We start from the raw sequence: 576,716 nt of genomic DNA on the forward strand, positions 1-576,716 counted from the left end.
ACAAAAAAAAGACTTATTTTCCCATTGACCTTCCACACCTCTTCAGTGTACCCATTGCACACTAGGTACAAATGCTAGTTTACCTATGTTCACATTTGCCATTACCATTACAAATTACTTAAATTTACATAATTATTTACACACTTTCAATATTCATAACTCTGTTAATAGATTATTAAAGACTTCTTATTACCTAATTACATGTTTTATGTTCAACATTCTCTTAAAACACAATCTATTATGTCCACTCAGCATCTATTTCACTATTATTTCACATAAGACACATACATTTTTCACCATTAAACCTCATCAATTTTAACTCTTCATTTTTCACCATTAAACCTCATCAATTTTAACTCTTCATTTTCATCGTTACTATCATTGTGACATACAATTCCCCATCATAACTCAAATAATAAAAAACAAAAACTCCAACATCCTTTCCCATACATTGCCTTAAAATTGTCTACTTAAAAATACCCTGTAAGATTTCGAAGGATCACTGTGTATTTTTTACGCGGAAGAATGGCTTCATTAATTAGATCTGCCATGAAAGCGATCAAGGAGAAGGGCATTTCGAACCTGTGGAAAGAAGCCAAGCATGAAGGATTTCTGTAAGACCATTTCTTTATCTGACTATTTTTCACCAAATTCTTTTCAGTACAAAATCGCAATGCTAAACAATACAGCTACTGAAATCGGATTCTAGGTTTTTCGAATCAAAACTAAATTTGTAATGCTTGGTTTGTATGGATTGAAAATATAATAGCCAATCCCAGGCTTTTTAAACCAAAAATATAATTATAATGCTAACTTGTATGAACCGGAATTGTAAGAATCAATCCTATGGGTTTTTATATCAAAGTCAAAATTGAATTGCTGGCTACAACGGGCTGAAACTATAGTATCAATCCTAGGGTTTTCTAATGAACACTAGAATTATAACGGTAGCTTTTTATGAACTGAAATTAGAAGAATCGATATCGGGGTTTTTTAATCAAGAATAAATTACAATGCTTGTTTTGCATGGACTGAAATTCGAAGTAGCAATCCTGGGATTTATTGATCAAATTTGGAATTTCAATGTTAACTTGCTACGGGCTGAAATTAGAGGAATGGATCTAGGGTTTTATTGTCAATATTAAAGCTATAACCGTAGGTTTGTATGTACTGGAATTAGAAGAATCAATGCTGGGATATTTTTTAAACATTAAAATTATAAATTTATAATGCTTGCTCTGTACTGAAATTAGAAGGATCAATCTTCAGAGGTTTTTTTCCATCAAAATTAAAATTATAATTGCTCTTTTTATTCTTCAAAATTCGATTTATAACGCTAGCTTTACAGAAGAATGAAGGTCAGTTTTTTCTTGCCAACATTAAAATTATAACTCCAGGATGGTCGGAAATTAGAAGAATCAATACTAAGTTTTGTTTTAATTAACTAAAAAAATAATTACGCTAGCTCTGTTTGGATTGAAACTACAAGGATCAATCGCAAGGTTTTAAATTGAAATCAAAACTATAATGGTAGCTTTAAACAAATTGAAACTAGCTCATATATTTTAAATACATCTATCTCAAATGCCTTGAGAATGACATCTTTCTGCATCTTGCTCTTGAGATATCTATGCTAGTTTATATAAGAATTTTCATGATGCTAATAATGAGTTTTAATATATTATAATTAAATTCATTTGTAGTTTTTTAAAAATGCACTAGGTTTATTACAAGTAAGTTTGTTGTCATGACATATATTTTTCAAAACATATTAATACTGTATTAGTATACTATTTGTTTTTTACCGATTCAATATTTTAATTATTCATATAAAATTCATGGTTATAGCCTATAGGATAGCTTAACTTATAAGAGATAAAAATATCACCAAAATGTGGATAGGTAAAATATCTCATGATTTATTAAAAACTATCAATATCAAAATATAAAAAACTAAAAACTAAAAATGAAAATATTGTTTTGTTTCCACAAAAAAATATAATATGAATTTATTTAGTAATACTTATGCCAATGTGTAATATAATGAACGGATACAAATCAATTGAAATTTTGATGTAATTGTATTTCATGGTCCACATTTATGGGAAAGAGAGATCCTTTGATAATACTAATTACTCTCCTAAGTGTTTTTCTTCATAACACAAACTAGTGCACTACTTTTATGTAAGTTTTGTCATCTCCTTGTCTCTGCCATTGCTTGTTGGCCACGTGTAGTTCCTTCTACCTTGGTTGCTAACCTTTCTTGACTCATTTTTATGCTCCCCCATGTTTTTGAGATTAGGATGGGGGGGAATGTGTTTCTAATATGAGTTTTTTTTTGGTCCATTTTTTACGGGATGATAGGGAATGACTATTAAAAACCTAAAGAATTTTTAAAAATATAATGAAGTTTCAAATATTCATATGATAAAAATGATAACGCATTCATTAGAGACATTAGAGAACCTCAACACATAACATTAAACTTGGATTGAGATTTTACATGAGAATTAACAAACAAATTAACGAAATTTAGGTGCTTTTATTGTCAATGTGCACATATATTCTATAAGAATTACAACAAAAACCCAAAGGTTGCAAGTTTCAACTACAAAATAAAAAAACATAGAAAATATATAGGTGTCCTTAATCAGCCTTTGCTTTTGGTAGGTTTGCATCAAAATCAAAGTTTCAGTTTGAGTCACTGCCACTATGTGGGTCTGCCTCAAGCAATGGAATCCCAACCAATCCCTGTTGTGTCTTATCCTCATCAATTTGTATAGCATCCTTGGAATCAACATCCCAATGTGAGGATGAAGTTTGGCAATACTAAGGGGTTTGTCGATCTTGTAGTTGCAAGGCACTATGTATGGCTACCAACTTCCTTGATCATCTAGAGGTAAGGTTGTTCCTCTTGACTAATTGGATGAAGCTATACATGGACTGATTCCTCTTTGCAATATAGGAACAAAGGAATTGACAACTTATGAAAGGAGGCGAGTGGCAAGTATCCTCAACTTTGGTGCATCCTTATCATGCAACATCCGCCATCCAATAGAGTCGGTTTGAGCTAATGTAGCTCTATCCATCCTCGCCTTTGGTTTGCTTAAGGTTGGACCATGGATACTGACAAAGGCAAGCTAGCGTGTGCAAAGTAAGAGGGCTCCTCAGTATACAATTTTTGAAGGGCCTTTCTTCCACCTCTTCATCATGAGATGGAAGCACTTTTAAGCCTAGCTGCATACCATTCGGAATTTAGAGAATGGGCTGCCATACTAAGTGGGGTTTTCAAAGTGTTCCATCGTTGTGTCACAATGGGCCTAAGATGCGCCTCATAAAATCCCAAAATAGAATCCTTTCTATAAATGGTTCGCTTCATTTGCCCAAACATGTTATCAAAGGTCTCATAAATCTGTCCAAGGCCAGGGTAGTTTGTATCAACAAGGCTAAGAGAGTGTGTAACATCATATCTTATGACTTCAACAAGAGGCTTGATGTAAAAGCAATCGTATCTGCAAGTGCAAACAAGTTACAGAAATTAAAATTTCAAAAATGATTTAAGAATTTAAGAGACTCAAATGATAGAGAGAATGCTATTACAAAGAATGAAAATAATTACAAGTTAGAAACGTTAATAAATTAACTTGAATTTTTTATAATAAAACCAGCAATTTGTTACCTCATTTTGGACCACCAATCATTTTCGAGGATCTTTTTGTCGTGCCCTGCGTGAAACTAGGGCAAAAATCATTATCAAGGATCTTTTTGTCATGCCCTGCCTGAAACTAGGGCAAAAGTCAATATCAAGCATCTTTTTGTCATGCCCCGCTTGAAACTAGGGCAAAATACATATAAATCGCAGCCTTCTCAAAACTAAACTGCAGCCTTAAATAGTGATTAAAGCTTGGGTGATGGCAAATAAATGAAGAGGACCGACCTAGGGTTTTGTCAAAACAAATGCAAGGGTGATCACAATACAATTAAGGGCTGACCTAGCCTAGGAAGATAAAATTATTGGTGGATTATTCTAAGGGGCTCACCTGGCTAGGAAGAAACTAATTAAACTTTTTAGACTTGGTTGACTTGCATTGAAGCAAGGCAACCATTAGGTGAAAGTGCACTTGAAGGGTAGGAGAGGTTTTGAGGAGCATCAAGGACATCAGAAAATAGGAAAAGAAAATATAAGAAGGTAGATCAGGTCAGACATTAACAGCCAGGTTCGACATACAAAAAGAGTAATAATATTACTGCGATTTGGTATGAATATGATAATAGTTGACAATATTGTTGGAAATTAGTGTTCACATAGGTAATAGTTTAGTAGGTTTGTTATAAGTATTGAGAATAGGTGGCAGCGGTGAGAGTCTCATATCGTTTATGATTAGAGTGGCAATGATCATTAATGGTGGCTGGATACGCAACAATGAGGACTTGGTTCTCAAACTTTTCATATTAGTGAATGGATGTGTATGTCCCCATTCACAAGATGATGTAAGTGATTGTATGTGTTTGTCCCAATCACTATTGTCGGTTGTTTGTGAGTGGACGTGTTAGTCCCCATCCACAAATTGATGTATGTGATTGGAAGTGTTTGTCCCCAGTCACATTTGTTGGGTTGTTATGATTGGATCTGTTTGTCCCCAATCATAATTGTTGTGAGCAGATGTGTGTGTCCCTGTTCATAAGCTTGTTTTGAGATAGACATGTTTTTCCCTATCCAAAATTGATGTAAGACCTTGGATAGATGTGTTAGTTCCTATCATAGGATCCATTGATAGATGTGTTAGTCCCTATCCTTGGATAAAAGTACACTAAGCATAGTGAGGCTAGTTCCACTACTGCTTCTCATGAGTAGATGTGCATGTCCCTACTCTTATCATATAGGGTTTGGTGAGCTACTGTATGGTCATAAAGTATTGTGATGTACTTTCACCCCATGTTCAGACTAAGGGGGGGGTGTTGGGAATTAGTGTTCACATAGGTAATAGTTCTAGTAGGTTTGTTATAAGTATTGAGAATATCACAACATTCCCATAAGAGATTCCCATTATTGATTTGTTTGTTTGTATGGTTTTTGAGTTGTTAAAACAACTCATATTTTTTGAAAGTTGTTATGGGTAGTTTCCTAAAAGATAGGAAACTTAAATCCTATAAATATGTAGTGTTATGGAACAAAAATATGACGAAGCACGTATTATTTTTGAATTGAATCTTTTACAGCGTTTATTCTGCCTAAAATCTGATAAATATGATGAATCTATTCTTAATTACTTACTTTAAACAATATATAATATTTTATATAGTCTCTTATATATTAAATGAAAGCAATAATGTGTAATCTATATGTGTTTGGTTAATGCTATCAATTATGATTAGGGAATAAGGGAACACAAGGAGGGGAAATAGCAATGAGGTCCTCTCTTAAGTAGACCACCTCATGGTGGAAGACCGGTGGTCCCATGAGGCCAAGGGGGCACAACGAGTGTTACCTTAGGCTTAGGAGGGAAGGATTCTCGAGACACCCTATTGTAGTCTTCCTAACCCCTCTATCATGATTGACCATGGGTATAGGGCAAAAGATAAAGGTAGGATGGTAAGGGGAATGACTATGGGATTCCTCACGAGGTACACCACCTCATATTGATGGCAAGGGCCACATGAGGCCAAGAGGGATAGGATATCCGCTCTTGGGCCTAGGGTAGAGGAACATTCAGGCACCCAAACATGCTTCTTTATCCTAGCCTTGCTATGGTTGAACTCCATCAATGAGCTATATTTGTCTTATGATCAAGTTAATGCTCCTAAAACCCTAGTAACAAAGTTCTATGTTTTGCTTAGTATTTCTAATAAGAAAGAATTATTTTATTATTCTTTCAGTGATTATCTAACATGTTTGTAGGGGGTCTCAACTAGGGCTCATTTTGATTCAAATAATCTAAGTTGGTATGTGGTATCACTAACTCTATTTTACTCCTTGTTACCTTGGAATTTTGAGTTTAGGGCAAAAACTAGGGTATTTAATAAAGGGGACATTATACTTTTGTTTCACATTTCTTCCTTTAGGTGTTCTTGTTTGTAACCATCTACCCCACTCTGAATTAACCCCCATCAATTGTAAAACCTTTGACACCTCAACCATCCTCTCTAACAAAATGAAGTAGTTGACATATCTAGTATCAATAGGCTTGAGGAATTCCTTCCTTGAAAAATTGCTAAACAAAGCTAGTGAAGTTTCATAGATGGGAATGCGTCGCGAAATTTACAATATCTATCCAATGAATTTGTTGGAAGTGGAAAACACTCTGAGAGGGGGGGGTGAATCAGAGTGTGACAAATTTTAATGAGTTATACTTTTATGGACCTTGATAATTTTAATTCACTGTGTGCACAGATGGCTGAGACTTAACACATTGTTGAAACACATTAATGCAGTATGAAATATACCATTGAACCAACTAAAACATTTGATTCAGACCTTGTTTTAAAACAATGGTATTAAAATATTACACAAACTTGAAACATTAAAACAGTACTTTCAATATTGCATTACATAAATCCAACTAAACAGAGTATGAGATAAAGAGGACTAAAAATATGATGTATCAGAGCATACACTAGTAAAACAGAATGAAACACGACAATGCACATAACACAATATTTTTCATGAGTGGAAAACCCTCTTGGGGTAGAAAAACCACTCGAAAGATCCCTTATATTGATTCAAAAAAGAGCACCAACTCAGTTCACATGTTTTAGAAACCACAAGGCCTCAAGGAGCACCAACCCCTCTTCTTATCAATGAATATTTCAACTCGAGCTTACAACCACTGGTGATTTTATGCATGCATTTTATTCTTGCAGTCACAAAACCATCAGGGATTGAAGGGAGAATATTTTACCAGTCTGTACATATGAATAATTTTGCAACAATATTCTTCAAGGATAAAATTAACACTATCCAATCTCTGACAAAAAATCTAGTTTCAAATCATTAAAGCCTCATATGCTCTGAACAATATGGTTTCGAAAAACCCTGAACAATATGGTTTCACATCAACAAAGTTTCATATACTCTGTAACAAAAACAGAGTATTGATTCTTAAGAAACCCCTCGGCTGTGACTGGTAATCTACTGCACTGTTTAAAATGTTATTACTTTCTTCACACTTGTCTCACTGTATCTCACTGTTTTTCACACATGATCTGTTCTGAGAATCAAACGTTTTATATATGCCAAAAACAACAGACAAGTCTTCATAAGAAACTCACGAAGTAGTTTGCAAAACCCACGTTAGGGTTGAGAGAAAGAAACTGTTTTACGGTACACAGTTACAGCAACTGTTTTCCTTTCATTTTAAATAAACAGCTCTTCTTCAACTAACAGAAGATAAACAACAATAACTCTTTCATTCTTTTTCATTTCCAAAATAAAAACGGAATGAACAAAACATTTACCATAACTGATTCGAAAAATCACCAGAGAGTAACAATTTTTCTCCATTTCGTCCATTAATTTGCTCTTGTACAAAATAAAGATATAGAGAATACCTGTCATTGAAGACCATAAAAAAACTGTAGAAAAGCGACGGCCGAATCCACATAATCTTCATTTTATGCCAACGAACAGAGTCAAAAATACTATCAATCGAAAGCTTGCACTGGACTGGTAAACATATCAAAAACCCATATGCAGATTTCAAGGAAACGTTCCACATTTTCCGCATAATATACAATGATAGCTAGGGTTTGAAAAATGTAGAGATGAAATGCGAACAATCAAACTTCTTTTCCAAGCTTAACCAAGACTGAGCATCCGTAACAAATGAAAAAGAAACTTATTTGAAGTCCACATTACGTTGCCCACCACGTGGATCATTATTTCCAAGACATAAGTGCTTAGTCAAATAACATGTGCATTTATCCTTTACTGCCACGCAACCATCCATATTGCCCGATGGGAGTCAAAAACTTAACCATGATTAGGAATTAGCCACTACGTATACTTTTTGGCATCAAGGTCAAATCAGGGTCAACAGAATTAACTTGATAGCTTTGTTCTCATGTTAGGACATCAATTGGTGAGATACCTAGCTTGGATTGATACAATATGAAAATCTGAAATTTTTATGCAAATCTGGAATTAACCTTAATGCGGAATTTACATGATTAGATCCATCTTCTTTATGGTCCTAAAAATTAGCCAACATAACATGCTTAACAAAACTAACAGCAATACATAAAAGATAACATTAACATAAGATAGCAACAAAGAGGCACAAATCAACAAAAATCATCACATGACACAAGATTATGTGGAGAAAACCCTTGCGGGGAAAAAATCCACCAAGAAGAGAGGCCAAGTATGCATTATCTTTAAAACAAGATTACAATTTGTCACACACTTTCATACTCCTCTTTGGCTCCAACATGGCAGCACCTGTGTACCTGTGAACAAGCTCTTCATGCTCCAACATGTTCTTTCTTAGGTTTTTGTGCCTGTAGTTTAACTCTACATTCTATTGTTCCACATTTTTTTCACATTCAAGGAGCTCAATTTATAGAGTTGTAAAGAGGTATCATGCACCAAACTTGGCGCCCCAAGATGACTCTTCATTCCAAATGTCCCACCTTTGATTTTCCTCTTAAGAATGTGTAAGGAAATAGGTTTTGGCTCTAAAAACTTTCCCTCCAACACCCAAACTTGGAAATGGAACATCACATGGAAAATGCCACAAATGAAGGAATATCAAGAGACACTTGTTGCCTCTTTCCAAATGCCAACTTGGAGAAGCCCAAGAGTTACTTTTTTGACCTCTTCACTTGTCTTTTACCATCCTATTCTATGCGTCCACATTTGGGAAAATATCAATTAAATATTTATTTGTTCAAGTCACACAGCTAGTGGAATGCTTCATTCCTTATGAATCATATTATAAACAATGGTGAGAATAAAATATTACAAATTATTTTCCCAATACACCCTAAGTGCTTGGGGAAACTTTCCAAGGTTCTTGGAACCATGCAATATGACATAGGATCTACAAGGTAGATTGCAACTTAATCCTAACATTCTCCCACTTGACACCATACATTATACATACACCTGTAAGAATCATAGACAAGGGAAAAACATCCCTTAACCCATAGTTGGACTACTCGCGACTCGGCTCGACTCGCCAAGCCCTTGAGAAAAAAACTCGGGAAAAACTCGGCAACGTAAAAACACGCTTAATTTTAATAAAAAAATGCATTTTTTTGCAAAATTTAATGAGAAGATGCATCCAATGAGTCAATAATGATAACACAAAAGAAACAAGCCGATTCTAGATATATTTAAATGCAAAGTGTCTACAAAATCGCATCCTCATGAGGAATGTTGATGGCTGGAAGCAAAATAGTAAATAGTTTTTGTAAAACCAAAAGTAAATACATCTTTACAAATTACAATTACAACTTCCTCTTCCCAACTCTAGCTAAAACTAGAGGAGAGGTAAAACTAGAGGGTCTAGTCCTAGAAGTCTGCAGTGCGCGTGACTGTGCCTCCTCGCTCGGTATGGCTGGCTCATCCTCCATCCTGGATGAAGCTATGTCTCCACCTGCTTGTGGCACTGGCAATGACTCCTCATCCTCATCCTCTTCCTCCTCAATGTCATCCAGCATGAAACCAAATCCACCCCCTCCTCCTCCATAGTTTGCCTCTCCAGTGTTGGCATCCTCAGAAAACAATGGAGGCTGCTCCTGTGATGTCCAATCATTGTAAGGATCTATATCATCCAAGTCAAGTGGACCACTTGCTACTTCCTTTACCTTCCTTACGCGCAATCGAAGATTATATTGCACAAAGACAAGGTCATTGAGGTGTTTTTGAGCTAGCTTGCTCCTCTTCTTCGTGTCGATGGCTTCAAGCAAGCTCTAATTGTGGCCACAACTGGATGAACTACAAGGTTGACATAAGGTTCTGAGGGCAAATTTTTTGAGATTTGGGAATTTCCACCCCAACTTTGCCACCAAGCATTTGTAAATTAAAATTAGGTTGAAAGTAGCACCCCTCGCCGGGGTCTGAGGGTGAGAAAAAGAGGGGTAGAGAGATAGGTCTAGATCTTGGTGGAGATCTACAAACGCGCAATATTTGAAATTTCATCATTCATACTCATAGTTTCAAACTTTCAACTTTAAAATGTATAATACCAAGATTTCTTCAATGATAATTATGTTGTTATATGGAGCCTAATCAGACTCGGAGGTTAAATTTTCCCTACTTCTATCAGCGCTGTTTCCCCTTATATTTTTCGATGGGGGTTTGGGGGCAGCGCCCCTTGCGCGCTCCCGCGAGGCCAAAAATACTTTTATTATTTTATAAAGGAGTCGGGTGTTATAAAGTATAAGAAAGGAAAAAGACATATTGAAATGCCACTCATACATAAATGTTATATTTCATGTGTATATTCTGATGAAGAGAATGAAACTGACCTGAAAAAACAAAAATTGATAATTTTTTGACATGTTTGGGCCTCTTTTTTTAGTCTAGCCGAGTTTTTTAAAGAAACTTAGCGAGTTTTTGCTGCGAGTTAAAGTCATAAAAACTCGGCAAGTTTTTGAAACTCGCCGAGTACTATGTGAGTGTTCCATCTATGCCTTAACCAATCAATGCACCATCTGCATCTTCACCATTCTCTTATGCTGCAACAAGATACTTGCAAAAGCAACAATGATAACCACCATCAAGCAAAAAACTCGTCACATCATGTCACCCACTATTAAACAAGGAACATGCCAAGTTGTAACATATTAACTGTCATAGAAACCTGTGCCAATCTTTACATGAACACAAGCATTAAATTCAAATGATAACAAATGGCTCTGACTAGCTGCCTCATTTATGCCAATATGGAATAGGAACTACAACAAGTTGCTATCTTAACCATACCTAAAAAAGGGTAAACAAACCATCATAGATATAACTTCACGTCATCAACATAGCAACCCAAAACTGCAATCGAGTTATAGCCATCCTTCAATCTCAAATGCAACATACCAATGCACAAATTTTCATAGACAAGGCCAACTCACAAAGTCTACATCAATATTGAGTCGATCTTATGGATATAGACAGTTCACATCCGAGTCATCCCACTGCAATCAAATGGGTGATCAGCCCACACAACTGCATAACTCGTAGATCCTAAACAATGAAACATGCAAAATCATCATCACATCAGTAATCTGCAAACCTAGATATCAAAGAGGATAACCTGATACATATTCAAAATCTCCCAATACACAAATAATGTCAAATATGAAAATATATCAAGGCATACCAAGTCTATCTATAGTACTTCGCATAGAGGATGTGATTAACTCCTCTATTACTTAGTGTTAAGTAAACATACAATGATATGTAAAACCTGCAAACCAGTGTTACTTGAGGACACGTCCCCGACCCTTTTGATGCGTCCTTGTTTTCAGGACTTCTTGTGGACATGGGGATGCATCTGGGATGTCCTTGAGCCATCCCCAAACTTTTCCAAGATGTTGGAAACGTCTTGAAATCTTGGGGACAACGGTGAGCTGCAAAGGACGGTCAATCGTCCCAGGGATGGCTGACCAACCCCCTTTTTCCAATGCGATGTATGAAAAAAACGCTCAAATCACTTTAAAAAAATTGTGAAGGAGATCTTTTGTTTTATTTCTACAGAATTATATTGCATTTGTTGGTTAATAAAATAGATCAATCTCTATTTGGAACTCTACATTATTTTGAGAGTATACTTTTCATTTTATTGCACTGTGCTGGGAGAGAAAACTCTTATCTCTATTTCTCTAAATAGTTTTATTTCATTTACTATGACTTCATGTGGAAATTTTTTAAGAATAATCTTTGTAATTGTATGTATGTAAATATTCTTGTATATATCACTGTTTGTGAGATTTTTATAGGTAATCAATAGAGGGAAACCTCCTCAGATAATAGATGAAAGATTTAGTCCCTTAATTTGTCCGTCATCAAATTATGCATACAAATTTTAGGGTTAACAGGTGGCATGCTAAATTTGTGCATTTAGAGCCTTACTTGTCAAAATTAGAGCAAGGCAGTTAGTAAATTCAGCTCACCAAGGCACTACTCTCAATCCTCTACTCAAATTGAGTAAGAAACTTGAAGACGCTCTTACACAACATTGCAAGGCAATTCAATGGACAATAGAGATCCTAGAATACAACGAAAACAAGACACAAGTGCATGGTTTAGGGATGGTTTGGAAATCCAGGAGTAAAAGGAAGTTTCTGAAAGAACACTCAACAAGTTGAGCTAACATAATACAACAAACCCAAGTAATGCATGACAATAAATTTTACTTGAGTTTGTGGCTGGCAATGCAACTTTGGCAATTGAAAAGTCAAACTGCTTTATTTATTTGAAATTATTTCACCCACCTATGGAGTTCTCTTTATCATATAAATAGTATAGGTTGTTTGTTTTGGCTTGGAAGCTTTTGTTGAGACATGGACCAGCTAGGACTCGAACCCAGGACCTTCCATACACTGCTGGAGTGCTCTACCACTGAGCTACTGGCCCCTCTTGGACCAGTCCATCGTCGGTCCGGGTGTGGCTTATTTCCAACACCAACACCTCCCCTTAAGCGACACCTCTCGTGTGCTTGGGGCTCCTAGCTTGGACCTGGCTCTGATACCATGTTAATTTTAAGCAATCAGATGTTAATCTAACCAATTAAATTATAATCAGACTGTGAATAAACAGTAACAGTAATAAAACACAAGACACAAGACACCAATACCCTGGGAAAACCTCCCTCTTGGAGGTGAAAAACCCAGCCTTAAATATGATATGTATTATCTCAATTGTAGGCAATTACAATATAGCAAACTTATGTCAGATTGCTGTTCAAACAGCAAGTTGGTGAGGTAATGAAGGATGCAGCCCTAATCAACAGAGATGACCAAAAGAGAAGATCAGCAGCAGATGTCTAAGATAGGTTGGAGCAGAATTGCTGAAGATCTTGACAACTTCGCCTAACAATATCCTTGACTGAATTCGCACAAGTGAAGAGTTCGCTAATGTAGGAGAGCAGATTGCATTTGCTAAGAATGATTGTGTGTAAATGACTTCATCTTGAAGTGGTTTATATATCATCCTTTTGGCGCTAATCATCCTCAAGTCAGCTTGCATAATAATTAATTAATGTTGTATTATCCTTATACATTTCCCATGTTAGATATTTGGGTCCAGCCCAATAGTCATTGAATTGCCTTTCCACGTTACATTTGGGCCTAGCCCAATAACATAATTAATTGCTTCCCACGTTACATTTGGGTCCAGCCCAATAACAAATTAATTGAGATAATACAAATGAATTTTAATTGTCATTTGACAACATTAAAATTCGATAATCAGGTATCCGAACTAGCTAACTTTTTCAACAGCTTTATGGGACCCTTTTGGCTGCCTTCAATTTGTGATTCTCACCATTGTTGATTTCTTTTTGCCAAGTTTGTAAGGCTATATTTTAACATCACATGTATATTAACGATGAATTCTGAAAGTATTTTGAATTAAGTTTTGAGTTTGACATCTGCTAATTTGTTCGACTTTGACTCGTGAACTCTTAGTTTAACACAAATGTTATGTATTAAGGTTCTATAATGTATATATGAATGCTTTATCAATGCCAACATATGAATATTTAAATTTCCTATATAATTTAAATTTTCCCTATTTTTTATATAGCCGTCCCCAGTTGTCCTAAAAAATGGTCCAAAAATCAGGGACCCGAAACACATCCCCCCCCTCCCCCTCCCGGAAACTTGGGATAACATAGCTACAGACAATTATGCTGCAATACATCTCTCACCACTAGTCTCCATAGCTCTCCCAAGTTCTCCACGCTCAACAAAAGAAAGAGATCAAGGAACCTCAACGTTGTCACCAAAGAATAATGAACAACACATAATTACAAACATAGTGATCATCATGGCTCCACTTAAATCTCAAATCCAATATAATGTGAATACAAACATCCAGGAATAAGAGCAAGACCACAAAGAGAACTTGCAAATCAAACCATGTTGTTCCACAACACTAACATGTGTTTAGGAAAATGAACTGGTAAAAACTTAGTTGCTATTAACTATTTAACTGAGAAAAGGTTACAATATATAGAGATTACAAAATGCTGTAGATATTAATGAAGACACCTACTTCTAACTACCTGTTACTGTAGACATTTAAGATGTCTAACAACCAACTACATTATTGACCATTAATAGTAATAATATTAAATATTATTCTAACACCCTCCCTTAATGGTCAATCTATCAAAAACACCAAGTTGCCCCCTAAATTTTACAAACTTATCCGGGCTCAGAGACTTGGTGAGAATATCCGCAGTCTGATCTGGTTTTGGAACATACTGCAATTGAACTGATCCGTCTTCTACTAGCTTGCAGATGTAGTGACAATGAAGCTTGACATGCTTGGTACGTTCATGGAAGATTGGATTTTTGGCTAGTTTGAGCACCCCTTGATTATCAGTATACAAGAGAGAAGGACCTGCTTGCGGCATCTGCATGTCAGAAAGCATCCTTCGGAGCCAAACTGCCTCACATGTGGCCTTGACTATTCCCCGGTATTCAACGTCGGTCGAGGAAAGAGCCACAACCTATTGCTTCTTGCTGCTTTAAGTGACGACACCAGTTCCCAAACTGAATATGTACCCAAAAGTAGATTTTCAGTCATCCACTGATCCTGCCCAATCTGAGTCAGTATAACCAATCAGCTTTGGATCGTTGCATCTGCCATACATAATGCCATAGTTTGAAGTGCTTTTCACATATCACAACACTCGCTTCACTACAATCCAATGATCAACTTTTGGGGTTGTCATGATGCAAGAGATGTAGTTGACAGCAAAACAAATGTCAGTTCTAGTGGCAGTGAGGTAGATGAGGCTGCCTACTAGTTGCTTGACTTTGGTTTCATGTACTACAGGTGAATCAGACTTGGCTGATAACTTCAGCCCTTTCTCCATAGGTGTGGAAGCAGGTTTACAATCTTGAATTTGAAACTTGTCAAGCAAACTGCGGGCATACTTGGACTATGAAATAAAGATACTGTCATCAGTCTGCCACACTTCGACACCTAAGCAATAATGGAGAAGCCCCAAATCTGTAATGTCAAAAGCTTGGCACAAGTCTAGTTTGATGGCTGTGATCAAATGTGCTAAATTGCTAATAATGATCAAGTCATCCACGTAGACAACAAGAAAAAGGATATCATTACCAGAGAGTTTGACATACAGATTAGTGTTAGAAGGACTGCGTTGAAAACCATGTTCAACCAAATACTGATCAATCTTGAAGTACCAAGCCTGAGGGGCTTGCTTCAGGCCATAGAGGGCTTTTACCATTCCACAAACACGATGTTCCTTACTAGGAACCTTGAAGCCAGGAGGTTGAGTCGTATAAACTTCTTCTTGCAACTCACCATTGAGAAATGCACTCTTAACGTCCATCTGGTGAAGTTTCCATCCAAACTGAGCTGCAATGGCAAGAAGACGAATAGTTCTCATCTTGGCAGTAGGAGCAAAAGTCTCGTAGTCAATGCCCTCCTGCTGTGTAAAACCCCAAGTAGCCAATCTGGCCTTGTACTTATCCAAAGTGTTGGTGTTGGAAATAAGCCACACCCAGACCGACGATGGACTGGTCCAAGAGGGGCCAGTAGCTCAGTGGTAGAGCACTCCAGCAGTGTATGGAAGGTCCTAGGTTCGAGTAGCTGGTCCATGTCTCAACATGGTATTAGAGCCAGGTCCAGGGTAGGAGCCCCGAGCACACGAGAGGTGTGGCTTAAGGGGGGGTGTTGGTGTTGGAAATAAGCCACACCCGGACCGACGATGGACTGGTCCAAGAGGGGCTAGTAGCTCAGTGGTAGAGCACTACCATAATATCAACACAAAGTACCATCTGCATGATACTTGACTTCGTAAACCCATTTATAGTTGATAGGTTTATTCCCAGGAGGTAGATCAGAAAGAACCCAAGTGTTATTCTTTAGAAGACTATGGTATTCTGTCTCCATAGCCTTTTCCCACTCAGGAATGCCTTTAGCCTCAGAATATGTTTGGGGCTCAGGGATGCTGTGGATGTTGGCCATAAGTGCAAAGTTGACTCTATTTTGCTGCTTTCTCTTTCAGCGAATTGATCTATCCTCAAGAAGCTCATCATCACGAAGATCTCCTATTATCTTGGCCCACCATTTAGGCCCGAGGGTAGAAGTACCAACATCTGGCATTGGAGGGACAACATCCCTTGGAGTTGTCGGAACAAAGTCATCTGGATGCAAATTTTGTGGAAAATTAGGTGGTGCTGGATCGGTAGATTCCTGATCTTTAGAGTCAGAATGCTTCAGAGCCCTCCCATCATGGGAAGTAAGAGGAAGACGAACACCAACATCAGAAGTCTTCATAGACGGAGTCGCAGGACTAGGAGTAGTAGAAAGCATAAATGGACCAGTAGTCTCATCAACCACAACATCATGACTGAAAATGAGACGATCTGTCTCCACATCAATCAACCTAGAGGCCTTGTGGTTGTTGCTGTAACCAGTAAACATAAGTGTTTGGCTCTTTGAATTTAGCTTAGCACGCTTAGCGTCTGGAATCCATACATGAGCGGTAGAACTGAAGACTTTCAAATGGCTCACTTTAGGCTTGCGTCCTGACTAGGCTTCTTTAGGAGTCATCTTCTTAACGACATGTGTAGGTGACTGATTCAGGAGATAGACTGCAGTGTAAACTGCTTCAGCCCAGTATTTCTTAGGAACGTTGCGATGCTCTATCATAGAACGATCCATTTCAGTAATTGGGCGATTCCTATGTTCAACAAAACCATTTTGCTAAGGGGTGTATGGTGTGGTGAGTTGGCGCTTAATGCCATGTGTAGCATAAAATGTAGAGAAGTCATTGGAACAAAACTCCCCCTCATTATTTGACCTTAGAGTGACAATCTGAGAACAAGGTTCTTTTTCAACTAAGGCCTTATATTTCTAAAAGGTATTGAACACATTTGATTTATTCTTCAAAAAATACACCCACATTTTACGACTGAAATCATCAACAAATAACAAGAAGTATTTGCAACCAGTAACAGATTGAGTGTTCATTGGCCCACATACATCAACGTGAACCAAGTGAAGAACCTTGGAGGCTCGCCAAGAATCACCATCTGAGAATGGTGTCCGATGCTGTTTTCCAGCTTGACAGGCTACACAAACTCCATGATTTTGAGGTTGAATCTCAGGTAGACCAGTAACCATACCCTCCTGATATAACTGAGATTGATAGTGCACGTTTAAGTGCCCATAACGCTGATGCCCATAACGCTGATGCCAAAGTGTTCTAATGGATGTACTCCTAGCAACCAGAGCGTGCTCCTGAGAATCACCAGAATTAGCAAGACTATACAGACCATGATCCTCAAGTCCCATAGCGATTGTTGTACGAGTCTCCTTATCAACAATGATGCAGATGGACGAACTTAATACAACATCTAATTGGGGAGAATGCCTCATGATTTGACTGATGAAGAGGAGATTATGTTCCATGCTTGGAACATAGTAGACATCAAGAAAAATTAAATTTCTACCTCCTGAGTGAATCTGGACAGTGCCCTTACCAGCGATTGTGTACTTTTCTCCTCCTTCGAAGATGACTAAATCTGAGAATGGTTCAAATTTCGTGAACCAATCCCGACGATGAGTAAAATGCCGCGAAGCTCCTGAATCAATATACCAGGCAAAAGAGTGTACTGGATTTGCTATTCTCTTAGCCATAAAAGAATAGAAAGAATCTTCTTTCTGCTTAGAGTGTTCGGCAACATTTTCTTTTTGTTGAGACCCTCCCTGCTTCTTTTGTTCAGAAACCAAACGAATTCGACACTGGGCCTTCATGTGACCAAACTTATGATGATAATTGCACTGAACGTTCTTCTTCTTCTTGCTGTCCTGAGAGGAACCAGAGCCTTTCAACTGAGAAGATTGAGCCTTCCCTTTGTTCTTAGCAGAAGATTTGGCGGAGAACGCTTGCTCGGTGCAGGTGGAATTGGTATTGCTTCCAAACTGTTGGCGCCATCGATCTTGTTGTAAAAGCTTGTTACAAAGATCGAAAAATTTCAAATCGACATCAGTGGAAGTGATATTCAGTGTTTCGATGAAATGCTCATAAGATTTGGGCAAACTATTTAGTGTGATGACGACCATGTCCTTTTCCTCCATTGTGCGACCAATCGCCTCAAGTTGGTCATGGATGTCCATGATCTTGGTCAAGTGATCCTGCAGAGGTGTCCTCTCGTCCATCATAATCGAAAAGAGAATGTTCTTCAGAAAGAATGCTCGGCTCTTGTCAGAGGTTTCATGAAGACTCTTCAGATGATCCCATATCTCCTTTGCTTTTTCGCCGAATGGTACCTGAGGTAGCTGCTCATTGATGATAGAGAGTTTAATGAGCATGGCAGCTTTGCGGTTGTGCTCATCCAATTTGTCCTGATCTTTTCCGGCAGTGGTTAGATGTTGAGAGGTGCCTAGAACAACTGCATCAAGACATCGGTACTCAAAAATTGTTAACATACGCTGCTTCCAGGTGATGTAGTTGCGGCCGTTGAATTTTTGGTTGCTTTTGAGTATTATATTCGTCAGAGATGCCATCATGTACCGTAAGGTTGAATTGGTGAAGGCACAAATTCCATGGCATGAAAACCAGCAGATGAAAATAGAGGGTTTTTAAAAATTCTGCAAGTCGGTTTCGAAGGTAGAAATTGAAACCCTAGTATGGTTTTTGAGGCAAATTTTTTTCGAAAGACTTAGAAAAATCTGACAAAGAACCAGCAAAGCTCTCAAAAAACCCACAAGGAATTTATAATCAAAATAATTTTTTGATTGAAGGGTCAAATCTGCAAGTTCAAAAACCAAGGCATGAAAAATGATGTACCCAGAAAAATCTGAATGCAACCCAGTTTAGATCTTGAAAAACCCACAACGATTTTGCAACCGGAAAAAAGTATGCCTTGAAACAGAGGGTCAAAATCCTAGGCGAAAAAAATCTACAGACCCCAAAAAAATCTTATAGTGACCCAATTGATGTTTCGAAAAACCCATCAAGAATCTGCAATCAGAATAAAATTTTGACTTGAACTGAAGGGCCATAACCCTAGTCGAATGTGTAGAAACCCTAGGCGAAAAAAATCTGCAGATCCAAAAAAATCCAACGGTGACCCTATTGAGGTTTCGAAAAACCGACCAAGAATTTGCGTTCAAAAAAAATTTCGCCTTGAAATAGAGGGTCAAAACCCTAGGTGGCCAAAAAATTGCCCAGGTCGCAGGAAAAAAATTATTGAGAGTTTAAAAGAAAACCCTAGCACGGGAGCCAGGCACAGAAAATCCTAGACGGGTTTTTGAGAAATTTGGAAAATATTATATAAGTTATAACACAATTTTCGAAAAAATTCCTTTACCCTAGCTCTGATACCATGTTTAGGAAAATGAACTGGTAAAAACTTAGATACAACTGAGAAAAGGTTACAATATATAGAGATTACAAAATGCTGTAGATATTAATGAAGACACCTACTTCTAACTACCTGTTATTGTAGACATTTAAGATGTCTAACAGCTAGTTACATTATTGACCATTAACAGTAATAATACTTAAAGTAAGATCTCCTTCACCATTCCCAAAATTGAAAGGATATCAACATCTAACATTTAAATTATGATTGCTGGGTTAGATATCTTATTCACTGCATGTTAATATGTTGTTTGAAATGATTAAACTTCATGGACATTGTAATCATGTATTGCATGAATGGTGAAAGATTTAAATCAGTTTTCTTATCAGCAAGAAACTCTTATTTTGCATTGTCAAGTTGTTATTCATTTGGAAAATTCATAAACAAAAGCAGCTGCATCACCTTATGGAAAGATGAGGGAGATCTTTTGCAAGATTTTGATTCTTGTGGAAGGAAAAAGTCAGGCTCTGCAAGGAAAATTCCTTCATATTTTATTCCCAAAGCAAATAAAAATACGGCTGGCATTTTAAGGAAAATGCCATAATAAAATAAGGTCTTTACATTTTTAAGACTTCTATAATATTTTACTTTCTTCTATTTCATCCACAGGTTGTACAGATACCCTTTAACCTTAATAAAAATAATAGGAATTATATAAGTGAGTTAAGGGATCAGGGAATCCTTTCAGTTGGTCTTTTGACTATTAATCAAATCTAGCCACATTTTATTTCTCTTTTACTTTCATGATCTGCGTTTTATATGTTTTGTACGTATTTTTGGATTTATCATCATTAGTTCTAGTTGATTATTTGCTAATTGACTGTTGGATAAAGTTTATATTCAGTTTCGACTAATCTGCATTTGTTGTATTGCAGGGATGCTATTGTTGATGGCAACCTTATGTGAGTACAACTTCATGTTGTATGGTACCACTTGCCAACGAAGATTTATGATCAATTTCTGGTCTTCAAACAATTCAAGATGTTGAATTTTGTCAAAAATAGTAGACTTTTGTACTGAATGCTTTAACATGTTTAATCAAAAAGCTAAAATGAGTTTTCTTTTCAATAAAAAAAGAAAGAAATCAATATGTATTTGTCAGCCAACACCCTTTTCAGTTTCTATTTAGCAAAAAACTTAGAGCCCAATCTTTTTTGCAATATGCTACAACCCTTAGTCATAGAAGTGATGTTTTTACAGTTTATTAAATTAAGTGATAATTTATTTGGGATTTGACCATGTAGTTTCAAGCCAATCATTATTGTTCCATAAACTGCAATCCCCAATTATCATCTTCATTCTCTTTAACAAGGAGCCTTTAGTCATCACCTTCTTCATCGCCCAATTTGTGAAAATCAGAGATGATTCACTGGTAAAAACTTCTTATTTATATTAGCTGAGAACAAATTACAATATATAGGCATATAAAATACTGTAGATATTTAATATGCCGACTAACCCAGCTAACTACCTACACACTGCAAAAGGCAATTAAGATATCACCTAACTAAATACATTATTGACCATTAACAAAGTAAATAAATATTATTCTAACACCCTCCCTTAATGGTCAATCTGTCAAAAACACCAAGTTGCCCCCTAAATTTTACAAGTTTACCCGGGCTCAAAGACTTGTTGAGAATATCCACAATCTGATCTGCTGTCAGAACATACTGCAACTGAACTGATCCGTCTTCTACTATCTGGTGGATGTAGTGATAATGAAGTTCAACATGCTTGGTACGTTCATGGAAGATTGGATTTTTTGCCAGTTTGAGCACCCCTTGATTATCAGTAGTGACAATGAAGTTTGACATGCTTGGTACATTCATGGAAGATTGGATTTTTGGCCAGTTTGAGCACCCCTTGATTATCGGTATACAAGGGAGAAGGACTTCCTTGCGGCATCTACATGTTAGAAAGCATCCTTCGGAGCCAAACTGCCTCACATGCAGCCTTGACTGTTCCTCGGTATTCAGCTTCAGTCAAGGAAAGAGCCACAACCTGTTGCTTCTTGCTGCTCCAAGTGACGGCACCAGTACCCAAACTTAATATATACCCATAAGTGGATTTTCTGTCATCCACTGATCTTGCCCAATCTAAGTCAATATAACCAATCAGCTTTGGATCGTTGCACCTGCTATACATAATGCTATAGTCGGAAGTGCCTTTCACATATCGTAGCACTCGCTTCGCTTCAATCCAATGATCAGCTTTTGGGGCTGTCATGAAGTGAGAGATGTAGCTGACAGCAAAACTGATGTCAAGTCTAGTGGTAGTGAGATAGATGAGGCTGCCTACTAGTTACCTGAATTCGGTCTCATCTACGACAAGTGAATCAGACTTGGCTAATAACTTCAGCCCTTTCTCCATAGGTGTGGAAGCAGGTTTATCCTGCATTCGAAACTTGTCAAGCAAATTGCAGGCATACTTGGAGTGTGAAATAAAGATACCATCACCAGTCTGCCACACTTCGACACCTAAGCAATAATGGAGAAGCCCCAAATCTGTCATGTCAAAAGCTTGGCACAAGTCCTGTTTGATTGTAGCAATCAAATGTGCTGAATTTTCAAAAATGATCAAGTCATCCACGTAGACAACAAGAAAAAGGATCTCATCATCAAAAAGTTTGACGTACAGATTAGTGTCAGAGGGATTGCGTTGAAAACCATGTTCAACCAAATATTGATCAATCTTGAAGTACGAAGCCCAAGGGGCTTGCTTCAGGCCATAGAGGGCTTTTACCAATCTGCCAACCTGATGTTCTTTACCAGGAACCTTGAAGCCAAGGGGTTGAGTCATATAAACATCTTCCTGCTACTCACCATTGAGAAATGCACTCTTAACGTCCATTTGGTGAAGTTTCCATCCAAACTGAGCTGCAATGGTGAGAAGAAGACGAATAGTGCTCATCTTGGCAGTAGGAGCAAAAGTCTCCTTGTAGTCAATGCCCTCCTGTTGTGTAAAACCTCGAGCAACCAATTTGGCCTTGTACTTATCCAAAGTATCATGAAGACAAATAGTGCTCATCTTGGCAGTAGGAGCAAAAGTCTCCTCGTAGTCAATGCCCTCCCGCTGTGTAAAACCTCGAGCAACCAATCTAGCCTTGTACTTATCCAAAGTATCATTTGCATGATACTTGACTTCGTAAACCCATTTACAGTTGATAGGTTTCTTCCTAGGAAGTAGATCAGAAAGAACCCAAGTGTTATTCTTTAGAAGACTATGGTATTCTATCTCCATAGCCTTTTCCCATTCAGGAATGCCTTTAGCCTCGAAATATGTTTGGGGCTCAGGGATGTTGTGATGTTGGGCATAAGTGCAAAGTTGATTGTATTCTGCTGCTTTCTCTTTGGCAAACTGATCTATTGTCAAGAAGCTCATCACCACGAAGATCTCCTATTGTCTTGGCCCACCATTTAGGCCTGAGGGTAGAAGTACCAACATCTGGCATTGGAGGAACAACATCCCTTGGAGTTGCTGAAACAAAGTCATCTGTATGCGAATTCTGTGGAAAATTAGGTGGTGCTGGATCGGTAGATTCCTGATCTTCAGAGTCAGAATTCTTTGAAACCCTCCCATCATGGGAACCAAGAGGAAGACGAACACCAACATCAGAAGTCTTCATAGACGGAGTCGTAGGACTAGGAGTAGTAGAAGGCATAAATGGACCAGTAGTCTCATCAACCACAACATCATGACTGAAAATGAGACGATATGTCTCCACATCAATCAACCTATAGGCCTTGTGGTTGTCGCTGTAACCAGTAAACATAAGTGTTCTTTGAATTTAGCTTAGCATGCTTAGCGTTTGGAATCCATACATGAGTGGTAGAATTGAAGACTTTGAAGTGGTCCACTTTAGGCTTGCATCCTGACTAGGCTTCTTCAGGAGTCGAACTGGTGAAGGCACGAATGCTCGAAAACTAGAAGATGAAAACAAATGGTTTTTATCCAAAAATTCTGCAAGTCAGATTTTTAAGGTAGAAACAAACCTTGGCATGATTTTCGATGCTGGAATTTTCGAGGGACCCAAAAAAATTTGACAACCCAGTTCAGATCTCGAAAAACCCTCAAAGATTCTGCAATTTTTTTTTCTGACTTGAAACGAAGGATATAATCTCAAAACCCTAGCACAATTTTTGAGGTAACATTTTTGATTGACCCAGAAAAATCCGACAAAACCCATAAATCCTTGCGAAAAACCCAAAATGAATCTGCAATTAGAATATTTTGTCTGAAAAAAACGCAAGGAATGTGGGGAGAAAAACGTGAAAAATGAAAAACGCGACTCTGCCGAAAAAAATGGCCCAGCAAACTCGTGAATTCAGAAAACCCTTGACGAAAACAGACGTGGGTAGGAAAATTTTTCCAAGGCAGACCCACGATGCAGGAAAAATATTCAAATTTTTTTAGGATGCAATCTTCACTAAAAATTTTAGAATTATAAAATTGCTCCAAATTTTTTTAGACCTGCTCTGATACCATTTGAAAATCATAGATGATTCATTGGTAAAAACTTCTTGTTAATATTAACTGAGAACAAATTACAATATATAGGCATATAAAATACTGTAGATATTTAATATGCCAACTAACCCAGCTAACTACCTACACACTGCAAAAGGCAATTAAGATATCAGCTAACTAAATACATTATTGACCATTAACAAAGTAAATAAATATTATTCTAACACAGTTCATCAAACATCCTAGTGAAAGGATCAAAGATTAGCTTTCTTTTGAAGTTCTGGTTCATTCGACCAGGTTCCTTATTGTCTCTTTGAGATTCTTGCAGTCTTTGCAGAGCTTGCTGAAATTTGCGTTGTTTGCCATTCACTATTTTCTCTTTTATTTCTACAAATGAGTTCATGATCTTATGTAAGATTTCCATCTATTGATATATCGGAGCTACTACTTCTCTATGTGGCTTTTTGAGAAGATGTAGAAGTCATTTGAGCAGACAACACTCCTCACAGAAGGTAAGTCACTTCTGTACCTTAAATGTGCTTAGTTTATGCATCCACCATTGTGGTGCTGTCCTAAACTTCTAAAGACTTGTTTTGACTAACGCTCCTTTGCATTATTCTTCCTCTCCTTGTTAAAACTATTTCATGACCTTGTAATATCCTCAAAGTGTGTCTTTGCCCCTAAGTTTTACAACACATTGTGCCTTGCTGTCTCATTTGTCAGCTGTACTGTCCTTTTTGATTCTTAGGTGGTTAACCTCATTTCTTTTGATATTTGCATGCACATTTCTATAACTAGTGAGTCTTAAGCCATGTTTCTTCCCATCCTCTTTCTATTTCCATGGTGGACTTGTTGTATCCCCTTGTAGTAGATGCCTAAAAGTATGTATGTTATTGAAGGCTTGGAACTAAACCTACGCATAAACCTTGATCCTCACTTCTTACCCTCAAGGCATTATAATGGTATTGAGATTCCCCTAAAGACTGAATGCTTTCAACAAAGGCTACTTTTTATGACAAATCCATTCCCACTGCGGCTGTTTTGTGCTATAGTCAGCAGGTGCATAGATATTGACCTCTGTAAAGGCTGTAAAGGAGAAATATGACATACATTTTTTATCCTTCCCCTCTTCCTCTATGGTGGAGGAATTTCTACCTAACTTTGCATCCAAATGTTTGCCCATGGAGGAACACAAACTTTGACTTCTCAATTTCTCATCTGGAACACAACATTTCTTGAAATAAATTCCATCTTCCTAAGGAATAAGCGACTCAGGTGGTAGGTCAAGACAAGAGTCAATTGTTTGTGTGGAGGCTGCAATTGTGTTACAGTCCGCTTCCTTGTGTTCTCAGTTGTGGGTTTGGGTATGGAGGTTCAGGTATGTCAATATGGTATTTCTCCTGCCCCTGTTTGGTACAGCTGGGTATTGCTGTAATAATTTCCATATTAAAGATTTATTTAAGTAACTTGCATAGTCCATTTACCAAGTATTGTTGTTTCAAACCTTACCCTAATGAATTTTCCAGATTCTATGATTCTTCAGCTATAGTCTTTATTGGCATAGCCTTTATCTTATGCTTGTGATTCATTCAATATTTGGGTGTCAGTATGCCACTTTGTAAGTTATTTTGTAAGGGCGGTTCTCACCTTCCACAGCATATTTTTCTATCATCTTGTAATTGGTCAAAGCATTTGATGGCATAAGTTTGTGCCATTCTTGGAAAGTACAAGAAGCAGGTTTTTCCTATGCTAATTTTGTTTCGCTTTCCAGTGGCACTTCAATTTCAGAAAATGCATTGCCGGATCCTAACCCAGTTCACCATCAGACCTTTCTTTGACAACATTCCATCTTTTAAAATGTCTTGTACTGAACTCTCTTATGTTTTGCCATTGTGAAAATGTGTTTGCCAAGCCTTCTTTGCTTGTTCTTTTAGCAGGTATAAACTAACAGATGCAAATCGTTCTTGGCAATTAATGTCTCGTCTACCTCATCTTCAAATTTTCCTTGTGTCGCTTTAAGATGTTCTATCTATGAAGATAGCATATCTATGTCAGTTTCTGAAACAGGGATTTGGCTGATATCAATTGGATGTTTTTTTTCATCCACAACCAAGCATGTATCTTTATCTCTCTTTCTGATTGGTTCTTTGCTTGTTTATGGTGAATTATCATTTCTTCTATACACGAAACTGCCGATCCACAGACAATGAGATAAGCTTCCCTTACACTACCATATTGGCTTCGCCAATGATAACACACAATCAGCCTCCCTTGTTCTTTAATGGCTATGCAAAGAAGCAGCAGCATATTTACATTAGCATATATCAGCAATAACTTTTTAGGTTGTTTTAGGATCAGCAAATGCATTTCTTAACATTTTACATAACTTTTTTAGTGCCTCTGGACATGGGTTCTCTTGGGAGTGGCTGAGCATGGCCTAGGTTCAGCCAGGGTATGGCCCTGCCTCCCTTGGTGCCCTGTGGGTATGTCCTGTACAGTCCCACTCCCATTACCATTTGGTCCTGCAATGGGACACAAAGGACAAGAACATTTGTATCATAGCCTATGATAGGGCCAACAAACCTGTTGTTCTTTAGTCTGTTATGACTTGGATAACAGTTTGAAACCTCATTGTCTCTATTGACTCTATAAGGATTTTGGCAATGAAGTTTACATCCTTCACTTGTCTTTCACAGTTAATTGCCTTAAAAAAATATTGCCCTTGTAGAGCACATTGCAATGACATTAATTAGGTGTCTATTTTTGCAGTCTTTCTACCCCAAAGAATTGATGGACAGTGTTGCTTTGGCCCATGAATCCCTAATTTGTTGTAGTGATGTCTTCAGAAAATATTTTCACTTTGACAATAAAATGGCAGACATCTTTTCATAACTACAACTTGTATAACCTGTAGGTGTTTGACTAATTGCTTGCGCCCTAGTATGGTGATTTGAATAGTTTGAAAGGAAGCCTAATGGTGAAAATGATAAATGCAACATACATTGGGTTCATCTGCTATGTACCTACCCTCAATTTGAAATTCTCTTTCTAATGGGCCTACATTTTGAGTTATGTTTTGGTGGAGAAGATAGGGCTAATGTCTTCTTGGGAAGATCATGTCAGACAACTATTGGAGAAGTGGATTGTGCAATCCTTTGGCCAAATAATGAGATCTTGATCTCGCTCTCTCAATTTCACTATCAATTTCATTTTTCTCTTTGATATAAGGAAGACATGCTTGTTTGGAAGCCCATGTTTGTTTGCTTTAACACAAACTTTGATTCCTTGGCTAGTGGTTGCACACTAGTGAATTTTCACTTGATTTTAAAAGCTCTTATACTTGTACTAGGATTCACCACCTATACCAAAGATAACCCTCCTTTGTAGTCAGTGTATAATGTCTATCATTAAGTTTCAATAAGATTGGTTATCTGACTATGTATTAATTGTTCATATTAAGTGTTTGTAAGCATTGGCTTGTTGACGATTGTGTTTCTCTTGGCAACCGTTGGGTCCTTTAAATAGATTGTTTCAAGGAAAGTAGTCTGATCTAGTCTGATCAACTCCAATCTCTGGCTGACCATTTTTGGTCTTCTTCTGTAATAATTTTATGTGTGATTAAAGATATATTTTACTCCTGTATTTGCTATGCATTGTCATCTTTATTATTAATTCATGTATTCAATTTATCAGATATGTAGTAAACATTTGGTGCCATTGCCTTAAAAAGAAATCGGGTTAGATTTTAGCAATTCATGCCCTTAGATCCCAAGAAAGATGAGAAGAGGCCACAAGGTGGTCAAGACCATCAAGCAACTGAAATGAAGGAGAAGATTATGAGAAACACTCGAGGAAAATACATTTGGACAATTCGCAGGTCAAATCCCTTCCCAAGAATGTAGTCTAGTTGAAAAGTCAAGACAACCTTCTCTAGATGAGAGAAGTTGGGAGACAAAGTCTCATTGCCTCACAAAATTGTATGAGAGTAGCCTTCAAGGCATTGAAAGGTTGTCAATTGACAGAGAAGTCAAGCCACGGGTGTATAAGTGAAAATTTGAAGGCAAAACAAGTGTGCGGAAGGCTAAAGCTGTGGGAAGAGTTAAGGATTCCGACGTGGCTAGGAGTGTGAGAGAAGCATCAGAACCTTTGAATCTGAACTCCCGAGCAAGCAGATTCTAGATGCTAGGTCTGCATCATAATAAAATCATGACAAATCCTAGTGGAGTAAAGCAAAAGTTGCCTAAGTTTAAAGGAAATGGATTAGAGAATCCCGTTAGGCACTATAAATTTGTGGAACAATTTGGACAACAAATGGGTAAGATGATAAAACAATTTGGCTATGAACTTTTCCAACCACCTTGCAAGGTGTAGCTATCGGCCGGCATAAAAAACTTGACCAAGCCTCCATAGATACACATGAGAGATTAAAGAAGGCCTTTGTAGAAAAGTTTAAATTGCTTCATGATCATAATGAAATAGTAGCAGAAATTTACATTACAAAACAAGATAAGCATGAAAATGTACAAACTTATAATTGTAGACTCAAAGAATTGTTAGTGAAATTGGAAACAGTACCAACTAACGATCTAAAAAGTGGTAGTTCATTGAAGGTTTACTTTTGCTGTTAAGGTAAAAAATGTAGTACCACCTTCGTCATATTTTGGAAGTTAAAAAGTGAAGATAAAATGTCCTCACATGGTAAAAGAAAAATAGAGGAAGATGGAAGTTTGGATGACAGTAGTGACATTGAATCGTGAATAGTACAAGCACTCCAAAGGGACATGCTTTGAATGGTGAATGTATTGAAGACGGAGAAAGAAACCAACAAACTGTGGTGTTTGGAGTGCAAATCTCCAGGACACACAAAAGTTAATTGTCCTAGAAAGTTGTTTATTGGGATTTGCTAGGTTATGGGTCATTCAATAAAGGAGTGCCTGTACGCTTTGAAAACTAGGAGTACACAAATACTCTTTATGTAGGGAGAGCGGTCCACTCTAGTGAAGCCACATAATGCATCTCCAAGTGGTTGAAATCAAAGAGGAGGGTAAACTCAATTTCAGTATGACCCCAAAGGATGCCCTATATACAATTTTGACAATGTAGCGAATGGGGACACTTTGCCAGAACAAGCAAGATAAAGTACGATTGTTGTGCAAATGGTGTGGGCTTGGAGACAATGGAGACACTGAATGTCCAAAGCAAAAGGCTAGCATCAACCTAATTGATGTTGATAGAAAAAATGAAGTATTGGCCATTACTTGTGCCCAAGAAAAGAAGGTTCTATACTCAGATCTACATACTAGAAAAAGATAGGATTCGTGAAGGAAGAGTTGAAGTGGAGAATGATATGGCTAAGAAGTGTTGCCACTCAAATGCAAACACAAGTACGATAGCAAATCAATTACATTCCCCAAAAAATAGTACAAGGCAAGTGCTTCAAACCAGTGTACCAACATAGCATTCTTGAACTTCAAAATGCTATTGTATTGGGAGAGGACGAGGTTGTGCATCCTACGATCCAACTAGAATATGTTGAGAATGAAGATCCAATAATCGAACCTCCACTACTGGGCGACCAAGTGATTGATCCGATGTTATTGATAGTTGACACCTTAAAGAAACCAGTGGTGATGAATATGGACATCCTTGGAAGGAATGTGAATTTGGGGGGTCTCGTGTGATTGCGCCTCTCTTTATCTTGTGCTCTTTCATTTCGTTGCTATGGGTTCTCCTAAATTTTCACTTGTAACTCTACATGACTATGCTTCGTGGAAAATTGATGCTTGGAGTAAGTTAATGGAAAAGGATTCACTCATTATATTGATGGAAATTTGATGGCACTACCTGATCCTAATGCTCAAATGGATTGGCTCACTAAAAATACTATGGCTCTTGGAACTTTGAGGAAATATGTATCAAAGGATCTCATCTTTCACATTGAAAAGTGTAAAATAGTTAAAGATGCTTGGGATATCTTGGGTAAATTGTATGGCCAAATTGATGAGATTAGGGTTGTCAGCTTGACAATGATCTCACTATGTTGGATCCGAAGAATTTTGATACAATCCAAGACTATGCCACTAAGGCAAATGAGCTAAAAGCACAACTCAAGGATTGTGGCATTGACAAGAAGGATGCATAGTTGGTCTAGAATTTGTTGGGAAAGCTTCCATTTGAATATGCAACATTTGTTTCTATCTTCCAAACCCATCGCTTGACAATGGGTAGTTCTTTCACTCTGCCATCATTTGATGCATTCATAGAAATGTTGATGTTAGAGCAATCAAAGTTGATAAGCATGGGGATTCTCAAGTCTTCAAAGTCCAAAGCTTTAGTGGCCAATCAAGGGAATCAAGGAAAGGGTTCCAACAAGAAGCAGTTGAAGCTCGAGACACAATAGGGAAAAGCACAATCATTCTCTCCACGACAAGGAAATACACCTAAGAAGGAGAGACCAACTTGTTCATATTGCAAGAAATCTGGTCATTATGAGCATCATTGCCACTCAAAATAAATTGATTAGTTGACAAACATCATTAAGAAGAACAACACCAATTTGCCATCTGCCTACAAGAAGGGTTCATCTCCTTCCAGTTCCTCACATTCAAAAGCAAAAGGGCAAGCATTTGTGGCTAAAACAGGTGTTTCACAGTAGTGGATACTTGACTTGGGTGCCTCTCATCACATGGGTTCTACAAGGGAGCAATTTTCCTCAGTGGAGCCATCTAAGGTACCTCACATTTTCATTGGTGATGATACACAAGTGAAAGTTGAAGGGAAGGGTTTGGTTGCCACGGTTAATGGAACATTTGAGAATGTTCTTTATGTTCCTAACTTGAGCACCAACATTCTTTCTATCTACCAAAACACCCACTATGGAAATGGAAAGAAATTTGGGTTTACACCTAATTTAGTTGTGGTAAAAGAACTTGAGAATGATGTCTTGGTAGTAGTGGGACAAGCCAATTACAACTCATAGCTTTATTCATTCTCCCATTTTGTGCCTTGATCTCCTTCTATCACCTTGGTCACTCATTCAAATTCGGAAAGTAAGCTTTGGCATGAGTGGTGTGCACACCTCAACTACCACTATCTTCAACAACTAAGCTCTAAGGACATGGTCACATGTCTACCTCAAATCAGCTTTTTTCAATGGTGTATGTTCAGGGTGTTCCATGGGCAAACATCTCGAAGAGAAGTTTGATAAGGGAAATCTTGGAGAGTTTTGAAAGTTCTTCAATTGATTCACAGCGATGTAGCAAGCCCATTTCCATTGCCATCATTTAGCAAGGCTTGTTATGTCCTAACCTTCATTGATGACTACTCCCACTTCACTTGGGTCTACTTTCTTGTTCACAAGAGTAAATTGTTGATAGATTTCTAGCCTTCAAGGCTCATGTTGAGATTCTTCGCATAGACAATGGAAGGGAATATGCGAACTATAGACTTGAGGAATTTTGTACTCTTGAGGGGATTGATCTTCCAAACTCAGTTGCCTACACTTCACTACAGAAAGGAAGAATAGAACCCTTATGGAGATGGCTAGCTGCATGATTCATGCTTGTTTTCTTGGTCCAACTTTTTGGGTAGAAGCTATTAGTTGTGGATAGTGATGATAGTGACTCAGAGGATGATTCTCCCTCAACTCCGACTCGCAAGCTCACACCTCTGTAGATTCCACTTGCAGTTGAGGAAGCTCGTCTTTCATCTCCTCCAAGACCTCATTGGGCTCGACAGAGTCGAGTCAGCGGGTTCTTATGTTGGGGATCCTTCAGACACTCAAAGGACTCGGTCACAACAACAGGAGCTTCCACATGCTTACATTGCTATAGCTTTCGATCCACAATCCTTTAGGAAGCATCAATTTTTCTTGAGTGGGACTTAGCCATGGAGGAAGAGTATAGTTCGATGAGGAACAACACTTGGGAGTTAGCCCCTCTCCCTAAGGGGAGGAAGATGGTTTGATGTAAGTGGATCTATCAGACTAAGTTTGCAATGGATGGTAGTGTGGATAAGTACAAAGCTTGGCTTGTTGCGAAAGGTTTCTCATAGGTTCTCGGTGTTGATTATATTGAGATGTTTGCACCTGTAGCTAAGATGAACCCCATTTGCTTGACACTTGCTATTGCTGCAGCTCATGGTTGGGTTGTACATCAGATGGATGTGAAGAGTGCATTTCTTCACGGGGATTTCGAAGAGGAGATTTACATGGAGCAGGCGTAGGGATTCATTTAAGATTCTTCTTTGGTTTACAAATTGAGGAAGTTTATCTATGGCCTCAAGTAGGCCCCTAGGGCTTGATATGCCAAGATGGATTCTTTTCTTCTCTTTGTAGGATTTACCAGGTGTCATTCCGATTCGAATGTCTACATTTTGTGATAGGATGACTCTCATTTGATACTTGTGCTCTATATTGATGACTTGATCATTACAGGGAGTACCTCATCCATCATTGGCAGTGTCAAATTTGCTTTGCATGAGAGTTGCTATGACTGAATCGGCCTTTTGCATTACTTTCTCGGGATTGACATATTTCTGCCTTCTTTCGAGATTACACTTGTTCAGCCTAAGTATGCTCTTGATCTTCATGCACAGTTCCACATGGTTGATTGTAAGCCTGCGTCGACTCCCTTTCTTTTAGGAGTCAAGCTTGAGGCCAAGTGTACCGCTTTGCTTGTTGATGCCACATTGTATCATCAGCTTGATGGAATACTCACAAAGTACTTGACAAGTTTTATAAACCTCGCGAGTTTTTTTGCTCAACAAGTCTTTACATCATTGAGTTGTAGAAGAAACTCGTCGAGATTTTGGGAAAACTCGGCGAGTTTCTGACAAAAATTCGGCTACATAGAAAAAGGAGAGGCCCAAACATGTCAAAAAATTATCTAATTTTTTTTTGTTCAAGTCAATCTCATTCTTTTCATCAAAATATATACATGAAATATAACATTTAAGTATAAGAAACTTGTACTTTAAGTTACATTTCATGTATATATTGGCAGGATGTTTGAGAGTGGTTTCGGATCTCTAGGAGTTATAATGCAAATTCTAGGTTTTAGAAGATTTTTAAATTCAGACTTTGTCAAATTTCAGTAATCAGTAGGCTCCTATTAGCATTCTCTCACTCTCTCTATCTCACTTACTTTATCTGCCTTGAATTTTAGACCTATCTATCTCCCTATCACTCTTCTTTTATCCCGTCTCTCTACCATTCTTTATCTCACTCTATCCTTTCTCCCCCAAGATTTAGAACCTAATTTTGGTGAGGTGAAGCCACATCGGACTCCTAGGAGCAGACCCTCTAGTTCTATCTCTCCCCTAGTTTTCACTAGAACTAGGAAGGGGAAGATGTAAAATGTTTTGATGTAGTATTTACTTTTAGTTTTACAAGAACAATTTGCTATTTCATTTTGTTTTAGTCTGTCAAACATCGACATTCCACAAGAGGATGCCATTTTGTACCCAATTTTCATTTAAATCAATCAAATATATCTAAACTCAACTTGTTTCATTTGTGGACTCATTGGATGCATCTCATTAAATTTTGTTAAAAACATGCATTTCTAATTAAACTTAATCAATTTTTTAAGTTCCCGAGATTTTGCTGAGTTTTTGACTGGGCCTTGGTGAGTTTTTGCTTTTGGCGAGTAGCTCAACTACGGTCTCATCTACTTGACTCACACACGCCCTGATATTTCCTTTGCGGTTGGCCTGGTTTCACGCTTTATGCAGGAAGCACATGAGCTTCATTGGAAAGCTAACAAATGAATCTTGCACTACATACAGGGTACACATCACTTTGGGATCAACTATGCATCAGCCACAGGACTTACCTTGGTTGGTTACATGGACTTCGATTGCCTTGGCAATCTTGATGATCGTAAGTCCACTTCAAGTTACAACTTTCATCTTGGTTCAGCCCCATTTGTTGGCAGAGCAAGAAGTAGCATGCTATTGCTGTTTCTTCGACTGAGGCTAAGTATCAAGGGGCTGTTAATGTAGCCACTGAGGCTATTTGGCTCTAGAATATTCTCATAGAGTTTGGCTTCACCACTCCATGGCCTACAACCCTTCATTGTGACAATCAAAGTACCATTTAGATCTTGAAGAACACGGTTCACCATCAGTAGACCAAACACATCGAGATCCACATGCACTACATCAGGGAGTTGATATAGGAGCAGGTCATTGATTTGCACACTCCACGATCTACAACCCTTCATTGTGACAATCAGAGTACCTTTTAGATCTCAAAGAACCCGGTTCACCATCAGTAGATCAAAAACATCGAGATCCACATGCACTACATCAGGGAGTTGATACAAGAGCAGGTCATTGATTTGCAGTATTGTCCTACAATAGAGCAAGATGCAAACATGTTCACCAAACCCTTCAGTGAGAGTAAGTTTCATTAGTTGTGAGCTCTCTTGGGGGTGTGGGATATTTCATCAAGGGGTCAGTTGACTTCCCCATCTTCTCTTATGGGGGGGAGTTTTTCCTCTCTCAAGGTTTTGTCCTTCTTTGAGTTTTGTGTGTTCATCTCTCTTTTGGGAGGAGTTTTTTCCCATTGGGTTTTCTCCCTTTTTCAGTTTGTGAGAGATGCATTGCATTTGTACATGAGTACCTAACATGGCCTTGTAGCCAAGACCCATTTTGCATTGTTAGCTTGAGTCTACATTCCTCTAAGTTGCACTTAAGGGGGGGTGTTGGTGTAAATTATGTCCCATAATTACACTTTACTTAGTTGACTTAGGATAATGCATTCATTGTAGTTTGCATATGAGACACTTAGGGAATTGTGCATCTAGGGAAGATGGTTGTAGGAGTAATTCCACCCTTTGTGGTGTTATCTTGTTATCACATTCCACCTTTGGTGGGTGATCCACCTTTAGTGGAATATTCTATTATTTCTCTTACCTACCCTTACCTACCCTTGTATCTCATTTGGCCACATGTCATGATTGTGTGCTCTCATATCCCTATGGCCTTGCCTTTATAAGCAGGCTCATGTTCATTGGATAGTTGATCAATTTTGCATCTTGATAAGAATATAATTTGTTCTTGTCTATCTTTGTATCTCGTGTTGTGCTATTCATTGGCTTCTAGATCTTGGTTATTATTGGCAAATTTTTACAAAGAGCAACCTATGAAAGCACACAAAGTTATGGACGATACATCTAATAGTACGAAGAGCAAAATATTTAACGTGGAGCGTGCAAATAATGGTCAAGTCAAATCAACCTCATAGAAAATTATAGAGAAAGGAAAAGAAAATAAAAAAATAAAAAAACAATGGAAAGAAAAAGGCAAAAATATAATATCAAAAAATCAAAGTTGAGAAGTAAAAGTTTCAAAGGGGCCGATTATAAAGTTGGTTAGCTGTAGGGTCGGAGGAATTACTTACTCATCACACTATATGACCTTGGCATGTATTCATTTTCTTCATCATACAATGAGCCTCTTTTAAAGTATGACACTATCAAATAGATAGGGCATTGACAGTATTGTTCTTTCTTTCCATCATATGACTTGTATTTTTTTAAACTTGTGACACTTAGACAAAAGCATTCAAACCTAATGTGATGGCTTCTCTATGGCACTTGATGGTACATAGTCTCTATCGTACAACAATCTGCAGAGTTTAACATCCAGCTAACTCCATTTCCACTTCCAGTTGTTAGATGACACTTTGATCACATAGCACGATAGTAGCATCCTCATACCACATGACAATCCCTTCTTGCCTCCATCGTATGATGTGTTGCAGTTTAATCTCACAACCTCAATTCTATTGGGGTCCATACAATAGGTTACTTTTAGCACTATATGACGTATTGCCTTCATCCATATATGACGTCGATCCAAGAGTTGAGTATGACATCGGTCGAAGCGTTGCATACAACGGCTTGCTAATTCCAACATTTGGCGAACATAAGTTGTGTTTAGGTGTTAGGGTGTGTAGCAGACACAAGAATATCACGTCCAAATTGCACGGTGTTGATTGGATACAATACAACATCATGGGAAAATTTTGTTGTAACGTCCTTTCGTCATAGTACATCATTCAATATAATCTCATTGCACAACAACTCACACATGGTACAACAACGTTCATAGGTGGTCGATCGCTCGGTGCATCATCTTGGGGTGTGAAATGATAATTTGATGTTGTATTAAATGTTAAAATATTCGATATTATTAAAAAATAGAGCAAAAACTCTATATAAGGAATTTACAATAGACGATGTTTAAGATGACTAAGATGACCATTAAAGAAACATTACAATATTCTAATACCCTCCCTTAATGGTCATCATTCTAACTACCCAAAGAAAAACAAAGAAGGCTGCCACCTTCATCTCAAAACATTCTGCGATATGAGCCTGCCACTGACCCTATCATTGAGATGAGCCTACCACTGACCTTCCTAGTTTTTGGAGAACTTTTGGATAACACAAATTGTCCACAAACTTTTGCAGATGAGCATGACGCCCCAAAATAGAAAAAAATCGCCAAACCCAGAAATTGAAGTTTACAAAGCGTCGCTTTTTCGGAAAAAAATGGTAAAACCCTAAGACAGGAACACTTGTACTCATGATTTTTGAGGAAAAAATAATGCAAAACCCAAAATCCCACACGAACATCGTAAATTACAGATGACTAGACACAATTTTTGAGGTGAAAAATCTATTAAAACCGGACACAATCTTTGAGGTGAAAAATTGGTCAAAACCCAACAGAATTTAAGGATAAAAATTATTAAAACCCTCCCATATTTTTTTAAGGGAAAAAATTATTTAAACCCATCAAAAAATTTATTTAAACCCATCGGGTTTTTTTTAAGGGAAAAAATTTATGAAAACCTATTAGAACATCTCTAGGCGACCAAACAAAGAGGCTAATTGCATGCCCTAGTCACAATGTTGTAGGGAGATGAAGACATCAAACAAGGCTCTACTCCATGGAACCCTAAATTGCAGGTACAAAGGATCTGAAACCCTAGGTCGCTGGATGCAGAATACAAATGCAGGTTGTAGATCTGAAACACCACAATCGTGAACGGAAACCAAAAATCCGTTGGCATGAAAGAATAGAATAAAACCTCCTCAATCTTCAAACACAACACCCAAACTACCCATGAACCCACAAAAATTTCAAATTATAGCTCCAAAAGAGGCCACAAAATTTTGCAAAGAATTCAACAAATCTCCAACGATTTATTAAAAATTGAAAAAACAAATTTCTGGAAAAAAATTCCAGATAAGAAGAGGTTACGAATTTTTTCTCAAAAAACTCGCCAAATGTTATGAAATCTCATTGGCTTGCTCTGATACCATGTTAAAATATTCGATGTTATTAAACAATAGAGCAAAAGCTCTATATAAAGAATTTACAAGAGACGATGTTTCAAAAAAAGAAACAATCGTAAACAGAAGCTAAAAAATAGAAACCAACTAAAGACAACTAAGATGACATGACCATTAAAGAAACATTACAATATTCTAATATTAAACAAAGGTGAGGAATACTTCTTTTAAAGAACATTACAAGAAGATCTTTCCATAACGGAAACAATCAAGAATAGAAACATGAAAGACAGAAAGGAAACTTTCTAAAACTAACTAAAGACGAAAGACATAAATGGAAATTTGTAAATACTAACTAAATGACTAAGATGACCATTATAAAAATATTACATTAATATTTTAATAGCCTCCCTTAATGGTCATCCTACTAACTACCCTACAAAGGACTTGACATAATCTGTAGGTCTTTTGGCCATGAATGCATAGAAGGCTGCCCCCTTCTCTTTAGAACACTCTGTGACATGAGCTTGTTGTTGAGATTATCCTTGGTTCTGCAAAACTTTTGGATATGACCAAGTTTACCATAATCCTTACAACATGATGTTGGGTAAGAAAGCTATCCCTCCTATTTAGAGATACAAAAATCAAGATCAACTGCTCAAAAACTTCATAGGTTTGAAAGAACACGATTTTGCCAAAAATCGTCAAAAGAAGCAATACCCACGATTTGTAGAAAAACCGTGCAAAAAACAAATAAAGGAATCACAATTTTTGAAGAGCAAATCGTGCAAAACCCTCCATGATTTTTTGTGGAGAAAAATAAAAAAATCCATAATTATTTTTTTTGGAAAAAAAATCAAAAAACCTTTCATGATTTTTTTTGTGGAGAAAAATAAAAAAACCCGCTAGTATGTTCAAAAAGTTTACTCGTGGCCATCATGATTAGTAAACAGAAATAAAAACTCTCTGATTTTAATGGAAAAAATAAGCAAAACCTTTCAATGATTTTTTGTGAAAAAAATCAGAAAACCCATGGTTTTTTTACTAAAAAATTCACCAAAAAGAACCTAAGCTTTGATACCATGAAATGATACTTTGATGTTGTGTTAAACAAAGGCGAGGAATACTCCTTATATAGAATATTACAAGAAGATTTTTACATAACGGAAACGATCCAGAATAGAAACATGAAAGACAAAAAGGAAACTTACTAAAATCAACTAAAGACGAAAGACATAAATGAAAGTTTCTAAATACTAACTAAATGACTAAGATGATCATTATAGAAACATTGCATTATTATTTTAACAGGGAGAGTGTACGACAAGCAATTCAATTGTTGATTGATGTCATATGTTGGCTAAACACTCCAAAATCTCTATTTTTTTTGGCTTTGTCAACATTACTTTTTGCCTCTTTAAAAATCACGAAAATGGTGTCTATTGCCCCTTGACCTTGTTGGGGGCGCTGCCCTCAACCTTATTGGAGGTGCTGCCCCCCGACCCTCACAAGGGGTGCAACCCTATGAGCTTGTTGGGGGTGTTGCCTCTGTTGGTGTTGGAAATAAGCCACACCCGGATTGACGATGGACTGGTCCAAGAGGGGCCAGTAGCTCAGTGGTAGAGCACTCCAGCAGCCTATGGAAGGTCCTAGGTTCGAGTCCTAGCTGGTCCATGTCTCAACATGGTATCAGAGCCAGGTCCAGGCTAGGAGCCCCAAGCACACGAGAGGTGTGGCTTAAGGGGGGGTGTTGGTGTTGGAAATAAGCCACACCCGGATTGACGATGGATTGACGATGGACTGGTCCAAGAGGGGCCAGTAGCTCAGTGGTGGAGCACTCCAGCAGTGTATGGAAGGTCCTAGGTTCGAGTCCTAGCTGGTCCATGTCTCAACAGCCTCCATACCCCCATTACACTCATTTGATTTGTCAAGTAGAGGCTCGTCTCTAATATTGTCATCAATTTGGAAAGTCTTCCCTTGATGTTTACTTATGTCTAGAAGATGACTTTTTCTTTTTTTGGGGGGATTTTGTAGTCAGTGTACAATACATTTATTATGTTTTGATAAATTGGTTATTTGACTATATACTAATTGTTTGAATTAAGTATTTGTAAGCGTCATGTAGTTATAAGTGTTGGTTGGTTGACGGTTGTGTTCCTCTTGGCAATCATTGGGTCCTTTAAATAGACTGCGTTTTGTCAAATGGTACGAAGTAAGCAGATCAACTCCGATCTCTGATTGACCATCTCTAGTCTTCTTTTGTAATAATTTCATGTGCGGATACATATATACTTCACTTTTATCTGGTATGCATTGTCATCTCTATTATCAACTTATGTATTCATTTTTACAGATAGAGTAGTAAATATCCTTTGCACTGAGTTGCTTAATTTGTGACATATTGCCAAAGAGGTGATGTTTGGTGAAATTTGATATGCCTATTTGTTCCTTCATCTATTGAACTATAATCAACAAACATCATGAACTATACCTGTACCTACATGTTTTAAAATTAACAAATATTATGATAATTAAAAGAATTATATTGTAACCTATCTTATGTAAAAAAAATGAATAACAATCTAGAAAATAACAATTCAACATGTAGAAAACAACGCAATCTGGGAAATAAATTTTTAGAAAAATACAAAACTATTTTTTTAATGCATGGAATGATGTATCTCCTTTATACAAGCTATTTTATCATCGCTGAAGCTATACAATATACTTTTTCAATTCTTCAAGCACAATAGCATTATAATTACGTCGAAACGACACAACAATTTGAAAGTATAAATGGAAATCAATTACCTAGATGTAAATGGAATTCAATTACCTAGATGTAAGATGGAAAAACTTGGGAAATTAAAAACACTATAATACTCGTAAAAGAATGGGAAAAAAATCTGCAGTTATTTCATGCCAAATAAAGTGCATAGGAAGAGAAAGAAAGTACAATTTCAGTTATAAACCGTAGATAAAGATTTAATGTTACTAATTACTGTTGTATTCTCCCTAAGTATCAAATTTTCAGTCTTAGTATATATTGTCATATACAAAACAAAACTTGAACTTACAAATAGCCTCTAAGACAGCCATGCCTAGAAATGCGAAGCAAAAGTGAATGCCTTTCCACCCATGTTCTCCACTTGACTATAGTCACAATCATCCAAAGCCTCATTCAAGATAGCCAAGTCCTCATCAATAAGTGAGGACTTCTGTTACCTGCAAGGGGAAGGCTGCCTTGTCCACTAATTTGCCAAACAAGCCCCATAAACCAGCTGCGATGCAGCCGCAACCATCGCTGCCAGTTTCAAACCCTTCTAAGAAGTGGAAGGATGTTGCTACTCCTGTTGCCATTAAGGCTTTTTTCATCCGTCTTTTGTGTGAACACTTCAGCCAACATTGGTGCTCTCTGCTCAGCCACATAGTTTGCATTCTTGTAGCCCTTCAGGGTGTGTAGAGGAAGGCGAGATTTGCTCTAGAAAAAGCAAAGGAATGGTTTACTTGGTTTTCAGAAAGCTTTTGATTTCTTGCAAAATTGTTTCTTCTCACTTGAGGATGAAGATGGTATGCAAGATTTTGAATCATGTGTTTCCTGTCTTGAAATGTTCAAGGTCTCACTGATCTCGCTAGGAAGTATTTTGTGTGGGGTACTCAACAGTTTCTTTCTAGTATTGATGTGTTAATCATGCTCTTTGCAACATGCTAAGTTATTTGGCTAGCATGCCTGGTGTTTGCCTCCAATCATGAGGTGGGTCATGGAGGGGTGGTTACCCTTCTTGCGCCACAGTGGCAATTTTGTGTGATTGATCATGGGCCTGATCCCACTCAGTGCCTTGTTTGGATCCTCATGTCGTTCGATAATCATTCCTTTAGGATCATTAATGTTTATAGTCCCAATTACGTTGTTGAGAGGTTTGCACTCTAGCAATGGATTGCCGATTCAATTGCTCTTGCCACTTGGGTTCTTTGTGGCGACTTTTATATGGTTGAGGTGGCTTCTGATAAGGAGGGGTTATTGCCTTTTCCCTGGATAGTTGACGAATGGGAGGTGTGGGTCCATATGCACAATAAATTGGGTCTTTATGATCCCAATACCTTCCATTGCTACTTGGAAGTTGTTTGGCATACCTGGAGTAACCTTTGAGCGGGGGAAATGACAGTCCTTAAATGGCTTGATCGTGCTACGATAATGACGCAATCTTTTTTTTTTCATTTTGCTCTTGTCAAGCTTTTCCAGTTATGCCTCTCCCCAAGATTACTTTGTCAAACCACTTTCCCATCAAGTTCAACATTAATTGGCAAGTGGGCTTGGAGCGGCTTTCCAAAACCCTATTCTTTTTGATTACCTCATTGTTGAGTCATAAACCCACACCAGCCCACATCCAAAGGGTTTGGAATCTTGAGTGTCGTCCTACACAACATTTCGAGTGGATTGCGTAGTGGAATCGTGCTATCCAATGCACATCCTACTTCCTCCACATTTATGGTCGCCGACTTGATATTTTTCCTTGGTGATCCTATGAGGCTACCAACTTGGATCTTCACCGTGCCATGGAGGTGTTCACTTCTATCCTCTCTCCTAGCTTGCAAGCTAGGGTGGCTTAGCTCCGCCACCAAAAGCAGAATGCGGACAACCATACTGCTAGAGGGGCTCAAATCAAAGCCAAACTTCACTGCTTGAAGGTGGGCGATTGAGCTACCAAAGAGTTTTTTCTGGCTCTTCGACTTCGTCATTCCTCACTAGACATCAAAATAATTAAGGAAGGTCAAATGGTTCTCTTAGAGCTACCAGACATTCTGTACGTGTTTGTCTGGCATTATGAGAAGGTTTTTCATTGTTAGACGATTTGTCATTGATGTCAAGGTGATCTGCAGACAAAAAACAATAGCACAAGATCACACAAGATTATCATTATGAAAGTGCATTTTGTTATGTTGTGTCTGTATGTGAATAAAAGTTATGCTATCTGTCATTGGTAATAACATCTGTATAACATTGGCTTCCCAGGTGAAGAATATTGCTTGCAAATGTCTAAACATGTGAGATGTAATATGCTTTTCTTATTCTTGATCGATGCTGTTATCAAACTGATTTGGTTGAAGTCAGTTATACCTGTCATGAGCAGTTAGGTGTTTGGTTTTAGTTTATAACTGCATGAGGCAGTTTACCAATTGTTTTAACCATTCTTCAAATGTGATTCAAAAGTATAATTAAGAAGTCGATGGAGATGTCCTTTGTAAGTTTGCATAACAAAAGGATTGGTTGAAAGCAGTTATAACTTCCTTGCAACCATTTATACCAGATTGATAGTTTATAAATAATTGGGTGTTTGGTGTGGAAAAAAAATGCTCACAAAGTTATAGAGAAATCTGTACGTAGAAGCTCTGAAAATTGTGTATTTTTTTAGAATATCACAACTAATAGATATGAAGTGTTGATCAAGTTAACCACTGACACATTATGTGAGGGTTAGAATAAGAATTCCGAAAAGACTTTGTTGATCAAAGTAGTCTTTGAAAGTCCGATCTTTACCTGTGAAAGAACAGTGCCAAGCTGCGGTGAACCAGACTTCAATTCGTGAGATATCAGACTATAATGAATTGGGTGCTTGCTATTATACTTCAGGTATAAACAAAATGTGTTTTAACAGTGTGGCATATCATCTGTAGTAAATTCATTTTCATGATAACAGTGATCATATTATTAATAGTCTGTTATCAGATTAATGAATTATCTCAGAATGTTGATCAGAGATTCATATTAAAGACATTGGCTTTCAGTCCTTAACAGCATGTATACAGGTCATCAGTATTGACAAGTTGAAGTTTATATATCAAAATCTGAAGAATAATTCGTTTATGAACATCAAAAGTTGTCATTTGTAATATTTCAATCTTGAAGTAAAAATAAGTTAATCTTTGTAATGTTTGTGGTTGGTGCCCATTAAGACATTGAGTTGGTGCTCAGACTAACAAGGTTGTGCTTGAAAGAGTTGATGCTCTTAGAATAGGGGATTGGTGTCTCCTTAGGGTTGGTGCCCTTAAACATTGTAATTGGATTCATTGTGAAGCTGGATTAGGACAGTTGATCCTAGCAGCATTTCTCACCGTGGTTTTCTCATCCTGGGTTTCCACGTAAAATATCGTGTATTGTGTCTTGTGTGGTTGCTTTGTTTTCATGTTCTTGTTAAATTCTCTTTCAGTTTTCAGTTTGAAGATTATACAGCTCTAGTTGCATACAAGTTAAGCATAAAAGTTAAGAAGTTGTGAAAGTTTTATTTACTACTGAGTCACCCCCCCCTCAGTAGTAAAACTATGTTCTACATTCATTGCTTAGGATGCTTCTCTTGAGCAAGATAGAGCTCTTGAGGATTGCCTCAAGGTTCCGATGTTGGCATTCTGAAACCCAAAATGCCTTCTGTGAGCAATTGCTCTCTCTTGAAGATCTTAAAGAAGCTGTCAGTTCCATGGTGGATGACAAGGCTCTTGGTTGTGATGGCTTGCCTTGTGAGTTCTACAAAGCCCTTTGGCCTTGTGCAGGTCCAGATTTACACAAAGTTTACCTTGAGGCTTTTCACAATCAATCTCTGGGACAATTGATTAACAAAGGAAACATAAAATTCATACCTAAGCCTAGCGATCTAGAGGACATTTGCAACTAGCGGTAGATCACGTTGTTCAATGTTTCGTACAAAATCATTGCTAAGGCCTCGACTTTGAAAAATTGACATTTGCTCACACAAATTATTCATCCTACCAGTTTATCCTAGATAATATTATTGCTTTTTGGGAAGATATGCAATGGGTCTATTTCTTCTAGGCGAGTTTGATGGATTGCCTTGCACGAGTCACCTAACCGGCTGGTTGATGGCCATTTTGTAGATGGCTCTTTCCTCACACTTTTTGAAGAGGAGCAAAACATCAAAGAGGCCCTTCAATGCCTTGACACCTTTTGTTTCGCTTTTGGTTTTGCCATTCAGTGGCATAAAACTCAGTGTTAGTGACAATCCTTTCTCTCAGTTCCATTATGATTGCTTTTAGTATGGGTGGAAGTGGATTGGGCATGGCGAGATTTTTTGGTTTCTAGGCATTCGCTTTCCCTTCTAAGCTTCATCGATGGACCTTTGCAATGCCGTCCTTGCCAAAATAAAGAAGAAACTTTCTTATCGGGTTGCCAAACTGCTTTTGATGGCTGGTAAGTTTCAGATGTGCCCTAAAATTCTCGCAAACACCCACATTTATTTTTCTTCTTGTTGGGCTCCTTCTAAGCCCTCTTATTTGAAAATAGAAAAGCTTTTGTGAGATTTTTGGTGGGCATCTTTGGAAGTCCACAACGATTTTTATCGAGTTGCTTGGGAGTTTCGTTGTCTCCTGTGTGACATTGGTAGTCTTGGGCTCCTCTCAACTTAGCATCAAGGATTAGCCCTTTGCGCCAAATGGGATTGTTCGTGCCATTTTTTGAGATGAAGCTTGGAAAGTTATCCCCGGGCATTGTATCTCTTTCAGATACCCAGTTAATCAGCCTGCTTGGAAGTAGATTGGTTTTCAAACCCCTCTAGTTATGAAATATTCTATTCACATCGAAGTCGCTTTTGTGGCAAAAAGTATCTGACATATGCCTGGGAAGTCGTAAGCCCTATCTTTGGTGTGCAAGCTCAATTTTTCAAGATGGTATTTCTTTCAATCAACATAATCTTTGGTGGTAACTTATTTAGATTCAAGGGCTTCCCCTTGCCTATCTGCATTGGGTTTGTGCCTTGTGGTTTCACAAACAAGGCATTTGCACACATTGTGATTTGTTTTGTAGAGCTTCAATTAGTCTCCGCTCTTGGGAAGATATGAAAGCCCAGTTCTGGCTCTCTCAGCCAAATCAAGAGGCATTTGACATTGTCATGTTAGATCTGCCTTTGAATATGCTACACAAGTTTGGCATTCACTCTTTGAAGCCATGGTGGAAAGACTTGCGTTGGTCTCACAACAACGCTTTTTGCAATTACAAGCCATGTTTGGGCTACTCCTAGCTTTCTCCTCACCTTCCGATGGTGCTTGCTTTGAATCTTAGGTGGCACTTGTAGTCACCTTTGTTTGTTTGGCAATGATGGTTTCACAACATTTGGTTTGCCATCATTGAGCCTAAGCTTGCCTATTTCGCTTGGTGTATTCTTTTCCAAGGCTTGCCTGTGGGCTCTTGCTTTCGGCATATGGGCATCATGGACCCTCATTGTCCATTCAATGGCCAACCAGAGTCTTTCGAATAGCTCTTTTGGTTTTGTCGTCGTGCTCAAAATTTGTGGAGTTGGATTCATGACTTTTTTCGCCCCTTCCCACCATAACCGTTTTCTTGGCATATGGTTCTTTTGGGGGATTGGCCTCGCATCTCTTTCAAGAATACCCAAATTTGGCATGATTTTAGAGTGAAGATTCTTTTTTCCTTATGGAAAGATATGAATGTTGTTTTATTTTCTCACAACTATATTGACATTGGTGTCTCGCGTTTTACTAAATCATGTATTTGTAACAATGTGATGCTTCAAATTCAAGTGCAAGCCATCAAGGTGGCGCTAGAGGTTGCCTACCTCTAGGAGCTTCTTCATCATTGGGGCAATGCCTGTTGTACTGTGGCTAGGGTCCCCTTGGACGATTTTGCCTCCCATAGTCGATCCCTACCTCGTGGCTAAAGTTCTTTAGCTTGATGTTCTTAGACCCCAATGTCCTAGGCTCCTCATTGCCAATCTGGTGGTGGGAATGGCTTGGCTAGGTGGCGCTTTGCTTCTCCTCCACACAGAGGTTTTGCCTCTAGGAGCGATTCTAGGGATTCAAGGCCATCTTTTGGTGGTGGCAATGGCTGAGTGGCTTTGGTGGTGGTGGTGGTTGGCCAGACTCTTCTAAATGGCTTCCTAGGTTGGCTCTGGTTATTGCGCTAGTTAATGCCGAAGAATAAGGAGGGTGAAGGTATTGCTCACAAGGGGTAGTCCATTCTTGATGTCACCTTGGACCTTGTTGATATATGGGGAAAATTGAATGACAGGGATCCCCCTCTGCCACCATTTGATGTTTCTCTTGCTGCTTAAGCAACTTATTGTTAATTCTTTTTGTTAGCTTTCCAGGCTTTGGTCACGTGTTTGTTTTTATGCTTTTCGGGCATTGCTCAAGTGACTTCAGGAGTGACCTTGTGTCCTATTTTTTGTGAATGTGTAATTATATTTAATTAATAGGTATTGATGTACTTATTCATAAAAAAAAAAGTTCAATCTCATTGAGATTAGTTGGTTGCTTATTTTCACCACTATGTGAGATTATCAATGATGAATCTATAAGTTCTTGACCTACTGCTAGAAAACTATCAAAAGTCATAATTGGAAATTTTCTAACCTTAAATTGTCTTCAAGCGAAGTAAATATTCTATGTTACCCCAAGTTTTTGGGATGAGGATGATGGGGTATGGGGAAATGCCTTTTGGGTTCCCTGATTTTTTGAGCCATTTTTGGGGACGATAGGTGATGACAATATAAAAAAAAGGGAAAATTTGAAATATTTAGGGAAATTTTAAATATTCATATGATAACATTGTAAAGCATTCATGTTTACATTCTAGAACCTTAATACATAACATTTGTGTTAAATTGAGATTTTACATGAGAGTCAAAGTCAAACAAATTAGCAAATGATACAATGTCAAAACCTAATTCAAATTGCTTTCCTTGTGGCAATATCACTACTACCACTACCAACAATGGATGCAATAGGCATAGATGCTTATTCGCTTGTAGAAAAATGTGTCAGCATTGTCACACCTTTAGACCTCATTTTTGCAGCCATGTACAATCAAGGAGCCTCTACCTTTTCATCCTCCTTTATGTTTGGACAAACTTTAACTCCATGGCATTACAACCAAAAAATGAGACCGTAGTGTTGTGTAGCTCCCTCTAAAACCTACGTTGCAAATGTGACAACCACAGCCTACTCCCCCTTGAATTTTTATTTTTGGTATCTAAGGCTATAACAAGTTAGAGAAGAGGTTTTTTTGTTGGAAGGGCCCTTTGCATAAGGTTTCAAGACAACTGAAAGGCATTCAAATGGATTTGGTGGCTGTTCACCTCCACCCTCAATACTTCAACACTCTAATGAGGCTGCAACTCTTACATTTATACGAGTTTCTTCCACTTCATTGTCACTACAGTCATTCTCACTGCTACTCATGTTGTTTTCTTGGAATTCAATGCAACTTTAAACCATAATTCCATAGAGTTTCCTGGCAGGGGATGTGGAGACGGGTTCTGGGGATGAGGAACAAGGGTCCTAAGTTTGGGGATGGTGGCAAAGCAGCGGTGGGTAGGGGGTGCTGATATACAAACTGAGTTGAATTGAAGTCTTCAAGGCAAAATCTGCAATATAACATCTCCATGAATGCCCTATGAAAGTCAATATAGTTTTCAAGAAGTTGAATGTTACAATTAGTATGTAATGGCATGTGCCATATAGCAAGAGACCTATTGACGACCTGGTGGAGGTGGCAAAGGTGGTGGTGCTGTGGGGGGGATGTGTCCTCCAAATCCTCAGCTCTCGGAAATGTCCCCCTACCGGAGATGTGGGTTTTTTTGGGGGGGATGCGTCCTTGTGGAACACTGAAATAAAAATTAAAAATTAGACAGTTCTTATTTTAAACTTTGAAAAAAGATTGCAAAAAAAATAAAAATAGAATGACTTACCTCGTTGAAGAAATTGCAATCTCACTACGAATGATGCCCTAGATTCAACCATTTTTGCGGCTGGCCCTTCAATCTCTGCTAAAATGAATTTCTCTTCCTTCAACCCCCTGCTAAAATGAATTGCTCTTATTTCAAACCCTGGTGCAATATTTTGTACAAACAAAAACTGCGTATGAAATGAATTCTCTTTTCTCACGTAGGGTGAGTTGAGGTGTGGGGGCCAACAAAGAAAGGATATTAAAATGTTTTTAAAAAACTTTTGATTGGTTTTTTATTTTAAAAAATGTTACTTTTTGAAGGGGGTGACCAGTCATTCCCTCCAGTCTCTTGCCACACCCCCCTATTTCGGGGATGTTTCTAACTTTCTTGCCATTTTTCAAAAAAGCGGTTAGACATACCAAAAGACACCATGAAATCTGCAATAATGATGATTAAGAAATTTGAAACTCTTTGGCATTTCTTCTTTATGATTAGGTTGCTGGATTGTTAGAAGGACTAATTACCATAGGATTTTTTTAAATGAGGCTTATTCACATCAAGGTTTTGTCAACTCCTATTGTTTATCCTATAGCATTGCTGGCATAAAAAAATCAAAGTCATTCAATCTAGATTTCTTTTGTTCCTTTTTTCCATCTCACATAGGTGGTTAGTATTGATTCTCTGCTTTTATAATTTTATTGAATAAAATGCTTTTTATTGCTTATACTTCTATAATGTTATCTGCCACTTAATTATGAAGTTTGATTTTCAACACTTTGTCAGATAATGTGTTTTAATGACACGTTGTGTTTGCAAGCTGTGTGTATCTTGGGCCCTGTTAGTCAACAACTTAAGATTCTTCAATTTCTAACATTTGGCATGTAAATTGAAATGTTAATGGACAGGGCAACAAAAATACATAATATAGGTGCTACTCTTGTTGGTGTTGATAGTTTTGGAAACAAATATTATGAGAAGCTGGAAAACGTTCAATTTGGTAAGCCTAAGATAAATCTTCTTCTTTGATTAAATTGTACTGAAATTTGTATCCATTTTTGGTTTAACTTCGTATAGGTATTATTATAGATGTCCATCACGTTTTCCCTTTTTGGCATTCCTTAGAATTTTGCTAGACGTTGATTCACCTCCTTTAAATCAACTTAAAGATGAATTTGCTTCAGAGTCACATACGATCTAAACTTGGTGATTAAATTTTTACCAGTGTTTCTCCTTGGTTTGGGGACAGGAGTAAGCTCGTTTTTTAATATTTTGGTGATAGTAAGGGAATGCTTTTTTTTGTTTTGATAAAATTTAACAACTTTATTAAATTATTTGAAACATAATGACAAGATTACAAGAGGAAATGGTCTGATTATTTAGAGGTATAGACCCTCCAACCCTAAAGCAGAAAGAGCAAATTGCAACCAGTGGAATTAGGATCTATTGTTGTCCTCCAAATCCATATAGATATCATGATGACCCGAATTGTGATTGTTCCCTGATTCAGAATATAGAACCTGTGGTGTAGATATTCAATGCTGCGGGTATCATTGAGGAGAAAATGCATGGGCTCCCATATTACTTTAAGCTCATTAGTATTCACATTTATGGCTATTTAAATATCCATGATATCTCACATGTATGGTTTGTCAGATCTAGCAGAAGAAGGAATAAAAATGGACACAGCCACAGAGAATTTCTATTCTAGCATCCATACCTAAAGTCTTTAAACATTCCGTTAATGGGAACCTTCCAAAACGGAGAAAGGCTGATGCATAAAGCATTAACAAAGTCTTCTATTATTTCCCACAATCTTGTGGTGAGGAGCTGGATCTGAGTAAGACTCTAGAGATTTAATGTCACCTTGGAAATTGCTATAATTTGGTTCCAAGCTTAGGTTAGCCAACCAATCTGCGGGTTTGTTTCCCTTTCCTTTAGCATGCATAACACTCACATCCTCAAGTTTCTGGATTAGAGACATTGCCTTTTACCTTAGTCTTTGTAACTTACTCGTTTTCATACATTCTACCACAATTTGTGAATCACCTCCAATCTTAAGGTAAAGACTTGAAGCCATTGCCAATTCAGTGCCGAGACTCGTCATTCTATTTCTGTGAGGCTCTTAGAATTGGAGCCCAAACATTTAGAACAAAAAATAATGGTTAAACCTCTCTCATTGCAATGATTGCTTCACCTCCAGAAAACCCCGGGTCCTTTTTGGTGGCTTCATTGAAATTCAGTTTAGCCCAACCTACATGTAGTTTAGAAAAGTCAGTTCCTTAGGATACTAAGATCATTTGGACTAATTTCTTTTTTGTTAGATAGTTTTGAGAAACAAAATTTGACAACGATTGGATGAAACTATACACAAATCTGATCTAGAGATTCTGCCTTTGAATTGAATTTTTTGTCGTTTCTCTCTTATTAGCTTCTCTAGGAGGGTATGCTTGCAGCAAGTTTGCAGAGCCCCCTTAAGAATTCATAAAGAGGAGGGACACATTCTATTAGAATAATAATTTGTTATTATATCTTTAATGGTCAATATTGTAATATTAGCATAATCTTAGTTTGTATTGTTTCTAAATTCATTTTCAGTTCACGATTGTTTCATTTAGAAACATCGTCTTTCTAAATCTATTTAAGGAGCTTTCATCTTCTTTGTTTAATACAATTCATTATTTGAACATGGTATTAGAGTCGGAAATACAAAATTTTTGGGAAAAAATTTTAATTTTTCATCAAAATTTTTAGTAAGGTTTTTCAAAAGATTTTTGGTTCGATTTTTTAGTTCCTGTGGTTGTGCTTGCATGCTTGTGGGTCCGTGTTCGTTTTTTTTTGTGATCACGGATTTGTTAACAAGGCTTTGTTCGCTGGTTTTCTGGCTGCTACTGTTTGTGTTGTCTTTGTTTTGAAAATAGTGGCCGCTTTGCATTGATTTCAACTGTGTTTTTCGAAGACTGTGTGCAAAGGTTTTTGCTGCGTTATTTTTTTCTCCCATTTCTTGTTCATGACCCAACATGTTTGGCTCGACCTTTGTTTTGGTTCATGTTTGAGGGCACTTGCGTTTTTCGTTCTTTGCAAAGTTTGAAGGTAACTATGACGAGAATTCGTTTTCTCTGCTTCTTCCAGTCGGTGTTTTTCTTCCTACTTCTGATCCGTGATTTACTTCACAGCCCACAGTCTGGATGTCTCTACGACTTATGTGGCAAGGACTTCCATTTGCTTCTGCATGATTTGTCTATAAATCGTGACTGCCAATCTTGGTTGAGTCTTGGTGCAGTTGGAGGTTCCTAGGAACTAGGGTTTGCAGATCGATTCTAGGGTTTAATAATTTTGTCCTTCAGAATTATATTTAGGTTTTAATAATTTTGTGCTTAAAAATTATGTTCGGGTTTTAATAATTTGGTTATTAAAAATTATATTTGGGTTTTAATAATTTTCTCCTTAAAAATCCTTGGAGGGTTTTATAATTTGTCCCTTAAAAATTATATTTGGATTTTAATAATTTTCTCCATAAAAATTCTAGGAGGGTTTAATAATTTTTGTCCCTTAAAAACAAAAAATAAAAAAAAATATTGTGGGTTTTGCATGATTTTTTCCACAAAAATAGTTTTGTTCAAGGGTTTTACCTTTTTTTTTTCTTAAATACAAGGTTTTGTATGCTTATCCAACACTTGGTTCCTCTATGATCTTCCACCTAGGAAGAAGCCCATTGGTTGCAAATGGGTGTATAACCCTTGATAAGGACAAGGCATAGTTAGTTGCTCGAGGGTTCTCACTGAAAGCGGGCATTGTCTATGACGATACTTTTGCTCTTGCAGCCAAAATGAGTATAATTTGGCTCGTCCTTGCTATGTGTTGACGTGTATTTTGCACACTATCAAACACAGAATAAAATACCCAAGGGTACCTTATCCTCTCTTGAGTAAAGCCTCTGAATGCTGAAGATATCGCGAAAAGGATCAATCAGGGTGACTTCAAGGTTCTTCGCTGTAGGATCTCTACGTGTGGATAAGCACCAGTGGTCGTTGTGAATGCTGTTTCTTCAAGGGGGTCTTACGCACTTTGAAAGCTGGTCCGTGTTGTTCTCACTCGATTGCAGGAACAAGATTTTTCCTAATACTAACAAATTCTCAAAAAAGATCAAAAGATAGGGTTTTCAAGAGATGAATTCTAATCTAATCCTAAGAATGACTCAATGTAAGCTAGACCTGGTAAGATTCTACCAATTTCAGTATTGCCAATGAATTACAACTCTACTGGAATTGATGCGATCTTCTAAGGTGATTAGTGATTTTCAAATCATCAAGGATTATAGATACTATCATAAAGATACATATCAATATTTCAATAATGATTGAATGTTCAAGCAATCTCAATATCTCCAGTTGACCACACAAGGCGTCCTTACAATCAGTAAGGAGCTAGTGGTTTGGATACGAATCTCACCAAAGATCAAGCACAACACTTAGTCCTTCAAACTTAAATACTACTTCGACTGAGAATGATTCAAGAAGATAAACAACCATGAAGATAGCAACAAGTATTGCAATAAAACACCATAACTTCAATATTTTATTGATCTCAAAGCCAATTTGGACAACAATTGTTCATTATTCTTTCTTCACTACTCAGTCTTGCTACACAATAACTTTCTCTCTAAGCTCTTCTAATTTCTAATATCTTCTTCTAATTTCTCATCTAATCTAATGACAAAATGAAAATGAGTGAGGGTATATATAGCATCCTCAATTACAATGAACGGCCCAGATCGAAAGAAGATCAATGGTTGAGATTCTGACACCTAAACCCTAATTAGGGTTTGTTACAAAAAGTTCCCTTTTTAGATGAACATTATTAAATGCATAGCCAAATATTTAATTGGGACAAAAGTCGAGGAAACATAGACCAATGATAATTAAGATGCCACATCATCCTATAACAACCTTTCTTCTAGAACCTTGTTCCCTTTCCTATGCTCTTTCTTAGCATATCCAACGAATCTGGACACAATTCCTTCAATCTCAGCAATAGGAATCTCAAGAAGATTCTTCATTTGTTCCTCCAAGTGAATGACCTGATCGAAAGCAGTGAGAAGAGTTGCTTCCCACCCAGGTTCGAGTTCTTTGATCTTCTCAATTAGGAGCATAGTAGTGAACATCAGGTCTCGTTGCTCATCTGTTATGACATTTTCCTCTTTGCAAAAGATGACCTTGATTCTTTCTTCCAACTCTTGGATGTCCACATTTGTCTCAATCTCAATCCGTCGGCCAAGGATGGTACACAATACTTCAAACACTTTATCTTGAATTGGATGGATGACACCTTCAACTTGATTGCATTTGGTGCTGATGTCTTAAAAAAGGACCTCTTTCATCTGGAGTAGAGCTGACCACTGTAGTAGGTTATGAGTTCATCCATAATCTTTTCTTGTGCTAAGATCCTCCTCGGTGTTTGTCTGATTACTTGCAGGACAGGAATGATAACATCTCTGGTGTGAGTGAAGGCGGCTACAGTTGTCAACAGATTATGGATAATCTCGAGGACCTGGATAGCTCGATGAATTGTCTTCATCATTCTTGTTGCAAATTCAACGGCTACCGTGTGGGATTTATCAATCCAAGAACTCATAAGCTGAACCAAGCTTTTGACCCTTTCTGCTTCGCCAACTGATTCAAGAGGAAGTGCTTGCACAGGAGATACTGTTGGATCCTGATGTCTCAAGGGCTGATTGAGATGACTAAAGTAGCCTCTCCAAGCACCAACCTCTCTCTCAAGCCTCTTATTCTTTTCCACTTCTTCCTTGAGTTTGTCCTTAAGTGCTTCAAACGAATCGGTTGCTTCATCCATTGCCTGTTCAGTAGTGAGTGGACCAAGCTCAAATGTTTCTAAGTCATACTCATCTGCGAGAATCTCACCTTCATACTTGTCCACTACTGGCGTAGCAATTTCCTCGATCCTGTTTCATCCCTTATCACCTTGGACATCTTGGTGGCCTTCTTCTCCATTACCTCTTGAGAATTTCCTATAAGGCTCTCCAAATCAATTACATCTTCTTCATCCTCAATCACAATCACCCTAGTCAGTCTCTCCTTCAACCAATCTGGAATGGCAGATCTTGTCTCTCTCACTTGTATTTCTTTAGGTAGTGGTTCATCTTCTCGAAGAGGAGAGGTTGCTTCATTATCATTTCCCTGATCTTCCTGTAGCTCATCAATTCGGGGAGACCGACTTGATGAATGCGGAGGTGTTTGTCCTTTCTCTAGCCTATCATTTTGCACCATGGATTCCATAGATTCATCAACCTCAGGTACCATCTTCTCTTTACCTTCAACTTGACTTGCCTTCTTTTCATGTCGAGAAGATGTGCTTGATGGGCGATCTCGATTGGCTTCTTGCTTCTTCTTGGAAGATTCTCTTTTCTCAGGTCTTTCTTTCCTCTTTGCGCCTCTAGGATGAGAAGTGTTCTCACTCACGCTAGCTTCTCCTTCATCTGTCCTTGCTTCCAAAGTAAAAGTCATTGATATGTTTTGCTCTCTCAACTTCTGATGTTGTACATCCACCCATCTGCGAGTACATGATAATACTGGAGCCATAAAAGCTCTCAAGTCGAAAACCTCGGGCTCATTCCAATCTATCTTCACTGCTTTGTCTTCTTTGTCATAGGATAACTGGAGGTATCTGCCATTGTCCTGGGCCTGATCGGCTACTCCGTAAACTTTGCATTTCCTGATGAAATCTAAAGGCAATCTAGAATGCATCTTTCTTTTAACTTCTAAATCACTTGAGAGATTCATCCAAAAGTCTTCTACCTGAAACTCATGTCCATACTTCGTAGCAACTGTTTCTTCCACATAACCATAAGGATCAAAATTCTCCCATGGAGCAAAGAAGGTGAATGAATACAAGGCTAATTCCTTCTCTGCATCCTCCGAAGCTTGAGTATTAGGACATACCTCAACTGAATTCCCCAATATGATAAGCACGGGAACTCCATTTCCATGCTTGTGTCTGGATACCTTTGCACAAGCTGCCAACTGTCTGGTTACCTCAAGTAGTACTATCCTGTCTGTCGGATATCTCGGCAACATGTATGGAGGTGAAGGACACCCATGAATTCTGATATAAGTAAACTTTTGAAACTGGATGAACCATGCACCATACTTCTTCACAAGCTCTTGTGCATCTAGAGATAGTCGATTGTGAATCCCGCCTTGCAATATCCTAGTGATGTTCATCGTGAAGGTATCATTGACTAACTTGTAGTCACTTCTCGGTGGATGATGCAAATGAACATAAGAGTCGCAAACTCTCACTTCTCCGGGTCCTCTTCCGATCACCCCTCTGTGAGGTAGCCCTGCATAATCGAAACTCCTGATCAAGGCATATATAACATATGAGCTCATATGGAATGATTTGGCAGGCCTTAGTCTTCTCAACTGCACATCCAGGCTATTGCTAATAATTCTGGCCCAATGAATCATTCCTTTCCCTTGGACTATCACTTGAATGAAGAAGAACATCCACTTTTCGAAGTAGAAGGCTTGAGAAGCTCTTGTAACTCGATTGAGCAAAGTTATCAAATCTCTGTACTCCTCCTGGAAATCGATCCTATGCGGTGTGTTGGGAATCTTGTTCAGGCGAGGACGACTTTTGAGCAACCAATTCTTGTTGATGAGGTTCAAACAAGTGTCGGGATCATCTTCATACATCGACCTGGCTCCTTCTAAGCTTTTGTAAATCATATCTTTATGCTCTGGGAGATGAAGAGCCTCACTTATGGCTTCCTCTGAAAGGTAGGCTAAGGTGTTCCCTTCCTTGGATATGATCGACCTTGATTGTGAGTCATAATGGCAGGCACACTCGATCATCAGCTCATGGCACTTGACTGCTGGAGGGAAACCTGCCGCCTTGATGATGCCACTTTCAATTATCTTCTTCGCAACAGGTGATGGCTTGCCAATGTAGGGGACCTCTCGAAACTTCTTCACACTGAAGTTTCCCAAGTTGGTATCTCCGATATTACTCCATTTGGACACGATCCTGGTCTCCAGTTCGTCACTCTTCTGATCTTCCTTCATGAGAGCCGGGCGACTAGTGGATGCTCCTGCCTTTGGAGTCGCCATCTTGACACCTACACAACATTTCACAATAAGCAATATATCTTGAAGTGTAGAAATATAGACTAAAAAAAAGATTTAAGATTTTAATTAGGAAACTTCATGATAAGTCTTGAGTTATCATTTCCTAATTAACTATGCAATACTTAGATTTTCCAAAGCAAATGTCCAAAAATCACATCTTCAACAAGGGTGTCGAGATGATTTCGCCATACCTCATCTTGAGTATTAAACTCTAAGAAATGATGCAAAAATAGATGAATTTCGCTAGGCCAAGTGTAGATCAAAGCCTTCTCTTGAACAAATTGCGCCTCCTTTAGCTTGGAAAAGGATAAACTCCACCTCCTTCTGGTCTTCAACACTTGAAAGAAATTCGCTCCAAGCAAACCAGATTTCGCACCTCCAATTAGCTCTCCAAATTCGCACTTAAGGCAATGATTGAATGATTTGAAATGTGAAAAAACACCTCCAATATATAGAGCGCTCACCCCTTTGCTCCCTCTAGGCCGACTTGGCAAAATGGAGGTTAAAAATAAATAAACTTCCAAAAAAAGGGGGGCCGACTTGGCAAAATAAATCAAAATAGTGCCTTGAGCGCTTTATATTTTAATTTTAATTTAATAAAAATTAATTTTAAATGCCTCCAAAATAAAAGTTCAATTTTCTAAGGCTTAAAATCAATTTATTAAATGCCAAAATGTTTTAAATTTAATGCTAATTCAATTTTAATTTTCCAAATGCCTCAATGTTAGCAATTTTGGCGATCTAATGCAAAACTAGAGAATATTAATTTTTTAAAACAAGGCTTAATGAGACTTCATGAGGATTTCCCCCTGGACCCTCTCTGAGGGTCAAGAGTGATTTTTGAATTTTAGCCTTGAATATTTCACATTTTGACTTGAAAATCTCCTGGAGGGTAAATTGATATCCAGTTAACGCGTTGCACTTCAAATTTGACATTTTTTATGAGGAAAAATAGGTGAAAATGTAAATTTCGCCTTGGGCCCTCAGCAAGGGTTAGGAGCGATTTTTCAGTTTCTAGCTGGAATCCACCTCAACTTGTTTGTTAAACTCACAATGTCACTTCCAAAATCCATTTCCTTGCACTATAAAGTTAATTCATCAATAATTTTGAAGGAAATGATTCCTTTAAGGCAATTTCGCTCTGGGCCCTCTCTGAGGGTCAGGAGCGATTTTTCATTTTTAGCTCACATTTAGCATTTTTGAACCTCCAAAATCTCTTCAAGACATTTCAACTAGGCCTTCTCACTGACTTGCAAACTTAGCTTTATCAAATTTTGGAGAAAAGGTATGATTTTGAGGTTTTTTGCCCTGGACCCTCAGCAAGGGTTAGGAGCGATTTTTGCAAACTAGGCTTGATTCTTCGCCATTTTTCATTGAAATTTTATTCATCACTTGGCAATGTTCTTCCTTTATCCATCTCATCCAAACTCGCTTTGTTGTTGCAAGGTAAAATGAGGATTTTCAATAATTTCGCTCTGGGCCCTCAACAAGGGTCAGGAGCGATTTTTTGGTTTCAGACACATTTCTCCATCCTTTGGACTCCAAATTGCTTCCAAGGCATAAACCATCATCTCCTCTTCCTATCCACACAAGATTTTGTCTCAATTTCTCAAACAAAGGAGAGAATCCTGGAAAATCGCAATGGGCCCTCCCTGAGGGTCAGGAGCGATTTTTTTAATTGCTTTCAAAATAATGACTCTCAGCAATCTCCTTTCACTTCAAGGCATTTTAAACATTATTTCAAACCCATGCCTTGGCTTAGATTTGCCCAAACTTGGAGAGAAAGACTCAATATTAGGTTTTTCGCCCTGGGCCCTCTCTGAGGGTCAGGAGCGATTTTTTGATTTTGGGTTGATTTCCTCTCTTGTTGATCATCCAAATTATATTCAACGGGTAGAACATGCTTTCTTTCCTCCCTTCCAATCATAAAAATCATTTTGATCTTGCAAGAATAGTGCACTTTTGAAAATCTCGCTCTAGACCCTCTCTGAGGGTCAGGAGCGATTTTTGCTACTTGGACCAAAATGCTTCACTTTTCATCTCGAAATTTCTTTGCCAAGGAAGATGTCGCCTTGCTTCATGCTATGAATAAGTTCTCATGTCCAAGAAAGGTCAAAAAATGTGCACACAAAGAAAATCGCTTTGGACCCTCCCTGAGGGACAGGAGCGATTTTACCTTTCCTGGGCAAAACTCCTTCAATTCATTATCTTCAATCAAGTTTGGACACCTTATCGTGCTCACTTCATCCCTTACCATGCCTTTGACATCTCAAATCGACCAAATAAAGCTAAAAATGACCTTTATAAGATTTTTCGCCTTGGGCCCTCTTTGAGGGTCAGGAGCGATTTTTCTGTTTTCAACAAGGTCTTTCGTTATTTCAAGTTAAAACTTCCTCAGGTGGGTGGATAAAGTCATTTATCTTCCATTCATGATCAAAACTTGGTCTCTTTCCATTGCAAAATGAAGAAAATCAAAATCTCGCCCTGGGCCCTCTCTGAGGGTCAGGAGCGATTTTTGCATCTTAGGCCAAAAATCCTCACTTTTCCTGCCTTCAAAACTTCAATCGCCTTGAGAGACGTTCAATCATCCTTCCGGGAGACCCTGCACAAAACCAATTAGAAAAGTCAGTTACAAATATGACTTAAACAATATTTTCGCCCTGGACCCTCAGCAAGGGTCAGGAGCGATTTTACCCTTTTAGGCCAAACTGCTTCAAATTTAAGTCCCAAATCACTTCACGAGGCAAAGTCAGGTCATTTTCAAGGCCAGGAACCAGTTAGCAAGTCTATCAAAAACAAGAAATTGCACTCAGGATAAAATTCGCCCTGGGCTCTCAGCAAGGGTCAGGAGCGATTTCTCTGTTTCAGGCATCATCTCACTTCAAAAAATGGATCAAAACTTACCCAGGCAAGAACACACAATTTCTCCTTCAAAGATGCTAACACTTAGTCAAAATTGGATTTTACCCTAAAAAGCTTGATTAGATCTAACCTAAGACCTATTTGACTCCCCTGAAAGGCTTATCTTATTTCAATCATCTCAATTCTTCGGGAGGACACTTAACAACTTTCCAAAATTTGACTGGACTCAGCTTGAATGATGTCAAAAGGAACCCTTAAGGTTTTAGCCCTTAGCCCAGACAGACCACTCACTCACTCAAAACCCTAAAAACAGAGAGATGAACAGGCAAAACAAAAGCAAAAAGCGAAGCAAAAAAGAGGGGGTCCCCACTCTAATGGGGCGATGTGTGAAATGGTCACAACACTATGTCGGCCCAATTTATTTGGAAAGTCCATCAAATAGACATCAAGGGTGCATTCCTCAATGGTGAGTTGTAGGAAGAATTCTATATGACACAACCTCCGAGATTCTAGGTTGTCGGTAAAGAACACCAGGTATGCAGATTAGTGAAAGCACTCTATGGCTTGAAACAGGCTCCTCGGACTTGGTACATAAAAATTGATAAGTACCTTAGTGATCAAGGCTTTCAGAGGAGTCCTTCCAATTCCAATCTGTATGACAAAACTACCGGTGGTGATATTCTTTTGCGTGTCATCTATGTTGATGATTTGATCATCATTGGTAGTTCAACACTTTTGATCGAGCCAATCAAACAAAGTTTGTGCCAGTCCTTTGACATGATAGACTTGGGACTTCTGCATTACTGCTTAGGTGTTGAGGTTTGGCAGATTGATGAGAGTATCTTTATCTCTCAGTTGAAGTAGTCTGCTTGATAAGTTTTAGATGTAGGATTGCAAACCTACCTCTACACCTATTGAAAAAGGGCTAAAGTTGTCAGCCAATTCAGATTCACCTGTGGTGGACGAATCAACATCCAAGCAACTAGTGGGTAGTCTCATCTATATCACTGCTAGTAGACTTGACATCAATTATGAAGTGAGCTACATCTCTCGCTTCCTGACAGCTCCTAAAGCTGAACACTACGTTGCAGCGAAGCGTGTGTTGAGATATGTGAAGGGCATTTTTTACTTTGGCATGCAAAAGTTAAGATCCTCAACAACCATATTCATCCTCATTTGGCCAAGGGGAAACCTCAAGCCAAGGGGAAACCTCAAGCCATGTGGTCAATGATGTTGGAGATAATGAGGACGACATAAAATACCATCCCTCTTTTGTAAAATATGGTTAGTGTGGAAAACAAGCTTTAGGCCGAATGGCATTGGAGGGGAGGTTTAGGTGACTTGGACGTATTGCTTGTGGATGTCTCTTTGAGTAGTTTTGGTAATGATCTCTTTTGAAGCAAGTGGCCAAGGACAACCATCCAAGAAATACATGAAATGAGGTAGTATATAAATGGCCAATGGAAAGGAACGAGCTAGTAGTGTCAACAATGGCGGTGTTGAACTAGGCTGAATGAAGCAATCCTTTCTAAAAAAGAAGAGCTAATTTGGATATTTGTCATAACAAGAAGTGAAATCTCTCATAGATCAAAGTTTGTGTATACATAAAATAAGCTAGAATATAGTTTTGAGACATAGTGGCTAGGAAGCAAATTCGATTCGGATAATATTTTCAGCAATAATTCTCTTTTATCAAATGATGCTTTGCAACATGAGAGTTTGGGTGCTCTCAATATGGGATCGACCAATGGATCCCAAGCTAGGCGCCCAATCCACAGAGCCATAGAAAATGGTAGGTTTGACAATGATATAAAAAATAAGCATCTTTGAGGGGATATCATGGACGTGGATGTGGAAATATTGACGTTCCAAGATAAATAGAGGCATATTCTTTGCAAAGATGCGAATGTGACGTTGGCTTTGTGTTTAAGGAGATATTGGAAAGTTGGACCCCTAAGTATGTGTAAGTGGAAGCGACCTCCAAAGATGTCCCTTGTAAAAGAACTGGAATTTGGAAAGAAGGTATTTGGAGATGTTGGAAATTATGACCTTAGTTTCATTAAGGTTGGCCACAATCTAGCAAAGTTCACAAAAGTAAGCACAGGTGTCAAGTTACTAGTGTAACCCTTCGGTAGAATAAGAGGGGAGAACATCAACAACAAAAATTGAAATGGTGATGACCATCTCATGTGAATGCAAGCATCATCAACATGAGTGTAGTAGAAGAAACTTCATTGACTTGTCAATGTACATGCTAAAGAGGGTTGGGGAGAGAGTACACCCTTGTTTGATCCCAATGGTACTCCTCTTCAAGATAGAGAGATCGTGAGAAGTGCAAAGCTGCCCAATAGTTGTCTCATAAAGCTTCGAAACGACGGTAAGGAGAGAATTAGAATTGCTGACATTGCGCATCTACTCGAAAAATAAGTGTCTTTGAATTGATTCAAGGGCTTTCTTGAAGTTTATGAAACATCTAAGGACCATGGAAGAGCATTGGTGAGCCTTCTCAATAACAGCTCAGTGTGTAAAGATGTGGTCAATGGTTTGATAATCTCCCTTGAATCTACTTTGCTCATGTGTTTGAAGATTACCTTTCTCTAGGTACCCAAATAATTGTGCGTCTAACTTTGTGGCATAAAGTTTGGCAAAAGTATGCTCGATCATTATAGTCCTGTAGTTGCCAAGATTGGAGAGGTCCCTAGTCTTATGAATAGGATGAATTATATGTCGAGACCAAGACTAAGGAAATCCCGAATAAACAATTGCATTGACAAGCTTTGCCAAAGGGTGTTTGCCCTCTTGGGTGAATAGCTTAAAACATAACGCACGTGATGTAGAAATATGCCATAGATATCAGACAAGTAAAAGAGTTGTTATTCTATTCATCATAAGTGTGTGTTACAAGTTACATTCCGAAGTATATAAGGGTACCGAGGGGGTGCGAGCGCCAACCGTCGCACCGCAACTACCACCCCTCGGTTGCCAACTAACCAAGACAATTACACATAATTAACTAGCCTTATTCCCGTGTACAATAATGCCACCAACATCATCCCCCCCAAAAGAAAAGTCGTCTCTAGGCGACTAACAACAAAATGAAGATAATGCAACCTATACAATATATACAGCAGAAAAACTAAGGAGGGGGCTGGGGAAGCGTCCTTGAAGTAGAAGGCTGAGACACCGGTGTCTGGGCCGCCAAGCGGGCGCGGAGCTCATACACCTGTTGAGTACAGGTAGTCACATCCCGCTCCGCCACCAAGACCTTCTCCAAAGCCGTCTTCACCATGTGCGCGGCTTCCAGCAGCTCCTCCTCTTTGGTATCCGCTGTCGCTGTCATATTGACCAACTGAGTCTGCAACAAGCTCCTCTCGGTAGTGACTGCCGCTAACTCCTGCTGCGCGAGGCTCCTCGCACTCTGCTCTGCCGACAGGCGAGTCTCTACCTCCGCCTTCTCTGCACGGGTCATCTCTACCTGAGCCAACAACTGGGCCCTCTCTGCGGCCCAGGAGGCCTGCTGAGTGGCCACATCCCTCTCCAACGCGACTCTAGCAACCTCACGGATCTTCGACTCATGCTGGGCACGCTTTAAGGCATAGTAGGCATCCCGGTAGACCTGCTCCATCTCGCGGACAACTGCCGTCACTCGACTCTCCACAATGGGCTGACGCACACGCCAAGCTTGGAGCATCTCCTCTGTCTCAGTAGTCGGCCAACCCTGAGACTCAAAGCATGTAGTAAAGGCTGCGGAACAGCCCACCTGCATAAACCGTAGGGCTCTCTCCAACACCACAACCTGCTGCAATGCGTGCGACTGGGCAGTGGCCACTACCCGCCTACCCCTCGTCACCATGTCTGCTAGATAGGCTTCAATATCCTCCCCCTCCTGCTCCGAAGGTTGTGAAGTCTCTGGCGAAGCTGACACAACCGCATCCTGCTGTGAAGGTACCTCCGCCGCCACCAATGGTGTACCCTCCCCTATCGTCTAGATGGCAGAGACGACCTCTCCTGCCGCGTGCCCAACTGTCGGCACATGTGTCTCGCCAAAGGAATCATCCAAGTCGACTACCTTTGCTCTAGTCTCTCGATACGGTGAGAATACAACAACTCCCTCCGGCTGTGCCAATGTCACCTGAAACCGCTGTGTGAGCCAGCTCTCCATAGCCACGACCGACGGATCGACACGCATCTCTACGACCGGGGAATGGGCCCCTATCATCGGCTCCTCCAACAAAGATGCCGAAACAGTCACCACGGCCTTAGTCCCCACAACGTCCAACCGCACCTGAGGCTCCGTATCCACTACCTCCCTCAGTCCCTGCTCCTCGGCGACTACTACCAGATGCGGTGACTCCTCCGTCCTGACTATGCCATGTCCTCCGTAAGTGCTGCCATGGTTGGGCCCGGTGATGCTACCTGGTGTTGTAGGGGGCCAAGTGTAATTGGCGTGCGGCTCTGTCCGAAGGCCGGAATAAAGGTGCTGCTCACTCCAGATGATGGCATCGGCGTGCTCATCGGTAGCAGGGGTGGGGCAAATAGGACCCGCTCCTCCGTTGCCCTGCTGCTATCATCCTCCTCTTCTGCTTCTGATTCCTCTGTGCTACTGGAATCCCTCCTGCTGTCAGACTCCCTTGAAGCCGAGGTCGTATCTACCGCACTCTTCCGCTGCCTCCAATACATTATTGGAGGCTCTCCTGCTGCCAATGGTCCCTATGGCCGTACCTCCAGCTCTGCCTCCGACACTGCTTCCCGCGTGGCCTCCAGGAACAACCCTATAACATAGTGCAGCATATAGAATGTGCGATGCTGCATCATCAAAAGCTCATACATGCGCTCTGACCCTGTCAATCTGCTCTTAATGACATCCATAATGCACCGCCAGTGGCCCTCTGCAACAAAGGTCTTACAGATTCCTCGACCCTTCGTGGCATTAGCCACGCTATCTGGCTTTGCTGTCATCAAGTTCCTGGAGATTAGTTTAATCCACTGCTCCTCTTCCTCCCGCTTCATCTTTTTAGCCTTCAATTCGATTTTCTTGCCCTGTCTGCCAGGAATGCCAAATACCCTCGTGAAGTCCCTTGCTTTGAAGGATATGGTAACATCCCTCCTGAGGTATTCAAAAGTGCTGGTGCATGTGTGCCTGTCGAAGGTGTCCACCATGAACTGTAGGGCACCCTCATACTCGTGGATAGGAAATACGGGCATTCGAATAGCCCACTCCTCTTGTGCCTTTCGGAGGTTTTGCTTCACCAGATCATCGTCGGGAGTGTCCTGCCACCATTTCCGACATTCCAACCCATTCAAGCCTTCAAAGGTGATGTTCTGGGGTGTTAATGTATTTTTCGCACTTATGGCAGCCTGTGGTGCTTTTTGCTTTTGCTTCTGTCGAGCGCTGGCATCCATGGTGCTTCCTGCAACACGTACGCCTGATGATAAAACCTTGGTATTGCTACCCCTTTGGCTGCTACTGGAGGAAGCCTGTAGCTGTTTTTTCCAACTTCGTTTCCCTGCTAAATCCATTAATCTCTGGTATAACTGAATTCCCATTAAAAATCGTACGGTCGTTGGACACCTTCGTAACGACCTCCTTCTTTTTCCCTTGCGTTCCTTCTCCTTGTTTTTTTTTCCTTGCGTGGGCTACGTGGTCTACTTGTGTGCGTGGCGGTCCCCTTTTTTTCCTTGCGTGGCTGTGTTGCGAGGGTTTCCTTTCTTGTTTGCGTTTTTATTTTTATTTTTTTTTGCGGGCTTTTTGGTTTAGTGCGAGTGTCCACCGCACGGTGGCATTCACCGCCGGTGGCACCATCGCTGGTGGGCCCACCGTCGGTGTAACCACTGCACGATGGTTCCACCTTCGGTGGTCCCACCGTCGGTGTTACCACCGCACGGTGGTTCCACCTTCGGTGTGGTCACCGTACAGTGGCCCCACGTCTTTTTTTTTTTTTTTTTTTTTTCGTACGGTACGGTTGTCGTACGGACCGTATTATTATTATTATTATTTTTGTATTTGGTTCCTTTTCGTTATCTTTTAATAGACTGACAAACATCCAGACTAGAGGGTCCAGGTTCCCTTCGTTTGTGATAAACCTTTAATTCCGACCCATTGACGGCATCTGGTATCTCCTTCCCGTCGAGTGTCCACAACTTGATCGCCCCGTTGGTATTGACCTCGTGCACCTTGAAGGGCCCTAGCCATCACACTTTAAATTTTCATGGTTTGATTTCGTTCTTCCCGTTGAATTTCAACACTAGCTGTCCAGGAGTAAACTTCATTCGCCGAAGGTGCTTGTCGTGCCAGACCTTTCGTCTTTGCTGGGCTGTCTCTGTGGCCCATTGTGCTAGCATTCTTTTTTCGTCCAACTTACTTAAGGCATAGAGTCTCTCCCTCAGGCTCTCCATGTCCCCGAGTCTGTTCTCTATTGCAATGCGAAGGCTTGGTACCATGAATTCTGCTGGCACCACAGCTTTTTGCCCATACATGAGTTGGAACGGAGTCTAGCCTATGGTCACTTTGTAGGTTGTACGGTAGGCCCAGAAGACCGAAGGTAACTTTTCTTCCCAGTCTTCTCCCTTGACACTGCATGACTTGTATATCACGCTTACAATAATTTTGTTGGTAGCCTCGGCTTGCCCATTGGCTCGTGGGTAATAGGGACTAGATAGAGAATGGAAAATCTTGAATTCTGTAGTAAGGAGTTTAATTACGTGGTTTACAAAATGTCCGCCTTTGTCGCTTGTTAGCTGCATAGGGATCCCATACCTCGTGATAATTTGTTCGTAGATGAATCTTGCGGTACTTACGGTCGAGTTGTCCGGTAGGGCTCGCGCTTCAACCCACTTGGTTAAATACTCAGTAGCTACCACAATGTAGCGACATCTCCTAGCGCGGCTCACCTTGAGCGGGCCGATAAAATCCAGCCCCCAACATTCGAATAATTCTTGAGCATGCGAAGGGTTGAGGGGCATGAAATCCCTTTTCAGCGGCCTTCCCGCTCTCTGGCAGGTATCACAACCTACTACCATTCCCTCGCATCATTATACAATGTGGGCCACTAGAGGCCTGCTAGCAATACCTTCCTTGCCGTAGTGTCCGGTCCCATATGGCCTCTTGCGGGTCCCTCATGTGCTTCCCTCAAGATGCTGGGCACCTCTTCCTCCATCACACATCGACGTAACACCTCATCAGGCCCCATTTTATACAATAAACCATTAATCAGCTGGAATGTGCGGCTTCTCAACCCCAGTTTTCTTCGCTCTCCTGGCGGCATGCCTTGGGGGAACACAAAGGTGGAGAGATATTCTCCGATGGCAGTATACCATGGTGGGAGTACTGCGATCTTGAATAGGTGGGCGTTTGGAAAGTCATCATTTACCCGTTCTTGTGGCTCTCCAGACCTGATCCGGGACAATTGGTCAGCAATGACGTGGCTTTTGCCTGGCCGTACAATTATTGTGAATGTAAACTCTTGCAGCAAGAGTAGCCATCGACTAATCCTTCCCTGAATTATCGGCTTGTTGACCAAGTACATGAGGGCTTGATGGTCCACATAGAATGTGAACGGTGTCGCCAACAGATAGTTTCTAAATTTTTGTACCGCATAGATCATCCCCAATGCCTCCCGTTCTGTTGTGTTGTAATTCTTCTCCGCTTTAGATAACAGCCTACCGGCAAAATAGACAGGATGATCCAACCCATGATCTCCCACTTGGGCCAGTGTGGCACCGATCGCAAAGTTTGAGGCATCCACACGGACATGGAACTCCCTGTCCCAGTTAGGGTAGGCGAGGATGGGAGTAGCTACCAGCCTTGTCTTCAATTCCTCAAATGCTTCACTCTCCGGGGTCCCCCAGGTGTACGGGTCACCCTTGCGAGTAAGCTTGTCCAAGGGGTGGGATATTTGTGCAAAGTTTTTTATGAACCTCCTGTAATAGCCGATATGGCCCAGGAAGGACTTTACGCCGGTGACATCCATAGGAGGCTCCATCTCCACTATTACCTGTATTTTGTCTGGGTCCGTCTTCAGACCTGCTTTGCATACAATGTGCCCAAGCAATTTGCCTTGTGGTACCATAAATCGACATTTTTTTGGATTAAGGGCCAGGCTTGCCCTTCGACATCTCTCCAGGCACTCTCTGAGGGCTACCAAATGCGTATCCTGCCTGCTATAGATGGACCAGTCGTCGAGGAAGGCTTTAAAATTCCCAACCGACATCTTGTCGAATATGTGTAGTATAATTTGTTGGAATGTTGCAGGTGCATTGCATAGGCCGATTGGCATCCGGTTGTATGCATAGACACCATCTTGGACCACGAAGGTGGTCTTCAGTTTATCTTCCTCGGCGATTTGAGATCTGGTTATATTCGGAGAATCCATCCAAAAACGAGTACATCTCATGGCCGGCCACCTCTTTGAGTATGCTGTCCGTAAACGGGATTGGGAAGGGGTCTTTAATCGTAACTGCATTGAGACACCGGAAGTCCACACAAATCCTTGTTTGGTTAGCCTCCTTCTTTAGTGAAATGACTATGGGCGACACCCATTCGCTTGTCTGTACTTTAAAAATGATACCAGCCTCTAGCATCTTTTCTATCTCATCGTTCACCCGTGCTGCATAGTTGCGGTTCATCCTATACGGTCTCTTCCGTACAGGGCGGGCTCCGGGTACCAACGGGATGCGGTGCACACACAGTTCGGGAGGTACCCCCTTCAAGTCTTTATATGTCCATGCGAAGACGTCTTTAAACTCCAGGAATATTTTGAAGGCAACTGTCTTCAGCACGGGATCCCAGTCATCCCCGACTAATATATTCCGTGGGTCCTCCTCCTTTCCCAAATTTGTTGCCTTTAGCTTGGACTCTTCAAATTGAATTGGCTTGTCTTTCCCGAACTGATGTGCGGGTGCCTCGTCCACTCGGGCTTCCCCCTCCTTATATTCTCTGGGAAGACCTCCAGATTGGCGGGCTCCTCTATCTGCAACATGTTGCAGTGAAAAAGTTCGTAATTTTCCATTTGCCAATGGAAGAGCCCGTTGAGTGAGCATACCTCATCTTCAGAACATCCCTCCAATTCGAGCACCCCTTCACTGTTCGGCTCCATCGCGTTCTTGCCCTTGCTTTCGTCGGGACCCCCTTCCCCTTTATTAGAGTCCTCTAAGTCCGAGTCGGAAGAGGCGAGCTCTTCGTCGACATCTTGGGTGTGTAGGTCAATGGTATATTTCCGCCCTCCCTTCTCCATGGAAAGTGTATTTTTCTTCCAGTTGTGGTTTACCCTCGCAGTGATCAACCACTCTCCCTAGGATGGCGTCATAGCCCTTCTTTTTCAAGGGAATAACTACAAAATCTAACGGGAAAGGTTGCATACCAATTGTCACTTGCTGAGCCATCAATATGACAAGTGGCTTGATGCCGTTTTGGTCTACTACCAGATTAAATGTGGATGGCCACAGGGTGGGTTTCCCCAACCTCTTCCATGTCTCTTCTGGTAGTACATTCACCCCAGCACCTCCGTCCACAATGGTGTCCTTTAGGATGGTTCCCAGGATGCCTATTTCCACCACAGCTGGGTTTCTACCACTATTCAAGGTTAGTAACATCGGGTCAGTCGAAGGGCTGGCGGGAACCTCCACCTGTGGTGCACTCGAAGGTGCGTGTGCGGTGCTTAGCACATTGCTGAGGATGGCAGTCCTCAGATGTGGCATGGAATCTAGAAGGTCTTTTACCTTTATCGGTACCTCCATCTGCAAGACTTGCCCAATAATATTCTTCTCCGCTTTCAGACGGGTTGAGGGACTCATCGGCTCCGTGTTCTTCTGTCCCTCTGCCGCCATCCCTCGTTCAATGTCCGCCTTCGCCTCCCGTAGTCTCTCCTTCTCTGTGCGGGGGTCGGAATACGTTGCCTTCTTCGCCTGCGCGCGAGTGATTGCCAACACTTCGCCCGTCTTCTCAATATCGAGGAGATTCACCCCCTGTTTTGGGCATTTTGTGTCATCGTGATCACCAGGGCCGCACCATCTACAGAGGCTCTGGGGGGTTTCAGTATTCTGACACTCCCGAGCGAAGTGCCCCCATTGGTTGCAGGCCCGACATTGGATTATTGGCTGCCCTTTACCGTCATATTGCATTTTGCTCCGATTATTGTTGTTGTTATTGTTGCCTCTCCCTCCTCTTCGGTTACCTCTGTAACCACCGGATGATGCAGTGGCATCGGCTTGCGGCTGGGCAGGGCCCGTTGACGGTGAGGGTTGCTTTTGGGCAAAGAATACCTGGTTCCCTTTTGCTTTCATGTTGTAAGGGTATTCTTTGACGGCGTGCTCCAACATCTGGCAAATTTCACAGAATGCCCTCTTCGGGCAGATGCCCTTAGTGTGACCTTCTTCCTTACAATCGGTGCACCACACGTCTTCGTTTTTGCTCGTGCTTCCTTTCATGTTCTTAAATTCCTTCAACATACGGTGCATATCCTTTTGAAGCGCTTGCACCTTCTTACTTGATGCTTCGTCACTACTGCTTTCTCCCGAGGACTTGTCCTTTTTCTTTCGCGATGTTTTGTCTTCACTTTCCAAATCCATCACTCGGTTGTATGCGTCATTGTATGAAGTGGGCGATACAATTTTCATCTTCCTCCGTAGGGATGACCGCAACCCTTCCACGAACCATCTCTTCTTTAGTCCATTAGCCGGCTGGTTCTCCATCTTCCCCAGTAATTCTTTTAATCGTCGGCTATATGTTCGCACTGTTTCGTGCTTTCCCTGCTTTGTGCTTAGTATCTCCGCCACGATCTCATTATCATCTCGAAGGAGTCGAAACTCCTTCTCAAAAGCTTTCTGTAGGTCATCCCATGTTCCCACCTTTGTTTTGTCCACATCAGAGTACCAATCAATGGCTACTCCTCTCAGGGTGGCATGGAATTGCACCACCCAGTCTGCTTTGTCAACTACCCCATTGGCTGACCATATTGTCTCACATGTACGACAGTGTCGTACGGGGTCATCGTTGCCATCTCCATTGAATTTAGGCAACTTCTGTTTGCCTGCCATCAAGGGGGGTTGTCTTCCTGGAGGTGGCTGTGCGCCTGCGCCTCTCCCTCCAGCGCTCGTGGTGTGTCCTGCGTGGGTGACTGGGGGTACGGTGTTCTGCCTGGCGTGCGTCGCACCTACAGCCGTACGGTTGCCCTCCCCCTCGTTCTCTCCCGCGCCCAATCCTTGCTCTCCTTGGTGATCCTCACTCCGTGGTGTAAGGGATAAGTTTCTAAACTGATCCCGAGTCTCCTCGACTAGATTTTGCCGTAACCTTGTTTCCTCCAGAAACTCTTCGTGGCTCTGCGCCCTACAGTGTTCTAGCGACGCGTAGAAATTTCCCTCAGCTTCTGCACCCTCCGTGACACCTCCGTGGTTCCCTTAGGGCCACCCTTCGGCAGGTCGTTCTTCGGCAAGTTGCCTTAGCCTCCGTCTCCGTTCTACTCGCTGCTCCAGAATCAGGGCCCTCTGCGTGGCCTCCCACTCGTCCGTTTCTGCTTTTTTATTTCTATCTTTATTCAATAGGTTGGGCATTAATTGCTGCACATTTCCATAACTCACAATACATAAATCAAAACACGTCTTTATTAATTCATTTCGTCAGATACAACTCGTGTCAATGACACTTTTATTTGAATATAGAAAGTTCAAGTTTCAATTCCCTCCTGGCCTGGCGCCATCCCGTTTCGCTGCCCGTCGGCTGCTGTCTTCGTACTGTTGAAGGATTTGTTGGCGTCGCTCTTCCTGGGCAATCTCCTCCAGGCGAGCTTGTTGTGCCAGCGATGCCTGTGCAAGTAACCGGGGGAGATGGTTCATCAACCGATTTACTGCCAGGCTCACTTCCAACGCTGTCCACACGGCACTTGGTGGGATTTCCGCCTTCGTCGCCTCTCGTTGGATGTAGGTCTGGATGGCTACCTGGAGCAGAATTGAGAATTCTCTCGTTGCGCAGTCTTCTCCTGTGTATAGTTCTGTTCGCACGTCGTCGGCCTCTGGGTTTACCTCACCAACGGGTAGGCCCATCGTGTCCGTGCGCCATCTGCGTCTTCCGTTCTCGAGTACGTCTAGGCAACGACGCCAAATGTTTGTCCTCTTGGGTGAATAGCTTAAAACATAACGCACGTGATGCAGAAATACGCCATAGATATCAGACAAGTAAAAGAGTTGTTATTCTATTCATCATAAGTGTGTGTTACAAGTTACATTCCGAAGTATATAAGGGTACCGAGGGGGTGCGAGCGCCAACCGTCGCACCGCAACTACCACCCCTCGGTTGCCAACTAACCAAGACAATTACACATAATTAACTAGCCTTATTCCCGTGTACAATAATGCCGCCAACAAAGGGATCCACACCTTTTTTAATAAATTTAGCTTGGAGGCCTTCACTTGCTCTATTGGTACATAACTTCATAATGGCCTCCTGACATTTCTTGTGGAGAGATTGGTAGAAGTTGGTGGTGAAGTGGGGATTATGATAGTAGGTTGGTTACACACATTGTAAAATGATGCTGGAGCATTCAAGATCTTAGGCAATCTTGGATTGCCCAAAATCATGCTCATTTCAATTTTGGTTTTGTTTTGATTTTTGGTGTGGTTCTTTAGGTCAGCTTGTCTTGTCAGGCTTCTTGGGTTGTGATAGTTCATTGATAGGACCCAAAAGCTTAGTTAGTTTATCCTCTAGATTGGGATCCGTGTGTCTATTATTTCATGCTGTTTTTGGTTGTTTATTCTTATTATGTGGCTGTGATGGCAAATCCCTTGTGATGACAAAATAAAATTTACATGTAGCCTTGGCTGATTGACATGTATATTAGGGTCCACAAATTTGTGTCTTATCAGACAGGCATCCCAATTTCACAATGGGTCATGGGTATTCCTTCATCTATTCGATAGCTGCTGAAAGTTACATCGGCTGAACACCTTAATTTTATTCGCCAGTGGAACTTGTTAAAGACTGGACAGTTAAAAATGATAGGCAATATTTGTCTCTTATAATGATTCAATCATCTTGGGCCTTCATTCTAAATTTGGGCAATCCAAGGTAGGATTGTGGGTATTTATCACCTAACCACAACTGCCAAATACTAATGTAATAGTTTTTTGTTAGGCTTTTCTACCTCCACACCAATTATGGATCATGGACCAGATTATTTTATTTTAGCACTTGCTTTATGTATGGTAGGTAGCTGCTGTTTCCTATAAAGAATAGTGGTGAGAAGCATATAAAAAGCTAGTAGTGTAGCAAAAAAAATTGACAAAATATCTTTCTAGCTGGAGACTGTTATAGAGGTATTTTATTTGGAAGGTGTCAAACCCAAGACAAGACTGAGAGAGGGAGATGAATCAGTCCAAAATAAAATTAAATGCAACACATAAACTTCAACACATCCAACACATGAACACCAAGATTCATACATGGAAAACCCAAACAGGGAAAAACCACAATGAGAAACTGCCCACAAGAATATATCCACTAGGAATATAAATGATTACAAATGGGAGCTCACTGCTCTGGACTTGCACGTCAAATCTAACAGTTCATGGGGCAAGATACAAGAGGACTTGCAAAAATTGAAGCTAACTACACTTAGGGCAAGATACAAAAAAATGATTTGAAAAAAAAGATCTCCCGATCATGAAGCTGTCCTTGAACTTTGCATCAAGCGACCAACATCAACACACACAACTTTGATCTCAACTGCCAACACTTTGTCTCAAATCTCTATCACAATCTCAACACAGCTTGCATATCATTCGAACACAACTCTTCCTCTACTCTTCATCGAATCTCTGCTCTTCGCTATTCACCACTTCTACTTACTCACATCCCATGCTTATGCATTCAACTCAATCACACTCATCCTTACATACAAGATAGATCATCAAAGCTTAAACCAAGTCGGCTTGAATCAAGATACACTTTCTAAACCAAAAACACACACGTTGATTCACTCCAGGAGAAAGTGAGGACCAAAACACATCTTCCAAAGATTAACTCACCTATCCGCAATCACCATAACCTAACGAACAACATATCCACACGCTATGCAACCATATAAGCAATTATCGATCAAAACATACACTCCAATGCAAACAACTCAAATTCGGATCTCCACACGCTACAACGAGACCCATAACATATCAACCACACATCCGCAAATCATATCCGAACCTAAGGTTAGGTCAAATATAAAATCTCACAACCAACAACGATCAATGCTACAACACCTAGAGAACACAAGGATGTTTCCGAACCACAAAACCATCATAACCATGATACCAAAACTATATCCAACGATGATAACAATAATACTCAACATTAGCAATAGATTCCAGACCCAAGCACTTTTGGAACAACAGCACCAATAACACAACGAGATAACTTTGCAAGATAACTCTGCACCATAGACATTCCGGACCATTTGCACCATTAAGACAATAAGATAACTTTGCACCATAGACATTCTAGACCCTTCCGGAACAAGTTTGACAACAATGACAACCATAGCAACACATCAATAAAAACATGCAACAATTTCCCCTTTTGTCATTGATGGCAACACTCGATAACACTTGATAATACCTACACCTTAACCAAAACTCAAAGAAAAATAATACTGCTCAATTTCTCTGCTAGAGCTAACAACTCACTCTCAATTCAAACTACAACCCAATCGTACAATTAACAACTCAATCTCAAAACTAACAACTCAATCTCTCCCCCTTTGCCATCATGGACAAAGGTCACAACAACACTGCACACACCATTGCACACCACTACTCCCCTTGAGAGTAGTGACAAAATCAATCCAGGAAAAAGAAATAGGCATGAAAACTCCTCCTGGAAAGACGCATCCCCAAAATGCACCTAGCTAGAAGGAGGGGCAATGACCTCAAGCTTCTCCTGAAGAAACTCAAATCTATCCTTTGCCAATGCTTTAGTGAAAATATTTGCAACTTGCTCTTTTGTAGAAATGTATTTCAAACGAACTTCCTTCTTAGCAACTTTCTTTCTTAAATAATGATATCTGATTGAAATATGCTTCGTTCTCGAATGCATAACATGATTCTTTGAAATGTTTATTGCACTTGTATTATTACACATAATAGGAATTTCTTCATCATATGTTACCTTGATATCCTTAAGAGTCAGTCTCATCGACATCACTTGAGTACAATAAGAAGCTGCTGCAATATATTCTATTTCAGCAGTATATAAGGAAACTGAATCTTGTTTCTTACTGAACCAGGAGAGCAATCTGCCCTTTAAAAGGAATGCACTTCCACTAGTACTCTTCAAGGCATCAACACTTCTAGCCCAATCTGCATCAGTATAGGCTTTCAACATAATTCTCCACCCTTTTTGTACCAAAGTCCAAAGTCCACTGTACCTTTCAAGAAATTCTGTTGAAACAAATAGCTGTCTAGTCTTGCATACCAGGCTCTAGGTGCCTGTTTGAGTCCATACAAAGCCTTATTCGATTTGCACACCATATTCGGATCTTCTGTCAATCTGAATCCATCTGGTTGCTCAATGTAAACTTCTTCTAGATCTCCATTCAAAAATGTTGATTTGACATCCATTTGATAAATTTTAAAGAACTTTAAATAGAAAATTCAAGAAACATATGAATAGCTTCCATCCTTGCTACCGGAGCAAAAGTTTCTTCAAAATCTATACCTTCCAGTTGAGAATATCCTTTACATACCAGTCTTGCTTTATTACTTGTCTCTTGTCCTTGCTCATTCAACTTATTCCTGGATACCCACTTAGTTCCTATTACATTCTTGTCATCGGTCCAGATACTAGCTCCCAAGTCTTGTTTTTTTGAATTTGATTTAGTTCTTCTTCCATTGCTTTTACCCAACTCTCATCTTTGCTTGCTTCCTCATAAGTTTTCGACTTAGTTACTGATAGAAAACAATTCTCAGCTTGATCGTGAGCTTTTGCACTCTTCCTTCTTGTTTGAACACCTTTTGTCTTATCTCCAATTATCCGATTCTCTAAATGATGCTTCTAAACATGCTTAGTAGGAACTGTCTCTAAATTCTCCTCCTCTTCTTATTCTTATTCATTTGTTCCCTTCTCTTTGTTTTCTTCCAGATTACTTGTCTTCTGTGGAACTGCAGGAACAATCTTAATATTCTGTGTTAGCAAACACTTGCTAGCCTTTCTATCCTTGATATAATATACATTTCCACCTGTTCTAACTCCTGCAACTCTTTTACCAATCTTCTCCTTTCTAATCACACATCCGATGGTACTAAAGAAAATTTCATATGCCAAACACAACTTCTTCCATACAGCTTTAGCTTCCTCCTGTAATTTTATACACTAGGTTCATTAATCAGACTTATATCCTTTTATTTATGCCCTGGATTGTAATCAGATTTGTGACAAAGAAGTTAACACTCAGTAAAATCAGAAAGTAAGTACTCAGTAGACAAACACACATACCCTGGGAAAACCTCCAAGGAGGAAAAACCCAGCATTAAAGATCCATAGGTCAGATTATATATTCTTCTCTTAAATGCACAAATACAATACTTAGCTTCTCTGTCAGATCTAGTCCTTTTGTATAGCAGATCTGCACTTTCTAAGTTCTCCAAGTTTGTATAACACAGCCTATGTCCTCTTGGGCAAATTCGCACAATTCTGAATGAATTCGCTTTCTCCCTTGTAAATTCGCCCTTTATTAGCAGAGCTGTTTTCGCCTTTGCTTGTTGAATGAGTGAGTGAATATTGACTTGCAAATGTCTCTTATTTATACACATTTTAATCCTTGATTGCAAGTTGGCCTCCTTTGGGTTTTGGCGCCAAATTAATTAGGTGGCGTGTATTTAGGATTGGGCTGGGCATATATTAGAGTCATGTTACCCTAGGATAGGGCCCGGACCTAAAAGGGGTTCGGATGTTGCCTTAAGGCAATCCAAACCCATACATAACCCTAGTTACAAACAACACCTCCCTTTTACCCTTCCAAAAACATATCATTTATACAACTTAGAATTATAGCTCTAGCCTTCGCATTAGCTTCTTTTGGCTTTATCTCATTCGTAGTCTTAGCACCACCCTGCGGCTCTTTATATCCGTTCTTAATCATTTCCCAAATTTCATTATGTAATGTCTCTAAATGCGACTCCATTCTCTTCTTCCAGTATGGTAAATTTGTACCATCAAAGATAGGAACTTTGTAATGCGCGTCTTGCTCCATATCGGATCTATCTCAAGCGGTTAAGCTTACTCAAGAGGAACCACGCTCTAATACCAATTGTTGAACCCAAGGCAGGTCTGAGAGGGGGGGTGAATCAGTCCAAAACAAAAATTAAATGCAACACATAAACTATTAAACGTCAACTCATATCCAACACATGAACACCAAGATTTATACATGGAAAACCCAAACAGGGGAAAACCACGGTGAGCACTTGCCCATAAGAATATATCCATTATGAATAGAAATGATTACAAATGGGAGCTCACTGCTCCGAACTTGCACACCAAGGCTAAATGCTCATGGGGAAAGACACAAAGAGGACTTGCAAAACCGTAAGCTAATTGGGCAAGATACAGAAAAATGATTTGAAAAGAAGGTTCTCTCGATCATGAAGCTGTCCTTGAACTCTGCATCAAGTGACCAACATCAACACACAACTCTGATCTCAACTACCAACACTCTATCTCAAATCTCCATCACAGCCCCAAAATAGCTTGCATAACATTCAAACACAACTCTTCGTTTGCTCTTCACCGGACCTTTGATCTTCGCTATTCACCATTTCTACTCTCACTCACATCCCATGCTCATGCACTCAACTTAATCACACTCATCCTTATAAACAAGATAGATCATCAAATCTTAAACCAAGTCGACTTGAAACAAGATACACTTTTCTAACTAAAAACACACACGTTGATCCACTCCAGGAGAAAGAGAGCACCAAAACACATCTTCCAAATATTAATTCACCGATACGCAATCAACGAAACCTAACCAACAACATATCCACACGCTGCGCAACCATATAAGCAATTATCGATCAAAACACACTCCATTGCAAACAACTCAAATTAGGATCTCCACACGCTACGGTGAGACCCATAACATATCAACCACGCATCTGCAAATCATATCCGGACCTAAGGATAGGGCAAACATAGAATCTCACAACCAGCAACGATCAATGCCACAACACCCGGAGAACATAAGGATGTTTTTGGACCACAAAACCATCATAACCATGATACTGGAACTATATCCAATGAGGATAACGATAATACTCATCATTAGCAACAGATTCCGGACCCAAGCACTTTCGGAACAACAAATGGAACAATTGAACCAATAACGCAGCAAGATAACTCTGCACTATAGACATTTTGGACCATTTGTACCATAACACAACAAGATAACTCTACAAGGTAAACTTTGCACCATAGACATTCCGGACCATTCCAGACCCCTTAAATATTTTAATTTTGGTCAGCTTCTTTGTTTAATTGCTATCCTTTTTTCCCTATGTTCGCTCTATCATTCCTTTTATTTTATTGCCTAATTTTATTATATATAGTTGTTGGTGATCTGCCTATATAGATGCTGTAACATGCTTTTGTTTGGTAAGGCATGACAAAAAGGGAGTTACATGTGTTGGTGTGTGTTTTGACACATCATAGTGCATCTTGGATTGGAGATAAGTTGGTCACTACTTTTTGGGTGGTTTTTGCTCATGGTTTTGTAATACCGTTTGGCGTTTTATGTATTGCATCTCCTATATATTAGGTGCATGAGATGGAGGTTGTAAGAGTCTTAGAGCTGATGAGTTACCTCTAGATCTTTGGTTGGTGGTACTCCCGTGAGAAGCTGCTTGTATGTATATTGTATTTCGTTGTTGATTTATAAATAGTATATTGGGCGTCTTTTGGAGTTTGGGGTTTTTCTTCCGAAAGGGTTTTGCCCATGTAAATCATTGTTGTGGTATGCATCTTATTTAGAAGGATTGGTGAGTCTTTCCACATATTAAGATGAGGATTAGAAGCGTGACACACATCTATGACCTTAAATTGTTCTTTTCTAAAAAAATTCATATCTTTTGGTACACTCTTAGTTATTCTCATATTTGAGATAAACTGAAAGTGGAAATTTCATGATGATAAGAATATGTTTACAATAATCATTGGGGTAATCACATTGGAGACACATCAGGTATGAACTAAACACGGAGCATACACATAAAAACCTAAAGCATACACATGAATATATGTAGACACAGAGCATACACGCAAATACATGTATTGTTAGATCTCTTCTCATTGACTAGAATGCATCTATTTATTTAATTTTACCTTGCAGGCTGGTAGGAAAAGAAGAAGTATTTGGATCTGCAAAAGGCAAGTGCATCAAAGGGTTTGTTAGGAGCTAGGAACACCTTGCTATTCATAAGCTACGTAGGGCCAAAAAGAGGGCCTGAGCCCACCTTTATGCTCCCATGAGCCAGGATGGGGGCCTAACTTTAAGGACCCGGAATTTCTATAAATAACAGTTACATAATTACTCATTGATTACCAAGAAAACACATATATCAAGATAAGATCCAAAATAAACATAATACAAAATTTCTCTTTCAAATTCCAAGAAACTACATTATGAAGTGATAATATACATTAGTCATTACTCATTGAAAGAAAGTACAAATGTGACCATAAGGTCAATTTTACATATACAATGTTCAACAACCAATGGTTGATTTTAATGGCATAACATCAATAAACATAAGGTACATGTTTAATTGTCTCCAGTAAGCTTCGGACTACCCTCCACCTGCACTTGTGAGATGAACATGTGGCTCGGGCGCTTTAATCCACCCAACCACGAAGCGTTTACGCTTCCCTGGAGTTCAATGAACGTTCGAACCTTGCACGAGGCTCCTAGCAAACTAGAACCGGCAGGTCGGATGGGATCTGGTGCAGCATGATTACATCTAACTACATATCTCCTGAGACTAAGTAGTTCTATATCATTCTATGGCAGGAGGTGAAAGAAACAACAATATAAATGCTGTTATTACTTTGGCCAAAGTTTTAGCCGACTACCGGCAGGTAAACCAGGTTTCGAGGTTTACCCTCCCCTGTGATTCCATATTCGATGCTTGCCCACTTAACTCATAAATTAATTGAGCACACATAAAAAAATAATCTTATATGTTTCTTATTTTTAATTTTTCCATTTAAATTCTACATTTTTAAAATAAAAATAAATAAATAATAGTAAATAAAATAAATGAAAAGAATTTAATATTATAACATTAAATGTGGGTTAAGACAAAGCTCACATGATTATTAAAATAAAGGAAAAAGAGAATGCCCTATTTCATAGCATCTTTATATATATATATAAACCAATAAAAGAAGATAGATTTTCAAGTATTACTATATAAAAGTATAACAAGAAGAGTGAATATTTTATGTGTTTTAAAGATCATGCCTGTATTAAAAATTTATTCAAGTCTAACTTTAAATAAGCTATAAAGAGTTTTCCTCCTTTCTCACATGGGGTAAGGGGATTTGAACCCTCAACCCGTGGGTTGCAAAAATAAAGGTCCCTGCCACTGTACCAGCCGTTTGGATTGAAAACATATATGAAGATTGAAAGTTATAAACTATAACTCCACTGGCTTCATTAAATCATAACCACAGAGCCAAACGTGGACCATACAATCCATGAAATTATGTTCAGTTTATTCTACGAAAGTCCATTTTTTAATCACAGAATATAAACACGTTTTCATCCATATGAAAAACTATTACTAATAGATTTAGTTTCAGAATTTCCCAAACAGATTTTTGTTTTCCAGCATGATTCTATATAACAGACAACTGATATTGAAAACAATTTCCCTAATTTCCACCGTGCTGAGTAATATATTAAATTGGCTGGAAAATACATGTTCAGTTTGCATAATAATTTGGTAAAATAAAATACTAATAGATTTGATAGAAAGTGCAAATTTGATATTTTCCTGGATTGCAGGCCATACACAAAAAATTGCAGTACCAATTAATATGCATTCCGAGGAAAGGATAGACGCCCTTGGGTTGCAAATCTGTTTTTTTTTTTCTAACTTTACTGGCTCAAATAGCTATCCAACGGGGCATCAATACTAAACAGTTATGGAACAAATTGTTGGCCTGTAAAATAAAGTTTGCTTTTAGATGTCGAATTTGGCTTATCTAATTTAGCATCGAGTTGTTTCTGCGTGAGTGCCAGGTGCATCAGGATAGAGTGACAATTCTATTTCGCTGATAAAACAGTTTGCAAGTCTATGCAATTGAGTGGAAAGATTCAGAATATAAGGACATCCATCGAAGCCGAATGAAGCAGATTTTTGTCCAACAATATCGCTGGAAGTTGCTATGGTAGATATGAAAGCGAAAATGCATCAGGATAGAGTGACAATTCTACTTCGCTGATAACACAGTTTGCAAGTCTATGCAATTGAGTGGAAAGACTCAGAATATAAGGACATCCATCGAAGCCGAATGAAGCAGATTTTTGTCCAACAATATCACTGGAAGTTGCTATGGTAGATGTGAAAGCGAAAAGTGGAAGTGCAACCAGGGCATGAGAAATGTCGACAAATGTGCCTCAAATGGATAACATCTCATGGAATACTTCGAATTTGATACCCATAGAGGGTGAATTTTTGAAGAGGCTTACAAAACTTTCAAGCAAATGAAATTTTGCAGGTATAAGGCTGATTTATTTGCTAGCCTCCCTGCTGGTGGAAAAATTGTAAATCAAATTATTTTTCACGATTGTTGTCTGTGACAACCATGGAAGTTAAGGGCAGGGTAAGGATATCTATCAGACTTATTGAAGGGAGATTTTTGCCAAAAGAAAGGCGTTGCCTGATGAAATGTTCTCAGAGGTGTGGATTGCTCCCATCATTTTTAACATAGTCAAAGGTTCCTATGAAGATTACTAGCATGGCTAAAACAAAAAAACAAAAAACAATCTGAAAACTAGACTTGCACTCTATAAATGTGCACCATGGTTTATTCACCAGAACAAAAGGGGAAATAACAAAATGCCACATCAAACAGAGTTAAAGTTCACTCTCTCCTAAAATGAGTGGAATAGAGAACACTAGGGAAAACAGAGCTGGAAAAGAATATTACAAGGTTGTCAGGGTGTGTATCCACTATCTCATAACATGAGGTCTGTTAAATCGCGCCGAGCCTTTCTCCAAAAAAGTTTACATTCACTGATTTAACTCTCCAACACTAACAATTTTGTATACTACTAAATCCACATCAGAGATTAAAATTAAAAGAGCTAACTACATTTCCACAAGCAAAAAATTCTTAGGTTTTCAAACTGAATGTGGCCTTATGTGAATATTAACAGAAAAACATAAGATGAATAGTAAAAAGTGCCCCCCATCCTAGTAACTTAAGTTGTTTTTTAAAAGGGGGCCAAGTTCACAATGAGAAATTAGACCCTCAAGGATATTTTATGATTTTAAGGCCAAATAGTAACACCAAAATATATAAAAAGGCATTTTGCCTATCATTTGGATTCATTCTTACCTCTCCATTTTCAGATCAGCAGCTTGCATGAGGGTTTCAACAGCTTAGGGCTTCTAGGAACACCAACTTCTGTAAGATTTGGGGGATTTGGACGAAGGATGGCCTCCTTGGAATGTCTTCTTCAAAAGGGGGAGAGATACACCTTGAGCTATTTGCCTTTTGAGGGCAACCAACTCATTAGCCAACTTCTGCACCATGGGATCTGTTCTCTTGGTAGCCCATGATCCAAATGAAGAGATTTCTTTAGACCCATTTGGCTCTATCTTTATCTTACCAGCAAGGATAAGAGAGCAACCCTTCTCAACAAGAAACACACCTCAGGCTCTTGAGCATTGATGAAAAAGCACTTCAAATTCATAGCAGTACACTGAGCATCAACTGGAATTTTGTTACACAACTTATTGCATTCAGGCACAAACTCCCGCATGGGTTCACGTGACTCTTTTTTCATTTGAGTCAACTGAGCTAACAATGCATGCACATCTTCTATAGGCTTGAACCTCTGTTCAAACTTGTCTTTAAGTGTGACTCAAGATATAATCGAACCAGCAGAAAGGTTATAAAACCAGTCAACTGCAATACCTTGGAGAGTCTCCACAAATAGCCTTACAGATACATCTTTGTGTTCAACACCATGAACACCACATGCAATGTAGAAAGCAACAATATGTTCGTCAGGGTGTTGCTGCCCATCTGTAAAGAACTTGGGAAAGTTCTTCCTCGAACCATTAGGAAGAGCATGTAATGGCGGAGTCAGATTCAATGGACCAAAAACGTTCCTCCAAGGACCTTGAACAGCCATTTTACATGTCCTTGGTGAAAGCTTGAGAAACTACAATTACAATGAATAGGATACTGGTATACTTCAAATAGAAACCTAAGAAAATTTATTTTGAAAACAACAAGACACTAGACTTCAAACAAAAGCGTGAGGCTTCCAAATGCGTTCGTGTCCCCAACAGAGTCGCCAAAAACTGTTGGTGACTCGGATGGGCCAAACAAATTTATACTAGAGATTCTAAGATAAAATTAACAAAGTGCTTCAAATCTGTCTCTCCCCAGCAGAGTCACCAAAAACTGTTGGTTGAAAATTTTGTACACTTGGGGGATGTCCAAAATTGTGGTTTCAGCCACAGTGTGTGAGTATAATACTCTCCTAATTTAGGGAAGGCTCCCCTTATCTACAAACTAAACTAATCTAATATGGGTGGGACAATAGTCTTTCTTCTTCTTTCAAGAAAAACTATACTGTTTTCTCTTCACAAAAAAGTAATAGCAATTGGAAATAAATAACAACAAATACAAAAATGAGACTTTTTTGTAGAATTTTTGGAACACAAAGGGAAGCAAAGTTTCCATGAAAGCACAAAGAACTCCATCACTTCCTCAGGACAGGAAAATAGAAAGAAAGCTCAAAGTCTTCAACTATCTATTCTCCTATCAACCTTTCTAGATGATTTTCTACTAACCAAGCACAATATGTAGAAACTCAAAGTCTAACTACATGATGCACTTCACCTTACATGCACAAGTCTTAAAAATAGAAGCAACACAAAGTCTACAAGCTATCTTCTCACTTTAGCTTTCCACACTAGTTTCAGATATGATAAGCAGCTCAAAGTCTGCAAGACCAAATCTGAAAACCAAACATATAACTCTAAATACAATTAGCAGCTCAAAGTCTGTAAGATTGAATTTAAATCTCTCTTGAACAATATAACAAAAATCACAATCAACTCCAGAAAATGTCGTCACATAACAACTTGAATTGGCACAAAGTCTCAACACAACTTGCCTCTTTTATTGAAAGCAATCTGATTTACATCTAAGCTGAAAGTCTTAGAGTGTACATACAAACTGGCAAAATTTTGTTGCATTGCCAAAAGATATCAATTACAATAGATCCCCTCAAGTATTTATAGGAGAGGAGCCTTGAGAAAAAGGTGGGAGGATCCTAACTAACTTGAGAAATTCTCTCAACCACCATGACTTATTCCAACTATAGTCCTAATTGAACTCAACTTGTAGTTACTTTACATGTAATTACAAAAGTGCAAGTGATGAGTTAACTTGCAATTACAAAGTTATTTGTTACATGTAACTTGTCAAAACAAAATTACAAATGCATAATTAAAGCTATTCAATGTGTCCAAAGACACTACTCTAACTGCATCATCCTTTGTCTGTGATGATCTTCATGCCGCTTCAGGATGCTCGAACTTGAAGTATTCTGGATCAGTGAAGACATCTTGAACCGGAACGGGAACTTGCATCCTTAATGATCTTTGTGTCCTTGGCCAATGAACTTCAACCTTATCTTCTTGCTTGGGGTAGTACTAGCTTTTCAGGAGGGAAAGGGCTGCCTTCCTCTTTTCACGTCATGACCATCTCTGTCTTGAAAGAATTCTATGCTTTCAACCATGAATTGTTGTATCTCTTCTTTGTATCATCCTCCAATCTTGAAATTTGCTTGCAAAATAAGGCCCATGCCTTAATCCACTGATTTGGTGGATCGTGTGTGTAAAACGAATTGACAAGGGAAGGGATAAATTGATGCAAAAATGGGCTCACAAGTGAATTTCGGGTTCTGGAAGCTGCATTACATGTGTGGGAAATTCAAGAGCATTAACTTGCAATTGTGGAGAACAAACATGCAACTTCATATGTGTAATGGGTAAACACAAGTTTGCACTTGTAATTGGACCTTTAAAACTCATTTTCAAGTGTTTTTTTTTTGGATTAGTTTCGGGTCTTGGGGAATGTTTTACAAGAATACAAGTGGGGAAGAACAAACGCGCAATCGGGCTTTTGAAACTTGAATGCAAGTATACTTGTATGAAGGAAAATGAAGTAGTGAGTTTAAAATGAGATTTTGACATGTAGGAAATGGTGGGAATAGTATGTACGGATGATGGCAATGAATATGAGTGAAAATGAAAAGTTTTTGGGAAGATCATCTTTATGAAAATGGGAAGAACTTTCAGCTTGTAATTAAGTTTAAAAAACCCGATTTTGAAAGGATGAGCATTTTTCGAACTTTGAAACTTGGAATTTCAACAAAAGTTGGTTAAGATTTTTCAACCAAAGGGGTAGATCAACTATTTTCATCTCACTTGCAATCGGGTTTTTGAATCCCGAATGCAAGTAAAGAGGGAAAATGGGGAAAGACATGCAATTTGCAAATTGCTTTGCAAACTTGGAACAAAGGGGAAAATCTCTCACAAAACCGATTTTAGGCAAGAACTAACAAAACTAACATATATACAAATTGACCAAGGAAACCAAAACAAACAAAAACAAGAAAAGAAAACAAGAACAAGGGAAGAAAGCATACCTTGATCAACAAAATGACCTCCCAAGAACAAGAAGCAATCCTTGAAAGAAAAGAAAGAAAATCTCTTAAATAGACATCAAACCACACTCCAAACCCTAGCCATGTTTTTGCCAAAACGCCATATGGATCAAAACGCCCATCCAAATCATGAGGAATCGGTCAAGAGAAGTATTCAAACCCCACACCTAAGCAAGACAAGCAAAAACGATTTAGAAGAAGTAAGATTCGTGGCATTCGAAGGAGAAAATCGTGGCATTCAAGAAACACGTGTTTTGTTGTTTGAAGACCATAAAACCAGCAATAATGTCTTCCAAATAGCAAGAAAGGAGTTGGAAAATGCATGAAAATAGCAAGGAATCCAAAACGCCTTCTCCCTCCTTGAATCGCTCTACAAAAATCGGTGGAAATCTTCAACAAAATCCTCCAATATTACTGGTCGGGTTCTTGAGAGGAATGACAAGTTTAAAATGCATATAAAAAAGAAATCGGGTTTCTTTCACCTATTTGCAAGTTAAAAATGTTCACTTTTTCATGCATAAGGCAAAATCGGGTTTGTGAGAGCAAACAACAAGTTTAAAATGCATGTAAAAGGGAAATAAAACTCCCTTTACAAGTTTTAAACAACTCAACAAAAGACTAGTAAAGAGAAAATAAAATTCCTTTTACAAGTCACAAAAATAACTTAAAAATAAAACTTGTAATAAGGAAATAAAATCCCTATTACAACTTAAAGTGACTTTATAAAACTTGTAATGGAGGAGAAAAACTCCTACCATAACTTAAAATCACTTAAGTGGAACTTTTTAAATGAATTTCTTAAACTTTATAATTTAAAGTTCACTTGTAATATGTCCAAAAAGTTCCTACAATGACTTAAAAAGCCAAAAAGCAACAAGGGGGAAATAAAAGTAAGTTAAAAGTTCTATTTTTCATAAAGTGCATTTGTAATTAACTTAAAATTTTCCTACAACACTAAAACAAAGGAAAAATAAAACTTTTAACTTAAGGAAAATTTCCCACTTGTAGTCAGGGAGGAAAAACCCGAAATTGAAAGAAAAACATAGCAAACGAACTCGAAATGCGATGAAATTTGAAACATGGATCGAGGATGGTCTAAGGATTAAGCTAGTTTAACCAGGGAAATTTTGCCTCGAGAAGCGTGCCTTAAAGTAAAATTTTCATTTTTAAACAATTTTTTTATGTAATAGTCCATTTTTGAAAACAAAAATGAGGACAACAGGATACTTTCTGATATGCAAATGTCACAAGCAAGACCTTCTCCCTTGTACGCTAATAATCAAGGTGTGCTCAAACTGGCCAAAAACCCTGTCTTCCATGAATGCACCAAGCATGTTGAGCTTCATTGTTACTACATCTACAAGCTGGTTGAAGATGGATCAGTTCAGCTGCAATATGTTTTGACAGAGGATCAGGCTACAGATATTCTCACCAAGTCTCTGAGCTTGGATAAGTTTGTTAAATTTAGGGGGCAACTTGGTGTAGTTGACAGATTGATCATTAAGGGAGGCCTTTAGAATAAATATCTACTTAATTAATGTTCAATATTGTGTCATATTAGTTTAGAGTCGTTTAGTTCAGTTTAGTTAGAATCTTTCTATTTTTGTCATCTGTTTTTCTCAGTTTCTTTTAGAAACTCGTGCAATGTAATTGCCTACAAGTTGTTTCTCATTCCTCAATACTAATTATGCAATTAGCATTGTCTAATTTTGATTTACAGATTGTAATGTCAACTGAGTTATACATTTCAAAACATTTTTTATTACAATAAATACATTGTCTAAGATGCATAGAAACTAAACTATGCCTGCAATATTCTTCCGCATTTTCTTTGTTTCCCATACACATCTGCCTCCAATTGGCTATTTCGCCAAATTTTTTTTCCAGATTTTGATTATCCCTTTTGCAGGCTCCCTGTTTTTAAACATCAATTTTCAAGGAGTCTAACCATTGTGTATCTCATTACGTCCTTCTCACTGCCTACCCAGCTTATGGTTTCTGCAGTTTCACCTTTCTAGGAGGCTCATTGAACTTATTTAGGATTATAGCTTCGTCAGGATGATTGGATTCTGCATTTGAAAAGTCCGCGATTTACTTTGCAAGAGACATTTCCTTCATGAGATTTCCAGTCCAAAGAATTATCTAGATTGAAGCATTTGCATTTATTTCCTTATGTTTTCAACTTATGCTTGCTGAGACGATTTGAGCATTTTGCCTTTGAGTACTGATCATATGCTGAGCTTCCCAACTTTCTGTGTTCTCTTTTCTTTCCTTCTTGCAGGTTCAAATATTTTTTCATCGTCTACCTCGTCTTCTTTCTTGCCTTGGCAATCCTCTGCATGTTTCTTTTCACAGCCCTTTGAATGTTTGCATTCATGGCACCAATTGTGATCTATGATTATTCTCCAAATGCAATTGCAGTAATACTGCCAAACCCATCCTTATGGTATGCACTGTGCAGACATCCCAATGCTTTCCCAAGATGTCTGTAATCATTATTCCATTTCCACCAGATGCTGGACATACTTTCCCAATGGTGTGAGATAATCTGGTCTGGTCAGATGTGATGCCACAACCATCCAAGCATGCATCAAACCTAATCTGTTTTCTTCAGCAACTTTGTTAGGGTTTGAGACACCTACAGACCAAACCACTAAGGTCCACTCTCAACATTTGGCATGACAGAAAAACTTATGTGTTCTTCATCAACAGCTTTGTGAGGGATCAAGGCATCTATTGACCAATTCACTAATGTCCACTCACAACATGTGGTACCACCAATTGTAGAGTGTTGCAGCCTTTATCCTTGAAAGGGCTTAACCATTAGAAGGCGAAGAATCACATGGAAACTCAACTGAGTCAACTTCCATTGTTGTTCTTTTTTCTTCACAGCGTTGTAGCATTATGTATGCATCTCTATCATTATGACTAGATCTCATTATCATAGTCAAAGGTTAGATGTAGCTATTGGGATAAACCATGGATGAAAACCTCCTGACATATGTGAGTTGAAATGGCGTGCCTAATTTTCTCTCAAAAAAGTTCCTGTCACTTGGCAAAATTCATCATATACTAAGCGAAAAATCACAATTTCTATTTAAAAATTTGGTAGACAAACTAGTTAACAGTTTTGCTTCTTTGATTTAATGTCCCCTGTAATAATTAGAATCAATTTATCTCAACCGGGCTGAAGAGTTCATAGAATTGGGGTAGTTTGCTTCCATGCCCACTGAAAGATTTATATCCCTTCTTCTTCTTTCTGCTATATCTAAGAATATCACAAGTGCTCCTAGTCTTTGCAAGAAGCTTCATGGAATCATGATTTTTAACTTAAAATGAATATGACTTACACTACAATGCGATCTGTCTTGGGCAGGAAACATGGTTAACTTTGCTTTGAGCCAGGGTTACAGAAGCATGTAAAAAAATAGTAGAAAAGTCTCCATTTTTCTTTCATGTGGAAACAAGCATGGTGCTTGCCATATGAGAAAAAGAGGATGAATGGGAGCATTGAATTAGGCCTTACATTTGGCAAGGTGAGAGTTAGACTATGCTAGGTTGGGGTGGGCAACTGAGCATGGCACACAGAGTGTGTAGAACCCTCCTGACATAGTCGTAGAATAAATTTATAGATTACAAACATTGAAATTATAATTTGTAATTTTAATTTATTGAACTTTAATTTTGATCTCTATGAAGGAAATCAGTAATATGCTCCCTAAATTCATTAATATGCATGTCTTTGAAGAATATTTTTACATATTCTTGTGTTTTTGATGTTCAGAAAAAATTTCAGGGTTTTTGCAGTCTTAGTTTTTGAGGTTTTTTGGATTAGCTGAGTTATTGTCCAGTCTGAGTTTTTCAACTGTGGGATAGATGGCCATACATCTCTCAGGACAATTGATGGGCAGAATGCAATGTTTAATAAACTCTGTTTTAGTTCCAACATCTCTCTTATGTGTCTAACTTTTTTTTTTCAACTCCGATCGGTTGATATCGCTTTGTCACATATAACACTTGTAAATTTTTACAGTTAAACTAAAAAGAATTGTTCCCTGTGTTGAGACATGTACCAGCTAGGACTCGAACCTAGGACCTTCCATACACTGCTGGAGTGCTCTACCACTGAGCTACTGGCCCCTCTTGGACCAGTCCGTCGTTGGTCCAGGTGTGGCTTATTTCCAACACCAACACCCCCCCTTAAGCCACACCTCTCGTGTGCTTGGGGTTCCTAGCCTGTTCCTGGCTCTGATACCATGTTGATTTTATGGTTAACGAGCACTACCATAAAATCAACACCATGAAGTCTTTAATGGATCTCGATCAAATGGTTTTTAAATGGACATGCTGATAGTACAACTTGGTATTTCCCATTCACAAAACCTCTCTGGCAAAAGAGAAGAAATATCTAGGGCTCTGCCTAATCTTAAAAGTTTTGCTTGCCTTTTCTTCACTTCAATTATCATTCCGTTATTTAATTTATCCAAAAGAGGAAAAAGGTGAACATACTTGTACTGGAAGGCAGTTTATCTAAGGATGTGATTTCTTCTCAGATCAATACCCTTTGTTCTAGTTCTTACATCTCTACTATATGTCTTCCTTTGATTATGAGCTCTGATTGATTGTTCATATTGCTTCCTTGCATAAACACATCTGGAATCTTACAGTTTCAAGTGCTTTCCCCTGACGTCTCCTTGGGATCGGGATCAAATGGTATCTACATGGAGCATTGTAATAGTCCAACTTGTTGGCAAATTCCCTAGATCTGCTTTTGATAGTGCCTGGTTCAAGATAAGAAATCACTGGGCTCTGCCCCGTCTAAAAACTTCGCCAAGCCTTTTCCTCACCTCAATCATGGTTCCTTTGTTCAACAGATTCAGAAGGGAAAAATAAAGGAAGAAAATATATCTGTACTGGAACTGTGGAAGGCAGTTTATGATGAATGTGGAAGGCAGTTTATAGACGAATTTGATCCCTTTTCAGATCTATACTCTTCTTTCTCCTCATGGATCAATCACCAATTGTTTGGATATAAGCTACCCAGTCAGAGGAACCATGACACACTCATGAAGATATGGTCTCTTTTGCAGATTGAGAAAGAATGCTGCTATAAAGATCATTTTCTATAGCTGTAATTTCAACGTTGGCTTGTAAAGTCTTCAAGGTCAGCCATATCCTGTTGAATATCTTGTGAGAGCATAATGCAACATGGAGATTTCCAATCTCTTTTAACATGACAACAAATCTTCCAGTAGCCATATTCTTTGCTGCAGCATCCTGGATCAAGCTGGCCTGAAATGGGTAGAGTAGGCACTTCAGGATCCATCAGGATGTGGAGGAGGGCACAACCTATCTCAGTTCACACAGCTCTAAGAATAGAAGAATTCCCTTGTCTCATGACTATTGTACTCCTATTTATGTCATATGGCTTGGTGTTTAATTTCTTTAGATTTAACTCTAGTTATGTTGCATTATATCAGGTTGTTTTGCCCAACAAAGGTGCTATTCAACTTTATAATTCCTTTTGTAACTGAATGTACTTTCTGTTAGGCCCAATATGGAAAGCTAATGTACTGGGAGGGGAGGGGTGAATCGGTACTCCAAAACTTTTCTTGTATAATAACTTTACTGTTATGCATAAACATAATAGTGCAGTAACATAAAATAAAGTTAAAACAAATAGATAACAATCATACATGATTCACTCCATAACACATATATTTTGGTTAAGCAGAAACTCTTGGTTAGAGAGAAAAACTGTGGTGGGGATGGCACCCACAACTTCACTACTGCAATAATAAAGAGTGCTCGGTTAGAGCTACATATTAGCTATTTCTGATAGCTTATCCTGTTAGGAGTAACAAGATCTGTTAGATCTACCTTGCTAAAGGATTTTACAACACTTAATCTAAATGCTGCACCTGGTTAGAGGCTTTACAATTTATAGACTTGATTAGAATCTTTTACCCTGTTAAAGGTTTCTCTTACAACTTCACAATATTACAATAAAATCATTACAAATATCTGCAACTTTACATCTGAAATGTTATAGCAGATTCTATGTGCTCAGAATAGATTACCTTGCTTATAGCATACCTCGGTAACCCATATGGTAACTCGGTAAACCCTTCTGTTTACTCTGTTCTTCGACTGTCCTCTGAAAACCTTCTCGGTGACCTCTGTGTCTCTGTAACAGTCTTCTTACACTCATGTACACACCCTTAACTCATGCTGTATAAATAGAACTCTTAAGACGGTGATCTAATTCATTGCTTCGATCTTACAAACACGATTCCTCGAATGAATAACTATACAAAATATTTCATTGGTTAAATGACCTGGAAATCATACACAATCTTCTAGTGCAATTTCCAATGTGATAACGGTTAGATGTGCCTCGATCTTGTAACACGTTTTCATGTGCATGTCCAGGTTCAATGAATTTGGTAACACGTTTCACTCGGTGTATATCAACTCGGTGTGTCGTCTTTGCTGCTCGGTAGACATAAAAAGATACTCGGTAGACAGCTCGGTGTATACTGCGTTTTGTGACTGCTTTCCTCTGTAACCGACTAGACTGTGCATACCGACTTCTCTGTGTATACCGACTGCATGATTCGGTAGTGTTAACCAACTAGAGTATATAGTATGACTTTGAATATAAAAACTAATGGCAATTTGATAAGTAGTAACACTTTCAAGTTATATTGACTAGCTTTGGTCACTTGTGAGCATACATATAATTTCTTTCTTCTATATGAAAGATTTTCTTAACTGTAGGTGTTTTCAGTTTATCTGATATATGTCCCATTATTATCTTTTATGTAACTAAGCTTCCTAGCTAACACCTTGTATATTTTCAAGTGGGATTGTATGAATAATACGGAGGAGAGTTCCATTGGCATGTGATTTTGATCTGTCTTGACTCATCTTTTCATTTTAGCCTTTCTACAGGTTTAGCAATTCTTACATTCCTTTTTGCATGAGAGTATCTTCAGTGATTTTGCTGAGAAATGACTGTGAAGAATAGTTCTGCCTCTCCAGAATTTGAATACATTTTTGAATTATTAGAGAAGGATGATTTTTGATTGTGTACTTTTCAATGGTTCATTACAGGTAGGCACAGGTGGGTTGAGTATGGAGACAAGCAACGCTATAATGCCTCAAATGTACCTCCTGAATGGCATGGATGGCTCCATTACATAACAGATCATACTCCAGAACAGGTTTTTTTCACTGATTTTGAATGCATATAGTCTGAGTTTTTGGGTTTTTCAGTTTTTGGCCAAAAATTAGTAAATGGAGAATTCATAGATAATACATATGCAAAGGTTCTCTCACAAGACTATCCTAAAGGGGAGAACATAACAGCTCTTAACTAGTTGGCGATAACAAAAACTAGTGTTAGGTGCATTTGACTTTAAGAAGGTGCCTGCAGTGTAATGGGTTAAGTTTGGTCTCAGTATAAACACTTCCTGTATTTGCTCTTATTTACTCTTTTTGTGAGTATAGAAGTCTGCAAGTTAATCTGCTGAAAGGTTTTCTTTGACTCTTCAGCCTCATGGAACTGGTGGACACTGGAGGCAGTAGGAGGGTCCCAGTTTTAATCTAAGAAAGAAGTCAGAGTCTCAGAGCAGGCTCTTCTAATACCCTATTGCTGAGTATTACAGGTGTTGATATTATCTTCTTGCCAGTTCAACTCCACAGTGCAATTGTTTGGGACTGGGAAGAGGATTGCTGTATATTATGTATATTAAGGTGTTTCAGTTTCCATACAAAAAAAGTGCTTACAGTCAATTAGCCGATAGAAATTGCCTATACCTATTAGTACTATCTTCTTTGCTAACATAATGTTTATAAGGACTGTTGATGAATTGTTCCCCTTTCTATAATTTGGCTTTTCGCTCATCATAATTTCCTTTATCGAACAGAGCCTTGTGCAACTATTTTCTTCTTGGGTTTGGAGCACCTTATTTGGAGTTAACCTTATTGACTGAAGTGTCAAGTAGTAAGTTTTATAAGTATTTTTGGGGAACTAAGTGCCAACAGAAATGGCTATGGAAATTCAATTGAACACAAGTCGTGATTTCAAAGGGTGCTTGATCATGGTTGGAATAGACTGAGAGGAGACAATAAGTGATAATTTTGGTACTGTAGAAAGTGTAATAATTGAAACTGATAATCTGCCAATAGTAAAGGGCCAACTACCTCTCTTGTCAGGAAAACAGAAAAAGATTGCTAGGAAACCTTTTAGTCTGTATGAAATATGATCTTCCCTGCATCTTATTGTAGACAGAACACCCTAAGATGAAATGATCCACCATCTCCGCATTCCGGTGATAACAAAGACAATAGTCCCTGTGATCGCATGGAATATTGATTCGGGAACATCCTTTGGGAAACAAATTGATCCTGCATGATGGAGACCTATTTCATGGTATAGAGAGAGGGTTGGCATAGCCCGCCATGTGAAAGATATCTATGCCCTGTAAAGAGAGGGTTGGCATGGCCTGCCATATGAAAGATATATATGCCCTATAAAATCGTCTTAACCCTAAGAATGAGCAACCAAATAGCAAGGATGGCAATAATCAGAGGTGATCACTTAAAGGTCAGCAATTTATATTAATATCATCATAAGACAGCAATTAGAGATGTTAAACAGCCATAACAGAGGAGAGATTTATAAATCATCACAAAATGCAGTGCTGAAGTCAAAGAAATAAAGCTGACTTCATTAGGAGGAGTTGTTATTAAAGAATTAAATATAATGATGGTATGAGTGCCTACCCAGTATAAGGGGTTTTAAAACTAAAATACAATATCTAAGAGAGCCGACTTCCCATGGCAAGTACGAATTTTAAGAAGGAATAAAAATAACAAATTATATAACAAATACTTGCTAGCCTACTTCTTTGAAGAGGCACAACCCTTGGCTTTCGAGGCATATAAATACAAGATATATGAAAGTCATTTAGGGAGAATTTACAGCATATCTCTTCCATTTACAGCAGACTTTGAGCAGAGGTAAAGAACAGATAAGGAGGCATTTGTAAAGATATATCAATCTGTTCTAAAGGCAGAATTCTGAGTATTACTGCAGATGCATAAACATGTTATACGCAGATCTAAGGGGAAAAACAAATGATCAGAACTCATTACGGTCTGCACTCAATCCAATAAGCAGCAAACAATACAGAAATAATATTTAAACCAAGCAACCATTTGGAAAGGAACAATCAATCCAGATCTGAAAAGATAGCAAGTATTTATCATCGAAGAAGTAGAATCATTAAGCATTCGATCTAATACCAGCAGTTATTATGCTTGTCTCCATTGTGGTATGAAGTATAATGCATGGTCATATGATTTGGCTAATTTTTTGTATGTCGTCCATTTAATATGAGGTAGGAATGTATGCATTAATAGTGATCAATATTCCTTTAAAACATATAGCCAATTAGCTGCCCCAATATGGAGGGGAGAATGTTCATACAAAGAGTGCAAGTAGCATAAGAATCAAGGTTACCTTGGGTTTCCGAGACGGGGATGATAGGGGATGGGGGGACAGGTTTACGAGACGACAATTTTTTTTTGCCAATTTGGGGATGCTAGGAGATAGCTATATAAAATATAGGGAAATTTTAAATGTTCATATGAAAACATGGATAAAGCATGCATATATACATTATATTCATATGAAAACATTTTAAAATTTAGAACGTTGTTTTAACATACAACATTTGGATTCAACCTCAAAATTCATTGTCGGTACTCAATATGCATTCATAATTTAGAATTTATTGTCAATATGCATGTGATGGTACATTGCTGCCCCTAGTTTGCATTTCCTAACACTGCATCAAAATCAAAGTCCTCCTTTGAGTCTTTGCCATTGTCATTGTCCACGTCCACCTCATCTAACAAAATCCCAACCAATCTGCCTGGTGTATCCTCCTCATCAACTTGGGCCACATCTTCGGGATCAACATCCCACTGTAAAGCTGAAGTCTGTTGATACTCTGGAGTTTGAAGATCCTAAAGTTAAAGAGCACTATGCACGGCCACTAGCTTCTCCACTCTTCTAGAAGTAAGACTATTCCTCTTGAGGGAGTGGATAAAGCCTTCCTCTTTGTAGCAGAGGAGCTGGTAACTTGTGAAAGGAAGTGAGTGGTAAGCACCTTCAGATGTGATGAATCCCTCCCGTGCCATGTCCACCATCCAATAAGGTCCCTTTGAGCTACTATAATTCTATCCAACCTCACTTGTGGTTTACCTAATGTAGGACCACAAAGATTTGTAAAGTCAAGGAATTTTGTGCGAAGTATGGAAGCTTCCTCCTTTGGATACATCTTATCAATAGTCCATGTGAACCCATCTAAAACCTCAAGGTCATCACATGGAGACACCCTTCCATCCCTTGGTGCATACCATTTGGGATTTAGAGCATGGGCTTCCATATGAAGTTGGGTGTTCATTGTGTTCCACCTCCGTGTCACGATGGGCCTAATTTGTTGCTCATATAACCCCAAAGGAGGATCCTTAGCTCAAATTGTTTGCTTTATCTTCCCAAGCATACGGTCAAATGTCTCATATATCTATCAAGACTAGGAGAGTCTGTATCAAGTATCAACATATCTAATGACAGCTATAATAGGTGAGATGACAAAGCAAACATATCTACAAAATCAAAATGCAAACAAAAAGTTAAAAATATTAAAATCAGAAATTTTAAAATGAAAACCAGCAATCGAATAATTATTTTTTAATAAAATTAGCAATGTCTTACCTCACAGTGGATCACCAATTGTCATCAAGGATTTTTTGTTTGATGGATTTTTCTTGAGTAGAGATTGAATTAGGCTATCTAGCCTACTCACATTTCACCACCATCTACTGTAGAGGCTCATGCACCACAAGCATCCTCTCCAATAAGATGAAATAAGTAGCATACCTATATTCATTAAAAATTTAAAAACAATAGATGGCGTAGTATTCCAATGGGTTTGATGAATTCCTTTGAAAATGATCTAAAGAGAGCAAGTGAGGTGTGATGGTTGCAAATGAACATTTGAATGTCTCTAGCTTTTGCCACCACTTGCTTCACCCAATCTATTTTCCCTATGTCTATCAATGTATTGTTCAATGTATGAATACACTGTGGGGTCCAAAGGATGTTCTTGTAAGCACCCTCCATCATCAAACCAGCGGATTTGCTCACATTTGCTGAATCAGTGATCACCCGTACAACATTAGCAGCCCCAATCGGCTCTATGGCATTTCTCAAAATGCTAAACTAGAATTTTGCATCTGTATGCTTCCTTGAACAATCCACTGCTTTGAAAAATAAGAACCAACAGAGCATTTGACAATGATATTGATGAGTGGCCAATGTCTATTATTAGTCCACCCATCAATCACAATAGAGAAACCAAACCTCATCCAAGTTGATCTCATATCCTCCATTAGCACATTAACCTTGGAATACTATATGTCTGGGAGGGGAAGGCCGTAGCTTATGATCTCCACGGGGTACAAATGAAGGACTAATAGTGGCTATATCTTTAACCATTTGTTTGAAGTAAGTGGAACGGGCCTCATGAAATGGGATGGTATTAGCAAAAAAGAATTTAGTAATGGAAGACTCAATAGTTTCTCGTGCTTGCACATTAAACATGCCTTCGACTGATCCTCCCTTATCACCACCAATCACCTTCCTCTTTCCCCTTGTGCCAATATGACTACTACGAATAGTATTAGTGGACGACGCAGGCATAGATGATTGTGCACTTGCAGAAGAAGGTGCCATCATTGCCCCACTTTGTTTCCCTATTTCTGCCTCGATGTGCAATCTATGGCACTCTACCATCTCTTGTTGTGTTAGTTCTGGACAAGCTTTGACTCCATGGCATGCAATACCCAAAAAATGAGACTTTACTCTTGTGTAGCTGCCTCATAAATTAGTCAAATAAACATGACAATCCCACACCCTACTCTCCTTTGCTTTTTTTTTTCTTTGGGCCTCTAGGTGTAACGTATTGGAGAAGAGGTTTTTTTTGTTGGAAGGGCCCTTTCATATATTTCGATGATTGTTGAAGGGCAGTTAAATATCTTAAGTGGCGGTCCACCAATACCAACTTCAACACTTGTATTTCCACCTCTCATTTCTACTTCATTTTCACTACTATCACCCTCATTGGTGCTCTTTTTTCTTGATAATGAATGTAATTTCAAACTGAAAAAAGTGAAAAAAAAAAAAAGACAGGCATTCATGCTTCTTACTTCGAAAAAAATTGGAAAGAAAAAAGAAGAGAGGATGAAACTTACCTATTTCAAGCTTGGAGCTTGATTTTGCCCTAGATTCAACCTCTTATCCTTCTATTCTGCTGCTCTTTCAATGGTTGCTTGCTTCAAACCCTTTGCTGCTCCTGTTTTCTCCTTTCATAAAAATGTTGAAATGAGTCAAAAACTTGTGCCTTAAGCTTTTTAGGACGACCAAGGAGGAAGGGGCCCACAAAAGCATTATTAATATATATTTTTTGACATTGAATGTGTTTTTTTTTAAAACATCTGTCCTTGACATCGAGGACGGTTGAGGGACATATCCGACCGTCCCCTAGACACCCTCGGTGTTAGGGATGACGATTTAGGGCATCAAGGGACGACTTTTTCTAAATTGGGAACATTGTTTCCATTTTTTGGCATGAAGGGAGATGCCAGGGGGACGTCTTCTGATCATCCCCAATTCCTAGAAATGACCTCAGTATGGGGATGGGGTATTTTAGATTGGGGGCGTGTCCCCAGGTTTCACTAATAAGAGTCCATTTGAGTAGTAGTAACCCCAAGTGGGGCTGGGAGGCCGAATGGCAAGTGTCATTCAGTGCTCCTGGGCTTGATGGATAGGCTCGAGGCACCATGTATGATCTTCCATGGTGCTTCATAATATGGGTAGATTGTTGGGAAAAGCCTCAAGGGAATCCCACATGTACATTATGTAATTTACAATAATAATCAAAATAATGTCCCTAATTTAGTAGGAACGATTGATTTTATATCTAACATGATTGAGAGGTCTCAGTTGGGATCTAATTGGTAAATGACATCCCTATTTCATTCCTTACCTGAGATTGGGATTTTAGGGCAAAAACTAGGGCATTGGAAAAGGGGACATTACAAGGGTGAGAATATATGTGGTTCAGTAACAAAGACATCATGTTGTGGTCTTTTAGATAAGTGTGTATTTTTTGAATGACTTTTTTGTTTAAATCCCCTCTTTTTTTGTACTGGATGCTTTTAACGTGAAATAACTCTTGGAGAAGATCATCATCATATGGTCGGCTTATGCAATACTATGGAAGTGCCCCTAAAGAAGGTCATCTTATCATCTAGTGGGCACAATACCATCTCATTGTCAAGTGGATGCATTACCATGGAAGTACTCTCAAAGAAAACCAATCTTATGGTCTAGCAAATGTAACACTAAGTAAGCAACCTTGAAGAAGAACATCTTATGGTCTAGTGAATGCAGCAAATATGGAAGTATTGTTGAAGACAACCTTGTATAGTCTAAATGGAACGATATCATTTTGTGGTACAATGGATAGTAGTTTATGGGTGCAGTAATGAATAAGGTTATCTAGGACACATGATGCCATTTGAACTTCTTAAATAAGATGGTCTAATGGGAACAATGCCATTCATAGGAAGGCCATGTTCACCTATTGCAGGCAAAATGTTTTTTTTTCTAATCTTGTATACATACTAGAGCATTGACATGTTCTTGGTACCAACAATGTGTACCACAGTTTTGCCATAAATATTTCTCCACCTCATGATTCAGCTCATCATCAATTTTCTTGTAACAAGTGGGAGTTTAATCATTTTTTACTGCTCCATTCTTTAAATTTCAGTTGGCATTTGGCAACATATTTCAGTAAATGGATGTTTATAAATACATGTGAGAAAAGAAAGGGAAGGAGGGGAAAAGATGGGTGAGAAGAATGAAGTTTGTGAGAGAGGAAGCCAAAAGGTTAAGAAGGCTTGCTTATGAGTGAAGGGGGCAAGAAGGCCAAGATGTTGACAAGCTGGTTTTGAGTTCTGTAATCTGTGTTTTAAAATAAAGCAAAAATTTGGGTGGTGATTAATTGTGTTTTCTGATGCTCCATCATTCAATCTTCACTTTTCAATAATTTCTAGTAAATGGATGTATGTAATACATGTGAGAAGGGTAGGAGGGAAAAAAAAGAGGCAAGAAGAATGGACCTTGCAAGAGAGGAAGCCAAAAGATTAACAAGGCTGGCTGGTGAGTGAAGGGGGCAAGATGCTACAAGCTGGTTTTGAGTTATGTAATCTGTGTTTTGAAATAGAGCAGAAATTTGTGGAATAGCTATTTTTCTGTCAAACTATTTCTTGAGATATAAATAAAGTTTCATGATATATCTTGGGTTCATCATTTTTGGTACCACGGGAAGTTGTTAAGCTCTCCGAAATGGCCGGGTGGTTGACTGTTTGACTTTGAATCCCTGATCTTTGATCATTGCGATCAAATATAGTGGTTTGATTGAACTTGCAACCAGTGGGAAAATGCTTCTAACCTGCCTAGAGGGGATTGTAACATCATTTGACTTGATGTTTGAGATCAAAGTTTGAGGTCTCGTACTTGCCATAGACTGGACAGCCCAAAAATTAGACTTTGACTTGGCTAAAAAACAACCGCAGTTTTACAAAAAGAAGAAGAAGAAATTAATGCATTTAGAGAACCTAAGAGCCATAATTGAAACATTACACGTCATATGATCTCCAAACACCCAATATTTGAAATTTCATCATTCGTACTCATAGTTTCAAAGTTTAAAAGGTATAACAGCAGCATAAGTTTATAAATGTTTACAAAATTACATATAATAATATGTTCAAATGTTAAAAACAACAAACCAAGGAGAAGACTACATCTTCCTCTTTGCTCTCCTACTTGTTGTGACGTATTCACACATCGCCCCATTGCAAATGGGGACCCTTTTTTTTTGCTTTCTAGGGTTAGTTTAGTTTTCTTGGTTGCCTGGTCTTGGCTATTAGTCTTTGCATTGGAGAATTGTCAGAGAGGTCATTACGATAGCAAGGTTTGCTTAGGCTCAAATTGGTCAGTAGGTGGTCCAGGTCCAGGTCTCTTTGAAAGCCTTCTCTAGGTCAGGCATTTGCTCTTGTTTCTAGGTTATGTCTTTGAGTTAAGGGAGTGAATGAAGGTTTGTGAGTGAGTATCATCAAGGATTTTCCCTATGAGGGTTGGAGATTGGTCTAGTTGATGAATGATGAAGTTCTAGGCACTGATTGATGTAAACTTGACCTATTTTGCCCTTGGAAATGCCTAATGACCAAGCCTAGACTTTGAAATTTGGGAAAAGGTCAAGATTTAAGCCTAAAAGACAAATTTCGCTCCTGACCCTTCCGAAGGGTCCAAAGCGAAATTCCTGGATAGGTCTTGTCCTTCCAGAGGTACCTAAGCAAAATTGTTAAAATGCACTTTTCATCCAACTTTTGAGCTAGGCACTTCCTTAGGGTGGTTTGTTAGCATGTCTTGAGGTAAGAGCAATGTGATTAAGTGAGAAGCTTGAATGTTTGAGTGATATCTAAGGCAAATTCCTCAATTTCGCTCCTGACCCTTCCAAAGGGTCCAGAGCGAATTTCCTAATATCTTCCTTCCTGGTCCTAACATCAAAAAACCTTGTCCTTATGACGTATGAAGGGAGAATTGATGTGTGAAACAGAGTGAAGTGAGGAAAAGTGAGGAATTTGTGCAAAAAGAAAAATTTCGGTCCTGACTCTTCCAAAGGGTCTAGAGCGAAATTCCCCAAAAGACCTACTTCTTCACTAAGGACATCAAATAGTGGACATATATGACAAAGAAAGGATTCAAGGAGACAAGTCTAAAGCAAGATGAGTGAAAAAGGATAAAAATTGAGCCAAAAAGAGCAAATTTGCTCCTGACCCTTCCAAAGGGTGTAGAGCGAATTTCTTCATAAAGCATTCTACCTTGCTCAAACCTATGAACTAATCCTTTTCCCATGCACTTTTTAAAAGCAAAGCACCTTGTTTTGATAGGGAAAGGTTGGAAATGAAGTTAATGAAGTCAATTTGAGCCTAAAACATCAATTTCGCTCTTGACCCTTCCAAAGAGTCCAGAGCGAAATTCTTAGAAAACCTTTTTTCCTCACCACTTTGATAGCAAGTTGGCTTGAATGTGACAAGATAAAGGGGAAATGGACAAGTCCTAGGCAACTTGAATGAGAATTAAGCCTGAAAATGCAATTTTTGCTCCTGATGCTTCCAAAGGGTCCAGAGCGAAATCCTTAACTAGACTCTCTATTTTGCCTAATACAGTAAAAGGACCTTGTTTTGAGCTAAATAGATGGCGAATTGACTTGATTATGGTAAGAGGAGATTTGATAAGTCAAGTTTGAGGTGAGTTGAGAGGAAAAGAAGTGTGAAATGGGCCTAAGGAAGAATTTCGCTCCTGACCCTTCCAAAGGGTCCAGAGCGAAATTTCTTAAAAACACTATTTTCCTCCTTGTTCAAATCAAGATCTTTGTTCCTAGGACATGGTTGGGGGAAGATCAATATATTCTTGCCTTAAGAAGTGAATGAAAGTGAAGGAAATGATGGATTTGAGGTCAAAAGACAAAATTCGATCCTGACCCTTCCAAAGGGTCTAGAGCGAATTTTCCTAAGACCCTCCCTTTTGCTTCAAAAATGGACTAATTTCATGCCTTGGAAGCAATTGAGGGGTGAAAAGGTGGAGGATTTAGGCCTAAAATGCAAATTTTGCTCCTGACCCTTCCAAAGGGTAGAGCGAAATTTTTCCAAGCTTCTGACCCTTCTGAAAGGTCCAGAGTGAAATTCCTAAAACCTCTATTTTGCTCATGTTTGAGATCAAGATCTTGATTCCTAAGGCATTGTTGGGAGAGAATTGTTAAGTCTTGCCTTGAGAAGTGATTTGGAGCAAAGAAAATGATAGAATTGAGGCTAAATCACAAATTTCGCTCTTGACCCTTCCAAAGGGTCTAGAGTGAATTTTCTTGAAATCTCTTTTGCTCCCAATTTTGTGTCAAAGCCTAACGTTGATGGAGGTCGATTGAACTTAGAGGTATCCCTAGGCATGCATTTGAGTGAGTTGTGATCACAAAATGTGAAGGATTTGTCCAAAAATGTCAATTTCGCTCCTGACCCTTCCAGAGGGTCCAGAGCGAATTTCTTTATTGGGCCTGTCCTTGGAGAGGATCCTGAGTGAATTTCTTTATTGGGCCTCTCCTTGGCGAGGATCCAGAGCGAATTTTATTAGGTCTTGTCCTTGGCCAAGGTCTAAAGAAAAATCCTTCTTTTAGGCCATTTTGAGGGTCAAATATGTGATGTCTTCATGAGAGAAAGATCCAAAGCGAAAATCTCATTATAGGTCCTATCCTTGGAGAGGATCCAGAGCGCATTTTATTATAGGTCTTGTCCTTCCAAAGGGTCTAAAGTGATATTGATTTTAATGCCTTCCCGTTGACGATTTAAGATGAGAAATGCTATATTAGAATAAATATATTATGTATACTTAATCATCTTTTGTTTATTTTGCAGATCAACAAAATCAAGTTCGAGGGAGATCAAGCCAGGACAGGGGTGACCTTTTCCAGTTCCATCATTCATCAAGGACACTTCAAGCACATAAAAGACTCAAAGTGTTAAGGACTTCAAGTGTTCAGAGGGTTGCAAGTAATAGACCAAGCTATCCTCAAGGACTTCATTTTACTACATGGAGAAATCGCAAGATGTCAAGTAGAAAGATCTAATAAACATTTCCAAGCAATTTTAAGGCTACTAGAGAAGGAGTGACTTGACCGCGAAGAAGCCTCATCAAACACAGGAGGGTCAAGGAGAGGTACGTCATCCATCAAGTACATCAAGGACAGAAGAAGATCAACCAAGGCAAGTACCAGACAAGGTGGCATCCCAGTCATCGTTCCTCCAGTCTGATAGGTCCACATCAGCATGTCCAGATTCAATGTACTTGACTCACCAGTGATGACACAAAATTCAAGGCACCTACCCCTGACATCTATTGGTCCATTCTTATGAAATGTAATTGTCTCATTGGCTAGGGAAAGTTTGTTGTTACAAACCCTAATTAGGGTTTTCATCTTGTAATCCTAGCCATTGATTGTAAATCAATCTGAGCCATTGAGATGTAAAGAGCTCTCTATATAAAGCTCTGGCTCTTCATTTGTAAGGGTTAATAGTTAAGAGTTAGCTAATAAGAGTCAGTGAGTAGTCAGTAAAATAGAATAGCAATTAGAGTAGATTAGGAAGAGAAGGCAAGAAATTGTTGTCTTGATTGTAAATGAACTCCATTTTCATTGAAGATATGGTGAAATATGTCGTTTCTTTGCAATATGCATGGTTTCTTGTTGAATCTTCATTTTAGATGGTAAATAATTAGATTAAATGAAGGAAGTTATTGGATGCACTCGCGTGGATTCCGCCTAGTCCAAACCATTAGCCTCTTGCTGATTGTAAGTGTGCCCTGTGTGGTCAACTGACATAGAATGAGCTTAATCTCAAGTCATTACGCGTCTATTGTTAATGCATTAACTTGAATGGTGATCAATGTTTGATGGTGTACGATTTGAACATCTTCAAAATTCCCTTAGAAGATCGCACTGAGTTGGTGTCGGATTGTTCAACCTGATGGTGAGACCCAGCCCAGTAGGACTCCACCTAGTCGTTCATCCATCTTCTTGCATTCTAGGTCTTAGATTAGATTCTCCAAACCCTTTACCTTTTGCTATTTCTTTATTTCCTGGTGAGTAGATAGGACTTGAGTTCCAACAAATTTAAACGCTCAGGCAGTCGAATGTAAGTCCCCTTGTGATTCCAGCAAAATTACATCAAACCACAGAGCTTATCCACACATAGAGACCCTACATATAAGAACCTTGGAGTCTTCTCGAATGATCCTTAGGCGAAATCTTCAGCATTCAAGGAAATTTTGTTCAACAGAGGATAAGATACCTTGGTATTTTATTTTGTGTTCGCATGTGCATGAAAGACACATCAACACTACTATAGCTCAATTTTTCAGGCTTTGAGCTAGTAGTAGTAGTAGCAGTAGGTGTTGAGGTATCTAAATGGTGAGATGATTCTTCTTCAAAATCAAAGTCCTCATCTTCATCCTCCTCCGTTTCATCCAATCCTACTGCTTCTGCTTCTTGAGCTCCTCCTCTACTTTTGCAAGATCTTCGGTAAGGAGGACATCATCACCATCATTTTGTTCATTGATGGTCCAATCACAATATGGATCAATTTCATCCAAGTCAATGGTCTCATGTGAAACACCCTCCACCTTTCTAGTGCTAAGGCAAAACTTGTACTGAATGAAGACAAGATAATTGAGGCGCTTTCGTGTCAACCTATTTCTTTTCTTTGTGTGAATGCTCTCTAATAAACTCCAATTCCGTTCACACCCATAAACACTACATGGCTGAGACAAAATGCATATGGCTTTCTTTTGAAGATTAGTCATGCCATTGCCAACACCATAATTCTCCCACCATAAATCTACAAAAATACAATTAGAAATATTAGAATTGAGAAAAAAATGTAACAATCAAGTTTCTAGTTTTCTTCTTATAGTATTGAACTAAATTTTTTATGTGGTTGTTGTTTTCCTCTCCTATCAATTGCTTCTTGTGAAGAGAAGAGTCTCCCCTTTGCACTCTTGTAGATCTTGAACAATGAACATTTCCAAATTCATAAATAGATAGTCAAACTCAACAATGAACATTTCCAAATTCATAAATAAAGATATAGCAAATGTCAAATCTCACCTCCAACTCATCAAGAACCTTGTCTCTCAACTGAGGATAAGGTGCCATCGTATCAATGCATGCAACAACGCCTGCCATGACCTCCTTTTCAGCCCTAAAAGAATCAGAGTTGTAGAATTTTGGGTTCAAGAAGTAGGCGCAGACATGTATCGGTTGGTGGAGTTGGTTTGTCTACCTACAATCAATGATCTGCCAAAGGATTTCACATTTTCTTGTATTCTTGCCATAGTAATGTGAAATGGCCTCTTTGGCCCTATCCATGGCCTCATAAATGAAACCCATTGGCATGCCCTCTCCATCCATCATATGAAGAACCCTTACCAAAGGTTCTATGACCTAAAAAAATGAAAACAAATTTTAATTAGTACAAAATTAACTCCTAAACAAAATCAGCAAATAGATTATCTTGTATAAAGTTTACATTTGTGTTTGTTACTTACCCCAATCAATGCCTCACCACTTTTGGTGAACCCTTCATTATAAACAATGCTTACAATCTTCTCCGCTTCAGCTCTTTTGGAGTATGCAGATTCCAACCAATCATCAAACACAAACATTTGCTTAAGATGAGGAATGGCCCCAAGAATGCTCTGCAAAGTGAAGAAGTGGTTAGCAAATTGTGTTACTCTAGGTCGCACAAAGTCCTTGCCATTTGTGTGTTTTCTCATCAAAGCAAGGACCCAAGTATGCTTATAGATGAATTTGGTGGCATTTTTTGCATCTTCATCCACCTCTCCCAATGTCCTCTAACAACAAGTCCAAGCAATGTGCAGCACAAGGATTCCATGGTAGGATGCCTCTCCATAAGCATTCTACCTGTAGCTACATATGCAGTTGCATTGTCTGTGATAATTTGAACAACATTCTCAACTCCAACTTCTTGGATCCCCCCATCCATTAGATTACACAGTTTCTGCATTTTTTATTTCATTTGAGGCATCAATAGACTTCAGGAATACTATTGCACCATTTGAAGCCACCAAGAAGTTGATGAGAGTCCTATTCCGTTCATCTGTCCATCCATCTGATAAAATGTTGCATCCTTTTCTCCTCTAATATCTTTCTTGGTCATCAACCACAACTTGTGTATTTTTTGACGGTTTGCTCTAGCAATGGCCTGTTGACGTCTCTACCTGTTGGTGCATTAAACCCCTTACTTGCAATTGTAAATGCATTAACCAAACCTTCCCAATACGCATCGTTTGTCGCATTGAAAGGTAAATTATTGTAATACCAAAAGTTTGTTGCTGCTATCCTTGCTTGCTCATGCTTCTCTCTATTCCACCTTGTACCTTCAAGTGAAGGTTGTGCTCCTGGAATATTGCGTGGAACAAAGTAATTAGGGTCTAATCTAAGAGGAGTCTCACTAGCCTCACCCTCATTGTCACCAAAAGATGAAGGCGGTTGACGTAAATTTGAGCTTTCGCGAGTGCAACCAAGGGGACGCGAAGTGGACAATGTGGGATTCATTGCTGCTGCTATGGCTTCTTTCGTTTTTTTGCCTTTCTTCCTTTTGCATATCATACTCAGCTAGAAGGGCCTTCATCTCTCTAATAGTCTCCAGTGTTTTGTCACATATATCTACACCTTGTCCAGGTATTTGTGCAAGGTGGTATTTTAATCCATTGATTCCACCAGTCATCCATCTGCTACATTCGGTGCAAGTGACCTCCCCCTGTTTGTTTCCCAGTATCCTGTACTTCCATGCTTTGTCTTTTGTCTCCTTGGCTTCGGGGTTGCCCTTGGAGTTGGAGTTGAACTTGCCATTGCTGTTTTAACATGAAAAAATAAAAAATTTAGCAGGGTTTTTTTTGGAAAAATAACAAAAAAAAGATAATGAATCATTTGAAAAAAATAGTATTTGAAAACAAGAAAAAAAAAGGAAATAAGTTAGGAAGGGAAATAGAAATATTTTTGGCAGCATATCCCCTTGTTTTTCAAGATTGTTTTGATTTTCAAAACATGGAAATGAGAAAAAAAAGAGAAGAAAAATCCTTACCTAGATCTCTTTTGCTGTTTTGATCTTGTTTCCTCTCCTAATTCAAACTGTACAGGCCTTTTTTGAGCAAATACAAATGCCAAATGAGTGAAAAAAAAACACTTTAAAAATTTGGCTGGGCGTGTTTAACTGCGAGTCTTCTTGTCGGACTCGCGAGTCCCGATTGTAGACTTGCTCAAGTCCTTGGCACAGACTCGCAAGTCTTGTGCTAGGACTTAGCTCGCGAGTCCTTGACGAGTCGATTCGACCCGCCAACAGACTCGCGAGTCTAGATGAGTCCCATGAGTCTGCAAACTATGGTTGAGATAGCTAGGAGGATGATGGTGTTGGGAATGGAACCTTCATTTTTAGCTTGGAAGGCTGGGGGTTATAGTCAATGCCAATCAATATTTTAAATTCAGAACTGAATATCAGCAATCCATGATAATTATTCAATACAGGAAGCCATCTTGGGCCAAAAATGCTGCAGGAGAGATGCCCTAGAATCTTAAATATGGTGCTGATGTATGTCCTCTCTGGGATGTCTATTCATCTCAATCTTCATGGGAAGGAGATCAGTAGGGGCATCTATGGAATTATCTTAGTTCAGGAAGATTGTCTATCTAGGTGCCGATAGACTGAAGACACAAACTGCTCTTGGAGTACCAATAAATAAATGAAGCAAAAAGCTAAATTATGAGTCATCTTGACAAATATCTTAGTGCAAATATCTTAGTGTCCCTACAAAATTGTCTGTTTTTACTAACAATGATCTATCAAAGAAATGATTCTAACAGTGATATGCTTCGATGTTGTTTACCATTTTCTATGATAGTGGGAATAATTTGATCAGGTAGTTGAAATATAAGAAAATGACTCGGGTAGTAATGATCTCTTCAGTAGTATGTGGACAGATTGTTTCATATGGCAAAACCATTAGGATGTCTCATAGCTGGGAAATTTCTTGAATATATGTTTGGCAAGTTTCAACTTTCGATTACATTTGATGTCTCTAATAGAGTTTGTTCAATCCTGTATGCTAGTCTTGTTTGTGGTTGCATACATATAGACGGGGTGTGGTTGTGCGCAATATAATGAGTATGTGGTGTAATTTTGCAATGCCCGTCTCTGTTTAATATCTAATTTAAAAGTCTCCATGAATGGTTTTATAAATTTTATTAAAAAAAATAATTTGGTAGTTTCCCTTTACTCAAGTGGAAATGCTTGATGAAGTTTTTTTGGTTTTGTAGTTTTTTGCCAATCATCTCCATTTGAGAGAACTTAAGAGTGTGACATAACAACATAAAAAGCTTGAAAAGAAAGAATGAGATACTGCTCAAAAATATTAAAATAATATTCTATAAGTTGAACAACTATTTAAATCTTTTAGAAGGTTTAAAATTTTAAATAGAGTAAATCGTGTCCTCAAAAAATAGGCTTCATTCAAAACAGGAGGTAGGCATCGACTCTAGGTGCTGTACTTTGTTTCTGATTGTGTGTTTAAACAAGACAGATTTGTCAATTTCGGTATCACTGCGGTGCAGCATTTGAACCAGATAAGACATGACTAGCTGATATTTTTAACTGTCAAACTGTAGCTTAATGCCTACATCTGCTTTACAACCTGCAGCATGTAAGGAAAATGATGATCAAATTGTATTTCAAATTAGTGTGCCTTAGTTGTACACGAAGGGATAGTTTTGGATCACAAAAATATTGTTTACCAAAAATGGTGTTCTTATATATAGTTTCTATTACTGGTCTTTTTATCTCTTTATTGCATTATGAACAACAGTCAAGTTCATGTTTATTTGTGTACTTATATCTATAATGAAATAAAGTTGTCATTATCAGAAAATAGAATTTCCTTGTAGGCTGACCCATGTTGTTGTTTTTCATGACATAGCTGCAAATGTTCAAGCCCAAAAGATATGGAGAGGAGCACCGGCCAAATTTATCTGGGGAAGGAGATGAATTTACTTACCACTCAAAGGGCCACATGTTAAACCCCAGCCAGAGAGACTGGACACGCTATGAACCATGGCAGCCTACCAAAGCGTGAAGAGTAAATTCTACTCGGGGTGACCAACTGAATTGTGGACTGAACCTGGGTTGAGCACGATCGTAACAAATTGATAATTCACACTTTTTCTTAGTGTCTTACTAGTAATGAATGCATCAAACGGAGTGATCATTATTTTAGTAATGTAATTTTACAGTGGGCTTTTGCAATCTTGAATTTTCTTGATGCATAAATGAAACGTCTTTTATTGTTTTATAATACTTAACTCCCCTACAGTCATTAGAATAATGTAGTCTTATTAGTTTTGGGATGTCGGTTCTTTTCTCCCTTATGGTATGTTGCTACACAAAGGCCGAGATATGGTTCTTGGAACAGTAAATTTAATTGATATAAATCAAGGAATCTTATAAATTGATTCTATAGAACCTCTGCATACTTTAGGTTGAGAATTTTTTATAAAGCTGGGCAGTAAACAGCTGCCATATTTACTATTTGGGGCTTTGGGTGAAACAAATAACAAAAATGTGCTGGCTCTTTAAGCTTTACCCTAGAGAAAAGGCATAATGGCTTCAAGGCATTTTTAAATAGGCATATTTACATTATAGGCTATTTCAACATTTCAAGAAGTATAAATTAAGTTTTAAGAGATTTATGTGATAACTGGCATTTTGTTGTCAAAATTCCGTGTACAGTTTAGTCTAACAGAACATACAACAACTAAATATGAACCATAAAATACTGTATCAGGAAAGTTGACTCTTAATCTTGAAAACGTACAGGACATACAACTACTAAATATGAACCATAAAGTACTGTATTAGGAAAGTTGACTCTTGATCTTGCAAACTTAAGGTGATAAACGGAAATTGTTAAGGCGATAAGTGATAGAACTAAGATAATTTCAGAACTGGAGTGTAATGAATGGAAAGGAGGTATTTGGTAACATGATATACAAGAACAAAGAGCAAAATGATGTGAAACATGAGTAATATATCTTAACCTAAACTCTCCCTTGGAGTAGAGTACATAATACAAATTGGTATAAATGGCCTTACGTTTTGTACTGTCTTGTGAATGAATTTTTGATCCATTTTGGATTTCAAAATTTCCACGATGAGCACCATTTGGCATTAAGCGTTGGGACTTAGTTTAATGGAAGTGTTAACACAAATTCGCTCCCATCACGTTTTGACAAGAATTTGGAGTGTGGCGTCTTAATGCATGACAAAAATTGCCATAATTAAGACATATTGTAGAGATTAAAAGCTAATGGCGAGAGTGGGTGGTGCAGTTTGGGCTCATCTTAAATTTAACAGGGTATTTCCAAAGGCATCTTTAATAAGTTGTACATCAATTAAAACGTAACATAATTATAACAATAAACAACTACACTTAACTCCAATTATTGTTATTTGGTCAAAGACAAGCTAATTGCATTAACTTTTTATATAGTTGCTAATTGCATTAACTTTTTATATAGTTGATAACTACTTGCATTTGCACCCTATATATTATGACATTGTTATATTTACTAATTATGTTTTACTAATTCATACACAGTGGCAAGGGGCAAGGTGCAAACATAATAGACATGATTATTTGCAAATTTAATAGTTTGGGGTTTGATTAATATAGTTATCTAGTTTATAATATTAGATCATGAATATCATTCATATTCTAACCAACTGATTTCAAAGAGGAAGGGGGTAAATCTTACATTTTGTCGACAAATTTAGATTGCATTTTTATATACAAACTATGGATTATATTTCATAAAATAGACATAATTAATAATCCATAATTAGAACTACAATGACCCTCATTGAACATGGGAATGATCATTATAAAGCATTTTGTAATGCATTAGTATTGTCACACATACATCAAACCATCATTATATTTGTGTTCGCAAATGTGGTAAAGAGTTATCACGTAATTGCAATCGCAATAGTCCCTTGAATCAATACAAACAATGATGACATACTATTCCTAGAAGATGTTTATTTATAGACCATTTCTATTATTTGCTAGATGCATTCTTTCATTTGCAACTTAAATGTGTAGTATTTGATACCCTATAATTGATTGTAGACCTTCCTACCCTAGAAAATTGTCTTAACCAACCCCTTTTGATGCAAAATGAATTGGAATTTATAACTTCCACATTCTAGGTGTTTAATAGCTCACAGAGACTTTGTGAGGAAATGGAACCCACACATGTTGCATGTAGGTGTTGTCTAAGTTCATGAAACTTTCAAATGGGTGACATAGATCAATTATAGGTCTATATGGGCGATTCAAAGACCAATGACCACATTAATAGTAGCATGATTGCCTTTCTAGTTTTCATACCAATAGTTTAAATAAATGTATTTCAAGTAGAAAGGGATGAATTTGTTGTAGGGTCAAATCTGACATCAATAAAGTGGTGGGCGAGATTTGGAGGTAGGTGAAATAGCTTACTGATGGTTATAAAGGCATAGTAGGTCATTCAATGGGTTTTCATATCAAAGAGAGACTTTGGAACTAGATCTTAGTGAAAGTTTGTAGATTTGATAGGAAGAAATAGAGGGAGTTGCTTGATAAGAATTTGGTGGGAGTAAACAAGGAATTGAGAGAAGCAAGGAGAGGGACTAATGGAAAATTGGGTTGTAGGCTTGGGGATAGAACTATAATAAAGACATAAGAGAGTGGGGACTATGTTTAGATGAGTAGGGATTGGTAGTGAAGAGGGAGGAAGCCTTTGAGGACTAGGGCAAGGGGAAGACTTGACAATTGAGACTTGGTGGCAAAGTTGAGAGATTCTTGGAAATCTAGCCTTTAGGGGAATAGCAAGCAAAAATGCATAGAAATGTTCCTATTGATGACACCATTTGTTAGTTCCCAAAACCATAGATCCATAATCTCAAAATTTACAGCTTCAAAGCTAAGGATATATTGTCGAGAGGGTTAAAAAGGGATTCATCAATATGTTGTAGATGGTTAAAGCCTAATGACAAGAATGGGTGGTCTCTCTTGCACTTTAGACTTAGCTTATATCTGAGAGGATAATCTTAGATACATCCTTAATAGGTTTGTACATCAACTTAAATGTAAAATGACAATAATTATAAAAAGCTACACCTAATGTACGTTGGAGTAACCAAGATTTGAATCCAAAATTCAAGATTAAATTTCACAAATGAAATAATCACAAAGTATGTCTATCAAATAGAATGAGTGTCTATCAAATAGAATGAGAGTTTTTAAAAGGTACAACAAAAGCCTTACATATAAAGGAAAGGAAGGACAGGTAGGAAGCTAGGACTAAACGTCTAATCACCCCTCTAGATGTGCAACACATGCTAGCTCATATAATGTAAGTGAGTGCTTGTGTCAAGTCCACATAAGATAGGACAAAAAGGTTAAAAGCCCAAAGTTGGACTTAAGCTAAGTGAGTAGGTCTATTTAGAAAAGTTGATAAACTAGATAGATAGTTAAAAAAATTATTTACACTAACACCCCCCTTAAATGAAACTTAAGGAGAATATATAAAATGATGATGGGTCTAATTACTAGGTCATGTTAGCTACCCATGCATGAAGAATTTTCTCATAAATGATGTAAAGGAGAAAACACATAAGATATAAAACCATCTCCTAAAGATAAGTGATACATGGAGAATGTATTGGTCAAGAAGAAAAAAGATAGAACCCATAATGACCTTCCAATAACTACTTCTATCACAAATAAGAATCCTCCCCACCCCTAGACGAGAAAAAATAGAATATGAAGCTCCCATTAAGATGATAAATCTTGTCTTGCTAAGTGATTTTCAAAGAAGAATACAAAATATGATCCCTAAATGTCAAACAACATATCTCCTCCATGGAAGAAACATAACTACAAATACATGTACCGAATCTTCCCATGTGAGAAGCATACAAGTCTTTGAATTAAGCACAAAATGAAAAGATGATGATGAAAACTTTGAAAGCAACAAAATTGCTTCCTATGAAGGCTGATATAGAATAGGATCCAAAGATGGAGATGTAGTGACAATAATGTTGATATGACTATCATTAAAAGTGCTTGACGACTTTATAAAATAATATTCACTAAAAATTCTAATATGCCTATCAAATAGTCATCCCAACTTTTCTTCTTTTTGTCATCCAACAACCCAACAGTTAATTTTCTTGCCCAGGTGGATTTTCATTGACACTTAAGCTTTGGTAGTATAACTTTTGAGAGGCATAAATTTTGACTCAAGCATCCAATTTACTACTATAACATATCATTGGAAAGATCATGAAGATATATACAATGCAAAATAATCTAAAGATCTTTTTGTCTGGATTTCAAACCTTTTTGGGGCTTCTAAGTTCTTGGTTTTTGAGTTTGAAACTTCATTGGAGAAATTTCTCGAGATGGGAACTTTAATATCTTCCAAATGGTTCAAGATATTGAGATGATTCTTTCACGAATCATTTTATTTTTCAATTTCACTCTTCCAGGTCATTTTTCATGTCCATACGACCCAATTAGGCAAACTTACTAAAAATAGTAGGTGAATAGTTTTCAATTTTTTAGATTTTGATTGTCCTACACCTTGTATGTGTCATTATGGGATTCAAAACAACTAAAGAAAGCTACAAAAGAAAAGGAAAATACAATATTTTTAGATGATGCAAGATTACCCTTGTACCACTGGATGCTTCCGCATTAGATTTAGTCAAGGAAACAATTGTATTTTTCTTTCCTTCTTTTTTGTTTTGTTACAATAGCAACATGTAGGCCTCTCCTTATATTTTTTCCTTTTGTGAAGGGAGATGAATTAGTTGGAATCTTTTATTTTGGTCTCTTACTTTGATCCTTGTTTGGTTTCTTCGCCTTAGATTTTGAAGCATTTTGTTTTGTTGCAATAAGAGCTTGTGGTTTAGAACATATCAATGTACCCATTTCATTAAATTTGTCTTGCTCTTTTGGAAGACATACATCAAAATATGCCAGTGATGACATAGTGAATTTTGTACCAAGTGCACTTTTAGTTGCATGAAAAGTAGAAACAAACGTTGAATAACAAGGACCTAGCTTTGATAAGACACTTAAGGCCTATTGTTCATCTTGCTTTTCAATTTTTATATTGTTTTGAGTTGTAATGTTATTAAATTCAATCCATTAAAGACATTTTATATTGTGTTGAAATCATGTTGATTTAGTTCATTCTTTAATTGATTCCCTCTCATTACATCTTGTTTGTCAAACAAATTCTTGAATGTTATCCAATCATTATTAGGAGTTGTGTTGGATTCAAATTGAATGAGTAGGTTGGGAGAAATGAACATAAGAATATGCCATATGTTTCATCACTTTGATTATACCATTAGTGCTTTTCAGTAGCAGTTATTAATTCATGTTTTAAATCCATTGCGATTTTATATAATGTTGATTTCATGTTTAAAATCCATTGTGATTTTATATAATCTTAATTTCTTGAGATGTATCTTTGTTCTGCATTTCTATCCATATAAATAAAATGGAGTTAAGATTAGGTCCATGGTTGTAAAATCGAGAAATACACAAGATTGTTGGTGTTGGAAATAAGCCACACTTGGACCGATGAAGGACTAGTCCAAGAGGGGCCAATAGCTCAATGGTAGAGCACTCAACGTATGGAAGTTCCTAGGTTCGAGTCCTAGCTGGCCCATGTCTAAACATGGTATCAGAGCCAGGTTCAGGCTAGGAGCCCCAAGCACACGAGAGGTGTGGCTTAAGGGGGGGTGTTGGTGTTGGAAATAAGCCACACCCGGACCAACGATGGACTGGTCCAAGAGGGGCCAGTAGCTCAGTGGTAGAGCACTCCAACAACATATGGAAGGTCCTAGGTTTGATTCCTAGCTGGTCCATGTCTCAACATAACCCCCTTGATTTGTTTAGAATTGGAATTAGATCGATTTAGAGAAACGGAATAAAATATTAAAAGTTGTTTTAAGATTGGATGCCAAAATCATCCATTTATAGCTCACAGATTAGCAATTAATTTTACCAGTATGTTGGTGATTGAAAATTAGCTTTCTATTGGCTGCAAGTTTGTTAAGATATGTATTTTGAATGAAAAGATATTGACAAATGAAAAAAAGATCCCTTTAATAATATTTTAATAAAACCATTAGCAGTAATAAATGTCAATTGTAATGGTTACAAAAATTGTTAATGTTAGTATCTACAATTAATGGTTAGTAGTTTGAACAATTAACATAATAAACATAAGGACATGATCATCTCATTGTCATTCATGTCTTCCATTCTGTACATATTTCCACATAAATTGAATTCATCAATTACTCATTACCAAAACCTAATGAATGAAAGAAAGTATTTTTTGATCTCCACGAGACCAGGTAATCTATGGGACTCACGATTTGAAACTGAAGCTGCCCAAAACATACAAAACAATATACAACCCCATTAGTTACTTCTTCTTTTTTTAACTCTTTGTTGATTTTGGTTCTTTTATAATAAATTTTGATCAGGTAACTTTTCATTTGTGCCATCTTCTTCTTTTCAAACAAGATTGCTAAAGATAGAACTTTCAGTATATTTGTGTAGTTGTATTATATGTTCTGACATGCCTTACACTTTATCTGCCTACTCTTCTTTGGTTATTTTTCATCTTCCTGTTTTGTACTTCGGATAGTTCTTGGTGTGAGTTAATTCTTGAGAACTATTAGCATTTTAGCTTTCGACTTTATATCAGCTTATGACTCATGATCCAGACTCCTCACATGCTTTTGGCCTAAAAAACTTGAACCCTTGCAACTTCGATAAGATATCATTTTCTTATCGTATCAAAAATTCAAACATAAGAAAATATCGAGCTTGAGTAAGCTTAAAGATTCTTTACCTATGTATATTGTGAAACTGTGAATAATTGTCATAAATTTGTGTAGTTGAAGGGTGCCTCTTGTGAGAGAGTCGTCTATAGATGTGTTTGAAGAGGTTGGGTTAGAAGAGGCCGTATCCATGTGCCAGGAGGTTCAATGGAGGATTGGAGCTAAATCCTAACAACGATGGTGATGAATGCCACCTCCAAACTGTTGATAACTGATGCTGCTCTAGCATGCAGCTAGATTAATTTAGTTAATAGTTTTTTTTGTTTATTCATGCAAATAAAGCATGTACTCCAACATGCATTAATCTTTAGGACTATTTTTAGTTTTGTTTTTTGCATGAATTTGTTTTTAGTAAATAAAGCATGCTGTGCATGCACTTATTATATTCTTAATTTAGGAAGTAGTTTGTTTTTTTTAGTTTGAGAGCCATAGTAGCTTTCCATGCAATGCTAGGAATATATTTAGAACTGCGGTTATTATTTATTCTTCTAGGCTGCAAATTCTTTATATATACAGCCTCTATGTAATTTTTTAATTAAGCTTCAATAAAGAAATTGGTGTGTGCAATTACAAAAAACAAGGCACTTTGTTTTTTATTATGAATTGTGATTTATTTTTGCAATTGATTTTTTTTGCTATTATTGTTTGCTAATCAGCTGGTTTAGAGAGGATAGGCCAGGTTCAAAATTCTACAAGTGGTATCAGAGCAGGTAAAATTGTTTTGGGTTAAAGTTTTATTGTTGGAATTTCGCGAAAATTAATCATGTCGAATTCTAACCATATGCCCGTTCCAGAATTTGATGGGAATGATTATGATTATTGGTGCATTAAGATGCTGACCTTTTTGATTGGAAAAGATTTGTGGGAGATTATTGAATCAGGTTATGAAGAGCCAGCTGATTGGAATGCCCTTACATCCAATGACAAAATAGCTAGAAAGGAAGCAAGGAAAAAGAATGCTCAAGCTTTGTTTCACATTCAGATAGCTCTTGATAAGAGCTTATTTCCAAGAATATCAGGAGCAACAACTGCCAAAGATGCCTGGAAGACTCTACAAGAAGCTTACCAGGGTAGTGATCAAGTTAAAGTGGTCAAGCTTCATACATTGAAGCGAGAGTTTGAGAATTTGAAGATGCAAGAAGCCGAAAGTATAAGTGATTATTGTGTCAGAGTCAAAGATGTGGTCAATAAAATGGCTACACTTGGGGAAATTGTAAGCAATGAAGTTTTGATAAAAAAAGGTGTTGAGATCTTTGACACCCAGATGGAATCATGTAGCAATAATCATAGAACAAAGCAAGGATTTGACAAAACTATAGTTTGATCAACTGGTTGGATCCTGATGTCTCATGAAGAAAGATTGAAAGATTCTTTAGAAGGTGTAGAGAAAGCGTTTTCCTCTAAATTGCTAATCACAAAAAATGAAGATGCAAGCAGCAGTAGTGCCAAAATCAATCAAGGCCAAGGTAAAGGGCAAAGCCAAAATTCTTCAAGAGGTAGAGGAAGAGGTGGCTCAAGAGGAAGTGGTGGTTTCAGAGGAAGACGTAGAGGCAGATTTGATGAGAGAAATGTTCAATGTTACCATTGTAATAGGTATGGCCACTTTGAAAGAGAATGCAGATTGAAAGAAGGTAAAAGTGCTAACTATGCTCAAGAAAGTAGTGAGAATCCTCCTGATCACTTATTTTTATCTTATGCAAAGGGTGAACATACTAGTAAAGATGTTTCATACCTAGATTCTGGATGCTCTAACCATATGACAGGGAATGAGAAGTTGTTCTCAACAAAGGATGGAAGTTTCAAATCCAAGATCCAGCTTGGTGATGATATATCATTGGAGGTTGCTACCAAAGGAGCTATGGAAGTCCAAACAAAAGAAGGTATAAAGAGTATTCATGATATTTATTATACTCCACAATTGAAGCACAATTTGTTAAGTGTTGGGCAGCTATGTGAGAAAAATTATAAAGTAGTCTTTGAGAATAAGACTTGTACTATCTATGATAAGAATAAGGATAATAGGGTGATCACTATTGTTCCTATGACAAGAAATAGGATGTTCCCCTTGAGGTTTGGTGAACATAACAACAGTTTGGCAAATATGGCTTATGAGGATTCAAGTTGGTTATGGCATCTCAGGTATGGGCATTTAAATTTTCATAGGTTGAAGTTTCTAACCTCAAATGCATTAGTTTCTGGTTTGCCCACGGTTGAGGAACACAAGGAGGTTTGTGAAGGTTGTGCTAAAGGAAAGCATGCAAGAGAAAAGTTTCCAAAGGGCAATGCATGGAGGGCTCATCACCCACTTCAGCTTGTTCATTCAGATATATGTGGTCCTATGCAGACTAAGAGTTTGGGTAAGTCATCATATTTCATCACTTTTATTGATGATTACTGATGAAATTGTTGGGTATATTTTTTGAAGGCCAAAGATGAAGCCTTGGATACATTCAAGAAGTTTAAAGCCCTTGTGGAAATTGAGAAAGGGTGTAAGATCAAATGTTTAAGGACTGATCATGGAGGAGAGTTTTGCTCAAAGGCTTTCCAAAGTTATTGTGATTTTAATGGCATCAAGAGGCAACTTACTACTGCATACACACCTCAACAGAATGGAGTAGCTGAAAGGAAGAATCGTACTGTGGTTGAAATGGCAAGGTGCATGTTACAAACCAAGGGATTGAGCAATTCTTATTGGGGAGGTGCAGTTGCTACAACTGTGTACATCCTTAACCATAGCCCCACCAGTGCATTAGAAAATATGACTCCTTATGAAGCTTGGTATGGAAAAAGGCCTAATGTTAATCATTTCAAAGTTTTTGGTTGTTTGGCTTATGTGCATGTGCCTGATCAGAATAGAAAGAAGTTAGATGCAAAGAGTGAGTCATGTATTTTTATTGGGTATAGTGAGAAAAACAAGGCTTATAGATTGTATAATCCCCTCACTAACAAGCTTATTGTCTCAAGAGATGTGATATTTGATGAAGGGGGACTTTATGGTCATCAAAAAGACCACGTTGAGAAGCCAAAATCTGTTTTGAATGATGATATAATTGTTGATATTGATCATGAGCAACCAACTAATGCTTCTGTATCCAGTGGTTTAACTCCACCAAGCAACCCTTCATCAAGTTCTTTAGTACCAAGTTCAAGTCTAGCTTCTTCTCGAAGCTCTACAAGGAAGGTAAGGAAATTGAGTGATATCTACCAGAGGAGTGGAAATCAAGTACATGAAGAAAACCCAATAGGTGAGACAGTGAATTTTGCTTTATTAGCCAAGGCTGATTTTGAACCATCATGTTTTGAAGATGCATGTACTAATGAGGTTTGGGTGAAAGCCATGGAAGAAGAGATGGATTCCATTCACAGGAATGACACTTGGGAGTTAACAGAACTTCCACATGACAAAAAAAGGATTGGCACCAAATGGGCCTACAAGACCAAGTTTAATAGTGATGGGAGTGTTGAAAGACACAAAGCAAGATTAGTTGCTAAAGGCTTCACACAAAAGTATGGAATTGATTATGAAGAGACATTTGCACCAATAGAAAGACAAGAGACCATAAGAATGTTGATTTCATTAGTAGCTCAGAAGAAGTGGAGCATACATCATATGGACGTAAAAAGTGCCTTCTTGAATGGGTACTTAGAAGAGGAAGTATATGTGGAGTAGCTACAAGGTTTTGAAGTGGAAGGAAAAGATAATTATGTCTACAAGTTGAAGAAGACTTTGTATGGCCTCAAGCAAGCACCAAGAGTGTGGTATGCCAGGATTGATGGATACTTTCAGGAGAATGGCTTCTAGAGAAGTAAGAGTGATCCTACCCTTAACTACAAACAAGAAGGTACTGATATTCTCATCATAAGTTTGTATGTTGATGATCTTTTGTATATGGGTAGTAGTTCTAAGATGAAAGATGAATTCAAAGCTGCTATGATGAAAGAATTTGAGATGAAAGATCTTGGTTTGATGAAATATTTTCTAGGAATGGAGGTTTATCAAAGTAAGGATGAGATTTTCATTTGTCAAACAAAGTATGCACAAGATATGCTGAAGAAATTTAATATGACTGATTGTAACCCTGCCTCCACTCCAAGTGCTCATGGAGTTTTGTTATCTTGAGATGATGGTGCTGATTTAGTTGATGAGACAGCTTATAGAAGTATTGTGGGGAGCTTGATGTTTCTAATCCACATGAGGCCTGATATTGCCTATTCAGTTTCACTTGTTTCAAGGTATATGCCAAATCCATCTAAAATACATATGAAGGCAACCAAGAGGATTTTGAGGTATGTGAAAGGGAATTTAAGTTTTGGTATTCATTACTACTCTTCTGAAAAGTTCAATCTTGTAGGCTTTAGTGATTCAGATTGGGGAGGTAGTATGGATGACTGTAAATCTACATCTGGAAAATGTTTTTCTTTTGGTTCTGGTTTAATTACCTGGAGCTCAAAAAAACAAAGTATTGTTGCCCTCTCATCTACAGAAGCAGAGTATGTTGCAATTACCTCAGCAGGTACACAAGCTCTTTGGCTCAGAAAAGTTTTGGAAGAAATTGGAGAAAAACAAATTCAGCCTACAGTAATTTATTGTGACAATGTGAGTGCCATCAAGTTAGCTAAGAATCCAATTCATCACAACAGAACAAAGCATTTTGATTTGAAATATCACTTCATACGAGATTTGGTGCAGAAGAAGGATGTCAAATTGAAGCACATCAATACCCAGGATCAGCTAGCAGATATATTCACCAAAGCGGTTGTGAAAGCTCATTTTATAGCACTACAAGATAAGATTGTGAACCCTCTCAACATCAAGGGGGAGTACATTGATAACTGATGTTGCTCTAGCATGCAACTAGATTAATTTAGTTAATAGTTTTTTTGTTTATTCATGCAAATAAAGCATGTACTCCAACATGCATTAATCCTTAGGACTATTTTTAGTTTTGTTTTTTGCATGAATTTGTTTTTAGTAAATAAAGCATGTTGTGCATGCACTTATTGTATTCTTAATTTAGGAATTAGTTTGTTTTTTTTAGTTTGAGAGCCTTAGTAGCTTTCCATGCAATGTTAGGAATATATTTAGAACTGCAGTTATTATTTATTCTTCTAGGCTGCAAATTATTTATATATACAACCTCTATGTAATTTTTTAATTAAGCTTCAATAAAGAAATTGGTGTGTGCAATTACAAAAAACAAGGCACTTTATTTTTTATTCTGAATTGTGATTTCTTTTTGCAATTGATTCTTTTTGCTATTATTGTTTGCTAATTAGCTGGTTTAGAGAGGATAGGCCAGGTTCAAAATTCTACACAAACAACCTTGGTAGCCTTGAGGGGCGTCCTGCGGACTGTACTACAATCACTTGTATGGGAGCCACCTACAAAGGGGTTCTACTTCGTGGAGTGGAGTTGTTCAGGGTGTAGAAATCCTTGAATTGCCTTCAAATTTTCACGAACCAAAAAATACTAACCACAAAACTAAACTGTGGATGAGTTGAATGTTGCTTGGGAACATGTGAAAACCTATGTGACATCTAAATCACCTCTGGTTGGCATGGTTAGAGGAGGTTTGGTCTGCAACAAAAAAGAAAATCTTGTAAGCCAAACAACTGAAATCTTAGCAAAATTGAAATTCACCAAGTGATAATTTTTAAAATTTTTTTACTTATGATGGTAGAGGGCAGTTGAGCCAAAGCCCCTCCACTAGATTTTTTTTCAATATTTTATATAAAATTATGACAACTAAGGATCTCTATAGAGTATATAGGATGGAATTTATTTTAAAAAAATCGAAGTTATCGATTTTGACAAAATGAAAGGTTATTATTTATTTCTTGAGCTTTCTAGACTCAATGATAATGTCCATTTGGCTCCACGATGTTTAGTTGATAGGGATGATTGCTAAATCCATAAAAATATGGGTAGGAACTTGCATATCATGGTTCTGATATCACATTAGAGGAGCTATGATCTAATGTTGAATTTAGGATAAACTTCACAAATGAAATAAGCACAATCAAGCATGTGTATAAAATAAAATGAGAGTTTTAAAATGGTACAACGAGAGCCCTAGATATAAATGTAAAGAAGAGGAGGTAGAAAGGTAGGATTGGACAATTAACCACTCTTCCAAATATGTAACACATGTTAGCTCACACGATACAAGCGTGAGTGCATGTCTTAAGTTCACATGAGGTAGGACAAAAAGGTAAAAAAATCCAAAATTGGACTTAAGCTAAGTGTGAATAGGTCTACTTACAAAAAATGTGATAAATTAACTAGATAGATAAATAATCTATTTACACTAACAATGCACACTTGAGTCTACCAATTATTGTCACTAGGTCAAAGATCAACTAGCTGTATATAAACTCTTATATAGCTCATAACACCTTGCACATGCACCTATAGATTATTACATTGTTATAATCTCGTTAGATAATCTAACTTACTAATTCATATATGGTGGCAAAGTGCAAACATACTAGACATGATTTAATCTAAAATTTAACAATTTGGGTTTCGATTATGATAGTTCCATGGTTTATCACATTGAATCATGAACACCATGGATATTCTACTATATTTTTAACATAATCCTACAACTAATAGGAATGGACATGTTAAAATGAAAGATAATTGATCCATCACCAATAGGGATTAGTGCCTATTGTATTGGGCACATTTGTGAATAACAAAGAGAAATGGGATAAATTTTGCAAGGCATCAACATAACTAGATTGCATTTTTACCTACAAACCATGGGTTATATTTTATGAAAAAGAAATACTTAATAATCTATAACCAAAACAACAATGTTCCACATGGAACAAATAAATGACCATTATAAAGTATTTGTAATAGATTAGATTTATATAGACATACATCAAACTTTGATTGCATTCATGCTAGCAAATGTGGGAAGAGGAAATGCATAATTGTGATTACTATATTATTCTAAATCATTACAAATAACCATTGGTACATAACAATTCCCAAAAGATATTCATTTATAGACCCTTACTCTTTACCAGATGCATTCCTTCATTTGAAGCTCAAAGATATAGCCTTGGATGCCCTAGAATTGATTGTAGACCTTCTCAACCTAGAAAAAAGGCTTAGTGATAAACCTTTTTTTGATGTAAAATGTGATCTAATATTTATAACTTTTATGTTCTAAGCACTAAATAACTCATAGGGACTTTCAGAGGAAATGAAACTAGCAAATGTCATGTGGAGGTGTCATTGAAGTTTGTGGAACTTTCAAAACAAGTGACATATAGATTGATTATGCGTTGATTTAGGTAGTTGGAACCTGATTGCCACATTAATGGAAACATTGCCACCCTCGTAGTTTTCTATTGGATCTCTATGTGAAATTTCTATTGACAATTTGAACAAATGAATTTTGGGTCCAAGGGACAAATTTGGTTGTTATAGTGTTAAATCTGACATCAACTTAGCCACTTTTTTCTTGTTCTTCTCTTTATCCCTATTTTAAAACTTTGACATAATTTTGAACCTCATTGGTGGTTTCAAGAAATTTTGAATTCACCCACAACCTTTACATAAGCCCTTTAAATATTTCCTTCATGCATAAGATATATTTCCCCTTCTTGAACATGTCAATGAGTTTAATTTTGCCAATACAATCCCATACTTTGACATTTCTTCATTCTTGTGTTGATTTGGAAAAAAATCATTGAACTTTGTTGGAGGTTCAAGGGTTCTTGAACCTCAAAAGAGTTTTACATCATATATAAGGGCAAATAAACTTAGATATTCTCAAGGTTTTGACAACATAACCACATGAGGGGAATGTGGAAATGACAAGAAGGAATACTTAGACACCAATTATCAAAGGGGACGGGACCATTAAATTTATATCAAATTGGTTATCTATAATGGATAGATATGAAAAAGGGAAAGAAAAGGGAACACAAACATAGCCAATTTTGCAAATTTTGATTTTCTAGAAAATTGGGTACTATTAGAGTGTATTTTGTTTATTGATACAATTATTTATGTTTGTCTTAAGGATGCTTGGATTACCATAGGGAATGTTTAGTCAACCCACACAAGTGAACAAAATAACTTGTAACTTCCACATCAATCGCCATCGAATTTGACAAAAAACACACAACTTCATCAACCACCACATGCTTCAACACCACTAGCACAACAATATGTACTCCAACAACACTTTGGCTACACTTTGTGTTTCAACAACACTTCATGGTTCGACAATATTTTGGGAACTTTACACTTGAGGACAACCCTAATGGTCAAGTGCCTTTGACCCAATTAGATCATGCCTATCCCATTGGGAGGATCTTGGTCCTGAAAAGCTTAGGAACTAATCAAATGTGGGAATTTGTTCCCCCACCACCTTTAGAAACACATTTTGATTTTCCCCCTCTCAATTGATCATATAAGCTATGATTTGCACACTTAATACACCCATCAATAGATCCAATAAAATACATAAAATTAAATTTCCTATAAAATAATAATAGGCCCATTATCAAGCTAACACACTAAACATGACCATATACTTTAATACACTCAGGTGTCAAACTTAAAAAACTAAATGAGATTGTGAAATCATGTTTTTTGTACACTAATAATAAATATATGATAACCCACATATTTATATCCCCATAGATAAATTTATCATTGTTAACAAGAATGTGTTATCTCAGTACTAGTCAAGTAGTCAATGTCCTTGCGTAGGTTATAGTTGTGTCAATGAATTTCATTGTACCCATACCCATTAGATTTACATTGATACCAATGTGGTGTTGATTATAACTCCCTACTTATCACATAATTCAATTTAAATCCAATTTTAAGTCACATGAAACATGGGAACAACTAGATTTAAAATTTAGATTAATTTTCTTAAGTTAATCAATGCCTAAAAATAATATAATTATCCAAATCTACCATTTATTAATACATAACAAGAACACATAATTGAATTAGGAAAGGAATCATCATCTACAAATACATCTATCATTTATCTTAATATACAACAAGAGACACAATGTGTCAAGTTCCTGTCCATAGTGTGGTTAGTTTAGGGTAGATAAAAGTAGAGATGAAGGTTGGGGTTGAATTTTAAATTAGGGTTAGAGTTAGGGTTTGTCTAAGATTAAGTTCATGGTTATGATTAGAAATTGACTTAGGCTAGTGCTAGATTTATGATTCAAATTAAGTTTGAGGTTTGGAGATAGGTTTAGGATTAGGGTTGGGATTATGATCATATTTAGGATTGTAATAGAACCATAATGTTAGTTACATCCTAAGCCTTAAAAAATACACATTAACTCTAAGCATAATACTAACCCTACCCTATTACTAATTGAATTGTAATCCTAACACTATTTCTAACCTTAATTTAAATCTTAGGAATACTAACTTCAATCCTAAGTGAACCCTAATGCTAACCCTAATCCTAATTCAATTGTAACCCCATCCCAAAGCTTTATCCTAGAATGGTAATAGTGTACTTGAATCTTAACACTGACTCTAACCATAATTGAGCTCTAATACTAACCTTAAGCCTTACCTAAGCTTTATTCTAGACTGGAAACCTTAATTTTAACCAACCTTTAATCCTAACCTAAAGCTAATTGCAACCTTAACCCTAACTATTAAAAGATGGCACATATAATTTATTTTTGGTATAAATCATTTTATATTTACATTGAGGACCATTGTTAAATTCATAAAAGATGGTATTTAACATAGTGCAACAATTTAGAAATAGTTTTAAATTTTTCAATAATTATTTTTAATTTTACATTATTATCAATTGCAACATATAAATATAGACTTTTCTAAAATGTCAACAAATAATATATCAAGACAATATTTAAATTTTGAGGATAACATCAATTATTATTTATAAAAAAATAAAATAATAACACAATTCAAATAGTGTAAAGATGAAACATTAAATACTTACATGAAATTGAGTATAATTCAATTCATAAAGATGGTAATATATATTGTGATAAAATAATTTTGTAAATTTTCTAAAGAATTTTTATACAAAATAAGTTTTAAATCATTTAAATTTTTTTAATTTTTTTTATTTAATAATTCTCTTTTAAATTTGATAATACTATTAAATATAACATTTATGTATAATACTATAATGAGTGAATGGACAACACAGTTGTGTCTCTTCTTGCCTAGGGGGCTTTTTCAAAATTTGGCAACAATGGCACTGCTCGGCCCTCGACCTCTGCCATTCCTGCGGGGGATTTGGCTGGCCTAGGTGGTAAGGGTTCTTCCCCGGTGGGAGAAGTGGTTGTTTCCTCCCGCCCCTGTGCCAACAATGGCACTTCTTGGCCCTCAGCCTTTGTCGTTCCTGCGGGAGATTTTGGTAACTTAGGTGATAAGGGTGTTTCCTCCCACCCCTGGGCTGCTGGTATTCCGCAGGGTATGAGGCCTTCTGGTATATCGTCGAACACGACTGTGTATGTTGGGCAAGGTGAGGCCCGGAGGTCACGACTTGGAAGGCAACAGTTTGGTGGGTTCATTCCTATTGCTAATGCCATCTCTATTAATCTGAAAGATGATATGGCAGAGGAAATTGCTCATAATGCTTCTATTCTCTCCCTGCATGGTGTGATCTATCGGTTTCAAGGTTTTTGGCCTTCCCTCCCTCAGTTGCAAACCTGGATCTCAGAATAATGGGAGCCTCTTATTACTGGTAAAGTTCATATTTTCCCCATGGCTAAGGGGTTTCTTGTTGCTAAGTTTGATAATGCTCAGGATAGAACCAAAATCTTATGTGATCATTTTATTAGTTGAGAGGATAGATTTTTGTTAATGATTAAGCCTTGGCACTCTAATTTCAACCCTTCTATTGAAACATTTAATAAGATTCTGACTTGGGTTCGGCTACTTAATCTCCCCCTTCATTTATGGAATGATTCTCTTTTAGAGGAAGTGGGTGAAGCCCTTGGAGATTTTTTGACGGTGGATGATGAATCCTATGATATTTTCCACTCCACCTTTGCCCGCATTGGTTGATATGGATGTTTCAAAAGGGTTGCCTACTAAGATTTTACTTAAATCTTCTAAGGGTTCTTAGGTCCAATATTTGGACTATCAAGGAATTCCCTTTTGATGTAGAAGGTGTTTTAAAACTGGTCATGCGGTTGCACAATGTGGTTTTGAGAAAAAGGCTATGACGACCACTTGGTGGAAAGGCGCTTCTCATCAACATTATACAATTGAGAAGAAATGTGAAGAACCTAGGAGTTTTTCTGAGGTGGTTGCTATGGAACCACATGATCTTGGGGCATCCTCTCTGGATGTCACTGTGCATGAGTCTCTTGTTGAAACCCCTAATGTGAGAATGATTGGGCCTCAGGGTGCTAATTCTGGTGATAGCGCTTCGACTTTTAATTCTGGTGGCCTTTTCAATAAGGCCATGCTTGTAGGGAGGAATATAGATGATAATTCTAGGGTTGTGGTTGCTGGCTTTCATTCACAGGATCCTGGTGCACTAGCTTGGCATGACAAGGCATCGTAAGTGGAAGAGGGTTGGATTTATGTTAAGGGCAAGAAAGCAAATTTCTCTAAGCCTTCTTTTGACATGACTCTCCGCTCCTACAAGAGTAGCTCTAAATGTAAATCTTGATGGTTCTTGATTGGGGGCTGGTTGTAGGCTGGCAGCAAGTTGTTCCTTTTGCAGCCTTGTTGTGGCTGACTGCAAGCTGTTCTTTTTGCAGTGTTTTGTCCTAGGTTGTCTGTGCTTTCATGTTCCTTATGTTTGGACAACTTTCTTGTTGTGGGTTCTAGATCCTTTTAAAATCTGGTTGTAAAGGGTTTTGGGTCCCTTCAAACCCTGTTTTTGCTTTAATAAAAAAAATTTAAGTATAATTTTTTTTAAAATGACATCAAATGATATACTAGAATGAAAACTATATTACAAAATATAGTTAAGAAAAATTAAAAATCAAAAGCCAATTTCTTTACAATAGTATCACAACTATTATTGTTTTTTTTTTTTTAGAATTACAATTAATTAAACCATAACACTTACATAAAAAATTTAAAAACTCTAAAACTAAATTAAGTTAACTCTAAAACTAACTTTAACTTTGATTATTTACAACTTTCAACTTTAGGTTTATTTTAAAAAAAGACTATTGTTGCTGTCATCCAGCTTCCTGTTCGCCTGACTGCTGCATCCCCTGGAGTGGCTGTTGTGTGTGCTGTGAATGGGGCCTCTGCGAAGGTTTCTGTCTGTGCCTTGGCGGGGGGTCAAGGGGGTTCTTCGTATCTCACTTCGGTTGCTCAAATACAATCTTCCGTGTGGGCATTACCCTCTTCGGGGGTGAGTGTTGGGTCTGCTCCGCCTCCTGGGGATACCCTTGCTGGTGTGAAGCTGAAGGTTTCTCCTGTGGCTGTTCCTTGCAGGCCCAAGATCGATCATGTACCTGTTGATAATATGGAGGACGACGATCCGGTGCTTCCGGTGCCCTCTGATACAAATCGGGCTGCCCGTGGCTTGGGGCCTGTGGTTGTTACCATGTGCAAACCCTTGGCTTTCAGGGTTTCTGCTGATACCGAAAAGGAGATCATCCACAACTCCTCTGTGTTTGAATCTCATGGTCTGATTTGCAGGTTTTGGGGCTTTTGGCCAAGCCTTCCTCAACTGCACACTTGGATTTCCCAAAGCTGGGAATCGATCTTAAAAGGTTCAATTAACATTTTTCCTTCAACCAAGGGTTTTTTCATTGCTAAATTTGAACATGCAGAGGACAGATCGAAAATTTTATGTATTAATTCTTTCGGCTAGGAGGACAAATTTGTTTTGATGGTTAAACCCCGGTTCTCGGGTTTTAACCCATCTACTGATTCATTTAATGAGATTCCTATTTGGGTTAGGCTCCCTAACCTTCCCCTTCATCTATGGACGGACTCTCTGCTAGAGGAAGTGGGGGAGGCTTTAGGCGAATTCCTAATGTCTGATAAGGATTCTTACCAAATTTATCATTCTACTTATGCTCGGATTTTGGTTAACATTGATGTTTCTAAAGGGCTTCCAGCTAAGATAGAGATTGAATCTTCCTTAGGATCTTAGGTCCAACCGCTTGACTTTGAGGGTATCCCCTTTAGATGTCGAAAGTGCTTCCAGACTGGACATTTTGTTGCATAGTGTGAAATAGATAAAAAGAAAAAAAGAATCGCTTCTTGGTGGAAGGGTGCCTCCTCTGAACACTATTTTGTTAAAAATAAAAGCTTCTCCTAGGTGGTTGCATAGGTTCCTCAGGCCGATGGTATTGCGCCTCTGGTTGCTGCCTTTGTTTCTGGTGTAGCTTTGCCTTAGGAGTGTGTGGATGCTTGCAGTGGTATCCCAACTGATCGTTTGAAAAATGCTGGATCTTCTTCTTCGGTGGATGGCCTTCCCGCTTCCTAGATTGTTGCTGCATCTTTGTTTGATTCTCCGATTTCTGCTATCCCCACCTCTCTAGATGTTGGCTCTATTCCTCCTAGTGATGGGAGGTCCTCTATTCTGGACCCATCCTCTTGGCAAAAGGCTGCTACAAGGGTTGAGGAGGGATGGATTACTGTTAAAAGTAAAAAGTCTAAATTGTCCCAGTCCTCTTTTGATATGACCCTTCGATCCCACAAGGGTAGGTCAAATTCTTGATCCATCCTAGTTGGGTTGGGGCTGCTGGTCTTTTGCAGCCCGCTGGTTTTTGTTGGGGGTCCTTCTTGTGTTGTTCCCCTCTTTTGTTTGGCTGTGCCGAGTCTCATTTGTGTTTTGTTTCTTTGAGTGGACTTTCGAGTTTATCTTTTGGTTTGGGTTGCAGGTCCTTCTAAAACCTGTCTTGTATAGGGTTTTTGGTCCCTTAAAAACTTGTTTTCCTTAAGCAAAAACTTTGATTATTTACAATCATTTTGTCAATTATTATCAACTAATCATTTTGCTTTAAGTTTGGAATCTTATATTTCTTTAATATTGCACATCTTAAAATTTAAAAGCTGCTACAAGCATTTTATTATAATCCAATATTTTAATTTTTGTAATTATATTTTGAATTGTTAAAAAAAAATCATTTTTGTTGCAAGAAGTCCACATCTTTCAATTATTATTTATTTTATAGGAACAATTAAAATTGAATTGAATTTTAATATTTATTAATTATATTATGTTTGAATTTTTACGATATTAAAAATTCATTTATTAATATTTGAATTGTTGTATTTCTTATTAAACATAATAGAATTATACCTTGTTTTGATAATTAAAGCAACAAAAATAGGGTGTTGACACTTAACAATATCTCGTAAGCGGTAAGAAAAACAAAGGGAACACATCCCAAACAACAAGGTCAACAGGCAATTAAAGGATCTTGCACAATAAAAAACTAAACAGAGCCTAATCAAGGAGTAGAAACATTTGGGCCTTGATTGGGAGAGATTTGAGAAAGGGGGGAGGGCCTTCCACCTGTGGTGAACCACCATCCAATTAATACAATCATTAGGATCATCGAGTGAGAGATCATTCGAAAAGGGGGTCCATGGGAATATAACTAGTAGAAACAATAACAGGCTATTGAGGAGTTGTAGAGGGTTGAATAGGTACCACATCAGGGGCATTTTTGGTAGCTTCCGAAGGTTGCAGTGAAACTACAACAAGTTGCAGAGGAGCCACATAACAAGGATGAAAAGTCTCACAATCAAAAGGAACAACAATAGTAGCATAGTTGGTAGGTCAGTTGTTAAAGGCACTGCATCCCAGGACTCCTCACCCGAGCCATCCAAAATCTCTTTAGAAGCATAGATAGTCAAATGATTAAATGTAGCATCCTTCCACTAGGTTGCAACACCCTTGCATCACGAAATAAAGCAATTTGAAGCCAAATGTCCTGTAGAGAAGCACTTTCAACAATGAAAAGGGAGACCTTCAATATCAAGCGGTTGAGTCCAAGGCCTATCCCCAATCATAAGAACCACATCTCCTGATGGAGGTGAAGCAACATCAATGTCTACCAAGATGTAGGCGAAGGTGGAGTGGCCCATAGAGGAAGTATCTTCATCCACCATCAAGAAGTGACCAATAGAGTTGCCAATGGCCTCATAGCAAGACTGTTCCCAAAAATGAAGGGAAAGATTTGGGAGACAGACCCACACATGATGTATGTTAAGTGCTTCCATAAGAGGGTTGAAGGCAAAAGTCCAGGGCTTGATTGAGAGAGGGTGGACACCCTAGGCCCACAACGTACCCAAAATCAAGTCTCGATCAACCCAGGAGGTATTAGAAGCAATAAAAAAGCCTTTAGCACAAGGAAAATATTGTAAGCAACCAAAGGCTTCCAGGAGTCACTCACCCAATGATGGAGGTCCAGTAAGGAGGGCCATACTCCAAATAATCTACACACTAGGGCACAACGTTGGTAGAAACCAATGTTGTCTACAACATCCTACACATAGACAATCATAGAGGATGACTTGGCACAAGGGTGGGGATGAATCCCCTTGGAGGATTGAGCCACAGATCTTGCCACATGAGAAAAGCTATGTTTACTAGCAGGTGGGGGCTTGGACGAGGCAACATCTGAAGTAATCTTGCCATAAAGAGAAACCACACCATGGGCCAAAGAAGAAGTTGTAGAACCCATGGGAGGAGGGTAGTTGGCGAGACTAATAGCTGCAACAATGCTAGGAGAGGCAACCAAGGGGGTCTCTCCAACCGGGAGAGAAGAACCCACCACTGTCCTTGAAGAAAAGGGAGTTGAAGCAGGGGGAACAACATAAGGGTCCAGTGGGAGAGGAGTCGAGCCACTCGAGTGGGCAGAAGTTGAATGAGGCGGACTGGCCGTAGACGGAGAGAGGGTATTCAAACCAAAAGGAGTAGCAGAGTCATTGGAGAGCATTTTGAATTTGCAGAGCATCATGCCTAGAATTATACTTTGTTATTATTATTTATATATTAATATTATTAATAATATCAATTAATTATTGTAGACACATAAATCTGTGCACATAATTAAATGAATATTTAGCATTTATTTGACTATTTAACCATCAATCAATAATTTATTTAATTAATTCATCTTAACCCTCTTCTCCTATTAATTAAATAAATTATTCAATTTATTTGATTTAATTCACTTAACCAAATTTAGACCATTAATTAAATAAATAAATCATATTTGTTTAATTAAATCTTCTCTCACATTTAAATAAATTAAATCCCCCAAAATCCCATCTCTCACATTTAAATAAATTAACATTTACATTTATTTAAATCACCTTTATCCTCCACCCACTTGTATTTTCCTACAAATGCAAGTTGCACAACTATTTTAAATAAATAAATTATTTATTTAAAATCCTATTTATCCTCACCCACTTGAAACCTTTAATGGCTTCCCTTAAAGTCTTCAAACTCAATGGCTTCTGTAGACACCTAAAATTGTCCAGTCTAATTAAATAAATATTTTTATATATTTAATTATTTTATCCTAATTCATCTATTAATTAAATAAATCTTTATTTATTTAATTAATTCATTTATCCTCTTCTAGCCTTATTTTTCATTTAAATAAATACCTTTATTTATTTAAATGATCTTTTTCTTAAATTAAATAAATATCTTATTTATTTAATTGATCCCACTTCTTCTATTAATTAAATAAATCTTTATTTATTTAATTAATTCATTAACCTTTTCCACCCATGACACATGTCATCCATCTCTTAATTCATACACTACCTACCCTCTTATTATTTTATTATTTCTTTTACCGACCCTCTAATCATAGCCCACCTCTTTTACACCTCTCAATCTTATCCCTCCATTTCTTATGGTGTCTTCTATATAAGGAGATGCTTCCTTCATTATCAAACCCCAACTGACTATGCACCCTGGCTAATTAATTTATGCACTTGACTACACTACGCTTTTCATATGAGATCCTACTTGCAACCACATTTTGTTCTTTGTTGAGCTCTTGTGCACATAAAATTTGAGAGCAAATATATCAACCAAAATCAATGGAGATAGGAAGAATGGAGATTCAAACCCTATTGGACATGTGATGGTATAATCTTTGTGATTTCATTTGATTTGCATTGTCTTAGGTAATCTTCATATGTTATGGTGGATCTTTGTTGTTGTTAGGCTAGGGTTTTGTGGTTGAATTCATTTAGTCTTTCAACATTGTTGTAATCCATTTTCACCATAAATATTTTGGCACGCCCAGTGGAACTCTTGTCCCTTTTGCATTTAACATTCTTGTTGTAGATTTTGTGTCTTGAAGTTGCAGATCTGACATTTTCGACAGCATTTTGATATTTTCGCGTCTGCGTACTTTCGGATCGCGTTTTTGGTTTTCTGTCGTGTCTGTGTACTTTCGGACCTCGTTTTTTATTTTCTGCTGCGTCTGTGACATTTGGAATCACGTCTACGTCTGCGACATTATTTCACTTTTTTTGCAGATTCCAGAAATCGCGTCTGTGTTCCCTAGTCATGTTTATGGGGTTTTCAGGCACGTCTGCGTCTAGAAGTCGTGTCTGCGTTACAGAGCCACGTCTGTGTCTCACAGAAGTGTGTCTGTGTCCAGAAGCTGCGTTTGTGTTTATGATACCTGCGTCTGTGCGCACTGATTTTGTTTTTGGGGGTTTTCATTGATTCAGTTTTTAGTCATTTGGTTTTTTAGATCTGGTTTATTTTGAGCTAACATCTTCAGATCTAGCTAACGAAATTGGTGCAACTTGTCTTGAAAGCAAAATCATTTTGTTGAAGACCCCTATTTTCACAAAGTCTTTTGGGTTTAAAATTTACCTAACTTGTGTGCTTGCAAGAAGGGGTGATTATTTCAAACAATCCAAACTACTAATAAATCTTTGTTGCAGGTCCTTGGCAAGGGTTTTTGGATTTTTATTGTGTGCCTTATTTTCATAGACTAGCAAACACTTCAATTGGTGCTTTAAAATTGAATCATTGTCTTTTGTGTCTTGAGCAATAGGCTCTTTTTGTTTAATCTTTAGAGGGCCTGTCTCCCCGAGTGGTCATTAGGACTACTAGTGAGGAGAGAACGACCCAAGTGGTAGCGAGGAAAACCCACCTCTTCCGAACCACTATAAACAACTATATTCATGGTGAAAACTATGGATAACGTGTGTTGATTAGTTCATACCGACACTATGTCTCCCCATAAACTCGTTTGATCAAATTTATTTGATCAGTTGTAGGGCGTAACCCCTATCGGCTGGGAGCCTTCTGTATTTACAGAGCTGAAAGTGCCGCATGTATGGCCACACAAGAGGATGACTTTACTAGCACCTTTTTTTTTAGAAGCCAAAATCCTTCTAGTTGTTGGGGCAGGAGGTCGGACCTCTGGTAGTGGCCCACACACATACGGTTCTTAGTAGAGATACAAAGTTCACCATGAGGAGTTTTCATGGGGACTGATGCTTGGCTGCCCCGAGAAGTGAGTGCTGAGGGTGAAGCCAGTGGGGTCAAGCATCTAAGTATCCACTCTGAATAGCGTAGCCTCAGGAGAAACTCCATGTGGGATCAACAACTATTATCCTGGCCAACCATAAGAATTATGCTTGTCTTATTTTGAACAATCAAACATTCAAGACCAAACAACAAAACATTGTGTTTGTTGTGTCTTCAAGTGTATGCAAAACAATTTTACATCAGACATCACACTTTCTTTGAGTCATTTTGAGTCTAAACACTTGCAAACATTGAGTCCTCATCAACACTGTATCCTCTTGTCACGAAAAATAGTCAAACATTCAAATTTGGTCTGAACAAAGCAACTTCATAGATTGGAAAAAATTGCATAAATTTTGCAGAAACACGTCTGTGTCTGACATAATAGCGTCTATGTCATATAACCACGTCTGTGAAGGGTAGAAACATGTCTGTGTTCTCATAATCAACATTGCATTTACAAAATCTCAGACTCGCGTCTGTGTTAAACAGAACCACGTCCATGTCAGGAAATCATGTTTGTACAGTATACAGGCATGTCTGTGTTCAGAATTGAAAAATTTTTACAGTCCAGCAAACAAACACAGTCAGTTTTGGAATTCTTGAGCTTCCTAGGTTATCTCTTCAGGTTTTCATCTAGCATTCAACCTGTCTTTGAGTCTAACAAAATTCCATCATTGCTTTACACCTTACATTACATTCACATTTGTCTAAACTTGAGTCAAAAGGTCACTTTCTTGTCCTCATCATACTTTGTCAACACACTACATACAACAACATTTTGCTAAGTGGTCCCTCATCAAGGTCTATCACCTTTGGGTCTCATTTGGTCTTACTTAGAGTCAAGGTCAACTTACCTCATCAAGAGAAACTATCATCTCTTTGGAAGCCACACCTACTCTACTACATACATACTTGGTCTTACACTTTGGACATTGCAAGTAAACCTCAGATTCATTTACATTCCATCCCACTCTTGGTCTTCCATACTCTTTTCCATTTTCATCTAGTCTCATACATCTTGGTCAATACCTAGTTCGTGGTTGAAACCCGTTCCCAAAAATCTAGGAGAGAAACTAAAGAAGCTCAAGAGTTCGCAAACATGAGCACCTATGAGTATGACAATGATATCTTTTTCAATTCTGATCATACTACATTACCTGACATGGATGCTTATAGAAACATTCCAAATGTTGAGAACATGGACACTACAAACAACAATGATACACACAATGACAATATGGAAAACTTTTCTGTACATTCAGTAGAAGTGGAAGACACCATTATGAATCCTCATTTTAATCGATTGGTTGAGGAAATAATGAGGAGAGATAGACAATACTTTCTACAAGTGATGGCACAAAGGGGAACCAAGATCCCTCATGATTTTGACATGTCTCAAATAATGGAAAATAGACCTTTGCAACAAACTCACTCCAACATGGATCAAAGGAGGCCTAATAGTGGAGGCAATAGAGGACCACATATGGTACCTGAATCACCATCATCTTTGTTTCAAACACCAGAGGTCCCATACACACATGGTCAAGCATATGATACTCACCTTCGCAGACCATTATGGAAGTCTTACACAGAAAAATATGCTCAATCACATACCAATGCTAAGGATCAACCACCAAAGCAATTGGATACTCAAAGGCATGCTCAAAATTTGGACACAAGGAAACCCCGTGTCAAATTTGGGGGCAACACATTAGAAAAAACTCATGACATGCCTGTAGAGTATGGTATACATGGACAAAGCAGATATTTTTTTCCTCAACATGACTCTATACCAAGTGGTCCATATACGCAACATTATTATAGACCTCCTCCATATGAACATGTGTATGATCAATATCATCCATATATGCAACATGCTCCTCCTCCAATTGGTGCCTCAAGCATGGGGTATGGTCCAAGAAGTTGATCTCCACCTAAGAACAATTTGGAGCAACAAATCAGGGACTTACAAAAGAAAATGGAGGATATAAATACACTGAAGCCAACATACACAATGAGAGACATATGTCCTTATCCATTTGACAAGAGCATTCCAATGCCTCCATTTCCTACACACTTCGTGACACCTAAGTTTGATAAGTATAGAGGAAAAGGGGATCCTAAGGCACATATAAGACAATTTTTCTCAGCTTGCATTGAGGTAGCAGCAGAAGAGACATATTTGATGAGATTATTCCCACAAAGCTTAGGTGATCAAGCAATGGAATGGTTCTCCCAACTCCCACCTGGAATTAAGTCATGGGGTGACTTAGCAGAGGCATTTATTCAACATTTCTCCTACAACATAGAGATAGACATATCAGTCACTACTTTCTGCAACACCAAGCAAAAAGATGGAGAGTCTTTTTCATCATTTTTACAAAGATGGAGGAATCTAGCCAGCAGATGCTCTTGTGAAATTCCACAAAAACAAATGGTGGAGATGTTCACCCAGAATGTTAACAAAGACATTGGCTATGATCTAAGGAAAGCTTGTTTGTCCACCTTCAAGGACGTCATTGAAAAAGGCTTAGTGACAGAAAAGGTCCTCATTGAACAAGGAGTCATTAACATATTCAAGGAAAACAAAGATGACTTTAAAGGAAAAGATAAGCCAAGATATTGGAATAAAAACAAGAACACAGTCAATGATGGTGTTGTTGATGCCAATACAGTGCGACCCAAAATCATTTTTTCGGGAGCAAGCTCTACAAACAATCAAGTGAATACTCAAACAACTTCTAGATCACGAAGGAAGTACACTCCATTGGGAGAACCACTTGAGTCAGTCTTCAAGAAGATAGTGGCAAACAAAGTAATCACAATTCTAGATTTTCCTCCATATGAGCCAAAGGTTAAACCAAATTGGTGGAATGATGATGAATATTGTGAATTTCATAAGAGCAAGGGTCATAAGACAGGAAATTGTCATCGACTGAAGAACATATTACAAGATCTCATTGATAGAGGTGACATTGAGATTGAAGGACACTCATCCAATCAAGAACATGAAATGTTTAAGGAACCATTCCCAAAGCATGACAAGGGAAAAGCTGTAGCCATAGATGACCAAACCAACTATACCAGAGCATCCTATAACTATGATTCAACTATCAATCACATTTCAATGGACAGTTATGTCTCTACCATTATCATCAAGGACAAAACGCCTGAGAATTCTGCCCAAAGACCCAAGATTGTCCTAAAAGGCATTGGATCTTCTTCCGAACCTACCTCTGAATGTAATGTCACAACTCGTCGAGGTAAATTCACTTTGCAAGGTGCTCCAGCTAAAAACACCGCTTCCTCATCAACCAAGCCTGAATACGACCTTGTAGAACAGTTAGAGAAGACACCCACACTCATCTCAATCCTTGAGCTCTTATGCATATCCCCCGCACATAAAGCTATTCTTGACAAAATATTAAGAGACACTGTTGTTCCTACTGATCTGAACGTGGACTAGTTTCAAGCCATGGTGGGATACCTTTCCGTTCCACACTCCCTTACATTCATAGAAGCCAATGACGCCTCCATAAGTCAGCCACATAATGCACCTTTACACACTGAAGTCTTCCTACACAAACATCGAATAAAATGAGTCTTGATAGATGGAGGAGTTGGTCTAAACATTTGTACATTGAGCACTATTAAACAATTGGGATATTCAGATAAAGCTATGAATTCTACAAACAAAATCACCATCAAGGCATATGATGATGAAGAGCGTTCATCCAAGGGCATAGTCACCTTACCTCTCAGAGTTGGGCCAGTTATAAAGGATGTGGTTTGTCAAGTCCTTGATCTAGATCTCACATACAACATATTTCTAGGACGTCCTTGGATTCATGAGATGAGAGTAGTCCCATCTACATATCATCGATGTATCAGGTTTCCACACAATGGAGTTGAAGTGACTGTCAAAGCTGACCCAAATCCATTCATATATTGCAACAATCTATGACCTAGATCAGAAATAACAATCCCAGTCAATCAACAAGCTATTCCTTCTTCAGCATATGTGGATCCAGAATCATTAAAAGCTTCTACATCAAAACAATCAGAGATCAAAGAAAAGTTCAAGTTTAAAGACCTGGGAGGTGGTGAGTATATTTTTCATGTTGATCAACTCCCACTATCTCCTAAGGTATTCAGTCAACAAGAACAACCTACAAACAAATTGCAATGCCAAGGAATTGGGTGTGAACCACCTAGTGTTGTGGCTACTAAGTGCGAATGCAAATCTCCTCCAGTGGTGCAAGCATCTCTTGATATCAATAGTCCTAAGAGTGGTTCCAATGAAGAATGTACTGAGCGTATCACCAGCCCTATTGAGAACTCACATATCTTTACCATTTCATCTGCTCATTCCATTTCCACTCCATTGCCAGACTTGGATCTACAAGAATTACAAAAGCCCTTACTCATTGGGGATCAAAAATCAAGCTTTGAAAAGAAAAATCTAAAAGTCAAAACTAAAGAAAAGTCCTTCAGTCCAAATCAAAATCAAAAGCTATTGGACTCTGAAAAAATCAAAGTCAAGGATAAAAATCCTATGGAGAAAAAAGAACAAGAGTTGATCTCCCCTAATACCAAAATAACTGGGGGCAAAAGTTCTAAAATTTCAAGTCAAAAAACATACTTGTTGATCCTAAGTCTCCATCATGCTATCATACTTTCACTTCTTTTCACAATCATAAGCCTTCATCACTCATCTAGTTGTTCCACACATCCTTTCCCTTCTGGCGATACATCATGGACCTTTAATGGATCTTCCTCGAAGGACTTTGTTATCAGGGATGCCCAAACTTCTTCAGGTGACACGCATATAGGCCTCAATAGTCCACACACTAGTAATTCTATCTCAGTTCCTTTATCAAGGAAGACAGTCACTCGAGCTACACATCATTCAGTCAAGGAACGTTGCAGTTACAATCATAAGGTTAATCCTCACACATTTGAGGTGGGTTCCTTGGTTCTCAGAGAAAATCCTAAAAATCAGCAAGACAGAGAGAAGAAGGGCAAGTTCGAACTGAACTGGCTTGGTCCTTACATCATCACAACAACATATGGATTTGGTGCATATCAACTCTCAACCATAGAGGGTGAACCCTTGGAGGATCCTATCAACAACATGCACCTTCGCACGTTTTACACATAGCTCTTGAGAGTATCCTAATTCAAAAATACAAAAAAAATTTAAAAAAATTAAAAATACAAAAAAATCATAAAACATAAAAATCTTTACTTGGTGAAAACCTGGCAAACAGGCACCTTGTGACAACAAAAAAAATAAAAAAAATAAAAAAAGTAAAGAAAAACATTTCATCTAACGGTGAAAACCACTTCGGTGGCGCCCTGGGCAAGTACCATGGTGAAAACTAGGTTACCAGAGCCATGTGTAGAGACATTGCTCCTCCCTCCTTCAGCATTCACTTGCATCCTTTCACTTTGCACACACTCAAAACCTATTCGTTCATAATAGACTTACCCATTCTCATCATGGCTTGTTATTGATCTACCCAAGATTGGTTCACCATTCATAATAAACCTCCCTTTTCACCCCTTTCCATCCATAATAAATCAGCTCCTATCTGTGGCTAAGGCAAATCCTACGTCTAGTAATGGGTGTGGAACTAAGAACATCACATGTTTTAAGGAGTACAGTTTCTTCCAGTTTTCTTCAATCTATCCGCGCACAATCCGCAATAAAGCAACATTTGCATCATAGATCTGCAATAAAGTTCTGTCTTCTCCACAATAAAGTATCAGTTTCATGGATTCAGTCAGTTTCAGATGAGACGCATCAACAACAATGGGCTTCAACAAATCAAATCTTTCAACAGACTCAGACAACATTATGGTTCAGTGCTATCTATCCTTTCTGTGAAAGTAAACATTGTGACCACAATCAAATAAGACTTATACAAGTGACAAGAGACATTAAACTTGAGGACTATAGTGGATGTTGGTGTTGAGTCTTGGTTTTCTTTTGATTTTATCTTTTGGTGACAGGTCTTTTAGCTTTTCCAGGATGTCTTTGACTAGAGATTCTATCTCCAGGATGTCTTTGACTAGAAAGGCGAGGATGGGGTATCGTCACCTATTTTTCTTTGCTATCTGGGGATTGTCTCTTAGTAATGCTATGATTTGTCCAAGGATATGAGGACACTGTGAGTCTAGTGTGAACTGGGGCATTCCTTGTTTGTGACTGTCTTATCTCCATGCAAACAGGTACAAGGACTTTTTGGGTCAAACATATGCCTCGATTGTCATAACCTATTTTGCCATAATAAGCTCAATGATGATAACGCACAAGAAGATCTTTCACTTTCATATCTTCTATCTTCCATCCCCCTTTCTTGATTGACTTCCATTGTCCTTCTTGAGTCCATGTAGCCTACTATCACATGACTGAGTATAATGACACGCCAAAAACATTTGCATTTCATGTAGTTGCACCTGCATTACCACATATTAAGCATTTCATACATACATACATATAGATATCATAATCACATCACCTCCTACACACAACACATGTTAACACATTTCACATTCTCATCATGTAAATAATTATTTGCATTATCATATTCATCTGCATTTCATACATTCACATTTACATATGCATAACATATAAAAACATAAAAAATAAAAATATTGCATTTCATCATGTATATATTTGCATCCATGTCATAACCATCACATAAAAACATACATCATGAAACATCTCATCACATAGGTACAGATGCATATAGTTGCCGCAAAGATGAATCATCTCATATATATATATAAAGTGTCATGATACAATGATGTCAAAATCATATGGCTACAAAATCACCCGAAGGTGTCTACATCATAATACAAAATGGTACAAAACACTGATACATAGGGAGCCCTCTACGGCTATGATGAACTCCCTCCCTCGGAGCTGCCTAGCCTCGACAGAGTCTGAGCCCTAGAAGGACCCGCCCCAGGATCATCTCTCTTGTCCCCTCTATTTGGTGGTGGTGGAGGACCCATAACCCCACCACTGGATGCCTGTTTCCTCTGGCTCCCTCCCGTAGCTGTCGCTGTCCGCGATGGTCTGCGGAAGCTCCTCGCCCGCTGCTCTGGTGGCACTACCCCGTAATATAGGTCTCGCCAGTAACCTATCTCCTCCCCTGCCCATAGAACATAGGCATATCCAGCCCCCGTATCCTCTGCCGCCTGCCTCCCAGCCCTCAGCGTTGTCTCAACCTTAGTATAGTGCTGGATAGCTTGATTCCGCTCATGCTCAGTCTCCCTCAGTCGCCTCCTGAGCCTAGCTGTCTCCCTCTCCAGGTCTTCAATCTCATCTCCCTGTCCCTGGCAGATCTCCCTCAGCTCAAGCATCTCATCCTCCTCCTCTTCGGCCCCCTGTGCCTCTGCCTGTGGCTCTACTTGTGGCTCCCTTTGTACCGGTGCCTATGCCTGTACCTGTACCTACCTCTGCCCTTGTGTTTGCACCTGTCTAGGACCCTGTGCTGCTGGCACCTGTAGTGGCAATCCACCCCGACCCCTCACCACCTGAGCCTGTCTCTCCTCCGCACCCTCCTCTCTCCAACTGCACCCTGCCTCCTCCATCGGCCTCTGCCTCCACCATCTCCATCATCATCTCCATCCCCCCCACCATCTCCATCTATCGCCTCCCCTGGGTCCGTGAGTCATGGGAATGGATGCTCAGCCCAATATGCAGTGTACTCTGCATCCATACCTACATCCTCAATCTCTGGCCACATATCCCATGACATCGACATCATCTCTACTAGTTGCGTCACAGCCTGATCATATGACAACAATGGCCCAAAGTGTGCCTAATCCCTGACGGTCTGAGCATACATCCCAGAACCCCATGGCATCTGCTGAATACGACCAAACTGCCTACATACTCTGTCAATTAGTTGTCTCTCCAATACATAGGGCATCCGCCCAATTAGATATCTGCTCCAGAAAGTATAAGGTAGATCCACTGCGTCCTCCTCCCACTGCTCGCACCCAAGGTACGACCTCCATATCACAGTGTCGATCTCATCTAGGACTCGACACCAATGCTCCAACCTGCCAATCCGTGGCTGGGATGTAATCATATCATATAAATGCACAAAACTGCGCCCATGACCCCTGCCCCTGAAGTGTATCAGTCAGGTAACTGACAGATGCTCATAGGCCCATACCTGCAACAATGTAACTCCACAGCCCAATCCTACGGATCCATGATACACAAACTGATGCAGCTCATAGTACAAGTGTGCCAGCACACACGGTCGATAGGCATATCTAGTGTGTTGTGTAACCAGTGTCTCCAAGGTGCTCCCGCAGCCCACAGCCAACCCTCGTGTCGCCCTGTCTGGACACAGGAACCCACTGATCACTCCCCCTAGCACTGCTGGTAGTGCCAGTCCTGTTGTTGTCATCGTGTCCCATGCCACGTGTCCAGCTCTCATCTCTAGGCCTGGATCTTGAAACACTCGTCTCAGGGCCTCCCTATCTCCCTCTTGATCATAAGGAATCAACTCCCCATCGATCGGTACCCACAGTATCCTGTAAACATCATCTAAGGTGACTTTCATCTCACCCATCGGCAAATGGAAAGTGCACGTCTCTGAATGCCATCTCTCAGCTAGTGCAATCAACAACCCCATGTTTGCCCAAAACTCAGGCACATACATAATATATCGCAAACCCATACCCTCAATGGCAGCTCTGTCCTCAAATGTCAACTCTGGTCGCAACCTCGGAGTCGACAGGAACCTCTCTCGCGACTCCAACATAGGCAAATACTCCTACAGTCAAGCAAATCAATCATGTCAGTCATAGTGGCATTCACTGTTCATCACAAAATGCTGCTTATTATCCTAGTGCTTATATCTATCATATGGTACTATAGCCTAGTGACACTCACTGTTAATCACAAAGTGTTGCTTCTATCCTAGTGACACTCACTATTCATCACAACGTGTTGCTTCTATCCTAGTGGTACTCCTTGTTCATCACAAAGTACTATGTCTTTTGCACTCCCTGTTCATCACAAAGTGCTACTCACATTTGCACTTCCTGTTCATCACAAAGTGCTGCTCACATTTGAACTCACTGTTCATCACAAAGTGCTGCTCATATTTTGGTACTCCCTATTCATCACAAAGTCCTATGTCTTGGTACTCAATGTTCATCACAAAGTGCCTTGATCTATCCTATCCTAGGGCCTCTGCTTGAGTGAATCCTCTTGAGTAGTTTCCTAATTGGCAACGTATGTTCTATCACATAATTGTCAATCCTAGCCCTATTTGCTATAATAGTCTTCCCTAGAGGACCTGCTTGAGTGTGTCCTCTCAGCAGCTTATCCATTCGACAATGTATGTTCATCACAAAACTGCCGATTTGACCTTGAAGACATAAACGCACTTATAGACTGCATAAATGCGCCTGCTCTGCACAGACATGCCTCAAATACAAAGATGTGCCTATGCTCTGCACAAATGCGTCTGTCCTACACAAACATGCTTGTATTTCACAAACGTGTCTGCACAACACAGACGCGTTCGCATTTGGCATAGATGCTGTTGAATTCATAGACGCGCCTGGCAAAAACACAGACGCGCCTAGCCAACATAGACGCGCCTGGCACCTACGCAGACACGTCTACATGTTTTTTGACATTTTTTGGCATTATCCTAAAGTGCATTTATTGCACTACCAAACATGCATTAATGACAACATTTATTGCGACAAAGTACAAGGAGGTTTTGTGGTACTTACTGGCTCTCCTGCCTCTGCTGGCCTCTGAAATCGGCAAATGCGATCAAATCTGTGAACCAATGCCATCACTGCTGACTGTTGCTGCTCTATCTTGCTCTGCACTCTGATCTCTTGGATGTGTGGATGACAATGAGGATGTTTTCCCCTCGTGGTCTATCTTATAGACTACCCTAGCCCTAGCCCTAGCCCTAGCCCTCGTTTCCCAAGTCAGTCTTCTTTATCCCGTGGCTCTGTCACTCTATCCTATCCGGTCAGTCCATTGTAGCCATTCTTTCTTATCGAGAGATTGTTTGCGATCTTTTCAGACATTTTCATCCAATCTCTCGAGGGGGCATATCATTCCCATCTTGGGGCAACATTGTATCAGTTCATCTTATCTTCTTTGAAACAACGCGACACGCTGCATTGTCTCAAAGAGGGGCAAAATGTAGACACCTAAAATTGTCTAGTATAATTAAATAAATATTTTTATTTATTTAATTATTTTATCCTAATTCATCTATTAATTAAATAAATGTTTATTTATTTAATTAATTCATTTATCCTCTTCTAGCCTTATTTCTCATTTAAATAAATACCTTTATTTATTTAAATTATCCTTTTCTTAAATTAAATAAATATCTTATTTATTTAATTGATCCCACTTCTTCTATTAATTAAATAAATCTTTATTTATTTAATTAATTCATTAACCTTTTCCACCCATGACACATGTCATTCATCTCTTAATTCATACACTACCTACCCTCTTATTAGTTTATTATTTCTTTTACCTACCCTCTAATCATAGCCGACCTCTTTTACAACTCTCAATCTTATCCCTCCATTTCTTATGGTGTCTTCTATATAAGGAGATGCTTCCTTCATTATCAAACCCCAACTGACTATGCACCCTGGCTAATTAATTTATGCACTTGACTACACTACGCTTTTCATATGAGATCCTACTTGCAACCACATTCTGTTCTTTATTGAGCTCTTGTGCACATAAAATCTGAGAGAAAAAATATCAACCAAGATCAATAGAGATAGGAAGAATGGAGATTCAAACCTTATTGGACATGTGATGGTATAATCTTTGTGATTTCATTTGATTTGCATTGTCTTAGGTAATCTTCATATGTTATGGTGGATCTTTGTTGTTGTTAGGCTAGGATTTTGTGGTTGAATTCATTTAGTCTTTCAACATTGTTGTAATCCATTTTCACCATAAACAACTTCCTTCTAGAGTCTTCTCAAGCCTCTAATGGTTTCCCTTAAATTCTTAAAACTCAATGGCTTCCTTCTAAAGTCTTCTTAAGCTTTTAATGGTTTCCCTTAAAGTCTTCAAACTTAATGGCTTCCTTCTAGAGTCTTCTTAAGCCTTTAATGGTTCCCCTTAAAGTCTTCAAACTTAATGGCTTCTTTCGAGAGTCTTCTTAAGCCTTTAATGGTTTCCCTCAAAGTCTTCAAGCATTTAATGCTTTATCTTCCTTTTTCTCATGTAAATAAATTAAGATTTATTTAAATAAAATCCAAAATTTGCCTTCACATTTAAATAAATTAATATTTATTTAAATATCTATCCAAATGCAAATTACACCATTTAATTGAAATAAATGATTTTATTTTAATTAAAAATCCCAAAATTCCTCCCACTTGCATTCTCCTAGAAATTCACTTGCATGCCTAAATCCCTTCTAGATTCTTCTAACTCCTTCTAATCAGCCTAATCCTATCCTAATCATTGTCACATTCCTAAGCAACTTGGAGTCACTTCTCAAAGCCCTCAAAGTCTTTGAAAGGCATTTAAGGCTTTAAGTCTTCAAATGGTTAACCTCTAAAGTCTTCCAAACCATTAAAGGCTCTTACGTAACCATTTATGGTTAACTCACCTTTTACCTTTGGTTAGAGACTTTCCTCTAACTTAACCATCCTTTTGACTCATGGGTCTCTTCAAAGCATTTATTTATTTGACTAAGGTAACCATTTAACCCTTGCACATTCATTTATCCCTTGGATAAAAGGAATATCCATTAACCTAACCCTAACCCAACCCCCTAGGGTAACCATCATATCCCCTCAAGCATTTAATGCTCCTTATCTCTCCTCTCAAGCCTCCTCATGGTGACACTTGTCAACATGGGATTGGGTTGAAAGTCTCACATGGATTGAATATCTTTCAATCCTAACCCTTGTTAAGATTGCTCAATCTTATCCCTTCATTTCCCCATTTCTTCTATAAATAGAACCCTTCTCCTCAAGCAAAGAAGGAAGCATTAGAGTATTGTTGTTATACTGGTATTATCATAGAGGTTTTTCATAGAATCACTATCTACACTTGCATAGCATTTATTTATCATTTTCAACCATCTTGAATCTCCATATGGCATCCATGGCTAGTGCTAAAACCTGAGAGCTACACTCATGTGGAACTTGGAGAGGAGAGGAACAAGGGAGGAGCAACTATGAGCATCTTGATTAGCATTTGGAGGAGTATAGTTTATGTATTATATGTTTGTATGATTTCTATTTCATGCTTAATATCTCTCTTGATATGCCTGTTTAGGATAATCTTTTGTTGCTAACACTAACGTTTGTTTCTTGTGCTCTTGTGTGTGTTGCCATCAAGCAGATTTTCTAATCCTTTTTGCAGAGCATCATTTGGTGAACCCGAGCAAAAACAAAAAGACCATTCTTCACATCCTAAGAAAGAAGAATCTTCATCAACATGTCAATTTTAATAGAAGACCATTGAGCTCAAAGGCTTTAATCAAAAGGAGGAAATTCTTTTATCTTAATAGACAAATCTTTGTCTCTCATAGAGCCTTCTTGCGTCACATGTGTCTTTATCTTCAAGGGAAATCAAACGAATTTGATCAAGAGTCATTGAACCGCAGAGTTTTTATGCAATGTCGAGCTTTGAGTTATCACAAAAACAAAGGAGGCAAGATCAATCCTGACTTCTTTCCAGACATTTGAATCACATATACCATAGCTCATGAAGAACCACCAACCCCCGAGAGAGAAGAAGAAGAGTTTGTTCCTTATGTAACACAAAGTTTCTATTGAAGTTAAAACATTTCATCCATTATCCCATTCACACATCATCAATCCATTTCAACTCTCAAAACATCAAGAGGTTTTTATCCTAAGTTCTCTTTAGATATTGCTTGAATCAAACACAATACATCACTTTTTAGAGTGTCTCGACATCTAGGATAAACTCATCCTAAGAGGCATTTCTACGCAGGTTAAAACTAGTCTTTGAGTGAATCCTCTCATTACTAGGTAGTTGAATTTGTAACACATCTCAGATCCCTCTAAACCTTATCACATCAAACTTTGTCAATCAAACACAACAAGCAATTCAAGAAAGAACTTTGGTACCATCTACCTTTAGTCCTAGAGATTCATATGCAAAACACTTCACCAAACATCAATCTTTCATTTCATCACCAACTCATCATCATTTTCATCAAACTTCAACAAAAACTTATAAACAAAATGGCTCATACCAGGTCTAGGTCTAGACAACAGTAAATTGAAGAGGAAGAAGAGGAAAATATCAATGAATTGCAAGAAGCCCTTGGAGGAAACGTAAATGATGACAACCCAAGTACTCCTACTCTTGCAGCAATAGAAAGGGCACAACACAACCCTCTCTTTAATAGACTTTTCGACGAAATACTCAGGAGCAATGCTGATGCTCACTTTTTAAGACTTGCTCAAGAAGGAGCCAAACTACCTTCTGACTTTGATGTTGCACAACTAAGACAAACATCAGAATGCCAAAGTCATAATGAGGATGAGAGGATGAGATCACATCAGATAAAACCTTCATCAAGGTAATCCCCCACCTCCTCCACCTCCAAATGAAATAGACATGTTGCGGCAACAAGTTGAAAATCTCGCCCAACAACTTCATAGTGGTGTAAAAACCAATCAATTTTCACTCAATGACATTTGTCCCTATCCATTTGATAGGAATATTCATATGCCACCTTTTCCATGAGGGTTTGAAACACCCAAGTTTGAAAAGTACAGAGGAAAAGGAGATCCTCGTGATCATGTTAGAGAATTCCATTCAGCATGCCTAGAAGTGGCATACGAGGATACATACCTAATGCGAATCTTTCCCCAGAGTTTTGGAGGAACAACCACATCATGGTTTTTCTGACTGCCAGGTGGCATTAGGACCTTTGAAGAACTAGTCCAGAAGTTCCTGGCACATTACTCACACAACATTGAGCAGGATATCACAATGGCTAATCTATGTAACACTAAACAAAAACCAGGTGAGCTATTTTCGGTCTTTCTGCAATGATGGCATCAAATGTCTAGCAGACGTTCTCTTCAATTACCTGAACAAGAACTAGTGGAAATATTTATTTACAACTTAAATGACGAAATGGAATTTCACCTAGACGTAAAAGACACAGATTCCTTCAATGGCATGATCACCAAAGGTTTAAAATATGAATGGGCTCTCATCAAAAAAGGGATTATCAAGATATATAATGGCCAAAGGATGGCCCTCACCCACTCTTCAATAGTGACAATCCTAACTTCTGGAAAAAAAACAAAAACATCATCAACGACGGGATTGTGGATGCAAGAACTATCAAAAGTGCACAACCTGTGGTTCGATTTGCAGGACAGAACCCCCAACCCAAGAATAACATAGTTGCTCCTCCAAATCAAGGCCGCAACACATCTCAAGAGGAACCCATACAACGTCAACAAAATTTCAAACCAAAATGAACATACACTCCCTTAGGGGAACCCATCGAAACAGTGTTACGTTAGTTGGTTTCTCAAAATCTGGTGACCTTACCCAAAACATCAAATTATGAACCTCAAGTTAAACCTTCATGGTGGAGGGATACTGAACATTGCGATTTTCATCAAGGAAAATGACATAAGACAAGCAATTGTCACAGATTGAAAGATCTTATTCAAGATCTTATTGACCGAGGTGAAATCGAAATTGAAGGACATGACCCAAAGACAACAAACAATGATCATCTCACGTTTAAAAATCCACTTCCATCACAAGATCAAAGGGGTCCTTCCACTTCAGGGAGAAACACATACACCACTGATTATATGCAAGCAATGCATAATTACACTGTGAATCACCTATACGATGCCAGTGAACAAATTGCAACTATTACCATAAAAAATCCCAGCTCCACTTGCAATGTTGTTACACGTCACGATAAGATTACCATAAAAGCAGCTCCACAAGGCACCACATCTATCCCAAAGCAGTATAACCTTGTGGACCAATTAGATAAAACACCTGCATTGATATCTATCTTAGAGCTATTGCACTTATCTCCATCTCATAAAACAATCTTGGATCAAGCTCTCCAAGAGGCGTCAGTTCCTGCAAACCTAAATACAGATCAGTTCCAAGCCATGGTCAGAAATCTAAGGTCATTCCATTGTCTCACTTTTTCTGAAAGTGACAACACATCCTTCCAGCAACCTCATAACGCCTCACTCCATATTGAAGGGTTTATCAACCAGCATAGGATCAAGCGAGTCTTGATCGAAAATGGAGCAGGCCTGAATATTTTTACACTACAATTAGTCACAGCTTTGGGATATGCAATTGAATCAATGGATCCCCACAAGAAGATCACAATAAAAGCATATGATGATGCAGAATGTTCATCCAAAGGAGCTGTTGTACTACCAATCCGAGTGGGCCCGATGGTAAAACACATCATCTGTCAAGTTTTGGACCTTCCTCTGCCATAAAATTTATTATTAGGAAGACCTTAGATACATGCCATGCAAGTCGTTCCATCCACCTACCATCAATGCATCAAGTTCTCGCATAATGGTGTAGAAATTACAATCCTGGGTGATGCAAACCCCTTTGAATATTGTCATAATATAAGTCATCAACTAGAGATTACCGTTCCCAACAATAAAGAAGCCATCTCCTCCACAACATACGTAAGACCAACCTCTCTTTCCAATTCAAACACCACTATACCCAAGCAAGAGAAGCTCAAGATGAAAATAGTAGAGGAAGGTCCTGGAGATTACAATTTGAGCCAACTCTTTTGTGTTGGACAAATGCCTACTTCTCCTAGAACTCATGGTAAACCTCAACAGTTACTTCAAACACCACTGATCAAGCCAGTATGTACTTTGACGTTGTTCATCCTTGGAAAGAGTCAAGAAGAAGAAACCAGAGATGAGGAATTAGCAGAATGGATCTATAAGGACCCAATCACCATGGACATTCCACAAACTAAGCTTCCCATAGATCAATATGGAAAAGGTCTATTCATTATGCAAAGAATGGGATATGATGGTCAAAGTGCTTTGGGACCTTGTAAGCAAGGGCGACATGAGCCACTGCAGCCAGAATTAAAACCCAAAGATTATACGGGCTTATGCTTTCAAAAGGAGATCCTTCCTAAGCTCAGATTCAAAGGGAAACCCAGCAAACCACTATATCAACCTACTACAAAGAGGCCGCCTTTGATTATAAAAGCAGCACCCGAAAACATAGCAACTGCCCCATTGAGGCTAAAAATCCTAGCAAAACCATCTACAACGCCAGTCATCCCATCAATCGAACTAGCAACACCATCAACAGCGGCAATAACATCACCCTCAGCAACAACAACTATATCAGAATTCCTAGCAGTATCAACAACACCAGTAGTTCCAGCAAAAGCAGTAGATTCAACACTACCAATACTTCTTGTATCAGATTCACTAATCCCTATAATTCTTCCCGCAACACCGATCATTTCATCTACAAAGGTACATCAACCGATCACACCTGTAGTGTTTAACTCAAAGGACATCCCAGTATGGTATAGTAATCAGATACTGGAAAGTGACTCAAAGACTGATTTGCACGAATGGGAGTTTGATTCCATTCAGCTTAATAATTCAGATGAGGAAGATGCATCACCTCCTCCACCTCGCAAAGATATCCTTGTTTATGGAGAAGCACAAATAAAGAACTCTTGGGTTCCTGAGCTGGAAACATCTTCCATAGACCCTACGTCATATCCTACGCCTGATTCTAACAAGGAGAGTACCATCAACGACCTTCACCACAATGCCTTAACCCTCACTGACACATCTAATGAGCTTAACCTAATCGATGAGGAAAATGCCCATTATCCATCCTGAACTCATCGAATGGGACCAACCTAATCCCCCATGTCTCGACCCTTTCCAAAACGATGAGGCGATCATTGACTTTTTGGAACTATGGGATAACATACCAAGTAGGGATCACAAAGCTGGATTCACCATTGAACTTAATAGTGCAACATACTTTGGGGCGGATACCAAACATTTCAGCTGCAAAAAATATAACAATAAAACATGGATTTTCTAGTGAAAACCACACTATGGCACTGTTTGACCCCACAAAAGTAAAAAGAAAGAGTGTATTCAATGGTGAAAACCTCTCTAAGGTGCCTGAGGATGAAAGGTTTGACATTCTCCCCTTTGGTACACAGTAGGAATGATCAACAATCCTTATTGAAGAGACAAAAGAATACAATGTGGGAACTCCTGAAACTCCTCACCACATACATCTGGCATCTCTTTTAACTCCAAAGGAACAACCTAAGTTTGTCGAATTATTTCAGAAGCGTCGGATCAAATTCACATGGTCATATGCAGACATACTTGGTCTTGATCCTAATTTAGTCATGCATCACCTCATAGTAGTAGAAGGAGCTAAGCCTGTCAAACAGAAGCTTTGCAAGATGCATCCCCAGATTGTAGTACTAGTAAAAGCAGAACTTAAGAAACTCTTGGATGTTGGTTTTATGAGACCAATTGATTATGCAGATTGGATCTCCAACATTGTGCCTGTCGGAAAACCAAATGGGGGCATTCGTATCTGTACTGACTTTAGAGATCTGAACAAAGCATGTCCTAAGGATGACTTCCCCCTACCAAACATTGACATCATAGTGGACCTAACAGCAGGACATGCCATGCTTTCTCTCATGGATGGTTTTTCAGGGTACAACCAGATAAAGATCAGACCAGAGGATCAACATAAGACAACCTTCACATGTCCATGGGGAACGTACTGCTGGAATGTAATACCTTTTGGTCTCAAGAGTGCAGGAGCGACCTATCAAAGGACAATGACCACTATCTTCCATGATATGATGCATACCATAATGGAAGATTATGTTGATGACTTACTGGCAAAATCACTCACAAGAGAAGGTCATCTGGACATATTAGAGAAAATCTTTGATAGACTAGAACAATATCATGTTCTACTCAACCCAAAGAAATGTGTCTTTGGAGTAACCTCAGGGAAACTTCTAGGATACATTGTCTCTAGCAAAGGCATTGAGGTCAATCTAGCAAATGTCAAAGCAATCATGGACATGCCACCTTTGAAGAACATCAGTCAACTAAGGACATTACAAGGGAGGCTACAGTCCATCCAAAGATTCATTGCACAACTGGCAGATAAGTGTCACCCCTTTACACACCTGCTCCACAAGAACATCCGCTTTCAATGGGATGTCAGATGCTAGCAAGCATTTCAGATGCTTAAAGACTATCTCATGAATACACCATTGTTGATCCCACCAGATCCAAATAAACCTCTATTACTTTATATCTCAGCAACAAATACAACATTGGGAGTGCTACTTGCTCAACACAATGCAGAAGGGAAAGAGTGTGCTATCTACTACATCTCTCACACACTGGTTGGCTATGAGCTCAATTACACACCTATTGAGTGAGCTTGCCTAGTAGTAATCTTGGCAGCCACTAAACTGAGGCACTACTTGTTAACACATAAAGTACAACTCATAGCAAAGATAGATCCACTAAAGTACTTACTCAACAAAGCGGCATTGACTGGCCGCTTGGCTAAATGGGTGATGATTCTAAGTGAATTTGACATCGAGTATGTGGACCGTAAGGCTATCAAGGGTCAAGTTATTGCAGATCAATTGGCCGATGCACCCCTCATAGGCGATCATCCTCTCATTTCCAATTTTCCAGATGAAGAGATATTCATGATCACAGAAGCACAACCATGGAAACTATACTTTGATGGTTCATACACTAGGCATGGCTCGGGGGCAGACATTCTGTTTATCACACCTCAAGGTGACAACATCCTGAAGTCTTACAGGCTCACATTTCCATGTACAAACAACATAACATAATATGAGGCCCTAATCACAGGACTCAGACTAGCCATACAATGGAATTGAAAGAGTTACAGATATATGGCGACTCCCAATTGGTCATCCGACAAGTCACACATGAATATCAAACCAAGGATGACAAAATCATACCATACAAGCAAATTGTGGATAATCTAAAGGCATCATTTACTACTATCACCTTTGAGCAGATACCCAGATATCAGAATGGAGCTGCTGATGCCATGGCTACCATTGCATCTCTCCTAGATCTTCCACAAAATTCAACACGCTACTAGTTCTTGGTCGAACAGCTTTGGATTCTCGCTTATGATATCCCCAAATCTGAGATGATATGTCACCTTGTTGGTTTTGAATCCCCATGGTATGGTGAGTTCTACACCTACCTCCGCGATCACACACTTCCTCCTGGCCAATCGAATAACCAACGTAAAACCTTCAATTGCCAAACCACTCGATATACCATTATTGCTAAAACCCTATACCGACCCAGTCTTGATGGTACTCTCCTTCGATGTTTGGAATAGGATGAAATAACAAAGGCCTTTGAATAGGTAAATGAAGGAATTTGTGGGACTCATGCAAGTGGTCCTTCACTAGCCAAGAAACTCATGTGCACTAGATACTATTGGTCGTCCATGGAAAAAGACTCCTACTACTTTGTCAGAAAATGCAAGAAATGCCAGGTTCGTGGAGACCTGATACATGCACCGACATAAGAATTGCAACCAATCACAACACCATGGCCCTTTTGTCAATGGGGACTTGACCTTGTGGGTAAAATCCATCCATCTTCATCCAACGACCACAAATTCATTATTATCGCCACCAAATACTTCACAAAGTGGATCGAAGTTGTTCCACTTACCCAAGTCACCGACAAGAAGATCGCCTCATTCATTCTAAATTACATCATCTTCCGGTATGGTGTACCCATGTCCATCATCACAGATAACAGTCTTCCTTTCAAAAATCAGGATGTCCATGAGCTCTGTGAGAAGTTTCACATCCAACACTACTTTTCCATTCCCTATTACCCACAAGGCGATGGTCAAGCCGAAGCATCAAACAAGAACATATTGAGAATCCTTAAGAAGACAGTCAATGATGCCGACCATGATTGGCATGTTCAATTGAACCCAACACTATGGGTGTATCGAAATAGCATTCGAACCCCTACAGGCGCAACTCCCTACTCACTGCTCTATGGCACATAAGCTATCTTACCTATTGAATTCGAGAAACCATCTCTACGGGTTTCCTTGCATAATCTGATAGATGATGAAGCATACAGGGTATCACGTCTCCAAGATTTAGAGCTACTTGATGAGAAACGACAAGCTACATACAATCACCTCAAAGCCTATCAACAATGCATGAGCAGAAGCTATATTCATCGAGTTAGACCTTGTACATTTGAGGTAGGTGATATTGTTCTTCGAGAGAATCATCGTAACCAACCAAACAAAGAACATCAGGGAAAGTTTGAATCAAACTGGTTGGGTCCATATGTTATCACTGCTGTATTTGGGTCTGGGGCATATCAGTTGGCTACTTCAGAAGGAGAACCGCTAGTAGATCCAATCAATAGCATGCACCTCAAACGGTTTTATGCATAAGTTGTACAGAGCATCAGGCTCCCACACATACCGGAAAAACACCAAAAACATTCAGAACAATGTCCTGAAGAAAATACAAAAACATCAAAATAGTAAAGAAAAATCATGCATCCAAACGGTGAACAACCACTCCGATGGCACCTTGGGTAAGTGCGATGGTGAAAACCTGGCAAATAGGCGCCACTCATAAAGGCTATGACTCCATTGTCTTTCAGGCTTGTTGCTATCACATTCATTACATACACACATCCATCTGCCCAAACCATGGCTCGTTATTGATCTACAATCAAGGATAGTACTTCATGCATCTCGCATCCTGCTTTTTCATAGTCATGTCTAAACTGGGGGCATTGCCCTTAATATGTTTAATGGAAGTGGATTATGCAGTACTTGTGATTCATTGGGTTCTTCATTCAAAACAATCACCAAAATATCAAAAACATTGGAAAACTATCTCACAAAATCCAAAAACATCAGAAAACATAAAAAATCAATCAAAAACATGGAAACACCTTGTACATACGCATCCAAGAAGATACCAAACAAACATTGTGAAATACTCAAATGATAACCACTTATCAAATCGACCAAACAACCAACATCAACACACAAACTATCTTAACAAGGATGCATCCTTCCTTACCAAAACAAAGACATGATGACATTTTCTTTGACAAGAAAAATCTATTTAAGCTATCAAATACTTGGTTGATTTGTAGGTTATTCATTCATTTATATGTATCAGGTTCCTACACTACTCTGGGATATCCACAAGTGATTAGTGGCTGGGATGGTTCTTAAGCATTGTTTGAATGTCTTCTGTGAATTATTCCGATGAAGTTTTGGGGAATTTACTAATGGTGTCTACGTGAGAAGTTCACTAAGTTACATGATCATATGCAAAATACAGTCATAGATCACGACGGCTTGCTGACTATAGCGTATACCTCGACCATATGAGCATGAACCATTATCGAGGGTCCATATTCTTTATTCTTTATATATATGTTGTTTGCTTGCAGGTACAGTGCTCCATCTTTGGTTCCTACTACCTCATCCAAGCTCGATAATGGTTTATCTCTTACTACGGTATGAACTTGTCTCGGGATATGATCGGCAAAAGATCAAGGAGGACGTTCCAAGTCATGCATGAAAGAAGATAATCCTTGTCTATTCTGCAAGCAATACTCAGGTCAACTTGATCCGTTATATCAAGTTGCTTGTATTAACTTGCTATATCAAAATCCATGTAAGGAATACTCAGGTCATCTTGAATCATTATGTCAAGTTGCTTGTATTTTCTTACAACATTTTAAAGCTCAATGATGAAAAATAAAGCACTATGGATCATCATTCCATCTCATCTGTATATATTGCATTCCATGCATCCATACATTCATAATAGATGCATATCATGCATACATAGCAATGACAATGGATACTCTATTTTCCTCTTCTTCCATAGGAATGAGTCATAGGTCCTCCATTTCTTTTATCTAACATCGAACCCCCCTCACCCTCCCTATCTTGATCATCAACATCACCATAATCCCTTCATCGTGTCCCATCAACCCAATCAAGCAATGTTCATCACCATCCATCTCTAACAGGAGGGGCTTTGTTTCCCATCCTAAGTCACCCAATCAAGCTAGTTACTCTATCGACACAGATACATCGACTCACGCACACCTAGACTATCAATAGATACTCTGATCAAGTATCTTCGAGTCTCAACAGGTATTCGATTATGGCAAATCTAGACTACAACAGACATTTATCATAATGACCTAGTCTCAACGGGGCTGCTATGATTCACCACAACCATCCATCACACACCCACACACACTATCAATTGATCAACCAATCAAACACAATCCAATGGACAATTACATCAATTGTCTAAGTCTTAACGAGTATTTTGCTTCATATACCTTGACTTCACCAGGCAATTACATCAATTATCTAAGTCACATTAGGTCAATTTGATTCACTTACTCAGACTTTATCTTGTCCAAGCAAACAACTAGCATCAATTGTCATGCTTTAACTCGACTCGGGCAATTAAATCGATTGCACTAGATTGTCCAGCCAAATTTTGATCAAATGTATAGCATCAATCGAAAACACAACCACCACATTTTCACTGTATCTCCTGCATGACCTAAGGGTACTCACTGGCTTGATGTTTCTCTATATTCACTCCGATTTCTTCTATTCTTTCACCATTCTTTCTAAATTCTTCTCTTATCTTTTCCCACCAATTTTCATTATTTTTTGAGAGATTGCCCGATTTTTTAAAAATTTTGGCCCATCTCTCGAGGGGGCATACCACCCACTAAATTAACATTTCTGGGGCATATTTCTCATACCTATCTTTCTTTCTTTGAAATGACGCGATAAAACCACATTGTCTCAAAGAGGGGCAAATGTAGACACATAAATCTGTCCACATAATTAAATGAATATTTAGTATTTATTTGATTATTTAACCATCAATCAATAATTTATTTAATTAATTCATCTTAACCCTCTTCTCCTATTAATTAAAATTCAATTTATTTGATTTAATTCACTTAACCAAATTCAAACCATTAATTAAATAAATAAATCATATTTGTTTAATTAAATCTTCTCACATTTAAATAAATTAAATCCCCCAAAATCCCATCTCTCACATTTAAATAAATTAACATTTACATTTATTTAAATCACCTTTATCCTCCACCCACTTGTATTTTCCTACAAATGTAAGTTGCACAACTATTTTAAATAAAAAAATTATTTATTTAAAATCCTATTTATCCTCACCCACTTGAAACCTTTAATGGCTTCCCTTAAAGTCTTCAAACTCAATGGCTTCCTTCTAGAGTCTTCTCAAGCCTTTAATGGTTTCCTTTAAAGTCTTCAAGCTCAATGGCTCCCTTCTAAAGTCTTCTTAAGCCTTTAATGGTTTCCCTTAAAGTCTTCAAACTTAATGGCTTCCTTCTAGAGTCTTCTTAAGCCTTTAATGGTTTCCCTCAAAGTCTTCAAGCATTTAATGCTTTATCTTCCTTTTTCTCATGTAAATAAATTAAGATTTATTTAAATAAAATCCAGAATTTGCCTTCACATTTAAATAAATTAATATTTATTTAAATATCTATCCAAATGCAAATTACACCATTTAATTGAAATAAATGATTTTATTTTAATTGAAAATCCCAAAATTCCTCCCACTTGCATTCTCCTACAAATCCACTTGCATGCCTAAATCCCTTCTAGATTCTTCTAACTCCTTCTAATTAGCCTAATCCTATCCTAATCATTGTCACATTCCTAAGCAACTTGGAGTCACTTCTCAAAGCCCTCAAAGTCTTTGAAAGACATTTAAGGCTTTAAGTCTTCAATGGTTAACCTCTAAAGTCTTCCAAACCATTAAAGGCTCTTACCTAACCATTTATGGTTAACTCACCTTTTACCTTTGGTTAGAGACTTTCCTCTAACTTAACCATCCTTTTGACTCATTGGTCTCTTCAAAGCATTTATTTCTTTGACTAAGGTAACCATTTAACCCTTGCACATTCATTTATCCCTTGGATAAAAGGAATATCCATTAAACTAACCCTAACCCAACCACCTAGGGTAACCATCATGTCCCCTCAAGCATTTAATGCTCCTTATCTCTCCTCTCAAGCCTCCTCATGGTTACACTTGTCAACATGGGATTGGGTTGAAAGTCTCACATGGATTGAATATCTTTCAATCCTAACCCTTGTTAAGATTTCTCAATCTTAACCTTTCATTTCCCCATTTCTTCTATAAATAGAACCCTTCTCCTCAAGCAAAGAAGGAAGCATTAGAGTATTGTTGTTATACTGGTATTAGCATAGAGGTTTTTTATAGCATCACTATCTACACTTGCATAGCATTTATTTATCATTTTCAACCATCATGAATCTCCATATGGCATCCATGGCTAGTGCTAAAAGTTGAGAGCTACACTCATGTGGAACTTGGAGAGGAGAAGAACAAGGGAGGAGCAACTATGAGCATCTTGATTAGCATTTGGAGGAGTATAGTTTATCTATTATATATTTGTATGCTTTCTATTTCATGCTTAATATCTCTCTTGATATGCCTGTTTAGGATAATCTTTTGTTGCTAACACTAACGTTTGTTTCTTGTGCTCGTGTGTGTTGTCATCAAGCAGATTTTCTAAACCTTTTTGCAGAGCATCAATTATAATTATTATATCATTACTATATTACTACATAATAATTGATATTTTTTATTATTATTATTTATTATATATTTATACTATTATTATAATGAATTACAATATCACACAAAATCATTATACGATTCTTCATCTCATTCCTTTCTATTGCAGATTTTATTAAGTTATATTTATAAAATTTAAATATTTATGGTCGTATAAAATGTGATAGTGATTCAATATTAATGTATTTCTTTATTATTATTAATGAACAAAAAATATCTTATTTTATAACAAAAAAATTGAATTTTCTACCCACAATTTTCAATATGAGTCAATAGAAATAAAGAAAAATGATGTTTTTTATAGATATATAAAATATAAAATATAAAATATAAAATAAATATGAATTATAGATTTTTCGCTCAAAATTTTTAATTCTAAATGTTGATTGGTTCAACTAATTATAAAATTGAACTTCATAAATGCAATAGTTTTCCTCCCTTGACAAGAACTAATAAAGGCCATCCATTTAAATAAGAAGAGTAAAATAGTCTCTAGAATTAATATAATTAATTACTAGTTACATAAATGTAAATCAAGTATACTCCTAAACCAAATTAAAGTGATGTAGTAGTCAAGACAAGGTATAGAGATAATAGAGGTTGACAGAGAAGAGATGAAACAAAGATGTCCAACAACTATTGAGAATATCTTGAAGGGAACAAGAATTAATCATCCACATAAGTTTAAAATAATTGTCCAAACTAAAGAACAAAATCACACAATTTTTCAATATATCAAGGGCATGATCCATAAGCTGCAACTACGTAATTTATGAAATATGGGATACTAGTAATTGTAGAGCACATTGATCAATTTAGAAATTAAATATGACATATTTATAGAATTAAAAATTATTAAATTTGTATATTGTAATTCCATACACTTTTAGACTTGAGAACATAATTTTTTTTTTACATTGCACACATGGATACAATTTATATTGCATAATGATACATTTGATATTGACAAAATACGCCACGAGTTTGGCATATACTTCATTAATTATTTTAACATTTTTTAATTTTTCCCATCCTTGATTTTTTTAGAATTTCCTCATTATACACCCATATGGTGAGAGTCCTTACCTCTATCCAATACAAATAAACTCCCTTATTTTTAGTGTCCCTAGTCAGCTATAAAGATTCTTCATTTGATGTAACAATTGGCTATGATTTCACATATTTGTTTTTGTTCTATAGTTATACTTATTGGATTATTAGTTGAAGAGAGAATAAATGACAACCTCCTTATATGTGTAGATTGTATATATTGGTGCTATTTAGTGTCACTCATTTGGTTGATACTAAAAGTGAGTCATTGACCTCCTTAGTTATAAATATTTTATTTCATTTATAATAAATTTCCTATCCTCCACTCTTAAAATATTGAATTGACCAATAATGAATCTTTTTGGAAAATGTTACATTGTTTTTCTATCTTTAATTTTTTATTAGATGAAATAGTAAATAAGGGTCCCAACCCTATTACAAAGCAAGTTCATAAGTCTAGAGACAAAAAGTAATAGCTCAAAGTGATAACAACAACTTCCCCAGATGAGAGTAAGACATAACTACAACTAGCCTACCGAGCAAAAATCAAAACAAAATGAAATTAAAGAAAACGTAACGATCCAATCAAAACAACGCGAAACCCAAACCTATTCAGTCTAACAACCTTCAATCTTGTATGAGATTTGTATATTGATTTGGGAAGACCTTACACCTTTGTACAATTGTTCAAGAAATATTATCTTACAAATCCTCATATCTAGGGGATGCAAGGGGGATTCCCCCACAAACAACTTGTCATGGGTGCAACAATAATAAAGGAATATCTATCTAGAGAAGCAAATCATCGAACAACCACCTTAGAAATAAAAATTTGAATAATAAACTGAGCAACTGGAGTAAAGGAAGGTGGAATTCACCAATAAGAGTTCTTGGAGCAGGAGTACAACTAATCAAAGTCACAAAAATAACATGAGAAATCTATTAAAAACCATTATGGAAACATGAAGAGAATATCCAACACCTTGAGAAGACTTGTCATCCTTTGAGGAACCACAGAATAGAGAGTTAGAAGCATGAATAGTTAAGTGATCTTCGCAATCTTTCCTCCTTCACGTAATTACACCCTTGCATTAAGAGAGTGGTAAGTAAGAAGTGAGAGGAACAATGGAAAAACATCATCTAAATCTAAAGGGGAGACTCTTAAAGTAAAGCGGTTGTGTCCAAGGCCTAGATAGCCCACAATAAGCATAATATCCTTATGAAGAGGCTTGGAGGTAGTAATGTCCATTAGAATATGATCAAACATAAGGTGACTAATGGAGATGAGGCTAGTGAGCCTTGTCACGCTACCCAACCATGGAACCTATTCAATAGAGAAAACACAAAACCACTCATTTCCATTAAATTGTCTCAAATAATAAACTTCCAATAATTTTTTTTTTATATCATAACATATGATTCAATATTTCTTATTGCATTACAAACATTCACAAGACAAAAATAACCCTCTCTATTGGTTTCACTGATTACTTCTCTCTGTATTCACCTCACTTGTCTCCTTTCCCCTTTGGAGTTTGTCTATCGGTTCGTTCATCACTTTTCTCTTTATGGAAACTTCCTTTTTCTCAGATTTGTTCCCTCTTTTCCTCTAATGATGAAAATCCCTTAGCAAATTTCCTTTCTTTCTATTATACTTCTCACATGGAGAGATTCAACTGTCAATGCATAGGAAGTTAAGTTGTTAACACCTTCAATATTGACAAGGCAAAGGTAGTTCAATCAAAATTGACCACATTGAAGAATTTGTAAGATAATCCAAGCTTGTCAGGGCATTAGTATCAATTAAAAACTCCAAGATGTCAAGGTTTTGCATTCTCAACCTTTGAGGTCAGGGGTTCAAGTTGTAGTACAACCCTATTGGGGAGTTCCTATGTTTCAAGAACTAGTAATTGTTTTGGCTTTGTTGAAGTTTTTGAGTCTTCACAATGAACACTTTATCGAGGGTTATTTCCTTTATATGAAGTATTCCATGAGTTGTTTTCCCATTTACCATTTCTTTCTTCCTTTGTGGGGGTTGTTTCCTTAATAGGATCCATGTGAGATTTTGACCATTTTCCACCTCTTAGTTAGGGATTATTGGCTCGATAGGAACCATACAAAGTGTTAGTTATTTTGTACATTTCACATCTAGGATTCAACCTGTTCGAAACTAAGCATATTTTGTGAAACCATGTCAAGGGTTGTAGTCCCTTCAAGAACTCCAAAACTTCTCCTTCTTAGGGCTTTTGAGCTTATTAAGAACTCCCAAAAATCCATTTGTAAAGATTTTGTTGAGGGAGGGGTTATCCCTTTAGGAACTACTGAAACTTGAAATTTGTCATTTGTTTCATTTTGTCGAGGGTATGAGTATAAATTGAAACTCATCAAGGGTTTTGAGGGTTTGATAAACTAATTCCACCTCTGATCCAAAGATTTCATGCCATTGTTTGCACTTTTGGGCCATTGGGAACTTCATGGTCGTTAGAAAAATCATAAAAATTACTAAGTGTGTGTTAGTGAAATCACCTCTATTAGGAATTCGTTAGTGCCAAGCTACCTATCAAGAAATAGACCAAAAAAAGAAGAATCATTTTGGGGTTCCTAACACCCCTATAACCTTCAAGTTCTTGAGGAGGTTTAAACTTCCAATCATCTATAACTTATTTGTTTTGCTCCTTTCTTTTCCAAATTCAAACTACAAGTACCCATTAGGATCCTCTACAAGATGACATCCTCAAATCACTAGAATCAAGTCTAAAAATTCTCCTAAATAAAACCACTAAAGACCAACAAGAATTAAAAAAAATACTAAAAAAATGAACAAGAGTTTTTTTGCTTTATGTTGATTGCTTGTGCACTTAAATGCTCCTACATCTTACACAATGAGTAATAATTTTTTGAGCGTGGGATCACAAAGTGAAGTTGAGTATTAGAACTACCTTTCTAGGTTGTAAAATACTTATAATAAACTTCACTATTGAATAGGTACATAAAAAAAATTCTTCCTTTGCCTCTTCCAATATTTAACTAGGAAACATACTGCTCTCCTCCACCAAGTGTGTTCTTCACTCCTCTAGCCCTCATATGGACCTATGTCCACTATAGTTTGACCCCCTCTCCAACCATTTCTCCTCTTACCTCTCCTCCTCTTCTCACCTTCCGTAATTCTTGTCCTCCTTCTCATGGGATTTACCCCCCCATAGCCTGACCTCCTCCATGAAACATTTATTGCAACCTCCTCTACACTCACCACCTTATCAACATATAACCCTTAATCCTCTAATAAAACATCTTCCACATTTTTGCTAACAACTTCTCCATGCCTTCACTTAGATAGATCACAAGAAAAATAATTTATGAATTTATAAATTATATGGTATTATAATTAAAAAGCTACACAAAATTCACTACTGACCCAGTTGACACTACTATATCTTCATGTGGTGCTCCACATAAGTTCTAGAGTCTCATTAATACTTATTAATTGAATAAGGTGAAAGGTTGCCTCCATTAATCTACTAAATCCAAGGAAGCATTAGCATAAACTTGTGACTATAGGCCCCATAATAATGCAAAGGAAGAGACATTGACAAATCTATTGATATGTGTCAAAAGCAAAGGAATGAGAAAGCAATGTGAAGTCCAATACAATACATACATGTAACTTAAAGGGGGTGTAACAAACATGAAACATACACATGATGCTAAAATGTTGAATTCTTAATTTTCATGGATGGATACTCACTAGAAAATGTTGCGATGGTAAATAACAAGGCATGTACACAATCCCCCTCAAACTTTATAAAATAGTGTAGGTACAAAAGACACAATATGAATTCTCTTAAAGGAACACAAAAGTAGTTTTAGCACTTTTTAAAATAGTGTAGGTACAAAAGATAATATAAATTATCTTAAAGGAACACAAAAGTAATTTTAACACTTTATTTTAGTGTGTTTACATATAATGTGTTATTGTAAATATTTATAGATGTCTAAACATAGGACCATGACATTAAATACTGCAACTCAACATGTCCCTTTTTTCATAAAAGATGCAATCATTCCTTAAATTTTTGGAATAGAGTGAATTTTTGATATTCAAGTGGGAGGGATTCTTGTGACTTGAAGTTGATTTTGTCTTATATTTTTGTGAGTTGAGTTTCAATGTATCTTAGTTTGAGTCATTATGAATTACACTAAAAAGATAAATGAGAATTGAAATTATGCTTTACAATTCTTATAATTAAAGATTAAAAATAATAATTACAACAAATGTTTAGTATAAAATCGCATAAAAATAAAGGTTGAATCAACCACAAATAATATAGTGATTTTACAAATTTTGTAACAATTGTCTTTCCAAACTAAATTTTTGATATTGCAGTCATAATCCTTGCATCTTTTTTCTAAATTTGAATTATTTTTCCTAATTTTTATATTGTGGGAAAAACATATTCCCTATAAAAAATATAACCAATAAGGAGGTTCAAACTATAATCACATTCACAAACAACAAAAGCACAATAAATAACACCTTTGTGAAATGTTGGGAAAGAGTTTTCCAATGCTTATAAGAAGTAAATAAATTGACAATGTATATCCAATATATGCCAAGAAAATACCCCAAATAGGACTATTACATTGAACTTGGTGGCTATGTGCAACCCCAAGGTGGCATTGCTTAGTTGGGAAGTGCACTAGTGGAGTTAGGGAGTATAGGGTTAAAAAGGTGCCATGAATGATAGCACATGGGTGGGTCTTTGATTGAGATGGATGATTATGTTTAAGTCCCCAAGGGACTAAATGTGTCAAGGGATTGTGTCACCCACAATCATCCCCAAATTTTTTTTGTTATAGCTTGCAAGTATCATCCCTTTACAGGGAATGTACCCTACATCAAAATAAAAATATTGTTTTCCCCTTCCCTTCATATGATGATGTATAAGAAATACAAAGGTGATCTATCGTATAATTCAAGACAAACTAGATGTAGTTTAGTAATATGAATAACATACCATTATATGGTGATACAAACCTATACAAGTAGTATAAATTTTCATATGCCTCCAATGGGTGCCCTCCCAAAATGTTAAAATAATTTCTCTGTAAACCTCTAGTGTGTCTCATATGAAGAATATGAGTATTCGGACTTATAAGTACAACCATGAGGTTGGATTTTTTCTAAATGGGTTGTATGAAAGTAGGTGTCCAACACCATTACAAACTCAAGACTATTTGGGAAGGTATTTACAATCTTGCTCTAATACTATGTTGGAGCAACCAAGATCAACTTTTAGGATCTAAGACTTTCACAAAAAATAATTTTCGCATACATTATTATCATACAAGTGAGTGAAATAATACAAGGAGCTCCATGTATAAATAGGATAATGGGGAAGAACGAAAGTAGGAGTAGATAACTCAATAGCCCTCCAAAAGGTGTAACATGTGTGGAACACTTGGTGAGGACATGTATAAAACACCTATGTGGTGAGATAAAAAAAATCTAAAGTCTCTAATTGAGATTAAGTGTAGAGTGAATGGATAAAAGTAAACTAGATACATAAAACCTCTTTTTACACTACAATAAGAAAAGGAGCAAAAATGAACAAGAATGAATCCTCTAAATTTTAACACCAAAAATCAAAATCTCAACGGAGACATGTTAATTTGGGATGGAAGAAGAGGGTGACTTCATGTTGATATCAACAAATACGTCACTTGAGAAAATATGCTATGATGACAAAATATTCTCCATGAGCATCGAATGACCATTAGTTTATCAAACTCATTATCAAGAGGACTGAAAATGCCTACCATACTAATAAAAAATTCTTGAGACAGTAGAACTAGATTTAGGGCACAAATAGTGGTTTTATAGCGATGAAGGTTCTCAAATAGAGGTTTCTAGTTTCAACTTTTGAAAATGACTTTCAAAATGACTATTGTTGGGTACAGGTTATATAGGATTGTTATCACCACTAATCTCTTAATTTAGACCATGACTATGGTAGGCATAGGTAGTATGAGGTGGGTAGAGAAAATATGATCCCCATAAGTACAATTCCTTTTAAACCTTGAAAATAATTTGTACAGTAGAGGTAGGATTGGATTTTTCTCAGAAGTCCAAATTAGGTACTCTATTTTAAATAATCTAATAGTTGATCCTAATGTTCTTAGGCCTTGTAGAAATGATGAAATGATTTGTATCAAGCTAAGACCATCTAAATACAATCTCTCATCCAAAGATTTTATTTAAATCCTTATTTATCAAAGTAAAAGAACTAGTTAAAGAAACCAACAAAGCTATGCTACCATGAAGGATATAACAAAAAAAATGAGCACAATCCTAGATCTGGGTGATTATATAATATTACAAAACCTACATACAACATACATATGGTGCAGGCTACACATATCAACTAAATTCCAATATTCAAAATATGGAGAGATTAATATGAAAATTCAATGGAAGGAAAGTGATATAATGTATAATCTTAAGATTTGAAATCCAATGAAGATGAGAAAGAAGTAGAAAGTCAAAGAAGCAAGGAATTACTTTAACTAAGCTTCTAAATATGAAAGGATAAAGAAAAAGTAGGATCCCATGGAAGGAGAATGTGATAACTCATCCTATTTTATACCTAAGTAATAAATTAACCTACCAAAGTAAAAATATAATTACACCAACATTTATTTTAACAATATATATTTTTTTGTTATATGAAGCTCTTGTTTTCTTGGGAGTGCATAGAATATCCATTTCCTTTTGATTATGTAGCTCATGCATTTACTTACAATGTAGAGCTCATTATTTCTTTTGGTTGTGTCATTGGTTGAGTTGGATTCTTACCATCACCTTTGTGGGCCCTTGATTGTTTATCCAATGAATGTGATGTTATTTAGATGCTACATGGTGTATATGTGCATCTCCAACATATGCCAAAGGGTGGTTAGTTCTTCATGTTATTCTAGTGGCTAGCTTGTTTCCAAGTTATTTAGTGGTGGAGACCTTTTATTTTTTATTTTTATGCACTCATGGATTACCCATTGATCATTGATTAGATAATGATAAGTTGGTAGATCATGGGATTGATGCAACCTAAAATTATATCAGAGTTCATTATTTCTTCTAAATTGCACCATAAATTCATGGCTTTATCGTTGGTCCCTTGAGTTGTGTGAGTGATCTTGCTATCATTATAATCTATGCAACCATTAGATATGGTCATAATGTGTATTGATTGTGGAACTTGTGCAACTCTAAGATGTGTTATATTATTTTGTTCTTAGTTTGTGCTACCCATCAAGTGACATATGTAATTGGTAATTTGAACAATCCCTTGTATGTTCAATATTATATATTATGTCCACAATTATGTAATTGGTTGTTGGGATGCACATCAATGATTTAATTGACTTGTGAATTTGTGTGCATAATTTTTCTTTTGTTTAGGAATGTTTTATCATTTTGGTGAACTCATGAGCATGATCCTTGAATGTTTTGTTAGTGTTGTGAGCTTCCTCTTTTGTATTGCAACTTTGGACCAATATGCATGTGTGCCTTGGAGATCAATGAGGTTGTTCCACATGATTCCAAGTGGAATTCATATTATGTGTTTTATGTATGGTTATTTGGTGAGAGAAACCACATTTTGTTACCACATGGTATGATCAAAAGTAGTAAAACATATGTTAAGGTGTGTGTATTAATTTTAGATGATATGGAACAACATTTTTTTTTGGAAAATAAGTTGTATATTAAATGTACCAATGGTGGTAGAGGTCAAGAATGCTACATTGAGGTTTCAACGAAGTCAATAGATGTATATTGGGATGGTTTCAAGTCAAAGTCTCTTGACACTACATTAGATGGGTATAGAGTTTGACTTTACTAGAGTTATAATTATGACATGATAACTATTCTCTAGACGATTGTTGTTTGATATCCTTAGCTAATGTACAACTTCCAATTCCAATAACATTCCAAAATTGACTATGAACATGTTCTACAACTTGGTTTTCCAAAAAAAAAAATTAACAATATATGCTTTTGTATTTTTTGAAGCACACATAATATGATATGTATAAAAATTAATTTAAAAGATTAAAATGAATTTACACCTTCAACCATTCTCGAATTCATTTCTTAAACACCTCCACAATATACCCCAGTTTTTTACTATGATATTTGATTTTGTCCTTAAATTTTCTTTTCTTAAATTTTCTTTTCACTTATGGAGTCACTATATGTCACTATATTGGTCGCATTGTATCTAGGTATTGTCAACTTAACGATGATTCCCTTTTGGATTAGATGCATTGTACAATTTCATCCTATGTGGCCTTCATCCCCTTGGTGGTCACTTCATTTTAGACTATCACTTCACATGATTGCATCGTGACATGTCATTTGTATTGAGATGGCTTGCCTTTCTTGATTGGCAGTACACAACCCATCCCATCTCTTAATCCAAAAGTGATTGTATCTACATGTCAACACCCAAAAGGCCTTAGCTAACAATTTCAATGGCGTCACTTTTGTCTGGAGCACCTTTGATGCATCATCTGATCAACCTCTTCATGCTTGTTGATTATGAAGGAGATGATGGGACTCATGACCCAATTTCTTAGTCTTCTCGTCTACCGTTCCCGATCTACCATTCCCAACTAGTACATCATAAGAACAATTAAATTTATTAGCAATAAATTTAACCAATTCAAATTTAAGAAAGAATACATGACACACATATATTCTAGATTGGTGGATAAAGTCGGATCTACAACAAATTTGTGATTGTCTAATTAAAGTTTAATGCAATTTTTTAATCACTCATAGACCCACTAATTATATTATTATTGTATCCCAACTAGTACAACTACTATTTTTGAGTCATATTATTATTTTTGTATCTTGTGATGACATAGACTCATCCTATGCCAATTACTACAACTAGTACAACTACTATTTTTGAGTCATATTATTATTTTTGTATCTTGTGATGACATAGACTTGTCATATGCCAACTACTACAATTATTGTATCTTGTGATGACATAGACTCGTCCTATGCCAACTACTACAACTACTATTTATGAATCATATTATTATTACATCTTTTGATGACATAGACCCATCATCCTATGTCGATATAGACATTATGTTAATGACATAGACCCATCCTATGCCAACTACTACAACTACTATTTATGAATCATATTATTATTGTATCTTGTGATGACATAAGCCCATCATCCTCTGTTAATAGGACACTCTAAGCATTGACTGCTTAAAGTGGTTGGTGTCGGTCCCCCTCAACATGTCAAGTTCACCGTTGCATCTCTGTTACTCCCGTTCCCCATTCCCCGTTGGATGCAGTTATTCTAGTTTCAAAAAGTCACGATTTCTGCATAACATGAAGATTAGTTGCACACTATACACTGTTGATTTTGCAATCTGTGACTACGATTTTTCAAGCTGTCAATAACACGATGTACGATTTGACTGTTTTGAAACCAAAATAGCTACATCCGTTCCCCGTTACTCCTCCTTTTAAAGTTTAAATATTTAAAACTGTTTCTCCCGCCTGCCCCATCTCCATATGCATGTTTCTGGCCCGACAGTTATCATTTGCACTCTTATTCCTAGCCTGTGCCAAACTGGCGCTTTGGAACTGGTATGGATATCCATAGGAGGGATTATTATCATATATCGCAGTTAGAAATGCTCTGGTAAACATGCATGCCAAAATACGGAAGCATAGCGAACTGTCTGATAAGAAATGTGGTCTCATCGAATGCTATGATTGCAAGATATGGACAAAATGATTTACAAAGTTTCGATCAAATGCGATTGGCAGATGTAAAGCCAGAGTCTACAACCTCTGCCAGGATCGTCACAACTTAAAACGGTTTGTAGATCCTTAAATAAAATGAGGTAAAAATATAGAGTGCTTTTCTTCTACAGATCACTGTTAAATGTAAATGGTTGTGTATTATTTTTTTAATTTTTTATATTAAAACAAATAATATTAATATAAGTTTTAAAAAAAATGAGAGACACTTTTAAGAATAAAAGTTATATTTGATGGCTATATGATAAATAAATAAGTTTATCAATATTTGTTTGTCCATAGCAGCACTAACTTACAATGGAATAGCATTAGTATAAAATATTTGTTTTATTAAAATGGACTTAGTGTTAATTTATAATAAAAAATATATTGCAATTTGCTGCAATTTTGATTCTTCTATGGTTGCAAAATTTGTCAAATGGGGAGTCAGCCAATTATGATGCCTTATTCAATACTAGAAGAGGTTCTTTTAAGAATTGGCATGAAAGAATTTCATTAAATTCCATACATGGGGCTCATCATAATTGATCTCACTTCGCAAAGTTTGAGCTTTGCATGCTCTTTGCTCTAAAGCCCTTCTTCACATCATTCTATGGTGGCAAGAGAGAATATAAGATAGATAGAATCTATCTTCACCAAAGATAAAAGGTTCTCAGAGTTGTGGATAACCTCTACCTAAGGGATATTGTGAGATTTTGCCAAGATCAAGAGGCAATGGAAAGCACAAATAAGAGAGAACAAAATATTGATAGGAATAAATTGTATTCTATCAAGATGAAAATACTGATCAATTGGATCATCAATCATTACATACAATGAATATGAGCCTGCTTATATAGGCAAGGCTATATGGATATGTGAGCACACAAACATGACATGTGGCTCAATGAGAAACAAGGGTAGGTAGGAAATAGGTGTGGGTAGGTAGGAGAAACAATATAAGATTCCACATGAGGTGGATCACCCACTGAATGTGGAGTGTAACAACAAGATCACACCATAAAAGTTGGAAATTCTCCTACACACACTATCCCAATGTGGCACAAACACTCAAGTGTCTCATACCCAAACTACTATGAAATACATTTCCTAAGTAAACTTAAGTAAGGTGTAATAATATCCAAGATGAATAATTATTTACACTAACACCCCCCCTTAAGTGCAACTTAGGGAAATGCACTAAAGCCTACAATGCAACTAAGCAATGCAAGATGGGTCCTGACTACTAGGCCATGTTAGGTACCCATGCACAAATGCAAATGCATGCAAACCAATGCAATGAAATCTCTTACAAAGCGGGGAAAGAGAGAAAAACCCAATGGGAAAAAACCCTCCCCCAAAAGAGAGATGAAAAATAGATACAAAGAACTCTCATAGAAGTATGTGAGGAACAAAACCCCATGTGAGGAAAAAGTCCCCCCATATGAGAGAAGAAGAAGAGAGACTAGGAAGCCCCCCCTCAATGTGGAATCTGCACCAATGATAGAAGCTCGAAGATGAATGAAGAAACTGCTCCACGAACATTGAACTACATTCCTCCCCTTATGAAGAAACAAAACCAAAGGTGTATCCATGAAGTCTCCCCAATCATGAAGGGAAGATGTAGGAAAAATACTCATGATGAAAGGAATCTCTAAAAACTGCTCAATTGTCCCCATGTCGATGCTGAAAGTTACCCCCTCCAAAGGTGGTAAATTGTGCCACACTACTGAAAAAGACACTCCAAGATCTAGTGGAGATGAATGTAGAACAATGTCCAAAGACTCATATGTCTCCTCAAAAGATAAAGAGACCTCCTCCAAGTGTTGTACAAAAGTATCCACAATCATGTCAACCTCTAAAGATTGATCATGTAGAGAATGCACAAGAGGGTCAGAGTGATCCCTCACAACAATCAAAGAAGGATCATCTTCATCAAAGAGAAGATGAATTTCATCAATGATGTCTCCCAAATTTGTAATGTAGGACTCCACAAACAAACCTGCAATGTCTGTCAATTAGGCATCCCAATCAATTGAAGCTGGAAGACATGAAATATCTTGCTTCACTGAATCATAAGAAGGCAAAACTGTAGCACTAGCTGCATCATCAAGTGCAATAGGTGATGTGATATCAAGAGAAGGAGATGAAATGTAAGGCTCAAGAACGGGGTCACATGTGAGAATCCCCAAGTTCAAATGCCCAAAGTTCTCCTCAAAATCTGAATCATCAACATAGGAAGAATCAACCTCATCAATAGGACCAAAATCTGAAAAAGAGTACAACCAAGATGCATGATCAACCACCCCAGTCGCAATGATAGCTCCACTCTCCAAGTCTCTAATGATAACTGAATCAAGTGTGAACTCCACAGTTTTCCTAGTTGCCCCATGTGTGATTTGATAGATGGAAAGAATATTATTTGTCAAGTGGGGTACACAAAACACATCATTGAAGGAGTTATCCCCAATGGCAATAGATCATTTCCCAATCACATCCATGTATGTATGATTGCCCATCAAAATCTGTGGCATGTGGCAAGGCTCAAATGTAGATAACATAGACTGCGAAGATGCCATATGATGAGAAGCCCCTGAATCTAGAAGCCATCTCCCTAAATCAGGACTTGTAGTAGCACAAAGAGCTTGTCCCTTTCCTTTATTTGTCCCAAAAGAGTGATCCTTTCCTTTATCCTTGGAAGAAGAAGTCGATGTAGACATTATAGAAGGTAGGTTGATTCTATTCTTCTCAAGAAGATTCTTCAACTCATCAATATCCTTCTTATAACAATGATGTTCATCATGTCCCGACTTCTTGCAATATCCACAAAAAAGATTGTCCTTATATGATTTCCTCTTAGGTGAGAATGGTGAATCACCTTGTTGTGGATAGGAAGATTGTGCTCCATCTTGTTGTGGTTTAGACTTAGGTTGCTTTTGATTCTTGCCCTTTCCTTGATTACTTTGATTCCCTTTGTTAGCCACCAGAGCTTGTGACTTTGAAGATTTGAGAATCCTCATTATGGTCAACTTAGATTGCTCAAGTATCAACATCTCCGTGAATGAATCAAATGAGGGAGAAGTGTATGAGGAACCTTGAGCTAACCTATGTGTGTGAAAGCTAGATACAAAGGCTGCATACTCTGAAGGAAGCTTGTTCAACAAGTTATAAACCAATTGAACATCATTTTTGTCAATTCCACAATCCTTTAGCTTTACTCTTAGCTCAGTTGCTTTTGTGACATAATCTTGGATTGTATCAAAATCCTTGGGATCCAAAGTTGTGAGTTCACTATCAAGCTTGTAGCCCTTAATCTCATCAACTTGACCATACAATTTCCTAAAAATATCCCAAGCCTCTTTAATTGTTGTACACTTATCAATGTGAAAAATGAGGTCATCTAATACATACTTTCTAAGAGTTCACATTCTTAGTAAGCCATTCAATTTGAGCATTAGGATTAGCCTTAGGATCAGGTGGTGTTGTTATAGTTTCATTTACATAATGAATGAGTCCTTTTTTCCATTAGTTTACTCCATGCCTTAATCTTCCATGATGCATAATTATGAGGAGTTAAAAGTGGAAATTTAGGAGAACCCATAGCACCAAAATGAAAAAAACACAAGATAGAGAGGCACAATCACACAAGAGACCCCACCAAAATACTCAATCAAGAAACCCCCCCCCCCCCCAAAATGGTGATTTGGCACTTTACACTTAGTGCATATACAATGGACCACCTGCAAAACAAGGCAAAGTGGACTTTTGATTTCAATTTACAACTTCTTAAAATGATATCTAAGAGACTTCAACAAATATGCTAGTGATCTAAACTGAGATCCAAGCAAAATACAAGTACCAAGTAGGCCAAAAAATGACCAAATACTAAAGTACAATTTATACTCAAAATCACTGCAAACTAATCGCTGATTATGAAAGTAGATGAAAAAATATTTACTTTAAAAAAAAATGACACCTAAAAAGGAGTCCATACGAGCCCAAATGAAGCCTCCAAAGTTGTAAAAATCGAGATTTCATGATTTCCGAAAAACCTGTATCTGAAAAACAGAAAACTCCTACACCACTGTACAGATCACGAAGCTCTACCCCAAAACAAAAAGAAAATTCTCGAAAAAAGGAATCCAAATGAGTGAGATATCGCTATTTGAAAATTACCTGGAAAATTATAATTTCGGGAAAATTTTCGTTGCAATGTCAAACTTCAAATGCCTCTAGATTTGGCCTCCGAAGTCCAATTTGGATGAAACAAAAGATAAAACTGACTTTCTTCGACCTCCTCAATCCAATGGTGACCTCAGATTTGACCCATCAAGCTTCAATAATAACCTGCAATAGAAAGCTCCAAAATGTAGACCCCAAATAGCATCAAATTTCTCTCAATTGACAAACCAATGACACTCTAATGGCTCTGATACCATGTGAGATTTTGCCAAGATCAAGAGGCAATGGAAAGCACAAATAAGAGAGAACAAAATATTGATAGGAATAAACTATATTCTATCAAGATGAAAATACTGATCAATTGGACCATCAATCATTATATACAATGAATATGAGCCTGCTTATATAGGCAAGGCTATATGGATATGTGAGCACACAAACATGACATGTGGTTCAATAAGAAACAAGTGTAGGTAGGAAATAGGTGTGGGTAGGTAGGAGAAACAATATAATATTCCACATGAGGTGGATACCCACTTAATGTGGAGTGTAACAACAAGAGCACACCTTAAAGGTGTGGAAATTATCCTACACACATTATCCTAATGTGGCACAAACACCCAAGTGTCTCATACCCAAACTACTATGAAATACATTTCCTAAGTAAACTTAAGTAAGGTGTAATAATATCCAAGATGAATAATTTTTTACACCAACAGATACCTTTAAAAAGAAGGTGATTCTTATACATATAAAGCAAACAACCAATTGTATTTTAAGTCTAGTAAGCCCAATTACAAAAAGAAGGTTTTCTTCCTTTCTAGCGAGGAACAATATTTCAAGTATGATTTTTGTCATTGAACAATAGTCCTATATCATCATATCCTTATATTTTAATGTTCTTGTCACATCATAAAATATGTATGAATAATTTGAAACTACATTCTATAGAAGGTTGCGGTGTAGGTGCATCAACAAAATCACCATGATCTAAGACATTATTAGGCCATTATGATAAGAAGTAATTGAAGTGGTATAATAAGTTGAAGGAGAGGAAACCTCAAAATTTGGTAGTGTTTATTAACCTTAACATCACACTAATACAAGACTTCATTGGTTCTAGGATTTAAAAAATAAAAAATTCACATATCGATAATAGATAATAAAGATGAGCGATTCATTCCTAGTCTCCATATCCATGTTTTATTTTATAAATATCAAAGTCCTAGTATTAAATGCTAACAAATTTAAAGAAACATTATGTTTGATATGTGACCAACCCTCCTTATACATCATGTGTTTTATGGTCTTATGGGGTGTGTGATTTCATTTTTAGTTTGCATATAGTTGATGACTTCAACATTGAGTTATGGTGGTATATCATCCAATTAGCCATTTTATGCATGAACATCTCAAAGGTCATGCAATCTCGTGTTACTCAAAAATACATATTTTATTTCTTAATTTTTAGTATTCCTTTGGTAGGTTTTGGTCTTCTAGTTAAAGTTGATAGTTCTGATACTAAATATGATTAGTATAGATGCCAAGCTAACAATATGAGAGGGGGGGGTGGGTGGTGAATCATTCAAACTTAATCTTTAATAAAAACAATAGATTCAACTTCGGTAACCTTATCAGAAAAATAGTAATGCATGCAGACCCATAAATAGATAAGATCACAAACATATAACACCAGATTTAACGTGGAAACCCAAATAGGAAAAAACCACTGTGGGATTTCGGACCCACTAAGAAATATACTCTTCTAGAGTATGCTCGGTTAAAAGAAAATCCTATTAAAGATTACAAACACATTGCTAGATGTTACCCAGTTAAGGGATTTCCCTCAGATCTGTTAGGATCTTCACCTTGTTAGAAGTGACCTTGTTAAAGGATTTCAAACACTCAATAAGAATGTCACCTTGCTAGAGGATTTTACAAATAAGACTGTTAAATCCACTTGGTTAAGATATTTTCTGCTACTTCTCAAAATAACAGTAATAAAAATATGTCTACAACTTCACATCTAAAAATGTTGAAGCAGATTCTCATTTTCTCAATACAATCAATTCATAGGACTTATCTTGTCCCTCTATTGGGCTCTATACTCTGTTATCAAAACAGGTCTTCAAGCTTCTGTGCTCGGTAATCACTATGTAGCATCCATGTGCATACACTTGCCCACATGCATTGTTTATCAACAGTTTCCTATTTATAAACAATCTTCCAACCACTTAATCTCCTTGATCACATTTCCCATGATCAATCATAGCCATCAGATCTTCAATCTTGTCTAGGTTCAATGTATCCTTCAATCTGAAAATGTTTTACCCCACCTTGGAACTTGCATTTTCACCTTGGAACTTGTGTTAGGGTATTGCGGTTCAACTCTGAGCTGTAGATCTTCCTGCCGATCTTTCTTTACCATAGATTCTTTAACAATCTTCATACATGGCTTACCAATCATTTAGTCCGCTCTTGCTCATCAGCTTCCTTCATTAAATATCACATGTAAACATTTAATGCATTCTGTTATAGCTCGGTTGTAACTCGGTAAATACTAAACTTCACTCGGTAGACATTCTGCCTTCATTAACCGATAGCGATAACCTTAGGGTTTACCGACTAGGTTCCTTAGGGTTTATCGACTAGGTTCTTTAGGGTTTGCCGACTAGGTTTTTTGCTCGGTAACATAGTATAGTATCAACCTTTCAAACAATAGCATATGTAGGATATCAAAACAATCTAAACATCATGATCTCATCATTGTCTAACTCGGTAATAGTTGCCCATTGAATTACTCATCCCCTTATTCATCATATTCTTTCTGTGTCTTTTACCAACACCTTTATACTCATCAAATCATACTTCTTAAGATATGGCTACATCATACTGAATTAGAAAATCAATTTCTTGACATCAATGACAAAATAATAATAGTAAGACAGTAATCATCCTCAATCAGTTATATCCATAGTCATCAACAACCTTCTCAATATCCTTATTGAAATGCCAACAATCTCTCATTGTAATTGGAATGCCAACCTTCTTCTTGTCTGTTATAATGCCAACAAAAGTTTGACTTTATTGTTTTAATAGTAGTCGGTTCAAGCTTAAGAATATGCATAGTAGTAGCTCAATCCTATAAAACTCTTATAAGAATCAAATTATTTGGACATTTCTAAGGTATTCAAATGATAAACAAGCTTTATCTATATCATTCTCATAGTTTTTATTGGATTTTATTTTAACTTATAACAACTCCCACTAAATAATCTTATTGAATGGTGAAGGCATCACTAACTTTAAAAACTAAAATAAAAAAATAAAAAAATAAAAGAAATACAAAGAAAATATATATCTAAAACAAATAAATAAAATGGCAAGCGTAGCATTACATAGACTATATTAAAATAAAATAAATAATATTAATATGTTTTGTATCAATTCTTTTATCAAATATTTAAACTTCAACCATTTGGAATTGGAGATATTTTATATTTAATTTACTATTTAAATAATATTAATTAAATAATGCAATGACCACATTATAAAGTATTAATTAAATAATACAATTTTTTTTTTAAAAGTGTCTTATTTAAGAAAATCTATTAGTCCCTTTAAATTTAAATAAAAAGATAACATATTTAAAAAAAAAATCAACATGTTTCAACTAGTTTTAGGATTGGGAGAACACACAAAACAAATAATAGGCCTAATATCTATAGACTTAAGTAAAATAGGACATGGCAAGTCTTCTTTGCTCAAAACTTCTTATTCTCAAGCAATTGCAGATTTGGATGCTCTAATCTCTTAGGGCCTTTCCACATTGCATCTTCAACAACCAAGTCTTTCCATCAAACTAAATATTCCTTGGTGCCTCTGTTTCTCAGGTTCTCTCTCACTCACCTCTAACTACTTTAAGAGTTAGAATCATCATGTACTCTTCAATTAATGTGGGTAAGTCATCTGAAGGTATACTATTATTTTCAAGTGCTCTTTTGAGACAAGAAACATGGAATACATTATGAATATTCCTTCCCTTTAGTACCTCCAACACATAGGTTACTTCATATATCTTTGTCAAACAAAAAATACCTATAAAATGAAGCTTAAGTGTTTTAGACTCACTTTTCTTCAAGAAGATCCTTTATATGGTTACAATTTCACAAATGCAATATCCACAACCTCAAATATTCTCTTGATCCTCTAGTAGTCTACATTAAATTTCTATTGATTTTGAGTCCTTTCGATATTATTATTGAGTGAATTCAAAATTTCTTGACCTTGTGTTTGATCAAATCACTTGCTCCTAGAACCTTTATATATAATAGAATAAGGAATACATCGATATAAAATTCATGCACATACAAAGCCATAAATAGCATCATCACAAATGTCATGTGATAAGTAATGTTATAATTTAATTCTCCTCTAGATGGAACCATTTGATTGTGTCTTATATTAATTAGCAACATAATTTCTCAAATAACATTTCATCTATTTATGCATGATCTTAGTTTGGTCATTTATTCACAATCTTAGTTTGGTAGCTATTGTTGGAGTCTTAGAAAAAATAAAATTAAGAAATGGTTATCTATATCACTCATAATACTCTTGCATAGACCATGAAGACTCAATACTTCCTTAAAGAATATATTAGTAACTTGTAGTTGCTTAGAGTTAGAAGATATAGTGAAGAAATGTGCATACTTTATGATTTTTACTACAAGAACATATATGAAATCCTTACCTTAGACTTTAAGAAGTCTAGCGATAAAAATCCATAGAAACACTTTCCCACTTCTAATTTAGGATAGGTAATGGTTGTAATAGACTCGTTGGGAGTGTTTTCATTTTTTTTATTCATGTAATATTTGATATATTTAAGGACATTATTCTTGAATCCCTCCCATATGAATCTTCTTAAATATATTTTTATAGGTCTTGAAATACCTAGGGTGACCAAGAAAATTAGTATCATGATCACTCTCAAAATATTTCCCATCATTCTTTATAATTGCATCAAGTAGATTCTTATAGAGAATGAGTTTTGTACACATAATTGTATACATGTCATCCAACAAATTTCCTTCCAGCACATCAGTTGCAAAATTATTCTTAGAATATTTGACTATGATTTCTACCCTCTAATCAACAATGATGTGAAGCATTGAACATTGATTTGGCATTTCAAATTATGCTAGTAGCAACAAATTTCCTTCCTTTAAGATATTTAATGTCAAATTATATGCTTGAAGGTTTGTTAGCCATTTTTGTTGCCATTCATTCTAATATTTATAACAAAGAAAATAACTTTCTTCTCTTTATTCAATAGGAATGTGAGACATTGAACATAGATTTGGCCTAAGAATAGCATAGTAGTGGCTCATTCTAATTTATTGTAGGAAGATAAAGACATAATTGGCTATCTAACAAGCAATAAGGAGTATTTATCAACTCACAAGCTATCTAGTAATAAGTTACTAAGATTTACATATGCGTACATGAAACGTAAGGTGTTATGAGGTAAAATTATTCATGTTACGGTTATTTTATTTTAGGTGGAAGAAAAAAGTAATTTATCCTAATACTTTTAAGTAATGACCATTAGCCAAAATATTCATATAAAATAGTTAAGTTTAAAATACCCAACAAATCTATTTGAGAAGTAGATTTACATATGGATACTATTTGGAACCAAATATTTTGTTTGATTTTTCATTCAAATTCCTAACAACTTCGATTGATTACAAAGATATGTTGAAAATGCCCAAATGATAGTTCATATCTAAAATGTTGCTAAACTCCTCTGACATTGAACTGTAGATGTAAACTCTTTATGAAGCTACACTCTAGAAACTAAAGGCTTTTCATCTTGCATTGTCCAACCCCAAGGCTTGGTTTCCCTAGATCTAATAGATGAATACGAGCTCTCTAACTAGGGTTGGGGTTTGTTGATAACTTGATAAAAGATAAAATTGATGAAATTTTCCTTCTTTTGTAGAAGTAAAAGGCCTAAAAAGAGTCAACACTTGCTAAGCTCTAAGTAAATCTTTTTGTAACACCTTGGAAAAAATTCATAATTTACAACTCAATTCTTCTAGAATTTTTTTCTCGCTTTACTATTTCAAAGAAGAATTTGAAGATCATCTATACCTATAGAAACTTGTGGTTCTTTTATAGTTTCTTGAATCATTTGAGTTAGTCTTAATCTTCATCCATCCCTTGTACATGCAAACATATTTAGAGAATTCTCTTAGAAAATTGGTCTTGCTAGTTGCAAGCTTAATTATTAAGATCCTTAAAACTATTTTTAAAAAAGGAGAGACTAAAAGCTTTGAGTAAAGGGGATTGATAATTATAGTTATCACTAAGTAAACCATTCTTGTTATGAATAAAACTATCTAAGTTAATCCAAAGTTTTCATCATGGCATCCCTCCATTAAGTGCACCAAGGATATGTTCATCTGGACGTTGATTTTAAATGTGGGTTCACGTAAATACATGGACATTGATAAGGGTAAACATTAATACCGATAATACCAACTTATAAATATAAATGATGATAACAACTTAATTATTAAGATTAATATTAATATTATGAATAAAAATATAAATAGTGATAATGTTAATAGAATGGTTAAGGCTAATACTAATATTACTATTTATAATAATCATAATAGGAATAATATTAGTATGGACTATAATAACAATATTATGGATAAGGTTTATATCCTTGAATCTGGCCTAGACCCATCGAGGATGGAAATTCACATACATATCCTTGTTGAAAGGAACCCCCACAGAAATGGATAAGGGGTCCTCTACCACTAGAACAAGGGACATGTTGGTGGTGACCAAGGATGTAATGAAGGGACAAAACAACCTTTTTAAATGGATGGTTTCTAAAATCAACTTGCTCAAGGACAGGGTTAATACCCTTAATTTGAGAAAGTGGAATTGGGGCAAAATAATGAATAAGACCCCTTCTTTGGACAATGTAGATAAAATGATTGCTCTTATCAAAATGTGGCTAAGGGTGTGAAAACTATGAAGATAGATCATGAGGAAACTATTAGGTCTCTTGAAGATATCATTGATAAGATTCATGATAAGCTTAGGGTTGTTGTGGCTATGAGTAGAACAATTCAAATTGTTTGAGACAATTGAATGATAAAGATCGCTAACCCTTAAAGGTTTGCCAAAGAGTAACTGTGTCTCCCCTTCTACTTATGTGGAGGATGATGGGAAGAATGTGGCTCCTGATAAACATGGGACATATGCAAGACCTCTTCTTGGCCCCTTCACTAGAATGTGCAACCATGACAAAGGTAAGAATGGTGAAGCCCATATTTTCCATGATGTTCTTAACATCAATGAAGGTGTGACTCGTAAGAATGCAGAAGCTGTATAAAAGTTAAAGAATCTTCAATAGGATTTCGGGTATGTCAACCCTTTAATTTTCCTTGTATTTTGTTGTTGGCTAGTTGTTGATTTGTGTTTGGTTCTCTCTGAGTGTTGGTTGCCCTTTTTTTTAAAGGGTTTCAAGGTACCTTCAAAACCTATTTTACTCTAATAAAAAACAATATTACTATTGTGTAATAATCGTATAAATAATAAAATTAGCATTAAGAATAATACTAGTAATATTAATGAAAATATTATTTTTATTGATAACAATATAATCTTCTAAAAATAAATATACACATATACATGTGTATATCTATAATTTCTACATATGAGAAAATTGAGTCATAAAAATTTGACTCAAATGTGTTCCAAGCATGAGTAAGTTCTTTTTATTTATTACTAAAACAATACATTATTTCACAATAAAAAATACCATTTTATCTATGATATTGTTAGTATAAGTTCTTTGATAGATATTTCTATATTTATGTTATATCCAAAAGGTAACCTTGACCTATTTTACAACCAATAAGGTAGCCTTGGACATTTTAATCTGAATTTAAATTTTATTTTGGTACTTAGACAACTATAGAAAGATTTTATTATTTCCCACTAACACATCAAAATTTTCTAACATTATATCAAGGATTTATATAAAAGAATCCATCAATCACTTCCATCATGAGGTACCCTTGATTACCAGTGCCCTTCATCTTAAAATAGAATTAACACACTCAAACAAATCTTCTACCATTAATTTGACACTGATGCTATGATGAAAGAATAAGTATCCGGTCAACTACTGAGAGGGGGGGTGAATCAGTAGATAGAAAAACTGATAAAAACTTAACCAATCTCAAAAATCAATCTCTCAAAGTAAACTTAGAACTATCAATGTAATACCACTGTCAAGATAAAAACTCATATGATAAGTCGGTTGACTGTTACAACAAATTAAGAGTAAACAACTTTAAACTCATAAACATCCAAATGCTTTTTCATATGTCAACAGACTTCATTTCTCAATGCTTCTGATTATCATAACTTATCAAAGTAGTTAAGTAAATCAACCATAAGAACATAACCACAAAGACATTCCCCACTTGACACAGATATTTTTGACGTGGAAACCCCAATGGAAAAAACCATGGTGAGATGAGACTCACAAGATAACTATCTGAACTCTTTTGAAGTTCGCTCTGTTAGGAGCCTAGCCTATTAAAGCTTTACAAAAGTCCTGTTAAGAACTGGTCCTATTAGGAATCACCTGGTTAACAAATTAACTACAATGCCTTGTTAGAAGCAATAGCCTGTAAGGAGTAACCTCGGTAGAGGATTTGAAAATCCAAGCTAATGGATCACCTTGTTAGAGGATTTGAATAGTACGAAGCTTGTTAGAGCTTATCCGGTTGGAGGATTTCAATTCTGTTGTAATTGTTAGAAAATAACAAGAGTTTGTTGATCTGTTTGAATAGCCCTACATTTGCTTGATCAAATCCTTTTCATGCTCCTATCTGTCTTTACTCAAAATGCAGATACATCATCAGGTTCGACAACCACACACTCAACTAATCTTTGCCAAGTCTTTTCCAAACAACTTCATCGACCTTATAAACAAATCAATTAGGTCATCAACACAACAAAAACCTAATTCTCATAGATATTACAAACAAGTCGGTTCAAGTATGACCGTTGGATTACATAACAATCTCTGCACATTAATCAAGAAAACCTTGATCACTCCTTGATCATCGCTTCATCGAACTTAGTAACTCATCACAAACTTTGCATTATATGCAATATACTTGCTCATTCCCTAGACAAAAACCGTTACATCAACTCGCCAAAATCACTTGAAATTGTCTTCATACAATAATCATACGTGTCATAATCATTACCGCTCATCATCAGATCATAAACCAATGTAACCAATTCACCAAACTTAATCGATTAGGGTTTATAAAAAAACAATAGGTAGGGTTTACCGGTTATCGGTTCAACTCTATCGTATATAGCGATACCGGTTCACTCCACAAATTCTTCCTACCGGTTACAAAACAATATTACAACAATATCAACAATATCATTACCGATTAATTGACATCAATGACAACATAATATATTATTAATGCAATCTTCATGCAAATGCCAACAATCTCCCCCTTTGGCATTGATGGCAATACAAATATCAATACCATTGATTGCTGTTGTGATTGTGAATAGGAATCCTGGTTTACATTACCAAGTATTCACCATGCTCTCCATGTCTTCAGCTTGTCACTAGTTCCTCTCCTCATAATCATATAATTCTTCTTCCCCTTTGACATCAATGCCAAATTGAAAGTAAAACATGTAATGTCGAATTTCACTGTGCAGGATCAACAACCTGCAACTTGATGCTCCCCCTGTGGAATAATTCCACTTCTACACCAATCCTTCTGTAAAATTTTGCAAGTAGCTCCGGGATTGATGTAATCTACATCATGCTTAACTGACCTCATGAAGGGGTACAACCCCTAGCTGACTTCTAAGATACTCAAAAGTAGTCTTAGGTAGCAGTTTAGTAAAGATATCTGCAAGCTGGTCCTTGGTAGAAACATGCTCCAAGATCACATCTTTACTCTGCACTTTTTCCCTTAAGAAATGATACTTCAATTCAATATGTTTGGTTCGTGTGTGCAAAACAGGGTTCTTGGAAATATTTATGGCACTTGTATTATCACATAAGATCTTTATAGGTTCTGAAATCTTCATCTTAAAACCTTCCAAAATGTGCCTCATCTAGATAGCCTGAGTACAATTCATGTAAGCTACAACATACTCAGCTTCAGCAGTAGATTGTGAAGTACAACTCTGATTCTTACTACTCCATGAAACAAGTCTTCCTCTAAGAAAAAATGCTCCATTGGTTGTGCTTTTCCAGTCATCAACATTTCCTGCCCAATCTACATCTGTGTACACCTTCAAGTAAAAATTTCCTCCATATGGATACCATAATCCATAGTCAACAGTACCTTTCAAATGTCTAAAAATCCTCTTGGTTTCTATCAGATGTGTTTCCTTAGGATTCTTCTGGAATCTAGCAACTATGCCAACTGCATGAGCTATGTCCGGTCTGTTGTGAACAACATAGTGCAATTTTCCAATCATTGACCTGTATTCCTTCTCATCAAAAGATTTGGATTCATCTTCCTTAGACAACTTACAACTTGTAACCATTGGTGTCCCAATTGGTTTACAATCACTCATGCCAAATGTCTTCAAGACCTCTTTCACATAGTTAGACTGTGTGATGAAAATAATATTCTTCATTTGTTGTATTTGCAAGCCTATGAAATTTTTTATTTCTCCCACTAAAGACATTTCAAACTCATTTTTCATTTCATCTACGAAACTATTACTCATGTCATCATTACCTCCAAATATGATATCATCTACAAATACTTCGCTAACTAGTATTTTATCTCCTTCAGATTTGAGATATATGTTACAATCATCAGTGATTCTCAAAAAGACTATTTTCATCAAATGTGTATGAAGCCTTTCATACCATGCTCTCGGTGCCTGCTTTAATCCATATAAAGCCTTATGCAATCTGAATACCATGTCTTTCGCATCAGTCAAAACATAACCATCTGGTTGTTCAATGTATACTTCTTCTTCCAGTATCCCATTAAAAAATGCTGACTTAACATCCATTTGGTATACCTTGAATTTCTCATGTGCTGCAAATGCAAGTAAAGTTCTGACACCTTCTATTCTTGCCACTGGTGCAAAATTCTCATCATAATATTCTCCTTCCTCTTGTGCATAACCTTTGCAAACCAACCTAGCTTTGTTGCGAACTAAAACACCATCTTCATTCAACTTGTTCCTGAATACTCACTCAGTACCTATCACATTTGTATTTACTGGTCGGGGTACTAGGGCCCATGTGTTGTTCTTCTCAATTTGATCTAATTCCTCCTCCATAGCTTTAACCCAATGATCATCACCAAATGCTTCCTTACAAATTCTTGGTTCAATAGTGGAGATCATGCAAGAATTCTCTCTGATTCTTCTTCTGGTTAGTACTCCAACATCCTTATCCCCAATAATCTGTTTAGGATTGTGATTTAGTCTCACATATCTTGGAATAACATGATCATTATCTTCAGGTTCAGCTTCTTCATTATTATCTTCTTCTTTTGAATTTATCTGTTCCGGTTGAGCTGGTACATCGGTATTTGCTTTGCTGGTTTCAAATTTCATAGTTTCTGGTTCCAAAAATAAAATGCAAGGATCTTCATCCTTTTTCTCCAAACTGGTTTCCTCTGAGACTTCAGGATATTCATCCACTCGAACATCAACACTCTCAATAATTCTCTGTGTCCGATTGTTAAAACACTTGTAGGTCTTACTCTTGGTGGAATAGCCAAGAAATATACCCTCATCACTTTTAGCTTCAAATTTGCTAATATAATCAAATCTCTTAATAAAACTATAGACACCTAAAATTGTCATGTCTAATTAAATAAATATTTTATTTATTTAATTATCTTTAGCCTAATTCTTCTATTAATTAAATAAATCCTTATTTATTTAATTAATTCATTTATCCTCTTCTAGCCTTATTTCTCATTTAAATAAATACATTTATTTATTTAAATTATCCTTTTTCCTAAATTAAATAAATATTTTATTTATTTAATTGATCCCACTTCTTCTATTTATTTTATAAATCTTTATTTAATTAATTCATTAACCTTTTCCACCCATGACACATGTCATTCATCTCTTAATTCCTACACTACCTACCCCTCTTATTATTTTATTATTTTCTTTTACCTACCCTCTAATCATAGCCAACCTCTTTTACACCTCTCAATCTTATCCCTCCATTTCTTATGGTGTCTTCTATATAAGGAGATGCTTCCTTCATTATCAAACCCTGGCTAACTCAATTATGCACTTGACTACACTACACTTTTCATATGTGATCCTACTTGCAACCACATTTCCGTTCTTTGTTGAGCTCTTGTGCACATAAAATCTGAGAGCAAATATATCAAGCAAGATCAATGGAGATAGGAAGAATGGAGATCCAAAACGCTATTGGACATGTGATGGTATAATCTTTGTGATTTCATTTGATTTGCATTATCTTAGGTAATTTTCATATGTTATGGTGGATCTTTGTTGTTGTTAGGCTAGGGTTTTGTGGTTGAATTCATTTAGTCTTTCAATATTGTTGTTATCCATTTTCACTATATACAAAAACATTTGCTTCCAAATATTTTGAAATAACTACCATCAGGTGATCTTCCATACCAATATTCATAAGGAGTCTTGTCCTTACCTCTTTTTACCAAAATCTGGTTCATAGTGTAGACAGTTGTGCTCACAACTTCTCTCTAGAAAGTTTTTGCTATGTGATACCATCCTAGAAGCTTCAATGACTGACCGATTGTTTCTCTCTGTGATACCATTTTGTTGTGGTGTCCTCGGTGCATAAAGTTGTTGTTTGATACCAATTTCTTCACAATACCTAGTGAATTCCTCAGAAGTAAATTCACCGCCTTCATCAGTCCTCAAACACTTTATCTTCTTACCACTCTCCTTCTCAACTAAGGCCCTGGATGCCTTGAACTTACCAAAAGCTTCAGTCTTATCCTTCAAGAATGTGACCCACATCATCCTTGAGCAATCATCAGTGAAGATCATAAAATATTTGTCACCTTGAATACTTTTTGTCCTTATTGGTCCACAAAGATTTGTATGAACCAAATCTAACAAATGTTCTGCTGAAAAATATTTGCTCTTGAAATTTGAGGATGTCATCTTTCCCAACTGACATTCTTTACATAGAGCATTAACAGGTTTGTCCAACTGAGGCAAACCTCTCACTGTCTTGGACTTACTTTAACAATGTTATCAAAGTTTATATAACAAAATCTCCTATGCCAAAGCCAACTATCATCTATCTTTGCAATTAAACAGTTGCTGACTTTAGGATTAAGGTGAAACAAGTTACCTTTAGTTTGCTTCCCGGTTGCAATCAGTTCACCTTTGTTGCCATAGATTTCGCACATACCATTCTTAAACTCTAATGGGTATCCTCTATCATTGAGTTGTGCCACACTCAAAAGATTGTGCTTTAAACCTTCAACCCAGTAGACATCATCTACACTGCTCTTTCCATTAACAGAAATAGTTCCCTTACCTTTAACCATGTAGGGTGAGTCATTACCGAATCTTACAACTTTGCCATCAAATTCCTTCAAAGAAAGAAATTTGCTCCGATCACCAATCATGTGATGTGAACAACCACTATCAATGATCCAATCATCAAAGTTATCCATCCTGGATACTAATGCCTTCTAGTCTGATATCTCTTCTTTAATGGCTACAAACACAATGTCTTCATTAGCATCACCATCAGATTCTTCATCAGTGATACCACCATCAACAACAATAAGACAATTTCTTTTGCCTTTACCTTTATACTTCTTGAATTTCTCTCGTTTGTGCTCATTATCACCATTAGGACAATTATCAACTATGTGTCTAATCTTGTTGCATGCAAAACATTTCAAAGGTAATTTACCTCTATATTTACCTATACCTCTAGGCAACTGCTTGGCCAATAATGCTTCAAACTCAACTAAACTGTCTTCATCATCAACTTCTCTATTGGATCTGGATTCATAACTGTGACCTGCATCTCTACTTTTCCTCACAGATGGGTTAGAAATAGAAGCTCTAAATGCAGACTCATATTTCTGTACACTACCAGCATAACCATTAAATTCAAAAGTAGTAAGCTTTCCAATGATGGAGTCAAGAGTTACCTTAGTTTTGTCAATGGACTTTAGCTCCTGAATAGCTGCAACTCAGATAGTGTAGACCAGTAGTAGGGTTCTCAGTACCTTACTGATCACTGTGGCATATTCCACTTTACCTCTTGCACTCTTAATTTCACCAAGTATCTCTTTTATCATTTGACCATACTGCTGGATATTCTCACCTTCAGCCATCTGCACGTCATCAATCTTTCCTCTTAGACTCTCTTCTTTAGTAATCTTAACATGTTCAACATCGCTATAAATCTCTTCAAGTTTTTTCTATACCTCATATCTAGTCTCTAGACCATGAACATCTAAATAATCTACATTAGACAAAGAACTGATAATAGCCTCTAATGCTTGATCATTTTATTGTTGCTCTTTCTTCTGATCACCAGTCAACATCCCAGTAGGTGCAACATACTTAGTATCGACATGTTCCCAATACTGGCTCCCCAGACTCCTAATATAAATTTTCATTCTGTCACTCCAATCCTATAGTTCTCTCTATTAAACTTTGGACCTTCCTTCTTCATCATGATCTGCAAGATCTTTACCTCAAGTTGTTAGGCTTAGACCTTAGAGGACCTAATAAGCTCTGATACCAATTGATTGTATGATGAAAAAATAAGTATCCAGTCAACTATTGAGAGGGGGGGTAAATACGTAGATAGAAAAACTGATAAAAACTTCACCAATCTCAAAAATCAATCTCTCAAAGTAAACTTAGAACTATCAATGTAATACCACTGTTAAGATAAAAACTGATAAGATAAACCGGTTGACTGTTACAACAAATTAAGAGTAAACAACTTTAAACTCATAAACATCCAAATGATTTTTCATATGTCAATAAACTTCATTTCTCAATGCTTCCGGCTATCATAACTTATCAAAGTAGTTAAGTAGTTAAGTAAATCAACCATAAGAACATAACCACAAAAGCATTCCCCACTTGACACAAATATTTTTGACATGGAAACCCAAATGGGAAAAACCATGGTGAAATGAGACTCATAAGATAACTATCTGAACTCTTTTGAAGTTCACCCTGCTAGGAGCCTAGCCTATTAGAGCTTTACAAAAGTCCTGTTAATAACTGATCCTATTAGTTATCACCCGGTTAAGGGATTGACTACAATGCCTTGTTAGAAGCAATGCCCTGTAAGGAGTAACCTCGGTAGAGGATTTGAAAATCCAAGCTAATGGATCACCTATTTAGAGGATTTGAATAGTACCAAGCTTGTTAGAGCTTACCCGGTTAGGGGATTTCAATTTTGCTGTAATTGTTAGAAAACAACAGGAGTTTGTTGATCTGTCTGAATAACACTACACTTGCTTGATCAGATCTTTTTCATGCTCTCATTTGCCTTTACTCAAACTGCAGATACATCATCTGGTTCGGCAACCACACACTCAACTAATCTTTGCCAACTCTTTGCCAAACAACTTCATCAACCTTATAAACAAATCAATTAGGTCGGTAACACAACAAAAGCCTAATTCTCATAGAGATTACAAACAAGTCAGTTCAAGTATGACCATTGGATTACATAGCAATCTCTGCATATCAATCAAAAAAACCTTGATCGCTCCTTGATCACCGCTTCATCGAACTTAGTAACTCATCACGCACTTTGCATTATATGCAATATACTTGCTCATTCCCTAGACAAAAACCGTTACATCAACTCGCAAAAATCACTTGAAATTGTCTTCATACAATAATCATATGTGTCATAATCATTGTCGCTCATCATCAAATCACAAACCAATATAACCAATTCACCAAACATAATCGGTTAGGGTTTATAAAAAACAACAAGTAGGGTTTACTGGTTACCAGTTCAACTCTCCAATATATATCAATATCGGTTCACTCCACAAATTCTTCCTACCAGTTACAAAACAATATTACAACAATATCATTAGCGGTTAATTGACATCAATGACAACATAACATATTAGTAATGCAATCTTCATGCAAATGCCAACATACACAATTATATTAGTTATATCAAACCCTTAAAATTAGGTTGTTCATTGCACTTCATTATATGATTCGAGTTTCAATAAATCATTGCATCGTTATATTATATTATTTTTAGGTACTTATGAATTCATTGGATATGCTATGTGTATTCATATTGAAATAAAATTGCTAGATAAATAAAGTGAGATTGACCAAAACTAAAGAATTTTCAAAGATTTCCATTTCTATAAAAAAAAATTCAAAAATCCTTGTTAGCACCACCAAGTTTTCCAATTGAAATCATCTAGTTTACACACATTCAAGGGCACTATTTCATAATATCTCCTTAATTTCCATTTTGTATTAGGATGAAATCTTTATTTTGTAACAAAGATATGCCCTCAATTTGATATACGAAATCCATACAATTTATTATAAATTAATATTAATCCATTTTAATTAAAAAAAAATCTTTTATACTAATACTATTCTATTGCAAGTTAGTGTTGCTATGAACAAACTAAATATTGACAATCTTATTAATTTATCATATAACCATAAAATATAACTTCTATTCTTGAAAGTGTCTCTAAATGAATCTAAAACTTGTATTAATATTACTTATTTTAATCTAAAAAATTGAAAAAATAATGCACAACCATTTACATTTAGCAGCGATATGTACAAGAAAAGCACACTCTATATTTTTCCTCCATTTTATTTAAGGATCTACAAACCCTTTTAAGTAAGAACAATGAATAGAAATCTTCCTTGACATAAACAATCTTTGTGATGAATAAGGTGTATGTTTTCAACACAATCTACAGGCAAGTGAATCAAACACATTAGACTAATACATAAAAAAAAAAGCTCCAACCAGCGCTACGCCTCACCATTGTGTAATGGATGCCCATACCCTATTCCAAACCTCCCATTTTAACACACACTATGAGGATCCTGGCAGAAGTTGCAGACTCTGACTTTACATCTGCCAATCGCATTTGATTGATATCCATACTAGCTCCAAAGCCCTCGTTTTAGCACAGGTTGGGAGTAGGCGTGCAAATGATAATTGTGGGGTCAAAAACATGCATATGAAGATGTGGCGGGTCGGATAAATAGTTTAAATGAATCACAATAACTAACCGTATGTTCCCATGCTACTGCTTAACTCTATTTTCTGCTTAAATTTAAGCAGTTAAGTGTTCCCTTGCAACTTTAAAATTGTGACAAAAAAGGATAATTTAGAATCTTTCCCTATTTTGGTGGAGCAAATATTGTTTAGGAATAAAAAATAAGTCATGGAAGAAAAGGGGGGATGGAAGTAAGCAGTGACTCCTTGTTAACAAAAATGCCACGTGGCTCCACAATTTGTTCTCCTTCTTTTTTTAAGATTTTATTTCTATTTTTTTTTTTCAAATTTTAAGTGCACAAATTAGTAATACTATTAATACAAAGTTAAGATGTTTTGTTTAAAAATAAGCAGCAAAGATAAATATTCATGGGGTCAGTTGCTCCACAAATAATTCCTAAAAATATTGAGCAGTGACTGCTAACCAAAATAAGCTAAGCAACTGCATGGGAAAGTGCCCTAACAAGTTAAGATGTTTTGTTTAAAAATAAGTAGCAAAGATAAATATTCATGGGGCCAGCTGCTCTACAAATAATTCCTAAAAATATTGAGCAGTGAGTGCTAACCAAAATAAGCTAAGCAACTGCATGGGAAAGTGCCCTAACAGAGATGGAACGGGAACGAGAGTAACGGAGATGCAATAGCGAACATAACATGTAGAGGGAGGCCCACACCAGCCACTCTGAGCAGTCAATGCTTAGAGTGTGTTGGTTAAGCCTAGTCAAATATGTTAAAAATATAACATTCTCAGAATATATCAACTATACACTAAAACTACTTAGAACTTACATAGCTGGTATGGATTATATGAATTTCTATGGTCAATTTCTTTAATGATGGCCTAAAAATGATCAAATTTGAAACTTGTTCAAACCTTATTGAGTTTACAATCAATTCATAAGTTTTGGGGCCTTAAGGACTTAATCGTGAGATTTATTTTGCTCCAAAATACACCCTATAAAAATTATTGGAAAAAACCTCATAGAAAGGAAGAGGGCTGGTAGATTTGAAGCTTTGATATAAAGTAAGAGAAACCATAATAGTTGACAAGAGTTATATATTATCTACATGATAAGTGCCTTTCACTTATGAGGGAAGTAATTATTATCTTGTATTTATCAAAAGTGATACAATGCATACAAGACTTTATTATACTATAAAATTTACTTTACAATATGTAGGCAAGGGTGAACCTAGGACAACTAAGATGATGAAATGTGTCCTAATATTATGACATGAGACAAAAAATTGTTTAGTTAAGTAAACTTAACTAGAGTAGCTTGAAAAGGTCCCGAAAGGAAACCAAATAGGTAGAAAACCTTGCTCAAACCAATAATAAAAATAATATGTAGATACTGCCCATTATGTGGCCAATAAACATATGCAATGTGGTCAAATAAATTGTGGATCCAAAAACTATATTACATGAAGTTCAAGAAATTCTAAGCAATTTTTTGAATATATTACAATTCTCATTTACAATAGAAAATAATCAATTTTCAAACTTGCTCTACTAAAGAATCACTTAATTGAACAAAATAAATAAAAAATCACTTAATGAGGAATAGCTAATAGTTTTTATATATCACCTAATAGAAAAGCGTCTACAGTAATTGATATTGATGAATGACTACAATGAAAATTCAAATATATTACAAAATTCATTTTAACAACAATGATATATTGTTTGTTAGTTTTGGGTTCAATGTCTCACGTTGCTCCTGCAAACGGTTCTCCCGCCCACGGGATTTTGACTGCTCATGTGGTTGGATTCTGCCCTCCTCCTCCTCCCGTGGGTGCCATGACTAGTACCACCGTTGGTGCTAGGGGTTTGTTGCCTGTGTGGTTGGGAATCGCCCAACTCTGTTCGCTGCTCCCTCTGATCCTGTTGTCCCACCTGTGGCCTTGCCCTTAGCAGAGGGTGGTTTGGATCCCCTTCCTTGCATGGGTGCCTCTGTGCTTACTGTTGATGTTGCTCTGAAGGTGGACAGCTTGTGCTCTCCCTCCGAGGATGCCCTAGGGGGTGTTGCTACTTAAGAATCTTTGACTCGTGGTGTTGCTCTTCATTTTGGTAATGTTGCTTCTGATGGTGACCCTGTTGTAGGTGTGAAGGTCCCACCCTAACCTTCTTTTGCTAGTTTTCGAAGCTTTCCTTGTGTGGCCAAATCAACTACCCAACTCTTCAAGGGGGGTTGTCCTCTTTCCTGTGTCAAGTCCTCCCCTATGGTGGTTTGTGGACAACATTGGATTCTACCAATGCTTCACTTTGGCGTGCAAATTCTCTGGGTCCTGGCCATCACTTTCGGATCTCCATCATTGGATGAGTGACTCCTGGAAGTCTTTGGTAGCTCATAATATTGAGCTCTTTCCTTCTGCTAAAGGATTTTTCATTAATTCCTTTACGTCTTCAGTTGATTGTGATTTGGTTTTGGGCAAGTTGTGGGCTTGGGGAGTTTACTCTCTCTGTTAAGCCTTGGACAACTTCTTTTAACCCTCTTACTAAACCACTTAATGTGCGTCTAGTTTGGGTTCGCCTTCTAAATCTTCCCCTTCATTGCTAGGAGCATTATTGCTACAAGGCCATTGATAACTCTATTGGTTATTTCTCGAAGGTTGATGATGTCACGTCTTTAATGGGCCACTCCACCTTTTCTCGTATCTTAGTCAATATTGATATCTATTTGCCTCTCCCAGGGGATGTGGTTCTTATGGTCGAGGATAGGCCTTAGACACAACAATTGGATTTTGAGGGTCTCCCCTTTCGCTATCAAAAATGCTTCTCTACGGGTCATTTAACTTCAGATTGCTCTATTCCATGTCACAAAGGTGATGCTACCTGGTGGAAGGATGCTACAGCTGATCACCTAACTATCTATGTTGTTGATTCTGATTTGGTTGGGTCCTCTCAGGAGGACGAGTTCTCCTCCTGTGATGATGTACCTCTAACTGTTGTTGATGTTGATGTTGATGCCACCGATGTGGCTTCTTTTGTCCCTGAGTATTCAATTCATGTGGCTCCTATTTTGCAGCTCCGCTCTACTCCTATTGACTTTGGTCCTGATGTTGTTCCTCTACGGTAGTCTATTGTTGTTCTGCAACAATCAACTACTATTCTACAACAACACTTTGTTGGTGTTACTAATTGTAACCATGTGGGGTCCTCCCCGGTTGATCTCTCTCTTGTTGGTCCTAATGATAGTATCGCCTAGACTGTGGATTGTCATAGGCAGAAGTGGAAGTCCTCCCCCCTACCCCAAACACCTCCTTGTCAAGGCTTGAGTATCTCTCCCCCTCCTTGAGTTGGGTTTGGGTCGTTGATGGTTTGACAGGTGTTTTCCTTTTCCCATGTCCGACCTTGTTTTTTTCGAGCCTTGCTCCCTTGGTTTGTTGTTCTTTTACTGCTTGTGGGCTATTGTATTAAGGGTTAGCACCCTTGTTTTTTGTTGTTTTCTTAATCAAAAACAATAATATACATTTCCTAGTCACTTATTGACCATGCTTAGTCAAACATCAACAAAACAACTCAAATATTCAAAATAGACATATTGAAGTGATACCATGTCTTGTATTTAACATTTCAAACACAAAACAAACACTTAACATAAGAAAATTCATAAAATGTATCCCATACAAACTATGGAAAAATGTGCATTGTCCCATCAACAATTTTATGTTATTTCTAAAACATGTACACAAAGAATCTTATAAACTAATAAAATATGTCAAATATTACTTATTTAAAAAATATAAACATCAAATTTATATTAAAAAACAAATCCAATTTAGATAAAATAAGAGATGTGCAGTGTATGCTAATTTAATCTCATGTACATCAAATTATTATATCACAAAACAAATTCTATTGTTACAATATTTCAATCACAAATACTAAACGTTAAATAAAACTTGTTAAATTCTTGCATTGCTTATTATAATTGATATATGACATACAAAAGAACTAAACATGTTGATCATATGTAAACTACTAAAATCCCTAAATATCACTGTACTTAAATATCACAGTTTGAAACATCAAACAATCATATAACATATATTAGGCTGAAATCATTTTTAATTTGAATTTAAAATAATTTCTTTTGCAATTACCCTCTAGATTTTGAATGTCTCTACCATAATCTTTGTTTGATCCCACACCTCATTTTCAAGATCTTCCTAGGCCATTCTTGAGCTTTCTCAAAAAACAGCTTCTCCAAGACCTAAATTTTGCACTTGGCCAGGTGATGAATTTGGGTCATTTCCTACTTTGAAAGTTTTGTATGTGTATTGAAGGCCCTACATATCTCTTTGACTTTTGTTGAAATTAATGCACAAGATGTATTGCATGTGGGTGGGTTTAAAGATGTGCATCTTGTGTCTTTTATTTAACATTTCAAACAAAAAAAAATATTTAAAAAAGCATGTGCATTGTCCTATCAACAATTTTATGTTCATTTTATTTTATTTCTAAAACATATGCATAAGCAATCTCATAAACAAATAAATTTGTCAAATATTACATATTCAAAAAATATTAAAAAAAAACAAATTATATTAAAAATCAAAATCTAATAGATAAAGTAAGAGACATGCAATACATACTAATTTAATCTCATTTACAAAATTATTATATCACCAAACAAATTCTATTATCACAATATCTCAACCACAACTACTAACTACTAGATAAAACTTGTTAACGACTATTACTATTTATTATAATTGATATATGACATACAAATGAGCTGAACTTGCCAATCATACATAATCTACTCATATCCATAAATATCACTCTACTAAAATATCACACTTTGTCAAACAATCATATAACAAATACCAAGCTCAAATCATTTTTAAAAGTTTGATGAGCCAATATTCAGATGATAGATGCTAATTACTTACTCAGATGGTGATGTTGACATGATCACCATGGTAGATTACAACTGTTCCGTACAATTATTAATTGTTTTGCATGGAAAACACATGACAATGATTAAGTGAGAAACATATCAAAATCATATAACAATTCTTAAGCTGCAAGTTGTTCAATTTTGGATGAACACTCCATTATTTATTTGTTGTGTACTCATCTACAGCCTATGTTACCCCAAGTTTTCGGGATGAGGGAACAGGGAAACATGTTTTTGGGACAGTTTTTTTTCTCGAAGCAACATAATAACATTTATAAATCAAAATCTAGCTTCTAAATCTAAAATCATTGAATCAAAGATCATTTTCAAATCATCATAGAACTAAGAACATAGCCTCAAGGCTCAAACAAATCAAATCGAATCATCATAGAATAAGATTAAGAACATGGGATAGCATCATGATCAAATGAATCAAATGAGAGTTCAAATTTCAATTTCATACATTCATAGATATAATTCATTGAAACAATGAAAAGTATCACTACCAAGTATCATATGACATCATAAATCAAAATATTTAAATAGGCAAAGGCTACAAGTTTCAACAAAATGAAAAGTTAAAAGACTTAAAGTATCATATCATATATCAAGACTCAATTATCACTGTATCAATGTATCATATAATGTCAAAAGACTCAAAGTCTCAAACTTCAAAGTCAAAATGAAAACAAAAATAATATATTGTTTCCCCTAATCTTGATCCGCATCAAAGTCACTATCACTATCAGCTTGAACCTCAAAGGTTGCATCATCCAACGGAAGCCCAAGCAATCCCTGTGGTGTGTTGTCCTCATCAACCTGGGTGGCATCTTCGAGATTAATATCCCACCGTAAAGTTGGAGTTTGTCAATACTCAAGAGTCTTATGATCCACAAGTCGCAAAGTACTATACATAGCCACTAACTTCTCCACTCATTTAGAGGTAAGCCTATTCCTCTTTACGGAGTGGATAAAGCTATATGTAGACCAATTCCTATTTGTAGCAAAGGAACTAGCAACCTATGAGAGGGGAAGAATGGCAAGTGACCTCAACTTTGGTGCATCTGACCCATGCCATTGCCACCATCCAACGAGGCTTTTCTGTGTCATTATTTCTCTATCCATCTTGGACTTTGGTATGTTAAAGTTTGGACCATTAAGGTTTGTGAAGCCAACCCATTGCTCACAAAGTCTACCAAATTCCTCAGCTGAATACATCTTTTGAAGGGCCTTTATAATCCCACGTCTCGCCTCGGCATCCTCACTAGGAGTGCACCTTCCAAGCCTAGGCTCATACCATTTTGGGTTTAGTGCAAAGGCTACCATATCAAGTGGAGTGTTCATAGCATTCCACCTCCACATTAAAATTGGCTAAATGTACTCATATAAGTCCAACGACTTATCGTGAGCCAAACTTATCTCCTTCATCTTTTGAATCATGTTGTCAAAAGTCTCATATATCTCTCCAAGGCTAGGAGAGTTTGTATCAACATATCTAATGACATCTAAGACAGGAGAGATGATGGAGCAAACATGTCTGCAATAAGAATAAGAACAAAATGTTAAAATTAATTTTTTTTTATTAAATGACTAAAAATTAAAATCAAGAATTTTAAATTTTAAAAATTGAAAGATTTTTTATTTTTAATTAAATATGACAATCAACATGTCTTGCCTCACAATGGACCACCAATTGTCATCAAGGATCCGTTGTTTTATGGATTTTCCTTCAAGAGTGTTTGCAATAGGCCATCTATTCCACTCTGAATTCACTACCATCATTTGTAGAGCATCATGTACCTCAACCATCCGCTCTAACAAAATGTAGTAACTGACATATCTTGTCTCTACAAGTTTGAGAAATTCCTTCTTTGAAAATGTCCTGAAGAGAGCAAGTGAGGTGTGGTGGTTGCAAATGAACATTTTAATATCTCTACCTTGTGTCACCACTTCCTTTACCCAATCCAATTTCACCATGTCCTTCAATGCATGAACACAACATGGAGTCCAAAAGATGTGCTTATAAGCACCCTCACCATCAAACCAGCCAATTTGCACACACGTGTTGAATCAGTGATCACTTGAACAACATTTGAGGGCCCAACCTCATCTATGACCTCTCTTAGAATGCTAAACTGAAAAATCTGCATCCTTGTGTTTCCTTGAACAATCAATGGCTCTAAGAAAATAAGAGTCAACTGTGCACGTAACCATGATGTTGATGAGTGGTTGATGACTAATATCAGTCCATCCATCCATCACAATGGAACAACCACTCTTCATCCAAGTACGCCTCATATCCTCCATCACCAAACTCACATTTGAATATGCTTTGTCAAAGAGGGTAGTGTGTAGTTTATGATCTCCAGGAGGTACAAAAGAGGGACCAATATTACCTACATATTTCATCATTTTCTTGAAGGAGAATGGGCCACAGGAAATGGGATTGCATGGGCATAAAATAAATCAACAACATAACTCTCTGCCAATTCTCGTGCTTGCACATTGAACAAATTTGTAACTGGCACTAGTTGCTCACTATCACTAGCCTTCCTCTTTCCTTTTTCATTTTTTTTGGCTCCCACATTGTATGGTACTACCACTAGATGGCATAAGGTGAACACTATGAGTAGATGGCTATGAGGGTTGAGGAATTACGAAGGGTGGACCTTTAGACTTGTATTCAACCTCCATGTGTAATCTATAACACTCTAACTTTACATCCTCCTTATAGATTTCTACAATATTTAACTCATTTGCCCGTAACACCCAAGAAATGAGACCACACCCTTGTGTAGCTCCCTCTAATTTCACCTTCGCATACATGACACTTATACACCCTACTTCCACCCGAATTTTTCTTTTTGGCATCTATGGGATTAACAAAACAAATTAGAGGTTAGAGGTTTTTTAGGGTTAAAAGGGTCTTGTGCAAATGGTTTTAATACAGATGAAGGGATTTCAAATTTGTTAGGTTCATGTGTTGATTCACCCCCAAAACTTCCACTACCACCCCAATTGCAACTTCTTCCCCTTCCCATTCTTCATCACTACCATCACTCCTAAAGTTGGCACCCATGTTTAATGAGTGAATCTAATGTATAATGCAAGCTCAAAATTCTAAAATATAAGAAAAAAAATAAAATCACTTTTTTTCTTGAAACTATGAAAAAAAAAATTAAAACGTAAAATAAAACCATTATGATTATCATTAAACCAAATATGGAAGCATGGGCTTACCTTCAATGCTCCAATCTGAAATTTAAACCCTCCAAATGGCAAATCCAAATAGTCTTGTTGTTGCTTCTTAAATTTTCTTCTTTTCTTCAAACCCTAGGTGAAGTATTTAGTATGTGCCTGAGCAATAAAATTCACACTTCACAGTCTTTCTCTTCCCTGCAACACTGCCATGAGTGAGCTCCATCAATAATAATAAATTGCAAAGGGTGAGGTTCTTTTATTTGTTTTAAAATTGACATAGTTATATCAATATCATATGAAATATGATATCGATATCATATGAAATATCGATATTATATTTTATATGATATTGATATAAAAATAAAATAAAAAATAATCACTTTTGATATTAAAAATAAATAAAAAATTAAATGCTTTCTTTAAATTTTTAATATTAGCGATATTGCATTAAAAAAAATGTAATCGCTCGAATGAATTTTTTTTTACAAAAAATAAAATATTTTTTAAAATGTGTTTATTGTCGGAAACGTCCATTGATCCATGGGACAGTTGGGGGACGGCTTGGGTGTCCCCAACCGTCCCGGGGATAGTCAACCATCCTCGAAAAAAAAAATTGACCGTTTCTAAGTTTCTGAGACAGTTTCCGAAAAATTTTCATGGTTTGAGGACAGCTTGGAAACGTTATCGGTTGTCCCCATCCCCGAAACCATTTATGTTTCCAAAACATGTGCCTTTATGGTAGAAACACATCACTAGGTAACACTATCTAAACAGAAATTTATAATCATATATTTTAAAGTCTAATGTGAGCTGACTTTCTTTTAGAGTATTAGATTTAATAGCTTTTACTATTGTTGATTATTGAAAGTGTCAATCTATGAAGTAAGATGCACACATCACACAAATAAAATGACAAAACTACAGTCAACTAAGCATCTTAAAGTCTTGTATGCATAGGTATCAATTTAATAAAGACAATTCATGTAAATGTTGGTAAAGAACAATTTAAAGAAGATATTTTTATTGATGAAGCAAAATATATACCACTTTTTAAACATTACAGTCTATCTATTTATTGAAATAGTGATATGGAATTATATCTCTAGTTATTATTTTATAGATTTAAAATGGTCTAAGGGGTCATATTTTTATAGCCTTATATTGAAATTTTCCAACACCGTTTTTATAGCATGCAGCATGATCATCGCCTTGACTCTGAACATAGTTTTTACCTTTACATCTGTGATCTAACACTTCCTAGTAGAAAGTCATTTGACACCAGTATCATGAATAAGGTTGGGCATCAATTCAACCACTCTTTTAAATCCTTTCTAAACATATGTGTTCTATATTAATCTATGCTAAAGTTATCCAATTCATCTTTGTTCCCTTCTCTTACTGTATGCTTTGAGAGCTCTTCAAATTTATTCAATAAAGATCAAACTTGATTAATATATTATTTAACTTTCAATTTTGAATTCCCTTCATTCTTAAGAGTATTTATGATGATTTATGGGTCATCTTCGATTTTCAATTTCTTTACTCTCAATGGTATACTAGTTTGTAAATCAAGGAGTAGTGTTAAGGCATCAACTTTATTATTTGTTCCAAATTCAAGACCTTTAGATGGTTCCTCGACTAAACCACCTTTATGAGTCCTTACAATACATCACATTCTAGAGATGCCCGACTCACCTCTAAAAGTCCAGTCAAAATTTAATTTTCTCAAACCACAAGGTGGAAGCCTCTATTTGACATCCTTTCTACATGTACTTTAGGTAGATTAATCCTCTTGTTCCCTTCAATAAAGGAAAATTTCAAGCTCATACATCTTCTCATCAATTCAATATCCCATGATATAAAAGTTCTATTCTTACTACACTATTAGTTTATGGCATTATTGTCCACCATCTCTTCTAATTCTCTTTCCATCTTAATAATGAAACTTTCTAGATACATATATTTTTTTGAAATATTCTTCTATTACTTTCATTTCAAACTTCCCATATGATAATTGAGGGGTAAACCACCCATATACTATTGAAAGTTGATTTTTTGTACGAAGGCCATGAAGCAAAATGATGAAGAATGTCCTATCTTTTAGGGCTTTGCCAAATGAGCTTATAATAAATTTCCCTTCAAATAGACTGTAAATCGAAAATTAAATAACAAATATGTTAAACTTCTTCTTAACCTTTACATAGTATAGATCTTGAAGGGCCCTTTAATCCCATCTTTCGTAACTTATCAATCATGAGTATTTTTTTATGTATCTAGCCCAAGAAAAGGTACCAACATTGGGAAGACATTTTAAATTACAACATAGATTCAATAAGATCAATCTTCTATCTTTTTCACTACATTAAGAAGATGATACCTCAATTTGACATTATATTGTAATGGTGAAAAATTAGGGTTTCCACCATAGAAGGAGGAAACCACTAATTTTATGGCTTAAGACCATTACATTCAAAAGAGGGTTCCAATCCAATAGATCTAGTCACAAACTAGCAAAGATTAGGACTAAGAATTTTGATTGAAAGTAAAAATGTGGAAACAATAAGTTACAGAGAATGATTTTCTAATGTTTTCTAATGTACCTGACATCATATGTCAAATATCTTTGCAGTAATGATTTTCTATTTCAGCCCAATAATGTTATGTGGGTAACCAAAATTGTAATTTAGGGTTGAAAGGTTGTGAGTCATAGCAGAATTGGGTTTGTGGGTAGGTAGGATATTGTAATTTAGGATGTTGTTCATCAGTTTGATTTTTCTCAACATCAAGCATCTTGATTTCAGGAATCACTAGGATTCCAGCATTGCAAACAACTATCCTCTACCTATTTGTCTACCTCTCCAAACACAATATCTTGAGTACCGAAGATCATGATTACCTGTGCAATCAAACATGACTTAGAGAATGTGATATAGATGCATCTCCACCCATTTTTGCATATGGTGGAAGGATACTAGAAAAAGTTGGGGAGGTTGGTCTTACATCTTCCAATTGCATTCGCCTAAAAATTTCTAAGGCCTCTAAGACATATGGCTGAAATCCACATTCAATGCTTTGATGGATAGCCATACCCTATTTTAATATACCCATTTTGGCATAGGCTGGAAGGATGCTAGCAAAGGTGGCGGAGTCTAGTTTTGCACCTGTTGATTTCTTTTGCTTTAAAGTTTCCAAGCCTTTCTCAACAAATCCGTTTTGTGCATATCTTGTGTATATGGTGAAAATGGATAACAATAATAATGATATTGAAAGGCTAAATGAATTCAACCACAAAACCCTAGCCTAACAACAACAAAGATCCACCATAACATATGAATATTACCTAAAACAATGCAAATCAAATGAAATCACAAAGATTATACCATCACATGTCTAATAGGGTTTGGATCTCCATTCTTCCTATCTCCATTGATCTTGCTTGATATATTTGCTCTCAGATTTTATGTGCACAAGAGCTCAATAAAGAATGAAATGTGGTTGCAAGTAGGATTGTCTATGTTCAAAAGCGTAGTGTAGTCAAGTAGTCAACAGGGGGTTTGATAATGAAGAAAGCATCTCCTTATATAGAAGACACTATATGAAATGGAGGGATAAGATTGAGAGGTGTAAAAGGAGGTTGGCTCTGATTAAAGGGTAGGTAAAAAAAATAATAATATAATGAAAGGGGTAGGTAGTGTATGAATTAAGAGATGAATGACATGTGTCATGGGTAGAAAAGGTTAATGAATTAATTAAATAAATAAAGATTTATTTAATTAATAGAAGAAGTGGGATAATTAATAAATAAGATATTTATTTAATTTAGAAAAAGAAAAATTTAAATAAATATAAGTATTTATCTAAATGAGAAATAAGGCTAGAAGAGGATAAATGAATTAATTAAATAAATAAGGGTTTATTTAATTAATAGATGAATTAGGCTAAAGTAATTAAATAAATAAAAATATTTATTTAATTAGACATGACAATTTTGGGTGTCTACATCTTGATATCATGGCAGTCCATAGGATGACGTTTCTTTTAGTCATTTCATTGAAAAGTCATAAAGCCTCGTCAAGAAAGCATTTTGTGTACACCCTACAATCATTGCAATGCAAGACACAACATTTCTTTGATGCATTTCTTCGAAAAATATTTTAAGCCTCCTTCAACCATTGCAGTCTATGAGATCACATTCAATTCACCTGCCTTGTCTATGCTTTGAAATTTTGCATACATATCTACCAGGGCATTTACAACCACATCATCTAAAGAAAACACTATTTTCATTATTCTTTCATGGATGTCTATACCCTCTTCCAGAGCTCTTATTTGGCGCAAGCTGGGAGTATACTGGCAAAGGTGAACTTATGAGGTTGGACACCTATTCGTTGCATTTAGTGAAACACATTGCTACAAAATCAAGTTGAAGAACAGAGAATAAAACCGGTCTGTCTTATGAAGGGAAAAAATTCCTCAAGACCATTGTAAGCTACTAAATAAGAAATGCTTCAAGACCATTGTAAGCTTCTGAAGGAAAAAAAATGCCTCAAAACCATATATGACAAAGAAACAGTTGAGTACATTGAGCTTGGTACCATGGCAAGTGAATTGTCTCAAGGTTCTACATAAGTTGTGTCGTCTTGCCAACAATGCAGATGAGAAAAAATGGGCAGAGTTTGAAGAAATACTTACGAAATCCTACCCAGTATAAAAATGACAACCCCTACAATTGATTCAATCTATTCACATAAACTTGATGTGATGGCCTACAAATTCTTAAAAATACGATTAAGTGAAACCATGGCAAGTGACTTATCTCAAGGATCAATTCTCACAAGTCCCCTTGCATCTAGTCTTCGAATAGAGCAAGAGAAAATAGGATGTCTTAGTTTCGAGTTATTTGACCATGTTTTGTAGAGCAAGATACACTGACAACTGCAACTGCAACTTAGCATATTATTGAATATTACCCCATGTCCTCATGCGGTTGCTTAAGTCTATTTTTTGCTTATTTTTAAACAGTGAAAGTGTTCCCATGCAATTTTTTAATTAGAGGAAAAGGAAAAAATTGGAATCTTTTCCTAGATTTGTGGAGCAGCGACTGCTTAATAATAAAAAATAAGCTCGAAAAAAAAAGAGGGGGTGGAAATAAGCAGCAGCTGCTTATAAAAAAAATGGCACATTGCTTCACCAAAAAAATTTCTCTTCCTTTTTATTTGCCTTAAAATTTGCTTTTAAATTTTATATGTGAAAAATATCATTAAAAATTTATTTTAAAGTGTCATTTAAAAAGGCTACTTAAAAACAAGCAGCAATTGTTGCACAAAAAATGAACAGCAGCTGCTAGTCAAAATAAGCTAAGCAACTGCTAGTCAAAATAAGCTAAGCAGCCGCATGGGAACCTGCCCTTATACTGACAACTTATTAGCTCATAGGCTAGTTTTATGTGGAGGGAAATGCCTTACTTTATGAGATGGATTTCTCTGTGTTGTGGGGTGTTTTTTTAACAATTTACGAGAGTTGATATACTACAAACCTGGGCATCTGGATTCGTATATTGTTGGAAATTTCACATTCCCAACAATAGGTGTCTCGATAAAATATCTGCAGCAGAATTTGAAAACTTGAATGTTAGGCATTTATTTGAATTTAGGATGAGTAGAATGTTGCTTAATGAAGGAGGTTTAAGTATGTCTGTGGTCTCAGAGGGAGTGGTACTAGCCGCTGGATCAAATGAAAATCTGTGTGGAAAAGTAGAAGGCCCTGGGGGCCCAGAAGTGGCAATTTTGTTTGTGGGTGTTTGTCTGCTTCTGGGTATAGCCTCTAGGCAACTTCTCAGGGGCACCAGAATTCCTTACACAGGTGCTCTGCTTCTACTGGGAATCGGGCTTGGAGCTCTAGGTGCAGTGAATCTTCTTTATCTATTAAAATATTCTTTAAAAATTGAATTTTTTGTTGCCAACTCTGTTCTTCATTTTATGTTTTCTGTTAAATTGGTAAGTTGTAACGCTTGCTCTATTATTTTTCAAAACACGGGAACGTGTCAAGAAGCTTACATCATGTCATTTCTATACTTTCTATTTTATTTCAAGGTGCCAAAAGAATTAAAAGTGTTCCTGTTTTGGCCTCTTTATCTTCTATGTAGATTTCTTAATTACTGGTTCTTATGTTTGTACACACAGAATATGGGACACACAGGGGACTGGGAAAACTTGGTACTAGCATCCGTGTGTGTGAGTGTCTTATTTTTTATTTGGAGTTTTGTTTTTTGAGCTAAGGTAGTTTGTTGTTGATGCAGTGTCCTGGATTTGCCAACCAAAATTGGTATGACCAACGTGAGACCGTAATCTGCAATATTATCTTGCCTCAGTTATGCTCTGCTCTTTCCATATAATTGACCAAGAAACCTGCATCATCAGCTTGTACAACATACAAAACAGAACGATTAATAAGAATCTAAGATCCAAGAGCAGAAGATGGAAACAAAAACTGCACATCTCCATAATTATATCACAATTAAAGCATAATATTACATAATTTTATTCTGGAGATGAAGACATTTAAGAACAGAGGTGAAATACGATCAATGGTTTACATAGTTTGCTTTACATAATTGGCAATCTCCCCATTCCTTTTTATCTACGATCTACTGTTCTACAAAGTGAAATCCCTCATAACTGCCTCATGTCCCAATGCTTGGCCCTGCATCATTCTCCCCTTGCAAATTTCTCTTAACCTCCATGTTCAAAGTCTTTAAAGCTCCTTGTACAGAGTCACCTTAAAAATTTCTTTCTTCTCCATTGATTGAATCATATAGAATATGCCTTCTTTATGTTCATCTACGTCCGTTGCTGTACTTTTTGACATCCCTGCATCCAGTTGCTGTTCATCCATAATAAAATTGATAATCCTCTGTTTTAATTTCACTCTTGTAAGCCATATCAAGAATTATCCTGTTTGGTCTACTCATTCAACATAAACTGGTACTGGTTCACTTTGGTGAACAAAAGCATTTGTATGTGGTATTCTCTATGTTATCATCATAGGAATAATTTCTAATCCTGATTCCAGGTTCTTGTCAATTCTTTTACCGAAAAAGACAAATTCTCCTTCCAAGAGTTATCAAGTTTCATGAAAATTTGATTAACATTTATAAATTCAGCACAAATAATTACCCCATTGGCGTTACCCACATAGATCCACCAATTGCATGCTCTTCCACTTCCTTGCTGCAATCAACTACTTTTTGAATGTTGGAGGTTCATTTTAACTATAGTCTTACTAATTGTTAAGTACTTGGCAGATTTTTTTTTACCTTAGTTTTTTCAAAGTAAACTTGTGACTTGGCAGTGCCAAGTTTTTGCCGAGTTGCAGCTGAGTACTCAGCAAGTATGTGGGATATATTTGGCCTATGTAGAAAACAAAGTTTGGATGTGTTAAAAAAGAAGAAAAAATGTGATTTTCACATTCAAGATATGCATTTTTTTTTGCTTTTAAAATCCCTACACACCTAAGGGGAAAGATAACAGCAGCAGTATAGCATTCTTGTGCAAATTGGAGTGAAAATACATGGTTTTTTCATAATGCCATGCATCATGAAGGCTTCTATGCTCTCAAAGGCCTTCATTTAGCCTTGGTTGTAGGGGATCCACTGCTGGATCCTACCGTATACCACGACAGGGAACATGTGAGGGGAATTGCCATTGGACCCTGCTGGGGATGCTACCCTTTGACTCTACTAGGGGTGCTACCCCCAAATCCCCACTAGACTGTTTTTTTTTAAAGAAATTTAAGTGAATTTTAAGTTGCTGAGTTTTTTCTGAGTTTAGCCAAGCCAGAAAGTTTTTGGTTTGCCGAGTCCGAGCAATGAACTGTGGTTTCAACTGTTCATGATTAGCAATAGTACTCAAATATTTTCTCCATTGTCTCTATTGGAAAATTTTCAGTTTCCTCTTCATTGTCTTTGTTTCTCTCATATTTTATCTTTTTTCTCAATCTCATCCCTACCTAGTCTTAGTCTTCAAGGTAGTGCACTCTTCTTCTATTACCATCTTTTCACTCTGTACAGCTCCATGCAGGCCTCTAATGGCACACTCTTCCTTGGCTAAAATATGATATCCATGCATGTTTAACCACCACAAATATCTCTACTATATCATCTTGAGGCGAGTTGTGTACTATGCATGCATTTTCTTCGTTGCATTCATTTTCAGCTATGCTTATTGCTTGCACATCCTCTTTCTTCCTCATCTTTATTGGAGTATTCTTCTTCTACTCCTATATCTCCATTCATGCATTGTATCATATGATTTTGCTCTAAGGCTATGCTTGTGAAGCACATCTTTCGGTTAAACCTCATCATCTTTCATGTGCTTTTTATGAAGTCTATTCTCAATTGACACTATTGTTTCCTTGTCTTCCATATTGGACAAATGGGGTGCAATATCTTTACATTCTCCCTCGTTTCAACACCAACTTATTTCTGTTTTACTGCCACCATTGCTGTTTACCCGTTTCCTCGTCTTCCATTTTGGACAATTGGGGTGCAATATTTTAAGATTCTCCCTCTTTTCAACACCAACATATTGCTGTTTTACTGCCACTATTACCCTTTTTTCTTCTTTTTGTTCTGCGTTCAATCCTTCTAACTGCTGCCATGGTTGTTTACTGCCACTATTACCCTTTTTTCTTCTTTTTGTTCTGCGTTCAATCCTTCTAACTGCTGCCATGGTTGGTCTTGTACTCATGTACACCTTATTTTCTGCCCCAATGCATCCAACCATTGTCCCAATGTCTTCCATTTAGTTAGTGTGCCAGACTCTGCCATTGACTGGGCTATGTGTGACAGTTCACATCAGGCTTCATGAACAAGATACCTCGATGAGCCATTTCTACTATTACATTTTTCTCACTCAATTCTCTTTTCAGTTTGGCCTCATCAAGCCAGTATGTGCAATTATGTGCAATTTTGTGCACAACAAAGCTTCTTTGAGCTTACGATGACTTTACAGGTTGCTATCACACTCTGGCCATATCGATTTTCAGAGGCAGAATATACTGTTCCACATCAGTTGTCTATTGATTTTGTTTACATTAGTATGGTACTTATAGAAGAAGAAGAAATTCATTTGGGAATGTTCCATTTTAAAAGGATGATGCCATCTTGATTTACAGGGTCAAAGATAAATCCAAACTTGATTTTGTATATCTTCTTACCTGCTCTTCTTTTTGAGAGCTCCTTTGCCATGGAACTTCATCAGATCAAGGTATGATTCTCTTCTTATTACTGTTTTTTTATCATCTTTTTGTTAGGCTAAAACCTGTTGGAAATCTAAATGCAATAAAGAGGCACAATGCCTTTGTTTATTTTCATCTGAATTCATTCTCATATTTACAAGAATTTCAAAGAACCTTTTTAATTCATAAAAACTTTGGGTGAGAATATGAAAATTTCGTCCTACTATTATTCTTTGCAGATTTAATTTCTTGCAAATATTCTATGCATTTTTTACACTTCAAATTGAAACTGTAACCAATAATGGTAGAATTCATACAAAAAGAAGTCACAAGGAAACTTCACTATAGGGAGGAGCACATCCCATCCTCATACCAACATCTTTTGGTGAATATTATGTGTGTGTGAATGGCTGTACCTTTATTCATTTACCTGTGTCTCTGATTGTAATTGTGTCTCGCCCCAGTATCAGTATCCATACACCCTCATTTAAAGGTGGCTATGCAAAAAGTCAAAGGGCTTGGTTGATCAATTGGATATTGTTACTTAGCTATTTCTTTGATGCACCTTGACCTTTTACATCTCTTCTGTTAAGTATTTACATCTCTTGTATGAAGTATCTGCTAGAGGACATATATATTTTAAACATTTCAGAAAACACAACTCCCAGACATTTTGGAAATGGTGATATATCATGTGTGCATGTTTTACAATCAAGTAAAAAATATACACTTAAGTAATTATTCTTGACCAATCTAAATTCGACATTTGAGACTGACAGTCAAACACAAGCAGTACTAAAAATGTCAAATTGAAAAAAGAAATATCTTAGATTAAATAGAATCATCATTCATAAATATATAGGAACAAGATGTTAAGTTAATCAGTAATTAAACGATAGATCAAAAGGTCAAGCATCTTACAACTAACAAGCTATAACTGTTATGAATTAGGCTTTATGCTCTGAAAAGTAAATTAGCCAAGGTCAAGCTTGTCAATGTACATCAAATAACCAGATTGAAATTAGTGGGATGGAGAGTCTGCTGATGATATTGGTGCTGTTGAAGTAGAATATTCTTTCTTTGAAGAATGTAGAAGAGCTAGTTTCTGATCGACAGAGAAAATAAAAAGTAGAATCCAAGATAGTATCTTTAGGATTTACATTCCAATCTTTATTGTCTCACGATGAATGTCCATTTGCTTATCAAAGAATAATAGGTTCTACTAACCAACATTTTTACATTTTTATCTATTTTTAGAATTCAACCTGTTATGTTTCATCGATTGCACACATACCATGTTGTTCTAGTATATTTGAAGAGCTTGCCACTTGTGAAAAAAGAAAAATATCAATTTTCTCGAAGTCTTTAGTTCTTGACAGCTTGTAAATTCTATGATCCCATTTTACAGGACATGGCACCAGATTTTTATCAGTTGTACATATTTCCCAAAGGCATCCTCAGAAGAAAATTAGGAAATTTAGGTGCAGATGTGTGAGGCCATTGTGGCATATGAAAATACTGTTACTTTCCTCCTATGGAATCCCATTTTTCCTTTTGACGTGCCATCAGTCCTGTTGTAATATGGACAAAATCCTCATCATAGTGCTTTGTAGTTAGAGCATACATCAATCAATTAAAATGTCTGTTGAATATTTTCCATCTATGAGCAATAATGTTCCTCAACTTCATTTTGCAAAACTGTTGTCACCAATGACCCGAATGATAGCATGCATTAACATCACTGCAGTAAGATGTCCATAATTGTCTGTGACATGGTGTATGAACCCTCATAAACTTTCCCCAAACAAGGCCTGTTGCTGTCTGTTTTTTGAAGAAGTCAACTATTGATTCGGTGAACTTGGCTACCAACCCTTTTCAGTAACAGGATTTGATGTGATGAAAAATTTTACAGACTTGGATCTTTCTCTAAATTTTAGAAAAGTTGGTAAATCATTTCTTTTAATAAATTAAGAAGTGCAAGTATTAAATCTTCATTCTGTAAAGAAAGAATTTGTTATTGATACTTGTAAGCTGTGAGAATTTGGTAAATTTAAGTAAATTTCATACAAAATATTGGCCGTTGCTTTTGCACTACTTGTCTGTTTACTTCTACTTGAAACCTCTTCCTTATTTTGTTCATTGCCACTTTTCATGTCTCTCCTTTTATCCCATTATCACTGGGCATCCACTCCTTTCTCTATCTTTAACGTTTCCAAAGCTGCCATATGTTCTTCTGATAGGCATCCTATTCTGCTGCTGCTATTGTTGTCCTCTATCTACATCAGTTCTTGTCAATAGCCTCGCATAAAATTAACTGGCCTTCTTGTATTCAGCCTCACATTATGCTGCTTGGGAGCAGGAAATATTAATTAAAAAGGGTTCATTTTTTTTAATTCGTTTCTCTACAATCCCTTTATTGTCTCCCCATCCTTTTGTTAATATTCATAGAGAGGGGTTTACAAAATATATGCCTTTAAAAAATGCTGAACACTAGCGATTTGATCAGTTCAAATTGATCAATGCATATATGTCATCACAACTACCAGAATAATCATCAAAATGCCTCTAGACAGGCTAATAAAAGCTTCAAATTGTTTAATTCCAACCTAACATTAAGAAGTCAGTTTATTAATTTTTTCGAAAATAAAAATACAAACTACAATATATTACTTAAAAAATACAATACTTCTAGTTCTCTCTCAATAAAAATTCATACTAGGAGTCAAAACCACTGATCAAACAGTCAGGGACATCAAACTTTTGCAGACACGAAACTATCAGGTAGTCCATAAACAATTTCGTCCACCCTCAATAGTCATCATATGGTAGTTCTTAGACCTAGTAATCTTAAGAATCTGTGACAGCTATGAACCTTCCAAAGCTTAGTAATCATTTCTTTTGAAATGGAGGAGACAAAAATGCTCTGACATGATTTTCATGACCCAAGGACATCCGTTAGTAGGTTTAATACTCCTGTTGGAATGGGAAAGGAATAAAGATCTTGAGAACCTCTAGTTCACAGTCCTGTAGCCCTTATTATCACACATTATCGCACCCAAAATATCAACCAAGCTGGGCTTAACCTGTATCCTAGTAGCATCTTGAGGCATACCAAAATCTGCTGTCTGAGAAAATCCTTTAGTCCTGACACAAAAATTCATTGAGGCAGCTGGATAGAAGGAGGAGCCAGCCATAATTCATCTCAACAAGATTAAATCCATTTCAAAAAAGGAGCCTCTAAGTGGCACGATTATCCCACTCTGCAACTTCTTGGCCTGGTGGATTTGTTGTAGCTATACCAATTGCCATTGCTTATAACAATCCACCCTACATTTATTGTTTTGTTTTTGCAATATAGAAATGCATATGCAATGCCCCCACACTTTCTGATCACCCAGAACTCGGAATAGGCAAAGTGAGAGCATGCAGTACTTCAACCACACACTATCTATGATGTATACAAGAAGATGAATGTTGGCAAGCTGACCAGAATATGCAGGTGGCTGAGCCAGCCTAATCAACACCTCTTCAGCAAACTGTGTGAATGCATTGGAAGCCACTGGCAGAATGTCTAAGCTTGACTCAGACCAAAATGGTTGATAATGCTAAGCTATATGATAATGTCATAATAATTGGAATTTAGCAATAAACCGAGCAATCTTACAATATGAAATGCATGCAAATGATAACCCTTTGACGTTATTACCATCCGAAGTTTACAAAGTAATTAAGAAATGCATTACAATATGACAAAGATAAGAAACTGTTGTAATCAATTGTAATATTAGGTGTGATCGTGAATAAACATTACTGCAATGCAATGAATTAGTTCATAAAACTATATAACAAGCGAATATAAACTCACAATGGTCAATGGAACTTTTCAATGCCGAACAGAGATGAACATATGTTGATCAAAACTCTGCTATCATAAAAATCAGATTGATACACTATTGATAACACACTTGAAATACCACCCACACAATTGTAGCCACTACCTGGATGCACACCAACACAACCAAATTGAAATGCTACTGCGAACATTCTTATTTATCCTTAGAATCCATATTGAGCCTGCTAATAAGACAGAATATTTTGCCGTAGGTCCATAATAGAGATTAATGATGTTGGTATAACAGGTACAGCCCACGAAAACTTCAAACATTCTCCTAAACCTTGTTATAATTCTTCAATAAAATTGCATTAGTGACATTTAGCAATCAAACTTCCTCAAAATACATCAACTATTTCCATTTTATCAAACATACAGAGAAAACTCAGCTTGTAGCACCAATGTGATCTTAGGGTGAAGTCACCATACCAGATAGGAGGGTTTTCGCTCCAGAAACTAGCATTCCAAGAGGGTTTTCAGTCTCAAGAAAATGAACTCAAGTTCTTACTTAGAGCAAATAAAAATGAAAGATAACTCAGTAACATTTCTTCTCAAGACCCAACCTCCTTTTATAACCTTTTTTAGAGCTATTTATGAACAACTTATTTTGCTGCTTTTTCAAAAAAAATGCCTTTTCGTTTATTTTTCTAAAAAGTACTTTTTGCTTTTTCATTGCTTTAAAAAAAACATTTTTAAATTTTTAATTGCTGTTCTCTGAAAAGCATTTTCTCTTAATAAAATAATACTAAAGTGTCCTTATGACCATTTTTATCACCTTGAGCTTAATGACACTTCACCTGCACACATAAAACACTTTTTTTCTTTTTTAAATAATTAAATGTAAGCTGCCAAGCAAAATATTGAACAGTAACTCTTTGACAACTTAATTATTTAAATTATTTTCCCTTTTCCAATGCCAATTAACTTGCAACAAAACTTTTTTTGTATTAATTATAGAGCAAAAAATCAGATACAATAACCAGAAACAAATCTGATTCTCAGACTGTCCTTCACAGTTATAAACTACATAAATGGGACTGAGTCCATAGATTACAATACTGCCTGCTAAACAAAATGATATACTGCTGCCTGCTATACAAAATGATAACCCGCTATACACAAGGATATACAAAATAGTATACACCATGGACTATATACTAGAACATGCCATATAACTGCCTCATATACACTAAGATCATAACAAAACCAATAGTGAGGAAGGAATCAGTTGTCAATCCAGGAGGTCCATCCCAAAGGACCATCCATCCAGATAATGGTCCTGTTCCAAGGGATCACTCCAGCCTCTGCTAACTGGGCCTGATGCTGGCACTCCATTCTCTTTCCCTCGTTGATCTCATGCACGAATGCTTCCAGCATATTGACAAATGGAGATCTCTCTATGTTGAGCTTGGATCAAGTATATCCATGCAATAGCTCTGACAAGTAAACTCTAGTAGATCCATCTTCAATGAATCTCTCAAAAATTTTGACTGCAAGCCTCATGACAATAGAAACCTGCACATTAACGTTATGAAATATGAATCTCCTTAGAGACTCAGTAAGCAGCCTATCCTTACTCTGAAATCTAGCTTCATTCCTAAATTTCCATATAATCCAAAGAATTTCACAAGATAACAAAGACCAGAAGTGATTACTGTCCTTTTTAATGCCCTTAATGCAACCATAGGGAACATCATAATGAGTGAAACCATAATTGAAATGAATACCAAACATGTTCCAAATCTCTTTAGCAAAGATGCAGTTAAAGAAGATATGCATAACAGTTGCAGCAGTTCTACAAATATTACACACATCAATATCATTTTCACTATTTTTAATAGGAAGCTTATGCAAAATAAAAAGCCATTTAAAACCTTTCTTTTTGGGCGAAATGTTACTATGCCATAGATAGGTGAATACTTTATGCCATTCATCCCTACTATAATTCAACTACCAAGTAGAATTCATATGAAAATTTAGATCAAAATTAGAAGATAAAGCATCATAGATCATCTTAGCCTTGATGTTCTTCAGCAAAGATCCATCCACCCATGTGTATAAAGTGAATCTGTCCATCATCATCTCACATGGTCTAAGTAGATCAAGACTAAGGCAAGCATCTCTCAACATAGAATAGGTCCTCCAGTTTGAAGGCTGCAACTGAAATCTCTGGCTAAGATCACACCAATATCATTAAAAACACAAATTCCCTTTTGCACCCAACTCTTAGCAAAGCACCCCTGAATGAGGACAAGCGGTTTATCCTTATGAAATAAATTCCACCAAATAGACCTCTCACCACAGATGGAGTTATTCTTATTGATGATTCTGTTATTAGAAACAAGGTGTCTAATGAGCTACCAAGCCTTCTAAATAACCCTAAACACGTTACACCCAACTAAGGACACAAAGACACTAAGGGGAGCATTTTCCAAGATTTGGCCTGCTTTAGAACAGCAAGCCTAATATTATTTCTGATAAAGACCTTCCATGGTTCCTCTCCTTCAAAAGAATGAAATATCTTTAGCCCTAAACCACCGATGGTTTTACCAAGGCAACACCATTTCCATTTAACTGAATGCCATTTCCTATTACCTCTTCCATCAGACCAAAAATAATTCCTAATAACCTTCTAAATTTCATTACCCTGATAATTGCAAAACATCCAAACTGAAGCATAATACACACTGTAGGAGGAAAGAACTTTTTGACAGACCTGAATCTTGCCTATTAATAATAAATACTATTGTTCCACTTGTTTAACTTACCATCCAGCTTTCCTTTAATCCACAACCACATCTCACTCAAACAAGGATTAATTGCAAATGGAATACCCAAATCTTGCTTAGAAGGGCCAGCCCACTGAAAACCATATTTACCAAGCCAAGGGTGGGGGGAATCCTTCCAACCCAAAAGAATGGATTTGGATGAGGATACTTTTTCCCTAGAAGCATCACAGAAGATGTTAAGCTTAACCATTAGAGAGTCAAAGTTGTCCTCATCTAGGCTCAAAAAAAAAGCTATATCATCAGCAAATTGAATATTGATAAGATCCATACTATTGGGTAGAGTGATGCCCCTCACCATTAGGGAGTGGGAGGAATCCCTAAGTAGGTAAAAGATAGCATCTACCGCAATTACAAATAGAGCAGGTGCAAGAGGGCACCCTTGTCTGATGGACCTACTCAAAGTGATGGATTGAGTCCGTGAACCATTTACTTCTACTTGAGCAGAGGCATCTTTAAGGACATTGACCATCTGACATAATTCTTTTGGAAATCCGAATGCTTCTAGCATCATGATAAGAAAACTCCACTCAACTCGATCATAGGCTTTTTCAAAGTCAATGAGGAACATAGCCACCTTTTGATCAGTAATTTTTGCCCAATTCATGGCCTCCCAACTAGTGATAAGGTTTTCCAAAATGTAACGCCCTTTAATGAATTCGGTTTGGGTATTACTAACAAATCATGGCAATATGTCCACCAATCTTAATACTAAGATCTTAGCCAGAATCTTATAAGACAGATTAAGGAGAGTGATAAGTCTCCAATTCTTGATAAGGGATTTGTCACCTTCCTTAGCAACTAGTTTTATGACCCCTTTATTGATTTAAGCACCTAGAGATCCTTTCAACAAAGCTTCCTGATATACCTGCATCAGATCAGCACTAATCCATTCTTTATTTTCTTTGTAGAATTCAATCGGCAATCCATCTAAACCAAGGGCCTTGTCATTATTGAGGGTCTTGATAGCCTTATGAATTTCTTCAATTGAAATAGGTTTTTTGAGCATATCAGCATCCCCTGCTAGGATTTTCTTAGGAATGAGAGCTTTGCATTTATTCCTAGTAGAGAGGCTAGAGGGGGAGAAGTCTTCCGAGGAGAATAACTTCCGATAGTACTGCAGAAATGCGGATTTGATATCTTCATTATCAACCAACTCTCTACCTTCATCCCAGACCCTATCTATTTTTTCCTTGAATTCTTTTTGCCTCAACATATTGAAAAAGAATTTAGACCCCTTATCACCATGATGTATCCCATTCAATCTAGATCTAATCTTTGCCCCCTGGATTTTCTTATGCTGAATACACCTTAGGCTATTCTTGGTATGAGCTAAGGATAGAGACAACTCCACATTCTCAAGATTGTTTTGGATCAAGGCCTCTTGAGATAAGAGGTTGTCTAAGAGCTCCCTCTCGGTTCTCCTAACATTCTTAGCCAACTTCTTACCAATAGTTTGACACGGAATTTTCCAGCTATCAACATCCCGATTCCATTTATCTATGTGGGAGAGGGGGTATGAGAGTCCCATTTATTAATTTGTCTAATCATAAAGATGTCATTCTTAACATCAATTGATATTGAGCATAAAGTTCTTGACCCTCTTTGGTTGAGGAGTAGAGATGAGATTCACAGAGATTTGGGAAGAGATTGGATGGTGATCCAAGAGAGTGAAAGGGCTCACCTTGATCGTGGTACCATTCCCATCTTGTTTGAGAGAGAAGGAATCCTTATTAGCATAAAATCTATCCAATCTAGAGTAGATCCTCCTCTTTCCTTGTTGGTAATTACACCAAGTGTACCAAATATCTATGTACTCCTTCATACCTGTTGACGTGTTTTTTATGACAGCGTCCAACACAGAATAAAGTTGCCCAACGGTCACTTCACTCTCTCTTGATCAAAGTACGATTGCATGCTAAGATTGCAAGAAGTTCAAACAATCGACTCCAAGGTTCCTTCAATGCGTGGACGTGACTCAGTTGGCTGATGTGATTGTTGGTAATCCAAGGGGCCTTACGTGTGCATCGTTCTTTCACTTCTTTGTTGTGGCTGGAACTCCATCATCGGATATGGCAATTCTGCGATGCTATTGCTTCGAACGGACTAAAATGAACTGAAAGTAAAAGGGAAAGGGTTCAGAAGGATCTAAATCTATTCCTAAGGGCCATGATATCAACGATTAATGCTTTGGTGGACAAATTCCAAACAATCTGCTTCACCAAGATCAACTACAACTCCGCAAGAACCGGTGCAATCTTCTGGGGATGCTAGAGGATTTTCAAATCGAGAAAGTACATTTGAATACCCAAAACGGTGCAATCCAAACGACTATCCACAATCGAACTCAGCACAATTTTAGGGGGCTTAGACTAACTTTACACTGCAACTTACAATCAGCAAGACGCAAAAAGTATGAACCGTGGAAATTCATCAAACACCATTACATTCTCCATTGAAATCAAAGCACTTCACTATTTCTAATCTAAGTGAGGAAGGTGAAACCATGCAAGCTTTGAAAAAATAATTTAAGTGGACACCATCAAAGAACAATGTTTCACTATTATTTTCTCAAAAACTTATCGCAACAATTTCATACAAAACTCCCTCCTCCTTCAAATGAGGGGGGTCACCCCTTATATAGGCTTCAAGCCCTGGCTACATGCAAAACCCTAATTAGGGTTTGCCCAAAAGATTCTCCACACATGATGCAACAAGGTGGGAATCTCCAATTAATAACCCATCATGCCCATATACAATTAATTCAAAAGTACCCAAAATAGCATCCATTGTGCATTAAATGCACCACCTCCTTCAAATTCGTCCAACATGCGTTGAATATTCATCCATGCAAAAATCACCCCACTATGTCATAAATGATCCATCATTTCCACATGTGGCGACTGCATGCAAAAGGAATCTGCCATAAATTCAACATGCAATGACTGGGTCGCCATTTGGTCAAATATTCCGGTAATGAAAGCGCCACTCTACTGCCACGTGTTCAATAGATCCTCGCCATGCAAGTGGACCCCGCGTCGTATATCCGCTCCTGCACATCTGGAATTGTTGGAGAGGGAAAATTCGATTCAGGAAGAATTTTCTTGAAGTCTCTTCAACTTTCCTTGCTCAGAGAAGGTTTTTCATCAATTCTGCACATTTCCTATTTTTTAGGAAAATTTCCAAATTAGGGTTCCGCGGTCCAGGAGAGAGAAAATTCTCCTACGAATCCAAATCTGTAAAACTTTTGAAATTTGGATGTGATTTGATGCCCGAGAATGGATTTTTCAAATTTTTCCCTGGAGGGGAAATTTCTTGTTCAGTTCATCCCTGATTCCTTCCTTGCCTTAGAAATTTTATGTTCAATTCATCCTTGGGTGTATTTCTTCCTTGCTTGGAATTTTGTCCCGAAGGAAGGAATTTCCAATACTTAGCCAAATTTTCATCTTTCCTGGAATTCTCTCCTGAAGGAAGGAATTTCCAACACTTAGCCAAATTTTCACGTTTTTCAGGAACTTTGTCATGAAGGAAGGAATTTCCAACACTTAGTCAATTTTTCACCTTTCCTAGAATTATGTCCTAAAGGAAGGAATTTCCATTACTTTGTGAATTGTCCATGTCTCTTTTTCAACATCCCTATTTTTTAGGGATCCTCCTAAAATTTAGGAGCTAGGTTCATTGATGAAGAATTTCACCCCAATTCTGAATCTATAACATTTTCCACATTTGGTCGGGATTTGGTGTCTAAAAATAGGATAATCGAAAATTCGCCCGAGGGGAATTCTGCTTTTTATTCCTCCTTGACTCCTTGGATTCCGTGCCTTAAGCAAAATTTCAATTTTTAGCTTGGGTGAAATTTTCACCATGCCAAGGATTCATGGATTTCCCTCCTGTGAATGCCTTCTTGAATTCAACGCCCCAGCCTAGTCTTGGGAAATGGAATTTTCCTCCTGTGAATGCATTCTTGGTTTCAACGCCCCAGCGCTGTCTTGGGTGCATTTTGGCCCTGTCCATGGACTAGTGGATTTTTCAACTTGTGAATGCATTTTTTAAATTAGCGCCCCAGCCCAGTCTTGGGCACATTTTGGCCCTGTCCATGGACTAGTGGACTTTTCCACTTGTGAACGCATTTTTGAAATTAGCGCCCCAGCCCAATCTTGGGCGCATTTTCACCATGTTCATGGATTCATGGATTTTTCCATCATTTCAGGCTCTTCGTCAGGATATATATATGAAATATAACATTTAAGTATACTTTAAGTTATATTTCATATATATTGTCAGGATGTTTGAGAGTGGTTTTAGGTCCATAGGAATCATAATGCAAATTCTGGATTTTGGAAGATCTTCCAAATTTCCGAACTTAGTCAAATTTCAAGCCATTTTCGGATCAGGATGACATTGGTGGATTGATGTGAATTTCTGGACTTGGATGATTTTGCATGCTTTCCTCTTCTGGAATAGGAGTTCCAAACTTAACCATTTTTTATCCAACTTGTCTGCCTTCTGACTTTTCCGGATTTAGAAATGGTCTTCAGGAACGTTCAGTCTTCAGCGTCTTCGGAGATATTCAGCTTTCAGTGTTTTCTTGTGAAGATTCTGCCAAAAATAAATTTTCCCAAATAGTAAGTGTTTCAAAATGTCAAGGTTTGGGCAAAATAGGTCAGAAAAGCACTTACTAAAAATAGAAACTTACTAAAAATAGAACTTACTAAAAATAGTAAGTTTGATTTTTGGCAAAATTAGACCAATCCGGGACTCAGTAAAATCCCTAAAAAATAGGAACTTTCTAAAACTAGAAAGTTGCTCCGTTTTGGCTCAAATTTTACTAGGAGGTTCCTTGAAGGGTCTTAATTCCAGTCGTATGTTCAGTTTTTTCAAAACCCTAACAGAAACCCCCTAAAATATAGGACAGAAAGCAGAAACCCTTAAAAAAGGACAAAACAGGCCCTCGACTTCACCAAACTCACTCAAACGAAAAGAAGATTAAACCCAAATGACCCTTGAACACCTGCAAAGCAGAGAGATTGACGAGACTGCTGCGAAAAGACCACAAAAATGCAAGCCAAAAGACCGAGAGGGCCTAAAAAGAAGGGGGTCCCCATTTGCAATGGGGCGATGTGTGAAAACGTCACAACAATACCTTCCAAGGGGTCAAACAATCTAAGCTTCATTCTATCCCAATGCAGCTTCTCCCCACTTTTCCATTCCAGATTAAGTCCTCCAAGCTTATCTTCTGGATTCTCAATCATATCGAAGTCTCTCCCTATAATCCAAGGAATTTCAGAGAGGTTAGAAATCCATCTCCATAACTCAATTCTGTCTTTGTAATCATTGGAGGCATATAGGGAACATATACCCACCCTAGCGTTATCAAAATTCAAAATTATCCATACTACTCTGTTACAAGGGGAGGAGCCACTATCAATAATCTTGGACTCCCATTTGCAACCAAATCAAGATGACCGCACCCCCTTTTCCTCTGTCATGATTAGTAGTGAATTGCAATGCATCTTTCCACATGCAACAAAGGTTGACTTCTAGAGTGAACTTAGTAACTTTAACCTCTTGGAGAAGTAATATATCAGTACTTCTATGTTGGTTAAGGAACCTTTTAACAATGTGTTTCTTGTTTGGGGATTCAAGTCCCCTATTATTCCAAAAAAATAATTCAAATTCATGAGAAACTTTGATTGATGATTCCTTTAGCAGCTTTAAAGTTGTCAAAGCACTTAGGGAGCTCCTTCTTGGTATCTTTCCTCTTACGTAGGGGAGATTGTTTTCCTTTAGGCCTTCCCTTCTTCCTTCTAACTTTGGTGAATAAGCCATTCCTGACAGGAATCAAAATTTCATATTCCTCATTATCTAGGTTTTTAATTTGTTCCTGGTAGGAATTATGCTCCTCTTTGGTGATCGAATCACCTGACATGGATCCATAGTCAAATTTAGAATCCACAGCTTGGGTACCAACGAGCTCCTCATAGAGGCTCAATCTAGCATTGTCATAGGGAATAATGGCTAGGTCCTAGGGGCCATTAGAGGCCGAATTTCTAATAAGGGGGTTAGCACTAATAACTTCAAAAAGGATGCATCGATGTCAAGGGTGTTGATTTGAGTATCTCTAAAGGGAGAGTTGCTATCATCAATTTGGATGCAGTTGGGAATCTAAACACCACCACAAGGGGAAGGAATCAATTTATCTTCGCATTCTTGAGACACCTTAGGTTGAGGCCCGACAAGAATGTCAAGCTTATTAGCAAGAGCCAAGGGATTTGTGCCCTTCGTGGGGATATCCAGGCTAACTACCTCATCCAAGTTCATGCTATAAAGACTATACCTTTAACAAGAGCCTTGACTAAAGAGTTCCTATTTCCTTTATTGGCACTAATCATAAACGATAGACCATTAGAATCATCATTAATAGGCATAGGGGGGTGAACAATCTAAGGAGGACCCTCGAAGCATTGTGAAATCTTCATCATAGAAGTCTTGGGGTTCTTAAATTTCTCAATAGCAAGCTGCTAAGCATTCTTTCTCCTAATCTTGCAATTTTTCATAGGAACAAACTGATTAGAATTGACAACTTTAAAGTCCCTAATCTGGGACAGAGACATTGCAATAGTAGAATGAGGGGGGATCCACATTAAAGTCCCCAAACTTAGCAATTCCCTCCAGAGTAGGGAAACTATCAGGCAAGTTTTTAATCGTGGTAGATACCGCCTCCTTTAGCACATTGAGTCTGTCAATCAAAGGTCCTTGAATGTCCTCTGTAGGCTTGGGATGGGAATGCATAGGGGAATGTGAAATGCTGTTGGGGGTGTCATTCCTACGCTTTGCAAGAATAGGGCAATTTCTCCGAATATGCCCTTCTCGTCTACATAGAAAGCAGGCATTAATTCCACCCAGAACTTCAATCAGACAAACAACGAGGCCATCGTCTAAGTTAATTTCCACATATCTAGGAAGATCCTTACCAAGTTCTAGCGAGATTAGAACCCTAGTGTCCAAGTGAGGGACTAGAGAATGAGTGTTGTCCACTCGAACAACTCTCCTAACAAAGGCAAGCATTTGAGGGATAAAATTCCACAACAAGGGCAGAAGGTTTTTGATAACTATCCACCTCAGGCAGGAAAGGGTCAAGTTTTCATCACTCACGGCCTCAGGCGACCATTTGAGGGCCCTGAAGGTACATTTCCCTATGGAACAAAACTGTTTATCAACGGCAACCGTCTGTGATTTCGCATCATTAAAGATAATAATAAACAAACCTTTCTGAATCATCCTATAGAAAGAAAAATGCAACCCTAGCTTTTTAATCTGAACATTTTTAAACCATTCATCCATATATTTATGGGTCGAACAATTAGAAATGTTCGTAGCTGCTAAAAATATAGCAATGTCTTTCAGTCTAGATTTCTCACAATTTAGGGCATCAACCATTTCCGAATTAGGAACAATGAGAAGACTAGATAGAGAAAGGTTACCCTGCTTACCTCCTCTTCCAGTGTCATCACCATTACCTTCTAGAATCAAAGAAAGCGTAGCCTCAAACTTCGCAAAGTTGGAGACCGAAAATGCAAAGGAATTAATGAGGGGCGCTTTAAAAGAATTGGTCCCAACCGCAGTGATGGCGCCTAAAGGCCCATCCCATTCTCTAGAATTAAATACAATGTCGTCTGGATCACCGTCTAACATCGGCACATTAACAACTCAATGTAGACCAAGTGAAAAGCCAGAGCATGAAAAACAATGAGCATTAAACACAAAGGAAAGGAACAAAGTAAGCAATGGGCACTTACTTGTGTGGAGGAGGTCGTACGCCCTCCTCCACGTCTTGGAGCAACCGACCCCTCCACGAAAGCCGAAACCCTAGTAGAGAAGCCAACGTTGCAGAGTTGTCTTCAACATTCTAGTTTTGGTAAACTACCAATAATATGTTCTTGCAACAAAACTTTGGAAAATAAGCTAATGGCTAACCAATTAGTCACATGCGAGAAGGGGACATTACATTGCCATGCTCACATTAGTTTTGTGTGTCAAAAAAGTCTTGTAAGCATATTTATGACCATCATATATGATGGACTAAATTAATAATTCCTCTAGTGGTCTTACATATCCAAGAGTTAAGTGTCCCCATTTCTCCAGCTATGCTTTAAAGGAAATAATTTCCTCCTTGTGGTATTTAGCAACTGCATAGAGGACTTCAAGTCCTCTAATTTTGCAATCATATACAATATTCTTCTTAAAATTCTCTTTGAGGATATGATCATGTTATGCATTGCCTTCACCCTAGCCTCTTATGAGAATATTAACTTCCATAGCTTTCTGTAACATACACCCTTGTTTTTTTGTTTTGTCTTCTATTTTTTGATTTGCAATGTTTAATAGAAAGAAACAGAGATGCAGAAGTTATGTTTCCATTATATATATTTATAATGTATGCCCACAACCAGAAAATAAATGAAAGTACAATATATCATCAAATTGAAAGATACCTAGATGGAGAAATAGCATTACAATACAAAATCAGACATACCCATTGGCTGATTACATATTACACAGTGAATAACAGCAAATTCCAGCAAACTAGTATGCAAAGAACTAGACACCACCTCCAAGATTAATGTCCAAATGATGAAGATTGATGTTTTCAAACATCGTCCCATTGCAAATGGGGAACCCCACTTTTTGCTTTTTAGGTAGGTCGTTTTGTTAGTTTGCTTGGCTTGGCAGTAGTCTCTTACGCATCATTAGCCTTTACTTGTGAGAAGAGATAAGTTTTGTTAGGATAGGGTTGAGGAGGTGTGTGATGTGAGTTATATAGATATTGTCCATGATCCTAAGCTTGCTAGGGCGTTAATGTTGTCAAAATGATGAAAGTTGCTCAATATTGTAAAGTTGTCAAACTTGCAAGGTGTTGGAGTGGAAAATATACTTGCGATTCCGCTAGGAATTGCAAGTATTTCATGTAGGTTGAGCATGATCACTAGAATTTTAAGAGCAACAAATAAATTGTCAAAATGTCAAGTGTCGGTATAGTATTAAGGTTGTCAAGTAGGTTTAGTGTTGCATTTGTGCAAAACTCTCATAAACTCTGACCTGCCTTGGATCAATGCACAACTCTCATTAACTCCGACGTGCCTTGGATCATGCAAAAAATCTATAAAAGTCCGACTTGCCACAATGCAAAATCTTTTAAACTCCGATCAGATAGTGCAGAACTTCCTCAAAGTCTGACCTTGCATGGCCAAAATTGTTGATTCACATCAAACTCTGCCAGCGCTAGGGTGAGAAAATGTCAAATGGATTCAAGTCTTATGGTGATAATGTTAAGAGTGGTCTAAAGTCCAGCATGAATAGTGCAAAAAAATTTCCAAACTCTGACCTCAAAGCAAGAAGGGAGAATGCAAAGTCTCATCAAAGTCCGACCTCTTCATTGTGCAAAACATTGTAAAATTTTGACTTCATTCATTACAAAAATAATACAAAGTCCGACTTCATTCAGTGCACAATTCCATCCCAAAAGAAGATCTTTCCCTGCGCTGCCGATTCCATCCTTGATAAGTACTTCAAGCAATGCATCTCATCATGTTCCTCTGTCTCATGAACTCGACACTGCCCTGGTCTTGCAAACTCGAACAATCTGCGTGGATAAAGTTGTGTATCTAACCTCCACCAAAGTTCAGGAAAATCAACTTGTTGCTCTTCGTGAAACTGTTGTCGCTCCATTGAGAAATCTTTTCTTTTTTGATTTTTTTGATTTTTCAATTTTTTTGGATTTTCTATTTTTCACTTTTTTTGGATTTTCTATTTTTCACTTTTTTTGGATTTTCTGGAATAAGAGAGATCTTGAATATCTCGGATTCAACTTGAACGTTCAACTAGTTCCAGCTTGATTCCTTCTTGCGTAAATCCAACTGACGACCCAACGATCACCTTCCTTCTTTGTTTGAGAAAAAGCTTTCCACTGATCTTCCTTGGATTCAAGAGTTCGTGTTCGCTGTCAGGCACTCCTAAGGATCTGACGTTCAAATGCTCTGCCCTCCTTCTAGCGCCAATTCTGTTGACGTGTATTTTGTACACAATCATACACAGAATAAAATACCTAAAGGCATCTTATCCTCTCTTGAGAAAATAGTCTCTAACTGCTGAAGATTCGCGTAAAGGATCAGTTAGGTAGACTCCAAGGTTCTTTTAGTGGGGTCTCCACGCGTGGACAAGCTCCAGTGGTATGATGTGATTTGCTGGAATCACAAGGGGACTTACATTGAACTTCCGATCTGCTTTGCTGGACACAGGCTCTTACTAACTTAGATTTGGAAAAAATGGAAAAAGGATAAGGGCGAAGAGAGGATCTAATCCTAATACTAAGAATGTAGGAGCAATGATTGATCTTTGACAAAACTCTAACTAGATCTTGTTTTGACATCAATGGAACATCTACACAAGACTAGTGCGATCTTCTAAGGGAGCTTTATGATGTTCAAATCATCACCGCAGGCATAAATACCATCCAAGTTGATGCATATCAATGAAGAGGCGACAAATTGAAATTGAGCTTAAGCTGAATGATTCCAGTTGACTACGCAAGACAAGTCTGCAATCAACAAACTGCTAGTAGTATGGATGTACGAATTCCACCATCAATCAATCACATTTCCTCCATTCATCTAATCATCTACCATCTAAGATTGAAGACTCAACAAGAAACCATGCAAATTGCAAGAAAAACGACATATTTCACCATTACTTCAATGAAAATGGAGTTTGTTTACAATCAATGGCAACAATTTCTTGCCTTGTCCTCCTATTCTACTCTAATTGCTATTCTATCAACTATATTCTAACTCTCCCAACTATTTACAACTCTCTCTAATCATCCTTTACAAATGAAATGTTTGGGCTTATATAGTGCCCACAATACAATTTGATGGCTTAGATCAATTCAAGATCAATGGCCAAGATTTTACAATGAAAAACCCTAATTAGGGTTTGTTACAACCATTACATAACATTTAATGTTTGACCAATGATAAAATTGTATTGCTTGGACACATGTCCCTTTTAGAAAAATTGACCAATGGATAGCCAGGGTAGGTACATCGGAGTTTGTGCCACCTTCCATGAGTTAAGTACATTGAATCTGGTCATGCTGAGGTGGAACACACTGACTGGAGAAATGATGACTAGGACGCCACCTCATTTGACACTTGTAACTTGGTAGATATTCATCTTGATGTTGTTGAGAAACTTGCTTTAATTAATTCATCTGGATCTATTTTGCTTCTTCAACGAGCCCTTGTTCTAACTCCTTGCGTCCTTGATGTGCAGGAAGATGATGTACCTCGCCTTGGAACGCTGGATTGCCCTTGATGATGTTAGTCCAAAGAAGGTCGTCCATGTCCTGGCTTGATCGTCCTGGCGAAGACCGTCCTTGATCCGGCTTGATTTTCCTTGAAGAGACCTCCATTTGATGCCTACACAACATTTCAAAATTAGTAACATGATTTTGCAATACATAACATAAATTAGAGAGCAAATTTTAGGAAACTTAATGATAAGTCCTTTATTAATCATTTCCTAAAAAAGACTGAGCTAAGGAAAAACAAAATTACAAAATTAAGGCAATGACAATCAAAATTCGAAATTAAAACAAGAGATCTTGCCATACCTTACTTGAGAGCTTAACTCTAAAATGCAAAATGAATAAAATCGCCTAGGCGAAATTGAGGTATAAATAGTCTTCAATGTTATCTCCTCAAAAGATCAATTTCACCACCTTTGGATTTCAACGTGATCTTCAAGTCTTGCCTCTTTGACAATTCGCTCAAATGGATCTTCAAGTTCGCCTTAACAAATCCTCCTAGTCTCGCACCTTTGACGTGGTCTTCAATCCTTGACAAATTCGCTCCAACGAAGTCTCCAAGATATCGCACCACCTTTATTAGTAAACTCCAAATCGCACTTCTCCCTTGTCTTCCTTAATTCGCATGTAGAAGGATAAAATGATGATGTGAAAATGAAATCTTCCACTCCCCATATATAGCGCTTGGATTGCATTTATCCCTTAGGCCGACTTGAGGATATAAAACAATTTTTTAAATGATTTTTAAATGATTTAGCAAGGCCGACCTCCCTTTGTAGCGCTTCAAATTCGATTTTTATTAATTAATTAATTAATTATTAATGCCTTACGTTTTTAATTTGCAAATTTCGATTTTTAATAAAGGCAAAATAATTAATAAAAGATCAACGCCACATTAAATGCCAAATTAAATAGGATTTTCAATTTTTTATCGAACTTAGCATTTAAGGAAAATTTGAATTGCTTATTTGGCGCCAAAACTATGAAAATGAGAGGGACGTACCTCATCGCCCTGGTCCCTTGGAGAGGGACAGGAGCGATCCATGATTTTGTCTTGATTTTTGCATTTTTCACGTTCAACTCCTTCATCTCCACGTTCAACATTAATCATCATGATGAGCTCTTCGAATTTGATTGGCTTGCATGCGTTCATGAGTGTCTTTGGATGTTCATCGCCCTGGTCCTTGTCCAAAGGACAAGAGCGATCTTCAAATTTCCACGTTCAATATGCATCCTTTTATCTTCGATCTTCATTGTGATGTCCTCCAAACGTCATCCCTTGCCTCGCTTAACCTCACCTTGCTTTGATCTTGAAGGAATATGAGTGCTCTTGATAGGATCGCCCTGGTCCTTATGAAATCTTGTTCTTACGTAAATCTTGCACAAAATGACCAATGCATCTAACATCGCCCTGGTCCCTTGGAGAGGGATAGGAGCGATCTATGTCCTAGGATGCGAATTTCATCATTGTGACGACCTTTTAATGTTTGTGCTTGCTAAAGACGCCTTGAAATGTCCCTCGCCACCTTGTCTTGACTTGGATCGACCTTGAACTTGCATAGGAAGTAACATCACCATTGTATCGCCCTGGTCCCTTGGAGAGGGACAGGAGCGATCCTCCTTTTGTAGCCTTTATCTCACTTTGTCAGGTTCCAAGTCTATATTCAACGGATTCGTCTTTCTTCACTCCATTCGTTCATGCCTTGACATTGTTTGTAACTTTGCAAGAAAATCAATTATATCAAAAATCGCTCTGGTCCCTTCCTGAGGGACAGGAGCGAACTAGACATTTAGGACCTTTGTGGACGTCCAAAAAATCTTCATTTTGTATTCAATGCGTCCATCTCATGTTCTTCCTTGCTTTTGAACGTACACTTGTCTTGACATTTGCCTGGATTCTGTCTAATGAAGGAAATCGCTCTGGTCCCTGGGAGAGGGACGAGAGCTACAAGGTACCTCGCCCTGGTCCCTTGGAGAGGGACAGGAGCGATTTTGCTCTTGTGGGCCTCATTTCACTTCATCACCTTCAAAAATTATATTCAACGGATTCGCAATGCCTCCTTTCATTCATTCATGCCTTGAGATCGGTTGAAATTTGGCGAGAAAATCATCTACAACAAAAATCGCTCTGGTCCTTCAGTGAGGGACAGGAGCGAATTTGACCCTCTAGGCAAAAACTTCATCATTTCGTTGTTTTTGATCAAGTCTGGATGCTCTATCATGCTCATTTCGTCCTTGACCATGCCTTTGATGTCTCGATTCGTCCAAACAAGGTCAGGAATGGCTCAACTAAGCATTTTCGCTCTGGTCCCTTGGTGAGGGACACGAGCGATTCGCCTTGGTCCCTTGGAGAGGGACAGGAGCGCTTTTCGCTCTGGACCCTTGGAGAAGGATAATTTTAATGGAATATACATAGAAGGAAATGTCACTTATACTTTAAGTTATATTCCATATATACTTTCAGGATGTTTGAGAGTGGTTTCAGACCTCCAGGAGTTATATTGCAAAATCTAGTTTTTGGAGGTTTTTTCAGTTTCCAGACTTAGTCAAATTTCAGGGTCAGGACATTCCAGACTTAGCCAAATTTCAGGATCAGGACCTCACTCAAGCCAGACTTGCTTATCCATGTGATCTCCCCGACAGCACTTCAAGTTATATTCATTTGATAAAATGTACCTCTTTGGACCTTTTCACATCGTCAAGACGTTAAAATCCTGCAAGGACAAAGCAATATTTGATTTTAAGCTCCGGTCCTTCACTGAGGGACAGGAGCGATTTTGCTCCTGGAGGCATTTCTGTGCCCATGAAAATCTTCAATTTATATTCAATGGAAAGATCTCGCCTTTCTCCATCACTTCCAATTCGTAATTCATCTTGACCCTGCAGGAATAGTAAGATATTTGAAAACGAGCTCCCGTCCTTCACTGAGGGACAGGAGCGATTTTGCTCCTACAGGCCAAAATAACATGATTTTACACATTTTAACACTTCACAAGGCGAAAACAAATCATTTGAGATGCCTAGGATCAAAAATCAAAAATGTCAAAATTTGGTCAAAAATATTCAATCGGACAAAAATTCACATTTCATCTTCAACACTTAGACAAATTTAAGCTCTGCATCAACATTCCAATTGAAAATTAGACCATTCTGGCGAATTCATTTCATTCAAAATTTGCATTCTAGAAAAGGAAACTCAAAAGCCCTCAAAAACGACTGGATTTTGGTCCGAAAAGACGGTAATTAGAACCCTAAGGCTTGACCCTAAATCCAGACAACTAACAAACTAACAAAACCCTAAAAAAGCAAAGCGAAAACGAGCAAAACGAGCAAAAAAACATGGGTCCCCATTTGCAATGGGGCGATGTGTGAAAACGTCACAACACCGACCTAAGGCAAGGAGAACAAATTAAATACATATAGCCAACTTGCATCAGTCCCAGATAATATATGTAATCTGCGCCCAGACTTGTCCTTCAAACCCTCCTAATTGTGTCCAGATGGAGTCCCTTTAACCCTCTAAAACCTGCTTACAAATGAGGTGCAAGTCGGTCCCCTTGTCAAGAGGAAAAGGTTCAAAAAACTCAAATGACAAAGTTATAATTTCTAGGGCAGTCGTCTTGATTTTGGACTCCATCAATTTAATTTCAGACATCTAAATAAGCCCTAGTCAGTTTAATTGGATAGGAAGTGAGTTTTGAGTGTAAAACAGTGCGAGACACGAAATGGATTTCAAAGAATTGATTAGAAAAAAACAGAATGAGCAAGACGCTCATAAATAATACAAGAGTATTTACAAGAATAGCAAGTTTCTAATAAGAAACTGCTGATAAGATCGTAGAAGATCTTACTAAAAAAGAATATACACTATTGAGCATTAATACTAAAATTAACATTATTTTAATATTCTAATACCCTCCCTTAATGCTCAATCTATTAACTACACCTATAGACCCCCTGAATTTTACAAATTTATCAAGACCAAGGGGCTTGGTGAAGATGTCTGCTGGCTGCTCCGAGGTAGGAACATACAGCAACTGGATGGATCCGTCTTCAACCAGCTGTCGAATATAGTGACAATGAGTTTCCACATGCTTGGTTCTTTCATGGAAGACTGGATTCTTGGCGAGTTTGAGCACTCCCTGATTATAACAGAACAAGGGAGTTGGACCTGCCTGGGAGACATGCATATCCGCAAGCATTTGTCGAAGCCAAACCACCTCACAAGATGCCTTAACTGCTCCCCGATACTCTGCTTCTGTCGAGGAGAGAGCCACTGCCTGCTGCTTCTTGCTAGTCCATGTGACAGCACCAGATCCCAAACTAAACACATACCCGGCTGTAGATTTACGATCATCAACCGAACCTGCCCAGTCAGAATCTGTGTAACCACTGAGTGTAGGATCAGAACTCCGAGTGTACAGAAGTCCATAATCAAGAGTGCCACTCACATAACGCAGCACACGCTTCACTGCTATCCAATGATCAGCCTTGGGAGCTGTCATGAAGCGTGAAATGTAGCTCACTGCAAAACTGATGTCAGGTCTAGTGGCAGTAAGATATATGAGACTGCCCACTAGTTGCCTGAACAAGATTCATCCACAATTGGTGAAGATGACTGAGCTGAAAGTTTGAGCCCGGGTTCCATAGGAGTAGAGGCAGGTTTGCAATCCTGCATTCTGAACCTGTCCACAAGACTTCTGACATACTTGGACTGAGAGAGAAAGATACTGTTCTCAGTCTGCCAAACTTCAACTCCTAAGCAGTAATGTAGAAGTCCCAAATCTATCATATCAAAGGTGCGGCACAAATCTTGTTTGATCCCAGTGATCAAATGTGTTGAACTGCCAGTAATGATTAAGTCATCCACATAGACAACCACAAACAGAACATCATTACTAGTATGCTTGATATACAGGTTTGCATCAGATGGACTCCGTTGAAAACCATGATCTGTCACGTACTTATCAATTTTCATGTACCAAGCCTGAGGAGCTTGTTTCAGACCATAGAGTGCTTTGACTAGTCTACAGACCTTCTGTTCTTGACCAGCAACCTTGAATCTTGGGGGTTGCGTCATGTAGACTTCTTCCTGTAAGTCACCATTCAAAAAGGCACTCTTGACATCCATCTGATGGACTTTCCAACTGAACTGGGCTGCCAAGGCAAGAACGAGCCGTATGGTACTCATTTTGGCTGTAGGAGCAAAAGTCTCCTCGTAGTCAATGCCTTCTTTCTGTGAGAACCCACGAGCAACAAGACGAGCCTTATACTTGTCTAGGGTTCCATCAGCTTTGTATTTTACTTTGTACACCCATTTTCAGCTAATGGGCTTCTTCCCTGAAAGAAGATCAGAAAGGGCCCAAGTGTGATTCTTCTGAAGACTCTGGAACTCAGCTTCCGTAGCCTGTTCCCACTCAGGTATACCTTTAGCCTCTGAATATGTCTGAGGCTCAAAAACACTGTGTATGTTAGCCATGAGAGCAAAATTGACTGTATGCTGCTGTTTGCTCTTATTACAAGAGGTTCTACCCTCAATGAGCTCAGTATCCCTGAGATCACCAATGGTCTTGGCCCGCCATTTAGGCCGGAGAGTAGAAGTGCTAACATCTGGAGGAGCTGGAAGAGGCTTAGGAGCAGGAACAGGTGCAGTAGGAGGAGGATTATTCTCCGAAGGGAACTCAGGTAGTGCATCATCGAAAATAGATTCTGCATCATCCCTCCCATCAGGCGAACCTAATGGAATAAGAACACTGTGAGGCTGATCCTCAGAACACTGCTCAAAAGAAGGGGACTGAAAGAATCCTCTGTCTTCATCAAATACAACATCACGACTGAAGATAAGACGTTCAGTGTCTATATCTATCAGTCTGTAGGCCTTATGGTGATCACTGTATCCTGTCATCATGAGTTTCTGACTTTTGGAATCCAACTTGGAGCGCTTAGCATCTGGAATCCAAACATAGGCAACAGAGCCAAAAACCTTCAGGTGGCTGATCTTAGGCTTCCGACCAGACCAAACCTCTTCTAGAGTCTTCCCCTTAACAGCCTGAGTAGGGGAACGGTTAAGGAGGTAGACAGCAGTAAACACTGCTTCACCCCAATACTTATTCGGAACACTCCTGTGTTGTAACATAGAGCGAGCAATCTCAACAACCGTACGATTGCGACGCTCAACAACACTGTTTTGCTGAGGAGTGTAGGGTGTAGTCAATTGGCATTTGATGCCATGGGTATCACAAAAGTTGGAGAATGCAGAAGAACAAAATTCCCCCTCGTTATCTGTCCTAAGAGTAATGATGCTACATCCAGACTCTTTTTCAACGAAGGACTTAAACTTCTAAAAGATACTAAATACATCTGATTTGTGTTTAAGAAAGTACACCCACATCTTTCTACTAAAATCATCTACAATAAGCAAAAAGTATTTGCAACCAGTAACAGAAGATGTATTCATAGGACCACAAATATCAGCATGAAGTAATTGAAGTACCTTAGATGCGGGCCAAGACTTTCCATGTGTGAATGAAGTCCGATGCTGTTTGCCAGCTTGACAGGCGCCACATACTCCAAGATGCTGAGTCTGAATATCAAGTAACCCTGAAACAAGTCCCTCCCGAGATAGCTGAGAGAGATACTGAATGTTGAGATGTCCATATCTCTGATGCCACAAAGTGCTGAGAGGAGAAACACGAGCTGCCAGAGCCACTTCAAGAGAATCACCAGTGTCAAGAAGCCTGTATAGGCCATGATCCTCTAGACCAACAGCAACAGTAAGACAAGTCTCCCGATCAATGATGGAACACTTGTGAGCACTGAACACCACATCTAGCTGAGGAGAATTCCTCATAATCTGACTGACAGAGAGTAGATTAAGTTCCATACCAGGAACATAGTACACATTCAGGAAGATGAGATTCCTACCACCAGACTGTATCTGAACAGTGCCTCTGCCAACAACTGTATACTCCTCACCTCCGCCAAATACAACAGAATCACTGAAAGATGAGAAGTCTGTAAACCAGTCACGCCGATGAGAAAAGTGACGTGACGCACCAGAGTCGATGTACCAAGCTGAAGACCTGGCATGATTTGAAGACCTCTTAGCCATAAAGGCATAAAAGGCAGACTCCTTCTGCTCGGAATGTTCAGCAACATGCACCTTCTGGTGTGACCCTCCCTGTTTCTTTTGTTCAGAAGCGAGCCTTTGACGGCAATCTTTCTTCATATGGCCGTACTTGTGACAGTAATTGCACTGCACATTCTTCTTCTTAGCACCATCCTGTGTCTGAGAAGAGCCTTTCTGCTGAAAAGACTGAGAGGACTGAAATTTGCCTTTATCCTTGTGAAAGGATTGGGCTGTGAAGGCATTTTCGGAGGAGGTTGATGTAGTACCACTACCAAACTGTTGTTTCCAGCAATCCTGCTGTAGAAGTTTGGTGCACAATTCTGAAAACTTCAAGTCAACATTAGTTGAAGTAATATTGAGGGTCTCCATCGAAAATAAATTATTCTTGGTACGGGAGCCGCTCCACCAAAAAAAAAAGTCCACATGGGTTTGAAAAAAACCACAGTAACAATCTGCAGGTCACGCAAAGAAAACAGGCTGCAGGGCGCAATGAGTCTGCAGGTCGTGTCGCGCCGAGGTTGCAGGTCGCGTCACGCCAAGGTTGCAGGTCGCGTCACGCCAAGGTTGCAGGTCACGCACAAAGCCACAAACGGTGGCGCGACTAGTCTTGCAGGTCGCGCATAGAGCCACGATCGCCGCCGAACAGAAGACAACCCACCTTAAAATTCACAGGAGCTAGGAAAAAAAATTTAAAAACCCTAGATGATTTTTAAGATTAACTGGAATAATTTTCGAAAATTTCCACTAATTGGAAATTAGAATTAAAAAAAATTTCCGAAAAAGAATTCTCCTAAAGCTCTGATACCATAAAACAGTGCGAGACACGCAATGGATTTCAAAGAATTGATTAAAAAAAAACAGAATGAGCAAGACGCTCATAAATAATACAAGAGTATTTACAAAAATAGCAAGTTTCTAATAAGAAACTGCTGATAAAATCGTAGAAGATCTTACTAAAAAAGAATATACACTATTGAGCATTAATACTAAAATTAACATTATTTTAATATTCTAATAGAGTGTGGAGAGCAGTATAAATTATAAAGAGGAGGTTAAAGTCATTTTATTCAAAATCAAGCTTAATTCGCAAATTATTTTTAAACTCTGATCAGATAGTGCAGAACTTCCTTGCATGGCCAAAATTGTTGATTCACATCAAACTCCGCCAGGGCTAGGGTGAGAAAATGTCGAAGGGATTCAAGTTTGATGGTGAAAATGTTAGTGGTCTAAAGTCCAGCATGAATAGTGCAAAACTTTTCCAAACTCCAACCTTAAAACAAAAAGGGATAATGAAAAGTCTCATAAAAGTCCAACCTCTTCATTGTGCAAAACCCTGTAAAAATCCGACTTCATTCAATGCAAAAATCATACAAAGTCTGACTTCATTCAATGCACAATTGATCTAAACTCCGATCTACAATTGTGCAAAACTCTCCAAAACTCCGATCCACATTTGTGCACAACTGAGTCAGCAAAAGTAAAAAATATTGAACTTGCCCAAGCTCCGCCCAGCAGTGAAGAAGATAAAATCAGACCTTATTCTAAAAAATCAGACCTAAAATGTGAAAAGATCAGAATTTTCGAAGTCTTAAAGGCAGATGCTAAGTCCGCACTTGCATAGCAGAACAAGGAGTTAATCACATTTGAAATTGTGTTTGGTGGAGAGACCTTGGCCTATATTTATAGGTGCTCAAGCCATAAAGTGTGCTGGCCGACCTAAGGCAAAGAGAACAAATTAAATACATATAGCCGACTTGCTTCAGTCCCAGGTAATGTGTAATGAGCGCCTCGACTTGTCCTTCAAACCCTCCTAATTGTGCCCAGATTGAGTCCCTTTAACCCTCTAAAACCTGCTTAAAAATGAGGTGCAAGTCCATCCCCTTTTCAAGAGGGAGAAGTTCAAAAAATTCAAATGACAAAGTTATAATTGCTAGGGTAGCCGAATTCAAATGACAAAGTTATAATTGCTAGGGCAGCCGACTTGGATTTGCACTCTGGCAATTTAATTTCAGACATCTAAATAAGCCCTAGTTGGCTTAATTGTATAGGAGGTGAGTTTTGAGTGTGGACAGCAGTATAAAGAAGACGTCGAAGTCATTTTTTAATCAGGAGCAGAATTACAATCAGACCTGGAGGAAGCCATTTACATAAAAACATAAGGTGATTATTTTCTTTAGATTCAAAGGCAAATTGCAGCAAGAGTGAGATAATTCTCCATTAGAAATTAGACTTTGAAAAGCACATTTTAAATTCAGACCTAAGGAAAGGGTGAATTTTCCAAGCAATTGAGAGGTGAAAAATTCTGATTTGAACAAATTTCATCACCAAATTGATCACTGCCAGACCTCATCCATTATTTTCCAAGTTGAAATGTGCATTTTCCAGACCTGGAACTAAATTTCCAGATTTGAAACAAGATTTCAGAGGGGTGTCAACCTGAAAATGTCATTTCCATGTTTAGGAGGGTTTGTGAAGCAAATTTGGTGGAGTTCTAATGTTATTCTTGAACTATGATCATCATTTCTTGCATTTTCCTTACATAGGGTTACATTTGCAATTCTAATCCACGGTGTTTTCTTTCTTTTCAGGAGTAAGCTATGGAAATGCATGGAGCATGGAAAGAGGAGCATCACAATCTCAAAGTTTCAACCACGTGGGCGAGCCAAGATGTTCAAGTTCAAGGAAAGTATTCACATTCCAAGACAACAACAAGACGAAGGATTTCTATGTGGAAAGTGGAAATGCAAAAGTAGACATCTCAGCAATGCAAAGGACAAGATCAACAACATCAAGGGGAATTCAAGGATTGCTCTACGAGGATGGCGAGGAATGAAGATGCAAGTGCAAAAGACAATACTAGCTCAAGACGATGAAAAGACTCCACAATGATGACAAGGCAATATATTTCAAAGCATGAAGGACTTACAACATTTAGATTCACACTTCATTGAAATGTTCAAGGAATCAAGGATTAAGACATTGATGTAAAAGAAGAGGGTAGCAAAGAAAATCCAAGGCCAATATGAAGGTTGACAGAGAAAGAACACATGAAGAAAGATGAAAGACTTCAGCCACAACAATGCAAGATCAAGATCCGAGCTAGGAAAGATGAACATTCAAAGTGACATGAAGATTAAATATTTAATAAAGTCTACATTCTAAGGTGAGCACAAGGATGCACAAGGTGATGAATCATAGGCATCACAAAGAGGGTCTACGTTAAATATCAAATCAAGGCAATGCTCACATTTCAACACAAAGGCAAATCAAGAAGGTGGATCAACATCAGGGTGGACTTGCACATAATTATCCACGCTTCAAGAAAGGGAATTTCACCACAAGAAATGAGATTGCATTCAACATCAAAATCCACCAACTTAAAGGGAAAATGCAAAAGGTGAGAAGCTCTACAACATTGCAAGGGTATCAAGGTCGAGAGTTTCTTCAAGTTGACTTCATTAGAAAAAAACATTGTAACATTCATCAATAATGCATATGAAAGGTCAAGAACTAAGATTGCAAAAGGAAGAAATTGTCACAATTTTGAATTTACTTCGGAAATCCAAGAATCATTTCTAGTACAACAAGGAAGTAATTTGGGACAAGAAATTCAATTTGAACGATAGTGCAACCGAAGATTAGGATTCTGAAGTTAAAAGGATTGAAAGAATTGAACATGATCAAGGAAGAAGATAGTTTCAGAAGAGTTAATCCAAGTTAGAGGCTTGATCAAAGATGATACAATTTGGGAATATGTCCAATCACCATCACATTGAGCAAACTTGGAAATGTTGAGTATCAAGAGATATTGCTCAAGATAGTGGACTTCCTTGCAATGATTTACAAGATATGCATGATGAGTTGGTGCCTAGTCATTATTAAGCCAATTAGGTTCTTCCATCTCAACACGTCTAGGTTCAATGTACCTGATTTATCTAAGGATGGTGCAAGTGACACATGGCACTTCATCAAATGTCATTTTATGTACCTAACCTCACCTTTCATTGGTTAGATTTCAAGAGAGGACATGTGTCCTATGTAATGTAATGATCTCATTGGCCCAGGAGGAGTTTGTTGTAACTAACCCTAATTAGGGTTTTATTGTTAAATCTTGGCCATTGATTTGGGAAAGTAATCCTAGCCCTTTATTGTAATTGGGATGCCTATATTGAAAAATTGATTGCTCAAAATAATCGGATAAATTATTCAACAATATACAACCGTATATAAAGAGTTTACAAGACGACATTCTGAATTAAGAACTAGTCATTTTACGTGAAAACTAAATTGCTAAAAAGCTTAAAATACTAAATAAAGCTTAAAAAGCTGAATTAAGTCGACAACTAAGATGACCATTAAGAATAGAATTATAGAATAGATATTAATATTATTTTAATACCCTTCCTAATGGTCATCGTACTCAATACCCTACAGAAGACACTACAGGTCTTTCGATCACAAATGCAAAGAACACTCTGCTGGTACGGAGACCCTCCCAGGATCTGCAGAATGTAAATGACCAAGAGTACCAAAAGCCATCCAAGCTGATGTAGTCCTCACATGCGAATTAGAAATCTAGCACACACGAATAACTGAAGCTTGAAACCATGATTTTGAGAAAAAATCAGCAAACCCTTTTGCAGAAGAGTATTGAGCATTGATTGCTCCAACAACTCCAAAACAGTTTGCAAGATGCTATGGTTACAAATGTTCGCCCTAGCAGTGCGACCCAAAATTAATTGCAACAAAGCACGATTTTTGTGGAAAACCCGTCAAACCCTAAGAACTTCGTGAATCACAAAATCCCACACGAACTTCACGTATTACAAATGATTTTTGAGGAGAAAATCAAAAAAACCAACAACCAATTTTTGAGGAAAAAATCGTGAAAACCTAAGAACAATTTTTTAGGAAAAAATTGAAAACCCTCAAACAATTTTTCAGGTGAAAATCGTGAAAACCTACCAAACAGGAAATTTGCTTATCACAAAGCATAGAAGGCTAACTCCTTCACTTTAGAACGCTCTACAACATGAGCCTGCTCTTATACCTGACTCTTGTACCTGAGACCCTCCCAAATTAAATTGCACAGATGCCAACAATTTCCTGCAATCTTTCTTCATATGGCCAAATTGTGACAGTAGTTACACTATACACTTTTCTTCTTCGAAGACTAGTGAGATTGACCTTGACCCTTCTGCTGGAAGGACTGAGCTTTACCCTTGTTCTTATCCAAAACTTCACCTATGAAGGCATGTTCAGTGCACGAACTAGCGTTGCTTCCAAACTGTTGCTTCCATCGATCTTGCCATAGAAGAGTGGTGCAGAGATCAGGAAACTTTAGATCAACACTAGTAGAAGTTATATTGAGTGTATCAATGAAATGCTCGTAGGATCTGGGAAAGCTTTTCAGCGTGATCACTACCATATCCTCTTCAACCATGGTGTGGCCAATAGCTTGCAACTGGTCATGGATGTCCTTGATCTTCGTAGTATGTGCCTGGATAGATGTCTTCTCATCCATCATGATAGAAACCAGCATATTCTTCATAAATAAAGCTCGGCTCTTGTCGGATGTTTCATGAAGATCCTTTAAGAGAGTCCAGATCTCCTTAGTTGTTTTACCTAAAAGCACCTAAGGGAGCTGATCATCTGTGACTGAGAGTTTGATAAGCATGACAGCGTCTTGGTTTTGCTCATCAAATTTGCCCTGATCTTTACCTGTTGTGGTAGGACGAGGGAGCTTGCCTAGAACAACCTGATCAAGGCAACGATACTCAAAAATAGTTAGCATGCGTTGTTTCTAGGTGTTGTAGTTGCGGTCGTTGAACTTATGACTATGTTCCAACATGATGTTGGTCAAAGATGCCATCACGGAAACCGAGGTTGAACGAAGTCAACCTAGTTAAGGCAAAAGACAGAATAATCTGATTAAAAATCAGAATAGAAGCAATTGCAAAAAAATACTAAAACCCTGGTGGGGAATTCTAGGCACGAATCCCAATGCGCAAATTCTGAGGTTTGGGAGAAACCCAGAAATTTAAAAATTTCCTGCAAATTTGAATCTTGAAAATTTTCTAAATAAAATCAGAAAATAATAATCTGCAAAAAAAATATTGATTTTTTTTATTAAAGAACTGAACAGCTGCAAATTCCAAAAAAAAATCTGCAAACCCTAGTGCACTGGAACACAGGGAAAAATACATAGTCGCACAATCTGTGTGAGCAAAAAATAATGATTTTAAAAAATCGCTGAAGAAACACGGGTTTGAAAACCCTGGTTCATGTCTGCCTTTAGCGCACAGAAAATCCCACCAAAAATCGTCTGTAAAAACCAGATCGTGCAAACAGAAAGGGCACAGGCTGATTAAAACCCTAGTCGGCACCCAAACTCGACTCGAAAAATCACAGAAGACTAGAAAATGCGTGGAAAAAGACGGACAAAAATTGCACCGTCGCGACATCAAAAATGCCCACGAAAATCACGACCAGAGCACAGAATAAACTGTGCGACGTTAAAAATCCGTGGGGGGTTTGCCAGAGAAAAAAAACACCCACCAAAAACTATTCGTCGCCGCACAAAAAACACAAGAAATCGCAAAAAAAAACAGTCGCGTTTTTTCCTTCCAGCACACAAAAAACCCTTGTGGCCCTAAAAAAAACTTTGCCCACGAACACTACACCAAAAAAATCACAATTCGAAAAAAAATGAATTTTTTTCTTCAACAAACCCTAAAAAATTCGCCCAGAAAACTTTGGAAAAATTTCACTTCAAAAAAGATCACTGAATTTTTTCTAGAATTATAAATTCTCCAAAATTTTTATCCATGCTCTGATACGATGAAAAATTGATTGCTCAAAACAAACAGAAAAATTATTCAACGATATACAACCGTATATAAAGAGTTTACAAGATGACATTCTAAATTAAGAGCTAATCGTTTTAAGTGAAAACTAAAAAGTTGAAAAACTTAGAATACTAAATAAAGCTTAAAAAGCTAAATATGCGTCTTTAATAAAGAAACAATAGTTACACTTAAAAGACTAAACAAACTAAATAAGTCGACTTAAAAAGCTAAATAGCTAAATTAAGTTGACAATTAAGATGACCACTAAGAATAGAAGATGACCATTATAGAATTGATATTAATATTATTTTAATATATACAAGGCATTGCCTTCTCATTTGTAAAGGTTAATAGTTCAAGAATAGACAATAGTTAGCAATTAGATGTAGAGTAGGAGGAAGCTTGAAATTGTAGCCAAGTTATGTTGAAATCAATTCAATACTTCATTAAAGTTATGGCAGATGTATGTGTTGTGTTTCTAGATTTTGCATGGTTCAAGAATAGACAATAGTTAGCAATTAGATGTAGAGTAGGAGGAAGCTTGAAATTGTAGCCAAGTTATGTTGAAATCAATTCAATACTTCATTAAAGTTATGGCAGATGTATGTGTTGTGTTTCTAGATTTTGCATGGTTCCTTCTTACTTCTCAAGATTAATTAGAGTTCATTGATCAAGGTAGATGCTTATTATGATATTGTGATTAATTCCTTGGTTCATACTTTTTGTGGTTTGTGGATTGTAAGCTACAATGTAAACTTACCCTAAATCTCATTGTGCCAAGTTTGATTGTGGATACTTGTTCAAGTTGCGCCAACATTGTGTATTTGAGTCGTATTTGCAGTGTGAAAATCTTCCATTTCCTTAGAAGATTGCATAAGTCTTGTGCAGTTGTCATCATGAGGAAGCAAGACTTGATTTGAAGGAATTTGTCGAAGTATCATCCATTGTCATCATTGTTCTTAGGATTAGATCAGGCCTCTAAACCATTATCTCTTTTGTCTTTATTTTCCAAGCAAGTAGTTAGTTTCCATGTTTTAGGAGAGTTCATAAACGTAAGTCCCCTTGTGATTCCAACAAAATCACATCAATACACCGAGTCTATCCATACTATTTAAGTCACATAGTTTGTATTGTAAACTTTGGAGTTGGTTTGATTGATCACTTGGTTTAGCTTTCAAAGTTTCTTTGTTCTAGTGGGGATAGAAAACCTTGGTATTTTATTTTGTGTTCGAGTTGCATAAAAACACATCAACAAAGCCCTAGGCTCGCAAATGACTTGAAGAAATCTGCATGCAAGATCAATGTCACTCTAGGAAACCCAGAGGCCTCCCAACAGCCTATATGACCAACCTCAAGATGGTATGACAAATAGCATTAAAATCTCTAACTCTCCTTAAGTCGCCCTCTTTCAAATCTAATTAAAAGATATTCTATGAAAACTATAGATATAAATCAATAATGAAGGCCAGTTGTGATCTCTATATGAAACCACCACATAATTCTCTAGATTGGATCTCTCACCAACATGGAAGATGTTCTTTGCAAGGATTTTCATCCTCGCAAAGCCACAAGATGAACAAGTGCAACCAGCAAGACAAGTGTCCAAAATATTGTTTCCATGCATACTAAAATGAACTTCCAAACTTTTATATGCTTTCCAATTCCCACGCCCAACCTTGGTTGCCTTTTTTTATTTTATTTTAAATCCCTTATGTCTCCCAATTTGGGCGTGCAAACCCATAAAGTTTGTTTGTTTAATTTTAACATTTAGCCCCTTTTAAATTTAACTTTTGGATGCCATATATTGAATATTTTAATAAATGATAAAGTTCAATATTTAATTTCTTTATAATTTATCATTATTTACGTTAGAGCATTGGATTGTACCAAACATATGGATATCAATATTAACCAAAGAAACGGGACTCGCCTAAACTCGACGAGTCCGAGTCCGAGTCCGAGTCCGAGTCATGCTCGGCGAGTCCCTAGGACTCGGACTCGGACTTGTCCGAGTCTAACGAGTAAACTCGCCAGACTCGCCGAGTTGGCGAGTTTGACTCAAACTCGCCAAACTCGGTGAGTCCCGAGCCCCAGACTCAACCGACGTCAAGCCAAATAAAAAACCAAAATAAAATTAGTTTGAAAGGTTTTTCAATTCCGTTTTTTTTGGTTAATTATCTCCTATCACTAAAAGTGACCTTCATTTCATTCACTTGCAAAAATGGGAGGACTAAAGTGAGTTGGGAAGAAAAACAAGGGTGCATAGAAGAAAAACCAAAGCTCAAGTTTTCTTCAATTTGTCACATTGGAGTTGCATTGGATTTGGATTTGGTGCATCAAGAGTTGGATAGGAAGAGTTTGCAACTCATTTCAAGCTTGTTGTAAGAGGTAAGATTGTTTTTTTGAAGATTATTTTGATTCTTGTATGCAAAATTCCATTTTCTATTCATTTATTTTGAAAGTTTTACATTTTTCTTTCAAAATCTTTTGTATGTTTGTATGTAGCATGTAGTATGTAGTTGTAGTGTTGTACTATGTAGTATGTAGGGTTTGTAAATTTCTTTTTTTTTAAAGTAGGGTTTGACAAACCTTACTTTAGTTATTTTGAATGTATGTATTAATTTTATTTTGTATTTGTAATGTTTTATTGCGGCAAACTTCACTTTATTATTTGCCTCAAATTCAAGTTTCACAAAACTATCCTAAAATGTCTGCTTCAGCTTCTAGACCCCCCATTAGAAAGGACCCTGCTTGGAAATATCATGAAGATTTTCTAGGGCAAGGAAAGGGGCAAACAAAATGTACATTTTGCAAAACAATATTCCATGGAGGTATATATAGACTGAAATACCATATTTCTGGTGTGCGTGGTTATGATGTCGAACCATGCCTAAAAGCACTCCCTGAGGTCGTACGTGAATGTTATGTAATGGTTGAGGAAATTGAAAGGAAAAAGAAACAAAAGGAGGATCGAGCGGCCATTGGGAGAGAGGCAAATTTAGGAAGAGGGACACAGTTAGGTTGTGTTGGAGGCCCTTCTTCCTTACCTTCATATCGTCCCACTCAGTTTGCTACTGCTGGTGCTTCCGCTTCTACTTCTATAAGTGGCAGTGCCACCGCCACTTCTCATGCTCCTAGCACTAGTAGTTGTAGTGGGAGTGTTAGCATTGGACCTAGGATTCGTAAATCTAGGTTGGATTCCTTCTTTGTGCCTCGCACTACTCCTGGGTCCCAACCGTCGCTTGAGGCCATGGGTTGGAACAAGGAGGTCCATGATGCTGCTAAAATGGCAGTTGGCAGGTTTTGGACCTACAACAGTATCCCATTCTTTGTAGCCAGGTGAATGTTTTACTAACTTTTATCTTTGATTGTTTTAATTTTTATACTTATCTCATTGAATTTTTATACTTAACTTATCTCATTGAGTTTCTTTGCGACAGGTCTCCTTATTGGCAAGAAATGGTTGATGCCCTTACCATATGCGGGGCGAGGTTCAAAGCCCCTAGTGAGAGTGATTTGAGGGGACCCATTTTGTCTCAAATGGTGGATGATGTGAAGAAGGATTTAGACAAACAACGCCAGATATGGAGCACTAAAGGTTGCACCATCATGATGGATGGTTGGACGGATAGGAGAAATAGAACTCTCCTTAATTTTCTTGTTTCTTCCGCAGGTGATTGATTAATTTTAGTTTCATCTAGTCTTTAATTTTTTATTTTTTATCTAATGGTTTATCGAATGATCATTGACCTAGCTTTATTTTTTATTTCAAGGGGCGTCGTTTTCATCAAGTCCATTGATGCCTCCGCCCATTGCAAGAATGCCACCTACCTATGTGAGCAGATAGTGGAGGTGATTGATGAGGTGGGTGAGGAGAACGTGGTACAGGTGGTGACCGACAATGCAACAAATTATGTTGTTGCGGGGCTTGTAGTTTGTACCTCCATTAATTACAATTTACAATGCAACAAATTATGTTGCTGCAGGTAGACTATTGATGGAGAGGCACCCATCTATAGTTTGGACTCCATGTGCTGCTCATTGCATTGACCTCATGTTGGAGGATATTGGAAAAATCCCATGGGTCAAGAGATGTGTAGAAAGGGCAAGAAATGTCTGCAAATTTGTATATAATCATTCATGGGTGTTGGCTCTTATGAGACAATACACAAAGCAGAAGGAGTTGCGTCGTCCAGGAATCACAAGATTTGCCACAAACTTCCTCACATTGCAGTCCATGCTTAGGTCTAAGTCTGCCTTGAGACGTATGATTGTTGGTGAGGAGTGGTCTTCTCATCCTATGCTACCACCCCTGCAGGGAAAGATATGATAGACTGCATTTTTGATGAGCAAGACTTTTGGGTCCCTTGTGATGAGATAGTGAAGGTAATTTTTTTATAAATTCTACAATTTAACTTCATGTTTTATAACTTATTATATGTATTCTCTTATTTGCTCATTTTTCTAAATTACACAATATTTTCAATTTTGCAGTTTCTTGAGCCCTTGGTGGTTTTGTTGCGAGTTGCGGATGGAGATAAGTCCGCAATGGGCTATATATATGAGGGCATGGATAGGGCGAAGGAGGCCATCAGATTCGTCTATGGAGGAGATGAGAGCAAGTATGGTCCCATTTGGGAGATCATTGATAGGAGATGGCATCATCAGCTTCATAGGTCCATCCATGCAGTAGCCTATTATCTGAATTTGGCATTCGGTTTTATCCCTTCTTTCAAGACTGATGTGGAGGTCCTTAATGGGCTATACCCAATCATGGAGAAGATGGGACCTGCTGGTACTTCTCAGATAGACCTTATTCGAGAGCTACAGTTGTTCTCAGGTGCACAAGGGGAGACCTTCTCTCGTCCTGTCGCCAAAGACGGTAGGACAACTATGATGCTAGATAAAAATAAATTGTAAGGCTTAATTTTAGTTTTATTGTATATTGTAACTTGTTAAATGAGTTCATGAGTGAGACTGATTTTATTTATTTTTCTCATTTCAAACTCAGATCATTGGTGGAGCTTTTTTGGCCCAACGACACCAAATATTCAAAAGTTGGCCATTCGCATCTTGAGCCAACCATGCAGTGCATCAGGATGTAAGCGCAATTGGAGTATGTTTGAGCACATACACTCCAAAAGGCGCAATAGATTATCTGTGGAGAAGATGAATGATCTCGTCTTTGTTCACTACAACCTCCGCCTGAGAATGAGAAAGAATGCATTAGTTGACATCTCTCCTATCATTCTAGATGAGGTTGATCTTGAAGCAGAGTGGGCCAATGAGAATCAAACAGATCCTAGGACTCCTGCAGCTGTCTTTAGTGATGATGACATTGATTGGATCGACCAGGTAGATATAGCGGCAGAGGCTGTAGCCATGGCAAAGGAGGAGCAAAGAGCACGAGCAGAGACTAGAAATACTGAGACTTAGAGTGACACAGTTGTTCCTGATGTTGGTGAGCATGGCATGGTGTCATGGGGAGCGACTATGGTTGTTGAATCATCCAGGACCTACCTTAAACGCCTTCGCAGAGGGCCAGGGCGAGAGGGTGCATGGCCCTCTGAGCCATAGGCTTGTAGACTTGTAGTTGTATTTACTATTTACCTTTGGTATTTGTATGAAACATTTGATGATGATCATATGATGACATGGATTTTTTATTCCATGAGTTTTGTAATATTGTATACATTTGATAATATTTATATATCTATGTTTGTTATTTTCTTCAGCTACAATTTGTGTTTATGCTTATGCGATTGATGTATACTTGTGTATGTAATCAAATGAGCCGAGTTTGATGATGTTATTGTGTCTTTAAGGTGTATTCAATAAAGGGTGTCTAAAACAAGTTTTAAATCTTTAAAAATCTCTAAATTTCTTGAGTTTTTCACTTTCTCGAGTCCAGCCGAGTCTGACGCCGAGTCCCGAGTCCGAGTCTGAGTCGGCCTTGCCGAGTCATGGGAAAAATCAATCAAAACCACTCCAAAAAAAGGTTTTATGCATGTCTCAACTTGCCAAAGCTCATTACAACACCTGTCACTGGCAATTGCTGGATCAAACTATCATCATGACTACCCTAACCCTAACTTATTAGCCTATGGAAACCTGCTGAATAGGCTATTAGTCCACCAAGTTGAAAAGCATAGGAAGGGGACATTACAGTCTACCCTCCCTAAAATTGCTTGTCTACAAGCAATTCCAACTCTGGATATTGTAACATCTGCTCATTCTCCCATGTTGCATCTTCTACCAACAAGTTCTTCCATTTGACGGAGTACTCTTTTATGACTCTTTCGTAGAGTACGCTCATGTTAGTCTATAATGGCTTCTAGAATTAAAATTAACTTCCCCTCCTCATCTGATGGTGGCAATTTTGATGTGGTAACCTTATTATGCCCAAGTGCCTTCTTGAGCTTGGACACATGAAACACATTATGCACTCTACTACTAGCCGGTAACTCAAGCTCATATGCAACCTCTCCAATCCTATTGGACACTCTGAAGGGACCATAGAACCTAGGTTTTAGCTTTTTTGATCCACTCTTCTTGAGAGTGGATTGTCTATATGGTTAGAACCTCAAATATACCATGTCACCCACCTCAAAATTTTGCTCTATCCAATGATGATTAGCATATACTTTTGTTGATTCTATGCCAACTACAAGTTCTTCAAAGATTTCTAAAAATATCTTGGCTTTCTTAACAAATCTATTGCCTTGGGCACTCTATTATCCCCAAAGAGCAAATCAATGAAGTTAGGTGCCTCATAACCATACAATCTCATAAATGGTGACATCCAGATAAACATGTGATAGGTAGAATTGTAGCAAATATTCCCCAAGGTGCAGCCATCTCACCCATGCTCTTTGTTGACTTGAAATGTAGTTCCTGAGATACCCCTCCACCTATTTGTTCATTATATATGTTTTCCTATGTATCTAGGGGTGGTAGCTAGTGCTATGAGTGATCTTAGTCCCACTCAATCTGAAAAGTTCCTACCAAAAGAGAGACTTAAGAACTTGTTGTCCATATCACTCACTATGCTCTTGGGCATTCGATGCAACTGAACAATCTCCCTAAAAAATCAGCTACCCACATTATTGTATATGTTGCAAAAATAGCAAAGAAATGTGCAAATTTGGTCAACTTGTCTACTACAGCATATATATAGTCCTTGCCCTGTACCTTAGGTATCCCAATAATGAAGTCCATGGAGATACATTTGCATTTCTAATTAGGAATGGCTAAGGGCTGAAGTAAACCAGCTAGATAAGTGTGCTCATTTTTATTTTGAAGGCAAGAAGGAAACTCTCTAACATATTTAACGACTTCATTTTTAAGTCCTTTCGAGCTGAACCACTCTTGGATCTACATATAAGTCTTGAAGAATCTTGGGTGACCAACCATAGGTGCATCATGCAAAGTCTTCAATATCTTCATCTTAAGTTGTGAAGTAGGCACCAAATAGATTCTTGTTCGTTGAAAATTTTGTACACTTGGTGAAATATACAAAATTGTGGTTTCAACCACAATGTGTGAGTAAAACTCTCCTAATTAAGGGAAGGCTCCCCCTATCTATCTACAGCTTAAAAATAAAATGGGATGGGACAGCAGTCTTTCTTCTTCTTGCAAGAAAGCCTCCTTTTCTCTTCACAAAAAAGTGATAGCAATTTGATACAAAACAATAGTAACAACTTTTGAAATGAAATGAGAGAAATGAAATGAAGTTTCTTGAAAGCTCAAAGACTTTCGTCACTTCCTTCGGGACGGGACAGCAATATCAAGCTCAAAGTCTTGATTATGTGAAGTCCTATCTACCCTTTTCTATACTAATTCTATCAAGAGTAAATTATAGCAGCACAAAGACTGAAATATCTTATTCTTTCTACACAAGACAGCGAGAATAAGTGTGAGCTCAAAGACTCACAGCTATTTCTCATAAGATTTACTTTTAAACTCTCTTAAGAAGAAGTGCAAGCACAAAGTCCGAACTTCTACTTTAACTAAGTTAATCTTCAATACTTGCAGCTCAAAGACTGCAAATCAGATTTGATTAAGCTCTCAAAGAAACACTTGCAAGAAAGGTAATATGGAACACAAACTCAAGAATGTAGCACAAAGACTTAAAGCTTGAGTAATTTTCTTCTATTCCTTTCAATTCTTTAATTTACACATAAAAGCTCAAAGACTTCTTTGCTACAAATTTGACAAAATTTTTGCTTGCTTTCTAAAAGATAAAAATTACAATAGACCCCTCAAGTATTTATAGAAGAAGAGTCTTGAGAAAAAGGTGGGAGGATCCTAACTAACTTGAGAGATTCTTTCAACCACCAAAACTTATTCAATAACTAACTATGACTTATTCCAACTACAATCCTAATTGAACACAACTTCTTGTTGCTTTACACGTAATTACAAAAGTGCAAGTAAAGACTTGACTTGCAATTTCCAAAATGTTTTACATGTAACTTGTCAAAAGAAAAACTACAACTAAGAGATTACAATTCTGGAAAGATACAACTAAATATTGAAAAACACTTAAGTTGCAAAGTGTGAAGACATGAATCCTTCGAACTTCTGGATGATCATTTGCAGCTCATCAAGATCCGGTTCATTGGTATTTTTGGCCACGATCATGGTTTTCATGATAACATCGCTGCAACAGAGTGTGGCATTATTTCTCTCAAGGGAAGACTGAATTTCTCGCAAGTAAGCTTGATAAGTCACTAAGGCTTGAATGGATGCTACTGAAAATGGTTCACTTTTCCACTCTTGATGGATCTTCAACTGCAAATCAGAGAGAACCTTTTCTTCTGCCAATAATTCCCCATCATGACCCATGATGTTGCAAGAAGCTTTCTGACAATGAGAGATCATATCCTAAAAAACTTCCATTCACAACCTCATAGCATCATCAATCTCTTTGATAAGTGACTTCAGAACAAGGGATTTGAAGGAATTACCTGATGTTCTAGAAGAACACTTAACTTTTGTTGAGGAATTTTAAGCCAAATAATCAAGCTATCTTCTACCTTTTCCAAGTTTTGTTTGAAAGTATCAAAAACTTGGTTCAATTGTTCTTCAATGGTCTTCAACTTGACAATCATTTGGAAAACCTCCTTCAAGATTTGTGCACATGGATTATGAAGCTGCTCAACCCAAGATTCCAATGCTTGTACCTTTTGAGCAGCTCTCTCAACTCCCTAAATTGATTCTCGTGCCTCAGTAGAACTTGAAGGATTACTCACTTCACCAGTAGGTTTTGTGATCTTACGAACAGCTGCAACAAGTTGCCTATTGTCCTCTTCTAGCTTGTCTTTCTTGGCTAGAAGCTCATCATACTGTTGTACTAGTGAAGCTACAAAATACTGGGCATTGTGCTTTACTACCTCGTGTTTGCTTACCGAATTCTATCCTTGTGACTTTGTAATCAGCAGTTGACATCTCTTCACATGGCTTATCTGCAAGAGGTTCAACAAATTCAGCCACCTTCATCTTACTACCATCAACTATTACCCTTGAGATAATCTTGGCTTTTTTAGCAACCTTGGGCCTAGACTGCTTGAGTTACTAATAATCAAAGGCATCGGGAGAAATCTCTTGCTTCTTCCTCTTGGGTATGAATGAACTAAGCCATTAAGATAAAGCCATCAACTCTCCTTCAGTAGCAGCTGCAAGCAAAAGAGAAGCAATTTCTGTTTGAGCCACCATGGTCATCCTGGGGTAAGTATCTGTCTGGATGGCAACCATGGCTTGCTCGATAACCAAAGGACATGAAGTTTGTTTCATAAACTCCTCAAAGCTAGAAGTAGAGGTATCAATCTCTAATAGATGTTTGTTTCATAAACTCCTCAAAGCTAGAAGTAGAGGTATCAATCTCTAATAGATGAATGCATGCAAGAGTATCCTCAAAGATTTCCAGCAGACTCTTGTTGATGATCGATAGGAAGCTCGACTGCTGAAATAGGGATGGCATTCTGAGGAGACTCCTCCACTACTATGTCAGGAGGGGATAGAGGCAGCTCCATGGAAATTGGGGAGGGAATCTCATGAGGTGACTCTGAAGCTAGTGACCTAGGAGCATCATCTGATTGTTGCCCTTCTTCTGGATCATTAGGATCAATCACATGAACATGAAGCTGGGATTTTTCTTTCCCACGAACTATCGCCTCCTCAGGAGGAAGTACTATTGCCCGACTAACCCACAATTTGATCCTAGTGCCTGAAGATGATGCACCTTCCTTATTGTCAATCTGAATCTCAAACTTACGTCCAAGAGGCCCCGTAGAGTCATCTTCTTTCCCAACCTTGATCTTGATGAGTCTAACACCGTTACCTTTGAGCAAGTGTTGGTGTTAGCCGAGATAGGCTGAAATCTTTCAAGAATGGACGTGCATTCTTTATATGACCATTGGATTAAAGGAAGTGATGCTTCTTCAACCCTTCGTGAGATGTACTCTGGATCGAGCACATTCCCATCATCAATCATTCCTTGCGGAATGTCCACCAAGTTCAGATCAATAACCTGCTCAAGAGTAAGCCTGCAGTAGTCCATCTTGAGAACCTACATTTCTGTACGAAGATCTACCCAGATATCCTCAATACGATGCACATGCACGAAGGACTTTTTGATCTTTTCCTTCATACCCCGGTAGTCAAAATTTTCATATTATGAGTTTAAAATTTCACTTTTCTTTTAACAAAGGCAAAATCGGGTTTTAAAAACCTTTTAACAAGTATAAAATGCCTTCCTTTTCTCTTTATGGAGCAAATCGGGTTTTAAAACTTCAATTGCAAGTTTTAAAATGTCACTTTTTTCCATTCTAAGCAAAATCGAGTTTTTGAGAGAGATATACAAGTTATAATAACTTGTAAAGGGGAAAATAAAATCCCTTCAACAAGTTTTAAGAACTTAACATATGTAATAGGGGAATAAAATCCCCATTACAAGTAAAAACACTAAAATAAGAACTTTATAAAAGAATTACAAGTGACTTTTTAAATATGCAATTTAAAATTAACTTGTAACTTATCCAAAAAATTCCTATTGACTTAAAAAGCCAAAAAGCAACAAAGGGGAAATAAAAAGTAAGTTACAAGTTCTTTTTTCAATAAAGTGCACTTGTAATCAGTCAGCTAAAAATTTCCCTACAAAGACTAAAACAAAGGAAAACATTAAAACTTGAAACTTAAGGAAAATTTCCCACCTGCAGTCAAGGAGAAAAAACCCGAAATTGAAGGAAAGACATAGCAAACGAACCCAGAATGCGACAAATTTGAAACATGGTTCGAGGATGAACTGAGGATTAAGCCAGTCCAAGGGTGAAGCAAAATTCTGCCTCGGGAAGCATGTCATAGAGTAAACTTTTCATTTTTTGACAAAATTTTTATGTAATGGTTCTTCATTTTTTAAAACAAAAATGAGGACAACAATTCTCTCCTTATAAATTATCAACTCATTGAGCATTGTGTACTTGTCATCATGGATAGTGTCGTCATTGATTCTTTCTGCCCAAGAATCCTTGGCATACTCTGCTGAAATTAACTCTTTCTGATCAATATTGATCTCAACTAGTGAAGACAAATGAGGCCGTGTGGAAAGTGCACAACAACTACATTCTTTTACCGCTTAATGTATAAATGTTAAAATCATAAGCTTGTAGTGTACGAACCCACTTTGGTTGCCTGTCATTGAGATTCTTCTGGTTCATGATGTTAAATTCCTGTAACATCGGTCGTGCTATTTCATGATTTCGATACATTGATTTGATTACATGTTAATACGTTAACAAATAATGAGTAAATCAAAATTAATGTCATTGCATTTACCACCGGTTCATCGTTACATGTTATCAGGTTGTGATTAAACGATTATTAACAAATCGCGCTCCTCCCAATCGGGCAAATAAATGATTCTAATGTTTGTTAAAGTGTTATGGTGAACAGTGCATAGGGAAGAGAGGTGTCTTCCCACGTGAGAAGACACATCACTTCACTATGTAACCTCTCATCACTTATATAACATGCATACATCAAGGAGGAAAACATACCGAAATCAATAAGTGTGTTCATATCCTTCAATTCACATTGCAGCAGATCAAATACAACTTTCAAGTTATATCTCCATCCCTCTTATCTTCTTGATCACAAAATTTTAACTAAATTTAACATGGTATCCGAGCAAAGTTAAGGAAGATCATATTAAAATTTTGTAACAATCTCATAAACTTTAGCCAGGCTCTTACTAAGATCACATTCCCATAATCCTAATGGCAACCTGAGTTAGGTTTGAAGATAGATTAGATGGAGCATCAAATTTTGTATCTTGGAAATTCAAGATCATGCTTGTTTTGAAAGAAAATAAAATTGACTCCCATGTCAAAAGTGAAATTCTTGAACCCTCTGATGATACAGAGAAAATCCAATGGAGCAAGGACAGTGAGAAGGCCCTTAAGATAATTGTGGATTTAGTAAGAGACCACATTGTACCAGTTATTTCTAAATATGAGACAACCTTTCAGATGTTCAAAGCACTACCTGACATTTATGAAATCAACAACACTACCGGGGCTCTCACCCTAAAGAATCAACTACACCATATAAAGATGAATGAAGGAGAAACAATTACATCCTATTTCTTGAGGATCATTGAGCTTAGGGATCAACTATCCACTATTGGACATCTAGTAGACAACAAAGAACTTGCTATGATGGCCCTAAATGGACTTCCTACCTCATGGGAATCGTTCATTCAAGGAATCAGTGCTCGTTCTAAATTTCCCAAGTTTGATAGATTGAAAACCAATTGCATTCAAGAGGAATCTCGGCTTGTCACAAGAGGAATAAAACACAACAATGGTAATGAAGACATTCAAGTTCTAAACTCTAATTGAAGAACTTTAAGAGAAAGAGGGACAACAACTCAAATGGGAAGAGGTCTTCAAAGAAGAAGAGAGACATTTCTAAAGTACAATGTTTCAGATGTGACCAATATGGGCACTATGCAATGAAGTGTCCAAACAGGATCAAACAACAAGCTTCAATGGCAGAAATTAAGAAAGGGAGTAATTCTGAGAAGCTAGTCTTCTACTCAGCCCTCTCTAATCAAGTCACCTCCAGTTTCAACACATGGGTGATTGACAGCGGAGCATCTCAACACATCACTGGATTTTGTGAGCACCTAGATGCACTTGTGGAAAGTTCAAATGAAGAAGTGACAATTGGTGATGACTCAAATTATCCAGTTATGGGAATAGGAACCTGCAATATCAACCTAAAGTCAAGCATATCCCTATAGCTAACTGGAGTTCTATTTGTACCTGGTATAAAGAGAAACCTTGTCTCATTTTCCGCACTTGAAGATAAGGGTTACAGATTAACCTTTATGGAAGGAAACGTACTTGCTTGGCCAAATAACTCCACCATCAAGAAAGCCCACACCATTGGAGTAAGACAAGGGAGCCTCTACAGACTTTGCACCACTCCACCTCTAGCCTTGATTCATGAGACTCCAGATTCGTATGAACTTTGGCACAGAAGATTAGGGCACCTTCATTTCTATGCCCTACCTAAGATAGAGAAGATGGTGATCGGCTTACCCAAGCTAAGTCAAAAATCTGAAGGAGCTTGCAAAGGGTGTGCCTTGGGAAAGAATACTAAAGGGTCTTTTAATTCTAGCAACAGTAAATCCAAAAATGTATTAGAATTAGTTCATTCTGATTTATGTGGACCCATGTATGTACCCTCATTAGGGGGATTTTTATATTATGTAATATTTGTAGATGATTATTCTAGGAAGACCTGGATATATTTTCTGAGCTACAAAGAGTCTAAAGAAATCCTTCCTAAATTTAAGGAATTCAAAGCTCTTGCAGAAAATGTGACAGGTAAGAAAATCATAACCTTAAGAACAGACAATGGGGGAGAATACACTTCTGATATGTTTAAAGATTATTGTATAAATGCTAGAATTAAGAGGGAGTTAACTATACCTTATAACCCACAACAAAATGGGGTAGCTGAAAGAAAGCATAGGACTATAGTAGAAGCTATCTAAGGCTATGTTGTTTGACCAAAATATAGAAACCTCATTTTGGGTTGAAGCATCTAGGACAGCTGTGTACATTCAAAATAGATGTACTCATTCTCTTCTTGACAATAAAATCCCTAAAGAAGCCTTTACTAGCAACAAACTTGACATAAGTCATTTCCGGATCTTTGGGTGTCCAGTCTATATTCATGTCCCCAAATAAAAGAGGTCAAAGTTAGAACCTTTTGGAAAGAAAGGAGTATTTGTTGGGTACAGTGAAACCTCTAAAGCCTACAGAATATACATACCTAGTCAAAGACAAATTGAACTAAGCAGAGATGTCATCTTCGAGGAAGACATAGCATTCAGGAGGTCCAAAAGCTCCAATGAATTAGAACACCAAGATCCTCCTACAAGCTTGGATGAGGATTCTACCCCTGAGATTCAGAGGGAGACCCCTGAAGATGTTGAGCATGAAGTTCTAGGCTTACCTTTAGAAGAAAATTATCGCGAAACTAGGAAGAGACCACTTTGGGCTAAAAAGATGCTTCAAGAAGCTGAAAATTATGCTGCTCCAAAGGGGACCTTCAGAAAAAGTAAGAGACCTAACCTATTTTCCAGTTATACTGCCTTGATGAGTGAGATCATTGATGCAGAACCTTCTTGTGTTAGAGATGCGCTCAAGCATCAAGTTTGGAAAGATGCTATGTCAGAAGAGTATCAGTCAATTCTGAAAAATGATGTCTGGGATATTGAGCCTAGGCCTAAAGGCAAATCTGTGGTATCTTCTAAATGGCTCTTCAAAATCAAACATGCAGCAGATGGCAGCATTGAGAAGCACAAAGCAAGGTTTGTTGCCAGAGGTTTCTCACAGAAAGAAGGTATTGACTATGAAGAGACATTTGCTCCTATTGCAAGATACACTTCTGTCCGAGCAGTTTTGTCTATTGCAGCATCTAAAGGATGGAAAGTCCATCAAATGGATGTTAAGACTGCTTTTTTGAATGGTAAGATTGAAGAAGTTTATTTGGAGCAACCTGAAGGTTTTGTGATTCATAAGGCTGAATCACATGTCTGCAGATTAAAGAAAGCTCAATATGGACTGAAACAGGCCCCCAGAGCATGGTATGAAAGAATTGATCACTATCTCTTGGAATTAGGGTTTTCCAAGAATGAAGCAAATCCAAATCTCTACTACAAGGTAATGAATGGTGAATTATTAATTCTTATTCTTTATGTTGATGATCTACTAATCCCAAGAGAGGATAATTGTATTTCTCGATGTAAGAAAGAATTAGCCTTTGAGTTTGATATGAAAGATTTAGGAATTCTTCACCACTTCCTTGGATTGGAAGTTTGGCAGCAAGCAGATGGTATAATCCTTAATCAAGGAAAATACACCATTGATATACTCAAGAGATTTGGAATGATGGATTATAGATTCATGACCACACCTATGGAGACAAATCTGCACAAACTAAAGGAAGCAGCTGCAAAATCAGAGTTTGCAGATCCTACCCTCTACAGACAGATTATTGGATCTCTGATGTATTTGGTAAACACAAGACCTGATATATGTTATGTTGTTAATGCACTAAGTCAATTCATGTGTGAACCTAGGGAAATACATCTTGTTGCTGCAAAACATATTCTGAGATATCTTCAAGGAACTATTGGTTTTGGTCTGAAGTATAAACATGTAGACCTTGACCTACATGGATTCACTGATTCTGATTGGACTAGAAGCGTAGTTGACAGGAAAAGCACATCAGGATGTTGCTTCAGTTTAGGATCACGAATGATCTCATGGATATGTAGAAAACAGTCTTCAGTTGCTCAAAGTTCTACAGAAGTTGAATACATTGCAGCCTCCATAGGAGCAAGAGAAGCAGTATGGCTTCGGAAACTGCTTGTAGGACTGTTTGGTCAGCCCTTAAATCTTATTGTCATCTACTGTGACAATCAGAGTTGCATCAAGCTTTCAATGAATCCAGTATTTCATGATAGGTCTAAACACATTGAGATTCCTTATCACTATGTTTGAGATATGGTGGAAAGGAATGTGATCCAACTGAATTATATTGGTACAGGTGATCAGATTGCAAACATTCTTACCAAGCCTCTCTTTAGGATCAAGATTGAACACTTTAGAGATAAACTTGGTATGGTTGAAAATGTTATTTAATTTTGAGATAGAGTATCATTTATTCTGATATACTAATATATTTAAAGATGTTTAGTGTGTAAACTCTTTTATTTGTCATGTGTGTGACTCCATGACTGCATGGGCCTTCTATGAACATTATTGAAGGGTGACGACTTTTCAATAATGAACACTTGTTTCAAATTGATATTGTAAGGTGCCGACTTTACAATTATCAATTTATCTATCTTGATGGATATCATGTGACTTGATATCTGTGGACATGTCAAGATAGTATATATATCTCTGAGACATTATGGTAGACATCAGTTGGTTGATATCATTAAATAAACCATAATTATGATAGAGATCTTCATGGTGAATATTATGAACATAATATTCATGGACATGCCATGAAATGATTATCAGTATGGTAGGCATCATGTGACTTGATGCCAATGCACATACCTTACTTGATAACTATGAGTTATGGTGAGTATCATGAGACTTGATATTCATTGTTGAACCATATCTCTGAATATCACTATGGTGTGATATCTCTTCTCTTCACAATCAATGGATGAATTGTGATTTTTCTAACATGAAATGTGTCCTCTCTAGTTAAGAGGGAGTGTTAAATTCCTGTAACATCGGTCGTGCTATTTCATGATTCCGATACATTGATTTGATTACATGTTAATACGTTAACAAATAATGAATAAATCAAAATTAATGTTATTGCATTTACCACCGGTTCATCGTTACATGTTATCGGGCTGTGATTAAACGATTATTAACAAATCGCACTCCTCCCGATCGGACAAATAAATGATTCTAATGTTTGTTAAAGTGTTGTGGTGAACGGTGCGTAGGGAAGAGAGGTGTCTTCCCACGTGAGAAGACACATCTCTTCACTACGTAACCTCTCATCACTTATATAACATGCATACATCGAGGAGGAAAACATACCGAAATCAATAAGTGTGTTCATATCCTTCAATTCACATTGCAGCAGATCAAATACAACTTTCAGGTTATATCTCCATCCCTCGTATCTTCTTGATCACAGAATTTTAACTAAATTTAACACATGAAATATTTGATGCTATTGTGATCCGTTTTGATGATGAATTTGGCCAAGGCATGCATGGTGGCCAACATCTTCCTATCATATATGGAGTAGCTCTTCTCCACACCTCTCAACTTCCTACCCTTGAATGCTATGGGATGCTTCTCTTGCATTAAAACAGCACCAGTCCCCCTTCTTGTGAAGCATCACACTCCAAATCAAATGGTTTGGAGAAATTTGGCATTGCCAACACTGGGCATGTAGCCATCAACTATTTGAAGTTCTCAAAACACTTTTGTGCTGAATCAAACCACTCTAAAGCTTCCTTCTTTGTCAAGTTTGTAAATGGAGCTGCGATATGTGAAAAGCCCATGAAAACCTCCTATAAAAACCACACAGACCAAAGAATCCCTTAAACTAAGTGAGGTTTGTAGGTGTAGGCCATTCAACTATAGCCTTGATCTTCTCAAAATCAACTCTCACTCCCTTTGCACTGATAATGTGACCAAGATAGAGAAGCTCTGTCATGCCAAAGTCTCACTTGGACTCCTTAGCATACAAGGACTCATTCTCCAATATGCTCAAGGCCTCCTTGAGATGCATCGTGTGTTCTTCCCATGTCTTATTGAAAATCAAGAAATCATAAAAAATAATCAACACAAACTTTCTTAACTATTTCTTGAATATTTGATTCATACAACTCTACAAAGTAGTTGGTGCATTAGTCAATCCAAAGGGCATCACCAAAAAATCAAGTGTCCAAAGTAGCATCTGAACATTGTCTTATCTATATCCTACTTCCTCATCCGTGGACCGTATCTGATGGCAGCGTGACCTCAAATCAATCTTCGAAAAGTATCAAGCACCATGCAGCTCATCTATCAGCTCATCTGTGATATCCCCCTCCAAACTCAAATAGATGATACAACTCCATCAAGCATTAACTTGAGAAAGGGTCCTTATATTATCTTTATAAATAAAGAAGATATGAATAAGATAAAACAGATTGTGATTGTAATGAACAAAATAATATCTAAGATCAATAGATTTAAGTTTACAAGGGAATCGACTGAGACAAGCATCGATCAATATTAATGATATGAAAACGACTTAAGCAATATCTATTGAGATAGAGGATGATCGATTGAAATCTGCATTGTCTATCATAATGAGGATTGGTCCAATAAACCAAAGAACACAAGCATCACTATTCACTAATAGATGGATTACTATGGAGGCAATATCGTCGATTAATGAACAAGGAACTAGTAACGAAGAACAATAGCTCAATCTATAAGTAATCAATGATCCTCAATATGCAACAAGATGGTATACACAACAGTAAATCAACCAAGAAGGAAGATAACCATTCATTTATTGTTAATAATCATTGACAGCATCAACATCACTCTCATTGATAATGGATTTATTAATCATCTTCCCAGCAACATAATCGATTAACATATAAATTGTTTACTGACATAATGATATAAATGACTTCATTTGTATTTTGGTTATTCACTCATCATATTCAAATTAGGGATAACAGCAAATCATTCGATATTAATCATATTTAATCCCAGCACCATCAATGATAATAATAAAGTGCGATTTGACTAACAAATCAGTGATAAAGAGGCACGTTTTGTAAAGGAAGCAATCCTTAGAATAAACGGACAAGTCTGTTGAAATAATGCCTCTCCCACAATATAAAGAGAGAATGAAAATCAGTCCGAGGGAAGGAAGGAAAAGGAAAATCATTTAGATCAGAACTGTTATTAAGTTACAGACAGTAACATCTTGGTTCTTGGCGGTATGCACGGGGATGTGCTTAATATATGCAACCTGATAATATTCTTATGCAGGATTTAGTAGTAACATTAATATAGACTATAATACGTAAGACAGTCATATTTAATCTCTCATATACAGTGGCAGATCAGATCTGACACGTGTCAGATCTGTCTGCCTTTACAGTGACTAGATAGACTAATAATTAGTGTTTTAGGTAATGGTAGTGTTAATAATTTAAATAATAGGTAATATAATTTGATTCATATATATATATATATATAAAATGTTTGATCAGAAAAATAACAAATAACAAACAATATTAGAATGTAAAATCAGAAAGAACTCATAAATAAACAATATATAAAAATAGACAATTCCTCTTGCTGCTATTATCAGTATTTAAGAAGATGGGGATGAGGTGTTTCAAAGAGGGGCAGTCTAAATCCAAGCAATATGTTAAGTCCCAAGAGAGGGTGGGGATCAGCGACCCATAAGCCTTGAGGGTATAGACCCAAGATTGGTAAGGGCTTGGATCTGTAAACTTTGAGGGAACCTATTGTATTTGGTCTCTAAGCGCTTTGGTAACAAACATAAACCTGTTTCCCTTAAAACTGAAGTAGTAGCAGGGTCTGATGTCTATATTAAGAACTATGAATAATGAAATTAATCATCTAATGAAGAAAATAAATAAGCAATTGTTAATAACTAATAAATTGAAGAATATCAATGACAAGCTTCATGATTAGTCTCTCAATCAATTTTAGTAAATTGAAATAGATTAATTATATTAATCAGGTAGGGGACATTACATCATCAATTCTAGGAATGGGATATCTATTTTTCATAGTTTTTTTTTTAATTTGAGCCCTATAATCAATGCACATTCACATTGGCCCATGCTCCTTCACTAATACCATTGTTCATACAAATGGGCTCTTGCTAGGTCTAATGCACCCCATCTCTAGTCACTCCTTAATAGCTTTCCCTATCTCATCCTTAAGCCTCTTAGGATGTCTATAAGGTGTAGTAATCACTGGTTTGGCACTGTCCTCTAGCTCTATGACATTCTCTATCCCCCTCTCTAGTGGCACTCCAGGTGGAATACTTCCAAACACCTTGTTATGTTTTGATAGCAACTCCTTGATATCTGGATGGTATTTGTTCTTTTGCTGATCTGTAACTGTAGGCATGATAAGACAGTTTCCTGCCCACTCCACCTGATTGTGTCTAATCAATCGCTACATCCTCTTGAGGGATACAACTCTAGGATCCTCATTTGATAACCCTTTGAGCACAATCTTTTTACCATTTGATTGAAACTTCATTTCCATCTTTTGCAAGTTGAAATTGAAATCTACAAGAGATAGCATCCAATGCATCCCTAAGGCCACATCGATGTCGCCAATATTGACCACATAGAACTCATCCTTCAACTCATAATTCCCTAACTGTGTACTCAGATTAGAAATCTTACAAGAGAGATTGTACCCATCAACTACCATGACCTTGAATTCATGATGTTCCTCTCCTGATGAGCTCTCCTCATCATTGCTCTCCGAATCAGATTGCTGATCTAATTTTTCGGATGCAGATTGTTCCGCTGAAAAGTACACCAATTGCTGCCTATACACTGCATTTGTGAGATGGGTCCCAAGGCTCCTTGTTTTCTTTTGTTTTACGTTTTTTGATTTGTAATGTTTAATAGAAAGAGACAGAGATGTAGAAGTTGTGTTTCCACAATAGAAATATATTTATTGCAAGAATGATGGATTGAAATAACAATATATTGAAATGCTCACAACCAGAAAATAACTGAAAGTACAATATATCATCAAATTGAAAGATCCCTAGATGGAGAAATAGCATTACAATACAATACCAAACATTTTCATTTGCTGATTACAAATTACACAGTGAATAACAGCAAAACCCAATAAACCGGTATATAAAGAACTAGATGCCACCTCCAAGATTGACCTGCAAATGATGAAGATAATTGTTATCAAACCCTAGGTGCCCAAATAGACTAAAGAAATCTGCCGACAAACTCACTGTCAGTCCAAGAAATCCCAAACACCCCCCAATAGCTTGTACAACCAACCTCAAGATGGTACGACCAACAAATAAGGACAAACAACAATAAAATCTACAACTCACCTCAAGTCACCCTCTTTCAAACCTGCTCTGAAGATATTTTATGCAAATTGTGGATATATATTAGCAATGAAGCCCAATTGTAATCTCTGTATGAAACCACTAGATAATACTCCAAATTGGATCTCTCACCAACATGGAAGATGTTCCTTGGGTTTTCATTCTCACAAAGCCACAGAATGAACAAGTTCAACCAACAACATAAGTCTCCATAATGTCAATTCCAAGCATATTGAAATGAGCTCTCAAACTTCACTTTTATATGCTCTCCAATTCACATACCCAAACTTGGTTGCCTTTTTTAATTCACTTTTAAATCCCCTATGTCTCCTAAAGTAGGCGCCCAAACCCATAAAGTTCATTTATATAATTTTTAACAATTACCCCCTTTTAAATTTAACTTTTGGATGCCATATAGTTAATATTTAAATTTTAAATAAACGTCAAAGTTAAATATTTAATTTGACTTTATTATTTATCATTATTTAAATCAATTCACTTGACTCTATCAAACATCTAGATATCAATATTAATTGCATCCATTGACATATCTAAAAATAGTGACACTAACAATTGGCTTGGTTGGTGCCTGAAACTGACTTACTAAAAATGGTATGGGAGAAATCATTCAAAATCTAAGTTACCGATTTGGGTATGGATTCACAAGTGCGACAATTTTTTTTTCCTTGGGTACGAGTACATGTACATCCATACAATTAACAATCCTGGTATAGAAAATTTGAAGTTACTCTCAAAATTTCTTAGTAGGTTAAGAAAGGGATTTACAAAAGCTGAAAATATGAAGAAAACAAGGGGAAGTACTACAGAATGAACAACTTATTATAGTAATTTCTCACATAGATTTCTAGTCAATGGTTCAATTCCCACAAAAAGTGGAGTATGATCAGTATGAGGATCAAGTATTTCTGAGTGACCTTCTGGGACACTTTTGGTACCCGTGGGAGTCCCAATAAAAATTTCTTCTTCACCTTTAAAAATTGAAAAAATCAACGTAGAAGGTAACACGTTATCATGAAGTTAGAATTTCTTGGCCATCTTTTGGCGTAGTTTGTAATTTCACCATTTCTATTTATTTTTATACAAGTTTTATATTTAATGATTATGAATTAGTTTTAATATGGGAAAGGTAGCATTTCTCTATAAACTAAAATACATTCTTGAAACAGCCTAAGATATATTGTCAAGCAACTTGAAATAGAATTTGACTTAACCTTCCATCTAATGCTGCTATTTAAAAGATATCACATTCTATTTATTTTGTGCAGTTTTTGAGAAAAGTCCGATAAACTCTAACAATTCTTGTTACCTCAATAGAAATGCATGGCACAAATGGTGTTGCTTGCCTTCCCTGGTGTGTTGATATCAACCTTTTTCCTTGCCATTCCTATACACGTAAGAAAACACTTATTCACAGCAAATGATATTTTGTTATAGTGTGTATGCTTTTGCTAGGACAGTCTTTATATGTCCATGTTATTGAATCTTCTATCAAATGTTAATTGCAGTATTTGTTTCCATATGATTGGGACTGGAAGATATCATTTTTGCTGGGAGGTCTACTTAGTGCCACAGACCCTGTAGCAGTTGTGTCACTGTTGAAAGAACTTGGTGCCAGCAAAAAAATGAATACTATTATTGAAGGAGAATCCTTGATGAATGATGGGTTTGTAATCTTATTTCTTTAGATTTACTAGGAATGGACAGATTTCTCCTTTAATGCAATAATCTAAGGACTTCTATTTTGGTTATAAATTCATATCTATCCTTTGTCATTCCTTTGAAACTTCTCAATATAACTTTAGATCTATATTCAATTTAAATTTTAGGTGATTATTATTTTTATTCATGCCTGATTCACACACCCTCAAGAAACAAGATCTCCTCATATTTGCAGGACTGCTATAGTTGTCTATAGGCTATTTTTTCAAATAGTTGAAGGTCGGACTTTTAATGCTGCAGAGGTGATAGAATTCTTATCCAGGGTTGCTTTAGGAGCGTATGTATCATTTTCATTTTGGCCTTATGATTTTACATCCATCGTTTTGTGCACCTTCTGATGTCTTTGCTGATCTTTGATTCCAATCTCTTGGATACAGAGTAGCTCTTGGTCTTGCATTTGGAATTGTATCATTTTGCTGGCTTGGTGTGATTTTCAATGACACAGTGATAGAAATCACCTTGACATTGACAGTGAGCTATATAGCTTACTTCACTGTAAGTATTCTTTTCTGCAAATTCTCATATTTTCCCAAGCTCACCTTACACTATGTGAGCTTTATATATTTCTTCGACTTGTTTTATTTTATTATATAGAGCAGCTTCGGTGGCAGTTGTTTACTAATTCATATCACATGAATATGGCTGTTGTCGAATGTTTTTGCTTGATTTGAGTGCTGATAGTCATGAATTAGTTTTCAATGAGCAAGTATCAAGTTTCTGGTAGAGCATTTGTATACTCAGCCCATTCACTATATTGTTGCAATTGTTTATTTGGTTCATTTGTCCTATGCAGATTCTGGCTATGCTACTTAAGTAATGTTTATTTAGGTGTTACTTTTATCCTTATTAATTATTTTTCACACTTGAAAGTAGTCAAAGAGCAACACATTTATGTGCAAGGTGTTGATGTATTGAATAAAATAGTTAGTAATGGAAAAATTTTAGGTCAATGAAACAGTCAGGAATAGATCTGATGCTCAGCACCCAACCCTTCACTCCCTAAGCCGTGTTCAATGTCCTTGATGCTAATACCTTCTGCCCTCAACACAAACAAATGGAGAAGGCCATGCCTCCTTTGTTGAGAAGACCCTCAATAGCTAGCTATCTTGTAGGAATATAGCAGCCTTGGAACAGACACAGAAAATTGGTGCAGATTGATGGGGATTTCTGCAATACAATGTCAAAAAGGTGACAGGTGGCTTAACTTTTGAGTTAAAAAATGGAGATAGGATGCTTTCACAAATTTTACAATCCTCCTAAAATCAGATTCTTATTTGGGGAAATGGAACATCTCCTGATGATAAAGGAAAGAGTTCTGATGTGTTTCTTTAATGGGTGATAACCAGTTCTTGAACACTCAAAACCTAGATCCAAGACCGGTGGAAATCTGTGTGTATGATGAAGACATTGATATGTCCAAAGGCTACTTCAAGGCAGTCTTCACACCAAAACAGGAAAAGTAAAAATATTTTTCATGCAAGACCTTGGTTCCTCAACAAATATGGCCATTGTGTGAAGTAGCATGCTCCTGCCTTCAACCCAACTGAGGACCTTCTAAGTATGGTTCCTAAATAAGTTTAAGTACCACTCCTGCCAAGCGTATACTGGAAGGAGCAGCAAGCTTTGCAAAAGATAAGATCTTCCACAACAGAATGCATTACATCCTCTGAGATGTCTCATAACCTGGGGGAATTCCGAATTATGCCTGGATTTGTGTGAATCTTAATTTGGACAATTCACTTCCAAATAGAATAACTCTATATCTGGATGGAATACATTGGGAACAGCTGCTGGACTATGGGAACATCTCTTTTTGTTGCTGAACTTGCCATGAGGCTCATGAGCACTGACAATAAGCATCTGTCCACTCATGTTAAACCAGCAACAGGTTGACTCCTCTAAAGCCAGTGAGGAGCACAAGACAAGCCTACAACAAAATCAGCAACAGCCATTTCCTGCAAAAGAAAGCTCAGCACAACAAAGATGTAATGAGAAGAAGTTGAACAACAACGCGTATGCTACGAAAGCCTAAAGGTAAAAAGATACATATGATAAATGCACTGATCCCCACAATAAACCATTTAACTCTTTGAGTACTTTAGCCAGAAGAAACAAAAGGTATGTGCAGATTTAAACAGATTCAGAATGAACTTTGATTAAAAATGACACTCATGCTTCAACAATTGGCAAGCAAATCTTCTTTAAGGAACAACCATACTACAAAGAGAAACAACACAAGTCCAAGGGTACTCTAGGATGCAGTGTGGCATTAACGATCCCTTACGAATCAATTTCGAAGAGTAAAAGCAATTATCAGGCAATAAGAAAATGATTTTTTTTTCTTGGATGTCCACATCAGGAGCCACCTATAGCAACCACCAGCAATGCAAAGATGATCCACGATACAGATCCAGAAACTAAAAACAACTGAAGAGGAAGAGGATCTGTATTTTACAGATCTGGATTTACATAATAATGATCATACTTTCTTGGAATATAAAGGGGATAAGTGCCCCAACAAGCAACACCTATTACATAACAAATTCAAAGAACACAAGATAGACTTGGTCCTTCTATATGAAACAACTAGATTAGGAAACTGAGGAGGAACAAATTTAGCAGTCATGGAGAAATAAACACTTTATTTATTTCGAAGGACCAAACTTGTTATTTTATAGAACCCACAAAGGTATCATACTGTCTCACACACTGCCTACATGTGGAGTTTGCAATTTTTTTTTGTATTCCAAAACATAATATTCCTCCAACAAGAAACGGTAGAATCTTAATTTTTGACCAAATTAATAGTTGGACAATGTCAGCCACATCACACCCTCTTGTCCTAGTTGGGGACTTAAACACAATTAAAGCATTTGAGTAAAATAAATGCAGCACCAGACTCAACAAAAGAACAGCCATCAACCTAATAGACTTCATTTCCGTCATGGAATAATTTAACAAAAAGAAAAATAATGTCCAATGGGGATAGAGGAGTGCAGTTGATCCAGGTGGAAGCTGAATGCTGAGATTCAGTTTTGGTTGTGAAACAATCATGGAAAGTCAAAGTGAAAATGAGCCAAATGTGAAGCTGACTAAGTCTATCATCCATTTAATCCAGATTAGTTCAAGAATTCCAAAGTAGCTGAATGAATAGATATGATGTCCAATCTGTGGCACAATAGCAAGAGATGAGAAGAGGTTTATGTAATTGATAAAAATGGTTTGCCTTCATTGAATGGACAAGTATTAGGGGTAAATATTTTATGTTAGTAAGAATGATAGTTATAATTGTGTTTATGTTGTGTTTATGGTCATGTTGCGTCGCCGAGAGGTTCTCGTCGAGTAGTTGGGAGTTGGTGACGGTTGGCAACTTGGCCAACCGTCAAGTCTATATATTGTTTGGATGGAACCTCGGCAGGGAGATGATGTATGGATATATTCTGGATAATTCAATAAAGATATAACTCTTCCGGTCTAGTTGTTTATCACTACTACTTATGCTGTGGTATGTGAATGTTCTGTTACATGAATGACTGGTAGGTGTGGAAAACATTGTGTTAACTGTGAGTGTTACAAACCTTACATTAAGGACTAAACATTTTGGTGCCGTTGCCTGAACGAACCTGGAGATAACTATGGCGGCAGGCGGAAGGAATTAATGGGCTGGCCATTCAACCAGCAATTAATTGTCGTGGACAGCGACACGCACGAAGAGAGTACCGCGGAAGAGGCACGAGAGGATCAGTTGACAGCAAACTTGGTAGAGTTGTGGGACGTGTCAGTCACGCAGTACGTGCAGAGAGAGGCTCGGGAGGGAGCCATCTCGGAAGGCATGGAACGTGGTGAACTCATCGTCGGCACTCCCGTCTTTGACCTACTCGGAAGTGTTCCAGGGTTACTCGCCAGAAATCTGATTACAGTTCAAGACCGAAGGGAGGAAACTACACGAGAACTCCGTCGGCAACAAGTACTCCGAAGGTACGAGGAGCGGATCCGTAGGGAGGAAGAGGAGAGGGAGGCTAGTCGACGTCGTACCTCTGGCACTTGATGCCCCTACCGCCAAACAAGGACAAATGTACCACTACCATCGAAGGAGTAGATGATGGAACTGTACGGAGATCTCTCCGCATAAAAGAACAGGCCAAACGGAGACGACGGCTAAGGGAGGTTGCTGACTCGAAGAGCCCGGAGAAACACAGCAGCAGTCGGAGTGTGAGTCGGAGTCGTAGTCGGGAGAGACAAAGGCCGTGTACGTGGAAGGAGTTGGCCGAGGTCGCCAGGAACCGAGAGGTAGCAGAGGAAGATCTCGCCGACCAGGCCCCACACTCGACGTCAAGTGAAGAGGACTCTGGAGCCGAGTCGCAGAGCAACTCGTCGGAATATTCTAAACAAGGAGAGGAGACGGTATCGGACCTGCATGAAGAGATCGCCACTATTTTTGTAGCAACATTATCTGGCATCAGGAATTTGTCCTTGTCAAAGGGCATCAAAATAGGAGGGTTAAATTCAGAAACCCTGGGAAGGAGGGACTATAGGAGCAAGGGTGACCAAAGCCCTACGGACAAGGACCCAACCAGACCAATAGCGTACGGTACCTCCCGGACACATAATACCTTTCCGGCATATAGTCACTTCCAAGCGCTACATAAAACCCTCCAGGCAAGAACAATGGTACACACCCCGGAGAAACAAAAGCTTCCAAAATTCATGGGCAACGAGTCGGAGGACCCTATATGGCATTGTAAGACATGTGTGACCATTTGGGAGGCAAATGGCCAAGATGATCGGGATTACTGGTTTAAGGCATTTCGAGCCACTCTGCGAGGAATAGCCCCATTGACTGGTATACGGACCTGGATGCCCAGTACAAAACGTCCTGGAACAATCTGAAGAAGGCTTTCGAAGAGGAGTTCAAACTCCTATGGGACAAAAATGAAATTGTGGCGGAGATTTACAATACCAAGCAAGGAAAAAGTGAAAGCGTGCGGGCATATAGTAGAAGGCTGAGGGAACTGCTCAATAAAATGGAGAACCAGCTCGTTGATGGCCTCAAGAAGAGATGGTTTGTTGAAGGATTGATATCATCCCTCAGACGGAAGATGAAGGTGGTCCCCTCGCCCTCGTATGATGAAGCATACAACCGTGCGATGGATATTGAAAGCGAAAATAAGACATCCCGAGGGAAGCGTCGAGTGAGCGAGGGTGATAGTATGGATGAAGACAATGATGGGGAGTCCAAAACCGTGTAAGCACTCCGAAGGGATATGATGAGGATGATGAAAGAGCTAAAGGCTGACAAAGAAGGTGGCAGGGAAGGAAAGGAGCTATGGTACACCGACTGCAAGACGAAAGGACACACTAAGGGGAGTTGTCCCTGCAAGGCCTTCTGTGACATCTGCCAAGTAATGGGACATTCCATTAAGGAATGCTCGTACAACTTGCAAACACGAAGCACAAAAGTGCTCTACGCCCAACCCGACCAAGTCACACCGCCAGCGACACCTCTAAAGCCGGCAGCAAACTCTGACGCCTATCCTGGAGGGTACAAAAACAATCGGCGGGGTAACAACAGGTCCAATAATAACACGCCAAGGAGTAGAATTCAATACAACGCGAAGGGACGACCCATGATTCAATGCAGAAAGTGCAACGAATGGGGTCACTTTGCGCGGGAATGTCAAAACGGGGGTAACGCAGGAAGTTTGATGTGCAAATGGTGTGGTCCAAGGAATCATGAGGACATAGACTGTCCAAGGCAAAAAGGGGTGAATATGCTGGACGTGGAAGGACCGAGGGAAGGCGTATTAGCAAGATTGCAAAACAAAAAAGCCATGTATCCTGACCCTCACACGAAGAAGGAAAGACTCCAGGAAGCCAGGGAGGATATCGAGCGGGCGATGGCAGAAGAGCAGAGGAGCGGAGGGCCTCACACCCAGCTGCCAGTACACCACTCCGGTTAGGATTGGAGAAAACTATCATTAAACAGATGTAACAGACCACAATACCCGTACGGGTATCCGACCTTCTACAGACCATGCCGCAATTGAGGATGGCCCTGACAAATGCAATCGATGACACCACTGTCGGCCAGGAACACCGGACGATGACAAAACCACATAGTACGGCTCCGGTGAAGGAACCTGGTACGGACGCCATGGACCCTATGCTACTCATGGTAAGCATTGGACGAAAACCTATCGTGGTGGAGATGGACATAATGGGACAAAAGCTCACAAACACCATTGTGGATGGCGGGTCCGGAGTCAACATACTACCGGAGGAAACATGGAGAAGCCTTGGCAAGCCTACTCTCTGGCCACCAACATTCCATCTCGTCAGTGCCGACCAACACGGTATCAAACCTCTCGGTACTCTCATGGCACAAAAGGTAGCGATCGGGACACAACAATTCATTTTGAATTTCGTAGTCATCACACTGGAGAGAAAAGCGTACAACGGCCTCCTGGGAAGGGGGTGGCTGATCATGGCTAGAGCCGATCATAACTGGAAGAAAAATACACTCTCAATCGAGAGTGAAGGCCATAAGTATGTGATTGACCTAAGGAATCAGTCCGTCAGTGAAGAGCTTGCGTCGTCTGACTCCGACTCAGAGGACTCAAATAGATGGGAGTGGGGTTCCGAAGGAGACAAAGGAGGGAGGGAACCCAACGAAGGAGTATTGGAACTGGACGGATGCTCTGAGGATGGAACTAGTTCGCTGGCTGGGCTCTTCCATTGGCAGATGGGGGACTACAAGGTCTTCCACCCGGAGTACAGTAGATACCAAGAGGGAATGGCATGAGTGGATGACATGCCAGCCCACCAGTTTGAACGAGACAAACCCATCAAGTACGAGGAAAGGGGAGTGGAAAAAGTTAATCTAGGCAAGGATGAGGACCCGCAAGTAATACTCGTAGGAGATGATTGGAACCCCATACTGAAGGCGGTGGCTTTCGAGATATTTTGGAATTCAAAGACGTCTTTGCTTGGACATACAAGGACTTGAAGGGGCGACCGCTGGAACTATGCGTACATCACATAACCCTTGTACCAGGAGCCCAACCAGTACGGAGGAGATCGTACAGGATGAACAAGAACTACACAGCCAAAGTAAATGAGGAAATCAACCAAATATTGGAAGCACGGATCATATTCAAAGTGGAAACTAGTGACTGGGTTTCCCCAATAGTCATCTCTCTTAAGAAGGAAGCTAATCAGATAAGGATAGGCGTAGACTTCGAGTACCTAAACGCAGTAACCATCAAAGATCCATTCCCGATTCCATTCACTGACAGCATCTTGGAGGAAGTAGTCGGGCACAAGATATACACATTCCTAGACGGGTTCTCGGGATACAACCAGATAAGTATTGTGGAAGAAGACAAACTGAAGACCACATTTGTGGTGGAGGAAGGGATCTACGCCTATAATCGCATGCCCTTCGGACTATGTAATGCACCTGCAACTTTCTAGAGAATAATTCTACACATCTTTGACAAAATGTCAGTAGGAAACTTCAGGGCATTCCTGGATGACTGGTCGATTTTTAGCGACCAAGACACCCCTTTGAAGGCTCTCGAAGAATGTATGGAGAGGTGTCAAAAAGCTAGGCTGGCTCTTAACCCAAGGAAATGTAGGTTTATGGTACCACAAGGGAAGCTTCTTGGCCACATTGTTTGTAAGGAAGGTCTGAAGACAGACCCAGATAAGATAAGAGTGATTGTCAACATGGAGAGCCCAACGTATGTGACAGGAGTGAAATCATTCCTAGGCCATGTCGGCTACTACCGGAGATTCATCAAAGGCTTTGCACAAGTCTCCTGGCCCCTAGATAAGCTAACAAGGAAGGGATTGTCGTTTGTGTGGGGTACAGAGCAGGGAGAAGCCTTCAAGGAATTGAAAGATCGGCTGGTGAGTGCACCAATACTAGTATACCCGGATTGGAATAAGGAGTTTCATGTACACGTCGATGCCTCGAACTTTGCAATTGGCGCTACCCTCGCGTAGGTAGGGACACAAGGGCTGGAACATTCTGTTTTCTTCGCCAGCCGACTCCTGTCAAGGGCTGAACGAAACTACAGTACAACAGAGTGAGAGGCACTAGGGATGGTGTACGTCGTACGAAAGTTCCGACACTACCTGTTGGCTACGTCGTTCACATTTTATGTGGACCATCAGGCACTAATGTACCTGGTAAATAAACCAATCATCCAAGGTAGAGTAAGTCTATGGCTACTGCTCCTATAGGAGTTTACCTTCACCATTATTGTACGACCAGGAAAGTCCCATGTGATAGCTGACCAACTATCAAGGATCAGATCAGGGGAACCAGCCGAAGGGGTGAACGAGGACTTTCCAGATGCACACTTATTTCAGATTGCAATACTACCATCCTGGTACGAAAAAGATTGGCTGGTACCTCTCTACCTCCACATTTCCAAGGGAGATGCCGCCAGGGGAACGGAGGAAGTTGGCACTGAAGAGTAAGACTTTCCAACTAATCAATGGGCTGCTATACAAAATGGGTCCCGACCAAATCTTGAGGAGATGTGTTATGGAGGAGAAAATTCCTAGTGTGTTGAAGGAAGCACATGACGGGTTAGCAAGCGGACATATGTGACCAGATGCGACTGCCAAGAAAGTACTTTTGGCTGGCCTATGGTGGCCAACTCTACACACGGACGTCCGAGAGTGGGTGATCGGGTGTGATACTTGCCAGCGTGCGGGAAAACCACTGAAGAGGGATTTCATGCCCCTCTTTCCTTCGCAGCCGCAGGAGTTATTCGAACATTGGGGTCTGGACTTTGTGGGACGTTTGAAGCCAAGTAGCATGCATAGATGCAAATATATTGTAGTAGCTACGGAATACCTCACCAAGTGGGCAAAAGCGAAAGCCTTGCCAAATAACACGGCTCTACGTACGGCACGATTCTTGTATGAATAGATTGTCATGAGGTACGGGATACCCTTTCAAATCATGAGTGATAGGGGAGTGCACTTTGTCAACCAAGTAATTCGTACCATGACCATAGAATTCAAAATCTTTGACAATCTCTTTGGTTCGTACTACCCCCAAGCTAATGGGCAGGTAGAAGCAACCAACAAGGTGTTGGTGTCAATAATTTACAAATCATGTGGAGTGGAACAGGAAAATTGGGAGGAAAGGCTACCAACCATACTATGGGCTTACCGCACAACGTACAAAGTCACTACGGGGCATACCCCATTCCAACTCATGTATGGGCAGGAGGCAGTGGTACCAGCCGAGTATATCGTACCTAGCCTGCGGGTGGCGGTGGATGATAGACTTGGCGATGAAGAGAGCTTGAGTGCAAGGCTTGGCAGCTTGATAAAACTGGACGAATAGAGAATAATGGCACAATGGGCAACGGAGGTGGCACAATGGGCAACGGAGGTGTTGGCATGACCAACACCTATGACGGGTCAACTTCCGACCGAGGCAGTTAGTTTTGAAGTATAACGGCCGAAACAAACTTCGACCAGGGAAATTTAAAGTTCGATGGCTCGGACCCTATAAGATCAGAGAGGTCGGGGAAAACGGGGCAGTGAAGCTCTCGACTCAGGACAACAATCCAATCAGGGACCCAGTGAATGGTTCCAAGCTGAAAATCTACAAAGAACAGAACAAACCTGTAATTGAGATTAACATGCTAGGATACGCTACCAAAGGGCACTAGACCATTGGCCAGAGCAAGGAAGTCAAAGAAGACCCAGTGGTAAAAGAAGAACACTACCGCAGAGATGAAGACTGTGCGAAGCCTTTTGCAGCCATGGAAGAACGGCTTGTATCGAAACGGGTGGAAGGTGCGGTCGTTCCTAGGATCCACAAGCACCTCACAAATGCGTATTTTGAAGACCCAGTTGTGTGGGTGCGAGTTTCGGGACATTGGAAGAAGCGGGCCCTATACGAAGGACTTCGAGAAGGGTACGTAGCATATGATAATGATGAAGAAGCAGAAGCCCGGAGGAGAGCGGAGAACGCAAATAAAGAGGAGGAACCGGTAGACCTGGAGGAGCTTGACTTAGAGGTATATGGGGCAACCCTAGGTCCCTGTTTAAAAATGGTGCTGAAAACAGAAGATCTATTCGTCATCACCTCCCGGCCAGGCGAAGTAGAAACCGGACCCAATTCTTTGTACCGAGTGATCCCTAACCCCATGGGACCACCGGAGGTTGACGGAGAGAAAGTAAAATGGTACCAACAGTACGGGGGTCGCTACATTGACGACCGATATAAGGGGGTGGGACCCGCTCCGTTAGTTGACGAGATATGGGACCTGGAATATGTAGGGGCATGTTGTGCGCAAGAATGTTATAGGAGACTCCCACATGTCTGTATGTGGTTGCACGATTCGGAGATAAAAATGAAGACTCAGAACGATCCCTCAGAAATGAAGAGGAACAATAGGGGGGATGAGGATGTTGACGAGGGATCAAACAAAAAATGGAAGGGAGACAGGACATGTGACAAGGGAAGAGCGAAGAAGAAGTATAGCACACGACCAACAAAGAGAAAACGAAGGGGGCGGAAAGATCATTCAGCAGCAGCGGTAGAAACAAAAAATTGGCCAGTGGACCCCAAAAGGCCATCTAAACGGCACAACCTGACCAAGGGATACCTTGGTAAACTAAAGGTACGAGGAATTACATTTAAAAAGCGTTGTCAAATAAAGGAAGTAAAACAACTGTTAAGATAGGGGGTATTAAAAGTTAGGGAAGGGAAATATATGGAGAGGAGAAAAAGGTCAGGGTCAGCAAGTGTAAAAAAATTAAAATGACAGGCAAAAATAAGGGAAATAAGTAAGGAAAAAATACAACTAATAAAAAGGCAATTATTTTGCAAAAAATTAATAAAGTATTTGAGCCTAACCCTAACCCTAACCCTAAAAAGAGCAAATGATTATAAAAACCCCCCAGAGGTTCATTTTTACACAACACACAGACAAGATTATACGAGTAACAATAGAAGGGGCAAGAAACAGGAAGTGAATCCAGAAGGAGGTGCAGCAAGGGAAAATCCATACGGCGTACGGATTACAACAACCAAGACTAGACGAAGTAAACCGTATGGTGTGACAAGTAACCCGTACGACGTGGCAAGTAAACCGTACGGCGTAGCAAGTGAAGCGTACGAAGCAGTCATACAAGGCTCGCCGTACTGTAAGACCGTAAGATCCACACGAGCGTACATGGAGGTGCATCCGTATGGTAGATTCGTACGACATCAGGGAAAGACGTACGGAAGGGAGGTGTCGTACAACAGACAGGACGCACAAACTAGAAATCCATACGGGAAGAGGGAGTCGTACAACAAAGACATCTAGTACTTGCACGACCGTAGGGACGGGAAAGGTACGAATGGCAAGGGAGAGAAAACGTCGTACAAAAGAAATCACGCACTGTACGGACAACGTATGGAATTAAAGACAGAGGACAGTGTGATCCGTACGGTATTCCGTACAACTGCGTTGTAGGAGGAATTCTTTGTCATCCGTACGAAGCTGAATAAAGAGTGGGCGTGCATCAGATAGGTTGTACGGACAGGAGAAGAAGGTATAAAAACCCGTCAATACGTTAGAGAAGTGACATTTGATTTAATGTTTCATACCAATTGGCAAGCCACACTGTCAGACGGTTATAATAACGACCGAGGATGGGATAGAGGCAGGAGAACAAAGCGAAGCATTTACAGTACAGCCATGACTGCCACAGAGCCGACCAATAGCAGCAAGAATGTCAGAACCAAGCCAAAGGTTCAGAAGGATTCGGAGGGAATCACGACAGAGAATGTAGCATTTGAGAGCGTGACGGGAAGCGAATGTCATACCTGGTGTGAAGAAACCCCTTCGGACCATGTAATAAAGGATTCTCTTAGGAAGGCCCAAGTAGACCACGCCATCCAAATGCCCACATTCAACATCAAGGATTTTGAGCCAGTTCTGTGTACCATGGTGTCCGGATACAACCCGCAGGAACGAGCTTCCGTCATTCAATTTCAGGGGTGCACGAAGCGAGTTTCTTTTAAACCAAAGGACTTTAGGAGGGTATTTGGTATACCCGAGAAGGGGGCATCCGCGACCAAACCAACCAAAAAACTCACCAAGGAAAAAAAGAAATGGTTGATGGATTTGGTATGCAGGGACAATCTCACAGAGGAACAGTGGAAGAGTGCCTGGTCTGACGGCAGGGGGGTGAAGCGTGCGTTTATTGCACCAAGAGAATGGAGAATGCTAATGGACCTGGTAAAAAGTCGCCTTACAGGATCCAGCCGCGCATCCGACATAGCTGTTTGGATGATAGGGCTAATGAACAGGATTAAGTGTGGGAAAGTATACAACTGGGGGCAACTCCTGGCGGAAAGAATCCATGACTTTCTCAAACTGGAACACAAGACATTCTACATGTGCCATCATGCCATCAGCCTATTCATGGACGTTGTACGCCTACAAGTACCACCAAAAATGTGGGGAACCTTCAAACTACGTGGATGGGTGGAACCGAATAAACCTACCATGTATTACTATACCCACCTGGACACTAGGTGACACTGTGCAGCCAACCAAAAAGAGAAGAAAGCTAGACGCATCCATAGAGGTCGAAGATGTCAGCAGCACAGAGGATTCTGGAGAGGAAGTAGAAGAGACTAAGGAGCAGGAAAGTGGTGATGAGGGGTTCCATATGGCAGGACACAACTGCAGAGGATGAAGGGGAAGGAGAGTCGCAACAGCAGGAAGAGGAGGATCAGCACGAATGGTTACGGGCACAATGGAAGAGTACGAGGGTAAAGTTCAAACCTTCGAAATTATCCTCGACACACTTGGTACTACAGGAAGTGCTTACGATAGCCAGCCCCATGGGAGACGTACAACCAGTACGGGTGTTGTTCCGAAAAATCAACAAAGGGGAACCACTCGCACAATGGCGAGTATCATTACCACAAATCAGCTTGGTTGTACTTGCCGTAGAAGCCACGGAGGGTACCAGTACGGTAGACCAGACAGTGGCAGGAGAGACTGTACCAAGAAAAGACATAACGACGGAGCAGGGAATTGATACGACAGACTCAAGTTCTGGTACAACAGACATTGGTACGATACCAACAGGTACTAGTACAACATCAGCAAGTACAAGTACGGTTCCATCATGTGCTGGGACATTGTGAGCATGTACTGGTACTGTTCCAGCAAGTATTGGTACGGCTTCAACAGGTACTGGTACGGCTCCAACAAGGAAGGAGGAGGCAAGGAATATATCGATGGTTAGGGATAGCCCGGAGGCATTGGCAGCAATGGAGACACTCACGGATGAAGATATAGATGCCTCACTAGATGGATGGTTGGGGCAGTTCGCACTCACTCCGCACCTTCCCCCCTCCCCCGCACTGCACAGCATGGCCATGGGGGCGCACTTGACATCGAACAGAACTATTACTATCCCAGACCAGGACGTGGGGATGTCTGTTGACCAAGATGGTTAGGGATAGCCCGGAGGCATTGGCAGCAATGGAGACACTCACGGATGAAGATATAGATGCCTCGCTAGATGGATGGTTGGGGCAGTTCGCACTCACTCTGCACCTTCCCCCCTCCCCCGCACTGCACAGCATGGCCATGGGGGTGCACTTGACATCGAACAGAACTATTACTATCACAGACCAGGACGTGGGGATGTCTGTTGACCAAGAGCATCAGGCCCCAAGAAGTGGCGGGCAGGACTAAAAGAGGAGCTATGATGGGGAAAGAGGGCGAGAAGGATCACTGGCAGGGCTCCACCTCACTCCACCAAATCCGAGTGATCCAGTAGGCTCACTCCAACGATTCCTTGGAGAGCTACAGGGGCTCTCTGATGTTGCACACGGAATGGCACAGTTGATTGGGCAGATGGAGGCCGGCAACTCCGCCAACGCTACGCAACTGTGTCACTTCATGACTACGGGGTGTGTAGATGAGTTTGCAGGCCACTTCGAGCAGCAAGGGTGGCCAGATCATAGTACACCAGAAATGGTTTAGGAATGGACTCACAACCACCTAGTGGGAGGCAGGGGCACTTTGGGCACCACCTTCCGCAGCATGGAGGGGGCCTTCCGGGATGTGCACTTGTGGATGCGGCGGCACCAGATAGAGCAGGAGGCCCAAAGGCTATATAAAACAAAACTGGAGAAGGAAGGGGAGAAGCATGCACAGTTAGCTGCAGTAGAAAGGAACCTGCAGAACGAGTTGGAAATGAACATGACTACCTATGAGGCCCGTTGCAGCATGCAGAAGGAGGTACAAGTACTGGCAGCCAAAGTGGCAGAGCTCACCTCACAGATGGAGCAAAAAGATAAGAAACTGTTGGAAGCTGCCCACATGGTAAAGAAGGCACGGGAACGACAGCTGCTGGCAGAAAAGAACCTAAGGCTTCACACCGGACAACAACCTTCTTCTTCGGCCGCTACAGGGATGCCTACTCCCTCTTCTCGGTCCTAGTTTATGTTTTGTAGTTTGGCTACTATTGTCTTAGTCGTCTAGGAGACGACTACTTTTTTGGGGGGACTAATGTTAGGGGTAAATATCTTATGTTAGTAAGAATGATAGTTATAATTGTGTTTATGTTGTGTTTATGGTTATGTTGCGTCGTCGAGAGGTTCTTGTTGGGTAGTTGGGAGTTGGTGACGGTTGATAACTCGGCCAACCGTCAGGTCTATATATTGTTTGGATGGAACCTCGGCAAGGAGATGATGTATGGATATATTCTGGATAATTCAATAAAGATATAACTCTTCTGGTCTAGTTGTTTATCATTACTACTTATGCTGTGGTATGTGAATGTTCTGTTACATGAAAAACTGGTGCGTGTGGAAAACAGTGTTAACTGTGAGTGTTACCAACCTTACATTAAGAACTAAACAACAAGGACATTGAAGGCAAAAAATGTAATATCCCTGGGGTTTAATAAACTGTTTTAACCACCTTCAGATCACTGAATAGTTAAACTTTAAACTATCATCATAATCAGTCAGCTAAGAGGCAGCAGCACTTCAGTTCACTTCAATGTGTCAATAATATGTATAAACCAAGATTGCAGATACAGAATAATGCACAGAGATAAAACAGTTTGATTCAAAAAATTCTGATATAAATATAAGATCTGAGTCTGATATAGTTCTTACAAACTTTCTGTTGTACAGCCCCTTGGATAGAATAGGTATCATTATAGTGGTCCATCTGTTCGGTGAGATTAACCTAGCTATTTATGATGCTATTATTTGCTTGAAACCCTAACCTCTCACATCTACCCAATAATCTGGCCCTCAACTCGCCTGGTGCTGGATAATTTTATGATCACTGGACTCTCGCCTTCCCGGATCTGTAGACTCCTTTCACACCAATGTCTCCTTGTACATTTGAGGCATGAAACCCTCAAACATAGGTTATTGATGATGCCTGATTTATTCTGCCATATTCCTTATTGCAGGTACCTGCCACTCCAGATTTGATTTGGTGACAAATAGCATTTCTGGGTGTGTGGTATAGGAATGCTGATTCTCTCAAACCCCTCCTGAATGTCCCTGGATTGAGTTAATTCTGGCGCATGGTGGTAGTGGGATTGATTCATAAAGATTCCTTTATAAATAGTCATTGAAATAAGTTCGCTGCTGTCCATATAGAATCCCCCCTCGCAATCCGTTATCACCAAGAGCTGTACAATAGGCGTGATGCTGCTGATGGAGGACAGTGATCCAACACAGATTGGAATGGAACCCTTTTTCTCAGCCTGAAGCTGAATGAAGGTTATAATCAGTGTCCGCAGGTGTCAATATGAAATTTGCAGTTATGAAACACTATGAATGATCAGATTTAATGAGCTAGGGGTCTCAACGTAACCTCAGTTTGCTCTATAACAGAGGTTTTCATCCTTGTTGAGCAGAAAACACCAGTTGCAACAGCAAAATGATAGGAGCTCCAGAAGTGTGCTCTCAATGGTGCCCAGGTCTGCTTAATCCTTAAATACCTAAATCTCGATGTAGGTCGCAAGGCCCAAATTGGGTTACAAGATTTTAAATTTGAAATTCAACTTTATTTTTAATATTTATTATTTATATTTTATATAAAATATTTGTTAATTAATTATATTTAAGTGGTGTTAATAAAAGCCCTTGTTAAAAGTGTGCTGGGAGGCCGACCTCAATAAGAGATGGACATGACAAAAAACATCTTTTTAGATCATCCTCTAAGATTATTTTTCAAGTAGGAGAATTGTCAGAAACAAAGGAACTACTATCGTAGCATTCTTTTCTTAAATGAGAATCACAGCATTATTGTTCCAAACTGAACAATATCGTTTTATCTCTGCAATAAAGTGTTCCAGGAATTAAACCAGTTTCGTTTAAGAATGTAGTGTCATATTTCTTGTGTGAAATTAAGCATATGACAGGAGATTCTGTGAGGAATATGGGTGTGAACGTCAGATAAATGTATGTTCAATAATTTATTTTTATTTTTATGCCAATAGAGTGTAAAATTACATCATCTCTCTATGAAGTAAGGTGATTGACTTATTATTGTATTAATATAGCACTTAGAAAATTCTCAGATACATCTGGACAATGATTTCAACCTTGCAGTTTTAGGGGAAGTCAAACTTAAAATCATTTATTAAAATTCTTAGATCTATTACCTAGACGATTTCTTGTAAAAATTAATCATCCTTGAGGTCAATTCCTATCAATGGTTTTCACAGATTAGAGATTGTAGTCGGCATAAAATGCTTATTGTTATGTTTGATAACATTTGTTATCTGCCAATGTATTAATTGTTTGTATTAAGTGGGTTGTCACTCTCTGGTAGTTAATGTGTCGGTTGGTTGACGGTTGTGTTCTTCTCGGCAACCGTCGAGTCCTTTAAATATGTTGTGTACCGCCAAGGAAGGTAGGATGGAAAAGTCAGGTCAATTGTAATCCTTGGCCGGCCATCTCTGGTCTTCTTCTCTGTAATAATTGCACGTGCAAATAAAGATATATTTTACTGCCATGTCTGGTATGCATTATCATTTGTATTATTATTTCTTGAACTTAATTTATCAGATATAGCAGCAAACATTTTGGTGTCGTTGCCTTAAAAGAAATTGGGTCAGCCTTGAGTGATTCATGTCAATAGACCCCAATAAAGGTGAGAAGAGACCATAGGGTGGTCAAGACCAAGCTATTAGGTGATTCACTGACCCTCGGTCGAAGGAAGCACAGGGACGAATCAAATCTTGGAAGTACCCAGAGTGTTGGGACGTTGGAGGTGGATGTGTAGAGGATGCGTGTGTGGCTGAGAGTGCAAGGAAAGCATCAAAACGTAGCGATTAGAACAGTCCACCTAGGTTCGGCACACTTGGAAGTACCCAGAATATTGGGGACACTAGAGGTCGACGTGTAGAGGACGCGCGCATAGTCGAGAGTGCAAGGAAAGCAATGGAACGTAGCGGTCAGAACAGTCCACCCAAGTCCGGCACAAAAAGGAGTAAGCAGGCGAGAAACCAACTCGCACAAACTTGCCCTTCATCAAGGAATCGAAAATAGGGGGGCTTGAGCCGAAGACTCCACGGAGGAGAGAGTATAGAAACGAAGGTGACCAAGGTGTGGAAGACGCAGAAGGTGGACGCATAGAGAGCTTGTGCGTGGACAAGAGTGCAAGAGAGGCAAAAGAGCGCGGGGAGCAAGATGGTCCAATCTAGTCGAACACACACAGTACCTTACAAGAGAGGAGAATGTTGCACAACCAGAATACCCAGGAGAGGCAAAAACTCTCTAAGTTCACAAAAGATGGATTAGAGAACCCTGTACGACATTGTAACACATGTATAACGATATGGGAGGCGAATGGCCAAGATGACCACAATTACTGGCTGAAGGGATTTCCCACCACCTTTTGGGGAATTGCTATTGACTGGTACACAAACCTAGATGCTAAGGACAAGGTCGGATGGAATGAACTGAAGAAGGCATTCGAAGAGGAGTTCAAACTCCTGAGGGATGACAACAAGATTGTGGCCAAAATCTATAATACCAAGCAAGGGAAAAATGAGAGTGTACGCACTTACTACCGTAGGCTCAAAGAGTTGTTAAACAAGATGGAACACCAGTCGGCCGACGGGTTGAAGAAGAGGTGGTTCACCGAGTGATTGATCCCTTTGTTGCACAAGAAGATGAAGATAGTGCTTTCGTCCTTGTATGCAAATGCTTACAATCGGGCGATGGGCATCGAAAGTGAAAACAAAACATCCTCCTGAGGGAAGAGGAAGACCGATGACGAGAGAACAAAGTTAGCAATGATGAAGAATCCAAAACTGTACAAGCCCTTCGACAAGATATGTTGAGAATGATGAAAGAATTGAAATCTAAAAAAGGAACCAATAAAGAAAGTAATCAACTATGGTGTACTGAGTGCAAAATTAAGGGGCACACGAAAGATAAGTGTCCTTAAAAGATGTTTTGTGAGATTTGTCAGGTGATGGGTCATTCAATAAAGGAGTGTCCATATAATTTGAAGACTAGAAGTACGCAAGTACTCTTCACATAGTGAGAGTCTAGCCCATCGAAACCACAAAATGTATTGCCTAGCGGCAATGGAAATCAATAAGGGCAAAACCAAATACTAGTACGACTCCAAAGGATGTCCTGTCATACAGTGTCGACAATGTAGTGAATGGAGACACTTTTCGAGAGACTGCTAGAATAAGAAAGACAACGTACAATTATTGTGCAAAGTGTGTACCCAAGAATCATGAAGATATTAACTGCCTGAAGCAAAAGGGTATTAACATAGTTGAACTACTCGCCAAGGCCCCAAAAAAAAACTCGTAAAAAATTATACTTGATGGATGTAGAATTTTTCCTAAAACTCCTTAAACCCACCACAACTTCTAATGTTTGGGACAAAAAGGATTTCTTAAAAAAAAAACTCGCCAAGGCCCGAAAAGAAAAACTCGACAAAAACTCGACCAATACTCAGCAAAAAACTCGGGAGCTTAAAAAATTGCTTAAATTTAATTAGAAATGCTTTTTTTTTGCAAAATTCAATGAGAAGATGCATCCCATGAGTCAATAAATGAGAACACAAAAGAACCAAGCTGAGTCTAGATATATTTAAACACAAAGTGGGTGCAAAATCGCATCCTCGTGAGGAATGTTGATGCCTGGAAGCAAAATAGTAAACAGTTTTTGTAGAACTAAAAGTAAATAAATATATACAATTACATCTTCCTCTTCCCAGCTCTAGTAAAAACTAGGGGAGAGGTAGAACTAGAGGGTCTAGTCCTAGAAGTTTGTTGTGGGTGTGATTGTGCCTCCTCACTCGATATGACTGGCTCAAGTTGTGGCTCGTCCTCCATCTTGGATGTAGCTCTACCTATAGCAGCACTCGGCACTGGCAATGACTCCCCATCCTCCTCAATGTCACCTAGTGTGAAACCAAATCCACCCCCCTCATCCTTCGTAGCCTGCCTCTCCAAATCATTGATGTCATCCTTTGTAAACAATGGAGGTTACTCATGCGATGTCCAATCACTGTAAGGATCCATATCATCCAAATCAATTGGACCAGCTGGTGCTTCCTCTACCTTATGCGCAACCGAAGATAATATTGCAAAAAGACAAGGTCACTGAGGCATTTTTGAGCTAACTTGCTCCTCTTCTTCGTGTGGATGGCCTCAAACGAGCTCCAATTGCGCTCACAACTGGATGAACTACAAGGCTGACATAAGATTTCTGAGGACAAATTTTTTGAGATTTTGGGTATTTCCACCCCAACTTTGCCACCAAGCATCTACAAAATAAAAGTAGGTTGAGGGTAGCACCCCTCACAAGGGCCTGAAGGTGAGAAAGAGGGATAGAGAGATAGGTCTAGATCTTTGGGGAGAGAGAAGAGAGTGAGATGGAGAGTGGTAGAGAGGGGCATAGAGGAAGAGTGATAGGGAGATAGATAGGTCTAAAATTCAGGGCAAATAAAGTGAGTGAGATAGAGAGAGCGAGAGAATACTGATAGGAGCATACTGATTACTGAAATTTGACTAAGTATGAAAATTTAAAAGATCTTCTAAAACCTAAAATTTGCATTATAAATCCTAGAGATCTGAAACCACTCTCAAACATCCTGCCAATATATACATGAAATATAACTTAAAGTATAAGAAATGTCTTTTTTGTTTTTATACTTAACTGTTATATTTCATGTATATATTCTAATGAAGAGAATGAGACTGACTTGAAAAAACAAATCGATGGAAATCAGTTTGGAAGTGTTTGGGAGTGTGTTTTTCCCCTTCTCAGCAAAATACAAGACAGAAAATGATAAAATGAAGCTCATTTTAGCCATTTTTTTGCATTTATTCACTAGCAGACAAGTTTTTTTCACTGACTCACCGAGTTAAAGTCGTAAAAACTCACCAGGGAAAAATATTCACGAGTTTTTTTAAACTTGTAGTCCATGAAGTTCATGCATGTTTACCCATTATCTATATCCGTATTTTAGGTTGTACTGTCAACTTATTCTTTACATATTTTGGTCTTAGTTTGTATTTATTTTGAATCTCTTGCCTGGAGGGACACCGTGGAGTGGTGGAAGGGGAAGGGGAAAGGGGAGAGTGGAAAGGCATAAGAAGTAGCAGAACGGAAAGGTGGGAGAAATGTCATACAAGATTAAATGAAGATAATTGTATGTATATTTTGAAATCCCTTTAGATAATTGATCTGAAATGATGAAACTGCAAGAGCTTATGATTTAGAATATTATCTATATACTGCTTTTGCATTTATCTGTAGGCTTTTGCACATATGCATTTTTTATGAACTATTATGTGGCACCCATGTTTTACACACTTTGTATATTAATATGTTGGATGTAGAGGAACAAGACGAGGCAATTCTAGCAATCACAAGAGCACAAATGAAGAAAGCGATGTATCTGGATGCTTGTGCGGAGAAGGAACGACTCCAAGAAACCAGAGCCAAAGTAGAACAAGTGTTGGCAAAGGAACGAGTAACCTCCAATGGAACTGTAGGTACGTCATTGCGGGAGTCGGAGAAGAACATAGTTCAGCACATGCTATTGACAACCATACCCATCAAGGTGGCAGACCTTTTTCAAACTATGTTGCAACTGAGAATGGCAATTGCCAACTTAGTCAGTGACAACACAGTCATCTAGAAACAATGTAAGCCACAAGAGGAGAAAATGACAGGAAAACCACCACCCGAAGGGAATGAGGCCAATGATCCAATGTTGTTGATGGTGAGTATCGGGAGGAAGACAATTGTTGTCGAGGTGGAAATGACGGGCCAAAAGTTGGCAAACACCATCGTCAACGAGGGCTCGGGAGTTGATGTGTTGTCGAAGGACACTTGGAAATGTCTGGGGAAGCTGACACTCTGGCCGCCAACCTTCCACTGGGCAGGTGTTGACCAGCACGACATCGAGATGTTGGGAACATTGTTGGCACAAAAAGTAATGATTGGGACACAACAATTTTTCTTGGACTTCGTAGTCATCTCATTGCAAAAGGTGTATGATGCACTCCTTGGGAGGGGTTGGTTGATTATGGCCAAGGCAAATCATAATTGGAAGCAGGACACTCTTGATCGAGAGTAACAGGAGGAAGTATGTCATTGACGTGAGAAATCAAGTGGTGAGTAAAGAAATGGCATCCTCCGACTCAGAGTCCGAGGGTTGAGAGTTAGGTATGGATGAAGGGAGGAAAGACATGGAACCTAACGATGAAGGGGTGCTCAAACTGGAAGATTGCTCTGAAGATGAGATGAGTTCCCTGAATGGACTATTCCACTAGCAGATGGAAGGCTATGAGGTATTTTTGCCAACATGTAATTTCCTTGAAACAACAACTCTCGGTGAAGAGCAACCCATGGAAGCATATAAAGTTATGGATGATACATTTGGTAGAACGGAGATGGAAAGTGGAAGGGAAAAGCCCACGTACGAACAAGGGAGCTTGCACAAAAGGAAATCATACGCAAGTATACTGTTAAAAAATATGGAATTGAGAGAAAAAATTAAACAAAAGGAACTGTACAAGCAAAGACAAGAACACTACGCACGAAGTACGTACAACGTACGAAGACCACAAAGATTGGCCACAAGGCTATTTTCGTACACCATATGGAAGGCAGGAAGGGGTCGTGCAAGGAGCAGATCATTCACCGTACAGGCACAACAGCGACGTACGTCATTCATCATACAGGCACAATAGCAGTGTGCGTCATCCACCGTAGGAACACATGATGTACTGGCACAACAACAGTATACGTCATTCACCGTACGGGCACAACAATTGTGTACGTCATCCACCATACAAACACATGTACAGGCACACCAACCGTTTCATTTGTACGTTGTACGAGAAGAGAAGTCCGTACAGGCTAAACCATACAAGGAGTTTTCATGGCATCTAAAGAAGTTTGTACGGTGGCAAGGAGAAACAAATCCATACAAAGAGTCTATACGAAGATTGGAGAAGCACGTGCGCTTTCAAAAGGGAGAAGATCCTTACAAGGAACAACAATTGAAGAAGTTCGTACGGCAGAAAACAAAAACCGTACATGGCAATAGTTTGCAAAAGGCCATATGGAAAGGATGGGGTAAATGTCAAACACAACACCTTGGCAAGCCGTACAATGAGGAAGGATTTAAGCCATATGAGAGTGAGCCATACGGCCAAGGAAGACTTACATCAGACAAGGGGAAGTCAGGGAAAACAAAGCAATTTCTAGTACAATGATCAATTTTGAAGTGGAGAGTACGACTTGAACATAATTTTGATATGAAATTGATGTTTTTTGGCTTCATCAGCATTGTTTTTGGCATCTTAAAAAATCACAAAAATATGTGCGCCATTGACTTTCGTGTAGTTTTGAAGGTCTTAATTTGTCATTGGCAACGGGGGCGTTGCCCCTCGACCTCAGCTATATCACAACAGGGAGCGCACCCTAGGTGCTACCCTAGGACCCCACAAGGGGTGCTACCCCTCGACTCTACAAGGGGTGTTTCTCCTTGACCTGCTGGGGGCGTTGCCCCCAAGCCCCCATTTGATTTGGCAAGTACACTACAAGTTGGGGTTGTCCAACACACGCCATTGTCTATCATTAGTCTTCCCGAATATTATTTGATGTTTACTTGTCGTCTGGAAGACGACTTTTTCTTTTGGGGGGGATGATGTAGTCGGCATAAAATGCCTATTGTTATCTTTGTAAATATTTGTTATTTGCTAATGTATTAAGTGGGTTGTCACTCTCAGGTAGTTAATGTGTCAATTGACGGTTGTGTTCTTCTCGGCAACCATTGGGTTCTTTAAATATGTTGTGTGCCGCCAAGAAAGGTAGGATAGAATAGTCGGGTCAATTGTAATCCTTGGCTGACCATCTCTGGTCTTCTTCTCTATAATAATTGCATGTGCGAATAAAGATATATTTTACTACCATGTTTGGTATGCATTATCATTTGTATTATTATTTCTTGTACTTAATTTATCAAATATATTAGCAAACAAAGATGATTTGTTATGCATACATCAAAAGTAAATATGGAACAAAAGCTAACTAAGAAGCAAAACAATGTAAAAATCAATATGGTCAATGAACTTTATAGTGTAGACGAGAAATCATAGATGTTCTGCCATCCCTTCAATACAATGTAGAAATTCTCTCTTTCACGCTTTCATGTTTTCTTATTTGGTTGCAGTTTCCTTACATAATAGAGGTGTGACAAAAGGGATAATATTGGCATTTTCCAAACCAAAGTTATGGTCATATTTTTATACATCTCATATCTGTAAACAATCTTACAAAAAACTCGGAAGGTCTTGTGCTCATATTTGTGTGTATTCTCATTCTGGTTGTTATTTACATAAGTTAGGCAAACCTATTTTTTAGCTGTAATCATATTAAATTCTAGTTGTTGCACATTTTTAAGAAGTTAGGTGTCCATAGCACTTAATAGAAATTTCACATTCACTAGTTTATGTTAAAAATAATTGTCGATCTTTAGATATTCATTGAATGTTAGAAGAATAACCTATTGGTTAAGGACGTTATATATGGAAAAAAAATTAACTTCTGTCTTTTCTCTTATAGATTATTGTCCATTAATAATTCTCTTTCAGTGACTCTTTCATTGTAGGCTGAAGATGCAGCTGAAGTATCTGGTGTCTTAACTGTCATGACATTAGGCATGTAAGATGATCAATTGGATTAGATTTGATTGACTTTTTCATATATTCTCTTATCACTTTCTAATATTTATCCACGGTAATTTTTTTCTTGCAGGTTTTATGCAGCAATTGCAAAGACAGCTTTCAAAGGTGAAAGCCAACAAAGTTTACATCATTTCTGGTAAGTATTTTTTATATTTGTAGAATTCATTTTGTTGCCATCTTCCTTTGGGTATTGCTTTTCCTGTATTTCGGATGGTTGTTTTTAGGCTAAAATTGTTTGGCAATCTTATCATAGATGAGTGTAGCCCTTCCTTTGGTATCTTAACATTAGCCGCTCATTTAGGCTTCCCTAATATAACATATTAGATGAACCATAATGATCCTATTTGAAAGGGAGCAAGGTATGCAGAAACACTTCCTATACCAATCTACATAGAGGAGATAATACATTTTTTTATCTCTTTAACAGTTACAGATAGAAGATACACAACATAAACATAAAAAAATAATACTATAAAATCGATATATATGGAAAAAAACCCTTTCAAGAGAAAAACCCCACACTCCAAAGCACAACCTAATGTATTAATCTGTAAACAATGAAGGTTGCAATACACTTGCAGAGTTACACTTTTTCAGGAGTTCACCACTTGACAAGTTTGGAGCAATCTCGGCAGAATAACAGCAGCTGCAAATCAACCCATTGAAGATCACTCCTCAAGCATCTTATTTATACAAAAATATAAGCTTTTGGGAACCTTCTAAAGGAAGGAACATGGCATGGGTGTCCAACTACACATCACACACTTTCCCATACCTTTTACATAGGACACTTGTACAATATTCCCTTACACCCCTTACAATTGTCATAACATTTGTCATAACTAACAACACTTACAACTGTAAAAGAATTTGCCCTATAATCACACTTGCAACCAATTAGGGTTAGGGTTACATCTTACCAAGTAAAATATCTTTTTAGATAATGTGATCCTAGAATAAAATAACATAAGAAACATATACACATATATAATGTATATATCCATTATTAGGGTTAGTCCATAACACATGATATTCATATAATCTATAACATTATTTCAAACACATTAGGGCGTGGGAGAAGAAGTGTGATAGGTCTGCTCAAAGCCATCCCACACTAAGCCCAACAATGGAACTTTGGCCCTCTTGGCCCTGATGGCAGACACATGGACATCCACTCAGGTTATCCTACCTAGTGGTGTGCTTGTTCCTGCTTTCGCTATTCATGCCTCATCTCCTAAGATTAATAGCCATCATTATAGAGTTGGAGAGGAGATCGTAATGGAGGTGCCTTGCTTGTCCTATCTAACCCCAAGAGCAGAGCTTTGGCCCTCTTGGCCCCGGTGGCAGGAAACATGGACATCCACTCAAGGTATCCTACCTAGATGGCAATCCTCATGATTTCCCCCTTCCTTACACCTTTCTTCCTTTCTTCCTTCTATACATGATGGGGGTTTACAAACAAATTTATTGAAGACATATGCATATAATATTATTATATATGTCAAACACATAAGGAATTACATGCTAGATAATATCTTCATATTGCATACATTAAGCACTCGTCTCATGCATACCACAAATGGAGAAGGTCATCAATGTCTGCAACATATAGAGATTCCTGACCTGATTTATGTGCTTGAATTATGAAGACCGTTCTATTCTCTTTTGCTGCTGACTATATTGGTCTTCCCTTGATAGCTTGGTCTATTTGTTGGATATTGTTCCCTCCTTATGAGGCTTGATGTTCCTTGAAATGATTGCTTGATGGTTCCTTCCATTGTGGTGGTCTACCTTCTATATCTTCATGTCTCTTTGAAGTGAGACAGCTTTTGGAAGTTTCTGTCCTTAAAGAATGGTCACAATCTTTCTTAACAAGGGTCACAACCATTCACGATTACCACCCTTTCAAAGGGTCGCAACCTTTCATTTCTGTCCTTAAAAGTTACTTCCTTACTTTCTGCCCATTCCTTTCTTCTTTCATCAATCCTTAATCCATATGCTCCATTCGTCCTTCTTCTTTCCATTCCATTCCTTGATTGATGCCTGCACTTTTCTGTATTAAACTCAAAATCAGAATTTCTATTCCTTCCCCTTCATATTAATTGCTTACTCTTTTATACCTTCATATCTCATTAAAAAGACACATCTTTTGGAAAGAGATGTCCCTTTAAAGGGGCATGTCTCCTCGTTGCTGTCTTATTATTTAAATCAGATCTGTACTTCTGATTGTAGATTAAAGATTGATGTTTCAAATGAAGTTCTCTTATCCTTTTTATACCTCATGTCTGAGGGAGTCAACTTTTCATTTAATGCCTTTTGACCATTCATTAAACTTAACTAAATTTTAATTAATTTTATTTTTGTTATTTTATATTTTAATTTTACTACTAATATTTATTATTAAAATCCTATTTCAAAATGGGGACATTACACTCCTCAAGCATCTTATTTATAGAAAAATATACGCTTTTGGGAAGCTTCTAAAGGAAGGAACATGGCATGGGCGTACAAATACACATGGCACACTTTCCCATACCTTTTACATGCCAAAGGACACTTGTACAATATTCCCTTACATTCCTTACAATTGTCATAACATTTGTCAAAACTGACAACACTTACAACTGTAAGAGAATCTGTCATAACCAACTATTAATAGCTGATTCTCTTACAACTTGTAACTTTGCTCAACTCTTCTGAAACTATCTCTCCTTGATCACGATCACATTTCAATCCTGTAACTTGGGAACTTTCCTTGGGTTGCATTTTACCTTGATGATGCCTAGTCTCGACTTCATGGTGTCCAGGCTTGTTCTTCTTGTACTTGATGCCTCTGACCATGATATCCTTGTAGCTCTGACCTGAATACCTTGCCTCAGTGTATGGGGGTAGCTTCAAGTGTATCAGAAGTCTTTCCATGTGGTTTATCTGAATGTGGAGCCCTTCACCATTGAACAATCCTTGTTGATGTTTCCTTGGGTGGACGAATCATCCTTGAAGTATTGTCCATTTGGATCTTGGATTTCTGAAGGAAATTCAAGTCCACCTCCATTGTGCAACCTTGTTGAATCCTCATCTTCATTGCTATGCCTTGGACACCTTGATATTGCTTGATTCACCCTAAATGTCTTGAATTCTTGATGTTGTAGAACTATCTCCATGTAGTGGTTGCATCCTTCAAGGTGTGAGTCCTTTCCTTGATGCTGATCTCCTAGATCTTGTGATAATCCCCTTGAATATTTGAATACTTAACATTGTCCCTCTATATTGCAATATTGATCTCCTCCTTGCATATGTAAGTGTGATCTCTCTTTTACTCCTTTAAGTCTTGGCTTCCTCATGTCGCCATGATGCAATGAAAGCTTTGAATGTATTGTGCTCCTCATGTTGCAATGCTAGCCTTTGAATGTCTTGATTCACCACCTTGTGTTGCCCTCGCTCCATACCTTGATCCTACAAAACAAACAATTCATAAATTAAAACATTAAATAACATTAAGCCTTCTCATTATACCATTCAAGTTCTTAACATAATTGGATGCCTCGTGAGCGCATTTCATAGGCACGGCTGCCTCATGAGTGCATTTCATAGGCACACATACACAAACCTGTGCGTGAATCTACCTCCTTACTTGGATCATCTTCAACCTAGGCACAAATCTAACCTAGGCTTATATAGTGGATTTGGAGTGCTTGTTTGCACAAGCATAAGTAGCATCTAGATGGGCACACTTGGTAGGTTGACTTGCATAATATAGTGCATGAGAGCATATGGAAGATTCAGGTGCACAAGAAAAGTGGCAATTAGAGGGTCACTTGCACAAACATTGGTTGTAATGGCAGGATTAGATAGCAGCCCTGCACAAAGTTATGACTTGATCGGATTCTAAGGGCTGGTTTGTACTAATGCAATGTGGAGCGCATCTGATATACATGCTCCAAGATCTGATTTTCATTCCTCCTAAATTTAATTCCTCTGATTTAAATCTCCTTTAGGTCTGATCCTAGTGTCTCAGGTTTGAGTTTTACTTCTCTAAGATCTGGTTCACATCTTCCAAGGTTTGATTTCACTGACCTAGACCTCTTATGGGTGCATATGAACCCTTTGCATGCATGGCAGGTTTGGAGTGTGGCCTCCCACAATGTGATATAAGGTGGGTTTAAGGAGTTGTTGTGCAAACCTTGCTTTGAGCGCATCTTGAAGGTAGTCATACGTAACTCAAGCTTGAGTGGACTTTAAAGGTCTATTTGCAAAAATTAAAACAGAGTCTTGCCCTGCAACATCAACCCTTAAGCTTCATTCAAATTGCCTTGGGCGCATTCTAAGCCTAGGCTTGCAATAGTGGGTTTAAGGTGTACAACTGCACAAAACAAAGCACACTCAACATGTTGGTGAGATTCAAGGGTTGGCATGCATGATTTGCTACAAGTTGAGCACATTTGGACTATGGCCTTGCACAAGCCAGATGTATGGCAGAATCTAAAGGTTATTATGCACAAGGAAAAGTGAGCCTAGAGTGATGTAATGCATAATCTTGCAAAGGCTTGTGGTTATGTTACAAGGGGGGGAGGGGGTTTCATCAAAACTTAGGCAAATTTCAAGGTCTATTTCCTTTGAGCACATTTCAACTCCTAGTTTGTACGGCGGGAATGAAGCATGCCTTTGCATAACCTAAGGTGAGGAGTGCATATACGGTGGTGGTCCTGTACAAACAAGGGCGAGCGTATTTCCAACCTTCCCCAGCATAGAATAACACATGAGTACTTCTGATGACCTAGCTTGCAAAAAGAAAAGTAGGGCAGGATTGGAGGGCTCTCTGCACAAATACAAGGAGCGCATTTGAATGAGTGCCTTGCACAACCTGATAAGCACACACCTAGCAGGTCAGCTTGCCTCCTTGCTCAACGCTTAGTCAGCTTCTTGAATTGTCATCCCTTGAGCATATGAGAGGTCTAGGCTTGCATAGCTTACCAATGTCAGTGGAGAGCATTTACCATGTGGTCCTACACAATGCTTTGCTAGAGTGCATATGAAGGACAAGATTGCACAAGCATATACACGAAATGAGGGGGTTGACCCCAAACTTAGGCAAATTTTCATGATCTCTCCCCCCTAGGTCTTTCATAGTGTAGACTTGAAATAATATGCCTATTCCACACAACATTGACAATATTAACAACCTAAACGGAACTACAAGCAAACTTGCCATATTCCTATTCCCCACAACATTGACAATATTAATAACCTAGCAACTTAGTGACATAGCAACATCCCTCAACACTCAACCCTAGACTAGCAAATGCACCTCCCTCATGAATAATGGATAGAACTACAAGACCATTGCCAAGCAAAGGCAACTAGTTAAAACACCAAAGCGAAGCAAAAAGTGGGGGTCCCCATTTGCAATAGTGTGATGTGTGAAAACAACACAACACATACTAGAGACAAGAGTAAAATATGTCTTTATTCGCACATGAAATTATTACGAAAGAAGACCAGAGACGATCAGCCAAGGATCAGAGTTGATCCAACTAGATCATACTACTTCCCTTGATGATACACAATACATTTAAAGGACTTGACGGTTGCCAAGAGGAACACAATTGTCAACCAACCGATACTTCTTACTACCTGATGCTGATAACTACCCAATGTTGACAAACACATAAACTATCAGTTAATACATAGTCAGATAACCAATATTATCTAACAATAGACATCGTACATTGACTATGAAAATTTTAAATCCATATATTCACTAAGTAAGAAATTACAGTGGGAAGCATTTCAAGCTACAAGATGATTGCTAATCAAAACATCCATCGCGGCAAGAATTTGTAGGATTATCTACCACTAAATAGTTCCCAATGCTAAATTTCGTAATGTCAGCACGGGAGCAGCCTGCAATGGAAGGAGACAGAGATGTTATCCCTGACATCATAAGTTATGATTTCCTCTCCTACCATCCAAGGTAGAAGATCTTCTGGAGAAAGTCATACTAATTTTAAGCTATCTTCCAATGTAGTTTCATGATTAAATAAATTATGATAAAATAGTGAATAGCAAAAGTGGTTTTCAATGAAAACTGTAGTTTTGATAACAATATAGTAGAAAAGGCTTTTGTAGGGTTACTTTAAAGAATAAAAATCAGTTGTGCCAAATGAACAGTCAAAACTGCATCCAACAAGGCTGCATAAGAGAATTGAATACTCAAAGTTGTAACTGCCTTATCAACATCGCTATAATTGAAACTAACTTTATACATTATAAATTGGTATATATGAAATTGGGAAAAAATGCTAACTTGATCCTTGATATTAAGAGCTTTTGTAGCTAATACAACTAGTCAAAAGCTCAATCATCTACAGCTTCATTTTTTTGATATTCGGCTTTGTTCATTGTTGATTTCTCAGATTCAAAATGACTTGTGGTCAAGTGTTACTTTGAGACATTCACTTAATGATTTTGTAAGATAAACTATTTTGTAAGCAAGAACTCTAGAAGAATTATAGTGGATTTGAATGGAGAGTTTTTTGTTGTTGTTGTTGAATAACAGTTATGTCCTTGTTGAACAGGGAAATGGTGGCCTACATAGCTAATACCATGATTTTTATCTTAAGGTTAGATTTATTTTCTAATACTGTTTTGTTTATAGTTTTCAATGATTTATTTTTTCTTTTAAGTTTTAATCTATGTTTCTATTAGCAGTTTCTGGAACTTTGTATATTAGAACAAATTTCTTATCATATGGTACATTTTTGCTTATAATTGTGCTTTCATCATAATGTTTTATATTTAAATTTCCAATTAAGTACTGTCCAAAATTGTTCTCATCGACAACCAATGCATATCAGAATTGCATTAAGGTTCATTCCACACAATCAAAATAATGTAGACATTACATTGTATTCTACTCACAAGGTAATAATGGGGTATAAAATGTTTAGAACACCAAGCAATGACATTTTGTATTTTTTTTGTCTATTATTGGAGGTGATTATTTATGTAATAATTTTACTTATTTATTTTATATCGTTTAGGAAAAGAAAGCAAATGCAGCAGAAGACATAGAGTGCCTTGTTCTAGAAATAAGAACATATACGCATTCTTTGCTAGAATTTGGGTTGGTAGGTCTAATGAAATCTAACCACCACTGCTGAAAAGGGGTTTCACTAATGATTGGTTTTAGTGGAATGCTGCCAGCTTAGTTTTCCAATGAATTGTTGATAGACTGACTTGACACTTCAGCACCCACTCCTATGCGTCATGAAATAATGTTGGCCAATGATAGTATGCTCTCAAAATCTTGAAGGCTACAATCCCTGATCAAAAATGACCACCATTTATCATCAAATCCTTTCAATAATTTGCATTATTCCTTATGCTATTCCATATGCATCTCAGGAATTTTCTCTCATATCTCATTTATACAACACATCTTTCCATGGTAAAATGTAGGGTCCTGTGCCAAGAATATATCAATTATTTCCACTTTTTCCCCAAAATCAGTCAATGGATATTATGTCAAGCAGTTTGCATAAATGTTACTGTGCTAATTTTCTGTGTTTTGCTCATTAACATGTAGCTTGTTTGCAAGATTATCATGTAACATACACAATGATTTGGAGATCATAAACCAAATAAACTTGATGTTCACATACCACTGAATTGATACACATTGGCAAACACAGCAATAATAACATTAATAAATCATCAATATTTTATATTCCAAATGATTGACGTGCTTGATGTGCCTGCTAGTCTACCATTGACTGGTCAAACATTTACTTCTGCATATTTCAGCCCTGCTGATATACCAAAATATTATTGTAATCACCTCCTTATACCTCCCACAAAATGGTACAACACTCACCAATATACTGTATTGTAGTTTTGATGTTTGAACAGCAGCTATAGATAAGCTGCGATGCTCCTTTAAAAGCTACTACGTCAATATTTGAAACCTCTTAAAAGCTACTTTGACCAGCCAAATTGGGATCCTTTAGGCCTTTGAATTCTTACGAACTATGAAATGGCTCACATGAATAACGTTTATCAGAGAACTAAGGTTTTACAACAGCTTATAAGTGGTACAACATTTTCAAAAAGGCAGCGATTCCTTCAACCAAAGCTGCACTAGCTTGTTTTTTTCCTTTGTGGGCTGCATTAGCATTCCTAAAGGCTTTACAAGAATTCAATACTGTGCATTATTATTAAAAGAATTCAATACTGTGCATTATCCCTTCTTTTGTAATGTCCCCTTTTGGGATGATCCTAAATCTTGCCCTAAATCACTTAGGTCATGCAATCATGTTAGACAACATTTGAGATATATTTCATAAGACTGATTATTTCTATAAGGGTTAGGGATCCGAAATATGTGTGTGTGTGTGTGTGTGCGTGTGTGTTAATAATCATCTTAATCTATTTAGCTAATTCATGTAATAGCTATTTGAACTTTAGAAACCAAAGCATCTATAGTTCCGAATCCCATAATCAACCATAATAGGGGTTGAAGAAGTATCACGATAAAGCACCCAACATCCACCACAACTAAGCCCAAGGGCACGGAGCATCCAACCAAGACAACTTGACCCCTTGACCCCAAGTGGCAAGAGCTCTTGTCCATCCAACATGAGGTGGGCTACTTAGAAGGGAAACCCATAACTGATCTCACAATCATGGCACCACAATAAGGTTCTCAGAATGTTCACCACAATTAAGCCCAAGGGTGTGGAGCATCGTGGTAGGAACTCTTGTCCATCCAACATGAAGTGGGTTACTTAAATGGGGAACCCATATTTGCTCTCCTTATTGAGGTTCCTCTCTAATCCTTACACAATGGCTTATAGAAGACTCAATTGAATAACTAAATAAATATTATATATTAACTACTTTCATTATAACTATAAGAAAATATTGAAAGATTATGTATCAAATATTATCATCATATTGCATACCACAAAATGAATCGGACACAAGATTGTTGTAATACAAGAGTGCTGTATTTTGAATGCTGATCCCTATATCAAACTGATCTCCTTTGATGAGTGCAGATTGCATATGATGATTTCTGATCTTGATCGATATCCTTGATGTTGTCCTTTGAGTGCCAATCTGCAATATATATCCCTCCATTGGTAATGGAGGGTTATGACCCTTTTCATCAATTAGTTCATCAACTCTAGGAACGGGATAACAGTTTTTTATGGTTTTCTTGTTCAAAGCTTTATAATCTATACACATTCTCATAGTGCTGTTCTTTTTTACTAGCACCACGAAAGATGCAAAGAGACTAGAACTAGGCTGTATGTGACCCATTTCAAGAAGGTCTTTAATGGTTTTCTCTATTTATTTGTTGAACTTTTGGGGGTGCCTATAAGGTGTAGTGATTACGGGCATGGCCCCTTCTTCAAGTTCTATGGTATGTTCAAAACCTCTCTTGGGGGGAAGTCCTTGTGGGATGTTACCAAATGCCTTCTTGTCAGAATGGTTGGATATCAATGTGTATAGCTTTGCCTTGGGAAGAAGATTTATCAATAATCACGCATTGAGCTGCTCATTCCCCTTGTCCATGCCTAAAGATTCTTTCCATCCTCTTGGATGAAATTATTCTTGGTGATCCATCAGATAGCCCTTGTAAAAGGACATCTTGTCCTTTATGTTTAAAACAAAGATCTAATTTTGGGTAATCTAGGTAGAAACATACCAAAGAGTGCAACCATGGGGTGCCAAAGATTATCACAGTATCCCCCAAATTTACCACGTGGAAATCTTCTTTGATTGGATGCTTTCCCAAGGTGATGTTTAGTTGTGGAATTTTTCTATTAAATGGGTAAGTGGATGTAGAACACAAATTTACTACTGACAGGGCGGGGAGTGTGTGTGACTCAGTAGTAAATTAATCTTTAAAACTTTATCCAATTAAATCTTTGAATAACCTGCTTTTACTGAATACTGAAATAGATGCACCAAATTGAAAAACTGAAAGGAACACCACACAACAACGATAATGCACAAGAGTTGACATGGAAACCCAAGATGGGAAAAAAAAACAGTGAGAAACACTGCTAGGATCTGCTGTCCTAATCCAACCTCACGAATAATTTTAATTACAATATTTAAGGGCACCAACCCTAAGGAGTCACCAAGCCCCTGTCTTAAGAGCACCAACTCTTTCGAATTTGAGCACCCACTCAATAGTCTGAGGACTAACCCAGCATACTACATTTACAAAGTTATGACCTCCACTTCAAAATTTTAACAAATTTCTTTTGACAGACTGGTACAGCAATGAATTTTCTTGACCATACTATAAAAATGAAGCAAATTGTAAATTAAGAGATCGATCTGAATATCTAATGTTTCTGTAAGTCTGCAGAATCATTTACTTGCACAAATGTCAAATATTCTGTAAGAAACCTGCAGCGACATACACTGTGACAAAGATTGCAAAGATGTTGTACTGAGAAGGAGCCAAACAAACAAACTAATATCTTTGTGTGCCTTAGAGTAATCTGAAAATTATTTTTCACAGAAATGCTGAATCACAGTTTCTTGTAATGTCCCCTACCTGATTAAAACAATTAATCTATTTCAATATACTAAAATTGATTGAGAGACTAATCATGAAGCCAGTCATTGATATTCTTCAATTTATAAGTTATTAACAAGCGCTTATTTATTTTCCTCATTAGATGATTAATTTCATTATTCATAGCTCTTAATATAGATATCAGATCCTGCTACTACTTCAGTTTTAAGGGAGAAGGGTCTATGTATGTTACCAACTTACCAAAGCGCTTAGAGACCAAATACAATAGGTTCCCTCAAAGTTTATAGATCCAAGTCCTTAGCTATCTTGGATCTATACCCTCAAGGCTTATGGGTCGCTGATCCCCACCCTCTCTTGGGACTTAACCTATTGCTTGGATTTAGACTGCCCCTCTTTGGAACATCTCATTCCCATCTTCTTAAATACTGACAGTAATAACATGACTTAGACTAAAGTATACTAATTTCTTATGTATTATGAATATATATGAAATTAAGTATGATTGTAATACATATTGCAGTCCATATTAATAATACTATTAATTCTGCATAAGAACATTATCGGGCTTCATATATTAAGCATACTTATTAAACACATCCCCGTGCATACCACCAAGAGCAAGGATGTTACTGCCTGTAACTTAATAACAGTTTTGATCTGATTTGATCTGATCTAATCGATTTTGATCTCATTGGATCCCTTTGATTCCTTTCCTTTATATCTCTCAATGTGAAGGGAGAGGTCACACCTCTTCATCACGTATGCCCTTTGGCAAGAGACACCCTTTCACCATTAACACCCTTTGAAAGAGTGCAACTCTTCATTATTTCTGCCTTTTGAAAGGGACACAACCTTTCATAATCAGATCTGCACTTTTGATTTTCAAATTGTCCCCCCTCTCAAATGAGGTTCTCTTCTCCCCTTTATATCTCATTCTCGAGGGAGTCACAACTTTTCCATCCATGTCTTTTGACCATTCATTAACTTAATTAAATTTAATTAATTATATTTAATTATATTCTTTTATATTTTTATTTTATTTTATTTTTTTTATTCTTTTGTATTTTAATTATTTTTTATTATTATTATTATTAAATTATATTTCAAAGTAGGGACATTACATATCTCTTATCAATTAAGAACCAGAAGTCTTTAGAATATTGTGATATCAAAAACTTGAAGCATTATGTGTTTAAAAAGTGAAACACCAATTAAAGTTATGATGCCTGAGGCACTAGATTTTATCACTCTCTGTCATGCAAATTCACACATCTTTGTACTTGTCTTTGATCACCCACGCAGCACACTATCATCAAATCTTCTTCTCCATTTATGTCTTTATCGCCAATCTTAATAGACACAACTTTTCATACTCCTCACAACCAATGCTACTGATATTCTTTCAACAAATAAACATCTTTCTCATTTTGTTTCAGAAAAACACAAATACATGTACTTTATTTCTTGTAAATAGAGTGTTACAGTCTTTCAATCAAACTCGCACAGCATTTCTAACTTAGATTTCTCTTTTACAACGATTTAAGTCACTGTATTCATCATTCTCACCTTTTGAATTCCATTAACATAGGAAACAAAGATTTCAGATATTTCACGTGTTTTCTCATTAATTGAAAAAATGCCCATTCATATCGACTTTCTTGAAGGCTTTTAAACAGATCATTTCAGCTGCAAGTCGGTTTGGATAAGTTATTGGTTATTGTCTTAACTAATAACTACTCTCTAACTCGATGACCATGCTATATTCAAGACTTTTGAGTGACTTTTATTCCACTTTCTATCTGCGTTAGAAATTATGTTATCTTTCAGTTTTGCCAACAGTTACAGTTAACAGTTTTCAGTTTATGAAGATAATTATAACTGCACTCCTCAATATCCTTATAATGTCTTTAAAAACTCAATACAAATTCGAATCACAATCTGACAAAGTCTGAGCAAATTTTCGTTAACACTCAAGGTAACAAGAATAATAATCCATTCTTGTGTTTAATAAATAAGACATTATCCGATCTTGTACAGATAGAAACTAGTATGCATGAAGCATGCGTGAAGCCACTGACATCAATGACAAATATGTCAACAGTGGACCCATCGGCCAAGGGTACTTCAAATCCCTTAAAATCTTTTGTTTCTACTTTACTTTTTGCAACCAAATTTTCGTCGATAAAGTTGTGAGTTGCCCCACTATCAATAAGAGTGATTACCTTGTGTCCTTTTAGAACACTTCTAATTCAAAAGGGGTGGTGCTTGTATGCTTTTGAAATTGCAGCTAAGTTTTGTACGCTTCTTCGTTGCACTTCTTTTGCTTGGGGTTTCCTCGTTTTCTTCCCATATTTCTTCATCGAATAAGACCTCTGTTGCATGCTTGGCCCCTTTTTCCACATGTGTCCCGGCTCCCATTTCTCTTTGCAGTTGAAGCACAATTTTTCTTTGGAAGCTCTTCTTGATTACAAACGTGTTCATGCTCCCATCTCTTATTGCATTTGAAACATTGCTTTTTTCTTCGAAGTTCCTCAAGGTCATCTCTAGGAGGAAATGTTCTTTAATTCTATCTCTCTTATATAAGGTTTTGCCTCTTAATGACATGTTTTTGGAATAACCCTTATCCGTTGTTTGAGTGGCATCAAGTTTTAGGGCTTTTAAGATTGCATCTTGTAGAGTGGTGGGATTAAGGGCACTTACTAGGCTACGAATAGCTTTGGATAGTCCTTCTATAACTAGGTAAGTGAGCCTTTTTTTGGTAATTCCGGGAACCCTCATGGAAATCCTTTTAATTCTGCCACATAGTCCTCAACGGTCCCCTCATGCCTTAATTGAGTTGATCCTTTGAAATACCGTAATAAACCCTACCTATTCTGCCTTAAATTTTCAATTTTGACCTATTGGCATTTTGTCAAACAGTTTGTGTGCATAGTCTGATTTTTTGTTTTCTGAGTTCTGATTTGTGGTCTTAGTGCTTATGTTTTGATAGTTGATACTAAATGATGATAGCAACATACAAAAATGAAAGAACTATAATGTATAAACATGAACAAAACTATTTTTAATGAAGACCATTTCATTACTTCTAATCAGATCTGAGTACAGTCATTCCCAGGTCTCATATAAACATTTTCAGACTTAAGTAGCATAAGGAGATTACATTATCACACATAATTGTAACTGCATATTTTATTCTTCAATACAATTGCAAATAACAATTTACAAGGCACGTAATGAGAATTCCTGACCTCTTAAGGCAGCCAGAACACAGGCAATATGTTAACTTTGTCTTTCATAATGACCATTCAACAATGTAGACCGCTCCTATAATCTTCAAGACTCATTTAACACCTTCCAAGCTACGTTCAGGTTCTGCTACAGATTTCTGATTACTGCTGTAGCGTATTTTCACTCTCCAAAAGCATGTACAGGGCTTATCAATACTTTCTAGTTGTTACTGCAGCTTCTATCGGTCTGCTACGGACATGAAACAGCTGTTACATCTCCATAAGCCCATCCAGAGTAACCATTAGGGAACAATATCACGGTTCTGTTCTAAATAAACACTCTCACGCCACAATAACACTATATTTCTGTCCAAGCTTCTGGAACATACCGCAATTCCTCTTTTACGTCTCACGTCTTCACTGTGACAGCTACTAGAGGTTGGATATGCTACAGCAGCCAGGAAGAGTTCCCACGAGTAGCAAAAGGAGAATAATCTCCACGTCCAGCAAGGGTATATAAATATCACTGACAAATACCGTGTGAAGCAAAGCTAAGAAGCACCCGCCATTAAGGAGTATTATGGCTCAATACTCTCTGCTGGAATTCCGCAGATGTGAAGCCCGTATCCACCCAGAACTGGACAACAAAGTGCGAAGATGATCTCTGAAGTAAACCCAACAATATTGATGATCTGGGTGTTCGTCCAAATCACTAAAACCACTAGGGGTTTCGTCCTAGGGCTAGAGCAAATACGCAGGCAGCGCTCATGGAAAAATAGTCTCGATAAAAAGAAAGTGACGTGAATAATAATCCGTTTCCAAACCCGCGATTTCCATTATATTATCTATTTTCTCCATGCATCGAATTGCATCATAATATAATATAATAATAATAATAACGAAGAGACACAAAGCGTCAAGTTCCTGTCAATGTGTGGTAAGTTGGAGAAGATGAAAGTAAAGAGAAGAAATAACTAAAGTAAAGAGAAGAAATTAAATATAAATTGAAAATTGAAATATAATAAACTAAATGTAAATTCAAAATATATCAAAATCTAAATATTTAAAAAGTTCAATAATAAATAATAATCTTGTTTAGTTGATAAATAATTAAATTAAAAAGGAAGTAAATTCTTTTATTTATCTTAACTATAGTTGCAATGTAAATCCAAATTGGAAATAATGAACAAGGTTAGGATTATTATTTATTTTAAATATTTTTTTTTCTTAATAGTCATAATAAATATATATTTTTATCAATGTTAAAATTGTTTGATATTAATTATATTTTTTATAAATGCTTTTATTTATACTTAAATTATATTAAACATAAAAATAATACTATTTTTATTTTTTATTAACTTAATAAATGTATTATATACGAAAGTTACTATTATATATTAATAATTTTAATAATTTTAATAATTATTTTTAATAACATTTATATTTTGATTTTGATTTTGTTTTCTATTTTAATTCTTAATTTTAATTTTTAAGTATTTCTAATTATCTATATCAATTTTAAATTTTTTATTTTTAAATACAAAGTCAAAAGATAATTGTTTTATAATAATTTAAATTCTAATAAAAATTACGAATTTAATAAAATTGATATAAATAATAAAAAATCCCCATCAAGTGAAAAGAACTCTAAAAACTCCGTCAAAGGGGGCATGAATGCATAAATATCCGGACATGAACTAATAATAACAATAAAACAATACTTGAAATCCGAAGAAAATCTATTTAGACCAAGATTGTGACATTCCACAAATCAAATCTTAAAAAAAAGATTTAGTACCTACTTTATTAAAGACATGATGGTTTTCCCATCATTCAAAATTGAATGTTGTTGTGAGGTAATTAATTTTAGATTAAAAGCTACTCATTATTATTATCATTTCATCATAAATCTATTGATCTGGTGACAATTCCATCGTTGTACTTTACAAAATGAGGGCAGTGTTTGTAACACATAAATAAATCCCTGACAAAAAAAGAACACAGTGAGTTTCCCTGGAAATGCGTGCAGTGAAATAATTACTTTAACAATAAGTGATGTCATAGTAATAATTATAGGAAAATTCTCTATTTTTTTTATAGAAATTAAATTCTATGCCTACTAAAATTAATGTAGACCAATCAGATGAAAAATAAATCATGTTTTAAAATACATTTTGTTAAAGATTGTGCATGTCTATTTTTGCAAAAACAAAAAAATATTTTAGTTTGAAAAATTTTAAATACTGATTAGTTGTTAAGTACAATAACTAATAACTATTTAACACCATGGTGGATGCATAAGTATTCCTGCCATGGGCAGGAACTAATAATAATACCTAGCAATCGCATCTTGGTATGCAATGGGTATGTCGAATAGGTGTGGAAGGTCAAGGTCAGTAAAGAGAGATAGGGATAGAAAAGGGGAGAGTTGAAAAAGGGAAGAGCATGAGAGAGGGGGAGGAGGTAAAAGATTGAGATAGAAAGGATGATAAAGACAGTGATAGAGATGGAAATGGAGAGAGATGGAGAGATACATATATTCAGAGGAAGAGAATATAAGAGGGAGAGAATAATCTAGATAAAGATAGATATAGGAAGTGATAAATAGAGGGGTAGAAAGGGATAGATATAGGAGTACATAGATATAGTGATAGAGATGGAGATGGAGATGGAGATGGAGAGGGTAGAGGGATGGAGATGGAAGAGATAAATATATTGAGAGGAAGAGAATGTGAGACAAAGAGAATAATCTAGATAGAGATAGATATAGGAAGTGATATATAGTAAGCAGATGGAATAGAGGTGAAGATAAAGATAGATATGGAGATGGAAATGGGGAAAGAGAGAAATGTGGAGAGAATAGGGAGATAACGAGAGAGGGAGATATAAAAAAGACAAAAATAGGTATAGGAGGTGATATATAAAGAGAGAGAGAGAGAGAGAGAGAGAGAGAGAGAGAGAGAGAGAGAGAGAAGAGAGAGAGAGAGAGAGAGAGAGAGAGAGAGAGAGAGAGAGAGAGAGATGCTGAGACAGAGTGATAGAGACAAAGATATATAAGGAGATATGGAGAGAGTGAAAAACATAAAGAAGTAGAGAGATATAGCATTTTGATTGAGCTACACATGAGACTTGGTTAAAGTATTTATAATATTTATTTTTAGTGGGTGGCAGGGAATGGGGAATTGTCAGGATTCAAATGTTGCAACTGTGATTATGGAGCATTCAGGGGGTAACATTGAAAATATTTATTAGTATGTCAATGCAAATGATGTGATGGGTTTGAACCCTAGGAACTATGTGACTCTTGTTACAACAATTTCTACAAAGAACATAAATTCAATGCCTCAAAAGTAACTCAAACTTGTTTGCCCTAAGATACTTTGCATATAGGCCATAAGTACCGTCCAGTTAGCTTTGAAGATGCATTTAAGCTTTTATCTTTACACTTGATTTTTTTCAAATATGAGATGAACATTTTTTAAATGTAGAAGTGATTTTAAAAAGTATCTTTTGATATGTATTTTATTTATATATATGGTTGCACACATTAAATATATTTGATTTTGGATGTCAAGATGTTGTTCTTTCGAGGATTACTTTGTGTGATATCTACACATTCTAAGTCAGATAGTTTAAATTAATGTATTGCATATAATTAAACATTTTAAAATTAAAATCATTGAAGACAAAATTGAGCTCAGTTGATGTTGACCACTAAATTTGTTATGACTATTAATAATAAAAATGTTACACCAAAAACAATACCAAAAAAACTAATATTTGCAAACATTAAAAATATAATATATTTTTTATAATGTAATTATATGTTGGTAATATATTTAATAATTTATATTATGTTAAATTTAAAAATCATTTATAATAAATACATTTAAATTAAATAACAAAATCAGCTTCAAAATTTAGTTCAAATATTTTTTATTTTAAAAATACAAAACATCAAATATTATTCTTTATTGTAATTATTTACTTAACCTACATTAATAAAAATAAAAATATTATATTATTCTTTATTATAAATATTATGGGTTTAAAAGGTGAATTAAATATTGTTATACTATCTTTATTTATTCTATTAAAAATTTAAAACTTGTGTAGGAAAATTATTTTCAAAGATCAAAATCATTTATTAAAAGAAAAAAGTCGTCATTAACCGATAAGCTATTTAACGTGGGCATAGCCCACCAGTTGTCTCACGTTTTTCGTCCTTAGCCCTCCTATTATTGTGGGGATTATACTATACACTTGGAGGAGAACATTCTATCACCTAAGAGATTAATATCTATTTTGTGAAAGCTTATGTGATTTTATAATAATAAATATAAGGTATAATTTGAATTTCTTTTAACAAACAGTGAAAAAATTAGAATTAGATTATTAATATTCTTAGTTGAAATTATATTTAATCACTAATTTATTATGTAGTTTATAGTTCTTTTTAAATTTTGAATAATTTTTTTATGAGTATATTGTTTGATTAGCCTTAATAAAATATACTTCTATATTATCCACAATTTTCTAATTCCTAATTTTTAAGATCTATATTTTTCTTTGTAAAAAAATTTAGATGACATAAATAGGCAAATAGATATATAAAGTGTCTTTTTATTAAAAAGAAAACTAACTTTATTTAGATAAGACTTTAAGTAATGTTCAAAACTATTACGTAAAAAAATGGTATTTCACTAAACAATGTAAATAAAATAAAATAATTTTATATTTTTTAAATTCTATCTTAGAATAAATAAATGAATTATTAAATACCATTAAATATAGTGTTTACACCTACCTATTTATAATCATAATAATGTTGATTTTGAAAAAAAATCAATACATAAATATTTCCTTTAAGATTGGACCTTCTATATTGACTAAAGGGATTTCATTTGAAGATGTCTCAATTTGCTTCAACCTACAAAGGGACTAAAGTCCTTAATTGTTAGTTGGTTCTGTTGGTTTTTTATTTTCTACTATTAAGTTTTATGTTTTAAAGACTTTGGACTTATGGTATTTTATAATTAAAATGTTTCCTCAAGATTTGTATTGAGCCATAAAAGCTACTTAAACCATAAAAGCAAATATATTTAACCTACCCAAATATATAGATTATATATTATTAATAATATCTTTAATAATTAAAATATAAAGATTAAATATATAGAATTAAAAAAATAATAATTCTTATTGTAAATCTCATTAAAATATATGTGTAACCTTATAATTTAACTCAACATCTTGATTTTATCTCCAACATTAATCTTATAATTTTATTGTAACATTAAACCTCAACCATGAATGATAGTACATTTATACTATGTAGTTCCCCATTTACTTGAGTACTCTCATGAATACCTAAACTAACCTAATCTCATTTTAATATGCATTAATATTAGGACAAGACTACCACAATTTAGTTTTATCCCCATAATAATGATTTTAAAATTAATATCATTTGTGATTGCAACAAAGTTTAACATATACTTCCTCGCTAATTGAAATAAAACTAAAATTTTTATACAAAATATTGAATTCAAATTAATATTTAACAAAATTCTAAGATATTTAGATATGTAGAATTACTCTATTGACATATTAAAGTTCAAATCTATACCACTTATACAATTATTCAACTTAATAAACAAGTGCCACGTAGTGGCGAGTACTTGCCTTATAATATTGATATAATAGAATAATTGTGAATATAAATTTTATAAATTAATATAAAAAATATAAGAAAGTTAGCATTAATCATAACTAAACAAATTTAGCTAATTATGATAGAATTAATTTAATATTATGATATAACATTGATATAATACGATAATTATTAATATTAATATTTAAAAAATTAAAAATAATAATTTAGCATTAATAATAAATAAGTAAATCTAATTAATTATTTATTAATTTAATATTTAATAATTAAGAATATATCTCAATAATAAATAATAAATATAACTATATAATATATTTATTAACATATAATATATATATTATATAACAAATATGTCAATTTCAATTGATTATATGTGTGTGTGTGTGTGTGTGTGTGTGTGTGTGTGTGTGTGTGTGTGTGTGTGTGTGTGTGTGTGTGTGTGTGTGATTATCAATTATAATTACATAATCTTAATAAGAAATATTTTTTAATATGAATATGATTTTTAGTTGAACAATTATTACAATATTTCCATGTTAGTATTTATAGAGAATAATGAAAAAGAGTTGAAATTTTATAATTTAAAATTTGAATTGTCATAAATATAGAGATAAAAAAAATATTATATTATTTTAAGAAATTTGTGTTGAAAAATTAATTATTGTTCACTATATCAAATAATTAATTTTTTTTAATTTCATAATAATTAATATGTAATATAGATTATAATAAATATAATTATTAATATATTTATTATTTAATAATATAATGTAAATATTGATATTATTATAATAATTGAATTATAATTAAAAAATTATTTACCAAAATGAGTTTGAAATAGTTTGATTTGCAAGTAGTAGAAGATTGGAATCGTGGGTCTTTATAAAAAAGAGGATGGTATTTTTAATAAAAAAATTTAAAAAAATAGACACTCTTAGTTATGGGTAAATCATTGAAGTATGCAACTCAAGTTAATTGTCGCATAACAATGTAACTTTCTCCACAATGATGTTTTAACAGTTGAAGTGTAAGAAAACAATGTGGACAATTGGGTTGATAAAATGAAATTATATTATGATATTGTAGGGATGCTTCAAATAGAAAAGCAAACAATGTGGACAACTAGGTTGATAAAATGAAATTATATTATGATATTGTAGGGATGCTCCAAAATAGAAAAGCATTAGAGAATAGGCTGCATTTCATGTTTATTATTTTCCTCTTGAGTTTTGCAATCTATCCATAGACATTGGAAAATCAAAAGGAAGATGTATCACCTTTTGTTTCATATGAGAATGGTTACACATATTCTATGAATTTTTATTAATGTTATCTAAAATTTTGTTAAAAAAATTGGATAGTAGTAGTGATTTCCTGAATTTGTGTATAAGAGGCCAATTATATGAACCAATCAGTAAAAATAAAATTCTTTTTATATATTCTAAACTTAAAAATTTTACATATAGATTTTAGAAAAATAAAAATATTTAAAGAAACAAAAGAAATATTTGTTGGTGATTGGTTCAATTAAATTTTATTAATAACTAATTAAGTAAAAAAAAGTAAAGCCATTATAACAAATAATTATACTAAAAAATAACATAAATAAATAAATAAAATAAAATATTTCAATTGAGAAGTAAAATATAAAATGCAAAATTTACTATATAGATATTTATATATTTTAAATAATATTTGTGTACAAAAATTTTTAATATGTATTTTATTTATTTATAAAATTATATTTTCTAATCCTTGAAAATTCAAATTATTAATTAATTTCAAGAATCATAATTTTTTTAAAAATTTGTTATAATTTTGAAATAGATGTGATTTTCTTTTAAATAATAGTTTTAGAATACTTATTTTAAAGTAAGCACTACTAATAATCAGCTTATAAACTTTAATAATCAATTTATATATTAAAAAACCAAATAAAATTTACAATTTAAAAACTTAAACAACAATAAACCTTAATAAAATATTATTTGATTGTCTCAAAATTGAAATGTGGTGGAGTTGCTATTCACGTTCTTACTTTGCCCTGTAGTAAATTTTGTCCTCATCGTGGTTGGTTAATTCCCTTTCGGACAAAGTGCAGCATTCTGTATGGCAGGCTTTAACGGCAACAACAGATGAAAAAAAAACAAATTTCTTGCAACTCACGAAATCTTGAGTTGCGAAATCTTGAGTTGCGAAATCTTGGTGCCAGACAACGAAAGGTAAGGAGGAGTGGCAGCATAAAAAACGGAAGTGTCCACCAAATTAGCAAGCCTCCGAAAAATCTGTCTCTAACAAGTAAAACAATATTGTTCAATGGTTGATAAGAAAAATAATTTTTCTAATTTGTAAACTTAAAAAATATGCATGTAGACTTTAAGAAAAGTAAAAAAGTTTTGTTTTTTTAAATACTTGTTTACAATTGATCTAATTAAATTTTTTTTTAATAACCATTTAAGCATAGAAAAAAAAAATCATTACAATATTATTGTCTAACGGCAAGTACTAATAAAATAGAAAATATATTTTACTATCGACTAACCATTGCACCTCTTTTTGATGCAAGCGCTAGTTTAAAAAAAAAATGCATACTCAGTTTGTCAAATTATCCATTATTTGGGCAACTCAATTTGGCATTCACCTCACTACTGCTAACCAATGGGATTGGATATATGAAAAGTCTAAAAAGAAGCTATTTATGTGGAATGAGAGTGATTGCTGGGAAGATTACTATTGATTACAAAATTGTGGAAGAGATTGTAAATTTCCATCGTTTTGTTTGTTCGCTTCCCAAAAAAAAGCTTATAAGTGACAGAATATTATAATAGTTGTTAATGGGGATGGTGAGAGGAATGGAAGGGAAAGTTCTCTACGCACCACATAATCCTTCATTCACATCATGTACAAAAACCCAAGGATCCCTTCTACCTATGTGCCATAACACTGTGGTAAGACTGTATAGTCAAGAAAAGATCAAGAGCAAAGAAAACAAACAACTCGGTTTGGCTCTTACACTCCTTTTTGAGTTCGCCCAATGCTACACGCACGCTTTCAGCTGTTGCGTTCGTAGCAGGAAGGCGCCCATTCTTCACTTTTCTTAGCAATCTACAGAAGTACATGTTGGCTGCTTGGCTGGTTATTTCGTCGGCTATAGTATCAGTTTCCTAGAGAGATAGATATTTCTTAGATTGATTTCTTGGGAGCCATTGTTGTGATTAAGAAAAGTTATAAGGATAAGAGACTGGGAGATAGAGATATATAACTGATTTTGGAGATATAGCCTGAGTTGTAGAGGAGTTTTCCATTTCCGCGTAAATTGGACTGAGGTGAATGATAATACGGAGGAGGGACACTGTTGTCATTTTCCGTGACTTTGTACCCATGAATACGAAATGATTTTCCACAGCTAATAACCCATTTTCTTCTTCTTCTTATTGCTTAGTCCTCTGAATCGGCCTTCACTTGCACAGGTACTTATATTCTGTTTGAGGCTTGTAAGGCTCTAGATAATGACAGCCTGCAACGACCCCTATTTTCTTAGCCAGAAACTAAAGGAGACATTTACACCGATATTCTACGTCTTCCTTGCAATGGACTTGCGGTTAGCTAACCATAGGCTTTCTGGAGTCTCCTGTAACATCTTCAAACCGTCTAGTGATTTTTGGTATTTTTGATAATAGTATTTAAATGTGTTTACTTCGTGCTTCGATAGTATGATGAACATGAACTTTGCTGAAAGACGTGAGCCAACAAGCTTTGTTGAAAGAAACAATGAACAACTATAGCCCAATCACTGCACTCAATATTATTTTTGGCGCGATGATGGTATAAATCTCATTGGCAACCACTCCTTTGATTTTGGTGTCGAGCTCTTGTGCCTGGGGCACCCGGGCTTCCTTCGCCTCCTGCAACTCTCTCAGGTGTCTTGTCTAGAAATCCTCTATCCCAAAACCACTATGCCAGGTGTCCAATTGCAATTTTCCATAATAAACCACTATCATCACCCACCTTCACCTTAATATGATGAATGAATGAATGAGTTTTAATGACGTCCACGAGACCCAACGGCCTAAGGGACCCACAGGTTCACTTATCCCAGTTTCAGATTCTTTTCCATGCTGAAATCTTGATTAAGAGGTTTGTTGTTTTGTGAAGTCTTGACTCTTCAAAAAGCTCGTTCAAACTATCTACTTTTAATTCATTCCCAAACTGGCTGCAAATGTCTTCATACGTTCTACACTCCATAAGGAAATGCGATTATGTTTCTATTGTCATCTTGCTACAAAACAAACATGCTCTTTCCTCCCACTCTTCTTTAGGCACCTTCCATCTACCAGTTTCACATCTAAAATGGTGGGATCCAGTCCTTAATTGTGCAATTAGAATTTTGGCCTTACTGTTGATCGCAGATCTCAAATAATATTTTTCCTCATGCACCCAAGTAGGGTTGAATTCTTTAATATAGTATGCTTTTTTCTTGCCTAGCTGGTTTATCCACATGGCCTTCCTAAATTTCTCTAAGACCCACTTTTTTATCTCCTCTTTGTTGTTGGGGCAGTCGTGCAAATTTATGTCCCGCTTGTTCATCCACTTGTTATTTTGTTTCTTCCAAGTCTTTTTCCTATGACTTAAGTTTTCATCAACAATCAAGATGGGCCAACGGTGTTTATCCATACTTTCCACCCTTTTTAAGTAGCATAACAACTGAATGACTGTTGAAGCCTCAATTGGGTACATGCCAGCTTCAACCAAAAGGATCTCATATGGTATTGTTGATTTGACTTTGAGGCTGTTAGTGATTAGATGCTTTTGTGTTCTCTCTATTTGTCTCCATTTGAGATTTGACATGCTATTCCCCCAAACTTCACACCCATAAAGGATAATCGGAACCACTAGTAAACCGAAAAGTGTTTTCTTCGTCTTCCAATCCCACAATTTTGCTTTCTTACATCTATTTTGAAGAAGGTTTAAATATCTCCAACCCCCTTGTATCCTTTTTTATCTACATGTTTCCCAGTTAAGCTTATTGTGGAAGTCAATTCTTAAGTACTTATATTCAACCACTACCTACAAGGGGCTGCCCTCAATATAAAGTCTACCTGTTGCTGCCTCTTCTTCAAAGAAAAGATCATGACCTTGGTCTTGCTGGTGTTCACTTGCATCCCAACTTCCTGACAAAATAACTCAAGAGCCTTCAAGTGCTCTCTCAAACCTTGTGCAAATTTTGCAATAAGAATAAGATCATCAGTATATAAAAGCAATTTCACCACATATCCTGCCAACTAGATACCTTCCCCATTTGTATTGTTTAGTCACTCTTCAAGTTTATCAATATATAAGCCAAACAAAGTGGGAGATAAAGGACACCCTTGTTTGACCTCGATGTCGCTACCAAAACATTCAAACATTCCATCTTTAGTTCTGATTTTAGCTCTAACCTGCTCATATAGTTTGTAAACAACAGCCCTAAGTTCCTTTGGAACTCCAAGTTCTTCCATTCTACATCAAATCTTGTCCCTAGGTACAGTATCAAAGGCTTTTTTGAAATCCACGAAGCAACAAAAGGCTGCTTCACCTTGATTGTCCCACACTTTTTCAATGAAGTGTCTTAGTGTAATGCAATGATCAATGGTGGAGTGTTTTGAGCGGAAACCAACTTGTCCCCTTGCCCTTTTTCCCTCTTTTTCTGCCCATTTACTGATCCTATGTTCTATCATACTCCCAAAAAGTTTTCCAAAAAGGGGGTTGACCATAATAGTACAGTAATTAGAAGGATTATTGACATCCCCACTTTTGTGGAGATGAGTGACAACACTAGGTGTCCATTCAACTGGAAAGTTGTTTCGGATAACTCCATTAAAAATCTGCTTGATATGTGGAGCTAGGAGCTCAACTCCCCATTTTAAAAATTCTGCTTGTAGACCATCAATATCATGTGCTTTACCACTTGCCAGATTCTTTATACCTTGTTTGATGTCCATTACTGAAAAAAGTTCAGTTGAGGTGTCAATTGTGGGTGGTTTCATTTTCTCATGTGTTCGTTCATAGAGGAGCTTTGCATACTCCATCCATTGGGAATTTGTGATAATATTTTTTGTTTGTTTTTCTTTTCTTGTAATTCCCTCCAAAATCCTTTGGATTGTGTTTCCCCAAAGCAACTAGTTCCTTCCTTCTTGTGATCACATAATTTTATTTTTTTGATTTTATCAATTGTTTGTATATTAACTTGTGTTCCTTGTTTGATTCTTTCCCTTTAAGAGATTTTTTCACAACTTTGCACTCTTCATCATACCAAAGATTAGCTAGGAATGTATTTGACATCCTCTTCACAGGTTTAGAACCCTTACACACCATCAAAGCTTTGTGTATTAAAGGGATCAATCTAATATTGCTAACATACTCTTTTTCCCTCTTTTTTCCCTTGTTCTCTATGCTGTTTTTTTTCAACTGCACGTAGTTTTCAAGAGTTGGCTTGAAAGTGTCCTAGTTTTCTTGATTTATAAGGATTTTGCCTTGTGTCCTAACCTTCCTGATATAGTGTCGGTTCCACCCTTCTTGTGGCCCTCTAGCGTTTATGCCAAACTTAATATAAAGGGGCATATGATCAGAGTTCAACTCTATGGGACAACCTTCAATGGTAAAGTCTAATAACTTGGAATATATCTCTGAGAACATATTACGTAGTCAACCACACTTTGCCCATTGTATGTTTTGCAAGTGATACTCTTGGATCTTGGCCAATTTTCCATGCCATTACATATGACCAATCCATATAAGTTGCAAAGGCCTAATAGCTCAACACCAAAATGTGATACACTCTCATTCCCATCTTACGAAGTCCTTTTCCAAAGATGATCCTCATTTTACCCTAACCATAAGGGGTTGATATCCTCCTCAACATTGTTGCACAACTGGATAGATTGATTATTTGTTGTTCTAGCATTAAAGTCACCAATTAGAATGATATCACCTATAGTGTTGAAAATTGAGATATCTTTCTTTAGTGCGACATAAGGGTCTTCATTATCCAAGTGCCTCTTCTTGTATAATTTTGAACTTTTTGGAGCAAAATAGCAAACCGCCACCCAAATCGTATCCTCATTATCTGTTATTTTTAGCCATATAAATTATTTGTTTGGATCCTCTTTCTCTAACTTCACCACACCTCTCCATATGAACTTTTATTAAAATTGTGATCCCTCCATATCCTTTAACTATCTCAGTCTAATCATTCCACACGGAATTTTTAATGTATCCATCGAAGTCTGGAATCTTGCACCAATCGTGCTCATGTGTTTCCATAAGAAAAATAATGTCTTTCCCTTCCGCTATGGGCCCTAATCTCGGTCCTCTTCTCCTTGGATAACCTCTGCGATTCCAACTTACCATGTTTATATACTCCCGTGGGGCCCCGAATCCCTATTTCTTGTGTGTCCATCGCTCGGTTATTTGAGCTTTCCCATTTTTCAGCCATGCCAATTTCCCTGCCTCTCTTGCTAATTTCACTTTATCCCATTCTTTCCTTTGTTCTTCTTATTGATCAAGAGTCAAATCATCATCAAGGTAAATATAAGTACCTCTAAGCATCCCCCTATTTTTTAGGATCCTAGATTTGTCCTCCACACTTCTAAAAGTAACTCTCACGTGCCTATCCTTTCCTTCTGTTTTCTTTTCGATCCTATTTGTTGTTTGAATACAACCTACCCACTTCAATTGTCTTTGAAAAAATCATTTGCCAAAATGTTTGTTCTTTCCCTCTCTCCAAAGTCCTTCAAACCCTTATGATGATATTTACCTTCTTGTCTTGTTTGTCTTTTTCTTCTTTTATTTGCCTCTTGATTTGTTTTTCTATGATCTCATTTTGACTCATTTCCAGTTCTTTTACCACTTTCGTCCAAGATTTGGCTTCTTTTATTTATTCTTTTAACTTGTTATCTCTTGCTGCCATGTCTTCGACTATTGATTGAAACTCTTCTAATTGTGTCATGATGTCTATTTTTACTAATTCTTCATTATCTTTCTCTACTTCTCTAGTTTGTTCCATCTCTGGCTTAACATTGTTTAACTCTTGTTGTCCACTTTCTATGATGTATTGTAGACTTATTACTTGCTCTTTTAACATCTCGTTCTCCAATTCCAGATTCCAACTAACCTCTGTAATTTCTCTTACTCTCTTTTCTTCTTGCTGCCCCTTTGATTCTAACATTTCAATCCTTTTCTTCATGTTCATGAGCTCACTAATGTAAAGTTTTTATGACCACAACAAAGGGGAGATCGTGGGACTATATAAATCTTTATTGCCTTGACTGCCATAATGACCTTCCACCCTTGTCTCCTTGTCTAATGCACAATTTTTCAGTTTTAGATTGTGCAATCACACCTTCATTCTTGAAAGAGAGCAACTCCCTTTTTTTGTTATTGTTCCATTCCTGATATATTTGATCGACTGTTAGGTCATACATCTTAACAACTATTGTGGAGCTTCTTTTAGCTGACTTTGGTAGTATCATAATAAGCCTTTTTTTTTGCAACTGCCACCTCTTACGTATTTGCCTACGTCTTAGAATCCCCAAATATTGCTTTTCATTTACAAAATCAGATTATCACTTATAATAGCCATGTTAAATTGATGGCAATATGGTAAAATAGATTTCCCTGCTTTGACAAACTCTCTCCAATCTGAGCCTAGAGATGGTTTTGGAAACCCCTGTGATAGTTTGAAGGTATTTGGCATCCATTTTACCTCACCTTGGATTTTTAAGTCCATGTTCCCAACTAAGATAGTGTTTTTAAAAGCATACTGAGCCCCTGCACCATTGAAACCCTGACACGTCATATCTAAGTTTTCAGTCAAACCCTTTTGTTTGATTCCCATTTGTTCATTGGTTGTAGTTTTGTCAATTTTCAAGAGCTTTGTTTGATTCATTCACGTTTGTAGTGGAAGACAAAAGAAGCTATTTAAAAAAATGAAAAGAGATGAAGAAAAGGTCATGAGGAACTTGTGCCTTTGTGTCTTTGGTTGTTGTTTGTGGGCCCTTCACAGGAGATAGGTGTCTTCACGGTGTCCTTCCCACTCATGGTGCCTTCACTATGTCTATTTGCTCACGGCGCCTGCTTGACTGCTCACGGTGCCCTACCTGCCTACTCACAGTTCCCTACCTGCCTACCTTACTTGCCTACTCACAGTTTCCTAAACTATTTGGAAATGGCTAAACCATCCTATCAAGATGAATAGACCTTGCAAGATAGAGGCAATACAACTTAACCAAAATATCTTTAGCCTCTACTCGGGAGCGCACCCTTAACACTCCTCTGATGGTAAAAGTACAGTAATAAATACAAGGACTTCCTGCAAAATTATCGTGCAAAAATAAACGCACAAGTCATAAATACAAGGACTTCCTGCAAAGTGAGCGCACAAAAACAAACAGACACGATCAAACCACTCATCTTGCATCCATTTTTAGTCTTGCATCTTTTGCATAGGTAAGTTTTTTTTGACATTTTCCTCTTTAGTGGTGGATTTTGTGAATATTTGAGTTTGTTTATATGCACTTTCTTTCAAACCAAATCATTTCAACTTTGGGCATCAACAACACAAACAAAACTGAAAACAAATACAAACAAATTTAGGCAACAATATGATAAAACTATAAAAATCAAACAGACAATATGGTAGAAAACATCAAAGAGCAAGAGGTGGATCTGCTATTAGATTTCTCATAACACAAAGGAGATGAACACATTGTCTCATTGGAAGAGTTAGAGAAAAGCTTCGTGAAGAGGATTGGGAATGATCATAAGAGTATGCCTCAAATAGGCAGTTTGATGCCATACACTACATATATATTAGCAAGGAGTCTAGAATCTCAAACATGTGGGTAAGACAAAGTCCCAAAAGTAAAATGACTTACATTTGTTAATGTCAAACAATATAAGAGGATTTTACAGCGAAGGCAAGCTAAAATAGCCAGGAGGTTAAGATGGATAGGCATACCAATTTTATCACTATTTTGCCAAGGATAGTAAACTTCAACCAAACAACAGTAATCCATAAGATGCAACACCAACAAGTAAATAGAGGGATGGAAATGCAAGGGGATCATGAAGAGCATCAACTCAAGTACGTTGATGGAGCAAAAGGCAAATATTGGAGAGGGGATGGAAGATGACAATAAGATAGACCAATACAACCCTAATTCAACACCTCTAACTTGGTCCTCATACTTATATGTTCATGAATTGATGGGTTTAAAGAGAAGGATCGAAGAATTGGAAGCGCTAGAACAACTGAAGTTTAACAAATGACAAGAGGTTATGGAAACCAACCATAAAATAACCTAAGAAAATAAGTCTCTTAAAGAGGAAATCACCAACTTACAAGCTAATATGAAAACAAGGCAGCATGAGATCTTGACCATGAAGGAGGAACTAAGACAAATAAAAAGTGAAAAAATTTCCACAACAACAGAGGAAAGAGACTCCCCACACCTACAAGAGCTCCAATAAGCAATAGAAAACATAGAAATAAAAGAAGTTGAACTAAAGGAGCAACTTGAAGAGGCAAAATCGTGGGTACAGGTAACAAAGGGTTCAACCAAGAGTCAAAAGGAACTCATAGAGAAACAAATCAAAGTGCAAATAGGGGAAGAAAGATAGTGAAAAGATAGGGCAACAAATATAATAATTAAAAATATTAAAAAGTATGAAGGACAAGAAAAAAATTTTGAGGAAAAAAAGGTTTCTCAAAGGCACACGATTCTTCATAGATGAATATTTAACCTCTTTATAGCTAGAAGAGAGAAGGAAATAATGGGAAAAAGTCATAGCAGCAGGAAGTGCAGGTAGGGAAGCATGGATGTATAGAGGGAAATACCAGTTTAGCGAAAAAACAACATATAGTAAATAGGAAGGCGGGGCCCCCCGAGCACACCTATCAATGGTAAGTTGGAATTGTAGAGGTTACCCTTGGAGGACAGGGCCCGGTTTAGGGCCCATTGCAAAGGGGATGGATGTGATTGTCCTCCTTGAAACACATGAGCATGAAGGATGTAAGGTTCCAAATTTTGAGGGATATATGAAGGTATCAGTATGGAATGAGCTAACTGAAAGTGGAAAAGGCCATGGAGGAGTAACAATCTTAGTAAGAGATTCTTGGGAAAGAAGTATACATGTGGAAAAAGAAGACCCCAATAAACAGTACATATGGATAAAAATAGAGGATAAAGAGTACACAATCTACCTTGCAGCATGCTACTTTGCTCCTTGTGGCTCAAAATTTTATAAGAAGAGGAAATTACACAAAGAGGACCCTTATGCAGCCTTGAAAAAAGATATATCAGCATATAATCACAAAGGTGAGATCATCTTAATTGGAGACTTTAATGCTAGAACAACCAATAACCAATTCCTTTGCCTTAATGATGAGGAGGGAATAGGGGACAATCCTTTGTGGTTAGAGGAAGAAGGGAGTCAAAAATGGGAAATAATGTCTCAAGATGAGAAGGGAGCTATCACACAATATGGGCCAGAATTGCTAGGAGTTTGCAGCTTGTATGATTTGATAATATGCAACAGTTTAAAGGCTTGGCCGAGCTCAGGTAACATTACCTGTCACACTTATAATGGTTAGAGTGTAGTGGACTATGATATAAGCTCAAAGAATCTTGTGACAAGTGTAATAGATATTGTGGTGAAGGATTGTCCCATAGAAATGAAATCAAACCACAACCCAATATATGTTAAGATTGGCATGCAAAAAGACAATCAACATCAAAAGAAGATGCAACAATTAGAAAATAAGGAGGTCACTCAAGGAGTTATCCTCTTGACACATGAAAATTGAGAAATATTTCAAACAATGCTCAAAAAACAGCTACAAGAAGAGGGTGTCAATGGGTTGGTCAATTCAAACAAGGAAATGATCGGTAGTGTAAAGTTGACATCTATAATTCCCAGGGCTCTCAACTCATGAAAAATATCTAGACCTAAAAAGGACAATAAGAATAGCTTTCCTGCAAACCCATGGTATGATGAAGAATGTAAGGAAGCAAAGAAAATGGTCAAAATACGAGGTAATAACAAGGAATATACAAAACTAGTGAGAATGAAAAAACAAAGAATACATGCAAACAAGAAGAAAAGAATTGATTAAGCTTGGGAGACAAAATCCAAGGGGCTTTTGCAAAGAGTTGCAGCAAAGAGACACAGGCAAAGAAAATAATATCACAAGTCTTCAATGGCTAGAATATGCAAAGTAGCTATATGAGAGAGATCAAGACAAAGATAGCCCTCAAATGATTAGATCAAGAAGTAAACTCTTCTCCTTAGACAATATTAGAGAAGGAACTAGAAAACTTGTAGTAGGTAAAGCTCGAGAAATAGATGGCATACAAGCAGAACATTTAAGGTGGGGATTAGAAATCCTCATGCCTCACATCAAAAGAATATTCAATGGAGTCATCCAAAATGGATTTCCAACAAATTGGTCAACTAGTGTGGTCCTCCCTTTGCTCAAAAGTGGTGACATCAATACCCCCTCAAATTACCATACTATAATGATCAATGCTCTCTTCGGTAAACTTTTTGGGAGCATGATAGAAAGGCGAATCAGTAGTTGGGCTGAAAAAGAGGGAAAAAAAGCAAATGGGCAAGAAGGCTTTAGACCAAAGTATTCTACCATTGATCATTGCATAAGACTCAGACATTTGATTGAGAAGGTATGGGATAAACAAGGAAGGGAAGCCTTTTGCTATTTTGTGGATTTCAAAAAAGCTTTTGACACGGTATTGTTGACGTGTCTAAAATCACATTGCTACGACTTCATCTGGCCAACACATAATAGAATACTAAGAATCCCATCCTCTCTTGAGATAAGGAAATCCCTAATGTTGTGTCAAATTGATCAATGGGGATGACCTCAATCTTTCGGTTGTTAGGTCTTGACTGCAGGATAACTTAGTGATTGATGTGATTTGCTGGGAGCACAAAGGGACTTACGATTCTGCAACTAGTTGGTTTGTTGCGATTCTCAAACTACGTAATAAAATCAAAAGGGAAGGGTTTAGGAGACCTAAAATTAACAAGATTGGTATGCAGGTAGACGTATTCAACATAACCAATCCTTGCTTGGCCAGAATAGCTCAAAACCTTGTAGGAACGGTGCAATCTTCAAGGGGACTTGGAAGATTTTCAAACTGCAAACACACGGCTAAGCACCCAATTCTAGCGCAGATTAGACAGACACCTATAATTGAACTAAGCACAATTCAAAGGCTCCGGTTAACCATACAAAAGGATACACAATCAGTATATCCTCAATGGTATGAGCTTGAATCTATCAAATACCTGCACACCCAAAATAGAAAGATCTATCTAAAATGTTGGAAGAAACCATGCAAACAAGGTGAAAAACGAGATGATAAACACCAAATCAATGTCTATATATTGATTTCAGCTGCCTATTACAACAATTTCTGCAACATCTCTATACTACTGCTAAGATCTAACCTATTCTAATTTCTAAAATCTAACTCTCTAACAATCTAACCTTCTAACTATCTCACCACCAAAAATTCTAACCCTTTACAAAAGAAAGGTCGCTGCCTTTTATAGATTTTACAATATGAATCAGAGGCTAGGATGGACTGCATCCAAGGGTCCTGATCTGCCTCCCAGAAGTTGGCAGCCTTAACCCATGCCCATTAAACTCTCAGTCATCCATCCAACCACTATCCCAACTACCCATAATTATTTGATTTTAACTTGGGTCTATCCGGTAGTTGGACATAACTATCCACAACAGACCTATTTCCCCTTTGTTTCAAAATATCTGAGTGGGGCCCATAGGCAGTTTTACAATAAAACAATTTCAATTTTCAGAAACTGAACTTCTGAAATTAAATCCAGCTACGTATTTTTCCTGAGAATGCATAGACTTGCTGCATTCGGGGTGTTCTTTGGTCTTTGGTCTTGGTGGTGGATTTTAGCTTGGGGTCTGATGACATGCTTCCCAATGCTCGGTTCAGATCTCGCGCTCCTATAGCGTGTTCCTACATCTTCTTCTTCAGCTTTCAATGCCTGGATCCTTGATGTTTTAGGCCTTCTCTTGGTTCTTCGTGATGACGTCCTGTGAACAATCAATTGATAAATTAATTTGAAAAATTAAATAATTTAATTTAACAAATATTAAATTTTATTTACGATGCCTAACTCGAGAAGCTCTTTGTGAGATGTATCTTTAAAGGTTTTTCGATTTCTCCTCTGGGAATTCAGGATCTTTAGACAAGTTGAGAGATTTTGTTTCGAGTTAAGGCCACCTCTTTTGAATTCATTAGGGCTTTAAGATTAAAATGTGTGAGTTCTCACTTGGTTGACCCCTTGGCAAAACTCGACTCTTTAGCCAAATTTCGAACACCTTTAAAATATTTTCTCCTTTTACCTAGCAAAGTTCAGATTCAATAGGTGAAGTTCAAGTTTTATTCAAAATCACGAAGTTTGCCCACTCAATTTTTAGGTCGTAGGGGCCTTTTGCAAGATTTCAAATTCTCATTTTGGCCTTATAGGCCGATTTTGACTTAAAATGACTTTTCCTCTATTGTTTTCAGGTTATTTGACTATTTTGCAAGTTTGGAAACCTTAAGTTTTCTTGCAAATGAATGTTTTCGTGTGATTTTACTTGCTTGGTTATTTGCTTTGATTTCATGAATCCTCGGCTTCCTTAAATGTTTTTGCACGAACCTGGTGATTTGGTCATTTTCGGCCTGGAAAGATAAAATGTAAATGTTAAAACGCCTTTCCACCTTTTATGATTTTCACTATTTGACAATTTTTAGGCTGGAGAGACCATTCTTTGCAAGCTTGTAAAGTGATGCCCTTTCTTATGACTTGCATTTTCAAGTTAAAATGATAAAATGCAAACTTCGCGATTTATAAAAAAGTGACGCTCTTCCCTATTTTTGGGGTAAAACGACTTTTTTGCAAATGTTAAAGTTTATAGTTTTACATCATTCTAGTGATTTTCAGGTAGAAAAGACTATTTGCAAACTCAACAAAGCGCCTTCATTAATATATTTCGTGATTTTTATGATGCTTGCCCATTTTTTGGGCTGGAATGACTATTTGCAAACTTTAAAACTTAACGCCTTTCAACTTTTCGGGGTAAAAGACTATTTTGCAAACCTCGCGCCTTACTTGTCATTTTTGGGTAAAAAGGTCTTTTGCAAGGTTTTAAAAAAATCAACGCCTTTCCCTACTTCGTGATTTTCTATTTTCTATTTTTGGCTCTTTGAGCCATTTTGAAAGTCATGGTTTTCGGTATGAAAGGCCACTTCGTAAGATTTTGAATCCTTTTCGGCTCCTTGAGTTGTTTTGTAAATTTTAGCCTGGAGGGCCATTTTGCCAATCTCCTCATTTCGGGCTAAATCGGCCTTTTCGCGAGTTGTGAGATTATTTTGAAACTTGATCTCACCTTTGGGCTACCAAGCCGATTTTGTATGTTGAAGTGCTTTCAGCATTAAAGGCCTTTTCGCGAGTTCGGTATTTTTGGGTAAAGAGAGTTATTTGGGTGAAATAGACATTTTGAGTGGATGCTTGCAGAATGGCAATAGAGGCCGAAATTGGCCTCAGCGGCACTTGACTTGGACTATCTCCCACGCAAAGAACCCAGAGACGAGGTCCCCTGTCAATGTCGGGGATGGGTGTGCGATACGCACAACAAATGGTGACTCAACTGGGAAATGTTTTCAAGGATGACTATCTGGATCGAACCCCAAAATCTCTAGTATATACCCCACAAAACAATCCAAATGACAGAAGATAGATTCAAAGTAAAAATGAGGTCGCAAACTGAATCAAGTCACCAACCTTGAGAATCAAGTGTGTGTAGTGAAGTTCATTCAAGTCTAAAGAAGGTTGAGATATCATTGTTTAGTTAATGCAAGCTACCTTGCAAACTCATACTCCAAAAGAAACCTGGATAGAGCCTCGCTGCCAGCGAGCATCTATAGCCCCGATGGAGTTATCGCATGTAAGCTCACAGAGATTACTCTGTTTTCGATAAATTTTCTTTTGAATATTGACAGAGGTGTCTGTACTCCCAAAGCCAAGCATTTGATATTTCTTTGCTTTTGATTTTCTCTTTTACTTTTCACTTTTTCACATTGGCTGGTAAGTAGTGAAGCATATGTGGGATTGAGCGTTACAGTGGTCACTGAAGTAGAGCTTCAGATTTTCACTTACAATGGCTTCCCTTTGATAAAACGACAAACTTAAGCGATTTTAAGCATTTAAAAGTGCAATGATCACAATTTTGGTGACAAAATGCAGTAAGCAACTAAATTTATAAAATGACTAAGCGTTAAACCAAATGAGCTGACTATGGGGGCAACCGTCAATTAGGTGCTCTACCAAAGTCGACATCCAAGAAATGATCTGAAAAAAAACTTCTGACTTTGTACACCAGTGCTGGGAATAACAAAATTGACAGGGAGACAATCCCTTCCGAAAGGGCACCTACACTATGGAAAGCAAACTATCTAAAGCAAAAAATAGGAAATCTAAGCTAAAAATAGAAAACAAAAACCTAAACTAACTATGTACAAGAAGAGACTGATTGTACAAAATGTGGACTATATGTATACGTTCTCGACCCGGGATGATTTCTCAGTATGTACAGCAGTAACAGTTCTCAGTTTCGCTTGTTTGTCTTTATACTCTGAAAAGAGAATTTTTTAGTTGGCCACTCTTAGGTTTAACCAAGACCTTAGGCAAAATTATCAGTTGGGGAAGTTGATTAGGTCCGTGATTAATCCATTTACAGGTTGCTTTCCCAGAATATTCAAAATTAGACTAAAAATTTTCAAGATTAACAGCAGGAGGGAAAGAAACAACCTGGTGTGTTCTTGAGTTATGCAAAGTGTCGAGCGATGGAAGATCTTTAGCAGTTGTATCAAGAGGTCGCCATTGGTGGTGGACTTTCTCGATAGTGTTCGGTGTGTGCAAATCAGCATCGAATACCACATTGGGTTGCACAGGCTGAAAATCAGTCTTGAAACTGAACTCGAACTTAGGAAAGAGGGGTGCATCATTTGTCGGTGCATCTTCGGATTGAATGAACAATGCAACCTTATGCACTTCTATCAACACGTCTTCAAACAACGGGGACTCTTTGATTGATAGATCCTCAAAAACATTCTCAACGGACTCCTGGACTGCATCATCTATTGGTGAGGCTACTGCAAACTGCTCTTCAACCTATGGCTGATCCATAAAGCTCACTTGATCATCCACTTGAACACTGTCCTCATCAGTTGTAGGGATAATAAATTCATCTGTTACCTTAGTCTGATTGATTGGTTCATCTTGCTCAGCACCTGATAGCTCCATCTCAATATCATCAAGAAATACGGTGTTGTATTGATGTTGAGCTCGTCTATACTTGTCTGCAACAAGGTAAGCGCTCCATTCTTTGCTAGTGATGGGCTCCTCTAGTTCTTTTGGCAGTCCAAATTGGGCTTTGACTTGACTGAGTGCGTCCATGCATAGCGACCAAGTGAATTCTGAATGTGGAGTGTGGTGAATTCTGCACCACCAAGGTGACAACACACTCTCTAAGCGTAATTCCTCATCAAGACCAAACTGGTTCTCAATCCGATCCTTAAAACGTGTAAACTCCTTGATGATGGATGGAGGACTAGGGATATCTGGCTCTACGAATTCCTCTGGTTTGGGGATATCCCAAATCGAATATAAGTCCCTACAATGCGAGCTCAACCCTTCACAAAAATGTCAAGCAATTCAATTCATCGTGTGTTGTGATGCCATGAATTATGTAGTGAGCTGCAAATGTGAACTCGGATAACTGCCTTGGATACAACTGCAAACTTAGCCCTTGTTGGATTTGGAAAATTTCGGACTGCGAACAGTCTTCATGAAATGGCTGACTCAACATACTGACTCAAAATTATTTTTGGTATTTTTAGATTTTCTGATTTTTTGGCTTTTCTGGTTTAACAGGGATCTTGCATATCCCGAATATAGCATTGGAAAGGTCGATTAGTCTCAACTTGCTGCAAGGAACCTGATAGGAGCCCTCCTTCTAGCGCCAATTCTGCTGAGCGCGGAGGAGGGTAAAAAAGCTATAAGTTTACTCCTCCCAAATATAGAGTGATATGATTTGGATTTAGCTATTTAGACATTAATCATACTGGCCCTCCTAGCGCCAATTTTGTTGATGTGTCTAAAGTCACATTTCTACGACTCCATCCGACCAACGTAGAATAGAATGATCTCACCGAGTAAATCACTAGAAATGCGTTAAAAGTTAAACTTGAAAACTTTTCAAAAAATCGTTCTAGCCCAAAAATGGGTAAACATCATAAAATCGTGGAATGGTTATAAGGGCGTTAAACTTTATAAGTTTGCAATTGATGCCTCTATCCCGAAAATCGCCAGGCAAGTGAAAATCGCAAAGTTTGTAAAATGTGGTTTCACCCCGAAATTGGGTAGGAAAGGAGAATCAGGAAGTCTACATTTTATCATTTTAGCCCAAAAATGCAAGTCATAAGAAATGGTGTCACTTTACAAACTTGCAAAATAGTCAAATAACCCGAAAACAATAGAGGAAGAGTCATTCCAAGTCAAAATCGGCCTAGAAGGCCAAAATGAGAATTTGAAATCTTGCAAAAGGCCCCTACGACCCAAAAATTGAGTGGGCAAACATCGTGATTTTGAATAAAACTTGAATTTCACCTATTGAATCCAAACTTTGCCAGGTAAAAGGAGAAAATATTTTAAAGGCGTTCGCAATTTGACTAAAGAGTCGAGTTTTGCCAAGGGGTCAACCAAGTGAGTGCTCACACATTTTAATCTTAAAGCCCTAATGAATTCAAAAGAGGTGGCCTTAACTCAAAACAAAATCTCTCAACTTGCCTAAAGGTCCCAAATTCCCAAAGGAGAAATTGAAAAACCTTTAAAGATACATTTCACAAAGAGCTTCTCGAGCTAGGCATCATAAATAAAATTTAATATTTGTTAAATTAAATTATTTAATTTTTCAATTTAATTTATCAATTGATTGTTCCCAAGATGTCATCGCGAAGAACCAGGAGAAGGCTTGAAACGTCAAGGATCCAGGCAATGAACACTGAAGAAGAAGATGCAGGAACACGCTAAAGGAGCGAGAGATCTGAACCAAGCATTGGGAAGCATGCCATCAGACCCCAAGCTAAAATCCACCACCATGACCCAGGACCAAAGACCAAAGACCAAAGAACACCCCGAATGTGGCAAGTCTATGCATTCTTAGGAAAAATAGGTAGCTAGATTTAATTCTAGAAGTTCAGTTTCTAAAAACTGAAACTATTTTATTGTAAAACTGCCTGTGGGCCCCACTCAGATATTTTGAAACAAAGGGGAAACAGGTCAAATGTGGACAGTTATGTCCAACTACCGGATAGACCCAAGTTAAAGTCAAACAGTTGTGGGTAGTTGGGATAGTGGTTGGATGGATGACTGAGAGTTTAATGGGCATGGGTTAAGGCTGCCAGCTTCTAGGAGGCAGATCAAGACCCTTGGATGCAGTCCATCCTAGCCTCTGATTCATATTGTAAAATCTATAAAAGGCAGAGGCCTTTCTTTTGTAAAGGGTTATAATTTTTGGTGGTGAGACAGTTAGAAGGTTAGATTGTTAGATAGTTAGATTTTAGAAGTTAGAATAGGTTAGATCTTAGCAGTAGCATAGAGATGCTGCATAAATTGTTGTAATAGGTAGCTAAAATCAATATATAGACATTGATTTGGTGTTTATCATCTTGTTTTTCATCCTGTTTGCATGGTTTCTTTCAACATTTTAGATAGATCTTTCTGTTTTGGGTGTGCAGGTATTTGATAGATTCAGGCTCATACCATTGAGGATATACTGATTATGTATCATTTATTATGGTTAACCTGAGCCTTTGAATTGTGCTTAGTTCAATTGCAGGTGTCCGTCTGAGCTGAGCCAGAATTGGGTGCTTAGTCATGCATTTGCAGTCTGAAAATCTTCCAAGTCCCCTTGAAGATTGCACCGTTCCTACAAGGTTGTGAGCTATTATGGCCAAGCAGGGATTGGTTATGTTGAATCCGTCTACCTGCATACTAGTCTTGTTAATTTTAGGTCTCTTAAACCCTTCCCTTTTGATTTTATTATGCAGTTCGAGAATCGCGACAGACCAACTAGTTGCAAAATCGTAAGTCCCCTTGTGCTCCCAGCAACTCACATCAATCACTAAGCTATCCTGCAATCAAGACCTAACAACCGAAACATTTAACAAAGAAGCATAAGTCTGCAATTAATTGTGATTAGGAAAAAATCGTGGGTGGGGCAAAGTTTTTCCCCAAATAATCGGGGTTAAAATCATTGACTTGGGTCAACGATTTTGTAGGGATTAAATTGGTGAAAATCGCGTTGTATATCACGATTAAAACCTGAAAAAAATGCGATTTTTGTTTCCTGTGATATCGACAGAAATAAACCCTAAATAATAGCTGAAAAAATATAAGGTGGCGTTTTGCTGAGTCCAGACACCATAAAACATTGACCTGCGATTTTGACCACATTTTTAAAATCTATACACATTTAAATTAGTTATAAAATTGCGAAAAAATGCATTTAAATCGATGGTAACAAATTATTTTGCTCTAAAATTTGGCGTTTTCAGACTTCAACAGTAGCTCTTGGCCAATCTGTTTTCGTTGTCTGCAGTTGCACAATAGAATAGTCGGTAGTCTTGTCTCCCTTTCTTGCGAAAATGAAGAGCTAGGGTTTTCATCTGTTGTTTTTAATATTTACATTTTTTTTTGTTATTCTTTTATAAAAAATGTAATACATGCATTTTAACTTTTAATAATAGATTTTATAATTTTATTTTATTTAAAATTAATTAAAAATTTAACATTTATGACATTGATATTGAATAATATTTATTGTGTTGTTTTATTTTTTATGAAAATTTTAAAAATATTAATTTTTAATAAATTAAAATTTTAAAAATTTAATAATTTAAACATTTAATTTTTTGTTAAAGATTTTACAATATTTAATTTTTAAAGTATTACTTTATAAAATTTAACAATTCAAACATTTATTAAATTTTTTTTTTTAAATTATTTTCTTATAAGTAAGTTTATAATTTTTTTAATTTACATTAAATTTTAACATTTACAATATTGAAATTTAATATTAGTTTTACTTTATTCTTTTATTTTTTTATATATGTTTTAACAACATTATTTTTAATCAATTAGAATTTAATATTTTAAAATATTTAATTTATTTTTTAAATTATTAAACGATAAAATTTAGAAAATTCAAATATTAATTAGATTTAAGAAATATAACATTATTTTAGTTTATTATTAACACATTTAATTTTGTGAGTTAAATTCTAAATTTACTAATATTTTAAATTGATTATAACTTATTTAAATTTTTAATAATTTTAATTTACCATATATAGATTTTAATAATTTAACAAATTCAAATATTTAAATTAAATTTAAGAAATATAGTATTGTTTTATTTTCTTAACAAAGTTAATTATTTAAATTATTTTTTGAATTTTTGAATATTTTAAAATTTTAATAATCTGATTTTTCTCTGATTTTTCGCTGATTTTTTCAAAAAATCTTATACTTTTGGTTTGTCGATTAATTCTTGAAATGATTAATGCTTCATTGGGTATGAAAAGTGATGGAAGAAATGAATGATGAGAAAGAGATATGAAAGTGATGGAAGAAATGAATGGTGAGAAAGAGATGATGAAAATGATGGAAGAAATGAATGATGAGAAAGAGATGATGAAAGTGATGAATTTTTTTGTTCTTTTTAAGTGCTTATACCATCATTGAGCTTATTATGTCAAAAGGATAAATTCATCTGGATATGGGTTAGACTCAAATGAATCAACATACCAATTGTGTGTAGGAAAACACATCAAATAGTTAAGGAATGCCCTAGTTCACATGAGACCCATACGTCCTTGATGATCTTAGACAATCATATCCTAAGACGAGTCATCATATTACCAAGGAACAATCCATAGGCAACAAACAAGTGAACATGCCCCATCCTCGCCTTTCTAGTCAAAGACATCTTGGAGATAAAATCTCTAGTCAGAGACATCTCAGAAAAGCTAAAAGACATGTCACCAAAGATAAAATAAAAAACAATAAAAAACCTACCAAACAAGCAGACATCATATTTCATGCAAGAATGATCCTTGTCACAATTAGGTTTGAATAGATCTTGATAGTAATATTGCTATGTCTGCTCGATCGTAATTTCATCATGTCATGATTTTGTTGAAACCCTAAAGTTGCACTTCTTTTCTACCTAAAAATGTACTTCCATCCAGAAATTGGATGCTTTATTGCGAAGCAAAGGTAAAGCAATACGGTTGATGGTGCAAGTGAAATTCTATTGTGGTTTGTGAGCAAAAAAGACAGACATAGATAATAGTTTCTCCAACGGTGAGATGCCAAATATCCCAACCCACCACTAAGGTTGAGGAGATGCCCCAGTGAGTGATAGGATTAGCTTATTATGCATGGAGAAGTGTGTGTGCTCGAGAAATGTAAAACGATCCACAAGCCATGGTGGGGGTGGAAAGGTTATTGTGATGCAGAAGGAAAATGGATGTGAAATGAAAGATCAAATATAATCCTTAAAGAGGGAAGAGCAAAGTCCCTACACATGGTGTCGATTGCTCGATTTTCACCATGGTACTTGCCCAAAGTGCTTGTTTACCAGGTTTTCACTATAGGGCAAATGATTTCTCTTTACTATTTATTATTTTTTTTCATGACTTTTTATGATTTTTTTGTACTTTTTCAAGACATTATCTGATTTTAAAAAAAAAAATTTCATGACCTTTTATAATATTTTTTTCATTTTTTCAATACTTTTAAAGAATTTCTTTGAAATGCTTAGGTATAAAACCTATGAAGGTGAATGATATTGATCATATCTTCAAGTGGTTCACCCTCTAGGGTAGCCAAATGATATGCTTCCGATCCATACGCAATAGTAATAATGTATGGACCTAGCTAGTTAGGTTCAAACTTACCTTTTTTCTTTTCTCGATCTTGCTGAGAAACTCGATATTTGACTGGATGATGTGTATCTTTATTTGTTGCCTCCCTTGCTAAAAACTAAGGTAGAATTACTAATGTTTGCACCACATGGGACCATATGTGTATCAACTAAAGGGGTTCGGGTAACTCTAATAGCAAAGCCCTTTGAGGAAGTTCTGAAAAAGGTTCATCGATGTGACATATCACCAAAAGGGTATGGATGTATGGAAAAAATGAATGTGGAATGAAAGCTTATGAAAGTGAAAGGAAGTGAAAGTATCGTGGCATGATGGAGACTTAGGATCAACAAGTATGCCTTTTGACTTGTAATTTTAGAAGTTTTGCCCCCAATTATTTTAGCATTAAGGGAGATCAATTCATGGTCATCTTTCATCATAGGATTTTTATCCTCAACTTTTCTTTTTGTAGAGTCCAATAGCTTTTGATTTTGATTTTGACTAGAGGACTTTTCTTATTTCTGACTTTTGAATTTTTATTTTCACAACTTGATTTTTGATCTCTGATGAGTAACAACTTTTGTAATTCTTATTGATCCAAGTCTATGAGAGCGGAAATGGAAGAAGTGGATGAGATGGTAAGGTTATATAAGTTCTCAGAAAGATTGGTGATATATTCAATGGATTCTTTGTTGGAACCACTCTTAGAACTATTGATATCAAGAGTTGCTTGCACCTCTAGAGGAGATTTGCATTTAGGATTAGTAGCCACAATATTAGGTGACTCGTACCCAATTCCTTGAAATTCTAAATTATCTTGTTCTTTCATTTCATCATATAAAACTCCCCATTTTGTGAAAGTTGTTGGCTTGCAAACCATAGTAGTGGTATCCAATGTGGTTTCAGTCATTTGTGGTTTGCATAAGGTTGAGGAGATAAAGGTAACTTTTTGATGCAAAGTGCACGACTCGTGGTATATTCTCCCACTCCCTATTTTGTTACTTGTATTTTGATCTCAGACTCATTGGATTTAGAAGTGGATGCTTTCAAATATTCATGATTAGCATATGCTCTCGAAGGAGGTGCTTCATGATTTTTAGGAATTGTGGACTCAGTTTTAGGATTTAGATTTGCTACAATACCTAAAGGGATTTGGATCTCCTAGTATAGTTATTTTAGTGCGATTGTGCGGGAACTTTATACATTGATGGTATGTAGAGAGAACAAATTTCATTTCATGAATCCATGGTCTTCCAAGAAGGATTTATGTTAAGGGGAGGTCAAGAACTTGGCAAATCACATCCTTCACCATGGGAGCAACCCCGATTGGCAATGTAACTGATCCTTTGGATGAGCATTCCTCTTCATCATAAGCCTCAATTGTAATTTTCTTTTTGTGATCCACTGCACTCTTAGAGAACCCTAATCTATGATTACTTTCAAAGTACAAATATTGAGAGCTGCTCCTCCATTTATCAAAACTCGCTTGATCTTAATTTTATGTATGAAAGCTTCAATGTGTAGAAGTGCATTGTAAGAATTGTGTATGGGTGAATCACCATTTTCTATGGAAGTGTGAGTGTGAGGGGAGGCAATATTTTCCACCATAGCTTGGAATTGATCTACATGCAGGTTAGTAGGTACAATAGCATTATCAAGCACTTTGTCAAGGATAGTTGTATGCTTGGGAGATACGCGTAAAAGCTCAAGTATAGAAATATGTGCAAGTTTTTTTTCTAAATGTTCTATAAGGTTATATTGTGATGGTTAAGTAGCGGGTTTGGAATTAGGACCTCTACGGGTAATTATGCCTCCGCATGTGGTGACATTGCATTCAGATTATGCCTTTTATAATGAAAGTATTTACATGGTTATCTGCTTCACTAATGTGATTTATGCAATAGCCATATTGAGCATTAGTATAATTGACACTATCACTATATTTAGTGGCTTTTCATTTGTCAGAGTTACCAGAAGGGGTATGTCCATCAACTGCAATCTTACCATCATCAATAAGATCTTGTATCACATGTCAAAGTTGATTGCAACTGTTAGTCTTATGTACTTTATGTCAATGATATTCACAAAAGTGATCATCATTCCACCATGGAGGTTTGACTTGTCGATTATATGCTCTTATCTCTGGCAATGTTATAAGATCCTTTTCAAGAAGCTCCTTCAATGCAGACTCAAGCTACTATCCCAATGGAGTAAAATTACGTTTTTGAAAGGTTTTCCACTTCTCTTTTCCCTTATCTGAAGATGAACCTTTTATATTATAAATTGGTTGTGTGCCTTTAGCATATTTTGCATCAATGACTCCATCATTAACCACATTCTTATACTTAGCCCAAAAATATGTTTTATTGTTGTTTGCACTAAAACCTCCTTTATGATCTTTGTCTTTATATATCTTAATAATGCCATCATCTACAAGAGATTGTTCAATTCGAACTACCATTTCTATTACTTCATCAAAGGAGTCTAAACATTTTAGGTGAAGCTCTTTTCCAATTTCTTTGTCCAAATTTTGACAAAAGAGATTAACCAATTACTTATCAGGAATATTGTAAGGCACCCTTTTAGTCAAATGCCTTCATCTTTGTAAAAATGAGACAAAAGATTCCCCTTTCTTTGTTTGGTATTAAAAAGATCTGACATGGTCACTTCATGTTCACAATTGTATGCATAGTGTGAGATAAATTTGTCAGACAATTCTTGAAAAGAATTGATAGTTGGAGGCAATCTTGAAAACCATTCCATGAGGCTTCTCCCAAGACTATGAGGGAATAATCTCATAAGGTATTGTCTTGTTAATGGAAAATTCCAAAGTAGCGGCGCAAAATTATCTCAAGTGATACTTAGGATCCCCTTTTCCATTATATTTATCAAGTTTTGGTATCTCCCGATGAGTAGGAAAAGGTGCCACCAATATATATGCTTGGATCAAAAGGATGAGGACATATATCCTCAATAGAAAACTTGTGGGATGAAGTCTTAGCATTTTTTATAGCATCCAATTCATGTCGTAATGCTTTAAGTTCATCCAAAGTAGGATCATTTATAGGTGTTGGTTTTGGTGCCTTTGTAGAGCTCTTATAATATGATCGTAAGTAAAAAGGTCTATGATCCTTCACTTTATCATTATTGTGTGTTTTAGAACTTTTAGACTTATTAGATCCATGTTTTCCATCTGTGAGCAAGGATGCATCAAAATTAGGAGGTATTTTTATTCCCTCATTAGCAATAGCTTTGAAGTAACATTTTGGATCTTTTTTTACCACTTTTTTGATTAATTTGAAAAACCTTTTATCATTGAGTGCTTGTTCCACATGCTCTTGGTCTACTTCCTCACCACTACTGCTAAAACTACTACTTTCATTTTCTTGATCCTTTGGAATTTCAAAATGTTGTTCTTCTTCATCAAGTTACTCATAATTTCTTTCTCTTTCTTGTTCCATTCTTGATTGACTCCTGATCTTAGGTGGCATGAGTGATCATTATGATCTTTGACCTATATAACAATATATGAGACTCAAAATTTGGGATGGAATGCAAATTATAAAATCTAAGGGCGACCTAGGGAATGCAATGTAACTAGAGTTCAAATGGACTATCAAGACAAATGTGAGAATTTAGATTGATTTCAATGATGACAACTCTAAAGTAGGTTGAATGTAACTCTAGGTTGGAAGATGATTATGTAGGCAAGATTAACTTGTGCTATGATGGATAGACACAAGGACAATGATCAAAGGAGGGTATGCTAAGGTAGGAGATGATGGACTCCAAGCAAGTTACCATATCCTAAGATATTGATATGCTTCCCAACTCAAGTATGATAGACCTCAAGTGGTAAAGGTGATATGATAGCCAATTTTTTATATAAGACAAAAGAGAGTAACCTAGATGCAAACTAAGAGTTTTGTTTGAGCAATGATAGATATGCAAATGGATATAAATAACTAAGTAACTTTGCATATGCAAGAACTAATGGCTCAAATCCTAAAAGATCAAAATTGGAAAAATGATGCCAAGAAAGAAGGATATGTTGATATTTCTCAATTCTCTATTGTAGAAGCACATGAAAAATGATCAAGTGCACAAGAACTAATATCAAATATGCAGGAACTCCAAAAACTATGACAAGTTTGCTTTATTCTAAACAAATTTGGTTGAATTTTCTTGTTTGATTTAACCAATTGTGACAAGAATCCACTCAAGAACAAGAACACAATGTTTGAATGTTTGATAGGAAAATAGTATAAATATAATGTGTATGTTTGAAGTATCCCCTCAAGGCCAATTTCCATGGGTCTCAACACAATTGAAAACACTTGAAGACAAAGCCTATCTACCTAAGGTCAATTGGATGACAATGTGAATGTGATTCAACCCACAACTTGGTATTTCTTCACTTTGAATGATCAACACCTCAAGGAGTGTTAAAAAATCCTAGCTTTGCAAAAGAGGATAGGTAGGACCCCCCAGGCGTGGAGGCATAACCCAATCAACCTTTTTTCATAAATCTATAAATAGCCTATACAAAGTTAGAAAGTTCTATCTCATCTCAAGGAAATACATATGGTGAGTGTCTTGGGGGTAAAACCAGTTATCCCCTTCCACTAAAATTGTTGCACCAACTCAATGGAAAAGGTAGGTTAGTAACCTAGACCTATGTCTAGTAATAATTTGGGGACTTGATGTCCATTCAAGTGTTAGATATCCCCACCCTTGAAGGGAGCTTCCCCCCTTGTTGCAAGGTTTGATATATCGCACACAAGTGTGGATACATAAGGAGATGGTAGAATGGTAAATACCAAAAAGCAGAAGGCTTTCACCCTCTGGCCAATTTGTATAGCGGACTGAATTAAAAGCACCACTTCAGGTTATTCCCTTGGGTGAGTAATTTTTCCCACAAGGCAAGCCTCTCTAAAAAGAAAAGAAGATAGAACAATTTCTTTTAGACACAAGATCCATTGGAAAGCAAGGGAGAGGATACTTTTGTTCTACCTTAGGATCTAATAACACTGAATGTGTAAATGCACTAAACACATCAGACACTTGAGTTCTTTATAAGAACCAAATGAAATGTGGATTGATCTAATACAAGAAAGGTTCATTAACCATGTAAAAAAATGAAAATGTGAGTTATTTATTAAAAATCATGCCACATTTGCATCCACAAAAGTTTTATTAGTTTTATTTTCTAGTCTTCGACATATGAGGATAACCTGCACAACTCATTAGTCCACAAAGATTAAGTCAAATAAAAAAGCCAACCGAAACCCAGTAATTAGACTAAAAACACAAATTAAAAACCAACTATAATAATTGTTAACTACTGTTTTTGACACCCCCGCCAATACGTAGGTAGCCAGTGTGAACACTCACCACCTCTCCTAAAAAGTAATGAGTTTGGAAAACTCACTACTCCAAGGTCTCTATAGTTGGGTCTTGACGGTGATGGGCAGCCCAATGGTTGATGTTGTTATACCTGTAAAGGGGCCCGCTGGTTAGAACTAAATCTCGCTGGTTATGGATAACTGCACTTCCTTTCTTTTTGTATTTTTATGGTTTAAGATTCTTTGGGAAATAAAATGTGAAGCGTAAAGGGAAACAAAAAAATAACAATAAAGACCAATATAATAACAACTTAATGAAATTCTCAATTAGTTCCCTATAATCCAAGCAATTATCAAATATTATCCAAGTTAGTATTCAACAACGGACCTCCAGAAAACCTGCAAAATCATCAATTTCACAAATTTATGGGAATAAAAATCATCACAATATGGCCTGTCCCAATAATTTTCATACACCATTGATGTGCACAATATGATTCATAAAGTGATAGACAAAAAGATTAAACCACGTTGCTAACTCCAAATAATAGACATTACCAGATTACACAGAACAATTTGGTAGAATATAAACATAGATCAGGCAATCTACAAGTTGCTTCTCATATTAATCTCAATGAATGTATAACAAAAATAGCTCAAACTTCTTAACAATCTGCAAAATATTCTAAAATCTCTAAGTAGGCCACAAATCATCAATTTGGGACCCTTACAAATCAATCCAACTTCTCAATTTATAGAAGTTCTTTACCCTACTATCTAGGAAATAACCCTACCCTAAATTAAGAACTGAAACTAGGAGTCGCAATTAACTTGCAAGTTTATGCCTTGACACTCCACTTAACAACTACGAAATGGGCACTGAATGAGCACTATGAAGACCCTGCTAGGTGAGCCACGTTTTCATAATCATGCAGAATTTCTCTCAAAATTGGAACTCAAGTAGGAGCCGCAGTTAAAAAATACAAGATTAAGGATTTATAAAAAAAAGCTTTGCCATCTTTAGCAATTGTGTGCTTATCCCTTATTTCTTGATAAAAGCTCTATAATTATCAACTATACATGCAACTGCTTGAATTGGAGGATCAACTACATGCTTAACTCTAAATTTATACTTCTTCAAAACTTCATCTGCATGCGTTCTCCCCTCCTCTAACTCCTTCACTATGTCTGCCACGTCCTGACACTGAGTAATCAGATATGTGTACCTGTCCATAAGGGTGACATCAAACTGGGCCGCGGGTCCTAGGTGTTGTGCCTCATATGCATCCCACTGATTCAAAACTTGTTGCTGGTCCATTATTGTTGTATCATCTAATCTGAGGCCAAAAGGTCCTAGCATATTTTTTACAAAATTCTCGTATGACAAAATTTCCTTGAGGAGAGGGTCCTGAATCTCGATCATATCCTTGATATATTGTTGAAACATTTCAATCTTCAGCTCCAAGATGTATACATAAGACTGTAAGTTTTTATAGTTGTATCCCCCTAAGAGGTCTTCCTTTATCACCGTCTCTTCCCCTAGCCACAATATCTTCTTCAAAACTTGGAATTGCTTGGTGAAAATGTTTGACTTTCATTCCCATTATGTGGAACAAAAATCCAAAGCTCCGCCTACCTGTACTGCCTTACTATACATCCCCATTGTATCTTGCAAAAATAATCTTATTTTGGCTATATTTACTTGGGCCCATGACTTGGCTGCAACAGCCACCCGCCTCACCTCTATTAATGCTTTTACTTCTTCCTCTGGCAGCGATGAGGTAGAAGGCAGGTCATCAGTTCTACACGAGTCTAGGGGTTTGCTCATTTCAATTAGGAGCTTCTTATATTGTCCTAGTTGTGCTTTGAGTTCCACATTGGAAGTATGCTCCTTCTCTACACATCCTCTAATGACGCTTGTGGCTAACTCCAAAGTATCTAGCTCCCCCCACTTGGTTTGTTTGCCCAAATTTATCTATGATATTTGGTATTTGGGAGAAGCTTGTCCCTCGGCCTGAGATGGAACTACCACATCTGCAATCACTTCACCAGAACTAGTTTTTGATAGGTGATGAACATTTTTTAGCTTCTTAACCTTTGGTGGCTCCTCGATGATTACTTGTTGTAGAGTGACCTTAGGGAGCTCTGCTTTTCTCTTTTTCTTCCCAAAGGTAAATTCTAGCCATTGCGGTATATATTCATCCTTATCACTTTGATGTGACACTATATCCACAGTCATAACATGAACCTCTGCCTACTCCTCAGCTTCATCTCCTACCTCTACTTTTGTTTGCCCAGGGTCTTGAGGTGGTATAATTTGATGAGCTAGATTGGTTTGGAGAGCTTGTTGCTTATGTAACTCTCCTAGTTTGCCACTGACCTCCTCATTAAATGCCATTTCTTTGTCACCTACCTCTGTTTCCCCTTGCTCGACTTTTATATCCTTAATCAGGTCCTCTTGATCTTGAGGGGTTAGAATCAATCTTTCATTCAATATGCCTTATGCCCCCTTTCCTACTCACCTCCTAGCAGCCGTTGTTTCTCAAGATCTTCTTCCTCCTGATCCGAATCAGACTCGATGTTTCTAACTTTCATTCCTTCAGTGGTAGACCTGAAGCCTTGAACTCAGGGCTGCCTTGTGAGTATATTGACTAGTGGTGGTATAGGGGCACTGGTGCTTGGAGCCTATGTGGCATCTATTGAAGGTGGCTGAGTGGGTATCTCCTCAATAATTTCTATATTTTCTTCTTGCTCCTAGGCACCCTCTCCTTCAATGTGCCCTATAGCCATCCTCGGTGGGAGAACTTTGGCAAGTGGTACCGCTCCCAATCCATCGATCACTCCCAGGTCTGATGCCTTCTTCAATAATTCAGACTCCCTCATCTTTTCTTGGAGTTTCTTGAGTAAGCCCTCAGTACTTTCTTGAGTTTTGTCTTCTTCACCTGGATTGGTGGACGTATTTTGCCTCAAGGCTGACCTTGTCTTTCGAGCGTACTCCTTATGGCCCCTTGACTGAGGTACCCCTGAAGTGGATTCCTTCTGTTTCAACTTTGAGATGTTGGGCCTTACCCTCTAGCGTAACCATTGCGTGGTCCTATTAACGACCACTTGGGAGACCTTTTCCATATTTGTGTCTTCACTTGTAGACCATTTTATTGGGGAGAGGAGCCTTTTATCTATCCCTGATTCCCTATAAGCTGGATCAAGTAAGTCCCCATCATCCCTAAGGTCTTTAAGGAGGTTAGTCTCAATTCTAAAATCTCTTACCTGTGGCACAAATTACCTGTCATAGCTCTTCTCCCTAACCTCAAAATTGTCTTGCAAGTTGGCCCAAAAGTCCTCCAAGCTGGTCTTGTGCCCCTCATATGCCTTAGGCATAACTTGTTTAAGTTTCCCATAGGGATCATAAAACTCCCTAGCATGATCATACTCCTTCAAGTTCAAATCTTGAAGCTCTTGTTCTGCTAATTTTGCCACTTGTATTTTGGAACATGCAAAGTATCCAATAGATAGTGAGAAATCGATACCTGCTTTGTGTTTTGATGACAAAAGTGACTAGAGGTCCACAAGCTGCCTCACATACTCTAGCAAAATTATCCTATCATTACAGTATCGAGGCAGCAACATTGGGTTTCCTGTGAATCCGCTAACCCTGATGTAAGTAGAGCGTGGGGTTTGGATTAACCAATATGCCCACTCTTGAATGATATCCATGGCCTCCGGGCTAATCCAATATCCTGCATCTCCTGCCAATTTGATTATTATTGGGAAAATGAAGGCATCATTAACTCTTTTGAAATGAGTCTTTGCATTGGCTAGAGTGAGTTGAGCATAATACTCCCATATCTTCTTATGTCCTTCCTTCTCTCCCAATTGACATACTTGTAGCCCTGGAAACTTTCCAGCTTTAGCAGCTACCCAGATAACATATGAAGTGAAAAAGAACTTTTGGGTATGCTGAACTTCTTTCATCTGATTACAAATATTGTCGGAGAGGATCTGTGGCCAATCAAAGTATTGTTTCCCTATTAAAATAGTGCTCATGAATCGGAACATCCAGGGATGAAAATGCTTGCAATCTGACTTGCCAAAGGCCCTGCTAAGCATAATGATTAAGTCTCTTTGAGGCTCTTTGAAATCCGTCCTTAGGATCTTTGTTGCCTTGAGTCCTGTCTTTCTTTCTTCTTCTAACCAGTTTGTATTCATGTGCCTCTTACTGGCTGATATTTTATCATTCCATGCCTTTAAGGCCTCTTCTTTGATTAACAGAAACACCTCCTTCCTAGTTGGGATTCTAAAGACGAACCCAAGCATATCTGAAGACAAATCTATGACTATTTTTCCTTGTGCATCTGTGCACTTTCTAGTTTTTGGGTTATAAAATGGGGCAATGGTCATTATGAACTCTGGTGCTTGTAATGACTATGGGAAGACAGTAGCTTCAACTAGGCCGGATCTCTTGATTCTCTAGTGGAGGGCCTCCAAACTAGGTTTGTTCAATTGAGCCTTGATATCTTCAATTTCTATATGGTCGATTTTCGTATTTGTGACCCATCTGACTTGATCCTCTAGCTTTGAAACATAGATCTGTCCTTGATAATGGTATTTCATGGTGGCTGGGAGTCTATCAACTTCTTTGCCTCTTTTGCTTGAGGATGAGTCCATCTAACCACTCGAACCTACAAGCATAATGCAAATCCTCATTCTTTGATAATAAGGATAAAAGTTGATGTACTTTGGGATTTCGAGATCTTGAGCTAGGCACAAGTGAAGAAAGGCCCGAAACTTTGGGGTTTCGAGCTTAGATTAAATGAGAGCTACCCGGAACTCTGGGGGTCCGGGGTTCTAGGTTCAAGTGAAGTGAGAGCCACCTAGAACTCTGGGGTTGCGGGGTTGCGGGTTCAAAAAAATAGGGCACACAAAAACAAAGGCACACAAAACAAACAAAAACCAACAATCACAAAAAAATGAGGAAAGAACAATCTAATCAAAACTACAAACATCAAAAATGAGCAAGGAAAAAATCACACACCTGGTGAATCAAAATGCCTGAAATTGCCAAGGAAAGCTTGGAAGTCTGGGGGTTCATGGCTTGGAGGTAGGGAAGAGGAGCTCTAAATGCACAAATGAACTTTAAAAAGTCCATCATCCCTATTTAAAGCTCATCCCAAACCCATCTGTACGAATGCTTTTAGACACGACCTCGGGACTCCTGGGTCCCGAGCTCAATACGAGGAAAGGAACACCCCACCTCGGAACTCCGGGGGTCCGGGGTTCCGGACTTAAAAGGAAGCCCCTACCTCCGGACTACAGGACTCCGAAGTTGTGAGGTAGAAGAAGGAGGCTCCACCTCGGGACTCCGGAGTTCCGAGGCAGAAGACACAAAGAGACCTTGGGACTCCGGAGTTCCGAGGTCAAAAGCAAAGAGAACAAAGAGACCTCGAGACTCTGGGACTTTGAAGTTTCAAGGTCAAAACCAAAGAAAACAAAGAGACCTCGGGACTTCGGGACTCCAGAGTTCTGAGGTCAAAAACAAAGAAAACAAAGAGATCTCGAGACTCCAGGACTCCGGAGTTCCAAGGTCAAAAACAAAGAAAACAAAGAGACCTCGGGACTCCAGAGTTCCAAGGTCAAAACCAAAGAAAACAAAGAAAGACGAAACAAAACAAAGGGGACCTAAATTTCGACACAAGGAGACTAATGGGGAAATAGATATGCAAGGCATAACAAATGGCGACTATCTAGTAAAAATGACTATAGGAAATTTAGAACTTCAGAATCTCTGGTTAACCCGACACCTAAGACTATTATCATTCAAAAGGATGTATAAGAGTAAAAGATGAGTGAATAAATAAACAAACAACCAAGAAGAGAAATAGACATGATTAACTCTTAAGTGTGTGCGTATGATTTGTTACTCCATCATTTCAATAATGCAGATAATCAAAGGAAACTAGACGCAAGCTACATAGATGAAGTCATTAACCGTGTTTCGTGCAAGGTCATCCTGGGCATAGCTCTGCTACCAATCAGGCGTTTATAGCCCCGACAAAGATACCTTTGGTTCCTATCAAACAGTGCTCCACTGCCAGCCAGACATCCATAGCCCCGATGGAGGTTACTCGAAACACCCATTTGAGTTGCTTAAGAGGATCATTTATTTTCTCTCTCTCTCTCTCTCTCTTTGAAAAAATTATAGGATATAGAGAATGACTTCTTTCTTCAATAACCTTTTAAGCAACTTTCAAACATTGAAGTTCTATAATTGGGTTGGGAGCCATGGTGGATAACATGAAACACCTTGACTTTAGATTTTTCACTTGAAAACCAGTTTATCTGATATCTTACAAAACTTTCTAATGTACCTTAATGTGATGTTAGTGTTGATTTTATCAAGCTAGCCTTTTCCAATTGAAAGTCAAAACTCAAATCATATTTAAACGATTGTATACCACTTTGAATGAGTATAGACAAAAGTTTCAAAATTAACCAAATGACAATGAAGTCGTAAATAGCAGAGAGTCGAAGTCTCTCAGAATTTGGCAAGATGTTATGCAAAGGATACCTTCCTTTTAGAATCTTTGGGAACAAAATATGTAAATCCCGACTCAACAAACAAAACAAACAAACAAGCAAAAACAAAAGGGAAACAAGCAACAACGCCCAAAAACATGAAGCAAAATAAAAAGAAAACAACTAACTACTATATACAACAAGCCAAGCTTCATTGAGGATTTAATCAAATTAATGCTTGAGGAACTGACCATTGACGGGCAATGGTACCAATTCTCTAGTCAAAGAGCTTAACCTAAAATTGTTCTCGCCTAAAATTTCAGCTATTTGGTAAGGACCTAACCACAATCTTTCAAACTTGTGATGATCACCTTTCTTCTCCCTGACCTTGTCCCATAATAGGACTAGATCAGAGATCCAAAAAGCTTTCACCTTGGTTCTTTTATCAAACCATCACTTAACAATGGCTTGGTGCTTGGTAAAGTGTTGTAGAGTATTAATCCTTTTTTCATTAAGTCTTAATAAATTTAAGAGGTGAACCTCTACCTGATCCTCAATGTCAAGTTCTTTCATTAATTGGAGGACTGATATTTTCAAGTTGATCAGGAAGACAGGGGTCTGGCCGTAGACAAGGTAATATGGAGAAGTTCCCAAGGCGGCTTTTACTCTGGTTTGATCAGCCCATAAGGTGTATCTCAATTGATTATGCCAATCCCTGGGGTTTTTCTCAAGTAGCTTCTTGACGATATCTAGAATGTTCTCGTTCGTGGATTCAGCTACTCCATTACCTTGTAGGTAATAGTTGGATGAAAATTTTAATATCACTTTATATTCGCATGAACATTGCATCAACTGTGCAAAAGTAAAAGTAGGACCATTGTCACATACCAGAGCGAACGACATACCAAACCTGGTGACGATATGCTCTTCAATAAATTTCAAGACCACCTCAATAGTAGCATTCCAGCATGCAATGGCTTCTATCCATCAAGTATAATAATCCAACACAGTAAGAATAAAATTATGTCCTACAGATGAGTTAGGATTAATAACACCTACGAAATCCAGTGCCCATTGAGCAAAAGGTCTTACCTCGAACACTGGTTGGAGAGGCATAGCGGGATTTCTTTCTCTAGAGGCTATAGTTTGGCATGTATGGCAGTGACGAACATGCTCATGAGTATCCTTAAATATGCTAGGCCAATAATATCCAGCCTTCAAGATTTGATGTGCAGTGGCATCTACTGACCCATGACCTATGCCATATTTCCTGTGAAATTCCTCAATCATATTATGGGCTTCTTGATGATCAAGACTACGAAGGTAGATACCTTCATAAATTTTTTTATGAAGTACTGAATCCTTGATCATATAATTGGCACTTTTGAGCCTTAACACTCATCTTTGCGTGGTTGTCAACCCCTCAGGACACCTATTATTCAGCAATATAAATACCAAATCCGTGTACCAGGGGCCCTGAGTGAATGACTTCAACGTATACTGTTGGCACTGGATTTGAGGGATGTCGGTCACCATGGCCTAAGACAATCCTTGGCCAAGTCAAATTCTTGCAATATTGCCATCAATTTCCCTCAATGTTCTCCCAGTTTGGACTGCATGAGTAGTGACTTCACTGCTTGGTTAGGGACAATCGCATAAATTTTACTCCTCGGGATGTAATGCCTAAACTTCTTGACTACTCTTACCAATGAAAAGGCTTGTTTTTCAAGAGAAGAATATCTAACCTCAACACTTTTGAAAGGAGAGCTCATAAATGTAATAGGCTTATTGTCCCCTGCTTACCTTTGCGTCAAAACAACCGCTCCTGAGTGTAGCGAAGCAAAAGAATATATGTAAAATGACAATGCGTAATCAGGGCTAGTTAGCACAGGAGCTTCGGTGATGGATTTTTTGATTTGGGCAAAAGCCTCTTTTGCTTTGGTTGTCCATTCGACCTTAGCATCCTTCTTCATCATTTCATTCAATGGCTTGACTATTTCTGCAAACCCAGTAATAAACTTTTTAACAAAATTGATCTTCCCAAAGAAAGATCTCATCTCCTTTTTACTATCGGGCATTTGTAACTTCAATAATGCTTCTACCTGATCTGGGTCTATAAATATCCCCCTCTCAGAAATTACGTGGCCAAGTAGCTTTCCTTCAGCCACCTTAAACACACATTTCTTGGGGTTCAGGGAAATCCCATATCTCCGACATCTCTCCAATACCTTTTGGAGGTGGTCTGGGTGGTCTTCTCTAACCTTAGAAAATATCGTCAAATCGTCCATATAAATAATGATGCATTTTCCAATCAGTTCCTTAAAAGTCGTATCCATCGCTCATTGGAAGGTTGCCCCAACATTAATCAACCCGAATGACATTCTTTTGTACGCATATGTTCCCCACTTCATCGTAAATGTTGTCTTCATACGATCCTCATAATTTACCAATACCTGGTTATATCCTGAATAACCATCTAAAAATGACATCATTTGCAAACCATTTACTATTTTTAGTACTTCATCCAAAGAAGGAAGTGGGTAATTATCTTTCTCAGAGGCTTTGTTGAGATTGTGAAAGTCCACACAAAGCCGTATTTCTCCATTCTTTTTCTGCACTGGTACCAAATTAGCAACCCAAGTAGAATGTCGTACCCAAAAGATAATCTTAGCGGAAAGTAACTTTTGTCCTTCCTTGAAAATCAAGGGTTCTATTAGTGCATTGACTAGACGTTGTTTTTGTCATAACGACTTTATGTTAGTTTTTGGGGAATCACATGGGTGATAATCATTGTATCGAATGTCTTTAAATCTTCATACCCCCATGCTATTACATCAATGAACTCTTTCAAGATCTGTATCAGTTTTTCTCTTTCATTTTGAGTGCAAATCTTCCCAATATAGACAATCCTCTCTCGCCCTTCTGGACCAATATTATGGGGTTCGTACTTTCTGGCATCTGAATCTGTTGTTAGTCTCTCTTTTACTCTAGGGTCTGAATCAAAAAGTCTCTCTAGGGTGACCATCCCTTTAGGAATAACATTAGTTGGTAAATCCAGAATATCAGCATTACTTTTAATATTAAAATCATCTGATTTATCTTCCTCATCAACAATTTGCTCTTCAAAAGCCCCTAAATTGGCAAGAAAGACTAGAATGTGGGCATCATCCTGGAAGACTTGGAAGTGTTTAATATTATTAGGTACAACAGGTATAGAGATTAACTCCATAGAGAACTTCTTCAAAGGGGATTGGCTTACTAGTTCTAATGTACTGACAGCTACGTCCAGTGCATCAGGTATTCCGTTGGCTTTCCTAGGTACCAGTTGACTATCGAAAGCATCAAAATCCTCAGTTAGATCCCACACTCTATTCCGATATGCTGCTAACCTTTTGTCATGGCATGCATATTGGCTTCGCACTTGTTTAACCACCAGCTTAGAATCTTCTTGCACCTTCAAACACTTTGCCCCCTTCTTATGAGCAAACAGTAATCCTCTAAATAAGGCCTTGTACTCCGTCATGTTATTAGTAAAAGGGAATTGGAGTCGATAAGAAGCTAAAAGGGTTTTCCCTTTTGGGTTGGTTAACTCTACGCCTGCTCCACTACCTTGCTTGGATCTTGACCCATCAAACTTTAAAAACCATATTTCATCTTTTGGTCTCTTCACATTTTTCACCTTTGGGTCAATGATCAGGTTAGCTTCCGAAGGGGATTGATTCTTCTCCAACTCGAGGTCTTGTGAGAATTGAGGTTGTTCAATTTCAAGTTGCATAAACACTTCAATAGTGTTAGGAACAACCTATTTCGATTGAAGTTGAAGTTGAGATTGTGTTTCTTCTTGGTGCTCAAGAGAAATATCTTCCTCTTCATTTTTTACAATCTCAACTACAAGAATCTCCTAGCTGTATTCTTTAGGTAAGGTAGTCTAATCTATAGGGTCAATTATTTGGGGCTCGAATCCTTCACAAGTTAGACCTTGAACTTCCTCCATATTGATGGTATGATCATCTTCTTTGTAAGGAACCAGACTCATCAACTTCGTAATCTCATTCTGACATGGGATACATGAAACTTCTGAGTGCTCCTCATGATGTATCCGACACCATTTTAGAAGCAACAACTCTTGTATCTTCATAGTGTCTCCTAATAAACAAATTCCTTGTTGTACTGTTGTAGCGAACTCTTTGACCCGCCTTCTATATACGGTCTTGTCTGCTTTAAATGATTGAAGAGGAGTTGGTGCGGAGAAAGTAAGAATCTCATTGACCTTGTAAAATCCTGGACTTACTTCAGCAATCACCACTGCATTGAGAGCACCATAATCCGTGACTAATTTCTTCAATTTAGGCACGCTATCAATTCGGATCTGGTTGCTTACTCCTTTCCATGGAAGCCATAAGTATGTAAAACAAGTTGAGAAATATCCTCCCAATGTCTTGGACCAATCCCTACTAAGGAGCATCCCATATACTTATGGAATATCCACTATTTGAATGTCAATATAATGAGATATTTGGGGATCATCACCTAATTAGATGTATACATCTTTCAATTCTTCGATGACGTTAACCTCAGTTTTGTCTAGTTGCACCACCTTACTATTTGCACGTACTGGTTGAAGTCCGAGTTGTTGGCATACAGAGTAGGGCATTACGTTTCCTGAAGCTCCTCAATCTACCAAACAGTTATGTAAATTCTTCCCACATATCCTCAAACTCAGTAAAAATGGTGGATTTTCTATTGCATCACTGTTGGTGTTAGCGTTGACTTCGTTAAGGTTTGCCATTTTAACCTCATTACTCTGTGATTTTAATAATTCCAATTTTCTAAGGAGAGCCCTCTTCTATTCAGGGCAATATCTCAATACTTCCATTAAGGACATAGTGGTGGCAGTCCTTTCCATCTCCTTAGTAACGTCAAATGATCCTTTCAGAACATAATCTTGCCCTTGAGCTTGTCTAGGGCGTGTTCCTTGGAAAGCTTGAGGAGGGCAAGGATTGTTGCTTGCATTAGTGTCAGGAGGTACGAACCCACCCGTCAGGGGAGGTGGCTCTGTTAATGGAGCTTTGCCTTGACTCCTAAGATTGTAATTGTTCCTAGTCTGAAAGGCCTGAGCATCGTAGACACATGGTTCACCTTCAGCTTCAGCCTGAAATTGTCTACATAGGAAAGTATCGACCAACATGGCAGTATTAACCTTATCAGGTTCATCATTGGAACAATCTTTGGGATGAGAGTCAGCTTGAGCAATTCTTATGATTTTCTCGAATTGAGCACAATTAACCTCAAAATGCACAGTTGTGTCATGCAGCCTGCACCAATTTGTTAGCAAATTCATATTAGCAAGGTTAACACTTTGTGTGTGGTTTGAGTTATCTCGTGCGTTTGGGTGATCATGGTTCACCCCATCGTTATTCTGACCTGTATTCCACTGCCTATTATAAGGTTTGTTGTTATACCTTTGATTTTGGTTCTGGTTATTGTAATTCTGTTGATTATTATATGGTTGAGATTGATTATACCCTCCTGGAGGATTCATCTTTAGCTGGATCGAGTCTAAAGTAACCTATGAGATCATTTTCTTTAAGGCTTCTACTTCAGCAGATATATGAGATCCTTGATTCTCGGGTGCTGTAGTTGGAGGTTGGTTCGCTGAATTAGTACTGTCAAATTGTTGATTTCCGACTTGCACTTGACTAGCATATTGTGTTTGAGTGGGGGCGGTATTGGTACCATTTTGCCAAGTCGACGCTTGAGTAGCAAACTGCAGCCAATATTAATCTTCACCAAGGAGAGTGACATGAACATTCAGAGGGTTCCAGATTATTCCCATGTCACCTGAGGCCCTCTCAAATTGCCTTAGTAGACCTTTCCATTGTTTCCATGCTTTCATTTTTAGTATAATCTGAGATTGACTCCATTTAATCTCCTACAATACCCAAATATCTCCCTTAGTCTCATCAATTTGGTGCTTAATTAAGTGCCATTTTTCAGGGGCATTAAGGCCCCTGACATTCCAGGATAGTAGTCTCATGGTTCCTGGGGAAGGGGGTTCCCCTTCCCTAAATTAAGTTTGGACTGCCCACTAGCTGCGCCTGCAATTTTCAGCATTGTTTTCCTTGATTTGAGCCCCCTTTTTCCCTTTGGATTGAAGTTTGGTGCAATAATATGTGATTCAAACTTACCAGAACCTTTTGTTGTATTATCCAATATCAGGCTGGCAACTGGTTCAAGATCTTCTTCCCATTCCGAGGTAGAGGAATCAATTTCTCCTTCTTCCAAGTCAATGGTGAGGCCTTTCTTGCCCAAATCACCAGAGGCGATTGGATCAACTGGCAAAGGGGAAATAATCTTATCCTCCATCACACTAAAATCACCGGCCTTATTGGGTACTAAGGAAAGAGAAGTTGCAAGCTCTGTTGAAATATCCTTTTGAAGGGATCTAGCATCATCCAAGAGATTTAGAAGAGCTTGAGTACTCTAACTGTTGTCAGTAAGGATCTGTTGATGACTAGTCACAACAAGAGGAGAATTAAAATAGGGTTATTCTTTTCCCCCACCTTCATATTGGCAACCAAGGATTGTTCTACATCACTTGTTTCCCATTTTTTAATATTTTCCTTATATAACTTCATGTCAGTCGATTTAGTTTGCACACAAGCATAACTTTTAAGGATGGAGGTCGAAACTTCGCAATCGAGACCTATGTGCTCCCTTGAGAAGCATTTGGGGCAAAGATGCAACTGATCTTCTCTGTCAATCCTTTGAATCCAAACCTTACTGACACCAATAATTTTGACTTCCTTTGGGATACTAGAAATTTGGCCGGTGTTAATGCAAATTCTGATAAAGCAACTCCAAACCCTATCCTCCAAAATATCATCCACAGATACAAAGGTGCCAAGCTCTTTGCAGATATCTTTAATAATCTCAATGTGCCAATAGTTCGATGGGCAGTTGTATAACCTTAACCAGGCTGTGTTTTCTGGTAAGGAATGGAACCGGGGATTAAAATTTGGTTTCCAGTCAATGTTGTGCACCCCAATCCTATCCAAAGTATAAGGACCTTTATTTTTAGCTTTAAACATGTCCTCATTTTTCATAAACTCAATCAGATAATAATCATTCAGAAGGACATTAATGTTAATATTCTCCCCCCATTGTGATCTACACTATTTTTCAAAATTACCCCTTAACCATTTGCCTCGACCCCATTTAGTAAAAAAATAGAAATCTCGAAGATTTGACCTAGCCAAATTGATCTTGTTATCATCCAAAATAATAGTGGGTCTCAAGATTTTCTTTACCGGTTTGTGGATGTCTGGATAAACCGCTGATTGGTATCTTCACCTGGGTTCGTTCTTCCCAACTCTATCCAGATTAGATCGCTGATTTCTAGTTGGGGCAGTGGAGCGCCAGGCCTCTGCCTGATCGGCTCACGAGGCTCTGTCTTGCCTAAACCTCCCATTCTGAAACTTATTAGGGCCATAACCCAGAGGAGGGTTGAAATATTGCTTCTGACCATTAAGGATGTTAAATGTTTCCGTCTCCAATACAGAGGGATTATGTTTTAAGATTAAGTTCCAATTGCGTGCCAAATTAGAAGCAGGAAGCTTCGCAGATCGAAACCAACCATCATTGCTCCAAGAAAAGTCGTTCTTCTTCCATGCTTGTGAATTTATTGGCCTGAGATTACTATTTGTGTAGGGGTGACTAGCATCAGATTTCTCATGTGTTCTAAGATCCCTCTGTCCTCTCCACATAAGATTAGGTGCATCCACCTTCCATGACCGACCTGGGGTTTGATCATTCCATGCTAATGATTTAAAAGCTAGTTGCTTGCCGATAGTATGGTTCCTTATTGCTTTGATTGGAAAGGCTTCGTCAGTTTCATTGCTCCATGATTTGATCTTCCCCTAACCTCCCTTGACATTGATCATAACCACTACAATCTGCTCGCCAGTTATAAGCCTACCGCTGCCGCTACCTCTGCCGAATTCGCCACCTTCACTCACCATTTTTTATTTTCATCAAGTCCTAAACTATAAGTTTTTTATCTACACTATGGTTGGATGGACAAAACACAAAAATTTTACATGTGAGTTTTAGTTATATTTAGTTGTATAGTTATGGAAGCGATTTCTAGTTATGTTGAGGCCCAACTTTTCAAATTAGAACACAAATATTTGGGTAAGGAAATTGAAAGTGAATTTCATCTAAACTATTAATGTTGAAGAACAATATAGTTCAACTATAATTTGACATTTTTTAATTGGAAAAATGCATATATTAATAATAAAATGAATTCTAGAGGTCTTTCAAGATAAGAATCTTGAAAGAAGCAACTTAAGTTTGATTACAATTATAACTGTGTGCGGGAAAAGTGGTGTGATGAAACGGAAAATATGAATTCAGGACTAGTCCACACACCAATGGGACTCTTGGTGCAAGTTATGGAGTTATATGAAATAACTCAACTTCCGAAGGGATGTTCCATTGTTCTCTATCTCACAAGATCCCTCAAGTCAATGCCTTTGCTCTCAGATCATTGAGTAAAGTGACTTAGGGATGACAATCATGAGAATGAGGGATACTTGATCAATCTAACATGAATGCAATCCTAAATGTGCATGATATTAACAAGTATGAATTAAACTAACATGTATATGATGATTAAGATGAAAGAATTAGTAAAAGAACTATCCTAACATGATATGCTAGCCTATTATGATTATTATGATAATAGAAATACTTCTAAAATGTTTATTAGATTATTTCTATTCAAAGCGGGACTAAATGCTTTATAAAAATGAGTATAGATTAAATGCATGAAACTTGGATGATGAAAATGGAGGAATGAGAGCTCTATTCATAGGAAGAATAGGGCAATGGATGGTCAAGATTGGATGATCTTATCAAGGGCCTGGATTGAAAGTTATCAATCCATGTTTACAATTCTCACCAATGAAATGGTGACAATTGTCAACATAAGAATGCTTGAGAGGGGATGTAAGAAGCATTAAATGCTTGAGAAGACCTCATGGTTACCTTATGAGGTAAGGGTTAAGGTTAGATTAAGGTTATCCATTGGATAAATCTTTTACCCAAAGGATAAACTCTTGTGCAAGGGTTAAAGGAATAACCATGGTCAAAGCAATGAGTGCTTGATGAGACCCTTGGGTTAGATGAGGGTTGAGTTAGAGAGAAAGTCTCTAATCATGCAAGAGGGTTGAGTTAACCATTAATGGTTTGGAAGACTTTCAAGGTTAACTTGTTGAAGACATAAAGCCTTTAATGGTTTCCAAAGACTTTGAGGGTTTGAGAAGTGACCTCCCTTTGCTTAGGGATATGACAATATTTAGTAGATGGGTTAGGCTAATTTAGAAGTGATTAGAAGAATCTAGAAGGGGGGTTAGAGAGGCAAGTGAGAGATGTAGGAGAATGCAAGTGGATGGAGGGTAATTTTAATTAAAATAAATTGCTTTATTTCAACAAAATAGATGCAAGTGGGGGATTTAAATAAATTAGATTTATTTATTTGCCATGAGTAATTTAATTAAATGTAGATTTAATGAAAAGGGGAGAAAGGGAAATTAATTAAATAAAGTGATTTATTTAATTAAAGGATATGCAAGGCTTAGGTGAATTTAATTAAATAAGTTGAATAACTTATTTAATTAAATAGATGAATGTGAATAATTTAATGAAACAAAAAAATAGAGGAATGAGGTTAAAATGAATATTAAATATTCACTTAGGAAAGTGGTCATTTTTATACGTCTACAATAACAAATCGTTACAAAGAATAGAAAAATAACATAAAATGTCTGAAAGAAACATGTGCAATTTACAATTTACAAAAAGTTGGATATCACTTTTCCATGAGAGTATAAAGAACATGTTCCTCTGTAATGATATTCATACTTGTGACTAAATCCATTGTGGTCTTTAGCAATAGCTTCCTGATGGATTTGAACTTGAGATATTTGTGTCTTGAGCTCTAAATTGTAGGTAAGTTTCTCTTAAAGGACTAATGCAAAATAATAATAGAGAATATCATATTTGAAAAAGTAGATGTTTGGTTGTTTTATCTAATTGAATTACTTGTCAAGAAGTGGAAATGCTACAGTTTTACTATATCGTTATGTTACAATTTATTTTTTTGTACCCTCAACTCGAGAAGGCCACCTACAACAAGCTATTGAAAGAGATTAAGTTCCAAATCATTCAATTGCATGTTGATGATGTTCAATGTAACAGACAACTTAAAAACTTCTTCAAATTTTATGTTCTTTATCTTTTTGTTTCTTGGAATTCTTTTTGAGTTGCTCTTTATATGAAACTTTTGTACTATACTTTGTTCAATTAGAAAAAAAAAGAGAGAGATCAATAATGCAAAATAAAATAGTAATAGAAAATAAACCATGCATAATCACTTCTCTCAGAGTAAAAGTATTAGAGAAAATTAGTTTACATTACATCAAAGCAACCAAATATATAACATGCCACATTGACAATTTGTTTTTGCTTTGATATCATATTTTGACAACAATGTAGCCCTAAAGATTTGTTGAATATGTTTTCACTTCCAAAGAAACATGCTCAATGATTTCCAACTTGTGTCCAAAAAGAGATTTGGTGGAGTGGGTAAAGAGAAAAACGAGACATTCTCCCACAACAATTTTACAATTTTAAAGTGGATGATATTCCATGCTAAAAATTGTGCTTTAACTTCAAATTTGGATTTCCAAACATAAACTCATGTTGAACCACTTGAAACCAGACCAATTCACTCTCCAATTTTTGTTTAACCTTTCTATATTATATCCTCAAAGCCATCTCCAATTTTCACAAAAAATGCATAAAATGGAAGTAAAAAAAATTAATTGAAGAACTAGAGGAACAACCTCATGAACCTTGTAAATGTAATTGATTAGAATATTGGATAACTTGAAGTCAGATTAAAATTGCAAGTCAATTTTCCTAGTTGACGAGAACTTCCAGATGTCCCTAAATTACTGAAAATTAATCGCAAGTGACTGACTTTGTAAGTATATTGACCTATTTCACCAAAAAGATGAAGATGAAAAGCTCATTCCATGGGTAAAATCTTATCCTTTCCACTCAAGAGGTGAAAACATTTGCTATCGAGCTTTCTGTATGCTTACTCATTCTTTACAAACTTGTGGTTTAAAGCATTTTTGTAAATAGGATTTTATCTTTCCACCCAATTATTTCCAAGTATTTATTGTGCCCTGCCATGAAGGATATCAATGCCTTAGAAAAATCACTTTGCCTCAAGGCTTCATGATTGTTTCAAAGATGCATGATTTCAAAACCAACAATCTACAATGATATTGATTGAAGATATCAAGTGATCATCTACATTGTATGTAACTTTTGGATGATCCGGTTGATCAGTATTTTGCATCTTGGCTAGAATAGAGTTTATTCTTATCAAATCTATTTGTCTCTCTTTTGTGCTATTCAATGTGCTTCTAGATCATGACTATATTTGACAAATTCTTACAAGAATCATAAGATCATATAGGTCATAACATATCTATAAATTCATACATGATACAAAGCATATAATAAATGCATACATAGACCATAAGCCATCACATCATGTCATCATGCATATAAAAGGAATAACATCACATAGGACACCACCAAACTATATCTCATATATATATGTGTGTGTGTGTGTGTGTGACAATGATACAAATGGCCTAGTGGCTCAAAGTACAATGTCTAACAAAAATCAACCAATGTTGCCCCTATCCTTGACATCACCCCTAGGTGCTTGACAACTGGAACCTGTACCTAAATGACCCGACAGTGGTGGAGGTGGACCCATAACGTCACAATTATTGGCGCCTTGGCTCTGTGACCATGAACAACTCTAAGATCTATAAGCTCGATAACTAGGAACCCTCTGTCCCTCAAGAACTACTTCCTCATAATGTTGTCACTAGTATGATGTCTCATATCCTACCTCAAGTAAGAGATCAACAATTTGATGAGCCTTTGTGCCTGGAGAAAAATGTTTCTAATATGAATCAGTATAATACTGTGCCCTCTTGGAAGCATCACCTTGCTCTCGACGGAACATATCTCTCTCTATAACTGCAAGGTCTCTCTCAATATGGAGCTTGTCTCTCTCAACAATAAGAGAATCATGCTCCTAATCCCATGCCTCCTCATCAACCATATACCTAGCCCTATCCTCTACTTTGTGATGATGCTCAATAGACAATGCTACTTGTGCATTCCTAACCCAATCTTGTAAAGCCTGAATTTGACCCCTAATGGCCTAAGGATCTGGTATTTATAAAACATCCTCACCTACCAACATGTCCTCAAGCTCGAGCATCTAACCATCCTAATATTATTAGCCTAATCAAGTACTCATGTCCAAACCAAGGTAAAGCAATGCAACTCTCACAAACAGAGAAAAGGAGAAAACCTAGTGGGAAAAAATCCTCTCCAAAAGAAAGAAAATAAAATAACAAGATGATGCATGGAGGACTTAATGACACCCCCCCAAGAACTAAATACATCATATATATACAATCAAGTATCCCTCCATAGGAAGGAAAGAGAGAGATTGAATAGCTCCACCATAATGTATAATGTCCTATAGAAATGGTGAGTGCTTGAAGACAAAACATAGTCCAATGTCTATAAACAACATTTCTCCCCTTGTGAAGAAGATAAACCAAGTACAAATGCAAGAATGCTTCCCACTTTGGATAAGAATTGGTAGGAAGCAAAATCCAAGTGTAGGATGATGATGACTCTGAAATCTGTTCATGTCACCAAGACCTTGGAAGATGATACCACGAACCAATCAGATGCATAGCCAATCACAATAGAAGGTGACAAACAAGGAACCACTAAAAACTAATTTTGAACAAGCTACAAAGACAAATAAGATGTGACAATAGGTGCATCACAATTATCATCAAATAGGAGGGATAAACCCCGAATTGTGTCCTCCAAATTTGAAATGTGAGACTTCACAAACAGTGAAGCAATGCCTATCAAATAGGAATCCTAATTAGGAAGACAAATAATTGAATGATCCTACTTAATAAGAGTAAGAGTCTCAATCAACGAAGGTACAACAACTATCTCTATAGTTGGAGAAGGAGAAACTTGAAATTTTAATGCACACTCAAGCAAGAGTTGAACAACATTATGTGATAAATTAGGACACATTTCATGCCCATTTTTATTGCTCCCACAATATTTACACCTACAACCCTTATACATGATTCACTCCTCAAGATAATCTCCAAAAAAAATATGAAAAAAGAAACCCCCAATACAAATAGAGACCCAATTTGCATGTATCCCAAAAGGACAAGATTGAGATCTCTAAATACTTGATGAAAATTATGGAATAAAGGGAAGAACACAAGTGGACATTGAGAGGGGGGTGAATCAGTGTATTTAAAGACTTTTTGACTATATGTGAAAATATTAAGGATGCAAAGCAAATATGAACTCACACACACAAGAGCACATCACACTATGAGGAAAACCAAATGTGGGAAAAAACCTCAATGAGAATAGCTGCTGGAGTTTACTGCTCCAATCCAGCCTCACAGGTAAAACTGATTACAATAGGTTTTAGGGCACCAACCCAAGGAGCACCAACCCTTGATATTCTGGGCACCAACTCAAGGAGCACCAACCCCTAATATTCTAAGCACCAAATCAAGGAGCACCAACCGCTAATTTTATGAGCACCTACTCAAAGAAGAACCTTCCTCGGCTCTAAGAACCCACTCAGAGAAAATACAATGAACAAAAGGAATTCAGGTTTATAGCCCTATTACTAATGTGTTTTGTAACACTTACTGATTCTGTCTCTTAGATGTCAATCTTCTGCCCTTCTTGTCTCTGTCTGATTTGACTTCTTATTTATGTCTTTGCTTACTGAAAGCTCTTTGTTCTTGCCTTGTGCTTACACTTCTTCCTCACAGAGGTAATACAACACTCCACAACATTCTCCGTGTATTTCCACCTAGAGTTTTCTTATCATCTTAATTTTTTGTCTTGCACCCACAAGCTTATTCACCCTCATTAGCCATGGACTACTCTGTATTGCACTCTATCACACTCAACCTCCTATCCATAAAACTCTATCTCTACTCTCCAACTACCCCTACCCAAAGTGCATTAACTGTCCTACGCAATCAACTTTGCAATATGGAATGTTTTTCCCTCCAAATATGCATTTAAAATAATTTATTTCAATCTCTCTTAGATCCGATCTATAGTAGATTGGATTTTCTTTCTTGAATCGAGCACATGCACTGAATTACTCTTATCTACCTACCTGAATGTTCTCTGCACTGAGTTGCTATATTTAGCAAACTCAATCCGTCTCGCGGATTCGATTTTGTCTCAGTTGATCATCTCAATCCATCAACCAGTCTGCAACTTGGTCGACATTAATACACCTCTATCCTCTGTCAACCTACCCAGAAGAAATTGACAACAATCCTTCATGGCTACCGACTATTGCAAATATGACTTGTTATGTCCACCAAGGAGCCACATGTCTTCATTTTCAACATCCAGATCACTTAGTCAAGCCTGGTCAACCATCTATGTGTGTACTTCCCTTATCGGGTTGCATACGTGGCATCAAGATATTATCGACATGAGTCTAATCGATAGATCACCATTGACCAGCAATCAACCTACCACTTTATGTCGGTATGAGTCATACCGATGATCATCAGACTACATAGATTTCATTATGCCATCTTGTCGCTATGAGTCTTACTGATGATAAACAAGTTGAACCCATCGACATGAGTAGAAATATTGGGTAGAGATCCAAAGGGTCACACCATAGAACAATCTTTCTCTGATACTTTCGGCAAAATCATATCGGCATGAGTCACGCCGATCCCTTTGGCATCCCGCAAAAACTATATCGACAACAGTCTTCCCGATCACTTCCGTCACTTGGCTTCTACTTCTCTTACATATCGGTGAGAGTTATATCGATGTCGCATCTTTACTCTTATCAAGTTGTCAAATGTGGTTGGACTGCATCTTATTGATTGACCAGGTCTCCCTAATGAAGATACTCCTTTGCTTCACCATATTGGGCTGACAAAACTCTCTTGCCGATGTGCATCATGTTCTTCTTTGTCGAGGAGACTAACATAGTCGGCTTATCTTTTCAATTTCATTTAGATGGCTCAATGTCTTGCCGATCAGCTTGACGACATACACGCATCAGGGTGACTCAATCCAATGTAATACACCACTCGGCCTGAACTATCGTTCTTTTTGTCGGGTTAACTCATCCTGATGACCCTCTTTGAACCTCTACCAACATGACATCCACTTGTCAGACTGACCAAGGGAATGTCACTCCGCTTTGCAACTCCTGCCGATGTCGAACTTCATTGGCCAAACTCTTACTGATGCCCTTCTAATGCCTTTATTTTCTCTAGCTGAACTCGTCGGGTAGAGTCATCCCAATGATGACTGTCTCTGGGCAGAAAAGAACTTGATCAACACTAGTTAGCCAAATCACATCGATGAGCCCTCAAACAATTTCATTGGCCAAATAGTCGCCAAACAGAAATCCCATCGACATGACAACTCAAATCAGTATGTATCTTGTCAACGTCCAGGGTCATCCCGATTGCTCCTACAAGTATGTCATCGACCAGAGTTATGCCGATATGATCATGGGCAAAATTTTGAAGAGCATCTTTCAAATCGGGCAGAGTTACATTGATCAAAACACCAGAGTGAACTTCTCAAGCACTACACAGATTGACCAGACAACTCAAGGTCTTGCCAATACACTGTCAAATAGAATTATGGCATTTTTCACTTTTGTAACTTGCACACACAAATGGCGATGGATCACACATTATGAGGCACGTGTATCACCTGAAACCATCATTTGTACACCTCTGTAATACATGAAGTCATCTCCTTTGTGCATATCCGTTCCTCTGCAACTTCACCCGCTTCTCTGCATCCACTTGACATATTTGCAACACTTGTTGACATCTATGACAATAATGCCAACAAAAAGGACCTAAGATTTGAATAGAGGACTCTGAGAGATTTTCGACGATGTCTAGTTTTCAAAAAATAGAGTCCAGATGTGCAAGATATGGTCCTAGAAGTGCAAACTAAACGCTGACTTTGGAGGCCTGGTATGAAAAATTGGTGTAGAATCTAATCAAACCACCTCCATGAACAAATCGGTGTTGGTTCTGACGATATTTTATTTGCCCAAATTTGACTCCATATGACCAAGTTATTGCCAAAAAACCAAATGCATGTCAATTAGGGCTTGGAAGGCTTGGAGGGTTTCTAGAAATGAAAAATTTCTAAAATAGAAACTTATCAAAAATAGAAACTATCCAAAAATAGAAAATTTTCTAAAATGAAAACTTTTTGAAAATAAAAACTTACTATAAGCGAAAACTTTCTAAAAATGGAAACTTTCTAAAATATTTTACAAAAATTCCTTGATCTCTATTTTAAACAAATTGATAGGCGATTTTATGGTTCTTGGGCCTTATGAGCACAATGGTGACCCCTGTTTCGCTTTAAAGTGACCAAAATTTTCAACTACCCCTGGATCTTTCCTTGATTTTCATGCCCTCAGCCAATTTGACCCAGTATTTCTACTACTCGGAGTTTGATGAAATGACAATTGATCTTAGGACTTTTTGGCATTGCAGATGCAATGGAAACCTCTGTTTGAGTCCAATGTGCCCAAAATCAGCCTTAGTTGGATCCCTCAAGCATGCATATAGGAACTTGACAGATCTGATGCTCTAATACCTTGTAGAAGCTAATCATCAACCACAAGAGCCAAGATTCATCTACAAGAAAAACACCTATCACATAGAAGAGATCAAGCAAAGATTGTATGCTCTATTATAACCAGAGAATTATGTATTATTGCATAAAGATATATTGGAGATATAATGACAATGAATGAATGAATCCTTATAAAGAATGAATGAAACTCTAGGTGCAAACCCTAATGCTAAAATTAGGAATGCAAAGTAGGAGCTAAATTAAGCTCAACTACATGCTAGAACTAATGCTAGAAAAAATAACTCTAAATGATAAAAAGCACCTAATTTTTGCTTAAGTGAAAAAGTAATAAAGGACCTAATAATAAATGAAAAAGTTAAAAAGGACCTAATTAATAAATAATGAGATAATTGTCTTAATTACTCCAAAACACACACATAGAAAAAGAAAATTAATATATTCCTGAAAATTTGATATAAATTCAAGCTAAAAACATGGTAGCCTGTGCAAATGATTAAACCTTCAAGTCAAAATGTTCCAACAAATCTTTCAACATAAAATGTTGCTTTGAATTAGCCACACCATATTAACAAGGGAGGATTTTTCACTGGCCATGGCCAATCTTCTCTAAGAGGTTTTTTTTCCTCAAAAAGGTTGAGATGATCCAAGTTCAATTCTATTGAACCCAAGGGTTTCACGAAAATAAATAGAATAAACTGCATACTACCAAATGAGCTACAAATTCATTTTATAACCTTTTTGAGAACTTTTTGGAAAATATAATATAGAATCATTTTATAAATTTAATAAACTTATAACCCTATAAAGTGATTTATTTTATTATTTAAAAATTCCCAACACTTAAAGTCACTTTATTTGTGTCCAACATTTAAAACATTCATTCTATTGAACCCAAGGGTTTCACGAAAAGAAATAGAATAAACTGCATACTACCAAATGAGCTACAAACTCCTTTTATAACCTTTTTGAGAACTTTTTGGAAAATATAATATAAAATCATTTTATAAATTTAATAAACCTTATAACTCTATATAGTGATTTATTTTATTATTTAAAAATTCCCAACACTTAAAGTCACTTTATTTGTGTCCAACATTTAAAACATTCAATTCTCATTCCAATGAGCTATTATAGTAAGGCACTTTTAAAAATATTTTAGTTAAATTTAAGCAACCTTAGTAAAATAATTAAAATAAAGCCATTAATACATGCAAGTTGCAAAAATTGTCGAAAACCATCAAAATTGAAAACTGACAATACTGGAGTGATACTGATGATGAATAATGAGAATTAATCCTGACTGGGTGAATTACTTTAAATAGACACTCTCTCCAAGAATATTGGAGAACACATCAGGATTTGAAAATCACATTTGAAAGTGACATAAGCATCCTCAAGATTAACTAAGTTCATTAGAAACACCAAACAACCCCTCTGACACAAATGACACTGACTGAGAAGATTAGAGCCAATTGGAATGCTACATAACCCAAAAATGGGGACATCACATAAGAAAGTGCTTTCAACTTCAATTTCCTATTTTGAGTACAAATGGTTTTCACTTATGTCCCATGGGGATGCATCCCCTACATATTTTAACCAGCCCTCTATAGGGGATGCTATGGGGATTGGTTGAAAATGTCCCTACTTTGTACTCAAGTCTGGGAAAATTTATAAATGTTTCAAAACAACAAAATTGGAGTAGAAAATGGTAGGGGACAGACCAAAAAACAATTAAAAAAATAAAAAATAAAAATATGAGGGATGGGGACCCATAATGAACCCCACACCCCTTTACATCAACTCTAAACCTAAAACCACACTAACAACTACAAGCAAAGAAAAACTCATTTTGCCATTTTTAAAATTGTGAAGAAGACACAGAAAGAGAATGGTTGTGAGGAGATAACAATAGTGAGAAGGTAAGAAAACATCAAATCTACATCGTTTGATGTACTATCCATTGTTCATTTGCACAAATTATTTTACATTTTTATGTTTGTTTTTTGTTTTATGTCTACACTTGCTTTTGTAAATGATGTGATTTGTTGTCTACATAGAATTAAATACCAAGTATTATATCCTCTCTTGAACAAGGAAACCTCAAATACTACACAATGTGATTAATTAGGGCAACCCTAATGTTTACAATTCAACTTTGCAATGTATAGACTCAATAAATGATGTGATTTGTTGTTCTGACAAATGGACTTACGCTTAACTCTAACTAGAATATGTATTCTAAACTGATTTGAACTCTTAAATAAAAGACAAAAAGGAATAAGGTTAAAAAATTCTAATCTAAGAACCTAAGGTCAATGAAGATAATGGATAGTGCTTAGATATATGGATCCCACAAATCAAGCTTTGCTTCGCCATGAGAAAACAACTACACAAAACTGTGTATGTCCCCTACTTGTAAGCTGTCATGTTATCAAAAATTGTCATACATCATTGAATGAATTACCAAATGTTATTATGCTTATTACTACTATTCCTTCATATTATAAATCATAACCCTCTATATTATGGTCTAACCTGGTTACTACTTAACCCTAATGAAGGAAGGGGTAATTATGGTTCTAGGTTGCTTGGAAACCAAACTTCAATAGGCTCCCTCAAGGTTTCTGAATGCATACTCTTACCCCATCTTGGGACTACTCCCTCAAGGTTTTCAGATCACTAATCCTTACCCCATCTTGGGACCACTTGATTGGTGAGGAATTAGACAACCTTTCCTTTTGCACAAATCATTTCCATCCTCCATAAGCATTAGCAGAAGTACCAGGCTATGCGCTCTAATGCTCTTAATGAACAATCAATATATTTCGATCAGGATATCAATTTTATTCCATCCATAGTCAAGTTAATTTTCCCCCTGATCTCATCCCATATTTTAATCTCTATATATATCTTTACATCAAAGGATCATATCCTTTTGGATAGACACTTAACTGAAGAGAGACGTCTACTTATTTATTAATTTATTCCTTCACTTGCAAATCTTTTCTAAAAAGCATCTCTTTAGAAAATCATTACTAACTATAGTAAAATTGCATCTTCTTAAGGATATGTTTCTTTAATAGAATATACTTCTCTTTCCTTAGCACATCGTACTTAATTATCATCACTAGTTATATTAATACGAATTGAATTCTGAATCGACCAACATGATAAGAATCAAACTTAATACATTGATTTAAAAACTGATAATTGTTGGTTTGCTTTTATCATTAAACAAATCTGAATTGAATGTTTGGTTTGGTAATTCTCATCGTTGCTTCTATATGTGTCCTTCCTTTGTATAATCCATGCTAGTTAATTTATCTTTGAATATTAAGCTTTCTTTTTCCTTGAAGCAAATGACATTAGTGATATTCTAATTGTTGTATATTCTAAACAACCACCCTTTGCATTTCCTCTTAATAAACTCATTGTCATAACATAAAACTTTAATTTCACTATTGCTAGCACGATAATTGACAATTAAGGGGAAATTATGAAATCTTACATATTGTAAGACAATTTCCAGCTTGTAATTAAGAATGGTTTAGTGTCATTGGCGAGGACATGACAAACTGATGCAATCTCCAAAGGTAGCAAAGGATTTTCATATTGTAAAACTTTCATCCAAATACCCAATGTTGACGCAATCCAAATGAACATCCACAATCAAACTATTGCCAAAATGAGGTCAGGCTAACCTTGCACTGCAATTTGCAATCAACAAACTACAAATGGTATGAACCAAGGAATTCATTGCATATCTCCACATTTCTCCATTAAAATCAATGAAATTCAACTAAATATTGAGTAGAAAGCATGCAAAATGTTGAAACGAAACACAAAGATCCACCATGTCTTCAATTAAAATCATGTATTTATTCCAACATAGTCTTGGCAACAATTTCTGATCTCCTCCTCCTACTACTTCTAACTATGAACTTCCAATCTCTTATTAACTTTTACAAATGAAAAGGCCAAGCCTTATATAGACTTACCATTACAAATGAAGGGCCCAAATTGATTTTAAATCAACAACCAAGGTAATTCAATGAAACACTAAAGTGAGGTAGTTACAGTTGATGTATGTATCTACAGGAGTCACCTTGATCGATTTCATCAAATATGTAATTAGCCTCCAACTTTACATATTTGGAGTTATCTGATATTAATAAAGTGCAATTTATTTGTTTGCGAAACAAATATATATTTATTTAAAGGGGACCAACTTTTGGAGAAGTCTGCCACCCTTATGAAAGGTCATCATGTTCTATTGAAGGGTGGTCTTGGTTTGTATAGAGCCGACCCTTGATGAAGAGGCATCTACGTGTGGGTATAAACAAGGATCGATTATCTCTCCTTAAGCAATTTTATATAACACACACAACAGTTTGATAATACATTACAGTTCGATCTTACACAATAGATCGAATATCTTCATCAACAGTTTGTATAACAATTCGTGGATAACATAGAGAAGATCAATTCACACAACAAATCGTGTATCTTCAAGTGTGAATTGTTTCATACATTTAGCTTCAAGGAGTGAAGCGATTTTTGTAAAGACATCTTACTATTTGATAAATATAATAAGACTTTTATTGATGGGTTTTTCTCCCTCATTTTGGAGGGTTTTCCCAGGGTATATGCTGTGCAAATTTGATTAAATTGTCTTATATCTGCATTCTATTAATTTGATCATAAAAATTAACATGGTATCAGAGCGGGCCTAAGAAGATCATGAGAAGATTTCTCTAAAGCAACGAAGCTCTCTATTCTTCTTCTCATCCTAAGGCGTAACTCTTAGCATCAATATGGTGAACGGGAAGGTTGAAGATAGGCTTGAAGGTGCAACAAACTTCACTTCATGGAAATATAGAATTCTTATTGCACTAGAAGAAAATGATCTTGAGTTCATCAAAAAGGATAATATACCTGAACCAGTCGATGAAGCTGAGAAACTTCAAATGAAGAAGAATGACATAAAAGCCAAGAAGATGTTGATTTATTCCATGAAGGATCATTCAGTACCACTTATTTCCAAGATGAAAACCACTAGAGATATGTTCAAGACCTTGGAAGGACTTTATGAGATCAACGACACTAGTAGAGCCCTTTCTCTAAGGCAACAAATTCATCAAATCAAGATGGTGAAAGGAGAAACCATCATATCATTCTTCATGAAGATTTTTGAGCTAAGAGATCAACTATGTGCCATTGGAGATCAAGTCATGGATAAAGATCTAGTCATGTTGGCATTGAATGCTCTTCCTCAATCTTGGGAACCATTCATTCAAAGTACTAGTGGGAGATCCAAATTTCTCAAGTTTGATTGTCTTCGTGTTGATTGTATCCAAGAAGAATCTAGGTTGGTTGCAAGAGGAAATGGCCAAAGCTCTTACAATGAAGACAATCATGTTCTAGCCTCTCAAATTTCAAAGAAGAAAGGAAGAGATGGGAGAAAAGGCAACTTCAAGAGAAATATAGATAGAAGTTCAGTTTTCACACCTAATCCTAATAAGAAGAAATATCTCTCCCACCTCCAATGTTTTAGATGTGATAAGTATGACCACTATGCAAGAGATTGTTTGAAAAGCCCAAAGCAACATGCTTCTATGGTGGATGTTGGTGAAGTATCTCCTCAAAAGGAATCTAGGAACAATCAAGAAGGGTTTCTATTCATTTTTTCCTTATCTAGCAATGTTCCAATTGATAGCAGGACTTGGTTGACTGATAGTGGCACTTCTAAACACATCGCAGGTTATAGGGAACATCTTTTAGACTTGGTGGAAAGAAAGACCAATCTTCAAGTGATAATTGGAGATGATGCATGCTACTCGGTGAAAGGCTCTGGATCCACCTCTCTCAACTTAGAATCTCGCATCCCTCTCCACCTAAGTGATGTCTTGTTCATGCCAGGAATCAAGAGGAACCTTGTCTCCATTTCAGCCTTGGAAGACAAAGGTTATCAAGTTGCATTTCCAGAAGGGAAAGTTCTTCCTTGGACAAAGAACTCTAGCATAAAGGCAACACATATGATTGGCAACTAACATGAGAGTCTATACAAGATTTCCATCCATCTAGTTCAAGCTCTCCTACATTACTCTATTAGTTCCATAGAGCTATGGCATAGAAGACTTGTGCATTTGCACTACAAGGCTCTCCCATCATTGGAGAAAATGGTTAAAGGTGTACCTAAGCTCAGCCATGAGCATGATGGCACTTGTAAAGGTTGTGCCATGGGTAAAAATACTAAGAGTCCATTTCATAGTAGTGAAAGTAGGTCAAAAGAAATATTAGACCTTGTACATTCTGATTTATGTGGCCCAATGTCAATGACATCCCTAAGTGGATTTGTGTATTATGTAATTTTCATAGATGATTACTCTATGAAGACTTGGATTTATTTTTTGAAGCCCAAAGAGTCTGAAGAAGTTCTAGATAGGTTTAAAGAGTTTAAGGCCCAAGTAGAAAATTTTTATGGGAAGAGGATTAATGTCTTAAGGTCTGATAATGGAGGTGAATACACTTCAACAAGATTTCATAATTTCTGTATTGAGGTGGGAATTAAGAGGGATTTTTGTGTTCCCTACAACCCATAGAAAAATGGGGTTGTAGAGAGGAAGAACAGGTACATAGTTGAAGCAGCTAAATCCATGATTCATGACCAAGACCTCCAAACCTTTCTCTGGGCAGAAGCTTCTAGAACAACAATATATGTTCAGAATAGATGTTCTCATCGGATATTATAAAATATGACTCCAGAAGGAGCCTTTATAGGGGTTAAGCCTGAATTTAGTCACTTAAGGATCTTTGGTTGTCCTGTGTATGTTCATGTTCCTAAAGATAAAAGACCAAGTTGGAACCTTCTGGAAAGAGAGGAATATTTGTGGGCTACAGTGAAACTTTAAAAGCCTACATGATTTACATTCCAGGTCAGAAACGGATAGAGGTCAACAAAGATGTTACATTTGAGGAAGACGTTGCATTGAGAAAATCTAAAGGTTCATGCATGGAGATAGATGATGAAGATCAAGAGACCCCTCAAGACATGGCCATTGATCATACTCCTGCGATTCAAAGGGAGTTTATTGAACAATTGGAGGCTATTGATCCAATTGAACCTTTGGAACCTACTGATGGTCCAAGAGGCATTGTCATAAGCAAGAAGAGACCTCTTTGGGATAGGAAAACTACATAGGAAACAAAAAAGTTTGCAGCTCCTAGAGTCACCCTCAAAGAAAGCAAAAGACCTCAGAAATTTTCAAGCTATGTTGCATTAATGAGTAATATAATTGAATTTGAACCTTCCAGTGTTGAGGAAGCTTCAAGTTAGCATGTATGGAAAGATTCTATGGATGAATAATATCAATCCATTATTAAGAATGATGTTTGGGACATTGTTCCGAGACCTGAAGGAAAATCGGTTGTATATTCCAAATTTCTCTTTAAGATCAAGCTTGCAGCTAATGGAAGTATTGAGAAGTACAAAGAAAGATTTGTGGCTAGAGGAACCTCTCAGCAAGAGGGAATAGACTATGAATAAACCTTTGCTCTAGTTGCTCACTATACTTCCATTAGGACCATTATTGCCATTGTAGCAGCAAAATGATGGAAGTTACATCAGATGGATGTGAAGACAACTTTTCTCAATGGTGTAATTGAAGAAGAGGTCTACATTGAGAAACATCAAGGCTTCATGATTCATGGGAAGGAGTCTCATGTTTGCTAACAAAAGAAGGCTTTGTATGGCCTTAAGAAGGCTCCTCGTGCTTGGTATGAGAGGATTGATCGATACTTGATGGGCTTAGGCTTCTTCAAGAATGTTGTAGATCTAAATGTTTACTTCAAGGTTATTAATTTGTGAGACTCTTATATTGGTTCTTTATGTTGATGATTTATTTATTACTGGAGAAGATCATCTCATTGATAAATGTAAGAAAGAGTTAGCTTCTGAGTTTGAAATGAAGGACCTAGGTCTTATGCACTACTTTCTAGGATTGGAGGTATGGAAAAGACCCAGTGAGATTATTCTAAGTCAAGGGAAATATACCATAGATATCTTGAAGAGATTTGGAATGATGGACTGCAAGTCTATGTCTACACCTATGGAGACAAATTTGAAGAAGTTAAATGAGTCTACTGCTAGTTCAGATTTGATAGATCCTACCATGTACAAACAATTGATTGGCTCATTGATGTATTTAGTCAATACTAGATCTGACATTCATTATGTAGTGAGTGCTCTTAGCCAGTTTATGCCTGAGCCAAGACACATTCATGTAGTTGCAACAAAGCATATATTGAGGTACTTGTGTGGCACTGTAGGATATGGGTTGAGATATACTTCTAGTGCAAATTTGAATTTACAAGGTTACACGGATTCTGATTGGGTTGGTAGTGTAACTGACAAAAAGAGCACACCTATTTGTTGCTTCAATTTGGGGTCTACAATGATTTCTTGGTGTAGCAAGAAGCAGTCTTCTGTGGCACTAAGCATTGCATAAGCAAAGTATATTGCAGCATGTGTAGCAGCTCGAGAAGCAGTGTGGCTTTGGAAGCTCCTTGCGGGATTTTTTGGACAATCGATGGAGCCTACTATCATTCATTGTGATAATCAGAGTTGTGTGAAACTTTTTGTCAACCCTATGTTTCATGACAGAACAAAACATGTGGAGATCAAATACCACTGCATTCAAGATATGGTTCTAAGGAAATCCATTCACCTGAGGTACATTAACACTGATGATCAGATGGCCGATATTCTCACCAAGGCCCTTGCCAAAGTGAAGTTTGTGCATTTTTGAGACAAGCTTGGAGTTGTGGAGAATGAGGCCTTTGCTGAGAGGGAGTCTCAGCATTAGTGATTTCTTGAGATGTACTTTAATGCATTCTTCTCTATGAGAGAGAAGTTTGAGGTGCAAGCCCTTGTTAATGCATTCTTCTCTATGAAAGAGAAGTTTGAGGTGAAAGCCCTTGTTCCACCCTCTAAGAGAAGCCATGGTGGATGTCATGTTGAGAGACTCCACGACAACATCACTTGTGTTTGATCACCCTCTAGGAGTAGCCATGGTGACCGTCATGATGAGATGACGACATCATGTTGAGTGACTCTATGATGGGCACTTGTGTACATATTCATTTCCATACATGGGAGTAGCCATGATGGATGTCATTACGTTGAGTACCTCCATGATTAACTATGTTCCACCCCCTGGGAGTAGCCATGGTGGATGTCATTCCATGACACAGATATCAACAAGGATTCTTTCCTAGCTAAGAGGAGTATTGATGTATGTATCTGCAAGAGTCACCTTGATCAATTTCATCAAATATGTAATTAGCCTTCAACTTTACATATTTGGAGTTGTCTGATAATTAATAAAGTGCAATTTATTTGTTTGATAAACAAATATATATTTATTTAAGGGGGGGCGACTTTTGGAGAAGTCTGCCACCCTTATGAAAGGTCATCGTGTTCTATTGAAGGGTGGTCTTGGTTTTTATAGTGCCAACCCTTGATGAAGAGGCATCTACGTGTGGGTATAAACAAGGATCAGTTCCCTCTCCTTAAGCGGTTTTATATAACACACACAACAGTTCGATAATACATAGCAGTTTGATCTTACACAATAGATCGAATATCTTTGTTAGCAGTTTGTATAGTAGTTCGTGGATAACATAGAGAAGATTGATTCACACAACAGATCATGTATCTTCAAGTTTGAAATGTTTCATACATTTAGCTTCAAGGAGTGAAGCGATTTTTGTAAAGACATCTTACTATTTGATAAATACAATAAGAGACTTTTGTTGCTGGGTTTTTCTCCCTCATGTTGGAGGGTTTTCCCAGGGTATATGTTGTGCAAATTTGATTAAATTGTCTTATATCTGCATTCTATTAATCTGATCATAAAAATTAACAATTACAACTAACACCTCCTTACATTTAATTCCATCCAATGAGAAAATTACAAGTCCTTGAATACATGTCCTTTTGAGGAGAGGGGCCAATCAAATTAATGATATAACATAACCTTAATGGTACAATTTACAAGGAGTAGATGATGACATTTCATTCAATGCATTTACATGTCCACTTGTTGATGAATTGGGTTCAATGAATCCGAACATGTTGACTTATCATCATTTGATTTGATTGAGGTCAATAGGCACCACATCAACTTTACACTCCTTGTAACTTTGATTCTTATCACAAAGAAGTGCTTTCATTTCTAGCAATATTTCTTGATACTCAACATTATTCAGCCTTTGATTGACTGTGGCGATTCACATTCCCAAATTGCATCAACTTGATCATTATTCTCTATATCTCCTTTGAATCAGTTTCTAACTTTGATTAACTCTTCTTAAACTATCTTCCTTGCCCTTTCTTTCTCATTTCATCTGAACATCTTTTGCTATTCTCCTTCTTCATGTTTGGAATTCTTTATGATGCTTTGCATTTCACATAGTAATCCTTCTTGATGTTTCTTGAGCTTGTCCTTTTCATAACTCAATCTTCACATTTGGAATCCTTCATCTTGGACGTCATCTTACCTTGATCTTCATTTCATAGTTGAGTGATTCTCTATATTGTAACTCTCTCCATGTTGTAATGTCTTCTGTTGGTGCGTCTTGATTTCATCTTGCATTGATCTTATTGAGTCCTTCACCTTGATCTTGGATTTCTAAGGGAAATCCAAAGTCATTGTAGAATCCTTCGTCATAAAGTAATGTACTTCTTTGTCCTCATATTGGATTTCATACATTCCCTTGCATCAAACCTTGCAATCACTCCTTGAATTCTTGATCGTCTTCATGTGAAACAATGCTTCTTGGTGATCTTCTTAAACATGTTGATATTGAAGTGTGAATCTTGAGTCGTTCAACATAGAGAAATTCGCTTCCTTGCATTACTTGGATCTTGACCTTGATTTCCTTGTCCTTGAGCTCCTCTACATTGTAATGTCCTTCTCCATGTTGTAATTGCATTGCTAAGTTGCGATGTCTCTCTTTGATCTTCATCACTCGATCAATCTTGAAAAAGAAAGACAAAGCACCTTGGATTAAGACTGTGAATGAAACCTTATGTTAATTCTAAAACCCTTAAATGAAATGCAAGAGGATCATAATAAGATAATGAAAATTAACTTCTTGCATTCTTAATTTATTTTGAAGAATTCTAAATGATATTGCATGACAATCCTTCTTCAAGGGGCAGTGAAACAAATTACACCTTAAAATATCATCAATATTTCACAAAATTTGCTTCATAAACCCTTTTAAAACCCTTCAAATTAAGAATTCTTGTTTCAAATCTAGAAATGATGACTTGAAACATGGAAAATGCTTGTAAATCACTAATTTTCTTCAATAGCAACACCCCTTGGTTTGAAATCTGACTCTTTCGCATTGAATTCACCCTTGATCTGATGGAATTTAACCCTTAATGCTGTTGGAATTCACTTGAATCTGAATCTAAATGTCCTCCTTCCTCACAAATTCGCACCCTTGCTGGAAAATTTGCTTGAATCTTCTCTTGATTTCTCGAAACTCGCCTTGAATCTACTGAGAAATTCACAAGTATTCTTAATTTTGCTTTGAATTTGGTTTGAATTCATGTTGAAATGACATTTTGATGTTCACCTATATAGGCACCCCATGCTAAAATCACAATCGCCTAATGAAAGGTTGGCCTAGTTTGCATTTTAATTTGTTTTTTGAATTTACTTTACCTTGATGTCAGGTCGACTAGGTTCAATTTACGCCTTTTCAAATTATGAAACGTTCATTATTGTCATTGGCTTTGTCTGATTGTTTTAGAACCTAAGTTTTGTACAAATTAGATTGTAATTGAAAATTTAAAAACTATTAACATTTGATTATTGTTCATGCACCATGAAGTATCTATTGTGCAATGCAATACTCTATGAATATCAATAACAAAATCCTATATATGGCAATTTATGGGCTAAACTATTGAGTGTGGAAGTTTAAATTATACTAAATATTAGGGTACATTGGTACACATCATACATCTCTTGTCTTGTGTTATGTAATATTGGAGATATTTTTGTATATTTTCAATTGTCAAATGGTAAAGAAATACACAGGTTAATTCATTATGTCATAAAAAATGTGACATATTGAGCTTTGTAATTACTATTTACAATGATTCATTCATGGGTGGTTTCTCCTATATTAGTTATATATGACAAATTCTATGTGGAGGTCCACTTATCAAATTTGAATTCATAGATTTATTTTTTCAATCTGTATAATGTTTTATAAGTTGTGACTTTTCCAAGAACATTATAATTATTATTGACTTCATACAATTTTTTCATGTTGAAATGTTTGCAGTGGAGTGGTGATTGCTGAAAGCATACTTCGTAGCGGTAATATTAAAGGTTAGGCGATTTGTTCCATTTCTCAGTATATTTAAAATAACTCAATCAACAAATGACTCTGGTGATAATATTAGTAATGGTTAAGTTATTACTAACTAGTGTCAAATGGCATTGTCCTATGGACTATTGAAACTTAGAAATGCTCAAATGTTAATGTTTCATGTTGCAAAACCATTTATCGATTGTTTAAGCATCGTATGTTGTAATAAACAAGTGTACACATTTAATCAACTTGTAATATGATTAAAGATGATATAAAAATAGTTTTAGCATTGTTGTGACCTTAATCACACATCGCCCCATTGCAACTGGGGACCCTTAGTTTTTGCTTTTTTGGGTTTTAAGCCACCAATTTTTGTGGGTATAGGGTTAGGGGTTTTCAAAGAGTTTTTCCATAGTCCTTAGGTCAATTGGATCAATTATGATCAAATAAGAATTTTGACATCTCAAAAGTGCTAAGGCAAACTAAAGGACGAAAAACGCAACTGCTTAGGGCCGATTTTGACAACTTCCTATTTTTTTGGAATTCTGCTTTTTTGCTTTTTGCTCTTTGCTTTTTGCTTTCTTTTCAGCCTTTTTGAAAGTTGACCTAGGACTGGGTCATTTAGGTCATGGCAACAAGGTTCCTATCTTCAAAATGAAAAGTTTGTACCTCCAAGGTAGAAAAGCAAGGGAAAAATCTCTAGACAAGGTGTTGATCCAAAAAGTTCCAGATGAACATGACGATGAGAAAGAAAATCCACTGAGGTTTATGCCAAAGATGAAATGTCATGGAGAAAGCAACGTCCCTAGAAATGGTGAACTCCTCCCATCATGGAGAAAGGAACATCTTGAGACATCATGAAGTCCACAATGCCTAAAATGAAATGGCTTGTGCCATGGAAAACTTTGCCCGAGGTCAAGAGAAGAGTGTCTTGTGCCATGGCAAACTCCAATCAAGGAAAAGTTGAGAATGGCTTGCCAATACATAAAGTTTGCCAAGGAAAGGTTGAAAATGGCTTGCCAATACACGAGCTCAGCCTTGACACTTAGCAAGAATGTCTTGTGCCATGCCTAATTCCACACAAGACACTAAGAAGATGTCCTGACAACAAGTAAACTTCGCCCAAGGCATTAAGAAAATGTCTTGTCAACCCACAAACTCCGCCCTACACATAGCAAAAATGGCTTGGTAGCAAGTGAATTCCGCCCAAGGTTAAAAGAAAAATGTCTTACCAATATAAGAAGTCCACCTAAGAAAGGTTGGAGATGACCTAACAAGAAGTAAACTCCGCCCAAACACCACAAAGAATGTCCTAGTAACAAGTGAATTCTGCCACAATGGAGAAAGAAATGTCTTGGAAACCCATGAAGTCAACCACCATGGAGAAGGAAGTGTCTTGAGACATGCCAAAGTCCTCCTAGGAAAGGTTGGAAATGGCATGGTAATACATGAACTCTGCCCAACACTTAGCTAAGATATCTTGATAGCACATGTAGTCTTTCTAGAAAAGGTTAGACATGGCTCAACAACACACGAAGTCTACCAAGACATGAAGAGAAACATCCTAACCAATGGCAAAGTCCACCCTAGGTGGATAGGTAAAAATTTTTGGCCAAGTATGAAAAATCAAGGAGAAATTCGCTCAACAGTTAGGAAAATTTTCAACTCATGCCAAGTTCGCCTAGGAAGAGAGAGAATCTAGGAAGATTCCTTGCTAACACATTAATCTACATGGACAAGATAAAGATAAAAATTGGCTAATTATAAAGTGGTTCTATGGAAGAAAGATGGAATATTCTTTTGGAATCTTCTAGAAGGATCAAGTCGCCATCTTTAGGAAAGAAAATCAAGGACAGAGGGATGAGAAAGAGACCAAGTTCGTTGAATCCACAAAAAAACATAAATATGCTAAAGAAGTTCAAACTTCTTGGCCTTACATTTACTTCAACCTTTCATTTCACTTTCATTCCTTCTCAAGTTAAAAATTAAAGAGTTCTCTCCATCAAGTTCGAGAAGAAAGAATATTTTTGAAGAGGAACAAGAAAATTTCAAAGTAGAACTCATGTGGAAGGAACAAGGTCTTTCCACATGAGTTCTTATATTATTTACCTACTTGCTTAAAATTATAAATACATGGGATTAATTTGTAGAGGTACAGTGGGAAATGGTAAAAATGAAATCAAGGCACATGATTGTTACCCACAACTGCAACTTCATGAGAATTCCCATGTCAAGCGAGTAAATGATGCATTCTTAATGTATATCACTAGAATATTGTAAGGAGGAACTCATCGGAGGTTAACTCAAGAAGCCAAAGAATTAATAAGTAGATTTGGATCCTGGTTTATTCAGTATCCAAGATTCACATATTTGAGAGTTCAAGGATTTATTGGATGTCCTTAGAGACTTCCAATTTATCCCACCAACAAAATGATACGGCTTGAAGTTCTAAGATGGCTAGAGACATATGAAGGCTTCCAGAGAGCAAAACACAAGACTAGAATTTCTTTTCCATTTTTTCTTGGAAAAATGTTACGATCCTGTTCAACAACACAAGCAATTGAAGGTGCAAGGATAGATATGCAGTGGTATTCATTTATCTTCTACAGATCCATAGCTAATTTTGATCCTTATAATCATATTGGTTTAGTAAATGGAGAAGAACACAAACACATGATGGATCTTGAAGACTTTTGGGCCAATGTAGTAAATGAATTTCACATTAGAAAGAGAATGTGGTCAAGATTACCTGTAAATTTGATCAAGACAACTAAAATTTTCCATGTACTTGACTAGTTGAAAGATGATGGATAATACACCCAACCAAGATATGATGAGAAAAACCCAATTTCCATAATGAGATGGTTTAGTCCTGAGCTGGCTGACTTGGCTACCCTGATGAGGCCAGTCATTAAATATACACAATTGTGGACTGATCAACAAGTCCAAGAGTTGAAATGAAGAAATATGCCTCTTCCTTACAATTTGATGGGCCTTTTGGAGTCATGTTCTTCTAATAATGATGAAGCATCCCAAAGTGTTGAGTCACCAAAAAGTATAAATTCAAGGAAGAGAAAGGAAGCCGCTGAGATTTCTGCAAAATCAAAAGGAAAGAGAATTGTAAATGAAGGAGCTGCTGGAAAGAAGTGAAAATCAGGTCAACCTCATTCTTCCATCAACACCACATCCAAAAATTTGAGTAGTACGTTGGGATAAACGGTGAACAACTGAGAGGGGGGGTGAATCAATTGTTAACAGATTATAACTTTTAATCCACTATATAACCTTAAACAGATCAAGTACCGATAAAGCGCAAACAAATACTGGTAAACAATACAACTTAACAATTAACTAGATAATCAATGCAAAGCAACTATACCACATAACACCATGATTTGTACGTGGAAAACCTAGAAAGGGAAAAACCACGGTGGGAAGCCTACCCACAATCAGATGATACTTTTGTAGAAAGTATGTGTTACAATGAGGGGCCTACACTTGCAGGAAGACACACTACCTAGAGCGTACTACTCATTACAAAAAGAGTCTCACTGACTATAGAGAGGCTACAACCTTCTCAAGATAAATGGACAACAATCCAATAGAGTGAATTGCTGGAAATAGCATCTACTATGCTTGATTATAGTCCTGGTTAAGCTTAATGTCGAAGGACTAAATCCTCTTTTGAAACCAATCCGATCACCAATGATCGATCAACTCCTCTGCCTGAATGATATTACAATATTCACACATTACATTCCTTGACCATGACCTTTTCAATAACCATGATACTTTACAAAAAGTTTCTACCTCTTATTTATACAAACCCTAAGGCCTAAACCAATTAGGTCGACCACCTAAAGATATTACAATAATATCATTACATAATTCCTTATTACAATGATATGCCATGTCGGCTTAAGACCAAACCAATAATAACAAATACATAAAACATCTTGAATCATCCAGGTAACATGTAGAGTACACGCTAGCATGATACTGGTCCATAACCTAGATAGGTACTAGACCTATTCTGGGTCCACCACGCCAAATCAATGTCTTCAAGCAATTGAAGCACAATCAACGAACATCTTCAACATCCTGAAATCCTCGAAGAAGCTGCACCAACACCAATTGTGCATCATGTCATGATTCCTCAATGAAAGCTCTACTGGTAAAGCCTTAAACCAGTGTCGGTAAGGGTTTACCAGTGTGTATGATAACACCCAATTATCAAGCCAATACCAACTAACCAAAACATGCTTATGGAGCATATAAAACATGAAATCCAATATACTTTACTGATCCAAACATGCCGGAAGTGCCAACCAGATAATCTCTTCTGCCGGTAACACTAGATCTTATATTGGTAACCTGTCTGTCGGTAACCATCCATATCAACCAGTGTAAATCTGTCTACCGGTAACAGCTAGTGTTGACATCAATGACAAAACATCAATGCCACACATATCCATAGTGCCAACATAGTATATCAATTCCTGAGAATGAACTGCTAGATGAGATGAAAATACCTTCCCCAATTCATGAAGAAAGAAATGTGAAATCAATTCAACAAGAGGTTTAAGAGCAACCATTTTCTTTAGATACAAAAATAATAGAATTAGAAAATGACCAGATGGATATCCTAGATGGAGGATTTTAGGAGGGAATGATTTCCGCTCTTCAGGGAGTTGAAAATAATCCATATGATGAGAACAATCAAGAAGATGGAGGCATTGAGCAACCCACAATTCTTGATTGGCTAAAAGAGAGGATGAAAGTAAAGGCACCTATGGAAATTTCAATAAGAAGATGACACAATAGATTTTCTAACTAGATTAGAAAAGGTTCCAATAAAGAAAACAACCAAGAAATATTCCTTGATCCAAAGAGACGATGCAATAATTCATTCAGTTCAAGTGGTTGTACCAAAAGTTGATAGGGCAAAAGAAGATATTACTTCTAGAGAGTATGAAATAACAACTATCAACTTGGGCCCAACTACTGAGAAGCAAGATGTTCAAGAACTGGATAATTCAGTCATGACAATCAAGAAAAGATTGGATAAAGAAATAGAAAAGAAAGAGGAGTTTATAAAAGAAAATGAGCAACTAAGGAATTATATCTAGCACTTGACCAATCCTATTGCTCAAGGAGATGCAACGATTCCCCCACCTTTGTCTCTTCCATAGGAAACAATTGAAGATTTTGAAGAAATGAAGGTGACAACTAAAGAAGCTAAGGAATGGATGGAAAACATTAATAATGAGGTTGTCACATTCATAGAGGAATTGATATTGACACATGGGTAAACTTCTTCATTGCTATCTAGAGTTCAAGATATGGCAAAAATGTGGGAGGATCTTCAAAATATTCAAGACAAAATAATCCCTTGCTTAAAGGTGTTGAAAGGAATTCCCAAGCAGGAATGTATAGATGGATAGATAATTGCAGCTGGAGATATCTACGATTTCAACACATGGTATTGGTCATTGATAGAAAGAAATGAAGTTTTGGAGAAGTAAAGGTTGATGGTGTCAAAATTGAAGAGATGATTTTAAGGAAATTCAGAATAAGATTTTCTTTGTGACTGTTGATGTGCTTGGTAAAGAAGCGATTCGAGAAAACGAAATGAACGTAGAAAATATGAAGATCAAAGCTCAAGAGAATTTTTTCTTTCATAGGATCGATCCTTAAGAAAAATTTGATTAAGGCAGCCACCTTCTTTTCCATCAGGGATGCCTTTCAGAAACAGGCATTGGATTGGGAGAATGTTTTTGCCACCTATGTTGATGACTTTATACGTGATTGAATTCAAGATAAACATGTTGCCACATGTCATCATGGAAGAGGTTAATCCTCTTGTGTCTAGGTTCATTGAATATTCCACCATAGAGAAGGGATAAGGATGCATTCTTCTAGAAGAAAGCTCCTTGTGCTACATGTCTTTTTTTTGTTTGCTCTTATTGAATAACTCTTGTAAACCCTATTTAGGGTGTATGTGTCTTGATCTCAATCATTGATCTCTGTTTGATCTAGGCCTTTCGTTCATTTTAAAAAACTCTATATAAACCCCCCTTCTCTCATTTGTATAGGGAGATTGGTGAAATTGTTGCTTAAAATTACCAAGATAATAAAGTTCATTTGCATTTCTTTGAATCTCTATGTTATCTTGTGGTTGCATGGTTTCATATTTTCTTCAACATAAAATAGAATATTTTTTTATAAAGTTGTTAAATGAATGCAAGATTTGATAATATTGGTTGGTGAAATCAGTGCTCATACTTTTAATGAATAGATGATTTTTGTTCATTGTGCAAATTATCCTAAGTGTATTTTGTGGATGTTTAACTTCTACTTTGAATAAATATTGTTCATTTTGATGGTATTATTCATGGTATGAAAATTCTAAGCACAACCCTTGAAGATTGCACCCACTTTGTTTAGTTGTTTAAGTTGGTGAGCCGAAGCGTGGTTTAATTTCACCCAATCACTACCATCTCTTAAATTCCTAGGAATAGTATAAAATTCCTAAATCCTTTTCCTTTTTACCTTTTTGAAGTCCAAAATCGAAAATCCCCAAAAAATAACGTTGAAAGTTTTCATTGTGAATGAAATTCCTAAGTTCCCCTGGATTACCAACAAACATCACCAAACGAGATATATCCAACATTAAAGTTGCTAGTTCGCAGTTAAAACATTGGAATTTCGCCATATGATCTTCTTTACAATCTTAGCATGTGAGATGATTTTATTCAAGAGAGGATAGTGTCTTTTGGACATTTTTATTCTGTGTTCCATGTGTCATAAAACAAGCACCAACAAGCATACTAATTGATTCCATGTTTTCCTGTAATTTTTGAGCCCTCCTTAAATTGTTCGAATTTATGTTATTGGTAGAACTTACAATAATGATGTTTTTCCACCCAAAATTGTAATATTTTACCCATTCTAGTAGTATATTCTACATACTATATATCTTTTCTCCATTTATTAACATTGGCAATATGTTATACCATTTTATATTTTATAATAAGACAATTTGCTTTCAAATTCAAATGCAGGTGGATCTTGGGGATATCTTGTTATTCTCTATATTTTTCTACAACTATCCCGAGTATTAGTTGTGGTTTTACTATACCCAGGATTACAATATTTTGGCTATGGTTTGGATTGGAAAGAGGCAGTTATTCTCATATGGTCAGGGCTACGTGGAGCTGTAGCATTAGCATTGTCCTTAATATTAAATGTAGGTTATTCTTATTTTACCATATAGAATTAATAGTTTTCTCCTTCAGTGCTAAATTGCATTTTCATATCATACTATTTTTTCTGTCAAATGTTGACTCAATAGTATTTTTCATTTTTTGGTTGAAAAAATGTTTGATGTTCATGAATCTAGATACTTTCTTGCAAGCATTGCCTGTTTGAGATACAACTATTTTTGACTCTTTGAATTGTGTTAGCATTTTAATTTGTTTCTTTTGAGACAACACAAAACTGAATGTCATACAAAGATAAACCTCTCTTCAAACTAGAAGGTTCAAAGCTAAACACTACTCCTAAACTTAAAGATATGGTCATCAATGGGGTTTTGCATAAAAGAAATGTCTGAAAATGAACTTGTCTTTTTGGATGTTGGAAATTGAGTACAAGACCTGAAAGATTCTTCTTTCACAAACAAGGTTTTTTATGATTAAGACTTGCAATTGGTTTAATAAACTAGTCAAAACATACATCTACAAAATGCAAGACTTCAGAAAAATGAACACTTAAAAACACACAAAGTTTCTTGCTAAGATATATCACAGTATTGATATAAAACTCAACATTGTTCTTCTATTTAATTCACTTTAATAAAACCTTATACACATAACACACATGAAACTCAGATCAATACTCTCGAGTGACAATCTTTGTAGCATAATCTCAATTTCAAATTTTCTTTTATATTGTCAGTTCTGATTTGGATCTTAATTGGGGTTCATTGATTGGATTTGTGGATCCACTAATTTCATTTGGGGCTTGGGTTTGTGTATACAAAAACATGTAAAAATATAAAAGTTTGTATTACCAATTTAGAAGTAAGAATATAGGAAATGTATCCTTTTATAGTGCACGATGTTAGGCGATTCGTTTTTGGTTCTATGAGTTGCTTATAGTAATATGAGACTATCATGTACTCCATGTGGGAGGCACATAATTGTGCTACAAATGAGACATACATAACCTAGCCCCTGCAAGATTTCAACTTGTGATTTCTCTTTCAAGAGTACAAATTCTCAAATAGTAGGCCAACTCAGATGTACATAACTATTAATATCTTTATACAAATATATTTTTTAGTATTTAAAATATATATATATATTTATAAACCTTATAAAATATTAATATAATTAATATATAATATAATAATAAAATTAATTTAATAAATATTTAAAAAATAAAATATATAAATATTAATAATGTAAGTTCAAAATTATTACTTAAATATTGATTTCTAACTTAATTTTTTGTTCTAATATTAAACAACCAATATCAATAACGACATCAAGTTCGACAAATAATAAATTTCTTAAAATAATATTCGTAGCTAAGATGTTCATTATTTAATATTAAAATAATGAAATTAGGTCTTCATAACTTTAAGTCAAAAGATCATTAAAAAAATTAAAAGAAATCTGCAGGTGTTTTTGCATGAAGATTGTCAGACGCGGTTGATGAGCGGCATTAAACCTGTACCCCGTGATGACCTACAGGTGGTGTTTTGATGTATTCTGATGCGCTCAGGAAAACTTTGAAAGACTTGATATATTATGTTGCTGATGTTGGAAATCAGGAAAAGAATCGGTGACTGCAGCTGCAAATTCCTCCAAAGCTTCAATGTTCGAAAAGCCCAACAAAACCATGGCACGAAAATGACCATCATCCAACCTAAAACCCAAAAAAGAAAGAACAGCAAAGGCACATCAGCAAAACCCAACTCTTCATTATTGACACCAGTGTTGTCCTTGTTTGCCTTACATCTATCCCCTTAATTAAAGGACTACTCCATCAGTGCTGAAGCATGCATTCTTTCCATCCATGTGACCAAACATGATTTTTCAACTCCTAGGGGTGCCTGAATGGCATGCTTGCCATCTCAAAATGCTGGGTGTAAATATCAAGTGACCAAAGCACTGGAATATGGCAGAACAACGGAATGAGGTCACACCTCTTCATCATCATGTATGTGCTTTGGCAAGAGACACACCCTTTCACCATTAGCATCCTTTGAAAGAGTGCAACTCTTCATTATTTCCGCCCTTTTAAAGAGACACAACATTTCACAATCAGATCTGCACTTCTGATTCCCAAGTTATCTCCCCTTCAAATGAGTTTGTAAGAACCCTTACCTATTTTGCCTTAAATTTTCGATTTTAACCTATTGGCATTTTGTCAAACAGTTTGTGTGCAAAGTCTGGTTTTGTTTTCTGAGTTCTGATTCCTGGTTTGAGTACGTATGCTCTGATACCACTATAAGAATCCTCACTAGTTTTGAACTCAAATCTCATCAAAACTTCACAAGCTCACAAATAGACATTTGGATAAACAGTTGTCTGAAGTAAACATTCAGTAATTATCACTGATTTCCTCTGAGCAATTTGTCAAACACTTGTATGATCATAGCATTATGAAATAATCACTTATATTACAGAGACATTACATCAAACACTTAGCATGCCACCTCTTGTCACAGGCGAACTCCCTATTCAGAACTTGTATTTCTTCCTGAGCTTAGGAAACTATTTGCATAGATAAAAAATGATCAAATGATAAAAAGCTCCCTCGACTATCTTTATAAAGTCTTCATAAGTTAACCAATAAAATTTTTAAAAGCCTCTTCAAACAACTACCGGCTTCATCTTTAATTTTTTTTGATAGGGATAACTTAGGCATATAATATTACTTGCCTAATATTAAACAATCTCGCCCACCGCCATGAGTCGGCCTAGGAAATAATGAAGTCATGACTTAAATGGCCCCACATGTCTTTGATTATCAAGGAAGCTTTTGGAAAATAAATTCAAATTCCCCTCCTTTAATAAAAATTTGAACATAGGTAAATTAAGCAATAAAGTGACATCTATTATTTAATTTATTTATTTTAATTAAATTAATTGATAATAAGTTATCTATTTAAATAATATTTGTTTTTGAACAATTTAATAAATTGTCACTTTTAAAATTGGGGACATTAGAGAGTTCTCCTCTTTCTTTTATACTTCATATTTAGAGGAGTCACAATTTATCGTTTCATGTCTTTTGACCATTCATTAACTTAATCAAATTTTAATTATATTCTTTTATACTTTAATTTAATTTTTTATTTGTATTCTTTTGTATTTAATTGTATTATTATTATTATTATTATTCATTATAAAATTATATTTCAAAGTGGGGACATTACAATTTGTGCCTAGAGAGGAGGAGGCATTACAATGGGAGGAAGAGCAACCATTAGTAGATGAGGTGGTATAAGTTTATGGTGAATACAATTCGCTACTGCATGCAATCCTAAATGAAATCACACTCCACCAATATATGACTCAACGTAGGGTCAAAGGGACACAACAAGAACACAAATCATGTGGCCCGCAAAGGGAATATCAAATTGTCTTGGGAAAACTCACTTTTCCTTACTTTAATGGTAGTTGTAAAGTGTAATGTCCCTTAATGTTAATATTCAGGAATATGGGACAATTGACTTAAAAAAATCAATTGTAAGGAACTCCTTCGTACCAAACTCTAAATTCTTATGAAATATTGATACTACTAATAACAAATCCTTAATAGAATGATAATGTATCAATTTTGAAACATAAAATTATATTTTATATATATATTGCAAATAACAATTTGTGGATAGGATGATAGATCATTGTTGTACATCAAATATGACTTGAGGAATTGTGAAAATTATGGATGTTCCTATCTGCAAAAGTATAGAGAGATCTCTACTCTTCTCGGTGTGTCAACATGAGGTGTATGCTATGATCTTTCTTCTTGCTGATAGCAATAATGCTATGGAGTGTTGTGTTTGATATGGCGATAACAATGTGTTGTGAATCTTCTTCTATCACCTATAGTGATGTAAAATTATTGTTGTTTCTAATTATGACTTGGGAAATATACAATGTATTGGGGCTTTGTCTAATGTAAATAATGTTTGGCTTCATGCACACGATATTGGGCCTTCGGCCTTGCTCACACGAGCTCTTCCAAACTAAAATACGAAATTATATAAACACAATCGATACTGTTGGAAGTGATTATGATTGTCTTCTTATATGATATATTTGGAGTGATAAATCCCTTGGTAAGAAACACATCCCATGTCCTTTAATACTTATATTTCTTTATACAACTATTAATCACACCTCTTGGGATATCATTAGGGTTTGTACACTTGACTTATGATGATAACAAGTATCGATTCCTTATTACGTTAGTAATTATGGTAACCATTGTCAATAACAATATAAATCGATGATCACTCTTTATAATCTCTTCATGTCATAACCATAGTCTTAAGAATGCTTAATGGTAATCTGAATCATCTTTTTTCTCAAAACACACCTCCTCATATGGTAGTTGACTTCATACTACCCAAGACGTGGATATCATTCAATTTCCCGTTGCCAATATTATTCCTTAGCATTACTCGATATTCATTACTTTTTGTTGAGTGATAAATGACCTTCCGGTTACAACCTTCCTTTACTCACCATTTGACAATCTCCCTTAAACAAATACTAGCACATGCACCTCAAGGAGGTGCAATGGTTACGTCAATAGCAAGATATAGTATGGTAATATATTGAAGGGGAGGGGGTAAAAACTACAAGAAATTTAATAGGTATGTTATGGTAAATGGTTTCACAACATTATTTTACCATACAATGGAGGACAATTAAATTTAGAGGTTGATGGTTATTGATATATCTTGTTATTGGATTTGATACAATTCAAGCAGATTTTTAAAAAAGAATGATTTTTATAGCACAAAGCTTCTCTATGACACATGAAAAGCATTAACTCGTTACATTGACAATGTATAATACATTTATAGGTGCTTGATGACATGTTTTTGTGATATATATCATTTGTCTTTAAGACCCAAAGAACAAAAGCAACATGTTGCCTTCATATTGTTGAGTGGAGTGTAGTTTGGTGTCGTCGATTGATATGTTTGCTTGAGTTTTGATGTTTCCTCTCTGTAGTTGTTTTTTGTCATTAGTTACTTCAAGGTCGGAAGAGAAAGCTTCTTGAGTCTCCAAAAAGACTCATTTCCAATGTGGTTGAATTGTAAATTACTTCCTCCATTGAAGTGTCTAGGGAGAAGTTCTAGGAGCTCAAAGGCATTAAATACATTGTTGTCAGTAGGGCTAGTAAGAATGGTGACATATTAGCTTGAACCTTGTTAGGGTAATGAAGAGTTTCTAAAGTTTATTCTGGATTTTCAAGAACATTACAACAAGAAGTACCATGTGTAATGTCCCCAAATTGGGATTAACCTATTTGTGCCCAAAATTGACTCCTTATGACATATTAGCTTGTGACTCCTTATGACATATTAGCTTGAACCTTGTAAGGGTAATGAAGAGTTTTTAAAGGTTATTGGATTTTCATGTACATTGTACAACAAGTACCATGTGTAATGTCCCTAAATTGGGATTAACCTATTTGTGCCCAAAATTGACTCCTTATGCCCTCCCCGAGATTGCTTGTCCTCAAGCAATGACAATTTTAATTTTCTGACCAAATAATTTACAATAAGAGGGTCCCAATTCAATCCTTGCAATGGAATTCGCTTCTACTATTACCTTAGGTTGCAAATTAAGTATGTTTTTTCAGTACCCCTCAATAACATAGGGTTTGTAATTTTGAGGTAGGTTTTCTCTTACTTGCATTATGTCACTTGTATCTCTTCAAATCATAGCAAGGGTTGTTTCCATATATTGAGATGAGAATGAGAAGTATAACAAACCTTTATGACCTTAAATACAATGTTTATATCTTTTCGTTTGTAAAACAAATAGCTTCTTAATTGATGATAGTCCACACAAATGATAGCTATCTAGGGTGAAATAGTAATACAAAATAGAAATTTGATGGTGTTAGGAAAATGTTCACCAAATTCTGATTGTTTGTGAGGGTTGTACTTTAATACAATTGTTTTGAGAGAAGGTTTAATATTCCGAGTAAGACTATTTAGTGTTCATAAAGAAACTTGACATACTGACATATCACTGTATACAATCTAGTTTTGTACCTTATTAGGTTTCAACTTGTTTCAATCTTTAGCATGATCTCAATGATGTTAAACTATGTGTGTTAGTGTTGAGCATATTTGGAGATGATAAGCACAAAGAGTATCATGTATGGATTATGACCACTTTAGGGGAACATAGATGATGTTTACTCTACCTTTATGCACTATTCATGATAGGGTTTAAATGTATCACAAATATATTGAATGACTAGTATTATCTCTATCTGACAACATTCTCAACATGTTTCATTTATCTTTTATGACAATTTATTGACAAACTTACTATACTCATCAAGTTCTAATACTATTACTTCCCTATTTGAGAAATTGTACTCTCAAACATTCTTCCTTCCTATGAGTTTCCATAGCATTGTTGTGTTCAATAATCCCTATGTTGTTCTTTCCATGTTATTATGAAGATTGGACCTAGCATGTTTGCAGAAAGAAGGGCCTTGATGATTAATGTTAAGGGTTTGCATCTTTTAATGACAGTGTTTAATTAGCCACTTTTGCAAAGGAGACGATCTTCAAGAGTTGATAGTCGTATAGAAAGAACAAAGGGTAGTAAGATAGGTCTTCTAGGGAGTAAGAGACAAGATGAACAAAAAAGGACAAAAGACAATTTATGATAGTAATAGTGAATGGTTTCAAGTTCTTAAAGTTGGGTAACAAAGTTTCAAGGACATTTAAAAGAAAAGAATGACATTATAGGGCAATTTATAGGGCATGATTTAGGGTAATTTCCCAGGTGGGGACATTACAGTTTAATGGGAAAGATCCATTCTGGAAAGATCTCCATTTCTCCATGCAAGTAATGTTACAATTTCACCCAAGAAAATTTACAAATTCAACCAAGAAAATTCTTAATTGAAAAAAATTGCAATACAAAAATCAAAGAAAAACTGATTTTTTTTCTTGTACAAAATTTTCAATGCAAATCAATATGTCCAACTGTAAACATTAAATTGACTACATTGTGGCAAGTAGGGATTAATAAATATTCTGAGCATACATGCATTATAAATGTATAACTGAAGCGACAGGTAGGGATTACTAAACATTTTGAGTATACATGTAGAAAGCATTTGAGAGTCTAGTGTAGTAGACCCAACAAAACAATTTTCCAAAAGATGCAACTTTATTCATCAATTTTGAATATGTGAGAATCAAGTTTCACCCATCCATATGCACAACAATCTCTTATTTGTCAAATAGTTGTTGGTATAGCATGAATTACATATCACTCTTGTCTAGACATTTCTCACACTATATTATAAATTTTGAAGAATATGTAAGGTATTTAGTAACTAGAAAAAATGTGTAAGCTTCTTATACAAGTCTACCTTAGTATATAATCTAGCAAGATGAACCTTACATTGCAGATAATTTGGGCAAATAGTTCCTCTTTTTATATCACCTATAACGTGCACACGTTCAACTTTTTGGTTGCATGCTTACGTGTCAACATCACAAGTCCTTATTCATGTACAATAGAGTGCAATACAATTATTTTCTTGTATTTAAACCTTTTCCATCTAATTATGAATAAATATCAAAACATCTTGACAAGACCTTTTAGATAATTTTTTCTTCAAACTATTTTTCCCTATTTCCTCTAACAACAAGCTTAGTCATGATGAAATATATCAAAAGGCCCATGTAGTACAAGTAAACAACTAATAATTGAAGATTCGATTTGAAGAGCCAGAGGGGCATATCCTTAAGATCATGTCACTACAAGACATGGCTACAAACTTGTACGATCAACATTTTTGTTTGTATTTTGAGTTTGAAAATTTAACCTCAAAATTCTTGAGGTTTGGACTCCAAAAATAATTCTAGAAGAGTGCAAATTTGGTTTCAAGGTTTGATAATAGGGAACTTTAGATTTCAACATTAATTAGCAATTTGTGAACATACATATTTAATCTTAAAGTATACAAAATATTACAAACTCAATATTTGGAACCCACTTACCATCCTACAAAATATACAATTATTTTAACTATTTGATCAAATGACTTTTTAAAGTTTTTGATCTTCTTGTTGTAGTTGCATATGTAGTTTTTAGTTTCAAACAAGCAAAGATGCACTATAGGGAAAGATAAATGGGGGAAAAAAAATTGATGTGGGATTTAAAGGGGACTCAACACATCTGAAGATTAAATTTGAACCACCTTGGAGTTTGGGATCCTATTATGAATCTACATATATGTTGTAGATTGAGAGAGGAAGCCCAAAGTAGTGTAACTTTTAGGTTTGGACTCTTGATGTGAGCTTACCTATGGTGTGTTGCATGGAGATGTATGTTTCCTATCCTTTCATTTTTTAATTTTTACATATTATTTTCCTTGGTGCATTTTCAACATTTTAATTCCACATGTTTTCAATATCACATGGCTTCACATGTGGTGACAAAACTTGTGTAAATTGCTTTATTGTTGTATAAAAATTTTGTGTTTTAAAAAATTGTTGCTTGCATTTTTTAGGTAATTATTACGTTTACATACACAAGTCTAGAGCTCAAGTCTATGTGTGAATTTGAACTTGGTTTGTGAATCTAAAATTTACCAATTGTTTTGCCTAAAATATGTTGGAGAGCTTTTACCAATTCAACTTTATAAAAAAAAAAAAGATAAAAGATAAAAGACAATCATGCAATATACCTAAATGTCAATGTAAGAGACAATGAAATGATGATATGCTCAAATGATAATGTTATGACACTCTTAGACATTTTCTAGATAATTTATCTTTATGTAAAAATAAATTAGGGTTTCTTCTTAAATATAACACCTAGAGCACAAATTAACAAATTTAATGTTCAAATTGAATCATAACAATTAGTTGAAGAGTGTTGATAATGGCCTATATTTTAAATTTGAATATTTTGAAAGTTTCAAGATCATTTTACAAATTAAAAAAATGAACTAAATTTACTTCGACATCTAAATATATGAAAAAATATAATTCAAAATAAGACTATTGTTTAAAAGATATATATATAAATAAATAAACCCAATCAAAATGACACAAAACAAGGGAAAATCTCTCACTATGTGATTTTCACCATTACACTTGGTAAATGGGAATAGAATGGAAAGAAAAAAATTTGACAGACACATTTTCAAGAGAATCTTCTTACTACTCCCTTGATGAGATTATCCGCCATGAAGGTAGAACATGCTTCCAACATTTGTCGCTATTAAAACTCAACTTCAGTAGAGGGACACATACCTTTCTACAACATTATTTCTTTACACCGCATCCCACATCATTTAACCTAGTCGTAAGTGAAATATGTTTGTGATTAACGACATGTTCCCATGCGGCACCTCGCATTTTTGGCAATACGCTTATTTCCAGCCCCCCCTATTTTCCCATAGCTTAGGGCACGTCCCCATGCGACTGCTTAGCTTATTTTGGCTAGCAGCTGCTGCTCCACTTTTTGTGCAACAATTTGTGGAGTTGGTGATCCCATGCATAAAAAAATTGTGCTTAGTTTTAAGCAGCCCTCTTAAATGACACTTTTAAATAATATTTTTTACATATAGAATTTAAAAGCAAAATTTAAGGCAAATAAAAAAGAAAGGAAAAAAATTTGGTGAAGCCATGTGTCATTTTTTTAATAAGCAACTGCTGCTTATTTCCAGCCCCTCCTTTTTTTTCCAGCTTATTTTTTATTATTAAGCAACCGCTGCTCCATAAAACTAGGAAAAGATTCCAAATTTTCCTTTCCCTCTAATTAAAAAATTCCATGGGAACACTTTCACTGCTTAAAAATAAGCAGAAAATAGACTTAAGCAGTCGCATGGGGACATGGCGTTACATCATGTTCCCATGCGACTGCTTAACTCTATTTTCTGTTTAAATTTAAGTAGTTAAGTGTTCCCATGCAACTTAAAAATTGTCAAAAAAGGGATAATTGAGAATCTTTCCCTATTTTAGTGGAGCAGCTATTGTTTAGGAATTAGAAATAATTCAATTCCTAAATAATAGCCGCTTCACTTAAATAGCAAAAGATTCTAAATTAAATCTTTTACCAGCAATTTTGAATTTGCATGGGAACACTCCAACAACTTAAAAATTAAGCAGAAAATGGAGTTAAGAAGCCCCATGGGAACATGATGTAAGCCACCACACGACATCTTTAAAGTGAAAAGAACAATATTATAAGACAAGAATAAAGGATTTAAGGCAATTTATAATTCCTTTATTTTATAGTGTGGAATTCATATCTTCCTCCATTGATCTTTCCTTCTCCCGTCTTCTCCCTCTGTTCAACTTTCTTCAATGCATAATCAAATAACAATGGCTTTCAGTGCTGTAATTTAATTTGTTCGACTTCTCATCCTTCGCAGATCTATTGAAAAAAAACCCCGATGTCCATACCCGGTTTCATAGCTCCAATTTTGGCAGACAGGGAGGATGCTAGCAAACGTTGTGGAATTTGTCTTTGTACCTGCCAATTGCATTTTCTTGAAAGTTTCTAAAGCCTTTTCAACGAATCCATTATGTGCTTATTGTGATGATGGCATTCCACGAGATTGCATTTCTTTTAGGCATTTTCTCAAACACTTGGCGTGTCGATGCTTCCACATTTTGTATATATGTCTACCAGAGCATTTCCATTTTGCTTTGATGGATGTCCATACACTATACCAAAGCTCCCTTTTTGGTATAGGCGAGTATGCTGGCGAAAGTGGTGGAATTTGGCTTTACCTTGCCCATTGCATTTCCTTGAATGTTTCTAACGCCTTTCTAACAAATCCATTTTGTGCAACTTTCAATCATTGCAGTCCATGAGAACACATTTGTTTGAGGCATTCTGTCAAACAAGTCCTACAGCTGTTGCAACTACGAAATCTCACAAAATCCTTTTACTTTATGATAAATACCCTCTTAGTATCATGCTCTGCCTCCTCAAACTCAGTCGCGAGAACGAATCAAGTTATCTCCAATTGCATTTTCTTGAAAGTTTCTAAAGCAGTGGAAGTAATCGGGTCAGCCAGTATGGCAGTGCTGTGTATGCTACGCTTCCATTAATGCTGCTGACTGCGTTGGAAAAATCTTTTCATTTACCTTTTCGAACGATTGCAAAAAAAAAACCAATCTTTTCCGACGAACACAAAAAAAACGCCAGCGTGAGACTTACGTTTCCGGTGGCATTCTAAAGAATATTAACCTATCGGCTAATTACCCCTTGTAGTAGCCGAATTACCCCTTGTAGTAGCCGTCATTAATATGGGGCGATATTAGTAATGTATTGGCTTCTGTAAAATTTTGCAGCTGTAGCTGCACAGCACAAGATAGATCTAGCTAGAAAAACAAAAAAACAAACTTGCAGATCCAATGCACAGAAGATAAAAACAGATCCAATGCATAGATACATCATAATATCATATAATACAGTATCTGTGTGCATCATAATATCATATAATACAGTATCTGTGTGCACAAAGAAATCAGTTGGCCTCATCGAGAGCTTAAAAATGATTTTTTGAGTTTTAACACATTTATGAAATTTTAGAATTTTCAGTTTTCAAAGCAGCAGTAACAGAAAATTGTTATATTATAAAATTAGAAATAACAACTGCTCTTGCATTTTAAAAATTTGAAGAGTTAAGAGTGGAATTATGCATACTGATTATCTGATTGGACCAATTAATTGACTTGATCAAACTCTTCAATTCAAATGGTTTGATTGTTGCTGACCAGGGAATTACATTTTTTGTTGGAAGAAATTATTGAGCTTATTTACTGCTTTCATCTGAATGAGTTTAAGTTTCAGATGCATGGAAGCTTAGGTTGTTATTAATACAGAGGAAGGGGCTTTGATTTTTTGGTTTTTGTGCCTCTTTTGTGTTACAGCGTTCCAGTGGGAAGGGCATTGCTGAACTCTCAGAGGCAACGGGAAATTTGGTATGTTTCATGCTACAGTAACAAACTAGGAAGAACCGTCAGCTCCAAATTTTATATCCTTGTGTGCCATCAGTTCTTTAGCTGTTTATAGGATTTACGCATTTACACATTACATTGGTTTTAAGTAGGAAGATTCATGCTGGCTTGTCAATGATTCTTCTATGTTTTATAATTTATTTACAGTTTGTTTACTTCACTGTTGGGGTAGTTTTTCTGACTCTGCTTATCAATGGATCAACAACGCAACATCTGTTACAATTTCTAGGCATGAATAAAACTTTGGACACCAAGGTATGATTTCATCCTCTTAGTCAACTTGGTACTGGATTATTCTTTCTTCCTCTTTGTTATTCATAATCGATATTTGGTTTCCTTTAGGGGTTCCATGTTTAGATATTATTTAATGCCCTCACTTTTGTCGTTAAGTGTCAAATTTTGAATGGCTTTTGATCCAAGATATTTCTGTAGTTGTTTATTCTAGTTTTGGATTGAACCAGATCTTCCTTGTAGCATGATTTTCAATACTCGATGTTCCTCTTTCAATTCTTATTGGGATTTCTTGACATCTGAATTTTGAAGATGGAATGCATGACATTTCCTTAAAATTTTTAATAATAAATAAAGTAGCTTGTCAAATCTCTACTTACAAGAATCTTTTTATTACATTATACATTTATTCAATATATAGTTTATCTACTTACAAGAATCTTTTTATTACATTATACATTTATTCAATATATAGTTTATCTACTGATGGTTTTATGGTAAAAATTCATTTTTTTAAAGTGGATTCTTACTTTCTGATATTTTTTTGCATATAGAAACGTATTCTAGATTACACAAGGTATGAAATGAACAATAAAGCTTTGAAGGCATATGAAGAGCTTGGTGAGGATGAAGAACTGGGGCCAGTTGATTGGCCTTCAGTAGTCAAGCACATAAGTTGCTTAAATGCATTGGAAGGAGAACAACCACATCCACATGATATACCTCCAAATGAAAATGAGATGCATAAGATGCACATGGTAGATACTCGAGTGCGGTTTTTAAATGGTGAATATACTGTTCCTTTTGTTCTATTCATTGAGTGTATATGTTTTAGGTTTGTTGCCCTTGTTACAAATAAAGAATAAATAAATAAATTCAATACTCTGAAATAGTTATAAAAAGGTCTAAGGGATTACTATTTACATCATTTGTTGTGTCATTGTGTGGCGACAGCTGCCTGGGGTACTTATGAACCAAATGTAAAATCTAAAAGGATGTGAAGTATAAACAGGGCATAAAGGTACAATGAGTAGTGTAGTTACAAGATTTAAGATGCACTGAGTTATGTGCTCTGTCACTTGCCCTCTTCTCATGATGTAGTGCTGCAAAGTCCCTGTAATATCTAATAGTGTGTGCTTTTGGCTCCATTCAAACTATTCATAGCCAAGAAGATGCATCTTTTGTATTGGCAAATGTTTGTTGTCTTCCCTAAGAAACATAATCTGTTGATGCTACCTGCATTAGAAACTGCAATGCAAATAATTATTCAAGGCTTTAAAGTAAGGCTGGACAGGTATCATCTGAACTTCAGTATGCTTCATAATTATCAACTTCCATATGTTTATGAACAAATGACCAAAAATTCTATTGACGGTGATTAGCTCATGTGGATGCTTAATTATGGCAGCAGCCGAAATCCCTCATGAACAACCCAAAATGCAAGTTCCATAATTCGATTCATTCATATAAGAAGGAACGTGGATTTATAAATATTTGTCTGTGTATGTGCAGTTTAATTGGTATATTTTTAATGCCATGTATAATAAATTGTTATAGTTGAAAAAAAATACTTAGTATATCATTTCCTTTCAGTATGTCTCCAGTCAAACAATACTCTAGAAAAATGTAGTTACTAGTAGCATATACCCAGTAACATTAAACTCTGCTATCAACATCTAGGATGCATCAGAACCATTATGGTATATACATGTCTAAAGAACATCACTTGCATAGTAGGAGCTTGAACCTTTGATTTTATTTCCATTTAACAGTCAAAGTTATTATAAATGAACATCATGTGTTCTATTTGTAGATAGCAATCTGCAAAGAAAGAGCACATCTGAGAAATCCAAGGAATATAAATTTGATTATCTTAGCAAGTGCATGGATTTCCACAATCTAGCTATTTGACAAAATAGACCCAGCTGATGCTATTCTTCTTCATCTATTTGGAATTTTAGGTGTGCAAGCTGCTTATTGGGGAATGCTTGATGAAGGAAGGATAACAAATACAGCTGCCATTCTTCTTATGCAGTCAGTTGAAGAAGCCATTGACATGATATCAACTCATGAGAAATTACTTGATTGGCAAGCATTAAAAACTTATGTCCAGTTCCCAAGCTATTTCAAATACCTGCAAATGAAGTTTCTGCCACAGAAACTAGTGACATTTTTTACGGTCCAAAGGTTGGAACTTGCTTGCTACATTGCTGCTGCATTTCTTCGTGCTCATAAGATTGCTAGAAGGCATTTGCGTGACTTTATTGGTGAGACAAGTTCCTTTTTACATGTCATTCTTGCTTGACTTCATGGCAAGTCTGTTTTAACCTGGATGGAAATATTATGTGAACTCCATATTTGTCTTCACATTAGTCTGATTTCAAGATTGATTAAACATGAGATATTGAAAAACAATTAGTGTAGATATCTTTTCTCTCATAATGCAAGTTGGTTAATGCATGAAACTATAGGTTGAAATAATTTGACTCTATATTGCTACTTGCTTTTGTTTCATTTTATGTGTTTTCTAGCTCATTTACTGACAGATAGGTTTCTTACATAACTTTCTGAACATACAATCTTTATGCAACGTTGACTTAGCATATTAGGGGAGAGGAGCCAATACGTGCGTGGGGTCTAGAACGTAATATAGGTCATGCATTGTTTGGGCCCCACACTTGACCATCTAACTTGTCAGAACATGCGCACCCCAATCCGAAAATATACACAAAATTAAATCTATAAATATGCATATACAAACATAATACGTTTTGGAGCCAAACTGTATCCATTATAATCAAAATATTAAACATTGCATGTCACATTAAAAGGGTCAAACAACTATGACCCCAAAATACATGCATATCCCTGGCCACGTGCACAAGCCAGGGTGCCATAAAGTTGCCCGGATTAACAAAATTAAGTGTCTTTATAAAACCATAAAGGAGGAAAATGTATTGCGTTTGCAGACTCCCACACCAACAATGAAAACATAAATAAAAACATCATATTGCCACCCGCACACACGTGGACCCAAACGCAACCCATCATATAGCACCTAAACAAATGTTTAGGTCCACGTGTGTGCCATGACACATTCTTTCCTTGACATAGTAGCCAACCCTCCGTCACATCTGTACTACACGAGCCATCACCTTCATGTCTCTTCAACGCGCACTTAGTGGTCCTTTCACAACTTCTCCCACCTGCGACGATGGCAACATCCACGTAAGGTCACCGCATTCCATTCAAAAACAATCAAATCAGGCTTAAATGATTTGCATTTGCAAATTCAATGGACATTCAAATTTGAAATTCGAAACACTACATTAAAAGGGGGAAACCACACAATGTTTGTATACAAAAAACAATCTCATCTCATTGCAGTCACAGACAAAGACACAACAAGCACTGCAACAAGAGAAATACATGGAAAACATCGAAGAGGAGCAAACAGACACACTAACAAATGAGCTTCAACAAAAACACACAGGTATTAATCTTGTTACACTACATGTTCACATTCCTTTAGTGTCACATTTTGTCTGTTACCCTACATGTTTCAACAGTTACGTTTAGTTTTAAAACAAATAACAATTACAAAGCTTACCAAAATTTTATCCAAAAAACCTTCAATTCTTCTTTACCCAGGAGTCGCGCATATGGTTATATGGCTGGGCTGGGGTATAATCTTCATCATCTTCTAAGCCTCCATCTCCCTCAGAATCTTCACCTCCCTCAGTACCTTTACCACCCTCTGCACCCGTACCTCCCTTGACACCTTCACCTCCCTCTGCACTTGCACCTCCCTCTGCACCTGCACCTCCCAACTCTTTCTCACGTAGATGCACCTCCAACAATGTCCACCCCAGGGTCGCTTTTGCCATCCTTGCCTTCTGGTCCTCCCCAACTTTTCATCTAATAAAGGGGAAGATGGTACTAACCCCACCTTCATTTGCCCCCTTCTGAAGATCAAACCCAATGCCTGGAATTGCAGTGCAGACCAAACCGTCGAGCCCATCAAGCCATTCTTCCCCCACTATTGCCCTCATCAACCACTATACCTTTTTAGAGCTCTTCCCAATCTCCATCGCCCATGTAGCCACCATGCTCACAATATCCACATTCGTGCGATACTAGTGACGTGTTTGGATGAAGCAATCCCCAAGAAACAACTTCAAATATTTCAGGAATTTTTCATCATTGTACTTGAAAATTGATTTCAACCTTTTATCAGATATCTTGCCCACATAAGCTAGTTGTTGCTTGTCTATGTACGGGGTGAATGTGGCTTCCATTTTATCTGCCAAAACTACACTCGTCCACTACACAGATGAAGAAACCTGCCAAAACTATCCACGAAATGGGTTTTTAACTCCTTTAAACTCTTTCTGACCTATATATTAAATGGCAACTTAACTGCTTTGGCTTATATGGCGGCGTCCTAAATATATCGTGTATCTACAAATTCTCTGCACCCTTCTGATTATGGAAGATGATAACACCACCTCATTCGACTACTGAATGACATTAATTGTCATATGCATTGCAATTTACAAAGTTTCTTTTTATCATTTATTGGATTTTTATTCTCTCCCTCAATCTTGTTATTTATTAAGCAATTAATAGGCTAGTGTCCCTTTGCAATTCCCATGTGTATACAATTAATACCCATGCCAACACATATACTTTCCATTCATGTAGGGGAGAGGAGGTAGAACGTGCACACCCTACCTTCGGGGACCATGTGGCTACCACTTGTGACTACTGGCCAAGTAGACAGCTGAGTTGGCTACCCCATATCAAAATATTGGGTGTATATATGTTATATGCATTTACAAAATATTAAATACTCTCTCACACACATATATATACTCACATGTATGAATATGTGTGTGTGTGTGCACGCATGCGTATGTATTCCATATGTATACTCACATGTTTGAATACACACACACACATGTACACACACACATATGAGTACACATATATACATATACACATATATACATATATATACATATATACATATATCTATACATATATATACATAGATATATACATACATATATATATACATATACATAGATATATATACATATACGTACATATATATTTATATATATACATATACATACATACATACACATGTATATATATAGACATATGTACACACACACATATATACTCACATGTATATATATATATACACATACATATACATATACATGTGTATGTAAGTATATACATATGTATGTATATATGTATATGTATATTTATAGGTATACACATATGTATATATATGTATATGTATATTTATAGATATACACATATGTATATGTAGATATGTATATACATATGTGTATACATATATACATATACATATGCATATACATATGTACATATGTATATGTATATGTATATATTTGTGTGTGTGTGTGTGTGTGTGTGTGTGTGTGTGTGTGTGTGTGTGTGTGTGTGTGTGTGTGTACACATACATTTATACATATATGTGTGTGTGTGTGTGTGTGTGTGTGTGTATGTGTGTATACGTGTGTGTGTGTGTGTGTGTGTGTGTGTGTGTGAATATACATATATGAACACGTGTAAATTGAAACATTCAATGTAACACCGATGCAATATTTGAATTCAAACTTTCAACCTTTTCAATTGACTCCTACAATTAGTGACAATGAAATCATCAACCAAGTAATTTGAAACCCTTAACCTCGACATTTGTAACAATGACATGCAAACTGTGCATAAAACTGTGATTCAAAAGACACTTACATGTATGGACATTGAAACTCTTCAAATTAGTCCCTTAAAGTGGTTTGCAATGTTTGAAACGATGACATACAATTGCATACAAAATCATGGTCACTGTCATATTTCAAACTATATATTTCATTTATGTTAACAATTCTATCTCTATATACACCATCATGCTTACTGTCATGTATATACATACATATATACATATATATACATACATACATACATACATATATATACAGATGTACATATGTACACATGCGTATGTGTGTGTGTGTGTGTGTGTGTGTACTCATGTATGAATATACATATATGAACATGTGTAAATTGAAACATTTAATGTAACACCGATGCAATATTTGAATTCAAACTTTCAACCTTTTCAATTGACTCCTACAATAAGTGACAATGAAATCATCACCCAAGCAATTTGAAACCCTTAACCCCGACATTTGTAACAATGACATGCAAACTATGCATAAAACCATGATTCAAAAGACACTTACATGTATGGACACTGAAAATCTTCAATTTAGTCCCTTAAAGTGGTTTGCAATGTTTGAAATGATGACATACAATTGCATACCAAATCATGGTCACTTTCATATTTCAAACTATATATTTCATTTATGTTAACATTTCTATCTCTATATAGACCATCATGCTTACTGTCATGTCCATGTATTGTAAAGTAATGTTTTTAGGTCACATTATATATTTGTAATATATAGCATGATGCAGATTACTGTGGACAATTCAGAATGATACATTCCAGGCAATGCACATGAACACAATAGAGCGTGGAAATGTCAAACACAGATAAACACTATCAGATTGAAAACGATAGGCAAAACTATTTCAAGGTCCACCACACACTAACAACTCAAGGTCTTATTGCAACCATGCCTCCAAATGATGCAGATTATGAAATCCTGAAATATCTCCGTGAATATTTCCCCACGTCCCATTCCACTCTTCCACCCATAGAATGGCCTATTCACATCCCATATCCATGCGTCTGAGCATAGCAAGAGTGGATTGTGAGGCATGCTCATCATGTTCACCAACTCTTTGTCTGTCCATACCCCTGCGATGATCTTGTCTTCCCCACAAGATCTTGTCTCTTTTCAAAATTATTCAAGCTCAGGCTTGAATCATGGCAAACCAACTATATCAATAGATTTTTCTTAGAAAACTATAGCCCTCAAGTTCAACAATGCTCTGAAAACCTGTCATGGCAATGACTACTTCGTATAGTAGTGGATGAACAAATCCCATAGTGGATTTTTACCAAAGTATACATTCAACCTAATTGTAATCCAAATATCCCTTCCCGACTATACAGTCAACTAATTCTTTGGAAAGAATCCATTCCATCTACACCACCACATCTACTTGACCCTGAAGGTTTCAACCATGAATCCATACCAGAATAGGTGTTACGGGTTTACAACAGTAACTGTTTCAAATCCCTACCGTACAAGTGTTGAATACACTAAACCAATACACAGTTGCAGGCCTAGCTTTAGACAACATATTACATTTCATAAAAGGGAACCATAGTCCTACTATTCAAGGATCACTGACATCTTGCACCATGTTGTCATTCAATTTGAGATTGCACATCCACTCCATATCAAGCATCACTATTAGCATTGATTAGCACGCATCAATCTTCAACATGACATGGTTAGTTGGTTCAATCTCACATTAACCAAATTCGAAAGAGTAAAGCTGCTATTAATATGCATACAATATTGGATGGCTAACATAAAGTTAAACATATCAATCATATTAGTCTATAGCTGCTATTAATCTACATAAATTTACTGATTGGATGACTAACATAAATGTTGTTCTTGTTGTGTGCAGACAAGATGGCTCCTTGTCCTTCAAAGAGATCAACATGCACGAGATTGTGTTCACATAAAAGGGGAGCCATGTTCCCTGTACAAGAAGAAGCCCCGCCTCCTCTTCAAAACCATCCAGACCCTATACCCCCAGCAATAGAGGATCCAAATGAACAGTTATAGCATCGTAAAATTGCAACCCTTGCAATTTTGACCACATCTAAGATCCTCACCTATGCGACTGCATCGCCTTACTCAATTGAGACCCCTTTTTGCACCTTCATTTCGAATTTCCTCCCATCTCAACCCTGATATCATCTTAGGACCCTATCCAAGCCCCAAAATAGGGCAGGATAGGGGCATGGCACCCTTTCCCCCCCCTCTTTGGATGACCCCAAGATAGGTCCATCCAACCCTTAAAGCCAGTTTTCTTTTCGGGATTTTAATCTCCCCAATGTCAGCCTTTGGTGAGATGAATTAATTCTCCTAGGCTAGTATAAAAGGGATTTAGTCCTCTCATTTGCATAAGCGGAAATAAGGTGAAAGTATACGAGCATAGGCGAGGATAAGCGAGATTGAGCATTCAAGCGTTCAAGTCTTCAAACATCTTCCTCTTCACGTGTCTTTTTAATTCATCCATTGGAGAAACATTACAACATCCATTTGCAAGTATTTGTGTTAGGATTTTGTCATGTTACATGCCATTTCATGCGATATTTGTGATTGCGTTCAAGAAGCAAAGCAACCATCATCAACAAATTGCAGATCTATAAGGTATACATAAATCCATTATTCACATTTAAGCATTTGCAATTACTTTCCTTCAAGGTTGATTCCTCGACCGGGGTTTGACTAAGGCAAACCCCTATCCACAACCCTTCTTCCCTTCTTTTCTGTGTGTAGGTTGCAGGTGTGCAGCTGTAATTGCATGTTTGGGTTTCATTTTCAAAGATGGAAAAACCCTTTTCGGCACACGGATTTTTCGGAGGACCAAGTACACTTTCAACTTGGTCCCGATGACTTTTCTCCAAATTTGCAAGGCAGACTCGTATTAGTCTAAATATCTCAAATCTGAAGTTACAACGCAATCCCAAACCGGTAGCTCCTTGTTTTATCCATTTTTGTCTCCTTTTTTCTGCATAGTCAACATGTGAACATATCTATTTACAAAAGGGGGCAAATTACTTTTCAATCCTTGCAATCCACTTGGTATTCACATCCTTATTTCCTTGGGATTTGGATCTAGTGGATTCAAGCCCCTCTTTTGAATGTAAAGTATCTCCCAAGTGAAAATCATCCTAGTGGTTTTCTTTCTCTCTCCTAGGTGGGGAACCACTAGGGTTCAATTTTCCACTTTACAACAGCCTATTACGCCCACGGTGGAGGATCGTACTCCATCTTCAACTTCAATGAAATTGACTATGCAATAGAAGTTGTGGTTGACAGTAGACATGGAAGGTGCACTCCACGATGTTGAGGACAATGACATCTCCATATGGGGTGCATCAAACAAATGGGGCATCCTAACTACAACACTATCAAAATGGTTGGGTGGTCTGACGACCAGGTCCAAGAAAGGTCCACCAACAATCCTCACAGTTGAAGAAGAAGAAGATATTGTTCAGTAGTGCCAAGAGATGGTTGTAGTTGGACATGGACTCGAGATCATAAACTTGAAGGCAGTCATGTCTCAGATTTGTGAGACTAGACTGACCCCTTTCAAGGATGGCATGCCTGGGAAGTCCTGGTAGTTTGGTTTCAAGGCCAGACATTCGAAACTCAACTTGCAGAAAGCCAAAGGCCTCGACAAAGACAGGGCATTGAGTCTGAGACCAGTAGTTGTATCGACTTTTTACGAAACATTGTCAAAATCCTATGTTTCTAATCCATATGGTCCTACTCGTATATGGAACTGTGATGAAACTAGTGTTATGGTTGGCATAAATGGGGTTATGAGGGTGCTTGCGACGAAAGGAAGCCAAAACGTGTCTTATATACTTACGAAGAGTCGTGAGTAGATTACCATTCTTTGTTGCGTCAACGCTTCCGGGCAAAATATTCCAGGCTTTTACTTGTTCAAAGGCAAGAGGCAGTTATAGACTTACATCGTGAAATGCGAACCTGGTGCTTGCATGGTAGTACAACAACATGTGTGGATGACCAAGGAACTATTCCTTAATCGGTTGCACCACTTCAAGCACTTTGTTCCAGGGGGTGTATCACCCATGAACAAGCACTTGATGGTATTTGACGGCCATGACAACCATGTTGCATTGCCAACCATCCAGGAGGCAAGGATGTTGGGTATTGACTTGCTGACATTGCCATCTCACACACCTCACAAGTTGCAGCCACTCGATGCGAGTGTGTTCTCCCCATTCAAGACATACTTCAAATCAGAAAGAGAGCCACATGGATAGCAAGGTTCTCGAATATAGAAATCAGGACGGTAGAACTAGCAAAATTAGGCATCAAGTCTTTAGCCAAGGCATTGATTGTTTCTAACATTGTTGTACGATTCAAAAGGCCTGCGATATGCCCCCTCAATCCCAATGCCCTCACGGACAACATGCAACCCAGCAACACATTCAAGATTAATGATGGGGAAGATGCATTTGTAGTGCAGATAATGCTCAACCTTTCGGGTGTTCATGTGTCACTAGAAGTGGTTGTAGAAAACATTGTAGTCATTCGTCAATCAGATTCAAATGCACAAGTGGAGATCAAATAGCCAGTCGACAACATTGATGCAACTGCAGTTGACAGTGTTGATGAGAGTCTTGGCCTTCCATCCAAGCGAATTGCACCATCGTGGGTGGTGGAAGGGGCGATGGATCTAGGTGTTGACCTGCAAGGGCAAGGAGAACAGGGAACATTCAGCCTACCTTCACCACCACAAGGTGTAATGTTGGAGGTGGTACACTACTATGCATATTCTGGTCAATCTAACAGCAAAAACGATGTAGGTTTGACACAAGAAACATCACATGGTTGTAATGTGGAAGACAAAATCTTTCTCTCACAAGTAAGTGAGACACCTGCCTCCCAACAAGAGAAGACACTTACTCGATTCTTAAAGCTACCAGTTCACATTGTGAACAAGAAAAGTGGTAGAGGGGTTGCTAATGACATTCGTTTGAGGCAGGAAGGGCAGTTGCTAACTTTTGATGAGCTCAAGGATGTTGTCATGGATGCGGAGATGAGGAAGATAGAATTAGAGGAGACAAAAGAAATAAAGAAAGAAAGAGAAGATCAAAGCAAACAAGGCAATGAGTTTGTTGGCGAAAGAAAAGAATGCACGTGAGGGAAAGGAGAAGGCGATCTTGCATAAGGAAAAGGAGAGGCTGAAATAATTAGAGAAGAAGGAAAAGGTTGAAAGGCAACAACGAGATAAGGCAAGGATGGAACATGAGGCTAAGGAAAGGGCAATCGAGCAGAAGATGAATGAGTTGGCAAGAAATAAGTTGAATAGTGAATCCAGTCTATCCATGTCTTTGCCTGAATGACATCCCATCATGCAGGATCTCATTAACACAATGTTGTTGAAATTTCCAACAAGTTCAAATTGTCCACCTACTACCCCATCCCCTACATTTTCTGCTCCTTCCAAATATATTGGAGGGGTACCGCCATATGGTGTCAGCCCCAAATATTGCATCCCAAAGCCAACTCAATTGAGTACTACTGAAGCAACTAAAGTTGACGAGAACATGGTACCCATTGCAACATCGAGGGCATCAGTCGTAGGGCCAAGAACTTTTTTGCCTCATTTTTTCAATTGACTTTTAAGAAGACATATGTGATATTAGTTTTTGGCTTTCTGATTTACACTTATAGATAATATATGTAATGAAGACATTGATTCGACATGGATTATGCCATCTTTTAATATGGCTTTCTGAAATTCAAGTAATGGGATGATTGAGCGATTTGTCAACAAATGCCTGTTTTGACCCAATTTGTTTCCAATTATGTGCATTTAGTATGTTTTATATGTTGCTACAATTCACATGTAATGGGATGGTTGAGCAAAGGATTGAACAAATACATGCTTCGGTTTTAATCTATTTGAAGGATTCAAGTTTTCATTGCTTTGCAGTAATCAATTTTGTACAATCAGAATCTTGCACGGTGACTATGCATATTGCCATGTGTGCTATACCCATTCGTGGGAGTGGTCGAGATTATGCCACTTCGGTGCATCGACCGGATCATGGTTGGGCCAACACTATTAACCATTTAAAATATCTGTCAGTTTCAAATGGGGTTGTTGTGTGGCATTCTTGTACATGCCCACCCAATCCACCAACCTCTTCGTCCAAAGTTCCCCCCGCCACTTTCAAAGTTTCCTTGTAGTGGCATTAACTATGTGTCACCTCAACTTCCATGCATTTAGCTCCTCATGTGTTTCGACCACAACAACATTAAATACGTCTGCCTCAAACACATGGTTTTCAGCTTACAAGTATTGATGTCCATGAACAACTCAAACAAGGGCACACAACCATTTCAAGACCTTAATACTTTTGAATTGTGATGCACAAACCATTCAATTTGAATGTTTCGATGCAACATAATTCAAGACTACAAAGGTTTGAAATGATGGAATGTCCTCATTGTTTGGGACTATGAGAATAAAGGAGCTTTTGTACATGCAACACATGGTTGATTTTGCGGATTGTACTTTATTGTTCAATCTATCTGGGTACTTGTTCAATTTGTGCAAGCTTTATGGGTTCTTGTTCAATTTGTGCAAGCTCTATGGGTTCTTAATCCAATTGTTTACATCTTTGCCCAATCGTCACATTACATGTGAATGGAATGGGTAGCACACAAGGACTTTGTGAGAGATACATTCATGGACCTTTCAAGTTATGGCCCTCGCCTCTCAATGTGTTTTGATTTCTACAAGTTTTGCCCTCCTGATATATGTACACATACAAATTTTTAATTTGGTGTAGCCAACTCAACGAACTAGTTGGCCAGCGGTCAAAGTTGGTGAGTGGGTCCACATAGCCTACCACGTGTTCCCCTAAAGTTAGGGTGTGCACGTTCTAGCTCTTCCCCCCTGTGCACATACACATATGTACATGCAGAGATGTAAATACATACATCTAGAGACATGCATGTACATCTCTAAATGTACATACATATAATGGAATACATGTACATACATATATGTATAGACATGTACACATAAATGTGTATACATGCACATACATATATGTATATACATGTAGATACATACATATAGTTACGTGTCCATATATTGAATTTTTTCATTTTGAGTTGTAAGTCATGTAGAAACAAACATGTACATACATGGAAATACATGTAGATACATATATGTACACACACACACACACACACACACACACACATGTAGATACATACATATATTTACATGTCCATATATTGACGGTTTTCATTTTCAGTTGTAAGTCATGTAGAAACATGCATGTACATACATATATGTATACACATGTTGGTACATACATATATTTACATGTATATGCATATATACCTGTCCATGTGGCATACATACATACATATATACATATATGCATATATGCATATATACATGTCCATACATACATACATACATACATACACACACACACATACATACATACATACATACATATATACATAGATACATACATACATATATGCATATATACATGTCCATACATATACGTAGTTAATGCCACTGCAAGGAAGGGTGTACTGTATACCCTTAAACTAATGCATGGAATGACATACTGAAATGTGTTTAAGGGTTTCAATGTCATTGTTCATGTTTAAGGGTTTAAGGGTTTGTATTTCACAGTTAATGTATTCAATTTAAGAATTTAATATTTATAAAAGAAACATGGCAACTATTTAACTATGGAAGTATGAAAGTGGACAAGTAGAAAAGAAACATGTCAAGTACCTATATATAAAACTAAGAAAGGATCATGTTCACCACTGAAACCAAGTATTAATTATACCATTTTTTAAGACATCAAAGGAAATTGGGCATTCATTGAGTTAACAATACATAAAGTAACATGACAAATATTTTTCCAAACAAACAAATAAGTACATATAATGAATCTGAACAAGTAACATTGATGGTTTGAAACCATGGAACCCTTGGAACCCTCAAACAATGCAGGGAAAATTGAAAACCCTTAAACCAGAAAGGAAATGTGATGCTCGACTAGTTACATTGTCAAGGTTTGAAACCATTCAAACAATGGGACATTGAAACCATTTGAAACATTGAAACATTGAAACCATTCAAACCCTCAGACCCTCAAACCCTCAAACATTGAAACCATTGAAACCCTCGAAACCTCAAACATTCAAACATTGAAACCATTCAAACAATGAAACATTGAAACCATTTGAAACATTCAAACATTGAAACCATTTGAACCCTCGAACCCTCAAACATTCAAACCTTGAAACCATTCAAACAGTGGGACATTGAAACCATTTGAAACATTCAAACATTGAAACAATTCAAACCCTCAAACCCTTGAACCCTCAAACATTCAAACATTCAAACCATTTGAAACATCCAAACACTGAAAGCATTCAAACCCTCAAACCCTCAAACTTTTTTTAAATTGAAGCATTGAATGCATTGAAACCATTGAAACCCTGAAACATTAACTGTGAAATTTAAAACCCATTAACAATCATGCATTGAAACCATTGAAACCCTTGACCATTCAATTCTGCAAACCATTCAAAGGGTTCAAAACCATTGAAACATTGAATGCATTGAAACCATTGAAACCCTGAAACATTAACTGTGAAAATTAAAACCCATTAACAGTCATGCATTGAAACCATCGAAACCCTTGACCATTCAATTTTGCAAAACATTCAAGGGTTTGAAGCCATTGAAGAATTGAATGCATTGAAACCATTAAAACCTTGAAACATTATCTATGAAGTTTAAAACCCATTAACAGTCATGCATTGAAACCATTGAAACCCTCTAACATGAACAGTGAAATTCAAAACCCATTAACAATGATGCTCATTAAAACATTGAAACCATTGAAACCCTCAAACATGAACAGAGAAATTGAAAACCCATTAACAATGATGCTCGAAATACAAATTGAAAACCATTTTTTAGCAATGTGCTAGTTGAAATCAAATACAAGCCATCAATATTAATAGTGATGCACAAAATGAAAACCATTTTTTTTGAGAAGCCACCATTAAAATTATAGTAGAGCTTGAACATAGGATTATGATTCCCTTTTTTCATGTATTTGTGTTCATGAAAACATCATTTAGTGTTCAAAAACACAAAGACTTGCCAAAACATTCGTGGACAAGCAAATGACATAAAAACGGTGTGAAAAATCTGTAAAACAGCAAATGAAAATGCCAAAAACAAAGTGAATGGAATTGGTAGGCCTTAGTAAGGAGAAAATCTCAACTGGGTCAAAGGGGGATGACAACCTTGACTCTCACAACATATGCATCATGTCCTCATCGCAATCAAAACTTGCAAAAACTACATAAAACGAAAGTACATAGCAAACAATGAAAACATGAAACCCCACAAAAAATGAGAAACTAGGTAAAGCAAGGAGAAAACCAGACCATTTACCTAGCAAAGGGTGTGCACGTTCTGGCTTCATTCTGAATTCCTTCAGTGCCATTGCGAACAAGATGTGATGCGAATGAAACCATCGATTGGAGAAAGCGCGGAAAACACACCACCTTCGGCTTGCGTAAAATGCTAGGAGGTAGGTGAATTGAATGTTGTTGTGGTTGGAAAATGCGAAGACGTAGGTGCATGAAGGGTGAGGTGACACATAGTTAATGCCACTGCAAGGAAACTTTGAAAGTGGCGACAAGAACTTTGGAGGGAGAGCTTGGTCGATTGGGTGGCAATGTAGAAGAATGCCACGCAACAACCCTATTCGAAATATACAGATATTTTGAATGGTTAATGGGGTGGGCCTAGCCACGTTTTGGTCGACGGACCAAAGTGGCATAATTTCGAACACTCCCATGAATCAGTGCAGTACACGTGGCATTATGCGGAGTCAGTGTGCCAGGTCACGTTTTGGAGTAGCCAAGTGGGCGTTCGACTGTGTAGGCAGTTAAAGTTAGTTCTCGACCCATGAAGTTAGGATGTGCACATTCTGGATCCTCTCCCCTACATAGGCTTCAGAAGGAGAAATTCTCATTGAACCTTACATATTTAAGAGGGCTTTAAATGATGATATCTTTCGTGGAGGATAAGGGGTAGAAAGTAGAAATGTTTGAGGGCATTGGATTAAAAACTTTAAATTGTAAAGGCCAAAGGGTGTTGAATATGTTGGTGATTTAATTTGTCACTTTCATGACAACACGTGAACATGTGACATAACAGTGGATGAATTCCTCTCTTCAAATTTGCAAAGAATGTACATTGATTTAATCTACTCTTAAATCGAAAACAATAAACAAACTTGCCACTATAAACATTGCACTTTTTTTTTCTTTTGAGTTGAGCATTAAGACCCAAAAATCTTCTATCTCACCAATGAATTTTCTCTATATTTGAGCGCTAAAATGTAAACAATGTAATATTGAAAAATTAAACTGGATATCTTTGGAATTGTATCAACAATTAGTTTGATCTTGAAGAGATATATAACATTGGAAAACAACAATGACTTATAAGAATAAATGAAAGCAATTAGTTATTGCAAAATATTCAACACCATTTTGTAATTTTGAACATTTATGTTACACAAAGTTAACAAAGATATTCTATTAATTGAACTCTTCTTGGCATGGTTACAACCATAGCTGCAAAAATTATTTGGGGAAAAAATTGGCAGACCAAAAGTATAAGATTTTTCAGAAAAGAATGGAAAAAATGGGGAAATATTTGGATTTATAAAAAAACATAAAAATTTGAAGAAAAAGAGTCAGAAACTAGTTTAAAAAAAATAAAAAATTAAGAGCATTTCCATATGGTAGAGATATTGAGAGAAAATAAAATAGAGTTCAACTCATGATTGTAGAAACCAGATTTTTGTTGTTTATATTCATATAGCTAATTACATTGTGCAAAACTTACCACAACAACATAAATAATAACTAGATGGTGACAATTGTCAAAATGCCAATTGCAATAGAGTTTATGACTTTGTACAAAGTCAACCTATAAATTAAGTACAACATTCCGAAAAATCAAATGTAGCCAATGACATGCTAGAGGACAAGAGGTCTTGATGATGGAGCTCTTGGGTGAGAGCATGTCTTAGCTTGTTTGATAACATGAAGATCCATGTTGGCCTTTGTTAGGATCTCAAAATTGTTAGACTCAATATAATCATCATCACCAACAGTCCACTCAAACTTTGGATCAATCTTGTGAAGGTCAATTGACTTGTCTTCCTCTATAGTTCTTGTTTTTGTCCATGTAGAAATTAGTCTTTGCCTTACAAGTGAAAAACACAATGAATAAAATTTCAACTAAGTGGAAGTATATTAATAGTCTTACCTTGAGCTTTCTTTAGCTTCAAGTAAATGTCATGGTGAACAAACACCAAGTATTTCATCCATTGTTGTGTTAGGCAGTTGCATTTCTTGGAATGTATGTGTTAAATTCGCTCCATTTATGCTCACAAGAAGATGAGTTGCATGGCTGCCTCAAAGTGTGTATCGCCACCCATCTAACATTTTTGGTTTCATGACCAAAAAAATACCACCACTTAATTGAAAAACACATTACATGGAGATGATATCATGTAATAATATTGTAAGATCTTAACACATTTAATGATCATGTCCACAAAATAAAGAGACTGTCAAAAGTTTATAGAGTCTATCTAGTTGGAAGATCTTTCTACCTTCAACAAAAACCTTAGAAGAGAGAAAGCCCCTTGCCCGCTTGTACATTTGTAACTCTATCATAGCTTCATGCAATTGTTCCAAGGTTGGAAATATTTTCCACATGCATGTGTGAAGAAGCCTTGTTTGATCTTAGCATCAAGATGTTTGAATGAAGAATTGTAGAACAATGTTGGATTGAGAAAGTATCTTGCAGCATGGATAGGAGAGTGCATTTGTCGATACCATCTCCTATCAATTATGTCTCATAATAACATATACCTATCCTTGTTTATTATCTATCCTACCCCTCATCACCTCTTTAGCCCTATCCAAGTCTCATACAAATATCCCATGGGGGATTTGTCCACATCCACTAATCTCAAGATTTTTACTAGAAGCTCTAAAAATTCTACTTGACTTGTTCAACCACATCCCAAAAACTAGTAGATTACGTGTGCTTTGCCACTGCTATGCCATCTTTTTTATTTGTGAAGCTAGATTCCATCCATTCGTTTGAAACAAACATTTGTTTCAAAATCATTTTTTGTTGGCAAAGAGTCTGTAGCGCAAGGAAGTGTGTTTGCAAATCTTGTCACCCATGGTCGAACTAGCTCCTTGCCCTCTGTGAAAGAGAACAACATACACAAAACCTTTGTATGATCATAGCTAAATTTGGTAACTCTGTGAGCCTTTTGCAATACCTCCTTAACCAATTTAAGTTTTCCAATGTCCTCTAGGGTTATATCAAAGCAATGTGTTGCACATAGGGTAAAAAACGCAAAGGGATATTTTTTTTGTGAGGAGTCTCCCAACATCAACACAAGGAACAACATTGTCTGTAATAAATTGAACCACATTTTATGGCCCTACATCCTTGACCGCCATGTCATACATCTCAAACAATGCAACTGTAGATTTGATTGTATTTGATGTATCCATAGATTTAAAAAATATAGTGTCAATGTCACAAGAGTCAAGGAAGTTGATGAGGGTTTGATTCCTTCTATATGTCCATTCATTTGACATAATGGTGCAACGAATATTTGCCCACTCTAATCGATGCTCACTAACAACACCTTTAACATCCTATATTGCATCATTGAACATACCAACCCTCAATGTCTCATGAGATGAAATGTAAACCCAAGACTTGTAGCTACAATAGCATCCTCCATACCTTGTCAATATGGAGATTTGGCATCATGAAATGGCAAGCTAGAGGAGTACCAAAAATTCACAATCACCTTCTTTGCTTGTTCATGGACATTTTTCCTCCATCTTGTACTCTTCAGAGTGGTATGTGATCCTAATGTAGTATGAGGTTGTAATGTCGCCCTTTTTTTTCTTTTTCTTTTTGGGTCTAACTCCAGAAGTAGGGACAATTACCTTGCAAACTCAATTACAAAAGATTAATTCCTGTATAGCTTATTTAATACTATGAATGATGCGTCTTATGAGTGCTTTGCACAGCTAAATCACTACCATTTCTAATATGACAAGAAACTTATGCCAATGGATTAAGTATGTATATATGTTTTGATAATAAATAAATATTATATTATGTATGAACAAACTGCCTATGTTAAAAGAACCACTGCAATATGCAGATATATAGTTCGGCCCTCTCTGATGTTAAAATAGAACTATGCAATGGTCCTTCAATGTTGTGTCTAGTATGTCTATTTGATAATGCCAAGATAATTTGGTGATGTACCTGATATTTCAATGTACTCGAACCATTATAAAGTAATCGCGTCCCTTTGATTAATATAATTCTCTGATCGCTAATAATCTATAATTATTTTTATATTCAAATCGCACTTGAATAATGTTGACGCTCTTTCCTTAAATCGATTTGTATATCGTAAGAGGATCGATATCTTAAAGATAATCATTATAGGCATTGGGTCATCGTATTTGCTATTTTTTCAACCCATGTCTACTCTTCCATGACATCATTTGATTATCGGTCTTCCAGATGCAACGATACTTAGTCTTAATTCGTTTGTTGGTGTGTATACGGTTTTGAGGATATGGATGTCAGGTTAGAGCCTCCTCTCGATAAGTATTGTTTCCCTGAGCCTACTGTGATTGCAGGCTGTGCACAAAATGATTTGAGAGACTTGTATATATGTGTTTGTCTTATTGATGCTTAGGTTGTTTCATCTGTGATATCTTTAACTGTTATATATTACCCTCTAGCTATCATCGATGATACATCAGACTTCTTCATGTATGATCTTTTGATTCCTTATTGCAATTTTGTCTTTTCGGAGACTTCAAACAATTGAAGGTATTCGGTTGAAAAAATGTGAAAAGGGTTGGGAAATTACAGAGGTGTGAATAAAGAATTAATGTTTCCTCCACTTGTGTTTGTGCCATGTGTTGTAGAAGAAGGTGTTGACCCATATCCTTGAAAAAACCTTCTCCACCAGCTTCCTAAATTAATCGATTCTTCCTAGCAATTGTGGAATTGGAAACTATTTCAACTCTGGTACTTGCTTTTTTGGCCTTACCTTAAAAAATTGCATCAAGAGCTTGTTATGTGACATCTGCAAGGCATCTTGTGCAGATGGTGGTGTTATTTCTTGCTTCTTTTGCCAAATGCAATTTAAAGCGATAAATTCCACCTTTGATTTCACTTTGACACCAATTGCATTTAACCTTCATGCTACTAGCAATTGATGTGCGATGTTTCCACACAAATTCTTTTTGATGTGGCATTATGTTCAAGATTCAAATCTGCAAAAGAATTTTAATTCAGTCTGTCATTTTAATGTAGTGGTTGTGTGTTGATAAGTGAATCTCACCATTTAGATAGTTAGTTTTTAAGATATACATGAAGTTTTTGTAATAAAAGAAGTTTTCTGCTATGTTACCCCTAATTTCTAGGACAGGGACAGTAGGGGATGGCAGGATGAGTTTCTGAGATGACAATTTTTTTTGCCAACTTTGGTGATGGCAAAGGGGATGGCTATATAAAATATAGAGAAAATTTAAACTATATAGAGAAATTTTAAATTTATATGAAAAATAGATAAATCATATGTATATACATTGTATTCATGTGAAAACATGGATAAAGCAAGTATTGTAGACATCTAAAATGCCAAAATCTTGCCATAGAAAATCCATCATCCATCACACTTAGCCACTATCCATCATCCTAATCTTGTTGTGTACTGGAGAGCAATCCACATCTATACACCATCAAAGGAGCAAATCAAATCAAGTGGACCAAGGGCACATCTTCTACTTCATCACTTAGCTCAATCGAAGGAGGAAGAGAAATGTATAAAAGGTTCTTTGCATGTTTTACATGATGAAGAATTCTAGGAACACAAAAGTTACAATGCAAGCACAATATACAATGAATTCGACCTACTGAATAGATGAAAAAAGTGTACATAAATAGGAGAGAGGAAAGGCACCCAAACTCCATGATCCTCATACTTGGAGTTGTGGCAGGTTGCCTACCATAAATATAGGATGAGGTGTTGAAGTGAGTTGACACCTCTACTAGACTCTCAACTGACTTGACACCTCATTAGAGTATGTGTCAAGTGACACCTAACTAGGCTTAATGCCTATGTGTATAAGAATATACACTAACACCCCCCTTAAGCATAGCTTAGGTGGGCTCAATAAAAAATGGGTCTCGACTACTAGGCCTAGTGAGATACCCATGTACAAAGTAATCTCTCATGAAGTGGAGAAAGGTAGAAAACCCAATGAGAAAAAAACTAACCTCCAAAAGAGAGAAAAGATACATAAAGATTATGCAAGTGAAGAAGTACTACTTTTTTCACTAAGTACAATATATGATTCCCCCCATAAGAGAGAAAATGATAGAAGGTTTATGAGACCCCCCCATAATACATGTCTTGTTGCAATAAGGTTGTATAGTCGACAAAGAATGCAAATATAGATCCAAGAACACTGAACAATGCTCCTTCCCTTGGGAAGAGATGAAACCAACTGAAGATGTAAGATCTCTCCCCATTCCGAATAGGAATATGGAGGAAGATGTATGTATGTGCATGAATCAAGATGAAGTTGATCCAAGGATGATGATGTCCATTGTGAAGTCTTCTAACTTTTCTCGTGTGTTCCCATGTCGATGCCAAAGGATGTTATAACCAAATCGGGTGCATGCCTAATAGATGAAGATGATGACAATCCAGAACCATGTGAAAATAGATGTAGAGCATATGTATCCAAAGAACATAATGGCGATACAGCCTCATCAAAACTGTCATCAAATAGAAGACTGATGTCCTCAATGTGTGCTTCCAAGCCTACAATGTGAGACTCTACAAACGGACATGAAATGTCAAGTAATGTGTCCCAATTAGCAATGCTAGGAAGACAAATGTGATCTTGCTGCAAAGAAGTACTTGAAGCTTTTGAAGAAATGATTGTGAAATCCAATGAAGCAATAGGAGGAGGTGAGTTGTCGATTTCCTCTATGTCAAGTGGAAATTTTGTATTTATATCATAATGTGGGACATTATTTATGATCACTGCAGGATCGTGTGGGAATGTTGGAACATTTGAGTCTCCATAAACCTCCCAAAGTTTGATCCATATTGCATGTGGACATTCAACATCCACGATGGCATACAAAGCATCATCTGAAATATGTAAGTTGATTAATCCAACAATATGATCACGAGTATTAAACCATTTATCCTTTGGAGGTTGTTTACCTAGCTCGGGGACAAGTCCATAAAAATAGGGCATGATATTATGGTAGCTAAGATGTTTTAGGATTTCATCACACGAGGACTTATAGCTACCCTTGTTTAGGCTGATTACAAAAGTATGAGTTTTATATCCCATGATAAAAAAACAAGTCAATGTTGTAGACAATTTGCTTGCGTGAGTGCACTGGGGGAGCCGAGAATGTTGAGTGAAGTCAAAGGTTGAGGGTGCCGCTAATGGAAGTGGTGAGGCGACAGGTTGATGTCATGTGTATGGATGATGCACCAACAATAGATGGAGCACAACTTTGATAGCGACCCCAGAGGAGGCAATCGTGTTTATGTAGTTCGACTACACAAGGCATACACATTCACACTATATATCTTGCTCGATAACCTCAGCTCCGCTCAACAATTCAGGAGAGATGGGGACGATTTCATAGCACACAGGGGGTGCCTCAAATTTGCAAATGTTGCTGGGAACGATTCACCACACACAGGGAGTGCCATGATCTAGAAACCAGTTAATAAAAGCCTACAAGCAACCAAAGATGCTCTGATACCATGAACACAAAAGTTACAATGCAAGCACAATATGCAATGAATTTGACCTCCCGAATAGATGAAAAAACTGTACATAAATAGGAGAGAGGAAAGGCACCCAAACTCCACGAAATGAGGATCTAGGACTCCTCATACTGTGAGTTGTGGTAGGTTGCCTACCATAAATATAGGATGAGGTGTTGAAGTGATTCAACACCTCTACTAGACTCTCAACTAACTTGACACCTCGTGCTCGAGTATGTGTCAAGTGACACCTAACTAGGCTTAACCTCTATGTGTATAAGAATATACACTAACACATGATTTACTTGTGTCTTATTATTACTGTATGCAATTAACCCTTTGTCCATTTTCTTGTCTTCGGGTATATGTGCATTATAGAACCTTAACATACTACATTTGTGTTCAGAGCTCATTGTCAATACTCAATATGCATTCATAATTCAAAATTCTATGTCAATACTCAATATGCATTCATATTTCAGAATTCATTGTCAATACTCAATATGCATTCATAATTGAAAATTCATTGTTAATATGCCAACACTTTTTTGCATATAGTTTATTGTTTATTTATGGTTGGAGGATATTTCAAGAGTCTTCCATTACTATTATGACTTGCAACTGCTTCTTTATGCACTACAAAGTTTTGGGTGTTTGTGAAATCCATTACCAATCTGTTATTCATATTTCTGAGTGCTTTTGGATATGATTTAAACCTGTTTACCTTTCATATCAGTTGAAAGTCCAATATTGCAAACTTGCAACCACTTTTACACGCACTACCGAGTTCTAAGTGTTTGTGAAATTTATTACCAAGATGTTGCTCATTATTTCAAAGTTCTTTTGGAAGTGATTCAGACATGTTTACCCATCATATTAGTGGAACTCTAGTTTTCAGACCTATAATAAATTTTAAAAATGTTTTTTTGAGCATTTGAGTCTTTTTTTTGTTTAAATGTGTTGGGAAAAGGCAGACGGTTGGTCATCCTCGAGACGGTTATGAGACATCACAGACATCCCCAACCGTATTGGGGACGGGGGGACGTCCCCTTTGAGAATCGCTATCGTCCCCAAGTTTTTGAGACCTTTTTCATAGATTTTGCAATTTTGGAGATGACAGGAGGACGTCCCCTAGCCATCCCCAAGTCCCTAAAATGTCCTCGATATGGGGATGGGGAGTTTTAGCCCAGACACACGTCCCTAAGTAACATTGGTTTTTTGTAATAAAAACATTGACACAATTTGTTTTAAGACTACAAATTGTTTTTCGGAGGTTGCAATCTCTATGAAATGGGTTGGGTCTTTTATAATTCCTAACTTTATTGCAGCTCTGTTTTAGATTTTTTCTTGCAAAACTAATTCTTAGAAAGTTAGAAGTGTCTTCTACTTAATGACTCTTCAAGAATTGATTAGCGACTATGTTAGTTGGCCCATTCAACTTATTAAATTGATCCATTTCAGATCAATTTATATTCATGCAAGAGAAGATATCAATACTCTGAGATAGGCCTGTTGATGGTGTTTTGATGTGCTATCGAACACAGAATAAAATACCAATGGCGTTCTATCCTCTCTTGATAAAAAGACTCTCAAATGCTGAAGATTTGTGAAGGATCACTTGAGATGACTCCAAGGTTGTTCTATGTTAGGTCTTAATTTGTCGAATAGCTTCAATGGTGTTGATGTGATTTGGTGTACCTGTGAGGGAACTTACGTTCTTTCTTGCTTCAATCTTAATGGTTATGATATTCTTCAAATAATTTTACAAAATCACTCTTCTTCCTATCTCTACTGATGGTTAATTTTAAAAAAAGTGAAAAAGGAATAGGGTGTAGAAATGCTAAACTAAGTTATGAATGCAAGACAATGGTGATCTTAAGTGAGCTCAACTAAGCTTTGCTTCGACATCTTTGAGCATGTTCACAATGCTAGTGCAACCTTCTAAGCAGTACATAATGATTTTCAAATCACTAACTTCAAACATAAATACCTTCAAGATGAAGCATATTAGTGATGAAATAGCCATCAAAGTTGAGTGTAGGCTTAATGATTCTAGTTGACCATGCAAGGCAAATTTGCAATCAACAAACCGCTAGTAGTATGGATGATGGAGCTTCACTTTCAATCATGCACATGTATCTTTCACTCATCTAATATTCAAAAACGAATTCTATTCTAAGTTTTTGTCTTTTCAATAGTAGTCTCTCACAAAAGATATGAAGAACCAAGCAAATGCTTCAATTATTTTATTAATTCTGAAAACATCAAACAACATTTTTTTCAAAGTCTCTTGATTGATCTCCTAATGTTGAAATTCTGCTCTCTATTCTCAAATCTCTAATCTATCTAGCTTCTAATGATGCAAATGAAATGAGCTTGGGCTTATATAGAGCTCCTTATTACAATGGATGGCCAAGATTAAAACAGAATCAAGGGCCATGATCTTGCCACCTAAACCCTAATTAGGGTTTTCTATTACAAAATACCTAATTTAATTTAATGGGCTTATATGAAATATCCATTTCATATCGCTATGCACCTCCATATTGGTGTGCATCAACATATGGTTGGGCATCAACATTCTATTGTGCATCGACAGAGTGAAAACGATGATTATCAAATCGTTGTGTATGTGGATGCGACTGTGCATCACAGTGTTGTTGTCCACGTTGACCGTGTGGACTCAGCGGAAACTCCTTAACCATGGCCTGTGAATTGGAATGAAGCCCGATTTTGTTTGGGATGTGCAAGGAGGAAACACGTGGTGTTGTAGTTCCCAATTCAACTCCACACCCCCTAGCATGCTAGACACTGTCATCACCGACAAGGGAGATGTCAATATCGTGATTAGAGCAATGGCCATTATGTTGTTCAAACCCACAATGACTGCCTGACATATCAGCGCAATAATTGGAGACCGGGGAGCAAGAAGAATTGTGGAAAAGAGGGAAGTGTGTAGAAGTTACTTCCCTTCCTTCACCATAAGTAGTAGAATCTGGAAACAATTACTGTGAGGTGGATTGGGATGAAGAGACAGGTGATAAAACAGAGGTAGGAGAAATAGGGGATATTGGATGTCTCCTGAAGAAACCTATTCGACCTTTCCATTATTGCATAGGTCAACTAAAGGTATATATTCAACTGTGAGACTGTCATGTTCTTTCAAACTAGGAAACACTGCCTCATTAAAGGTAACATCTTTGTTACGGGGTGTTTTCTTGTCAACCGGACCCCATAATCTGAAGCCATATTGATTTTCACCATATCCCACAAAAACACAGCGCTTCAATTTGGGGTCCAATTTTGTTCGCTGCTCTTTGGGAATAAGCGCAAATGCTTCACAACCAAACACACGGAGATGAGTGTAGGAAATCCGCATGCCCAACCATTCCTCCTATGAAATTCCAAAATCCAAGCGAGAAGAGGGACTCCGATTAATTAAATAAACCATTGTGTTACAAGCTTCTGCCCAAAACTCTTTCCCAAGTCCAGCACTGATCATGCACAATGCTTTCTCCAAAATCGTTCTATTTAACCTCTTTATTGCTCCATTCTCTTGAGGGGTAAACGGGACAATTTTAATTCTTCGAATACCATTGTTAGCACAAAAAGAGTCAAATCCTAAGGAGCAAAATTCTCCTCCATTATCGGTTTGCAAACACTTAATGTTATGTCCACTCTGATTTTCAACTAATGCTTTGAAAATTTTGAATTTACTAAATATTTCAATTTTCCTACTGATCATGAAAATCCAAACCTTCCTAATGCAATCATCAAGAAATGTTACAAAATAATTTGCACCACCAAGAGAGGTTACCTCTATTGGTCCAAAAACATCTGAATAAGTAAGCTCCAAAGGTGAAGTGCTCTTCTCACGACCCATCTTCAAGAAGCTAACCCTCTTTTTCTTGCCATAAAGGCAATGGTGACAAAAATCCAAATCTACAGATTTTAAACCCGGTAATTGATCTCTTTTTACCATCACCTCAAGTTCTTTTTTACTCGTATTTCTGAGCCTTCGATGCCAAAGCTCCGTTTCGTTGTCCGTCATCGCCATAGAAGCTCCCACTTGAGAGTCATTATCAAAAACATAAAGGCTTCCCACCTTGTTCCCTTTGGCAATCAACAAGGATCCTTTGGTTACTTTCCATGTATCTAAAGAGAAAATTATATTGCAACCTTGAGTAAATAATTGGCTTACAAAAATCAGATTTCTCTTAAGGTTTGGGACATGTCTCACATCTTGTAACAACCATTTACCTCCATTCTTTAACTTCCCAAATTGTCCCTTTTGATAGTTTACAAAGGCCTCCATACAAGAGGTAGCATGAAAAGAGGCTTCGGAGTCTAAAACCCAAGAACTTGAAGTAGTATCACTTGTGGATAAAATTAAAACACTATCATCCTTGTCAAAAGCAGCATTAGCCTTACTGTCTCTTACCTTCTCTTGAGCCTTTTTGTAAGAATGAAAATTCGTTTTGGTGTGGTCAGCCTTGCCACAAAACCAACACTCATCAAATCTGCCTCTTGATTTTGACCTCTTAGCAGATTTTGATCGTCTATGACGATGATTTCTGCCTCTATTATGACTCCTTCCTCTATTCTCGATATTCGCCACCGTAAAAGCTTCACCAGATGTCCCCTCATCGTTCTTTCTTCTCATATCTTCGCTGAGAAGAGTAGTCGCGACATCATCAAAGAGCTTGTTCTTGCCGGATACTGAAGTGCTCACAGCTGTTACAACTCCATCCCAGTTGCTTGGTAAAGAGCATAACAAGAGAACAACTTTGTTCTCATTGTCTTGTGTAATCCCTACAGAATTCGCTTGGCTGATCAAAGTGTTGAATTCATTGATATAATTCGCAATGATACCTCCTTCTTTCATCTTGAGTTTATATAACTTCTTCATGATGAATACTTTATTCGCAGTTGAAGCCATAACATACATAGATGTAAACATGTCCCAAACTTCTTTTGTTGTAGATTCAGCTGTGACATTTAAAAGGGTATTATTGGACAGCGAAAGAAAAATCATTGCTCTAGCCTTCTTGTCTAATTTTTCCCAGTATTCATCAGCCATTGTGGATGGCTTCTTCGCTTTCCCTTCAAGAGCGAGTGAGATGTCTTGCTTTATCAGCAAGGACTCCATCTACACTTTCCACAAGCCAAAGTTTTGACCAGAGAACTTCTCAATTTTAACTTCTTCCATTTCTCAAGAATTCAATCACTGAATTCCAACCAGCAGCTTTCTTTAACCTGCTCTGATACCAATTGTGAAGTATGAAATAGCGAAAACAAAAACATAAAACCAAAACAAAATACACAAAACAAATTGACACCAGTATTTATCGTGATTCACCAAAATATGACTACATCCACACTGCGCAGAGGAAATTTTATTATATCAAAAACTGCTTTTTATACAATCACACAGCAGCAACATATATAAGAGATATCATATATGCATAAGCTGAAGAGTCAGCAATTGGGGGAAAATAGAAGTGTCTGTTGGCCTTCAGACTTAACAGTAAACTCATGCAAATGACGTACAAGGATGGAAGTTAAGATTTGTTTTCTGGACCAAGGTAGGTTTATAGCTGTGCCGTAGTTGTTTTATCCCATAGCTGTGCCGTAGTTGTTTTTCCCCAGGCCTGACAGATAGAAACGGAAATAGATAGAGCAAACGGGAATAAATAAAGGAAACGGGAATACAAATTTGAAGCGGAGCCTACATGGTACAACAGACATTAAGTCAAAGCTTAGTGTGTTGTTTAAGGCTGGTTAAGGCTAACACCTTCACATAAGATCTAATAATATTGTTTCTTGAGTTCGAATGAAATATCCATTATTTTATGAGATATTGTTTCACCCTCGGGTACGTGAAGCTCTTTCTTAGGCCACAATTACTCAACATGCTTTGCGAATTACTCATGCATCATCTGCTCAATCTTCAGCTTCAGTAATTTCTTTACAAATTTCTATTAGCTTAGATGAGTCTCCGAAATAGTTAATGTTAGTTTTCTGGTTATGATCCTGAGCTTTAACGTTTTGATTGGTAAAATACCATCGCATTCCACGCCTTTGAACCATAGTTGACAGAAATTTTCTTTTGGTTTCAAAAAAAAACTTGGTTGAAACGATATCTCATAAAATAAAGGATATTTCAACTTAAACTTGGTTTAAATAATATCGTTTCTTGAGTTGATAGATGATGGATATATTTGTATCTGAAGAGGATGTTTCTTGGAGATCTTTTAATTGAGAGCCATATTTACTCTTCGCTTTTAACAGCCTTATTTGGGAGCCATATTTAATTAGGCAATTGTCCATTTTGTAAAGGTTGCAGCACCATGCATATCTAGATACACGGAAAGATCCAGCCCAATAGAGTCATGTTTTTAAAGCTAATCAAATTTCAATCTCTTTTGCCCTTTCATTTTTCCTTCTTTTCAGGTTTTACTCCTCTGATTCAACAGAAAGTTTGACTCTCAATTGCATATCCGAAACAACATCCTTCAGATATAAAATTGAAATGTAGTCATTATTAAATTTTAATCTTAATTTTATCAAAATTTTATTGTTAATAAAATGGTAGCTATTGTTGAATTATAATCTTAATTGTATTATAACGTTAATGTTAGGGTTCATTATGATTTGTTTAATTAGGCTTTATTTTGCATTAGTGTTAGGTTAATAGTTCAGTTTAGTTAGGGTTCAATTTAATTTGGTCAAGTCTTAGAGTTATTGCTAATATAATGATAGCTATTGTTGAATTATAATCTTAATTTTACTATAACTTTAGTGTTAGGGTTCACTATGATTTGTTTAGTTAGACTTCATTTTTCTTTACTGTTAGGTTACTAGTTTAATTTAATTTGGTTAAGCTTTATTTTTTTTTAGTGTTAGGTTAATATTTCAATTTAGTTAGGGTTCAATTTGGTTAAGTGTTAGAGTTCAATTTACAAAGGGCACATTAGATCATCAGGCTTAGATCATCAAGTTAAAGAAAATGTGTTAAAATCTCTAATTAATTTTGTGGTGCCTTCTTGTCTAGGTTCATTTTTGTGCCATCTTTTGAAAGCCAAGTTTACTTTGCTTCAATAAATTGCTTTCCCTTTTTGTTTCTAAAGCTTTATTTCTAACTTTATTGTTATTAAAAGCCAAATATTTGTGCTAACCTTAAACCAAATTGAATCCAAATCATAAGTCGAATCAAACCTTAACCTTAATATTAATAAACCAAATCTCAAAACCTTAACCTTAATATTAATAAACCAAATCTCAAAACCTTAACCTTAAATAAAATTCAACAGTAATGGTACTTGTAAACATAATTGTACCCTAACCCTAATAGTAGGCCAAATTAAAAATAAATCCTAAATTTAAACATGTTGAAACCTAACACCAAACCAAATTGAATTGTAAACAAAATTGAAACATAGCATAACTTTATACCATATTGAACCCTAACCCTTAACAAATTTCAACGTGACCACTAACCCTAATTGAACATTTAACCAAACTAAACCATAATCTTAAACCATATTAAACTTTAACACTAAACCATGTTGAATGATAATTGCAAACCTAATTGAACCCTAACCCTAAACCAAATTGCACCCCAACTTTATGCCAAAATGAACTAAACCCTAAACCAAATTGAACTCTAAACCTGACACTAAACCAAAATAAACCTTAACCTTAATTCATATTGAACACTAACACAAAACCAAATTAAATGCTAACTATAAAACTAAGTGAATCATAAACCTAAGTGATAAATTGTGATAAATTGTGATTAATCAAATCTTGATGAACGAAAATCTTGGTGATTTAAGGAAGCTCCGACTTCACATTCATTGCATACAAAAGACTTTACAATTAACTTGATTTTGAATTCAAGTGACAATCTTTGTAGCACAACTCTACCTTCAACTCTCATTACAATTCATGTGTAAATGACACATACTTTTCTATCTATATCTTCTTAAAGCTTCTAAACTAATTAAATAATAATTAATAACATTACAAAAAAGCTATCTGATGTCTTGCTTATCCCTTTCAATTGGAGCAAATGAAAAATTGGTAAAGAAAATGAGAAATTTCTTCTGACAAGGAATGGCTGAAAAAAAGAAAATGGTGATGATAGCATGGGATAAGGTTTGTAGACCCGAAGGTTTTGGTGGACAAGGATTGAGGAATCAATTATGGCAGAATAAAGCTTTAGGAGCAAAACTAATGTGGAAAATTTATAGTGATCCAAGTCTGAAATGGGCAAGAATTCTTAAAGGGAAATATTTAGATGATCTGAGCTTAGAAGGAATATTTAGAATAAACAACCCTCCAAAAGCTTCAAGAGTCTGGAATTTTATTTTAATTTGCAAAAAGTTGATCTCAGATAAAATTTCATGGAATGTAAAAGATGGGAGTAAAGCATTGTTTTGGTCAGACTTCTGGGGAGGGTATCCGACTTAGATTCAGAAATGGGTCCATCGGATCTTAAACGTGTTGCAATAAATAGATGGGGCTCACCGTTAAGAGATTATATAGTTAAGGATGAGGAAAAGGAATCAATAGGGTGGAAATGAAAATATTTTGAAGTATTAAAAGCAAATAGGGATGAAATCTTAACTCTCAAGGAAATTTTGAAACATAGGTCTTTGTCTGTCAATGAGGGAAATGACTCATTAATTTGGCTTGGCGCTAATTTAGGAATCTATAATTCAAAGGATGGATATAGGCAATAGTCCAAAACCAGAATTTTGAAAAAACAGAGATTCCAATTTCATAATGCTGGGATAAAAGATGTCTCCCAAAAGTTGGGTATTTTGCAAGGGAAACTATTCAAGGCCGCATCTTAACAACATAATGGTTTAGAAAGACTGGGTTTGGAGGTCCATCTAAGTGCATGTTATGTGAATCAAAAGAAAAATCAATAAATCATATTCTCCTTTCTTGTCCTTTTGCTCAAATGTGTTGGCAATGACTTTGTGCTAAACTAGGATGGACATCAGCATTGCCCAATGACATCTTAAGTGTCTTTAAGACTTGGTCTAATCTATATTCTTCAAGGAGGAAAACTATTATGGTAGAGAGTTTCCTTAATAGACTGGAAGCTTCAATAGTGGAAGTAGTTAACAATGGCATTAAAAAACATCAAGGAGGTAAATCTCATTTTTACTGTTGGGACAACAGGATGAGAATTAATTGGTTTGGATTAAGTATTCCTCCCTTTATTGGGAGGGGGGTGGGGGGGAGATAACAAAAAGAAAAGGTTGCAGAATGGAGTCCTCCGAAAGAAGGGTGGTTTAAAATGAATTTTGATGGAGCCTCAAGAGGAAACCCTGGAAGCTTAGGAGCAGGTTGTATTATTCATTCTTCAGAGGGGAAATTTATAGCTAATCTTGCAAAACCTTTACTAAATGATACCAATAATGTGGCAGAAATCAAAGCTGCAATTGAAGGAATTTATCAAATAGATCCAAACAGAAGGAGATTCAATGATAATTATAAATGCCCTCAAAATTGGTTCAACCCCAAATTGGAGAGTGGATTCATTTCTAAGCAGAGCAACATACCTCCTTAAAGACTTTGATGCCTACACCATCAATCATGTATTTAGAGAAGCAAATGAAAAAGTGGATTATTTAGCCAATAAAGGAGTAGATGGATATGATGAGAGGTTTTTAAGTAAAAATATATAAAGTTGAATTAAATCATTGAAGAAATGTTGAAGTAAAGAAAATTAAAGTATTTAATATTCCGAAGTTCAAAGATTTTTGAATTTTGAATATAATGGTAATGAAAAAGGATGCTAGACGTAACATATGCATTCTCAAGTTGGGATGGAGGCTTCAAAAAAAAAAAAAAGAGGGGCTCTATTCAAACAAGGGTTTCTTTATCCAGCCTTCAATCTTCGGTTATCGACTATTGGGGGTTGATTCATTTAATTTTAAAAGATAGGATTTCTGAATTTGGATATGCATTTATTTCGTGGTGGGTGGCTTTCTCTTCATGCAAAAGTTTATTCTTGGTAAGTGGTCTCATTATGTGGCCATTTTATCTATCCTTTCACTCCCTCCTTTCTAAGTGGATATAACTTACTAGCAATTCTCTTTGATAGTTATGATTAGACCATTTAGAGTGGATTTTTAGTGCTTTTGTTGAAGTATAGAGGAGTTAATTGTTCAATGGTTGGCTAAACTGACAAAAGTTGGCAAAGATGAAATTAGTGGCCGATAAAGATGGCGGAGCTTTCTTATCAAGAATTAGCATTAAATTGATTTGATGGATGGAGCAGAGGGTGTCCTTTATCTCGGTTTCATGAAACTTTTGTCTCTAGCAAGCTTTCTAACATTCATTTCATTTCACCACTCTTCTTTCCACTTTCTGTTTTATCTTGTGGCCAGCTCTCTTTTCTAGTTTTTTGGTAATTGAAGGTTACATTCGGGTGCTATGACAATGGATTCTCCTATTTGTTTGAAATCTTCAAAAAGGCAAATGGCATTTTTAGGACAAAGCAGTGAAAAAAGGATGCAAGAGGTCCTGTTGAATTATCATTTCGTGATATTTTCCTGAGAACCAACCATAAATATAAGGTGAATATTGATATCCGCGCGGTCTTTCTAGCAACTCTTCTCCATTTCGGCCTTTTAAAGAGAAAATCTGAGATAGTATGCAGGAAAGTCTTCAAATTTGACCTTTTGGGGGGCCTAGACCAAGTCCTGTGGAACATTGATGAAGAATTTACAATCCTGTTGCCAATAGACTTTGGGGTGACATTTAAGAATGTGAAAAAAACACCAAGGTTCCCTATTTTATATATTGAGGACATGCAAACTTTCAACTACAGAAGATTCACCGTTGAGAAGAATGCAAATTTCTTGTGGGCTCTCTTCAAACAAACCAAAATCGAAAGAGAAGATTGGATTGCAAAGCTTCTTGATTTTCATGGGTTTTCAGAGTTTGCTTCGGAGGAGAGAATGAAGAATTGGGTAGAAGAGCTTCGTGACATCTAGGCTAGTAGTGGAGATGAACCAGACCAAGAGATTGAATGCTTCCCCAAGCCGAAGCGGATTGATTGGGGCAAATGCATTCCAACCATCCTAATCAGTTCTGCAAATAATTCATATTTCACACCAGGTTCCACTTCTTCTGCTTGATAATTTCTTAAGCAACATTTTCAGTTTTGTTCCTTTTTGATAGCTCGTCTAGTTAGTTCTAGTAGTTTTGTCCAGAAATTGAACTTTCGAAGTTTTTTGGCTCTACCCAGTATAATTTATGGGCATTTTGTAAATAGTTTTTTATCTTGTCTCGGACTTGTTAACTTCAAACTATTAACTATGCTATGTATATTTTGCTTATATTAATATATAAATCTATCGACTAATGCCCTTTACTGATAATAAAAAAATAGCTATTCAATCTTCATCCCTTTGAAAAATAATATTAAATTACAACTTTAATCTTTGAAAATAATATAAAATTGCAATTTTTAACACATTGTTTCCATTTTTTCTTCTTATCATGGGTGCCCACAAGAATGAAGGGCCCCTCTAATATTTTGCTTTAAATTGTTTTATTTGATTTCATCCTTGATTTGGGTGATTGGGAAAGCTTGGATGCTCAATTTTCTTTTATTCCATTCTTTGATCATCAATTAAAGGTTAAACCATTCTTATTTGATCTGTCGTCGAGATTTTCTACCTTGGTATTAGAAAGTGGGAGTTTCTCAATGTTTGCCAAGATGTGGAGCTCTTGAGTTAATCTTACCAAGAAGTGGAAGTATTGGTAATGGGCACCAAGAAGTGGAAATTTTGAGAATGGAAAGTCGTTAGAGAAATTTCACAACTTGGCATGTAGTGGAGAGATCTCCACTTGTTGCCAATTTGAAGGAATTTCTAAATGATTTAACTCAAAATTTTAAACTTCTTTTATATTTATTCCATTTTACATTTTTGAATACTTCATTAATTGATTTTGATAAGTTTTCCTTTTATTGTTGTCTTTCTTCGTTCTAAATTCTATTTTCATTTGATGAAGCCCAAGTCTACTTTGACAATCTTCTACCCTTCTTGTCATCTATAGCCATTTTTGGAAAAAGTAGAAAAACAAAAAAAAAACTTTATTAAAATGGAAAGTTTGATTTTTGAGTTTCTCTCCTCAGTCTAGGAAGGTGCAACAAAGAAAAAAATAACTATCTAAAAATAGAAAGTTTCGTTTCTGGATTTCAATGAAGATTCTGACTTGAATCCGATATCTTTTGGAGTGACAATCTTATGCTTGAATGATGCCCTCTTTATTGTATGACCTTATCTCAATGTGATAGAGACTATCCACTTGGCATATAATCTTTGCCCAATTTTTCCTTCTTGCCTCTACTAAGCATTTGTCATGTCCCCATCTCAAGCATAGGACTATTGAAGGTCCTTAGCCTATTTTCTTTATTATTTTCATAGGCTAATAGAATGGTAAAATGGGAAAAATTAAATAATTAAATTTAAGTTGTTGAAAAATAACTTTACATTATAATCTAAAAGAACAACATGCATTTAATTATTTAAATTTTTTAATTTTGGGTAAAAATGATTATTTATAAGATATTTTAATATTTTATAGCTTTGAGGGAAAAAAACAAAAGAATATCAAATAATTTTATATACTCTCAAAAAGTTATAAAATAAAGTTTTGTCTCAAGAAAGAGATTTTTCTCAATTTATGAATTTCTTCTCCAGAGAAAATGAACGTGAGTTCTTCTATTTCTTGAGGATGAAAACCCCTTGGAAAGATGGTTTAAAGGGAAAAACCCCTCCTAGCCATTTGCATTGTTCCATCTAGGGATTGTCCTACCTTAAAGGGTTGTAATCTAGGGTTTTCATTCTATATTTGAAAATAAAAAAATAGATAGCAAAATCAATTACTTTTATGCCTCAAACTAACACATAGGATGACCTTATATCTACTTGAAGGGGTCGGCCATAGGTCCCATAGTTGGTGCTAGAAATTTAATTTTAAACCTTAGCTTCATTTTATTTTATTATTTTAATTATTTATTTTACTTACTAAGTCAGCCAAAATGGTGGGAATGTTGAAAAACACCCTTCTTTTTTAAATTTGTGAATTTGAAGTTGGCTAAAGGAGGTGGGACATGACAGTCCTCCCTTCCCCAAATTGCTTGCCCTCAAAAAATGATGAATTAGGAAGCTCCATCATTGAATCACCATGGGAGATTGTGCCACCTTGCTCATAACATTCAAACCCCACATTTATCGAGTAGAACAAACCTAGCTAGAAGAATCATCATAAAATCTACTCTATCCAACTCTCACACCTACAAACTCCCCCTCGGTGAAGCCTTCTACCCAATGTTGAAGAGTTGCTCTAGGATCTTACCACCCAGTTCCTATTGTACCCATTGGGTCATCTCATGTGATGAAATACCCCAAACACTTGCTCCATGATTATATCCCTAGGCTCCAATGAGTCTCATAATGTCACTATGATACAAGTTAGCTTGTGTGTAGGCATGCAAGGAAACTCTCTCAACTTGTGCAAATGTAAATTATCCATGACTAAAAACATTAAGGCCAACAATATAGAAATGATGTAACAGATGCAACTATGACAAACTCCTTCAAAATTCCCAAAAATGACCAATGTGGAAGCAATGGGTAGCCATCACCAACTAAAAAATACTCCTTACCATGGTCGGGAATCCTTCTAGAACAAATTGTGTGAGTGTCATTGAAGTAATGGAGTGGTCGATGACAATGATTACAATGGTGTAGGGCTGGAAAGTGGGTCCATACCTATCTTGAGAATACTTTCATTGTCATATATCGATAACCCTTCATCAACACTCATCCCTTTGATGCCCCGTTGATGATATTTTGCACAAATATCCCCTTGCTCATGGGGTGCTACCCTAGTTTTCATGTGAACCTTTCCTCTTATCAATGTATCATCGAAGGTTAGAAATAAATTGGCTTGAAGCACCCTTACATAGATTGATGACAGTTTGCTAACTAAAAATTACTCCATCTTGTTGATGTGTTTTTTATGACACCTCAAACACAGAATAAAATATCGAGTATTTTATCCTCTCTTGAACAAGGAAACCTCATATGCTAAACTTTGTGATCAAATAAGGCAACCCCAAGGTTTACAATGCAAACAATGTGACTTTATGTTGGATAGACTCAGTGAATGATGTGATATCATAGGTAATCACAAAGGGACTTATATGCTTTGTTAAAAACTTGGAAACTAACTAATTCAAACTCAAACAAAACACAAAAAGGAAAGGGTTGAGAGAATCTAATCTAAACCTAAGAACAATGATGATAATGGATGACACTTTGATCGATGGATTCAATAAATCAATCTTTTCTTCACCATGAGAAAACAACTACACAAAACTGATGAAATCTCCAAAGGTAACAAAGGATTTTCATATTGTAATCATTCATCAAAATACCCAATAGCGGCGCAATCCAAATGAACATCCACAATTGAACTAGTGCTAAATTAGGTTCAGACTAACCATGCACTACAACTTGCAATCAACAAACTACGAATTGTATGAACATGAATTCCATCAAACACCTTCACATTTTTCCATTACAACCAATGAACTTCAACTAAAATTTGAGATATAGAAACCATGCGAAAATGTTGAAACAACACATAAAGATCCACCATATCTTTGATGAAAATCATGTATTAATTCCACCATATAGTCTTGGCAACAATTTCTTGTCTCCTACTGCTACTTCTACTTTTGAATGCTCTAACTTCTAACTCTTACAAATGAGAAGGCAAAGCCTTATATAGAGCTCCCAATTACAAATGAAGGGCCCAAATTGATTCTAAATCAATGTCCAAGATCATTCAATGAAACCCTAAAGTGAGGTAGTTATAACAACCACCACCTTAAATTTAATGTCCAATACGAAAAATTACATGTCTTGAATGTAAGTCCTTTGAAGAAAAAGGACCAATGAGAAAATCGGAGTTGTTACATTGAATTTAGTGCTTTCCACATAAATAGTTGATGATGAGTCAAGTTCATTGAACTTGGACAAATTGGCTTTGAATTATTTGATTGGTTGATGATGAATGGGCACCACCTCAGCATACACTCCTTGCATCCTTATCAATATCTCTTGATATTCATCATCATCATCTTAATCAAGTTTCTGATTTTTATTAACTCTTCTGAAACTATCACAATGTCCCTTATCATTTCATCTTGAAATTTAGGAATTCTCTGTCTTGAACATCATCTTGCCTTCATCTTCATCATGCTTTGAGCTAGTCCTCATCTTGACTTTTGCAACTCTTTGTCTTGAAATCCTTGATTACATATCATTGTTGTAGAGTCCTTCATGTTGATCTTGGATTTCCAACGGTCAATGTAATGAAGTTGTTTTTCATCCTTGTAGAATAATGTTTCTCTAGTGATCTTCTTGAGTGTCATTCTTGAAGTGTTAAACACGTCCTTGACTCTTCTTCATTATGTGGACTCATTTGGTCACTTTTCCTTCTTCATGTCTCAGACCTCTCAGAATGTTGCTCCATCCTTTGAAATTCTTCTTTTGTGATCCCCTTCATGTTGCAATATCTTGATCTTTTCTTCATCTGCATGGTTTAGTTCCTTCATCCTTGATCCACTTTCTTGTATGACTTGAAACTTGACCCTTTCATGTTGCGAAATCCCTCTTTCCATGCTCCATGCGCCTCATTCCTTGCATCAAACTTGAAAAGACAAAGAAGACACTTTAAATCCAGATTGTAAATGAAAACCCTAGCATTAATGGAATGCCAACAATCCATGATAATTAAATAAAAAAAATTTAAGCCCTCGCATCATTAGTTCATTCTAAAACAGCTTGTATGAATATTAATCTTCAAAAAATGCATTCATGAAACAAAATTGTTCGAATCTGATCATTAATGACTTGTTTTTACTTCATAATTTCTTCCTTCAGCCATTAATGTCGACCTCTCTGTTTTTGCACAAAATTCGCCTCTTTAGGTCTGCTTACAGATTCACTCCAATCTGACTTGAAATCTGCTCCTCAATCAACCTTGGATCTTCTGGCAAGTATCGATGACCGGATTGCAAAGGCCAAGACATATTTGTTTGAATGGTAAACTAATTAATGGAATCGATCATAGAAAGGAAGCTGTATTAGCCGTTCAGCTTCCATAGAAATAAAATGAAAGGTCAAGAATTTGTAGTGGCAAAGAAACGAACTGACAAACACAAGGAGAAAGAACGGTTTGGGGTTCGTGTTGTGTGAGTTGAAAGGGCAGTAATTGCTGATGAAAACATATAAATAAAATAGAAGTTCGCAGAGAGAGGGGGAAGTCGCGGGGAAGCAGCGACCCAAGAAAAGAGCAGAAGTGGGTTGCGAATGAGCGTTGTAGTGTGGCTGTGCAGAACAGAGAGGGGCAATAAATTTGTATGAACGTATTATCATATTTTGCAATCTTAATTGGCATGTGTGAATTTGAATAGAGAGCAGAGAGTCTCCGCAGTTTTAATTGTGTGTGTGTAAATTTCTCCTGCATCGAATGGTATCAGAGCTTGTTGTCCTGAGCTTGTGGAAGTGTGAAAAAGTTGTGAAGAAGCTCGTGTGGGCTGTTGCAGGTGGAAGAAATAAGTCCCGAGCAGCGAGAGCTTGAAGCCGTAATTGAAAGAGTGATAGAGATGCCGTCTCGAAGAGGAATGCCTAGGATTGAGGAGGTGTAGGAGTGATTTCAAGAGATGATACGAAATTATATCAGAAATGAGGTGCAAGAAATGAAGGAGAAAATGTGAATGATGAAAGAGAACATGTGAGTGATGAAGGAGGTGAATTGGAAGAACAAGAACCTGAAAGAGAAGAACAGCCTGTAGATGTTGGAGAAGAAAGATTTTTAAGGGATCTTTCGAGAATCACAAAAAGTAACAAAATGGATGTGGCGAGCTTTTCTGGAATATTAAATTCAGATAAGTTGATTGATTGGATAGGGGAGCTGGAAGAATACTTTTAAGTGGAGGAAATCAGAGATCCCGAAGGGGTAAAGTTAGCTCAAGCAAAGTTGAAAGGCCATGCTGCATTATGGTGGAAAGAGTTTCAAAGAGAGCAGGTAATGAATGGAAACCCAAGATAACAAATGGAATCAAATGGTTACCAAATTAAATTTATTCCAGAGACTGAAATTCATAATATCATTTAAATTAAATTAATGGATGTAAAATTTAATAATTTTTATTTTATTTTTATATTTAAGAATTTTATATAAATTATAGAGAAATCAATTAAATTATAACTATCATCAATTTAATTTAGAATAATGAATTAAGATTTACAACAAGTGTTTAATTTTAGATTTGATATATATTAAAAAATATCTATGAATCAAATACTTTTGAACTAAAAATTATTTTTATAATATAACTAATTTTCAAGACTACAAATTTGATATGCATCTGAAATTGAAGTTTGCTACCAATTCAATAAATTATGAAATTAACCAACTATACTACTCAATACTTATTTTGGTATATTTATTTCTACTATATTATACTTATTTTATTATATTTATTACTTCTACTACTATACTTTCTTCTACTACAATATACAACAAGTACTTGCCACTACGTGGCACTTGTTCTTTTATACAAACAATTTAATTTGTCTTTGATTATTTTTCTTTTTTTAAGTGAGTATGTATCTTAAAATATTGATATTGGCCACCTTTTGCACTTTCCTAGAAGATGCATGTTATCAATACTATGGACAAGGCAACAATCCTTACATTAAAATTGCATTTTAAAACAACTTGACTAATGTGTACATGCCAACAAATCATGTTAACAACATACATGTGGATTCAAACATGACTTGCAAATGGGTCTCTTGGGAAGGTATTAGACATTATGTACATAATTGGCTCTAAACCATCTAATTGTAGTGTTGTGATTTGATAATTACAATGGCCCGCCTTGGAACCAAGATGACCCAAAAATTATACCCATAACACCCATATCTTTAGGTAATTGTGACAAATACCACTATCCATGGTATGGGACTTAACATGCATAAATTCTAAGGACTAATTTTCAACCAAGCAACAATCGATATAGGTGAAATAGAATGACAAGGCTTATATAGGTGAAATAGAATGACAAAGCTTAACTTTTACAATTATATCTAGAGTTAAATTAATAAAGAGTCTTTGAATAGAAATGACACTCTCTTTGATTGATATCCATGAATAAAAAAAATCCATAAACAATTATCAAGAAAAATGACGAGTCTTTATGTATCTTCACTCGTTATAATGAGTACACATGTACACAATTTTCAATACAATCTTCTTTAGATAAACTTTCAATTTGTTCTTTTTGTTACGATCTTCATAGTATATTCTTTATGGAAAGAAACTCAAATCTAATATATTCACAACTTCATGTTGTACATGTGCATGCCTGATATTCATATATCACTACATCGAACAATTTGTTCTTTTTGTTACGATCTTCATAGTATATTCTTTATGGAAAGAAACTCAAATCTAATATATTCACAACTTCATGTTGTACATGTGCATGCTTGATATTCATATATCACTACATCGAACAATTTTCTCATGTTACCAATTTAATATACTCTCGCCTATAATTCCTTTTCTTAACATAGACTTTTAGTTTTCTACAATTTGTGCCTTTTATATAAGAACAACTATGCATTTATGATAAAGTCCACTATCTTCTTGTTTCGATGTGTAGTAGTGAAATTATTGAACAACCAAAAAGATTTTTCTAGGCTCATTTCATACAAGCACAGGGTATCATCAACTACATAATCTTCAAAATTGAAATTGTTACAAATATTTCTTTCAACTCACTATAAGAAAATATGTAACACAAAAAATTTATACATGTTGAAGATGTATAAATCAAGTATTACAAAATTATAAGACAATAAAATATACACTTTATTGGCACGTTAACTTACATATAATTCTCTATCGGCACAACCATTGCAGCCCTTCTGGTGCAAATGCTAGTATAAATATTAATGCATGTTTATTGATCTATATCGGGCCCTAATCTGTAATCAAAACTGATATTTTGATCTGAATAAAGTTTGGAATGGTTTCAATAAGTTATTGTGCATTTTGGGTTTATTGGGTGTGAGAAATCCAATAGTTTTGTATACAGATTTATGTTGAGCATAAATATTGATGAATACATGTATACAACAATTACAGGCCATGCAAATGGTGATATTTTATGTTAATTACTTGCATGTTAAGTTTGGTGAATTTTCAGGTTAATTTGGTGGTCAAATCTCAAAATCGGGTGCATAGTTTGTGCAGAATGTTGATGTTGATGAATCTTTATGAGTATTTTAATTGTATGGAATGAGAATTAAATTCATTTTCTGTCCCTTGCTACAAATTTAAGTTAATTTTATAAACTTATCAATCTGGGACATTACATTTTGGATGAAAAAAAAAAAGTTAAAACTTTCTTTGTTACTTTTGGGCATAGCACCTTTGGGTACGCCTGGGTATGTACCCTAGGCGTACTCTCAGGCAAAGTCGTACTCAGACATACCCGGTAAAGGTGCAGGAGGCCTTAAGGGCATACCTTGTAATTTAGCAAATAATAATACCATGGAACTATTTAGAAATCAAGCACTTGGTGGAAACACTTTCCTCGAATCAAAACTAATGTTATTGGGAAATGTTGCTCTAGTTGCCCCGAAAATCATTTACCAATAAAAGAGAATGCTTTCAATTCATTGCAACCTCTAGATTAGATTGCCCACAAGAAACCACAAGGGATTCATCCTCTAATCTCAAGATCCAACAGTTTTTGTCCTTGAATCAATAGATGAGTGTTGCTTGATGTAGCTGCTCTCTAGTCTGAAATATGTGAAATTAGTATAGAATGAATCTTTCAATGTTGGCTGACCTCTATTTATTCATTGACATGCTCCACACCCTGGTGCTTAGCTCCATTGTCAAAAGAAATTAAGAAAGATTATTGTCTAGTTGATATGACAGTAATATCACTCAGAATATGTTAATTCTAATGTTAATAATCAAGTACCACATAACATGGTACTAAAGTCAAAACATTGAATGGCACATGTAGTCAATAAACCACGACTCCTCATCAATAAATCAATCATAGGTTGTGAACTGCTCGCTAGAAAGACCTAAGATAAAGCATTATGAAAGGTAACTCACACCTGAATCTAATGAGAGGCTGCATGACATGGTCTTGTTCTCATCAGCCCTCCTAAAGCCCCTGAGAAATGGGAACAAGTTTTCTACCAGGCACTTATAGTGGACATGTACAGTTAAAAATCTTCAAGGCGTGAACAAAGTCAACAATAAAGAGATTTGCTTAAGGTAAATCCCCTGTGAGAAGAGTAATAGTGAGGGTGCTGCGTCCAACCAACTTGAAATTTAGGAAATGCCCTTAAAATATATAAAATGGTCCAAAACTCATAAAAATACCAGGGACAAACGACCAAAACGAATCATCACCAATTTAGATTTAGGTAATATGATGTAGATGGCATTATGGAGTACCAAACTTGTGATACACAAAACCCACGTGTAGATAGGATAGGCTAAATGAGTAATACGTATTACATAAAATGGATAAATTGTAGAACAACATATAATTGGTAATTGAGTAAGTCTAATGCATATTGGGGTGGTATAAAGGTTTCTTTTTAACTTTAGGATTATTAGACGAGAAACTACACACAGATGTCTCTTGTATTTAGTAGTAAATATAGAACAGAGTAGCGAGCTCCACTCTCATAGCAGCAGATTTCTTGGATTTGTTCTTTCCTAAGGAACATTCTGTGGTGTAACCCTACCTTAAGGATATTTCTGTTTATGAGTATATTGAAGATTACTGTATGTTGTACCCAACATATATATCATTCTTGTACATTTTGGTTACAATTCAAGATTATTATTATACATTCAATATTTGGCCCTTAACACAATTGTTCATGCAGGAGAGAGTGAGGTTGCTGAGATAATAATTCAAGAAAGTGAAGCAGAAGGGGAGCCAGCAAAGCAGATTCTTGAAGATGTTCAACTTAACTTCCCTGAGGTCTCTCGATAGTAATATATTTTCGGTCTAAATTTATTTTCCTGTCATAACATTTTATTCAAATCTGGATGTATTCTAGTGATTACTATGTTGACCATTGATTGCGAGGAAATGACTCTCTACCTAGTGGTATTGTGTCTGAGACAATTGTTATGGTTAATTTCAGGTTTTACGTGTTTTGAAAACAAAGCAAGTAACATATTCTGTTTTACTAAATCTTAGTGAGTATGTTCAAAATCTTGAAAAGTCTGGTTTATTGGATGCAAAAGAGATGAGTCAACTCCATGATGCTGTACAGGTAACCTTTAAATTCAAATGCATCTCAGTGCTCAGCCATTTTTTATTTTATTTTTATGTTCCTTGCTGCTTAATTCTCTCATAGATGGGGGTACCATTTGACTTGTTGTCTATTAGGACCATAGTACCATCTAAAGGACAGACTTTAAGCAATGCATTTCAATTTGTAGATTGATCTGAAAAAGCTTCTTAGAAAACCTCCATCGGTTCAGATGCCTTCTGTAAGGGAGATCTTAAACAGTCATCCTTTTCTGGGAGCTCTGCCTTCTTTAATTTCTGAGCCTCTTGGAAATGCTGCAAAAGAATTTATGAAGTTGGGGGGAAACATATTATACAAGGAGGGCTCTAAACCTGATGGGATATGGCTTATTGCCAAAGGAGTTGTCCGAGTAAGATAGAAATGCTAATCAGCAAAATAACATGTTTCTTTGTCACCATTCATGGTTGATTCTGTATAATTTTTTATTCTATCTCCAATGTTATTTTGTAGATTGTGCTCTATTATAGTTCTCAATATCCACAAATATATACCTGACTTGTTTTTAATGTTTTGAGAACTAATATGATCAAAACTTTATTATACAGTGGAAAAATAAGAGTATTACAGATAGACATCTACTACGCCCAACCTTTTCCCACGGAAGCACATTGGGCCTTTATGAAGCCTTGACTGGAAAGCCACACGTGTGACTTGATTGCGGATTCTGTAGTGCACTGCTTCTTTATTGAAACAGAAAAAATTCTTTCAGCCCTTCAATCAACACCAGATATAGAGGATTTCTTTTGGCAGGTAAGTAGGACTTCTTTTGGCAAGCATGAGTAAGTATCAAATTTTGAAGAACCCATTGATATAATGTTAATCACCCATTCTGAGTAGATGAAATCTTCCCTCTCTGTGGTTCTTATGTAATATAGATAGGAAATTCTGTATGAAAAATATGTGCATTCATGTATGAGAAATACTTGCTAGACATAGAGCTTTATGCTATTGGTATTTATGTTTTCCAAAATATCAAATTCAACAGTATTGCTTTCTGAAATACATTAAGAGATTTGACTAGCCAAGAGGCTAGTCTGCATCATGATAGCCTTGAAGGCATTTTGGAACAATTATTTTAGCTGTTTCAACTTTATTTAATAATATGTACCCCATCATTTCATCATCTTTTTCAGAACGCAACCAAATGATAGGAGAAATGCTTGTAGAGGACTAATGGGTTGCATTTGAAGAACGAAAAATCAATTGAAATCTGGACGGTTCTTGAAGACTGCCATGCTCATATGCATTTGAGAACCTAATGTGCAACCATTCTCCACATATAGATTACAAACCACATTTGGGTGTGTACGTATACCTTAGTGATTAAGTATTGGATTTGATGTTGAAATCTGATTTACATCTAGTGTTGGATTTGAGAGAGTATGGCTAAACATTTGAAATCAAATCAGTTCTGAATTTATAATTGTTATATGATTATAACAAGGATGTTCTTGATCATAATTCTATGTTTTATGATAAAACTAACATGCGTTCCTTGTTTCTTTGAAATATACTTTGGCTAAGAGGGAGTTTTCAGCTCCTATGATACATTGTGTATATCTTCCACCCTCTTCGGAGTGCAAGGTGGTAGTTTCTTTGAGGTATAATACCTCTCCCACCCTCTACGGAGTGCAAGGTGGATCCATCCTCTACGGGTGTGCATGATGAATATCATGGAAGGAATCCATGACCGTATTCTTTGAATCCATCCTCTGCAGATGTGTATGATGGATATCTATGGTTGTATCTCAGATCCATCCTCTACGGATGTGCATGATGGATATCATGAAAGAAGTCCACGATGTGTTATTACAATATATGGTTACTCGCTGTAATCCTCCCTAGCTAAGAGGGAGTGTTGAAATTAAATAGCTAGTTCGAATTATTTGATGGCAAATATATATATTGTAATAACTTAAGTGATTACAATACTTGTAACTTGTAATAAAAAGGGCAGGCCCTATTTGGGCAATTGATTTTACTTGTAAATTGTATATGGGTCCTAACCCATATGTAACTTGTAAATTCAAAATTATATCTTGGCGCTAGAATATGCAAGGCTGACCAAGGTTTATTGTTGACATGAAATAATATATAAGTAAGATGATTTGAGGATCACAAATGATCAATCACAAGCGAATATATATATATATATATATATATATATATCTACCTTATGTGATCTGCTTCCAGCTGCAATCATCATCATCAGCAAAAGGATATTCATCAAGCGTGAGCGAACTTCAGCGAATTGGTTTCTTGTTGAAGCGAATCTGATCTAGGAGTGCAAATCTGTCCTAGGGCACCCAAACCTCATATACTCTACCGAATTTCTGTTCTTGTGGCTGGGCAAATTAGTATGGAATCTGAGCTGTGAATCTACCTTATATCTGGGTGAACTATTGATCATTCTAAGCTCCATTCCAAACCCAAATCTGATCACCACTGTGGAGCAGACTTGTGCCAATTATGGGCGACTATGCTGGGCAATATTGAGTTGTCTAACTCGCTAATTTAGAGCAGCGATCATCCTCTTTTGTGGTGCCGAAACCCTACTTGTGGGATCAACGAATTAGGGCCTGCACATCAGTGATTTAGATTGGGCAAAGCTCTGCCCTAGGTTGATGACATAATCAGATAAGTGATCTGATCTTCATTGTACTTGTAATTTGCTCACGATTAAAGGATTTTGATCTGGACTTGATGCTGGGTTTTTCCTCCAAGAGGGAGGTTTTCCCAGGGTATTCTTGGTGTCTTGTCTCTTTTGTGTGATTGCTTTGTGTTATTTCTAAGTTATTCTAAATCTGATCACTAAAATCAACAGTTTACTGATCTCATCTTCTACTTTCATAATATGACAGCAATAATGAGAGAAGCATCCTTATTCAGAAAGTGACATAGCTTTGTTTTGGTTATATTGTCTAAAAGATAAATGGTATTGTTTTCTAAAAGAAACTAAGTTGTTTTACTAGCCAAAAGGCTAGTTGCATTATTAGGCCTTGAGGTATGTTGGAACAGCTATTTTCAATCTTTGTCAACTTCGTTTAACAATATGTTTCTGACTAATGCATCATGTGCAACAATTTTTCAAGTATCTTCAGATTCAGATTACGAACCACATTTGGGTGTATGTATATCCTAATGATTAGGTATATTCAATCATCCAAAAATTTTACCTTGGTTTTAGGATATTGCTAGTATATTATATCAACTCTTACATGAAATGCCATTTATAAAACTTTCGGCTTTTTTTATTTTTTCATATGTGAAAAGCTTGCTTTTTGATCTCATCTTCTACTTTCATGATACGCTGACAATAATGAGAGACACATTCTTATTCAGAAAGTAACGTAGCCAGGTTTAAAAAACCCCTTCTTCTACTTTCATCATATGCTGGCAATAATAAGAGGAGCATTCTTATTCAGAAAGTGCCAGAGCCAGGTTAAAAAAATGTTCTGTTATTTCTTCTTATGCACTGGGATTGCTGTACTCTCCTAAAAAATTAAGCATCATCTAGCAGATCCATGGAGCCCTCTTATATCAGTTACTTCAGAACCCTATCAATTTGTCACTTTTGTGACAACACAACATGGAACCATGTTAGGAAAATCCTCTCTTTGAATTAGTGGGGTTAGCTAATTCAATCTATTCTTGAAAGGTAAGACAAGTAACTAGATTGAAGATTATGCACAATGTAAAAGTAACTTTTGCAGGGTTTTGGATGTAAACAAAATGCTAAAAAAACAAACTAGATCTATCTTTTTATCTCAGAGGTACAAGCACAATATTGAAAGTACATTTCTTTAATGTCCCCATTTTCAGGTTCTCTAGTAGTGCAGTTGCCATTGACTTTCTAGGTCTGTGTCAGCTTGTTCAGAGGGTTAATCTAATATTACCAGTGAGCTCAGATAGTTTAGACAAGTCATATGACTCTTTCAGTTTTAGATGTTATTTTGACTTCCAATTTGGGCTCCAAAATTCTTGGAGGGACTGTCTATTTTTAGTCACCCAGTTAGGTCTGTTTATCATCATTCATCATCGGGATCACTCTTACACAATTAGATTTCAATTTTGATGCATTTCGACCATTGTTGCTAATTGGGTGCATTATTGAGCTATCTTTAATTATTTTCACAAAGGCTGTCTTTTTTATTAAATTTATTTATCAGGCACCTCAGTGTTATCGCTTGTTGGAAAAATGATGGAAATTTTTAAATGATGGGATGCTTAAAAGTGACTTAAAGTGCCGGAAATGTTATAAAAGTAAATTAAATCACTTTTTGGAGTTACAAGGCTTAATAAATTAATAGGGAGTTTTTGTAAAGTTCCCTAAAAGGCTTTTAAAAAAGGGAATTGAGAGCTCATTTGGTGTGGTGGAGTTTAATATTTCTTATATTTCTCTTTCGGAAAACTCTATGTGGTTTCTTGAGTTGGATTTGGTTCAGCTTAAGCTTTGCGGGGATGAAAAACCCTTGCAAGGAACATCTTGTACATTGGTGAAAGATCCAATCTAGAAGATAACTTGGTGATTTCACACAGAGATCACAGATGGGCTTGATTGTAAAAGATTTCAGTTGTATTTCCAATCTTGGAGGAGCAGATTGGAAGAATTATTTGCAGGTCTATTTCCTTTATTTGTTGGTTGTATAGCTTAACAATTTCAAAATTTTAATTGTCAACAATAATACCAAGGGGGTTGTTTAGATTATCAAGGTTAGGTTCAAACAAATTTCCTTTTTAGATGCCAACAAAGTGTGATGATTTGGAGCTTCAATTTAACATTGGCCATCAAGTTTTAATGACAAGTGGGTAGGGTAGTGACAATTGTATAATCAAATGGGAAGTATCAGTATATACATAACAATATATAGACATTGTGGAACCGGAAGTAAAATGGTTTCTATTAGAAAAATAAAAATCAGCTTGTAGTGCTGAAAAAAATGAATTGTAGCAATATTTTATATCAAAATGAAGGATTTTTTTGGTTATATTTAAATTTCCTATATATTTGTGGGCTTAGTGCTTTGTTAATTGGTGAAACTCACTACTTAAATGCATGGCTCGCACTTGTTAGGGAACTACATTCCATTTGGTCTTGTAATATGCATGAAGTATAGCTTAGCATTTTGTGCATGTTATATAGGTATCAAGAAAACCAATGCATAGCTTCAGAGAAGTCATGTGGGCTTATCTTAATCCCTCCCAAAGCAAGCCTCATATATTTTCCTTTTAACGATCCAAGTAGATTTCAGGAGCAAATGTCCCATCGAAAGGGAATGTCCCTCGTGCTTTAATTTTCATTGGAACTTGTACCCATAATCTCTCAAATTCTCAATTCAAATTCCATCAATGTTTTTAACTACAATCACTTATACGTAAAATCAAGGAAAATTTACTTGAATAATAAAAGATTAAATTGTGGCTCAAATAGTTGCTCTCTTCTTTTGTGCTAGCAGGTCTTTATTATCTAATGGAAAAATATTTAAAACTCCCTTTACTATTTTACAAATATGCTAAAATAGTTATCAATGAGAACATTTCAATATCAATTATTGTCTTTTGAGATGTAAGATTTTGTTTCACTATATAGTGTAGCATTCCATGCATGTTAAATAGGTATCAACCAAAGTAATACATGCCTTGAGAGAAGTCATGCCCTAGTCTTGTGGGCATACCTTAATCCCTCTCGAAGCAAGCCTCATAAATTTTCTCTTTAACAATCCAAATAGATTTCAGCAGCAATTGTTCCATTGAAAGGATTGTTCCTCATCTTTGATTTTTCATTGAAACCTGCACCTATAATCTCTCAAATTCTCAACTCAAAGTCCATTAATGTTTTTAAATCCATCATCCACATATGCAAAATCAAGGAAAAATTACTTGAATAATAATAGCTAAATTTGTGGCTCAAATAGTTGGTCTCTTCTTTTGTACTAGCAGGTATTTATTATCTAATGGAAAAATATTTATCAGTCCATTTACTGTTTTACAAATCTGCTAAAATAGTTATCAATGAGAACATTGTAATATCATTTATGGTCTTTTGAGATGTAAGATTATGTTTCAAAATCATTTTATATTACTCTATCCTAAGTTGATTGATTCAAAACCTATTAAGTTGAACTTTGCAATCACTTCCTTTGTCATATAATTTCCCTTTCACACTCTTAATATAGTTCTCTTTCATTTTATATTACTCTATCCTAAGTTGATTGATTCAAAACCTATTAAGTTGAACTTTGCAATCACTTCCTTTGTCATATAATTTCCCTTTCACACTCTTAATATAGTTCTCTTTCACACTGTTTTAGAAATTGCAATTACTGTAAAATCACAAATATGAACTAGTTGATTCTCGTTTTGTAATTTATGATGTCTGCTCAACAAAGGAAAATTGTCTTTTTAATGACGGTCTTGAGTCTGAGAATTTTGAGATCCTAGAGGCCAACTTGGATAGTCATGAGGTTGAACTATTTGGGAGAGGTTCTGAACTAGGAGCAGCCATATGGATTGCTCTATTTGTAGTAGCAAAAGTCATTGGCTACATTTGATTTTTTGGAACTTTGTACTTAGTTTATAGATTGACTTTGTACAAACTATATTGTACTTGAAATTTTGTCAATTGTGACCATCTAGTTATTATTTATACACTATGAAGTATGCTTCGTGCAATGCAATGTAATTAATGATACAAATATACACAGCAAAATCCTATTTTCTATTATTCATGGGTTAAACTCTCTATTTTATTTGCTCTCTATATCTCTATGTATGGAAATGCCTTTAACTTTCAAAAAAATGTACTTTTTGTCTTTTTTTCTACAATATTTTACCTTTTCTTTTAAATCCATTTTTTTCAAAAAATCCTATACTTTTGGTTAGCCAATTTTTTCCCAGAATGATTTTCGCTGCTATTGTATCATTGTAGAAATGGTGTGATATGTGTTGAAGGATGAAGGATGAATGATGAAGGATGTAGATCTACTTCCTACATTCTGAGCTAAAGTGGTTCATACAATTGGAAGCATGCACCAGGAAAGAAGCCTTCCATTTCACATTTGAGAATGGATGTACAACTTTCATACACATTCCCAAGTTGCACAGAAAAGAGTTGGATGAAAAACCCTTGAAATTTATTTTGTTTGGATATAGTTCAAAATCAAAGAGATATTGGCTTATGGAACTAACTACAAAGAAGCTGTACAAAAATAGAGATAGTTTTTGATGAGGAAAAAGGATGCAACATATTTAGCCACCAAACACCCAAAATTATTGAGATTGAAGACCAAAAACTTGCACAACCATTTAGAATTACGAACAGGAAACTATGAAGTAGGTGTTGTTTGTAATTAGGGCTGGTGGATTCCAATTGCCTTGGGCAACATTGGAATCCGCCTAAGGGGGCCAGCCCCTTCTCCAACATATAGGGCCAGGCCCTATACCTTTCGGCTACTCCAAAAAGGTCCCCACGCTACAAACCCAACATGCCACCATGATAGCCGACCCTATCCACTTCGCACAAAAGAAATTAAATAAATTAAAAGACAAATTAAAAGGTTCAAATGCAAGGCAAGCCAACTTGATTAGAAGTGTTTGCTCTACTATAAATAAGACATATACTTCTCACAATATCATCAATTCAGTTTCAAGTAAATGTGAAATACATCTTCAGGTAGCGAACTTCTTTGTAAGCAGCAAATCATAGCGAACTCCATTTATATGCAGTAGATTACCAATTAGATCACAGCGAACTTCATTAAGACAGCAGGTTATCATTAAAGACAGTGATCTCCATTGAAGGCTCAAGCAAAGGATTGCGAACTAGTTGAAAGGTGCAGTTAACCCTTGTTATGCACAGCAAGACAGATTAGAAGGACTGCAAATCATGATCTCTGCCAGTAAGCTAGTTGTGTAGTCTTCTATGTCATCTTCCTTGTGACTGCAACATCTATACTCTAGATAAGTGTGTAATTATCAATTGAATCTAAAACCATAATCAGATCTGAGGATCTTTTCTGGTTGGGTTTTTCCTCCTAGGAGGTTTTCCTAGGGTAACTTTGTCTTGTCTTTATGCATACATTTCTTACCATGCTTAAATCTGAAAAACAATAAATCTAATTAACCTAGTTAGAAACAAATTTTGATTTTTTGAGTTTTATTTAATCTGAAAGTACTAAAAATAACATGGTATCAGAGCTATAGGCTAGATCAAACTTTCAGATTTAGAATTTAGTACTCCTTTATTTCCAGATTGTTGTCACACTTGCAGGTCAGGTCAATGGGACTGAAAGTTGAAGATAGGTTTGATGGGAATCTCAATTTTACTGCATGGAAAGTTCGAATCAAGTTGGCTTTAGAGGAAGAAGATCTTCTCCAATTCATAGAAGCGAAAGAGCTAATTGAACCTACGGATGCAGCCGAGCTAAAACAATTCAAAAAGGATGCTATCAAGGCCAGGAAGATTCTCATCGATTCAATCAAAGACCACCTAGTCCCCTCTATTGCCTCATTTACCATTGCAAGGGAAATGTTCAGGCATCTACAAGGTACATATGAAGTTAACAATCTCAGTAGGGCAATTACTTTAAGACAACAACTACTTAATATCAAAATGGCAAAAGAAGATTCTGTTATTTCCTACTTTATGAGAATTTCAGAACTAAAGAATCAACTAGGTTTAATTGGTCATAACATGGAAGACAAAGACCTTGTCATGATTGCCCTAAATGGTCTACCTCACTCATGGGAGTCATTTATCCAAACCATAAGTGGTAGGATTGAGTTACCTACCCTTGATCGCCTTAAGAATGATTGCATCCAAGAAGAGTCTCGCCTCATCACAAGACGGCAAACCAAAAGTTCCCATGTAGATGATCATCACATGCTTGCAGCTCAATGCAAGAAAGGGAGAAATTGGAAGAAACCTTATCCAAAAAGAAATAGGGAATTCAGACCATTTAGTTCCCAACACCCTTGGAAGAAACCAAGAGATACCTCACGTGTCCGATGCTTTAGATGTGACAAATTTGGTCACTATGCTAAAGAATGTCAAAATAACCCTAACCAAAGTGAAGCCAACCTAAATGAAGTCTCAGAACAAAATGATAACTTCTTATTCATCTCTGCTCTATCTAGCAGTGTTCCTACAGATAGCAATACATGGTTGATTGACAGTGGTGCCTCCAGACACATCACAGGCTATTGTGATCAACTTTCAGACTTAGTAGAAAAAGATACCAGCCTTCACATGGTAATTGGTGATGACGCTCGTCATTCGGTAAAAGGTTCTGGCTCTACTTCTCTAAATTTAGACTCTGCTATTTCCTTGCACCTCAGTGATATCTTGTTTGTTCCTAGAATTAAAATAAACCTAATTTCCATTTCTGCTCTAAAAGATAAAGGTTATCAAATTGCATTTTCTAAGGGAAAAGTTCTTGCTTGGCCTAAGAAATCTAGTTTTAAATCTACTCATATAATTGGTCATAGATATGATAGTCTTTATAAGCTCTCTACTAACCCTATTCAAGCCCTCATTAATGAGGCTCCTGAATCCTGTAAGTTATGGCATAGAAGACTTGGACACTTGCATTATCAAGCTCTTCCATCCCTTGAAAAGTTAGTCAAAGGTATGCCTAAACTCAGTCAAATCCATAATAACACTTGTAAAGGTTGTGCTATAGGTAAAAATGTTAAAAGTTCATTTCATAAAAGTGAAAATAAAGCTAAAGACAAACTAGAACTTGTTCACTCTGATTTATGTGGTCCTATGTCTATAACATCTCCTAGTGGATTTCTTTATTACGTAATCTTCATAGATGATTTCTCTAGGAAAACTTGGATCTACTTCTTGAAATCTAAAGAATCTGATGAAGTCTTAAATAAATTTAAAGAGTTTAAAGCATTAACTGAAAACTCCTTTGGTAAAAGAATTAAATGTTTAAGATCTCACAATGGAGGTGAGTACACCTCCGGTAGCTTTTATGATTTTTGTGTTGAGTCAGGAATTAAGAGGGAGTTTTGTGTTCCATACAATCCTCAACAAAATGGTGTTGTTGAAAGAAAGAATAGGACTATTGTGGAGGCTGCAAAGGCTATGATTCACGATCAAGACTTACAGACCTTCCTATGGGCTGAGGCTTCTATAACAGCAGTGTATATCCAAAATAGATGTCCTCATCGTGTTCTAAAGAACATGACCCCGGAAGAAGCCTTCACAGGATTCAAACCAGACATTAGTCACCTCAAAATTTTTGAAAGTCCCATTTATGTTTATGTGCCCAAGGAAAAGCGATCAAAGTTGGAACCCTCCAGAAAGAAAGGCATGCTAGTCGGCTACAGTGAATCCTCCAAGGCATTCAGGATATACATCCCGGGTCAAAGGTATGTTGAGGTAAGTAGGGATGTTACATTTGAAGAAGACATCGCTTTTAAGAAACCGAAAGGTTCTTGTGTTATTGATGAAGCTAATGACAATCAAGATATAAACGTTGATACTAACCCTGAGATTTAGAGGGAGCGGGTTGAACCTCCACCTCAAGAAGAACATAATGATCCACCAGAGCCCATGAATCCCATTGATATTCCTAGTGACATTGTCATTACCAAAAAGAGGCCTCTTTGGGTAAGAAACACCATTCAAGAAGCCGAAAGATTTGTTACTCCCAGTGGCACCTTCCGTGAAACTAAGAGACCTCGAGTATTCTCCAACTACGTTGCATTGATGTGCAATCTCATTGAAACTGAACCTTGCAATGTTGAAGAAGCCTTGATTCATCATGCCTGGAAGCTTGCTATGGATGAAGAGTATCAGTCAATCATCAAGAATTATGTGTGGGACATTGTGCCAAAACCCAAAGGTAAATCTGTTGTTTCCTCTAAATGGTTATTTAAAATTAAACATAATGTTGATGGTAGTATTGAAAAATATAAGGTTAGATTTGTAGCTCGTGGTTTTTCTCAAAAGGAAGGCATAGACTATGAAGAAACATTTGCTCTTGTTGCTAGATATACTTCTATTAGAACGATAATAGCTATTGTTGCTGCTAGGGTTTGGAAACTACATCAGATGGATGTTAAGACTGCTTTCTTCAATGGTGTCATTGAGGAAGAGGTCTATATTGAGCAACCTGAGGGTTATGAGATTCAGGATAGATTGACTCATGTGTGCAGGTTGAAGAAAGCTCTGTATGGCCTTAAACAAGCTCCCCGTGCTTGGTATGAAAGAATTGATAAATACTTGCTAAGTCTAGGCTTTTGTAAAAATGATGCTGACTCTAACATATACTTTAAAGTAGCCAATGATGAAATGCTAATCCTAGTTTTTTATGTGGATGACTTATTCCTTACTAGTAAAGATGAACTTATTATTAAATGCAAGAAAGAACTAGCTTCAGAATTTGAAATGAAAGATTTAGGTCTAATGCATTATTTTCTAGGTCTAGAAGTATGGCAAAGATCTAACGAAATTTTTCTAAGTCAAGGAAAGTATACTATTGACATTTTGAAAAGATTTAGAATGATGGATTGTAAACCCATGTCTACTCCTATGGAATCTAACCTAAAGAAGTTAAGTGTTTCTACAGCTAACTCTGATTTTGCAGATCCATCTAAGTACCGGCAGTTGATTGGATCACTGATGTATCTAGTTAACACTAGACCAAACATATGTTTTGTTGTGAATGCTCTCAGGCAGTTTATGAGCATGCCCAAACATGTTCATCTTGTTGCAGCCAAGCATATCCTAAGATACTTGCGAGGCACAGTTGGCTTTGGGCTGAAGTATCCACTTAACACTTCAATAACCTTGGAAGGTTATTCAGATGCAGATTGGGCTAGAAGCGTCAAAGACAGGAAAAGCACCTCTGGTATTTGTTTTAGCTTGGGATTTGTAGTGATCTCTTGGGCTTGCAAAAAACAATCCTCAGTGGCATTGAGTACTGCTGAAGCTGAGTATATTGCAGTAAGTGTAGCTTCCAAAGAAGCAGTGTGGCTTCGTAAGCTTCTTGCTGGGTTGTTTGATCAGCCTTGAGATCCTACAGTTATTCACTGTGATAACCAGAGTTGTATTAAAATGTCTATCAATCCAGTGTTTCATGACAGGTCAAAACATGTGGAAACCCACTATCATTTCATTTAGAATATGGTGCAAAGAGGTGCCATTCAGCTGAGTATGTCAACACTGATGAGCAGGTTGCAGATATTCTTACCAAGCCTCTATCCAAAGTGAAGTTCGTGTACTTCAGGGACAAACTTGGTATTATAAAAAATGAAACCCTAATTGAGAGGGAGTCTCAATCTCAGTGATACATTGTGTTGTATCAAACCACCCTCTGTGGGCAATGTAAGGTGGTATTGTAAACTTCTTAGGGAGAAGTATAATTATTAACCATCCTCTGCGGGCAATGTAAGATGGTATTGTAAATCTTCTCAGGGAGAAGTGTAATCGCTAAACCATCCTCTGCGAGCAATGTAAGATGGTAGAAAAGATCCTCTCCACCCTTTGTGGGCAATGTAAGGTGGATCCAGTCTATGCTCGTGTGCAAGCTGGAAGATTATGATTATGTAGTTCCATACTTAGCTTGTGTGCAAGATGGAAGATTATGGTTATGATTCTCTTCCCTAATTAAGAGGGAGTGTTGTTTGTAATTAGGGCTGGCGGATTCCAATTGCCTTGGGCAACATTGGAATCCGCCTAAGGGGGCCAGCCCCTTCTCCAACATATAGGGCTAGGCCCTATACCTTTCGGCTACTCTAAAAAGGTCCCCATGCTACAAACCCAACACGCCACCATGATAGGGCCGACCCTATCCACTTCGCACAAAAGAACTTAAATAAATTAAAAGACAAATTAAAAGATTCAAATGCAAGGCAAGCCGACTTGATTAGAAGTGTTTGCTCTCCTATAAATAAGGCATATACTTCTCACAATATCATCAATTCAGTTTCAAGTAAATGTGAAATACATCTTCAGGTAGCGATCTTCTTTGTAAGCAGCAGATCATAGTGAACTCCATTTATATGCAGCAGATTGCCAATTAGATCACAGCGAACTTCATTAAGACAGCAGGTTATCATTAAAGACAGTGATCTCCATTGAAGGCTCACGCAAAGGATTGCGAACTAGTTGAAAGGTGCAGTTAACCCTTGTTATGCACAGCAAGACAGATTAGAAGGACTGCAAATCATGATCTCTGCCAATAAGCTAGTTAATACAGTGCGAAAACACGCAATGGATTTCAAAGAATTGATTGAATAAACAGAATGAGCAAAACGCTCATAAATAATACAAGCTATTTACAAGAATAGCAAGTTTCTAAAAGAAACTGCTGAGAAGATCGAAGACGATCTTTCTAAAATAGAATATACACTGAATGAGCATTAATACTAAAATTAACATATTTTAATATTCTATTACCCTCCCTTAATGCTCAATCTATTAACTACACCTATAGACCCCCTGAATTTTACAAATTTATCAGGACCAAGGGGCTTGGTGAATATGTCTGCTGGCTGCTCCGAGGTAGGAACATACAGCAACTGGATGGATCCGTCTTCAACCAGCTGTCGAATATAGTGACAATGCGTTTCCACATGCTTGGTTCTTTCATGGAAGACTGGATTCTTGGCGAGTTTGAGCACTCCCTGATTATCACAGAACAAGGGAGTAGGACCTGCCTGGGAGACATGCATATCCGCAAGCATTCGTCGAAGCCAAACCGCCTCACAAGATGCCTTAACTGCTCCCCGATACTCTGCTTCCGTCGAGGAGAGAGCCACTGCCTGCTGCTTCTTACTAGTCCATGTGACAGCACCAGATCCCAAACTAAACACATACCCTGCTGTAGACTTACGGTCATCAACCGAACCTGCCCAGTCAGAATCTGTGTAACCACTGAGTATAGGATCAGAACTCCGAGTGTACAGAAGTCCATAATCAGAAGTGCCACTCACATAACGCAGCACACGCTTCGCTGCTAACCAATGATCAGCCTTGGGAGCTGTCATGAAGCGTGAAATGTAGCTCACTGCAAAACTGATGTCAGGTCTAGTAGCAGTAAGATAGATGAGACTGCCCACTAGTTGCCTGAACAGAGATTCATCCACAACTGGTGAGGATGACTGAGCTGAAAGTTTGAGCCCGGGTTCCATAGGAGTAGAGGCAGGTTTGCAATCCTGCATTCTGAACCTGTCCACAAGACTTCTGGCATACTTGGACTGAGAGAGAAAGATACTGGTCTCAGTCTGCCAAACTTCAACTCCTAAGCAGTAATGTAGAAGTCCCAAATCTGTCATATCAAAAGTGCGGCACAAATCCTGTTTGATCCCAGTGATCAAATGTGCTGAACTGCCAGTAATGATTAATTCATCCACATAGACAACTACAAACAGAATATCATTACTAGTATGCTTGATATACAGGTTTGCATCAGATGGACTCCGCTGAAAGCCATGATCTGTCAGGTACTTATCAATTTTCATGTACCAAGCCCGAGGAGCTTGTTTCAGACCATAGAGTGCTTTGACTAGTCTACAGACCTTCTGTTCTTGACCAGCAACCTTGAATCCTGGGGGTTGCGTCATGTAGACTTCTTCCTGTAAGTCACCATTCAAAAAAGCACTCTTTACGTCCATTTGATGGACTTTCCAACTGAACTGGGCTGCTAAGGCAAGAACGAGCCGTATGGTACTCATTTTGGCTGTAGGAGCAAAAGTCTCCTCGTAGTCAATGCCTTCTTTCTGTGAGAACCCACGAGCAACAAGACGAGCCTTATACTTGTCTAGGGTTCCATCAGCTTTGTATTTTACTTTGTACACCCATTTGCAACTAATGGGCTTCTTCCCTGAAGGAAGATCAGAAAGGGCCCAAGTGTGATTCTTCTGAAGACTCTGGAACTCAGCTTCCATAGCCTGTTCCCACTCAAGTATACCTTTAGCCTCTGAATATGTCTGAGGTTCAAAAACACTGTGTATGTTAGCCATGAGAGCAAAATTGACTGTATGCTGCTGTTTGCTCTTATTACGGGAGGTTCTACCCTCAATGAGCTCAGTATCCCTGAGATCACCAATAGTCTTGGCCCACCATTTAGGCCGGAGAGTAGAAGTGCTAACATCTGGAGGAGCTGGAAGAGGCTCAGGATCAGGAACAGGAGCAGCAAGAGGAGGATTATTCTCCGGAGGGAACTCAGGTAGTGCATCATCGAAAATAGATTCTGCATCATCCCTCCCATCAGGCGAACCTAATGGAATAAGAACACTGTGAGGCTGACCATCAGAAATCTGCTCAGAAGAAGGGGACTGAAAGAATCCTCTGTCTTCATCAAATACAACATCACGACTAAAGATAAGACGTTCAGTGTCTATATCTATCAGTCTGTAGGCCTGATGGTGATCACTGTATCCTGTCATCATGAGTTTCTGGCTTTTGGAATCCAACTTGGAGCGCTTAGCATCTGGAATCCAAACATAGGCAACAGAGCCAAAAACCTTCAGGTGGCTGATCTGAGGCTTCCGACCAGACCAAACCTCTTCTGGAGTCTTCCCCTTAACAGCCTGAGTAGGACAACGGTTAAGAAGGTAGACAGCAGTAAATACTGCTTCAGCCCAATACTTATTCGGAACACTCCTGTGTTGTAACATAGAACGAGCCATCTCAACAACCGTACGATTGCGACGCTCGACAACACTGTTTTGCTGAGGAGTGTAGGGTGTAGTCAACTGGCGTTTGATGCCATGGGTATCACAAAAGTTGGAGAATGCAGAAGAACAAAATTCCCCCCCGTTATCTGTCCTAAGAGTAATGATACTTTGTCCAGACTCTTTTTCAACAAAGGACTTAAACTTCTGAAAGATACTAAATACATCTGATTTATGTTTAAGAAAGTACACCCACATCTTTCTACTGAAATCATCTACAATAAGCAAAAAATATTTGCAACCAGTAACAGAAGATGTATTCATAGGACCACAAATATCAGCATGAAGTAATTGAAGTACCTTAGATGCGCGCCAAGACTTTCCATGTGGGAATGAAGTTCGATGCTGTTTGCCAGCTTGACAGGCGCCGCATACTCCAAGATGCTGAGTCTGAATATCAGGTAACCCTGAAACAAGTCCCTCCCGAGACAGCTGAGAGAGATACTGAATGTTGAGATGTCCATATCTCTGATGCCACAAAGTGCTAAGAGGAGAAACACGAGCTGCCAGAGCCACTTCAGGAGAATCACCAGTGTCAAGGAGCCTATATAGGCCATGATCCTCTAGACCAACAGCAACAGTAAGATGAGTCTCCCGATCAATGATGGAGCACTTGTGAGCACTGAACACCACATCTAGTTGAGGAGAATTCCTCATAATCTGGCTGACAGAGAGCAGATTAAGTTCCATTCCAGGAACATAATACACATTCAGAAAAAGAAGAGTCCTGCCACCAGACTGTATCTGAACAGTGCCTCTGCCAACAACTGTATACTCCTCACCTCCGCCAAATACAACGGAATCACTGAAAGGTGAGAAGTCTGTAAACCAGTCACGCCGATGAGAAAAGTGACGTGATGCACCAGAATCGATGTACCAAGCAGAAGACCTGGCATGATCTGAAGACCTCTTAGCCATAAAAGCATAAAAGGCAGACTCCTTCTGCTCGGAATGTTCCGCAACATGCGCCTTCTGTTGTGACCCTCCCTGCTTCTTTTGTTCAGAAGCGAGCCTCTGACGGCAATCTTTCTTCATATGGCCGTACTTGTGACAGTAATTGCACTGCACATTTTTCTTCTTAGCTCCATCCTGTGTCTGAGAAGAGCCTTTCTGCTGAGAAGACTGAGAGGACTGAAATTTGCCTTTATCCTTCTGAAAGGATTGAGCTGTGAAGGCATTTTCCGAGGAGGCTGATGTAGTACTACTACCAAATTGCTGTTTCCAACGATCCTGCTGTAGAAGTTTGGTGCACAGTTCTGAAAACTTCAGATCAACATTAGTGGAAGTAATATTGAGGGTTTCAATGAAGTGTTCATACGATTTCGGAAGACTTTTCAAAGTGATTACAACCATGTCTTCTTCCTCCATAGTCCGACCAATAGCTTCGAGTTGATCTCGAATGTCCTTAATCCTCGTGAGGTGCTCCTGTAAGGACATACGTTCGTCCATCATAATGGAGAACAACTGATTCTTCAGAAAGAATGCTCGGCTCTTGTCGGATGTCTCATGCAATTCCTTCAGATGCTTCCAGATGTCAAAAGCTGTCTTGCCGGAAGGAATCTGCGGTAACTGATCATCAGTTACTGAGAGTTTGAGAAGCATGACTGCCTCCCAATTGCGTTCATCAAACTTATCTTGATCTGCACCAGGTGTACCAGGACTGAGTTCTTTGCCCAAAACAAGCTGGTCAAGATGCCTATATTCAAAAATGGTCAACATACGCTGCTTCCAGATGTTGTAGTTGTGACCATTAAAGCGTTGACTGCCTTCTAGCATCAGATTGGTGAGAGAAGCCATTTGCACGATTCCCAAGAAAAATTCCTGGCTGACCCAGAAAAATCCAAGGACAACCCAGAAAAGCGTGCAAAAAACCCAGAAGGATTCTCCTGTCAGAATCTGGATTCGCGGGCTCGAAAATCGAGGCACGAAAATCGAGGCACCCAAAAAAAATGGACAACCACCCAAATTAGGGTTTGAAAAACCCACCACGAATCTGCAAGAAAAACTGAACTTCGATAAAAAACGGAAGGAAAAACTTCAATCGAAGTTTGCAGAGGTCCGTTTCCACGCGATAGTGTAGAAAAAACAGTTGCAGGTGGCGCCACGGAGATGACAAAGGCCAAAGCCTGCAGACACGAACAGATTACGGTTGCAGGTGGCGCCACGGAAGTGACAAAGGCCGAAGCCTGCAGACGCGAACAGATCACGCGAACAGGTGGCGTTGCAGGCGGAGGTCGCGGGAGCCGAACAGTCACCACGCGAACAGGTGGCGTTGCACAGAGCCGCGAACACTACGAACGCCGAAAAAAAAATACGCGCCCAGGTGTTGCACAAAGCCGCAAACACCACGAACGCCGAAAAAAATTCGACGATTCCGCCGCTAACACAGTGCAAACGCCAAAATTCGACGAAAAAATCGACGATTCCGCCCCAGCCAGGAAAAAACAATGATAAATTTTTCAAACAAATAATTTCGAAAATTTCCACTAGGATAAAAAAAAATTTCGAAAAAATTCCTGTGGCTCTGATACCATAATACAGTGCGAAAACACGCAATGGATTTCAAAGAATTGATTGAATAAACAGAATGAGCAAAACGCTCATAAATAATACAAGCTATTTACAAGAATAGCAAGTTTCTAAAAGAAACTGCTGAGAAGATCGAAGACGATCTTTCTAAAATAGAATATACACTGAATGAGCATTAATACTAAAATTAACATATTTTAATATTCTATTACTAGTTGTGTAGTCTTCTATGTCATCTTCCTTGTGACTGCAACATCTATACTCGAGATAAGTGTGTAATTATCAATTGAATCTAAAACCATAATCAGATCTGAGGATCTTTTCTGGCTGGATTTTTCCTCCTAGGAGGTTTTCCCAGGGTAACTTTGTCGTCTTTATGCATTCATTTCTTACCATGCTTAAATCTGAAAAACAATAAATCTAATTAACTTAGTTAGAAACAAATTCTGATTTTCTGAGTTTTATTTAATCTGAAAGTACTAAAAATAACAGTAGGATCTTGAGTCACAACCTTGAAAAGATGCCATGGATGCAAAGTGTTAGACATTGATGACGAATAATTATTGGGAACTTGTTGATCTTCCCCTAAGAAAGAAGGCTAATGGAAGCAAGTGGATCTTCAAAATCAAATACAAAGTAGGTGGCATTGACAAGCCCAAAACCTGACTTGTGGCTAAGGGCTATGCTTAGAAAGAAGGCATTAACTATGAAGAATCATTTGTAACATTTGCATAGGACTACTTGCTTCTTATAATTTTTGGGCTTAAAATGCTAAGCTTGCCCACTACCATAAAATTTACGGGATCACCTAATTGACAAATTCAAGTCTCGACAACACCCATTGAAACATTTTAGAAAGCCAACTTTCATGGGACATGTTTGTGCTCAAAGTTGTAGGTTCCCAAATCCCTCAAGCAAAAATTTTTGTAAGCACTAGGAGTGTCAAACTTAGGGGAAAAGACCTCTATCTTATGATTAGGTAGGGGAATCAGAGTAGCCAGAAACTCCTTTGTCCCTCCTTGGGCACACGTATCCCCGTATCCGTTCTTCTATCCAAAGCAGATATGTATCCAATACATACCCGAATACATCTCGAATACTGTACCCACGCGTGCCAAAAAAAACTTTGATTTCCAACCATGCTAGATACTATGTGATTTGATTTTTTAAAAATTAGATGTAAATCTTCCTAAATTTAATTTTAAAATACTTCAATCATGCAATTTTAAGCAAAACATATACCAAATGAGAAAGACAAATGAAATGTTTTTCTATTTCAGTGACCCATTTTTTGGGTTATCTTCCAATGCAACTCTACTATTTTTGCATATTGTAAAATGTTAAATCAACTTATCATTATTTATGTAGCAATTATGTGTCTATATTGCTTTTGAAGTAATGAAAATCTCCTCGAATAACTTAGAAAATTGTGTTAAATATATGTGTATGTGTTTTTTATGAATGACGTATCCAGCTGTATCCATATTGGGGATCTTAATAAATGGCCATATTGTATCCATGTCCATGCAACTTTGGGGAATTGTTTAATCTATCCTTCACTTCACACTTAACTAGACCCAAGGGAGCTTCCCTAGAGGCATCCTTAACAAGATTGATCACAACTAAAGATGGACAAGTTGAAAGTGTGGCAACAGTACCCAATGTAAACTTGGTCCCAAAGGTTGTCACTAGAACAAAGACTAACCTACTGCTTGTAAAATCTCTTATTAAGCTGATAAGCACATCATTGCATAGCTGCATGATGTAGGTTTGCAAAACATGACTCTTCAAGACAAGAACTCTTAAGGATTGCTACAAATGTTTTCCTTATTTGAAATAGTGAGTCATGAGGTACATACAAACTGCTTTCCTACTCAATCTACTAGTGAAAGATGTTTTCATTTGGATCATTTACTTCTAATATCACTGCCCAATCCATTGGGTTATAGAATCACAACATACTATGATAAATAACATATTGCAAGTACAAAAGAATATGAGTTTTGCAAAAACATACACCACATATATTCTATTAAACAACTCAGCATACATAGTTATCCATCCCCAGATATCAAAAATTCATATGTAATAGGGAAATACCATTGAAAAGCTTGGAATGACTTAGAATGTTGTTTACATTCATGAAATAACTATTACAATTATACTAACAAATGTAGAAAGAGATAACCTAGGCATAAAGTTTCCCTAAAGATCTACAAACGGAGTCATGGAGACATTTAGTTGTGGAAACCATTTACAATACAATGGCCCTCTGGTGATTTAAAAAAGATGTTGCTCTAGCCTCTAATGGTGACTTGATTTACAAGAGTTGAAACCTAGAAGCTCCTTGACACTTGCAGCTGCATGGAAAAGAGAAATGATCAACCATGTGAATGACAAGCGAATTGGGATGCATAACATTTACTTTTGTTGCCTGGTTAATTATAGAAATTAAACTGAGAATCTGAGATGGTGTGCCAAGTGCAATATTGTGGAATCTGTAAGATGGATGGTTCAGATGTGAGAACTATCAACATCTAGAGCTCAACAACTACATTAATGGCAGCATAGTTACCTCATCCTCCACAATTGAAACTCCAAGTGTTGATCTTCCTTTGTTGTTGTTGCTTCCAAGGTGATTATAATGGTAGAAAAGTGTGACTAGCAAACCTTAATGAAAAACATAAGTCAGGCAAAGTGGCAATGGTGGTAGAAAAATGCAACCAATAGGACAGATCTAAAACTAAAGTTATTGCCGCTTAATTTTGTGACCATTGTGGCTCAGATAGTTGAAAAGCATAACAGAAGTTAAAATCACGCGTTTTCTATGGCAATGCCACTAAAGAAAGGCAACTAAGGTGGTGATGGTGGCAGAAAAATGCTACAAGTCTATAAAGTGAAAGAAGAAGAAATTACACTTTTTAGTTGACGTTGCCACCTAAAACTTTCTACAATTGCACTTTTTAGCCTATGTTGCCACCCCAAAGTTCCTACAATGGCAAAGCAATATTAAAGTTCCTACAATTACACTTTTATTCAAGCTTTGCCATAACAAAACTCCTCCAAGCACAAGAAAATCCAAATCAAAGGCTGGGAATAATCTCATGGTCAAGGTTTCAATGTTCAATACAAAATATATCTAGTTTTTGAAACAATTGTATTTTTAGAAATAACTATTTTTAGCAAGTATTTTGTTTCAAGGAATAGTGTGAGGAGATCAAAATTCCAATTTCTAGTTTTGGAAAGGTGTGCTTTTGAAATACTGCTTTTTTAGAGGTAGTCATCAGTTTCATATCCATGGATAGTGTTTAAACAATCTTCACAAGCTCCAGGAAAATTTCACCATATTTCAGACTTCTAAAGATTTATCAAACTTTGCAAGTCAAAAGTTGTCTTTGATTTTTGAAAATAACTCAAGTGACATAAGTTGTTAGTTTTGCAAAGGGGATAGAGATTTTTCAGGTCTTTGTATTTAATTATTTGTTTGAGGATTAGATTTCTTTAAAAGTTGTTTCATTTCATCTTTTCAAAGGATAGGGATAAGGTTGCTTTAAAGCAACTTTAAAGCATTGTTTTATTATTATTTTTCCTGAGAAGCTTCACTTAGAGAGCTTATAAAAAATTGCCTTGTATACATAGAATAGAAGGAAAAATTGTGTTTAGCTTATGTTCCTGAAGATTTTATTCAAGTTTTAGAGTCAAAATTTAATGTTGTAAATATGCAAGTGTGGCAAGACAAGTAATAAAGAAGGTTCCTGTTTACTTTGTGTAACATTAATCTTCTACCTTGGAGTAGCTTTGTATGCTTTGGAGTTGTCACAGGCGTTCAATCTTATTCTTTGTCAACCATTGTTATAAGTATCGTATTTCTTGTTTAGATCAATCCATATGTTGATGTGTGTATCCAGTGATCTTTGTTTTAATCATTTGAAAGCATTTGTCTTTAAATTCATGTTATAGTTTAGCTGAAAAAAACAAAAAACCTTGAGGATAAATAAAGCATCTGGAGTCTTGTGCTCCACCTTTTGAGATCAAAAGATGCGTCTAGATTGTTTCTTTACATTATTTGCTTACACACAGCGTGTATAATCTACAATCTAGTTCACTTGTTTAGATGTTAGAAACAGATTAAATCAAGGAGCTTAGCTACTAATTTGAAGAGATGATTTGCTCACCCTGTTCTATCTTGCATTGTAACAAAAGTAGTAAATTAAATTGATAACATAGAGACAACACATATGGAGGTAATTCAAATTTCAAAGGAAAAAATGGGAAACAATTCAATTCCAGCTGGTTTTGTTCACATGAGAAAATATTAATTTCTTAAGGATGGTCAATCGACTATTTTTGTGCTTCTTTCCTTATTCTTTTATTACAACATTTCTTATTTGTGCCATTGTTATTACGGTCTACTATTAATATCTTTAGAGGGAATGTAGGAGCCACTTGATATACAATTTATTACAGCGGTCCAGTAAATGTTTGAATTTGAAGGATCCCTTGGTGTGATCTATAAATCTCTTAAGAAACTGTCCCTAGGTGTGTGATTATAAATAAATATTTTAAGAAACTGTTTTTGGTTAAACAAAGAGTCAATATTATTAATTTGTTAAAATCACAAATTAATTGACCTGCTAGCCAACAAAACATTGCCAACGAGATTCTCATATCAGTGCATACTAAAGATTATGATGATCATGTTCCTTCTTACACAAGGGCTTTAGTTAAATAATTAGTCATTATTATTCTGTGAATCTGTATTGTGTAGGATTGCATTGCCTAATAACCACTTTGGCAAAAATCTTTATCCCTTTGTTTATGAGGGCACAAGGAAACTGAATTGTTGCTTATTGTCCTATATATCCAAAAGCCAATTGGGTTATATTTTCCTCTTTAGAATGCTATAATCCTTAACCTTATTTTAGATTACATGCTCTAAATTCTGTTATTACACTATTTTGGAAATTATGTTTGCCTTTATTCAACATCTCTCTCCTGCCTTCTTTCATTAGTAAGGCTCTAATCTTAGTTTTCCTTTTCTTAGTAGAATGCACGAAAACAAGTGAAATTGAGAACTTAGTAGCTGTGATAAAGGGCCATGCAGGTACCTTTCATTCCAAACCTGGATCGAACTGATTCCTGTTAAGCAGAGATACCTGCAGGACATGCTCTCACAGCTTGGGCATGGCACATTCTGCTCCTGGCCATTTGGACTGGGAAAGGTTGAGACATACCTTGGCCAAATAGCCAGGCCCAGGCACAATCCTAGGGCAAACTCAGGAAGACCCTGCAAAAGGAGGAATTTAAAAAATGAATTTAAGAAAAACAGATTTTTAATTTAAAGAAAAACACTAACTTTTAAAAAAATGCCTTCAATCTAGACCTACACTCAGGGTTAGAAATTAAAAAATTAAAAATAAAAAAATGTTTTGGCTTCTGTTGAATAGATTTCTTGACTTTTTTCCAGATAAAATCCTACGTAATTGAATTTCATTTGTACTTTTGGTTCGATAAGTCAATCCCGATTCCACGTAATGCTACTCTGACTAAATCATTTTGATTTTCTTTAACATTAATGATTTGACAAGTGACATTGCATTGTCAATTATTGGTTGTATTCTCAATATTATATTCATTGTATAGTACAGCATAACCCAGCTGGATTGAAGCAGGGATAAAAACTTTGGTGAACCTATCAAACTGACACCAAACTAGCAACATAGCTCAGTAGCATTCTACATGTATTCAATTGTTAGCAAAAACTAGTTTCCTGGAAATCTACAACCAATTAAGGAGCATAAATGTGGAAAAATATGTTTCCCAGTCAGGGTTTAGATAAGAAAGATGTAGATTTGGCATCTACTGCAATAAAATTATAAATCATACAGTTGATAGCACTCATGACAACAAATGTTATGAAGTCAACTATTTAGATTTATAATCTTATTCTGGACATCTTTTAGCATGGATTGTCAAACCTTGAACATTTGTATGCAATATTTACAGGAAAGTGCAATGGTTGTTGCAAAACTCATACTGCCTCAGCAATTTGAGGAGATGTCAATGCAAGAATTGCGAGTCCTTGTTTTGGAGAGTTCAACTATGCACACTTACTTGAGGGGTAAAACGTTTGAAGTTCTGCCCTATGATGTTGCCATTGTATTGGAAGGCTTTGTCAAACAAGAAGGCAAGGATGAGTTCGCCACTGCTCCTGCAGTTCTACCACCTGCACATAAAGAGAGTCATCTTACTAATGAAGGTACCTCTCTATCTACTTTATTTGCTATCTTGATTGTTTTGAATCTTTAAGGTTTCAGTATGCTATTGGCGTTTGCAAGCTTTGATGTTGTTAATGTTTCTATTGACGTGGCTTTAGTGCTCCATGCACTTCACTCATGTTCTAAGCTGTTGTGCAGATATTTCCTTCTTTTCTCATTGCAATGCAACTTCTTCAGCATTATCCACCTACTTTTTCTTGTTCACAACTTTTCTTTTGCAATTAGTTCACAATTTTGTTTAAGCACTTAATAGCTTTAAATAACAGACAAGGCTTTCCTCATTCTGTTTTCAAACTTCTTGTGACCCAATTCACATATGTGATTCATAAGGTGGATTCAGATCTTACTGCTTTCTTGCCTCCACATTTTGGAAATTTGGATGTCCGAATGAAAATACTAAAATCTGAATAAAATTTTCATCTAGGTGCATTTGTCATCCTGTGACATACGCCTCTGTTTCCAGGTATACCGTTCTCCTTTGAGAAATTTTCTCTTATCCCTGTGATTAATTCCTATACTGTTGAGAAAAGAAGAAGATGCATATATGAGTAAGTGTTTCTCCTTTTCATGGAAATGATGTGGTCCGAAGGAACTTTTAAAAAGCTGATATTGAAATGGGTTATCATGAAAAAGAAACAAGTTATAGTTTACATGTGGCTAGGTACTTCCAGTATTTATCTTTGGAATTGAATCCGTCAAAGATTACATAGGCTTTTGACTATGTACTTATTCTCGTTTGACTTGAGATTGACAATCTTTATCAGTTGCTAAAATGATTGGCAATCAATGAAAAAAGTACAAAATGTGGCATTAAGCATAATACCCCGGTCTGATAATATTTTGAGATTTTGTCTAAATAGATTCATAAACTGGATGCATATGATTTAGCTTTTACTTTCAGAATTATATGAAGCTCCGTCCTACTTGTAATGACCCTTACTAATTCTGACCTGAATTTTTTCAGTTTGGCTCTGTGGCATTTCGTCAAACACTTTGCATGTAGGGTCTAATTTCTGATTTTCTGGTGTCCGCGGGTTTGTTTTAATTGTTTGATGATGAATTTCACATAACAAGATAGAGAAAAACTTGGAACTAATAACTAATGCACAAGATTTAGCACACTTTTATTTTGGTAACAGTTTGCTTACAATTCTGGAAATCATTCACCAATATTCTGTAAGCACAAATTACTATAAACTGCACTGAGAACCATACATTTGTATAAATTATTTATCTGTCTTCATATTTCCTAGGGTATTCATGTTACCCATTATACATATCAAATACCCCAACAAACAACAGACAATACTCTAATTAGACAACAATGATTATATACAAACTTTTGATAGAACATAGAAAGATGACATACACATATCCTGCGTTGAAAACTCCAGGCTGCGGATGTAGTTTGTATCTTAAAAGCCCATACAAAATGACAGCGAGCATACTCAAGCACCCACGAAATGTCTTCAGCCAGCTCTGCCGCCAATTGTGACCAAGTCTGAAGGAGCCCGATTTGAATCCCTATGCCGTTGCAGGAAGAAATAACATCTGTGCAGATTCGTGAGGGTATGCAGACCTGCGTCTCCCCAGCCCACGTCTTTAGCCAATAAAACGCGGAATCACGTCGTGCTGATATAATGACGGATTGAGATGGCAAAAATCGGTGATTGCAAATGCTATTGGTGGACTCTGGGTTTACGTCCAGAGCCGTGAGCCCTAGGGTTTCGTCTGGAGCTCCAAGCAATATTCGATGAGTGAACTATGTTGAAAAATATAAGACCATCGTGCATAATGCCTTTGACCCCCGACTCTTTATATTTTCCTTCTTTCTTGTACCGGGCGTTTCCAATAAATGAAAACATTTTTGAAGCCATCGTATTTACCAAACTCTAATGAAGTAAATCGCGACATTACAAAATTATAACCATTGCCATCAATAATATAGTTCCTTATTATGAGCGACTTAGAAGGAATCGCTTTCTAGATATTGGCCATAGTATATTATTAGTCGCTCCCCCCTTGTTATAAAGTTGGTCTAGGAAAATAAATTCGAATCATTATTTTTGTGGCTCCAATATAATAATTAAATATTAATTAAATATGAAAGATTAAATATTTGGCTTTTGTACTTTTCATATTTAATTATATTTTATTTTCTTATTAATTAAATTATTCTTTAATTTTTAAAAATATGAAAGACTCGCAAATTATCATTAATTTAAGTGCTAGGCAATGGGGGACATTACACTACTTTAGTTTGAATTCGAGTGAATATGGTATAAGAGCATTAGTAGTTGAGCATGTATCAATTGTTGTGAGGGTTGTTGATACCTTTTGTTCCAAAAATTGAACAAATAAAATCTATTATTTGAAACATAAAATATCAATTTTTGTTAGGAAATGTACTAATATTGTAAAAAGTAACCAATCAAGTGATGCGATATCAGCTGCACAACTATTGGGGCATCTTTTGCAGGCCTATTGGTCTCACTTTTTGGGGGGTTGTTTTGGACACCTAGGCAAAAAACATGCTGATGTGGCACCATACTTGATGATGTGGTGCTGAAAGCTTAGTTATAAGCAGGGGACTTGTGATTTGAAATTTCCACGTAAGATTTTGAGAAGCTCGAAATTAGGGTGCTCAACTGCTAGTACTCTTCTCCTACCACTTGAAAATGAAAATGAATCTATTATGATTTTGGGACATAACTGATCTCCTGACTGATCTCCTGCTTGAACTAATGGACAGGTAACCTTTGAGAAAGTTAGAATCTGGGTGCTTACCACACGATTTAGTAAATATTTAAAGATAAATTCCATACCTTTGTGGGATTGTTATTCCTGCTTTAATTCCTAAACCTATTATTGATTGTTCACCAAAGTACTGTTGCAAGCTACTGTGCATTGTAATCAAACACCAATTCGGTCAAATTGTATCACATGCATGTATTTTCTCTGATTGGAAACAACTATAGCAAGGACTAAATCCATCTGCCTTGAAATCTTGAAACTATAGTGGATGAAACAAAATGGTGTTAGTGATGACCAAAATAGTATTTCACGAAATGATGCTTAATACCTTCTGGAGTTGCAATTTTTAAATTATAAGCTATGATTTTGGAGTTGTAGCAACAATTCAAATGAATTTTCATATCCCAGATTTTAGTTACAAATAGCAAGCCTTGTTTTAATGTCTTTAACTGTTTAATTTGTTTGTTTGGACTACCATTCTAGAACAAAGCTTTGACGGTACCAATTTCTTACAGGTAGCAAACAGTCCATTACAGCCCACCATGGAGAATGGTTTAAAGCGGCTGCACGCTCGAGGATCATTATTTTTGACATAAGTTCAGTTCATAACGTGAGCCATCGTACCAGATCTTCAACTTCAATTCTGTCTCGTAGCATACGAGTTCCAGGCCACCCTAGCTATGAACATGGTGGTCTTCTATCCTGGCCTGAGAAACAGAATGCAGTTACAAGATATGCTTCAGATCCTGGATTATATAGACCGGCTGAAAAGGCAATGCAGCTGAGTATGTCTGGTAGTATGGTAAGTCTCTTATGACGGAAAATTTAAATGACAAAATTGGACTTGAGGTTTGCGAAAAGCTTAAAGAGCAGTAATACTAATTGTTTTATGAGTTGGTGAATCTTTCATCAAATATGGTGAATCTTTCATCAAAGTTGGTGAATTATTTTATAAGATATAAGGAGAAGCATGTGTACAATTAAAAAAAAAGTGTTCATTGAAAAACCACATTAAGTGATTTCTTAATTTTTAGTGTTTTATTGAATAAAGTTTCTTTATTTGGGTAGGTAACTGGGAAGAAGTATGTTGAGTCATAAGGAGGACCTACAATGCGAAGAAGGTTGAAAAGTGAAGGTGTATACACCTAAAAATGGTCTGAAGATAATTAATTAAATAAACAATTATTTAATTAATCCCTCTTTCCAATTTAATTGGATTCATTAGCAATTTGATTAAATTTCCTCATCCATCTACTTATTAATAAATCTAAGGACTTATTTAATAGGTTCATTTCAATAGTCCCCTTTGATTAATTAATCTGAATTAATTAATCCTCCCCCTATTTAATTCATTTCTTCTAATCCCCTAATTAATTAAAACAAATCAATTTATGAGTTGTTGAAAGTTAATTAGCCTTTTCCTATTATTTGAATTTTTAAATTCAAATTACCCACATGCTTCCTAACTTCTAACCACCTAACTTAACCATCCCTCTAACCTAACCCATTCCACCTAACCATGGGTTTAACTAACCCTATCCTATCTTGCAAATCCTAACCTCCTTATCCTACCCTCCTATGATGTGGATATTCTCCCCTTGAGACACATGGCACTTAGGCCACATGTCTCCTCTCTTGGACACTTGCCCTCTTATGAGCAAGGCTCCTTGACACTTTTCACCACAGAGATGACAAGTTTCCCTCCCTCCAACCTCTTCTTCAACCTCCTCCAATTTGACCCTTGATATCTTCAGACTCAATCTTGACCATTGATTCCTGCCACCTCACCCTTGGCCTTGGGAATCCTATAAATATCCCCCATTTTGGAGCACAAAGGATCTCATCTCATATCAATTTAGGCATTGTTACTATAGGCATATCCATTTTAGCATTGTTATTATAGGCAATTACATCTTAGATCTAGCTTAATTTGATCATTTTCTAGCATAATTGTTGAATCATGTAGCTTAATCAATCTCCATTCTAGTTTAATTGCATCATCATCATAATAGCTTTATCATGCATATCATTATTTTAATTAGACTCTTGGATCAATCTAGTATAATCAATCTCATCTAGCTTGCATATTATCATTTTAAATCCTCTGTCTAGGTGTAGTCAAGTCACTGGGAATGCTTATTCAGATCTGAGAGAAATTCCACACTCGCATCTCTTAGGAGACGATAGATCGCTTTGTCATGGTTTATCTTTCATTTGCTTTTTATTTGCTAACCATGCTTGTAATGATCTATTAAGTGTTTGTGTTGCAGCTGCAGGTACCCTACTTCACACACACGACAAAAGGTTATATCCATAGCGCTAGCGTTGGCCCCTCAAATATACCACCTCGCTTGGGAGCTACACCAAGAAAGTCAGCAGATGATTCATGTGAGGGTTCAGATTCAGAAGATGAATACATTATGCGAATCGACTCACCAAGTAAACTTTTTCCTAATTAGGTCTCTCGTTATATTAGTTTGTACAATATATGTGACTTAGATCTATTACAAGGGGTTTTGCATGGGAGATATGACCTTTAAGATTTCATGTATATTGAGTAATAGTAGCTATTCAGCAACCATTAAGAATAATATGGAGATGGTGTGGATTAGCATACGATCTTTGAGACTGAAATTTACTAAAAGAGGGGTAAAAAATTATCTGATCAAAGAAAGAGATACAAAGCAAGAAGGGCCACAATTACACAACTTTGTCAACATCCACCAAAGTATTCTAATTTATAATATTAATATATATTATTTTAGAATATTTATTATAAAAATTTAAATTTATTTAGAATATTATAAAATGATGGGCTATAATTGTTTCTAATTTTTTAAATATTTTAATATAAATTTTTAGATTAATTTTTTTATTTTCTTATTTGAAATTTAAATCTTAGTCAATTTAATTTTAAATATTTTTAATAAAATTGTGTTAAATATAAATTTAGAAACTTGTTTATATTTTGAAATGATAGGATATAGTTATTTCTAATCTTTAAAATATTTTATCATGAATTTTAGAATAGTTTCTATTTTCTTATATGAATTTAGAAACTTCAATTTAATTTTTTTAATATTTTTAATAAATTGTGAATTTGTCATAAATAATTCTTAATTTATTATCATTTAACATTAATATAATATATATGATTCTTATATATAAGACATTGAAATGATCAAACCGTCATACAAATTTCATATGACAATAGGGGGTGATCGTCAAATTACAAGCCTACCCTTAAGGCTCACTAGCTCAAGTTGAAAATCAATAAATCTTGTTCTTGTATGTTTGCTAGTTGGAACCTGGATTTATAATATAGAGATGGGTAGATATGTTAGGCATGCAAAAAAGAAGAAATGTTTCCAACTTGTTCTTGATGGAGGAAAAATCCATCAAGGGGTGTATTATGCTGCCCACATTTCTCATTGTTTTGAGCATATTTGTATCTCTAGAAAATCAGATGCCTTGGTTTAGAAAGTTGTTTATTTATTTACAAAAATGAACAAAGTGACAGGTGCAGCCCATCGAGAATGAATCTATAGATAAATGATTTTTAAAATTGGATACGAGTTATCATATCCAATGTCTTATTTAAATTCATGACTAATAGCTTGCATCAGGATGAAAGAAGAGGTCTTCTGAAGAGTTTCATTCCTGAGATTTAGACTTGATCTTTTAAGATTAAGGTAGAAATAATATCATTATTTTGGTTAATTACAAAATATATTTCAACAAACATTTAAAACAAAAAAACATAACTTATTATAAATAAATTTAATATATACAAAAATGGCATATTCTTTAGAAACAAATGATGCTAAATCATAAAGTAGATCATAAAAATCCATCAAGGGGTGTATTATGCTGCCCACATTTCTTATTTTTTGAGTTGATTTGTATATCTAGAAAATCGGATGCCTTGGTTTAGAAAGTTGTTCATTTATTTACAAAAATGAACAAAGTGACAGTTGCAAACCATCGAGAATGAATCTGTAGACAAATGGTTTTCTAAATTAGATACGAGTTATTGCATCCAATGTCTTATTTAAAATCATGACTAATAGCTTGCATCAGATGAAAGAAGAGGTCTTATGAAGAGTTTCATTCCTGACATTTGGACTTGATCTTATAAGATTAAGGTAGAAATAGTATAATTATTTTGGTTAATTCTAAAATATATTTCAACAAACATTTAAAACAAAAAAAAACATAACTTATTATAAATAAATTTAGTATATACAAAATGGTGTATTCTTTAGTAACAAATGATACTGAATCATAAAGTAGACTATATAATCTTATGTAATTGAAATTTAAAAATATTTGGTTATAAATGTATAATATAACAAGAGACCAACGCATCAAGTTTTTGCCAACAGTGTGGAATGAGAGAGGGAGAAAGGGAGACAAGGGGAGATTAGTTGAATATATAGATAGGGATATAGAGAGAGAGAGATGCAAAGGGATAGGGAGAAAGCTAATAGAGATAGAGAGATAGTGGTAGAGAGATATGGATAGAAAGGGATAGTTGCAAATTCTTGTCTCATATTCACATGAATGACATGGTACACACTTTCTTTTATTCAAAAAATAAGAAAATGAGAGGATGTGGTTCAAGAAGTTCAGTTATTTGTGAATGTTGGTATCATTTTATTTTAGTTTTAGTTTAAATTTCATTGGATAGATAAGTATTTGGGTCATCTTTGTGTGCAATTATGCCTCTTTTAGCATGATGGTGTTTTGTTATAATAGTGTGTTTACAACTTATCTTCAACTTGTGATATCTAGAGAAGTAGTGTAGTGGGCATTAGGGGCTTGTCACAAGGAGATTTAACTTTAAGATTTTGTCGATTGCATTCAAACCCCACAAAATATTTGAAAGACTGATGACAATACACACACACACACACACACACACACACACACACACACACACACACACACACACACACACACACACACACACATATATATATATATATGTACATGTATATACATACATACATATATACATACATATATATGCACACACACACACACACACACACACACACACACACACACACACACACACACACACACACACACACACACACACATATATTCAAACTTTGACAAGTTGTTTCTCAAAATTCATGGCACTTTCAAATGATCTATCTAAACCTACAAGGTCATGTGAGGGCCCTCTACAATAGTTTGTCTTAGATTTTCAAAATTCGAAATGATTTTCCTAGGGCAACACTTTTTTAGTTGATGCAAAAATTGTCAAAGACATTCAATGAAAAGTTGCAACAAATACTAATTATCATTCTATTTGTCACGGGAGTGAACCGTCAGTTATAACACATCTGGTTAGATAATGTTGCCCTAGGCATGCTCATGTTTTTCTTCCCTAGTCGGTTACCATAGCAGCATCATCCCTTTAGTGCTCTAAGTGCAAAAAAATATCAAACTTTGACAAGTTGTTTCTTGGAATCTGTGGCACTTGTGAATGATCTGTCTGAACCTATAGGGTCACATGAGGTCCCTCTATAATAGTTTGTCTTAGACTTTCTATATTCAGAGCATTTTTTCTAGGGCAACGATTTTTTTGTTTATGCAAACATTTTCAAAGGAATTCAATGAAAAGTTGCTATGGAGTCTATTTATCGTTTTGTTTGTCATGGGTAAAAACCATTGTTGTAACAACTATATTATCTATAACTATAACCATATTATGTCTAACATAATTATGTAGCATCCTAAAATTGCACCCCTTGCAATTTCTGACCGCATTTGGGTCTCCGCCTTAGTGTTTGCGCCCCTTGGCCTAATCAGAGACCTGATTATGCTCACAATCATCAAAAACTTCATTCAACTCATAGATGCATTCAAGTTCCACCTTGATCCCACCCCAAATTAGGGCAGAACTGGGGCGTGGAACCCTACTCCCCCCTAATGGGGACCTATTTTTGGGCCCCTTCTCCACCTCAAATTTGAAGCAGGAAAAAACCCCCTATGTCGGCCTTTGTCGAAAAATTAAATAGTTTTCCTTATAGGAATAAGAGGGATTTCCCCTCTCATTTGACATATCTGACATTATCAAGAGGTCATCAAGCATCCAAGAGATCAAGCATTCAAGAGAAATTGGGCATTTTCAGTCTTCCTTCAAGTTTTGGAGCAACAATAGATTCAAGATTTCAAGCATTAAAGAGGAGATCATCATTTTCATTCATGAAGACCTAACTCCATGTGGAGACAAAAAAATCTTCACAAAGAGGCAAGCCCCTATCCCCAACACATTTCCCCTTCTTTTATATGTGTAGGAAACAGGTATGCAACTGTAACTTGAGAATTAAGCTCTAGATACAGAGATAGAAAAACCCTTTTCAACGACTGAAATTCTCGGAGGACCATGTGCATTTTTCACATGGTCTCGACAACTTTTTCTTATTTTTGCAGGGCAGATCCAAATCAATGAATACTTCTTAGATCCAAGTGCACAACAGAATCTCGAACCTACAACTCATTATTTTCTTAGATTTATCTTCATTCTTGCACTTAATTCAACTTTTCAACTTACCAAAGAGGGTCAATTACACTTCCAATTCAATCAATCCATTTAGCATTCAGTCCTAATCAGATTAGTGACTAAATCTAGTGGATTTATCCCCCTCTTTTGAATGTTAAGTATTCCCAAGTGAAAATTATCCTAGTGACTTCTCACTCATCTCTCCTTCATGTGGAAAGTTGCTAGGATCCAATTTTCCACTTTACAAATTATAATCATCATTACACATAGAGGTGACCTTGTGAACAATATTCATCACAAAATTTCATTTAGATCATAAAACCATAATTTTTAATTTTAAAATTGAACTTGTTAATTACTTAGATATTGAATTAATTTTCAGATTTGTGCTTCAAATTCAACAATTCAGATTCCCTCCTTCCAAAATTCAAATTTTCAAATTTAAATTTTTTAAATTAAGAGGTTAATGCAACAAACCTTAATTTTTAAATTTAATTTGATTTTATGCAATTTCCAATTTTATTTTAACAATTTAATCAATTTCATTAATTTCAAGTCTTCTCAACATCATAAAAGTTGGCCCTTAGCCTTAAGTGTGCCCTTTTTTTGTTTTTATCCTTTCAATTGATCATCTTATTCAAAACCCTAAGTATGTCCTATTTTGACCTTCAAATCTTTATTTTGCATATCTAAACATAACCAATTCCCATATCCTTCTGGAATTTGCATTAAAATCACATTATCTTGCTTCCCCAAAAATTTGGTGAAAAGTTGGTCAGACCATGTGTGTTTTGCACACGGTCCCGAGCATTTTTCCTGAAATTTCAGGAGACTGTTACGACTGTATTCTACTGTTCAATTCCAAAGATTTGCGAGATTTTATTGATTTTTTATCCTTCTAAGGTTGAAAAAAAAATTGACTTTCAACATTTCAATTTTCAAGACAAGATTTAAAATTAAGAGGTTAATTCTGGAAAACCCTAATTTTAAATTCAAATCTTTCATTTCAACAATTTTCAATTTTAAAATTAAGAGGTTATTTTTATTAGGCCCTAATTTTAAGATTCAAATTTCCAATTTCCCTCCTTTAGTGAATGAGTTTTACTACTATTAGTCCTACCTATAGTATCCCCATTAGAAGAAGTTGTAGAATTAAGGTTGCCCAAGGTTTACTTACCGAGGAGATGGAGCCTAATTTACCTAGCTTTTTCAACGAGGATATTGGTGGTTCTTCTAATCATACAAATATCCTCGTTTATCCTCTTGATAATTGTCATGATGAGGAAGAAGCATTAACTAGGGTATTTGTTGATCAATTGACAAAGTTGGACAATCAATTTGACAATCTTCAACAATGGATGAGTCAAAAATACCTGGATAGTGAAGCTCTCTCATTGATCAAAGGATTAAAAAGAATGATTCAAAGTCATAAAAATGGTGTGGATATTTTGCATGGGATTTCTCATATTGTTCATTCCAACATTATGCCCGTGAAGAGTTGTGTCGAAGCCTTAGGTTCTACAAAACCTCCTAGTCAAGTTAATCATTCCATTCCTTTGACCAATATGATGGCTAGTGTTCCCACCTTTACATCAAACATCATGGCTACCTCTACTCAAAATGTCATACCTACAAATGTTAGTCACAGGGGAAATCCCTCTTCTTCTTTCATCCCTCCTACCATGAGTGTTCCCCTTGTTACCCAATCACCTTCACCACCTATAAATGTTACACAAGGGGGCAACTTTTCTAATCACAATGCTTTCATCCCTCCTATAAGCCTTCCTTATGTTACACAATCATCTCTCATACCTACTTATCTTAATGTTCCACCTCCTTATTCACAATCTCTTCCTTCATTTAACAATGTTACACCTCCTTCTCAATCCAACATGTCAAATTTCAATCCTTCTACCAAAGCAACAATCAACCGTGTCTTCTTTACAACAAAAAATTGCTTCTATAAATCAATGTAAGTATAATGTGCCCACATTTGATGTTGTGAACCCATTATCCAATGACATTATTAGAGCTTTCCCTCAAGCAAACATGTAGAAGCCCCTCAATTGGAAATTTATAATGGAAAGGTGATCCCCTGACTCATGTTAAAACATTTCAAACTTTTTGTAGTGACTTTTCTCATGACCAAAGATTGTTGGCTAAACTGTTTAGTAGAACATTAAGGAATAAAGCTTTGCAATGGTATTGTTCTTTGCCTCCTTATTCTATCACTTCTTTTCAACAATTGGCTAATGATTTTATTGAACAATTTCACAATAACATTGGTCCTAAAATTACTTTGACTAATTTAATGCATTGTAAACAAGGTGTAAAGTGACTGATCTTATTGGTAGATATAAGCATTTTCATTCTCAAATTTCTTTTCTAGTACCTGATCAAGATATTCAAAGAATATTCATTTCTAATTTGCAAAAAGAAATTAGGGATAAACTTCTATTTTCTGAGTTTACTTCCTTTTCGTAGTTGTGAGTGATACTTCACAATTATCAATTGACTGTGAGTCAATTGAAGCAATCTCCTTCCATGGCTCCGACTAATAAGGGTGATAGTACTCAACAACCATTTATGAAGTTCAAACCCAACAAAGGATCCATCCTATCAAACCAAATGGATGTTTCAAAACTTCCTCCTATCAAACCAAATGATCCTTCTAAAACAACTTCACCTTAATTTGATGTTAAATCTTTCTGTCAATACCATCATCAACTTGGTCATAATATTGAAAAGTGCTTTTCATTGAGAATTAAGATTCAAGATTTGATTGATAATAATACCATATCTGTGGCAGGTGTGAATGATAAAGGAAATAAGTCAGTAGCTCCTCCTAATCAAAACCTTCAGATCTTCATTGATCCTTTACCATCCCATTCCACTAATGTGATTGAGACTAATCATCTTGCTTTCTCTCTCAATGATGTGACTCTTCAAACTAACAATGTAGTGAACCTTGTGGATCAACAAGAACCTCCTACGGAATTATTCATTACATTTGATCCTAGTGAGACCATTAAGCCACCTGATGACCCATTATACATAAGTGCAAAAAATCAAAGACATACCTTCCCATGGGGTGCTTATTCATCCTAATGGGGACCTATTTTCGGGCCCCTTCTCCACCTCAAATTTGAAGCGAGAAAAAATATCCTATGTCGACCTTTGTCAGAAAATTAAATAGTTTTCCCTACAAACTAGTATATAAGAGGGATTTATCCTCTTATTTGATATGTCTGACATTATCAAGAGGTCATCAAGAATCCAAGAGATCAAGCATTCAAGTATTCAAGAGAAATTGAGCATTTTCAGTCTTCCTTCAAGCTTTGGAGCAGCAATAGAGTCAAGATTTCAAGAATTGAAGAGGAGATCATCATTTTCATTCATGAAGACCTAATTCCATGTGGAGACAAACAAATATTCACAAAGAGGCAAGCCCCTATCCCCAACACATTTCCCCTTCTTTTCTGTGTGTAGGAAACAGGTATGCAGTTGTAACTCATGAATTAAGCTCCAGATACAGAGATGGAAAAACCATTTTTGGCAGTTAGAGTTCTTAGAGGACGGTGTGCATTTTACACATGATCCCGACAAATTTTGCTATTTTTTGCAGGGCAACTCCGAATCAGTGAATACTTCTTAGATCCAGGTGCACAACATAATCTTGAACCTACAGTTCATTGTTTTCTCATATTTGTCTTCATTCTTACACTTAGTCTTAATTCAACTTGTCAACTTACAAAAGAGGGTCAGTTACACTTCCAATTCAATCAATCCATTTAACATTCAGTTCTAATCAAATCAGTGACTGAATCTAGTAGATTTCTCCCCCTCTTTTGAATGTAAAGTATCTCCCAAGTAAAAATTATCTTAGTGACTTCTCACTCATCTCTCCTTCATGTGGGAAGTTGCTAGGATCCAATTTTCCACTTTACAAATTATAATCATCATTACACATAGAGGTGACCTTGTGAACAATATTCATCACAAAATTTCATTTACATGTACAAAATTTAGCCTCTAAATACATTGTGTATCATCAATATGAATACATCGATATATCATCAGTACAAACATATTAATGTCATCATGTATAAATACATCATGTATCATCAATACGACTACATCAGTGTCATCATGTACAAATACATCATATATCATCAATACAAACACATCAATATCATCATGTACAAATACATCGTATATCATCAATACAACCACATCAATGCCATCATGTACAAATACATCAATGCTATGAAGCAATCCTAGGTATAGAACTAAAACATTTGATTCTGATATCTATTCTCTCTAATGCATAGCTCCAACCATTGGTACTCTCAAAGCAACATACGTTGCAATATTATACAAAATATTAGTATTAAAGAAAGAATACTGATTAAAATTAATTTAATAATAAAAGTTGCAATAGAGCCTAATTCTTGTTCTATTAGTTATGGGTGTGAACCGTCAGTTCCAAAATGTTCAGTTAGGCAATTTTAACCTAGGCATGTTGTTGTTTTGCCTCCCAAGTTGGTCGAATGCTCAATGCCATACCGTAGCAACGTTGTCCCTTGAGCCCCCTAAGTACGAAAAATTATCAAAATTTGATAGGTTGTTTCTCATAATACTTTGCACTTGTGAATGATCTGTATGAACCTACATGGTCACATGAGGGCCCTCTACAATGGCCTCTACCTGATTTTCAATATTTGGAGCGGTTTTCCTAGGGAAACGATTTTTTAGTTGAAGTAAAAATCATCAGAGGTATTCAATGAAAAGTTGTAACGGAGCCTAATTCTCATTCTATTTATTTTGGGCATAAACCATCGATTCCAAAATGTTCGGTTAGGCAGTTTTACCCTAGGCATGCTCCTATTTTGTCTCTCAAGTCGGTTGAATGCCTAGTGCCATACCGTAGCAGCATCGTCCCTTAAGCACCCTAAGTGTACAAATACATCGTAGACAGTTCACCTTTCTGTTACTCAAAATATTTGGCACTTGTGAATGATCCATTTGAACCTATCGAGTCATGTTAGGGTGCTCTATAATATCCTGTCTCCGATTTTCAAGATTCAGAGTGGTTTTCCTAGGGCAGCTGTGTTTCATTTGACGCAAAAATCATCAAAGCCATTCAATGAAAAGTTGCAACATAGCCTAATTATTGTTCTGTTCTTTGTGGGTACAAACTGTCGATTCCAATAGGTCTGGTTAAGAAGTTTTACCCTAGTCATGCTCCTATTTTGCCTCTAAAGTCAGTTGAACACTCAGTGGCATATCATAGCAACATCGTCCCTTGAGTGCCCTAAGTGAAAAAATATCAAAATTTAATAGCCTGTTTCTCAAAATATGTGGCACTTGCGAATGATCCCTCTAAACCTACAAGGTCATGTGAGGACTGTGAATTTATGATTCACATTGCTTCTTTATGGTTTTCCCCTTTTTATTTCCTAAGGTTCACAGTTTTCCTTGCGCTCTTGGGAGGTTTTAAGTCACAACTCACCTGTGCCCACCACATGTTGGTAGAATGTGACTTTTTGATGACCCTTTTTCCTCCAAGCTGTAGAGTCGCGTTGAGGTGCCACATGGCGTTGTCGTTTCTTTTCTACGAGGCCTTGTTTGCAATTTCGTGGGATATTTTTGGGATGCGTGGCAGCCTCATGGGATGTTTTGAGGTTGCATTTTTGCCAAGAGGAGAGACTCCCCATCCTGTTGCCATGTGTTATTCTGAAGAAACTATTGGGAGTTCCTTGTGTCCAATTAGCAGAATTCGGGGCGTTTCTTATGGGATGCAAACAGTTTGATGAGTGGCTTCAAACCATTTTTGGGGCATTGTTCCAGATATGTCCAAGAATATTTTGTGTATGAGCAGTTAGGGGGGGCCTTTTTTATCTGATTAACAGAAAGGTGAACTGTCTATGCTAGGGGCTAAAAGTGGTAATTGCTTTCATTATATCTAATGATTGCATAGAATGATGATAGAGTGCAATCTGGTGTTTTGCGAGGATGCCTTCTTGATTATTTGGTTGTGGGCAATTAGGATTTATCTATCTATTTTAAAATGTTTGTATGAATAAGGGCTTCAAATTTTTATTTCTAGAGAATACAGATAAAGTTTCTAGGTAGGATTTTAGACTTAAGGTGATTATTGTTCTTTTGAATTAAAGTAATCGAACTGTGCTTCAGGCCAACATGCATTGGTAGATTTCTGTGCAATTTCAAATTCAGTCTCAATTCTAGTAATGTATACTTGAGCTCTACTAGTTGAATCATGTTATACACTCTTTCATTCTAGTAGACATATTGTGTGTGCTTTGCTTCATGTTTTAAGAATCTTTAAATGTATCTTGAGAAATGTTAACAAGGCATGTAGATTGTTGAATGGGTCTTATAATTGCATGTATTTGAAGTTCTCTATGCTAGTTTTCAACATAAATATCAACTCTAGTGCATCGCCTTAGGTTAGATTTACTTTTACGTTCCTTCTTCCCCTTTTCCCTGTTAATGAATGAAGAACTGACTTCTAAAATCTTGGAGGTTACTCAATGAAAGCACAAAGGTTCCCCAACACCGAGTTTCCCATAATACTATGTTTCTAGAAGTATTTTTAGAGATCAACAGTTCTTTTTCTGGCATGCTTGGTGGGACCAAAAATGTATATCTAAAGTAGGTGTATGAGCCATATGCTTGTTACTAGAAGCCAAACTGCATTAAATCCAAATCTATTGATACCACCTCTAATTAACAGTTCAACCTAGAGTATCAAGAGCAGGTGCACAAATCCCAGTCCAAGCCACTATGCTAATGGTGATCCCTCCTCCTATAAATTTTGTGACATAGAACAATGGGAGTCCCCTTATTCCACTTGTTCCTCCTAGCCAATGGGATGTTATTCTGACCTCTACATTAAAAGCTTTGCCAAAATTTACTGGAGAGGATTATAAAACCCCTGGAGAGAATTTTCAAAATGTAGTTGATGTATGCATCATGCACAATGTCATACAACATAATGTGGCATTGAGGTTGCTTGTAACCTCTTTTAAGGGGAAAGTGTGGGATTGGTATAGATCTCTTCCGTTGAATTCAATAGGTGTCTGGGACCAATTGGGAGACCAATTTTTTGAACACTTCATCGAAAAAGGAGACAAATCTTCTATGTTACAAAAGTTGATAATTATTAAGCGGGCTCCTCAAGAAGTTGTAACTGATTTTAATACTAGGTTCCAAAAGACTTGACAGAGGATACCTTGAACAACCCATCTTCCTACAGATATGGCTTTTGTTTTCTACCTTAAAGCCTTCATTTCAGATATATTTGTTATGATTCAATCCTTAAGTGGTAGTACCCTTTTAAATGCCTATGAGCTAGCAATCTGAGTAGAAAATAACCTTATTGATGCAGGAAAGCTCCCTCTGAGACCACCTATGCTATTATTTCCTAAATGGACAAGCCAAGCACCTGGACAAGCACTCCTGAGTACATTTACACCACAATCCATGTATGTCTCCCCAAATGCTCAGCAAGCTAGTGCTCCCGCTTCTTCTTACTTAGCTACTGAAGTAAGTGACATGAAGAACTTGCTAAGGAGCTTTTCAAATGAAATAATTAACCTCAAAAGGCAACAAGAATCACCTGCTAAACCAAATTTCCAAAATTACCAAGCCGAAAGACCTCCTTACCAGCAGAACCAGTATCAAGGAAGTGATAAAGCCACCCAATCTCAACCAAACAACCAAATTGTACTCGTGTCAACCCCTTTGCAAGCCATACCTCCTAATCAGAATAAGGAGCTAGTAGTGGGTCAAAATAACTTAACAAATGATACCAATTCTTGGTGCTATCCCTGCAATGATGCTCATATGCCACAAAATTTCCCAAGGGGAAACTTGTAATAAAATGTGGTAGAACAAAGAGGTCAAGGAATGAATCCTGACACTAGAGTATATGCTTCCCTAGGGATGGAGAATGCCACACTTATAGCTCAAATGCAGGGTATGTCCATGGAGCAAGAAGCATAAATCATCCTAGATCATGCCCTTTTCTCATGGATGGAGGGCAAAGAGGTGGTGTTCACAAATGAAGATTTTGTATCATCCTCAAAGACACCCTAGGTGCATTCTGATTATAACCTTCACTCAAAATGCTAGTTTACGGGGGAACTTGTAGTGCAGCAACCGAAGGTGAGTCCGGATGAACCTCAAGAACCACCCATTGTAGTTTATACCTTTCAAAAACCCAAAGAATTCAATCCTTACAATCCTAAGAAATTAAAAGCTCCCATTCCCATGGTGCTTGATATGGTGGAACAATTAAAAAAGGCTCCTGCAAATGTGTCCCTATGGGATATTCTTGCTATTCTGGAGAAGAAGACCCATTTACGAGAAGCACTTGGTGAAATAGAGAAGCCTACAACCAGACCTACAACAAATGTATCACACATGAAGTACAGAGAGCTGGAATTTGAAGATCAGTCACGATCATCAACAATACTCACTAACAAGGGAGAAGTTCTTGCTAATGACAAGGGAGGTAAACAGAAACCTAATCCTTTCTTTTTGACACTCATTGTAGGGGATAGATTACTCCATAACTCTATGATTGATTCTAGGGCCAATACTACAAGATGACTAAACAAATAGCGGAAGTCTTAAAACTAGAATATGAACCCTTAAACAAGGGAGTCATGCAGCTGGATGGGAACAAGGTCCAAGCCATAGGTTTAATTAAGAGTCTTCCGCTTACCTTATTTACTTGTCCAAGCATCACAATTTCTCAGGAAGTAGTAATTATTCACATTCCCCCTGTCTTCTGCCTTTGTGTGTCTAGATATTTTACTACTGAGATAGAAGGATACCTCTATCTGGATTGGTCTCGCCTTATCCTTAGAACCAAGAATGGAGAAAAATTAAAAATCTTGTCTGAACCCTTGCATTCAGAGCATATAGGTGATGAGGCTATGATCAATTTTGAAGTGACTCATACCTCCATTTTTGGAAATGAGATGAAGTGTGTTGAGCTCCTTGAAGATGAAGAAGTAATTGGTGATTGAACCCTAGACCATGAAATTTTCCTTAATGAATTCATAGACGTGGATCCCTATGGAAATTACCATGCCACAGGACTTGGAACCTATGCGATTTTTTATGAGGATCAAATAATTCCCAAAGTCTCAAAAGATCCACAAGACAGAGAGAAAGAAGAAGAGGACTTAAACTCAAAGCTCTAGACCTTACACTTTGATGGAGCTAGATGGAAAATAAGATCCAGAGTAGGTATTTGTCTAACATCTCCCTCCGGGGAACAAACTCTTAGGTCTTTCTAATTTCATTTTTCCTGCTCAAATGATGAAGCAGAATATGAAGGACTAGTCCATGGACTAAGCTTTGTAGAACGCTTAGGCGTTAAATAGCTGAGAGTCTTGGGAGATTTTGAGTTAGGAGTCCAACAAGTCTGAGGTATCTCTACTACAAACATGTCTGCATACGTTCATACTGTCACAGAGTTTGGGATTTGATCGAAAGTTTTGAAGCTTTCAATATCTAGAGAATTCCTTGGAAGTAGATTGAAGTTGTATATCGTATGGCTAAAGTAGGATCCCAGTTTGATCTTGTTTCGAGTTTGTTAGAAAACAAACACTCAATCTGGGTAATTGTGAGGCCAGCCATACTAGACAATGACTTGAATTGGAATTTTTTTGAGAATGATGAACAAAGAGAAATGTTCATACAACAATCATGTGAGTTCCCTGAATAGTTGCAACCTAAGGTAGCAATAGCGTATGGTGATCAAGCTATTTAGCTAAAATCAAACACGATCCCAAAGGGTCTTAGCACACTAGAGAAACTTTTTGATTGCGATGATGCAAGAAATGATAAAAGGAAGTTTGCGATCGATAAATTAGATTACATTGAGCTCAAAGTTGGAGACGAGAAAAAGCTTAAAGTCAGTAAGAATGTTCCTTAGTGGGACAAAGACAAACTAATTCATTTTTGTGACAAGTACAAAGGAGTAATTGCTTGGTCATATGATGAGCTCAAAGGTTATGATCCCACCATAATCCAACATACTATTGAGCTCACCAAAGGAGAAAAATGATTCAGACAGAAGCAGTGGCCGGTGAATCCTAAAATTGAGTCCCTGATGTCTCAGGATCTCTAGAAATTAATTGATTCTCAGATCATTTATCTGATCAAACATAGCACATAGGTTTCTAACCTGGTGTCAGTCTGCAAAAAGAATGGAGATGCCCACCTTTGTGTGGATTTTTTAGACCTAAAAAAGAGCATCTTTAAAGGATCACTATCCCCTTCCATCCATGGAGCAAATCTTACACATAGTAGTTGGGTCCAAGATTTTTTCCATGCTCGATGGATTTTTCGGGTACAACCAAGTTTTGGTTAAGCAGGAAGACCAACATAAGACAACATTCACTACAAAGTGGGGAACGTTTTGATATGCCAAAATGCCTTTTGGCCTTTCCAATGCCAGAGCCACATTCCAGAGAGCGATGAACATTGCTTTTAATGAACTCATAAATAAAATCATCCTTATATATCTAGATGATTTAACTGTGTTCTCTAAGAACAAGGAAGATCACTTTGATCATTTGGAGCTTGTTTTTCAAAAGTGCTTAGAGTTTGGGGTCTCCCTCAATCCGAAGATAGGTATTTTTGGTGTCGCTAAAGGGAAGCTACTAGGGCATGTGGTGTCCAAGGATGGGCTATCCATTGATTCAAACTGCATGAAGGCTATTAAAGAGCTTTATTTGCCCGTGAATAATAAGGGTGTTCAGTATTTCCTAGTGAAGATAAATTTTGTCAATTGATTCATATTTGACTTCCTTGGAATGGTTAGGCCTATCACCCTAATGTTGAAAAAAAATTGCATTTAAAGTGGATGCAGGAGGCCAAAGAGGCTTTCGAGAAGATTAAGGAGGCCATTTCATCCACTCCAGTTTTGGTTAATCCCGATCTGTCCAAATATTTTTTGATGTATGTTTATGTTGGTGATTTTAGCATTGTTGTGGTATTAACATAGAAAGGTGATGAAGGAAAAGGAGAACATCTAATTGCTTTCCATTCAAAGACTTTGAAGGATTACGAAGTTAGGTATAACTTCATGGAGAAGCAAGCGCTTTCTATTGTCAAAAGAGTGAAGAAATTCAGGCATTTCATCGCTTGCAATAAGCCTACGGTCTATGTGGCTCACCCGAGTGTCCGAAAATATATAATGGAAGGGGAGATAACAGAGAAAAGAGGCAACTGGATCACAAAAATCTTGGAGTATGACATTGATGTCCAGCCCATGAAATTAGTCTAGGGAAAAGGTCTCTATGAATACCTAGCGCAAGAGATAGAGGTTCTTGAAGAGGAACACGATGAAATGGTCCTTTTCAATGAACCTACAATCAAGGAATGCTAGATCTCCAATAGGGTGGAGTTCATGAAAACTAGGAGATTCCCTTCTGGCCTTCCCCACAATAAGAGAAGATTTTACAGACTACATAACAGTGGTTACCGGTTGGCGGAAGGAATCTTGTTTAAAATAAATTTTGATGGAGTGCTTCTCCACTATGTAGATAAACAATAAGCAGAAAGGATCTTGCACAAGTCTCACAATGACCCCATATGAGGCTATGTTTATCCTAGACCACAACTATCAAAGTCACTTGTGCGGGGTACTATTGGCCTTCATTATTTAATGATGCTCATGCTCTAGTTCGGGAGTGTAAAGAATTCCAATTCTATGTTGGTAAACGTAAAAATGCAGCCATGCCATTGAGGCCTATAGTAGTAGATGAACCCTTTGCCTAGTGGGGATTGGATTTTATAGGAATGATCAACCTGGTATCCACCAATGGTCACAAATGGATTCTCACTACAACAAATTATTTCACTTGGTGGATAGAGATGGTTCCTTTAAGGAATGAAACAAAGACAAATATTTTAAACTTCTTAGAAGATCTTGTGTTAAGGCTTGGCCTACCAAAAACCATCATTTTAGATAATGCTAAGGAATTTTTAGGCTCTCGGGTCACACAGTTCTCCCTCAACCATGGCATTTATCTAAAAACATCTTCTAACTATTACTCGCAAGGGAATGGTTTAGAAAAGTCAATAATTAAGAATTTAATCTGACTTTTCAAATAAGAGGAGTGCACTTTGGGCATGCCACATAACTCTAAAGAAGATACTAAAGATTTCTCCCTATGAGCTTTTCTATGGGAAAGAAGCTCAATTTCCAGTTTGCTTAGAGATTCCTGTGCTAAAACTACTCAAGTCTTTGGAGTTGGAGAAGAACAAACCTATGGAGGTTCGACTAGTAGAGCTCCTAGAACTACAGGAGTAAATAGAGAAGGCCTTCAATTCCTTTCAAAATAGGCAGTAGATTGTTAAGAAATGGTTTGACAAAAAGAGCTCAGACCTCGGTTTCAAGTGCAGAGACCTTGTTTTAAAGTATAATGAATGAGGTGCTAAACCAGGCCATCATGATAAGTTTGACAACCTTTGGGAAGATCCTTTTTGCATTTACGAATGAAAAGAATTTAACACTTTTGAGATAGAAAATATGTAAGGTGAGGCGCTTGGGATTCCTATTAACAGAGTCCATCTTCATTTTTTCAATTAAGCTTCATCTTTCATAATATGTAAATATTGTAAATAGCATGTGTTTTTGCTTTCCTTGAGGCCGTTTTTGTTGTTGTCCTAGTCTAGAATCCAAGTTTTCAAATCCTTAAGCCTTTTAGAGCCTTTGTATTGTAAAAAATAAAGTAAAAGGTAGAAAAAAGAAGACATACATTCCAAGAAAAGAGCCATGGCACAGATAAACAAAAGTATTATATAATATTATATATGGATTTTTCTTTACATATACATCAAAATGGCTCGTAGGCCCTTTATAAGTACAAGAGAAAAACAAAAGGGTAGAATAGCAGTAAGGAGGTCCTAATCATCTTCCTCGTCATCCTCTTTGTCATCTTCCTCCTTCGCGTAGTTGGAGTCAAAGTCAGAGAAGAGCATAACCACCTTGAGAACTAGAGGTTCATTTGGGGTCAGAATCCTTGGGAAGATGTAGTCCCAAAAGTCAGAATACTAAGTAACACCCTCAAAAGAAATCAAGTAGTGCAAACGTAGTAGAAAGTTGAAAGAACGCCATACCCGATCTTGATGTTGTGCCAGGGTCATGGTTTTGAAATCAACAACAAAAGGAAGCCATGGAACCACCTCAATGTGGTCAATAAAGTGCCTCAGGTTTGAGGCTATGGGAATTCCCACGTAAGGAACAATGACCTCAACCACCCCATTCATTCCAACCAGGTATGTTTGTGGAAAGAGAACTTCAATAGGATGGATAATGAGGTTTTTTGACAGGTTGATGTCGAGAAGTGAAGCCACAAACCAAGATCAGATATCCATGTTCAGACGGTATCTGTCTTCAGAACCCACAAAGTCCTCACCCAACACCTATTTTATTGCCACAATGAGCACCATATTTTTATGACCAGTCATTAATTGTAAGTGGTAGTCTGAAATGTTGCCCAGGAAAGCTACTTGAGTCCCAATGCTTGCTAGCCTGATAGGGATATCCATAATTCCCACTACTTAGCAGCTAAACCAAATTGTCTGAGTGAGTATGGTCATCTGTTCAAGGGGTATTTATAGAAGTAAAATTACATGAGGTGAAAGTGAGATTTAATAACTCATAAATCAGTGCAAGTTGATCCGTAGTGCCAATTGATTTAACAACGGATTGAAAGAACTGAAAAATATTATAATCTGGTTGTACAGAGGATTGAGAAGTCTGCAAGGCGCGAGCTTGAGCCACACATCCATTCATAGAATTTCCTTATTATGGAAAATATTGAGTATCTCCTTACTTATATAAGTTGGGCAGGTTATATTAAATATGCAGTAAGCGAGGGAATGTGCTTTTCCAAAGGGAAGTGTTCGGACCTTTTAGATGGTGGTGGCAAAAGCGTAGTGGCCTTTTAGCTCTTTTGAGGTGGTAGTTGCGCAAATATCGTGCAAATTAAACTTTGATGAATATATTATATGGCACATGCATCAGAAAAAATGCACAATTAACTCACTGTTCAGTGCGAAAACCAAGGGCCATAGCATCTCAAATAAGATTAATAGCTTTGAAAGGTGTGCATGCAAAGATAACATCTTGTGAGGGAAATTTTTACTTGCACCAAAGTAAACTTTAAAACAGAGAATAGAAAGATGGCTTCAGAGGAAAGCATTCCAAGTGATATCCCAGGTTCTTCCACAACTGATCCTTATGTGAACATGTTTGGAGACATATCTTATGCCTCCCATGTCATGCCCCCAAAGCCTATTCATGCAAAAATAAGGCCGAAGGCAAAAGACATGACCGAAAATCCCTCTATAGTCATAGATAGGTATGAAGAGGTTTCTAACCCAGATCTATGTGAACAACTGACGAATCTCAGAGAATGCACTTGTCAGAGGATGTTGAAAAAGAAGAATGATCCAAAGCCATCAGTGATTAAACTCTGGAATTCTAGCCTTCCACAATACATTGTGCCCATGGTCCCTCATTGCCATGAGTTCGTTGATTCATTTGCTAAGAATTTCAAGCAGAAACCGACGATAATCCAGGGGAACTCGCTAAGAGTGGTAATAAGCGTGGATGCTATCAGAGATATGCTGTGCATTCCCCTTCTCAATGAGGATACTTAAGTTTTCCACAGAGAAATATTAGAAGGATATTAGCGAGGAAGAAGAGATGTTGTAAGTTTTTGTAATAGTGTAATGGATAGAGATCGAGCTATCACTGACCTTCCAAAGTTTCCCTTATCATACGATGATTTGAAGCAAAAATATCTACAAGACACCTCCTCCATGCTGGCATACATTTTCAGTTTCAATGATGATTTTAGTATCTATCCTTTTCAAATGGGGTTTTTGTTTAAATTTTGGAAACAATTGGATCCTTTATGATATGATTTTGTAGACATCCCCACCCACACGATTACAAAGCAGTTGGTGAATTATTTGAAGCAGTATAGGTTTAGGTACACCTCATTTTTGGTCCATATGTTTTTGCATCAAAATGTAGATTTCTTTAGTTACTATATGGACTTGTCAACTTTTGATAACCAAAAGAAGAAGAAACCTGTAACTGTATGGACTCATCGTTTATCTACTACGCATGATTCATATGCATTCTTAGATTCTTTCTTGACTCCCACCCTACATGATTTGGGTAAGCAAGACCTAGATTCAGTTACCCGCTTCTTCAAAGACCAAATTGGTTGGATGGCATCATGCCAACCTTGTTGTGATTGGTTCTTGGGTCAAGATTTTTCTTTTGTTAGAGTTCATGGTTTCATAGAAGATCCTTTCTGTCTCCCATCCCGCATCACTAAATGTACCCGAGCCTTGGAATTTTCTAGGAAGTTAGTTGTAATTGAGCTCCACATAGGCTCAGGGAGGCTTGAAACTACCATAACTTAGGATAATAAGATTTTAGGCCCCATTGTTCTTGAAAAGAGGGTTCAGGCAGAAGGAGTGCTTACCTAAAAGCTAGTTCAGTTGGGGTTCATAGTTATTGATGATAAATGGATTTATGATTCTGATGGTTGCCTGTCGAAGAGGAAGATACCCATAGTGCACATGCCACACAAATCCTGGGGGGCTTGGATAAACCCACCTCAAGAAGATCCTAAATTATATGTGAAACTGGATCTCATTCCCAAAGAGGAGCAGTTGCCATGGTTACAATTATATAAACCAACAGGAAAAGTAGACCTTACAAAAAAATTACCTATCATTCTCACTAGGAAGATGGATGAGGATAATTGGCCAGAGGAAAAGAGATTAGCTTTTTGGACATACAGGCAGGAGATTCAGGAAACCAAAATAGGACTTGGTAACCTTCCCATAGACGAGGTGTTTGAGCAAGAATGACAAAAGTACAAGGATGGTGACAATATAGAGATTGACTGCAATCCCCCACCAAGTGGCACTAACCTAGAAGATCCAATTACTTTACAAGAAGTGGTATCACAAGGGGAAAAAGGGAAACAACTTGAATTAAGACCATCTTCATAGGTGTATGGACCTATGAATACATACAAAGCTATTAAGAAGCCCATTACTAGGTCCCACTTACAAGTATTGAGGAAGAAGCCCAGTGAGACATTCAAGTCCTAAAGTCCTCCAAGTGTTTGCATGGCTCCCCAGAAGAAAAAAAATACAACCAATGTTTTGGGAGATGCTCAAACACAAGTACCTGCTTCAACCCAAGCTCCAACTGCATCAACAACCTCTTCAACTCAAGTACACTTTTCTCCCTCTTTTCTCTCTTCTCAATCTCTGGTCTCACCCGTAGCCTCATCCCCACATATTTTTGCTATTATATTTATTTCCCCTATTGAGGTGATATCGTATAGAGTCATTATGCAATCTCAATCAACCTTTGTATCCGCCAACCTTCTTGTTGTTTCCCTACATAGTGTCACATCATTCAACACAACAATGAGTGATTCCCTCTCTACAATGACCTTGAGTCAATCAACAATCATGACTTCAGTAGAAATAACTTTAGGTTTTAAATTTTTTATGCCCCTAGCATCATTAGGTGTTGGCTCGCTTCTCTCCCCTCCTATTAGCGCTTTGTAGGGAATCCCTCCATTCTCCCACTCTCACCTTGCCCACGTAGATTCAGTCACGAGTCCTCGTAGCCCCAATTCCATTTGTTCTCCCACTTGGGGCCTTCTTTGCAGGGCAAGTGATCCCTTCTCCATTTGAGTTCGTACAACATGCAAATTTTCCTAAGCTCGCTCGAGCTCAGAGGGCACATAAAAGAAAAGAAAAATATTCTCAGAAGCCTGTTGAGCCTAACATACAGACACTCTACAAGTATGTGTGACCACAAGCTATTTTTGGGATGTGTGGTAGCCTTGCGGGATGTTTTGAGGTTGTAGTTTTGTCGAGAGGAGAGACTCCCCATCCCACCACCATGTGTTATTCCGAAGAGATTTCTGGGAGTTCCACACGTCCTATTAGCAGGAACCAGGGTGTTTCTCATGGGATACTAATAGTTTGATGAGTGGCTTCGAACCATTTTTGGGGCGTTGTTATAGATTTGTCAAAGAATGTGTTGTAGAGGAGCGGTTAGGGGGCCCCTTTTTGCTCTGATTAATAGAAAGGCGAACTGCCTGTGCTAGGGGCCTAAAGCGATTATTGCTTTCACGACATATGATGATTGCATAGAATGATGGCAGGGTGCCAGCTGGTGTTTTGTGTGGATGCTTTCTTGATTTTTTGGTTGCAAGAAGTTAGGCTTTCTCTATTTATTTTGAAATGTTTGTATGAAGAAGGATTTCAGATTTTTATTTCTAGAGAATATAGATAAAGTTTTTAGGCAGGATTTTAGCCTCAAGGGTGTTATTGTTCTTCTGAATTAAAGTAATCGAATTGTTCTTCAGGCATTTTAGACTATTTTGTTCAGCGTGCATTGATAGTTTTTTGTACAATTTCAAATTCAGTCTCAACTCTAGTAATGTATACTTGAGATCTTCTAGTTTAATCATGTTATACACTCTTTCATTCTAGTAGATGTTTTGTGTGTGCTTTTCTTCATGTTTTAAGATTATTTAAATGTATCTTGAGAAATATTAACGAGGCATGTAGATTGTTGAATGGGCCTTAGAATTGTATGTATTTGAAGTTTTTTGTGCTAGTTGTTCGAAATAAATATCAACTCTGGCACATCGCCTTAGGTTATATTTACTTTTACATTCCTTCTTCGCCTTTTCCCTCTTAACGAATGAAGAGCCGACTTCTAAAATCTTGGAGGTTACTTAGTGAAAGCGCAAAGGTTCCCAACACTGATTTTCCCATAAGGTTGTATTTCTAGAAGAATTTTTAGAAATAAACAAGGACCCTCTATAATAGCCTGTCTCGTATTTTCAAGATTCGAAGCGGTTTTCCTAGGGCAATGATTTTTCAATTAAGGCAAAAAATGTTAGATGCATTCAATGGAAAGTTACAACAGAGCCTAATTAATTTTATGTTCATCGTGGGCATGAACTATTGGTTTCAACACACTAGGTTAGGAAATTTTACCCTAGGCATGCTCCTATTTTGCCTCTCAAGTCAGTTGAACGCATAGTGCCATATTGTAGTGACATCGTCCCTTAAGCGCCCTAAGTGCGAAAAATTATCAAACTTGGACAAGCTATTTATCAAAATTTGCGGCACTTATGTATGATTTGTCTAAACCTATTGGGTCACTTGAGGACCCTCTACAATAGCCTATCTTTAATTTTCAAGATTCTGAGCAGTTTTCCTAGGGAAACAATTTTTCAATTGACACAAAAATTGTCAAAGGAATTCAATGAAAATTTGCAATAGAGCCTAACTCTCGTTCTGTTCATCATGGGAACAAATAGTTCATTCCAACATGTCTAGTTATGTATTTTTTCTCTAGGCATTGCTCGTGTTTTTCCTTCAAAGTCCGTCAAACACTCAGTGCCATACCGTAGTGGCATCGTCCCTTGAGCGCACTAAGTGCAAAAATTGTCAAACTTTGACAAGCTATTTCTCATAATTCGTCGGACTTGCGAGTGGTCTATCTAAACCTATAGGGTCATGTGAGGGCCCTATAAAATATCATGTCTTGTATTTTAAAGATTCAGAGCGGTTTTGCTAGGGCAGTGATTTTTCAGTTCCCATAAAAATTATTAAATGCATTCAATGAAAAGTTGCAATAGAGCCTAATTCTTGTTATGTTCTTTGTAGGCATGATCCACCAATTCCAACACATTTGGTTAGGTGGTTTTACCTTATTTATTCTCCTATTTTTCCTCCCAAGTCGATCGAACACTCAGTGCCATACCGTAGTGATGTCATCCCTTGAGCGTCCTAAGTGTAAAAAAATGCCAAACTTTGATAGGTTGTTTCTCAAAATATATAAGCCTTGTGAATGATCCGTATGAAACTAAAAGTACACATGAGGTCCCTCTACAATATCCTATCTCATATTTTCAATATTTGAAGCGGTTTCCTAAGGAAACAATTTTCCAGTTGATGCAAAAAGCTTCAAAGGCATTCAATGAAAAGTTACAATGGATCCTAACTCTCATTTTGTTTGTCATGGGCATGAACTGTAGGTTCCAACACATCTAGTTAGGTGGCTTTACCCTATACATGCTTCTATTTTGCCTCCCTAGTCAGTCGAACACTCAGTGCCATTATCGTAGTGGCGTTGTCCCTTGAGCGTCCTAAGTGTGAAAAGATATCAAATTTTGATAGGTTGTTTCTCAAAAAATTTGGCACTTGCAAATGATCCATCTAAAATTACAGGGTCATGTGAGGGCCCTCTACAATAGCCTATTTCAAATTTTCAACATTCAGAGTAATTTTCCTAGGGTAGTGATTTTTTAGTTGACGTAAAAAATCATCAAATGCTTTCAATGAAAAGTTCCAACAAAGCCTAATTCTCATTATGTTCATTGTGGGAGCGAACTGTCAATTCTAACACATCTAGTTAGGCAATTTTACCTTGGGCATGCTCATTTTTTGCCTCCTTAGTCAGTTGAACGTTCAATGCCATACTGTAGCAACATCATCCCTTTGGTGCCTTAAGTGCAAAAAATTGTCAAAGTTTGACAGATTGTTTCTCAGAATCCATGGCACTTGTGAATGGTCCGTCTGAACTTATAGGGTCATGTGAGGGCCCTCTACAATATCCTATCTTATATTTTTAATATTCATAGTAGTTTTCCTAGGGAAACAATTTTTTTGTTTATGCAAACATTGTTAGAGGCATTCAATGAAAAGCTACTACAGAGCCTAATTCTCATTATATTCTTCATGGGTGCAAACCGTCTATGAAAAACTGTATTATCTATATCTACAACCATATTATATCTAACATAATCATAATCATCATTACACATAGTGGTGACCATTGTGAACAAAATTCATCACAAAATTGCATTTACAAGTGCAAAATTCATCTCAAAAATTCATTTACATGTACAAAATTTGGCCTGTAAATACATTGTGTATCATCAATACGAATACATCATATATCATCAGTACAAACACAACAATTTAATCATGTACAAATACATCATATATCATCAATACAACTACATCAATGCCATCATGTACAAATACATCGTATATCATCAATGTCATCATGTACAAATACATCATAAATCATCAATACAAACACATCAATGTCATGATATATAAATACATCTTATATCGGCAATACAACCACATCAATGTCATTATGTACAAATACATCAATGCAATCAAGAAATCATAGGTATATAACCAAATTTTTTGATTCTGATATTTGTGCTCCCTAATGCATAGCTCCAACCATTGATACTCTCAAATACACCTACATTGTAATATTATACAAAATATCAATATTAAAGAAATAATATTTATTTAAAGTAATTGAACAATGAAAGTAACATAAACTCCAATATGTCCATGATTTTGGTAATCTCTGATTTTCGTATTAAAGGAGTTGAGTCATGCATGTCCATGATTTTTGTAATCCTTGCATTCAAAATCATAATAAATTAATTTATTAACCAAATAAATTAATGAACCTAAGAATAATGAACCTAATAAACTATAGGGATGTTTTTATTAACAATGCATTGTACCTTCCATTCCTTACAATCAATTGGTATGAGCTAGATATGCATCATGATCAACACCATGAATCTGCACACTGTTGAATCAAGTGTCCATGATTTTCATAATCCCTACATTCACAATCCATGAGAAGAATATGTTTATTAACCCAAAAAATTAATAAACTTAAAAAATATAATAAACCTAACAAAACGTAGGGATGTTAGTATTAACAATGCATTATACCTTCCATTCCTTACAGTCAATGAATATGAGATAGATATGCTACTCAAGTGTGCCCGAAGGGTCATCTCTTTGCTTAAGAGTATCCAATATTGCTTCATGATCAACACTACTAACTGTCCATAATTATTTTGTCTTTGGTCTTGCATGATGCTTCAACAACTTAATATTTGTAGCTATAACAAGGTGTGAATACATGAGAATGGTTTTGTGTCTCTCATAGTCTTCAAATGAAGGTATGCTATTCTTTCTAATCATGTATGTTTGCAACCAAGTTCCCACAACAACAAATGAACCTGTAGGATCTATGAACCCATCATCATCTATCATTGGTTGTGTTAGATTTTTCTTTCCCTGTGTATATCATGCCCACTAGTAGTCTGATCTCTCCTTATTCCCCTACGGTGCAACAATCGCAAAAACATGTCGTGGTTGTAGAAGATTTGAAAGACAATCATTCTTAACTGAAATTTCCATGTCATCATTTGACATGGATATTGTTTGAGAGAAAGGAGTTAGATATTGTAGAACCCATGTATCCACCCACTCACTTGACTTGCATTGATCCCAATAACATTAAATACAACTCTGACAAAAACAATCCAACTCTCACGTCCAAATGGTCCATGTACTTGCATCTGAGCTACAAAATGAATGCATCTTTGAAGAATATTTGATTGTTTGACAATCCAATTTGTCTCCCACTATTCCCTCCTCAACCAACCAAAAGAATATGTGCACTACTGAATCAAGTGTCCCTTCTTGTGACATTGTTCAACTACACCAATCAATAATAGAACGTGCATCAGAGAATTTAGCACAAAAAATCCTCAATTTCTCCTTAAATAGAGCTCTCTTCAAACATGCACCTACTCCATCATGCCCCCTTCCTATTCCCATCTTCAAAACAACTCCAAATTTGAGGTACATCCCTCTTTGCATGCATTCTACTCAACCAATAAAACATAGAATAATTCTTGAATTGACCTGTGCAGTTATCTGACCATATGAGATGCCGGTCTATTGCAATACCTTTCTCTTGGAAGAACTCAAAAAAAATCTTGAAACAATCTTGCACATACTCGAAGGAGTGAGATCTATCATTACTCATATAAAAATGATACTCCCTGATTATATTCCTATCCTCTTTTATGCTATCAAGGGCATGTCTATATGCTATGTGAACAAAAACAGCAATCTGAATAGAATTGTAATACTGAGCTTGTACCTCATTTTGTGGTTGCAATGTATATTTTTCTACAAAATCAGCCATTGATGTAATAGTCCCAATCAGAAAAGAGTTCTTACACAACTTGAATTGCCAATCCAACCACTGAGACCTATGGGTATGCCTTGCATACTTGTAGAATTTGTTTTCCTTAAAATTTGAAATAAAATTAGCAACACTGACTTCTCTAGAGACCAAGTCTCATCTAGAACCTTTACCTCCACTCTTCAAAGTACATTTAACTGCCTCATATCTCTTTTTCTCAACAATATTATTTCCAAATTAGTGTTTGTTTCCCTCATGAAAACATGAAACAAACTTTCACAAGCCACCACATTGTGAATACTTCTCATTTAAACAATCATTTCTATACAAAAAACATCCATCATATCTAGGACATAAAAATAGATCTAGTAGGTCTCTTAATGATCTCAAAAGTTGCATTGTATCACACTCCTACAACATTTTGTTAGTATGCAAAGTAGAATGAATATAGCATAAAATTTCATGGTACATTGAAAACTCCACATGGTATTTGCAACAATACAAATCTTAAGAGGTACACAATAAAATGGCTTCAAATATTCAAAAGCCCTTTGTGAGATTCGCAAAGTTGGATGTGTTTCACAAAACCTTTTGTACAACATTGTTTGACTTGATTCCAAGAAATGTTTAGGATGCGGTGTGTGGTTTCAATTGCCAATTCTTAACTTTAAAACATCCTTTGCATTTGGTGATACTCTAGAATTAGAGTGCCAAAATTGTTGAATTTCCTCCTTTACATTATCGATCAGCTTCTTATCAACACATGGAAGCCTCCCACCAAAATCCTATGTATCATTTTGAAGAGGATCATTGAGTCTTTCTCTTCTTGTAAGTTCTTTATAGAAAGTTTTATGATTTATGTTCAAATCAACACAAGTTTGTCTCATAAAGCGAGCCTTTCTCAAATGATGGCTTACTAAGGAGGTTGTAATCAATCTTCAAGCAACTCTCTTATCTTTTTCCTTGCTATTCTTTCCAATAGAATTGAGAGAATTAAATTTTTTTTTGACAATAATAGAATTTTTATCTGTCTTCTTGTTCATATGAATCTTCAATTTGGCTAGAAAGGTCTCATCTTTTGCATCTTTAGCAATTGAACAAAAAGTTGGTATTGCTCGGTCAATGTCTTATTACTAAAATATTGGTTGAAAAGTTGTGTAGCCCACAATCGAAAGGTTTGTGTTGACCTCTTGCCTTCAATATTGTCTATAATGTTCTCATCAATTTGAAGTATCCATTTTTGGGTTCTTGCAGGTCTTGAATTTGGAATTTGTCTTTCTTCCATGAGAGGGTCTTCATTTCTCATGTAATTTAGTGTTACATAATGTTCACTTGGTTCAACATTTCCACCTTCAATGTCAATACCATATTTTCACCTTCAATGTCAATTCCAACATTTTCACCTTCAATGTCAATTCCCACATTTTCAATTCCAAATTCAATATCATGATGAACATTTTGAATATCAATTTCAATATTTTCATTCCAAATTTGAATATCATGTTCAACATTTCCAATATCAATATCAATATCAATATCTACATTTTCATTTTCATTTTCAACATTTGCATATTCAATTTCCTCTTCACTTTCAATAACATTTGTAGAGGCTTCACTAATATTTGGCATACCTTGTCTTCTCTTCCTATGAATTTCTCTCTCTCTTTGTCTATATGCTTCAATTCTCTCTTTTGAAAGCTTTCTTTTACGTTTTTTCTTTCGACGACTATTGCTCCCCATTATACCTCCACAAAGATGGTAAAAAATGATTGCTAATGACAAATTTATCTAAAAGAATAAAAAAAATTTGTTGTATGTCTAAAAACTTGTGTTTTTCACCTACAAAAAGAATGTAGGGATTGTTGGAATGCACAAAACGGTCCACTGTCCTATTTTGTGTGGCCCAGGTATCAGATATCCGATTCATATCTGATTTAAATTGGATATCCGATATTCAAAAATATTTTTTTATATGGGCACCAACATTTTCATTGGTGGCCAACATTTTAACATTGGGGGGAGATAAGGAGATGAGGGGAAAGGGACAGTGAGATAGAGAGAGGAAGAGGGAGAGTGAAAGAGAGGGAAGGGGAAAGGGATATGGAGAGAGAAAGAGAGGGAGAGGGAGAGTGTGAGAGAGAGAAGGGGAGAGGGAGAGGGAGAGGGAGAGTGAGAGAGAGAAAAGGAGAGAGACAGAGAGAGAGAGATGGGAGAGGGAGAGGGAGAGAGAGAAGGGGAGAGGGAGAGAGGGAGAGAGAAGGGGAAAGGGAAAGGGAGAGGGTGAGAGAGAGAAGGGGAAAGGAGAGGGATAGGGATATGGATAGAAAGATCCCTAAAACCTCTCTCTCTCTCAACCTTATCCCTTACCAAATCCATCTCTCTTTCTCCATACTTAAATCTCCTCCCCTCTCATTCTCCCCTAATTACTCTCTCTCTCTCTCTCTCCCTAGATCCCTCTCTCTCTCTCTCTCTCTCTCTCTCTCTCTCTCTCTCTCTCTCTCTCTCTCTCTCTCTCTATATATATATATATATATATATATATATCCCTCTACCCTTCTCTCCCTACCTCTCCCTTTCCATTTACCCTTCTCTCCCTATCTAGATCACTTTCCCCTTATCCTTTGCCAATGCCCCCCCCTCTCTCTCTCTCTCTCTCCTAAATAAGGTATCAGATATCAAATATTATCCGATATCCAATATTTTTTAGAAAGGGTGCCAACCAAAATTTTGGTGCCTTTACGAAAATTTATATTAGTTTGGCCATATCGAATATTGAATACATATATCTGATAACACGTATTATTAATATATTAATAATATGTATTAATAGTATATATTATTAATATATTATAATATTAATATATAATATATTAATATATATAGTATCTTACATATCATATAATATATTATATATTATTAATTATATTTATAATAAAAATTGAATATCGGATATTTGATTCCTCTGACATAAATGAACAACCTTGGTATTTGCCTCGGGATTGTGTTGGGATTTGGCTAGGACATGCCAAACCTGGAAAGTCAACAAAAAAAACATGTTTTGAGTCTTCCTTGCTTTTCCAAATTTTGCCCTAATGGCTGATGAGTTTTTTTTAGCTGAAATTGATGAAACGAAAAAGGTTTTTTAAGGACTTTCTCAGATTTCCAACAATATAATTTTTGCCTTATTTTGAATTTAATAAATTATTATTATTCATTTTCTAATTGAATTCTAACTAAATTCCTAATTGATAGACTGATTGAAAACATCTATAACTTTCAAACGGTATCACATTTTTTGAATCTGAAACATGCATCACATTCTATGCTTCACATACTATAGGATTAAAAAAAATGAATTTCATAAAGTTTTGACCAAGTTAAGGTGGCTAGACATATGATTTTTTTATATTTCTAAAAAATTGTAGTAAAAAAATCATAATTAGTTATTTAATTAAAAAAAAAAATGTGGCACATCCGAACATAAGCCTTCTACTTATATCTAAAATCTTATAAAAAAATAGTATGGTTTGATTGTGGTTAGGGTGGTCAGACAAACACCTACTTATCATTTTCATGAAATTTTAGTACTATCGAATTGAAATTTTGAATTTTTGTCAAATATGTGTGTGTGTGTGTGTGTGTGTGTGTGTGTGTGTGAAGAAGTTGATGAAAAACAACTTCTAGATCCCAAGAGCAGTTGCTTGCAAATACCTATTACAGGAGAAGATTTGGAAGCACAAAATGCAAAAAAGCACAATAATCTCTGAACAAAAAATTATGATTCAGATAATAGGGTAAAAAAATAATGATTTACAATCCATCCTTATAAATAGTAGATAAAACCTTAAAAAACCCTAATGTGCAACCTAAAAGGTAAAAGTGTATGTAATAATTAGTGTAGTCACATAAATCTGTCCACTTAATTAAATGAATATTTAGTATTTATTTGATTATTTAACCATCAATCAATAATTAATTAAATTAATATATTTAATTAATTCATCTTAACCCTCTTCTCCTATTAATTAAATAAATTATTCAATTTATTTGATTTTATTCACTTAACCAAATTCAAACCATTAATTAAATAAATAAATCATATTTGTTTAATTAAATCTTCTCTCACATTTAAATAAATTATATTTATTTAAATCCCCCAAAATCCCATCTCTCACATTTAAATAAATTAGCATTTACATTTATTTAAATCACCTTTATCCTCCACCCACTTGCATTTTCCTACAAATGCAAGTTGCACAACTATTTTAAATAAATTATTTATTTAAAATCCTATTTATCCTCAACCACTTGAAACCTTTAATGGTTTCTCTTAAAGTCTTCAAACTCAATGGCTTCCTTCTATTGTCTTCTTAAGCCTTTAATGGTTTCCCTTAAAGTCTTCAAACTTAATGGCTTCCCTTAAAGTCCTAAAATTCCTCCCACTTGCATTCTCCTACAAAACCCACTTGCAATCCTAACCCCCTTCTAGATTCTTCTAACTCCTTCTAATTAACCTAATTCACCCCCTAAATATTGTCACATTCCTAAACAACTTGGAGTCACTTTTCAAAGCCCTCCAAGTCTTTGAAAGGCAATTAAGGCTTTAAGTCTTCAAATGGTTAACCTCTAAAGTCTTCCAAACCATTAAAGGCTCTTACATAACCATTTATGGTTAACTCACCTTTTACCTTTGGTTAGAGACTTTCCTCTAACTTAACCATCCTTTTTACTCATGGGTCTCTTCAAAGCATTTATTTCTTTGACTAAGGTAACCATTTAACCCTTGCACATTCATTTATCCCTTGGATAAAAGGAATATCCATTAACCTAACCCTAACCCAACCCCCTAGGGTAACCATCATGTCCCCTCAAGCATTTAATGCTCCTTATCTCTCCTCTCAAGCCTCCTCATGGTGACACTTGTCAACATGGGATTGGGTTGAAAGTCTCACATGGATTGAATATCTTTCAATCCTAACCCTTGTTAAGATTGCTCAATCTTAACCCTTCATTTCCCCATTTCTTCTATAAATAGAACCCCTCCTCAAGCAAAGAAGGAAGCATTAGAATATTGTTGTTATACTAGTATTAGCATAGAGCTCTTTCATAGCATCACTATCTACACTTGCATAGCATTTGTTTATCATATTCAACCATCTTGAATCTCCATATGGTATCCATGGCTAGTGCTAAAAGTTGAGAGCTACACTCATTTGGGACTTGGAGAGGAGAGGAACAAGGGAGGAGCATCTATGAGCATCTTGATTAGCATTTGGAGGAGTATAGTTTATCTATTCTATGTTTGTATGCTTTCTATTTCATGCTTAATATCTCTCTTGATATGCTTGTTTAGGATAATCTTTTGTTGCTAACACTAACATTTGTTTCTTGTGCTCTTGTGTGTGTTGTCATCAAACAAATTTTCTAATACTTTTTGAAGAGCATCATTTGGTGAACCCGACGTGAATCGATAAAATTTTGCTTTTAAATTAGCTTTTTTTTTTTTTTTTTGAATAAGCTTGTTTAGTTAGTTGTTTAGAATGTTTTGTTTTTATTAAATGGTTTCTTTTTTAGAATAGACTTTTAAATTAGTTGTTTAATTTTATTTTTTAATTAGTCTTTTAGAATAGATTTTTTTTAAAGTTTCTTAAAATAGTTTTTATTTAAAATTAGTTTTTTTTTTAAGTAGTCTTTAAATTAAGTTTTTTCTAAATTAGTCTTTCATTTAGTTCTAATTTAGATTTTAAATTAGTTTTTAATTTAGTTTTTGATTAGATTTAAATTAGTTTTATTAATTTAGATCTAATTTGTTTGTTAGTGTGATTTGTGTTAATATGATTAATTTAATTTTGGGTTTACATCTTGTGCAGGACATAAGGAGCGTCTTTCTAACATATTGTTGCAGGTGTTGAAAGTGTCAAATTTGCAAATTTTTCCTTAACATGTTCTAATTGGAAAAATTGATCAATTCTAGGATAGTCATTCACATTGTCTTCATTTTTCTATCTTGGTCTAAAAATGAACATACACATTGCTATCTTGGATTAAAACGAACTATCATTTTTGCAATCTTGGCTAAAACAAACATTCACATCTTGCAATATGGGCTAAAACGAACAATCAACTTGTTATTTTTTTAATTTTTTTTTGAGTTTAAAAAGAACAATCGCATTTCTATCTTGGATTAAAACGAACTATCATTTTTGCAATCTTGGCTAAAACAAACATTCACATCTTGCAATATGGGCTAAAAAGAACAATCAACTTGTTTTGTTTTGCATAGCGATTTACTTCAAGCAAACGTGTTTTTTATTAAGTTGACCATGATTTCATTTTTCCTAGTTTACTCAACATATTGCCTTTGAAGGATAAAAAGAACACCATGGTTGTTGGAGTAACATCTCCAAATAGTTAGATCACCATTGCAATGACAAATTAAAAAGAACAAGTGTATTTTATGTTTGACACACTTGTGCAAAAGAGTTTGTCGAGTGGTCCTACTTCTAGCACACACTATCCTCTCCCTTGGCTCTTGTGGTCCTAGGTGCAAGAGAAAAGTGTTAGTAACACTCAAGTTTTATCTTTTTAAGAGAGGCCTGCCAAGAGATCGATCACTCTTGGGAATGACCTCGCGCGGTAAATCCTTCGAGCAGCTATAGAAATCAGGTGAGAGTGAAAGCTATAGCTTTGGGTATAGTTGTTCCTACAGTGTAACTTGCCGAAAGGACAAATGGGCCCCACCACAAGTTACAAGGCTCTTAAGTGAGTCACTGCAGAATGAACTTATGTCTAAAAACATCAAAAATTACTAAACACCTTTAAGTAGTAGCCCACCTGTTCTATTGATTGAGGATATTTGTGAGAAGTTCAGTGTAAGAGCATAGATGGTTTTGCTCCCAAGATACTCACCATACATATTTCCTTGAGTAGAAACATAGCTTTTTGAAGGGTTACTTGTAACCTGATAAAAGCGGTGACTCCCCCATCATAGGGATCATCTATTTGTTATGCTCGTGCAAGACTTAGTATATCACATCCTTACCTACCACAATGAGATTCATAAGGTATGTAGTACCAAAGTTGAAGAAATATCAAGATGTGGGCTGAAATTATCGCAACTGGCCATTTGACCTTAGGGATAAAGAGTTTTTGAAGTGTCTTCATTTTGTGTCAGACCAGTGCAAATTGAGCCGACTTCAGGCTTTGGAAATGCCTAAAATACATTTGAAGGAAAGGGTCATAAAAGTCCAAGGATTGGGTTGATCTAGACCCACACTTACGTGTGCCTTTTGAGGCAACATTCTTGTGTTGTGTGCTTGCTTTGTTTTCTTGTCAAAGAAACATCAAAAATCAGTTCCAAAAATAAGTATTCATCCAACATAAACATTTTCAAAATACCAACAAAAGATCAAAAACAAAGAGCAAGAGTATCAAACTATATGACCATTCTTCACATCTTAAGAAAGAAGAATCTTCTTCAACACATCAACTTGAAGAAAAGACCATTGAGCTCAAAGGCTTTTATCAAAAGGAAGAAATTCTTCTATCTTAATAGACAAATATTTGTCTCTAACAGAGCTTTTCTACATCACATGCGTATCTATCTTCAAGGGAAATCAAACGAGTTTGATCAAGAGTCATTAAACCGCCGAGCTTTTATGCAATATCGCACTTTGAGTTATCACAAGAACAAAGGAGGCAAGATCAACCTTGATTTCTTTCCAGAAATTTTCATCACATATAATGTAGCTCGGGAAGAACCACCAACTCCCGAAAGAGAAGAAGAATAATTTGTCCCCTATGTGACACAAAGTTTTTATTGAAGCTATGCTTCTTTGAGTGGATTTGTTGACTCTGATCTAGCAGGTGATATTGATTCACGGAGGAGCACTACAGGGTATGTTTTTACTATAGGGGGAACTGCAGTCGGTTGGATTTCTAGGCTGCAAAAGGTTATTGCACTTTCAACCACTGAAGCTGAGTATGTTGCTGCTACAGAAGCCAGCAAGGAGATGATTTGGTTACAATGTTTTCTAGAGGAATTGGGTCAGACACAGGAGGATCGCCCATTGTATGCTGATAGCCAGAGTGTCATTCATCTTGCGAAGAACTCTGCTTTTCATTCAAGGACAAAGCACATTCAGCTCAGGTACCACTTCATCCGGACTATTTTGGAGGAGGGTCAGTTACGGCTTGAGAAGATTCACACAAGTGAGAATCCTGCCGATATATTCATGAAGGCAGTTCCACAGGAGAAGCTAATTTCTTCATCAGTTTCTGTTGGTCTTCTTGATTGATAATTGTGGAATTTATACCAGACGAGTCCTAGTGTTTTATCCAATAGATGTTGCATGTACACTGGTGTTGTGTAGTATCAGTCTCCAAGTGGGAGATTGTTCGGTGTGGAGCCTGATCAGTCTCCAAGTGGGAGATTGTTGAAATGTGGCGATTGATCAACAAAGTACTGTACACTCAACACGTATCCTTGGTGGGGTCCGGGGCCGGGCCGGGCCCTGGGTGGGGATTTGGGGGTGGCAGCCCCCAAAGCGGGCGAAGCTCGCTACGGGGGTTCGGGGGCGGTAACCCCTGAGAAAAATTTTTTTGCCATTTTTTTTGTTGATGAAAACTGACATTGTAATAAAACCCTAAAAAGGCCGACTTTGTTTGTTGCCCTAAAAACACATGTCATAAGCGACTGGGATGCTTAAGGCATTGTAAGGTTGATGTTACTATTTTTGCTGGATAATAAGAAAGATTGGACGGCTGTGTATGGTGGACGTAACCCATTCTGGGTGAACCACGTTAAATCTCTGTGTTATCTGTGTCCTATTTTATTCCTTTATCTTTTGTATTTAAATCTGTATATAATTGTTAGTTCATATTTGCTTCGGATCTGCTTGAAACCCTAACACTATCTTGCCCTATCTTGGGGCCTAGACAAGGTTAAGGCATGATGCAAAGGGGTTAAGAATGATAAATGAAGGATGAAAATGGTAGAATGAAGTCCCAATTAGGTGGGAACATGCTGTCACTAGGGTGAGGGCCTAAAATGCAGTCAAAATTGCAAGGGTCTCAATTTTGTGATGCTACATTTATCTCCCACTTTAGCGGGAGTATGGCTTACGCCAATACTGTCAGTAAAGTAGAAGAAAGAGAGATTAGGGATATGGAGAAAGACCACAAGGAGTATAAGAAATCATTAATATCAAGGAACAAAGCCCCCAATCTTAGGATCTTAACTCATTCACACATATGTAAAAGCACAAAACAAAGGACAAAATACAAACAAAAACAAGAACAAAACAAACACAAAAAATGAAAACACAAGACCACAAATCAACTAGCTGTAGAGACCTTAATGCGCAAATTTCTCAACAACTAATTAAAATACATAGACAAATGCTATCAAATAAACACTAGCAACCACATAAAAGAGTAAGGTTAACATCATCCATGAACCATCAATAGTAAAACTATGAGTTCATGAGAGGAAGAAGAGAGAGAACATGAATACACACTTTGGTGATCCATGAGAAGAAAGGCGAACAAGAGAGACCATGGAAATTTCGTTCCCTAGAGCCTGTCTAGGTGATCCATGGGGAAAAGGACATGGAAAACTAGCCCCTAGAGCCTGTCTAGGTGATCCATGTAAAAGAGGAGAGTGAGAAAGTCTAGCCCTATGCCGCTAGTTCCACTCAACCTCACACGCATGTGTGCAAGTGAGGTTAGAAGCACCTCATAGGAGTCTATGCCCAAGTATGCTACAACCTATATAGTGTATAGTACAAAAGTGTGACATCTCTCTCTAAGAGACTTTGCTTTGGTTCTGAGAATAATCACCTTGCAAAAATTGGCATCATCTTTCTCTAAGAGGCTACACTCTGGTTCCAAGAATGACCCAATGCAAAGAAAAAGTGGAGACATCTCGCTCTAAGAGAATTTTTCTCTGGTTCCGAGAATGACCCACTGTACAAAAAGTGAAGACATCTTGCTCTAAGAGACTTTTCTCTGGTTCCAAGAATTCTCACTGTATAAATGATATCATGTGCAAGAGAGATATAGTACAAAAGGAGAAGCATGGGTGTCCCCTCTTTAAGATGTCAAGATAGCGTAATGTTGATATCTTAAGGAAAATAGAACAAGGATACCTACCTTCATCACAAAGAAGATATCCCACAATGCAACAATGTTCTAGATCCATGCAAGAGAGGGAATTCTCTGCAAGCAAGGATAAGATAGTTGAAAAGAGGTATCTTGTTGTATGTGTAAAGGAGATCCTTGGAGGAGAAGATATCTTTGTTCAAAAGGCATCTACCCCCAAGAGGAATTGTCTTAGACAATTATAACATCTTCTAGAATAGAAGGAGAATAAGAATGCAATCCTTCCACCCATTGCTAGGTGAATGGGATTCTTAATGAAGGATGCCTCACTTTTTCCTTAATGGGGATGGGTTAATCTATTGTTGATGTGCATTTCCAAGTGATAAAGAAGTTGTAGTCAAGGACTCACACCTCTTGTATAAGACAGAAAACCTTGAGCTAACAACAATTTCACAAAAGGAATGACATCAAGCAATAAAAAACTCCCTCCATCCACCAAATAGGAAAGAGTGGATCCTTAGGGAAAAAGAAGGAGATAGATCATTGCCCCCCAAGCATAGAGACAATGATAAGGGATTACAATACATTCTAGAGAGATATTAGACATAAGAAAAATGTACAATATGCCCACATGAATTCATGCAAGAAATACATTAGTATATGTAAAATGCATCTCACAAGAAGTGGTAATATTCTTTGGAACGAGAGAAAGAATCAAATGTACCCCAAGGAGGGATTAACCATAATAAACATGTATCATTGCAATAAATAATAGTTGCATATAAAAAATGTAGCCCCCAAGGGAAATAGTGATAAAGAAGAAAGAGAGAGAGGAAAGGGAAATCCTTTCCCCCCAAGTGATAAGAACAAGGAGAAGTTTTATACTTCATCTAATGGTGGTCATTTTCAAGTGATATGCCTTCCTAGGGAAACAAATTCTCTCAAGGGAAGGCATGTGCTTTATGATGTATCATTCCATTCTAGGGGGCATATCACATTTGTAAATAGCCATAGACATAGATGAGGTAATTCTTCCAAGAGAATGAAGAAAAGGGAAAGAGGAGGATTATTCATTAAAGATGCTCTTCTTCAATAAAAGATATGCAAGAAAGGATATCTATAAATGAACAATGCACAAAGATAGAGATAAAGAAAGAAGGAGGAACCTCATGTTGCTAACCCCAAGATATGAAAAGATGAATTAACAACACCGCAAATGATAAAGAGCACCCAATGAAGTTGACCACTTATGTCATAGGGTGAGGAGCAACATGAAGGGAAAGAAAATGCTAAGGCACTATCTTTTTGCCCAGAAAGACAACTAAATCTATTGTAAGACAAATTTTTGAATTTTCATATTGTGTTTTAACAAAATTATTAAGTCCATGACATTTTACAAGGGAATGTGAATATAAATCATGAAAAATGCAATACTCATCACCTTTCACCTGTTTGAGATTGTTACACTTTTTAGGAGCAAAGGAAATGTTCTTATCATACTTTAATCCCCAATAAATTCTTGTAGCTAGTCTTTCGAGATGATAAATGTGTTTAGATTCATCTTCTTGATATTGTGGTAAAGAATTGTTTGATGAAGAAGGAGTATTATCCACAATTCTAATTGTTCCATTGTCTATGCCATCTTGAATAGATTTTTTAAAATCAGAGCAATCATCGACATTGTGATTGTGGATTTGATGAATGGAGCAAAAAGGACGTTTTGAAGAAGAAGCATTTATGAGGGCTCTTAAGATTTTTTGCCTTTGAAGATAGTTTTGAAAGTTTTGTAGCCTAATAAATTCATCCATACGAAGAGGATGCTTATCTCCTAAGGCTTCTTTGGTATCTTGTGTGGGGGGAATTGAAGGATTTGTAGATGAAGAATGGATACCACTCAAAGTGATAATTTCCTTTCTTTTATCATGCTTATCCTTTTTAGGAGATTGATAATGAACTTCTTCATCTAAGGGCTCATTTTTGCTAATTTCTATGTGAGGGGAAAGAACATGAATAAAGTGCATAACATCATCCTCTCCACATATATTTTGATATTTAACATAGGTCCTAGGGGAATGAGGAGGATTTAAAGAGGTAACAATATTAACTTTCTGGTCTTGCCCCCCTTGCCCAAGGGTATGTGTATGAGAAGAAGATGGGTCTATTTTACTTTCTAATGCTTCCTCTCTTTTAGAGAGATCATTGGGATAAGTATTAACTCTTATCTCATTCAAATTAGATACCCTGGGAGAGGTACAGGGATTAGGATTTTTAACATTGGGATCTAAAAAAACCTTAAGGTGATTAATATATGAAATGCATTTTGTTAAAAAAATCACCATCGTGCAACATAAATGATACATAAAAGCTTTGAGATCAAATTGAAATGGAAATAATTTTGAAACCATAATAACACAATATGACCAAGTGCTATGCACAAAAAGAAGTAACATGAAGAGAAAGAAGCTATTATCCAACACATGATTGTAATAAATGTATGTTAAACACAATGTAGCCATATGTGTAATAGCAAATAAATCAGATCCATTGATTGCCATTGAAAGTCTCTTAACTAAAATCCCAAAAAGAAGATTTAAATTAGGACCTTGTTATGAAAGTTAATTTGAAAATTAAAAGTAATGAAATTTTGAAATTGATTTCGACTTTTAAAGGTGTTAAAAGTGATAAAAACGCGCCAGTCTCCTGGATTTTAGCAAAAAATTATAGTAAATCTCAACTCCCGAAATTTTAGCAAAAAAGCCGAGGACCGTGTGCACTTTGCACTTGGTCCTGCAAAAAAAATTCTAGATAGGTCAAATTATCAGTCAAAGTTCAGATTAGGAGATCCACAAAAAATAGGGTTTTGATGTTTAAACTCTTAATTATCAAAATTAAAACACAGATTTGAATTGACAATTTGAAATAGAAATCAGATTTGAAACTAACAATTAAATTCAAACGCTTCACAAGCTTAATTTCCTTAAAATGAAAAATTAGGGTTTGTATGCAATTATCCCCTAAAATTTGTAAAAAGATCAAACTTGGAAATGAAATTTTGAAATTGAAATTGCAAGTATTCAGATCTAACCATAAACAATCAGAATTATGATGTAAGACATCAGGTTCACCAAAATGTAAAGTGGAAAATGGAACCATAGTGACTCCCCACCTAGGAGAGAGAAAGGAAGTCACTAGGATGATTTTCTCTTTGTGGGTACTTTACATTCAAAAGAGGAACTAAATCCACTAGATCCAAACCCTAAGATGAATAACGATATGGATTCTAAGTGAATTGTAAATGTGGTGATGTATTTTCCCTCTTTTGTAAATTGACTTGTTGACTTGCTAAATATGTAGAAATGGAGACAAAATCGAGTGAATTGAGGAGTTATCGAATTGGGATCGCGCTATAATCTTGGATCTGGGATGCTTGAACTGATATAGATCTACCCTGCAAATTTGGAGAAAAGTTGTCAAGACCGAGTGCAAAGTGCACACGGTCCTCCGAAAAATCCGCGAGTCAAAAAGGGTTTTTCCTTCCCTGCACAAAGATCCTAAATCTATAATCACAACTACATACCTGTTACCCACACACAAAAAAGAGAGGGGGAATGGTTGTAGATAGGGGTTTTCCTTAATCAAACCCCGGTTGAGGAATCAACCTAGAAAGAAAGTAATTGCAAATGCTTGTATGCAAATAATGGAAATGTATACCTTGTAGATCTGCAATTTGTTGATAATGGTTGCTTTGCTTCTTTGATGTAATCACATGTGTTGCATAAAATGGCATGTAACATGACAAAACCCTAACACACATACATGCTTGCAAGTGAATGTTGTAATGTTGCTCCAATGGATGAATGAAGAATGCTTGAATGCTTGATGCTTGATGTTAATAATAGAGACCTCTCGCTTTCACACCTTTGCCAACCTTAATCATGTTTTTCCTTCTTAGCCAAATGAGGGAGTCCAGTCTCCTTTTATACTTGCCTTGGGTGTTAATTTTCCCGCTCAAAGGCCGACATTGAGAAACATTTAATTCCCCTAGGCAGGATTTTACACTTTGGGGCCAAGTGTGACCTGTTTTGGGCCACACAAAGAGTGGGGACAAGGGTGCCCATGCCCCTATCCTGAGAGGACAAGGGCGCCCATTCCCCTGTCCTACCTTATCTTGGGGCTTGGAAAAGGTTAAGGCATGGTGCAGAGGGGTTAAGAATGATAAATGATAGATGAAAAATGTAGAATGAAGTCCAAATTAGGTGGGAACATGTCATCACTAGGGTGAGGGCCTAAAATGTAGTCAAAATTGCAAGGGTCGCAATTTTATGATGCTAAACTTATATATCCACAATATCAATTTAGGTCTTCATTAGGTCGGCTTCAAGAACATGACAAAAAAGATGAAACGTGTAAGTCAAGTTGGCTCAATCTAATCCAAAACAATCATTTTGACCAAAACCAATTGTCCACACACTTCCCACATGTTGTCTTAACATCTTTAAATACTAAAACAATCACCAAAATTACTCTGCATGATCCGCATAATGAATATCCACACGTTTACTGTTGATGAACATTGCTCTATCTTAAAACATGTATACTGGACCATCCAACTGACTCAAGAATCATCACCGAAGGGCACAAACCTGGAATAAGGTAGATTACACATCCACAATGCTTCTCCAAGATCCGCAACACCAAGTAACCAACATAACTAAACCGCCAACCAAATTACTATATATTATTCAATGTCCTGTTCTATCTCACTGGACCTCACCGAACCTCAATCATTCTTCCGGTATGAATGAATCATGAACTACAAATTGAATATTTGACTCAAGTTGCCATCAATGACAACATCTAAGTAACCTAAGAATTTTTTTGAAAAGATGATCCAAAAACTATGTTTAACTACCCAAAAAAGGTTGTGTATGCTCTATTTTAGGGCAGTTTGTAGACACCTAAAAATGTCTTGTTAATCATGTACTAATTAATCATCTAATTAATTAAATAATTCTTTAATTAATTCAATTAATTAATGTTATTCTTCCAAATTCATATTTCTTCATCATATGACTAACTATCCTATTTTTATTCTATCCTAATCAATTAATCATTTAACCCCTTTTCTAAATATTAATTGAATTTATTTAATTAATCACAATTTAATTCCTTTAATTGAATAATCATTATTATTTAATTAAATTCAATTTATTAAAATAATTAAATAGTTTCTTTAAATTATTTAATTAACTATTTATTCTTCTAATTCATTCTTCAAATCCAATTTCTAAATCCCCAAATTCTAATTGCGTCTAATTTCAACATTCATCTAATTTCAAATACATTTGCATTTCAATTTCATGATTTTGAAAATCAAATTGAATTCCTAAATCAAGTTTGCATGAATTCAAAAAAATTAAATTGAATTAAAATCACTAATTCAATTAACACTCAAAAATCAAATTGAATGTCTAAGTCAAGTTCTAAATATATTCAAAGATTAAATTGAATTAAAATCAATAATTCAATATCATGCAAAGATTAAATTGAAAATCTAAATCAAATTCAAGAAATGAAATTGAATTTCAAATAAAATATCCTACAACACATGCTAAATTAATCAATTCAATTATTTGATTAATTAAATCATTTCTTTAATTCTCTCCAATCATTCTTTTTCTATCTTCCAAATAGCTTTTTTCTAAAAAGCATTCAATCAGTTAACTTAGTCATCCAATCAATCTATTGAGTCCACTATCCAATCAACCTTGTTAACAGATCAATCAAACAAGTTAACAAATCAATCAATCCACTTAACTGATCAATCTAAATCAGACTTTTTAGTTAACTATCAATCAACACTCCAATTCAATTTCTCACCCCATCTCACATGAAAATCTATAAAAGCAAGTCTTATTCCCAATTTCAGAGAGAATCACAGAATTACAATATTTGAAGCAATTGTCTATCTTATCCAGGAAATACCAGTGCAACACTTGAGAGCCACCTACACACACAATTCAAAGAAGAGCAATGAAAGCTTTGTTGAATCGATTAAGGGAGTTTAATTAGATTTTATTTTATTATTCAATTGATTTAGCATTATTTCATTGTTATTTAGCAATATTTTTTATTAGATTAGAGTTGTGATCCGCTCTTAATAATCTGATTATTTTAGAAATGATGAATTTACCCCTGAAAACAATTGGTGAACCCGACGTGAACTAACATTTTGATATTTCTAATTTTTCTCTTGTGATTTGCAGATGTTGTATGAAACTAGAAATATGATACGCATTTGTATTCACAAAAAATTGCAATTGTTCTAATTGATGTTCAATTGTTAACATATTGAATTGCATTTGTAGTTAGAACAATTCACAATTGTTTAAACGGATTCACACTTGTAGGGAAGGGTCAAAATCTCAATTTTGTTTTTCGTTTTTGCTTGTGACTGATTTGCGATGCTAACCCATGAATATTTTTCAATTCTGGAAAGAAAAAAAATTAGGCATAAAATGTCTCTAACCCTATGGCAGGAAGAGTAAGTTTCAAAATTTGGGTGCCAGGAGGACAAAGGAGCAAAGAAGATAGAAGAGAAACTACCGACACATTCAAAAGGTAGAAAACAAACTCCAAAAGTTGGAAGAGAAAGAGGCCATATCTCAATACCATGGAACTATACATCGATTCCTTGACAGATTTGACATTTATGATGACATTGAAGTGATGAGCCGCCTCATATGGAATGATTTCATTGAAAACTGACTTCTATCTCCTATCTTTAATATTCTATGTTTAATCAGTCTGCATTTTTTCATATTTCTATTCGAACTTGTGCTGACAGAAATTCGGATTTATGTGCACAGTAATTCGCATTTGTGTTGATTTCACTTCGCATTTGTTCACAGGTTAGTTCACAATTGTTCAGAGGTTGATTCACATTTGTTTGGAATCAGTAGGGCATTTTTGTTCTATATTCTTTGCATTCTCTATGACTAAAATGATTTGTTTCCACAGACAGAGAAGTCAAACTTGAAACCAAAAGGAAAATTAGGCTTGTGAACCCCCAATGTGCTAACATCTTTATGGTTTTTTGTAGGGATAGTTGGACCTTGTTTAGCTAATCTTTACTTTGGTTCTCTTAAAAAGAACAACACAAATTCCATCATTGCTTTGTTGGTTAAAATTGAACACCGTGCCTTTTTGGAGCAACATCTCCAATTATTTTAGACAATTTTGCAATGAAGGTATAAAAAGAACTCTTGCTCTCTGTGTTTTTAAGGTAATAGGTATATTCTCTCCCCTTAACTGGTTGATAAAAAAGACAGACCCATCTTTTCATGTTTTTCAGTCAATTTTGCAAATAAGATAAATCCTTTAGCAGGCATGCCCTCCCAAGAAGCCCATAAGGCCGGTGAGAGGGGAACAACCTAAGTGGTAACGACTAACGCCAAGTATTCTAAACCACTATAAATAAATGTGATTGCAAAAAAAATTGTAAGTAATGAGTGTTACATATTATCATAATGACGTTATGCCTCCCTCAATGCCTATATGGTATGAGAAAATCTGTAGAGCGTGACCTCTACAAACTAGGAGACCTCCCTTAATGGAGTGGAAATCGCTACTAATTATGACCACTTGAACGAAAGACTAATTAAATTCTTTAGAACATAGAGGCCAATCTGAGTTAGTGACCAGACACTTTGGTATCATAGTGCAAGGGTGGGGAAGAATCTTCACCAAGACACTCACCATATATCTCCTAGGATAACAAGCCAATAGAGGATCAATCTTCTTTGGTTTAATTTTCGGACAAAGGCAAAAAAATGGGCGCACCCTAGAGTGTGATAGGGTTGCTTGAGCTGATAGAGTATGAAGATGTGGGTTGTGATATTATTTGTGACCTTTTGGCTATAGTAGAGTTTGACTGTTGTGTGATCAAATGACCAAGATAAATCAAAAAAAAAAAATGGGATCTTGAAAAAGATTCCAACATTCATAGGGGTTTGAAAAAATCCTTTTAATAGTACTCTCTTTATGTCAGATTGTTTTGTCTTTGGTGTTGTGTCTTTTTCTACAAGATCAAACATTTTTGAAAATTTACCAAAAAACAAAGAAGAATACCAACCAATTTTTGTCAAAACATCAACCAAAGCTCAAAGAAAGCTCAAGTATTCACAATCAACAAGTCCAAGAAAAAATTGCCAACATTCAAAGATATGAAGAAAATGATACCTCATGTGATCATAGGTTTTCATACATCTAGGTTATGCATAGTCTAGTCTTTCACCCTCATTTTACACAAGTCTTCATAAATTAGGAAAATAGAGTCAATCATTTACACAACTCTTAGAATAGAGTCAATAGGTTGCATCTCTCATCTTAGCATCAAAATCATCCTTGCATAGTCTTCATTAGCATCCATCATAATAGAAATCTTAGAAGTATTTGCATGGGTCTACCAGGGGATGGAGAATATCCATTTGAACAACCATATCTTGGGATGAACAATGAAAAATTAGAGAATTGATGAATTGGAAACCCTTGCCTAGAAGCTAAGAACAAGTGTCCCTCAGTATGAAGGTGTAGAACTTGTCATAGATAGTGAGATCTGTAAAGCAATTAGAATCCAAAGAGAAGATAGACAAGAGATTGCTCATCAATAAATTACAAGGTTCATCATCAATAGAAAGTCTTCATAGTAGCATAGCTTGCATACATAGTCCTAGAGTCTCAAAATCAAGGTCTTGCATTCCATCTACCCAAGTCATCCATCATTGCTTTAAGTTGCATGTTAGAGAGTCAAGATCACATTGAAATCACATTCATGCCAATTACAAGATCTGAAAAGGAAAAATATCAAATGGACCCAAATAGTGACCCTTATTACAATCCCACTTGGAATACGAGATCAACTACAAGCTCAAAATCAAGAGGGGGAATTATGTTAACTACCAACACATTACCCACAGTTGAAGAGATTCAACTAGGGTTAACATTGAGGCTACCCAGCAAGACCCTCAAGTTTTAATAGTGATTAATGCCCTTATCAACAACAATAAAGATAGGTATCTTGCTCTTCTAATTCAGAATGGAGCAAAATTACCTCTAGACTATGATGTCTCTACAATCATGCCACCTGGGGTAATTTTAAATCAAAATACAACTTAGATACCTGACACGTCATTAACCACAAAATCAATATAAAATGTTGCTCAAAAATCACAAACGACTCCAACATAGTCTAATGTGACATCAACTACCATGGCCTCAACACAAGTGTCGGGCACAACATCTGCTATGTCCCAAACAACACCCATGGTTAGCTCACTATCAATGAGCTCTTCACAAGTAGCAACTTCCATATCAGGAGGATCCACCATTAGTGGTCAAGGGATACAACATGGACATACCAATCCCTTTGGATCTACTCATGTAGGTACAATGTAACAATTTACTTCATAGCACCTAGTGGAAGTTCCAACTCACAAACACGGAAGCAGGCTACATCTTCAACAACACCAGTCTATACAACTACATCACCATGTTGGATTGTTGGCATTGACAAAACCGATCAATCTAGAGAACCGGTATATGTGCTAAGGTTTGTCATTGATGTCCAAAACTTACCGGTGAAGACACTAACTAGTGAAGTGGTATAGGAAGAGTGGTGTTGCTTTTCAGTAAGCAAAAGTGATGACTTACAATACATGGAAACAACATTGGTATTGAAAGATCAAAGGTTCATTCATCTCAAGGAAAGAAAAATTAAGTCAACCGATCTATCATTCAGGAAGATCGGTCGCTTTGGTGATGATGAAGTCACAAAAGGTGACTCAAGTAAGAAAATTTGTTTGTTCTAACAAACCAATAACTCATTGGTAAACAGGGGAAGAGACTTGCTTCTAGCACAACAAAATGGCAATCAAAGGATGAACCGGTAATATAGAAGTGTAGTGGCATACTGGTACACCGGTATGATAGAAGGAAGATAGGTGATCAACATAAATCTTGGAGCGGTGATCAGTTATTCAGTTGGTGAAGGATGAGTTAGTGAGCTTGTGTCTATGCCAAATCATATGTTGGCAAGGTCAACTTTCAGTTATCATGCAATCAAGCATGATTATATGTGGATTTTCTGGTTCGCACTTATTTGGTTGAACACGACTCAGAAGTTCCTATCTTTGGGAGATGTGGTGGTAGAATTGGGTGAATAATTGACAAAATTGTTGTCAGGCGTGCAAAGAAAGAGTGGGAGATTTTGAATTTGAAATCTTCTGAAATCCATGATTGGTTTGATTGAGGGAATGCCTGAAGGTGTCGGCATAAATTGTATAAAGTGTTCTTCAAGTTCATTCAGAAAGTTTTGATCGTGAAACTTGCAACAAGGAGAATTTGTTGAAGGCGATCCAAAGTGAAGAGCAGAGAAAGAGGAAGTGCTAAAAGGTATTAGCACAATAGAGTTTGATTTGAAATAATTGACTAAGTGCAGAGTCAAGAGATAGTGAACTGGCAAAGTGTAGAGCCAAACATCAAAGGACCGACATAGTGTAGAGTTGAAGGTCAGGGGATCAACAGAGTGCAGAGCCAAAGGTCTGAGGATCAGTAGAGTGCACTTTCGAGGGATAGGTGACCGACTGAGTGAAGAGCCAAAGGTGTAAGAAGGAAACTGGTGTTGTGTAGAGAAGACACAACCGATGTGTGTTGAGTGTGATGCATATTGAGATATGATCAAGCTATCAATAGCTAATTCAACAGATCATCCATTTGTTGCTTTCTAACAACTACAACTTAAATCCCTTAACTGAGTGGACTTTAATAGGTCCCTATTGTAAAATCCCTTAACCGAGTGACATCTTAACTGATGTTCTATGTCCTCTAACTAGGCTACCTTTAACAGGGTAAAGGCACTAACTGACCTTGTTCAAAATCCCTTAACTAGGTGGCACCTACCAGTGTCTTTGTAATCTCCTAACAGGGATGGCTCTTAACCGGGTGTACTCCAGAAGAGTACAAATTTTATGAGTTCCTACTCACACTGTGGTTTTCTCCCTATTGGATTTCCACAAGATAAATACTTGGTGTCACTATCAACTTTTCATGCTTGCATATTTTACTTTAGTGATTAAGTATATTGTTGGATCTTAGATGAATGCAGATTTAAGATAAAAGTTAAACTATGAAAATTTGATTAAGTGTTGATTCACCCCTCCCCTCTCAGCACCAGTTGGGACTAACAATTGGTATCAGACCATCAGGTCCCTAGAATCAGAAGAAGCTTAACCGACTTAGGGAAAGATCAAAGATGATGCGTAAGGAGGGTCCTAAGTTCTCTAAGGAGAACTACACTTTATGGTGTGGAAGAATGAAACTCTATCTAAGATCCCTAAGTGAACACTATTGGAATCATTTGATCACTGAGTACAATGAACCTTCAGGGACTCTTACTTCGAACCAGATCAGTGAAAGGCAAGATAATACTGCTGCTATGGATCTGATGGTTATCACTCTTTCAAATAATGAATTTGCTAAGGTATGAGATTTGAAATTAGCTTTTCAGATATGGAATAAGTTGAAGATAGTCTATGGGGGAGATCCTCATGTTCAAAAGGCTAAAGTAGATAGTCTGAGAGGAAAATATGATGAGATGAGAATCCAGGAAAGTGAAAACATAGAGCAGCATAGTAACAGGATAAAGGATGTAGTAAAATCCATTAAAAGTGCAGGAGGAAAGATCGAGGAGGATGATGTGGTTAGCAAAACCCTTAGAACTCTGCTATCTAGGAACTCATATCCTTGGGAACAGTCAATGTAACTCTTGACTCACTGATCGGTAAGTTGATTGCTTTTGAATTGAGCAATTATGACAACAATGTACCAAATATTGATGTTGCTTCCAAAGCATCCATGATGCATGCACCAACAAGGAGAAGGAAAGAAACTAGTAGTAGCACTACTACCAGAACTGGTCATTCCCATGAGAGTGACAATCTGCTCTTTGAGGAACACGAGCAAGATGAAATTGAAGCTCTACTGGAAAGAAGATTGCCAAGAGGTAAAGGTAAATACAAAGGTAAACTACCCTTAAAGTGATTCTCCTATAATAATATAGGTCATATTGCTTCAAGATGCCCTAACAATGATAGAGAAAGGAAAGATAATTTCAGAAGTTACAGGGACAAGAGAAAGAAGGAATGTTATCTTGCAGAAGAAGGAGTCACTGATGAAGAATCTGAGGGATATGATGGAGATGGCATTGCTTTTGTGGTAGTCCAAGAGGACAATATAGAGGAAGGAGATATGGCATTGATTTCTAGTACAAAACAGTGTGGAGAATGGGTGATTGACAATGGCTGCACTCACCACATGACCGGTGACAGAAACAAATTCTTCAGCATGGAGGATTACAATGGAGGAACAGTGAGGTTTAGAAATGATGCTCCATGTGCAGTAAGAGGTAAGGGGTCTATAGCCTTGAATGATAAGACAAATTGTGATGATGTCTATTGGGTAGAAGGATTAAAGTATAGTTTGTTAAGTGTTGCACAACTTAACAATAAGGGATATCAGTTAGAGTTCAATGAAGGGATATATAAAATAAATGACAAATCTGGAAGTCTGATTGCCGGTAAACAATCAAGAGGCAATTTGTTTCATCTAGACACCACCATAGGTAATTGTCTAGTGGCTAAGGTAGAAGACAGCTGGTTGTGGCAGAAAATATTGTGTCATGTTAACTTTGATAGCATGGCTAAAGTCCGTAAGGCACAATCTGTCAAAGGTATCCCTGACATAGTAAAACCTTTAAATTCTATGTGCAAGGAGTGTCAACTAGGAAAGTTGACTGGGTCAAGTTTCAGTAGTAAAACTTTCACATCTGAAAGTGTGCTGGACTTAGTTCACACATACTTGTGTGGTCCCATGAGAACCAAGAGTTTCTATGGAGACTGGTATTTTATGTTATTTGTGGATGACTTCTCAAGAATGATGTGGGTTGTATTATTGAAGGAAAAATTTGAAGCCTTTCACATGTTTAAGGTGTTTAAGGCTTGAGTAGAAAGAGGAACCGGTAAGAATCTAAAGTGCCTGAGATCAGACATAGGAGGAGAGTTCACCTCTCAAGAGTTCATGAACTACTGCGAGGAACAAGGAATCATAAGACAAATGTCTGCACCCAGAACACCTCAGCAGAAAAGAATTGTTGAAAGAAGAAACATAACTCTTATTGGTGCAAGGACTCTAATGATATAGAAGGACATCCCACATATCTTTTGGAGAGAAGCAATAAGCATTTTTGTATACACTTTGAACCAGATACAGGTAAAGAAGGGGACAAACAAAACCCCCTATGAATTATGGAGCGGATACTCACCTAATGTTTGTTATTTCAAAGTATTTGGAAGCAGGTGCTATATCAAAAGGGACGAGTGCACTGGAAAATTGACCCCAAGAGTGATGAAGGAACCTTGTTAGGTTACTCAACAAAGAGCAAGGCATATCGATGTTTTAAACAAAAGAACCGGTAAGATTGTAGAAATTGCAAATGTCAGAGTAGATGAGTACTCTGAGAAAAATGAACAAGACAGTAAGAGTGAACTAGAGGACTATAAAGGGTTTGAGTACAATGTACTGGTGGAAACTACTGAAGAAGATTCTATTGAAGTGGCTAATGAAGAAGCCTGTGAAGTAGAATCAGGACAACCAATAGAAGAAGCTCCAAGGAGTGAAGCAGTATTGGCTAAATATGTCAGAAATAATCACTCTGCAAAAAATATCATTGGTGACAAGGATGCAGGAGTTCTAACCAGAAGAAGAGAAAGAGAGAATGGGTGTATGCTCTCAATTTTTGAGCCCAAAACAACAAAGGAGGCTCTAAAATATGATGACTGGGTCAAAGCCATGGAAGAAGAACTAGAGCAAATAGAGATTAAAAAAACATGGACTCTAGTGCCCAGACCGGAAAATAAAAATGTAATAGGCACCAAGTGTGTGTTCAGAAATCAGATGGATGAAATCGGTAAGGTGATAAGAAACAAGGAAAGATTGGTATGTAAGGGTTATGGTCAAGAAGAAGGTTTGGCCTATGGAGAAACCTTCGCATCGGTAGCTAGGCTGGAAGGGGTCAGAATTTTGCTGGCCTGTGCTTCTTATAAAAAGTTTAAAGTTTACCAAATGGATGTCAAATCGGCATTCTTGAATGGGGTATTAGAAGAAGAAGTATACATAGAAAAACCAGAAGGGTTTGCATCTGAAGATGGGAGTAATATGGTATGCAAGTTGCAGAAGGCTTTGTATGGGTTGAAACAAGCACCAAGGGCTTGGTATGAGAGGTTACACTCATATCTACTAAAGGAAAACACCTAATTGCTGAAATCTTTGTACATGACATCATCTTTGGGGGAGATGATGAGATGAGCAGAAGCTTTACAGAACAAATGCAACAAGAATTTGAGATGTCAATGATTGGTGAGATAAAGTTCTTTATTGGCCTGCAAGTCTCTCAATTAAAGAATGACATCTTCATCAGTCAGACTAAGTATATAAGAGAAATTCTAAAATTTTTGGAATGGAAGATTGCAAACTTGTTGGAACTCCAATGGTTACAGGTTGCAAGCCATCTAAACATGATGAGGCTGAAGAAGTAAACGAGACACTTTACCGGTCCATGATCAATAAGTTACAGTATGCAGTCCATAGCAAATCGGAAATAGAACAAGTTGTTGGCTTGGTTGCTAGATTTTCTGCAAACCCAAAAGAGACTCACATTATGGCAGTCAAAAGAATATTCAGATACCTAAAGGGGAGTGATGAGTATGGTCTCTGGTATCCACACAAGGGAGACTTCAGTTTAAGTGTCTTCATTGATTCAGATTGGGCTAGAAACATTGATGATAGGAAGAGCACCAGTGGAGGTGCATTCTTTCTTGGAGACGGGATTGTATCTTGGACAAGTAACAAACAAAACTGCATTTCTCAAACTACAGCTGAAGCTAAGTATGTAGCTGCTGCAATCAACTGCACACAGATAGTTTGGATCAAGCAACTACTGGAAGGAATACAAGAAAAAGCGAATGGATCGGTAGTGATTCATTATGACAACACTAGTGCCATTGACATATCCAAGAACCTGGTGGTGCACTCCAAAACGAAGCATGTAGCCATCAAAAATCACTATCTAAGGGAACAAATTCAAGAAAAGGAAGTGATGTTGGAGTACATACCAACAAAAGAGCAGGTGGTTGATATCTTCACCAAGCCAGTATAGAAGGACACCTTTGACTATCTTAGAGGTAAGTTGGGGGTTATGCCCCTCCATTCAGTAAAGTAAGCAAATAGGGTTCTACATCAATCTCGTATGATTTCAATTTTTTTTTTTTAAACAACTAGTTTGATGAGTGTGGACTACTCCGGTTAGGGGGAACAGTCTTGTAAGTGTTCAGAAAGGACTCTTTGGCATTGTTGTCAAAGGGGGATATATGTTCAGAGTGCTTGAGCATTGGCAAATATCAGTGACAAGGGGAGATATTCATCACTTAGGGTAGAATGACTAGACTGGTAAAGAGATGAAGAAACATGCATCTAATTATCCAGAGTTTGAAGTGTTTGCCATCAATACCAAAGCGGGAGATTGTTAGATTGTTGGCATTGACAAAACTGGTCAATCTAGAGAACCGGTATATGTGCTAAGGTTTGTCATTGATGTCCAACACTTGTCGGTGAAGACACTAACCGGTGAAGTGGTATAGGTAGAGTGGTGTTGCTTTTCAGTAAGAAAAAGTGATGACTTACAATACATGGAAACAACATTGGTATTGAATGATCAAAGGTTCATTCACCTCAAGGAAAGATAAATTAAGTCAACCAATCTATCATTCAGGAAGATTGGTCACTTTGGTGATGGTGAAGTCACAAAAGGTGACTCGGGAAAGAAAACTTGTTTGTTCTAACAAACCGGTAACTCACTCGTAAATGAGGGAAGAGACTTGGTGCTAGCACAACAAACCAAAAATCAAAGGACGAACCGGTAATATAGAAGTGTAGTGGCATACCGGTACACCGATATGATAGAAGGAAGACAAGTGATCACCATAAATCTTAGCGCGATGATCGGTTATTCAGTTGCGGTGGCAAAGGATGACTTGGTTAGCTTGTGTCTATGCCAAATCATATGTTGGAAAGGTCAACTTTCAGTTATCATGCATTCAAGCATGATTACATGCAGATTTTCTGGTTCGCACTTATTTGGTTGAACACGACTCAAAACTTTCTATCTTTGGGAGATGTGGTGGCAGAATTGGGTGAACACGACGAAATTGTTGTAAGGCACACAGAGAAAGAGGAGATTTTGAATTTGAAATCTTTTGAAATCCATGATTGGTTTGATTGAGGGAATGTCTGAAGGTATCGACATAAATTGTATAAAGTGTTCTTGAAGTTCATTCAGAAAATTTTGATCGCGAAACTTGCAACAAGGAGAATTTGTTGAAGGCGATCCAAAGTGAAGAGCGGAGAGAGAGGAAGTGCTAAAAGTTATTAGCACAGTAGAGTCTATTTTGAAGTAAACTGACTAAGTGTAGGGTCGAGAGATAGTGAATCAGCAAAGTGCAGAGCCGAAGATCAAAGGACTGGCAGAGTGCAGAGCCGAAGGTCAGGGGATCGACTGAGTGCAGAGCCGAAGGTCTGAGGATCAGTAGAGTGTAGTGTCGAGGGATAGGTGACCGACTAAGTGAAGAGCGGAAGGTGTAAGAAGGAAACTGGTGCTGTGCAGAGAAGACACAACTAGTGTGTGTTGAGTGTGATGCATATTGAGATCTGATCAAGCTATCAGTCGCTAATTCAGTAGATCATCCATTTGTTTCTTTCTCACAACTACAACTTAAATCCCTTAACCGGGTGGACTTTAACAGGTCCTTATTGTAAAACCCCTTAGCTGGGTGACATCTTAACTGATGTTCTAAGTCCTCTAACTAGGGTAGCTTTAACAGGGTAAAGGCACTAACTGACCTTGTTCAAAATCCCTTAACCGGGTGGCACCTAATAGTGTCTTTGTAATATCCTAATAGGGATGGCTCTTAACCGGACGTACTCCAGAAGAGTACAAATTTTGTGAGTTCCTACTCACACCATGGTTTTCTCCCTATTGGGTTTCCACGAGATAACTCCTTGGTGTCATTGTCAACTTTTCATGCTTGCATATTTTACTTCAGTGATTAAGTATATTGTTGGATCTTAGATGAATGCATATTTAAGATAAAAGTTAAATTGTGAAAATTTGATTAAGTGTTGATTCACCCCTCCCCTCTCATCACCAATTGGGACTAACAATTGGTATCAGAGAATAAGGTCCCTAGAATCAAAAGAAGCTTAACCAGCTAAGGGAAGATCAAAGATGATTCATAAGGAGGGTCCTAAGTTCTCTAAGGATAACTACACCTTGTGGTGTGGAAGAATGAAACTCTATCTAAGATCCCTTGATGAACACTATTGGAATCATGTGATCACTGAGTACAATGAACCTTCAAGGAATCTTACTCTGGACCATATCAAGGAAAGACAAGATAATATTGTTGCTATGGATCTAATTGTTAGGACTATTTTAATGAATTTGCCGAGGTACAAGATTTGGAATTAGCTTTTAAAATATGGATTAAGCTGAAATCAGTAAGCAAAAGTGATGACTTACAATACTTGGAAACAACATTGGTATTGAATGATCAAAGGTTCATTCAGCTCAAGTAAAGATAAATTAAGTCAACCGGTCTATTATTCAGAAAGTTTGGTCACTTTGGTGATGGTGAAGTCACAAAAGGTGACTCGGGCAAGAACTTGTTTGTTCTTGTTGGCAAATGCACACTCCAATGAGACATTGAAGGTGATTGAAGGTTTTGTCATTGATGGCAACCTTACAATCCTATGTCACCGACAAGACAATCTACCGGCACCAGCAAAGTTAGATTCTACACTGGCACCGACAGTGAAAGGAAGCATACCGACACAAAAGCCGACATGAATTTTGTTGTTAATATGTTTTGTTTATTATTGTAAAATCATTGTAAGCCGACTTGGCAAGTTGTAAAATGACTCTTATATAAGAGAGATCATTGTAGAACATTTGAGAAGGGATAGAGAAATGTAATTAGGTGAAATAAGGAAGACCTATTATGTGAATTATAGGTTAAGGGTTTATGTAAGACGCAGAGCTATAAACCGGTACTGGATCTGGCATAGTAGATGCTACTTTGAAGCAGTACAAGACATTGGATTTGTATAATCCATTTTGTAAGTCAGTGAGACTTCCCATTTTTTAATTGAGCAATGAGCTCTAGGCACTTGGCCTTCCTGCATGTGTAGGCCCCTCTTGTAGCAGTAATATTCTCTTATTGGCCAGTAAGTGAATATTGTGGGTCACAAATCCCACCAAGGTTTTTCCCACAATGGGTTTCCTCGTTAAAATATTGTGTTATGGTGTGTTTTTTATGTGGTTGTTTTTATCTCTGTTTATTGCATTACTTTCTATTTACCGATACACAGTATTAATATGCTCTACATGTTTTAAGTTAAGAAAATCTTATTATCGGTTAGATACTGATTCACCCCCCCCTCTCAGTATCTGTGGGAATCCTAACAATTGGTATCAAAGCCTGGTCCTCTATTTTCAGAAGCCTAACAGCTTGAGGAAGATCTTGACACCGGTAGAGATGGAAAACTTGATGAAGCAACTTGAAGCAGCTCTCTCAGACTATGATGGAGAAAAATTGAAAAATATCAAACTTGAAGATGACCTAAAAATAGCTCAGGATATTATTCAAGCACTTCAAGAAAACCTTACTATTTCAAGAAACAAGAGAAGAGAACTTTGTGAAAAGATGCAAAATGAGAGTGATGAAAAAGAAACTCTTAGTGATCTAATGAATAAGCTGAAACAAGAAAACATGACAATAAAGAATGAGATGCAGGATATGACTATGAGATTTTGTAAAGAAATTGAAGATAGAAAGAAGAATGAAGAAGACTTGACTAGAAGACTGAATGATGTTGCAAATGAAAACACAAGACTCAGTTATGAAAATGATATGTTAAAGACAGATCTAATGCATGCACAAAATGACTCAAATGAACTCATGAGACAAAAAGGTATCTTGGAAGGAGAACTGGCTGCTGCAAATCAACATAAAGAAAAATTCAAGAAAAGCTCAGAAGAATTTGGTGACTCGTTGAAGACTCAAAAACCTAAAGGTGACACTTATGGAATTGGCTTTGAAACTAGAGAAAGCTCCGGTACTGCAAATACACAAGATCATAGCAAACCGGTAAGACAACCTACTGCTTATAAATTTAATGGCAAATGCTTTAATTGTAACAAGTATGGTCATAGAGCAAATCAATGTAGATCTAGAGCAAATCAGAATACCAATGCACCCACCGGTCAATGTTCAAAATGCAACAAAGTTGGTCATAATTCTGAGAATTGCAGAATGAATGTGAGATGATATGTTTGTGGGAGATTTGGACACCTATCCAATCAATGCAGAACACAAATCGGCATAGGTTATGGAAAGGTTGTTCAGAGAAATAATGTGACTTGTTATGCATGTAACAAAATTGGGCACATTGCTAAATTTTGTAGAAGCAAGTCCTCATCGGCAGACAACAAAGGTCTGAGTTTGAAAGGTAAAGAAAAGGTTGAAGAAGTAAAGAAGGAATTTTCAAAACAATGGATTAGGAAATCTGAATTGAATGTTGATAGAAATACTCCTCCATCGGTAGAACCAAGCAACACTCCACCGACAGAAGGAAGTAACACTCCACCGACAGGAGACTCTTCATCCAACTGAAGAAAATTTCCTTGAGGGTTTGGCAATCAAATGAAAAATATGCTATTATTCCCTCGGTTGATGGTAAGAAGTTGAAATTACTTCTATACCGGTAGATAAAGTTAAGTGATTACTTAATCGGCAAGCATTAAATGTGGTAGTTGGCAGATTGACATTATAAATTAGTGTTTTTGGCTCCATTTCACTTCACCAAGCATTCAAACATTCGAAGAGCGCAAAATTTCTAGAGCTAAGGCATTTCAAGCAAAGAGGCAAAGCATTTCAAAAATCAATCTTTCCAAAGGCAGAAAAAGGTATTTACAATCATGGCATCCTCTTCTGTACCTGAATTCATAGCAAACCCTACTATAGTCGAGGTAATAAAACGCCCTAGGCCCATATTTCAACTAGTTCTCGAGATAGCTAAAAAGAATGATAATATTGGTGCATTTTCCCAAATCCCCAAAGGAGTTGTTTTTGCAGAAGACCCTAGGATGTATATTCATTGCCACATAGAAGAATTAGGAGATGAAGAAATTAAAAACATGTACAAGACTGTCATATGTGATGATTTCGGTAATGTAAAACCTGAACACAAAATTATTGAAACCCTAGGATTCACTGAAATCCTCAGCATTCCGGATTTCCCTAAGGAAGTTATTAGGATAGTATTGAGCAGGGTACATGGTGCATTCTTTTGGCTAGATTTGGTTCATAAAATTACCAAGGAAGCTATGAAAGTTGTAACAGGGTTACCTTCCACCGGTAATAGACCAGACAAGACAAAGAAGGTCTCAAATGACCTAGTAATGAACCTAACAGGTGCCACATTTGACAAAAGGTCCTTAAGGGTGAATGATGTAACTGACATAAATGTGAGATTCATTAGCATGATTCTAGGTTACAAAACAACTCATGCAAACAAACTTAACTCAGTTTCCAGCTTATGCATAAAAAGTGCTCATGATATGGTTAAAGATAATGTGAAAATTGATGTATGTGAATGGTTAAAGGATGAACTTATTGACAATCTGGGAAAGATCAAGAAGGACAAGAAAGGGACATTCAGATTTGGTAATTTACTTGTATGTTTAATGCTACATATAACAAAACAGGTTCCCGGTATAGGAAATAAGAACCTTGGATTTGACATACCGATAGGGAAACAATTATCTGACTTATTGAACAATATGGGTGAAAACAAAGAGAAGAATATCAATGAGTATTTTCAAGCATTGAAATCCCAGATGAAAAATAGAGTCAGACTGTCACAAGAAATTGTAAATAAACACAAGGATGAGATATGTTTTGTCATCAAGAAGGATGAGATCTGGATGGAAGCAGTTATCCCAAGAACAATTTGGGTTACTAAAATGGGTTATGAGATAGATGATCACATCATAGAAACATATGCAAAATCCCTTCTGGAAGCACCAAATGAACCTAAGGAAGAGGTATTTGGCAGTGTTGAAACCATTGAAAATCAAATTCAATCCAAGAAGAGAGTGAAGGAAGTAAAAGCAACAGTGAGGAGAGGTTCAAGGCAGGATAAGGCTATCAAAGAAGATGTACTGAAACAAACCGGTATCACTGAAGATGAGTTACAAGCACAACCAATTGAAACTCACCTTTCACCGGTAGCAACTTCTTCAAAGAGTGACATGCCAACTGAATTCAAAAGAGTTGTAAGGAAAAGATAACCTTCACTGGTATCCACACCTTCGCCTAGAAGAACCAGACAAAAACAACAGGCAGTAAGGCACCTGATCAAGAAGATAACTCCAAAGAAGAAAAAGATAACATCAAAGAAAAGGACTTAACAAAATATTGCTCCGATTGACAAACTGCTAGATGAAATAACAGAGGAAGGATAGCTGAAAAACATCAACAAATTATATGATTCACTATCAGTTGATGACAAGGAAAAGGTTGAAAATAGTGTAATTCTACACTTGGATATCTAAAAGAATTTTTTGATGCAAATTGTAGATGAAGTACTGGTAGAACTATTTAAGAGACTTGAAGCTAGAAGGCAAGCTATTATAGAGCTTGACAAGAAAATAAATATTGAAAAACTACTTGTTGTTTATCCTGTTAACTCACCAAAGGAGATAGATGATATGATTTCAGAAGCTAACCGAACAGTATTCTCAACTGCACACCGGCATGTAGCACTATTGGTTGGAAGAGTAAATGAGATTGCAGAGGAAACTGAAAATGCATGAGATATATTCCTTGTTGAGAAGGAAAAACAGGAAGAGTATAAAAACCCTAAACCAATCAAGTTATATCAAAAAGACAAGGATAAGGGAAAAGGAAAGGTTGGTGGACCTCCAAGCATAAAAAAATACCGGTAACAACAACTGAAGATCAATCGACTGATGAGAGTATGGATATATCATAGGAGGATACAAATCCAAATTCTGAGGTATTATATACAGTAGATGTTGATACTCAGAAGGTCAACATTATAGTAGATAAAGACACAACCGGTAAGACAGATAAGGCTATTGAGCCACCGGTAACTGATAAGACAGATAACACTGAAGGAAAACCGGCAGATAGTAACACATAACAACAGACAGAACAACAAATAGAGCAACAAGCAGAGCAATAGGCTCTAGCACAGGAACAGGTTAATACAGAATCAATGCCACCGAAAACCACTGAGCAAGACAAACCCTTGTTGAAAGAAATGGAAACACAGTCTGACCTACCAAAGGTCACTGCAAGCAAGGATATTGCTCCCACTGGTGGAATTCAGAGTATTGGCTCTTCAACTGTAGGATTCAAGACAACAAATGTAACTGAAGTTCTTTTAGACTCTCTAAAGAAAATAACAGATTGTAGTTCACAGGCATATAAAACTATAGATGACACAATTCCAGTTTTGAAGATGATAGCTCCAAAATGCAATATAGATAACAAGGATTCCTTGAGTCAACTTGACACTTTGTCAAAGTATATTACCGACAACACAGTGACAATTGAGCAAATAAAGGAAGAAGCATTCAAAGAGAGGTTAGAAAAGGAAAAACAGAAGTTCTTTGAGGAACAAATAAAGAAATGTACAAGGGAGTTTGACACACTTCTACCAGAATTTTGTAGCACATTAAAAGAGTTCAAAACTTTGTATAGAGACACTTATAAGACAAGAAAATGAGCAAGATACAGGAGGAAATTAATAAGCTAGCTGACAACTTTATTAATTCATCTTATTCATTATTAATTTTTGAGCAAAAGATAACAAGTTTTGAGGAAGAGTTACTAAAGCTAGAAAGAGAAAAGGAGAAAATAAAAAGTAAGGCTAAGGATCTGAAATGGAGATTAAGTCCAAAGTTGGACTACCTCGCATGCTTAAGGAAAGAAATATCCAATGCATTAGTTCAAGGACAGAAAACACCGGCAGAGCAAATGCAACACCTCATCGGTACAGTTCAAAGAACAGAGGTAGCAATAAAAGACAGTAAAAAGTTTCTTGAAAGCCTAAATTTGGTTTTGGCATAACTTTTTCAGATAGTAACCAACCGGTTACAAGGTTGAAACAAGAAACTACACTTTATTAACACTTTGACAACCTTTGTCATTGATGCCAAAGGGGGAGTAGTGGTATGAGAAAAATCCAATAACTTAGGGATCATTTGCTCAGGGGGAGCACACATTTTTGGAAACAATTTTTTGGACTTCAATTTTTGATACACTTCTGAATTTTCTCATGAGTGTTGTCATCAATGCCAAAGGGGGAGATTGTTGGCAAATGCACACTCCAATGAGACATTAAAAGTGATTGAAGGTTTTGTCATTGATGGCAACCTTACAATCCTATGTCACCAACAAGGCAATCTACCGGCACTAGAAAAGTTAGATTCTACACCAGCACATAGACCACCGGCACCGACAGTGAAAGGAAGCATACCAACAGGAATTTTGTTGTTACTATGTTTTGTTTATTATTGTAAAATCATTGTAAGCCGACTTGGCAAGTTGTAAAATGACTCTTATATAAGAGAGATCATTGTAGAACATTTGAGAAGGGATAGAGGAATGTAATAAGGTGAAATAAGGAAGACCTATTATGCGAATTATAGGTTAAGGGTTTATGTAAGAAGCAGAGCTATAAACCGGTACTGGATCTGGCATAGTAGATGCTACTTTGAAGCAATACAAGTCATTGGATTTGTATAATCCATTTTGTAAGTCAGTGAGACTTCCCATTTTATAATTGAGCAGTGAGCTCTAGGCACTTGGCCTTCCTGCATGTGCAGGCCCCTCTTGTAGCAGTAATATTCTCTTATTGGCCAGTAAGTGAATATTGTGGGTCACAAATCCCACCAAGGTTTTTCCCACACCGGGTTTCCTCATTAAAATATTGTGTTATGGTGTGTTTTTCATGTGGTTGTTTTTATCTCTGTTTATTGCATTACTCTGTGTTTACCGGTACACAGTATTAATATGCTCTACATGTTTTAAGTTAAGAAAATCTTATTACCGGTTAGATACTAATTCACCCCCCCCCTCTCAGTATCTATGGGAATCATAACAGTTCTAATGAACCGGTAACTCATTGGTGAACAAGGGAAGAGACTTGGTGCTAGCACAACAAACCGACAATCAAAGGATTAACCGGTAATATAGAAGTGCAGTAGCATACCGGTACACCGGTATTATAGAAGGAAGACATGTGATCACCATAAATCTCAGAGCGGTGATCGGTTATTCAGTTGCGGTGGTGAAGGATGTGTTGGTGAGCTTGTGCGTATGCCAAATCATATGTTGGCAAGGTCAAGTTTCAGTTATCATGCAGTCAAGCATGATTACATGTGGATTTTCTAGTTTGCACTTATTTGGCTGAACACAATTCAGAATTTTCTATCTTTGGGAGATGCGGTGGCAGAATTGGGTGAAGACTTGGCGAAATTGCTGTAAGGCACGCAGAGAAAGAGTGGGAGATTTTGAATTTGAAATCTTCTGAAATCCATGATTGGTTTGATTGAGGGAATGCCTGAAGGTGTTGGCAGAAATTGTATAAAGTGTTCTTAAAGTTCATTTAGAAATTTTTGATCATGAAACTTGCAACAAGGAGAATTTGTTGAAGGCGATCTAAAGTGAAGAGTAGAGATAGAGGAAGTGCTAAAAGGTATTAGCACAGTAGAGTGTGTTTTTAGGTAAATCAACTAAGTGCAAAGTTGAGAGATAGTGAACCGACAGAGTGCAAAGCCGAAGATCAGAGGACTGACAGAGTGCAGAGTTGAAGGTCAGGGGATTGGTAGAGTGTAGAGCCGAAGGTATGAGGATCGGTAGAGTTCAGTGTCGAGGGATAGGTGACCCGATGAGTGAAGAGCCGAAGGTGTAAGAAAAAAACCGATGTTATGTAGAGAAGACACAACCAGTGTGTGTTGAGTGTGATGCATATTGAAATCTGATAAAGCTATCAGTAGCTAATTCAGCAAATCATCCATTTGTTGCTTTCTAACAATTGCAACTTAAATCCCTTAACTAGGTGGACTTTAACAGGTCCATATTGTAAAATTCCTTAACCTGGTGACATCTTAACTGATGTTCTATGTCCTCTAACCAGATTACATTTAATAGGGTAAAGGCACTAACTAGCCTTGTTCAAAATCCCTTAACCGAGTGGCACCTAAAAGTGTCTTTGTAATCTCCTAACAGGGATGGCTCTTAACCGGGCGTACTCCAGAAGAGTACAAATTTTGTGAGTTCCTACTCACACCGTGGTTTTCTCCCTATTGGGTTTCCACAAGATAACTCCTTGGTGTCACTGTCAACTTTTCATGCTTGCATATTTTACTTCAGTGATTAAGTATATTGTTGGATCTTAGATGAATGTAGATTTAAGATAAAAGTTAAATTGTGAAAATTTGATTAAGTGTTGATTTACCGCTCTTCTCTCAGCACCGGTTGGGACTAACACACCATTTGTGACAAATACATACACATCAAGTATACCCTTGACACCAACAAAGGTTTTGATCCAATAAGTGCAAAATTTACAAATGAAAATGGTGACTATACAAGCTGGTAAAGAAAAGAAGAACTATACAATGGCAAATCTTAGGCCTTATCCCTATGATAGGTCACTATACACGACACCCTTTCCTCCCCAATTTGAGACACCAAAGTTCAACAAGTACAAAGGAAAGGCTGACCTAAGAGATCACATCTAAGAATTCTTTACGTCATGCATAGAAGTGGCGCATGAGGACACATATCTATTACGACTTTTTCCCAAAAGTCTTGGAGGAATTACATTAGAGCGGTTTTCCCACCTACCACCAAATATCACCTCATGGGGAGAACTAGCAGAGTTGTTCATTTCGAACTTTTCTCACAATATTGACAACCTGGTGACTCTCATAGACCCATGTTTTACAAAGTAGAAGGACAATGAGTCCTTTGCTTCTTTTGTGCAAAGATGGAGATCTTTATATCGCCAATATCCAATCCATATACCAGAAGTAGAAAAAGTTGATATCTTTAGTGAAAACCTCATTCCTCTGGTAAACTATCCTATACAAATGCAGTGTCTAACGATCTTCAAAGATATCACGAAAAAAGGCCTAAAATATGAAAAAGGATTGTTGGAACAAGGTATCATAAAAAATGGCAAAGATAGTGGTGTGACCAATAAAACACATTCAAATAAACCAAAATTTTGGTCCAGAAATAAGAATGTCACAAATGATGGAGTGGTGGATGCACGTGTAGTGAATAGAGCTCAACCTACAATATCATTGCAATGACTGATCAATGCTCATGCATCAACTGAGAATCAATCATAGGCAAACAATACAACGTTAGCTAATGCTAATGCAATGCAGTCTAATACCTTTAAACCCCCAAGAAATAACATACAAAGAAGAAATTTCACACCCTTGGGGGAACCAATTGATGTTTCTTTTAAAAAAATGGTACAAACCAATATGATCACCTCGCCAGAGGTACGACCATATGAACTAGGTCCTTTCAAACTGGCCTGGTGGAATGACAATGATTTCTGTGACTACCATCGATCGAAAGAACATAAGAATTCTAGTTGTTACAAGCTTAAAAATACCATTCAGGATTTGATAGATCAAGGTGATGTAACAGTGGATATAAATAAAGGATCAACAAATCAAGAACACATCATCTACAAAGATCCGTTTGTTAAACACAATCTAAATCAAGCTTCTAGTTCAAGGACACATGACAACACAACCAATTATACAAAGGTTGCATATGATTACACCATCAATACAATAAGTGAAGGGGATGTAGTGGTAGCTACCATCTCCATCAACCCTAGAAACAAATATTGTGCGGTTATAACCCACAAATCTAAGATCACATTACAAGGAGTGCCTCTTCATACACCCACTCAAGCCAGCAATTTTAATGTTGTTGACCAATTGAAGAAAAATCTTGCTCAAATCTCACTCTTCGAATTGCTTCACATCTCGCCAACTCATAGAGAAATCCTAGATAAGGCATTACAAGATTCAGTGGTATCTAGAAATATGGATGAAACTTCATTCCAAGCAATGGTGGGGACTATAACTGCTTCATCCAGAGTTGCCTTCACAAAGAAAGATATCCCCACTACCAGGATCATGCATAATGATACTTTACATCTAGGAGCCTACGTCTATAGAAAGAGAATTCAGAGAGTGCTTATAGATGGTGGAGCAGGAATTAACATATGTACCCTCGAGTTGATCAATGCTTTGGGCTATAATTCCCATCTTCATATAGATCCAACACAGAAAATCAATATCAAGGCTTATGATGATGAAGAACATCCTTCCAAAGGGGTAGGCATTTTGGTAGTACAAGTGGGACCAGTTACTACTAAGGTCACATTCCAAGTGTTAGATAAAGAATTGGGATATAACATGCTATTGGGATGCCCATGGATTCATGTCATGCAAGTTGTACCTTCTACATTTCATCAATGTATCAAATTACCATTCAATGGAATAGAGATAAATGTGCATGGGGATCCAAACCCTTTTCAACATTGCAACAACTTGAGAGCAAGCACAGACAACCAGGTCCCCATCAATCAAGAGGCAACACTTACTGAACATATGGAATCCTTGGCAATAACCAATGAACAAGATTCAGCTTCATACACACCTACTGCACCACCATTGCACATCAAAGATGAAGGGTGTGGAGAATATTCCCTTCTAAGATCATCATCAATAAGACAACTATCTTATCTCCCAGAACCTTTGAAAGGCCACAATTTAATCCCATAAGATAAGACAAATGAAAGAAGGTTGTCAGATACTCAGATGCTTGCTCATTCATTAGATGGGGAGATATATAAGAGGAAGCCTTGGAAGAAGATGTGAATGCTTGGTTATACAAAGATGAGGAAGATTACCATGTTATCAACCTTCCCCTAGAGTAATATGGGAGTGGTTTCAAAATGCTTCAAAGACATGGATACAATGACACAACCAGATTGGGACCAAATGTGCAAGGCATAATGGAACCCATTATACCCATTGATAACCCTAAGCACAAAGGTCTAGGATATAACATTACTACAAATAAATCCAAGAGATCAACTCCACCAGTAATTGTGAACATACCACAAGAAGTATCATGACATTCAAACATCAAAGCCCACACTCCTGATCAGGCTACACAAGGCAACCTATCAACAACTGTATTCCCACCATCTTCGCGTACCAATGTAGTAACACAAATGGGCATAGCACCAAAAAATGACATCAATATCAAGATTAATTCGTCAGACATAGAAACACGAAAAAAAAATCAATACATGGTTGGCCTCAACATCATCTTCAAGTTCTTCTACAAAAACTGGTATAGCACCAACTAATGTTGCATGACTAGAGTCAATTATCCAAGGAATGAGAAACATGTCAATAGACGTGACAATATCTCACACATCATAAACACTAAAGATTTTCCTCTCACCACATTTGAGGAAGAATTGTATGATGAAAGATCAAATATCTATACCTATGTGGAAATGATTATTGACTCACATGACTATGAGTTTCTATCTCTCCATAGCAGTGACACAGAAGATGTAGATAGGTACTATGACAACATGCCACCGGTGGATGATGGCATCATCTATGAAGATATGGGGATAGACAAAAATTATTTCACAAGCCAGTTTGACAATCAAGTTTGCACTATAACGACAAGTCCAAAATTTGATGAAGAAAGAGATTTGTGCCTCATGTACCCACATTTGATAGACTGGGGGCAGGAAGAAAATACAAAGTTGGATTGGTTTGAGAATGATGAAGCCATTGTAAAAATTTTGGGGGCCAGAGTTGGATTCCCTTTTGATGACCACAAGGTAGGATTCACCATAGATTTGGACAAAATAGCATACTTTGGAGAGGCTAGCTCATCCTCTAATCCAGATGAATCAAAAGAAGCAGAAAACATGACTAGAGGAATATTGGATGATCTTCCCATAGATAGAGAGAAATCAACACTTCTTATAGAAAAAACAGAAGAAATCAACATCAGAGATGTTGAAAGTGTACATAACATTCACTTATCAGAATCTCTAAATCCTTTAGAGAAAGAGAGATTCATCAAGTTCTTCCAACAAAGACCCATCAACTTTGCATGGTCTTATGCAGATATGCTAGGATTGGACCCTGAATTGGTGTTTCATTGCTTACCAGTGTTTCCAAGAATGAAGCCATGCAAGCAAAAGTTGAGAAAAATACATCCACAAATTGCCTTACTAGCCAAAATTGAATTACAAAAATTATTAGATGTGGGTTTCATAAGACCCATAGAATACTTAGAATGGATTTCAAATCTAGTCCCAGTGACTAAACATTCTGGGGGCATCAGGATCTGCACAGGCTTCAAAGATCTCAACAAATCTTGTCCCGAAGATGATTTCCCCCTTCCAAATATCAACATGATTGTAGATCTTACAATGGGAAATAAAATGCTTTCACTCATGGATAGTTTCTCTGGTTATAGTCAAATCAAAATATCACTAAGAGACCAACATAAGACATAATTCACTTATCCTTGGGGTACATATTGTTGGAATATCATGCCACTTGGCCTAAAGAATGCAGGAACAACATATCAACGTGTCATGACAACACTGTTCCATGACATGATACATGATATCATGGAGGACTATGTTGATGACATCTTAGCCAAATCAAAGACCAGAGAAATTCACTTGGAAGTCTTAGCCAAAATCTTTAACAGGCTAGAACAATATTGTTAGCTTGATGGTGGTTGTAATGTATTCATCACTTGTTGTCTTTGATAAAACACTCTCACACACATATGATTACATTGACTAGCAGTGTAACTTCAATTGGTTTACACTGTCAATTGGTATGTTTAAGGTCTACCTCTAACCGGTACTTTGTGTCAACCGGTATGTGCATAAGAGACAACCTAAGTAGACATCAAAATGAAGATGAAGATGAAGATGGAGATCAAGTGGAAGATTCCAGGACAACGGTTCACATGTTTTATTCCAACCAGTATTGACTATCCTAACCGGTATCTGATTTTGTGATGAGTTACCAGCACCGACTTCTTGGTGGTCATTTTTATGTTGAGTTTTGTTCACTTATCTAGATACACTGCACCTAGGAAATTGTATTTTAATTTCCTTAGGCCGACATAATATTTGAATGTCTATATTAAGACATCTTAGTGAATCATTTGAAACTGATAGAGAATGATGTTATGCGAGTATTGATATGCATAAAGAGTGAAATATTTTGTTGAAGAGCGATAAGTGTGAAGATTAAGAGCAGTGCTGAATGTACTTAGAATGATCTGATCAAGCAAGTATTGTGCTACTCAGAACAAATCAAACTATTCTTGTTGTTTTCTAATCATTACAACAGAATCAAATCCCCTAACGAGGTAATCTCTACCAAGCTTCATTGTACAAATCCTCTAACAAGGTGATCCATTAGTTTGGATTCTCAAATCCTCCATTGAGGTTACTCCTAACAGGGTAGTACTCTTAACAGGGTATAAGCTTCTAATCAAGTTATGGGATCTCTAACAAGATTCGCTCCTAGCAGAGCACTTTGTAAGACCTTAACCGGTCAGTTATCTATTACTATAGATAGTTAACTTGTGAGTTCCATCTCACCGTGGGTTTTACCTATTTGGGCTTTCCATGTATAAACACTTGTGTTATGGTGGATGCTTTACTTTTTGTGGATGTTGTTATATCATTTTGGATAGCATGTATTTTGTTTAAATGATTGATTAAGTTCATCTACTGGTTAGTGTTTGAAGTAGTGTTTTATTTGGTGTCACTGATTCACCCCCTCTTCTCAATGCTTTTCAAGTCCATCAATTGGTATCAAAGCCTAACTTCTTTGAAGCCCAACCTCTTAGAAGGGAGTCTTGAAACTACCATGGGGGACAGGAGCTACTACGAGATGGCTATAGAGCTATAAGCTAGCAGAAATGAAGTTGAATCCCTTAGGGGCAAACTGAAAGCTTCTCAAGTCAAAAGGAGAGAGCTATCTGAAAAACTGTTAGAAATATCTAATAATATTTCTTTAGATGAAGCCAATATTGAAGCTTTAGCAGATGAAGTTGAAAAGGTGAATGGTGAGAAACTGAATCTAAGGAGAGAGCTAGAAGGTCTCACTATCCGTATGAGTTAGGAACTGGAAGCCAAAAGAGCTGTTGAAGATCTTATCAAAGAAAGAGATCAAGAGATTATAAAGATCAAACAGGAAAAAGACACTATGCATGAGAACTTGATTGTTGAAACAGAAGAAAAGGAGAATCTAAAGCTAGATCTTGAGCTGGCATCATCTCTGAAAGAGAACCTATCTAAGCATAATGAAGATCTTGTCAAAAAGCTTACTAAAGCCAATGAGAAATTGGAGAAGTTCGTCAAAAGTTCTACCATGCTGGAAGAAAAAATTCAATCACAGAGAATGAAGGGTGATATCTCTGGACTTGGTTTTCATACAACTGAAAAAGGTGAATCCTCCGGTACAAAGAGCAACTATCCAAAGAACAAAACTACTCCTAGAGTCAATAAGACTACCGGTAAGAAGGTTTTTAAACATGCCTGCTTTATTTACCATAAGCTTGGTCATACTACAAATGTCTGTAGAGACAAACCTAACAGAAATGCAAATTAAAATACTAATACTAGGTATGTGTCAACAAATTTTGAAGGTCATTGCTTCACATGTGGAATGTATGGGCATAGACATGTTGAGTGCAGATATGGAGCAAACAATCTTGTACCACACATGCATCCAAGACCAAATGGTGACCATATCGAACTGGATAAACATTTCCCGATGAAATATAATTCCCTTGCATATATTTAAAACAATTACACCATCTAAGGATATTAATTCGTATAAATATATCTTTGATAAATCCATAAATCCCTAATTAAACCATAACTAATATATATTAGAAAAATATACATTAATTAAAAATTGGCAATTAATATATGATTAATAATATTTATTAATTTATTAATCACTGCCATTAAAGTATATAAAAGTTATACATTAATTAGTAATTATAAATTAATATATTATTAATAAAATATATTAATTAAAACTTAAAATTAATAAAACTTAAAAAAAACAAAACAAACCAAACTAAAATTTTATATATATATATATAAAGCACTAACTGCCACCTAGTGGTCCCCACACCGTGGTTACCACAGTCATGGATTCCATGGGTTGTGGTCTCCACAGCCCTGGAGGACCACAGACTGTGGTTTCCACTATGTGGAACCACAACCGTGGTCTCCACGATGTGGAGCCAAAGAATGTGGACTCCACGTCTATAGTTTCCATAGCGTCGAACCACAACCGTGGGTAGAGCGAAAGCTCCCCACGCCCAACGCATAAAATACACACACACACACACACACACACACACATATATATGAATATATTTTAATACAAACCCCATTTTTTACAAACAGTCTCATACTGAGACTTTAAAGCATTTTCCCAACAACCTCAAGCTGAAAAAATAAAAAATAAAATTTATTGAATAACCTCCCAGAATAGGCAAATTTCTTAACCAGAAAACCATATTTGGGCATAAAGAATTCATTCCTCATAGATCTATTCTATCAATCTGCCAATCTACAAATTAATCCCAATAAGAAACTTTAAACCAATATGCACAGATTAAAAACCCAAACCCAAATCCAACCAAGAAATCAATCTGGGCGATTTAAACCCAAACAAAACAGGGAGAATACCAAACACAAATCTTTGATTAAGCAAATAATCAAAATGATACATAGATTCCTACCTCTTTTAGCCATCCTGGATGAGATTTGTTGCACAGCCCAACCTCCAAGCTTCGGATCAAATCTTCTCTTCCAGAAATATTTTTCCCAAAATTTCCTCCAGAGATTTTTTCAAAATGTCTCTCCGAGAATTATTTTTCCAAAAATTCTTCTCCCCAAAATATTTTCCAAAAAGCTCTCCCAAAAATCATTCCCCCAAAATATTTCCAAACCTAGGGTTAAATAGAAGAATCTCCTGACCTAATCCCTTATTTTAGAATTTAAACAACTTTTGAATAAAAAGAATAAAATAAATAAATAAAATAAAATAAAATAAAAATCATTCTTTTCAACTATTAAAATAATCTAAACTTGTTGTTCTACTTAAAAAAATCAAAATGCTTTTCTCCCTCATTTAATTTTAATTTTCTCAATATTAACAAAGCTAATAGTTGTATTTCACAATATTAATGAGGGTAAAATATTTTTAATTAAATTAAATTCTCAAAATCAATCTTTCACACTATATCAAATATATATGACTAGAACTTACTTTTCTTATCAAAATTGTTTTTTCTTCAATAATTAAAATTAACCTTTCTATTCCAAAAAGCAAAAGAGATTAAATTATTTCTATTTCGAATAAATTTAAATCTTCCCTTTCAAAATGCATAAACTGAATAACTTTATTATTTAAATTAACCATTAAATTAAACTTGCTACAAACATGAATAGAGCAATTTTTTAATTAATGATTAATTATATGAAAGAAACCTATTTACTTTAGTTTCTCAATTACTAATGTGTAAATGAACACATTAAATCAAAATAAATACTTAGGATTAAAAATTCAGTTTTACCACACGCAAACCAAGCCAGCCAACCAATTACTCGACCCGCAAACCCAAATGAAAAGGAAACTAATGGACCACAGGCGACGCTCACTTGAGCATGACTAGGGTAAACTAAGGGTTTTACGACCACCTAACCCAAATTCTAAGGACGAAAGAGGTATACTCAACCCTGCGAATCCAGGTGAAGACGAACCTCGCACCTAGGTGGTACTGTACCTACAATCTCTTGCAACCAAGAGTCACACAAGCATACATATATATATTTAATGAAGGTGTTAGCTCGAGATTAATAACAAGAATCAGGAGAAGAATTACACATACATAAGAATCGATGCGAAAACACATTAACAGGTACGCACAATAATCATAATATCTGACTACAACATTACCTCATGGTAATTCAACCATTCAAGATTGCCACATAAAAAGTCAACCAAGGTCAAACCGATTTTACAAAGCTGACTAGGGTAGGGGTACTACATTTCTTGAGTTTGCCAGTTCGAATCTTGCTTATCTAGAATGGCATCTACTTCTAAGTCTGTAGAGAGGTTGATGATCACTGTTGAGCCTGAGGAAGCTCTAAAGGTAGATCAAATTATGTCTTATAATGCATTGTCGCAAGTCCCGAGCGGTGTTGTGGTCAAAGGTGACTTGTCCAATTATATAGACTGCAAGATAGAAGATTTAGGAACTCTACACATTTATACACAGTTAAAATCACTCTCTGATAAGAATAGAAAGATTGAAACAAAATATGCTAGGGTTTTTGAAAAAGGTTTTCATAATGTCGCCTACTTTCTTGAAGATTTTGAGGAAGAACACATCAGAATCATTTTGAGTCGAGTTCACGGAGAGAATATGTATTTAGAAAGGACTCACACAATAACCAAGGAAGCTATTCAAGCTGTAACTGGTTATTTCTCAACCGGTGAAATTCCTATGCTAAGATGAATTTCAAAGGATAATGTCTTCAAATTAACCGGTTCTACATCTGATAAGCGTGCTTTTTTAGAATCAACAATATTAGAGACCCTGCAGTGAAACTAGCAGCAATGGTGATAGGCTATCGGTTATTTTAATCCAGTAGAATTAATAGTGTTCCATCTGCAGCAATTCATACAACACATAGAATGATTGTTGATAATGCAGATTATGATCTCTGTGAAGCCATCAGAGTGCAATTATTTTAAAATTTGCAATCTATTAAGAAGGACAACACTCAAAAGTTCAAATATGGTCAGCTATTAGCTGAGTTATTTTTCTATTTCCAGAACTTTCTACCTGGAATTGGAGACATTGGATGGTCAAAAGACCTACCAATCAATGCACAGATCAAGAACAACATTAAGGCTGTGAAGAATACTTTTTCAGCTGCCTTGAATAAGTATTTTAATGAATTTCAGAAAAAGATGAGCATGAGAATGAGATTACCTAAAGATGTGGTAAAACACTTTGCAAAAGACATAGTCTTCACTGTTACCATTGACTTTTGCATCAATTGAGCCAAGAGAGGAAGAGATGGAACATATGAGCTATAAGGTTAATCATGATTTACTAGTTGGCCATGCTAATACCCTATTAGCATCGCCTAAAGATAAATAGCAGGAAAAATTGGACATTGTGGCAATCCAAGTTGCACCAACAGAAACCGGTACTGTACCTGTAGCTAATGTGAAAGGAAAGAAAAAGAAGTCTGATGAAACGTGTCCTATGAAAAGACCACAAGGGTGACTCAGAGTGTCTTAACCAAAAAGGAACCGACACCTAAAGTATATGTAAAGAAGGAGAGTGCACCAAAGAAGAGAAAGCGGAAATTGATTTTGCAACCAGAGTCTGAGGGTACAGATTCTGAAGAAGAACCAAAGAAGGAAAAAGAAACCGGCAGAACACCCAAGAAGGTAAAGGTAGTGCCAAAGGCAACTACACCTATTGATATAGCTACCTACAAACTTGACACAATTTTTGAGAGAACAATGAAGACACTAGGAAGAAATAGGTTTGACAATGTTAAAGAATATTTTGATTCTTTCACTGAAGATGAGCAGAAGCAAGTCATTCAACAAGTAATAACTTATTTGGGTCATTACAATATATTTCCTCATGACTTGGAAAAGGATATTTCAATCTCTTTGTATAATACTCTTTTAGATAAATGGTAGGAAGCTATTCAATTGGAAAAGAAAAGTATTGATGAAATATTTGTACAATATTTTCCCAATTTATCCTCGGATGGAATTAGTGCTTTAGTTGAGCAATACAAAGTACATTTTGATTTCAAAATGAGAAGATTGAAGCTTCTTAATGCAAAAAGGGCAGTTATTGAGTCTAAGACACATCATATAGCCTGTGTAATCAAACAGAGGGAAGAACTTGTCCACACTAAAAATAAGGATAATACTATAGATGATGTTCCTCGACCAGAAATGGATGAAGAGGAGATTGTTCAACCTGACATAGTCTATCCAATCAAGAAGAAGGATGATTCCATTATTCTTGTTAATGAAGATGTTCAGAACATAGTGGACCTATCTGGGGACATCACTGCACCAAATATGGAGCCTCCTACAATTACTGAAGTATAGGCTACATTAGTTGAACAACCAGCTAGTCAACTGAAAGTGGACAATGAACCGGCAACAGAACGACTGGAGAAACCCCAATCTCCACTAGTCATTGAGAATACTCAAAAGGAGTCTACTGTGAAATTTTTCATGTAGTTACCTAAAGAGACAACAGAGCAGAACACAGAGAGAGCTATCATTAAAAGTGTACCTCCTGAACCGGCGAAGCAGAAACTACTTGAAGATGATGATGATGATGATGATTCTTTAAGTATTTCAGGACCCATTGATATGAACACTTTGAGTGCGTCAGAAATGTTGAATATTGATAATGTTATGAAATCTCGAGCACATAAGAAGGGACTGAAAGAGAAAAGGATTGAAGCAGAGACAATCCTGAATGCAGTAGAAATTTTGTCTGGTTTAATACCGGAAATAGCTGTTGCACATATTCCTACACCCATTAGCAAACTTGGTTAGTTAGTTGCAGATGCATCTGATCAAATCAAGTCACTTGAAGATGCTACACAAATGTATGCTGAGAAGAGCCATAAGAAGAAATATGGAGATAAACTAGCAAAGAGCATTGAAAGTGGCAAAATGGCTCTATCTCATAATGGAAGTCTGTTGAGAAAAGCTATTGAATCTAGAGGGAAGTATCTTGCCCTTACCTCCAAAGTTTCTTTCTTTTATTCTAACATTTCTAAGAGTCAAGTTGAAACCAAGCAATAAATGGAAAGGATATGCAAGGCATATGTCCCACTCTAGGACTCCATTCATTCCTTTAACCGGTTTGAAGATGATTTGCATGACAGATTGGTCAGGAATGATAATGAGAAGGCTAAGAGATTCCGATCTCTAAAAGAGCTCAAGAGTCTACTCACATTACAGGTCGACATTCTTCAGAGAGCCTACTCCAATGCAGAAGCTATTCTTGCTACTCCTGAAACCTGCACGCTAGACTTAATGGAAGAATTCCAATCCCAACTGATGTCTACATTTGAGTACACTGCTAACATACTAGAATCATGGGAAAATGCTTTATCACAGATGAAGTAGAACTTCAATGATATTTTTATGCGATTAGCCAATGCATGAACTTTTTTTAAGTTGTTAATATATGTTGAACACTTTGATACATATTTTCTATATATATGTATATATTTTCCTTTTTCATTTTGGCATTGTTGTCAAAGGGGGAGTAGAAATATGTATGTGTGTTTTTGAAAAATTTGTATTTATGCATACATTCAGGGGGAGTATGAGTATATGTGTAAATTTGTTTTGTATGCACACTTAGCGGTATTGTATTACTCTAAAATTTTCTAAGTGTTGCCATCAATGCCAAAGGGGGAGATTGTTGGCTTGATGATGATTGTAATGTATTCATCACTTGTTGTCATTGATGAAACACTCTCACACACATATGATTACATTGACTACCTGTGTAACTTCAATTGCTTTACACTATCAACCAGTATGTTTAAGGTCTATCTCTAACTGGTACTTTGTGTCAACCGGTATGTGCATAAGAGACAACCTGTGGCTACACTAAGTCGGCATCAAAATGAAGATGAAGATGAAGATGGAGATCAAGCGGAAGATTCCAGGACAATGGTTCACATGTTTTGTTCCAACTGGTATTGACTGTTCTAACCAGTATCTGATTTTGTGATGAGTTACCAGCACCGACTTCTTGGCAATCATTTTTATGATGAGTTTTGTTCACTTGTCTAGATACACTGCACCTAGGAAATTGTGTTTTGATTTCCTTAGGCCAACATAATATTTGAATGTCTATATTAAGACATCTTAGTGAATCATTTGAAACTAATAGAGAATGATGTTATGCGAATACTAATATGCATAAAGAGTGAAAGCTTTTTTTGAAGAGCGATAAGTGTGAAGATGAAGAGAAGTGTTGAATGTAATTAGAATGATCTAATCAAGAAAGTATTGTGCTACTCAAAATAGATCAAACCATTCTTGTTGTTTTCTAATCATTACAACAGAATCAAATCCCCTAACCGGGTAAGCTCTAACAAGCTTCATTGTACAAATCCTCTGACAAGGTGATCCATTAGTTTGGATTCTCAAATCCTCCATCGAGGTTACTCCTAATAGGGTAGTGGTGCAGGAGCACCCTCCAAAGGGCTCCCACCATTAGTTTTTGTTTGTGTTCTTGCTTCTCAATGAAGCCATTGTATATAAAATAAAGAGACATGTGCTCATTGGTCCTAGTTAGGGTCCTAGTTGAGGTCTTAGGGTCATAAGTCAAGATTGAGATTTATTGGAAATAGAGGGTATGTGTGCCTTTGAGGTGTTTAGGGTTCCTTCATAGCATGGTGGTGTCCTTAGGTTATCCCAATGTGGGTCTAGGAGACAAGAAAAGCAACATTGAGAGAGTTGCTCAAAAGTTGCAAAAGTTGCATGACAACTTTTAAAAGTTGTCAAGCAACTTTTCCACCTAGAGGTCAAAATATTTAGGTTAGCGTAGAAAACCCTAATATGCACACATAGACCAAGGAGAGGGTAGTATGAGTAGTTGCAAACCCTAAGTTAATGGTTTGGATGTCAGATATTGTACGGCCCAAACAAAGTGACTTGACTGTGACTGCAATTTTGTTACCAGTCGGCACAAATTGAGTAAAGGAAGAATGTTAATGGGTTGATTTTCATGCAAAAATATGTCAAGTGTCTTGTATGGTGTATTTAATCTCATTGTGAGCAATTAGATTAGGTTTTTTTTTCCAGGTTGTGTGTGTTTGTAAATAGTTTGTGAATTTGCTTCTTACTGTCCAGTTTTGGACTGGTTTGTGTCAATGGGCTCATAACTCCATTCCCCATTGTGGAATCACCATGAAACCATGGGGAATGAGAGTAAAGACCCTGTACTATAGTTCAATGCAAGCAGGTCCCTTGAAAATGCAAGGAGGCCATCTAAAGACCCACTCCTAGGCGAGACTGGACAGTGCCCGACTAGGAAGGGTTAAGTTGCAGAGGTCTTGGAGAGCAAGGAAGGTCAGAGGAGGAGGAACCCTTTGGAGAAGTTGTAGAGGGGTGAGTGAAGCACCATTGGTGTGAAGGAGGAGCTTCCACCAATCCAAACAAAGTGGCAAGAGCACTAAACCTACGCTATGACCCTTGCAGGCCTAAAAACCCTCCTAAAAACCCTTAAAAACCTTAAAATCCACCTAAGGCAGTGTACAGACACTTGGAGGCCTAAAACCTAAAAAATCCTTGAGTCCTTTCCAAATGAATATTAGGTCTTTTGGGAAGTTTCACAAGAAAGTGCATCGTTTGTGAGAGGGAGCCCTAAAGGACCAGGTAGGAGGCCTAATTGGTCATAATCCTTGTAGCCTTATTTTGTAGACAAAACACAAAATAGTGAAATCAGTAAGGGGTTGGAAGCTTGAAACCTCTTGGGGGCTCATGAATGGGTGGAAAAACCATGAATTAGACCTGACCTAACCTTGCTAAGACATAGGAAGGTGTGGAACAAGCCTAACCCTTATTGGCCTAAGTAAGGGTTTCTTGAATCTCATGAGTAGGTGAGACCTTAGGAGTAGTTTTTCAACTTGTTGGTGGGTGGATTGGGAAAGGTCAGGGGATTCCATAAGTAGGGGGAGTCCTAGAGACCCTAGGGTGTGTTTAGAACACCTGGTGATCCAAGGAAAGGATCCAAGAGCATAGACTAGGCTAGTCTATCCCAAACCCCATCCCATCAGATTGGTATCAGAGTGAGTTAAAGATTTGGTGGAACGTGTATGTCTTTGTACTCTGGTGAATCAGTAGGGGAAAGCACAATGGTCACCAATGCAGAGCTAGCTAGGGAGGTAGAAGAGCAGAAGGAGAACAATAGACTCCTTGAAGAAGCTATGAGTGAGATAAGGGATAAGCTGCAAGAAGTGGTGGATCAGACGACACAAGGACCTTGGGGTGAAGACACCAAGGATAAAGGCAAGAAAACTATAGACATAGATGACATTATACCTGAACCAGATCCCTTGCTCGATGAAGAACCATTTGTAAAGGCTATTAAGGCCTTGAACACCAAAGCTTTTGAAGGATTGCCACATTTCAGTGGAAGGATGGACATTGATACTATCATGGAATGGATTGAGGGTATGGAAAACCAATTTGAGTGTGAGGGAGTGACAAAGGCTCAAAAGGTCAAGGTTGCCAAATCAAGATTAAGGGGAGCAACTTTAACATGGTGGAAGTACCTGCAAGAAGAGAGAGTTAGCATGGGGAAGCTACCTATTTCCAATTGGAAGGCCATGGTGAGTAAGATCAAGGAGAACTACTTACCAGGGGATTATGAAGTCCAACTTCATAAGAAGAGATAGGGATTAAAGCAAAAAGACCTTGATGTGACCTCCTACACTGAAGAATTTAAAAAACTTTGTCTTAGATCCAAAATCCAAGAAGATGAATCTATTAAGGTGGCTAGGTATCTAAGCGGCCTAAAGTGGAACATTCAAGAGGAGATAAGCCTATGGACTCCTACTACTATTCAAAAATGTTATCAGCTTGTTGTCAAGGTGGAAGAGAGGAACAAAAGGAAAGGAGACTCCAATAATAGGGGTAGAGGCAGAGGTAGAGAACAAATGAATCACTGAGGTGGTTACCAAAGCAAGGCAAATGAGCCAAGGAACCAAGGAGAAGCCAAGTTGACTGAACATAGCAGTGAAACCAATCTCAGAGGAGGCCATTCTAGAGGAAGAGGTGCACAAGGTGGTCCAAGTAGGGGTAGAGGTACCGGTAGGGGTAACTCTTACTTTGCAACTATGAAGTGTTACAATTGTGGTCAATTGGGACACCTGGCATATAGATGCCCTAACAAGCCTACATTATCAAACAATGGAAAGAGGGTTGCTTATGCACATGAAGACACATCAAGTAGCAAGACACCTGAGGTGGACCATATTGAATTAGATATTGGAGAAAATCTGATGTTCAATAGGGTCTTGATAAGACAGCCAGTCAAGAATGAACCTAAGCATAGGAGAGCATTGTTTAGGGTGAGATGCAAGATCCTTGGTAAAGTTTGCAAGGTGATAGTTGATTTAGGGTCAACTGATAACATAATATCAGAGGAGGCAACCAAGAAGTTGAAACTCACAAGGATACCCCACAATAATCCATATAAGGTGACATGGTTGAATCAAGAGTAGAGTGTCCTTGTCAATGAACAAACTTGGGTAGAGTTCTCTATTGGAGGATACAAGGATAAGATCCTTTGTGATGTGTTACCCATGGATTCCTGTCACCTATTGCTAGGTAGACCCTGACAATTTGATAGGAAGGTGATCTATGATGGAGAGGAGAACTCCATTTCCTTCAAGAAGGACAACAAGACCTTTAAGATTCAGTCTTTGACAGAGAATGAAGAGGGAACCTCAAGAACACCTAGTGTCTTATTGGCTACTGGTAAAGAGTTTTTACACTCGCTACATGAGGAGGAAATAGTGAAGTGTGCCATCTTTGTGAAGCCAAAAGAGGAGGAAGACAAGTTGCAGGCAGAAATACCCAAGGAGGTGAAGCAAATGTTGCAAGAGTATAAGGACATAGTGAGTGATGGAGCACCTGCAACACTCCCACCAAGAAGGTCTAGTAGCCATCAAATAGACTTTGTTCCCAGAGCATCCCTACCTAACAAAGCTGCATACAAGCTCACACCTGATCAAAACAAGGAGGTAGCAAGGCAAGTGCAAGAATTATTGGAACAAGGACTGATCAAGAAGAGCATCAGCCCATGTGCAGTCCCGGTAGTGCTAGCATCAAAGAAGGGAGGCAAGTGGAGACTTTGCACTGACTCAAGGGCAATCAATATGATCACCATAAGGTATAGGTTTCCTATTCCTAGAATAGAGGATTTGATGGATTGTTTAGGAGGTGCTATGTATTTTACCAAGTTGGACCTTAAAAGTGGTTACCACCAGATTAGAATTAAGGAGGGAGATGAGTGGAAGACTGCTTTCAAGACCATAGAAGGATTGTATGAATGGCTTGTGATGCCATTTGGACTCACCAATGCCCCAAGCACCTTCATGAGGTTGATGAATGAGGTGTTAAAAGATTTCACAGGCAGGTTTGTGGTGGTGTACCTAGATGACATTCTCATCTATAGCAGAATCAAAGAGGAGCACCTTGAGCATTTGAGGTTAGTCCTAAAGAGGTTGCATGAGGAGAAGTTATCCATCAACCTAGAGAAGTGTGACTTCTTGAAGCAAGAGCTGGTCTACTTAGGATTTGTGGTGTTTAAGGGAACCTTGAAGATGGATCCAAGCAAAGTGGAGGCAATCTTGAATTGGCCTACACCTAGAACAGGGACTGAAGTTAGGAGTTTCCAAGGTTTAGCTCAATTTTATAGGAAGTTTGTGAGGAACTTCAGTGGCATATGTGCACCAAACCTTGACGCCATAAAAGGAGGCCTTAAAACTAAGTTTAAATGGACTAAGCAGGCTGACAAAGCATTTCAATTATTGAAGCAAGAAGTAGCCACAAAACCTATCGTTCTCCTACCTACTTTTGATAAGCTATTCACATTGGAGTGTGATGCAAGTGGAATTGCAGTAGGGGGTGTATTGAGTCAAGAGGGAAGACCTGTGACATTTTTCAGTGAGAAGCTTAATGAAGCAAAGAAGAAGTACTCAGCCTATGACCTAGAGTTGTATGCATTAGTGCAGTCTCTTAAAAAATGGAGGCATTACTTACTTCCTAAGGAATTTGTGGTGTTCACAGACAACTAGGCTTTGAGTTACATTAACACTCAAGAGAAGCTTATCAATAGACATTTGAAATGGATGGAATACCTCCAATCCTTCACCTTCACCATCAAGCATAAGAAGGGGCAACTCAACAAGGTGGCAAATGCTTTAAGTAGAAAGTTGTTGACAGTTCAAGAACTACAGTTGCAGAGCATAGGAATAGAAGGTTTCAAGGACCTCTATGAAGGAGATGAAGACTTCTCATCAGCTTACAAGGTTTGCAAGGAGTTTGAGAACCATTTCCATGGTGAGTATGCAGATTACACTCTCCAAAATGGTCTCTTGTTCAAGGGTAATCAGTTGTGTGTACCAAGAGGATCCATGAGGGAAAACCTCATCCAAGAGAAACACAATGGTAGTTTAAGTGGACACTTTGGAGTCAACAAAACCTTGGATCTAGTACAAAGGTACTACTATTGGCCCAAGTTGCCAAGAGATGTGAAGAGGTATGTGGAGCAATGTGGTGTGTGTCAAAGAGCAAAAGGAGGATCAAGCAATGCTAGTCTCTATCAACCATTACCGGTCCCAAATAGGCCTTGGGAATGCATAAGCATGGACTTTGTAGTAGGACTTCCCAAGACAAAGACAGGTATGGACAACATCTACGTGGTAGTAGATAGATTTTCCAAGATGAGTCATTTCATTCCATGTAAAACTACACATGATGCTAGCTATGTTGCACATCTCTTCTTTAAGGAGATTGTTAGGATTCATGGACTCCCTTTAAGCATTGTTTCAGACAGGGACAACAAGTTCATGGGCCATTTTTGGCAAACATTATGGAGGAGACTTGGAACTAACCTCTCATTTAGCTCAACTTACCATCCACAAACTGATGGTCAAACTGAAGTCATCAATAGGGTGTTAGGCAATTTGTTGAGGTGTTTAACTAAGGAGTATGGGCAGACATGGGACCTAATCATTCCTCAAGAAGAGTATGCATATAATGACAGTGTGAATAGGACCACTGGTAGAAGTCCTTTTGAGGTTGTCTATGGTAGACATCCAAGAGGAGTGTGTGAACTCAAGGAACTTGGTTCCATGGAGATGAAGAGTGGGCAAGCAGAGGACTTAACTCAAACCATTAAGGAAGTTCAAGAGAAAGTCAAGAAATCCATCCTTGATTCCACTCAAAAACTGAAGGCCAAAATGGATGAGAAAAGGAGAGAGGTTTAGTTCAAGGTGGGTGACTATGTGATGGTCCATTTGAGCAAAGCTAGGATGCAAAGTGGTAAGCCTACCAAACTGCAAATGAAGAGGGTAGGACCTTGTAGAATTCTGGCAAAATATGGTGAGAACACCTATAAGGTTGAACTTCCTTCCGACTTAGCCATTTCAGCAGTCTTCAATATTGCTGATCTGATCGTGTACAAGGGTGAGATAGAAGGGCAGGCTGAGAACCAAGCTAAGGTTATACAAGACTTGGATGTGAATGCCTTACCTCAAGTGAAGCAGCCTATAGCAAAGGAGATTTTGGAGTCAAGAGTGAAGAAGTCTACTAGACACCAGGTCTACATGGAGCACTTGGTGAAATGGGCAGGCCAACCTGTATCTGAAGCTACTTGGGTGGAGGAGAGCAAGTTCAAGAAGCTTGGCATTGATCCAGCTCTTCTCACTCCCCTAATTTCTTAGTTTGTTGCAGAGGGGGAGTACGGTGCAGGAGCACCCTCCAAAGGGCTCCCACCATTAGTTTTTTTTTGTGTTCTTGCTTCTCAATGAAGCCATTGTATATAAAATAAAGAGGCATGTGCTCATTGGTCCTAGTTAGGGTCCTAGTTGAGGTCTCAGGGTCATAAGTCAAGATTGAGATTTCTTGGAAATAGAGGGTATGTGTATCTTTGAGGTGTTTAGGGGTCCTTCATATCATGGTGGTGTCCTTAGGTTATCCCAATGTGGGTCTAGGAGACAAGAAAAGCAACATTGACAGAGTTGCTCAAAAGTTGCAAAAGTTGCATGACAACTTTTCCACTTAGAGGTCAAAATCTTTAGGTTAGCATGGACAACCCTAATATGTGCACATAGACCAAGGAGAGGGTAGTATAATTAGTTGCAAACCCTAAGTTAATGGGTTGGATGTCAGATATTGTACGACCCAAACAAAGTGACTTGACTGTGACTGCAATTTTGTTACCAGTCGACACAAATGAAGTAAAGGAAGAATGTTAATGGGTATATTTTCATGAAAAACTATGTGGAGTGTCTTGTATGGTGTATTTACTCTCATTGTGAGCAATTATATTAGGTTTTGTTTTGTAGGTTGTGTGTGTTTGTAAATAGTTTGTGAATTTGCTTCTTACTATCCAGTTTTGGACTGGTTTGTGTCAATGGGCTCATAACTCCATTCCCCATTGTGGAATCACCATGAAACCATGGGGAATGAGAGTACAAACCCTGTACTACAGTTCAATGCAAGCAGAGCCCTTGAAAATGCAAGGAGGCCATCTAAAGACCCACTCTTAGGCGAGACTGGACAGTGCCCGACTAGGAAGGGTTAAGTTGCAGAGGTCTTGGAGAGCAAGGAAGGTCAGAGGAGGAGGCACCCTTTGGAGGAGTTGTAGAGGGGTGAGTGAAGCACCATTGGTGTGAAGTAGGAGCTTCCACCAATCTAGACAAAGTGGCAAGAGCACTAAACCTACACTATGACCCTGGCAGGCCTAAAAACCCTTAAAAACCTTAAAATCCACCTAAGGCAGTGTACGGACACTTGGAGGCCTAAAACCTAAAAAATCCTTGAGTCCTTGCCAAATGAATAGTAGGTCTTTTGGGAATTTTCACAAGCAAGTGCATCGTTTGTGAGAGGGAGCCCTAAAGGACCGGGTAGGAGGCCTAATTGGTCATAATCCTTGTAGCCCTATTTTGTAGGCAAAACACAAAATAGTGAAATCGATAAGGGGTTGGAAGCTTGAAACCTCTTGGGGGCTCATGAATGGGTGGAAAAACCATGAATTATATCTAAGCTAGCCTTGCTAGGACCTAGGAAGGTGTGGAACAAGCCTAACCCTTATTGGCCTAAGTAAGGGTTTCTTGAATCTCATGAGTAGGTGAGACCTTAGGAGTAGTTTTTCAACTTGTTGGTGGGTGGATTGGACAAGGTCAGAGGATTCCATAAGCAAGGGGAGTCCTAGAGACCCTAGGGTGTGGTTAGAACACCTGGTGATCCAAGGAAAGGATCCAAGAGCATAAACTAGGCTAGTCTATCCCAAACCCCATCCCATCAGGTAGTACTCTTAACAAGGTATAAGCTTCTAATCAAGCTTTGGGATCTCTAACAAGATTCGCTCCTAGCAGAGCACTTTGTAAGACCTTAATTGGTCAGTTATCTATTACTGCAGATAGTTAACTTGTGAGTTCCATCTCACCGTGGTTTTTACCTATTTGGGTTTTCCACGTATAAACACTTGTGTTATGGTGTATACTTTACTTTTTGTGGATGTTATATCATTTTGGATAGCATGTATTTTGTTTAAATGCTTGATTAAGTTGATCTACCGGTTAGTGTTTGAAGTAGTGTTTTATTTGGTGTCACTGAATCACCCACCCCTCTTAATGCTTTTCAAGTCCATCAAATATAAGGTAAGGATAAATCCAAAGAAGTGTGTATTTGGTGTGACAACTGGAAAACTATTCAGATTCATAGTGTCAAATAGAAGCATAGAGGTAGATCCTGCAAAGGTGAAAGCCATCTTAGAAATGTCAGCACCTTGCAACACCTCAAGCAGATAAGTGCCACCCTTTTCAATACCTTTTGAAGAAAGGTATAACATTCAAATGGCCTAAACAATACCAGAAAGAATTTCAAGCTTTGAAAGACTATATAATGACCACACCAGTCTTGGTACCACAAATCCATGGTAGACCCTTATTGTTGTATATATCTGTCATGGCAAACCCTTATTATTAGCTTAATTTACATTATCTGTAGATATGGAGTACCAATTTGCATCGTAACAGATAATGGAAGACCTTTCAAAAACCAAGAAGTGACAAAACTTTGTGAACAGTTCCATATTCAGCAATGCTTCGCAACTCTGTATTATCCTCATATCAATGGTCAAGCAGAGGCAACAAACAAAACAATTCTTAAAATTATGAAAAAAGTTGTCAATGAAGTGGTCCGAGATTGGCACATACAACTCAATCCCACTCTATGGGCTTATAGGACAAGTGTACACACAGTAATAGGAGGTACACCTTACTCTTTAGTATATGGTATAAAATGTATTTTACCTATTGAGGTATAATTGCCATCACTGAGGATTACCTTAAGAAATATCATATCAAATGAAGATCACAGAGTTGCAAGGTTGCAAGAATTAGAACTCTTAGACGAAAAGAGATGGAATTCTCTTAATCACTTACAAGGCTATCAGAATAGAATGTGCATAAGTTACAATAAAAGAGTAAGACCGCACTATTTTGAGGTGGGATATCTTGTCCTCAAAGAGAATCAGAGGAATTCATCATAGCGAGAAATACTAGGGAAGTTCAAACCTAACTGGCTGGGGCCTTTCATCATCACAAGAGTTGTTGGAAATGGTGCCTATGGTTTAACCACCATGGAAGGAGATCTAGTCCCCGACCCTATGAACAACATACACCTAAAAAAATATTACTATTAAGGGAAGGGTTCATTTTACTTTTAGTATTGCATTTGCATATTTCTTTCCTGCATTGCATTGCATATCTCCATTTAAGATTGCATTGTAATTGCTTACATATCACATAGCTGTATGCATATCAAATCTGCTTTCTCATCTAGTTTCATCAATAAGAACAAGGAAATTGTCCAAGTTTCTCATTTGTTTACATCCAAGAGAAGCAAGGGTTCTCTCATTTCTTAGATATTCAGAAATGAAGTCTTTGTGATCCTAAGGTCATTCACCTTCAACATCACCCGCAATGACGCTCCATCCTTGGTTTGGTAGAGATTTTACTAGTTGTGCCTTGTTGCCCAAAATCTATCAATTTCTCTATCTCAAACACTAATCAATCACTCTAATTCATTCTAGACACCTAGTTGATCATATGACTAGTGAAAAATCTAAAGTTTTGCTTCAACGCCGCTGTAATTATCACACCGAAGTGAGTTTCAATACTTACAAGCCAAGGCAAGAAAATAAAAGAGAAAAAAAGAAAAGAAAACTAGCTACGCCTAATCAATATCGAGGCACATTAGCACAATGATATATAATTGAAATATCATGCAAAAAAGTGCAATAAAGCTTGGCTAAGGGAACATATGAGTAACTCCATCAGGGCTATGGACACCTACTGGCAATGGAGCAACATTCAAGAGATTACAGTGTATAACCTCGTCGGAGCCCTCAAAGCTTGCTGGTAGCGAAGCTCTATCCAGGATGCTTTTAAAGTTATAATAATCCACGTAGCTAGTCATATAGGATTCCAAGGATCTCTAATGAACACAAGAGTCAGAATTAACTCAATCGCACACACATGGGCAAAAGAAAATCAAAGTGGCAGGAATCAGTGGGAAATTTTTCCGTGTCTCCATTTACAAATCCTAGTCACTAAGTGTGTTGAGTTGAATATTCCAAGGATTCTTGAAGATCAAATGATCGCTTCTATCTGAAATGTTTGCACCTACAATCAATTGGTGTATTACATGTGTTAAACATACACAATCACCCTTGTTCAGATAGGAAGTGCATTTTCATATTGCATATGCATTCATATTGAAAATTTCACTCTTCATGAGCATTATGTTAGTCATCATATCATAACAGGCTTGCATACTTGGGGGCATAACTGAAAAAATCATAAAAATCATTAAATGTCTTGAAAAAACCTTAAAAATCGTAAAAGATCCTGAAAAAAACCACATAAATATCAAAAAAACAAAATCCAAACAAATCGAAAAATACAAAAATACAAAAACATTTGCAAAACATAAAAAATCCAAAACATCAGAAAAGGTCTTGAAAAAATCCAAAAAATCATTAAATCACCTTAAATAAGCCCTCTAAAAAAAAATAATAAAATAAAATGAAAATCAAAGCACGAAAGCATGGAACATCCATCAAATCAGATCAACAATAGGTCAAATCTCAAAGTCTACAATCAAACTGATCACATGTCTTGTTAATCAATCCATCTATCAAAATCTATCAACATCAACATGTCTTATATAGGGAAGGATACACTTGAAACTAGATAGACTAGTCTTACACAGGGTACTCACTCTTTGAAACTAGACATTCCTATCGATCATTGAGCAATCAAAACAATGACATAGATCAGTATGGTTGTTGTATTTTGTCCTAGTTAGTCTTATCTTTATCAATTGATGGTAGGTCATGTTTCATCTTTCAAAAAATCCAAAAACATCATAAAACAACACAAAATCCAAAAAAAATAGAAAACAACAAAATCAATCAAAAACATCCAAATACGATCCTGAAAAAAAATCGACCAAAAACATCCAAATATGATCCACAAAATCCACAAGCATCAAAAAATCAATCCATCAAAAACTTGCAATAAAATGTCTCGCAAGAAACAAATACCCTAGTAGATATCCAACAAACGCTTCGCACGAAGTTAAACAAAGGATATAACTATCTTATCAAACATCTGCAACCAAACTGATCAAGTTGTCTTATCAATCAAATTGATATCCAAATCAATATGATCAATATCATGTCTTAAACAGATTAGGATACACTCAAAACCAGATAGGTCAATCTTAAATGGGGTCCGCAACTTCTGAAACCAGACATTATCAACCATCACATCACAAATTAAAGCAAAGACACAGTTAGTAGAACTGCTAAGTTTTGTCTAATTTGGTTTTATATTTAATCAATTGGTGAAGATCATGCTTTTATGCTACTCAAGGATGTCCAAAAGTGACTACAAGAGCCATGATGGGCATGCTCCTTTCTTTGTTTGTTGTTTGTGGTGTGAACTAATGAAGTTCTGGGGCGAATGGTGTTATGGGTGTCTGTGATAAGTACGTTCACTCTGTGAATGATGCACATACCTTGAATCCTAGCATTATTCCCAGAATGGAGGATTCACTCCTTGTATGCTACGTGTTTGTTTCTTGCAATGAGATATCTTTACATCTTGGTTCCTTATAACCTGATGTATAAATGCTTCATTGTTACATAATAAGGCTCAATGATGAATATGTGTTGCACTATGAATAAAGACACAAAAGTTCGTTTATCATCATCAATCATATCATTTCATTTTTCCATCACATCAAGTTGATTCTATCTTAAAGATCAATTTATTATCTACCATTTTCTTCCATCAATTCTATTCCCTAACATTCTTCACTTCTTACTAAACATTCTTCACTTTCATCCATAATCCAACGTTTGCCTATTAGTTGTCTTATACAGGATGTGTCCTTCCTGAAACCACACACGATCATCTATCTTCATCTTATACATGATATATCCTTCCTGAAATCAGACGTTTTGATCATCTTTGTCTTATATAGGGTGTGTCCTTCTTGAAACCAGACTTGAACTTTACTCATCAATCCAATCAATCCAACCAATCTACAAATTGCACCAATCATTTCTTCTATCCAATTAAACCTATTCATGTCATCAACTAACTATTCTTCTATCTCATATTCCTCTTCTTTCAAGAGATCATTCATGCTTTCAATGCACAAACAATCTCTCGAGGGGGCATTGACCCTAAGTGTCACCGGGGCATATTGGGGCAGAAGATTCTTGTTTTCTTTGAAACAACATCGTTTCGACATTGTCTCAAAGAGGGGCAAATGTAGACACCTAAAAATGTCTCGTTAATCATGTACTAATTATTCATCTAATTAATTAAATAAATTATTTAAATTAATTAATATTATTCTTCTAAATTCATATTTCTTCATCATATGACTATCTATCCTATTTCTATTTTATCACAATCAATTAATCATTTAACTCCTTTTCTAAATATTAATTATTTAATTATTCATGATTTAATTCCTTTAATTGAATAATCTTTATTATTTAATTAAATTCAATTTCTAACAATAATTAAATAGTTTCTTTAAATTTTTTAATTAACTAATTATTCTTCTAATTCATTCTTCAAATTCAATTTCTAAATCCCCAAATTCTAATTTCACCTAATTTCAACATTCATCTAATTTCAAATACATGTGCATTTCAATTTCATGATTTCGAAAATCAAATTGAATTCCTAAATCAAGTTTGCATGAATTCAAAAAGATTAAATTGAATTAAAATCAATAATTCAATTAACACTCAAAAATCAAATTGAATGTCTAAGTCAAGTTCTAAATATATTCAAAGATTAAATTAAATTAAAATCAATAATTCAATATCTTGCAAAGATTAAATTGAAAATCTAAATCAAATTCAAGAAATGAAATTGAATTTCAAATAAAATATCCTACAAAACATGCTAAATTAATCAATTCAATTAATTGATTAATTAAATCATTTCTTTAGTTCTCTCCAATCATTCTTTTTCTATCTTCCAATTAGCTTTTTTCTAAAAAGCATTCAATCAATTAACTTAGTCATCTAATCAATCTGTTCAGTCCACTATCCAATCAACCTTGTTAACAGATCAATCAAACAAGTTAACAAATCAATCGATCCACTTAACTAATCAATCTAAATTAGTTAACTATCAATCAACACTCCAGTTCAATTTCTCACCCCATCTAACATGAAAATCTATAAAAGCAAGTCTTATTCCCAATTTCAGAGAGAATCACAGAATTACAATATTTGAAGCGATTGTCTATCTTATGCAGTAAATCTTGGTGCAACACCTCAGAGCCACCTACATACACAATAAAGAGAAGAGCAATGGAAGCTTTGTTGAATCAATTGAGGGAGTTTAATTAGATTTCATTTTATTATTCAATTGATTTAGCATTATTTCATTGTTATTTAGGAGTTTTTTTATTAGATTAGAGTTGTGATTCGCCCTTAATAATCTGATTATTTTAGAAATGATGAATTTACCCCTGAAAACATAGTTTACCAAACACGCTAAAAGAATGACTGAAAACGCTGATTCTAAGACCAGGAACGTTGTTTCTAAGACGCAAAACTCTATTTTGTTGACTGAAAAAAATAAAGTTTAGACTGAGAAAGCTGCTACTAAGACCCATAATGTTGAACTTAAAACCAAGAACATTGTTTCTAATCATTAGAACTCTAAACTTGAGACTAGGATTGCTAATTTTGCGACCTAGAACTCTAAAGTTAATACTCAGAACGCTGAAGTTTGAACCCAGAGAGCTAAAGTTTGGACTAAAAGAGTTAATGTTTGGACCCAGAGAGCTAATCTTCTATGAAATGTGTAAATCCTACAGTTTAAACTTTGAGTTTGAAGTTTTTGTTGAGTTTCAATGGATGATATCTTAACTTGATTTAAAAACACAAAATACCGATTGTTAATAGTTTGCTTTTGTCACCAAGTACCACATCAAGTTTATGTTTTGAGGTTCAAATAAATCCCAAGTTTCCACAGGTTTTGCACATAAAAACACACCGATCAGATCTATCTTAAGCATTCAGATGCAATGTGATAAATTCAACCCACATCTTGGTATTTTGTCACCTCGAATGCTCAACACCTTGAGGAGTGTTTTACAAACTTGTCTTTGTAGGAGAGGATAGATCTAGAGGCCTCCAGGAACTGAAGGATAACTCGATCACCCTTTTTTCATAAAGATATAAATAGCTTATACGAAGCCATAAATTTCTATCTCATCTCAAGGAAATACATATGGTGAGTATCTTGGGAGGAAAACCAACTATCCTCTTGCACTGAACTTAACGCACCAAAGCTTAAAAAGGTGGTTTGTAGATTAACTTGGAACTAGTAAGGGTTCATTCAAGTGGTCATAATCAACAATGTTTTCTACTCCATTAAAGGTCTCCCAATTTGTAGAGGTTACGCTCTACAAATTTTCATGTACCTTGTAGGCACTAAGGGAGGCACAACGCCATTATGACAACATCTAACACTCGTCGCCTATGACTTTCATCACAAATGCATATGTTTATAGTGGCTTGGGTTACTTAGCGTTAGCCGTTAGCCACTTGGGTCGTTCCCTCTCACTTGCCTTATAGGCTTCTCGGGAGGCAGGCCCGCTAAGGATATGCACTAATGAAATAAAAGATGAGTCTAGCTTTTTGATCACCTAATATAGGTGAGAGCATACTTGCCTATCATCAAAGACATGCAAGATATGTTGGTTCATTTCCTTGTAATTAGTCTATGTGCCTAACTTAACACGAAAAAATGCAAAATCCCACAGCTGCAAAAACAATGTTTGTAGTTTAGTATTCAGTCTTTGGTGGCAAAAGGTTTTATAAATCCCGTCTTTGATAGCGAATAAGGTACCTTTAAATCAGAAAACTACAAATTAGATTTTGGAAAATCATAGTTTATGAGTAGAACTGAAAATGCAGAAACAAAACATGAAAATGCTAGATTAAGTACTAAAAATATTGTATTAATGATCAAAAAAATTGTTTTTTTAACCAAAAACATTGTTATGTTAACCAAAAATGTTGTTTTGTTAACCAAAAACGCTGACTGGTTAACCTAGAATGTTCTAACAGAGATCCTGAATACTAAAAGATTGACCCAGAGAGCTAAAAGACTAACCAAAAATGCTATCTTATTCACTAAACATGTTGTTTCAGATATCTAAAATGTTGAAACAGAGAAAAAGAGAGAAAATAGATAAATCCTCTGTGTTGCACAATTTGAGATTTTGGAAACGCTGAAACGAGTACTAGAAACACTGAAACACAAAACAAGAATGCTACCCTGTGCATCTGCGAGAACCTACCATGAAAATATGCAATAGAATTTGTTAAACATGGGGTGATTCCCCAGGGTGGGTGCCAATAAATGTGTGTCTAAAAAGTGTGTCAAATGATAAACAACACATAGATGAAACAATATGAAAATAGGAAGCAATTTAAAACTAAACAAATGCAAACTTAGCCTCCTTTAGAATGTTCCATATTCCTCTAATCTCAAGGACCTTGAAGGTGTGTAGGTGTGGCTCTCAGCAACAAGCAATGAACATCAAGATGACAACTCAAGATATGAGTAGCTATATGATCCGATGATGAATGCAAGATAATGATATGATTTAATATGATGCTAAAATGATACTAAATATGCTAAGATGAAAATGCTAAAATGATCTAAAGCTAAAAATGTAGCATAACAATGTAAAAAAATAAGCTAGATGAGGGATCCTTTGATACTCAAAATGAGAGGTATTTATAGGATTTCCAAGGCTAAAGCTGAGGTGGCAGGAATCAATGGTCAGGATTCGATCTGGAGATATCAAGGGCTAGGATTGAGGAAGTTCGAAAGAGGTTACAAAGGAAGTTGGAGAGGGGACACTTGTCATCCCTATGGTGAGAAGTGCCAAGGAATCCTCAACAAACTTCTCATGAGAGGACAAGTGTCAAAAGGGAGAATAAATGTGGCCCAAAAGGCCATGTGTCTTCAAGAGAGTGTGTACACTCCAAAGGGGGTGAAAAGAGGTTAGCAAGAGGTTAGAAGGGGGAAGTTAGGAAGTTGAGAGGGATAGGGTTAGTTAGACCCAAGGTCAAATGGAATGGGTTAGTTTAGAGGGTAGTTAGGCTAAGAGGTTAGGAGGTGGTTAAATGTAGGAGCCATGTGCTCATTTGAATTTAGAAATTCAAATAATTAGGAAATGGTCAATTAAATTCAATAAATGACTTTATTTGTTTGATTTAATTATAGGAATTGAATTTGATGGGGGGGAATTAATTAATTTAGATTAATTAATCAAGGGGGATAATCAATTAATTGAAATTAATTAATCAAAGGGGGATAATTAATTAATTGAGGATAATTGATCAAAGGGGATGAAATGAACTAAATAAATAAATCCTTAGATTTATTTATAAGTAGAAGAATAAAGGGGAATTAATTAAATCACTTGTGTATTTAATCAATTAGGGAAGGTTTATTAATTAAATAACTACTTATTTAATCAATTATCTCCAGACCATTTTTAGTGTATACAGAAATTATAATTTTAGACAAGACATTTTGAAAGGTTTTTAAGAACGAGTTTGGAACTTCTTATAATATGATTCGAAGTACTTTAAATAAAATTAATAATTTTGTGAAAAGGATATGATGTTAGATGATTGGTTCTCAAGGAAGTCTTAATACAACACATTTTAAAAACACAAATTGCTTATATAATGAAAGATGACTCACCAAGCCAACCAACTTTAATTCTTCTTAAGGTATTAGGCTAATAAGAGTGCATATGACATGTGAAGAATTCAAAAATAATATTTTACAATATGAAAAAGAAGATAAATAAGTTTTGGATAATTTTGTGCAATCAAGTGTTTTATTTGTTTATTTAGATGGTTTAAGTACTAATATAGTAAAAGTTGTATATCAATTCTAGGCTTGTTTAAGAAAAGATTATTACAAAAGGGGTCAAACTAGTGTGTGACAATAATATTATTTTATTTGAATTATGTTATTGCCATAATAGGATGTGCAAGTGAAAAGTCTAAAATAACTCTTCACGTCCTTTGTAATTTGCATCACGTGTCTTTTGGATGGAATGAGTCTTGTTCCTCCTATCCAAAAGTGCCTATTCATACTTAGATGAAACTCATTATAAACGGTTCCATATATTGGAAATTGGGAACTCATTGAAATTGTAATATACCAAATTTTGCTCCATTGCTTTATGGTTTTTATGTTTTAAAACTTTGAATTTATTTTCTTTCAATTGATATGGTTTTATGCATTTAATTCAATGAATGTTAATTATTGGATACATGAAATTCAAACCATTCACTTTCAAGTTTGTAAGTTTTCTTGTGTGGTGTCTAGATAATGATGATTAAATGGAAGTTTATCTTTCACTTGTTCTTGATTCCTTTGAATATTGCACTATCTCATGTTTCAATTGCGGGTAATATTGCACTATCTAGAAAGTCATTGTTTGTAAAATGTTAGCTTGTTCGTAGGGGTCATAAAAGATACAAAATTTCATGTTTATCTATAGTTAAACTATTAAGCCATGATTATATTCAATAATTGGTAGTGGTGCTACTTAAGCCCGATCGACTCATCATAACCCAATCTCTTAGTCTTCTCACCTACCATTCTTGTCTCGTGTATGTATAATACCAGTTTATCTTGCATTCATAATTATATAAATTACCCATCTCACCATTAATCTTTGTGCATTATTATTAGAAGGTTAATCAATGCCCTTTAGACATTTGCAAATTCGGTACATCATAGTTCACATCAACATTGTAACTTATCCTTTATCGAATTTGCATCTTCATCCTCAAGTTTTAGTGGTCTAGAGAAAATTAAGTCTTCTTTGTTCAGCATGATTCCTCTTTTCCTTGATATATCCAAGTATACTCGAGAGCCAAGATATTATGTTTGCAATTCCATAAAACTTCTATAAATCCTCAGAGACACCCATGAAGAAAATACTATATTATTTATGATCTTCTGATCATGATAAAGTTTAGACCTATACCCTATAGAATATCAAAATCAATATAATAATAAGAACAATTAAACTTATTAGCAATAAATTTAACCAATTCAAATTTAGAAAGAATACATGACATATATATATTTTAGATTGGTGGATAAAGTCAGACCTACAATAAATTTGTCATTGCCTAACTAAAGTTTTAATGCAATTTTTATCCTATATTTATCAAAAGTGATACAATGCATACAAGATTTTATTATAAAATAAAAATTACTTTACAATATATAGGCAAGGGTGAACCTAGGACAAACTAAGATGATGAAATGTGTCTTAATATTATGACATGAGACAAAAAAATTGTCTAGTTAAGTCAACTTAACTAGAGTAGCTTGAAAAGGTCCCGAAAGGAAACCAAATAGGTAGAAAACCTTGCTCAAACCAAAAATAAAAATAATATGTAGATACTACCCATTATGTGGGCAAGAAACATATGCAATGTGGTCAAATACATTGTGGATCCAAAAACAATATTACATGAAGTTCAAGGAATTCTAAGCAATTTTTTGAATATATTACAATTCTCATTTACGATAGAAAATAATTAATTTGCAAAGTTGCTCTACTAAAGAATCACTTAGTGAGGAATAGCTAATAGTTCTTTTATATATCACCTAATAGAAAAGTGTCTAGAGTAATTGATATTATTGGTTAAGCATTACTTGAGTTACACTTCAATGATAATCTACAACTTCTTTGTGACTTCTTGATATTGATGAAAGACTACAATAAAAATTCAAATATATTACAAAAATCCTTTAACAACAATAATATACATTTCCTACTCACTTGTCGACCATGCTTAGTTAAACATCAACAAAACAACTCAAATATTCAAAATAGACATATTGAAGCGATACCATGTCTTTTATTTGACATTTCAAACTCAAAACAAACATCAGCATTACAAGGCAAATTTATATCATGTATCACATGCAAACTATAGAAATATGTGCATTGCCTCATCAACAATTTTATGTTATTTCTAAAACATATACACAAACAATCTTATAAACTAATGAAATATGTAAAATATTACATATTCAAAAAATATAAAAAATCAAAATTATATTGAAAAACAAATCCAATACATAAAATAAGAGACGTGCAACTCTGATGAACTCCAAGAGTCTCCTGCTCCAATATCCAGATCATGCTGATTACTTACAGATGATGATGCTGACATCGTCACCATGGCAGATTACAATTATTAATTGTTTTGCACAGCAAACACATGACAATGATTGATTCTTAAGCTGCAAGCTGGTCAATTTTGGATGAACACTCCATTATTTATTTGCTGTGTACTCATCTACAACACATTTGATCTTTACATAAATTTATAATCTATAATTTAAAATCTAATGTGAGCTGACTTTGTTTTAGAATATTAGATTTAGTAGCGTTTACTATTGTTGATTATTGAAAGTAACAGTCTATGTAGTAAGATGCACACATCACCAAAATAAAATGAAAAAACTGCAGTCAACTAAACATTTTAGAATCATATCGAGCTGAGCCATATTTTTATAATGTTATATTGAAATTATCCTGCACCATTCTTATAGCATGCACCATGATCATCGCCTTGACTCTGAACATAGTATCTGTGATCTTCCCCCCCCCAAAAAATCCTCTCTAAGCATATGTGTTTTATATTAATATATGCTAAAATCATCCAATTCATCCTTGTTCCCTTCTCTTATTGTATGCATTTTTTGAGAATTCTTCAAATTTATTCAATAAAGATCAAACTTGATTAATATATTATTTAAATTTAAATTTTGAATTCCCTTCATTCTTAGAGTATTTATGATAATTTATGAGCTATCTTCGATTTTCAATTTCTTTACTTTCAATGGTATACTAGTTTGTAAATCAAGAAGTAGTGTTAAGGCATCAACTTCATTATTTGTTCCAAATTCAAGACCTTTAGATGTTGCCCCAACTAAACCACCTTCATGATTCCTTACAATACATCACATTCTAGAGATGCCTAATTCACCTCTAGAAGTCCCATCAAAATTTAATTTTCTCCAATCACAAGGTGGCAGCCTCTTTGACATCCTTTCTACATGTACTTTAGGTGGATTAATCGTCTCGCCCCCTTCAATAAAGGAAAATTTCAAGCTCATCCATATTTTCATCAATTCAATATCCCATGATGTAAAGGTTATATTCTTCCTACACTAGTTTATGGCATTATTGTCCACTCTCTCTTCTATTGCTCTTTCCATCTTAATAATGAAACTTTCTAAATACATATATTTTTTTTAAATTTTCTTCTATTACTTTCATTTCAAATTTCTGATATGATAATTGAGGGGTAAACCACCCATATACTGCTGAAAGTTGATTTTTTGTACGAAGGCCATGAAGAAAAATGATGAAGAATATCTTATCTTTTAGGGCTTTGCCAAATGAACTTATACTAAATTTCCCTCCAAATAGATTCTGTAAATGGACAATTAAATAACAAATGATATGTTATTTACTTCTTCTTTACCTTTACATAGTATAGATCTTGAAGGGCCCTTTAATCCCTTCTTTCATAACTTATCAATCATGAGGATTTTCTTATGCAGCTAGCCCAAGCAAAGGTACCAACTTTGGAAAGACATTTCAGATTCCATCATAGATTCAATAAGAACAATCTTCTATCTTTTTCACTGCATTAAGGAGATGATACCCCAATTTGACATTATACAAACCAAAATTCAAGTCACACCATCATAGGCAATCCTCCTCTCCATTGATCAATACTTTCCTTTCTACCATAATTTTATCTAGCTTTTTTTATCCTCTAGTATTTGCAATCCATGAATACTTTTCCATCTCCATTCATTTTAACATTCTGAATCCACCTTTGTAATGTAGCCTCTAAAATTTTCACCCCAACTATTTCTTAAAAGTATTCCTAATATCATCCATGTTTGTAAGATTTTTAAGGGTGTTAAATCCATTCCACGAATCTTCCCAAAAAGGGGCTTTTCTTCCATTCTTTATTTCCCACATTATGTCTCACAATTACCTCTATACAAATTAAAATAAACTTTAACATAGCCAAAGCCCAAGCAAGTCTTCTATGGTGATTATCCTTTTTGGATCAACACTATCCAAATTTTTTTTTTGGATGATCTTCACCCATTTTCTCCTAGACTTTGAATAAATTCCCCAAACTAATTTTACCTTGAGTACTTTATTTAAAAAATTCAACCTTCTTAGGCCTACATCTCTTGCCTCTTTTGGTTTTCAAATTTTCTCCCATGTAATTGTTAGGATAAGGTGAGATTAACCTTGCAATAATAAGTCATTTGATGTGTCTCCATGATCCTAGGAGGGTGTAATGGATGTCTAAGGACAAGTTGGACAAAAATATTTAGTTAAAATTATATTTGACATTGTAATTGCACTCGTAAAGGAAGGATCTAGTCATCAAGGGTAGTTACAAAATTTAAATGAAGATTTCTCTCCTTGGGCATCTAAATAGGAGATGAAGAGACATTCCATTGCATGTTGTTGCATATTGATTGCATGTTGTTGCATGTTGGAGCAATAGGTTGTGCATGTTAGCCATCAAGAGTAATAAGGTGTAAGATTATTTGGGAGTTACAATTTTCCTATTGGGTATGGGATATGACACCCATGTGAAGCCCATGTGGACATTTAATTTTTACTCAATTTAGAGGTTGCGCATGAGAATTTGGGCTTATGGTTTTTGTAGGTGGTTTTGTTGCCTCTTATTTTGAGATACCACAATGGTATTCTTGTTCCAACTATTCTATAAATTGGTGACTTTAATTAGTAGATGCATAAGTTTTTACATGTTGAAGAAGTAATAAAGTGCTAAATTGAAATTTAGAGAGAGAAGTTGTATTGATGTAACTCCATTGAAGGATTAATACAAGCTTTGAATATCTTTGAGTGTGGAGTTTTACCTAAAAGGTTTTATCCATGTAAAATTTGTGTCTCTTGTAGTTTGTTGTTTTTAATCATATTGTTTATTTGTGCAAACATGTAATAATATTATAAGTAATCTTTGATAAAGAAAATAATTTCATATTGGCATACACTTGAAGAAGTTTTCATTTCAGTAGTTTTCACATTATTATACAACAATGATCAAAGGAATTTTTTTTCCCTTTCGATGTCTCTTCCAAAAGAAGTCTCTAAACTTCTTGTTTAGATCATTACTTTATGCACCTTGGTATATGCAATTCCTAATGCTTAACCATATAACCTTCTTCTAGGAAGACAATGGATTCATGTCATATGTGTAGTTTTGTCTACCTTGCATCAATCTATAAAATCTATTCATGATAATCAAGTATTTACAATTTAAAGGTTGACCATGAATCCCTTTACAATAGTCAATTAGTTGAATCAAGTTAGTCTTCAAATTGTAATACTTTTAAAAATTTAAATCCATCGCTACCTTTGAAGTATGTTACACCACCATTAGTTATAAATATTGGTGATGGTGCTAAATCACCTTCTTCATAGGTATTTCCAATGCATGTCCTAGTGAATATTAGAGCTTATTTGAATTTACACCATCTTTTATTGGAGAATATAAAGTCAACCCCGCTCACCTTGACATTCAAAAATAATCATTCACACCCGCTAGATTGAAGATGATCACTCTTCTATATCATAGGATAATGTCAACACTAATTGTAATTATACTTCCCAATTTTCTAACGCTCGTGATGTTATCTTCTCTCATATTTGGAGAAATGTTATGGCCTTGGATTCAAAAGTATTTCTAAACATGGATACAAAGGAAATGGTCTTGGGAACATAGAACAATGAGTTAAGGTCCTTGTATTGCACTGACAATGCACTCTTCTATAGTGGGTTTAGGTTATCAGCCTTCTCCTCTATCTACATCCACTTATCCATTGTCTGATGTCTCTATGAACATTTCTTCTAAGTCGCCTAACCTCTCTTCACAAGAGAAAGGTTGCTTCCTACTCCCCATCCTCCATCTAAGAAAGAGTATATCTTGTTGCAACTTCTCAAAGCTCGCAAGATTACTCTTCCTTATCCTACACATACAAAATTTCATAAACATGTTCAAACAAAATATTTTTTTGTGCATATCATCATGTACCTAACCATTCCACTAGTGAATGTAGGTCCTTGAAGGATAAAATACAATAACTTATTAATTCTTGTGTCATCACTCTTTCATTTATTGATGCACCTATCTCTTCTTTTCATGACAAGTGATATCGGGGATATCCTCTATCATGTTTACTCTACATGATATTTAAATATTTTCTCATGAGGTTCTTACACCTAGTGTAGTGCCCCTCCGCAATCCCTCCTTTGTGATTGGATGTGTAAGATATGTTTGTGCCATTGATACTCCTTGCATCTTGTTTTATTATTTATCTTGATATTCTCTTTGGCATTGGTAGATTCATTATGATTATTTTGATGATGTTGATTCTATGCTCTGGAATAATTTTGAAGTTAGGTTTATGTGTGATACCTCTTTCGTGTTTACTACTTGTGAAGTGTTATCAGGTGCTAACCCTAATTCTAGTGGTCTTGTTAGGTGTGGATGATGGTTTATCCTTCTGAGAGTTTTCTACGATGTTAAAGTTGATATATGTCATGTTAATGTTTATGTTGCAATGGATTTTGATTATGTTCCTTTATGAATAAGAAATGAATAGGTGATGCATATTGTTTTATGGATACTAACCCATGCTCTAACAGATTTAGTTAGATATTGAGATGCGATTGATTATGATAGTTGAAATGCATTAAGATTGGATTCATGTATTATATGAGTGTTCTTGATTGTGGTGCAAGGGGATGATGTCTTGTCACTCTCTTAGGAGAGACATATGATGTCATGATTTCCCTTCACCGATGTGTGTACAGGTTGTATATGTTATATTTGTATATGTGTGCATTTGTGATGCAAGGTTGCAGGTATAGGGCATTGACTCCACCTAGATTCACAGGTCAGAGCATGCCTAAATAATCCCAATGGTGATTGTAGGAGATAGCGTATTGGCCCAATTAATCCAACCTATAAACTTTTCTCTACAAAAGGGAAATAACCCTTGTCACGTGGTTACCTAATCAAAATGCCACTGAGGCAATATCTGATAACCCTAGTTATGTTTGTATGTGGATGTGCAAGTGATTATTTATCTTTGTCATTTGTATTAATTATTGTTTATAAATATTAATTATATGATTTGTATTTTATTAATATGTATTATATATATATGAGCATAATGTATTATTTTCCTTTTTATTGATGTTTAAGGATCCATATTTTATGGTGGCTATTTTTAAGGAGGTGAATTTATATTAGTAGTTGTATTTTTTATGTTTAAATTTGTTTTGGTGGGAAACCCTAACTGAACACCCAATTTAAACTTTGGATTAGTGTTTTATGTTTTAATATTTCTTGAGTTTTGATTGGTTGTGTGAGAGTTAAGGGTTATTAATTTTAATTAATCATTTTGGAGGTTGAGAGTTGGTTTTTCCCGTGAATTGGTTGAGAGGCAATTATTATTCTTTTTTTTTCTTCTTTTTTTTCGGAAGAGCATGGTGGATAAAGGATTTTTGGCCCGAAATTTTGGGAGAGTTTTGTTGAGGATTTGAATTGGATTTTTGAGGGGATTTGTGAGAGGGGGTTTGGGGAATATTGGTTGCTAATGAATGGAGGTTATTTCTGGAAAAATATGCTACAACTTTATGGAGAATGACTTGGGAATTTGATGGGATAATTTGAGAGGGTTTTGGAAGATATTTTTCCCTCATTCTTGTGCAAACTTGGAGAGAAGTTTTTGGAGATTGTTTCTTTGTTGATTTGAGGATTGGGTTGGAGTTTTGTTGCTACATTTTTTCTTTCTTGATGGTTGAAGACTCTCTTCTTATTGCATGAGAGGATTCACACTCCCTTTGCTCTCCTTTATTCTTCCTTTCTTTTTGTCTTCGCAGGATCTGAGGTAGGGTTTGAATCCCTCTTGAATGTTATTTATTTTTATTGTTTTTGCAATGGAAAATTTGTGTTTATAATGTTTTTGTATGATATCTGAAATTGTTTGAAATTCTGAATATGTACATTACGTTTTGCTTTGAAATTCTATGTTTTTCCTTCGGTTTTTAGCTGATGTTTCTATAAGAAATCTTTGTGTTGTTTTCAGTGATCTTGAATATAGTTGTATGGATTTCTTGTTGTGAAGGGTCTTGCTAATATGCTTCAAAAATATTTTTCTCTTACTATGGTTGTAATCTTGTTTATATACAGTTATTTTCATTTGTTATTCAAACATAATCAGTTTGTGATGATTTGGGTGAGTCGGGTAGTGTAGTTTTATCACGGTTTTGTGGGTTTGGTAGAGATTTTGGAAATAAAATATATATCATTTTCTGCTATGTGAATTCATGTTTTAGACCTTCTATTTTGTTGTTAAATATCAGAAAATACATTTCCATGATGTCCTACAATATTACATTCAATTTGGTGTTCCTTTGTGCAAGTCTAGTTGATCAGTTTTTTTGTTTTCGATTGATTTAGCAAGTTTAATTGTGAATCCATTTTTAGATTTGAAATGAATCATTAATATATTTTTGAGGGAATATTAGGATCTGAAATAAATCCATAATACTTTTGGGAACATTCTGTTGGAAACCAATAACACTGAGAGGGAGGGGGGTGAATCAATGTTATACCGGAATAAAAGATTTTAGCCTTAACAAAACATTCATACACCAACCGGTATACCAGTATAAACATAATTGAAAGAAGTAAAGCAACCAATAAGCCAAACACATAAATGAGAACCATAACACACAAATTTATACATGGAAAACCTCAATGAGGAAAAACCACGGTAGGATTTGTGACCCACAATATCAATCCACTGGCCATATGAAGAGATATTACAATATATGATGGGCCTGCACTTGCAGGAAGGCTTACAGCCTAGAGCACATTGCTCAATCACAATAGGAGCCTCACTGACTACATAAAATTCTAGACAATAATCCGGAGAAGTTTGAACTGCTAAGATAGCATCTTCTATGCCAGAATACAGTTCTGGTTTAAGCTCTGTCTGTTCCAATTGAAACCCTAAACCTCTATACCGGAATAACCCTTACAATAAATTCCTCATGTACATAGTGTCTCAAAATGATTTTGCATCATATTACATTTCCATGTCCATTACATTACCTTCCTATCATGTCAAAATGATTTTAATCAATCTGCCCTATACATCCTATACAAATTTATGCCTTATGATGGCTTACAAGGATATATACAATATCAGATTACATGTTGGCCATATAACATAAATGAATAAACATTAAAACAAGTTTTCAATGCCAGATCTAAGATGTGTCGACCTCCAATACCGATGACCTTTACTATACCATGTCGGCCTACATTGCCTATGAACAAATAAATCTTCTATCATGTCGGTGTCGGTGTCGGTGCCGGTGTAGAGTTTGTGAAGTGCTTGTCGGTACACCATATGAAGCCGGAGCCCAAAATCATGTTGCCATCAATGACAACATAGTGAAACCTAACCAATAGAGTGTCAATTGCCAACAATCTCCCCATTTGGCATTGATGGCAACACTCATGTGAAAAAGTGGTCATGGTTTCATCTGTCGGTTTCATCCTGCGTTGCTCCCCCTGAGCTGAATATGTAGAATGCTCCATATCTCCAAAAATTCTAAAAACTCTATAACTCCCCCTAATGTATGCAATCATTTCATTCTTTTTCACATCTATACTACTCCCCCTTTAACATCAATGCACAAAAAGAATTGTAAAAAGAATGTCAAATAATAAGAATTGTAAATTGAATACCTCCAAAAATGTCTTACCAGAGCTTGACCAGTTTCAAGATTTCGGGATAAGATTTCTCCAGGCACTCCATATAAGTATCCCAACTGGTTTTGAATGTGTCAAAGATAGATACAAGTCCACTTTGTAAATATGCAAGAGATTCTTTTTCATTAACTTCTGCCGGTGTGAGCTTTCCCAGCATATCCATGCATTCCTTCTTATGTACACAGAGTGAATCCAATCTTGGACTCACCAAACCTCTGAGACTTCTGGCTCTCCGAATGATCTTATCTCTTTCCTTTTCAAGAGCAGAAATTTCGTTCTCCAAAGTCAAAATTTTTCCATCAATAGATGTTGTTAGTGAAATTAGTCCATCAAAAGAGTTAGCAATATTAGCAATTTTCTCCTATATCTCTTTTATCTTTTTATCTACATTTGTTGTAAGTATCTCAGTATTGCAACATACCCTGAAAATGTTAGTACATTGTTTCAAAGAATTTCCAATTGGAATTAACTTCTCCTCAATCTTTTTCTTCTCTATTTCAATTATTTGATCAAAAGCGGCTCCCTTAGCCTAAGTGAATCTTTAAAGTGCTTGCTGGTTAGAGATCTGTTGTAAGGATTGAAAGTCTTTTGATATATGCTCAGTTATTACCTTAAGCTTGCCAGAAGGGCTCGCTTCATTTTCAATCTTACAATCGAAGACCAATCTATGCAAAATAGTTATTGACTGATCTATAATCCCCTTGTCTGTAGATCCCTCCTTCATCAGTTTTTGAGAAACCATCATCATTAGTTATGTGGGACTCATGTCTATGATGGTTTTATTTTCCACCAGAGAAGTGTCAATTGTCAGTAATGATGTGCCAGCAACTGGTACCCTACTGGATTCCCCTATTTTCTCTGATGATTTATCTTTTATTACCTCCTCACTTGCACCAATGGCTTCGCCACTTGGTGCAGTCTGTGCAACTATTGGTTCCTCTCTAGGAATAGTATCCTCAACTTGTACATTAGAATCCGGAGGACAATTGTCCTCAATGTTAGTATGTTGTACAATGTTCTTAGCATTAATTGATGTCTCTGTATTTGTCTATACATTTACCAATGGCTCAATTTCCACTATCTTGATATTCTTCAAAACTGAGGGTGGAGTACCCATGATTCCTTTTCCTTTCCCTTCAACCTGGGTATCTACAGTATCAGTCTTTGTCTCCAGTGAAGTAAAGAATTCTCTATGCTCTCCCAAAAATTTAATCCAAGCTTTCTAAGTTTCCTTTATTATTTCATTCATTCTCCCTAGCATCAGACTAGTTATTCTATGTTTGCTATTGAATACCTTCCTATCTACAGCCTCAATTGTCTTATCCATTTCATCTAGAGTTATAGCAACACAGATAGCTAAAAGTTCTTGCATCTTAATGTGTTTGTCTTATTGCATTGTAGATAAACTTCTAGCATCCAACATATTATAAAACTCTGTCGATATTTGATTTTCTATCTCTATTAATGCTTTATTATAGATATCCAAATATAATAGAATTGCTTCATCTACCTCTCCTTTTTCATCAAGTTTTGGGTGTAATCTTACCAAAATCAGTGTCATCCTTCTGATTTTGGTAAGATGTAGCCTTAAGTGCTTTCTTTTGTGCTGATAACTTTATGGTGACCTTTATAATCGGTTGTTTCTTTGCTTCCACTTTAGGTTCTTCCGATTTCTTCCTCACAACCCTTTTGAAAGCTAATGGTGTGTTATCTTCAAATTCAAAATCTGCAGTCACAGGTTCAATGTGAACTACCAGATCCTTCCTTTTTCTTCCTTTCTCCAGGATAGCATCAATGAGTGCCTTAATGTCCTTTGAAACCTCTTGTACAAACTTACTTGCCTTTCCTTCTTATTTTTTCCTTTTCTTTCATTTGAACTCAGTTTCAACCTCAAGAGTCTTCTGCTGAGAAGTTCCACAGGGCTTCTCTGCCTCATCTATTTCTGCATCTAGTAGAATTTTTGCATATGCATCAAGAATTAATGCATCTACCTCATAGCCCATTTCTACTATCCAAATCTTCTAGGGCTTGACTGCCTCCATGAGGGTCTCATCTTTCTTAACCATGAAGCATATGTCGGTAGAGTATTTCTCTACTATATGCTCAGGTACTCTTATTCTAGACCTCATAGATTTTTGAAAAGATTTAAAGTAACCCCATACCTTATCATCTCTCAGACTTCCCAATGCAGCAATTGATTGCTTTAGCTATCTTCCTACCGAGATGTCAAAAGCCCATTGCTTCCTACCAAAACTGGGAGTATCATTCAAAAAGTATAGAATTAAGCAGACTAACAAGTTTCCATACCGGAAGGTGCCCTTCTTCTCACCTTTAATTTTCCCTAAGTTGATCAATTATTCTTCAAGAATCCAGCCACAAAGATCTAACCTAATCATCATCCTATATGCAACCAAAATACATGAACTAGAAACTAAATTCAGTCAGTTAGAATGATTTACCTTGTAGCCTATAACCATGCTGCCAAACTTGATGTAGGTGTCGGTGATAGTTCTCACCTTCATCGATCTCTTGTCAGATCTGGCACCGGTGATGTTCCTCACAAATTCATTTGACACTTTCTTATCCAGATGTTTCCATACTGATGGAAAACCAGTAATTGCTCGGATGGCTTCCTTAGTGATTTTATAAGGTCTTTCCACCCATATGAATTCCCCATGTACTCTTCTTCGTACATATCGGATTATTTCATCTTCGAACTCTGGAATATCCAGAATATTTGTAAACCCTAGATCTTCGATATGTTTATATGTCGGTTTAATATTACCAGATTCTCCCATTAGTTCATTCATATACATTCCCTTGATCTCTAAAGTTCCTAAGCCCTCTATATGACAATTAATGTATGCCCTAATATCTTCTACATACACCACTCCCTCTGGAATGCGAGAAAATGCTCCAACCAAATCTTCTTTGGTAGCCACATGTGGATACCATTTGAAAATTGGCCTGGGGTGGTCCTTAACCTCTACTACAGTTGGATTTGCAATGAAAATAAGAACAGAAGATGATCTCGCTTCCATGATTCAAGAAAAATAGCTTTAGATCATTGTCGGTGAAAACTTTCAACAAATCCTTCCAAACGTCGGTGTGATCGCTCAAGAAGAAATTTGATTGCCTCTGAATAGCCTCTGATTGCACTTAGTCACTCTGAATCACTCTAAAATCGCTCTGAATGCAGGGTGATTAATAATGAAATGTATTTGACCTTTTATCCATCAAGAAAAACCCTAATCTTCCATTGACATAAATGACTGCCGGTGAAAGATACCGGATCTCACTCTGAACATATCAATGTCGGATAATCCTTTCCAATATTTGGAACATCTTCTAGAATCTCTTCCAAGGGCATATGCATCATCTTCCATGAAATTTTGCCTACCCCTAAGGCATCTACCTTAGTTACTAGATGAGCTCACTGCCAGTGCAGGAGCAACCTCTTATGTTGGATAGGTAACCGGGACATTCCCATCTGATGATTGTTCTTCAGTCTTCCTAACCCATCTCTGAGTATGATCATGTCGGATTTCACTAACCTTCTCTTTCCCTTGTTCATTTGATCCTCCATTACTAACCGGTGGATTTCTACTTCTACAAAACTTAGCAATATGTCCAACTTAATTGCATGTATAACATGTAACATTGTTCTTTTGAATTGTCTTGCTAAAACCAGTGAAATTGCTTGACCTGCACTGATTAGCCATATGTCCAAATTTTCCACAAGCATAGAATTTTACATTCATTCTGTAATCTTCTATCTTATGACCAATTTTATTGCATTTTGCGGGAGTAGAATCAGGGTTCTAATTTGCTCTATTTCTACATTGCCTAGCCATGTGACCAAATCTATTGCAAACAAAATATCTACCATTGAAATAATAAGCATTGAATTGCCTTACCGGTGCCTTATGGGTTTGTTCTTCATTAGCAGTACTAGAACTCTATCCTTCCTCAAATCCAAGTCCACTGGAATCTCCAATCTACCTCTATCTCTTCAATAAATCATCAAGCTATGTTGAGCCGATCTTGAATTTTTCTTTGTACTCACTTGCAGCAATTAAATCTTCTCTTAGTATTGTCATTTGTCTCTCAAGCTCTTGCTCATTACTCTGGGATTGTACTAAATTAGTTCTCAACATATCATTTTCATGGACCAACCTACCACATTCTTCAAATTTGATCTTCAGGGATACAACAAGATTTTCTTCTTGTTTCTTTATGTCCTCAAACTCCTTAGACACCCTCATAGTTATAACTTGCATTTCATTCTTCATAACCATGTTCTCCTGACTCAATTCCTGACATTGTTCTTTAAGTACATTTATTTCTTCATCATCCTGATTTTGCAAAAGTTCCTTCCTCCTAGCTTGAACAAATGATAGCCTCTCTTGTAGGACAAGAATGAATTCCTTAACAGAATTCAACTCATCTTGTAATTTTAATTTCTTCAATCTCTCAGCATCATAATCCTCAAGTGCCATCTCAAGATGCTTCTCCAAAGCCATATTCAATGATTTTGGTTTCAGTATCTTCCTCAAGCTGTTAAACTTCCTCTGAGGCACAAGGCTCTGATAACAATTCTTGGAAACCAATAACACTAAGAGGGGGGGTGAATCGGTGTTATACCAGAATAAAATATTTTCGCCTTAACAAAACATTCATACACCAACCAATATAAACTGAATTGAAAGAAGCAAAGAAACCAATAAGCCAAACACATAAATGAGAACCATAACACACAAATTTATATGTGGAAAACCTCAATGGGGAAAAACCACGGTGGGATTGGTGACCCACAATATCAATCCACTGGCCATATGAAGAGATATTACAATATATGATGGGCTTGCACTTGCAAGAAGGCTTATAACCTAGAGCACACTGCTCAATCACAATAGGAGCCTTACTGACTACATAAAATTCCAGACAACAATCCAGAGAAGTGTGAACTGCTAAGATAGCATCTTCTATGCCAGAATACAGTTCTGGTTTAAGCTCTATCTGTTTCGGTTGAAACCCTAAACCCCTGTACCGGAATAACCCTTACAATAAATTCCTCATGTACATAGTCTCTTAGAATGATTTCACATCATATTAAATTTCCATATCCATTACATTACCTTCCTATCATGTCAAAATGATTTTAATCAATCTGCCCTATATACCCTATACAAATTTATGCCTTATGTCGACTTACAAGGATATATACAATATCAAATTACATGTCGGCCATATAACATAAATGAATAAAATTTAAAATAAGTTGCTGATGCCGGATCCAAGATGTGTCAGCCTCCAATACTGATGACCTTTACTATACCATGTCGGCCTGCATTGTCGATGACCAGAGAAATTTTCTATCCTGCTGGTGTCAGTGTTGTTGCTGGTGTAGAGTCTGTGAAGTGCCTTCCGATACACCATATGAAGCCGTAACCCAAAATCGTGTTGCCATCAATGACAACATAGTGAAACCTAACCAATAGAGTTTCAATTGCCAACACATTCTAGTTTGAGTCCCATACTTGTTGTTTGACTCTATTCATCAGTTTGGCTGTCTCTTGGGGGCTCTAGAGGCTAGGTATGAGGTTTATGCTCCATTTTCCAATCAATTTGGGTTAGATTGTCTGAAGTGGATTGATTTGTGGATGTATGTGGTTGCTTTATTATCTTATGGTGTTATCTCTATGTATTCATGTGTTGGTTTGAGCCCTATGTGCTCCTATGTTGAGTTATTGATTAAAATGTTATATGGATGTAATGATGTTCAGATCTCTGTTATAAGACTTAATGGAATCATATTATATTGTTCATTTGATTATGATTCATGTTTCATCTTATGCTTGATTTAGGATTAAGTGGGCATAGTGTCATAAGGGAGAGTGGCTCTCCTTGGGGGTTGGGATCCTAAGTGATTGCCAGGACAACCCATCGGGAGAGTTGTTTTAATAAGTGATAACCTTAAGTAATTAAGAGACATAGGGGGTTTGAGTAGCATTACACATTAAACAAGATAATGGTGATGCCCCACTCATAGCGTGGAGTGCTTGTTTAGGGTCAGGATGAGATTGGGAAGGCCTAGAATGACAAGATCATTTGCCTTGTCTTCATGAAAGGTATGTTGGTTCCGCATGAGTCTTGGATGGGGGTCGAGAGTCGAGAGAGACTGCTAAGATAACCCAGGATGGGGTCCAGGGTCTATGGAGACTTACCAGGATAACCCATGTCGATCTATGTGATGACACTCTTCCCTTGTGTGCACTCTAGTGTCCTACTCTTGTGTTGTAATTTGTAAGTCCTCTGGAGTTGTCTTGTGTAGTTATCTTTGTTATGTTGGTCATCTTTAGGTTCCTTGTCTATTGTTCTCATCCTATGGTTGTAGGTGGTGGCCTTGTTTACCTTTATCCCTTGATTGTGTGAATGTGGGTCATATGTCTATCTCCTAGCACGGGGGGTGGTCCTTTAGGGTCCACATGGTCGAGTGGTATTTGCCTACTTTCATCAGGTGTTTTGGACATGTTCATTGTAGATTAGGGGTAGATTCATACATTCTTATATTATTGCTTTGTTATATATTAAAAGTAATTCCAATTGTAATTGGTACACCTACAAGGCGGAGGATGTAAACAATGTTGTAAATAATGATGTAATTATGATTTTATTTAAGTAAAGTGAAGATAGGATTCATGATGGTTAGTTGTAATGATTTTACTATACATGTATGGACAAATTATGTGTTAGTTATTCATTATTCAAGGCATTATAGGAAATGTAATGCCTGCCAAAATACCCTAGAGAAATAAACCAAAATCAACTAACAAAAAGATATGAAATTTTTTTTTTTTTAAATGTAACCATTACTACTACATTAATACTAATATTCATTAATGCAACGTAACTAACATTATCCAATAATACATCATTAACTATACACATGAATACATAAATCAACATGAACATATCTATAGAATCATATTACGCAAGCAGAATAACCATTTAACCATTAACATAATTCCATATTAACTCCTACAATGCAACACCATTCCCTAGGGTATCTCAACGTCACTACTTGACCAAATACTAACACATCACATAATTTATCTTAAAACTTCATATTCTATTATCCATCTATTCATTTACATTCCTCTCAACTCTAATGAATCTCTTCAAATAAACTAGATTATCCTTTAATCTCATTACATTTCCCTAAGATAACTAACTCTTTCACCTAAGCAACATAAACCATATCACCTAGTTAGTTTCCATTTCTTAACAAGATTTACAACAACAACTATGATTCTTCCATCTTAAATTTCCATAAGATTAAACATACAATTCCATTTTACAATTTCAAGTACAAAACAAATGCATGAATACTATCTCTTTCTTAAATCACTACATCACATTCCCTTGTCTATTACATCAACAATTATATGAAGGTCCATAACATAAGAGTACATAATCCCATTTCGAAATAAAAATGTCATGATACAATGTTTCTCTTCCAAGTACATAGAAATCAACTCCAAAGAATATCCACATAATGAATAATCCAATCCAGGCATGCTAGCATCCAAGACGAAGAAAATCCCAATGGAAGAAGGCATCAACCATCTGACCATGTGGAACCAATAGGGAACCACCCCCTATGCAAGGAGATGACATAAGGTTCCCACTCACACTCAAGGCCTAAACTGACACCTAACAACCATAGGATACAACATGACTTCACACAACTCCAACATAAGAGTACAACATCAAATTACATCACATGGCTAAGAAAAACAACATAAATCTCCAGAGGCAAAACCAATAAACAAGGGCATATGGCTAATGAACTCGTGTAGGGATGAGTGTCCTCACATGCTATCCTCATGAAGAAGGGGTCAAGCCTCACCCTGATAGACATGTGGAAACCATCTCAACCTTGGTTCCATTCAAGGGAGTTTGGTTTACCGCTCCAACGGTCTTCCCAAGATCATCCTGAGCGCGCACGCTACTAGGGCTATGAGGTGGGGCCAGAAAACCAATAATTATATTGTTTAGTGAGTTACTAAATAGACAAACCCACTAATCAATTATTAAGATTGTCACTTGCAATTACAAGAAAACTCTTCATGTGGTTCCAAGGTCTAGACCCCCTCCTAGAGATCTAATGCACATGACCTTGGTCCTACACATGCAAGAGCCCACTCTCCCAACCATGGACCATAACCATAGGGTAACATAAACAAAGGACATCACAATGATAACATAAATATCGTAATGGAAAGCAACCAAGAAACATCATAGTACAAATACAAATCTGATACATAACTAATACAAAACTGATATTCATCAACATATCTTTCAAAGCCATATAGCAAGAATCATGCCAAGAGCCCAAAGCAACAATTTACAACAATGAAAATAACCTCAAAAGGGATACAAACACATGAAATAAGGTTGAATGTGAATCCAGTAATATCACATAATCCTCAATAGCAAGGCACCATAAAACCTCTTGCTGGAGCTGCATATAATCATCCTCAACAACAAGGAATGTATACATCTTGTTGGAGAAACTTTACAATCCTCAATAAGCATATGAAATAAAAAAATTACAAGACCCAAATAGGGTTCAAACACATCACAAAATCATGCCTTAGTGCCCAAAAACCACCTAAAAATCTCACCCTAGCCTTTGGAGTGAAAAACTGACCAAGAAAAATAATTTGGGAGGTCAAAACTAACCCAGAACTGTAATGCACCCAGTTTGGTGCTATTGTCAGAGTTTTGGTGTTTTTGTATAGCTTAAATGGTGCCTTTGTCTTACTTTCTAGTGCTTTTGTTTCAATGAAAGCAAAACTTAGAAAACGGGAAAACCAATCAATCAAACTTGCCCAGATTCAGGTATAGGGCTGCAAATGACCCCAAAACAACCCATAACACCTAAAAATATAGATACAATACTAACAAGGGTTTATACAAGCCAAATGGTGACATTCAACCAAAAATCAGGTCTCCAACTGGCAAAAACAACACATAGGAAGGGTCACAGGGACAACCACTTCCTCAAAACTCAACCAAAGGGGCAATAAATTCAATAAGGAGTCTGAAACAATGATACTAAGACAAATACACCCTTACAACAATAAAACAATCCATATATATCAATTTGCAAAGCTTCAGGTTGAACACGTGAAGCCATCCCCACACCTGGCAAGCAAAAGACCAAGTTTTCCCAAATAAAAGCAGATTAATATAAACCCTTTTAAATCTAATTTCTGATAATGAAAACCATTTCAAATCTAATTTTCAATCCCCAAACAATCTTTCACAAACACTTGCATGCAATCTTTCCTGAAGATTAAAACTGGGAATAAATTATTCAGATCCAACTTGGAAATGAAGCAAGGCAATGAAAAAATGATGAAGAATCCTTCAATAACCAACAAGCTTCAATCACAATCCAAAACCAAGCCAAATCCTCAAGCAATCTGTGATTTCTCTCAGAAGCCAACCTCCCGTGAATGCACAAGAAACCCATTTATTAAAAAATTAAACCCAAAACCATAATAAACCA

General features: G+C 36.8%; 1 protein-coding gene, 2 long non-coding RNA genes and 1 pseudogene across 5 annotated transcripts; 2 read left to right on the forward strand and 2 right to left on the reverse strand.

Annotated features, from left to right (window-relative positions):
- Nucleotides 1-421: 421 nt before the first annotated feature.
- Nucleotides 422-109,292, forward strand: LOC131064572 (probable NADH dehydrogenase [ubiquinone] 1 alpha subcomplex subunit 12). Of its 2 annotated transcripts, XM_057998754.2 has the most exons (5): nucleotides 427-614; nucleotides 20,448-20,474; nucleotides 48,949-49,040; nucleotides 92,121-92,230; nucleotides 108,751-109,292. In XM_057998754.2, the coding sequence occupies exons 1-5, from the start codon at nucleotides 526-528 to the stop codon at nucleotides 108,904-108,906; spliced, it is 474 nt and encodes a 157-aa protein (XP_057854737.2). In that variant the 5' UTR covers nucleotides 427-525; the 3' UTR covers nucleotides 108,907-109,292. The 2 variants fall into 2 exon arrangements, with proteins under 2 accessions (XP_057854738.2, XP_057854737.2); XM_057998755.2 differs by lacking the exon at nucleotides 20,448-20,474 and having other exon boundaries at nucleotides 422-614.
- A 95,699-nt stretch (nucleotides 109,293-204,991) lies between these two features.
- LOC131064570 (sodium/hydrogen exchanger 8-like) lies at nucleotides 204,992-465,396 on the forward strand (annotated as a pseudogene).
- LOC131857804 (uncharacterized) lies at nucleotides 213,628-302,672 on the reverse strand. Its single transcript, XR_009358769.1, has 2 exons — nucleotides 301,826-302,672; nucleotides 213,628-214,222 (listed from the first exon to the last, which is right to left on the reverse strand). It is a non-coding gene; the product is annotated as an uncharacterized LOC131857804 (long non-coding RNA).
- On the reverse strand, nucleotides 455,698-461,721 carry LOC131857803 (uncharacterized). Of its 2 annotated transcripts, none has more exons than XR_009358767.1 (4): nucleotides 461,243-461,721; nucleotides 458,704-458,882; nucleotides 456,171-456,265; nucleotides 455,698-455,955 (listed from the first exon to the last, which is right to left on the reverse strand). It is a non-coding gene; the product is annotated as an uncharacterized LOC131857803 (long non-coding RNA). The 2 variants fall into 2 exon arrangements; XR_009358768.1 differs by having other exon boundaries at nucleotides 458,752-458,882; nucleotides 461,243-461,720.
- Nucleotides 465,397-576,716: the final 111,320 nt, after the last annotated feature.

Source organism: Cryptomeria japonica, chromosome 8, assembly GCF_030272615.1.
Source record: "Cryptomeria japonica chromosome 8, Sugi_1.0, whole genome shotgun sequence".
Lineage (NCBI taxonomy): Eukaryota > Viridiplantae > Streptophyta > Pinopsida > Cupressales > Cupressaceae > Cryptomeria > Cryptomeria japonica.

Excerpts from the sequence above, each read along its gene's own strand:
- LOC131064572 (XM_057998754.2), top strand. The coding sequence starts at position 526 with ATGGCTTCATTAATTAGATCTGCCATGAAAGCGATCAAGGAGAAGGGC. Across the intron at positions 615-20,447 it reads GCCAAGCATGAAGGATTTCT|GGATGCTATTGTTGATGGCA; the intron begins GTAAGACCATTT and ends GTTGTATTGCAG. Across the intron at positions 92,231-108,750 it reads CAGATCATACTCCAGAACAG|CTGCAAATGTTCAAGCCCAA; the intron begins GTTTTTTTCACT and ends TTCATGACATAG.